Below are 576,716 nucleotides of genomic sequence, written 5' to 3'. Positions count from 1 at the left end.
CAGGTCCCCCCCCTCCCCAGTCTGCAGCTGTGCTAAATCAATTCTTACAAACTAGCCGTGATGTCACAAAATTAAAAGTGAGACTACTGACGAGGTGTTTCAGGAGCAGTGTTTTCTGTGGGAGAGAGGAGCTTCTGTTGGTGAAGCTTCGACCGACTTTGACCTTTTTAAATTTAAAAGAAGTTTTACATACACAAGAACCTATATAAAACCAAAAAACCAAAACAGAATAGGTCTCCTTTAACACAAGTATTTGTTTTGGGTTACACGTGTTCTGAAATGTCATGTTTAAATATGCAAATAAGGCATTATGCACTAATTTAATAAATGTCCACAACTAAAATGTTAACTAAAATGAACCCTGCAACGTGCGTGTTGGATGTCTTCTTTCAACTTGTCTGGAAGAAAACATGTTAGGTGAGCAAAATAGCCCCAAATCTCAAAAGTGACCAGTGCATGAAAATAAACAATATTTTCCATTTCTCATTTCCGTTGTCTTTTTTAAGGGCTTTTAAGGATGTTGTATTAATGACCTTTATTCTAGGAATTGTGCAATATATCAGCATTAATGGACTTTCTGTATTGATTTTAGAAACTGTGCGCACATGAAGCAACAAGTCATTTGTTGTGCAGTAACAGTCCAGCCTTACAACATTGCTGTACCATCCATCAGGTCCTGGCTGCTCTATTCTTCCATATTTGCCATCAGTGCACCAACAAGCCAACTGTTGAGCCTTAATATGTGACGTACAGTCTGTTCTAACGAGATCTAATGATGGAACAAAATGCAGCGGTAGCATACATGATGACGTACTGCTGAACAGCAACTGACTCATTCACATCTGCTCCCACCTTGACTCACTCTGTGAGTTTCACTCCAGTGCTGATTTATGGAAAATAAGACAGTCATCCAGATACTTTCTGTTAAAAATGGATCCAACTTGACCCAGAGAACATGCTGTAACCAAGAGGTGTAAAATTCTGTTGTAGAAGGGTGACTTATCTCCTTGAGTTTTGATGAATGACTTGACTGAAGTCTAATTTATGGTAAGAACTAGTGTGACTGTCGCTGTAAGAAAGACCAAAACTAATAAAGCATTGGGCTGCCATTACTTCTATCTTAATATTGTATTAAAAATACCAAGAGTAAGTCAAAACTAACAATAAATGTATAATAGTTACACATATTATCTGTGCATATATGTAGCTAAAGCCATGAATTCCTGTGACATCCAAAAATGTTTAAAAACAAATGATTCATACTGCTGCATTTGGTGAGATATTCTCTTATTTTACCAAAATGGTTCACGGAAATCAGTTGAGAAACAAGCCATGTTTTTACTGAATCCACCTCTATTTTAAATCGACAAGGGTTAGTTTTTATGGTTATTCCTTAGTTTACCAGCATGCATTGCACAGTTGCATGCATAATGAATAGCAAGTGAAGAAATGATGGATCCTGTGGACACGTACCGTGAGTGAAAGGAAAATAACTCGATAGTGGTAGTCCACTCTCGCTAATATAGGCACTTCTAATACAAAATTCGTCTGGTAAAAAGTTTCATTGGCGAAGAGGTCATGCATTTGTAGAATCTGTTTTCATTTTAACTTAATGTATAGTTGTTGTTTTTTTAAATGGTTTTCCAGAGGTGTCGCTATCAGCTGTAGTCGTTGAGATGTGTTCAAGTGCAGTGTTTTGGCCCAGTTGAAGTGAGGCGATGCAGCAGTTGGCCTTCATCTCGCAAGCTCTTCAATTTTTATTTGGTTTATTTGGGCCCTAAGGCAGAAGTGTGCTCAGGGACTCGATCAGGTCCAGGTTTACACTGCTTTGTCAGTTTCAAAATCTGAGAGGAGTTGTGTCTCTTTAATGGGTTATTATTAGTATATGTATATATATATGTATATGTTGGTTTATTTTATTATTCATGTGACTTGTGGGCAATAAAAGCAAAAACACATTGCAAGCCTCACTATGCAACTTTATTGCCATTTTAGAGCTTTAACTAACCAAGCATTCATATAATTATAATTTTCATGTGAATAGCTGACCAGCAAAGAATTAAAGGTCAAAGCATAAATGGCTTATTCCCAAATGTTAAATGAAGCAGCTGTCTGAAACAGCACGGGTCACCCAGATGGGATTGTATACTGCCATGTTCATCTTCCCAGTCGTGTCTGAAACATCACACTTTTCAGTTGTGGTTGAGGAAAGCACAAAAGTACAGTTTGAGAATAGATTTGCTCAGCTCACCAAATGCACAGTTAGACAGTTACTTCTCTCATCTGCCTTTTAACCAGCAGTGAACCACAGCCTGTGGCATTATGATGCCATTATGACTCATTCTCTTAATGAATGTTGAGAGATCAAGTGAATTTGTACTTGCCAAAAATCAACGTCTGATGCATCTGTGATAGGTTAATTACTCATGATGGATCTGACTGTGTCAAATGAATCACAGAGGACCTGACAAAAAAGATGTGCAATAAAGAAAAAGTGGCCAAAGTTGTCTTGATGCCATGGTTCAGGCGGTGCACATCAGCAGCTTGGAATTGTTTTATTGCTGCATGTTTTGTTATTCCTTAACTGCAGGCCATCTGTTCTACAAGTTTTGCTGACTTTCTCTGCGTCATTTGATGTGTCCAAATGCTATACTACATACCAGTGGTGTAATCTAACTAAATACATTTACTCGAGTACTGTTCTTAATTTTGAGGTACTTGTACTTCACCTGAGCATTTTCATTTTATGTCACTTCGACTTCTACTTCACTACATCTCAGAGGGAAATATATTTTCCTATTTTTACTCCACTAAATGTATCTGCCAGCTACAGTTACTAATTGCTTTTCAGATTGCTTTTTCTCCATACCCATTTGTGTGCAGTTCTAACCGTGTATCTCTAAATTTGCTGATTTTTTAAATTTGGGGTTGAGAAAAAAATCTCCTGTTACTTATAACCCCATTGGACTTGGCTGGAAGATGAAAACATGCTGTTTTTCTGAGCTCATGGAAACTTTTCACGTGGTTTTACATGGATACATTGTTCTTACAGGACAAAAGAACTACAAACATATGAAGTTTCTTGTAGAATATGATGCATTGCTGTAGAATAATCTGCCCAACAGTACAACTACAAAGTATTTACAATGAGCTGATTCTTAAAATCTAGAGCTGTAAATTGCAACATACACATTAATGCAGCAGTAATAATAATCCAAAAACATCCGATATAACAGCAAAACACTTCTGCAGACAATTCTTCTGCAGAATGTGCAGAATGACTACTTTTACTTTTAATACTTGAAGTATATTTTGATGATAATACTTATATATGTTTCCTAAAATAAGGTTTGAATGCTGGACTTTTAAAGTTGAGTAGTTTTACAGTGTGCTATTAGTACTTTTACTTAAGTAAAGGATCTGAATACATTTTCCACCACTGCTACATAGATACCTATACAAGTGTATACCTCACGTACTATCATAGTGCAGGTGGTGGGAGAGAGCAGGATGATGGATAAGCGTCATCGCTGCTGGTGAAGGAGTCCCAGCCCCCTGCAGGACACTATCACAGCACTGAGCAGCTCCTTCAGCGATAGACTGATACACTCCAAGTGTGTGAAGGAGAGGTATCGCATGTCCTTCCTTCCTGCTGCTGTCAGACTCTACAATCAGCACTGCTCCCAGTAGACCTCACTTGTGCACTGTGCAATAAAAACTTTATACATAACTTATTTCTCATTTTGGTTTGCACTAACTGGGCAATTTTCATACTCATATTTATTATTTATTAATAACAATACACTGCCCACGATGTTTATAATTACACTGTTTAAATCTGTACATATTATGTATATACGATTCTATTTCTGCTCTAGCTCTTCTTCCTGCCTTTTTATTATATTGTTTATATTGTTTTATGTTTTAATATTTAGTCTTATTATTGTTTATTGTTATAATGAGCAGTTGGGGGTTATTCTGGGGATTTGTTGTTTGTCTTAAGTTGCACCTTTAAACTTCACAAGAAAGGATCTTTTTTGAGCTTTCAAACCACCATCCAAAATGTATTTGAAATGCACTGCATGAAGCTGTGACCAATTCCTCCATTTCCTTAGTTCATTTCATGGTGGGACAATAGCGTACACCAACAGCATGCTTGAATGAAGCCATTTTAGCAAGCACAATGATCTTTTTTTGTATACATACTGAAACTGGTATTTTTTCGGTGTATACGCCAAACCTGCTTAGAACTGGAACCTAGTGTGAAATTGGGACAAAGCTTATGTTTGTACAGACACGTGCATGTTCACGTTTTTTTTCTTTTAGCGCCAACTGTAAAAAACAGCAAGTTAAAACTCATAGATAAAATCCATCAAGATAAATGAGAACTATAGAAAATCATGCTAAGGCTGCCACAAAGAAATAAAGAGACAGAGACAGCCATGTGCATCGTTCATGTTTTTCACTCATGGACATCCTACTCGCTGCAGGTCAGCTGGTCATTTATATAACATACCTCAGCCTGCTGTTCCCCTCCAAACTTCATGTAAGAGTCGATGAATTATCTGGTACGCAAACTTAAAATAGTCACTTAGGAATCCCTCCCCACACACAGACACATGCGAGTCATTCTGTTTTCAAAAGCAGAATGTGTGTAGGAGACTCATTCGTACAAAGCGATATCCGGCTCATACAATTCTTATCAATTCCTGGGTGGTGCATCTATTTTTTCCACCCTGTCACACTCCTCCATTCATACATTTATCATGAGGTGTCTTTAGATTTGTTGTGAGATTCGTCATAGATGTGTGCTAACTATATCTGAGCTTATGTGTGGGTTTCCTTCATGTGATACCCACAATGCAGAGTGAGGGCAGGGAAAGGCTTAACGGGTTGAATCGAGCGGTGACGGAGGAGAGGAGGAAAGAGGGCAGGTGACGGGGTCAGCTGGCACTCAGGATGAGTGAGCTATTTTGCATGCAGATCACAAACTTTGAACATTTTACTCAGAATAAGGTTTCTAAATTGAATATTAATATGTGTAGGGTGGACTATCAATGTGAGGGAAAGGAAAACGGATAAACTGAGAGTGGATGATTTGGTTGTTGTCATGACGGGGACCCCCATAGACGTACGCTGACTGTGTTTCATGTAACAATCTGCGTGGAGGAACAGATGCAACATGGAGCACCACTTGAAACACGGAAAGAGAGACTGAGAGGCTGTGGTGGCTGCAGTTTGTCATGGAATCTCCTGGTGATGTCATCTTCCTTAATGACATCACCTTGCGCTCTGGAACAACGAGCAACAGCACAACGGGGGCTTCCTGGTGATTCATTCATAATAACCCTTCATCGCTGCACTCTGATATCCCTAATCAATTTTCTGCTATTCATAGAACAATGACATATTCGGACGCAAATGCAATGTAATAGTTAATCTTTTTTCTTCATCTTCACAGGTTCTGTCCGTGCAAATTTCGAAGGAACTGGCAAGTTTACAGTAGGAATTAATAAATCCTGTTTTCTCCTGGCAGCTTGTGGTGAGAAAGACACAGAAGGCATCCCAGAATAAGCCTTCACAGCCCATATTTATCAGGGGGGATCACGGGTGAATTGTGACTTTCTTTAAAAACCCTTAAAAAACAACAGTACATGATGTGCCAACAGCTCTCTTTAGAAGTGTTAGGCTGTTTTGTCCCATAAAAGCTGTTGTATTTTGATCAGTAATGTCTTGCCTATACAGATTTCACTCACATCCCTGCTTTAACTTTTCTCTGTATTTGAATGCTGTAACGTGTTGTTTATAATCTCCAAAATTAAAACTCTTATCTAAAATATCACATACATTACCGTATTAATAAGCACAAGCAAACTGAATTTCATTTGAAGTTGTGTTTCTGCCCACCTGACAAATATAACTGGAATACTCCACCAGCTAGTTGCTAACTTTGACTAAATTGTGGTGCTGAGGAGGGAATGAACTGCATCTATAAAGCACTTCACTACGGGGTGTAATTTATATCATATGGCCAAATTTTGAAGGTAGCTTTGAAAGCATAAGGGGCAGCATATCAGCAGCTGATAAAAACGGCAGAGAGCCTAAATATTTTCACATCTAACTCGTAAATTGAATATTTATTTTAATCATATCAGAGGTGATTGTGGAGAGACAAACCAAGACTGTGAGAGTTTTATTTTTTTATGTGTACGTTTTATGATGAGCTTGTCCTAGTTTGGAGAGAAACTTGAATTCAGTTTTTTTCTGTGTAGTAAGGAATATACAAGTCAAAGTATTTAATTTTGTGACATTTTGATGGATTATTTTGTTAATTTAATGCACAAAGGAATATATTTTTCTTGTTGATAATTTTAGTTTGTTTTTTTAGTCTTCTAAACTCAAATTCTGACCATATCTTACATAATTGCTCCTCTAATGGTTAAAGCACTTTACAATTGCCTCTCATTCACACACAAACGCAACCGAGCTGCCATGCAAGGATCTGGCCGGCCCATCAGGAGCAACTCTGTGTTCAGTGACTTGTCCCAACCCTGCATGAGGTAGCTTATAGTGAGTTTATCACAGCTTTTTGTCGAAAACAGCTGCCTGCTCTGGCTGGAAATGGGATTAAGAGTCACAGACTGTAAAAGCAAGACAATGAGCTGCAACATGAAGGGAATCTGGAATTCCCTACAGCTTCATGCCTTTCACGTCATTCACAGTCATTTGACACATTGCTATTATAAGAATACTGATTTTCCAATGGGGAAATTTGCCAAATGCATTTCACCCATTTTAAAGGACCAGTGCATAGGAATTTATGGCCATTTAGTGGTGAGGTGGCAGATTTGCAACTAGCTGAACACCCCTTGTTTTACCATCCTCTACAGTGGCTGCCAAAAACCCGAAAATTGCAGAGAGCCAATTTAGAGCTAGCATCTGTTCTGGGTAACTGTAGAAACAAGATGGAGCAACATGGCAGACTCTATTGAAGAGGAACTGCTTTCTCTGTAGATAAAGAACACTCATGACACAAAGATTCTTAGTTTCAGGTGATTATTAACAAATGAATATGAATACTGTATTCCATTTCTGCCAATAGAGTCTCCCTAAATCCTTCACACTGGACATTTAATTTTTTACATAGTTTTATCCCAAGTAGTTTGAACCATCTTTCTGGAAGACAGCAGTACTGAGTTAATCTGCTCGATTTCAGTCGTCATAATTCAATTATATGGTTAAATCTGGAATTTGCGTTGTGTTTGGGTCAAAATGAGTCACATCAAAGTTCTTTCCGTGCACACAGCTGATTAGATGCACTGGTTCACACAAAAGAATTGGAAAAAAGATTGCAATCGCAATTGGAAACTTGACACTCTTGAGAGATCTCATCTGGTGAGCAAAATCATTCACCGGCCCTTTTATAAACCTCTTCCTAGGCAACATAATAATAGCACTGGGCTAAGTCCATTAAAAATAACTAGTGGGATGTTATTCATGATCCAGTTGCTAAGCCAACCGGGGCAAAAATAATGTAAAAATAAAACTTGATGACGAGAGGAACCAGCAGGAGAGCTTCCTGGAACATTAAAGTTGACTAAGGTTCACCTTGCCCTCACTCCCAAATGCTTGGAATAGATTCAGGTAAACACGGCGGCTGTCATGTCCGGTCGAAATAACGAAGGCCTCCTCTAGGTTCCGCTGAAGGGAGAAACAGGAAGAACACCAATCAGGTCAAACAAGATAAATTATTGCCTAGTCTACAGGAAAACAAAACAAAATTCTGTAATGACGAAATACAGGCCACGGTCAGTCTGCATTGTCAGAATTCAGCCTCTTAGTACTGACAGCTGATAATGCACATTCCTATCCTATCCAATGATGCAGTGATTGATGTGCAGGATGTTAAACTTTCAGTGAGATATTGTCACCAATATAATGTCACAATATCGATCAATCAATTGTCCTGTTATCTTAACACAAGCCTATCCATTTGGTATCTATACTGTAATCTAAACTAAGAATGTCTGTTAAAAATCTTTAATTTAACTTAACTTAAACCTCCATTAATTGATGTTAAAGCAAACACAACACTGAGCTGATTTGGTGAATATGTTAGCAAACAGTTGCCTATTTACAGGCTCACCAGTTAAGGAATAACATTGGGAACTAGAATGGCACTAGGCAGAAGGCCCAACAGTCCTCTGAAATTCTAAAAACAATTTTTTTTTCCAAAATAATCAATGCATTATTCGCTGAGAAGTTTGCAAAAATGTAGAACAAAACAAAGTGTTTGTGTAAATTCCACCCACCCAACCAACCAACCAACCAATTATTGTGATTCCCTCGTAGCTGACGAAGAATATTGTATCAAAATATTCCTCTGTGATAATAAATAGTTAATTAATAATTCATGCATGCTAGTGACCTCCTGTTAATGCCAACACAATGGAGGTGACATGGAACTATAAAACATTTCACAGAAAGGTTTGTCCATTTTTAAGTAACCAGGATATTGTTTCTGGACAGAGATGCTGCTGTTGAGTTCCATGCTGAGAACTGTCAAACTACATTTAATTCATCTGTATTGAATTTTGTTTGCAGATACCTTTACATTTTCAGCAAAGAAACCACCAGACAAACTTTTCGGTGGTTCAAAGAAACCGACCTTTTGAAGTTAACTCCCTTTTACAATTTCTTACAATGCATGCTGGTGAACTCACACCAGAGCAGGACAGTGTAACATGGTTTACTGAGGAAAAGAAAGAGAAATGAAGGTAAAGCACGAAGTCCTTTAAAGAAAACACAGGCGAGCCAGGCCTGGCCGCTGCCATATCATTAGTAGTTTCAGTGTTTGTTGCATAAATTGGCTGTGGCTGTGTGAGAGGTTGCAGACAAGTGTTTGGTAACACAGTCTGGTTTTCAGCATTTCTGATCTTCAGCACACAACCCTGCTGACACCTACGTCCTGACAGGACAATCAACACATCTTTTCATAAACTCCACACCAACACCGCCTTCCTGGCCTTATGCAATGTGACTAAATGTCACACAAGGCTTTTTTTTTCTCTCAGTTAAATGTTAATGGATGTTACAAAATGTGGGCAGAGCAAAGTCGCACAGTCATTCGAGAATGGTTATTGGTAAAATTTACATTTTGTGTTACCAAATGTGACATATGGCAGCAGATGGTTTTGAATTGTGTATTTCCTTTTCGAATATTCAGACTAACCGTTATTGCATACATGAACTATTGCTAAGAAAGAGGGCTCCGACCCTCATTCTGCTGCATACACTATCTCAATTCCTGTTCCTTTTTTTAGTCACGACAAGTCAAATATAATGATTCCAACAAATTGTTCTCAGAAGAGAAGTTCAGATCTTCCTGTGTCGTCATTTAATAATAATAAAATGTTCGGGGTTTGATATGTTTCATAATGATGAAACAATTTGAAACTGCTTTAGTCATTTGAGATGATTGGACTTGATTAATGCACTGCAGTAATTTCGCTCTGGGGAGGGGGGCATTATCAGATTGGGATGATGTACTTAGACCTATTACTTATGTCAAGGTATTATAAAAGATCTAAAAATACTACATTACAAGTAGAAGTAGAAGTGGAAGTCAAAAATGGTGTCAGCTATATTTGCTTAAATTTCTCAGAAAAATGGCCCACATCAGTGACATATTATAATATATTACATTATTGTATTGTTCATACCAATGCAACAATGACAGAGCCAACAAATGGAGATAATTAAGAGTGTAAGAAAAAGAAAAGTTGAACTACAAATTTTGTTTTGTTTTCACAAATGTTTGCAATTTTTTGTAGCAAGAAAAGTCTGAGTTAGGGGGCAGTTGGACCGATCAACAATGGACTTTCCCTCCAGAGATGGGGGTTCACAATTGAGTTGGTGTTCAAGAGTCAAGAGTGATTTGTTTTAAAGTCATATTACGTAAATAAGTTAACCTATGTAAATGACAAAACTAACATAATTGCCGCTACATGAATGATGTTACTTGTTGTGAGTTACATCACATAAGTAACTTACACAATGTAAGACTGAACACAGTTATTTTAATCCAAAATACGATCTTTTTTTCCTTTGACAGATGCAATCTAAAGATGTACTTTACATCATATAAGGAGCAGTGATGTATATGGTAAGTAAGAACCTCAAAAGTGCTTATGCTTTTATCTTCATGTGTCACTTATGTACAGTATCATCTGTTGCATAATTTTATTTTTCTTTGCAGTTATGACATAAAAGTGGTTACTACAAGTAGAGGTGGCAGAGTTTACAGTAGCGTGGCAAATGACTAAAATGTTTTTCATTAGGAATGAATGAAGCAAAACATTAATTACTCCATGAGTGACCATCAGTTTACCTAACAGAATGCAGTGGGAGTAAGTGATGCATTAAAACAAAAGGTGTTAGTTGTTAGGCAGCATCACATCCATGGAGACTAACTGGGATTTTCCTCGTGTTGAAGTGTGCTTTCTGCAAATGACCGTGGGAGGGGACTTTTTCAGGGATCACCTGTGGAGGTGCAGAGCTCATTGGATGATATGTGCTGTGCTCAGATTGCTGAACAGGAAATCCCTTTATTGCCATGACAGCGCCAGGCACCTGCGTCGGAATGGCGTCAACCAAGTCCCTGAGCCTCACAGCAATACCTTTGTTTTCTTCCTGTAATTCAAAGGAAAGCACACTCTCCAGCTTGAGTCACTTATGATCTAAGTGTCAGGAACAGGAAATGAAAGGAGCAGAGTCTTTGGTGCTCTGATTGGATTGTGCAATGATCATGTCTTGGCATTTATAAGCTATAGATCAAATCCTAATCAATAACAAATAACTCAGCTACACTCTGGCAAGCGGTTTTCCTGAGTTTTCATAATCCTTGATGGATAGATACTGGAAAGTCACTCATATTCTTGCTTAAACCCTTAATCTCTCTTAACTCCCTGAAAGTAATTTATTCCTGATTGGTCTATTAAAGCTAAAATATGTAGAAGTCATGTGCAATATGAGGGACAGTGGATTTACGGGAGGCATTGATTTTTGCACCGAACATTTCTTATTCTTCTAGTTTTCCTTCATTATGCATCCTGCTCTCCTCTCTCTCTTGTCAGCAGTACGCTGCACCTGAGTGCAAATGGAGCCTGAACCTCTCATCAAACATCTCCGTCTCTCTTCTCTTTCCTCCACTGACATGTCAGCACCGCTCGGTTCATTTAAATGTGTAATCAGAGACTGTTCACTCTCAGATGAGTTGTGGTCTCTGTCAATGGAGTCTCAGGGAGCCTGTAGGTGGACAAGGACCTCTTTGATACCTCTGGTTCGTAACCTGCGTCCTCGAGTGGGTCGCTCTTAATTCGATTCACTGAAGGCACAAAGAGACACCAACTCTCATCCTTGTTGTACTTTGAAATTCATGCTAATCCCAACCAACTGCTAAATCCCTACAGCAAGTTTTCAAAATTGCCACTGTCAGAGAGTGTTTTCAGGTAATAACTTTCTTGAAATTGTGTGCAAACAGTGATTTCTGCCATGACTGTAGCCCTTTCCAGACATTAAATATGTTGCTATATTAAGACATAGATGAGTTTTATGTGGAGATGCATGATACTGGAGTTTTGCTGGTGCCTATTTTAGCTGATTGCCAATGCACATATTATTTTCCACCTAATTACAGAGAACATCAAGCCTCCCCTGTAGTGGAATTAACATGCTATTGTTGCTGTTATTGCAATGGGCCACTGGCAGATGCAGACATGGTGTTTTTCAAAATGTACACATTCACTGGGCAAAATAAATCAATGATTTGCGTTGTGTGTGCATCATTAAAGCGTCATCTTATTGGCGTGTCATACTGGCAGTAATTTTCATTTCTGACCAATGCTGTTATTTCATTTTAAAGCCTATATCGTGACGTGCCGATATTATCATGCATCCCTAGTTTTGTGTAAATATTCCTTATGGTTTCAATCAGAAACTGAGAATATTGTTGAAAAATTGCCATTACTCAAAAAATATTTTAATTCATCAAGCAAGAACAGTGTTTTCAGCCGGCTCACAGCTGCATCACTGGTGAGTAAACATGATTTCTACTCATCTCACCTTGACAATGTGAAAAAAATCACAGCGTTTTGTAGTTTATTTAACTGATTTAATTTTCTTCTGCTGGAGAGATGATACTTCTGGGAGAAATGTACCAGTGATCTTTTTCAGGTGTTCTTCCAGAGTGGTGCACAGAGAACAATCTACTGCTCAATGTCAGCAAAACCAAGGAGCTGATTGTTGATTTTAGAAAAAAGGAGGTAAAGACCTACCCAAGCCACAGTCTGTTCACCCTGCTGCCATCTGGCAAAAGACTTACAAGTGTGTGCTGCTGTGCCACGAGACCAGGGAGCAGCTTCATTCCTCAGGCTGTGGGATTCCTCAACTCATCCTCCACACTCCACTGCATAGCATTTTTGTTTTTGTTTTTTTCTGTTATCTAGCATAAAAGGACTGAACTTTTACCTTTACCTGAGGATGTACAGTTAATGCTGTAAAAGTTCTGTGTTTGGTCGTGACTCCGTGAACCCCAACTTCAAACCTGCTTGGACTTTCTTGCACTTTATACCTCGTCACGTGACATTTTTTTATATGTTGTATTTGGACACATCTGTTTTCCACAAAAATTAAGAAGGAGGATTGATACATTACAAAGTTTGAGTGTCGTGTATACTGCAATTTGAAAGTCTGAAGTGGTGTAATTTGTATGCCGATTGAAGCAACCGAGCTGATATTTGCATGTATAACACTTTTATTGATGTTTTGTGGGAACAGTGTGTTCAGTCTTGTTTTCTTATCCAATAGAGTTTGGTGCACATGAACCCAAACAAAAACATTTTTAATCATCATCGTCCTCCTTTGAGAAATGCTTATCAGACCTTTGAATGTCATGCAAGACTCACTTTCTAGAAAATGTCAAGACACGTGGGATTGGCTCTGGTCTAACACAGGAACATCTGGACACTCCCACAAGACCTTCACACTCCGCCTGCTGACTAGAGCCTTACTGCATATTTAGTGTACTCACCCTTCACAGTCACTAGTAGAACCAACACCCATCCCACCCTCAGACTAACACTCAGCAGTCACAGCTCAGGTCCCCTTCGTTCTGAGCTGTGCATGATCGCAAATGTGATCATCCAATTAGTTAACTGTCATAACCAGCTCATTCCTCTGCCTTGGTTGACCTAGTTCTCTGCATTTCAAACATGCATGCATGTATGTGCATAGTCATAGTTTTTCCAGCCCATGATCAAAAGAACTGTTTACTTTTCAACCTCTGTTAATCACTGAAACTTATTGCTAAGCCTGCTCAGACTGTCAAGGTTTGGCAGAGAGGAACATAAAGCAGATGGCTCAAGTAGGAGAAGAGAATCTCACAGACAGCATGAGTTAGGAGCACAGTACTGAAATGTTAGATAAGGACTGGGAGGTGTAGTATGTGCTGATTGGCAGGGAAAACTTTTCAACTTTGTCTGAAGGAAAACTCTCTGAAAAATGCACTCAGGTAAAAAATATGGAAAAAACCCATTACATAAAAAGAAGCAGCATTCAAACTATGTTCTTTTCAGCTTGAAAACAGTCAAAGGCATTTTTGCAGGTTTCTACTGCTCAGGAAAAGAACCCAAAGGAAGTTTGTTACTGAGTGTAGGTGGTGCATACTGTACATCTCAGCTTCTGTACTTTATTAAAAGAGCTATTTAGAGGATGAAATTCAAGCAACAGGAATAAAAGACCCTAATGGAGAAACTTCAGTGCTTTTAAAGCTCGAATACCTCTCTACATTAGCAAGCGGGCAGGATATCAGCAGCAGGAAATCCACAGCAGCTGAGCAATGTAGAGTAAGAACAGTCTGGCTGAACACTGGCCTCTTTGTATATCGGGGCTGATTATGAATGAAGCACAGCTGGTTATTCAGGTTACTTAATCAAGTGATTTACCAAAGGAGGGAAACTGAGGAAGTGGCTCATTGTTTCACCATTATTCTCGAATTAAAAAAAAAAAAAAAAACATAATCACACTTTAAAATTGTATTTTGTCATGGCAACAGCAATGCATGCAGATTCAGGGGCTTTGTTGCCGAATCACATATGGCCTATGGCAGAAATAAACGCATCATCATTGGAGAAGAAATCACAGCTTTTGGATAAAGAGCAGTGGACTTTGAGACGACCACTGCCTGAGGCATCTTTCAACCATCCAACCTGACCAGCTGGAGCACCCCGGGGAGGAGAGGAAGAGAGTCAGGATAAGGGAAAATCTAAATCAGCTTGATTTAAGGCTGCTCCTGCATGATATCTGGTTGCAGGGACGTGAAATGGACAAATTGGAGTGGCTGAACAACGTGAAATCAGAGACAGTTGTGCCTACATCTTTACAGAGACTGTCTCCACCACATCGTCCCAGATCAAACTGTTTCACTTGACTGGCGGAACTTGTTCTTAGTTGACTGTGCAGAGGACGAGGAGAGGTGGACTCTGTGTTTATGTCATTGATGCTTGATGTTGACCAACAATGTTTATCTGATGTTGAACGTCACTTTTTAATGCGAAATCCGAACATTCGTTTGAACGTGGGGTGAAAAGTTCATATTCGAGCTTTGATACAGTTGAAATGTACAGTCTACAAGCGCGTGAGGCTGTTTATTGTAGTTTGCCTTGTGATCGGGCAAGGATCACATTAATGCTAAGTAATTGCTTATCATTTGAAATTCGTTCAAACTTGTTTTTCCGAAAATAATGAAAACCCTGCAGTTTACATTTAACCAGACACAAATTTGCAGAATTATTTCCTGGGTGTACAAATGTTTCTGCATAAATGTTCATAAATTACTGTGTATATGTTGTGTATGTTTGTGTAGCATGTTTGAGCTTGAATTACAAACTTTCATTTCTTTATGCAATCCTGTTGTATAATCACCTTAAACCTTGTAAGAATTACTGACCCAAAAAAGTTTACTATGGCTAAAACACGGCCACAGCTTTATTAAATATTGTATAAAGTCATTTTCTGTTGTCTACTGGTGATATCATGCCCTAAATTTTAGAAAATGAAAAAACAAACAACAAACAACATTAAAACAGCTCTTCCTTTTAAAATCACTGAGATAACAGACCAACTAGCTGGAGATGCAGAAGCGTAAACACAGTGTGGTTAAAACATACCAGGCATTGATGACTAAGTGTAAAATAGTGCCAAATGTGTTCTTGTGCAGCTTTTTATTTGATGTGTCACACAGATGAGAACATTAGATGGCTTTATAATGTAAAACTTCGACACTTAGATAACACAAGGATCAAAAAGACCGAAGTCTTCAATGTCCAACTCCTACGCCCTACACATGGCCTGATGAAACAAAACACTAGACCACTGCCATTGTCTTCTTGTCACTATTGTGTGTGTGTGTCAGGTCAGCAAATGCAGTGTGTGGGATAGATGGACTGCCTTAATGTATTCCACTGTAATTTACATTCATTATGCCATCTTTCCTGCCTAATTATGATTGTAGCAGAGGGGGCACAGAGTGACAAACACTTTGTCTCGCTGTTCATCTCTTTCTCTCCTGGCCTCTCAATTCTAATGTGTCATCTTCCTCTCTGCTTCTTTTTGTTAGTCTACCTCATTATCACTTGCTGTCCTGCTTGCTGTACTCAAGCCTCGGGCAGTGGTTATGCGGCTGCCGTAGGTCAACGACCAAACCTAATAACACGGAGTGGGTAGCCATGTGGACTTTGTTGATTCTTCTCTTGGCAGACAACTCATATGCATAGCCTACTCCCTGCTCGTACACACTCACACACCAGGCCATGTGGTGAGTCAGAAGCGGGGGAAACACAATGGGGGTGGGAGGGGAGGAACAAGGCAGCCTGCAACATCAACCGCAGGGAGGAGAGGAAGGGTCAAAGATATCGAGATCAAAGCAGGTGAATCTGAATGGTTGTTCAAAAAGGTTGGTTACCATTTCCTCACCATTAGTAATAGGGCATGTGTGGAACACAGAGGAGACAAAAACACTCAGGGTTCATCATAGTCATGTGCACAGTATGTCTTGGACTGCTTCTTTGAGAGGTATCTCAGAGTCTGCTTTCTGTGTTTCATTTAAGATTCATAGAAAAATCTATATGTCTTCTTCTTCCTATACTATACTTTGATAACAGAAAAGTTGGAATAGTTGGGGAATGTGCTTATTTTCTTTCTTGCAGAGAAGTAAATGACAAGATTCATACACTCACGTCTGTATGCTCACTAGCTTAGCTTAGCATGGCATAAAAAGTGGAAACAGGGGGAAACAACTAGTCTGGCTCTGCCAAAAGTTCACGTTGCAAGGATAAAATGTTGCCAGTTAACATTTCTGCAAATCACTGATGCGTTCACATTTGTACCTGTCATATACGTCTGACCTGTCTTACATATCGAGAGGTGGAGGGAATGGTTTTAACATTTGTGAGTGTAAAACCACTGGATAACCACTGGTAGGAGACCTCCGGGAAAATTTTTAGCCGTGTCTGTGGAGACAAAACGGGGTGTTTTTTAACATAGACATGATCTTTTCCTAAAGCTAAGCAAGGGTTTTTTGTGCTTAAACCTAACCAGATCAGAAGCACAGGGTTGTCAAATTGATAACTGAACCTACAAAAATATTAGATTACAACATGTCCATGGTTTGTAGAAACGTACAATGCCAACATTTATTTTGAATTTTCATTAAATCCGCCTGTCAGCACCTCTAATGCTCACCGATTACCCTGTCTCTCTGTCTTACTCTGCGTGAAGTCACACTCACAGCTGTGCAGGACACTGCTATTAAGAGGAAGGGTAACAATAAACAATAAACAGGTGTGATGCACTCGCCATTATCCAGCACCAGCGGGAATCACCCCTCACTATGGATACTAATTGGTGCCCAGCTGTTATTTTGTTTTGTTTAAAAGCATATAATTATTTGTTCAAATAATGGTACTTGTCGGTGCCTTACATTTATCTATAATAATCTCACGTCATCTCCATTTCTGAAGGCACCAGTACCGTAGGTGACACAGTTAGAAGGCAATATGGGTAATCAATACAAAACAATTATCATATATTTGGCTCTAAACCATGGCTGTGCCTGAACAGTTATGTAGTTTATTCTGTCACCAGCAGTTGGTTTCAGTCTAAATGACGTTCAGCCTTTTGTCAGATCTGTCAGACTAAGAAAATATTGACAGATATCTACTCCCTAAATGTGCCTGTTGGTGAATGGACTGCACTTATGTAGCACTTCTCTACCTCGATGGACAAAGTGTGTTACAATTGGCCTCTAATTCCACAATTCAGACACACACAGATGGTGGTGGAGTTGCCATGCAAGGCGCTGGCCTGATTGTTGGAGCATTATCTGCAGAAATGACAGCTAACCAGTGAAGTACAGGAGCTCTCTGAGGCTAATCTGTAAAACATGTTAAGTGACTGTTAATTGCATCTTCCTGGCCTGATGGACAATGTAGCTAATTTGACAATTCTTACCAGTCTATACTTTTGTGATCAAATTTCCTTGCCATTCTCATGATGTTATACTCCCTGTGTTCTCTTTCTTCTGTTATCCAATTGAGTTTTCACAGTGGTCAAAGGTGAAATCCTGTCTGCAACCATTATTGGAAATGTTTTCTGCCAGCCTGTTCTCACTCCCAGCGCTGCTCAGAAGTTAAACAATTGTAAGTGATGTACTTATTTGAACCCAAAAAATGACCTGTTCCATAACCTAACCAAGTTGTCTTTGTGCCTAAACCTAACAACCGTTTGCCAATGTTAATAGCAGCTCTAAAGCCATGATATGTCATAATGTCTGGACTGTTTGTTTTGAAAAGTGCAACCAGAGATTGTATATTACATATATACGAGTTAGGAGTGAGAACGTGTGGGCATGGTAAGGGGAGAAGATACTTATAATGAAGTTATTGAAGTTTCATGTGGATGGATCTTTCAATGCTATGGATTTATTTCTGAACATGATACACGAATGGGAGGAGATTTGAGTAAAAGATGAAGATGATCAAAACAGCTGACACTCGTTCCCTCCCTCAAGCTCATGCGCTGCAATGAATAGAAACTGATAGCTGCCTGGTGAGGTATTCTTCTAAAAATCTGCTTTTTCCAATTTCTGGTTTAAAAACCTACTGTGTAAAATAACATTTTGTTCAGCTGTTATTGGAAAGCCTCTGAGCCCTACAGCGTGCAAACTAACAGGAAATTATGGGTCAACACTTCCAGTTAAAACATTTGTAAAACGGATAAACGTCTGACAGCATGCTCTCCGTGCATCATCTGCCTTCATCATGAACCATCCTATTTACTATCTAGTGTCTCTTTGAAACGCCAGCCAAGAGGATTTTGGCTTCATCCAATAACATAATTTTGTAGCCCACATTTTTACATCATCTCCCTTTAAATCCTCACAGATACGCACGTTGTCTGGGTTGAAACTGGAAATAGCTTGTGTCAAATTTAAAACATTCTACCATTTACCGCCAGAGAAGCATCAGCCTGCCAACCCCCTCCCGCTCCCCGGAGGTTACATGCGTCAGAGCGAGTGCTGGCATGGTTGTCAGCGGTAAGCGTAGTCCAATAGGAATGGAGAAGACAAGTGGGACTATAGGGACTCATTCTTGAGGTAAGACATGTCTGGAATAAATTAATGCTTCTGTTGATTTCCAATTATTGCAATAAAAGCCACTTTATAATGGGATCATATATAAACTCTTTATTAGCTACCACTGACGCCTTTCATTTTGTTAATAAGACCACATTTATCACCTCAGCAGCATTGGCTGTGTGTTGAAAAACTCTAAAATTGCCTATAATCATGTTTTCTTGACAAATAACCTCTTGCAACCCAGTTACTAGTCACTGCCCTCTACAGAAAAACAGGGTAATTTGCCACCTTGTTCGGCTGAGTCGGCTGTTGTTATTAGGGCCACATTATCAATTTTCTTCTTTATCTAAGGCTGGTTGGTAGCGCCTGGGCTTATCAATTAACTCAGACAGCCAGGTGTTTTATGGCCTCATGTATGGCAGCATTGGGTTGACTTTGTTGAGCTACCGTCGGATTTAGAGACAGCCTGTTATTCCAGATTTATTTCCTTTTGGATCAGCCACAAACAACAAAGTTTGAACAAGAAAGTCTTACACAAACAGAGTATTTTGTGGTGCATCAGCTTGAGATATCAGTTGATGTCAATTTTGATGTAAGCCCCAAAAGCCTACTTTCCTTTTGTCAGTACTACTTTATTTCACACGAACACACTCGCAGAGTAATCACACACAAATAACGAGACGGGTACCAGTCATCCTTTAACAACTTTCTCAAACAGCTTAAAACACATTTAGACATTTAGAGTCAGATTTGTGTTGAGGTGGTGAGTATGAGGCAGCCAGGGAGGGACCCGCATACAAACAATGCACAACAGCAACAGTCCAGGGGTTTACTGCAGTGGTGAACATGCAAAAGCTTGCATGCAGACAGACATTGCAAGATGAAAGTCAATAGTTTCGAGTCCGTATACCAGACTTCCAATCTAAATGCGCCCTGGTGCATCTGCCCGAGAAAACATGGATGTAGTATGCAGTATGCAGTTTTTGGTATAAACTGTATACTGTAAAACCTGCTGACTGATGTTTGTTTTGTTCATCTTAATGCCCATACTGGTTTGGTATTGGTTTGGCTGCATAATTTCTATAAAATATGTTGAAAATGTAAGGACAGAAAAGCAGCATTCTGAAAATCTAAAATATCTCCTATACTGCATGCTACATGCTACATTTTGGCCAAATGGGTACATACTGATAGCTTGGTAGGCAGTTTCAAAGACAGCCAAAGTCAGAGGCATCAGGTCTGGGGAGATCAAGGAAAGTGGTCTCGGAGCATTTAATTGTGCACAGGAAACAATGCTAGGGAGTTTTCAACTTCTGTTTGTATGCACTGACATAAAGGGGCATCAGAAAATAAAAATAAAGATAATTTGAAGATAAAGCTTTTAAATGTGGTTGATAAAATGCTCCCTGTGGCGACTGACACATGCTTACAGTCATCACTCTGGAGTTGTAATTGAGTTGATAACTAATTCATTATCCAACAGCGCCATGCTGTTTGTTTTGTAATATACCACCATTGACATAATCAAGTCAGCCAAGTGTCATCTTTCAGCCAGACACCTTCGGCTGTGTTTGCTCTCATTACTAATAAAGGTTGCATAGTTTGGAGAAACGCAGCTTTTTTGTTGTGACATATTTAAAATAGGAGCAGAGCAATACTGCACGTTTAATTGGATTACTCCCTCATAAATATGCAGAAATATGCATGAATCACTTAGTGAGTGGGATCTGGTCGATTTTCCCATTGTCACGGCTTCTAAAATAACTTAGGAAGGAGCTGGATGTAGCTGTCACTAAAATGTTAGCAACGCAGTCTCTAAAATGTCACCTTCCTCAAACAGTCATGGCATCAGAATGTACATCTCACCTCGTTAAATGAGTCGGTGAGTCATGCGGAAGTAATGCTTTGATAAAATCATGTTCTGTGCTCTCTGTAAATTTCATTTCCCTGAATGTGCAAAACAGCAAGAAAACAGAAACAAGTTGGTTGCATAAAGGGGCTGCAGACGTTTGGGCTTCTGTGCAGGATTGAGTGTTCTGGTGAGGTTAAGGCCACAGAGAATTGGCAGCGTATCCAGACATCCTCTGTCAGTGTTGTCCTTTTGCCATGTTTGTCTGTATACTTGGGGAGTTGGTGGGGAGATTATGCCTTCAAAAGCCATCTGGGTCTGCAAGGCTGCAGTGTTGAAGAAGACAGTTAGAGATTGCATGTAGTCCGATAGAGCACAATCTGTCCTAAGGGTAAAGCAAACTTTTGAAGGCATACTTCCCGCCAAATAGTAAACTTGCCACAATAATCATTGGTTTGATCCAGATCCTCCTACTGATGCAAGTAGGTGCTAAGCACTACAGGAATCATACTGTATGGAACATCTCACTCATTACTCACACATAGCTACCGAAACCCACATTTGATGATCAGACTCGACCGATCAGCTTTACATTATTCCAGCGGTATGTTTGTGCATTTCTTAACTGTAGTGGCCGTGGCCTTGTGTGAATGTGCGTGGTCGTCTTGGTCATAAATTGTACTTGCCCTCACACACACACTATGATAGTCTCACACATACACCGCTATACTCTCCCACACATGCTACCATGCACTCTCACAGTACATCTTAGGCTCTGCCACTCAGTTACATGCGTAATTAAACACACACACACACAATTCTATTTAAAAACACAATTTCTCCCTGGACGGCAGTCCGTGAGAACACAGCGGTGTGATTATATTTTGTATTAGAGAGATTATGTTTAATTCATTAATATGAGTTTTCAGTCCCTTGTTGGCTTAAATTCTTAAAAGATCAGAAAATAAGGGCAACATTGTTGAAACTTTTTTCTGATCCTTAGAAGCTGCTGAAGCTTAATTTAAATGTTCCCCAGAGCCAAAGTGGTGCCTGCAGGCTATAAATCACTTTTGCTTTTAAGATGTCTGCAAGGAATTGAGAATTTGACCTCTGGAGTTCAACCAAACAAGCCTCCTTTGTAGTCAGTGGTGTCCTGTGGAGCTATCTTCGAAGTTTTTATGTCTAACAAACATATTGCCTATAAACTGTTTTGTTTTTTCTTGCACTGTGTTTGTTTTGTTTTGTCTTGGCACTGAATTACGTATTCTTGCACCTCTGGGCATTGGTTCTCAACCAAGAGCTAATTTCAAGGGGTCAACGGATCATTCTGGAGAAAAATAAAATAACATTTTAGACTGGGCAATAATTACTAAAGGTGTTGTTGATATCATTCAGCCACTAAATGTGCCATTTCATCTTACCCCCTTTGGGGTTGTAGGTTGGAAATGAGACTCAAAAATCAACTTTCCAATTTTTGACCTTTTCAGGGACAGTTTATGCCAAAATCAAAAATACATACTTTTCTTCTTACCTGTAGTGATATTTATCCATCTAGATTGTTTTGGTGTGAGTCACTGAGTTTTGGAGGTATTGGCTGGAGACATATCTGCCTTTTCTTGAATATAATGCAACTAGATCGCACTTTTAAGTGCCAAAAATACGTTTGAACGACTCTTTTTCAAGATATCAAGACCTGGTTACTAAAGATAATCCACACACCTTTTCGTTAGCCATATAGTTCTTACATGAAATTACTCACAATCTGTGGATTTTGTCGAACACACACTAGTATATGGGGTATAATGCACCAATGCAATGTACAGATGTCTGTGCAGGAAGGCATCATTTATAGCCTGAACACTGACAATGTTGATGTGTTGTACATGTATAGTATTGCATTTGTGTGAGTGTGTGTGTAGTGGTGTATGTGTAATATTATGATGAGAAAGTAGGATTTATGGCCAACAAAGCCTACACACACACACCCACACTCACATACACTACCCTATAAACCCAATCTGCTCCCAGTGAGTAACTCTTTGCAGCTCTCAGGCTGCACTCTACCCTCCCAATCTGCAAAAGTTATGTGAAAAATCTTGACTGATTATTATGCCTTCTGTTCTACAGTAAATAGCATAGCTGTGGTTCTATTTGCCAAATAAATCATAAGATGAACCCCAAGATCAAACCCTCTAGAAAGTACAGAAAACAGCACACAAAAACCCCTCCAGTGTGCCGGTATTGTCTGATACACAGTACACAAGAGCCTTCCGTTGACAGTGCATCGCTAAGTTCAAAACATCAGCTGATTAGTCATCCTCTGCTACAGCCTCATCTTGTCAGAGGTGGATTTAGTCACCAGCCAACTCCTCATGTGGGTGTCGTACAGACACAAAAAGATCTTTGGCATTTTGAATGAGCAAACCTTTAGTTTCAGCCGAGTTGCTGTCCCCCGGTATCATTTCAACAACACATTGTTGTGACATTGTTTACACAATCCACTTAACCTTTGCTACAGATGGACTTGCTTGTCACATATTTCATGGTGGCAAAACAATAAATGTATGCGACTTGTTCTAAATTGCCCAATTTATTAAAGCACGTTGGAAAGCGGGACTTGATATGACACCATGAATGGAATACTTTTATTTGCAATTGAAAGGTATTCACTTTGTGCAGTGTAATTGGTAGTTACTACCACTGCCACACAAATATGGAGGACGGAATCAAAAATAAATAAATGGCTCAATAAATGGTTTCACATGCCATTAAATGCACTAAAATAATATTGTAAAGTTTAGAAGTTAAGTCATATTTAATTCATCCTTGAGTTGATGTTTACACAGGTAACTGTTTGTTTGTTTTTGCAGTTGCTGTTTGCATATTTTCATGTCTGAATCTCTTCACTAGCGCAGTGTTTAATGTACCTCTTGTGTTACCGTACATGTACCGCAGTTAGGTCCTTCTAGCTTCTGATTGGTGGGTTCAGTCACATGGGAGGAGAACAAGGAAGTGTTGTGGTTGTTGTGTTGCAAAGCGAGTGTGCGGAACAGAAAGTAAAGTGCTGCATAAAGAAATTATCCGTCTCCATCCTGCTCTTTCCTATTGTTAAGAGTCAATCAAACCACCACACACCGAACCCTCACGTTACATTTGGTGGCAGCGGTGGGATTTATTTCGGTCATTTTGGTGCGTTTGGTGAGTTTTTATTTCCCCTGAACTGTGGATATCGTCACGTTTTGCTACACGGACTTTTTTTTTTCTCTCCACTCTTCGGAAGCAGCGGATGACCTAACAGCTGATGGTCTTTGGTGATATTAAGGATTTTTTTGCACTTTTCTCCCCACTTGGATGGTTGTTGTAACTTTTGTACTGGACATTTTCCCGCCATGGCTGATGAAGAAAGTAACTCTGAGCATGAGCTGCAGCTCTCTCCCGGACAACAACCCAGGTCAGAGGATGTTGCATCGACTGCTGCTGCCCCTTTACCCCCACATCTTGTCTCCAATGCCCTGAAAATTGATCTTCCACCTGTTTTTAAAGGAGATGGGACAGAATCTTTCACAAGTTGGTCTCGACGCTTTGAAGTAGCAGTACAGGCTATGACGTCACCTAATGCTGACCTGGCTCCCATGAGGGCCTCCATCCTCCCTACTCGCTTAGCTGATGCTGCATTCCTGTATTGGGACAGCCTGCCTTCTTCGACCCAAAGAGACTATGATTTGGTAAAGGAGAAGCTAAGAGATGTTTTTGGACCAAAATACTCCCTGCCATTCTTCCAAACACATGTGAATGCTCGCCCTCGTCAATCAGGTGAAAGTTTGGATGTGTACAGCGCAGACATCACTCGTCTTGTGCTAGAAGCTTTTCCCAGTTATGACCACAATGCGCTGGAAGGTGAGAAATTTCGCCGTTTTGTTGCTGGCTTGGACCCAACCTTACAGTCAAAAATTCATGAGATGGGGGCAGAGGACCTTGAGGATGCTGTGCGCATCGCCAGCCGCTGTGAGAGAGCACGTGCAGCGCTGCAACTAACCACAGCAGCATCCCCATACACTCAACCTTCAGAACAAGTAGCCATGATTCGTCCTAAACCTCCTGATGACAAACTTCTCCAAGCAGTTGAGCAGCTGACTCTTACTGTCACCAGCCTGAAACATGAAGTACAGCAGTTACAGGAGAAACACAGTTACCTTGCTCAGCGTGTGGACTCCAGAGCTGACAGATCCTCCACCGGTGATGCTCGATACAGTGTACGCAGTCCCTCTCCCTCACCTTATCACACCAGACAACACCCCAGAGACTATTACTCACCTGAACAGTATTATGGTCGTGATCCAGAATCCTGCTATGAACATTGTCCTCCTCCCCCTGTTCATCAGAGATACCATGAGTGGAACAACAATGACAAACGTGACCGGCACCACTCCCCATCACGCTCCTCCTACCAGTACTCCAGGTATGGTCACCATGACAACGATGCTAGCAGACACAGACGCAGCCCTAGTCCAGCTCCACTGAGAAATAGAGATGCAGTTCCACACATGAAGAGTAGTGTCCGCTTTCAGTCTCCTGAAAGGCATGCACATTCCAGCTCCAACCGTCAGGGAAACTTTCAGTAGCTGCTGTTGAGGGGCAAACATCAGCTACTGCATCACAGCCCCAGAAGGATACCCCACAGTTAATGCCTGATGACAGTGACTCACAACCTGATGGCTCTGTTTCTTCTAACATCTTTGCTATTGTTGAAGGCATTGAAGTGTGTGCTTTAATTGACTCTGGCTCTTTTGTCTCCATTGTGAGTGAAGATTTTCGAAACTCTCATCCAGCTTTAAAGAAACGCCCTATGTCAGCCTCCTCTGTGCCAGCTCGTTCAGTCAATGGACAGCACCTGGACATCATAGGCAAGTTAACCATTGGAATCAGGCTTGGAAAACAGGTATGGCAGCAGGAATTTGAAGTTCTTAGAGGTGCATACCAGCCAGTCATACTAGGTTGGGATTTTCTGGGAAAACACCATGCCCTCCTCGATCTCAGAAACAAAGTACTGCAACTTTGGGATATGAAAATTCCTCTATTACCCAAAGGACATGAAGTGGCCGCTTGCTGTAATGTGTCTGTGCTAGCACATACAAAGATTCCAGCTATGAGTGAAACCCTCATCACGGCCTGTGTATCAGCAGCTACACCTGCTTCCCCTATGCCAACTGACTATTCTGGTGTTCTCATGCCCAACCCAGCCTGTGACATCATCGTGGCACACTCACTCAGTGAAGTTCAAAATGGCACAACTGTGGTTCGAGTCTTAAATCCCTCCAGAGACGACATTGAGCTGCATGCTGGTCAACACCTTGGTGAGTTTCATTCTGCTTCATCTGTTGACATTATACCAGCTGAAGAAGCATGTTGCGCAACCTCTCCTGTGTATGATTCAGGTCCAGCTGTACAGATCAATGACACAAATCTGACATCTTCTCAAGTTCAGTCTCTGAAATCACTGCTCCAGAAATACTCAGAAGTATTCAGTAAAAACTCAGAGGACTATGGTCGCACGGGCATAATCAAGCATCATATTCGCACTGGGAATGCCACACCAATAAAACAGAGAGCTTACAGAGTAACACCAGAACAGAGAGCTGAAATACAGACCCAAGTGGAAAACCTGCTGAAAGCGGATGTCATTGAAGAAAGCTATAGTCCCTGGGCTGCACCAGTTGTTTTGGTGCGCAAGAAAAATGGCACGTGGCGTTTCTGCCTGGACTACAGAAAACTTAATGTGGTGACAATCAAGGATTCCCACCCTCTTCCCAGAGTCGACGACGCACTTGATGCTTTGTCGGGCTCTGCTTGGTTTTCCACAATGGACCTTCAACATGGCTACTGGCAAGTTGAGCTGGAGGAGAAAGACCGTGAAAAGACAGCATTCACGACAGGCAGTGGACTTTATCATTTCAAAGTTATGCCGATGGGACTCACTAATGCTCCAGCCACATGCCAACGCTTAATGGAAATGGTACTGCGTGGCCTTCCATGGAAAACCTGCCTAGTGTATTTAGATGATGTCCTCATTTACAGCCGCTCTTTCAGTGAACATCTCCAGCACCTGGAAGAAATCCTCTCCAGATTCAAGTCAAGTGGCTTGAAACTAAATCCATCAAAATGCTGTTTTGCTAGAGATCAGGTGCAATTTTTGGGCCATGTTGTATCCAAAAATGGAATTCAGCCAGACCCCAAAAATGTGAAAAGTGTTCAAGACTGGCCTACTCCACGCTCAGCAACAGAAGTAAGAGCATTTGTAGGACTTTGTTCTTATTACCGCAAGTTTATCAGGAACTTTGCACATCACAGTGTCTCACTGCATGCACTCACTGAGAAGAATGCACCTTTCTGCTGGACTTCTCACTGTCAGGATGCATTCACGTACCTGAAACATGCACTCTCAAACCCTCCAGTGGTTTCATTCCCCGATTTCACATTACCATTCTCCCTTTACACCGACGCTTCAGGCTCTGCTATTGGTGCTGTGCTGGCTCAAAAACAGGGACATCAGGAAAAAGTGATTGCCTATGCTAGCCATGTTCTCACAAAAGCAGAAAGAAAATGGTCAACCTACGATAGAGAACTCTGGTCTATTGTCTGGGCAGTACGACATTTTCGTCACTACCTGTACAAGCAGCCCTTTGTTATTGTAACAGATCACAAACCTCTTTTGGGTCTCAGAAAAATACCCATTGATAATGACAGAACCGGTCGTCGTGCACGCTGGGCTCTTGAACTTGATCCTTTTGAATGGACTGTGATTCACAAAGATGGCTGCCGCCACCTTAATGCAGATGCAATGTCACGTCGCCCTGCTGACACCAGACCAACAGAGCAGAACACCTCCTGCACTGCGCCTGCCAGTCCACACCCTGACAAAAGACACTCAAGTCCTGTAAGTTCTGTACATCACCACAGCTCCTGCAGTACTGATCCAGAACCAGTTTCCTGTAACCAGACTAAACCACAGCCTTCTAGTCCAGATTTGCAGTATGCTACGCAGTCTGTCTCTTCCACATTCATGCTTCAGCTCCCTGAAGAAGATCTTAAACGGGAACAACAAGAAGATTCTGTACTGTCTGAGGTTATTAGCTGGAAAACTAAAGGTCAGAAACCACCCTACTGGTGCCTGAAAAAACGCACACCTGCTGAGAAAACACTTTGGCAAGAGTACCACAGACTTACCTTTCATAATGGTTTACTCTGTCGTGAAGTTTTCAACCCACCCACTAAGTCAGTGCTGCATCAAGTTGTTGTCCCCCAAGCCTTAAAAGACACTGTCTTACAACTGCTGCATGGAAATCCAGTAACTGGTCATTTGTCTGCAGATAAAGTCCTGAAACGTGCGCAGCAACTGTGTTACTGGCCATTCATGTCACGTGACATCAAGCTGTGGTGCAAACAATGTATTCCATGTGATGCAAGACGGAGTCCCATACCTCATCAGAGGGCTCCGATGAACACAATTGTTGCTACTGAACCATTCCAAAAGGTCGCAGCTGACATACTTGAGCTCCCCGTTACAAGTCGTGGCAACAGGTATGTGCTTGTTGTTCAGGATTACTTCTCCAAGTATGTTAACCTGTATGCTATTCCAGACCAGCGCTCCACAACAGTTGCAAAATGTCTGTTTGAAAGTTTCATCTGTGAGCATGGCATCCCTGAAATGCTGCATACAGATCAAGGACGTCAGTTTGAGTCAGATTTAGTAAAACACCTATGTCAACTGCTGGGCATCAAAAAAACACGGACCAGCCCATATCATCCTCAGTGTGACGGCATGATTGAGAGATTCAACAGAACACTTATTGATCAGTTAGCCAAGACACTTCTCCAGCAGCCTGGTGAATGGGATGATTGCCTCAACCAAGTTGCTTTGGCTTACAATACCAGCCCTCACTCTACAACAGGGTTCACTCCATTCTTCCTCACACATGGTCATGAAGCCAGAATGCCTGCCAACATGCTGTTACCAAATAACATGCCATCTTCATCTACTTCAGGCTCTCCTGCTGACTATGTCGCACAGTTGACTCAGAAACTTCAATCAGCTTTTGGTTCTGCTGCATGGAACAGAGACTGCGCCCACAACCAGCAGAAGCAACAGTATGACAAAAGTGTCAGACACACACCCTATGCTTCTGGAGATCTTGTGTGGTTAAATGACCCCACTACATCAAAACAAAAACTCTCTCCTCACTGGAAAGGCCCCTTTGAAATATTGGAGTGCCTCGGCTCTGATGTGGATTCTCCTGGAGTGACATACAGGATTCATTATCTCCTGGATCAGTCTGACAAGTCCCAGATTGTCCATTACAACCGACTCAGACCATACAATGCTCCTGTACCGGATCATGGACATAAGACACCTGATTGTGACTCATCTGTGCAGTCCCAACATCCCCGCTTGACTGCATTGTCAGGTGCTTTGCCCTTTAAACCGTCAACCTCTGCAGCAACGACAGGCTACCACAAATCCAGCCGCAGCAGTGCTCCACCACTGGCCCCTCAGATTTGCCAGCCCCAGACTCAACCTCAACCTGAGCCTCATTCCCACTCTCCCCTGTCACCTTCTCCTTGGACTCAGTGTTTGACTGCTCCCTCTTCTGGTCGGGGTAGGGCACGCCAGTCTGGCATTGCTCTCTCTGCTACTCCTGGTCAAGGTTCCAGTTCTTCGCTGCGTCCCAGCAGACGCCAAGTTAAACCTCCCAGATACCTTGTGGACTATGTTCTTAAGTGAGACAGTTGCATTGTTTTTTTTTTGTGTGTTTTTTTTTGGGGGGGGGGTAGTTACTTATTTCCCCTTAATGTCTGAAACGAGGACGTTTCTTTTGTGGGAGAGGGAGGAAATGTAAAGTTTAGAAGTTAAGTCATATTTAATTCATCCTTGAGTTGATGTTTACACAGGTAACTGTTTGTTTGTTTTTGCAGTTGCTGTTTGCATATTTTCATGTCTGAATCTCTTCACTAGCGCAGTGTTTAATGTACCTCTTGTGTTACCGTACATGTACCGCAGTTAGGTCCTTCTAGCTTCTGATTGGTGGGTTCAGTCACATGGGAGGAGAACAAGGAAGTGTTGTGGTTGTTGTTGTGTTGCAAAGCGAGTGTGCGGAACAGAAAGTAAAGTGCTGCATAAAGAAATTATCCGTCTCCATCCTGCTCTTTCCTATTGTTAAGAGTCAATCAAACCACCACACACCGAACCCTCACGTTACAATATTATAAAAATAAATATAGGCATTAAAGGTCACATTGATAACATTTTTATGGAGACAAATCATTTTTAAAAAATAATCTACAGATCTTGTATTGTAGAAAAGTGCAGAATAAAAGTAAATAAATAATAAAATCTCTTTTCCTTAAAAAAGGAATCAATAATTTTACAATGTTTGGTTCAAAATAATTGTTGTCGATGTACAGTAGTATAGCACCGTTGGAATCACATGTTATCTGTGTTTCATCAGTTATCAACAGCCTTATGAATGGATGAAATGGCAACACTGTGGGAATCAATGTGACAGGAGGGGAGATCCTCTTCACCTGAGGTGTGGGGAGTTGTCAGGGCTAACAGGTCAGGATTTCATATGAGGGGCAATTCTCTTTGCCTAAGATATTAATAGAAAGTTAGATAGGCTGACATTTATTGTCCAATGAATTATCAAAGCTTCATTGTCCTGCGGAAGGCATGATTAACAACTGTCATGAGGTATGTACCCACTGTTTTGTTGTTACCTATCAGGACAATTTGTGAGACTGCAGAGAACACCGTGGATCTTCTCTCAATGCTGCATGTATTGAAGAGATCTGAGTCATCACACCAGAGTCTGAATTTCTTCAGAGAATTAGCGACTCTCAAACCTTACAAACACGTAGCTGAAAGTGAAGAGCCGTTTTTTTTTTTATCAATTTATAATTAGTTTGACAAGTTATTGTAAAATTACAGCCGATGTTCGCACCACAAGTAATAATAGCCAATGGTGTAACATTTCAGACGAGGGAAATAGTCGTGGGAGTTGAATTGTGTCCCAGCCTTTTGTAATTGCTTCACATTACACTTATAACTCTTCCAGTTTTCTCTCTCAGGGTGTAACAGACGACAGAGACATGCTCTCTGTGGATGTCAGCTTGTTGAGGTGTGACCCAGATTGTGGATGTGGAAAAGCCTGCAGGAAAAGTAAATACCAGGGGTGTAAATGCCCTTGAAATGGTCTGTAAGCACAGTAGTGGTACAGTTTAGCTCATCAGGCGGTCATTGTTAATAAATGTCCACATTTCAATCTATAGAACTAAAAGGCTACTTTCTTACCGACTGCCTGTCTTTGCCCTTTCATCTGAGAATAGGTGATACAATGCACTCAGTCCCGATCAGATTTTCATTTCCACTAAACATTTCTTTTTAATATCCTTTAACAAAGAAGAAATCACATGCATGGTAAATCAACTGTTTGGTTAACATGTAGGGACAAGTGTTGGTAACTGTTTTATGTTACATTACTTTATTCTCTGTTTATACACCAGCATCGACTTATGGATGCCCGAGGAGGTATAGTTGGTGACAGGTACAATAATAAATGGTGGATTAATGCTTATATCTGCTCACAGCTACATTATAGTGCGTTATAAACCATATGTTAGATGTTTAAAAAAAATGTGTATGTGTCCTCTCTGAACTAGTGAGGTCAGAAGATAACAGCATAACCAGGACATCAGTTTTTCTACTCCTTTGTTAAATAACGACAGTGTGACTTACTGTGTTGGTATTATTGATGAGATAGGTATTGATCTCCCGTATTACTGTAGGCTGAGATTAGCAGTAGGTGAGTTGTATCTGCATATTTATGGTGTGCCAGCCATCAGTAGCTTGGGTAGAGTCCTCTGCCCTGCTATTCAGCCGTCATCGTCTCCCCTCATCTCCGGCAGGAACAAATCAACACCGGAACCACACATACCCGCTTCTGTGAGCGGATAACAGCAGGGGAGCTGTCTCAGTGTCACAACCCTTTATGAGAATATCAATAACACGAGCAGGTCAGCTCATGTTTACCACAAATTGCACACCTGTACTGTTTATTTCCACCTACTGGCACTGGACTGTATTTTGGCCAGCTGGACAGAAATAGAGGTGTAAATCTTACTGACGTCAGCTCTGCACAGTTTTCCACTCGTGAACACTCGCAGAGACAGAAGGTTTTGTTCTTGAAGAGAAAGTGGGGAGCAGCAGAAGAAAACATGTACAGTGCACCACAATCAGAAGGACCTGACTCATCTTCAGTATTTCATAACCCCCACCCCAACCCCACTTTTAGTCAGAGAGAATGTAAAGCATAAAACTATAAATAGATAAAGAAATATGTCGTCATTCATTCATTCTCCTCTCCCACGTTTCATCCTGTTCATACTGTACTGTAGCTATATTTATGACTGAAACAAGCCAACAAGTAGCTCCATTATATCTATTCTGCTCATGTGAACCCTTCTCATCTTCCTTCTTCCATTTGGCAGCCCGTAAAAGTGGTTTGGGCGGTGCAGATGCGTAAATACACACCTTGTTGAGATCCATTAGGATATCAAAATACACACCTTCTGAAAACAGTGCAGAGCAGAGGGGGGTGGCGAAGCACATTCACTCATTTATTCTTGAGTACTACTATGAGATACTTTTACTTTACCGAATCTACTCTACTACGTTTCACAGATAATCCACAATACAAATTGTACAACTTCAGTTACTAGTCACTTGTCAGATCCAGATTCACAATACAAAATATAATCAACAAGTCAATTATTTCCTCTTCCAAGGTTTTTTTTTGTTTTATCCGTGTGCATTTGTTTGTTGGCAGGATTATACAAACTGAACAGATTTCCACAAAACTTGGATGGAGGGTGGGTCTCAGCCCAGAATAGACCCCATTCATTTTGGTGTGGATTGGGATTTTTTTCTTACTTTCTTAACATTTTTGGATAGGGCGTTAATTTCTCATTTGCATAATTTATGCCTATCGGCCGGTTTGGCACTTGAATTGATTTAGCACAGCTGGTGTGTTGTTTTTGTTAGCGGTGCTGGGTCAGGCATGTGTGAGCCGACCAATCAGAGGAGACTGGGTATTCAGGAGGAGGACAGTATGAGAAAACTGATGTCTTTTTTTTAGTATATGACCATGCAAACCTTTTCTAGCAGTAACCTTAAATAAAATTATGACCCTCTAAGTTACTTAAGATCTGAGTAGTATTTGTACTGTTTCAAGCAGATGTATTGGACTGACAATCACCTAAGAGTGCTGGAGATGGAATACAAAAGGGAAAAATGTTTATAGAAGCCACTACAAAGCCTGAAAGAAACTGAAACATTTGCACTCTGTCATTCTAAAATGCTCTTTTCAGCATTATTTGATTGATATGCTGATAAAGCATGGGGGTGAAGTTCATCCATCGGGTGTTTGAAACATTGGAGCACCTAATCTGACACACTGTTGTTGGTTAGTGTGTCAGTCTACTGCTCAGTCAAAATGACATTTCAAACACCGCCACAATCAATACAATATCACAACACCTGCGCAATCTAATGCAATCCATTTCAGTGTCCTGACAGCTAGAGTGATTCCTTTTAAAGCTACTAATGTTCAATTGTTATTGTTGCAGTTATTAAATGTTGTTGATTGAACTCTGCTTTATGATATTTTTCACTATACTTCACTCTATTGAAAGCTGCACCGAATAGCCCCCAGCCATATATTTGTGCCTGCAATTAGCAGGGAATTAAATGGGGATGGGAGGACAGAAGGTACACTTTGCAGGATTATGCAACACAAAATTAAACTGCAACACTCAACAAACAATACATTATAACTTTAAAAAAAGCAGAATATGCTGCAGGCCTATTGTGTTTATCATACTTTGTTTAACCCCTGTCTTATTCCTTAGCAGAATCCAACTTAGCTTAAAAGTCTCCATCTACTTCAGTTGTCTGGGAGAATGCTGCAAATGTTTTGTGTATTATGAAACTCTTCCTGACCTTCTGTTGGCATGGGGATGAGTAGATAATGACTGAATTTTCTTTTTCGGGTGAACTTATCCTTATCCTAGGATAGTTACGTCAGAAGAAACCTTTGCAAACACAGGATACACTCAGAAAGGGCTAAAGAAAAGTCTCAGTCAGTCAGCATATGTATGCACTTACAGTATGAGTATAGAGGACTTCTTTCTCGTTTGTCTGCTTATACTTACTGTAGAATAGACGAAGCAGCAGCCACCTTCGGCCAGGTCTGAATGGCAAGTTGCTAAAAAAGTACAAAAAACAGAACACCAACTACACCAGATTGCATCAAAATAACTTTCTCTAAAAAGAAATTCAGCATTTTTTTTTGCACAAATCTTCGTCCTAATGCTCAATATGAGTTTATTTTGTGAATAATAATATTTATTAATATGAAGGCTTTGCTTAATCAACACATCCGAGCCAAACAAAATCTTGTTGTCATTTTTGTCGCTTCTTGCATGCCCCATGTCACTTCCAGCCAGGCTTCATCCTGTTTGGCCAAATTTGGATTTGGATTGCCTGCAGTATCTGCAAAGATGATGCAAACTGAGACTCAAAAAAACAGCTTGAATATTGCCATAATAATAATATTGAACATTGCTTTTGAATATAATATAATATGATATAATATAATATCATATCATATTATTGCATTTGACTGAATAGGTCCAGTGATTACTTCTCACATAAAAGATGATCTATTAAGATCAAATTAAAGTTCAGTTAAATTCACCAAAATAATTCATTGCACATTTTCAGTGTCTAATAAAACATGATGATGTGTTGCTTGTTTGCTTGCATCTGTCTGACTGAAAGTTGATGATCTGAACAGATTGATATTCAATCCTGGAGCTTGAAGGCAGAAGATTTCTCAGACAAAACATTTTCAGAGGTCAAAATAGAGACTGTCAAAGAGACAGTGAAGAAGAAAGAGAGCCACAGACAGGCAGAAGTGAGAGACAGTCCAATATAAAAGAGAAATGGTACAGCAGAGAGAAAGAGCTTTCAGCTGTAGGCAGGAGCATAACAGCTTCACATTATGCTGACGTGAACCTGGCTGTGAGACAAGAGCCACGGCAAAAAGAGAGAGATGCAGGGAGGGAGAGTCGCCGGGAGCGAGCGGAAGTGGTGGGCGAGGCAGACAATATGTTGAGTTTGTGCAAGACTGATAGAAAAGTGGTGATGAGAGAAACGGAGAGCTGCTGTAGAGGAGGAGGAGGGGGGAGGGAAACTATGTTGTTGAGCTGATGCGAATGTGGTGTCGGGGGATCAAAACAAAGAGCTCATCAAGGACGCGAGAGCAGCACACTGGGAGAGAGGTCATCCTCTGTTACAGATGCATTATGCACGGACTTCAATTGAATAAAGAAGAGATGGGAGGGAGGGAAATGTGTTGCAGGCATGAAACTCTCTAAACTCTCTCAAGGGTGATGAAACAACTACAACATAAGATTTTGATGATACCAAATTACATAATGTTGCTTGACATAGGACTGTATAATGTTTGTGTTTACCTGTTGTAAACAATCACATTAAAGTGTGTTTGAAGACCTCCACATCTGTGACATGCATTCAAACTTAAAGCTGCACGACCAAATATTTTGATATGAACAATTAATGAAACAATTATGTTTAATGTGAAACCGTACAGTCACCGTAGTGAAGAAACCACAAAGAATTATCACTCCACTCTGATGTTCCCCCTCAGCTCCTTGGGGCGTTTTGGTGTCTTTCACCTTGTTGTTTTGATTTCATGACCCACTGTTTCGGTCTACTCTGTAACTTAATTTCTAGGTGCAGCCAGAAGCTGTTTTCTGATAAACCGACTTTTCACTTCCTGCTGGAGAGCACCTAAGCTGCAGGAGGACAGAGTTAGCGACTAGCTTGTGAAAATAGTGGAAGATTTAGCGGCTTAAGGGCCAAATATTTCCCCTAGGGCGCACTCACACTAGGCAATCCATACCCTGCCCAATTATATTTGACCCCCAAAGTCCAGTTTGTTTGACTAGTGTGAGTGCTCCGTAACATGCTTACTTGGCCCTGGCACGGTTGGAAGAGGTGTGCTTCACGGGACGGTTGTTCATGCACGTGCACAAGCATGGGTGCGCAACGTGGACATGAAGTATAATCATGCATCCAACAAACATCAAAATGATGCATTATTGTATAATATATTGTACAAAGCATGATGCCATCTTGTCCTGACTTTACATTTACGTTGTGAAACATCGATTTAATCTTTTTCTCTTAACACAAACTTTAACTTTTCACTGATGCATTACTTCCTCCTGATTAAAAAAGACACTAAACTAGACATTCATCTTTTCTTTTCTCTCAATATATACATGCTGAATGAATGGTAAAGGAATCAAAAAGGCGAGGCCCATGACTGTGCTCTTCTCACTCCCCCAATACACTGTCAGCATTCTGACTCTCTCTCATTCTCTCTGTCTCACACGCTGTCGCTCTACCTCTCAGCTGATTAGGTCTCCATGGTGACAGAGAATCATAGGCAGGTGGTGAATTCTCAAGGACTTGTATTAGCAGTGGATTTTCCACTTCCGACAGACAAATCGGGCCGCACAGGAAATATAAGAGACAAAAGAGGCGGAGAGAAAATTGGAGGAAAGTTCTTGCTGAAAAAACAGCTGTGTCACTTAACTACTTGAATATATGCAGCGGCTGTTTGTCATTGCTTATTGATTTAAATGGTAATAATTCAAGTACATGTGCACTGCTGTGTCTGCTTTGTCAGTCTGTGAGGTACTTCAACAGCTGGCAGAACACACCCGTTGTGAGCCAGATTCCATACGCTGAACTGAATCGTCTGTGTGCACTGGACTGAGGAAGAGCCCCAATTTAAAACCTTTTTTCCCTTAAGTTTACATTGTTAAAGAAATGGTGAATACATTTTGAGTTTGATCCATTAAGTGCGATGCATGATTTAATCATTTAATCCTAATTCAAGTTCGCTGGGCTAAACGAGAAATACCTGGGTTGGCTCCAGGAAGTCTCTGGTCTACATACTTTTTGGGCCCCATAATGCAGAAGATCCGGGTAATTTTAAACCGGGGCAGTCAAACGTTTTTGGCTTCATGCAGCACTGAAAAGGGCTCCTCCTCTGATGCTGTATCCAGTTCTCATTATATTTTCATTGTTTAACACGTTTTGTTGACACTGACTCTACTTCCTAATTGTTTGGAGCCCCACAGACCCACTGTATCCTGCATATATGTATAAATAATAACAACAATAATCATAATTGTAATATTATGATTATAGTTTCTTTACACATATTTATTCTCGTTTTCTGAACTTATTAAAACCCAACAGAAGGAGACCATCCGAGTGGTAACAATTTTCTTTGCCGTAAAACAGACGTGCACCTGTTAATAATTTTGATACAGAAATGAGTTTAGAGCTTTGTTATTACACCAAATGAGGAAAATATCTTATGTTTTGTATCTTATATGTGCCATGCATGAATCAATATATCCCACTTTTGTTTGCCAAAAAGTAATTCCATTCCCTTTCACACATGATTTAATTGGAAGCACCACTGAATTGAAAAAAACATATTGAATCAAATACATACAAAGTAAAGTTGAGTTTAAAAAAAAATTGGAAGAGAACCAATTGTAAATTGAACCAAAGCTGGAGCTCTGTCCTCTGGACATTCTCTCTGCAAGCATTTTTTGAAGTCTGCACAGAAGAATGTGGTTGTTCAACACTTAACAGCAAATCCAATACCTACTATTGTGAGGAAGTATTGACCCTTACTGACAAGCTGTCCGGCTTTGTGTATCTCTCTGCTTGAATAGGCAATGTGTAGCTGACAATATGTATTCATGTGACAGGGTAATAAGTGCAGTTAAAGGGTTCCAGTGGTGCTGTAAATGTCAGGCTCCTATAATATCCAGATTCTCTCACTCCATGAGAACTGAACCAAAGAGAGTGCACCTTGTGGTTGAAGTAGCGCCATGTGATCGGCCTGTTTGAGATTTCTGTGTGTAATTGCAACATCAAATTGCTCTCAAGGTTGAAAGTGCCCCTGTATTATGATAATGGCGATGTGACATTTTTTCAGACGTCTTTAAAGATGGAAGAGAAGCTTTGTGGAACTATAATCTCTAGGAGATAGGTGACATATTTTAACTGAAGCCTCTGCTGGTTGTAAAGCGTTTGCAGCCCCGTTGATCAAGAACACTGCTCTTAAGTAAATGACTGCAGAGATTCAAGAAACATTTATGCAAATTCAAATAAAAGGAGGCAGCGAAGAGCATGTTCTATGACAGCTCTGCAGAATGCCATGCCAGTCCTCGTGGCTCCTTCTGCCTCTCATGCTCTCTCTATCTAACAGCAGAGGATAAAGTTTTGGAATTATTTCCAGTGGTGTTTGACACAGCTGAACGATTCATATTGGCTTGTCCCATTTTGGTTGAATCAATGATCCAAAAGCTAACTGAAGTCTCTGTGACTCATTGCAGCAAATTCTCCTTTTACCACCATGTATCCACCAGCAAATTACACTTTGATCCTGACATTAGACCCAAAGGCTTCGCAGAAAATTTGCCCTACTAAATTTGTGCAATTTGTGCCGGATTTAGTCCAACTCTAACGGCTTTAATCAGAAAAACCATTGTTTTCAGCCATTTGCAGCCTTTAATGGGATCCAAAGCGTGCTTGCACAGTAAATGTTTATTTGTTTTTTTAATCCAAGAATAAGCCGCCTACCATTAAAACTCTATTCTTGGACGAGATAGATCAATCTCGTTTGATGAGTACAGTCATCAACTTTCAGTTCAGGTACAGCAACATAGCAGAAAATAGAGTTCAATTACCCGAACAGGTTGTATGGGAGAGGGCTTTCAATTTCATGACATCCAATTACATCTCATCAAAGAGAGCTCTTATTCGAAGAAACTAGTCTGTATGTATCAGCACAATTTGACTTTGCAAAACAGATTGATTGAGCCACTTATAGAGGCCCTAGCCTGACTGGCATCTGTATTTGTTTTCATTAAACATCAAACAATCTCAGCCAAGATAGATGTAACAGAAGTGATTGTGCTCTGAAAATTGAATAACAAAGTGGTGCCCCATAATTTCGGAGCTATTTTTTGCTTCACTGGCCATTTCAGCATAAAGCTCGAAAAACAAGGAGACAGGGGGTTTTTGCCACAGTTTAAAGATGCAGTAAATAGATATTAAACAGCATGTTGAGCACTCAAATGACTGTGATTTCTTTGACTGTTTTTTTATGTAACATTAAAGAGTTGATGTATTTGTACTCGGGTGTTGTGTTTTTATTTTGCTCATGTGATGCTTGTTATTCAACCCATCCATCCATCCATCCATTTTCTAGCTTCGCCTGAGGGATCCCGAGGCATACTCAGGCCAGAAGAGATATGTAATCCTTTTGTGCCCAGAAAATCTCAAAAGGCAGGAGCCCAGGAAGCATCTTTATCAGATGCCCGAACCACCTCAGCTGGCTCCTTTGGACGTCAAGGTCGCTACTCTGAACTCCCTCCGGATGCCTCAGCTCACCAACTCCCAAGGGAAGTACTTGGCTCTTTAGCAGTTAAATGCTCCACTATGTTCAGCAGCTTGTCACTAGCGTTGTCTGTTTGCTGTCCGGTGCTTTGGCAGGTAGTGTACAATGGGTTTGTTTGAGATGTTTCACGGAAAACAGCTGGCCCTTGCAGCTGGCCCTTGCAGCTGGATACAAAGTTAATGACGGCAGGGAAACTGAAAGTAAAAACTAGAACGTAAAGCTGTGGGCTGTAAAACAAAAGCAATGAACTGAAAGATACTAAAACACAATAACGCTGAGGAAAACTGCAGAGTAGAGCAATAATTCACTGTGGACCTTCAATTTATACATTCATTGATTCATTGTTACGATAAAAATGTTCCTTAATGCAGCTTTAAGTAGTCCACAGCACCGAAACAAACATCGAACAAATCGGTTCCATTTGCAAGAAACATGAAAATAACCCTGAGTATTAATGGACACAGCTATAGCTGTCAGCACTGAGCATGTGAACTGGCACACATTTGTTTATTCAAGCGAAAACAAGCACTTCATGATTTTCTGACCCCCATATGTTATGAAAACATATGGTTTGAGAGTACATCAAGACATCTCTGACATATTCAGGAGATTTATAGAGGTGATTCGGACTATTAAGCCTGAATGCACCAGCAGACAAACATTATAGTTTATCCGTAATGTCCAACACATTTTTAATAGAAAAAGCATCAAACATTGTCCAGAGGCGAAGTAAATGGTGACTGCCCTCCAGAATGGGAGAGATGAATGTGATGGGTTGTCCATTGCACATTTTGCTTAGCATCTGGCAAGGATGGCATAACTCACAGTAAACAGATGTCTTGGAGGAGTTGTAAGCCATCTGTCACCATACTGAGCGTGCCTCCTGGCACACTCTGACTCCCTCTGATATACCCCATGTCCTCACACAGTATATTAAAGGATGTACACACAAACTGGGGAAGACTGCAGGGATCAGGCTGCATTGTCCTAAATCCCCAAAGTTGGCAGAGTGATCCCAGAGAAAACACAATAACTGTGCAGCTTCTCAGAAGATGCACAGACAAGAAGCAAATTTTCCATTATGTTGTGACGGAGAATAAGTATGGGGCTTACACACACATTACTTTATTTTGGATGCATGAAAAATCAGTCAGTTTTCAACATGTATCTTTTCCAGAGTTGTCAAGATACATTTCCCCACTTTAAACTGCTTTACTGCAAACAAACTGCAACTTGCATTTTTTAACAAGCCTATATGTGTTCACACCATACTGTAATATGCAATATGACAGTGGCAGTCAATTAAGGTATGGTATTTATGCTGTGCAAATTGAAATATCCTTTAAAAGCTAAACTGTGGGGGATTAGTTGGTTTACGTTCATATAATTACTCTAATGCTTTTTAAATTGCATGCAAACTCATTTCAAAGCATACCCTATACATCATTTTTGATTGACAACCTCATTCTTCACACACAGGACTGTATTAGACTAAACAATGCACGGTCTGTTTAGTAGCTGTTGTGGAGTTTTTGATTGTATGCTTTTATGTTATAATTGGAAGCTCCAAACAGCAAATAATGTACTGCACCCTGCAGTGAGATTGTTTTGTCGACAACTTTGAAAAAAGTAGAAGTTATAATCTCAACTTTTAAGGCAACATGTACAGGGACATCTACTTGTACCTTGAGCTGTGATTGTTTTTTATCAAATGTACATTATTATTTTTCCCCCTCTGCCAAGAAGGTTATATTTTTATCCTTGTCTGTTTGTTTTTTCTCACATTGCGAGATAAAGCGTTTCTCAACATTTTCGTTCATTTCTCAGGGAACAATGCAGGGATAGAGGCGTATTTGGTGGCTGGTATCTTTGTGAGTACAATCTGAAGCAGCTCCTAGATCTGCCAATTTTAAATCAAAGCTCACCAGTTAAAGGTGAAATATGTATGAATTTGAGTTTAAAACATTCAAAAATGAACTAAACTTATCAACAGAATGTGAAGAGACCACAGTGTTGACATTATGTCAAAGGCTATCTATCTATCTATCTATCTATCTATCTATCTATCTATCTATCTATCTATCTATCTATCTATCTATCTATCTATCTATCGTGTTGCAGAGATGTTTACTGAAGTTACTAGTTCTTACATATTACACCTTTAAAATTTAGATTCATCAAGGCCTATCCAGTTTGATATTGGATTTGGCTTGATTGAATTAAATGGGTCCGTGGGCCTTGATGGAGGTATGTCCTCTGCTGAGTGTCATTCTAGGTTTAATTGAGTTTTCACTTCTACCAGAAGGCCTGTTTACTGATGAGTCAGTACCATTAGTACAGGTAGACTAATGCAGTACGACAATTAGTAAAAAGTCAAATGAGAATTCTCAAAAAAGTAAACGCTCTGTTGGTTGTCTTGTCTGACACATCTGCAGTAACAGCACCGATGTGCTCAATGATTTGGAAAATGCACAGCTTGACGCTTGGCCTCCTCCAGTGACTGTGTCATTCTTTGTTTCCTGTGTAACTTTTTAATAAGGAGTTAAAACAAACTCTTTCTTTCAGCCTGCTAAACAGTCTGCTGAAATTCTCCCTTCTCTCTCTTTTTATGAGACTGTAATGCCACTTCCTCTGCAGCAGAAGAGATCAATACCTCAACTTCTATGACGCTTTTCTGTCTACTCAGTTTCTCCTCTAACCACTTCCCAAAGCCCCAGACAGTTTAATTCCTACACCTCCACTATTAATACAAACATCACTGCCGCCACCGGCCCACTGTGACGACACCGCTTGTAGTAGGATACGAAACACGGGGGGAGGGCAGACCACAGTTTACAGAATAAGACGAAAGACAATCAGAAGTCATGCTTCTGTTTGATTTGGGCTCCAACACTACAAGTCGTAGTATGAGTAACTGCTGACACACCGTCCACTCCCACCCCAGCTCCTGGTGTGGGCTTTGGAATGGGCCGGCCTGAAGCACGAGGCTTCTGAGCTAAAAACGATTCCCACCTGCTGCCCACCGAACCAAAACTGTCACACACCCCCACATGAAGAGGGAGCAGCCTCACACTCACCACCATCACACACTCACTCCTCCTCACTGTTTCCTCCCTCTTGAAGTTAAAAGCAGCTTTGTTTATATGCAAGGGAAGACCAAGAGAATGCAACAATTACATTCTACTGGTATTAACAAGCAAACAGGAACTATCAGTGCTCTCTGCAATAATCCAATACACATTAAATACCAATAAAGCTCAATAAAAGTTGTCCCAACAGTTTTATTAAAGTGATTATAACAGATAAGTTGGATCAACTATACAGTATTAAACTTATAACACCACAGGCACAGGCCATTGAAAGTAATGTACAGTAGTGCGCTGATAGCTTAAATCTAGTTTTTACTTGGGCCTTTTTTGATTATTGAGAAGACCTTGATGTGATGAATCATTGTCAGTCCAGTGTGTGACTTGTTCAAAGTGTTGATGACATCCTCAATATGGAGAAAGGTGTGCGTCACATGACAAAGGTTATACTCAAAAACATTTAGGGTGCAGTCTTTATGTACTTGTTGATGCAGTACAGGTGCGAGGTAAGGTCAAAATACCAAAACACTGCATGAAAAAGTTTAACTGCATTATATTAAGACGATTTAGCTTTATATGTCTGCTTGATCACATGCTGATATTCCCCTCTCTTACCTTTTTTATATGAGTTTTTAAAGAAACCTGGAGAAACTAGTGGAATCAATGCCTTAAGAAGAGGAGTTGTATGACTAAACAGCTGTCATGTCCCTTAGTAACCTCACAGTCTGTACTTTCCTCGGGCAGTGTGCATCCCTAGCTCTCTTCTGCCCCTCTCAGGCTGAGCTGAGAGACGCAGCACTTCCGGTCGTCCTCATCTTTTGTATTCCTCTCGTGGTGCAGTCCTCCTCCCTCTCTCAATTTTCCTGCTTTTTATTGAAGAGACAGCTGCACACAGTGAACACACGGCCACATAGATACTTGGTTAAATTGTGTTTGGTGAGGTTGTTGAGGACGGATATCATATTTGAGTGAGGATGTACATTTTAAGGACTCCAGAGTTAACAACGAGTAAAACAAATATTCTTAAGATTACCAAAATCAAAAACTTGTGGATGCATTTGTGAGTCTTTGCACCCCTGTCTTTCTGTTATGACAAGAATATTGCAAAGGAATTACGTCCACCATCTCATGGCTCTTCTTCCGGAAGCTGTGCTGCAGGAAGATCAGATAGGTAGGATAGGTTAAGAAAAAAAGAAAAGATACAATGACGTTGGCTCAGCTTCACCTTCAGTGAATACAAGTGTTGTGATGATCTGCAGCAGCAGCTGGATCAATATGAGAGGATTAACTAAGGCAGACAAAAGACAACAGTAATATGCATTATGAAAACAAAATAGTTTTATTATTCTATATCCAATATGAAGGTAGATAAAGTGCACTGGATTTTACAGGTAATTAAGAACATGCATGTGGATGTGCAAAGTGCAGATGTTTAACACTTTATTCATTATGTGTAGAAAACTGTTTAGAAAATGATGCTTTCTTAATCAGAAAATATAAAATACAAAATGCATTGGTTGCTTCATAGTATTACTCATCTCTGCTGGTTTTTACCTCCACTGCAGATGTTCTGCAGCTTTTCACTCTGCACAGGAAGTGTTGCACAATCAGGCGGCACAAAAGAATACTTAAAGCACTCCGTGTTGCACCTTGAGGGGAATAAAGGTGAGTCTGCTGATGATCTATGGCTGCATTAGGGTAGACATAGTGGGCGAGAGGTTTGTACTTACTTTACATTAGTCCCCATCCTCCCCTCTGTGCTGTGGATGTTTCCAGACTCAGCACGGTGTCAGAGCAGCCTCCCTGTCTGCCTCACTCACATGCTGCATCCTAACAGCACCTCTACCAACACATCAAATATTATGTTATTTTAACAACAGCTCAGTATTCTGTTGAATAAACAAGAGGAAACTTTCTTGTACAATGACTCTGCTCTACTTTGCTGCAACATGTGCATCCCCAGGTACAATTCTGCTAACTATTCTCCTCCTCCATCTCCTTCACCCTGGATGATGACAGTCGGTGTCAGTGGCGTCTGGCTGTTTCGGGAATCCACAAGCAGGTCCCTGGTCTTTCTGAAGCTGAGCTGCACGTGGTTTCTACAGCACATGTTGTAGTCATCCCTGGGATCATGGCATCCCTCCTCCTCCCTCTTGCTGACACAGTCTTCAATAAAGAAATCTCAAGTCTGATTTGTGGATAGTTTGCAGAAAAGGGTGACACAAGTGGGAGGATGGCATTCAGATTTGCTGGATGAAAAATGTAACTGAAATAAAAAATACAGATATAGAGAAGGAGAGACAGACAGCAAAAGTTATGAAGAGATTTGAGAAGTAATACGGATATAATGAAATATCAGACACATACAATCATGTTACTTGTCTTTTGGTGCCTTTAGACTAAATAATAAAACCAAATAAAGTCAAAATTATTGATGTCTATACTCAAAATATCTATCAGTTCAAGTAATTTAGTCTAAAATGCAAATTCACTCACACTTAAGAGTTATCACGTTGCATCTAGTCACGTTGTAAGAGTATGAATATGCTGAACTCTCTGGAGAGGTCTGAAAGATACACTTTGTAAATTGCTGGTGGCTTTGATATAAGACAACTCATCTTTGTGCTCAGAGGATTGTGGAAAATGTGAGTATAGCTGTCTGGTGTCTGTCTGGGCATGTGGGGAACACTTCAGCAAAGAGACCAATTTGCAACTGAGGAAACCTAATGAATAATAGACCTCTGAGCTTTGAGATTTCAGCTGATATTGAAGTCGTGCCAGTACACTTATTGCTGTAAGGTTTAGCTAGTGTGGCTAAACCTTTACAGATGGTGGATGCAATTCCTTCGCACATTACCTCGGCTCATCAGATGGTCGTGGCAGGACTGATGCCACTCATGTTGTGCATTAAGTATGGAACAAGAGTTAGGGGGCGGTTAGCTTAGCTTAATATCATGTCTGAATGCAAACAGCTAACAGCAAACATGCCTTTGTTTAAAGTTCAATCCACCTAGTGGCGGTAAAATATTAAAGTTGTATCTTGTTTGTATGATCCTGACATAGGATTTTTCTTAGTTTTCAGATGAAAAATTGTACTTTAAGTACTTTAACTTATTGTTTTTTGCCTTTAGCCTGCTAGCGGCATCGCTCATAAGGTATGGCAATGTTAGTCAACCACTTTATTCTATCTCAACAAACTTTGGTTGGATTGCCATTAAATCATAGCCACTAGAGTATGAATCCTTTTAATTTTGGTGACATTCAGACTTTTCCTCCAGCGCCACCAGCAGGCATTTTTGGTTTTCGTGAAACATCTCAACAAGTGGTCGATGGCTTATTACACCTGCTAAACTTCAGCATGTTGGCATTGTCATTGCAAGCATAGTAGTATGTTGATTTTAGTATTTAGCTCAAAGCACAGCTGCCCCTTAGCACAGCCTCTGTCATGGTTTGGGTTTTTTGGTTAGCTGATTTCCTGTCTTTGTCTGTTTTTCTGCCCTTTTCCTGCTCACCTGTGTTCCCAGTGCTCTGTTTTTATCCTGTGTTCTTGTGTTTCTGTGGTCCTCCCAAGCTGGTTTTTACCAGCACACCTGTCTCGCATCAGCCTCATTAGCCCAGCCCTGTTCCCAGTGCTTTCCCCAGCTTGTAAGCTCCTTCCCTGCTATCCTTGATTTCCTCTACTCAGTCCCCTCGCCTGTGTTTCTCCTCTCTCCACCTGCACCTCATCCCCTTAATTGTATCTTGTGTCAACCTGGTTTGTACCTTGTTTACTTTTGCCCTCGCTTTTTGTTCCCGGCCCTTTTGTTTCCTGCTTTTGTCATTTGGAATACAGCTTTGGCTCATTAAAGCTTGCCTTTTGTTAGATCTTCTTGTCTGACAGTGTCTGCATTTACATCCTTCTTTGATAAAGTGTGACAGACTCACAGAGACACAGACATGGCTGTAAGCTCATACTCTTGTTTAAAACATGGCTTTAAATCAAATGTTTCAATATTTCTTTATTTGTCTTTATTTCTTTGTCATGTGACAATGTTTTTATTCATCCACCTTAAGTGCAAATACAACAAGAATTATATACATGCTTTACGCAAAAAAAGGCTCACCCCGTGCTGATTTGAAAGGTTGTTGCTGCATGTGGAAACCGTTTCCTCTAATGCAGGAAAGCAACTGGTTAGCTAGAATTCAGCTTTCACAGCTGAACAGAAGCAGCAAAAAGCCCATTTAAACAGCGGTTTAAGATGCTTTTGTATTTGTATGCCACAATGGCAAGGTGCTTATTTGATTTTCTATTTGGTGAAAATTGATGAGATTGAAGTAAACCCTCTGGTTACTTAAAAGATTAAAATTGCAGTTCTTACTGCTGCCTCCTTTCGCTACCAAACAAATCTTTGACATATGAGAATGAATAACACCGTGCAATATGTTTCTTTCATGTGTTCAAATGTTCAACTCATCAGTTACTTTTTTACTTCTGATCCAAATTCTCTTTCACAAAGAAGAGATGTTAGTCAAGGATCAAAGCTTGGTCCACTTGAAGCAAGGACAAAGGATACTTACTCTGAAAGGCCTATTGACTCTCAGACTGTGCCTGGTCATTTGCAAAAAGGCTTCAGAGAAGAATTTGTGGGAGGATAAGAGACCTTTTTCCAACTGGCAAGCGTTAGAACTTCCTCTGTACTGTATGCCCTCAAAGGTCTTTTGTACGTTGTTACTTTCACTTTATTCAAAGTTTATAAGCACCGACGGTGCATAGACCAAAAACACTAAAAAGTGTTATTGTGGCTATCATCATTGTGCCAACTTGTCCAACATGTTTCTTCTTCAATGACAGCTGTGCTATAAACATAAACAGAACACAGCAGCTATAACCTTTGTTTTTCCTCAGGGTGTATTGCTGTCGACCTTGTTGTACACGTACGTAAGGTATTAGGTAGTTTCCAATGTAACCAGCGTCACAGCACAGTCAGTAAGTGACTGATGCTTGAAATAGCAAAGACATGCTGCCAGAAAGCTACTGAACGGTGGATTTAAATGCAAACACAGCAAAGCTGTTCTTAATAATCAGATTTATTTACAGAACCTGAATTTTTGGGAGGTCCAAGGTGTCATTGGAAACCTAAAAAATATTTGATCATAAAAGGAAACACCTCAATATTTTTTATATGCTTGCTCATGTTCTAATTCATCTCACTCTCAGGCAGGTCACCTAATGATGATGATGCCTTGGTAATATGCCACCTGCCAAATTCATACTCCAAAAAAAGCTGGCATCATATCATCAGAATAATCTTTAGCTGCTGCTAACTTTAGCTGCTGTCAGCTAGTTAGCTCAGTTAGAGTGTTGGTGTTGTTTGGCCACCAAAATAGCTTTGGATTGCCACGAGAAGGAAGTTTCCAGGCATCAGATGATGGTGACCCAGTGGGGAATGCTGGCAGGGAGAAATGGGCCACAGAACCAGAGCCAGGCGAGCGAGCAACAGAACCGGCTCAGCAGCATCACAGTGGGACCAGACTGTTGACAAAGACTACGGAACAGACTTGATTTACAGCGACGACCAAGTCATATCAGTTTCTGACGTGGAGACGTGAGGAGGATCAGGAGCCTTGGGCCAGTTTTGAATGTTTTAAATGGAACATCTTATATATTGCAACTATAAAGCAACTGACCCAAGAGGATCTTTGTAAATAAATGGAAAGTCAGTGTCATTATCTTGTAAGTGCCACTTATGATCACAATGGCCACTGTTCAGCATAAGTTACATAACCCGATTTTAAAGAAATTACAAAAATGTAATGAAATGGATGTCATTTCTTTAACATACAGCCTATTCATGAAAAACATAATTTGTTTAAGTGACCTTCATGTTAAAAACAAACATGTTTAAGAGCTACAGGAGATATGATGAAATTAACCACAAGGTCCATTCTGCTGTACATCTGCAGGCCTAATCCATGCCACTGTCCACCATAAAGAGAAATTATGCATTCAAGGTCAGAGGCGCACACTGATACAATACACAGTGGCGGGAAGGTGGAAAAGGCTGAGTTATTAAATGTTACATGGTAGAGCTGTGCTGCAGTGTAAAAGGTATAATGCATGATTTAAAACAGAGCTGGTTGTGTGTGAAGGACAGCATGATGACAGTAACACCTAAAGCTTAGTGCTGGACAAACACACCAGCAGGAGGAGTCATTCAAGGCTTCATGGACAATATAGATGTAAAGGTCTTTTGTGTGTATGTTGTGCATTTGACATAAGTATTACCATCATGTGTAGAAGCCTGTCAGCTGCCATGAGTTAATAAAGCTTTCACTCTGTAATTGAGAGGGTACTTTGCTGTTCCTGTGCTGGAAAAGCTGTAATTAGAGTCAAGAGGTACAGCAGATCAGAGGGAACTCTTTACCCAACTAACAAGGGCTGCCCTGCTAATATTTTGCCTATTTCCAAAAAAGGCACCTTAATGCTAAGATTACATATTTGTCTTGAAAGCGTGTCATTATAATAATACTAGTCCTCTTACAATGACCACATGGATTCCAAAGTTGGAAGCGACTGCTGATCTTGCACGTTTCTAGTTTCAATTTAATGCAAAGCACAATCAAATCAGGTTGTTACATAATGAGATTCAGTCATTAATGTTGTTTTTTCTTGTTTCTTGTTTCTCTGGTTTTTTTTTCGGCTTTAGTTATAGTGATTGTTTAAAGTTATCTGAATGCAAGTTGCTGGATTTACTTTTTAAACCCTATTTAAAGCATTTTACTATCAATACACTATAAAGTATATATACATGTTAAAAAAGTCAGCAAACAAGCTGAGTAAAGGTTTAGCAATGACAAAATAGGTGAGTTAGTCAACCTCAATGAATGCTTTTGTAATGCTATTATAAATAATTATGAGACTTAAAGGGTAACTCCACCAATTATACACATTTAAGTGTGTTTACAGGTCTTGGGGAGTACTACTGCATACACAGGAAAGTAAAGTTTTTTGTGGCTTCAGAGGAAGCTGCATGTAAACAGATAAACTACCTCAAGTGTTGTCAAACAGTGGCAAAGATGCATTGTGGGTAACGTAGGCACCAGGTTTTGAAAAGGAAGAAGAAAGCATGGAATCAAAACGGGGATATTTCTGGTTCTGCTGTATCAATTTTGATCATTTGTTGTTAGACTGTCCATACTTAGTCTAACAGTGTTATAGGAGTGCAATGATAGACCAGTGCACTGCTTTTCAAAACCTGCCACCTATATTACCCACAATGCAACTTAGCCACTGAATGACATCACTGGAGGCAATTTATCAGATTACGTGCAGAGACGTTATACTACTTTTTACACATATGCAGTAGTACTGGCCAAGACCTGTAAGCACACTTTTATGTGGAAAATTGGTGGAGTTACCCTTTAAAAAGCTTTGATTATTGCTCTAAGGCAGTATTTAAACTGTTCACAAGTTTCTCATACTTTAAGGGCTTACAAATGTTCTAATCAGACTATCTTCTAATAAGTATCTTATGAGGACTTACAGGGCCTTAATCCTTGATATAAAGCGTTATTTTTTTTATCTAATCTTTTTTAATCATCTTTCTCAAGGACAATTTGACAGGATTTACACTGCACACTTAAACACTGCACATGTGATCTCTCAGTTACAGATCATACTGTATTTCTAATTTATGATGTTTTCCTGCATCACAGTATGAACATTTACTACACAAACCTTCAGTGTCTTTATTATAGTCACGGAACTTTTGCTATTCTGTTATGATGCATCATGCATTAATACAGTAGGTGGTTAGATGAGTCTCATATGTACTGAGCAACAAAGTTATTGTTTATGAGTTTGTCACTGATTCTGCACATTTAATTACAACAAACAGAGGCCTGAGTATGACTGTCTGTGACGTCTATCCTGAACATTAGGGGGAGCGTCATCCTGTCCCTCTTGGGAAAATGAGCTGAGGAGACGGCCACAAAAGTTAATGAAGCTCGGAGGGGCATTCAGCTTTTCACAATCAAGTCTGCCTCCTCTGAGAAAACAATTACACAAAAGTTCTGCTGAAGTGCAGTTTTCTTTTTGTAATTGCAGCACAGATAGAGAAAAATCAAGAAATAATGAAAGAAATTAATCTGACCAAAGATGTTTGGCATCGTTATTTTAGACGTTGCTCTCTGTTTTTTTTTTTTTTTTTTTTTTTTTATTTCCAGCCAATACAATTTCCTTTTTGTTTACTTTCATGATAAGGTATATATCATAAGGAAAAAATGTCCAATACGTTTCTAGGATGTGATGTTTTTATTATATTTCATTGGTACAGTAGAATCGATTGCAGGTCAGTGGCCACAGGTGTATTTCATTGATTCAATGAAACCATGGCAACAGCACTCTGCTCAGATCAGCCAGATGGCAAAGATGGCAGAAGATCAAAACGCTGCAATACAGATTTTACTCAATGTCGACACCCTATACACTTCTTCTAGGAACACACTGTAGTGACTTAGATATAACAAGAATTTGAGTATCAGCAATGAGATAAAAAATAAATAAATTTTTTAGGTCAAACTTTCAAGAGATTTAAGTTTATTGAAGTTCTACATGGAAACAGTTTGGGCACACTTACAGTTGTTGTTGTTTTCAGTTTATTTTTGACACATCGAGGATGAGCAACTGGGAGCAAAATGAAGATATGAAATTCATCATGAATATTCCATCATCGCCTACGCTCCAACATTTTTCATCATCGTGTTTTCTGCTGTCACTCTGTCAGTCACAGAATCAGAGACACAATCCTTCATTGAGTGGATCACGATTCACAGAGCAGCTATTTAAAGACTGTGGAGGATGCTCTTCTTGTTGCTTTTCTGTAGGCAGGGGAAGATCTTTCTATTAGATATGCCATTTAAATATAGCATTGGTTAATAAGGGACACTGTGACTGGAAGCAATCTTTGAGTTCTGAGACTTCAAACCTTCTGCGTGGCGTTTGTGTGTTCTTGGTTTCTCCACACTTTCCATTTCCATAAATGCACAGCAGGAAAACTGAGAAAATTGCTCCTGATACTGCATTTGTGAACTTTTTACATAACATACACAGCAGTATTATACTATGTGCTGAAGCTCACTAACATATTTCACCGTTATTCATGCATCTATATGTGGCATGATGTGTGAAAAACCATAGCTTGTAATAGACCCACTTACGTCAGCAGGTAAAATGGTTTCAACACTCAGAGAGTGGTGAAGAGAAGAATCCAAGTGGCAGAACAAGTGGTTTAACATACAGATAATTTCATATACTAATAGTCTTCCTGGCTGAAATATGGATGAATCTCAGCATATCCAATTGCCAATATCCATGTTATATCTACATGAATAATATTACGTATCTATACCATAATATTACTCTCTCCTGACCACATTTTTGATGATTGATTTTTCCATCTGAGGCTTATGTCCCCACCACATTTCAACACACATTGAAGCCCTTGGTTGTTACCTCTGTATTTACTCGGCAATAGGACTGAAGACCCAAATGCAGACACTTTGGCAGAACGGGTAAAAGAAAAAGGACTTTACTAGACCATTCAAGTTAGCAATGAGAAAACAGTCCAAACAAGCAAACAAATCTAGAGGGGCAATGCAGGAAGGCTTGGAAGGGTTAAAATGTTCAAACTCCTGAGAAATCCACAAGTTTACTCAAGGTAACGGTATGTTTCATTTGGTCGCCTGTCACTACTTCCAACATGAATAAAACTTCAATACATCACCATGTCTGTGAACATGTGTGCCTGAGTCATGTCAGATAGATTCTGATATTGTGAAGTGAGATTGACCTCTCCTTCTGTCTGTAAATGGCTCCAGATCAGAGGAGAATCTTAAGTGACTCTGGTTGTTTATTCCTCCAGAAGGTCTGGCTCTGCTCACGACTGCTCACGCCAGTTCTGCAGTGGCTATGCCTCCACCTGGCCCTCTCAAAACAACATTCAGCAAACAGTCAGCCATCATAGGGAGGGGCAAGAAGTGAATGTTGTTTAAATATGGAGATAATGGTGCACATTTTCAGTTAGTCTCCCCTGGAAGGCATTCATAGTGTTGTATTTGTATATGTCATCAGAGTGATTAGTAGATTTTTAAGTCTGGAAAGTTACATAAATTGTTGGACATTGCTTCCTCAATGTCATTATCAGAAACGTGGGGGAAGGGTGGTTTCAAAGCTGTTCGATAAATTCACCTTTGTTGAAGCATACCTGCTACTTTGGGTTCCCAATTGTAGGTTCATGTTTTCAACTGTTCACCGCATTAATTATATAGCAAACTCACCCACATATATATATTTTTTCATGCATTTATCTTTGTCTCAAATAGCTTCTATAGCTGCTTATTAGTGTCATTAATTCTAAAAAATTTGTATAGACCGAACCAAGAGCAGTAACAGCCCCCCTTTTTTAAATACTGTGCTGCTGTTATAATTGCCTTCTGAGAATAAGCAAAGAACTGGCTGTCTTTAGCAGCAGACCTGTTTGTGCTGTTAGATCACAGCTTTAGACATCACACTGCAATCACATTGCCACCATTAACATAATTTGTGTCAGATAAATTACTTTTCCATTGTACACTTCAGACCCATCCTTTGTGTTGATCTTGACAGGTACTCTTATTTGATGCATATGAATTGATTTTAAAGTCAGACATTAAGCATCCTAAAAGGTAAATGGTCTCTATCTGAACATGGTGCAGCAATCATGAGCTGGATCAATTTCCTGTGCTTTCAAACAGCATTGAGAGCAATGCTTTTCCCCAGGTACTGCTGGTGGCTGTGGTGTGTAATTGTTTTCTGGAGACTTACTTGTCACCTAGAAGGTGTATGTGAAAAACGGTCGATTACACAATTATTTCTTCTTCTTTTTTCTCTGGGCACTTCTTGTTATTATGTCGGTGTATTTGAGTACTTAATTAACATTTTCAAGACTATCAAACTCCGGAACAATTATGTGTGAATCATGCAATATTATTGCAACATTACCAAAGACGTTTGTTTATAATCGAAACTGCGTCAAACTCGCTGCTTCGTTAATTCTCATCTCCCAATGTATCGCCTCTTTATCACCCTTTCACTCTGAATTCATCTACTAGAGGAAGTGACACATCAAATGACCTTAACACTCCCCCACAGATTCCTTCATGACCTCAGTTCCTTTGTGGATGAACCAGCAGTCATTTTGCCTCATCCAAATGTGTTCTCTGGCCTTTACGTCTGTGAGACTCTATTAGTGTGAAAGGGATGTTTCTGCTCGGTACAACATTTCCTCTTAGACAATTATCCCTGTAAGGGTTTGTTTCATCTATTTTTATTGCGTTTATAGTAGATGCTTTGTGTAGTATGCAATGATGTTGTCTGTAGTCTCTTTGTTACATTGCAACAAACTAAAGTTCAGATTTTTTAAGGGGGAAGATAAAAAACACAACAGCAATTAAAATAAAATTGTGTTGCCAGCACTTCTGTTCCATTGAGATGGATGTGGTTGTCCTTTCGCAAGAAAACTTTGGTTCTCTGCTCATTTCACTGAGTATTAAACACAATAAATCTTATTTTAGGCAATAAGGTTCTGTTTACAACTTTTGTATATATATAATGTTGTATAGCACCTTTTAATAAGCCAGTGCTGTATGCGTTGCTTCACATAAGACATAGCAAGCATTAATTATGTTCAACCAAAAATGACAATTCAGACATTATCTACCTAAGCAACTGAAGGAGATAATGACTTGTTTTGAAACAGTTTTTTCAAATCAATTTGGGATCTCAAGGCTTTGGGAGATGTCAGACAAGCTATATGGAGCTATAATGGTCCCCATCTACTTAAGCTGTTTAGAATAATTCTTTAACACTGTTAAGCTCCAGAAATGTTTCGTGGACTTTGAAAATTCACCCACGTTTCCATCCGCATGGGGGAGAGTATATAATGAATTCATTTTTTATATTTGGGTGAAGAAAATAAAACACGTGGCAGAGTACATTTTTTAATCCTTCCAATCAAATTTCACTCAATAGCAGAAATATTAACCTTGTGGTGAAAAACTCCAGGGATCACCACATTCAGTAGGATTTATCGTCTGGGCAACATTAATAACTGTGTCACGTTTTGTAGCTGGCAACCCCAGGAGTCAGTTAAACAGGTTTATTTCACAAAAAGGGATTTTGTCACATAAAAGTTCCTTTTCTAAAAACCCAAGTTTAAAAAAAAAAAGAATGTTGTTTAATGATTAAACAAACAAGATGTAACATGTTAATTAGCGTGCTAGAGGTGCTGGTGGGCGGATTTTGCACTTTGGACAAAGGCGACGAGCTGTTTCCACCTGCATTTAGTTGTATGCTAATTGGCTCCTGGCTTTTGCTCCATACTTAACGCACAGAAATAAGTGCCACCAATCTTTTCATCCAACTCTCGGCAAGAGAGCAATGACCCCCGAATCAGACTAGAAACCTCATTAGCTGTTGTTGGTGGAGGACGTTAACCCAAGACATTTAGGCTGATGTATCACATTTGCTTTTGTTTCAGAATGTGGAATACAACATCTAAAGATGGGAAAGCCTATTTTCGGATGGCAGAGGCAGGAAAAAAAGGGAAAAATCTTAGCGATGAAAATCTTGTTAACCACTTCAAAAGAATAAGCATTGACAGCAGAAATGTGCTGCAAGGACTGGCAGCAAAATATCTATAAATGTGGCAGTATTTAGACTATGTGGGAGGAGTCATTCACTACAGAAACATTTGACTTGGCAATGTGTTGGCTCTTACGTACACAGTGATGCAAATTCATACAGTACAGTTAAAACTAGACATCATATAGAAACTGTAAATGAGTCATGTGCCACATGGAGCACCCGCCCACAAATGTACACAGAGGACAAATAGGCTTCGAGGCACAAAGAGTAAGTACCCCGTGCATTAGCACCTGCTCACAAAGACAGATGGGCATGCAGAGAGATATCTACGTACACACATAAACACATTTTCCAACCTACGCCAGCATGAACTAACAGTTGTGCTGCAGGGTTGAGTTTGTCAGTATGTGACGTATTCACTCACAGTTTCACTGGAGGCCACCAACAGAGGAGCTCTTCCCTGTTGAAGGAGGGGGTCAGGGGTGACTGTGAATCACCACTTTCCTCGTGGTTTGCCATTATCGGCTCGGGTTTCCAAAGCCAGAGGGGAAGTTGATGATTGCTTTTTATCTCTCAGCAACAACAAGGGGCGTGGGGAAAAAAAACGAGCAGTTACATCCAGTATATTAGTTTATTCACAGCGATTCCCTTAATATGAGAAATACACTGTAGAGTAGTCTTTATTGCAGTTCTACTGTTTGCTGTTTGTTTGTTTGTTCCTTTTTTGTCTTGCATGCATGGATCAGTTTTGCCAAACCAACTCTTTGAAACTGACGTCATACTGTTTCACACAGAGGGGACTAGTAGGGGAAAATATGTGTCTAGCAATACTAGAAATACACCCCCTAATTAAGAAATGTGGGTGCTGATGTTGAGTTTCTCTGTATAGTACATAATCACACTCTCCGTGCGTGTGTTTAATCAGTATTATCAGTGCAACACTTAGGTTCTTTTCATCCTTACTATAAAAAAAAAAGTTTAGGCTTGTGTGGTAAATGTAGAATTGCTCCAGTTGTTCATACATACACACTTGCCTCCACTGATTGCAGGTTTCCAAAGGCTTAAATGGGTATATTTAGATACAGTAATGCTGTTTTCCTTGTGGTTTTAAACAGGGCTACTCTTTGACTAGATACATCATATGCCTTGTTAACAACAGATCAACTGGACACAAATGTCACGCTTGAACTGATAAGGTGGACCAAAATGCAGGCGGCAGGCAGGAAGTGCGATTGATGTTTTTATTGAGGATCAATGCAACACAAGGATCAAAGAAACACAACAAATGACTCGACAAAATATGAACTAAAGACTGGATTTAAAAGCAAACCAAACCAACAATTGGATGAGGTGCAGGTGGAGAGAGACAGAGAAATACAGGTGAGGGTAATGAGTGGGAAAACAGAAGGAGCAGGGCCGGGCTAATGAAGGAGATGCAGCGCAGGTGTGGAGGGAACATCAGGCTGGTGAAGAGCAGAAGAAAAGAGGAGGCAAACAAAAAGAAAAAGACTCCACAAAAAACAAGAAAACACATACAACACATAAAATAAAGCTGAAATGACAGGACCATGAAAACAAAGTTATTTCTCTCTCCCATGTTGCTTTAATTTATTGTGTGCAGTTTTGTTGAATTTTGACATTTCCATGGCACTGGATAGACATATCACTAATTTGAGGACTGCAGGAGCTTTGGATCAACGGGAGAGCCATGGCTGGTTAGCATTCTAACTTCAGTAGATATCGCTGCAACACAGTACACAGACCTCTTCGACATAATGTCAATACTGCTCTTTTTTCACAGTCTGTTGATAATGATAGATTACCTTTTTAAACTAAAATTCTTACATATTGCACCTGTAATACCAGGTGTAAATATTGAAAAACATACCAATGCAGCTGCGTCTGTTTGTCCTTGCACTGTATATGTGATGTATTAAACCATGAAGTGTGGAGATCAGGTTGTGTTGTCATCAGGCGCCTGATCTACATGTTGCAGAACATCTCACTGGGGTTGAATACCATGAATTAAGATCCTGGTGCTTATTAATTATCATCAAAGTCGCTTCCCGTTCCTGGGATTATTAGCATGCCTGCGTCCGGGTGCACAGTCTGCTCATATTCTTAGGAATAAATTGCTGCTATTATGGTAAAATGTCTCAATCAACTTTTCAGCTGCTTCTTCCACTCACTTCTCATGCAATACGCTAGTTTGTGGCTCAGCTGTGTGGCAAAAAACGTCAATTAGATAAAATAAAGAAGAAACAAGGTGAAGGGCATGTAAAATATTTAGTTGGTTTATCAAATGACTTAATCAAATATGAAGACCTTGTTCCTAAATTAGTATTAGTGTCCGAGAACATATACACGTGATGGATATAGTCGCCCAAAATGAACTTGCTTGGATGAAAACTCCACAAGAGGCCTTAAAGTTTCTGTCGCAGGGAGTTTTAAGGTCGGATCACAGACGATGAATAATAAGACAGTCTGTAGTCACACTAACAGAATGTTCCACGTGAGTCAGCTGAGTGAATTATTATTAATAATAAAAATAATCTTTGGCTACAATAACATTCTCCAGCAGAAAGAAAGAAATAACCAAACTCAAATATGTCCTGTCTCTTTCTCAATTTCACGTGCACACACATAGAAACAAACAGTATCATAATCATTGCCCTACTTATGATCTTGTTGAGATCCAATTTGAGTTCTTTAAAGTTTAATAATGCTGCATTTTTTATGCTTGAAATATCCAAAGTATTGTATTTATATTCCAACTTTTTGTTATCGAAACACTTGCTTTGAGAATATAACTCATTTCTGTATTAATAAGACAAAGGTCTTTATTAAAAATGTGTTTGTTAGAAATGCAAATGTCATGGGCCACCAGGGTGCACTACTTACATTTTAAAATATTTTGATGGATCACATGATTCCTGAGAAGCGCTGTGTGAAGGCAATTATGGTTGGACTCCTCCAGCCATTGTAAGTGCCTCACTGTTAGTTCTTCACCACAGGCACGCTTCAAAGGTTTATAGCCGTGAACACATGTGTAGGAACATGTGCCTGTGTTCCTTTCTCTTTGATGCTGAGGCCCTGTTTTCCTTATCAACTCTGTTTTTAAGTTTGAAGCAACTCTACAGGAAGAGGGGCGCCATCTTATCGCCTGGCAGAGAGGACAGTGTTTTTCTTGGTTGTAAATACTTCGTATGAAGACACTTTTAATTAATTTACAACCCAAAGCCTTTGGATGAACTTTCTCTCCCTTGCAAGCAGATAAATCCTCTTTCACAGGTCATGTTGAGTCCTCTGCCAGTTCACCAGGAGGGACGAACGAACTGGTCATCAGAAGGTGTCAATACAGAGTCTTTACATATGTAAATTAACTCACACATCAAATGGCTCTCTTTCCCTTTGTTTTACTGTATTTCTTTATACCTGTGTCTCTCTTTCCTCACTAACTTCTAAAGCACACATTTAGCTTGAGAAGACACTGGAAACCTTCTGATTTGTTCTATGTCCTCACTCCCAGGTCTGTGATTTATGACACGTCTGGATGCTATCTGTGGTCACATTCCACCCAAATGGTCTCTGTGTTCCTCCAGATTTCAGACCATTTCTAATTAACCATTAAGTCAGGATCTCATTCTCTTAATTCCAACAGATTAAGGGTCAGTAAGAGAAGCTCATAAAACTGATCTTTCTCCCGTTTCTCTGTGATGAAATTTGATTGAAATCAAATTTAATGTTTAAATGTGTCTTGTGTTTGGTGGAACCACAGTGCCCTCCAGTGGTGAGTCCGGGTACAAAGGAATTAGACTGTCGGGATATCTTTGGCTTAATACGTTTTTCCTGATTAAAAGTCTGTAATATGTTTCTTCATTTACAGGTATTAGAACTATAAGAAATGCTTATATGTGGTCAGATTCTATCAGTTCTACTGTATCTTTAAGTGTTTTCATGTTTGATCCAGTGTTAATTTCTTTTAGTCGTTCAGCGAATTTAATCAGGTCATATTATTTCATTAAGTCCATTTATTTTGCCATGGTAAGGTCCTGAGAAAGGTGAAGCACGATCGCGAAACATTAAATCGGTTTAATTTAATTCAAGTTTCGTAAGTGTAGGCGATTGATATGATACACAGTGAAAATCGTCAGCCCTCCCCTTAGGGACCGCCTGCCGATTTGGACTACAAATACCAAGAGACAACTCTCACTCGCTCTCTTGCTGTAATCTCTTGTTGTAACTCTTTTTGTAACTCTCTTCTAAAATTTTTCTTCACTTCACTTTTAAATCTTTACCTTTTGTATTTTTGCGACACGCTCTTAGGCAGAAATCTCCGCACAATTGACCACATGCGATTTTTACCTCAATACCCTAATTTGAGGACGCACTGATTCTAAGTGCTTTCGTTTTGTTAAGTATCGTTATTTTACTCAGTAGAAGTTAATTTGACTTAATTCGTCTTGTTTTGAGTAATAACTGAGGACTCGCCCGGCCAGCGTTATTCTCTAGTTATTTTCGTCAAGAAAGTTGAATTAGTTCGATCAAAAGTTCAGAGTCATCACTCCATGCAAGAAGAAGACTTTATTCCGACCACCAGCGTTGTGCAGTAATTGCCTGCATCAACAAACCGTGTGAACGGTTTGCAACGAACAGACATTTTGCCAAGCCGACCGGCCTGCCTTCAACGCTCACAAGCGGTGCCATCCCGCTGGGCAGCGGACCGGGACCTTCCTGCCGAGTACTGGACAGACGGCGCTCTCCCTCCGACACCGGGACGAGAGAAACCCACTGGGAGACCGGACGAGCTGCGACATCCCTCCGGCTCTTGGACCGGCATCTGCAAGCCGCAGACGATCTGCGACATCTCTCCGGCTCTTGGACCGGCACCTCAAGCCGAGGTCAAGCTATCAGCTCCAGAGAGGTCCAAAGTGGTGAACATCTCCCAGTCTTCAGGCAAAGTAGGCTAAACACCCATGCACACTGCTGGAGTCACACGCATGTTCTTGAGTTGGTGGTGTCTCTTTTCTTTTGATTCATAGTAATCTTTAATTAATAAGAAATCCGGTTAGGGTCTCGTTAGTGTCAAAATTACTCGGTAATCTTTGAATGCTTCCCAGACTCGCGACTTTACCATCCGCTCATCTCCATCCATTCATTACCATGATCATTTAGTCTCTACATTTTATGTTATCATTATTGTTTGTTTGAATCATCCTTTCATTTATTCACCTTGATTTATTTAGTAAATAAACATATTTAACCGTACGTCGTTGTCTGTGCAGGTTTGTTTTAATGTGGAGAAGCGATGGATATGTGTAGAATTCACTACTTCATTTGTGAGATTGAATAAATTGATGTGAAATTGATTAGAATTGATACAAGTTAAACTTGTCCAGTCGAATTTGATTAATTACCTCCGGATTATTCAAATAGACAAAACATCGGAGGTGGTGCCCCATTAACGAGTGTTTTATTAATCGCCAGTGATTGATAAATTACATTTATTATTAGTGTATCTCCTACACATGTAGCAGTCTAATTGTTTGACTAGCTATTTTTTGACTGGCTGATTTTCCCTCATAACTAATCACAGGGGGTTCAGAGCACCTGTGCACAGGTGGGGAGACTAGCCCCATTCACACTGCCGTTTGCATGCGGGGATCCTGCGCCAGTTCTCCACCTCCTCCTCTGTGTGAAAGTCTCAGATGCCGCGAGGGGTGAAATTTCGCTGCGCCTCTGATGCGCCTCCGGAGGTAGTATCAGAAGCCCCTTTTAGTTAGAAAATGCGCCACATTTGCAGCCAGGTAAAGACTGCAATCTGCTGTCTCGTCTATGTGAAACGGAGGCGTAATATTCCTCCTTTTCAAAAAAGCTGCCACTGGGGTAGGCGTAAACATGTGACATGACGTGAAGCACGAAGTTGGGCATGAACAGTGACGAGTGATCTGGTTATTGACGATTCTCTCGGCTGTGATGGTTAGCATCTCCTGGATCTCAGCGGCTTTCCAGTTGCACATCTTGACGTCCATGGATGAAGTGATGAACTGACTGCTGCGATCAGCTGTTTCCTGCTTTTAAAACTCCCGGCTGTGGGTCGCACAACAGTGCACATCATCGACACCTCCGCCCATGTCACGCAATTGCTGGCACATCGACGCCTTGGATTTACATAGCAATGGAGGTGGCAAAAAGTGTAGGCTACCCTCCGAGGCGTCATATTGGCGGACCAAAACAGACCCCCAATATACCGCGGTCTGTCGAAATTCGCGGACCTAGCTGCAAAAAGGACAGCCAAATTGGCGGGTTGCTGTCCAGTATAAAAACGGCTAGATGCGCAGTATTGGCGAACCGAACCAGTGTGAACGGATAAGCCAGCGGCCCGGAGCGGGGGTGTGTTGATCTGATGGTCTGATAACTAAACATGTCCTTCACTCAACAAAATAAAGAGAAATGTCCCACAAAGCAACGTTACAGGACCAAACAGCAGTAACGTAGTAACTGGTAGTGTCTTTGGCAACTTTTGTGAGGAAAAAAATACTGCATATACGTGGAGAAGTGTCTGTCCTCCTGTCTGTCATACTGACTCTTCGTCGCATTTCTGCCCGAAAAACAGCGTCTGTCCCCGGCAAAAAACTTTAACTCACCAAGTGTTTGTCGCGACGGTCAGCCCGCCCGCCCGAGACTTCAGTGAACAGCAGGTAGGCTACATGTTTAGATTGACAGGAGGACACCGGGGAATACGTTGAAAAAAACAAACACGTCATCTTCATGATGTGTACCATCACGCCTCCTTTGGAGCCGCAGCGCCGGCTTTCTGTGTGAATTACACACTGGTTCGTCTTGACGCAGGAGCTGCTTGGTTCTGTGTGAACAACGAACGGTGGATAATTGGCGAACCGCTGCTGCGGTGATAATGTGGCGACTACTGACTCCTGATTTGAGGAGTGGAAGCAGTTTGGGGTATTTCCCTCCCAGCCAATCAGGGTGTGATGACACCCTGTTTGAAAGGCTTAAAAGAGGTGGGAAATGACACACCGGTGGCTCTCACCCTCATACTGAATCTGCCACTGGCCCATGCTGAATCACTCCTTGAATTACCAAGAACCTCATTCCCCTTAGATTGTCAGCCTGAACTCTGGTCTATTTGGGCCCTATTTTGTTTCTGGGCTGCCCACATCTTTAGTGAGGAAACTTTGTTTTTTTGGGAACCTTTTAAAACCCAGGCCCCTTTACACCTTCAGTTTACTATTTTATTTCCCTGGGGCCTGTAGAAGAGGCATTTATTTATTGTACCCAAAAGAGGCATTTATTTATCATACCCATACCCATAGGTGGCATTTATTTATTGTACCCATAGGAGGCATTTGTTCATTTATGGGTTTATTGTCCTAGTAGTGGACATTGGGCATTCCCCTAGATATGTTTTTTGTTTATATTTTTATGTAGGTTGGGCTGGCCTGTAGGCAATTTACAGCCAGTACCGCCACACACATTTAAACCAGGCTAGCATCAAAACAAAAATGAAAACAGTGAATTAAAACCTGCTGTGCTCATGAGTCAGTGACAAGCTTAAGCCTCAAATAAAATGCAATGTTTACTTGTGGAGTAATGGGAAAAAATAAAGAACTCTCTTTCTTTAATGACTGACTGGAATTAGTTAGAGAGAACTGTATTTTTGTAATAAGAGAAAAACAGTAGTGAGAATGAATTACCTTTGACAACAAGAAAACGCATAATTTTTGAGTTTACATTAACAGACAAAACAGCTCATTATGACAAACTGTAGCCACATAAGGAAACAGAAACATACTTGCTAAAATACAAAAACAAATCTAATTATACATCAGAGGAAATGAGGAAATATTACTCTCGACCTTTTTCCTGTTTTCCTATTTAAGAGTCTATATTAATTGCACCTTAAAAATAGGTGTAGTGCTTTCAGGGATTTAGCAGTTAAATGCTAATAAGGGTGAGATTGCCTCAACAAAAGGCAAACATACGGCTGCACTGACCGTGAACTGCAGCTAAAGTGGACAAAAAAGAAGTTACCATTCCTACATCCATAGCATGGTGACATGCTGAGTTCAACATCTCAATATCAAGAAGTATACTCTATATTATCTGCCGATTGGAGGAGTGAATATGAAATGGGCAAATTAAAGCGAGGGTGTTGATGCTACCTGATGCTGGAAAACAAGACAGTGGCGTAATCCTAATTTCAAGCCTTGATGATGTGTGTCAAAACACTGCAAGTCTGTACTCCCCTTTTATGATTGAGCTTTAGCACCTAAGCATATTCTTGTTTGGTACAATGAGGCTGGATTCTGGTATCAGATGATGGTGCTGAACGAGTGGAAACCTGTTGATGGCATTAGATAGGGGGTAACCGATCCTAAGTCCTAAGTTATCAGGATTCAATATGGGGATAATAGGTGTGTGTGTGTATGTGTGTGTGTGTGTGTGTGTGATGGATAAAGTCACCCAAAATGAACTTGCTTTGATGAAAACTCAACAGAATACCTAAAAAAGTTTTATGTAGCAGGGAGTTTTAAGGTCAGAGCCCAGGCGATGAATAATAAGACATATTCTGTAGTCACACTAATAAAATGTTCCACGTGAGCTGGCTGCGTGAATTATTATTAATAATAAAGAGAATCTTTGGCTACAATAACATTATCCAGGAGAAATAAAAATGTAAAAAGAAAGCTAAGAAATATGAATATTCTCTCTCTCTCTCTCTTTCTCTCTCTCTCTCTCTCTCTCTCTCTCTCTCTCTCTCTCTCTCTCTCTCTATCTATCTATCTATCTATCTATCTATCTATCCTATCATAATCATTGCTATTGCTTGATTTTGTTGCGATCCACTTTATGTCCTTATGAATTTAATAATGCTGCATTTGTTATGCTTGAAAAGTCCAAAAACTCATTATGCAAAAGTATTGAATAGATATTCCATTTTTGAAGTAAAACTTTTACTTTAGGACATAACTTATGTATGTATATGTGTATTTTTATGGTTCACGGTTCCACATAACTATTATATAGGATTTAATAGTAATTATTGTCTGAATTATCATCGACTAATACGTTAATAAAAAAAACATGAACATAGTTACTGAGGCAATGAAATAGGGTGCCTTCGGCATTGTTTGTGAAATGTTTGATTAATATTTCTGAATAGCATGGTGTGGAAATTATCATGGTCAGAGAGGGCCTCCAGTCATGGCAAGTGTCCCATTGTTAGTCCTTCACCACAGGCACACATAATTTCTACAAACACAGGGCGTGCAGTTCGAGACTTTGTTTCAACATTTGAAAGGGTCAAACCAGTGGACATTTTTGAGGTGAGACCATGACGTTTCAAGATTTGTAAGCGTGACATCACCGAATATTTTAAAGGAGACCTCGGGACAATTTCCGGATGTGTTTGTGGCAACAACAACAAAAAACAGGATGAGGTGTACGGACAATTTACAGTTGTGTTAGCTGTGTTGACTGACAGCCTCTATTTCCATCACTGACTGACTTACACTGCCATCCCTCCAGCCAGCATGGCTAAAAAAAACAGACAATTCCGAGTCATAACCATATGATGATAAATAATTGTTCATGACATCCAGTATTCTTTTAAATAATACATTATAAAGGAAGCAGGAGAACTTGGTATCATTGACCATAATAGAGAAAAGTGGTTATTTTCTCTCTTGTCATTATCTATTATGAAGCTTTACTGAACTATTACAGCCTTCTGTTACGGTGCTGCACACATTTTGTGAGTCAGACCTGGAACAGACTTGGAGTGTAGCGAGCAAACTCAATGTGAATATGTAATGTATCTGTCCACTCTGAATACAAATAATGATCATAACTTTTACTTGATATTACTTCAAACTTTGGACTCTGTGTTAAATCCATTATCTGAGCCTGATGTTGGATACCAGTAATTATTCAGCAAATTAGTGCGTTTAATTAAATTGCACCTGTGAGGGACCATCCAATTTAATGTGTAATTAGTAGAAAAAGATTCTCCTGTAAACCCTAGACACGTTAAAAGCACTTCCACAACTACTAAAGTCATTAATGGCAGGATTTCATGCCTAGAAGCTCTCTATCGTGCTTTTAATGTGTTCATAAAGCCTCTTTTCATTTGACAGTATTTAATGTTCTTCAAACACATTTTTATCATGCAGAGGTTGAACTTGTGCACAATGCTGTCAGGGACTGGGAATCCTATTAATCTGTTTAACCTGATGGCTAATATGTAGAACAGACACTGTTCCTCGATTCAAGTGAACCTTAATTAACAACCAGCAGCAACTTCATTAAAATAATTCCACTGACATTTCTTGTGTTTGAGGATGTGTTGAGTGTTAGCCTCTGTGTTAATCAACTATGGTACATCATTATGTAAGTAAAAATGACCCTGTTCCTGAAGTCAGCAGCAGAGTTACTGGGAAGACCCCAGAATCATATCCAATTACACTATCAAGCACCCAGAGGGTTTGTACAGATGGTCTGACAAACTGCAATGTTTAAAAACACTCCGTCCCCAGTATATTGATGAAAGAGCAAAGTAAACATTTTTTTAAATGGTTACCAGACCCATATCTGATGATTGTGACAATCTAAACAAACTTCCTAGCTTCCATCACTCTTCTCCCCCAAAAAACACAGATATAGAAACCAAATCGCTAAAATAAATGCTGGCATTGTCCATACAAATGGCACAACACAGGAGGGCCAACTACTCAGGTCTAGACTCTGCCGTCCACTTACATCTGCAGGAGAAAAATCATTCCTTTGAGGACAACAATGTAAACATTTTGGCCAGGGAAGACAGATGGCTTGAAAGATGAGTAAAGGAATCCATCTATGTCAAACTGGAACGGCCGTCTTTGAACAGAGGTGACCTAAGACAGTACTTATCACCCACCAACAATGCAGTACTGAGTTCCCTCCCCAGACAGCTTAACAACCATTCACACCTGGGCTAACCTAGCCCTAACAACCCACATGAAGGCTGGTTGGGTCAATAACCCACAAGTGCCCCTAATGACTCTGAAACTCAGAGCTCACACATGTCCTTAACTACTCTGTAAGGGCACTCCCACACACAGTTTAAAAGCCTGCAAACTCCCATCCAATTAGTTAGAACTGAAGAAGCCACTTGGATGAGAGGTGAAATGTCTTCAAGAAACTGAAACATGTCCAGTTGCCTACGATACAGCACTTAGAATAACCATGACCTGGATGACTGAGAACCTTCATCAACATGTTGGCAATGTACGTTTACGCAAATCAAAGATATTTTTCAAACCTTACATTTTTTTAATGTTGCAACTTTACTTTTCCTTAGGTATAGTTGTAAGTTTTATCTTGTGACAACAGTTTGCTTGATGATCTGCTTAGGTTTAGGCACAAAAAAACAGTTGGTTAGGAAAAGATCATGTTTTGGCTTAAAACACCAGGTTTTTGTCACCACAAACACGGCTGGAAATTGTCCTGAGGTCTCCTGCAAAATATCCAGTGGTGAAGCACTTAAAAATGTTGAAACACAGTCTCGACTGCTGGCTTAGCAGCCTTCGACTGTGTAAATGTGAATGTATCTGTGGTTTGCGGAACCGTTAACTGCCAACATTTAATCCTGGCGTCTGGGCTGGATAAATACGGTATATCGTTGACAACAAGTCAATGCATAAGCATGCCATCAACTTTAACTTCCCACTAACCATCCCACTAGAGAGAGCATCCCAAGCTACTGACACCTGCAGGATTAGGACCTTGCAGAGCGCCATGACATACCGTCTTAACGGTTGCATCCATATCCCAAGGTTTTCCAGGCCAGATGGAGTAAGTAATCCCTCCATCATGTTCTGAGTTTGCCCAGGTTGCCTCTGGTTCTTTGTGCCCAGACTATCTCTCAAAATGGAGGTTCCCAGGAAGCATCCATACCAGAAACCTGAACTACTTTGACTGACCCTCATCCTGTCTCCAAGGGGGTTTCATTAAAAGCAGCAGATTTTAGCCAGTTATATCTGTAATTTCATCCTCTCAGTCAAGACCCAGAACAGGTGAGTAAGGACTAGAGTGCTGATTGAGAGCACTCTGTTCAGGCTCGCTGCCTTTTTCTCTGCAGTCTGTTACAGTGCACAAAAAACTTATGACAAAGAACCCATCAATCTTACAATTACCCACGAACAAGATGAACTCCCTCACCTGAAGCAGCATGTTTTTGCTTTTGTGACCACAGAAGCTGCAGAACTTTCTGCCTGTTGAGAGTCCTGATCTGAGCCCTCTCTCTCCCCTCTTCAACGGGAGGAGTTTCTCCACTACAGGCTGTCCAAAAGTGTTTTCTTGAGATGTGACCGAGCAAACTAACCAAGCAAATAAAGCATCAAGCGGTTGCCTCAAGAGTAATGAATTCCTTAAACATGACACACTCAGATTAAATTAAAGCTCTAGGGATACAGATAGTGTACCTTTGTGGAATAAACATGTTGTCATTTCCATTTCCCATTCAGTTATATAAGTATATTGAGTGTATCACTCTTCTGCTGGGCTCCAAAGGCTTATTTTATTATGAAACTCGATCATTTGAACCAACTGAGCGTAGATTTTGATCCACAGACAGTGTGTCACTACCATACACTATGACAATAGATACACTCATTTGCGTAATTTGATCTTACAACAGCTATCAGTGATATAATTGCCGTTTTTATGAGAACATTTATGCTTTTTCTGCTGTAAACATGAGTCAGTGTTACCTAATGTGTATGTGTACGTACGTGTGTGTGTGTGTGTGTGTGTGTGTGTGTGTTGGCAGCTATTGTAGAGCAATCAGGTGGGAGCTTGTGGCAGTGATCCAAACTGTACACAACAAGTGGCTGCAACCTCACAAGTCCTCAATCTAACCCAAACAGTGTGAGGCCGACAATGACGCACAGGCCTTCCCTGACACCGTCTCCTCCATATTCATTACGAGATCTGGCGCCGCATAATTAAAAAATTTAATTGGCTCTTGCAAAGAGATGGGGAGATCCATATTAACATACCAATAAAAGGAAATCAGGAAAAATATTAAAATGTATTTCCGGTTCCCCGGAGAAATTCTAAAGCCAGAACTGTTTAGTGACTTCAGTTTATTTTATTTGGTTTATTTATTTGTCAAGTCCATAGTTGCAACACTAGTGTACATGCACATTTGACAGAACATCAAGGATAATGCAAGAAGGTCAGAAGACTTATTTCCATTGTGTGTTTAGATGATGTGGAGGTGTGCGGTATGTGCATGTGGAGAGAGTGGATGAGGCATTGGCAGCATATAAAAGCACAAAAAGCATAATAAAATATTCACATCTGGCATTAACAGGCATTATTTGTTACACTAGAACTGGTCCATTAGCTGCCTACACAACTATCTGTACAGGGGTATGTTATAAAAGCCAGTGTTTCAGTTTTGCCTTAAACGTGGCCAGGTTTGTTGTTCAATATGAACCTTTTTTTGAATCCTGGGCATCTTAGTATGTGAAAGAACTTTTACCCATCTAATGATTCCTACCAGCGTCGTATTTGCTAAACTGGACCTGGTGTTATGCCTGTGAGCATCTTACCTGTGGGAAGACGTTTAATGAGCAGTTTGGAGCTACACCATTTACACACTGTTCCTTTCTTTCAACAAGTGGAGTGGATGAATCTTGAAAAATACTGAGTAGGTGAAACTAATCGCAATTGTTCTGGCGTTTTCTTTTTATTTCTCCGTTGCAGGGGCAGCAAAAGCGAGGGAAGGAAGATACTGGAGATACTGCTAAAGGTCCGGCTGTCTAAATTGTCCGTTCTGCTTTGGGAAGTGACTGGTGTCCAATCTTTCATTAAAGGCTGGTTTTGCTTGGTTTGCTGTCAGTGGGCCAACAATCACAGTCTGCTGTGGAGCAGCACTCCGAGCAGCCTTGTGCCTTTGCATGGTATATGACTGTTACAGACTAGTCAGATCCAGGGATGTATTTACTTAATACTAGCCCTTACCTGGAGTGCATGAAAGGAAAAGGAATGGAGGAAAGAAACCTAAACATGGAACTGGTTTCCAAGAGAGTATGATTAGTTGGGTGGTTAGCTCACCAGCCAGTACGTTCGCCGGGCAGCAGCCAGGAGCCTCCGTGGTGCTCGACTTTGTTCTGTGAGTGGCGTGCCTTGTGGAATAATAACCCCTGTACGTAAATGCCACGACTACGGATGAGGTGTGAGTGTCTCGAAGGATTGTCCTATTTCATTGTGGAACATTTAAACCACCACCCCTTGTAACTCTGTTCTGAGGGGAATTGTGATTGAGCCAGTCTCTCTCTCACTCTTGTTTCCAACTGAATGTGACTGAGGGCGTTCACACCTTCAGTTCACTTCACAACCTCTCTGAGCCAATCATGAAGGTGCTGTCAAATTTCAGGACTGTTCCTGCTTTTCTTTTCTTAGCTGCTGTCAGACGTCATTCAAGTCCATGCAACCTTCCTTCACCCCATCACCATCAATACCAGACTCCATAGGGGGATATTCCAGCATAGCTCATGACATCACTAACCCCTTAAAATAGTGAAGTCCCAATGGGATCCAGTCGCCTTAGATTCCCCTCAAATTTCTTTAACTTTCTTATTGTTCACAATGTCAAATAAATTCAGCTGATTTCACTTTAAGTCTCTTGATTAAATGACGGTCATAATTCAAGCCAGGTGTTGCCATTAAAATTGTGTTCACCTGCAATATCAAAATCTCTGTGGGATCTGCTCTTCCTCCTGTGATTCTCTTTTTCGTGGCTCCTTTGTACTTGTCTCTATTTCACAGGAAGTGAGGGCAGACACAGGAGATGGCAGCTGGCAGTGACAGATATCAGTCGACTTAAACCCAAATAGGAATCTAATAAGGCTGCTGACGTCAATGTCTAAGTTCAGAAGGCACAGGTTGATTGAATTACTCAGGTTATTGTAAAAAAGAACCAACAAAGTACCTCTGTTCATCTGCACTGTTTTCTGTGATAATGACAAGCTCTGAGCTCTGACTCTGACACTGAGTTATTGGGATGTGAATATAAATGAGCCGAGCTGAGTGGGGTGTACAAGTCTAAATTAGCCAGGAGATGTCTTCACAACAAGCTGTCAATTTGAATTCTTGGGATAACAGCATTTAGGAAAAGTGCTGACATTTATTATCAGTGAGTTCATATTCGAAACTGTGTTTAAGCTCAGCTAAATGAATAATTGAGCTTTATTGCAGTGTGAGTCACTTGTCTTTCCTAAATGCCATAATATAGTGAAATTTGTGGTGGCCTTACGGGGTCCTGGTATATTCTCTATTCGTTTTTTTGGTCTTAAATTTCTTTCAGTAGAGTTATGAGACTTTACACCACACAGTCAAAAGCCCAATAGCAACATTTACTGGGAGTTGATGCACAGTTGATTTAAGTTTGAGTTGTTTGGGAGAATAATTTTGGATACATGTGTGCAGGATTTTGCCTTCTGCAACTTTTGTTAGCAATAAAAGTGTGTAAGATGCAGACTATTAACTATTTTCTAGTCTGCTTCTGGATCGACCTATTTTGAAGCTGTCTTGTGATATTAACTTGTGGTTTTAGTATGTTGATGACTTGAGTTCGACATCCTTGACCTGGAAACCAAAACATTCACAACTCAAGGCCCAGTCACTCGCTTGTTCCCGAAGGTTCACAGTATCACACATCATCATCCAGTGAAATTTTAATATTGTTTGGGAGCTCGGGGACCGAAGGAGCTTTGAGTAGCATTGGACCGGGCCAGGCCAGAGCTAGCTGGTTAGCATGCATCATAACTGCTATTTATTCACATTCTGTTGATCATTTTGGTTAACTTTGTCAACTAAAATTAATACATATTGCCTCTTTAAATCAAAAGCATTTGATTTGATTTGATATTGCCCCTTTTAATGTGTATAATTCTCACCATTGTGTTTAGTTGTCAAAAAAGATAAAGGCAGCTCTGAAATGTAACTTAATGTTGTTTTCCTGGCAAAATAAACATGTTTACTATATTTGATTTTCTTTTGAAATGAGCAGCAGATGTCTTGGAAAGTGTAAATAACTTCTGAGATGATGCTGTTTACTCCGGAGCAAAAGATGAAAACAACATTGTCTCTGTGAGGCATATAAAGCCTTCAGAGAACCTGACATCCCCTACAAGAGGATACAAATGAAAGCATTCAATTTCAGATGGGTTAAATATTAAATCTTCACAGTGGGAGAAATTGCTCAGGGCCATACTGTCTACACAAAACGGCAGATTAATGCCTGCAGCTTGCAGCTTTGCGAAGGATTCAGTGGCCCATTACGGTTGCTTACAATTCTCTCTGAACGGACTGCCTTGATCTCCTTTCACCTTTATGTAACAGACAGGAAGCGGCTGATGCTGTTTTGTTAAGTAGAGTGAGACCTCAAGACTATTACACACAGGCAATGTAACACAGGTTTTACTGGTGTGCAGAGACATACAGAAGAAATCAATGAGCTTCTGCATGGCTTTTATTCCCCGAAGAGCCCAAGGTCTGTGCTTTTCAACTGCATCACATGAACAGTTTCAAACCGGAAATGTTGAAGGATGACTCATATTACTGATGATAAATTCAACTCAAGAGTTTATATGTACTTACAGGAAGTACATTTACCTCCACATATGGTCTATTTGTGGTACAGTGATGTGTTTTCCAAGTAAAGCGCCATGACCCATTTGTGAAAAATGTAAGAATTAATGTTTCACCCTTAAAGGGAAATTCTGGTATTTTTAAACCTTAAAAGTTGCAGACACTTAGAATAACAACCTCTTCCCAACAGTGGCAAAAACAAGCTGAGGTGATCAACTGGACCAATTACAAAACCTTTGGTAAGTATGAATCATTTACACGTCAAATTTCCCTTAAGTGTCATTTTCCCTGAGATTTCTGCCTTCATCCCTGTGCATTACATCCTAGCCCAATCCCCATATTTTTATTTTTCGATCTTGTCATCACTTTCCTTTTTTCTCACGTGAATTCATTTAAAAAACAAGGGGAGCCCTACCAGACTGTCATGAACCGACTTGTGGGCAGGTGAGCTCACTAATAAAATGCACATTCAGTGATTTCCTTTCTATATATTAGTTTCCATACTTAGTGGCGGACTCTGCCATTGTCGCTTTTGATTCACCATTCATAGGCATGTAATCCAGCGTTACTGTTTATAATTTAATCACATCTACATCAGCCTCACAATTTCCTGTTCACTCTCCTGCAGAGTTCAGCTGTATAAGGTTAATACTGTTGTTGCTTTACATTAAAAACATTCAATTCAGTATTTGATGACCTTTGAATGAGAACAGGTTGGACAGGCTGCATGTTTCCAACTCTGCTACTCACACCGTGTGCAGCATTAAATTAGATTTCATTTATTGAAACCATGTGTGGTTGTTTGGCTGCACTGTCTGAATCCAGCCACCAGAATAAATGTTGGCAATGAAGGTTTCTGGAAACCACGGATTTGTTGAAACTTTACATTCTTCATGCTGCATCTTTATGTGTCTTTTAGGTAAAATTTTCAGGAAAAGACTGGAAACACCTGCTTGGTTGCCATAAACGGCTGAAATTGCCTGAAGGCCTCATTAAAAACAAGACAAGACTGGCTTACAAGCAACCCATTGCTTGTTATTAGATGTATCTGACAGAAACAAGCTTGTATAAACATATGAAGAAATAAGTAAGTTGCTTGAACTGTGCGTGTACGTGGGATAAATGCTCTCTGTGTCTGACAGAACTAAATAAATGTCAGCAGAGTGGTACTGCACTTTTGCAGAGGAAATCCTTTAACAGAGGGGAAGTCACTCTGTGTGTTGTCCGGAAAAGCCTTCTGACAGTTACAGTGAATGATGGAATTTAATTTTTAAGGTCTGGTCTAGTCAATCAAAAATTCATTCTGATTGCCTCGGTGAGCTGGTACATTCAAGTAAGTGATTGCTGTAGGTGTTAATTTTCTGTCGGTGCTGCCTACCTTAAAATGTCATTGACGTCAATGGAGTGAAAAAAAAAAAGAAAAAACAGATGGCTGGCCTCAACAATTTCTCATGAAGCCTTTTTCTTCCTAGTCAGACAGATTAACCATGCGCACATGCACAGTCTGACACATGTACAGCAGGAAAGAGAGAGAAAGCAAAGCAAGTGGGTTAATTGCAGCTATTAAACACAATGACATTATGAAAGACATCACTTGAACGGCTTGAGCTGAAACGGGCGTTATAGAACACCAATGTTGAAAAGAGAGAGAATCAGAGCGTGAAAGACAAAGACGGTTAAATGCAGGGGCAACCTTACGCACAACAATATGAAATGCGCAGCGAGAGGTAATCAATGAAACTCACGTAACGATGTCAATAAAACTGCCCCAGTTAATCTGCAGGAAGTGGACCAAGAGTATTTTCTACACCCTCTCTGGTCACCTCCTATAATTTGGTTGGGTTTTATCTACAGTGTACCACCTCTCTGCACACCAACGTCACTAATCCAGAAAATAAAAAAAATAATTTAACTGAACTTAAACAAGAACACTGAAAGTGTCAACTATAGAAATTTGAACAAAGTGTCTTCAATGTGTGCAGAAGAATTCAATGTCATTCTCACAATAAACACATCTTGTATTGTCTTGGTGAATGTTTCTCTGCACAATAAATGCCGGAAACACTGGCTGAAGGTTTATTCAAAGGGTACAATAAATTGAATTTGAATACTTCAGTTCTTGTAAAGCAATTTTCTCTCTGATAAAGACTAAGAGCTGCTGTTCACCTGAAAATGGCTCTAACATGCACCTGCAACAAATCATTGCACTAAACTTTCAAGGAGTTGCAATGACTTTAAAGATCTCAGAAAACAGGAAGAGTAAATGGTGTTTACACAGCCAGTGTGTCTGTCCAAATGGTGGGGAAAGTCTCCTGAGGGCAAAGGATGTGTATGTGTGCTTGGTTCTCAGCCAGGTTGTGTAATGATCACACATTTGAGGCAACAAATGGATTTTCACTTCTCACCTAATGGCAGGGTACTTTTGCACTGGGAAACAACTATGTGAAAATCAGGGAGGTTTAACCTTTCTGTCAATTAATTGTCATCAATACTAAAGACATCAGGCTCAGAGCAGGTATTTCATTGTACGTAGTGTGATCACATGCACACAGGACAAACAGGAACATACACTTTGTGTTTAAACAGTTAATGTTGGCCAAAAGCTGGAAAGTTCATTCTGATAATAACTTAAATGGGTCTTAACTGATTTTTCTGAAGACAACATTTACCTACATAAATAAGTATGCTTTAAATGCACAATATGTAATTTCTGCCACCAGGGGTCTTCTACATTAAAACAACACAAGACATTTGTTAAGTGTTGGGTCAGCGACATACAGGAAAAAAAAAAAATAGTCACGCAATTAACTCAAATAAACAAATGATCCAGCAGTCAAAGTGGCTTCACTGCAAACAGCTTTAATACTTTTTTTTTGTGCCTTACAAAGTTGATGCAATTTATGTGCTATTAATCAGTTGCCTATATACACATCCAACAGATATGAAGCAGCATCATTCATTTGGTGACCTGACGAACGTGAGTCCAATATTCTGATTCAAACTCCTGAGGCTCTTTAGATGCTAAATCATCCACTAGAAGCTAGTCGCTAACTTTGTCTGTCTCCTGTTTGTTTCTGGATGGGTAGCGTACACTGGTTTAATCAGAGCTTTTTTTTTTTTGCCAAAAACAGCTGTCTGCCGTGGCTGTAAACAGGGTTAATGAGAGCTTTGAGAGTCAACCAAAACAGTAAATGTTGCAGCTTATCAAATCAAAACAGTGTCAGACAGTAAAAATCGGAGCGAGATAGTAGGGTGATAATTGTCTGTGGGTTCATCACTACAAGCACATCTCACAATACACACTGTCGTTTGATCCATTGTTAATATAAAAAATATTGATTAGTGCAGCTTTAAAATAATTGTTTCAGTGTACATGGCATCTTGCCAATCTAATTTGAGTCATAAGTAAATAGAAAGAAAACGATACTCCAGGAGGAAGATAAGCTTCATTTACCTTCCATAAGTCTTTTGTCAGGTTAAATTACCATAACATATTTAATAACTTCGATGCTGAGTTACAAGCTGTGCTTTGCAAATCAAGCGATGTTTATGCTCTAAGAGACCTCTTCTATGATAGAAATACTTGAGCAGTCGGATGTAAGTGATTTCTGAATGCCAGTCACCCTAAGAGCCACTCAAATGCTCCTCACAATATGAAAGATCTTGTGTCCTGTTTTGCATACAATGATGATCGTCTTTATTTATTGCAGCTGCCTCCAGCTGTAGATAATTGTTCTTGTTTTTCATTACAGAAATAAATAAGAATGTTCTCCACCAACGAATGTTCTTCACCTATAAATGTTTAATGTCAGTCCGTGTCTTTCATTCACATTGACATAGCAAGCCTATGGTTTAGTCATACGACCCTGGTGACTCCTCCTGACAGAGGCAAAGATGTTACTGCAGAAAGATTAGACTCACACAGGTCCAATGACGCACAACTAGCTGAAAAAAACATATGCTTGGTGAGGCAGAAAGGTGAACGTGAAATCCGTGCTGGACCAGTTCAGCGAAACTTTGTTTATCTTCCATCCATGCAGCAGGACAGGAACATGGTCTGCATGCAAAGTAGGAAGTCATCTTCACGTTTCTACTACAGCAGATTTCTGTGCACAAGGTTGTGATATTAAACTGCAAGTAAGTAAGAAAAACAGCAACTCAGAATGACACAAATCCTCCATCTGCCTTTGGCCAGGTCAGGGATAAACACAGGCATCAACGATCTTTTGCGTCACTGAGTGAGCACCACCAAGTCTGATATTTTGAATGACCCACCACATCTCTGCATGCAACACCCTCTCAACAATTTATACATACAAACATACACACACTCTGCATGAGCACAAGCATGCTCTAATTGACATGACAGACCACTGCCGGAAGTTAACACCAAATGGACTGTTTTTTGCACAAAAGGTAATTCCTCTTTTATGACTTGGACTCTGTCATTCCCTATGAAGATGCAGGGAGCTCCTGTGTGCTGGAACTTAACCACGAAACATGTTGTCAGGGTAACTGAGCCTGACATATGGAGGAACCCTGAGCTTGTGATAGCCGTGTTGCTGTGGTGATCTCTCTCCTCTGAATAAATTAAAGAACATTTTGAGCTGTGAAGGCAGCAGGGTGTGAAAATTTAATATCATAGTGAATTCAATATAGCAATGAACAAACAGCATGTCACTGCAAACATGTTTATAAAGGGTATACGATGAATAGATGTACATGCAAGTCATTATTATAATTTTACTGATTATTTGATGCATCTTATTTCATACTGCAGACGGTACAGCTGTGGTCAGCCTGTCAATTTCCTTGGTTGCAAACTAAAATTTTGTCTTGCAAGAGCAACAAGAGGTCCTGCAACAAAAGGCACAACTCCAGTATATAAAGCGGGAAAAAGGATATATGACCCACGTAGCGGTTCAACTTAAAGGTCAGAATAAGAAATGTAAAAAAGCAAAACAGTCACAGCAGCAGCTGCATTGGCAGAGAAACTCAGACAAAGGCAGCAGACGCTCTCTGTGGTGTTGTAATTACAACGGCTTGCACTGGCCATCGGTGTCTGCTGAAACCTCAGTTTCCGGTGGCAGCTCAATACAGAATACTAATGCGACAATTAGTGTAACCCAGCAACAGGAAGTTGGCTGCCCTTACGGGGAGAGGAAAGGATGGAGCTGAATACATCGCTCTGATACTGACAAGCTCTAGTGGCTGCTGTCAGGTGGCTCCATGCTCTCTGCCTGGATCTGAGAGGACGGCTGGAACAGCAGGGCACCACTGAGTGCCATGTCACTGGCTGACATGGTGGCAAGGAGAGGGAGGTTGGAGGGGCATGACAAGGTCAAGCGCTGAAGGGTCATTACAGGTTATGGAGAGAAAAGCCACTTTTCAATGTTGCCACCTCTGTTGAAATGCTGTCCGAGCAGGTTCTGACCCTGCCTCTGCATTCAGAATATGTAATCTAATAACAAAAACGGTTGCATAAACGGCCTGAGTTCTTGTGCAGAATGAGACAAGTAGCATGCAACTAGCACAAATCAATTAATATGCTGTCTTTTAGTATCATTTGGGCTCTGTGCAGACATCTCACTTCACCGATATCACTGATGCTCAGTAAATGGGTACCAATGATGTTTTGGGTGGTTTTAATCACCCGCTGTAGAGCCTTCCTGTCCTGAGCTGTGCAATAACCATGCCAGTTTTTGATGTTTCCAGTCAGAATGCTTTCTGTTGCTCCTCTGTCAAAGCTGATGAGAATTTGTTATGGAAATTTTGCCTTCCTAAGTGTTCTCTAGATCTTGGATTAGCTGGAAAATACATTGTCACAAAGCTGAAAACAGGGCTGTTTATCTGCACGATTGCTCATTGGTTGTTGTAGTCTCTAGGGCGGGCATAGAAGCTCCTATCTGCTCAAATGAGCTGTCAATCAAATGGCTGATTTCAGGGTCTTTTCAGTCTGGCATCTGCCATCGCAGGTTGTTTTTTTTGTTGCCATTTAATAAAGGAAAACGGTTTTGTTTGTTGATTGCTCCCGGCAGATTGGTTTTATCTTGAGTAGGTTTGCATGAATATAGTCCTGAGAATCTAAGCTTTCTAACAGTGTATGACATGACACTTAATCTGTGATGTAGCCAATTTGCTGTGTTAGAGCCAAAGTATAGGATCTGATTACCTCCACCAGAGGCTACAGTTCTGTCAGTTATAGCATGTTAACTTAGTAGTTAACTTTCAGATAGACACAAGTCACACAACAGTTGTATAAGAGAGCTTCAGGAACAACTTTCCAGACAACAGCCTGAAGTTACTGGATGGATGCCTGCTAATTGAACTTAATGGCACCATTTGTGATTCTGCAGAGTGCATCAATTCAACCTGCTTGTCCCCTCGCTCACATCTCAAGTGGAGTTAGACTGGGCTATACGTGTCCTGCATTCTGATGAACCCGTAGCTATGGAAACTCGCCCTTGTTCAATACAACACACTTTGGGCATTGCACAGCACTTTCACTTAAGTGCAGCTTTCCGCTTTACTCGCTTATTGCAAAGGCCTCGTGTCCATTATCCCTATGTTGATAGACAGGGAAATGATAGACAGAGAGTCTGTTTGCAACAGTTCGTGTACGCTGGTTTTGTTTCTGAATGATTGGTCGAGCCCATTGACAGCGCTGACATGCCTGAGTCTGTCCCTCCATTCATGTTTTGTTTCTTGGCTTGTAGAATGGAGGAGGACTCAGAAGAGGGAGGTCTACTTGATGCTTGCCATGCCTCGCACTACCAACGCACTTATTGCTTCGTTTAAGAGCTATTTTTGCCTTTTTAATGGGATAACAGTAAACATGTTTATCAGTGTAGTATGATTCATTTAATCAAACTGTAGGAGGTTGATGACATGAATGGGACTTGATTTGACAAGTTACACAAGAACTGCAGCTCATGACAACCGTTAGACCATCACAACACCCTTTTTTTTAAAACTTACACTTATACAATGGGTACCTACTGCTTCACTTAAAAGGTGTAAATACATTTAGATTTTTATTTGTATTGAAAAAGTGAAAATTAAAAGAGAGATGTGATTGAATCTCCAGAATTCAATAAAATGTCTATGATTCACATTCCTTTCCTCCAGTATGATATTTTCTAGGATGATGATATTGTGGCTCAGTGTCCCCCCTTAGCTATCCAAGCTGCCAGGTTCATCACGGTCCTGTGGAAGTGTTGACATGTGCTTCCTGCTGGAGATTAATGAGGCCTGGAGAGGAAAAGCTATTTTAAATCGACTGTTCAAGAGGCCATGATTACAGTCAGAGTCCTTGATTTGCCAAAAAATTAACCAAAAGATAAACTAGCTCAGATAAATTTTCCCTTGACTGAGAAAAAATAGTCTTGCTCAGATATGCAAATCAAGTGATCAGGTAAAGTCAGCCCTAAAATAACCTGCAACGCTAAATTCTCTCCGCAAAATATAGTGACACTTGTCATCTGCTGAATGATGTGCTGTATAGACATATTAAAATTGGCTCAAATAAGTTACTTCGTAACTTCAGCTCTCAAAATTGATCTTGAAAAAATTCAATGCCATCATTAAGTTCGTCAGAGTAAGTAGGTTGTGCTGTTGATTTTGTTCTAATGTGGGTGGTAAAACAAAAGTTGGCACTCATCAGGGAGAACATCTATTGTATGTTAGTGGGCTGAGCTGTCAAATGTTTTTCCATCCAGTCCTTGAAAGTATGTCAAACTATCTACTAATATCTTTATATGAAAATACATGTAGAAAGCTAATTGTAAGTCAGTCAAACTTTATAAAACACGTTTAACCTTGGCTTTAAAAAGTGCAACATGAATAGTTTCAAAAAATACTGTATGTCAAAAAGAAGGATTAAAAGCATTTTAACAAATATTTCCACCAGGGACAAGCAAAATGATGTATAAAGTGTCTGCATCAGAGTCTGCATTTTGGCATTTGTAAGTGTGAAACTACTGGATATTTTTAAGGAGAACTCAGGATAATTTCCAGCATTGTTTGTTGCAACAAAAAAATTATATTTTTCATGGAAAGTTGGGCTACCTCCTACCTAAACAAACGTACAGCTTGAACTTATCTGCGGTTTTGCAGAAATGTACTTAGCTAACATTTATTCTGGTGCTTGGGTTGAACCTGACACCCAGAGGGAGGCACAAACAGATAAACCTTGTTCTGAAGACCTGAGAGGTCTATTGGACAGCTGCAACTAACTCATTTACTAATGAGTTAGTTGTCAACAGCTTGAACAAATAATTTTGTTTCATTTGGATCATTTTGTAAGCATGACCTCTCTTTGCTGGAGGGTCTATAAAGAGGATAGACATCTGATTCCTCTCTCCTTGCTAAATTTAAAGACACATACTGTATGTTTTACTTCTTCAAACACAACGTCTTGTGACGCGGGCAGTTCTTTTTTTAAATTGCTGATTTCTAAAAGTACTATTTTAAACTCCTGTGGGCTCCGTTTTAGAAGGCAGTTTGATGGGCTGCCTAAAAATACATGTCCTGAAAATGAGCCACTGGTTGCACATCACTAGTAATTAACTTTAATGCTTGGGAGTGGATTCAAGGAACTATCTTTAGCTGGTGCAGCTAATAATTTACCCGCGTAGGGAACCATCGTTGATCACAATGGCCCTGCCAAGACGTTCCTTCCTGAGCAGTGCACGCCCAGTGTCTGCTGAGTATGCTATTCATGGTTTGTATGGGACCATTAGAAGCTCGCCAGAAATAAAACTAACGTTACACAGGCCCACAGGTGGCACTGGCATCAATGATAGGCCCTTTTTGTGGAGACATGGCGCAGCGTTTTTCTCTTCACATCCCACACAAGTTGATAAGGGACACAAATACCATTTCTTTGAATGAAACTTCAGTCTACACTGAAGTTTCCTCACATCCATTTTCAGCACTAGAGGGAAGGATTTTTTTAGCCAAATATAATGCAATTGACCTTTCGTAATCTGCGCCTTTTTCCTTCCTGTGCAGAGAGCACTTACAGAGAGGGAGTTTTGAGTCATTCTTATTGTCTGATGGCTGCTTCCATCCATCCTCTCTTAGTTCATGCTGGTACCCTATGAAAACTTAAGGCTAATGGTGTGAGCACTGCCAGAAAATACCTCATTTGCGTGAAATTAGCAGGTGAGTCATAGGCACTAGAGCCACATGAAGCAAGAAAAAAAATGGCATGCAGAGCTCTGAGTATATGTGCAGATACTTGCTGCATATAGTTGCAGACCTTCAGTTTTGAGTATTGTCCTCTCTCGTTCTCTTTTTTCTCCCTCCCTCCTCTCTCTCTCTCTCCCTCCTCTCTCTCTCTCTCTCTCTCTCTCTCTCTCTCTGTCAGGAAATCTGTTTATGGAGCTCCTGTGGATAGGAAACCTGTTTCCATGGGGACCGCTGTCTTTCAGACTGGCTAGACATGTGTGCGTAAGACAGTCATGTGGCTCAAAAAGAAAACTTTTCTTTCAGCTGTTGACGCAAGATGACTTGCTGAAGATGATCTTCAAATTTCACTCCACTTAATCAATGGTCTATTACAGCAAGATAGCATCAACTGAGGGTTTAAACTGTGGGGCTGATTGCAAAGGTGCTGCAGAGTGCGTCAAAGTGCACAATGTTGAGTCAGACGTTCCCTCACAGATGGAGTAAATGGTCAGCGCTGCAGGAAGATTAAGCATTTATATCTTTTCTTTAAAAAAAAGTGGATGAAACCATTCTCTAGCTTCATTGATGCAGAGTTAGGGTTTGTGCATGCATGTGTTTAACGAAGCAAAACTGCATTTGCATGGGCAGTGACCCAGCTTGCCACTGTTGTTGCATCTTGTAAAGTGCAGAAGACTTGTTTTGCTGCAAAAAAACAGCACAAAAAGTTACATTTCATGGTCCTCTGTGCACAAGAATGTCATGCACTGGATGCATTTGCATGTTTTAAATGATCCAAAAAAACTTTTTTTAAAATGTTATGTGCCAAATTGGAGGTTCAGGTGCAGTACATATATAAATGCTGTTCATCACAGGTTAACTTGCCTGTTGCCTTTAGTGTAAAAAATGAATACATACTGCCACCCAGTGTAAGCGACAGGTTTGTGGAAAGCTTTAAGTTTGTCACTTGGAAGTAGTTGCGTTTTTACAGCAAAATTATACTTTCTCATCATTTTTGATGTGTGCTGTTAATTATCATGAATGTTTACGCTTTTCTTAATATAGAAAATGACGTGAAGACAACATTAAATGAAAAAGTGAGTCACCGTTAATGGCCCCCAAAACAATGACGGAGCTCTTCTTATCATTAGAGCATCATTAAGGGGCTAAATTATCTTCCCATGGTCTTTAACACAGTCAAAACCGGAGTTAAAGCCTCCTCCTTCCTCAGCCTGCGACTTTTTCCACACCAGTGAGTCACTAATTGTAGGTACCCAATCATGAATTACACTGAGGGGGCACAACAGCTTTTGAATCCATTCAGCACAGAACAAATGCAAACAAAAACTGAGAGCAATGACCAATACATGACGGGTTCCTTTTATTTGTTGTGATTAATGATATTTCAAAGATCAAATGTCGTTTAAACAGCAGAGCCACAGCATAAACAATCCACATATCCCCAAAGGATTTGTCAGTGTTTTATTAATTTGTTTTGGATTTTAAAGTGGCTCTGTGTAACAATTTGTCACAGTTTACATGTATGGATCACTTTTTTATTGGACATAAGTGAGCGGATTGTTATGTGATGTGAAAAATGACCTTCCTCGTATCTTTCGGCTGCCCATACAAGCCTGTAAATGACCTTGACTATGGATTTTCTTTGTGAAGGATTCAGGTCAGATTTACTGCGGCAGTCTAAAGGCAGCAGTAGCTAACGTTAGTTTAGAAATGGAGTCCGCTAACTTAAACTAATGACGGTCTCCAGCACAACACAGAACTTCCTTTAAAGATCCAGTCTATCTGATTTCGTGGCTTCTAGCGGTAAGGTTGCAGATTAAATCCAACTGAATACCCCTCACCCCACCCTCCTCCATGGTGGCCATAAAACGCAAAAGGCCCTCTCTAGAGCCTGTGTTTGATTTGTCATTTCTGGGCTACTGTGAACATGGTGTTGCAACATGGCAGACTCCGCCACTTTACTATACTTATACTATACTAAAAAAATATTTTATTTAATTTCCCCCTAAACCTGCACACTGAACCTTAAGTCGTAGATAGGGGCGATAGAAAGATAGACAGGAGGAAATTCGGTTTTACACCATGGTCCACTGTAGTAAAACATAAATCTCAATAATTTGAATAAACCATGCACACAGTAAGCATGGTTCTATCAAATACAACTTTCTAGCACAGGTAAGTCTCTGTCCACTTCTCTTTTATAACATACGCCAGAGGTGAGCTGTATACGCAAAGCCCTGAACAGACAGACTTAGACATCAGCTGAACTCAGCAGACCATTAAAGAAACTGTCAATATAGATGGAAGGTGAAGGAGGACTGATATATTCAGCCTTTAGACAGCCACTGCAGGTAGAACAAGTGACTGAAGCTTCTACGCAAGTAAACCTTGGTTGTTTAATATTTTACAACATGAGCAGTCAGCACTGACATCACGGAGTCAGGCCATACCTGAAGAATGAAAAGCAGAAACAAGTGAAACAGGAAGAGGACTGAGCATACTGTATTTCAAATGTTACTAAGTTTTTAGTTTATTGGTAAGATAAAAATGATAATTCAGTGTATTATACTGTGTGTTTATCAGTTCAATCTAGCTTCCTTTGGCTTCCACAGGGTCGTAGGATTTTAGAAATACTAAGGACATGACAACAAGTACCCAAAACCAAACGCCAAAAGTAACGTCTCAAATGCTTTCAATTATTAGGATTTGTTTGCATTTTATGTCTTCAGTTAGATATTAATTTATAGTCTACATGCTGTTTTAAAGGATAAGTTCACCCGAAAATGAAAATTCAGACAATATATACTCAGCCCCATGACAATGGAAAGTTTCCACAAAACATTTCTGGTGCTTCAAAACAAAATGGTGATGCAGCATTCTCACTAACAGCTGAAGTAGATGGGGACTTGTTTTACAACTTAAAAAAAGAAACATGTCATGAAATGGTTCCATACAGCTCGTCCAGTATAATGAGTGAGTGTCCAGAAGCCCAGAGATCCCAGATTTATTTGAAAAGATGTTATTTACACCCTTTTTTAAAGCTGAAATCTTAGCTGCTAAGCTAAAGGTACAACGTCTGAAGTGGGTGCACAACCCTGACTGTGCGTCGAGGGTGTAAATAACATCTTGTCAAATCAATTTGGGATCTTGGAGCTTCCGGAGACTTGCATTATGCCGGAGAAGCTGTATGGAACCATTTTTTGTTATTCGTTCTTCAGTTGTTTAGGAGAATGCTGCAACAGTTTTGCTGTGAGACTACTCAACAGAGGGTGAGTGGATAGTGGCTGAACTTAACCTTTTAAAAAGCTGCACTGCAAAGAAAAATCTTTATTTATTTATTGCACTTAAAGTAATCTAAAGGCTCTGCATAACCACACAGATGTTTTCAATTGTTCTCGCTAATTACCTAAAACTTCAGGGTCAGGCTGAAGGAGGGCAGTGCTACAGAACGCAGGGAGTTAAGTGAGGTGCTCTTGGAGAGTCACAAGAGGAAGTGTAATCAGCCAAAATAATTCAAATCACCTGTGTGGGTCCTTTAAATATATAATATTGAAATCAGCCTGTTGATTATCCACAAATTCAAATTTGCTGTGCATGCAATACACAAATCATAGTAATACTTGAAAGGGAAGGGGGAGATAGACAGACTGACTGTACCCTGACCTCTAAAGCAGTGACCTTTTCACACTGTTGAATCACTAGCGTAGGCACTCATTATGAACAGAGGGGGCTGAGTCAGTTCAGTTCAATAGAAAAGGACAACTCACAGCAGTGTTGATAAAATGACAGCTTTTCATTTGCTTTGACTGTTGGTTTTTTTCAAAGTCACAAACACGATAAAGACGTGACATTGAATCAGACCTTCAGAATTGAAATGCTGCAACAACAGCAACTTTTATGAGAATGTTCCTGTTTTGCAGGAAGATGAAATGTTGTTATTTCAGTAGATATTGCCTTGCATCTTAATGGCCACGAAGGGGCAAATAAAATCAGACGCCTTCTGGTGACTTAACCCCAGCAAAACTTTTGTTAAATTCTACCGACTTTAACATCTTTCTATCAAATATTGCAGTATTTGTCAAATAAATAGATATACAACCATTTTTAAGCGTTTATTGACATATTTGTCAACAGTTAACTGAAGTATAGCACACCATAATAAGGTCCAATCTGACTGTGGAAATAATAGTTTGAGGAAAAAAAAAAATCTCTAGATTTTTCTGCAGCTTTTAGCAGCAGCTCACAGCCTTAATCAGTACATGCATTTGCTCAATTGACATGGAGAGTGAAGAGGATGTATTTATGAATAAGTAAATTCTCCATTATTGAATACAAATCTTTTGGTGCTTGTTGTGGTGTTTTGGGTGTTTGATAAACATCAAAAATAAATATTGCATATATAAAATATATAACATATTACATAATCACATAAAATACAGATGTCTACACCTGTGTTCTATTATATGCAAACTTGTTTTACTAGCTTGTCAATAATCCATTGCCTGTTTATACACCAGTTAGGGATGCTTCACAGTTATTAAGAAATACATTCCATAATAAAAAATGAACTCAAAGATATACTTGGGTCAATTTATACAAGGTGCAACCACTAAATAAAATCTGTAACAATCACTTCTAATCACTTATCTGCACTGTTTTTTTACATCCCTTTCTAATGCGAGCACTCATGTATGTAAATCCATCTCTGTTCTATGCAGGTTTTATTAAAATCCAACAGGGGCAGAGTGGCTGTGGTAAGAGCCCATTGAATGGACCATGTCCAAGTGTAAACACAATGACACAACAAATAATGGAAGTAGAAACATCTTCTCAAACAGCTGAACAACCTCCTGATAGCACACCGCTGAATCATTTTCTGTAGGGATGGAAAATTACTCCAGAAAAGTTTACACTGACCTAATTTCGACCTCTTCCACTTTTAAAATCTCACTAACAGTGGCAGCAGGTTGTGAGTGCCCTAGATTACAATATCACCGGCTGCTGAATTGAAGCAGGGTGTGAAAAAGTCTCATTTGTGCGGGTAACAGACGGAGAAACACACCGGAAGAGGGAAATGAAAGAAATTGGACATCTCTAATGCAGTGCTCAACATGTCGCCTCCTCTAAGCGATTCATCAAAGGTGTTAGCATGGTGAAACAAACATGATGGATGTCACAAGGAGAGCGCTTCACCCTCCTGATGAGAGGTGATTTTATTGCGGGAAGCCCTTATTTGGTTTTGTTAGGTAACCATAAATAAAAATAAAAAACATTTGAAAAAAAGCCTATTTGATCATAAGGTATGGCCTTAATACAGCTGTGGAAATGTATTGGTGCTGTTTGCTGTAGTATTTGTTATTGATTTCCAAGCATTTACACCCTGTTGTCCCATGAAAACATAGATAGGCTGCAATGTCATACTCACACACACACAAACACACACACACACACACACACACACCTCTTGAGTTTTATGAATCAGGCAGAAGTGGGCTAACCTAGTTTCAGAGCAGATTGAACACATTTATTCTCAGTTCTTCATCGAAGGTCATATTAGGCATCTATTAGAGTTTTATATGCAGCGCTTCACGTTCTTCCTATGCTCCATCAGTCTGGTTTATTTATCTCTAGCTCGGACGGTCAGAGGATCAATGTGACGTATCAAATGTGTTTTCATGTGATGGTCTTGACCGAATTATGAATAACACCTCATAATTAAATCAGAATTCAAAATATTTTTTGTGGCAACTTGTGGCAGTAGCGCAAAGAGAAGCCTGAAAACCAGTTTCAAAAATATTTACTTGGAATCCCAAATCTCACCAAAGCCTCTTCAATGATAATGAAACTGAAATATGTTTCTTCTGTTTACTTCTCTCTCAAGTTTCCTAGATGAAATGAAAGGGGAAAAAAATAAATGTCTATAAAGGGCCTTGGGTATAAAGAGGTTCAGCAAAGAAAAACAACAAAAGAAACCTGCAGGTTTAGCAGGCTATTGTTAGGCATTGTAAAGCTCTTGCACAATTAGCATCCTGATGCTGATGACCAAGTTGAATGGTGACTTTTTTTAATAGTCCCTCAACTTCAACCCTCAAGGCTCCGGACTGCTTCAAGTTTCACTCAATCAGAATGGACACAAGACAACAAAGAAATCTCAACACCTCAAATCACCTCCTCAAACCCCAATGTAATGACTTGCTTGATGTGAAGTTTAGTCTTTAGTCTTTCTGTCCTCTTTAGTCTTTTCACTGTTCTTAGTCTTTTTTATCTGTTTCTAACTTCTCTTATCTGATTAGTCTTTTTATCTTCCTTGTATCGCAGTTATTCTTTTCAATCCTTTTATTTGCATTATTCGTGTTAACATTTTGGGAGTTGATTTTTGTGTTTTGCCTTCTTGTTTGAACTTCTCCTTTCTGCTTGGCCTTACTGTTTATTCTGTTATGTCGTATTCCCGAGTGTCCATGTTTTGCTTTGTCTGTCAATGCACTTTGTAAACTCAGTTTTTAAAGGTAAGCTAAACTTTATTTGTTACCGAAGGGCAATCGGTTTGCAACATAAAAAGATACAGCAAATATCAAAGAAAATAAACTCAGCAGCACTACATCAATGAGCAAGCATAATCATCAACACAGCAAGAAAAACATGACAATGCTATGTAAGTAGTTGTTATATTTTCTGTATTTTACAAGTCAATGTATAATGTTTACTGACTTCCATTTGTCGGACTTGCATTTGATTTATTGTAGCAAATAAATGAATAAAACATACTGTTTTTTTACAATAATGAGTACTAGTTATGAATTGTACAAAACCCAACAAAAAAACAAAGTGCACCAACAGGTTTTTCTTTTTGATAGAATCAGACAGGAAACTGTAGTCAGGCAGTGTTGTTACACTGTAAGACCACCAGATGGCAGTCAAACTGAATAACTTCAGCCTCAATGGACCTCCTCATGTCACAGTGCACACCCAGTACGACTAATCAGTCGATCACTTATTCAATCAATGATTTTATATTTTTGTAGTTGATTAACAGGCTTTTGTTTGTATTGTTCTTGATGTTGTTTGTCTGAAACCATATGAATTGATTGAGCAAAACTGCCTATAAATTACACTTATAGCTGTCAGTTTATTTGGTACAGATACAGACAATAAAATTAATCCAGTCCAATACAACATCTCAGCAAAAAATCTAATTTTCAAGAAGGTTATAATGTTAACTTTTAAAAAAAAAAAATTATCAGAGATGGTGATTCAACTTTATTGTTGTTTTTAACACTGTAGTTTGTGGTTGTGTTGAGCTGTAAAGCATTTTATAGATTTTTTTTTCAATCTAAAAAATTGATATAAATAAGGGTACTTTTATTTGTACAATTGAATACTTTATTTAAACATATTCAGTCATGTCCATCAACTGCATAAGCTATCCTAATGGTTGTCACTCTCTGATGGCTGTAACTAACACTTCCACCAGTAGGTGGCGGTACTGCGCGATAAACGTTGAATGTCGACAACATCCTGAGATCCAACGAAGAAGAAGAACACCAGGTTCAGGCAGGGATTGGAGTTACAAGTAGGCTGTGTGTTTCGGTCACTGGGGGTCGACCAGGTGGGTAAACAAGATATGTAACCCCTCTGTCTGAGACGAACATCTTTGTATAACTAGATCGTTTTAATTTGTCAAGCTAAGTATGCTAGCCCCACAACTTTTTCCGCTTGGTTTGACTGACACTAGTAGCAGAAATCCTACTGAGGCTAACGTTAGCTTAGCCAGTTGTCAAATACTCTTAATCGGGACTAGCTAGTTGTTTCTGAAATGTTATCCTGTCCCAGACATGTCGTTACGTCTCTATCCATCCACCCAACAGTGTTACGCTAGTTGTCATTAAACGTGTGACTGGTTAAATGTGTGTTAGATACCGCATTCAAGCTAGTAACGGTTAATTATTTGTCAGATATTACGGTGACGTTAGATTGCAATCCCAAATTGTCACTTCCTAACCTATTGTGGAGGGCAAGCTAACCTCATGTTTTCCTTTCTCTCCTCAGGCTCTGTTCAGAAGTACAGGAAACATCTTGAAGCTGCACCATTAGCAACATCAAGCTGTACATAGCATTAAATGTTGCTCCAATGGTACCAGGAATCCACTAGAAAACTATTAGCAGGTCTATATCCACTACTCTGACAGGGTAGTCCAGATTTTTTTGTTTTCCACTGGAGGCAAATGGTTTTGAGTCATGGATCAAGGTGTTGTGGACAATCCTGTTACACTTGTCATCAAGGCCCCCAACCAGAAGTACGATGACCAGACCATCAACTGTTACCAGAACTGGACCGTGGAGAAGCTCAAAGCTCACCTGTCAGATGTCTACCCAAGCAAACCAGTGAGTATTCTTGCTGCCAGTACCTATTTCTATGCCTCTCTGGCCCATCCTATTTTCCTCTGTCATCCATGCCAGCTCATCACCTTTGTTCAATCACAAGGAGGAGTTACATCTTCTATACTGTATTTGGAAATTTCTTGTTTTTTCTTTTATTCAAGAACATTAAGATCAACTATTGAGGTCAGAAAAGCTTCCCTTTGCCCTAACAGAAACATAGCTTCCTATCAGATGACCAGGTTCACATCAGACTTTTTTTTGGGATGTCCAACTTGTTGGGAAACACAGCGTATTTAGACTTACTGAAAATGCAACATCTACAAGATATGGACAGTAATCATTTTTAAATGGATATGAAGGTGACAGCATAGTTTTGTTACATCAAATGGAACCTTGTAATATAAAATTTGGTAAAAAATAAATAAATAAATGAATGAATCTGTGCATCTGTGGCTCCCGCACGTTCTCCATTTTCATCTCTGCTTTAGGTGCCTTTTTTGCAGGAGCCTTTTTATCTCCACTGGTGGAGGTTTAGGTATATTTTCCTTTGCTCAGTGGGGATAGTTTTTATTTATTTTTCTTTTTTTGAGAACTGACCAGTTGCAGAGTAAAAAGCAGAATGTTTCTGTACTGGGCAGTTTGATCATAGCGTGACAGGAAGCATGTGATGAGAGGGGAACTGATGACATTAATTAACATGTAACATCAGTTACTTGGTATAAATAGTAGGCATTGTATGACATGAAAATTGTTCTGATTATCTTCACCTAAATAATTGCTTCATGATGATATCTCAGTAATCATCAAAATATACTTAACATGAATAAAATTGCTCAAAAATCCTGTCTAGCTCGCCAAGGTACAGTCCTATATTGACTACTAAGGACGTTCACTCATAAAAAGATATGTGCTAAACCTATCATGAGTGGGTTTTTCCAGTCTGCTATAAAATCTTAAATCGTCCCATCCCTTCCATCCCTTCATAGTAAGCTGGACCACCAGCTTATGTGTGCTTTGGCACATGAACCTTGGTAGAGTTTAGATTTAAGAAGTGAGTTGTGTAAGAATGAATCAAACACTATTGACTGACGGGTGTTGTTAAATGTCAAATTTACCATTCGAGTCAGACTTGTGTCGAATAACACGGATTTGATATTTGACACCGGAGCTGAGTTTGGGTCCTCACACAGCCACAGCCAACATTTTCCATTTGAACTTTTCTTACTGTTGTAATTCTGCCAAGCTTCCTCTGTTATTCATATTACTGTTGAGTTACCATAGACATGACACAAAACATTAACCTTGATCTATCTTCTAAAGTAAAAGACGCTGGGTCTCGGGAGTTGAAGCAGCTGAAAGAGCCTTGATTTCTGTAGATTTGACGTCACAGTGAAAGGAAGTTTGGATTCCTGCTGCATTGTTGTGCTAATCTGACTTTGCTCCTTTTCCTCTCTGCTCCGGACTTGGTCTGATGCAATCATTGTAAACACAGGCATGGACAAACTGCTCCCTTGTTAAGCTGCATTATAGTAACCTCTTTAAGGGCTGCACTTTTGTTAGTGTAATTTAGTGGACACTAACTGTGGAATGTTCGACAAAGAGGCACCTTGAACCAAGAATGAAAGATTCTCGGTTGCAAGTTGGCCAAGATTTAAAATAGGCAATTTAAATTCCTGAATGGCTGCGTAGTGAATGAGGACACACTCTGACCTTGTTGTTGCACTGCCAGTTTAATCCACTGTTAAGACCCACTTATCCCAATTGAGGTTATTATGATCTCATCCTCATTACTGTGTCTTTTGGTGTCATGATCTACATTAAAAGTTTGTTGTTTTCTTGCTTATTGTTGCATTGCTGTTTTCAGTATTAGTTAGAAATGCTTATAAAGGGCAAACTGTATTTTGCTGATGTACACTTCTCTCCTGTGGCCCCAATTATCTTTATAATTTTGGATTTTTAGAGCTCCAAAGACCAAAGGCTGGTGTATTCTGGGAAGCTGCTTTTGGATCACTTCACCTTGAAAGATGTGCTCAGAAAGGTAGGTTCCCTCTGCCTAAGACTTCATATTCATTAGAATGATTCTGGTTTATTAATTTTAAATATAAGAAGCACATGAGTTGCTTGATTCAGATTTTTTTGTAGCGGTGGCCCAGTGCAGTATACGGAGGATTGATTTCCCAGTTTGCTCTGGAGTAACTTTACTGGCCTGACCTCGACCCCATCTAACACCTTTGGAGTCACAGCGTGGACTGTAAACCAGGCATTATCGCCCAACATCCCCGCCTGACCTCACTAATGCTTTCTGAATAGGAGCAAATTCCTGCAGCCACGAATCAAAACCTTGTGGAAAGCCCTCTCAGAGGAGTGGAGGCTGTCCGCAGTCATTGTTTGGGTGTAACACACTGTTTTGGGGGCATTTTTGCATCACAATTCTCTCTTAAAATGATGATGAAGATGATGTTTTTATGCAGAAAAGTCAGTATCCTGAAATTTAAAACCCAATTCTCGATATTATGATCACTTGTAACTATTAAGGCTGGCTATACATCCGTTATGGATGAACCAATTGGACAATCAAATGCAACGAACATACAAAATATGCGCCGTGTTTACGTTCTAAGCAAGGCTGTTTCTTGAGTTTTTAGTGAGGATAGCTGAGCATGAACAAAGATATTGGAAGTAGGGTTGCAACAATATGAGATTTTCACATGCAAAAACCATCTCAGAAAATGTCATGGTTTTACGGTATCATTAATAGGCGATTAGATGATACAGGAAACTCACTATCCCCCTTGTTTAAAGTTACCAAATCACCTACAGTACATCACTATATATGGAAGTACACAAATATTATTATTAGTGTCAGTTACAATTAACCAATGAATGAATGAAAACAGGAGGTATTTTTTTGGGTTGAACAAACAATTATTTTATAAAGTATTTTGTACTGACAGACAAGAAACTTGATATAGAAAGATATAAACTTGGATTATATTTAATAACACTCATACAGTACTGTATTAGTATTCAATACCGTAGATAAACAATCAGTATAGCAATATAAGGCAGATATTACAACTCTCGTGCAGTACACCCATACGGTTCAGAAGTTCTCCTTCTCTTTGAACATGCAATACTTGGACTCTGTTTCATAATGAGCTGCATTTGCTTCTACAGCAGGATGAGTACCATATGCTCCATCTGGTGTGCTCCTCTCGAACTCCTCCCAGCTCCCCAAAGCCCCCCCACAGCCACAGTAACAAGCCTCAGGAGAACTCGGCCGGTCCCACGGTGGGTCAGCTACACACTCGTCACACCTTTCCATTCATTTCATCAGCAGCACTTCTCCTTTCATCATTCAGCTCACTACTTCAATCTATACCTGACAATATGAAAGAAAACTTGTCTTTCTTGTCTTTTTCTTAAATGATTACTAATACTCAGAACTTTTTTTTTTTTGGTTACAGCCCCTTCAAAACTCTAATAGTCCTTCCACTAGTCAACATAGCCAGTCATCTACAGCAGAGAGCAGTGATGGACTCAGACAGCGAACTGGACCCTTCCCTGACCACCACATGTATCTACAGTTTATGCACAGGTAAGCTTTTTGGACTGGTGAAAGAACTAGAACTCACTCACCAAATACACTTGCTTTAAACCCCTTTGAGTCATGTCCCTCATTAAGTAGCTCTTTTATACACAGTGAGCAAAAGGGAATTCAATAACAGCTCTAAATAAACGTCTTATTATGCTTGTGCACTGTGGGACATTAAAAAATAAGCAGCAGAAATCTCGTTAATGAGCAAATTGATGAGATGTGGGCGAGCATCCTGCGCACTCACAGTGGACATTAATTAAAGTTTTAATGTAAAAATATGTTTAAAAATCCATCAGTGATGCAGCCTTTGAGAGAGTAGAAAGCTCTTTCTTTTCTCCCTCATATCATTAGTTTTTTCATCTCACTGCTGCCTCTAGTGCACAAGGTGCTTGTTATGGCCACAAACAGTTTGCTCAAGCTTGTGAACAAGCAACATAGGTTAGTTTTAAAGGATTCAAATGTTTTATTGACAGATAATATCATGTGTATATATAAACAAACTGATCTTAAAGGACAACACAACTACATAGTACCCCTTCAACCAAAACCAATGACAGTCTGGAGGCCTGTTCAAAAAGAACAAGTCACATGGGTTTGCTGGGCCAGACAAGATAAGGGCTGTAGGACCCAGTACTTCCCTCACTAAACACAAAATACTGCATAAACTAAGCTAACAAACAAAACTGTGAAAACTGGACTACCAGACTGCAAAAGAAATAAACACAAACTAAGGAACAGAAGTAACAAGAGCTTTAAGATGGCCAGAAGCTGCTCTGCCTGAAAGAGAAAGCTCCTTCTACCCCAGCTGACCTTAAATATGGGCATGGCCACCCACTTATCACCTGGTCACGAGCACCTGGCGCCTAACTTAGAATTAGAAAATCACCTCGGCTGTTTCTTGACACCATAGCTATTAATAACCCATTGTAAACACATTTGATGTCTGTTTTTCTAATGCAGTATCTCTATTTGCAGCTGGAATCAGTACTCTCCACAGCCAACGCCTCCCACAAACATGATGCCTGCTTATTACAACCCCATGACTCTAATGTGGTGGCAGCAGCTGTACGCTCGACAGTACTACCTGCATTAGTAAGTCCCGACATGTTTCTCGCTCGTCATTTCTGGAGAATGTTTATAAGAGAATTGTTCATTCAACACACACTGTTCCCATCATCTGTGTGTCTGCCTCCCTCCAGTCAGTTACTGGCTGCCTCCTCGCAGCACCTCAGGCCGGGCCAGCCCTCGGCTCAGTCTAACCAGCCCGATCCTCTGAGCCAGCGGCCTCAGGTGGATCGCCGTGGCAACCCAGAAGTCCAGATGAACGCCCAGGGAGGGGAGATCCTGAACGAGGAGGAGCTGAACCGGGACTGGCTGGACTGGGTGTACACATTTTCACGTGCTGCGATCTTACTCAGCGTAGTTTACTTCTACTCCTCCTTCAGCCGCTTCGTCATGGTGATGATGGCCATGCTGGTGCTTTACCTGTGAGTACAGTTATGCTTTTTCTCAGCTCACACATTAGTCAAACATGTAACGAATAATGAATAGATGAGGTTTTGTTGTTTTTCTGTCTGCAGGCATCAGGCCGGCTGGTTTCCCTTCAATCTGGAGAATGAGCTCCAGCTTCCTGGAGACAGAGCCAATCAGGACGACATGGAGGGAGAGCCACAAAACCACGACTTACAAGAAATGGTAGCTGCCTGTCATCCATCTCCGCTTTTTACCAAGAACATTAACCAGAGCTGATGGGCTGATTTTATCTTTAGCGATGTTTGTTTCTGCAGTGCACAAGCCATTCGCTGAGGTACCAGTTTACAGATATGTACAGGAAAACAACAATAAGCCTCCACATCTTGATTACAAATACAGCTTAGATGCATTGAATGTTGAGTAAAAGTGACAAGAAGGGCTGGAACGAGAAAATACATCATTTTATTAATCATTTAATCGTTGAAACCATTTCTCAAGCAAAAATGGCAAACATTTGCTGATTCCAGGCTGTTAAGATCATTGTAAATGGAGTATCTTTGTAAGCGGAGACTTACAGAAAAAGATTGGCAAATTCAGAGATGTCTCATTCTCTGATTTTATAACCTGAATATTTAATTGAGAAAAGATTAGTGATTTTTTTTTTAATCAGTGATGACAATAACTGCTACTGGTAGCTCTAGTGACATGGCAAGACAGCTTTCAGCTCACAGGGTGACTTCATCAGGGAACAAAATGACTTGAAAATAGTTCATGTCAGAATTTGAATTGAGACTTAATTTGCATTTGGCAGCTACTGCTCAAGTTTACATAATGAATAACTCATTACAAAGTCAAATATGTCCCACATACAGTAGTAAAGCATGTTGATTGTCCTCTGATAAATCCACTTTGTTCTGTACAGGAAGGAGGGCTGGATGATGGCTCAGACGATGAGGGAGAAAGTGGAGAGGAAGGAGCAGAAGATCCAAACAGCGCCCCCCACACGGGCTTCCTGTCCTCCACGTGGTCGTTCATCATTACCTTCTTCATGTCACTCATCCCAGAGGGACCGCCAAACGCTGCTAACTGAACCATAGCTCTCCACAGGAGCACCACCTGTCTTTAAGAGTAGGCTGAATGTCCTACCTGCTTCGGGAAACCATTTCTGTTGCAATACAGTGTTAAAGTTTCCCTCTAGTCGACTTTACTACATATCTAAGACTTTGAGCCAAAACACAAATGACTGATTTATGCTGAAAAGAGAAAGATGATCATTTTTTTTGTTTGTTTGTCTGCACAAAGACAAACATTTTACTGTCAAATGACAGGAACTTTAGGTTAACTGCTATATACAAGAATTGCTAGTGATGCCTTCTAAACATAGTCTGAATAATAAAAGTGTCTGCTAATGCATTGTTTATGTAATTTATAAAATAGGGACATCAGGCACATTTATTAAAAGAAATAATTACAGCACTACTTTTGTTAAACAATCTCTTTTGTTTTCTTTGTAAGTGGCTGCAATATTTGTTGAAATAGTTTTCTTTAAATTGAAATGTTTTTGTAATTGTGGTTGTATCCAGATAACACATTTCAAAAGGGCCACTTTATTCCAAAAGCTGAACAGCAGCGAATAATCCTGAATCATGTAGAGTCTGTGATAACGTACGTGAGCGAGTTTGGTCTGAGAGTTGTTAAAATGTGTCTGAACACATTGTGTACTGTGTTGAAGTGTTCCCCCGAGTGATGTTTGCAGACAGAAGTGTGATTTTTACTCAAGTGAAACAATGCACGCCTGATTCTCTAACAGCCTGAAGGAACTGAGTGAAGTAGAAGAGTTGGTGTTTTTGTGGATTAAAGTCATGTGGCAAAAAGACACTTTAAAATTTCCTACTGTTAAATAAACCACTGCCACTGTTCAGAGGTCACATAAGACAGAACTTAAACCTTTTGAGTTTGTGAAAATGGCTGCTGCTGTTACATTTTAACATGTTGTGTACCGATAATAATATTCATGTTTATTAAAACCTTCAATCATGATAATGTAGTCATGTGGTTTTTGATGTGAGAAAAATAACGAGCAATCAACAGCGGCAACAAATCAGGCAGACGTGATTAAAAGTGTAATGAAATTACATGAACATGAAACCTTAACCCCTGCTGATGCAGTTTCCAAGATAAAAGGTTTATGCTGAATCACACTCATGAAGGAATAAATCAAGTTTTTTTCCCCAAATAAAGTGACGAAAATGTGACCTCACACATCCATGAAGAGGTCCAATGAGTCAAGTATATGAAAACATCTTACAAAAAGGCTTCTCAAAATCATGATTTAAATGAAAAAAACAACATCCTACATCTACAACATCTAAATTGGGACAACCATGGAGAAGGGATGATGCAGTTAGAGTTGTATACAGTTAGTAAGGTGCTCAGCTGGTGTGTGAGACAGATCTCTGCTGCCACCTTTTGTCTTCAACATGAAAAACAGCCCCAGGCTTGTTATAAATAGGACAAAACCTCCTCAAGATGTCTATACATTTATCTGATAATGTTTCCTAACATTTCAGTATTTCGTCACTCAATGACTGGACACTGAAACCAATATATCTGTGATAAACTAAACTGTAGTAGGGCCTGGCTAATGATGGTGGAAGTATTTGCATCCTTTACTTGAAAAATTTTGTTCCTGCACTGAAAATGTTATTAAAGTAAAGTATCATCAGGAAAACTCACTTTTAAGTATTAAAACCAAAAGTACTTGATGCACAAAAATGGCCCATGTAACGTTTGTCATGCTACATCATTAGATTATTAATTATGCATTTATGTAAAAGCCAGATTTTACTGCTGTAGTTGGTTCAAGTGGAGCTAAATTATTTTGTGAAGGACTGCCTTTCATGATTATTTCATTATATCAGTTGACCATTTTCTTGATTATCAATTATCAAGTAAAATATTAAAAAATAAAGTGAGAAATGCTGTCATAATTTCTGAGAGCCCAAAGTGACACCTTCAAATTAGCTAAATAAACAAAGAGTTTGTTTATTTAGCCAAGTAATAATAAAGGTATTAACTTCTTCTGAGGAGTTTGAAAATAAGAAGCTGTTCTCTCAATGTAACAGGAGTACTGCTCACTTCTTCACCGCCCGAGAAGATGACCACACCAAGACAAGGAACTCACCATGTATTCACTTTTATTGCTTTTGCACCAATCGGCAATGACAGAAAAGTCATCATTCAAGCTAACAACAGGATGCTCTGTGCTTCACTGATGTTGTGTGTCTGTACATCAGAACAAATGCATTCTTGTTCAGTGACGCTGGAGTGATGATGAAGGGTAACACATCCACCTTGATGACAGTTTATCCGCCACTATAAGCTAATATATATATATATATATACTATACATATATATTGAAACTGATTTCATGTGAAAATAGGGTCTTTTTCATCAAAATAAACATTGTTATGACATTATTAGTACTTAAGTTGTTTAATGTTCAGTCCACTAATGATTCAGCTGATCAGACAACTCATTTTATATCAAATATAAGGGAAGGGAAGAGAAATATTTGTGACTGAATTCAAACTTTTTAGAAAATATAAGTTTGGCAAAACCTTGCTTAATTAACCTTTTATGTTGATGATACGACAATTTGACATTCACTGATCTTTTAAAAAAACAAAAAAAAACAAACAAACAGTACCTTAATATAGATTACAGCTTTTTATGTTGTGAGCAAATACTAGAGCTGTGACAGTAGAACACACACATAGAAACAGTATTCAGAGTACATCTGCAAAAGGAGAATGAATTGAGTTACATCGTTTTGAGTCGGTAGCTCAGGCTACGACTGTCACACAGACGTGGAGTAACACTACGACATACATAAGCCTCTGCAAATGAGCCGCGTACTGGTTCATTCTCGTAAATGAACGATCTGTCTTTGGCATTTGTGTGCCACTGTACATGTGTGTATCCTTACATCTGATCTGAACACTTCAATTATCAGTACATGACTTGCACACAAAGCGCTCTGACAAGGCACGTAAGCTATTGTCCGTATATTCACTGTAGCTACACACAGACAGCTGATGAAACCGACACATTATTCTTTGCCTGGATTCATGAAACCATACATGACACAGTATGGGATACTTATTGCTAAAACACGACTGCACTTAGCAAAATAAGAACAACTTCATAGAATAGAATAGTTTTTACATTTACTGTAGAAATATTTGCATAAAATGATTTGCAACAAATTATCTTTACACCACACACACGCACACACACACTATTACCAACAATAATACAGACAGTATAAAAACAGGTGCAACTAACTGGGGTCACGAAGAGTCTCTTTTTTTGTTTTGCACCTTATTATATTTTATGATTTACAGCATTTATTAAAATAGTCGTGATACCAGCGATGAAAGGAATACAGTGGACAGTTAATTATCACCACCTTGTGACAAAAGTGACCACAGCCAGAAATCAGTCAAGATTCCTGAGTTGTTTAACTGACATTTGAACAACAGCTCTATAGGTACGGTGGGAGGAGTTTTATTAACACACTGTCATCCATTTTAGATAAGAAACTATACTGACAAAGTGCTTACTGTACAGTACAGACTTCATATGGCCTCTGAAGTAGGTTTTCTATGTTACAAATGAAAAGAATACAGTATACATACATACATACATAATATTTCTATAACATCACATACAATATGAACAGTGAGGTTTATAATGAAAACAACTGACAGACTAATGAGCAGCAATAATAATACTGAGTGTTCCCCTGCAGACGGCAGAGATGATTCATGAGCGAATTCTACAAACACGTATGCAGTAGTACTGTTGTCTAGTAGTGTCTGTATGTACCTCTGTTTTGGTTTGTGCCAGACTCATTATTAAATATAATCAGCTGACACTGACAGTACCTGAATGGCTTTAATCAAATGGGGTTTTTGAAGCTGGTATTGGTGAATCTTAAAATACATGGAAACAAACAGTGCAGGACAGCTCATGACGTATGAGCTTCAAAGAACCAAAAATGTACAGTACTGGAAACAGCTTAAATAAGAAGGAGTAAAATTGAAATTAAAAATATACAGTGGGTTAAAAGCAAAATTCAATTCACACAGTCCAAGATCCCCACCAGAGGCCCGTTCCTTTGGCATCTGTGGTTTTAATGGTTGACAAATTGCTATTTTGAGAGAGTTCCTAAACAGTGAGTGTCGGTGGGCAGTTACAGCAGAATTTCTTCATTCCTCCCTCGGAGAATGCGTGCTCTACAGTACGTAGTGATGGCAGCGGTTTGTACATGTGCTGCACACTTCCAGACTCGAGTGGAGTAGGACTCACAGCCCTGGGGGAGCTCGCCTGCTGCCCTGAGGAAGGGAACTCTGCAGGCAGGTTGTGCTGCTCCAGTTCTATGCCCCCTTTGCCACGAAGATGGTGCCCGTTGGCGGGCCGAAGTGTTGCGCGGGAGGAGGTATCAGGAGGGTAAGGAGCGCCTCCCTTTATCACAGGAAGGTCTCGACAGTGGAACCTCCTCCTGGTGAATCTGGGCTGACGTCGACTCTAACGCAGGCCACCTTCTCCTGGCTGTTTTACAGAAATAAAGAAGATAAGAGTGAAAGTGAGCAAGTGCAACTTTATGATGGTGCTAAGGGTGGAGAGCAATGGCAAATATGAGATTTTGTCAGGAAGAGGAGAAGATTTTACCACCTACAGTGCGCCTAGTTAATGATGGGGCTTCTATAAGGACTGTGCTAAAATATCCTGCTCTCAATTGCGACAATTCAAATTTGACAGATCCAATTTGTCAGCATATATCAAGCTTTTAATTAATTTGCTTCTTAGAGGAGACATATTCTGCTTTTTCGTTTTTTTTCCTTTCCTTCTGTGTTTTGTATAGGTTCTTGTACATGTAAAAGATTTTGAGGCCAAAGTCAACACAGAAAACACTGCTCCTGAAACGCCTTGTCAGTAGGCCCGCCTTTAATTCCGCAACCTCTTGACATCACACTATGTCACCATGTCACACATTCGCATAATTAATGCCGAGCTGCTAGATTGGCACAGAATAATAGATTTAGCACAGCTGCTCTGTTGCTGCTGAACCTGAAAATGAGCATAATATGTCTTCTTTAAGTCAGAGCCTTAGGTGTTAAAGGATACAGTTCAGTTTATAACACTCACGATTGTATTTTCTATTGACTTATAGTTAACAGTGCTTACTTAACTAGCATTTTAAAATCCTGCTTTTATATATTAAACGTATCTCCTACCTTCCAGGCAGCAATACGCTTCAGTTTATTTCACAATAGTTTAAAAATAATCTTGCCTAAAACTTGCTTGAGATACATTACTCAGAGCATTTTCAAGTCATCTTTTATTGTTAACATTATATTATCATGTTCAAGTGATGCAGTTGGGAGTAGGGGCTCTGGGAAACTCCAGGAGATGGCATAGCTACCTTCCACTACGCTTCACAGGTTGGGCAAATGACTCTGCACTCGAGTTCACGGCTTTCCACGCTGCGGTTTTTGCCATTTCATCAGAGATATTTACAACCAACGGGTCAGAATCAGAACTACATGCCAAAATGCGCGCACACACACACACACACACACACACACACACACACACACACACACACACACACAAAAACGAAACACAAAGAGAAGACAGGCATGTGGACATTAAATCAGTGGAGAGGTTCAGTGCAGGACAGTTCAAACAAGCAGACACAAACATGCATATAAATGAGAGATTAAAACAAATCAACAGCACACAATGGCTGACCAGACGGCCACATATACTTTGTTCCATGTTAACACTTATTAAGAGATGTGGGCCTTTTGCATGAGAGGCAAAAGTTGTCATGAGTTGATTGTGTAGACACAATTAGTTGGACAACGATAGGATTATTTCAACTAGACAGTTTTTTTTATATATCACAGACCATTTACACAACACACAAAGCAGTGTGCTTTAAAGCCAGTGTTTCTGTTTTTTTAAAATAGCTGACAGTTTTGGCCATGCATTGACTGTCTGAGTATCAGTGAGCAGGGTTAGAAGAACACAGCCATGTGGGTCAGATGGTTTGCATCAGACACACTGCCCTGCTACCTCGTTTTCCATTGGGAGGCTTTCAGTCACTAGTCCTATTCTGTATGATCTGTTCAAGATGGACATAATAACACAAAACTGACCACCACTGGCAGAATATCACCATCCCAAGTTGTACATGACAACGTAATGCATCATCATTGGATCATATCAGCCAGAAAGGCATTGACTGGGGCAAAGTCTTTTGGTAGCTATATACATTAAGTGTAGTCCATAAAGAATATTACGTTTTCATTAAATGTACTCTGCTTCTTAATAAGAGCCAGACCATAAAGTTATAAAATACAATCATAAAAGATTTGTATTATGATACACTACTGTACAATTTTTCATTCAAGAACTGGGCATCAAAGTGTGCTTCATGTGGTGCACCACTCACCTCCCTGAGAGCGTTTTCACTGGGATAGTGAGCAGGTTTGAGCTTTCCAAGCTGACCTTGAGCCCCATCTCTTCTTGCTCGTGCAGTCTGGACTCTGCTTCCTGAATAAAAAACAGTGTTGAAAGCCTACATTACAAAACAGTCATGACTGCAGTGAGACAACACACTGGAAAAAAACTGTTATGTTTCGTTAGTTAACATCCACAAGACCTGCCACTTGTATTCTAGCATTATTACAATGACCTGAAATTTGAGTCACGGAACTGAGAATGATATGATTTGTGAAGCTCTAGTATCTTTGTTGACTGTAACTCAGACAGAGAGAAATGGGAGATTTTGATGCTTCTGTAATATCCCTGTTTATGAGTGTGTGTTTTTTCAGTTTAGTATGGGACTGAAAGTACAAAAAAATGTTTTTTTAACATTTAATGATCAAGCACACATATACATTAAATAAAAATTAAACAAAAATTGGAAAAGGTTCATCACAGTCATACTGTCATTTTACTACCAAAAAAAAGGAATAAGAAAAAAATGTAATGAGTTTTACCAGCTTTTCGCGTGCTTTCTTTTTCTTGTCATCCTCTTTCTTCTTCTTGCTTTCTGGCATCAAGTCATCCAGCCAACTCAGTTCTCTCTTGGTGAAGAAAAAGTCGAGAAGCTTACGGATAAACACCAGCGCCAGGACCTGGGGACACACATATGAGAAATCAATTATCACTGATTTATGTGGGCCTTTTATAGTAGTATAGTATAGTATAGAAGATATAGTAAATAGAATAAAAACACAAAGTATTTTCATCTGCCACCAAGATTAACACAATTATGTAACATGGTGATATTAAGGACTTCATTTAATCCTATTACAGCTGAAACACACTCTTCTGTGTTGTGACAGTTATCTTGAATGGGTGAGGAATGAATCTGCATCTTTAGCATACAGTGTAAATGCAAAGAGACTAAATGTGTGACAGTCTTTGGGGTTTGAGGTCATTACCATCATGGGAAACACAACAGCTGCTGCGGAGGCCTTGATGACCCAGAGCAGCACCAGACAGGTGAGTTGCACCAGAGTGAAGCTGTGGACCTTCCACAGCGGCACATAGCGCAAATAGATCAGATCGGGCTGGTGCTTGGCAGGCATGCCGAACAGCTTGATTCTGTCAAAGAACTACAGAGAAAATGAGAGGAAAGTGGCTTAGTTTGTGAGAGAGATAAGTAATGCAAATAAAAATGGACTGGACTGATGAGGAGGAAGGGTAAAAGGGTAAAATTCAATACATTATTCAGAGGAGGGAACACATTTAACAAAAGCTTTTAAGGGTTTTGAATTACGATCAAAGGTTTGGAACTAGAAGGGGGAAACTTATCTTAAATTCACTTAACAGCTCATGACTGTGGTTCTGTTCAGAATAAAAGGGCATATTATCTTCAAAGGCTAGCAGAGTAGAGTCTTACTTGAATGCCTTTAAGGGAAGATACACCCATGTAGAGAAAGACTCCATACAGGACTGGCATAGGAATGAACTGTAAAGAGCAGAAGTGAAGTGGCACAGTATAAACGGTCAGGTCTTCATTTACAGTTCATTTACAACCCCACTTACAGTTCTGGAAAGAAAAGGACAAATTAAGAAGGTAGAATAATAGAAAATACATTTGCAACATATTCAACAGATAACTCCCTCGGCACATGTTGATAACTTAAATAAACATCTCATTTAGGGTGATTTAAAATTGAATGTATTTTTTTTTTTCGTCGAATATTATTTAGGCAGTTCCAGTATCTCACCTTTAGCACTGAGGTCATGAAAACAGAACAACCCATGAGGACAAAGATCATGAATCCAGTGACCCGCTGCTCCCGTATGCCCAGGAACTTGGGCTGTTCTCCTGGAGCAGAGCAGCCAGACTCCAGCTTCAGGCTGTTAACGTGGGAGATGGAGAGGACGGTTGCAGCCACAAACCATGGCAGGCCCATAATGGAGCACACACCCAACATAATTGCCACTACCAGCAAGTCCAGGTGATAGCCACAGCCTTTCTGTAGGATACATGGGAACACAAGACACAGCAAGTAAATTAGAGAGACAGCTAAGCAGTAATGAGAAATAAAGATTCAGGAGCAAAAATCTTCAGATAACTTAATCTGTCCATCCACGCTTTGGAATTGCAAATCTTTGCCTTGTGAATTTTTAAGGTAGACTGAATTTATTTTTAAAACAGCAGCACTGTAGAACCCAGAGGCATAAAAATAACTTGGTAGAAACTTGAAGGAGACTATAGTTCAGGCATTTCTGTGATGAACACAGCAGCAGAGGAACAGACAAGATTATAATAAAGGATGACAGAAAAGGAAAGAGAAGGCTGTTGAGAGATGAATGAGCTACAGAGGAACAGAGAGTATTAGAGATAGAGAGAGAGTAAGCTGGAGGCAGCACACATGAGCAACAAGTTTAGAGAAAATTTAAAACAGACAGACAGAAATAGAGCCCATGATGTTTTACAAAATAAAGTCTTTGCAGGTCACATGTCAGGGCTGCAGTCAAGATGAAAAGCAGATTGCATTCATTTTATTAACATTGCAACCACAGATTGAGTTTTAACTATAATACAGTTTAATTCCTGTTAAACTTACATAACTTTATATACTGAAATATACTGAAAATTCAAATAATGACAATATCTTCCCTGATAAGTCTTACATGCTGCAAAGCTACAGGTTGCACTGCAGGATATTAAATAAGGGATAGACACCGCAGACAAAACTAGAAAAATCATTAAGGATACTATAACACTACCAAACGGCACGCAGGCACGTCTGACCTTGAGCTTGTGCTCCTTGCGGTTGATGATGACTGCAGTGATTTGCTGGTCCATAAAGATGAGGATGGTGCAGAGCAGGGCGGGAAGTGCGGCCACCAGCAGCGTCCACCAGGGGTTTCCACCTAACGGGTCCATCAGCCAACCTCGGTTCTTTGAAGTTGGCTGCAGTAAAAAAGGCAGGGATGTTCTACATTTAGTATATTAGGCATAAAATCAGTTGAAAGTATTTGATAATGTGAAAATGACATTTTTTAAAGAGCGGGTCCGTTATTTATTTATTTATTTGAAGTTTCTACATCATTCTGGCATTCTGCTTCTCTGTAGTGTTCCTTATGTATTCAAATCTGAACATTCAAATTAAGTCAAAATATGTATTTTGTAGCAACAAAATGTTATTTTTCTAAGCTACTCTAAAAATCCTGGGGATGGGGGGGCTAACATCTGAGTGAGAGTTTCCTTTTGAAAAACCAGGAAAGAATATACTTTTGCTTCCAAAAGAAGATGTATTTATGTATATAGAAAAGACGTGATGGAATAGATGCCTACCTCAAAGCGGTCAGGGACATTCAGTTTAGGAGAGGGGATTCCCATTAGATAGTCCACCAGCACCATGATCATGATGGTTATAAACACAGCAAAGTCACTGATAGTGGATCGCACCTACAAAACATAGACACAAGCGAGCAACACATGCAGCTGGGCATTAACATAACTTTCTACTGTCACTGATACACACACAGTCACAAAATAGAAGAGCTGCTAAAATATAAATACAGTCTTTTATTTCAGGTCACTGTCAGAGATCTACCACAGTGATAATTACATTTGTGTCAACAGTAAAAGCATAACAATTCAGACAATACCAGAAGCTTCCCACACAGGACAAAATGTGATAATGGACAGCGGGTACTGTGTGGGAGGATGCAAGAAGATTTTTTTTTTCAGTACATTGAGTCTGAGTCAATGTAAACATTTACACAGTCTGAGATGTTTTCAGCTAGATCTACACACTATGCATGCACTGAGATGTTGAAAAAACACCCTATTTAGAGGTGGATTTAGAGGTGGATTTTTGATATTTATTTTGTACCAGTGATATAAGGCGTTACAGGACTTTATGTTGGTCAAGGGTTAGATGTTTAAACTGTAGTATAACAAGACAACACATGACAAACAAAAGACAAAACATCTCACCTTAGTGGGAAAATATCTCTCTGTCTTAAACTGCTTAAGGAAGGAGGACAGGAAGAAGGTGGTGAAGAAGAGGATGATGGACCAAAAGAGAACATCTGGGATGTAAGGCCCATGATGACCACAGGCAGGACCCACAAACTCCCCATGGAGTTTCTTGCACATCTACAGAAAAATTAGTATTAGGTGATTACTGTGACATGAATTGATAAGCTGCTCCTTTACTGACAGTGGGTTTGGCAGCAGGTTGTTTGGCACCATGGTTATGGTGGTGATACAAGTAGTAGCACGATTGGGCATTAGTGTTCATCTGTATGATTTAGTGAGTTTCAGTAAGTGCAAGAAAGTATGTACAAAGCTGACTGACGTCGGTTTGCTCATTACATCCTACACATTTTAAGTGTGGGAGTGAATCCCACATACCACACTGGAAATCACTGTGTGCTTGTCTCACCGAAACACTGAGGCTGCTCCAGGGGATGGAGTCTGGGCTGTATCCTGTCCCGTTCCACTGCTGGATGAGCTTTTCAGTGGTGTTGGCTGGTGGAGAGCACTCACACCTGTGGACAAGAGAACAAACGCTAAGCAAAGTACATATGCTTAACTTAAGGTGCGAAAAACTTGGGTTGATTAAAACCACAGGCTGCAGCAAATCTACTGGCATAAGTTGTTTTTAAATGTGTTATTTCGCAAGGGGGTAATTTTCATTTCAGCTCAGGGGAAGACTTGTACTGTGAGCAGCTCAAGCCACTACAATTACAGTTTTCAGCAACAAGAACAGTGTGCTCTTAACGGAATAATATTTATGTGGGCCTAATAAACCTATAGCACTTAACATGACATCCTGATAGGGTGCCACAGTGATGGAATTTTCCCACTGACTAATAAACTTGGGACAACACACCAGTAATCCCTGGTACACCAGCTCACCAGAACTCACTATCTGTGTTAAAGATACTGCTAATGCAAACCAAACAGGTCATTCGACAGCTTCACATTTGAAGGCATGTAACTGGCAAAACACAAGCTTTCTTTTATTAGACACAGGAAATGCAATGTGTTTGGAAAGATTGTCATTGTTTAATGCTATGGTTCATCAAAAAATGTGTCTACAGAGCAAAACAACGTTCATTTTCGACATTTGTTGACAGCACATATATAAATATGTATATATAGTTTTATTTAGTCTGTGGGAGTAATGGAACAAGAAAGAGTTGTTAGATGAAGAGCTACAGGTGACAGGTGCCGGCCCCGCTGCGGCTTGGAGCAGACACCTGCAGCAGTTTATGGTGGCAGTAGGCAAGTAATGTAATCGTTGTTTGTAACGCCGGCAACATTGATTACCGTGGCAGGCCTACAGCCTGACGAGAATAGTGTATTAAAAAAGACATGTTTGCACCAGTATCGATGATTACCTTTTAATAGATGTTATGCATTACTAAGCAAATATTCAAAATGAAACTGTATATAAATATGGTGAACATAGTCAAACAAATAAATCTTCTGAAGTCACATGAAAACATAGAAGTTTCTTGTTTTTAGATTTGGTTGGGGTCTAACTAAAAAAAAGAAAAATCCCCCCCCCCAGTACTCACGAATACAGGGTAAGGTTATCCAAGTCGTTGTGCATGTTGACAGGGTAGTGTTCTCCCAGGTGAAAGAGCTTCTCCAGAGCTTCGTAGATGAAGATTATGCAGATGAGTGCAGCGAATGCCTCCTCTGTGAATCGGGTGATGTAGCAGACCAGGGAGCTAGCATCTGTGGCCACCAGGACCAAACACAGGAAGGCTGTCCACAGACCGATGCTTGTCCGCAGCGACAGGTAGGACAGGCCGTAGTCACTGGGAAATACAGAAAAAAAGGTTACATTGAGGAGGATGGACACAGGTATACAAATTAGGGGTATTCGACAACTGGAATTCATTAGAAAATAAACTTTTAAAATGCTGTATAATATGCAGTCATAAGTATTTTGATTATTTCAATATGTCACAGGAATAGCACACTTGCTTGAACTTACTTGCAGAACTTGAAGAGAATCTTCTCAAACACTAAAACAGGTCCTGTGCTGCCAAGAATAGTGAGGGGCTGGCCTGCGAAGAGGGAGTATGCTACTCCTGTCATTGAGGCCCCGAACAGAGACTCTATGGCACTCTGTAGACACAGAGGAGAAGGAAGGAATGAGGAGGGATGAAGGAGGTAAAACAACACAAAGGAGGATAGAGAGGGAAAGGCTGAAGGAGAAAAGAGAGAAGTGTAGAAGAAACCCCGACAAGAACAGAGAGAGTTCTGATTAAACAGACATTATGGGCCGCGTCTGAGAGGCGAAATAAACATAAAAATGTTTCCGCCTTGCTGACTTGTCCAAAGTCATATCTCTGTTTAAAAGCCTTGGCCTGTTGAGTTTACTCAGACACATCACACGCACCAGCTAGCAAACTGTGCCTATGCCAACAGTCCCCTGACCTAGTAAGGACGTCAGGGTAAAAAGAAGAGAGAGGCAAACCGAGAGAGAGGTGAAGCAATAAAAAGAGAGAGACAATGTATAGAAGACCTTGAAAATTAATGAGAGGCTGGATAATCATCATATCTTATCCTGGACAGTGAATGAAGACCTGACAGTGAAAGACATCCACAAAAATGAGTATGTAATAGCATGGTGAAGTAGGTGAAAGATTATGATGACTTTTCTTGACATACTGAATGACCTGCTTTAAAAAAAGTGGATGAAATAGGGCAGTCAGAAAATGTGTTTCCTCCTTGAGAAACAGCACTGATGGCTATGACTGGGATAGACTGTATTTAGGCACCTGACCAATCACATGGTGGTAATAAATGTTCTTGAGAGCATTATTGAGCGTGGAGACATTTTTTACTTGTATTTCTGTACACAACCTTGTATTTATCATGTTTGGATGTGTGTTCTTTAGTACACTTTTTGAATGCAGATCATCACATCTGCATTTAATGGTCTTAATGTTAATGGTATAAGAAAGCACTCTTATTGCACACAGTGGTTCAGGGACACATCTTTGACTTTTTGCTTTAACTTGCAGATTCTGGGGAACTTCACTGTCAGTCAGTCACAATACCATGACGACATCCATTTAAATTGTCAGCACAAGACTCTTTTCTTACCTACTCTTGTATGGCAGTCAAATTGTACAAGATTCTGTATTCCTGACCAGGGTTTCAGGGTTTGATCCCCAGTGCTGACTTTAACCTGCCAAGCTTTGGTACTCACTATGTTGCCCTTTGTTGCCTCCCCAAGCAGACCTCCAAATGTGATGACAGGGGACATGCAGGCGCAGTAGAGGAACAGGATGGAGGCTAGACACTGCAGACTGAAGGAGTCTCTGATGTCACTCCAATAGAACGGTAACTTCCGCTTGACGTCCAGAACCAGACCACCAAATATCCTGCAAGAGGAGGGAGGTTGTTTATAATCTTTATATTTTTAAATAGTAGTAGGGGAATAGGAAGAGTCACACATTCATTTAATGGCCACAAAAAACGCTGTTAATATGATGCATTAATCCATCTTTTAATTCCACTGAGATTATTTCAGGAATTGAATTAAAAAATAGTGCAAAGGCATCAGTGGTCTAGGTACCAAGTAGCATTTACTATATTTAATATGCACTTCATTATCATTAAAGTCTCTTGACACTATGACCACGTAAATTGCCATTCTTATTATGTTTTACATTCAATAGAGTCTTCCTGTTGTTCTTTTGATAGTTGGAATCATTTTGCAGAGTGATAATAAAGCTATTCAAACTGTAATTTTGCAATAACGATGTTGATTTTTGTTCTTGTTTGCCAGCACACTGGCAGTGTTAAAGCTGAGTGTGTATCTTTATATATTCAACCCCAAAACCTAGATGGCACTGAGATCTTGCTGCTGAGTCCAAATTATTCTCCACAGTGTGTGTATGAAGACAAATGCTACACCTGCTAAAGTGAATACCTTTCCAACCAGCCTTCTCTGTTTCTGCCTCTCTTTACTTTGCCTTTGAGAGATTCCATTTCTCACTGACTATATCCTCTCTTTTTTCCTCTGACACCTGTCCAAATGCTCTGCTCTGAGGTCTTCTTTCATTTTCTTTCCACCACACCTCTGGAATAACCTCTATTGCCTGCCACCACAATCCGTGCTGTCTCTTCTATATACAGCCCCCTGTTTCTAATAGCTTTCTCTTTACATTAGCTTCTTGCACTTTCATCCATTCTTCTGTCCCCCAGTTGCTCCCTCCCTGCCTCCCTTTTATAGTAGCGGTGAAAAGGAGAGTGAATCTGTAAATAATACAGTGCCTCCCAACTGATGTGTATGTGTGCAGAGTGTGTGTGTTTGTGTGCGTGTCTGAGGTTTCAAATAAACACATTCTCCTCGCTGTGTGGCCCGGGCTCGAGAGACCCAGCATGAGTTATCCATAAATGTCAGCATCTGAGGTTCTCAGAGTATAGCAGAGATGACTCCGCTCTAACACATTTCAAGCAGTATTGCTGTCAGGAAAAAACAAACACTGTAAGAACCCTTTTGATGATGTCTTGTAATTCATGTCATCTTTATTTGTTCATTTTTATTTGGTTAAATTTTGTGTTTTGTTATATATGTGAAACCGTGTACGTCTTGAGACAAATTATAAAAAAAATTCTAACAATAAAGTGAAATCAAATCAAAATTTTGGCGCCTTTGCAGCAAGGAAATTCTTATTATTGTAACCACAAATGGCTCCTTACCTTATCATATGAGATTTCTCTGGAACGCTCTTGTGAACAAGAGGCACTCTCAACATAATCAATGCGATGCATTAAACATGCCTACTTGTGCTATGAATTTGTTAATTCAATTAGGAAACACTTTAATCATCAAATATTTATTTGCTCGCTAACACAAGTGACATCAGTGGAGATTACTGGAGTAAGTAGGGTCTTGCTCAGTCAATGGTGGTCATGTAAAAGTGTAAAACTCACCTCCCAGTCCTTTGCAGCTCAGGCCCTGCGTGATGGTCCTCTTCATTTTCTAGCTCTCCAGCTGGAGACGCAGTGCCGTTGGGCTTGGACGGTCTCTTCCTCTTCAGCTGCATGTCAAAGGATATTTAAATATTATAAAGTTGTATGCAATTCAATTGCTTTGCTGTCATTTTTCTTTAAATCCATGAGGGGGCACTCTCACTGTGATTATAGTGGTGCACAGAAATAGAGTACATACAAGTGACTGAAGTCAGTCAGTTTCTGACTTATAGACAGTATTTGAGGTCTGTTAAGTGTATACTGTGTTAGTACACTGGTTATTCGTTAGTATGCAGCGAGGTAATGATCTCTACACTAAAACTCCTGACTCCCTGACAGATTTCTGTATGTTTTACGTATATGGCAATTTCTTCAATTATATTATAACAAGTTTAAAACATAAAAACCCACCTTTGTAATTATTATTCAGACATTAAACAGTATTTGCCAGAGACAATCACTTACCTGAGATGGGACATTTTTGGGGGGCTCAATCCGGATTGTGGGGTCCCATTCTCCAGGAGGCAAGACAGTCACTTGATCTAGGAACTCATCTATCCCCGAGAGGAGATCTGTTCGGTCTTTGGCCTTGTATGCCACATCGTGGAAAATCTACATATTGAAAATTATTAGGAATTACTAAACGTCTCTGAAATATTCTATGGTTCACAGCAAGGCCAAAAATCATTTGCGTTTGGTCAAGAAGTGGGCAGAATACCAATTAAAAATTTACCAACCCAGCATGCATCTTATATCCCATTAAAAACCAAACTGAATGCATAGTTTTCAATGCAGTTTTAAGACATGTCAAAGCCTTTTCTTTCACTCACCTCATCTGTCATTAGTGTAGCCATGGATCTGCCAATCTCATGGTACTGCGGCCCTTTGCCATGAGGACCCAAAAGCAGGAAAAGAAACCTTTAAACAAGACAAATAATCATGAAATTCACAATGAATAACACTGACCTTAATGTTGAACTGTATTTGGTTAAAGTTACCCTCCGGCGGTTAAATTAATATTAATTTCTCTCTATAGGTTACCTCTATTGCAGAGCTTATTTTTTAATATTTTGGCACCTATATTTCATATTTTGTGGTGTGTTACTGCCATTGTTGACAAGTGGAATTGACTGAAACTGTCAGCAGGAATGTGTATGGCATGCTAAGGCCAAATCAAAACAATTTCCCTCCCTCCCTAAAAGTTGTATTTTTAAGTGTGAAACAAAACTTAAGTTGTCTGTCCATTTCTTGAAGCCACTATTTTGAATCCTGATGTGTAATGAGCATTAGAGCTACACAGGACGACTTGCGTGGCTTTGGACTCTTAATCTTAATAGATTACATACATGGAAAACAGGGTCGTTGGCACATGACCACAGTAAGATCCACAGTAAATCCCCTACTCATTTCAGTCCCATGTGAATAGGGATTTGAATTAAATTGCTGCGTGCCGAGTATAATAACCTGATACTGCTGAGTATAATAACCTGTTAAAGTTGGTGACTTTTATTGAGCAGGTTTGAAATAAAAGTCTTTATCATGACAACATTAATTTCCTAATAAGTGTACCTCGTGGGCACAGGAACCTCTGTGAGCCCTGTGATAAGGACTGCAGGGGAGAGTCGTACAAAAGCAATTATGGGCTTCTCCAGGAAGTCCACTTCTCCCACCAGTACGTTGGAAGCTTCGGCGCCTGGAGGAATCTTTTTCATGAAATTCATGTCCACCTGAAACCAATGGAACCAATGAAATTTAAGAATCAGATATAGACATATGCTAATATTACACAGGCAGAAAATAGAGAGAAAGAAGAGACAGTTACAAGAAAAAGAATGAGGGACTATTTTACAAAAACACACATGCAAACAGATGAGGAAGCAGAGTGTGTGTAAGATGCCAGCAGGTCGTTTGGGTTCTATGATAATGAATGAATGAAAGGCGAGTTAATAGCTACATTAACAACTACAAAGTACTGAGCAAAGATGTCGGTTACTGTGAAGCATATCTTCTTGTTCCTGAATAAATATTTCTTATGCGCTATGCTAAACACAGCTCTGAGCATGGCTACGGTTTCTTTATCTCTGTGTAGAAAAAGACTGTGCCTTCATCCCTCTTTTGTATACTATGAGTCATATAAACACTGCACCTTAGTTTTTGGCAGTCGTAATGGATGGTTTTGTAACGATAGTTACTTATGGCGGCCTGCCATTTTATTTAATGGATGAGGAACTACAAAATAGTGGGATGAACGGAGGCCATGCGAGGGAGGAATTCTTAAAACTACACAGTTACATAACTACAAGAGACTTTTACTTTGGTTATCAATTCTTAGTCCTTTACAGGTGGAGCAACAACTGAAGATGCTTACTATTGAGCCCAGACGGAAAGGGCAGATGGGTAATGTGATGGTGGCTCATACAGGCAGTTTTCAACACAGACCACTGAAATGTCTGTGGAAGTCCAGACACTGATGAACCGACAGGCCCTTCCACCATGATGGACTGTTTCTATGCTCAGTACTGTGGTTAGGTTACCTTGCTGAAGTCGACACTGCTGCTTTCTCTACTGACCCCTACTTTGGACGGCCTCCTCTCCACTGCCTTGTTGCCATCCAGGTTGTTTGGGACAGAGTTTGGAGACACCAGTGGTCCTGGTAGGGAGAAGGGGAGAGGAAGAGCAGGAGAGAGGAAACAGTGATGGACACCGTGTAAGTACAGGAGAAGCAAAGACCGGTCGCGAATAGCAGTGTGGTTTCCCCCGTGAAAAACATTAGCAATGACATTTTTAAAAGCAGTTTGTCTTCATTCTTCTCTCAGATTTGAAGAACTAGGAAAAAATGATCAAGGTATTTTCTACTTCATGGTATGGGCTCATTAAACGCGAGGAAAGTTCACAGGTGTTTTACTTTTTGATTTGTCAATTAAACCTGACACAAAACCCTGTAGTCACGCTTTTGTCAACATAGTTAAAATAGAACTGACAGAAGTATCAACAAAGTAGCTGAAATGTTCAAAGGTTGTATTTGCTGTTAATATTTTTCACATTTTTGGCTGCAAGTAAAAATAATTCTTCCACCACAGCTATTACTTTCTGGATGTGTTGACTACTTTCTAGAGCTGCAACACTGTGATGTCTTCACGTCGGGATATATTTCAAAAAAGCACTGTTGCTGGTTGATCCCTGTCTGTTGAGCTCATTACTCTGGTGCTTAAGTCAGTCCTGCTTAGCTCAAATTCATGTCAGCTCTGCCTGAGCTAAAGGTGAGTGCGTGTGTTTGATATGCCTGACAGGTCACCTTCCTCAGACTTCAGCACCTTCAAGTGTGGAAGCTCTAGTATTTCTCAGCATAATTGGCTTCACACTTCAACATTGCTTATGTGATTTGAGCCATACCAGATACAGGAAACGCTAGCACTTAAGGTGACATGAGAGCGGAGGATGAAATGACAGAGTAATGTTTTGGGATCAAAGGATAGCATTATGTATACTATCCCCTGAAATTATGATGTAACATTTCTTTTACCAGGTTTTCCTTCTTCTCTCATCTACATTAACACATTTCTCATTTTGACATCAGGAAGTAATCCAACCAATGTCAAACAAAATACATTCATAAAGACCCAAGCAGCATTCTCATCAATCAATCCACACTCAAAATTAAAATGTCCATTTCTATCAGCATGTGGTTGGGCCAGTGATCCGTACCCTTGAACTGTACCCTGGAGTAACCCCAGTGGATGCTGGGTAACTGTGACATGCTGAACAGGAGCATGATTGCTCACATACCCGACAAAGCCTCTTGGAATAAGGGAGGGATTAGTTTAGGTTGCGTCCGCCAACACACTTCATTCAGGAAGGCTAAGCCCTGGAATGCTCCCCCACACCAGCCTTTTAAACTGTGGCGTCACAGAACTACCTCTTTCATATGCTAAATAGTAACATAAATAACTGAAATTACACAGATTTTCTGACTTTTATGCAGATTGGGACTTCTCTGATAAAAGATGACATCAATTTATATTTTTCTTTACAGACGTATGTGTGTATTGAGCTTGGTCTGGTGCTGCTAACCTATAGTTCTGTCCACAAATAACATTATACTTTACAAAGACTCAGACTACAAGCATCAGATTGCAAGCATTATGTCACTGGGTTATCGTCTTAAAATGGCCTGGTAGCCCAGTTGATGCTAATGACAAGGATAATCACTTGAGATTTGTAAAGCTCTTAAAGGTGAATTAGGTGATTCTGGAGTAAGATGGTTGATTGTTAACCCAAAGGATCGGTATTTGACGAGCTAGGAATGAGACTCAACTATTGGTATATCGAATATAATATGACTCAATGGTCAGCTGTCTTTCGCCAGGAACACCTACTTCACCTTTAAGTAGGGCCATATGGAGCGAGTATACCAGTGATTCCCTCGATGCCCTCTGCGCAGGTATTCTACCCATGACTTCATACTCAACGGGTCCATGACATGTAGATATATAAATAGCCTGCGGTCAACTCAGTATCACTACAGTACATGTCTAAAACGCACTGACACATTTCCGTATAAACCTGTAAGCCTGGCTTTTACTGGCATCTAGAAAAATTACTCTAAAAGACACATTCGGGCATTTTACTGTCTGACACTATCCCTCTGTTCAATACATGGTTTTTAAGTCACTGCTGTACCACAGTGCAGTTTTTACAGCTTGCAATTTTATTAATGTCAAATTATACATGCTTGAAACCCCATACTCATGTCAAGACGCTTAGTTCTTCTTGGGAAAAACTGTATTTTCCTTGAAGGGGGTACAATTACAGAAGCTTGTAAGCTATAATAAGACCACCCCAACCTTTCAGATTCAGCTTCCACCACGTGACCGCTGGTTCTAATAACCCATACTTTGGAATGGAGCCATTCCCAGAGTGAGACAAACACAGACGCACACACTCATACGCACACACAGTCTAATAATAAACTGACAAGACTTGGTTTTGGAAGAACAAAAAGTCACTGTAGGGGCCAATATGATAGTACATACAGTACCAACGCACTCACTCTGGTCTCAGGCTTATATTTAGTCGTGCCGCTGGCACAAGTGGACCTCACTCTATCAGGTAAAAGAATGTTTATACTTAGGAATTGATGAGGAGGAACAGCATGGGAGCCAAATGATGCGTTGGGAAAAGCACACGCTGAATGATATTTATATCTGCATATAAAACAGTATGTACTATGTCAGTTTCTACGTCATACACCATAACAAAAACATAAGGACTTAACAGCTAGGGATGTCCCGAGCTTATCCACAATATCTGTACTAGAGACCAGGGCATTTTTTTAATACAGTGATTGAAATATATGAAAGCCAAATCCAAAATGTAATTGACCTAAATGAGTCAAAGTGTGATCAGTGGTGAGAGCTAAATAACCATGACCGGTCATACTGAGAAGAGTGAGATGAGGTAGATTGTGCCAAATAAATTCAGGACCCATGGTGCAGAATGGGAAAAAGACGGACCAAAAACATTTTGGAAGGCAGCCATGCAAACAAAATGAAGGAGGTGTGAAGAGAGGAAGGGCCAAGCAAGGCATCGATGCTGAGGAATATCTTGAAAATGTGTAAGGAGAGAGCAAAGAAGTAGAGAAACAAAAAGTATAGAAAGTCAAAAGCGCAGCAAGAAACAGATACTGTATAAGCAGAAAAGAATGGGTTAGTGGAATAGACAGAAACTGAGAAGAGAGAGAAGAAAGAATCATGAGGCGGAAGACAGACTAGTGTCAAAAACTTTGTGAATAAATACAGTGGAAAAAGCATCTTAGCAAATCAGCCTTGCTGTGGGTTATTGATGAGATGGCTGCAGGGTTGGAAGTTAACAGGGAGCAGAGCTTTCATGCTAGTGCTAGTGTTCTCTGTTCAAGCCGTGACTCACACTGGCAGGCTAGGCTACACAGATATTTGCCTTCTAAGGGCAGCAGCTCGAGGCCCTGGGATGCCAAGGATGCTCGCCGGCTGAGCTGTGGTGATGCTGCCTCTTCTTCAGTGGAGTTTGGTGGATCGTCATCCTCTGGAGGCGATACCACCACCTCAGGGATACCTTGAGGGCCAAGACCTGCGCCATGGGCGCGTGGTGGGCTTGGGGAGGAGCGCCGGAAGGTAGAAGGGGTACTTTGAGGGGTGGAGAGGGGTGAGGGGCCTGGGGAGGGCCCACTGTTGGAGGAAGAAGAGGGCAGGAGATGGTTGAGCAGGACGGAGACTCTTGACTCTCGTCTCTGGGAGAGGTTGGAGACAGAGGAGGCTGCCCCTGGCTTGTGGAGAGAGAGGCGTGAAGAGGACAGGCCCTCTCCTAACAGAGGAGACAAAGGTAAAAAGGGGATAGGAGAAGGGAGAGAGAAAAGGAGGGAAAGGAGACGGAGGAGAAAAAGGAATAAGGGATGGAGCAGAGAGGAAAAACATATGAAGTAGGAGTACATCACGGTGATGGTATCTGGAGGAGATGCAGCCAGAGAGGGTGGGCAGCAAGAGCGTGGCAGAGGTGTCGTTAGAGAGATTTGTGCTTGCATAAACGTGAGCGAAAAGCATGATTGTGTGCAGAAGACACTAAGAATGATTCAGTGAGGCATGTAGGAGGGTCTGCAAGGGCCAAACAACTTTTCTTACTCAACACCAAACAAACCAATCATACAGCATGACTTCAGAGAGGCTTGCATGCAGGAGAGTATGAGTTAGCACGATGTGCACTCTAAGCAAACATGTGCTCTACCACAACAGACCAGTCATACATTCTACACAGCACATACATCTTTCACAGTTCAATTATTACCATCAGCAACCATCAACCTGAAATATATACTTTCAACCTTTCATATTTGCATTTGAGGTTTAATGATATGAAAATGCAAGCCCAACAAGAACCACAAGCACAGAAGTGGAGAAAGTGATATTTTTCTTTCATTCTTAAACCTCAGGCTGGGACCCAAGATCTTATGCACACCATACATTAACACCACTGTGGGCATGCCTAGTCAAAAAAAACAAAAAACACGATGCTGACTCCAGTTGCAGGTAAAGCAATATTTCCTGAGTGTCACCCTATGGAGTGAAAACAATCATTAATTCAAACCCCAAGCCAGGCCAGCCATACAGGTTAGCACAGTCACTAGCACCCAGATTTCTCTTTCACTAAGGGGACCGACTGCTTCAATATAGATCATTCTCTAGATTTTACTCACTTTTACCATCCACCTTCTACGCTGGCATTGAGGGATTTGAACAGTGGATTTTTAGGAGCAGGTCCTCAGTGATGGAAAATATGGAGGAAAAAGAAATGCGAGTGCACAGGATCTCACCGTTTTTTTCAAGCAAGAGTGGGTCAGAATGTTTCTTGCCTATGTCAGCAATGGAGCGCACCAGAGGGATGCGATTGCTGAGCTTTCTCTCATTCTGGTGGTGGTGTTTCTTCAGCATGGCTTCCCGCACCTTGGCGCGCAAATCCTCCCTCAGCTGGCCCGTTGCCACCATGCTGTCTATCACCATGTCTGAGTTGTACAAAGGCATGAGCAGGGACATAAACACAGTAAGAAAAAAACATATCTTAAAATGTGATTTTGATGAGTAGTTTCAGATTTACCTGCAATTTCCTCAATACTGTTGGCTCTCATATCCAGCATGACTGTGCCATTGAGTATGCAGCTTCGCAGTTCAAATAAACTGTGTAGTGACAAGGTAGCCACATAAGGCTTACTCCACCTCTCCCCGCCATCTTCCACATCCTCTTCAAACTTCAGCCATCTGTAGATAAACACCAAGAGCACACACATTCTCACACACAGACCCAAATAGTTTACTCGAATACACAAATTATATTTAACAAAAAAATAAACATGAGCTGCATTGTAGTTCAGTGGCATGCTGTTCCTGCTCATATCCCCCAGCCACATTTTTCCTCAGAAAAATTCAAATCTAACTTTTCAGAGTGCACACTAAAGCACTGGATGACTCATGCTCCAAATCTGTCTCTTTACTTGACACAAGTTCTATTAGTAATAGAACAATCTCTGAACACCTAGCCAAGTCAAGTCACCATTATGATTATAAAAACTTCCAGTCCTTGGTAACAAAAAAAATAAATAAATAAAAAACCAACCCTGCTTAAGTTTTTTGACCTTGTGAGCCTAGTCTCCATCTCTAATGGAGACTGGCTTGTAAAAAAGGAATGCTTAATATTCTAATGGCTACATTAAACACAGCTTCAAAATCACACTTTACATCGATATAGACAATTCTCTTTCATTACAGTAACTTAATAAAATACATTAATTGAAGGAGAGGAAATAAATTATAATTAAAAACTTCATTATCATGAAAATGTCAGGCTCTAAACGGCTCTTGCCCTATTTATAGTATTAGATATTTTCACAGTCACATATACATTTCCAGTTAACTCCTAATGATTTAATTCTATGATTATGCTACAAAGCTATTACGTAGAAGCATTAAAGATCCCAAAAAGTTGTACAAAAAGTCAACAGAGCTATCGAATTCTGTATTTCTTTCACTTTATGTAGTTGTCATCATGCTCATGCATCATGTCCTGACCTGGCAGTCTCCTTCCATTCAGTGGCAGTGCCATCTCTGAAGGAGAGCTCATCCAGCTCAGTGAAGAGGTCATGGGGGACGTGCTCGAGGTCATCGTCCTCTGTACCCAGGATGAACTGGACCCGCTGGGATGGTGTGTCTGCACAAAGGGGAGGCAAAGGCCAAAGTTACAATGTTTACAATGACAACAGTAAATAGTATTGCATGTTATTAAAAAGGTACCCTGTAGAGTTCTTAATTTCTAGTAGCCCTTTGATTGTTTCTTCATTTGATCTACAGCCGACTGTAATGTGCCAAGAAATGCAGCAATGCGCCAGCAAAGGCAGAGAAGAAGAGGACTGCAAGCTAGTAAACATGGGTATAAAAATGCAGGTTCCAAAATGCTAAAAAAAAAAAACACTTTGAAAATGTTTTCTGGGAAAGGATATGGTAGGTGGAATATAAACATAACATTTGTTCATTTACAAGAAAACTCCACAGGGCACCTTTAAGTGGATGTCTTCTCCCCAAAATTTCCCCTGTAGTACCATATTTCGCTGTTGGTTCAGCAATCGAGGATGATAGGAGGAAATGTCACATAGAAGCACACATTATATCTCGGCATAACAACAGGAGATGGTAGTAGGATAAAAACAGCAATCTTTGGGATCCATTTGAGAAAATGTGTGGAGCTGGTTGATACAAATGCACTGATGCTTTCATAAGCTGGGGAGAATAGTTTTTTGGGTAAGGTACAGTAAGGCAAATACATCACTGTGACTGCTTTTCATTCTGCTACATAAGAAGGAATACATCTGCATGCTTCATGCAGAGAAATCTTGAGGAGACGCGTTCAGAGAGAGAATAATGAAAACTTAAATGCTTTCCAGGAATTTTCTTTTCAAGTCTGATTGAATTACAGGGCAGATATCGGGACATCTGGCAGCAGCGAGAAAACGGAAATAGATATGGCAGATTACAAGAGTGAACGCCACAGGGAGGCAGAAATGGAATGACTGGGAGCAAAAGAAGGGAGAGTTATTTTCTGTTAACACATGGGTACACTGTGTGGTGGTTTGGTGTGTATTAAGCACATGAGAGTACACTTCATATTGATGCTGTATCAGGGCATAAAGATGATCTAAACATCTTTTTCTTGGTCAATAACTCATTTAACTGAGCCCTAAAGACCCAGTATGATTTTTGCTAGTCAACTGAGGAGTAGATAGCTAGAATTATGATTATAGATAGTACATTTAACAAAGCTTTGACACAGTATTTAAAATAACATTAGAAAATGCTAAATATATAAAGTTCGGTATTTATGAATCAAAACATGAAAATTAGTCCGTAATCATATAAGTGAGGTTTTGGAATATGTTCTTAAGGTTTAACCATTCATTTTTATATCCGTACAAACAGTGGAAATCCCGCTAAGCCCTTACATTGTTGGATAACATTGACTGCACATTAACTGCTTTTCATCATTCCATGGTAAACAACAAAAAAGGGAGGGCTTTTTTTCATTAATCTTCTATCATCATCTGCTGTCTTCATAAAGAAAATAATTTGTAGAAATAGATTATAAAGCAGCACATTAGAGGATGAGTCTCAATGGTCGTAATTCCCAACCCAGCAGCTAGAAGGGTGTGTCTTATGCTCAACATGATAACAGGACTGATATTGTTATGTTCTTGTTTGTTGTTGGCATGAAGCACTAGTTAGGTTAAACCCTCATAGAGTTAAAAGCATTGTTGGGGTGCCAACGGTTCTTGCAGTTGTGGTGATACAGCAATTTCACGCACAAACAAACTCACACTTCACTTAAAATGTCACAGCTGTCAATCAGCTGGTTCGCAGTGGCCTTTAATGCCTTTAAGAGCTGAATGTTTTATTCAGAACTGTTGGAAAGGTGGAGGTAGGCAGGAGGGTTTAAGCAGAGTTGTGCTCTAACCTGAAAATCTGTATGTTCCTAAAGGGAGGTCTGATTATAAAACACACCATAATGTGACACTTGTCTCCGTAAAATTTCCTTTAAGTGCTCTGCCAACCAAGGCAGAACGTAAAAAAGCATTTACCCATTACTGAGCAGATTCAGCCTTTTTATGTCTTGTATCTGAAGATTTCTTTTGGCCTTTGAATTGCATTCAAAATCCATGACCATTGCACCAGAAACTGGCAAAGCATAAAACTAGTTTTATAACTATTTGCAAAAAGTATCAGTTTAAAGAACTACACACTGCAGAAAAATCCTGCTATTGAAAGAAACTGAAAGGTGCACAAAGTCTAAGCTAGCTCCATCTATTGTTTATAACAAGGGCTTCTGCTTATTGTCTGAGACAAGTCCTGTCAGTCAAAGAATAAACACAGTTAAAGGCTTTCAAAAGTAGACATATTTACAAAGAAAAAAAAGGGGGGTTTGGTAATAAATGGGTGCATTGAGACATATAGGATGAGTGTTTCCAACCATAAGTTGGGGATTCTCTGCCATCCTCCTTCCCCTCCTCGGAGTCTTTCTCTTTCTTCTTTCGGTGGTGTTTGTGTCCTCGGTGGCGATGCCTCCGTTTGCTCTCCCTTCCAAGAGGAACATGGACACCTACATACACCGCTCTGTGGCCTAGGAAAAAGGAAAGTGTAATTACAATTCAGACACCTCTCCTGTGGATCATAATATTTATATATAATGTCCATGCAAATTGTTTTCACATTGTATATTTACTTTAGAAAAGAAAAGATGCTGTATAAGGTATACTCCCTCTCTCTCTAATATATACATATATATAAATATATACATATATACATATATATAAATATATACATATACACACACACACACACACACACATACATATATATGTATACATACATATATATATATATATATATGTATATGTATGCATATATATATATATATGTATACATATATATATATATATATATACATATACATATATATATATATATACATATATATATATATACACATATATACATACATATATATATATATATACACATATATATATACACATATACATATATATATACATATATATATACATATATATATACATATATATATATATACATATATATACACATATACATATATATACACACACATATATACACACACATATATACACACATATATATATACACATATATATATATTTACAACAGGTTCCAGCTAGAAACACTGAGAAATGGGCAACTTTTCACCATGTTCTAAAGGAAAACATGGGGACTTGAAGTCCTTTGTTTAGTTTTTGCCAACAACAGATAGATATCTGCCTCTGTCAGCAGTTAAAGCTAATAAACCAACAAAGCAAGTACTAAGTCAGATTCTTCCCAGAAGGACAAAAATAATATAAATCTAATTCCAAATGCAATAGATCAAATCAAACTTCAAAGTCAAAGAAATTAAATTAAAACATAGGCTACATTGGAAAACTGATAACTGATACAGCATACAAAAACAGTATCACAGTTCCAGTAATTTACAACTGAAGAAAAAGACAGACACAAAAACATCTGTGACAGAAGACAAAGAACTTATTTCCATCGTGGCTGACTGCTCTAGATAACCTACTTGAAAGAAACCAGACTACAACATTTAACTTTTTCACCTCTCCACTGTTTTATTCACTTCCCCTCGTTATTGTTACTGGCACACAGGAACTGTGTTCTGAGATGTAAACGCCCTATTTTTGCCCTACATTCTCTGCCAATACTCATTTTTCACAGATGAGTCATCGTTCTTTGATTCTAGAGGGAACCCAGGAGGAATGAAACCAAGATGCAGTGCTCAGAGGAAGGCAAAAGTGACACACGAGCAGATGGAGAGAAACGGAGAGAGAGAAAGAGGGAAAGAGGAAGAGAGACGAAAGACACAGGAGATGACTGAGGATGCAGAGGGGGGGAAAGCCTGACAGCTTAGCTGGACAAAAAACAGTGTGTTCCGGGACAAATCAGAGATTATTTAATGAAGGATGGAAAATCTGAATTTTATGTGGTGGACCCACAGTGGAGGGGGAGGACAGAGTGAAAAGTAGTATCACCTGAGGGAGATAACAACGTTTAAGTTAGCGCTATTTTTTTCAACATGTGAACAGCACTGACACTTCATTAGATGTTACACTCAATCCACTATCTAACTGTATCAATCAATTGATTATATATATTAAAAGATGACGATATTATGAATAGTATTTCATAATATAGCACAAAAAATATAGCAAAAAATACATTTTGTTTCGCTTGGAATTATCAATTGGGATAGATTACTATTAACATGATTTACTGAATGTCAGTAAGCAATCAATTATTCCCAAGTCCTAAAACAAAATATCAAAAGTAACAAAATCCCATTTTAAGATCCTTCACTGTCTGATGTCTCAGACTTTGCCTGATCAGCAGCAAGTTAATGAATGAATAAAATAAAGCCAAAGGACAAAGCATTAGTATAAATAGAAATAGAAATGTAATTTGTTCTGCAAATGGAAAAGCAAAAGCTCTTGCAGACCAACAAGTTTTTCCACTTCATGAAAGATTGTTTGGTCTGGGTGGCTTTAAACTTACTTTCCAAATCTTCCTTTTCATAGTTTGTGTGAGTGGTGAAGCTGGTCTTCCCGTGGTCAACTAGTGCCTCCTCATCTAGACCCTGAGAAAAACAAGAGGAGAGAGAGGAAAAGAAAAATATAAAAGACACATGAGTATCCTGTCCAGAGCGATTTTTTTCATTCCATTCATTCATTGCTGGTTTAAAGACCTTTATACACAGTGTCCCTTTTTTGCCAGTTTTTTTAAAATAGTAATAGCAATGCCTATTAATATCCTGTTTGACTTGCATTTGACAATAAGAAGAGACACATAAGGCATTGGATATGATGCATCATCACTGTACAGAGCACAATTTGAATGAAACAATGACAATGAAAATGTATTTAAATTCAGCTGAAGTCCAGCTCTCAAGAACTCCAACAAACTGATAATACAAAGGAATAGATATTAAAGTTAGCTGTGTAGATGACACTTCGTTCACATTGTTACTTGTCTTAAGGAACGGCAGATGCAGGATCAGTCAGTGAGGCAGTAAAAGATGTAGCGAGTCTGTGTATCAGAAGAATGTCGGGAGCTGACAGACAGAAAAAAGGAACCTGATGATCTGCCTGCAGCTTTTCCAATAGTGCTGGCAGTCAGCAAAGTATCTTGGTGAAGATTGGCAAAGCTTTGATTAGACTGATGGAAGCACAGCATGGAGATCCCTTCATTTCCTTTTCCACTCCAAATATGTTAATCACCTGTGGTTTTGGCAAACAGGTATGCAGGGAGGGAGTCCTGTTTGCTTTTTTTTTGTATTTTTAGCCCGTACCAAATCACTCCAGAGCTCTGGGTTTAAGCAAACAAAGTACTTTGGTTTTGCACATGACCACCAACACAGCCCATTTTCACACCGCTTAAACATGGCAGTCAAGAGAAACAGCTCAGACCATAATCTGGATGAAAATATAATTAAGTCTACTTAATGATTAGCAGACTGTGATAATTCATCTGGTTTGAAATGTGATCCAGAATGAAATTACATACTCTGGCAAACAGGTTAAATTTGGCAGAGGAGCTGATAACAGCTTAGCTTATCAAGCAGATTAACTGCTGATTTACAACCGGAGGTACTGGACTATGCAGCAAGGTATCATTACAACATTATTAGGGTTTCTATGGGCTATTTTCCATGAGCTAATTATGCTGTCTCGGGAAATACCGTATATTTATTGTTATGGTCCATGTGCTAAAGGTCGTGTCTATAGCAACCTCGAGAGTCAGGCTACACTGACTCATTAAACAGAGGTTATGACCTTAGAGAAAATAATGAGCCTGATATCAGTGTCATGGAAACATCAAAAGATAGAAAGATGCAATTAGAGACTACAGCTGTCAGCATACATAGTGGCGACAGTAAATATTATTATTAATATCTATCAAATTACACTGCCTTGAAATAATTATAACAGCACTCAAACACACATTTAATTGCTATACTTGTGAGGACACTCATCCCCCAGGCCAAAACCATAGCCTTACAGTTTGGCTACATGGAACATGTAATGTATACAGACTGCTTGCAGAGCGAATGTGCAGCTGAAGATATCATTTAGCTGGCTACACCTTGTTTGTGGACCCCAGCAGCGCTATGAAACTTTTCACGGAGTTTGTGTAATATGGGTAAGTTATCATCAAACTATATAGTAAGCTAGATAAAGTCACTAAGAGACCACCAGTGCTGGTATTTCAACTTAACAAAATATTGAGACTATACTACCAATTTCCGTATATACCTTGTATAAAAATATACATAGAAGCCTGGCCTATCTTTAGGCTTAAAGAACAGATCTCCATGGCACGAACTGTACAGGCACCACTTATGCACTGCTCTCACGCCTGGTGTAGCCAGTTTCATTCATTATACTGAAGGCATAATGATGTAGCAGCCACTCCAAGAACGGCCCTCATTCGGTCTGTGTTCAATGTAGCAATGTTGTTAACCCCACATTTAACCAGAAGTTTGCCAAATACTAAATCTAACTTTTAAACTTAAACAGCTGTTAAAAAAGTGAAAAAAAAAAAAAAAAAAACTTTGTTCAGTTTGAAACTAAAAACTGTTTATCACAAAGACAGAAATGTACTACAACACATACACACAGACAAAAACAATAAATCTCCTTAACCTCAACCCGGTTTGGTCCAATTACCGACCTTGTTATTAGTGGTCTCCTGAATCCATGCCCTTAAAGTGCCAAAACATTTAAGGCAGCCACAGACGCAGTGTCTCCAATTACTGCTGCATGTGTGGCCAAACCAGATCTAAATGTGCTGGGAGAAGTCACTGGGGCTACCACCAAAATAAAAGTAACTGATACCAATGTTACTCCTGGCCACAGCCACAAAAATAATGAGAGAACTAGAACTGCTTGGCTTCTTCCATTATCATTATAAAACACCACTTAACCTAACACATTAAAAAAAGCCAGCATGTCAAATTACTCAACCAATACACCTGTGACACACCGCAGGTGCACATGTGTGAAAATTTAGAATTTCGCACCTCCAATAACCATAATACTTCCAGCTGTTCTCTAAGACTACAAAGAGAGAACACACAGAAGACATCAATAAAAGTCAGGCGAGCTTGGTCTCAAGATCAGTGTGTTTCAACTAGGCATGATGTACTGTGACCAGGAAGGAAAAGCTTATGTTAGACACACATTCATATAGTGTGTATAAATACCACAGGGTAGCAGTGGGGTAATGCTGACTCTCACTGCCAGGCTGATAAGAATGAATTGAACAAGAGGTATACAGAAGAATGGCTGATAGTGGGATCCTATCTTACAGTTTCTTATGGTCTTGTTTATTTTTTTTTTGTGGCAGGTGTCTGAATAGTTTATCATCAACATTAACTCTTTTACATAGGCCATATAATATGATCAGACACCACCTTTCAATAACTACAAATGTGTTATTCTCCTGTCTCATGTACAAACACTCTGAGGCAACGCAATCCCCAACTGGAGGATCCTTTCAATCCCTTCAACCAATCACAGAGAGGCACTGCTGCCAAGCAGGAGAGAATGGAAACAAAAGGTGGCGATGTTAGCCACATGCTGAAAGGATACGTGATATGTAGATGATATTAGGGCTTCATGTGTCTGAGCCAAAACATGTCAGTCACCTCCACAGACCACACTGGAGATTTATTCTGACGGACAGCGCTGTGTGTCCATCCACTCCTCTCCCTGTTTCATTACTGGCTTACTACTATGAATAAGTCTTCAATGACATTCAGATCCACACATATATTACCATAATAATTCCCCTGTTAGAACTCCACCTACGATGAATGATGCCATCTGCAATTGTGTTTGTGTGTGCACTTCTAAGCCTGTATGTGTGTGTGTTTCTCAGTTGTTGGTGGATTTGCATGATAATGAGCCGTGTTGCTTTCTGACAGTGCCTTGATGAGGAGCGGTAATGATTCAGCTGAAGAGAGGGAGAAGAGAAGCAAGAAATTAATCCATCCCTAGTAACTGGAGGTCTTCCACCTACAGTTCACAGACTGGACTCAACTGTTTCCTCATGGTCACTTGTGATGGAAGGTCACTGGATACTATCCAAGGTTTCAGATTCAACACATGATCAGTTGCTATAAACCGGAGTGTACTCGATTCTTTGATTTCAGTGCAGTGCAATTGATTTCTAATTCAAACCATGTAAAACAAAAGGTCTTATTCAGGTTCCAAACAAGATTTAATGTCTTGTGATGTGTAAATACCACCTTCTTTTAATGGAACAATGGAACCTCTGAAACAAATCAATTAATACAGCACGTTTTGAACATGGTTTGTCTACTGGCCACAGTTCTAATTTTCCATTCTACAGGAATCACATGAACCCATGTTTACCAGCAGGGCACACAAAGCTAGTGTTAAACTATTTCTGCTTCATGAGCGTCGTCTTATTCTTAAGCTTCTTAAAATACCACTCCCACAAATCTGTTAATTTTACTGTATAACACTTGTTTATGTACAAACATCCGTTACCATGTATTATATGCATGTTGATGTCATGCCTGTTCAGTGAAGTATAGCACGTGTTAAAGTCTGTTGTGCCCTCGACCCCACATTGCTTGGTACAATTTAAGAACACATGATGCAACCTGTCACATAGCTTTGTCCAAAATAAACCCCCAGTCTATCAGCCACAGTCCCCCGGCCAGAAAGGGCCATTATGCCCACAAAGCACAGCTGTGGTTGGGCTACAGGAGTAGTGCCAGTGGGAAGGGCTTGGAGCACAGCAGAATTGCCAGCTGAGAAAGAAAAGCTACCATATAGTGACATCAATAGAAAGCTGATGACAGAAGGCAGATGCGTGTCTGGTTGCAGCTATACAGTAAAGAAAGCCAGACTAGGTGTGCCTAGCAGTGTTTTCTTCCTGTGTGGTGGATCCAGGGTGATCATTTGTGGCTAGTGGTAACTATTGGGGCTTTTCCATATACATGTGCAGGCTTGGCTTGACTCCGTATGACTCTGGATGTCAGCCCAGTGTGGCAGGGATTTTGCATTTCCATTTCAACAGGGCTACCTGCCTGACTTGAGTGGGGGTCAAAGGAGTGGCTATAAATGCTCTTCCTCCCTGCAGTATTATTAAACAATAGTGGCTATCAAAGCTCTGTTAATTCTGTGATAAACACGTTTAATTTCCTTGTAATTTTTCACAGTAAAGGTTCCCTGCAATTTAGTTTATTTCGAAGTAGAAAAATACAGAAATGTTAGATTTTCACCAGCAGTAACTTAACAGGAATCCTAAAACAGCTGAATGCGTAAAGTAGCAGATGTCTGAAAGTAGAAACAGAGATGCAAAAGAGAAACCAAATTTCAAACCACAGAGATTTGGTTAGGAGCTACTAAAGTACAGAGAGTTGAACACACAATGATCTCTCTGATCTCCTGCACAGACATGAGTTGAGACTCACAACACACGCTTGTTTGAGGGGCAGACAGAGGGTCGTCACAAGTTGTCTGTGGTTGTGAGACACCAGAGCCCACAGGGAGATGGGTTAGGAACGCTTTAGTCCTACTCCGGAGATGTCCCATCTGGACGTGGCTCAGCACAACTCAGCAGGCTACACTTTTAATGGAAACACAAATTAGCACTGCATGGTTTGACTTGGTGTGGCCAAAAGTGCCATCAAGGTGTGGAAAAGTCCAACATTATGCCAAAATGCCACCAAACCAAGCAAAAGAGTAGATCTGGATCGATAGAACAGCAACTAGACTATGGGAGAAAATCCCAAATAGTGATAGAGATACATAGATGGAAGCATTGAATTCAAACATAACAATTGTATGAGTATAAACCAGAAAACTCTGTGAACTCAAATCTAAGTACAATGTTTCCTGGCCAACATTGTCCACTGAGACAAGTGTGCAGTTACACAAAAGAAACATTACTCATGGGATCTGTCACACTCTGCTCCCCCTAATGGATGTCTAGTGTGGTGGGGAATTCTGATCAGCAGCCCCTCGATGTCACCAGGGAACATAACAACACCTGTAGTCTGAGCTCAGAAAAACTGAGAGCATGCATGGCGAACAAAAAGCCTGCCTGGCTTTTGCTCAGTACACTTAGAAGGGACAAATGTGGACAAGGATAGAATGGTTTCCAAGTGATAATCAAAGGGAGGTAGGCAACACCAGCAAGCAACCTGCCAAGTGATAACACAATCAAACCATAAAAAGTGCCACTCCTCTTATTATCTTTCTGTTCTCATGTCCTGCCCCCTCAACCTCCATTCTTTCTCACATTGACAACTTGTGGGAATGCTGTTCTCAAACAACACTAATACAATGTGTGAAACATGTGGGATAAAATTCACAAATATCAAACACTGTCCTTTCAATTTATTTGTAATTTTCTCTGTATGGGACTTTTTTAAATCACCCTTACACATCTACTCCAATTCAGATCAGAGCAAACAATGTCAAGTCCAGTATTGTTTTGAAAAGAATAACAATACCAAGTGGGCCAAAATGACCCCAGCTGCAATGACTAGGTGATACCAATGCTGGTTTTAATTGTTCAAGTGTGCTGTTTGGAAGCAGACACTGAAAAAATACTTGGGTAGAAGCAAATAAAGTGGTAGCAGCCTAAAAAACTAAAAAAATAACATCACGTTGAACTGTGGCAACTCTAAAACAGTCAGCCAGCTGAGTGAAATGTTGAATTCAGATTGCTAATACTGGTGAGAAAGCTTTTCAATGAGAGCTCATCAGAGAGAAACACTTGTTTAATAATTAATAAAGCTGCTACAAAAGACTGACAGACTATTGTGTGCTTTCAAGATAGTTTAAAAGGGAACCCATCATGGACAAATACATTAAAAAATATTGATGTGAAATGCTCCATTATCTAGTATAATTTACATGTTATATCCATGAAGCATAAGGGGTGGTACAAACATTACTGCATTACATGTGTCTGCATTTGAGGGTTTTCCTTTGGCTTTTACAGCAGCGTAAGTAGCTGTAACCCTCACCAATGTATTGGGTTTAATGTAGGGATGAGGATTTATGGTTCACATGAACCTTTCAATGGAAAACACAAGGTTTAGCGTGTGTTCATCCAGTACCAAGGAAAACACTGTGACTGAACTTAGCATTGAACTTTCTCAAGTATGACATAAATTCAAGAAAGTCTTGGTGGGGAATTCTGGTAATGCATGCATACAGAGGTGTTTGCTATCAAGAACATAACGTCTAATTCTATGGCATCTCTGAGGGAGACTAGAGTGCATTGCATTCAGATGCAAAATAGTAATACAAAAAGATGGCTGGAGCTACATTTCAAGTGTGTACGGAAACCTTGCAAGTAAATGAGTTTTCCACAACGTGTTACTGCAAATGTTTCACAATGAAAGTCTTGTTAAGAAATCAATGGCTTCTGTCCACTGAACGCTGGAAGGCTCTTAATTTGAAACGGATACAAGAAATGTTGAGTTTGAATTAGCACAGTAATGGAGCAGATCAAAACAAGGCCTTCTACTGAATTATCTTAGCATAAATACAGACCTGTCAACCTTTAAGAAAGTTTTGGAGTATCACCTTATGTCGAAAAAGAATTTCACCTCATGTATACATGCATGCCAGCAAAAATCACGTATATCATCTGTTCTTTTTCATTAATAAATAATTGCTCTTTAACATGATTTTAAGAATGGATTCAGAACAGGATTAGAGTTTATTTATATTTGAAATATCACTTAATGTTGTTTCTAGAGTAGCAACAATAATGTCACAGCAAATGAACACTCAGTAATATCTTACTGGAAAGAAATCTACTGTTGGTAAAATAAATATTTTTTCCTGACATCACAATACAGAGTGAATGAGGAATACAGACATCGATCAGTATCAGTCATTCCTGTTGCTATCTGTCCTCTCTCTGCTGAGGTGATTCACTGCCTGCAGGTATTCTACTGCTGATAGAGGGATGAGTGGCTGGTTAAGGTTAGGGTTGTGAACACGTGTGGCATCTTTGCCTGACAAATAATAAAACGTTTAATAAAAAGTATCTGGTGATTACTTTTCTCTCTATCATCTAATCAATTCATCAATTCATCATTTCAGCTTTACATCATTCCCTTTGCCAACATGCATGTTAACCTTACTCATGTTAGATGCATGTTTGTGTGGGAGTGATTTAACCACACAGCAGCCAAACATCTCTTCAGCCAACCAGACAGTGAATGAAACAACCAGCCACTCAACAAGCCAACAGGCCTGGTTCCCTCTAATCTCCGTTCCTTGCCAGCCTTGCTTTACTGGGACCTGGTCCAATCAATGGGGACTGACGTAAGAGATGTGTTACATAGTGAGAGACCTGTCCCTTGAGATTAGTGAATATCTGTCTAACACTGCCAAATGCACAATTGCATATACGGACGAGAATATTGACATATATTTACTGCCAATTGTTGTTGAATTATGTAACTAATTAAGTGATGTCTGAAAACAGAAAGAAAATAGAGAAAGACAATTACGAGATTATAAATAGATGCTAATAGGGGTGGCCTACTTGGCCCTAAAATAATATCTTGATATTTTAGAGTATTTCTACGATAATGATCTTCTTGAGATTGTGAAAAAATACTGAAAAACATTTTTCATTTAGAAATCACGATCACTGTTGAGCTCCACTCGCAGGGTTTTTGGCTTGCCTCGCCTGAAACTGGTGTTTCTGCTTGAAGTGGTAAATAAGTTTGTTGTATTGACCCCTTTTGTTGTAACAGTCTTATTGCCCACTTACATATTACATGGTTTGTTGTACATCTGATCTTTTGTAGCCAAACCAATTCTCCACTACTGAACTCCCACTCTTTTTTCTCTTTTCTGCTGTTCTGTCAGAGGACACAGAAATACAATCTACCATGAATAGAATTAATCACATTGCAATCTTTTACATACTAACTAGGTAGATTGAACGTGCCCTGCAATATGGCCACAAACATGACTCGTCAACTGGGCATGCAATGGGATCTAGCGGATAGTTAATTTTTAGAGCTTTCTATGCTGCATCACAAGGCAAACTACTTCAAACAGTATGTTGCACTTATAGGTTACGGTTATTAATTATTGTTTCATTTCAGTCAAGCTAAAAGTACGTAGCGCAAAAATTAATTTGCCTGTTCGAAAATTTACATTTGAATGAATGTTCAAATTTCAAATAAAGAGTGAAAGCACTTAAATGTATTATGCATCAAAATAAATAAAGTCTTTCCCGGATGGCACAAACATCCATGGCACTTAGCAGGTGCAGGTATCTAAACACAGCTTAAGCAGCTTTATTTTGTAGGTTTTTGGTGATTAGCAATTCACCTGTTTACCTCCCTGGAGCCTCACCACATTTAACCAGGGCACAACCAAGAAGGCAGTCAGCAGCTTGTGTGCTGTACCCAATGTCACCTGAGTGAAGATGTAGTTTAATCTTACAGTTTTAAAAGCTTGGAAGATATTCTACACATTTTAGAAATGTTGAAAATACTAATCATAGTTTCCATTAGATGTAATCATTCCTAAACATGCAAACACTCTGCAGACATATACACATAAATAAAGATGGAAACCATCCCCTCTGACTGCCTCACAAATATTTTCCTCTTCATATGTGCACCTGATTCGTCCCACTCTGGGCATACTTGTACTTTTGGCTAGACTGAAATGAAACAAGCATTTAATTTAATGTCACTTCACTCAATAAACATCATCTCTATTGACAGCATGGACCTTGTTTGTATTCAGCTACCTTAGCAGACCAATTTCTCATCCTCTCTCCCTGACACTCCTCGTCTCTCTCCTCTCTTCCTTTCTGTTCTCCTTGTCCCGCTCCTTCAAGCAGCCATAACTGTCTGTGTCGATTTCCTCTTGGTCCTGCTCCTTGAGGCGACTAAAGACTAGAAAGGAAACATTTCCATTTCAAGAGCCTTGTCCGATAAGGCAACAGCTTCTCATCACCTCTTCCCCTTATCCCCCTCATCCTCACAACTCTGCTTTTTTTCCCGCCTGGCTTAAATGTAAAGACCACCTGCCCCATTCATTAGCACAAACCACTATTCTACCGTAAAAGAAGACAAAACGATAACCCAATATAAACAAACACACCGATAAAGCTACACACATCCATTCACTGGATCCTGTTCAAGCGCACCATGACAGTCAGACACACATAAAACCACACACACACACACAGGACCAGACGTACCGTAAGCACATGCTCCTCTTCGCTCTGTTCGTCCATTTAGACTAAAACATCAAAGCAAAGGCAGCAGGGACCTAAGCCAGTTCCTTTTTTCTGACAGCTATCTCTGTTGTAGAAGGTGTGTGTGAGCTAACCGCTAACAGAGACACTGTCGCACTTGTCTGTTCCCTCTTCCTCCGCTCATCTCTTTATACACAGAGAGGAAGAGAGAGAGAGAGAGAGGGTGAGCTGCTTCAGAACACACCGTGCTCTGCTCTACCCTGTCAGCCCGCTCTTTGCTCAGCAGCCAATCCCACCATGCCACCATGAATATTTCATTCGCCCGGCCAAGAGCCTAAAAACACACGCATACCCGCCACCACACGGAGGACATACACACACATTTGGAGGACATTCAAATGCTCACCCGCTGAGGTATTCAGGTCACAAATGAAGAACCACCCCCAACACAGATAAATAGAAGCAGGCACACATGTTGGCTCGGCATTCTTCCGAGGGTGCTTCGTATTGAAAAAAAGGCAGATAGCTGTGCATTCATTAAGATTCCAACTGCCTTGGTGCCTTTGAATTTGACATTCACAATCCTCATCATAGCCTGAAGGTTGGACATGTCATTCAACAACATGTAATTTTACAAAGAACTATGGGGCGTTTGTTTCTCATCCAACAAGAACAGTTACGTGAGTGGTGCAAATAGAACACTCATTCCTGAAACCTAAGCAGTCATTTTTAATTTCAGGAGACACTGTGGATCCCAGTCTAGCCCAGAAATATCCTGTGGTCATAGCATTCACAGCAGCACCAGTCAGTTTCAAGTAGACTAACCACAAAATCAAAAAGGCAAAGGTTAATCCAACCCTAATATTAAGATACCCCTGGAAATGATGAGGGCTATAATGTGTGCATGAAATTCAATAGAAAGAGTGACATCTAACGGCTGGGCCGAGGCATCGGGCAGCTCTGAAAGAACAACCTGAGAGCTTGTGCAGACTAACAAAAAGCAAGACCATATGTACTAGTGTCATGCAGCAAAACCACAGTATTTTAAAGTAAAATGTTTAAGTAAATTAGGATTTACATAAGACTTTACAGCTTCAACCTTATACAACACCATTTTGTATTACTGTTCAAGAGTGTATGGGATCACACCAGCTGCGCCACCTGTCAACATGTTCACATCCCGACCGATGTTTACTCAATAGTTTTTACCACATTATGACGGGAACTCAGTACACATGGGTAGGACCACACCCATCTTTGAACTCAGCCTTGATTTTAATCTCAACAACACACCAGTAAATTTTTGAGACTGTATCCTGTGCGGGTTGTGACGCTATCATGATGACAAAATTTGTCAACAGACAGACAGACACCTGGCAAAGTACCCAATACTGCTTCTGTGGTAGTTTCCCACTACAAAAGGTGCCTCTATGAGCGCACCCCATGTTTGAACTCAGCCCTCATTTTGATCTATCTGTGAAGTTTCGTGACTGCATCTTACACATCTGGAGTGGACAAGAATGGCTTGAACTGGGAAAAAGTGATCCACAACTTAAAACAAATGTCAGCCAGGGGCATAAAGTGGGGTGCACAGAGAGAGGGAGAGTAGAGAGAGAGAGGTCTAAAGTCTTTAAATCAAGTTTTACGATATAAGACAAAATTTGTCTATTTTGTAATATGTAGGTAATCTTTAAAGAATGTTTATGCAGAAATAAATATGCCTTAGTAGTTATATATCTCATATTGATTAGCCCTCTTAAGGACATAATGCACAAAAACACATATGCAATTTTTTTAAAAGGAATAGTCAAATGTCTTATGACATTTTATAGACCAAACCATTTATCAATTCATCAAGGTACTAATCGTCAGATTAACTGACAATGAAAATTATGAGCTGCAGCCCTATTTGTGGTGTCGCAAATAATGTGACCTCTGACCCCTGAATTCGAATCATTTCATCCATCGGTTGAAGTGGATATTTGTGCCAAATTTGAAGAAATTATTTCCAGGTGTTCCTGAGATATTGCATCACAAGAATGGGATGGTTATAAGCACTTACAGACAGACAACACACAAAAACATAATTTTGAGAGGAGGGCTCCTTTAAAGACATTCAGTGCCAGAGCTGACTAGAGCTGCCATTACATGTGTCCAGAGGAGAAGAGAATGCAAAGCCTTGTTTGTGGTATTGTTGTTAAAAACCCAACATAGTCTCTAGTTGTAATTAAATTCAGGTTTTTCCCAGGGCAAACATTTTATCTTTCTGTTCATGGTTCCTTGTGGTCTGCTACAAAGATATTTATTGTTGAGTAGTTCTGCATTGTGAAACCGTGTTCCCTGTGTTGAAGTGAGAAGCTGTGGACAAGATTGCAACAGCCTCTCTTCATGTCCAGCCTGAACAAAATACTTAACCTAAAATGCAGTTTGCAAGAATGTCCCAACCCCAGGCGTAAGCATGTTAAACATATGAGGGGTCCACTTAATTAAAGAAAAAAGAAAAATATGTTGCCTCCAAAGCAAATGCATTCCCAGCCTGAATTAAACCAATCAATGACATAACTCCTAATGCAAACCACATGACAGTGTTCAAGAGAGTAAGGGCCAGGTTATACTAGAAAACAACTGTTCGTACAACGTGCTGCCCAGTCATGTCAGAAATGTTGTTTATAGCTGTTCCAAACACTCAAAGGCGAGGTGAAAAGCTGGTTTCTATGGACAGGAGAATATTTAAATATGGGGATAACAGCACACAGTGTCCCCTTGGAAGACATTCATAGTGTTGCACTCCGTTGCTGACTATATAAAGACTAAAAAGACAACTGAAAGCTGAAAAAGAGAGCTGAAGAGAGAAATTCCAATCCTGTCTACTTTCCAACCTCCACACAACTAGCAGATCACTTGTGAATTGAGTGTGAATGTCCGATTGTCAGTTTCAGAAAGTCACTGAAATAGTTGGACACATTACGATTTGGCAGATTATGTCAAAGCATTTAATTTTAATTATTAGACAAAATGCTCTATAAAAGCCAAATATTATTGGACAGTTTTTGATGTACTATACTAGAGAAATAAATAAAAATTTGTAGAGTCAAAAGCGTTCTTTGTTTTTGTTGAAATTGCAATGTTGGATTCAGTGAAGTCAGAGCTATGGGATATTGAATAATCAATTTTACAGGCTGGACACACCGGATGCATGTGCAGGTAAAAATCTACCTGAAAACGGCTTGTAGACAGTCATGTCCACATCATATCAGCATTTCACTACAGTTTTATTGTCTGTATCTGTAGAATATGTCACAGACATGAAGAGAATACACACAACAGGTGAGGGGCAGTTTCTTTCTCGTGCACCCTTTCTTTCACTTGTACTTTCTCTCCCTCACTCCCTCTCATTCCCCCTCTTTCTCGCTCTTTCAGCAAGGTAAAGCAAAATCACATCATAATATATATCTCGAGAATCATCAAAGTCAAACTCCATGTAAACAGACAAGGCAGGCAGGAGCCGTAATTTCTCTGGCAGCGCCTTGCATGCGCATCTTTCACTGTTTACACACGAGAAAGAGGCTTGGGGACAAAGATTAACTTCACCATGTCTTAGATCCATTATCCATCTTAGTTTATATCACCACCCGACAGAAGCATCTATTGTAGGCAATTATCAAGACTCAGACCACACTAAGCAGCATGATGAGTTTTCTAAGTTTTCTTGTAATTGGATGAGCTTTCAAATCCTCTCTGTAAACAAGGTAGACAGATGCATAATGCTATTTAGATTAATGTAATCTTGAGCTCTCTGACCTGCTTTTCTGTCTTTTACATTCCTTCCTTCCAGGTATTGTTCTGTATACACAGACACAAGCAAATGTCAGTATTTTAGCTACAGTAAATAGGGCTCAAATGAAAGATCTCCCAGCAGCAATATAGAGACGAGAAAGAGCAGGCTTGTGATCAGATGTTCCTGCTTTGAATCCTCTGACTAGTTGGGAAAATGTGGGTGGCTAAAGTAAATGGATGACAAACACCCCTACCTACATAGATACTGTGGGTGGGCAACTAAATAAAAGGCAAGTCGTTTACTTCTAGTGGAAGACTGTGGCTCTATATAGTAGCTCCAAAGCGTAAATCCATTAAAATGTGTGAATCTGAGGCAGAAGATAGAAAGAATTCTAAAGATGTTTCCTTCCCGTGGACAAGCAAAATGTTTCTCAACTTGAATACAGCCTCTTTTTTGAGTCAAAAACAAAGTGCAAAGCAAACAGAACCATGTCAATACCTATTGACTCTTATGTAGCGTACGTAATCATTGCCCCAGAAAAGTATTTAAAAGCTTGTGGCCTAATGTACAGTGTAATCACATCCTACTCTGAAAGTACATTTCATTCTCACAGAAAGTAGATTGGGCACAAATATAAACAAACAGGCTCTTTGTTGTGTATGCCAATTAGCCTATAGCTGGGTGCTGTAGGAATTGATTATTTTTATCGCATTATCGTAATAGTACAGCTGAACAAAACATAGCACCACCAGACTAGCAAAGAGATCCATTCTGTGTAATTACCCATTCAAAGCAATGCCAAACAGTGAGTGAGCTTCATAAAACACTCACTAACCCTGGCTGCAAGTGCTGAGCCAATAATAGTCTGCGACACAGAGCCTATACTGGCTGAACTAAAACCCCTTTTCAGTAGTGGAACAGCAGGACGCGCAAATCCCCTTTCTCCTTGCAAGCCGGCAAACACCTGAGGTAAAATTCAATGAAGCTCACACTGTAGAGCCAAGTCAAGATGTCGATGACAGAAAATATAACACATGGACCAATAATTTAAAAAACTCACCCCTCTAAGTTGCTCTTTAGAAAAATGCCACAAACACAGTCAGAGAGGATCATTGATGGCATGTTAAATAGAGTTGATTGCAAAAAATGTGTGTAAATTGGCCAACATATCGAAATCAGAATCTTTTACAAGTGATGCATTATAAATATCAGCCCGATAATGGGAGAGTTGTATTATTGGCTATATAACAGTATATGTGAAATACTGGCTATAAATGGAGCCAATAATATGAAGTAATGTGCTTTAATTGATTTAACAAGCACTGCAATTACAAACTCTGACATAGTAGCTGTCAGCATGCTCCTCTGAAGTTGGTTTGCAATTTTTAGAGAAGAACAGAGAAGAAGAAGAAGAAGTAGAAGAAGAGCAGCAAGTTGTTGTCGCACTCATGAGTAAAGTCACTCATAAAGTCGATAAGTTTTAACCCAAAGAATATTATTAAAGCTACAAAAAATTAAAATCATCCACATTTGCTCACTACATCTAAGCCTGTCACCCTCAATGGCAAACACAACAGGTTAGGTACTTTTTTATCTCCCCCTTTACTTACTAATATCTTTATCTGCCCCAAATATCAAGTATCAGATGGACTGAAACTTACAGGTATGTTTAGTCTTGTTGTAACTCTTTCTAGATGATTATTCTCACTGTTCAAGCCCATTACGTCAACGACAGCGATGTTTCACTCTGAATGTGACATTGTGAGACCCATAACAATAGTAACCAGCAAACAGAAAGCCTGAAGATAACAAGGGCTTCTTGTCGAAACGGGACTATTTGGACTACTACTAATGTTTATTAAACACTAGCTAAATGTCAGACTCAGAGCTTTAACAGTGGTATGTTGTCTGGGATGTGGATTTGTAAGGGTAAACAGTTAATTTACACATCATTAGGCATAAAATAGCTGAATTTCATTGACTTCCTGAGGCTGAGGAAGAAGTGCACAGCTATCCAACGACTCTTTTTCACTGGGGAGCCAGGGGTCAAGTTTCCTCTGATGATGCGTACGTGTTCACAAATGCACACACAACCATAGTAGTGACCAACCCTACACCAGCATTGATGTCAGACAGTCAGGGTGCATTTCAAACTCAGCAATGCAACCAGTTTCTTTTTTGGGTGTTTGATGCTCACGTTTCATCTGTAACTGTAAAGTTACACCCGACACACAGGATGTGGGTCTCTTAACTTACTATCGTTACTCTCACCCACAACTCTGCTGCAACATCATAGTTAATAGAGTATGGACAGCGTTCAAAGAATAATGACTCTTCCAGTTTATTTTTCCTCTCGCTTGCACACGCGTTCACAGTAAAATTAGCTGCATTTCCTGACTTGGAAATGTCACACAAGAAAGCTGATCTATTTTGGGTGCGTTTGATTTGCAAGTGAGCCTTTTTTCTTTCTGCCAAACGAACCAGGAGATGGTATCTACAGATTAGCTGGGACACATTATTAGTAGACCTGTTGAACGTGAGGGGAAAGTTCTGTAAAGCTGTATAACGTATATTAATTATAGGCATTGTACAATAACATTAGTGTCAGAAAAAACAAAGGCTGGTCATATATAACGCTAGTTATGTGTATGTTTCAGTCTGGACACACACTAATTAAAAGGTGTCCCGTTAGCTTTCAAGCCTGGACATTAGTGTATGGCTAATAACGTTAATAACGTCACTGAACAGGCTTGACTCTGCTCGTGCCCGGCTAGCAAGTATGTTAACGTTAGCTTACTATCCGAAAACAAATGAATGTGAACCGAACAAGTACACAAATGAGCACGGAAACATTTTTCCCCCTATTATTAATATTTGAACGCGCGCTTTCGGTGACTTTACCGAGACATGTGAACACAACTTGTGCCTATGCCACGTGTCAGAAGTAGAAGCCGGCTAACAATAGCAGAGGCTGGATGGTGCCTCACTGAATCTGACTCCCAAGCATCCCCCGTACTCCCGCGGCTGCTTGGCGAACAGGGGGCAAACACGGACAAAGAGCCAGGCAGATATGACGCTGGGCCAACGGTTAACTGCGTCGGGCGGGTACTCACTGCTCTCAAGAGGGGCCTCATTTGTTCCGAAGGTTCGTCCATTTCACCTGGCGCCGGTCTACTTGCACACCGTTAGCTCTTTTGGTGCCGGTTGATGTGCGGATGAGACCGGGCTGGGTGACACTTGTGTGAACTGTGGGGGACTGGCTGTGCTCTCCCGAACGACGCGATAAGGACACGCCTCCAAAATGACTGACAGTGATTGATTGCCAATTCGATTTCAACGCCTGGCGTTCTCAGCCAATCATATTCAAGAACGAAACGATAAGGGCGGGCGCTATTTACTTGTCGCCTCAAAGTCTCAAGCGGGCTTTTTTTTTTTGTTATGATTCTTCTAAAAGCTCTTTAAAGGTGCACTACGTAGTTTTGGGGAAGACATCTTAATCAGAAGACAAAGATCTTCATTGACTGATTTTATTTATGCCTAAAGAAACTAAATAAACAAACTCTTCATTTTCATGACTGAATAAACTGAATAAACAAACTGACCTCAAAGGACAAAGTTTTACTTTGTTTATGTTTGGCGGACCCTGCCACCTTTCTAGCTACAAACAGTGCTCTGCGGACCTTATTATCCTCTGAGAACAGCTTGTTTATTCAGTTACGGGAAATATAAATGTTTCTGAGTTTGTATTATTACTTCAATGATATTCAAATTCTTGAATAGAATTACTATGTAGTGCCCCTTTAATCTTACTGCGATGACTTTGCGTCCTTCATGTCAAAAGTAAATCGGACAAACGAGAACATTTAAAACACATACAACTTTATTTTAAATCCTAGTATAGATCCACAAGTTTTATATCATATTAAACTGTACAGGGTACAAAATTGATGCATGTGCCCAATAAGGTTGGATTTTTACTGCCTGAATTATGTGAAACACCAGACACAGGATTGTTATTTGCTATTATATCACCCATTTTCCTTTTAATTTTTAAGTACCGTACAGGCAAAGTCTGTGATGGAAATGTAAAATAAAGTAGCCACCACCATAATAGCTTATAAATACAATGAATATGAATCTGCTCTGAATCTGACAACAACCAAATGAGAGCTATTGTAATGCTTTAAGAGATTTATTTACTCTAACCTTATCAACACAGCAATAAACTGTTGTCTGTATTCTCACAAACATAAAGTATTAAATGTGGGCCGATAACAATGTATATGGGAAATTTATGTGGTCAAAAAAGGTAAATCTATCTTCAAGAAGTTGAAAGAAAAGGCTAAAGGCAATCAATTGTATGTTGTTTGAAGATATTTAGTCACCTGAAGTTAACCACTTACAAATATAATGAATGAAGTCATGCAAAGTAATTACACATAATTGAAATTAAATCCTACATATCTTCCTGCACCATCTCTGCTGTCATATATTAAAACCTGATACAACAACAATGTAATAACTCAGATTCACCAGCAGATGGCAATGCTGTATCAACCATTTCTCTCTAGTCATGTAAGACAGCAGTTGGCTGCAAAATATGTACATATTTAGAGGTAGTACTTTCAGTTCTCTTTTATTTATGATCATTCAGGCTGTATAACTGTTAAAGTGAAATCGCCTGAAATAGCTGCGACACTAGGGTTGCAGCAGTATATCAGTTTCAAGGTATACCGTGGTTTGACAACTGACAGTTACAATGCCATGTACATTTGCTTATCTTCAATATTGTATTCTACTGTATTAGCTTTATTAAATATATATATATATATATTTCAAGGTCTGTCAGGACATAATGTTTTGTGAAATTATAAAGTGTTTCTACAGCCAAAAGAAAAATAACTTTGTTTGCACTCCTTTAAGGGTCATTTTAAATGATAATACTAATAATAATAATTGTGTAATACTGTATACTGTGAAACCATGACATTTTCTGAAATCTTGCAGTGAAAATCACATACCGTTGTAATGAGATACTTTTAACTGAGGGAAGCTGGACAGAAGAATGCATTTTGAGCCTTTAAAAAAAGACTGATGGTGTAGCTACACAACGACCTTTCAAATTATATTTAATGATTTAGCCCAGGAAGTAATTCTACGACAACATTTCCTCCAGATCAGACTCTGGAAGACTGAAAAACAGAAGGGTAACTTCTGCCAAATGTATATTACAGTGAGCACCATCAGTCATTTTGCCTTATTTTAAAAATCACTTTGCAATCATGTCATAAATGTAACTGCAGTGGAATACAGCTAGAATAGACATCAGTCAGATGCAAAGAGCAAAAGAAGTCTGTTCTTTCAGAAGAGTTCATCTGTGTCTTCCTCTAAATAGAGCCCTTCCTCACCCGCCCATCAACCGCCGGCATAATCACACGGCAGCTCAGAAATAGAACTGCGAGGTGGGAGATCAAACTATCACCTCTTAATTGTACCCCGAGTCTTAAAGATGCTGAGAGCCCATTAGCGCACAATGAAGAGTGCTGTGTACTGCTCCTGAAACATGCATCTGCATAATGCAGCTGGGAGATGAGTCAGAAGTTAGACAAGTGGAAGAAGCACCACACTGGCATCCACCTGTGCTGGGACTCACATAAAGAGATGCAGACTGAAAGGTGTGGTGACGATGAGAAAGAAAGTTTTCTCTGTCAAAGCTTCAGAGAGAAGAGATGCCAAACTTACTGTAGTCGAACAATTACAACCCTGGTCCCTTAATGTTGAATATGCAAATGTTAGTTCACCTGAAAATTTAAATTCGGTCATTATCTACTCAACCTGATGCTAGTGGAAAGTCAGGTGAAGTTCGGCAGCCCACGAGACATTTTCAAGAGCTTCACAGCAAAACGGTGTTGCAGCATTCTCCTAAACAACTGCAGTAGGTGGGGATTTGTTTTAAATTAAAATGGCTCCATACAGCTCATCCGCGTAAATCAAGTCTACAGAAACCCTGAGATTTGAAAAGACGTTATTTATACCCTTTTATAATGCAAAATCTTCACTGTAGCTGCTAACCTAACAGCACTCACTGTTTATATTGGGTGCACAAGCTTGACCATGCATTAAGGGGTTAAATAATGTCAGTTCATATGAATGTGGGATCTTAGAGCTTCCGAAGACATGGATTACGCTGGATGAGTATTTCTATGTTATTTTTTGTTTTGTTTTTTGGGTGGTATTTACGTTTTAAAACAAGTCCCCATCTACTTCCATTGTTGATGAAAATGCTGCAAAGCTATTTTGCTGTGAAGCTCCAGATATGTTTTGTGGACTCTTCACCCAAATTTCCATGCAATGTGAATAGATCATGACTGAATTTTCACTTTTAGTTGAACTTATCCTTTAAGCAGATATTTTTGTCATTTAGCTTGAGCAGCAAGAAGTGACACATTGGAGAGTGTAACATGTTGGACGTAATCCACTAAATGAATGATTATTGACTGTGTCATGTTTTGTCCCAGAAGCTGTAGAAATTAAGAGTCCCTGTTTCCCAGAAGGTTTAGTGGCTGTTGTTTTTTCCTCCAGTGGTGAGGCCTTCTGATGGTGCCAGGAGAGAAAGAAGAGAATGTGAAATTCCCAAATCTGTTGGAGCGCTCCATCAAAGTGCCAATGCATTGATTTTGACCACAGATCTGTTCCACACGGCTGCCTATGCATGCCCTACCCAAAACATTGCTCTCAAGAGCAGGGTCTTGTGGGAGCCTTAGTGCCCTTGAATCCTGTTCAACTCCATTGGGACACTCAGGGGAGGGCGAGGGGGGAGTAGAGGCCAGTGACCAGCATGGTGTACCCGAATCGACTCAGGGATGGGTGGATCGTGGGAGGGGTGGGTTGTGGAGATGGTAAATGATGGTGGTGGTCAGAAGGAGAAGGTGGGAAGGGGGAAAGAAGCGGCGGAGGGGGGGTCCGGCCTGTTGAGGTGCGTCCCACTGCCCTCCAGAGGGAACATAGGGGTTTGAAATCAATGTGCTGTTAAGTGCAGCTTAGCCGCGGGATACTCTCTCCAACATTATCCATGCACCAGTGAGTCAGGGCCCTGCCTGCGCAGTGCGCTGCACATGCCGTCTGAGGGCACCGACACAAGGCCCTCCAGTTCCTCTCACCTCCATGCTCTCTGCCAACACTCAACGCCCTTCTCCAAACAGTTGTGGCCCCGCTAACTTGAGACTCATCTCACACCAGGGTCTCACTCCAACAGACCTGTGAGCATTACACCCGTACTGTAGTCAGCCCACCCCTCCTTTAACTGCTGATTAACCATGTCCAAAGGAGGAAGTGAGACTAAATAAAGCACTTTGTTGTGTACATAGACACCTGGGGTGAGCTTAAAGGAGAGGCTTTGTCAGCATCATTAGTACTGTCAATGTCCATGACCTCCACTTAATAATACAAGGAACATATGCTCATCATGCCATTATTATCATGTATTATTGTGTATCATAGTTATCCCCAAGGGTGGTACAATATAATATAGACCTGGTTCCTGGCTTCCGTGTGGGTGTGCATGCAATCCCCTGAGAAAAACTGTGTCCATCATCTATAAAGACGTGCAATTATAAAGACTGGATCTGACTCTCATGACATTAAGCTGAAGATATAAACATCAAACATCCTCTCCTCCAAAATAAAAGTGATTGACTAGATCACGAGTGAATACATCACAAAACAATAGAGTGACCGCATGAGACTCAAAGCGTCCCTGAGGAGAGCTCTGCAGTAATTCTAACTGGCTTGATGACCATTTAACAGAGGTGACATTTATCAACACATCAAAAGGGGAAATGGAGTGTGAAGAGGAAACATAATCGCCACCGTCTCTGTCTTGCTCATCGTGTGTAGGTTACTTTTTAAAAAGGGGGCGTCTAAAAAATCTTGACCCAGACACACATGTCTGCCTGTGGCTGCATTTAGTCAGTGAGAGCAGTAATAGTGTGTGACTGAAGGTGAGGAAACAGCCTGGGGCCTTCATCTGTGTTTAGATGTCAGCCCTCCTTGGGTACAATGTCTCCATAGCCTCCTTGGCCTTTCTTACATGAAATCTCAACGTGGTCACCAATGGAACGGCCTGAGGGAAGGGCACGGACACGCAACATGAAACAAGAACTTAAGTTTTACTAATACGCTATAAATTCAACAAACCACTGGCAGATTTTTGTCTTACTGACAACAAAACTCAGTCAGCTGAGGAGATTGTAGAGCACAGTAGTGAGTTCTTCAGGTCTTATCCCAATGCGCATATCTCCTCTAAGCCAACATTGTCTGAATTTGTGGAAGCATGCTGTCGAGGTGTCTATTGATTACTGTACTTCTTGCATGAATGGTTGAGAAAGACACAATCTATCGATTTGTTTGCGAGGATTTCGGAGTTGTCTGGAGCTTGCAGGAATCAACTGTTATCAAGTTGTTGAATGCGCATCGAATAAATGATGCAGGGATGTTTTACAGAGCTGCAGAGGAGGATATTTGTAGTTTAAATGCAAGATAGGAGGCCCGTTGCAGAGTTTGTAAGTCTTGCTGTCGCTGTGTTTGCTACTTCATCGACAGGAGATTTCATTCCAGTGGGAGGATGGCAAAAGATTTCAACTGCAGTGCCCGGTATGGATGCCAACATGCCTTTGACAACAAGGTATTTAAACAGGATGATTCCAGTAGTTCCTCACTTGAAGCACGTGTATGTGCTTGTGTTTGGTTGTGTGTCTGCTGGAGTTCCAGAAATTATGTGATTGTTGGAAGTTAAACTCCCTTATTTCTCACAGAAATGTGAAATAAGCACTGCAACTGTCCCTGCAAATTAACACCAAAGAGGACCCAAAAAGTTATTTTGGGTCTTCTGACTGAGAGACAAAAAAGGTTGGAGAATAGCAAGTTAGTTATTCAGCGTGTAAAATTCTCATTGTTTTTCTCTGTGATTGTCAGTGTATCAGCAGCTATCACTTCTCTGCAACTCTCTCCTCCACTTCCTGTACTTGCTGTGGTTGTCCAGTCATAATCTTGACAGCTATTCTCCACCTCAAAACCGCCGATGTGAGCAGAGGTCAAGACAACATGAAAAGGAGAAGAAAAAACATCCTCAGATGTTCGGAAATACAATTTGCTGACACGCACAAGTGCAAACATTTTTATTCTCCAGACTCGAACCCCCCATGAGCCTTTTTCTTACAGCTTTCCTGAGAGGCCAGGGCAATCATGCACTCTACCTTGTTAGGAGGTGTTAATTGGAGTTAGTCAGACTCCTCACTTTGTCAAGGAGTCTGACAACAGAATTAATTAGAATTCGAGTATGTAAATCAATTCAAATTGGGGTCCTTATGGGGGAGGATTTGAAGTATTTTCACTGAGGAAAAACAGGTGCTGAGAACACGAGCCAAGTATGTGTGCGAATATTATGACTTCTCTTTTCATGGATTTTATCTCCACTAATCCGCTTTTGGAGAGGCCAAAGACATACAGTATAAATAGAGGTGTTGAGCTGTACATTGCCCTTCGTTGGATGGTTGATGGGCCATTTTTCATTTAGCCTGTTTTCATATTTTCTAAGTGCACATGCCTCGCATGCAGTTGCATTACTTAGGTAAATGATAAAACGTGTGAAAACACCATGGCAACAACAGAAGGAATAGTAGGACTATGTTCTTTTGTGTGCTTTTCGCCTAATTGGGTCTATGTTTTGAATCAAATCGTGTATGACATATAAAGCTTATATCTAAATCGCACTTTGCTCACTTGAATTGTTAGCCGTGCTGTTACCTTGTGACACTCATTGTTAGCCTGAAAGGGAATGCTCAGTTTTTTCATGAATAAAGGCCATGGCTTCTGAGAATATCGGCTGTCTATTTCAAGATGCATGGACACAGGACCAAAATGAAAATGAATTGAAAATGTTTTTAATCTGATAATTTGATATGAGAGCAAAACAAAACGTATGAGGACAATACATATTTAACCCACTTGTAAAATAAACAAGCTCAAGCTCAGTATCCTCATACGATCAACTTAAATGAAGTTCATAAATTACAATTAACATAGACATACATCATATATAAGTCTTTGATACAGTTCATCTCTATTAAGTACACTCATCTTCTATCCTGCATCAACTGAAACTTCAGCAACATGATAAAAATACTGTCAGCGGCCTTGAAAAAGAAATGGGTTTTCACACGTCCATGCCCTTATCATTTTATCATTTTCTGTTTCACTTAGTATGCTTATGATTATTTGTATTTGTGATACCTGATTATGGGTGTTTGCATATGACAAAAATCTGTTAAAAACAGACAATTTTATTTTATTGGTGGAGAAGGACAACAGATTCAAAGAAACAGGAGCTTATCGGACTGTAAAGTCATGTTGTTGGGAGTGATTTCCACACTTGTTTATAGTCTTACATTGCTTTCTGCATAAATGTTCAAAGTCCACAAATACATAATTTTGTGAAGTACTGCTCAAATTAATAATACATAAAATAATGCTGGTTGTATTTTATTGCCTCCCACCCTGTCGCAATGTGTTGTATTACTCCGATGAAGGGTAGACTTATACGTTTTATACCATTTGTTGCAACTTTGTCAACTTGTTGGCAGCAACCACATGGGGGGCCTCTACAATAAGCCATCACATATGCATGCATGACAAATAATGCACCCTTCCTATTCATTTATAACAAAAATGTTTCAGATTAAATTATTTCAGCTTCTGCTGCAGTTATTGTATGTTTTAAATTCGTGTTTACATTTTTATTAATTACAGCTCAAAGTAAATCATCTTGGCCTGTCTCATTGTTCCATGGCCATCATATATGAACAAAACATACCGAGAAAGACATTTGGACAATGCTTTGTGAAAAGCTGTTTTTATTATCCATTTAATAACACCTCCATGAAGACAATTTGTACAAGATACATCACATTCTAAAGTGCACGAATACTGTACAACGAAAATGACTTAAATACGCAGGGAGAAAAAAAAATATCACATTTGTTTAAAAAAAAAGTTGTAAAAATAAATGAATTAAAAAGGGACATGCTTTTATTTTTTTTTCTCAAAAACAACAATCACTATGCATGTTTCTGCTCAGGTATGTGAGAGGGGCTGGCCTGGGAAAATAACCTTGTGCAGCTTGCTTGGGGGGGAACACTAAGCTTTGGCACCTTTAGAGAAAAGAGAAAAAAGACATTAACAAGGAATGGAGAGCACTCAATAATTAACAAAAGAATTATATTTAGTTTCAATAAATACAGTCTTAGGGGCTTGTGTAGAATGCATAATAACCCATGCCTTTTGGGTTGTCCTTGTTGTACTCCTCCGTGGTCAAGTCCTCACACTTGATGGTTGGGGAGTTCTCTGTGCTTGAGCCCCCAGGAGACATTCTGCGTCTCTTGCACACCACGGAGTACACACCAGAATCGATAGAGTCCACCGATTTCAGTGAGTGGGATGTCTCGATCCAGGTCGAGGCTGGGGGTGCGCTTTCCTCGGGCAGCTTGTCTTTAGTAACCCCCAGCTGGTCCTCTGGGAAGGCTGGGGGGCTTGGACGAGGGGACCAGGGCAGGCCCGTGGTCATCTTGCGCTGATAAGAGCTTCTGGTGCCCCATCCTGCAGCCATGGAGGCGAAGGCCGAGTCTGGGTAGTAGCTGAGGGCGTGGGACGTCTGCAGGGACAGGGGCTTGATGCCGTAGGACAGCAGGCTGCTGGTGGAATAGTCATTTTCATACGACAGATCCAGCTTGTTGGAGCCCGGCTGCTGGACTGGGGGGACAAACCAGCGCTGGGCGGAGGCAGCGGCGCTGGCATCCTCGCTCTGTGGAGAGAGGAGGCTGTTGGTTTGAGGAACAGCCCGCTCGCTGGTGTAGAAGCGGTTCTGAGGCAGGTTGTTGACGAACTGGTCCTGGAAGAAAGGCTGCATGGCATAGCGGGCCCCGGGCACGATTTGGGTGGAGCGAGGGGAGTCTGTCGGGGACGGAGTCAACCTGTCACTCTCTGGAGCTGTGTACATCCTGAGAACACACATACAAAAAATTAGCTGCATGAAAAAAAAAATCTTTAATTAGTGTTCCACAACAAGAACAGGTCAACCACACTGCTTGATGTGCAAGAAACGTACGAGTCATAATTATCCCGGAAGCCTTTTGCAAAAGGGTTGTGGTCTATCTTCAGCTGTGTGATCTGAAACAGAAAAAGGAAATCCTGCGTAAACAAAGTGCATCTGAAGGCAAACAAAGGACAACATTTTTATAATTCCAGAGAGATTAAAATTTTTGCATCTAAATAAATTCTAAATCAAATCAAAACCATCTCTAAATGCTTACATCTGTGTTCTGGTAGGCAGTGACGGCTATAAACTGGTTCTCTGGGAAGGTGAAGGTTTGAGTTCTGGCCTCGTTGCTCATATCCTCCACGCCGTCTTCTGTCACCTCCACGATGTGAAGTCGCGGTTGGTATTTATGAAGCGACTGCAAGACGATCATCTGCAAAAAAGGAGAAATGTGTGATGAGTGCAACGCTGCAGAGTTCAAAACAGGAGGCCTTGCATTCTCTATCAAAAACAACATTGGTGCTTGTTTTCAAATATATTTAAAAGGTGGCAATCATGCGTGAGAGATCTAAATAATTATTTCCAGGGAACAATATTGACAAAACTGTTAAACAGGGAATTCAAGCGTGTCAGAAATCTATATCGAACCTGTGTGTTGTTGTTGTTGGCCCCTTTATTGTTGGTCAGCTTCAGCTTGCCAAAAGAGATTTCTTGCCTCATCCAGTGAGCACCAGTGTTCGGAGATTCAGGATGAACGTACATTTTGTTACCTAAAAATATAAATAATGTGGTAAGTCAAATGACAAACAGAAAAAAAAAACAGCTTTCCTTCAAATTGTTGTCCAAACATGCATATAATAAAATCATATCCTGTGTTTTGGCATTATATTCAATGGCTGATAATATATCTGAGCAGTTTATTTTAATGTTACGTCTTTTGAAGGGAAAAAGACAAAAACATTCATTCCTTTTTAGATTGTTTTGATAAAAACATTATTTGAGAGGATTGAGGAATTAAAGAGGAGCAAATGAAATTCCAGTTAAAATTCTTACGTTTTGTTTAAAATAAGCTAAAAAATGATTCTTTAATTCACATAATATTCTTTAATGAACAATCATTGCATAAACGTATTTAATCCAAAACCTTTTTAGAGTGCAGTCAATTTAAAAGGCATATTTAACCAGCAGTTTCACACTTTAGCTGGTCACCGAGATGATTTGACACTTCAAATTAAATTGTACATTAGAGCCTAAATTATTGCATTAAACGCTCAAATTCGCAACCTGTCAAACCAACATTTGCAAAAAACATGAAGTAAAAACATTTTTTTCATTTTCCAAAACAATCTTCCTCTCATCTCCCAGGTTTGATTCTCATATCCTCAAGCTGTCACAACATTGTTGCTTCATTTCTAAACGCGTCCTGTCAATTTATTTTTCGATGTCTTCTCCAAGCATTTAAAAACACAAAAATACAAATTTACCAGAGCTGAACAAGTGGGAATAATTCTTTAACTCACCTTGCATATTATTGTCTGCTTTCCCACATGTGACCCACTTTCCTCCCTGAAAGCGCCAGTGATTCGGGTCAGCCAAAACAACTTCCACAAAGACGTTGTAATGGGCCGTGAGGTTGAGTCCAGTGATGTTGAAACTGAGGAATGGGAACATCCGTCTGGGAAAAAGAAAAAAAAAAGCGAAAACAGGAATAATTAAACAGCTGCGCTCATAAAACAGGCAAAGCTCTGAAAGAAAACTTGAGCACTGGATGTCTTCACGTGTTGCATTTTTGCAGGACGCGTTACCAACAATCAAATTAGAAAATACATGTTATTCCATCAGTGTTGTGTTTAGCTTGTTGTGATAATGTCCATGTACAATTTACTAGAAACGAAAATTGCAATTTCAAAGCGCCAAAACGAATAAAATGCGCACAGGTAAGATTTAGACAGTGTGCGTAAAATTGTGCTCATGCGTAAAAGTGGTAAAAATGACCGGCATCTTAAAAACAAAGGCTAAACAGGCCGAATTGAAAAATAAAAACGAATTTCAATTTTCTTCACATGACTATCGTGTTTAATCAGGCCTCTAGAGCCTTCGGCTGCGCATCTGCTTACCTGCCCTGTTTGGTGATGATCATCTCGGTCTGGTGCCGGTGGAATTTCAGCCACAGAGGCCGGTTGCACAGATAGACCTGCGCTCTGGCTCCGGCGGCAGACCCCGGCAGAGACATGGAGCCAATACTCGTCCCCGTACCGGGATAAGAGGGGTACAAACAGCCCGGGCCCTGGCTGAACTGGTACCCTCCGCTGCTAAACTGGCTCCGGCCGGTGCACACGGACGAAGAGGAGAAGCCTGTTGGAGGCAGGACGGATCCGTAATGAAGTGAAGCCGGGTACCTGGAGCCGCTGGACCCGGTGTACACCGACCCGGTCTGTCCTGCGTAGGGAAAGAGGGAACAGGCACTTGCCATGTCGGAACTCGCCTGGGACGACGAGATGAAGTATCTGTCAGAGCCAAGTTCGTCTATGTTGTAACGCCGACCGCTCGTCAGATCGTCCTCACCGAGCACCGGGGAGCCTTTCCTCCCATCGGGCCCGGTTTTAGTGAAAGTGTCCCCCTCTCCCTCACCCAGCATCCCGTTCCCCACCCCGCTCAGATATTTCTTCGGAGCGCTGCTCGTCTCTGATTCCGTCCGGTCGACTTCTTGATACTCAAGCTGCGATGACGGCCTCGGGCTGTTGTTGGCACTGTCCGACGAGGAAAGGTTGAAAAAGGTCTTGGGTAAATTGATGCTGGCGCTGGGAAGGATGTTCTCTAGCTGCATTGTTTAGATCTTGCAATAAATAAGAAGAGTTTTCAAGAGAGTCCAGGATAGTGTCAGGATCGCAGCCGAGGAGGCGACACGAGCACCGGCGCCCTGCTTGTTTTCTGTCTCTGCACGCCTCCCTCCCTTACGACTGATGGAAGGAGGTTCAACCTGCTCCTCACCTACGGATTTTCAGATCAGATTATGGGCTGGACATGAGATGTTGAGCGGCTCTTATAAGATGTACTTCTCCACACACCCAAGTGATTGTAAGCGATAGGGGAGGAGCTTTTAGAGAAGCATGCGGGGGCAGCAGCCCTCTCCACAGCCAATGGTCGCACTACTCTAATTCAATTAGAAAGCGTCTGGTAGAGATGATATCAAGAGGGAATGTATCACGAATGTCTGTAAGTTTATGTTTACAGGCTTCAGCTCTCTCATGCACCACAAAAAACTACATTTTTCCCAGTAAATTACACGTGGAAATAATCTTCAGTTTCGTGTAAGGTATGAGAGAATAATATTTTCTGTATTTCCTTCTAAAAACAAAGCTTATTTTCTAAAAACTAAACACGAAATGACCCCAAAACAGTCGCACCTCACAGGTCCCCCGCGTCCCCCATCGCGCACGCACAATCTCCTCGAAACTTTCAGCTCAGGATAAACAGGAAAAAAAGGAAAGAAAAAGTACCTCCACACACTCCAACAAGAGGGTTTATCCTCGATGAAGAACAGCAAACACCGAGAACTTCTTCTTCCTCCTCCTGCAAACACTCCCAACACGTTGAGAAAAAAAAAAAAATCCCATGTGCACCTTGTTTCCTATAATTGGCCTCCGTCGCCTCTTCCTCTTCCAGGTTTTCAGTCTTGGCTCTGGAAAGAAGAAGAAAAAAAACATCGGGCCGAAAAGGAAGGCCTTTAACTGAATTTGTAAAAAGTCAGGATTTTATTTTTTTAATTCTCATTTTATTTTAACAAAAAAAATAGTTAACTTTTATTCCAGACGAGCATTTCTTCCCTTTTTTCTCTGCCACAAATCAATTTCTGTTTGGGTTTAGACCAGACACGTTCCAGACACGTAAAAAATACAAATAAAAAACGTATTCCCCTCCATTTTCTTAGTTTATTAGTATGTTTTTTAAAAATAAAACCTAATTATTATTAATAGTTCACTAACTGAACACACAAATGTTAAAACATGCTTTATTAATTACTTTAAGGTTTTAAAAGCAGCTTATTAGATATTCAGAAAAAATGAGGAATTAACAAATCAGTTTATATTACAATGAAAATATGAAACCGTTCATCTTAGATGTGGAATATTTAAATGCAGTTTTATACTAAGGCTGCTTGATGGGGACGAGGCTTCACAGAGCAAGACGACAAGGGTGCTTTTACTGTCTTTGTTTTTGCATTTGAAATTTAAAAAAAAAGAAAAAAGAGGTGAGCTGCCGTGTTTCAGTGGTGCTAAACTCATGTCACAGTGAGATTCAAATGGACGGTACATGTTCTGGCAACAGTTATCCAAACGGAGAGAAGGGATGCACCAGTCTGGCTGCACACCGGAGAAGAGAGGATGGAAATAAAAAATACAAATTAAAGGAATCACTCATGTTAAAAAACTAAATGAAAATAGAGATGTTTGCAGTATATAAAATGCTTTAGTCCATGCCTGTCTGAATCTGTGTACACACACACACACACACACACACACACACACACACACACACACACACACACACACAAACAGTGGCCTACACACACACTCTCAGAGCGAGTGAGAGAGCTCGAGAAGCTCCCGAAACCAGAAATAATCAAACTTGTCGCACAATGAGCGTCGTTCATATGAAGCCATGCAGGCCTGGTCATAAAGGGATTTCTCTGCAGCGACACCGGGACAGCGCTCTCTAGCGACCGATCACCATAAATGGGGAACTTTCCCATCGTTGCTTATATTAAAGTAAGTTAACACTGTAAGAGAGCCGCGAGCAGACCGCTCACTCTCACTTTTTTCCACTTGGATCTCACTTTACATCATCTTCAACTGCAGTGAACTCAGCTTGTGTTTGCATCTGTGTGTGTGTGTGTGTGTGTGTGTGTGTGTGTGTGTGTGTGTGTGTGTGTGAGTGTGTGTGGGTGGGCGGTTTTGGTGCATGTGTGAATCTTAAAGTAAGCTGGAGGGGGGAGTAGGGGGTGAGATGAATTTGGGGAAAATGGGGATACAAATCTGTGAAAAGCTGAGGGAGAGTCTCGGCTGGAGGCAGATTGGCTTGTGTCATAAATGGGACAGCGAGGCTGGGCTACTGGGCCATCAGGGGACCGGAGATACATGCATACAGCACACAATCTGTCAATCAAGACCCTTCCCAGACTGCTGCACAGAGACGCAAACACCAAACATCTGACAATTCACATCAAGCTTCTTTTTTTTTTTTTCCTGAAATGGCTCACAACCAGGTCTATTATTTATTCTGACCTGTCTCTCAACAGAGAATCTCGCTCATCTGCAGCAAATCCTGATTCTCTCTGCTGTTCGTAAGAGATGCAGATTCCTCGGGGAAACTTGTAAAATGATGCCACAGGAGCAGCTGAAACAGGGTTGCTCGAAGTCATTAATTCCATTTTTGCAACAAAAAAAACAACAAAAAAATCAGGAGGAAGTAGCCTACTGTTGTGAAATCCCATTTTCTTATGAATCCCAAAGGGTTTGTGTGAATATGCTCGGATGCAAAGGGGCAACATTAACAAACGTTGAAAATATGCATCACGATTGTCATCATGGGCCTGTGAACTTGATCCAGGATTAAACAGAACATACTTGTTGTCAGCGTGTGTCTGTTTATGTCCCCCCACACACAGCAGAGGTGCTGCTCTCTTGAGCTGCTACAGGCCCTTTCTGCAGTTTAAGGGTGAATCTATAGATCAAAGGAAGCAGCATTTGCATTAGAACCAAAGTCGAGCGTTTCACACCTGAGCTGTCAACACCTCATTAGTGCTACCTTGCCTGTATGGCTTTTCCTATTTAACAGGCCCTTGCACAATCAGCAAATTACTGATACATGATGTTAAAGGAGGTATTTTTGAAAAAAGAAATGTGTCTTTTCAAGCCAACAGTGATCCTTTACAGCCTGATTAAGATGTAAGTCAAGTGAAATCTTCCTTGCATGAATGATTTCACAACTGATCATTGCACTTTACGGCGATGTTTCACAGATGATTACAAGCCCATTGAGAGAAAATCTCGGTGAAACAAACGCAATGCCGTTGCTTTAATGGCTGCGGTTGGTTTTCCAAAATGACCCCAAAGACTCAGTCGCCATTTGAACGCTAGAAAACAAAATAAACGTGATTTACAGGCCACCTATAAATAAACTAATTCCAAATGAGGTGGATGTTTAGGTCCTACTCATAAAGGAGCTCCCACTTGTGACCTGTCAGCATGTTTCTTGACCACCTATAAAAGTCCAAGTGTGTCTGAGATGACCCTGTTTGGCCCCGGGCCAAGGCCCGCGCGACAGGGGAAGGGAAGTCTTACCATATTGTTGTCAGAGTAGATCATCAACAGAGCACATGAAAGGAATACATTCCAGGTTTTATGGGCCAAGGTGGCTGCTGAAGCCTTTGCTCTGGAGTGAATTCATGTACCCCATTGCAAGGATTAATAACGCGAGTCTCATTAGAGATCCTCGCCACCGAGACCCCTGGAGGGAGGGGTGCTGGGAACAGAACCGAGTGCAATGTGCAGCATGTCAGCGCTGCGCTCCTCCGCAAATCATCATCCTCAAGAACATTTTTATTGGAAAGAATTTATTTCACAAGTTTATCAAAGATGTCCCTCAGTATATTTTCCAGTGTGTGGGGATTGCTAACATTTAATCAAAGCAGGAGTCTTTACAAGAGGACAGCTTATGTTACAGACATGCTGCTGTCTTCAAAGATACAAAGGTGACAGCTTTCATGAATTTCCATTTGGGTACATATTGCTTTCATCAATTACTTTCTCTTGTTCTTATTTCCTTGTCTCCACCATTTTCTTCATGATTTAAACAGCACAAGGTCCCCCCCCCCCCCCCCAGACTGGACAGAATGTATTTGTGCAAAACAAGAGCCTCATATGTTTTGTTTTAACTCGAACAACATTAGAATATGTAAAGTGTATTCATGTTTGATGTCATGTATTTCAGATGTCATTCCAGCAGAGCAAATTATCATGAAATGGGAATCTTCCCCATCTGCAACCAGTCAGTGACTGAGGCCTGTGGGAATTCTCTCTATATATGCAGCACGTTTGAATTCCTCGAAATACATTAAAATACGCCGGATTGCATAAAACCATCAGATGCTACTTTGCGTCATATCGACAGATAAGTCTCAATGTCAGCATGTTGCTGCATGCATGCATGAGCGTATGTATGTGTTTGGTTGCCTGTTCTGTGTGTCTGGCCCGTGGAAGGAAGGAACGGTGGATTATTGCGGAAATGTATCTGGGGATATGTGAGCCCAATGCTTCTGTGATGCGCAGGTTTTCAGGGGGCAATGATAATCCACTGTGTTAAGACAAATCTTAAGAAAAATAAGGTGTACTGGCTGCATTCAGGGAAATAGGATTGAAGCTGCACTCACTGTATTTCATTCCCCAAGGCATGATAACATGATTTTTGGATTACTGCATTATAGGAAGTGTCACCGAGGGCCTGTGGGGAAAGCAGCAGGTACACAGTATAGCAGCAGGGTGAGTTTGAGGTATCTGACATTTTATCCTTTCTTACAAAAACATTATCTTAAGGTAGTGTCATGCTCATAGCAGATTTTGCGTAAAGACTAGTAATGTTTTCCAGATGTTGAGATGTTGGATAAATGCACATAATCTCTGTTAAATGTCTAAAAATTACTACACCTAAGGATTTTGTTATTTCCATAGGAATCTTTTCCGTAATGTTGTTGGATACTCAGAGTAACAACCTCAGCCTGTCTGTGGCAAAAACATGCACTCGCAGTTGCCCCAAAGGATTACATTGCAGCCTTTGAAGCTGTGTTGTAGCTGCTAGCTGAGGCGATCTGCTGGGCCAGTTCTAAATCTGTGGTCAGTACGATTCATTTACAAACAAAAATATGTAAATATAGGGCCCCGGTAAAAAAAAAAAAATAGCAGAATTAATGTGAAAAAACAGGAAAAGGGGTGAGGAAAGTTTTTAGAAAAAGGTTGTTCAGTGGTGTATCTGCATTGATACATGACTTCAATGTTGAAAGGGTTAGAAAAATGTCATTGATAAAATATGTAATGAAGGATTGGGTTAATAAATGATAAAACAAAACAAATGTGCCACTCAACACTGGGCCCATACGTTCTAAAGGCCACATTTGCACCATTGCCAAGGCTACATTTTGGTTCTGGAGCATTTAGGTCCGTTATTGTCCCCTAGGGGTACATATTTGCCCCCATAAGTCACAAACTGTAAAGGGCACTACAATGTACCCTTGTTAAGGGGTACAATGACTAAACCTTTGATGGTATGACCTCAGTGTCAAGCTGTTGGACCCCTAAAGGTACAAATTTGGCACATTATTTCTGACAGTGTATGCGATATATATTTACATTATCTCAAATGTTTCCAACAATGTTCAAACCCAGAGAAATATGCAATTTGATTAAAGAAACAGTGCTTTTAATTTGGTCTCCTGTCACTTTTACTTCCAGGTAAACATCAGATGATGAACTGAATTAAACTTGAAACAATAACTTGTCCGTTAAGAAGTCATGTCAGTTAGATTTTCATCAATAATAGTGGTTGTTTAACAATGAAGACGACAACTCCCATGATTCCACACATCAAACTTTATCTATTGTTTTCATTGTTTTGATTGAGGAAGAAATTACATATTGTGCATTTAAATGTTTCGTATTTGTAGTTCTTTTTAAGATCTCTCACAAGTAATTACCTGCAGCAGGGTGTCAACTACAGATTTTTTTTCTTTAGATCACTGAACTGATATTGACACATCTGCCTTTCTACTTTCACTCACTGCATCGTTGTGGGCAGAACCCGAAGCCGGTGGCGCCAATCGTAGATGGCAGTCCAATGGCCTGAGTCTCACCCTCATCTCCCCATTTTAGCATCAACCTTTGGTGACCCACTTCTCCCCCAGCCCATCCTCCTGAAACACCGGAGGAATCGACATCAGGGACCAGAGCAAAAAAAGCAGGTGCTAAAAGTTTGACAGCGCAGTCTGGATATACGTGTTCCCTGGAACGTGAGGTGTAAGGGAGGGTGGCGGAGTTGTATCGACTCGGCATTAAGCCTCCAAGATAACATGTCCTCTCTAACAGGCATACTCTCTCGGCCAGGGAGAGTTGGGGTGAGCCGGGTCGGGGAGGGGGGGGGAGAGGACGGTCCCATACTTGAGCTCGTCAACCAACCAGCCGTGGCCACCAAGACACAGCAACCCAACCCGGCTCACCCCTGCTTCTCTGTCCTTTCCCATAGCACTATTACTGCCAAACAAGCTGGGCTTTTATCACATCGCTAACCCTGACTCAAAAACTGCATTTCAGGAGGACCCTTTATTTTTTTTCTCCTCCTGCTTTTTTTTTTTTTTTTTTTTTTGGACAGGGAACACTAACAGATTTACACCACAGGAGTATTCTGCTGCTGCTCCTGCCTCAATGTGGTTAAATCAGTGAGTCAGAAGTGAGAATGTTTTAACACTTCTCTCTCCCGGTATGAAAGCTTCTAGAGCGACACAGAGGAAAGCCCTAACTGACTTACTGTCTACCAGCCAGAGGCATATGCTAGTGGGAGGGAGGTTATGTAGACATGATTAATGGTTTAAGGTTGACCCCCCGGTGAAGCGGGGATGTTGCCTCGGCATCTTCAGTCTCCTCTGGGGAGTAGGGACTACATTCACAGTGCTAGGAGGCCCTCAGATGCCCCTCTCTGTGGAACAAAAAAACATTACCATGGCCCGTTTTAAGGCCTCATTTATATCAATACTGGACACATTTAAGTCAATATTATTATGTCTTTTCATTTCTCTGTTCAATTAGATATTAAACTAGTTGATAAATTGCCAAATTATTGGCTGAAAAGGCTCATATTTCTGCTCTGGAGAAATGCATCCAGCAGCCATTAGATATAATTAGAGACCACAGAATGCTTTTGTATTAAAACATTTGCAGCAATTTGGCAGCTGTATAATTTAGATGTACTGGATCATGCCATGCACATACATGAAAACACACAGACGTGCACGCGCATGCTCACACACAATCATATACACTTGCCGGCGGTGTATGCACACACGCTCATATATGCACACACAGAGGGACCTCAGTGCAGCGGACACCTTCAATATTGAACCCAGACCCAGGCCTGGTCTCTGTATTTACATGTAAATGGTCTACAACAATCTGCGGCCCCTCTCGTCTGCTCTGTCCCTCCAGCCGTCTGGGCCTGGGGAAGAGAGCTGCTAGTCAGATGGGGGGACCACATCAGATGGGCTCCCGTGGTTATGGAGCCAAACGCTCCGAAGAGAGAGGGAAGAGGCTGCCTGCCTGGCAGCCACTGAAACAGCAGGGACTCCCACATATCATGGAAGTGGTCCATGGTTTGGTCTCCTTCTCTGACTGGTGAGGAGGGGAGAGGACTGAGCAAAAGGCCTTCCTGTCTGAGGAATGAGACCACAGCAGACGTCATTTACGTTCAAGAGAAGGCCCACTCATTTGTGGCTTGCAAATAAACTAGGTGGGGCGTCCTAGAAGAGGGCTGAGAACCTGGTCTCTTCCTTGTGGGTAGAGGTGTCATATTTGACAAGTGTATATGTGGATGTGGAGGGGTGGGTGTCAATGATAAGAAATTACGAACAGCAGTGAGCATGCATATCCAAGTCACATGGTGGAGGGAAGGAGCCTGCCTGTATTTGTTCCTCATGATCGTCTGTCGAGTGTTTGTGTGTCCTTCTGTGCTGGCGGGTCAGATATGGTGGAGGTCTAGACACATGGACCAAACATTCTGTCTGACGGGGGAGCGCTTGTTTCGAGGTTCATCTGATGGTTGTAGACCTTGATAGAACAGACCAGCCGAGACAGGCTGGACTCGTACCCAGTGTTAATGGTCCAGACTTCGTTTAAAAAAATCTGGTGTATGTGGAGCTATTGAGGCCACTAGAAAATTCAGAGTTTTAGCTGTTTATTCTTTTGTGTGTGCGCAAGCACACAGTTTGAAATGAATAATGTTTCAGTGTCTGAAGGAGTTAAATGATCTGCAATCAACTTGAAAAGTTGCAAAGCAAGGTGTTATTTACTTGGTTTGCAAACATTTGATGATTCAGCTCATGAGTCAGTCAGAGAGAGGGGGCATGCCTTGATTTTCAGGCAACAGAAAACAGATGCTCGTGATGATTTATGGTCATTAAACAATGTCAATGTCAAGTCACATGTCTCACAGAAGTATGTGACAAACGAGTAGCCTATGGAGCTAAATATTTAAGGAATAGTTTGACATTTTGGAGAAATACAAATATTTATTTTCTTACAGAAAGTCGGATGAGAAGATTAGTACCACTCTTATGTCTGTACTAGTAAGTATGTAGCTGGAGCCAGCGGCCTGTTAGCTTAGCTTAGCGTAAAGACTGGAAACAGGGCAAAAGAGCTAGCTGGCTCTTTATAAAGTAACAAAATCTGCTACAATACTTCTTTTTTTAAATACCGCGCGAAATAGTGTAAAAAAAATTGGAGGGTTATTTGTAAGACTTTAAACTTAAACTTAAACTCCAAGAAGTCACTGCTGTCTGCCAAGAAATAGTCCTGCATATTAACCCCCCATAAAATAGTGAATTCTTATTTTTAAAATGTAGGTTTTGTGCGCTTCACACGTACAAGATATAACATGTTAACTGGTGACTTTTAGAGGTGCTGATAGATTTTGTTGCCTTTGAACAGAGCCAGACTAGCTGTTTCCCCCAGCTTCCTCTTGTGCAATGCTAAGCTAAGCTAATTGGCTGCTTGCTCCAACAAACATAAAAGTGGTATCGATCTTCTCATCTAACTCAAGAAAGAGAATAAACGTATTTTTCTGAAATGTCAAACTATTCATTTAACAGAATGAAGGCAGAAATACTTTGACATTTTTGTTTAGTTTTTATTTTTATAGGGATGGGAGGATGATGTAACCAAAGTAATAAACTAGTAATAAACCCATGACGGTGGAGGGCACCACATGTTTGCGTGGTGAAAAACAGTAACTGTCCTTCACAGCTCTGATGGATGCATCGAGGGGATCCCCAACGATGGCCAACTTTCAGCTCAAAATATGATTTGGCAGGGGAGGACACACCAGCCTAATACCTTCCACCTCGGGAAAGAACGTCCCCCACCTCCTCACCAGCCCAACGAGCGATCACACTTTCAGTGCAGAGGCAGCGAAAAGGGGAGCCCCAGGCTGATGTGGTCTACGTATAGCTTTGTGAGTATGTGTGTGTGTGTGTGTGTGTGTATGTGTGTGTGTGCGTGTGTGTGTGTGTGCGTGGGTCTCTATGTGTTTCTGCTGTGTGCCTGTGTGTGTGTACGTGAATAGCTGTGTGGGGGACAATGCAACACGTTAAACCAATGTGGGAGGGTGTGAAGACAGGGGATCTGCTGCAGTCAAAATGAACAAAGAAGAAAACTGCTTTAGCTTTGTTTTCACGTCTTGTGCAATTGCAATTAATCATGTTTACTGTTGGGCTTTTTGGTTTTGCTAACTGCCTATAGAGTTGTTAATCGTCAGATGTCACACATATTAAAGAGCTTGCCATGGAAGGAAAATTACAGTTGCCTTCACATGCAGTGAGGCCTAAAATTTTGTCTCTATACATTGATAAGCATAAATGCAACAATCTTAATGTAAAAAGAAATCTTTTTGCAACATAGGGGGGGGGGGGATCAGTGTAAAACCCATGAAAATTTTCACTTTGCTGCTGAAGCGATCTATGTAGGTGTTGGGTGTGTTTATTTTACCTGTGTGGTTAGCTTTGGCTGACAGTGAGTCACCCCGAGCTGCAGAGGATGTGAGTGGGTGGTCTCACACCACCGTAAAGCTATTTTCTATTTCACTTTCTCTCTTTCAACTAGATTTCACCAAATTGAATTCAAAATCACTCAGAGGGAGTTGTGCTTCTAAGTTGAGATTGCAGTAACAGTTGACTATTCACAGAGATTACTTTCAGACACGTGTCGAAAATAAAAAGTGAAAATATTGCACCGCTCTCTCTGCCCTGCAACTACCTGGAGTCAAGTGCTGGTGCTGACAACTTCCTGAAAGCAGAAGGGGTAAAAAAAACTTGAGTGATATGGAGTCTCAATCTCTTGTTTTGTATGAAAAACTATATTAATATTCTGTCAGAACCAGACCAACTGATGTGATCTTGATAACAAAGGTTTGTGCACATTATTTCATTTGTAAGACAGAAAAGGCTATGATGCTTTCCTTAACATGATAATCTAACATTTCATCATGGCCTCTTTCAATTTGACCTCTCATAGCAGAAAAAGAGCTGGTGTGTTACTGATAAGTGTTCATCAGCGATGACAGTTTGACAGTATGCCAGAATACACAATAACAGGACACTATATCCAAAGAAGCTAAATGGAATTTAGCCATCATTTAATTTAGAAGGTACACCTGTGCTTTACCGTTTACTGTGCGTTACTGTTTGCGATGCCCCTTTTTGCCAGAATCACACAATCAGAAGAGGCGAACCAGATAAATACTTTGGGCCCCATCCAGAAAAAATTGGGAAAAGGGCCCCTGATGGCCACCGACATTGGCCCCTTAAAGGCACAGTACTGTGCACTGCTGCTGCCTCAAAATGCTTTATGTGTTGATAATCAGGGGCCTTGTAATATAGGTTTACAATGTGACAACATTGTTTAGTTATTAAATTAGGTTTTGATTATACTGGTTTTTGATGTTATTTACACACAAAAAATTCAACTTTAACTTGTGAACACTGGAAATGTTGAAAACGTTTAGATTTCATCACTGCCAGATCATATATAACATCAACAAATGGTGGTGAATGCCGGTTGGAGGCGCCCCCTGGGAATTATTTCCTTGGGCCACAACAGACTCTAAAACACCACTGCTTCTCGTCTTTGAGGCAAAATTAAATTTTGGTGTAACTGAACTTTTATGTCGTGCAATGTTCTGCTGGAAAATAAAACTTCATGGTGCTCTCAGTATACCATAATGTCATCTGTCAGTGATAGTGGTGTGAGATTTGTGTTGGCTGGTGTTCGGGTAGTTGCCATAATGTGACATTAATTGCAAGACACTCATATACTCATAGACACTCATATAAGCATCCATCCTGCTGAAAGCTTCAGGTGCATTTTTCTGCGCTCTGACTCCCTGTGAGAGAGGCTATGGAAGTACAGGACACCACATTCTTATTACCTTAACCACTAGTGGGAGATGTCTGATCTTTCACTTGAGAATAGCAATAATACAGTTTGAAAACTCTGTTACAAGTAAAAAAAAACCTTTACCATTGCTTCATAAATGGTTTATTAATCATTTCACTGTTAACAATGAGTCGTCTATTAACTCAAGTTCAATTAACCATATATTTACCATTTATTAATGATAGTTATTGTTAAGTGTTACCAAATTCTTGCTTAAAGTACCAAAAGTAAAGTATTCATTATGCAGAATGGCCCATTTCAGAATTCTGTATAAAATATCACTGGATTATAATAATGCATTTATTTGTACATAACTTTAATGTTGCAGCATAGGGTAATTCTAGTAACTTTACATATTGCTTGGCAGCTTAACCTACAATAATACAATAAAATAGATTAGGATGAACAGGACAGGCCAGGTTATACTTATAGCTATAGGAAGGGTGAAATCAATGCTGTCTGTTGCTTTTCTCTATCTTTTACTGCCTTAGTCATAATTGTACGGCTGCATAATGACTAAAATGTTAAGCTATGAATTTATCAAGGAAAAGGGGGCATATTTTTATTGCATTTATATCATTATCTGTTTAATTTAATTACCTGTCTCTCAATGCCCAACAGTATGTTATTTCATGGACAGAGGTTACTTGCTGATGTACACCTGCACACCTTGTGGAAAAGAAAAGAAATAAAAAAGGAAGGTCACTAGAAAATATAAATAATAATAATTAAAAAAAGCTATTATATAAATGTAGGGGAGTAAAAGGTATTTGCCACCAATGTACAAATACCTAAATATTGTACGGACAGTACTAAATCACTGACCTGAACTCATAACAGCAACTTTTAATACATTTTATTTATTAATAAAAGTCATTATTATATAATTATGTTAAATGTCAAGTAGAATATGAAGTATATCAAATTGACCAATATTTTCCAATATGAAAGCTTCCTTAAACAACATCTACAATATCTGTCAGCTTGAATGTCATTTGATATTTCATATCTTTATTATCAAGCTGACAGTAAAGAGATGACAGTAAATTAGTGATGAGAGAGATTCAACAAAGGTCCCTGACCACAGCGTCGACCTTGAAATGCAATGACCCCAGTCATTGCATTTCAAGGTCGACGCTGTTGAAGGTTTCCTTTTTTTTTTTTTACAGTCCTGTGACTTTCAGTCCTGTTTTCAGCTAAAAAGAGGTATGTAAATGGTGTCAGATGCACAGTTGTAATCATATTGTAGTTTAGAAAACCTGAGCTGAACCCCATCCCAGTTTGAGTTGCTCACTCGTGACATTCTGCCAGTCTTGGCAGGGCCGACGCAACTCGGGGTTCAACACAAGGGTAGGCAGGCATCAACTGACTCTTGCCAATAAACAGTGTTCTGCTCTCTGCTCTTTGTGACTTTCTGATTCCTGACATAAACAGGGTCACCAGTTGCAGCCTCCCCTCTCCAACCCTGCGTGCACGTGAGCCAGCTTAGCCGTGACTCCAACCGCACGACGAAGTGTGTGCGTGTACTCTATATATGTGTGTTACACTGCAGTCTGCTGGCCTTCCTCCCTGCCGAGGCCAGAAGGCGTGCTCCCCGAGTCCTGCCAGCTTCTCCACAGTCTGGGGCCACTGATGTCAGAGTGGCAGGAGCTTGTAGGCGGCTGCTATTAGTGAGTCCTCTTCACGCCGGATTCTGGAGTTCCATCAGCTGGTTGTGTAACTTGTTTCTTGTGGGACAGGGAGGGGGATGCATGTGTGTGTTCAGGAGGAGGGGAGGCGTGAGGAGTTGGGGGCTAACTTTTGGCTCCAGGCAGAGCAGTGTGAGTGGACCTTAATCCAGATTAATGGCGTGATATCAAAAATATGAATCAGTAATTTGAGCTAGAGTTGTGCATTTTGAAACAAAACACACTGCTGATTTCGATAAGAACACATCTTAACAGCTGTCCTCCCCACGTCTGTGTTTATGGTTCGGTCCTGCCTCCCGTATAGAGCAGCAGCAGGGGCGAACCATCACATTTGGTGCCCAGCGTGGGGGCGGTTGGTGAGCTGTCGAGCTCCAACTATCCCATGGAGCTTTTCTTCTGTCTTTTCAGTACAATTTTGACTAACCTCATTTGCATCTGCTAATTAGATCCTGTTAGCATAATTCATACACATGACACCCTTTTGAAGCTAATGAATAGATACATCTCCAGACAACTCGCAAAGAGCATTTAATGAGACTCAACTTACTCAAGAACACCCGTTACTACAGAGAAGAAAGTTGAGGAAGAAAATCAGGCATTACATCTTAAACGTCAGGTGGGAGATAACATATAAAATCTTGATAATACAGTTAAATTTGCGACATAATAAATTCAATGCCCTGCTGTGAAGGGTTAATATACATAATTAATTGCCTTTGCACCTTAAATATGCATGTTTTTCGTTTAATAAAGTTTTTAGAAATCATCCCTGCCTCCAAAAGGACACTGCAGATGGTAGGGCATGGCTTATAACTGTCATTCTCATACCCGCAGCCATCCATTTCTCTTCAGATAAGCTATATGCAAAATATTCAATTATGAATATTCATGGAGTAAAATGGTAAATATGATTCATCTTATACAGCTGGGTATAATTCACAGAGACAATGTGTAGAATAGAGCAGAGCCTTCCTGCCAGGTTGTCAGACCAGGGAAAAAAAAAAAAACATGTACTTTCATATCTGAGATGCTGATCTCTCCATTAGCAGGATGTATTCTTGATGAGAGTTCACAGCTTTCACAGTGATCCTTCAGAGCTGGGTCACCGCAGGTGGTAAGCAGCTCCCACGAGTTAACACGCAGCCCTTCAGGCTTTTATTTTCAACATCTCCAGGATCAAAGTTGGCTGACTTGTTCAGTACGACACTTGTGTGACACCTTTTTTTCATAAAATGTTGCACGCGACTATATTCTCATTGGATAGTTACACTAAACACAAAAGAATACGCAAAGTCTGCCTTAAGACCCCACAAATGTCACATCTTGAGAGTGATCACACTCAGAGTGATGTTTTGTGGTTAATTCTTATCCTGCATTCAGGTCTGTGCAGACTTTATTTCACAAATTAATATAAATTTGCCTTAATTTTTCTAATATTATCATGTTTTTGAATGTGACATCAAAATGTATTCAGGTTGTGAGAGTAAGGAAATGTGTTTGGGCCTTTTAAGTAAAATAGTTTTATTATTAAAGCATCAATAGAGAAATCTCTCCTTCCCACCCATCTGAGCTACCTTTAGACACTTCCAGAGGAAACATGCTGCTTTGCGATGCATTTGCAGTTATTGGGTGCTTTCTGAAAGTATACTGTTGCATCCATTTTCTTTCATCAAAACCTGAATACAAAATATGTACAGAAAGCTTTGTTCATCATATGATCTGTCAACATATAAAAGCATTGAGATGTGTGTTTTAAATCGTACAGAATAAAGACTTGCTGAAATGCGGATATTCAAGATCGTCCACTTTTATAACTTTTATGCTGGTAATCGTTTTGATTTATTTCTATTTAGTGACTTGAAAGTCCTCCATTGGGTGACTTTACATAGAGAGTTCTTTAGTAGTAACAAACAAGTAAGTTTTATATGCACATTTCTGTTAGTATTTAGAGCAAATAGCCAAAATAAAGTAACTTGTGGAAGACCAGCTTCCTCCAACATTCTCTTTCATGAAACATAATTTGTTTATCAACATTTGTCGTGTAATTGTAACTTTAAAATCTGCATTCTTCTTCGCACAAGCACTTCCTTTGATTAGCACAAATTCATTTCCACATTTAGAGGCTGTAGCGTGGAGTGTTGGAGTTCTGCTGTCATTCTGGTGTGCAGCTCCACCTGGCTGATTGAGTGACGACCCAGCGGGGAGTCTTGAATCATCTCAGCTGAGGCCTCATGGCTTGGCCTGGCTGGAGCCCTCATGATGTGATACCATAGTGAGCCAGGCCTGAGTGTGTCTGTGCCGGAGTGTGGGTGTGCTTGTCTGTGTGGCGGTGCTTCTGTGAGTCTGTGCGTGCATGGATTGTGTCTTTGTGAGTCCGTGTACGTCCATACATGTGTACGCATAGTGATGTGTGTACTTATCTACACATGCACAATTGTGTGCATGTGTGTGTGTGTGAGCACTCAAGTGTGTGTTTGCTCCCGTCTGCTCCCTCCAACCGGTTGATCTTTCACATTTCGCACGGGCAGGAGGGACAGGAGGCTGCCAGGCTGCGCCCGGAGCCTGGGTACAGTACGGTTAGCAATGCCCGGCATTCATTAGCACCTCCCAAGCTGTCTGCACTTTTACCAAACGCTCTAGCTAGCTAACATGCACTGGCTCCCTGCTCCCTGCTCTCGTCACCCCAGTAAAGGCCTTCACCATGCGTTGGCTCCACTCGGCCACAGCTGAGGCCTCCAGTCTTGGCTTGGGCCATTTCAACTTTGTAACAGTTCAGCACAGTGACACAATGAGAAGCCAGGCAGCTTTGACAAGAGTTTAAAGAACTTTATAGAGGAGGACAAATATTCCTCTTGTTTTCTTTTACACTATTTGATTCATCCAAGTTTAATTTGGACACATTAATAGATAAAAATCTACCAGGTACATCTGATATTACTTGTTATATTTCCTGTTTCCTCCATGAAAAATATTTGTAGGAACAGCCCATTAGTTCTGTACTTTACCCTCGCTGCTCAAACTGTGTGGTCAATAGCTAAAATCACTAGTCGGCTCTGGCCTCTTTCACACATGCTTTAATGTAATTGGTTAATATCTAGCGTTTCTGTTATCTTATAACATGGATATGCCATATGGATGTAAATATTAATGTAGATGTGCTTTAAATAGGGGGCAAGGGCGGCAAAAATTCTCACCTACCAATGCAAAGGCTCGGGGTTCAATTTCCACTATAGGAATGCCAAACAACACATTTGGCAGGGTTTGCTGGTGGGACGCTGGACAGGGATCGTGTCCTCCTACACGACAAACAACTCAGTTTCCTTTCGTGTTGGAAAGTGTAAATAAAATAACTTGTAAACTGAAGGAATATACAAACATCAAAACACCTTAAAAATATATTTATGCAGTATAATTATGCATGTGTGACTAGAATAGTGCTCCTACCAACACTGTTGATTCATGAAATCTTTGGAGACTTTACTTTGACTTACCCTCACACTAACCACTACATGCTTAACCCTACCACTTAACCTAACCTTAATCGAACCCTAACTTTAACCACTGAGACACAAATCAGATTTTCCCCAATTGAGTTCAGTTTTTGTCACCAGTTGGACAAGCTGTCCAGTTCACTGGTCTTTTAGGCGCTGACACACCAGACCAAAGGTCAGCTGTTGGCCAATGACATAAGGGGGGTTGGTCAGCGTCTGTGGCCCTAGTTGTTGTGGTGTGTCCTACACCGTGAGCACTAGTCGGCCCTTGTCGGCCCTCATCAGTTGCTTTTTGGCCGATTGAGCATGTTAAATCTGAGAGAAATCACTCTGATTGGCTGTTCAGCAAAGCAAATCAGTGCATGAGAAGAGGAACAGAAAAAGAAAGGGAAAGCCTTGTGAGCCTGTGGCTGTAGTATCCATGATTTCACCCATTATTCCTAATTTTTCTCTTCACCAGTGTGCCATTTGCAATTTTTTAAACAATTTTCTTAGACACGCGAGAGTGGTGAGAATGCAAACACTGCTTTATTATAACATCGCCTTGTATTTCGAGTTTTCCTGAGTTTTCGGGTTTTCCTTTCTGAATGACTTGTACAGGCTACCACCACCAAGAGGTATGAAGAGTTATTTCCTCCTACAGAGGCGCAGAATGTACTAGCTAGTTGGCTGTCGGCTGTAGTCTTGGTGGTGTGTTCAAGTGTAGCTTTTTTTATAGACAGCTTTTTTTTATAGTCGTCAGTTCTTCGATTTTGGTTTGGTGTGTCTGGGCCCTTAGTCTTAAATTTCCCCCGAAAATAGTCTACATCAGAAACACATACACAAACACACAGACATGCAGACACATACACACACACAGTTGGCACTCTGCTGAGTGAGTCACTTGGTTTTTTTTACACTTTACACGATCATATGACTTAATGACAGTTCTCAAGGAAGGAGCGAAAGAGCTAAAAAATCAGACCTCAGGACTGAAGCTGTGATTCTACGGCAGGCAACATTACACAAGGCGTGTCTCACCTCATCACTCATCTCTTTGTTTTACACTTCCCTAACTCCTCTCTCTCTCTTACCCACTCGTTCTCCCCTCTCATATGTTCTCTCTCTCCTCCCTCTCCTCTCATTTGATCCTCTCTCGCTCCCTCACAGGATCAACAGGCTGGGAATACCTCTGAGAGCTGCGACCGGGGTGCAAAGAACACAGCAGGAGTGGTATTTGCCAGTATTGGCACTTCCCCAGCCAACTCCATTAAAGCCTGAATATACTCCTTCTCGAGTGCTTCCTAAACCCCCCCCCAACCAAACTTCTGAAACTGTTATGGTTTCTGAAAAGTGGAGACATGCAAAAAAAAAAAAAATGTTATAGACAGGAATGAAAAACTCCCCTGACTGTCGTAGCCATGCATCGTTTTAAGCTAATGAATATATAGAAATATATTGAAAGAAGAAGTACTCAAACACACTAACTCTCACTTCTCACCAGAACTGTGTGACCCCTGTGTTTAAAGACATAATCTAAGAGTTCTGCATTAAAATGTCTAAAAATGACAACCCCTTACACACTAGACCAGGGGTGTGTATTTAAATTCAGGTCAACTCTCAGTGAATTCAGCACTCACCAGAGATTCCGCTTCTCTCTCTTCTTTTCCCCCTCTCCTTTCTGTAAAGTTACGTTCATAAAGTAAAGTCGATCCCACTCCAGCTTCAGTCAGCAGGATGTAAACACCCGACAATGGAGGTCATCTCCGTGGATTGCTGCTGCTGCTGTCAGGTTTACAAATGGGAGTGAAATTAAGAAGTTTAAAAGTAACCTCTGGGCTCTGGATCAGAGCAGAATTCGATGTGACTCTGGGTGTTTATTCCTCCAGCAGGTCTGGCTTTGCACCAGACTCTCTCCCACAGAGCTAACTGGCTCTGATCAGCTACTAGAAGTGAAAGGTAGCTCCAAAACTATAAACGGCAGCTTTACTGCTTGCTGCTGACTTTACTGGACAAAGCTACTTTTTGCTGTCACAATCTTTAGCTGTCACAACCAAGGACATTATAATTATACCTGGAGACGAAGTGCGATTCAGTGCCATTCATTTCTATGAAAGCTGCTCTGTGGCGCATGAAGCCAAAATGATTGTGGGGCATTGTGGGGCCCATAGAGCGTGCGCACTAGAGACTTCTGCCAGCCGAGCCGGCTAACTTCCGTTTTAGTGCCCCAGTGCATCACGTGATGTTTGGCCACTATGAAAACTGGCTTCAAAGCCTGGTGCTTGTCCTGGGGGCCTGGTCACTGCTAGCTGGTGTTAGCAAGTAGTGCAGTCAGCTGTGAGCTAAGTCAATCAGCTAGGCTCAGTCAACAGACAAGGACTGAACGCAGCCTCTGAGACGGACTTAGGTCAGTTTGAAGACAGGGGATACGGTATGGAGGTGATTTACATAGGCTGTGACCAGGGTTATAACTCCAGGGACGAGAGGGGACTGCAGAGGCATGAAACAGTAGAGGCCTGAGAGAGAGTTGGGCATCAGCAGCAGGCGAAAACACGGATGGATGTGAGTTCAATTTGTTTACTTATTAACTCCTCACTTTTACATCGCCTAGCTGAAACTACAGGTGCTAATGGACTATCCCCTCTTGCGGTACAAAGTGGTATGAGGAGACAGGATGGGCCAGCTGGTTATCATGCCCACTTGAGTAAGCATCTCTGCAACACAGTTCATAGATGTCTTTGATGCTGCAATACCAGAACAACAGCGTGTTTTTTTTGTTTTGTTTTTTGAAAAAGGAAATAGCCCTGTAATACCAATTAATGGGTCTTGTAATATTACAACAGATACTTTCATCACAATATAACGCCTCCTCTCCATGGCAACAGTCTCACCCCAGACTGCTGCTATTTTAAGTTCACAACCTGGGAAGTATAAGAGCTTCAAATTCAGGTAAATAATGCCTCTGGTCACAGAAATGATCATGCGCAACAGCGTTATAAGAGAGTTTTATATTGTATCAGGTTGGTTCAAATATTTTTCATTTTTCAAGCATTTTTATCCTAACAGTTTCTACTGCCTAACAAGTATCATCATGTCACTCGGTTCAGTCATTGTACGCACAAATCCATCATTGTCTAAGGCTGCAGTTTATGTTAATGCAGGTCTCATCAACACTATTGTTTCTGCAAGCAGGCCGATGTCAGGATGTGACAGTCAATCATTCAGTCACTTAGTTTCATCTGCGTAGAGGGAGCTGCAAGGTGGTTTGCGAAAGGATTTTTGAAAGAGGAATTAAGATAATGATTTGATTTTTAAATGGTGATAGTTCAACGGAGTACCTTTTCTGCCGATAAGTGCAAATGACTATAAGGTATTGTATAATTCTTTAAGATTTTTTAGCGTGTACACTTATTGAACTGTTTAGATTGAAATTATTCTTAAACTTTTAAAGCATTCATTGTCCTCGATGCGAACACACTTCATCTGTGTGACCCACCAGCATACAAGCAGCTATCAAACAAGACATTTAAACTGACTTGGAGTTATCTGATCAATGTTTGCTCAACCATAACCCTTGTAATTCACTCTCACTGCTAGTTGTCAGTCTCATTTTCTCTCGCAGCAGACAGTGCCTGCAGGCTATGCTCGTGGTTTCAAAGGGTACGGTAATATGGACTGAAGGTTTCATAGTGCTCATTTAAGGCACACCATGTTCACCCTGTTATTCCACGGGCAAACCCATCTGTTACCCGGACTCACTGTAGCATGCTACGCGCCCTGACAAACACTTTTGAAATGTAGTTTCAGGCTAATCATCTCATACGAAGACAACCCGAGAAAAAGCTGTTCTGCCGCATCCTGCAGCAGGAGGGGGCAAATGACATGCGATAAGGAATGTATTTAACTAGTGAGCCACGTCATTCTCAATACACTCATGATAGAAAGATAGATGGGGAGGGAGCAGAGAATCTCAAACTAATTAACACTTAAGTGCATAGCAAGGCTGTCATGTCTGTTATGTTGAGGAGTTTAACAATTCAGTTCTGTAGACACCACTAATTTGTATTTCCTTTGACGTATATATTGAATATGCTGATTGACTTGTGATGTTTGAGTTATTTGTAAAAATGTATATAAATTGTAAAAGTTGCCATAGTGATTAAATCCTGTATTTGTTTTTGGAATTTGCCCTTGTTTCAATTAATGTTTTTCCACTAAGAAAAAAAGAAAAAGGCAGAGAAAACAAGGCTCGTCGCAAACATGAAAAGCGAGTGAGACAAAGCTGCTTTTTTGGATCTGCAAACATCCGCAGTGGCAAAGCTGCAAAAAGGCCACCGCTGACTTGAACTAATTTTAGGTGATGCCATGCGCACAGGACAACCTGCTGGGCCCAAAATGGGCCTTCGCCATGCCACGACAAACAAGTAGTGGGCGAAAAGAGAAAGGGAAAATTGATAAATGCAGCAGCCCACGCCAGTTTTCTTTTCCAAGTGAACAATACCATCATTGTTCAGCAGGGGCTCTGGCACGGCTTCCTCGGTGGCGGTTGATTGTTTTGTAAAATCAACAACTTAGAAAATAGATTTCTGAGATTTCTGGCTCCTTTCTCCAATGTGGGTTGACTACATACATCTTTTAAAAACAATGTCACCTTACAACGCAAGCTGAACGCAGCGAGCAAAAATAAAAGTGACAATTATTTGCTTATAGGTTATATGTTTTCTTTTGTTAATGTATATTTCTCTGAACCTCTATATTGTTAATCGCCCAGGCTGTGTATCTCTACATCTGCGGGCTGCGTCAAGTCAGTTCCCTTTCTCCTCCAGCTCACCATGAGCTGTTTGGGCAGATGCTAAATGCGAACAGCGTACCCTGTCCCGGCTCCCTGGATCCACCCCTTACTCCACATTCAGCACTCTGGCCTTTGTGTGCTTTAATTGAGCCCCCTCCCTTCCACTCTCCATTTAATGGCCTGTTTAATACTTATTGAAACAGAGCTAGCGCTGGAGGTTAAATACATCTTAATGCACCGCGCTAATCCTTTCATTAAAAGAAATGTAAAGCGGGTTGAAAGCTGCAAGATTGCCTCCATTAATTAGGGGGTCTCTCTGCCCCATCGCTCGGCCAAGCCGTGTGTCACCGCATTCAGTGGTGGGAGAGGGCGGCAGAAAGAGAGGCCAGCGGCTGCACAAACTGCTAATACAACTGGCAGAAATGGATAAAAGAGGAGCCAGAGTTTTATTTAGCGAGGCATCAAAAGAAACCGTGGTTGTAGAAGCTTGAGTGCACTGTGCTCTTTGGTAAAATCTCACAGTTGTTGGTAGGAATAGAGATGAGGACAAGGTGTTTTTTCCTTTAAAAAAAAATAGGAAAGCATTAAGTAGGTGCTGAAAAATCTTTTTTTAATATCACACTTATTTTGTTCCTTTTTATATTCATATTTCACGTAATGTTATGATTTAAAATAATTTCAAGATCTGTAACATGATTTGATGTTTCCCACACTTTTTTCCCACAGTTTGCCATAATTAATATTTTTCACCCTAAAATTCACCTACTTTGCACTTGTTTTACATTCTCTACCTTGAGACTCATTAATGCAAATGCTAGTCATTGTAATTTACCAGCTAGGATAATTTGTTTGTTTTTCACAGGGTGGAGAGTTGGCACTGCAGCATTTTGATCCCCGCGCTGCTGTTCCTGACTCCTGTACAGAATGACCCTCTCTCCATAGCGAGGTGGGCAGGCCCAGCGTACACTTGTCTGGGCTCCAAGCCACGCTCTACGGGTGAGGGCGTGTGGTCACAACACTCCTACGTCCCGCATCTCACCCCCTTCCCCCCCACTCCCTTGCTTTCACCCAAATCCAGATCCCTCAACCGCCCCATCCTCTTCCCTTCCGCTGAATTTTTGGACTGGCTGAGTGGCCGCTCCTCCTCTTTACTGTCTTTGAGCTCGCAGGGTCACGCCATGCAACAGAAAAAGGGAAGCCTTGCTTTGGCCTCGAAGCATTACTCTAAAAAAGGATGCAGAAAGCGTCAGATACCCCTCATGTACTCTGCTCAGAAGCATTTATTCACCTGCAAATTACCGTCTGCCCGATACGATGTCACAAACACAGCAGAGGTCTGAGGCCGCTGAGGACAACTCCTCTCTGGAGTCACACAAGCAGATTGCAGTCATCTTGAACGCTGCTCCACCACCACCCTCCGACAACCAACCCCCCACCCGCGTCCCCCGCCCTGCTGCTGCACTGCGCTTTAATTTCCCGACACTTTGAAAGCTTTTCTCACTGTATATTTTATCACTTTTTCTTAAGACTTGCGCTCAGCTACGCCTCAGCTCCTTTTAAATTACAGAGCCAAAAAACAAGACAACTCGCTTCTTGGATTCTCTCTCTCATCTCTCTCTCTCTCTCTCTGTTTCTCTCTCTCTCTGTCTTCCACTCTCTCATCCCATTGTGAACAGGCTTATTGGAAAGAGCGCACTTAACAGAAGAATTTCACACTGTATTAGAAGAATGCATCTTTTCACACCTGTAAATATCTTGTCTAATCTGCTTGGTAACCAGCCCCTCTGAAGGAGGGCCACATGCTGTACAGCAGAGGGGCGATGGTGGAATTTGCTTCCGCTGCCAGGATGAGAAACAGAACAGACAGTAATGTCACATATTAGTCCTGTAAATTACAGAAAAGGAATTCAGATGAAAATGTACAAAAACTGCATTGCTGTTTCTTTGTCTTCCACTCGTGTGCGCGAGCGCGATTCATTCATCATTTGCTAAAAAGGAAAAAGTTGAATAAATAGCAGCAAACACCGTCTATTAATTCCTAACATGCGGTCGCTTAATGTTATGTGATTGAAGTGTGACAAAAAGTTGTGAGGTTTATTTATTTTTTTTTCGTTGCTGTTGTGATGGAGCTGGTAGATCTGTGGGCGTGTAATCGCACCGAGGTAGAGACACTCGGAGAGAGACACACATTACATCTCGACGTGCCAACAAGTTCAGGAGTGAAATCCTGCGGATGCGAGCACATGTAAAGTCATCATAACATTGGAACAAGGTTATCTGAGAAATGGCAGTTTATGTGGCAGTTTATGTTTTACCTTCATGAATAGAAAATATGCTGACTGATTGGGATGATTTTGCACATGCGCGACGGCACACACAGGAACACACGTGTGCAGGCGAACAACACGTGCAAATGCAAACGCACCCAGACACACCTCGATGCAAAACACACTCCAGAACAGCTTAAAATTAACAAAAATATCATATTATCACAATCTTTTTTTTTCAACACCAGATTCACTTTTTCCAGGCTTGTCCGTGTTTGCAGAGCTTCTCTTTTGTCCGACACGTCCCGACGTGTAGCTACTGATCATCGCTCTAATCGATCCATCAATTGACGCGACTGCTGTTGATGACCAGATGACGTTTCAAGTGGACAAGTGTCAGCATGCCCTGCTTGGAGCATTCAACGGACACTGCTATCTCTTCGTTACCCCCTGCTATAGCCCTCAGATATCTCTAATTGCCTACACCCCCACCTCCACCCACCCTCCACAACCTTTCATCGTGCCCCCGGCCAGAGCAGGGGCAGGATGGCGGTCGGTGGACCTTGGGAGAGTGGTCTCGGCTGGGGCCCCCTCACTAACACTCAGCCCAATGTGTTAATAGATCCAATGCCATCTTATTTTCGCACTTCTGCGAGACGGCAAGGGGCGGCCAGGCGGGATCGGCAGACTGCCGTACTGAAAGAGCTGGAACAAGGGGAGGAGGAGGAGGCGGGGGAGTGGATGGAGGGAAGGAGGGGGCAGTGGTGGGTTCACAGCACTCTACCGAGGAGGTCAACAAGAAGGCAGGGGGCACAAGTTCAACTGTGCAAAACAGAATGATGGGATCAGGACGGGAGGGGTGCATGTATGAATGAATGTGATAAAGTGTGGATGGATGGACAGGAGAGGGCTGTGCTGCATCTGTGTGATTTTTTGGCCTCTGCTAGATCTTAGATAATATTCAAAGCTACTTTCCTCACCAGAAAAACAACATTAGTTATTTGTTTGAATGCTAAAAGCTGTTTATGTTCAAATGACAAAGACCTCTAGCTGCTATAGGAATCATGACTCTTGTCAGGGGGAAGTAGACAAGGAAGTCATTTGACGTCGTAGAGCCACAAGGTCCACAGAGGGAACGAGGTTGGGAGACGACTGTTTGACACTGACTCTAAAAGATAGTTGTACACTAACACTGTGATGTTACCCATAGGTTTCTGAAGAGCCAGAATGAAGCTTGGCAGTACCTGGCTCAAAGAAATGGAGCGTGGATGGAGCTGGAACGAGCCTTATTTGTTAAACAGGCCCATCTAGCTTGAAGCTACCAAGCTAGCTAAAAAAAAGGAAGCAAATTCTGTCCCCCCCTCTACTCTGGATGTTTATTCTTCCAGAAGCTCCCGGCTCTACAAACAACTGTCTCCTCCAGAGTGAAAGTCCAAATGCCGGACTGAACTTACATAACGCACTTATTTTAACCCAAACCAATAACCATGATCTGTTGCTACACCTAAACCTGACTAAACTGCGACAGTTTCAAAACATTAACCATGTGTAATGTTTTGGAAGAAACTGACAAATGATGTCAGCGCTCATATGCTTGCTTATATTTCACATTGTGGAGGGCACAGACAAGCCACATGTCTTTTGTGGTGATTCTATGATTAGGATTAGTTTCCTGTCTTTTCTAACAGACAACTTTGGTTTCTTTTTACTATGATTCATTTTAACCTTCCCCTGTGCTTATAGGTGTTTTTACGTTTTTACTAATTACGTAACTTAACTAGGATCTAACCATAGAGGCAAAGAAGTTCATGCCCATATGAGTCATTCGGTACTCACAAAAGGACCTATCCAGTCACTTCATGGACTGGTTGGGGAGAGATCACAAATCACTGTTAGTTCAGTGTCATGAAATCTGTTCATGAATCTGAATGTGTTAAACAATAATAACCTTTTAACATACTGTGCAGTTAAGTTGGGTAAACAAGCACACCAGGAACAGCACACCACATTCAGCAACGCCCCCCCTCTTGCTTAAATGATGTCTTTGCTTCAGTGTGTTAACAGGTAACAATGTCCTTTTGCTGTATCATTTCTACATTTTCATTTCAATTTTCTAGACGTTTATCTGTTGGGGAAATAATATCCATTTCAACCTTGGCAGAAATCAGATAATGTTGTTTGATAGTGTTCTCAATCCTGATCTAGGCTCTAAACGCAACGTCAGTGTCACACTTTTATGCTTTTTCATACCAATTACTTTGCAGAATCATAGATGTCGAATTAATTAATGAATTAAAAAGAAAAGCTCCTTACTAGACTCACAAGGTTAAATCGCAAGTATCATCACAAGTATATGTGGGAAAATCCATAACAGAAATGGAAAATGACACTCATTTCTGCCTCAATTGACCAAAAATGTAATGCCAACCGTGTTTGCTTTGTGAAGGGCAAAAACAGATTTTTCGGGCGGCTGGAACAAGTTATGTTTTCTTGTTCTTACTATGTTCCCACTACAACCGTTGGCCCCTCCGCCTTCACTCATAAAACCACAACTGAAATGAACAAGTTGTGAGCTGGTTTTCTGGAATTAATCCACATTTGTGATATGAAAGGAAAAATTGCAGAAGATGTAAGAACTGTACATTAAAATGACCTCATCTCACTTTGTTCACCTGGAATTCACTGAATGCCACCATCTGATATACAGTAACAGTGTATCAGTGTGTTGTTTTTTATTTTAAGTTTTCAAGTCTCCAGAGGCCTCAGAGTGTGAGGACCTCAGAGGCAACTGCAACAGTCACACTTTCCCCTCATACCATTAGTTTATTCGCAGATGAGCGAGTCACATAAAGAGGACAAGTCACTTTTCACAGGAAAAAATGGTTTTTAAATAAATCCAAAAATAGAATATGAAAACTGTTGAGAAATTGTTTGGAAAAATAGTCTTTGTTATAAATGTTTGTTTGTTTTTGTTTCTGTTTCTAATTCAATATATTTTTCTAATGTTATTTTCTTCTGTTTTTATGTGAGTTACAACATAAAGTGCAGTTGCTTCAAGTGATTTGTTTCATTTTCCATTTCAGTGCATACTATAGCTGAACAATCCCCAAAACGTGATGACTTCTGAGCTTGTCAGAAAAGAAAAATCAAATCTAGAACAAAAAGACCACAGAAACTATAGAATGATGCACCTTCAGTTTGTTTTTGCAAGAGATGTGGAACCCCTGGTTCGCTTTGCGACACCCACACAGTAAGCATGAGTCACTGAGGTGTCATCTGCCAGTCCTGAGGGGTCGCTGCAAAGTCACAAGTATTTTTTACGTGTCTCTGTTTCTAACTGAAGTGTGACATATGTGGGTTTGTGTTTTTTGTTTCATATGATTTCTGATAAGTCAGGTGTTGCCGATCAATTACTTTTGGATGCAAACAATATAGTTCTGTTTTGGGTTTGACACTAGAACAGTACACAGTCCTGATTATGGGAAATCGTAACACATATTAACTATCGTAGTTACATGAATGAATAATAAATACTGTGTAGCTCATCTTTAAACATTATTTAAATGGCCATTATTAAGCTGCATCTGATGTTTCTAAACCTTTAAAATAGCTTAATAACTGGTTTATAAAGCATTTCATTGTTAACAGTGAAATATATATTAATTTTATTTTAAAGTGTTACCTAGGAGGTAATAGAGATGTTGCTATTTACATATAAACATTATAATTTATAATTGTATTATTTTTTTATACAAGATTCATAACGCTGCAGAAAGAAAAGCTGCATTTAAACTGTGTTTTGTAGTGTAGTTAACTGTGTGCACTGTGTAAGTGAGTTTATCTAAATCAAAGTTTGTGTAGAGCAGAAATTTTTATGATGTTTAGCTCTATTTGTCTTCCACAGCTGGCACGTTCAAAATGTAGTGAACCTTTAGTGTCAAAAAGCCAGATCAGCTCTCAGGAGAGAAACTAATAGGTCTTTCATATCCTTTCAGATTTTATCCTAAAATGTAAAGGTTAGAAAGATCATAAAGTATAAAAGTTCACATCGACACTCTGAAGTGTCAGGAATGGGGGGGCGGGAGCGAAGGAGGAGCCGAGTTTGGCTCTGAGCCAAGTGTGTCTCAAGCATTTTGGGTCCTCACCTTCCGCTGCCCCTGTCAGGCTGGTCATGGTCTCCCTCTCTAGGCGTCAGAGATGCAAAGTGACAGCCAGGGTGGCTTCCATGTCAGTGAGGTGAGACTAGGCTCTCCGGCTAGATGCCCTGACCAGGACCACCCCTTTGGGTCTGCCGCGTGTGAAAACAGAAAAAAAAAATCCTCACGCTGCAGTGTCTCACCAAGATTATATTGTCAGTACCCCCTCCTAACCTGTAAGATATCTCCTCCTCCTCCTCCTCCTCCTCCTCCTCCTCCTCCTCCTCCCCCTCCTCCTTCCTTCAGCTTCTCAGAGATCCAACAGTGGCAGATTAGCATGCTGTCATCAAAGTGGCAGAGTACTAAAACATCCATTTAGCTTTTAATCGAAGCGACGGTAGGATGGGGGAACGGTGCATGTGAGGTTGTGTGCGTTGGTATTACAGAGCTCGTCTTGCGGAGGTGAGAAGTGACAGAGACTTGTCAAAGGTCACAGCCGGCCAGAGGCCAGCCCCACTATGCTGTCAATCCACGCTGCTCTTTTGTGGCGGGCAGCGCTCATTGATGCAAACTGGATGAACACACGGATTAAATGTGCTCGTGCTTTTTTTACACCCACCTATTTACACCACACACCACGTCGTGCGTGCATTGATGTAAGTTCTTATGTACTTTTGACCTTGCTGTAATAAGGCCCTTACAAGATTAATAAGCATCTTATAAGGACTTATTACCTATTAACTAACACGTATTGCAAGGAAGTTAATATTAAGTATAACCACACATTACAAGTGCTTCTTACCTGTAAATCTAGGTTTGTCATAGGCAGTTAGGCCTCTCTGTGTCTCAGGCTCAAGCCTTCAATGTGCTTTGTAATGGCACACAGTCGGACATACAAGGTCACTCAGCTGTTGAGAAAACAGTGAACTGCAGATGGACTAAAAGCATGTGCAGTAGTTAGTGAGTGGGCAGGAGTGATTAGTTTGGTTTGGCATACACCCAAAAATTGATCTTTAAAGATATCAAGGTCCCCTTCAATGACTGTTACCTGCATAGATTAATGTAAAGTGTGGTTTGTATTCATTTTTAGCCAAGCAATGCATCTCTAGGGATCGCAGTATCGGTCTGTTGGTCCTTCAGCTCAACAGTTTGATTTAGACTGAAATGTCTCAACAGCTGTTTCATGGATTGGCATGAAACCACTGAATATTTGTTATGAGGTACCATGACATTTCAATATTTGTAAGCTTCACATCACTGGATATTTTTAAGGAGACCATGGGACAATTTCCGGCTTACTGGCAACAAAAAACAAAAACAAATTATATTTTGGATGAGAAATCACAACATCTCCAGCCATGTCAATGGCGACCAAAGCCAATACGTGATCTTTTCCTAACCTTAACCAAGTGGTTTGTGTGCCGTAACCTAACCAGGCCATAAGCACTGCACTGTCACAACATAAAATTGGAAGTTGAACCCAAAGAAGAAACATAAAGCTGCAAAATAAAGAAATCTTTCAACATATCCATGGTTTACAGAAATGTAGGTTGGGATTGAGTGCCATGAAATTCGGTAAGCATTCATCTCCCATTCATGATGGATTGTAACAACTTTGGTTATTATCAGGTCAGAGTTTCAGACCAAAGCTTTTGATTTATGACCAAATACCTGCAAACCTGCACCTTAAGTTGAGGGCTATAGCAGTCAGCTTATATGCTAACACACTAAACTAAGATGGTGAAGCATTTTAGCAAGCTGACATTAGCATGCATTGTTTCCATGCATACTCCCTTATGCATGGGTATACGTAGATTTAACTACAGACAGCATAAATTGTATGAAAAGTTGATATAACTTCTCTAAACAGTCAAAGTATAAGAGGTAGCAGGTCTGACAGTGGATATATTGACAGCCTGATTAGTCCTTTACTGTCTGAAGTGACATACATTCACATGCATGACTCATAGACCCACACACTGCCCTTCAGAGTTTTTGTCTCCCTGCTGAGAGGCAGTAATGTCAGTGTTTGTGTTGGTCAGCAGGGTCTCTGTCCACACAGTCAGCGGGGTCAGCGGCCCCACAGCAGGACCTGGACACTGGGAGAAACACAAGGAGGGGGCGGAGGGGGCACTACATTAACTCAGGTTCTGAGGGGTCCACTCATCTTCAAATCCAAGCCAAGGCCTCCGATGCCAAGCCAGTCTGTCAGGCCCCCCTCTCGCTGCGGTTCTGGCCTCGACACCCTGCAGTTACGGAGGCATAAACTGGCATAGGCCAGCATAAGCTTCCTCGTGGCGCTGCATATGATTAACTGGACCATTGGGCAGCTTGGCCTGGGAGAGGCCCAGGTCCTGGGCATGAGTCCACAGGGCACGGGCAAGGACAAGGGAAGCTCTGCCAGGGTGGATGCAGATCTCTCCTCTTGTTTACGTTTCCTTTTTCATAAAATTTTGTGCTGACTTTGAGCGAAGAGCAGTTATATTCTCAATTGCATCGGACGGATCTCTCTGCCAACATTAGTGTCTCACACTTTCTGAGGCTTATGTATGTATGTGTAAAATTCTTCAGATGCTAGCTAGTCAGGTTTTTACAAGTAGAGAAGGTGGCAGTGAGTCAGAAAAATGTGTCTCGAATGATGGTTGAGGCGCCTCGTGTTTAGTGTATACACATTATTCACGTTTGCTAAAATAACATAAAATTTGGGTCAAGAACATTAAATGTTTCATGTTCTTAGAGTTAATAATAACGGCGAGTGTGAATAATAATTCTTATACTAGTTCAAAACAATCACCAAAAGCCTTTTACTTGATGTACTCACTGCTCTGTGCTGCATTTTCAATATTTGCACCAGAGTTTGCTGGGGAAGTGTAAAAAACAGATCTTCTGCTCCAGATAAGAAAGAGTTAAGCAGCACATTGATGGGTTTTAAAACAGCAGTCCAAAAAGCTGCCTTTAAACACGAACAAGTCTTTTTTCCTTCACACCTCCAACTTAACAAGTGTGACTTCCGTCTGTTGCGTCTCTCTCTCTCTCTCTCTCCATCTTTTTTTCCTCCCTCCCTCCTTCTTCTCCTCCTCTCTTTCCTTTAATGTTTTTCACTTGCAAATCCCAGCGCTGCACTCGCTATGCAGGAAGATTGTGTCCTCCTCTTCTCCACCGAGATGCCCGTCCACGACTTCTTCAGCATGCGGGTCTTGGTCGCGTTAATGCAGGTAAACTGAAAAGAATTGCTGGCCTCACATACAGACCTGGCTGCTTTTTACAATCCAGAAAAGATACATTTAGAAAAGGTGATCTCAATTTGTAATCAGAGGGGGGGGAAACTTATGTTTTTTGAGGATGCTGATGTAAGATTGTCCACCATCAGACTTGGTTGAGGACATAACAACCTTAAGATGCTGTGTGTTATCAGAGTCTGGCCCTTCACCTGTTACTTGACAATCGTGCTGTCAGGACCCCAAAGCAGCAGTCCAGGAACCCCCTGTGATCAAATCAGTACTTTATGTTTGTGCAAATGTCAGAAAACAACAAAGAAATATGTCACTGTCAACAACTCAGTCGCATTTTCAGGTATGTTGAAACAGAATAAGTGAAAGATGACAGAAAAGAGCCTGCTGGGACCGAGCAAAGTTCTTGCTATGTTTCTATCAACTCAACTTCATCATCCTTAAGAGATAATACTGTAGCAGTCATGCACAATTTTCCAACAAAAATGAAGGATGTTTATCATTTTGTCCTGTGTCTTTGGCAGGTGCACACCTGCAAACACACTGACAGAACCTTTTCAGATTTATCTGAATTTTATCGATGTTGACCCAGACCAAATAACCCCCACTTGTACCCCTACTACTCCCTTCCCCCTTCCAAACCCCTCTAGCCCCTCACCCTTCTCTCTCCTCCACCTCCCTCTCTTCCCTTCCCTGAGGGCGATGTGGTATTTCTTCCCTCGGCCGGCCCCCTCCCCGGCCCTGTGCTGTCACTCTGGATGGCTCCTAGCATGCTGTGCCCCGCTGTGATTGAGCATTACGAGGTGTTTCACGCCTCCGTGCATTAGGCGAGACGACAGGGAGGGCGTTGGGTAAATGATACGTATGGATCGCAAAGGCAACAGAGTTCAAGGCTGGGTCAGGTCAGAGGGATGAAGGCCACGGTCCTAGATTCTGTGTCAATCCATGCATACGCACATGCGTGTGCACACCTGCATGCAACCACCTGCGCTCAATAGATACACACACATCGTACCTGTATGTACATGTGCAGGTACACACAGCGACATTTGTGCATACACATGTGCACATGGATTGACAGAAAAACTCATTGACATTTTATTCCACTCACAGCAGCCACAACACTGGTATTTATAGAGTTAAGAAAAATGGCAGATGCAACCAGATTGTACTCTCTTTCCAGCCCACTTAGCAAGAACCATCACAAGGTCCACTGAAGTTGATGCAACTCGTTTTCACATTTTAAAATAGTGACTGCTCACATGCCTTTGTTACAATTATCGCTGCATGTCCTTAAAAAAAACAATATTTCAGCTCGAACGTGAGGAGCAAATTCTGGATTTTACACAACACGCACTTCACTCTGTTCTTAATCCATCCCCATGCATGGACAGGCGAGGCTTGTTCGAGCTGGTGAGAGTGTGTAATTAATGTGCTGTGATGAGGGGCTTCTGCCCGGTGACAGTGAAAGACCACCTACTGGCTTTTAATACTGCCTGTCAATGTGGCCACAGGACACCCAATACAGGCCTGTTTCAGCTCGGGGGGCTGAATGGGTGAGAGCTATGCAGAGAGACAGGCACAGGGAGGGAAAATAAAATGTTCATTTTAGTGTTAGATATAAATCATGTAATTATCTAGAAAATTGAATGAATTTTGAAAAAATAAACACAGCAATCTAAATGAAGTGCTGCTTTTCTAAGCTTTGAAGAATTTCAGAAATTCAGTCATATTTACAATATTGATAAGTTAAGTTATTATTTCCATAACTGAGTAAATAAGCCTTCCTCAGAGGAAATAAGGTATTTTTTACCAGTGGACCATTAGGTAATCACAACAAAATTAAAGACTTTGGAGTTTGTAAGTGTCGATTTTGTTTTGTTTATTGTTGCCAAAAGCATTTCATATACAGCAGCAGTTTAAAAACAGAATGCGTCATCTCTGAGTTTTAATTCCTGTTTCTGAGCAATGGAAACGTTCCGGCCTCGCCCACTCAACTCCGTTGTCACCATCACGTATGTGAAAGCATAAATGCATGCACACACAGAAATATGACCTCAGACACTTACGCACATAAACGCACAGAGTCACACACGTCCAATCCTTGAGACATGCCCGCAAAATGACATTTCATCCGCGCTACTGTAGATCATGGAGAGGTCACGCCTGTATATGTGATGTGCTAACAGCCACTTGACCTGATTTACAGTAAGTGTAAAGCAGCTCCTCTTATAGATTGCGATATGCACACACATGGAAAGAACCGAAAGGAAACATTCCCATGTAAACAAATTTCACAACATCTAAAAATGTGTGTTTTTTACTGATGCTTCCACTTTCAAACGATTAAAGATGATGAAGATAAATAAATATAGCACGAAAGTACTCAGATTCTCTGTGTGGTGTTTCTGTGCCCGTTGTGATCTCTCACCGACATGCTCTTCATTGTCTCTGCCTTTTGTTTCGATGTCTCTACATACTTCTACAACATGACTATTTCAGCCTGAGTAAGCAAACATGTGAGCGCACACACATGCACACAGCTCCAGGTTACATTCTACCACTCCACCTGTGCTATAAAGGACCCCGAGTAGCAGCCCAGACACTCGAGATAAGTATAGGCTCTTGTATCCAGGCGCCTTGTACAACTGTAGGGAGAGATGATTCCCCGCTTCATGCCTCCTTGTCTCCTCCTCTGCTCTGGGAGTGAGTGTATGTGCCACAACAGAGCTCTCCAGATCAATACGGCCGTCCAGGAGCTCTGCCTGTCAGTCTGCCTGACGGCTCGTCACAGTCTCTGGAGTGTCTGGAGTCTCTTCTCTTAATTTCCCTGTCTTGTCACATACCTGGTCTTTCTTTACACTCACTCTCTTTGCCATATTCTTTCTATCTCTGCTCCGTCTGTTCTGTTTTTTCCCCTCTTTCACTCTGTCCCTCTCTCCCTGGCTGCCTGCAACCCCGGGGCTTGACAAGCTGGCCAGGCCACCGCATCTGCCAGCACATCTTTAGCGGCTTGGCAGTGAGGAACGTCCGTCACAGGTTGTAATCAAACCTGCCTGGAAACTGAGCAGGAGGAGAGAGGAGAGAGGGGGAGGAGGTGGAGGGAGTGCAAGTGAGGGGGAGGGCCCCTCCTTCTGCCTGATTAATCATAATGTAATTTTAATTAAAAAGCACAGTGTCAAAGGGTTTAGCTGCCTGAGAAGTGAGCCCAGATTGCCACGCAGCAGCAGCCCCCTCAGTCTGCGGGCAGGAAATGCGTCCTGACAAATCCAGGCGCCCGGGCCAAGAAAAACAAAGGCCACGATTACCAGGATATTGTCATTGAGGGAAGAGCAGGGGTGTGGGTGAGAGATAGGGAGGGGGGTGACATGGATGATGAGGGGACAAGGAAAGGAAGGAGAGCAGGGATGGGATGTGGGGACAAGCAGAAAAAAGGTTGGGGGTCACACTGTCATGCCAATTGGTGCTCGGTGCAAACGCTCATGTCACGCAAAGAAAGAGTAGAGGCAAAAGTGAGACGCGAGAGATTCTGGCATCGTCTTTTGTCAGGGGTGGATATTGTAAGCTTTTGTGAGCGATGCTGTAGCTCGGAGGCCTCATCTTTTTTTCTTTTGGGATGCTTAAGTTTGTTTACATCTCAGGTGCATGCAGCGTCTCCTCAGTGTCAGGCCGGGCTATATTTACGCCACCTGAATCAGGGTTGCTGCGTACCACGGTGTCGGCTCCAGGCCAAGCTGTGGCTGAGACGATGGTAGCTGCTTGAGACAGGGCAGAAGGAGCCGCGGTGTCACGGTGGGGGAGGCCAGAGGGCTGCAGTTGGGGCCAGGGAGAGATTCTGAGGAGACGTGGGGTGTCAACATGGCTGAGTTGAAAGTGAAGCCAAACACTTGTGGTGACATGGCATTACCCTGGGTCATGGTGACAGATTAGGAGGATTACAGACGAGGGTGAAATGTGTCCGTGCAGGGGGTGCCCATAAGGTGTATAAAGGTGTACTTACATGAATGTGTTGGTGTGTGTGTGACCTTAAAGATAAAGATAAAATATATAAGGATTCTGCATTGCATCGTCTTAAAACATCTGAACCTTTATTATATATATTGTCGAGTTGAGAAATCCACAAGTTTACTCAAGGTAACAGTATGTTTCATGTGGTCGCTCATCTGAATTACTGCCCATCAGGATAGGGAAATCAGCTAACGAGACTAAACTTAACGAGAATAAAACTTTAAAACACAACCTTGTCTGTGGACATTTGTGCCTGAGTCAGTTAATGGTGCGTTCCCCACCAGCAAAGCAAGTTTGACAACAGGATCATTTGTGTTTATTTACTCAAAACAGCCAAATTAGCTACTTTACCGCAACTGCACACACCGAGGGTCTGTGTGTTTGAATTCAGATTAACTCTCACTGAATTCAGCACTCACCAGAGACTCCGGTTCCCTCTCTCCTTTTTCCCCTCTCCTCTCTGTAATGCCATTCTGTTAGTGTAGTAAATAAATGAATGAAGTAAAGTACATTTTCCATTGAGCTCCAGTCAGCATTACCAGCCCTGCTGCAGTCAGGTTGATAAACAGGAGTGAAGATAAGTCCAAAAGTTATCTCTGAGCTCTCCTCCCGTCGGTGAATGGCTGCAGATGAATCTGATTTGACTCTGGGTGTTTATTCCTCCAGGATCTGGCTCTGCACCAAACTCTCTGAGCAGGTGCAGTGGCTATGTTTGGCTTTGTTTCACCATCGTCATTACAGTACATCATCTCTTATTAATAACATTTACTCCACTACATTTATTTAACGGCTGCTCATATTTTTAATAATTTCATTTCAAATTTTGAATTGATTAGTTTAACTCATAATGGTGTATTTTTATACCATATTATTGTTACTTTTACTTAAATAAACTCCTTCCACCAGTGATTGGGCCTTTACTTACCTCATTTAAAATCAACTAGTAGCAAAGAGGATTTTACAGTGGCTACAGCTCCTACTTTCACTTTATCCTGCATCTTTCTTTCTGTCATGTTACAATTATCTCACACATGGCCAGTAAAAAAATGATTAATACATGTGAATTGCTACAAATTGTGACATAGAGCCTTTTTAATCGACAGAAATCCTCATATTTATGAATTTATATGTGATTTGTATGTAAACTTTGAACCTGCAAAGTAATTAGTAAAGAGAGCTGTTATACATGTTAAACATAAAATGTACATGTACAACAAAGTTCTACTCGAGAACAGTACCTGAGTAGTTACTCGTGGTTACTTTTCACCACCGTATTTGTGCCATTTGATATTTTCTCGGAGAAGCAAAGGCACATTGTGAAGAGAACACGTGCTCTGAAAGCAATGTAAAAAAACAGATTGGCGCTGATGTTTTTCGAGTGACACACAGCAGATAAATTAATTAATTTTGTTATTCTATCTTACTCTTTATATAAAAAGTGATTTTATAATGTACAAGCACACAGTCTCCATAAATGATAGATGGAGGGTGAAGGTGTAGGATACATTCCTCGAGTGAGACAACAAAGGGGATAGATACACCCCCGGAGAGGAAAAGGGGCTAAAAGCTCAGTGTTCATACCCTTCATTCTGTTTCTCTACATGGTTTAGGGGGTGAAGTGGGGCGGTGGCCAGGATTGGATGACCTTTGAAGAGGAGGAGAGGGGAGGAGGATACAAAGGAGGGGGGTCACCAGCATCCGGCTGGGGTTAGGGAGGAGGGGGTCCTGGGCTGAGGTTTCGGAGGTGAGAGACCGTGAAGGGCCCTCCACCGGGCCCTAACAAGCATTTGATTTCTCCCTCCAGGTGTCGTGTGCCTTACACTGCTCAGATGAGTGGTCTTGAAGTAGCATAATGTCCTCTGAGGCAATTGCTCTGTGTGACGCCCGAGCGGGGAGGAGCACTTGCAAAATCCTGTTGACTGTTGATGGTGTGATGATGGTTTTATTTTCAATAAAATGGACATCCATTGAAATACTGTAAATAGTGTGCAATAACCAAACAAAGTGTTTCAAGACAAATAAAAAACATTAAAATGACAAATGATTGGGACAATGCAATGAAGAAGCTGAAAAAAAAAAATTAAGTATCAAGGTAGCAAGATGAATTTTAAAAGGAAGGACCCTGACTGCCTATCTCCTGTATTTTTCAGTCTTAGCTGGAGGACTGCTGAAATTGAGTGAAGATATTATACCGGCACAAAAACAGCCAAATTTATGTTGGAGTAAGACCTTCGAGTGCTTGAGAAGTAAAGCCTTAAAACGAGCCTGCATAACTTTGCTGAATAGTGACCACTGTGGCCAAAAGTGGCAATTACAGTATAATTGTAAATGCTAAAAACTTCACTACAGTGATGCACGTTATGACAGGTCACTCATCCGAAAGAAACTTAGCTAATTACTAATTGGACTTGCCTGTATAGGTGAAGGTTTAATGAAAGGGGTTGCATGGGCTACCTCTGGTTTCCTTCAACAGAGCCAAGACGTGCAGGTTATCTGGTCAGTGAGCTGCCCAGGTGTATCCGCCTCCTGCCTGATGTCAGCTGCAGGCGAGACGTATAGATTTATACCACTGTCACACTTTAACATTAACATTTCAGGCGCACATCAGGTTTTCATACTTTGGTAACGTGTGGGTTTGATATGCGGTGCCTGGGTCTCTCTCTAATGAGACGAAACAGCAGGATGGAGACTGATTACTTTCTTAAGCAGCTCTTTACTGTTCTCTCCTCAGCTTCGTAACAACTCTCTTGTTCCTAACTCACGTGTGACTGAATTACTCGATCAAAGACTGAGGATTTAAACTGAGATAAATGTGAGGATAAAGAGAGATTCAGCAGATTATTGTTAACAATTTTAAACTATGTATATAATCAATTTTGCAATCATAAATATGTAAAATGTTATCATGTAAACAATGTAAATACATTTTTAGTAAATTAACTCAAGTATAGGAATACATATTTATACTAAGTTCTTAGTTGTACAAATTTAAACTGCTGTTGCACGGCTGCGTTACAGTTCAGAGTTGACCTCTGTCACACATTTGTAGTTCTGGTTTTTATACTTCTATACTAATCATTTCTGTGTTCTTTCTAATTCTGTCTTACTTCAAGCGTATTCACTTGTTCTTATTCTTTTTATACCCTTTCATGTCTCTTTTTTCTATGCAAGGCAATCAGAGAGGACCGATTTGTTGATTGTCTTTTGATCTTGAATTAAAAATGACAACTTTTGACACCCTTTCATTAATAATTACCTACAATCCATGGAAAGAAATCTTCTTATCTTCTTTTATCAAGTAATTAGAGACTAATTAACTGATTTCCTTTCCATTTATCAGCAATTAATGTCCCATTCTTTGCCTTTATATGCCAAATCAACTCTACTGAGCTAACAGGTTTTGGAGAGACCTAGAAGTGCAAAGAGAGTAATAGGGCCTCTGTATGATCTGATGTGGTCCATATTGTCCTGTGATCTAGAGTGGCATGCTCCAGCAGAGCTCACACACAAATGCAGACACACACACACAGACACACACACACACACACACTCTAGGACACTAACGAGGCTTTGAAGAACCTCCTTCGACACCTGGGGCTGGAGGCACAAAGCAAGCCACCCGCCCCACTGAATGGAGAGGCAAAAAAGAGACAGATGACATCTTAAACAAGCATTAACACGCAGGTAGCTAACAAAGCCAGCTCCATCTCATTTACATGTCAAAAGCCGTGCACATGCTTCAGGCGGATGCATATGTACTGAAATGTACAAATGCAAAACGTGGGTGCATTACATAAGCAAGACTGCACATATGTGTGGGTGTGACACAGAAACACGCGCACGCACACGAGGATGCTCTAGTCCTCGAGGCCAAGATCATTACGAGGAAGAGATTCTGCCTATTGGATCAACAACTGAAGAGAGAGGCAGAGTCACTTTGCTTCCTGTCACTCTCCTTTTCACCCAGAGCTCCTGGCGCTCCGGCTCTCGGTTCCCCCTGAACGAACCACCCGCTGGCTGCCTTAACCGCCCTCTAATAAACCCATCTGTTGGGTCATTATTGCGTCCACAGCCATCTGAAGAGGGGAGCAACCCTGCAAAGCAGACAGAGAGGAGGCCGAGTGCATAGAGAGAAGGATAGAATAGAGTCTGATTTTTCTTTCACTGTCCTTTTACAGAGTCATCCAACAAAGGAAGGATTTATCCGCATGAATCCTACAAATTTAAATTTCTTTGTCATTATTATGTGAAATGCAGTTTTAATTTAGGATATACAATTGACATTGCCTTTAGATCAAAATATCTCAAATTTACCCCCTTTTTCTGCAGTAAGCTTTGCAAATAATGGATAAATATAAGATGATAATGTAGAGCAACACAAACATGTGCTATTTCTGTTTTTGTGTGATCATGATGTTAATGTGTTAGCAGCAGTGCCGTTCTTTTTATTGTCCTTTCTTATAAAAAGTAACATCTAAAACCTAAAGGATCATTAATTAAAAAAACGGGAATGTAGTTTAAGGGTTCAAAGTTAATTTTCTACATTGGAAACAGCATTTGAGAAAACAGTCTCACCACAAAGATGATTTTCAGCCTAGTCGTCAGAATAAAATGTCGGCATCGTACATTTCTGCAAATCAACGATACTTTAAATTTGTGTTTCATACGCATCAATTGAATATTTCTACAGTAAGCGTGACGTCGCATTCAGATTACATGTATATAAACTGACTTTCATGTAAGAAGGAGGAGGAGGGTAGCATGGTGGTAGTGTGACAGGTAGGCAGCTGCCAAGCAAGACACGACTGGAGATGACGTCTCCAGTCGTGTCTCGCTGGCAGCTGCCTACCTGTCACACTACCATCACGCTACCAACATTACATTGTAAGTATGAAACCGCTGGATATTTTTAACAACAGACCACTGTTCAACACACCACTTCAACACTTGTAAGCATGAAACCACTGGATATATTTTATGAGACATCGGGACATTTCCAGCCATGTCAGTGGCAATAAAACTGTGTATCGTCCCGACCAACTGTCAACCAGTTGTGCCCAGTTGTTATCGAGCTGTAGATGTTCAACTTTCCATTTTCTTTATGAGCACTAAAAGGACTTCTCATCAAACTGCTCAAATTGAAAGTGAAATAGTTAAAGTTCATAACCTGAAGTAAAAAAAAAAACAACAGTTTGGTGAAGTACAGTGCCAAAACCCCACAATTCTTTCCACAGGAAATAGGAGGGCTGTCAGAGAGCTGTGTGTGAGTGTGCGCGGGCTTGTACGCCCATATGCACTGTACATGTGTGTTGTTCCATTGGCATGGGCAGCCGGGAAGGGCTGGTGAGGCTTTAACTTTGCTAAGCTTTTTCCTGCCAGGTCCCTGGGAGATCCCACTGTTCGTTTATATTGAACTTTGTAGGCCAGTGCCTCTGCCAGGCTCCCCTGCCTACTGCTGTAATATAGGAGCTGCTGGGGACCTGCACAGCCAGCAAGACCTAGGGAGAGAGACACAGATCACACCGGCCCTGTGGTTATTACATTTACCCGTGTGTGTGTGTGTGTGTGTGTGTGTGTGTGTGTTCGTGTCTGTGTGCGTGTGTGTGTTTGTGTGGGGCTGTGTGTAAAGGGAAGTGTTTTTTCCATAGTTTTATAGTGTAGGTGTGATGTCTGGCCATTTAGAAGTGTTTGCTTGTGTGAATTCTGTATTTGTACAATATGAATTATTGCAATAAAAATCACAGCATTTTTGTGTGTGTGTGTGTGTGTGTGTGTGTGTGTGTGTGTGTGTGTGTGTGTGTGTGTGTGTGTGTGTGTGTGCATGAAGCTGGCGATGCTCCACCGTGTCCTCTCCAGCTCACACAGCCTCTGTCATAAACAGCCACAGCCTCTGGCAGGTGTTGCGCTGTGGTGCACAGATATGTGTTTCCCAAAGTGACACACACACACGTATATGCACACACACACACACACACACACACACACACATGAACACAGGTCCGAGCGCACACCATTGGGAATCCCCACAGGTGAGCCTCAGAGGGCAGAGTCAACACCTTATTATTAAAATGCACAGACACCCACATGTGCACACACACATGCATAACTCACGCACATGCACAGTGACAGCTGTTTAGGGCGTCTCACACACTCCCAAGCTCTCACAAGTTACTACTCTTGGCCCACATATGAGTTTCATTTCGATAATTTTGGTCAAATAAAAACTTCACTTCTGCAGGGATTGAAACTCTTTTGATCAAAATTCAAATCGTAATTGTTCCATCTCTACTATTTTATATACAATATATTTAGTTCATATTTAGATATTACATTTTCAGACATATCAGATTTTAATTATTCGATTATTGTGGCCAAACGAATTCACAATAACAATATTATTGCAGTTTCTATGGAAATTTGGGGAAAAATCTTTAACTTTGTTCACTATATGTTCTGTCTCTTCTTTTGGCGAATAAAATACCCTAAAAACACAAGTGTAGGGAGGTGGAGTGAGAGTACGTAACCATAACTTTAAAAAAAAGTGTACAGAAAGAACAGTTACTCTCAATACTAGTGAAAAGGCAACCAAATTAACTATGAAACAAAAGATGGACAAGGTCTAACATCTTCACTGGATTATTCACAAAATATTATCATAAATGTTTTATTTGTATACACAATATCAATATTTAAATGTTTAATATCAGGATTATCCTGAAAACCACAATATTCTAGACATATTACTGTATATATTTAATCTAATTAATTACACATGATTAAACACAAGCAGTCATAATCTTTCATTAAAAGTTTATTATTTAAAAACAATTAAAACATTGAATAAAAGACAAAATATGAAATGAAAACATATTTTTATGTACTTTTTTTTTCAGCTTAAAACTTCATCGATTGTAAGCATGTAAGGCATTATTGCATGAAATGACAACATTAATCTTCATGTAAACATAGCTTCAAAATTAGGGGAACCAAATTAAAACCAAAGTAAAATCTATTTTTTTATTAGTAATTACAAACTAACTGATACTCAGATTGTGTGGTAAAACAGAATTACTGGTGCATTTGTTTGGATGAAGAAACTTTAGAGTCTAAAACAGATCTGTTCTGGGTCACACTGTCATTAGATTAAATAATATATTTGTATTAAAGTTACCTGGTTGGTTGATTAAATTCACTTCACAGGTTGACAACATGTTGAAAATAACATATTCAGAACGACATCAGATAGATGTGAAAAGAGGTTTTATTGATAGTGTCAGTTTTCTTATTAACACTTCACTTCAGTGGCAGTAAATGACTGTAATTGATTCACTTACTTGGTTGACAGATTGGTCATGCCTTTACACACTGGATCCTACATACAGAGTACAATGTCACATATTCGAACACATAGGCATGACTTGGACTCTCCAAACAGAAGATAAAAATCTCAGTTCTGCCTCCGCAGATTGGAAATATAATCCGTACAAAGCAGTGTGTTTATCCCTTGTCCAGAAATAGCAATTCATCAGTGACCCTATAGTGCTATTCTCTGTCCAGGCCCAGCAAGACAGCACTAAATGTTCAAGTGGAGGTAAGTGCTGGCAAGTCCTTTGACAATACAAGCATGGTTTCAAGCTCCCGCTCAATACAGCTCCTCTCCTCAGAGGGCACGAGGAGGAGAAGGTGGGGGGAGCAGGGAGTACAAGGAGCAAGACTTGGGGTGGAGGGGTCAGAGAATGTGTGGCAAGGGACTCGGTGTGTGTGTGTGTGTGTGTGTGTGTGTGCTGTGTCTCCTCTACGAGGTTCTGGAGAGAGACACGGTGCTCTCTGTGGAAAGGAAAGATGTCATCTCCTTGCTTCAGTGAACCCTGCAGCCCTGCAGAGCGAAGGGCTAACAGGGAGGAGGGTCTTCTCCAAGCATAAGACAAACCAAATCCCTTGACACCTGCTGAGACAATAAGTCCCAGCTTTAGGATGTGGGGTGGTAAGAAGAAAATAAGGGAGAAAAGATACGTACTAATGCAATTTAAGCTGAGGCACATAGGACAAATAAACAAAAAAGAGAAGATACTGAGGCTTTTGCGCCGATAGGATTGATGTGAGATTGGATGCACACTGAGACTCGGCTTTACAAATGAACTAAATATAAATGAATCGAAACAAATAAAATCAAAGAATCACATCAAACTTTATTTGGACTCGAGTCAGACTTTTGGGGTGTTCAGACTACAAGTGACAAATAAAGAGGCCCCAAGTCATTCTCAAATGAAGTTGATGTGTTTGTGATGAGCTACAAATTAAAGTTAAGCTGGCCCAGGTCGTCAAATACGCAACGACCCGGGAATGAGACTCACCAAACAACATCTTTCTCCTGAATCGCCTACTGCACCTCTGTAGAGTAACTGCACCAAGTCTAATAATCCTGCCTCAGCTGTCAGCTAGTGGTGACAACATGCTTCTTTCCACAACCTACGTAGCACAGGTGAAGCATTACAGTGCCACGCTACATGACATCTTGTCCCTCTCTCCAAACATGTCAAATACTGCAGCATGGTCAGTAGTCCTACTCTTCAATGCTTGATGCTGTAGGTCCCCCTCTAGCGTCACTTCTTGAAGCACCCCTCAGAAGTAAGAGGACCCTCACCAGTATGCTTTCAGAAACAACAGATTCACGGAGGATGCCATATCCACTGCCCTCCACTCAGTCTTCATACACCTTGAAAGCAAGAACAGTTACATCAGAATGCTGTTTGCTGACTTCAGCTGAGCATTCAGTACTATCGCACCCATGAAGCTGTTTGGTAAAACTTCACACTCTGGGCTTGAGTATGACACCCTGCAATTGGACTGGACTTCTTCTCAAGCAGACCCCCAACAGTTCGGATTGTCACACCTCCTCTACGTTACTGCTCGACACAGGAGCCCCCCAGGGCTGTGTGCTCAGCCCCCTTCTGTTCACACTGTACACACATGAATGCACTCCCGGACATCAAGAGAACTCTCTTGCTAAGTATGCGGATGACACCATCATCATCGGCCGCACTATTAATAACGGCAGGAGTTCATATCAGGAGGAAATCAATAATCTTGCAGAGTGCTGCACAGAGAATAATCTGCTGCTCAACATCAGCAACACCAAGGAGCTGGTGATGCCTTGGGTTGAGTCTGTTGACCAATCAGAGGCTTTGTTCATTACTTGTCGACCAATCAGAGACAGAGTAGGGCGGGTCTTTTCTTCCATTTACAGCTGGGTTCCTTAAAAAAGCGCATGAGTTGTGGGTTGTGGGAGTTCATTACTTGCAAACAGAAACATTCCATTAACCATTAACCAAAAATATGAGCATGTTCGATGATTGCACTCTTTTGTGCATATTTATTATATTTATTACAACACTGACTTGAGACTTGATCTGGCAGGTCTTGAGGCTTGATTAAGACTTGTCTTGACTGACTTGGAGCATAGTCCTCTTCTTCCAAAAATCTTACTCTTATTATCTGATAGTTTGAACAGCTCTCCTGCAGGCTATGCTAATTGAAATGCAAAATAACTAAATGGTTAAGTATATGAGTTACTGTAAACAAACTAGCCATTGTAAACAATAAGCTAAACTGTGTGTGCACACACATGTAACTGTGTATGTCAGTGGGTGATGTTATAATTGCAGAAGTCAAAATGGAGCTTCAGATCATCTTAGAGTGAGACAGTTGTTGTTGTGAAAGAGAAAGGTCACACTCATCTCTTCAACAAGTTGACCTCATAGTTGAAGCCATGAGACAACAGTGTCAGAGGCTCAGGATGCAGAGCCAAGCTGTGTGCGTGTGCTGTGAGTGTGTATGTGTGAGTTTGTCAGAAAGAGGGGGTTGGGGGTGCGTGTGTGCCTTAGTGTGTCATAACATGCAGCGAATCACGATGGAGAAATTTGTGTTATGCCGAAATGTGAACGTGACAAAATGCGCGTGTGGCGTGTGTTTGTGTGCGTGTGGTCAGAAACAGCTCAGTTTGATGAAGCATGACTGTGCTGTCCTCTTCGTAACGAAATCTTTACTTTACGTTTTCAGTTTAAGCCGCATAGTTTAAGTAAATTGTTCATCTCCAAATTAAAAAAAGGGTTTGTGGTACAAGACTGTGGCAAACAAAATGTAAATACTAATAAAACTGAATTTTATATAGTTAACTTTTGATTTTAGTATATTTAGTGATATAGTGATTCAGTGATTCAGTGATTTACACTGCTTGTTTCAGATATATAATCAAACAGGGAAAATAGAAATTGAATATAGAATAAAAAATGAGGGGTATATTAAGAAAAAAAATAAAATTTAATTGAAGTGGCATGTAAAATTAAATGATTTGAAAAGGATGGATCAGTACTAAAATGGTCAGCAGTAGGAGCTTTATGAGGAGAAATTATAAATAAAATCAAAATATATAATAAGTAAGAGGAATATTAATGTGTATTTGTTATTGCTTGTTCAAAATATTAACCCCAATGTTCTCTCAACGCGAAGACAATTTTTTTTTAAAATTACAAATACAGTATACGCTTAATTTTAATTTATGTGAAGTAATTTCCAAAACAGCTGGTCACTGAAGGTTTTATCAAACATTACCCAAACAGGAGTAAATGGTGCAATTTTGCGGGGACTATATTCTGCTGCGGAGTATTACACATTTGGCTCTCTGGAGAGTATTTACAGCAGAAAGATGATGTTTCTTTCACATGTTTCTTTTTCATATATTTTACACAAACAAACTAACAAAAATGGAGCTTTAGGGAACAGAGGAATAAGCTTTCAGGCTATTACTACACAGATAATGCTCATTTGGTTTTGTCTGGGTTTTTTTTCTCGACTATCACCCAACGTATCTTTCTAATAAGATTTGTCTAACCTTAATCAAATCACAATCTGCCCAACCTCATATGTCATACGCAGGCATGGTATTAAAAAAGAGTTGTGCTGTACTTCAACCACAACTTTTCTAAGCGCGTATATACCTAGAACTTTCAACTGTGATTGTGTTGAAATACAGATGGAACAAAAACAGGTAGTTGAGCAGCCTCCTCTCTGACAGAAACAGATTCTTCCACACCTCTCCCTGTTCTGCCTGAAGGCTTCTCACAGGTACGATTTCTTGCCCTCGGTTGGGAAACTGAAAATGAGAATCTCCAAATTAGGAGTCAGGGAGTCGTGTCGGAGCCTGACCCTGGATTCTCACCTCAGCTGGACCTGTGAATGCTGGATCTGATCTAGATGGCTCGGCCATGCTTCTCCACTCTCTTTTTGTTCTTTTCAACTGTTATTTGTCTCCTCTCTATGTCGTGTTTTTTTTTTTCATTTATTCTGTGTCTCTCTTTCTCTGTCTCTCTCCCATAACTCACTGTTTAAACTGAAAGGCACTACATGTTCACCTTAAATTCAATGTTCATATTTCACATTAGTTGTACCATGATTACAATTGTATTAGCTCCCACACTTTTATATACAGTTTGAAAATGTATCATAATGAAAAGATATAGATTTTTAACACAGATGGGGTTCGGGCATATGTGAGTGCACCCTGCAGGGATCCACAGTGAAAGGTCTGGGACATAACAGCCCATTACCACACATGTCCGGTCACAGGGGCTCCAGTAGCAATCGGTGAGGTTTCAGCCTCAGGACCCTCCTTCGTGAGCAGAGAGCTGCCACTCGAGGACCCAGTAAAACGCAATTTTCTTAGTGCTGGGGGATGAGCTCCATGCAGGGTGACGCTGGTTTTGCCTGTCCTGACAAGTAGAGGAGGTGGGAGGGGGGGACAGAGGAGCGGAGGTGATGAGGGTTAGTAAAGCATTAGTAGGCACTGCTGGTGTGCTGGCCCCTGTGAACCAGGCAGTGATTGAGTGGTTGTGCCTGGGGCTAAACGTGGCACCTTTGACAGTGTCAGGGTGGCACTATAGTGGCGGCCACCGAGATGCTTCTGCTACATTACACACCAAATGGTTGTTGGTGTCTATATTCATGCTGACTTGAATTGAGGGATTATGATGGAGGACAGCCGCAGCATATGGATTAGAAGAAAAAGAGAGACAAAACAAGAACTGGGCAATATATTTATTCTTCTTCAACTTTACTGAATTTACAATTCAGTTGAAACTTCTGTCAGAAACACTAAATGAGGTAAGGAAGTTAAGGAAGTTTAGTCTGTCAGAGAAAAAAACGTGTCATGGACACCTTCATAGGAGTGTGACTGTTCTCTGTAATAAGACTTTGATAAGAAAAAAAGTCTGAATAAGTCAAATGAGGTTGAAAAAACAAAGGAAGAAAAAAGAAAAGCCAAAGCAATTACATGAAAAAAATCAATAAATAACTAAATCAATTACTTATTAAGTACAGTGAATTAATCCCACATCCTTTGTATCTTCTTTTACGTTTAGTATCAATTAAACCTCACTTTGCTAAAATGCTGCACTTTACAAATTCTTTATTGGTTTTGCTTGTTTGACACAATATCACAATACATTTTCACCTTAAACTACTGTAATTCTGCTTTTGTAGTGCATTGGGGGTAATTGTTTAGAATAATACAGTAAGCTGCTGTGAATTTTAATTTAAGCTGCATTCTGAAGCAACCATAAAAAAGTAAAAATGGTACATTACAAGGAAATACTGTAATTAGGGTGCAGCACCACACAGCAAATTAGCAATACAATATTGTAATTTTACAACAAGGTTCACATGCTAACAGGCTGACAAGCTGACAGGCTAACATATGGTTGGATTAACATGAAAACAACAGTTCGTTGCTGTAATATTACTATACATTTACCGTAAACTTATGTATTTGTAATAACTTCAGATGCTTAGTAAATTACCATAATGTAATTTTACATCAACATATTGTATTTCCACAGTAAAAGTGTGTCTGGTTTACTGTAGAAACACAATATATTACACTGATTTTTATCTCTATTATTGTAAAAATAGTATACTGCTGTGAATTAACTGCAATTATTAGCTACTAATTTGCTGTAAAATTACAGTGCACATTTGTGGATGATCTATGAGAATAGAAGACTGAAAGTTGTTGATGTCTGACATCACAGCTATCACACTTAAGGTTTAGGGACTGATACTGCCATGATAATGACGTGTTAGTGCTATTTTTGAGCCTGTCAGTTCTGTCAAACATACACCACGTCCCACACTAACCTGCACCAAACAGTTAAATCCACTAATGATTGTAGCAGGTCGTCGAACAAAAGAACTGCAAATATCAGGGGATTTACTTTCATAGTGCTGTAACACGTTCATGAATTTATCTACGATGAGAAACAAGTGTTACGTGTGTTAGTGCAGCAACGTTATTTCACTCTTTTATTTACCTGTAAGTCTGTGTAACATGCTGACACTTGGCTAGCATCATCACCACTACAGGTTACACTCATTAAATATCTATCAGTCTATCATTATATGTTGGTGGGCCGCAGCCTCAGCTTCACTGCACCGAATGAACATGTGCCGGCTTCAATACACTCTAAAAGCTGTCCATTATATTCAAAGCAAACTGGCACTCTCTCACACAAACACACACAATAACCATTGACAGACTTCTCTCATCACATTTGAAAAACATGCTGCTAATGGGGGAACGAGGGACATGAAATCACTTTCAGTGGGACATAAAGGCGGCATTGTGGGGTGGCCTGGTGGTAATTACACCACACAGGCCCGTACTGAAGGAAGCTATTTAGCAATATGGCCCTGGCCTGGGCCTCTACCACTGATCTCATTTGGCTGCATTAATTAGCTTGCTCTGAGCCGCGGAGCTGGGTGTTAACGCAGCAGCCCACTGCTTGGCTGGTAGGTTGGTTAGTTAGGATGACTAACGCGACAGTCTGTTCAGTTTTGTTGTAAATCTACAGGCCTCCTGAACTTCCTTACACCTCATCGTTCCCCCTCCTCCAGCCTATCAGTCAAAGACAGCTGGGGCTACACAGAGGGCACGACTGCTCCCTATTCACCGCATTCAGCATGGTGGCAGCCACCACAGCACAATAGACTGTGCCGCCTGCCCCATTTGTAGAGGCAAGAGAACAGCCTCATTCTGTTTGTGCTTTAAATAAGTGCCACTGAAGAAGGTTGGGAAAATTCACTTCATGTGCTTTAGAAATATCAGCAGATGTTTATTTTATCATCTGTAGTAGATGACAACAGCTGACGAGGGCAGAGTAAAAAATATTTAAGGTTGAGCTTAAGAGTAATGGTCAGCATGAAACATAGGGGAAATTCAACTTTTAAAATTAAAATTATAATAATTTTAACAGTTTTCATTCAAGTGCATGTGGATGTATTATTTTGTTGGGGTTATACATAAAAAATTGATCAGCGTTTATTTAACGGTTTAGAAAATTAAAGTAATTAATTAGCTTGAAAAAAGTAAACAAAGACGTGTTGGGAAATACATTGTACAGAAAATAAAACTGGAAGGTTAAAGGAATAAATAAAATGTTTTTTAGAAAATCCAAATAATTAAAGAATAAAGGCTTAACTAATGGTTTCTGGTTAAATTTGTATGAACGATGGTGGACTTGGACTCAGCACCTCAGTATTTCTATAATCCTGGCTACAGTTCTGCATTCAAGTATTATAAAAAAAGGGTAAAGTTGCAGGAAAAACATATGATTTCCTGACATGAAAGTTCAGAGGAGCTGCTCAGCATGACAGCAAATTGATTCAACAGATAACACAAACAGGAGAGACAGGCAGGAGAAACATCTACAGGATCTGAAACATGATGCCTCATTGATAAAATATTGAATGAAACACAAAAACAGTAACCAGCTGTACATCGAAGCCTTTATGTTTCAGGTCATTTTTTCTTTTTTGTATCCTGGGCAGGTTTAACTACTGAAAAAGTTTGATAGTTACATTTTTGCTTCAGAGACATGTACACAGGAATAGGAGGAGGAGATCAAGTAGTGTCAAGGTTCAATATAGCACATGATTCATAACTATGTAATGATAGCCAGTAAAGATAAAACATTACCAGCATTTCTTTATTTGTAGTGTGGATAAAGTGCCTCGAAACGACACCGAGGTTCTCCTTTTCTGGCCAGCTTTGCTTTAACAAGAACACAACCCAAAAAGAGGAAATACACATAAATGTTAGCGTGATAAATATACGCACTTGGCTCCAAATGCGAGTGGTTTTAACAGCTACTCCAACATTTCTTCCTCTTATTTATCTCATTAAAGATGAGAAACATAATTATTAGCGCGGAACAATAATGTTATATCTTCTTAAAATTCATTTCTCCCTGATATTTAACAGCCAGTATTTAAAAAAGAAAAAAGGCTCCTCAAAAAACATGCTGCTGATGTCTTGCAACTCAGAACTTTTTTAGTCGCACCGGGCTCTTTTTCACACCAGTGCTTTTTTGAAGAAAGTGTTAGCTTTTCAAATGCAGGACATCTTATTTTTAGATTTCAGCTACACATTTTCTCTTGCTGGTGAGATTGGTGTTTTGTGTGCTGTAAATTTCAGTGGGTTCACAGCGAGATAGCACAGCAGTCACAAGCGGAGCCCTGCCTGCTCTGTGTGGCACTGTGATGGCTAGCACTTGAACCTGCATCTACAAACAACGCTTTTAAAGAAGAGCAATTAAGGACAGGCGAGGAAACCCCCTCAACTCTGACACTCAGCCACATCAGAAACACACTTCGCTAGATACAGCACATGCATGTGCCATAAACCAGCTTGCTGCTATCTGTACTGATGAACTACAAAAGAATAAAACACTGCTAATGTGAGAAGAAATGTCTCTTTGCTCGGTGAGGAAGGCAATTAGCTATGTTTATATTATATTGAAGGCTGATGTGAACTGGATGTATTTTGCTCCCACCTCATTTCACCATTTTAATTATTGTTTTCTTGCAATAGCAAATAGTTGAACTACATGTTAGAAGAGAAACAGAGAAACAGAAGAATTAAACTCGCCTCAACCATTCATTAACCCGAGCGAAGAAGACACAGAAGCCATGGTGGCATATGCTGAAGGTGAGCCATGCGTGTCAGCTAGGTCAGGCAGCAGTAGGTCATTTCCATAAGGTGCCGATGGAGCAGGTGATAGCAGGGTGCTGGCATGAGTGGGACAGAGGTAGTGGGGCAGATGGACCTGTCTTGCACTGACCATGTATCCCTGCACCCTGCTGGGGCCCCAGGAGGGGGCTGAGCAGGCTCCCAGAAAGGAGAGTGTCCCACTGAGACCCTGGCATTGAGCCCTGCCCAGCCTTGGCCTGCACCCATCAGTGTAGCCCCCCTCCCCCTCTCACCCATCCCTCCCCCTCCACCCCACCCCGCAAAACACCCTAAACGCTGACCAAGCCCTCAGGGCTCAGGCCAGCCTCCTGGGCTAACAATGGCCCAGACAACAAGCTGGTCCATGGGAAGGCCATGCCAATTGAGCGTGCCAGGGATGGATTCTTGCAGGAAGTGTAACAGTACTGCACTAATGCAGTTGTGTATTCAAGATTACGCTGCAAGCTTACCCTGTTTTCACCTCAGGAAAGGTTACGGCACCTAAAATGTCTAACTTCACCTGCTTCAAATGTCTGGAAATGTATTTGTTTTAATGTGAAAGGGTAATCTGTTTATGCAGATGTAACTTCTCATCTTTTTATCTGCTGCTTTGGAGGTCCAGTCATTTTCCGTTATGTGGCAAACACACACAGCTTGAGCTGTGAATTTTCTTTGCAAGGTGACATTTCCTGGCTATGTGCAAATAAAGCACACACAGAAACGCTGTCACAGACAAAGACTGAGGTACTCTCTGTGCAAGAGATGACATAATTTCACATTAAAAACACAGTTGTATGGATACAAATGGCAGGAATGTAGTACAGTGGATGAAAGTGTCTGAGGGACAGGACTGCTGGTTTATGTAAGCAGGTTTGATAGTGTGCAGTAGCTGGGACAGTGCAGGCAGGGGGCCTGAAATCTCAAATAAGCTCTTCAAAACTATTATTCTCCCATAGAAACTCAATTTGCACCACACTGGATTACAAGTTGTCTTTATCGACCCATAGCGGTCTCTCTGCAGCTGCATGAAGCTTGGTTAAATCATGAGGGAGGACGTTGGTAGGGGGTTGCCAAGCTGTAGATTGGCGATAATTGGTTGAAGGACAGTATACAGTAATAAAGGGTCTAAATAGCAGGGTTTGAGAGGTTCCTGTCATGTTTTACCGCTTCTATTTCCATACCAATTAAACCTTGTTGAAGCTATCATGATGAGAAAATGGAGGTGCAAAGGGTTTGGAATAGCTAAACGCCTCAAGGCTGCGCTCTGCTTTTATTTATGTGACTTCTTTTTAAGGATGTTTATCAGAAGTATCACATTTTTCCAGCATGTCTTGACTGTTTTGAGCACTGGATGCAGCAAGGATAAGTCTATTACTGTGCCACCAGGGAAACCATTATTTCCCTTTTTTTTTTTTTTTAACAAAATGTGTGCACAGGCTTTGAGGTTTGAAGTGATATGTCTGATTAAAATATGGATTATCTTACTCCATTCTACCCCACTACATCTCATCTAAATAGACAGCAAGAGAGTAAGTAATGGATACAAGGACAGAGAGATTGAGTGGTTGACTGGTAGATAGATGGAGATCAGAAGGATCGGATGGAGATGGATCTCTAGAGATATCTGATAGCGTGATGAGCCACCTATAATCCACGAGGACGACTTGGTCTCATTTCAAAGTAAGATGGAGGGTCGCATCGATTCCACTCGGCTGAGAGGAGATCTGATTTAAATTTTGAATGTGAGAGCGTGAGCTAGCCCTCCCCAATTTCAGTTCAGATGAAATTGGGTTTGGTGCATGAGATATTCTGCCGCTGCCCAGCGGACCATGCCGGGTGCAGTGTTTTGTCACATTGTGAGAGCTAAGGCTATATAGGGTTGGTGTTACATGCACCTGCACAGCTGGAGGGCATGCCCATACATGACGCCCCAGCAAACCCTAACCCTTGGTCGTCACAGATAACATCATCTATCTGCAGAGGATCAGCCAGGAGACACACTTTCAAAAAACTGAGAGATAATTCAATATTGATGTTTTTACTTGTGCCTTACATATAGACACATAATGAAAACTATCCACTGTGTGATTTATCCTGCTATATGCCTGTATGCACATCTGGGTGATTGATCCCTCACTAAAGAGACATTTCTTGTGTGATAGTTTTGCATTCTGGGAAATACATGCATTGACATTCTTGCCGATATTCAGATGAGAAGGTCGATATCACTCTCATATTTGTCTGTTAAATATGAATGTGTGTCCATATTTTCCCAGATGACAAACTGTTGATTTAAAGGGTAACTCCACAAATCTAAGTGTGTGTTTACAGGTCTTGGGGGGTACTACTGCATATGTGAAGAAAGTATTATAAAGCCTTTTGTGGCTCCCGAGGAAGCTGTATGTAATCTGATAAACTGCCTCCAGTGATGTCAGTCAGAGTGGCTTAATTGCATTGTGGGTAGTGGAGGGCACCAACTCATTCTTGAGAGTCTTAAAACAACCAGAGATATAACCTTTTTATTCATTCATTCTTCTTCCTTTTTAAAACCTGGTGCCTACATTACCCACAATGCAACTTCATCACCGGAGGGCAATTTATCAGATTACATGCAGCTTCCTCTGGAGCATGAAAAGTCTTTAAACTACCTTTTTCACATATGCAGTAGTACTCCCCAAGTAAATGCACTTAAATATCTAAAAATTATTGGAATTACCCTTTAAGCAAGGTATGTGTGAATATTAAGATTTAAAGGAATAGTGACAGGTTTTTGAAAACAGGGCAATGATGTACTTCCACTGTATAACCGCTACTGTTATTAAACACCATAGTAACGAGCAGATATGTGTAGTAACACTGTGACTCAGATACAGGCACAACTGCTAATGACATAGGCGGTGAAAGAGCTTCATTTATATACTGTAGACATGTATCTAAACTCAAGAATCACATGTCACAGCTGTATATGTGTATGCGGCACACATGGGATACAAAGATGAAAAACATATAAATGCAGGTGATGGAACTGATATACGGGGCCCAGACTGATGAGAAGGAGCCAAGGGGCCACAGCTGAGGAGTGTGGGCCCCCCCTTGTTGACGAAGCAGGAGCCCCTACTCCAGGCCTGTGTTTACGTTTCCCCTTCGAGTGTTTCCCCCCACGGCGCTCCATCCAATTCTCCTCAACAAGGGAGCATGAAGGAGCGGGGTAAAAATGAGAGTGGGCTCATGAATGGAAGGGGACAAATTGACATGTGGCGTTTTGTGAGGTGAGTGCCCAACCTCTCGACCACTGATTACCATTCGCTAATGAGCACCCCGGTTTGTGTGTCTATGCGTTTCTCTCTCTCTGCCTCTCTGCAGAATGTTCTTTCTCCTCTCCAGCTTTGTGCAGGCCCGGAGTGGCCAGTGGACCATAGGTGCGCTGTTAATTGGGAGACGCACACATCAGTAATTAAAGCAGTAGGGGGTCTTGTACTATACCAACTCCCTCCAATTCCCAATTCTTTAAAGCCCGCCCTCCCCCTATAATTCAATCCTGTCTGCCGAATTGATCATTGTGCGGGGCCAGTTTTGCCCCTGGCAGTTTTGTCACTTTCTAATGATGCCTTTTCAGAGAGGCAAGTCCTGTGTCCCACCAGCACCAGGACCGGTTGGGGCTAATCGTTGTCTTCACGCCAACCTCACTCCATCTGATAGAAAGCTTTGAATTCAACCACAAGCAAACTCCCCCACATGAAGATAAACACATAATATAAACACACACACAAAATGCATCCACTATCTCATCTATTTCACCTGTCTCTCCTCCAGTAGTATATCATACTGTGTTGAATTTACACAACTTGTCATCGAAGTGATCACATGCTTTGTCTCACCTGTTAAATAATGTCACTGAAGACAAAATGAGAGGGAAGCAATGTCCAAACAATAAAGTCTGATGATTAAAAATACAATACAATACAATGCAATACAAATAAAAATAAAAACATTAAGTGCGCCTTAAAAGACACTTGGAGTTGGGCCAGAAACACGGCATCCAGGGTATTCATCCTTAAAGGGGCAATTTGTAAGATATGGTCAGAATTTTTGCGTTGTAGAGATGTCTACTGAAGCAAGCATGCTAACCAGCTAGCCCCAGCCCCTCCTGTCTCATAATACCACCTTCCACATCAAGAGGCGACAGTGTGATAGCCCCCATAGTTTGCTACTTTTCATTATTATGTCTATTAAGTTTACAAAATAAACTCACAAAATGTCACATTTCTGGAGCTTCACGGCAAAACAACTTGGCAGCACTCTTCAACAAATGAAGTAGATGGGGTCACACCATTTCAGATGGGGTGCATGCTAATGTTTTTAGCTTAGCTTTCAGCTACAGTGAAGATCTTGGCTTTAAATGGGGCATAAATAATTACTTTAAAAAAAAATTGGTCGGAGTTTCCAAAACCGGACGAGCTGTATGGAGCCACCAAATTTTTATTTTTTTTCGGCCCCCGTTGACTTTAGTCAGGAGAATGCTGCAAAGCTGTTTTGTTGTGAAGCTCCAGAAATGTTTTGTGGACTACGAAACTTCTCCTGACTTTACATCTGCATGGGGGTGATTAGATAACGCATCAGTTTTGATTTTCGGGTGAACTTGTCCTTCAAGACTATCATATAAATCAGAAATGAAAGAAAGAAAAGTCAGACATGTTTGTTCCTGCCTCTATTTTTCAGGTCAAGGGATGATCCTAGACATCCTAACAACAGCTCTGACACAATATGTAGCTGTGATCCGTGACATGTCGTAGGGTCCTTGTCCAGCTGATTGATTCAGGCCTCCCCCACACTCCCCTATGGGCACCCCTGGCTGTGTGTAAGACAGTCCACTGGGAATGTCTCTCACTTCTGCAGACCATAGTTATTCAAAGTGAGCTCAAAACAGCAGGGAATCACTACAGCAAAAGTTTCATTTTGCAGGTATCGGAGACATGCTAAGTCAGTTGACAGTTGTGTTGTTGTGTTTGATATTATCGTACAATACAAAGGGATGATCCATTAATATGTTAAACATCTTCTTAGGATCCTTACATTCTAACGGCTCTGCCCAGGCCATCAGCTATAAGAATTCCCAGTAGTATCAAGCAGCAGTGCTCGCTCTCCATACGCCAACACCACTCATGGCAATAGCTATTTGTGTTGCATACCCTATGTAATTAAAATAACCCAGCCGAGGTGTTGTAACATGGCCTTTTCTGCTTCGCTGGGCCATGTTTGTTCTGTTTCCTGCCCTGTTCAGTTCCCCCCTTATCTCTTAGACCCCCTTGAGTATGGCGTTTTACATTTCTGTTTGTAAAACTGTCAACACATCCACTGGCTGTACTAACGTGTGATTTAGCGCCAACAGAGAGGAGGGATAGAGAGTGAGAGAGAGGCAACTGCATGAGATCTTGCACATTCTCAAAGTGGAATATTTTTTCACTGTTATCCCCCTAACCCCCGACTCCGCACCCCTGAAGATGCCTTGGTGTTTGCGAAGTGCATTTTTTATTTGTTTTGTTTTTTTCACCCTTAAACGACCACATTGTCTTTTCTCCTTTCTGTATATTTGCTATTCATATTTGTTTAATGTAATCAGCGCATTTTGATCAAAATGTATTGGGAACAGGCAGAAATTTTGGAAGGTGTACCTGTGTTGTGGCACAAATTTAATTCAAAAATGAAAATATCAGGCTGAAAAGAAAACAATTTGCTTTACGAAAACACTAACCAGCAGCGTCTCAGAGCTTCCTCGATTCTACTCTGCTGGCAGAGAGCGAGAGAGGAGAACATGTTCAAAATTAATTGGATTAATGTGTGGAGTTGAAGTGTGTGTGTGTGTGTGAGAAATTTACACCTGTCACACTCCTGTAAAATCAGACATCCCCTGTCATTGCTAATAAGTACCTGGGGAAAGTGGTGGCACCTTAGGAGGGGAAAAAATAAACAACAGCAACAAATCGTACACCGACTCTCCTTTTGAGACTCCTCAGACAGCCCAGTCAATGCAATGCAATATATCACACACATACACACCATGCCTTCCATAATAAAAGAAACCTTTCAGAATAAAATTGTCAACAGGAGACTGTAAGAAAATATAGACTCACAAAAAGAAATATCAAAACAAACAAATTAAAAATCTCCCTCAGTGACTTTTTGAAGTGGAAAGCTTGTGCTTTACAAAATGACTCCACATGTCCACAATACAAACACACGGCTCGCAACAAAAGCCAAACAAGCATTAATCTGTCATACATGACACAATAAGAACAGCCGTACACCCACATCAGCCCTTCACCAGAAGCAGAGGAAATCCCACATTTTAATCATAGAAATACTGTAGCCTGGCCTTGGATTTGAGATAATTTTTTTTCCTACTTTGTTTGGCTTTAATTTACACCTCTGTTTTGCAGCTGTGAGAGGGGAATTCAGCTTCTGTCCCTTTGGAGAGGAGCACTGGCAGCAGAACATTAGCTCATTTTAACGGCCAGTGTAATAATCTGTGCTCCGGAGGGCCTCCGTTGGAAGCTCTACTTTCTTACACTGAAGCATTGGAGGCTCCCCTGTCGATTGCAAGACAGTCACTTCATTATAGCTTCACAAGTCATCGTTTATTATCTATTGGCCCCATCAGAGAAGGATAGAGCAGTGAGTCAGATGTTACAATATTTTAATCAAAGATGCACCGTTGTGTCAAAATGTAATTTCCTGCTGCAGAGCAGGAGATATAATTGTTTGATTTGATAACAGAAGTAGATAATTTGCCCATGGGCAGAACCACATTCTTGCACATACACAAATAGTTAAAGCTTCAGCCTGAACTAATGTTTAAATTTAAGACAGCAGCATGTTCTTTATATAAAAAAAAAAAAAAAAGGAGAAGTAAGAGTACAATTGGGGGGTTGTTGATAAGGGGAACCTCACTGGTGACAAACCAGTTCTACAATTATTACCAAATGTACATGAAATAAAAAGTAGAAGTTTTTCTCATTTATTCTAACAATACACAGGAATCAGTGAATAATGAAAGTTACATTGCGCTTAATTTTTTGCCGTGTGGTTGACAATTAAATGCTTCATCTATTTTCACAACTGAGGATTTACAATTCTTTTGAAACATTTAACGAGTTGCTTCTGAAATGTTCTGAATCCTATTTAGCAAAACTAAAGTGTACCACAAAGTGTATTCCCCTTTAAGACACCGCTGAATTATTTCTCTAAATTTTGAGGAAGTCGAAAAAATAAGGGAAGCCATCTTGCCGCTCTTGTAATTAAACATTCTCTGATCAGTCATTCAAATGCTGTGACCATGCCTCCGCTCAGAATTCCTTTAATCAACTTAAAACATTTCTTTAGTAGCTACTTGGACTGGAAAAAAAAAAAAAAAAGAGAAAAAAAAATTAAAAAGAGATGGCACAACACTTCTGAAGGCCTGAAAGTGTGAAACCACAGACACGTCTGCATGAGCGTAGTGGCTTAGTGCCGATTATAGTTGCACCAAATGTTGAATAGGACTTTCAAAAAACACATTCACGAGAAGCTGTGAGAAATTCACTCACACCAGCGAATGCAAGAGCTGACCACAGCCAACAAAAGGAGCAGAGCAAAGTAGCCACATTCGCGAGCGGGCAACTGCAACTGAAGAAGAGGAAGGGAGATGCAGAACACCCAAACACACAGGGACAGACAAAAATAAAGATATATGACTCTCATCACAGTTTACAAAATTTTGTACAGATTTTTCAAGGAGACGTTTTGCAGAGGAGGCAAGTGTTAATATGAATGCCGAAAATGACATAACGCTAATGAAGTGGAATACTATGACATATTTCTCTTTTTTCTTTTGTTGACCAAATAAAAAAAACGTCAGCAAAGCAAACAACAAACAAAGTGAAAAGTTAAACCTGTAAAGGCAAAGTTCCCTGTCACACTCACAACAAGCAGACAGAGAAAGACAGCACAAGACCCCGGCAAACCCCTTTCACATGTAATGATTATTCCCCTTCATTAAAACTGCTAGTAACCCTGTTAGGCTGGAATACACTCACTACGGGTAATCGTGAAAACACTTTTAATCAACGCACAGAAACAGTAGAGACCTTGCTAGAATGCATTCACTCCAAATAAAGCAGGCTCTTTATAAACAGGCGCAGCAAAACAGCTAAGACCCTGATAAGACTCCTCACACTCTCCATGGCGAAACCTGCCTGTGAATGTCTCCTGACAGCTCCTTAGCCCTTGTTAGAGAGAATCACTTCCTAATGATTCAACCCAGCTTGGAAACATCAACACACACAAAGTAACACTTGGGCATGCAGTTTTACATGAAGTAACATAGCCTACACAATCATGCAGTCGCCGGGGTTGACTGGATGTGCAGTCGCTAGGAACATGCTCGATTGAGCTACGAAACCAGATCAAGAGTAAAGTCAAAAGAAAAAATGAGGGTTAACTGTGGAGGTTTAATGCTGGTGTGATATGTTCGACCAGCACAAAGCAAAACTATGTGACAAAAAAACTGAAATTCAAGAAAAAAAAAGACATTTTTCCAAAGATGTTTTTGCCTGATACTAACTTTATTTTATTCACTACATAATTTGCTCTTTACGTTTCAATTATCAAGTTAAATTTTAAAATAGGGCTGCAACAAAAACAAATGTTCATAGTCTGTAAATCTATCGAATATTTTCTTGATTAATCAGTTAGTTGTTAAGTCAATAAATTGTCAGAAATTGGTGAAAAATGTTGATCAGTTGTCCTCAATGGCCAAACTGACGTCCTCAAATGTCTTGTTTTGTACACAAACCAAAGCTATTCAGTTAACTGTCATAGAGGAGTGAAGAAACCATATTTAAGGGGCACTATTTAGTTTTGGAGAAGAAATTCAAACTCAGGATTTTTAATGTTTATAATGTTAATGAGGTAATAATATAAGCTCAGAAATATTTATTTTTTCCATAACTGAATAAAAAAGCTGTTCTCAGGGGTAAATAAGGTCCCCAGAACAGTTTGAAGCTATGAAAGGTGGCAGGGTCCGCCAGATATAAACAAAGTAAAACAGTATCAAATGGTGTTGTCCTTTAAGGTCAGTTTGTTATTTAGTTTGTTTAGGCATAAAAAATATCAGTCAATGAAGATTTTTCTCTTCTGATCAAAATTTCTTCCCCAAAACTACATAGCGCTCCTTTAAGAAGCTTCAATTAGAGAATTTTGACTTTTATTCTCTCTTATAAAATTCCTCAAACCAATTATTAGATTATCAAAACAGTTGGTGATTAATTTAATATTTGGCAACTAACCGAATAATCAAAAACCTGGGATTTTTGTTCTAAATTTTTCTATTCGGATCTTGGAGACCTTTAAAAAAAAAATCATAAAACTAATTGGCCTGTAATTCTTTTACAGCTCACACCCGTGAAAAGAGAGAAAAAAAAATGCCACCTCTATGCACACTGTGGCTGACACAAATGTATGCATGTGCTTGCTCATCGGCACCCACACACACTGGTGCACACACACACACACACGCTCACTCACACACGCATGCGTTGCACGCGCACTCACACACAAACAGGGCAGTTGACACATGGTATATCAGCAGGCGCAGTTCTTTTGTCCTCTTGCTAGTTTTAGCAACACCACTACTCTTGGAACACGTTGAGCTTTTGTCCTGAAAATGTATGATGCAAATGTGAAAACAGAGTAGAAATTGAGTTTCATTTAAAATAAGCAAAATTTGACTACTTTGATATAATACAAAGATTTCCTTTGTATTTCTTTTTTCATTATTATTCTTCATTTTAGTCACCTTCAGAGATTTTTTAAATTTTTAATATACTTGAAGGAAACAGGGATTCAGGCTTTAAGAGATCTATATTAATCTCTTTAAGTTTTCCATTGACCAGTTAACAATGATGGCAAAAATGAATGTGTGACTAATATTTTTCAAGGTCCTGCGCTGTGACTCAGAGGTGTTTATTCTCTCATGCGGCAGCAGCTGTATTTTGGTGATGATCTGGAGCGTGGTGTTTGAACTTTGCCTGAGCCGTCAATCATGCAGACAGGGGGTGGAGTTTGAGTCATGGCTGATATGATTTTGACAGGTATGATTCAGTGGCGAGGAGCTGGCATGCGTGTGCGCAAATGATGTAAATGTAGACCCAATCACATTTGTAGGTCAGCGAAGAAAACTAGTAAGAAAATGCCACTTACATAACGTTAAAATTTAAATTTCCAAAGTACAAATCACAAAAGCCTGACCTAACTTTCCCTCACTGCATGCTTCTTTCCTTTCTGCTCAGGTATGCTACCCACTCTCTCCTGTGTAAATCCATCGCATCCAAAACAGTCTTATCCCACAGATGCTGTCACTCCTTCATCCTGGGTGTGAGAAATATGGGGGCCAAAGGTGCTACTCTGTAATCAGGCTGGACTGTTGCGCCTCGTCCTGCCAGCGTACAGCAAGGCGTGCTGGTAACCGCCACAACTTCACAAGGCTGCTGTGTGACCCGGTAGCCACAGGGCCTCAGACGCCTCTTCATTTGTCAGACGAGCAGCGAGAATCGAGAAGAGGCTCAGCAAAACACCAAACAAACAGAAACGCACAGATGCAAACACTCAGAGCAACAAGGTCTAAACACTCTGTCTGACATGGAGAGGATGTTCACTGCGGGATTAGACAAATGGATGCTACACGGCGTCAAAAATAGTGAAATGGCAGATGTGACATTGGTTCTATTTTCACTTGCATCTATTGGCAGTGAAGGCAGATTATGAAATACAGTCTTCATCCAATGCTCTGCGTGTGAAGAGCAGATTCGATGGCTGAAGCTTTTTCTGTCTGCCTTCCCCACATGCTCTTAACAGCGCTCTTAACACCTACAATTATATATTTATATATAAAAAAATGAAAACACGATTGGACCAAATTACTTACATCTTGCGTCAGTCTGTAAAAAGCTTAACATCATGACACTGGCTTTTAGTGCAGGCTGAAGCTTTCCCAGGAGTGTGGCATGCCATGCACGGCAACAGAGGAGAGCAGCTTCACCGTATCTCCAGATCCCTTCTCTTGAGTTGGTGCTCCGACTAAGGAAAGGATGTTGAGCGGCTTTTTAGTTCGGCACTGAAAATCTTTGAGTTTGAATTGAGCCATGCAGAGGCTGAAAAGTCTGTCTCATAAAGCCCTAGAATAAACCCTCTGAAAGCAATTAATACTTCCCTGACTACAATGCACGACAGAGGACTGGAAGAAGGAATGGCAGCATGCAAATCCATGCAAAAATGTATGACTTTTTATCTGAAGTGCTTAGAATTTACAGTGCTTAAACTCCAAAGTGTAGTATAACAGTTTACTTTAGAGAAGAGAAGCTCTGTTACTTGTGCTTTTGATCCAAAGTCTCAAAGTGCCCCCTAGTGGGTCTTTGCTGTGCCTGCTCTGAACATGGCCTGGAGAGCATTTGACCCCATAATAAGGCCTCAGCAGTTCGCGGTGCTAATTAAGAGGGCATCTTCAACATGGGATCACAAGATAACACTCTAACACAGTTGGAATGCATTAGCTGTTTTCTGTACCATCACAAACTGCTAAGTGTCTGCGAGGGGAAACTGACTTTCGGATAGTGCAAAATCGTCAAACACTGGCAGCTTTAACAACAAAACGAGACAAAGAAACCCATCTGTCCATATTAAACTTTAAGATACAGATTTAGATAACAATTATGGGCATTTATAACCACCCTACTGCAGTCCCAGCTGAACAATGAATACCTTTAAATCTTTGAAATGACAGTCGACCATCACATTGTCCTTATTGTGATATACCAGCTTGTATTGCTGTAATTCAAGCCACATGGAGCACAAAAAACAAGATGGGCCGTCTGTGTAGAACAGCCTCCAAAGCCATTGATTGATAATACACTCTGTCTCTCCATCTCTCCATAACTCCTTCCCACAACACAACCTGGCACCTCGTCCCACTGGCTGGCCCTGAAGGAAAACAATTACCGGAGAAGCGGAACAACAATACCCAGAAAACATCTGCTTGAGCCGGCTGGGGCCACTGACATGCCTGACTGTGTGTCTTCTGCTGGCTTACACAGAGGACACATGCCTGCCTGGATACGCTGAGAGGCCCGAGTGTTTGGGGGCCCAGTCTTCCTGTTCCTCCTTGCAGAGCCTAACCCTCCGCCTGTTCGCCTGCAGACCCACCTGCCTCTCTGTCTGCCTGTCAGCCTTGTCGGGCAATGGCAGCTCCGTCATAACAGATGAGGGGCCGCCTGTCGGAGCAGTTGTCCGTTTGGGTGAATTCCCTTCTGCTTGGATGAAACGGTGCACCAGTATGGCTTTGAAGTTTGGGCAGACAAGAAGGCGATGAAGATGATACAATGAGCCAGCGCCCATATGATGCCTAGCTCATGTTATAGATCAGCAGACTGGAAGGCCCCATCTTTAGGGTAAACACTATACGCAGGGCTAAATCATGATTAAAGAGCGCTAAAATAGTATAAATAACTGCACAGTATAGAATAAACATAACATTTACATACTGCATGGCACCTACTAGAGGCTTATCATTCCCTACTCTGAATACACAAACCCAACACTCATACCTGCTGACATATATAGGACAATAACACAAACAACATTTTATCAATTTAATACAAAAAGAGTGTGTTTTGGAGTATATCATTATACCTGTATAAATCCAAACTGACTTAGTTCAAATATGCCTCTTCCTACTCAGTGTTTACTGGGTTTATGTTGCCACCTTGTGGCCATTGATGAGACTCAAAATGTATCAATGGCAATTCCCTGCCAATTGGTTCCTAACCTTAGGGGTTGTAATCCCCTAAAGGATCCTAAAATAAATCAGAGGGGTCACAGGATAATTTAAAGCATACTGGGACTAAACAGCATTTCACATACTGGATACTTTCCCCTTGTTTAGCCTCTAGAAATTCTTCTAATGAAACAATCTGACAAGGATTGCTCACTTTTTTGTTAAACTGCTCCACATTAAGGTGTGACAACACTGTGCCTTAAGCCAAACAAGATGTATTATGTACTTTTACTTGTACTTTTGATACTAAGGTACATTTAATGACCAAACATTGCTTTGATACTTCAGTAGCTATATTTAACAGCATATATTTTAAGACCTTTACTCAAGTACAATTTGTTTAATTAAGCTGAACTTTTTTATGAATGACAGCCAAGTTGTACAGCACTTTGGTGTTAATTGTTATTTAAATGCAGCCATTTACCATTTGATGAGGGCTATTTTGCATTTGCATGACACACTTATTTTCTGTGGGGTTTTTTTCTTTTCTGCTGTTTGTTGAACACAAATCAGATCTTCCATATTCAATGTTTATTATTCTTCATGCTGGAGATGAAGAGAAGATATATGAATGTTTCCTAAAACTTCCACACATTTGAATAGATTCTGGCCTTCTCAGCAAAATATTTTAGACCACCGCTAGTGGGAGCGCATGATGTAGTTTAACATGATATCTGTACTTTAACACAAGTCAAGCATGACCTTTGGGTACCTTATATAACACCTCCAAACAATTAGGCTGATTAATAAATAGATTTATAGTATGGTAGGTTAAATGTAGTAGACCTAATTGTAACAAAGTGACAAACATTTCCCTTTTCTTATGGTGACAAATTTGAGATTTTGAAGGTTTTAAAATGTGTTTTCTGGCACATAAGGGCATGAAAGTGATTGCTTCAGAAAAATTTTGCTGCAAGCCATGCTTTTTGCAAAGATATGTTGATGGATAGCGCGCCATGTTTTTTTTTTTTCCATCTTTCTCATTTATAATAGAATTGTGTCAGTAAAATTGAGAAAAATTTGAAAACGTAGATGTCACGTTAGGGTTTTTGACCTTATGCTAATTAACACAAATCCAACATGGCGGATCTATATGCTCCAATGGGATTTTTTGTAGAGCACCTTCACCTGCACTTGTGTATCAAAAGTTCTAGTCACTTGGACTTACTGTGTTTCTTTTTAATACTACTACTACTACTAATAATAATAATAATGATAATAATAATAATAATAATAATAATAATAATAATAATAATAATAATAATAAAGATAATGATAATAATAATAATAAACCGACACAATTTCAATTTTGAACCCTAAAAAGTACAAGTCATTCTCACCTTCTTGTCTGTGGGATACAGGAGGTTTCGAGCAGCACCTGAAGGCACCATGTTTGACACGCGAGGTGGGCGGGAGGGAGGAGGGTTTGTTTGGTGACAGCTCGCGGGGACACGCCCGCCGTGACAGCGGCAGCAGCACCAGCGGCGGGTTGTGCAGCTTTGACACCGCACACACTGCCTCCTCAGCGGCGTCTCAAGTGTCTCGCAGCCGCTCCTCTCTGTTTATTTTTTAATTTAATTTTTTTTTTGAACGGAATAACTTCTCAGACAACTAAATGAGCCGGTTGCCTGTTGTTCTGCCCCAGACTGCCGTGGCTTTCCGCGTCAGAGCAGCAGCAGAGATGTAAAGCAAGTTGCACTACCGCATCTTCCTCTTGATATGCTTCTGACTTAACGAGGAGCCGAGAAGTGACAGAGGTATTTCGGCATTGTTTTGCGACTTGTTTATGCTAATGTGCGGCCGCCATAAGCTGCCGTAATAACACGGACACGGCGTCGACAACCCTCCTGTTAGGACGTTGGTAATGTTTGTATCTGTATTGAGTGAAACAGCCTGTCGTTTGGCGACTGCAGGTTATTTTAGCGTGAAGCTGGTGCACATGAGCAACTCAGGAAGGAGCCAACTTTGAACGCTTTTTTCAAGAGTCGTCATAAAATTCAGTGCTGACCTGGAGCCTCACCTGCGAGGTAACTTATCCCAGTACAGATGCATAACAGGTTCATGTATTGCAGCTGTAATGACATGTCATACCTTTTTCAGAGTTTTGGGACCTTTTCCTAATTAAGTGTCAACGTCACAGTATACGTCAGAGGGGTTAATTAACATAGGCCAACAGGTGAGTTCACCTGCCATGCCAAGTCCTGCAGCCTTTTTCCCTCTGCTGTCAGTGTGCTCCAGCATTTAAAATGTTGAAGTAAAAGCTCCTTCAGGACATGTATTTATGAGGCAGCTCATCACAACCAAGTGACCTCATAACTTATTGATGGCCCCCAGAATGCAGAATGAAGCATCAGAGTGCCAAACATCACCCGACTGCTGATTTCAGACACATAGTCTCTGATCTGCCCTTCAGAGGAGGTGACTTCTCTATGCTTTGTTTATTGCTGCGTTATTGTTCGGGGACTAGAAAACACAGTGCAACAAATATAATGCAGTGAAACTAACTTACACAAACCACACTGTTTTACAGTATTCTCGTCACTCAGCTTCCTTTTTTTGTATGTGCAGTTAAAGGATAAGTTCACCCAAAAATGAAAAGACGATAGAAGGTTACGTGAACTTTCGTATTTCCACACAACATTTCTGGAGCTTCACAGGAAAACAGACTTGTAACATTCTCCAAAGCAACTGAAGTAGATGGGGACTTGTTTTAAAACATTAAAAATAAAAAAAAAAACAGCTGAAAAATAACAAACCACACAAAATGCCACCATCTCGTTTGTCTAAGCCCCAAAATCCCAAATTGATTTGAAAATACGTTAATTACACTACAACCAAACTTATACCCCGGGATCGCTGTTATTTTCGAGCCCTTATTGGCCTATATGTTGCCCGATATGCACCGATATGAAAAAAGAAGATGCTCAGGTTAATTTATAATTATTAAATTCCCAGTTCCTCCTTTCAGTACATTTTTTATCCACAACTTGGTCACTGTTGTTCTTTTCCCTCTGCTTATGACTCTTAAGATGTTGTAACGTGAATTTCCCCACTGAGGGATTATTAAAGTCTTATTTTACACAAAAAAGTTTATTGATAAAGTGTGAAATATCCTTCCTCTGTTACATGACTTTATCGTAAGGGTTTGATAACCACATTTGAGGGATCAGTGCAAAAAATGTGTGTATATCGGGCGTTATAAAGATGCTGTAATTTTTAATCTCTAATATCAGCCCCAGAGTATTGGTCCAGCAATAATTTACACCCACCCTCGACGTGTGATCAAGCTTGTGCACCCACTTCAGACAAGGTGGCTCGCTAATGAAGTCTTTTTTCAAGCTTCCAGAGATTTGGATCACGTCAGACGAGCTGTATGGACCCATTTTCTGTTTTTTTCCCAGTCCCCAGCTACTTCAGTTGTTGAGGGGGATTCTCCAATGCTCTTTTGCTGTGAAGCTCCAGAAATGTTTTGTGGACTACAAAACTTAACCAACTTCCCATGAGCATCCAGTTGAGCAGATAATGGATGTTCAGTTTTGGTTGAATGTATCCTTTATAACATTTTTATGGATTTTTTGCAGGCAGCTCTCAGGTTGCTCAATAGAAACAGGCTCAGAAAATGATATAGTCATCATCATTCAGTCAGAGGCAGATATGAGGTCAGAGGTCAGGATCAGCTACACTACAGCACCTTGGTAGGGATTACAGTTATTAATGGCACCTGTTCCTTTGACAAGTACATATGGTTGTTATTGGGTAGAAACTCACAGTGCTTACTTTGCTATATCAGGATAGGGATGATATTTTATTAAAGCAAAGGATTATTGCTGTCCTGCAGTGCCTTGTTCCAATGATAGATTACTCATGGTGCAGGAGTCCTTGAACAGCTGATTTTTATCCGTCTAGTTAATTTTATTATAAAGATATGAGTTTGATAATAATGATGTTGGCCCAACACATTTTTCTTCACTAGGCCTTTGTGTTGTCATGCAGAGGATTTTTTTTTGTGAAAATGCAAATTGCACTTGATAATACAGTGTATGTTTGATTAAAGAAAATCTAAGGGATATTAGTAAACAAATATTTTACCAGTCTTTTTCATTCAAATGTCAGAGCAAATATGAAGTCTATGTACTTCTATGTAATCCAACACTAAATAGATACATATTATACTCCTGTTCATCGCTATGATTGCATCTAGTCTTACTTTCTTCTAGCGTATACCTTCAGTTATGGATATACTTTTGTAAATCTTTATTTAAATTTTGCATCTTTATATCACCTGGTGAAGGTTCCGACATTTAGTTATATCCTCATGTGCTGTGAAGGAACATCAGTGTGTATTTGGGATTGAGGAAAAATGATGAGAATCAAAATATATGAATCACCACCTGTCTAATTCATTCCTTTTCCCTCCTAATTCTCCACCATCTTCATTTTCAAGGCACTGCAGAGGAAGATGGAGGTCCAGAGTGGTGTTCAGCAGCCTGAGCCCCACCCTCTGGGCTCTCCTCGGTCAGGGGCCAATCAGCAGAATGAATTGGACGACAGACAGACGGATGCCAGCGGCAGGCCTTCTGCTGACAACCACAGTAAGGATGCGCAGCCGGCTAGCCAGAAAGACGACAAAAAAGTAAGTCCCAGACTCCCACTGCTGCACATCTGCAGCTGCTGTGCTGAATGTGTGTGTGTCTGGGTGTGCCTGTACATGTGTGATGATTGATGAGATCCTGACTATCTGTTGAGCTATTCTGGGTAATATGTCTTTTAATTTCGCATAGAGAGACTTCCTCATTCAATGTGTTACCTCTTGGAGAGCTGAAAACCCAGGATGCAATGCATTTGCGTTTTTTATGTTGTATAGTTGTGTGGTAACCATTGAAAACTGCAGAGAAGTGTGGGTTATCCAGTGCTTAAAGGACCTGTCTGCTCACCAGTGTTGCAAGAAAAAGTGAAACTGTAGGTGCTTTTGGTCTTCGGCTTCAGTGGTTTCAAAGGAAGTAGGTAATGCGTTGTTATGTTGCCATGAAAACCATTTTACGCATGCTACAAACCACAGCTATGATACATACGTGCATTAAGTAGATTGTGCATGCTCCGCATGTGCGTGCTGATTTTCAAACATATCAACCCTTTGCCATCTTGGAGCCCTCTGCACGTCCAAGAATGACAGTAAAAATCCTCCCTGGCTCTCTTCCATCTCAAGGACGTCAATCATGCTTCTCTGGCAGGAGCCAGAACCTCTTTCCGTCAATCAGCCTGAGAGGCACTATAGGCCTCGGAGCAGGGAAGAGATAGTGGCAGAATAAACAGAACAGATATACGAAAACATTCACTAGATGACTGGACTGACTGCTACTGGCAGCTCTGAATGGGATGCTTGTCATGGCTTGCTGTATCAATTTTGAGTCTTTTGGGCAGATTTGAGCAAACAGTAATCGACATAACCCTTTAGGGTCTTCATCCTGGTGAGGTAAAAGGGCTTCTGAAGCATCTGGATATCAAAAGCTATTAATATGTAAAAGAGAAATAATTGCTTTCAGTGTGGTGACAGCTTGTTCAGGCAGGAAGCCTTTATTGGCAAGGGATGTACTTTTTTACCTATAGCTTTATTTTTTAACCAATTTATCATTCAATCTGGTGCAGCGTTTCAACATACAGAATATATAAGAGGCCCCCGAATAGATAAACCCCAACCCAAAATGTGTCTTTGTATTTGGTTTTAATGTTTTTCCTCCAAACATCTGCATGTGCAGAGTAATTAAAAGTCGGCTTCATTCATGAAACGCTGCATTTATGTGCAGTCATACTGAAACAAAGACTTCCATAATTAGTATACGTATAGTTTGTAGGTGCAATTCTCTTTTGCAGTCTGATTGGCTGCTGAACACTAGTTGTAATAATTAGATGTAGACAAACATTCATTAGTCAGTTATAATCACCAGTGCTTTATGGTAAAACGTACTGTAACCATGCAAATTAAAGGACAAGAAACATATTTTTTTAACTTTGTCAGACAGTTTATTGAAATCCTGTACCGCTGACATTTTGTTGGGAAATTCAATTCGCCCTCTCCACAAGGCTGGATAAAAGATCGCCTTCTCTCTCTCTCCTTTAGATGTAATTGGCTCAATGAAACAAGCAAGAGTTACACACACACACACACACACACACTTAAGCAGGGCTTCCTGGTTGCCTTCACACACTTCGTTCCAACAATTGGCTACATGTCTGCTTGTATTGTATACTGATGCGCCCTTATGGTAGGCAACTGACAATAAAAGCTGTCATGATGATTGTTGCCACTGCAGAAAGCTTGAGTACACAGTGTTTATGTTGAACACAGGCATTTGTTGTCTGTCTTTGGTGGTTGGTGACGCTTTGTGAAGCAATGAGGCATGAAGGCGTTAGTTTATTGAGTTTAAGAGCACAAGAGAGGCTTTTTAACTAGATGTCGGCAGCAACATCAGACACTGTTTTTTTTATTTTGCGGTAGGTCTCCCCAAGTGGCAGACGTGGGCAACAAGGCCGCAGCCAATGTCATTGCACCCATGTAGGTGTAAGTGTGTGTGTGCAATAAAGTGTGTGTACTTCTTTTTTTCATTTTTGTGCTCTTTCTTGTTTAATTAGCAGTTGAGTCAACACCTACTTCAGTGTACTGAGGGTGGCCCTGGGAGTGTGTGTGCCTCTGACACTGCCTGACCAACCGGTTGGCAGGCGGCTCCTGCTGCCGTGGTGTCATTGATTAATCTGGCGAGTTTATTCATCAAGTTGTCATCGTTGGAAGTGGACCAGTGTTCTTGTCCTTGTTAAAGGGTGCATCTGGCCTGCCCTGTTGTTTATTAGTGATACATCATAGAGAATGAGGTGGCACAGTGTGACCCGTGGGCTTCGGCTCAGAGCTGCTGTGGCATATGAGGTCGTCCACAGTGCAGTCAGCTGTGGCTTAAAGGTTAAGTAAGTCAGATGCTGAAAGTAAATTTGCCAGTTTGAATCCCCAGACTTTCTCCAGAATCTGAATACCCAGGGGCAGAATAAGGTTCAAAGGTTTAAAATTCATTTTACTCTCAGCAAAGCACTGATGAAGTATGCTTCAGTGCCACTTAATCCCAAAATGCTCCTGGATGTGATTTTATCTGCTCACTGTGGTTGTACTGGGCGGGATTCATGTCTTGTGAAGCAAGCCTGTGGTGAATGCTATGATCTATTTTTTCCACATTTTCAGTGACAGAATCAGTGCATACCTTTGTTTCCTGGAGCGTGGTTGATTTCTGTGGACACCTTGGTGTTATTTGTTGAATAGCAAACTTTTTATTGAGGTTGAAGGGTGCATAGGTGGTCACAATTGAGCATCCTCGACTCAACACTTATGTGTAGCAGCACTGCACTGCACTGTAGCAGCAACATTCAGATTACAAAAAGTTTTTTTTTTTAAAATTCTAACTGAATTTTCAAGTCTTCTTACTTTTTTCATTTTTTGTGTCAGATGTGCATATTTTGGGCCACAGGGAGCAAATCGTGGTTCAGTATCTTTCCCATGGACACTTTGACATGTAGACTGCGGGGGCTGGGAATCAAACCACAGACCCTCCGATTGTTAGGACGACTGCTCTACCTCCTAAGCCACAGCCGCCTCAAGCTAGCGGCAGGTCTCTCTCTTCAGTGGGTCCATTTGTGGTGATGGCAAATGACTGGACTGCCAAAACTGTCAGCAACTGATACACCTGTCACAACACATATGGAGTCACTGAGTATTACAGGGAGTGCTCAGATCACAGATGGGGCTAAGCAAAGACTATTGCGTAACCACCCAGGTGGTTAACTGCCTTTGGAGTCATTTAAATTAAACTATTTTTTTTTTGTGCCCAGCCACAGATATTGCACCAATCAAATGATAGTACTAGTACACTGTCGCACCATGGAAAACCCCAATGTATGGGGTGCTGTCTCTGCAGAAAAAAAAAACAAAACTTAAAATTAGACCAAGTACTTTAAAATGTTGGATAAGCAAGTATAAATGTAGAAGGAAAACATCTTAACAACCATGTGACTCATGCAAAAATCCTAAAGGAAGATCACAAAATGTTTTAATTTAAAGGGTCGAGCAGAAGGTCTTACAGCTGACCCTGCACTTTAACCACAACATAACCCCTGCCACCACACTGTACCCTGACCCCTGTGTTGATCAGTGACTCTAACTGTAGTGCAGTACATGACCCCTAAACCATCCCAAGGGATTATTTCTGGTAGCATCTCTCACCGTGATGGCATCGGTTTGTGCTCATTATACTGCAATTAGCTTTGTTGAAAACTCAAAGCATCAGCTGACCACCACTGATGAGGAGCTACAATGCTGATTTGAAGTATTGCACTAATTGGTGTCATAACAGCCTACTGACCTTTAACTCATTAACTGCACTGGAAGCAAAAATAAGTCGGCATGCACAAAACACACGGCCGCACACACGAGTTAGCTTGCTGATCCTGCACTTCTTATAATTGTTCTTTATTTTAAGAGTCTGTGTGTGTGTGTGTGTGTGTGTGTGTGTTTATGTCTGTGCTTGTGTGCACTATTTTTACATTTTTTCTTCTCTCATATGTATGTAAAACAGACCGATCTCTGGTAATGTGTGTTTTCCTTCCATTAGAAAAGAGTCACGAGGGATTGAGCTTTTAAGCGTGGAGTGGAATAGTCGTACCAGTGATCATTGCTGCTGTATTTGATTACACAAATGAGAAACATTCAGAGGAAGCAAATTATATTAAATTGCTCTGACTGAAGATTTTGTGTACACTTCCAAATGAGCGATCAGAAAATTAAAATCTGTGCAGATGTCACCAAGTCAGAATGAATTTCGTGTTTGTTAACCAATAAGATCAACTTGTGTAAACTGCAGGCAGATAAGTGGAACTTTCTTGACTTTGCGATGACTTGTTGTCCAGATGTTCTTGGAACATTTGCCTCATGGCTTCTTCTCATTCATCATGACTTTTAAGATAACTGGAAAAGCAGATGGCTTCTCACCTTGCTAGGCAATTTGGCTTCAGCAGCAGTGTGGCAGGTTGGGATGTGATTCATTGTCATTACCACTTTTTGTCTTTTAATTAACAGCATTAGCTGTGTTGCATGTAAACTCTGAAGCTGGTCAACAGTTTAACCATGGAATTTGTCGGGTAAATATAGTAGATGATAGTGTAAAATGTACAAAAATGTTTGCCATGACAAGTTTTTGTCTCCTCCGTCAGCATTGCTGGAGTGAGCAGAGTGCAGTGAGTTGAGGTAAACATGGACAGACATCTAGAACACCACCTCCACAGCCCCCCTCGTCCTCCACTCTACAGATTACCTTGGTTGTAGCTAGCGGGGCCCAGATAATTACCTTGTGTTATTTCTCCTCCCACACTTTGCTTTTGAAGTCGTGGCTGCCTGGCTGCCTCAGCTCTAATAGCATCCCGGCATGCCATCGATCCCACACCCCTCCTCCGGATATGAATAGGTAGTGTCGGTGGGCTGTTGGGTTGTGGATGGAGCAGTCCAGGAGTCTGCCCCAAGCCGCTGCAGGTTTCCTAAAGTATAGGTTAATCAATATCCAGTATGCCTGATCATAGGAAACAGCACAATGTGCAAATTACTGTAATATGCACATTAAACTGCAAATTACCATGTGCTCTTTGCAAGCAGACTATTTGCAGGATAACTGGCGTGCGTGTGTGTGTGTGTGTGTGTTTGGAGAGTCCAGCATGGCAGTTCAAAACCTTCACCGTAGTAGGGACCTTTAAAAACTCCTTACTACTGTTGAGAAAATTAATGGCTTCTCTGCTCAGCTGTGTCAGGAAAGGAATATAAATTGTAGCTCTAATAGTTTTAGATATGCTGTGATGTCTTAATCCTTTGACAGCACAAATATTTACTGCCATGCACCAGGCTATTTCAAGGAAAATGCCTTTTGAGGTGGCTGCTTTGCAGAGAGGTGAGATGTGACTAAAGTGTGACGGCAAAGAACTGCAGGCAGATAAAGTACAACTGCTGATGTGTAGCTTATGTGATAATCTCATTACTGTAATGCTACCCTGAGTATTTAAAAGCTAATATGAGTACAATTTAAAAACAATTCTGTCTAGATTATACTTTGGGGAATTATTTTGTCAAGTAAAAACGAGGAACGAATGTTTTCAGCCTGATTCTATACAAACTGCTGATACAAAGCCCTGATGAAATATTTAGTTGTTTACATGTATATAACTTTAATACATCCAACCAAATAAGTACATATCCTTAGTAGCAGTTATCCTTAATAAGTTTAACCAGGGTCCTGATGTTATTCATGTTGGCTAACTGGCATAGCGTACTGGCAGCGTACATAAGTCGAAATGTTTGCTGTGAGAAAGGTCCTTTTCTTGCATCAGTATATCAAATATAAATTATGCAGATTTCAATTAAACTTTATTGATTTGCTAACAGATATATTTGGACTGCATAATTGGACTGCAGCAATAATTGATACTAATGTACTTTGTGTTAAACAAATAGCGATTACTGAAAACAAGATATAATAAGTAGGCCTAGTATTTCACAGGAGACATTTTAAAATTCCACAGGTTACAGGGTCCTGGTATTGTAAATGCTGGCTCACAGTCACACTCGTTTGACTAAAGGACTTTGCACACCAAGTCAGTTTTTTTCATACAAAATTACACAGTTAAAAGGAAGTGTGTCCTCATGTTTATACACTGACTCTAGAACTTTAGCCCATCATTCATTTTTTTGGAACAGATTCGATTTTCTGCATTTTTTGCATCCATCAAAGCCTTTAGAGGGTTGTTTGCACATATATACCGTCCACAGCTGTTCAAGATTAAGAGGTTCAAGGAAATTGGGGGTCTTCTTTTTAATGTGTGGTTCAAGTATAGCTCGCAGTGTATCAAACTGGACCACTGACATCCTGAAAAACACCTGGAAGCGATTGGGATAATTCCACAACCTCTTTATCAACAGATGAAACTCTCCTTGCTCTTGTCTTGTTTTCAGGATTGGATGGAGTCAGTATTATCTTTTTTCTTTGTTCAAGAAGTGAGAGGACTTCAAAATCATCTTTACTTCTTGACGATGCAACAAATAGAATAATTGGACGCATTGCACTCAGTAGGCAAGGTTTCTGTGTGTAACATTCTTGAATAGAAAGGAGCCATGGTTAATGTTATTGGCAACACCTGTATTTTTCAAAATGTCTGCCGTATAAAGGGATTATATTTAGCTTAATCACTGGGTCGCTCACTAGTATCAGAAACATAATGATGGCGCATTTCATAGACCAACAAAGGGAACAAAAAGAAGATTTTCAAAGCTCTTCTGAATATTAATCCAAAGTATGACCACATTTCATCAGACAGCTTGTTGAAACCTCTGCAGGGTGCTAACTTTGCGAAACTGTTATGAAGCACTCCAGGAACACCACTAAAATATCCATCCACGAGTTGAGGTGATGCAGCATTTACATCAGCACCCAATGTGGAAACAGCTAACTGTTATTAGCCAGCCATGCCTGAGCTCAGACAGTCACCAGCCATAACACATGACTTATCAGTTCTAAATAAGGCAAAAAGATGCGTCATTTGAAAGCAAGCACTTTGTAGACTCTAATTCAAAACATATTCTGTCATTTTGTTAGACAGTAGATGCTGCTTTCACACTGAAAAGAATGCGCTGTAATACTGTCAGGGGAGGTGAGATAAATATATCGTCTCTGGAGCGTCAAGAGCAGGAAGTAATTGGGTTGGCTCCTGGTTTGGTGGCCAAGGTCAAGCCTTCGTCCATGATCTCATGTATTAGGGACGGATGATCATTAGTGAGAAGGTGAAAGAGCATTACAAATTGATTTTTTAATCCTTAGCTCTATTTGTGATCGCTGCATGGATGCCTACTGTAAACTTAAGCTTGCCAGGCACATGTGGACCTATAGAGATAGTGATATGTATTGAAATGCAAATGAAACCTCCTGTAGAAATGGTAAAAGTGGCACATTTGGTTTAGATAGCTCTTTTCAGTAAACTGTACAAGATTCTGTACAAGAACAGCAACAGTATAGATGGCAAGAAATGCTAATAAGTTTGACCGGTATGCTATTTAATTTGTTTTAAGACTGGCTATTTGCAGAGACTTTGTGTTCTTGCATGCTATTTTAGTCCATTGGCTCTTTAATCTGTCATACAAAGGAAGAAAGAATGATCAAAGATGTCAAATATGTATCAAGTAGTCACGTATCAAGACACAACCTCCTTTAGTGGCTCTATTTATCTCTCATCAGTGTGTTTTACTCCTCTGTTCAAAGCATACTTTTAGTATAAACATAGATGACAAATGGGCACTCACTCGTGCACACTGACACACAGACTCACGCACGTTGACACACCGACCAGCAGATCACAGGGACCTTATTAACTGCTGTCACAACACATTTATCCCTCATCTGTTTCTCGGAGCTGTCGTGAGCAAAAGGTTGCTCCCTGCTGCAAAGTGGCAAAGTGGGATCCTCACTGTGTTTTTCATTCTCTCTAATGGAGAGCGATGGCATGGGCCCCGGCCATCTCTATCTGTGGCCCTGTCCAAACAGGGGTGATTTCTGCACGAAAATAGCCCTGCTGTCAGCTCGCCTTAGTTGCCGGGCCTGCTGAGAGTCAGTTAAGGGGATCAGTGCTCGCTGGAGTGTGTGGCTCCACGGTAAGACACGGTGCTGGTGACACATTGCTTTGATGGGATCACCGACCGCTCCTAATCCACCCTCGACACAGATGACCTAACGGGCTCACTGGACTCAGCAGAGTCACCAGTCATGACTCCAGTCCTGCCTGACTCAAACATCCTATCCAGCTGACCTTCAACCCTTACACTCACAAATGGCCTCCAAACAGCATTCCGCATTTTTGGTTGACAGGTGCCTCCTTTGAGATTTGTGGTGATGGTTGCTCTACATGTGCTTGTGTGTAAATATGTACTGTATGCGTTGACAGAAATCACATTGTTGTTCTTCTCTAAATATAATGCTGCAAGCTGTTTTAGTATTCATCAAAGCAGACTTTTTTTCCTGAGCATTTTTAAAGCCGTAGACTACATATGAAAAAACTACTGCTGTTGTTTTGCATTTAGATGGTCCATAATGAAATATTTGTTGGAAGTGTAACTTGATTTGTAGGCCAGCAATTTGGCATGGGAACATAAGCATGAGTACACCCTATTTAGGAGGCCATCTGGAAAATCCTTCGCTGTGATCAAAAAAAAAAAAAAAAAAAAAAAAATTCAGCCCCTTGCATTTTCACTTTTTAATGAATTGAGCACCCCGTGGATGTTTGCTGTGTGTCTGCTACAGTAGAGCTGTGTGGAGGCGTGTGTGTTGTCGGGGGGGTTTGCTTCTGACTCAGTGTCAAGGCTGGGAACTGTTCACTCTGTTTGTGATGACTTGGCAGCAAAGGAAAGGTCAAGGAAGACTTGTGCAGAATTGCCAAATGTGCTGGATTAGCAGTAGTCCGTCCTGGTTTTCACAGGGTGGAATTTTTATATTAGAGTTTTATATATTGCCAGAAAATATGTTCTCATTTCTGGCCATAGACTGTACATCGTGTGCCTCTTAAAGTCATAAAACTGTTATGTACAGCATGTTCAATTAGCAGTTTGACTTATACTTATATGCAGTTTAACAGTCAATGGTGGATTACATGTTTTACTCAATTACTTAGTGGATTTTTGTTTTAGTAAACATTCTGCAACAAAAAAGGGATCATATTAGGTAGTGGGTACACACAAAGGGGCCCACAGTCACAATGTGTGATTATTGTTTTAGATGAGCCATTTTCAGAGTCCAAAATAAGTTCGAAAAGCTGGACAAACTGAGTGGTTTATATCAGAGATTACTGTTCCTTGTTATTCTCATGTTTCAGCAGGGCTGTTTTTTATTGTTTTCATATGCAGATTGCACATTTTCAAGACAAAGCAAGATGAAAACATATGTATCATTATGTTATTTCTAGGCGTTATTAATGAAATCATTACAGCCAATGCCAGTTTTGTGATTAATAATTCAAAAATACATGGAACTCATGAAAAAGCCTGTTTTTCTAAAGAACACAAAAGATATCAGTTGAAAGAACTTAATGCACAAAAAGCTTTTGCAGCCATTTGCACACAGTAGGAAGAAAGAGAATTAGAGAGTGCTTGGCTTATTTCCTTATTAGTCATGCTGTCAAACTGCTTGTACTTTTGATTTGCTTATAAAAACATATTGTTTTGTTTCAACACCCCAGTAACATTGGTAATTAGGTGTAGATCAGATTAAGAATTGGGGACAGCTGCTTAGGCAATTTTTTTTTTTCTAGCATATGTGAATAGTTTGTATATCCTTATCATACTCAGGACATGGTGCCACTACATCACTTACGTATCACCCTTGTAAGCATTTCCATTAAATTAGTGTCTGTACGAGCATAATTTTGGGTAGAACAGAACACTAACTCTGCTCTCAAGAAAATCCAGCCTCATACATAAATACATTATCTTGTCCTGTCTGGTTTAGTCATCATGGAATGATAATGACTTAAGCCTGATTTATAGTTGCATGTAGACACTACACAGAGCCTATGCTGTATGCTGTTGTGAACATTTAGCGTGTCGGTTGCTGGTGGTGGTGAGCTGATCGGCAGCTGTACTTTACCCAGTGCATCCATATACACCAAGCTATAACGTTACTTGGCATTTGGAGGAGGGACTGCAACAGCCAAACAGGTCGGTGTGTTTACTAGGGGTCACTACAGTTCATAATCCCCTGTATTAACACCACTACTATGCAGCAGAGGGGAAGCCGAAAAATGCGACGTTGCAAGCGGACCAATCACTTTTGTTGTGGTCTGGGTCACTGCGACTTGCGTTTGCATTTCTGGGTGCATCTCAGGCTATGGTGTAGGCCATGGTGTAGGCTATGCCGTAGGATTCAACGCAGAAGCATAGATCAAGTGTTTTAACTCTAGGTATGCTGTGACACAGAATGACTGTTTTTTAGGACATCTTTGAGATAAGGGCGTTCTAATGGGAGGATAACCTCAGCTCTGTTCTGTCTGCTCTGGCAGATGCTGCACTGTTTATTCGTGACACATGCAATGAAATATTTCCATTTGGACAATCTGTTTCCACTCGGAAATGTCTCCTGATTAATTATAATCAAGCCCTTAGCATCAATTTCTTTCCAGTGTTTAGACGAGGCTTGGCTGCAGTCCTTTTAACATCTTGAGAAATCAAAAGAGCAACATGATTTTCTTTTTACGTTTTTGTGTTTTATTGCAAATAAATACTGCTTTTTATAATTCCAAGCATATAAAGATCTCAAATAGAAACTACAAGATTTAAACCTCCATATAAAACTATAAAGAATTGTATTAAATCCTTCCTATAATATCTATTTTGTGCTGGAAAAATCCATGTGTACCCAATTATACACAACATTTACAACGCTTAAGAGGGTGTAATGACAGGAAACAAATGCTGCAACTTTGCTGAGAAGTGTTGGTGGTGAGATCTTTGTGAGAGAATTGGTTTCACTTAGTCTGACACGGAGCAGATCCCAGATGTAGGTGCATACTGTTAATAAATTTCACTAGAAAACACATAAAAATAACAGGACTGGTAATGTTTCCGATTATGTCTTTGTTGGTTTCTTTCGTGATATAGCCTATTCAAAACACTGATCTTAGATCAAGGGCCATGTGAAAATATTCATGTAACAATAGTTTACAAATGATCTATTTTATTGAAGCCACAATTGTGTTTGTGCAGAAATGCACATGTCAAAGAAAAGCTGCACTTCAGATGGCGATTTTATATTCTGGTTTGAATCCACCTAAACGATGTAAGAAATAAGTCATTCTTGAATCCATAAATGGTACATGTTACGACCTTCATCTGTAATGATTAAATTAAGACTCAAACAAGGGGTTGGAGGAGGCAGCATATACGGACACCAGACACAAGGTTCAGGTTTCATTCAAAAAGGCTTTATTAAATCAATCAATAAAGAAACAAACAAAAGAGGGCTGAAGGTCCCGGCCAAAAGGAACAAAAAGGTGGTTTGACGCTGGACCAGCCACGCAGTGGGCCGTCGTTCTCCGTCTCCCCCTAACCTACCTATGTGGAAACTCTAACCCTAAACAAAGAAAACCGAAAACAGGACTACCGGTAACCTCCAGCCCAAACTAGCAACATAAACCACAATCAAAAAGCCTCAGCACCCAAGCATGCGTGGAGGCTGAGAAACCAACCTTTTCAAAGAAGGAGAAGAAAGAGGACCAAACAACTCCTCATATAAAATTGAATTAGCCCTTATATTTTACACAGCAGACATTGTGAGAAAGTCAGTAAAGTCATACCCCGAAGTTAATAGCTCTGCTCTTTTAGTTGGTATTGGTTGTTTGTTTTGGTTTCCCCTTCGATAATATTGTCATGCCCTGGAGTTGGATTGCAAACCCCACTCCTTCTGTGTTGGAACTACTAAATTAATTGAATAACATTTAATTTTTGGTAAAACTCATTGCAGAACCTATGAGGTCGGTATGCAAGCGTAGCATGAATGCTACCAGTTTGCTCTACCTCTTAGTTCCTTACGGCCCCATCTGATGTCAAACTATATCATCTGTCACAGTTTGGTGTCCTGGGAAGGAAGTGAACAGCCATGTCTTTTCACGTACATTGAGTCATGGCAGTCAGTTCTTTTCATATTGGAGGACATATTGCAAAAGTAGCTTTTCGCTTTCCCCAGAATCCAACTGCCTCTGCATTACAACTTGGGGATACTAAGAATGTGATCCCTCACTGGCTTCCCACCCATAAACACTAGCCCTTTTTTCACAGCCTGTTCAAGGTGGCAATGTTGCGACTACTGTCTACTTAAGCTGAGCCGGGTCTCTACAATGATGGGCGAGTGCTTTTTTTTCCCTTGAGTCTCCTGGGCGTCCAACACAGTGAGAAGTGGCAGTCATATTGGATGTTATAAACACTCCATCCCCATGACTTATGCATGAAAATGGTGTTGAAAATCAGCAAAATGTTTAAAGATGTCCAATGATAAATTTGGCCACGTGAAAATTGTTTAATGAGGTATCCAGTTAGGAGAATTGGCAACAGCAAGTACATGCCAATTTTATCTAGATGAAAATGAGAAGGCAAACAGTCCACCCCCACCTTGGCAAAACTCTTGAGGATATATTTAAATTACCTAATTTCAACCTCAGGCCTACGGTTTTTCCCAATGCACCAGATGTAGAACCTTTGTTAATGTAAAATTAAAGGTTTCCATATCTCGTAAACCCTGCGAACCCAGCAGGGAGTCTAGTTTCGGATCTCACACAAGCTCAAACGCACAACTGGAGTCCAGGCCAAGTGAGTGACATTTGCACATCTGTTGAGGTTTAAAACAAAGAGCTGAACACTACGATGGCTGACTGGACGGGTGATTGGCTGGTTGGCTGCTAAGCTCACAGAGGCATCATTAGGGCACCCCACTACCTCAGTGATAATAAGAGCAACCACCTCTATTATGTTCCCCATGGCCTGTAATATATGTACATTCGCACCTAGTTAGACTGTGTGACCAACCCTATTAGTTGCTGCAGTTAGACCGCTCCTGCCCACTCATTAACACCACCGATGGAGATATAAGACAGTCATTACTGCAGTAGATAATGGTAAAATACTGCACTGGCTTTTAACTGATTGTGGAAATAAAAAAGCAAAGCAGCTAATATATCCCGCTGTGCTGTGCCACAGTTCAGTCATAAAGATATTACTATTTTAAAAGCTGTTAGCAAAGCCTGGCTGTATGCAAGCACAGAGGTCAGCCGACTGTGCCCTGTGATGGTGTGTAAATGAAATGGTAATAGAGGGTTTCATCACCACTACTAATTACTGAATGACAGTTTTCTCACCAGTGTCTGTGTGTGCGTGTGTGTGTGTGTGTGTGATAGGCCTAATTAGGTAAACTCCCATTACACTTAAAAGTGCATTACTGCTGCTCTTTTGTAAAGGCTATAATTAGAGCGCGGCGGAGAGTGAGCGGTAATTAAGTTATTTCTCAAGTATTATTAGTCTGCTTGTTATATGAGCCAATTGTATTGAAACGGATAGAATACATATTTGACTTTGTGCCAGCACTTTGTTAACTTTATAGATATTAGAGCAAAGAGCTATTACACAGTGCGTGATTAGAGCGTGTGGCAAGATATATCTCGTCCTCTTCTCAAGGGATTTCTGCCTGATAAAATTAAAATATCACAATGGACTATTGTGTAAAATTGCAGAAGGCTCGTGTGAATTGGAGAAAAGCAAATGACAACATGAACGTGCATGGGTATGCACGCACATTTCTTGTCTGAGGCTCTCAGCCTGACTTGGCATTTTTGTGCATGTGTCATCCGATGCCTGCAGGAGCAGCAGCGTGAGCCTCAGATCCTCTGACTAATCCAGATTGCCTTCTAATCCCAATGACACTATCCTCTTCCTGCCATTGATTCCCCCATTATTCCTCTGCAGTTTTCAAGCAGCCAAGCAACCTTTCTTTATTAAATTGCCTCTTGTCCTGCTTTGTGTTGAGTAGGTGCAAATACAAACTAGTCAAACTAGCAAGTAAAGACTCCTCCTTAATGGCCCACAGGTGTTTTCACTAACAGTATTTTAACTGATTAAGCACTCACTCAGGTGTGCTTGATTAACTTTTCCTTAAACTCAGTCTTATTAGTACATGACTACTATGAAACAAATCTTTAGAATTAGCTGTAAAAAAAAAATGGCAAAGATGGCGCCATGGTTCTGTGCACTAATTCCATTTTCTCCTCTGCATCTTTTCATACTTTAATTACATATCTCCTCTCCCCTATGTCCTTCCACCAGCAGATTTAAGTAACACTTGTAATAATGTTAATCACTGTCTTAGGAGTCCTTAAAAGGCCTTGACGGAGAAAGCTAGCAGACTGGGTCACTGGCACATTTGCACAGGGTTAGCAAATCCCATCGGAAGGTTGGTGGGGTGGATTGAGAGCAAGGACTGTTGTGCCAAGAGAGCTGGAGTAGATCCTCTTTCTACACTGTTCTCAATGGGCCTATTTTTAGCACACGGTGTGGTTTTATTGGATGGATAGATATCTCTTTGTTGCACACTTGTGCTCGCTGGCTACATGCTTTCATTCTGTATGGATCTTTGAGCCTGTGTACTGTGTGCACATGGATCATATTGAACTGTTGGAGCATGCAGCTATTGTTTTATTGAGATTGGTTGTAGGTCACGGGTTTAAATCAGACCTGTTATGCTCTATCCATTTTTTTTCATTCCTTCAGTGTTTTATATTGGATCTTTTGCATTTAAAAGATCTTGAAAGTTGAAAAGGTCAAAGTCAAATAAAGATGTGCCTCTCTGCTCCTGAAACGCCTCGTCAGTAGTCTCCCCTTTAATACTGTGACTGTCATACATTTTGCATAAATAATGACTCTAGCACGTAAGAATTGATTTAGCATGGCTGCCCTGTTGTTGTTAGTGGTGCTGGGTCAGGCATGTGTGAGCTGACCAATCAGAGGAGACTGGGCGTTTAGGAGGGGGGACTTAAAGAGACAGGAGTTAAAATAGAGCGTTTCAGACGGAGGGGGAATACAGTGCTGCAGCACTGGACAGTATGAACAAACTGATGTGTTTTTTTAGCACTAAAGTAAATTCTAAATTCTTAAATAGAAAAATAGACACATGCATTTTATTAAAGTTCTCATGTGCTTCTCAGCATACTTATCAAGCCTTATTAACTACCTAATAGCAGCAAATGGCAAATACACAGGTCTGCTTCATAAGACTATAAGTAAGACAAGCTGTCTAGATTAGCAAATAATTGCAATCATTACAGCCAACTTTCTGTCAGCTATTGAATTAATCACATAATTGTCTCACTATTCTTTGATGAAATAAATCAGCCCACATTTTTAAATTGCAATTTTAAATTGTTAGAAAAAATATCACATTCAGCGTTGACAACCGCCTCACACTGTTTTCTCACCCTCTTATTTAATCTTCTTCCTGTGCACACTTCGTTATATTGACTGTCACAATTTCACAAAAATTACAAATCTTTTAAAATGTAAGAACGAGCATCACAATACAACTCTTACTTACAATAAGAATACTCTTTTTCACTGTTTTTTACTAGACAGGCAGAGTTTGCTGCATGGAATGCCTTTTAGCTTTATCACAGGAAACAGGTAATCCGGTTATATCCTAACTGATATTTGATTTTTATCAATGTAGTACATTTCATCCTTACCTCAATAGACCACAAAAAGAACCAGGAAGTATTTGGAGCCCATCTTCAACAGTTTGTATTGGGTACATGCCCCACAGGTCTCTATGAGTGACAGAGTAGAGTGCATAGATTTCAGAGATAGAGGAAAATGAGAGACAGAAATGACTATTTTCCCCAGACGTGGGATCCAGAATGAATGTCGAGCCCAGGGTAAGTAAATCTCATTTACAAATTTCAGGTGGGAAACATCCCTCCCTCCTTATGTCTCCTCAGTCCTCCCCTCCCATCACAATGAAAAAGAAGTTTCTCATTTAGCAGAACTGGAGGCCTGGAGGCTGCATCACAGAAACCTTTGTGACACACACACACACACACACACACTGCATACAAAGCAAATGAATCTCAGCTCCTCTGTGCAGGGCTTTATCTTGATTTGTCAGAAAATGATTTTAACCTCTTATGTTCTATCCGAGTTCATCTGTTCATTCTTGGTGCAACGCTAAAAACTATTCGACTGACAGCTTATTTTACGATGCAACATATTCAAAAAACACATGTTTCAGGCGCATTACTGGCAAAACTTTTGGGAACTGTGAATTCAATAATGTGAGAATGACTGCTTGATGTAATAATGGAGCTTTAAAACCTTGCCTCAAACATCATACAGTTTGCTAGGGCTCAACCGATATGTTTTTTACAGGGCAGATACCGAAACTGACTATTAGTAATCAGGCCGAGACAGATGAGCTATTCGATATTTGCAACCGATTAGCAGTAAAAATGAAAATCTTAGTCTCAAAATTTAGCAAAACACAACTCATGGAATGTTACAATTACCTCAAGTACTGCACTTTAGTATTACATTTAATGTACTTTACTTAGATTTTTAAAAAATGTTTCCACTTTAAGCTCCCACCCCTCCATATTTATTTAATAACTTCAGTTATTAGTTACTTTGCACATTTAGATTATTCATGTTGCTATTACTTGTGACATGCAACCAATCAGATAATGTTGTGGGTGGTACGTTGAGTGACTACAGACAGAGAAAGAATGCTGCATTAGAGCCAAAGTAATGCATTTTTTAATTATTTTATTTTATTGCCAATCACACACAAAAAAATACCCCACCGATAACAGTACTGAATATCGGCCGATAATCGAAAAAATAATGTTTCAATTGAAAATGTAATTGAATCGTGACCCCAAAATAGAAAGCCAAATTGAATCGTGGACTTGGAGAATGGTCACAACCCTAGAGATTAATATGTTGAGGCTCTTGTTAGGCTCTAATAGGTTATACAGTATGTGCATACAGTTAAAGTTGCCTCTCTGTTTATATGCACAGTTTCTGTGTCAATGTGTTTATGATGTGTTTCTCTGTCCTTGTGTGCATATCCTGTTCACACACATCCACTACTCACTTGGCCAGATCCCAACATTCCTAGCTCTTACTTATTTTGGAAAATGTTTGTTGCAGAATGAAAGGAGCGTTTTGAGAGATGATCACAGACGTTCTCCCCAGAGAAATCTTAAGGAGGAAAGTGAGCCTATTTTCGGTGCCGTAGCTGTGGAGAGTGGGACTCATTATGACTCACTCAGAGCTGAAATGCTCTGGATGATGTCTGAGTCAGACATAAGGGCCAGTGTCCGCTGCCATGGTGATGCACAGCCAAATGTAACTGAACTCAGAGAGCAATAGAGATGGAAATGAAATGAGGGAAGCTTAAAAGGGCCCCGAGGCGGCTTCGCTATTGTCATGATAAAATTCCCAGAGCAAAAGCTGGCAAGCTATAGGCTCCTGTATGTAGACTGATAACTCAGAGACCCTCTAATACTTCAGAGTGCACAGTTTTTGTGTGGAGTTTTTGATATTGAGGATGCATCTAAGCCAAGCAAAGCAAATTCAGGGACAATTCAAAAATAATACATTTTGTTCGCTTTTCTCCTTTTCTCCTCAGGATGTCTTTGGGGAAATCTTTTGTATCTTCTCTGAAAATATTCCTTTCATTCAGCCAGCATGTTATAAAATATGAAAGGCTTGTGACACAAACAATGGCATGATATGATTGATGAAATGATTGATGAGTGATTAGAGTTTTTCTGTGAATGCAGTATGCAAACACAGAAACAGAAACATGACACACATATACAGTACCAATGCATTCATCCTTTCCTCCTGTTTTTTAATCAAACTGTATTTTTTGTGTTTTTATCTTCATTGATTCATCCTGAACTCTTTATCATCTTTGTGACTGGTACAACAGGAAACTTGCTATAAAACCATAGTCGAGCTAATAACAAGCAATATTTTCTGATATTATTTTTGAGTTATTCCAGTTAAATAAGCTAAAGTTGAAATAATGCAATTACTCATCTTGAATTCAGCCCAACTTTTCTAAATCCTTCAAGAGAGAAGTCAAAAAGTCAAGTCTTTACTGCAGGCTTCCACAATCAGTAGCCTCTCTCACGGCATGATTCTCACTTTGGCACCCTACTGCTAATGGCTGAAATCCAGTATGGCGAGCTGATTAGAAAAAACTTGCACATGCAGTACTTGTTATGCAGGTGCATTGGAAAGGAGCTCTTCAAAATGGGAGCAATTCATGTAGAATTCATGTGCTGAGCGAAGTCTGTATGAACCAGAACATCAGACTGATGTATCGAGTTAATAAATGTTGTAATTCCATGAGCAGTGCACAGGAATTTTCAGTTTGACACCACTGGTACTCACTTGCTGCCTCGATGTGAATAATGGAGTGTTTGTGCGTATTTTGACATGCGTCTTGTCCGTTGCCTCTGTTTCACTGTACAGTCAGCAGCAGAGGACAGTGATGTAAGGACAGAGCCATGTAACAGGCCAGCAGATATTAATCCGATGTGCCTGGCTCGGCTCAGGCAGGTTGGCGTGAAGCCAGTGAAAGAGAGGAGAGGGTCAGATGACAGTGCCTGTCGCTGCCAAGTCCAGCAGGTACAGCATGGAGTCAGGCACATATACACCTTACACCTCTCTCTCTCTCTCTCTCTCTCTCTCTATCTCTGTCCTTGTGTGTTTTTCTATTTTTGACTTTCCTGCTCAGACACACAGACTGTATGCAAATACTGATATTAATATTTGAGGAGATTAGATTTGGCTGTATAAGCAAATATTAGTTTCTTTAAATAAGCAAATAACAGACAAAGCCTCTGTAAAGGTGCACGACATAGTTGTGGGGAAGAAATTTTAATCAGAAGAGAAAGATGTTCATTGACTGATTTTTTTTTTTTATGCCTAAACAAACTAAATAAACAAACTCTGTTTTCATGACTGAATAAACAAACTGACGTTAAAGGACAACACAATTTCAGACTGTTTTACCTTGTTTATATTTGGCGGACCTTGCCACATTTCTAGCTTCTGTTCTGGGGACCTTATTTTCCTCTGAGAGCAGCTTGTTTATTCAGTTATGGAAAAAATATTTTTTTCTGAGCTTGTATTATCACCTAATTAATATTGTGAATATTAAAATTCTGAGATTGAGTTTGTCCCCCAAAGCTACATAGTGCCCCTTCAAGAGCTGTGAGAATATAAAAAAAGTAAGTAATAAGTAGGGCTGCAGCCAAGAATTATTTAATCACCGATTCATCTGTCATTATTTTCTGTCTTAAAAGCTTTAGTCGATAAAAACTGCCTGTAGTGGAAAAATTCAAGCACGAGATGAGGTCATGTCTTCATAGCCTACCAGTGATATTCAATTTACCAGTTTTTTCCTTTGATAAAAAACTTAAATGATTAAATTATGTTGTTTTGTTTTTTCAATGTATTCAGTGCCCGGGATCCACAGGTCCACTCAGGGGCATAGGTGCATGTTGGACTGCTCCTGCTAAAAGCTAATGCTAGTGACTCGGTCAGTGTACTGGTGGAATAAAACAGAGTCAGTGCATGATTGGGGGTAGGCTGCGCAGCCATGGACCACTATTAAAGCCAAGTTCTGCCGATAGTGATCGTTGTGACATCCTATTGGTGCAGATTAACCAGTTGACCCCTACTAGAGATGCGGTACACGTAACTAGCAACATCACTGTGATTAAACGGCTCTTTCTTACAATCAATTCTATGTAATTAACAGACTAAAAACAACAGCAATAAATAGTTGAAAATACATAAAAAAAATATATGTTGTAAAAAGATATGGCTCAGCAACAAAATGCATTACATGGTGGTCTACTGAAATTTTCTTTTTAATGTATACACTGATTCTAATGGATTTATCATAAGCCAATATTAATTGAAGTCATCATGCTGACCAATGTATTGGCCACAAACACAAACACAAACGCATGCACGCACGCATGCACGCATGCACGCATGCACGCACGCACACACACATACTTCCCTATCAGTCAGGCTGTAAGAGGCCAGCTCTGTGACCTGAGGGCCAGTGACAGACAGCAGGCATGCAGAGCTGACAGTGCTGAGGTGGATGTGGAGCTCTACATCCCATCACTACCTAACTCCATACACCAGATTTATGCTGCTTGCTTGAAAACATGCGCAAAACCTGAAATACGGTAGTAATCCGTCACATTTAGCCACCTTTTTCTATTTTTGTGTTAGTTATGTAATCTTTATGCAAATGTAGCTGACAGCATTGAAACATCTTACTTATTGGTGTGTGTTGAAGTGGTTGACAAGTCGTCCCTATCTAATGTGATGTATTATCATTTAAAATGGCATATGAAGAAGCACTGCTGAACTTTAAACTGCACTGAGCATTAAAAAGTTTCCAAGGCACGCTCACGAAACTGAGATCACAGCATCCAACTGAGGGCCAACACTGCCATATGCTTGTTGTTGCCATGGTAGCAACTGTAAACATAATTTCCTGCACCGCAGGGAGCTGATGGTACTGTCTAAGAATATCATACCATTAAAATATAATTTGTTGATATGGAAGCTGTTGTTTGTTGTTTTATTGGCCAGTCAGTGCCATCACTATAGTGCCCTGTCTCCTTTATGTTAAGTTCTCTGAACATCACTCACAATTGCAGTGCTTTTTGAAATGGTGGTGATATTATTTGCCAATTCCTGCACATTGTTTACAACTTGAGGTTGTGCTTAAACAGCAGTCCCTGTGATTAGACCTCATTTGTAGGCTGTTTTTCAGGCCTTGGTTACTGCTGTGTCTTAAACAGCTGTATCCCAGCAGCACTTGTATGGGTTGAAGAAAAAATAAGGAACACCCTCTGGCCAGCAGTCACAGAATGCACAAACAGTAGTAAACAGCAGCCACAACAATACCACAGAGACTTGGCCGATTATTGTGGCAGATATTCAGCATTTTATTTGGGATTATCTATCAGTGTTTTTTGCATCTGATTGCTTATAAAAAACATTAATTTAAAAATGTAATACTTTGGCTCTGATTCAGCATCCTTTCTGTCGTTAGTCACCGCTCTTTGGTCTCGCTCAATGTCCCGCCCACAGCACTATCTGATTGGTTACATGTCACAGGTAACAGCCTATCAACACTGAATAAACTGACTCTGCAAAGAAACTGATAACTAAAGTCACCGAATGAATGTTGTTGAGGGGAAGTATAAAGTTGCAGAAACAGGAAATACTCAAAGTGCCTCAAAATTGTTCTGAAGTACATTGAGATTTAAAATTTTACTGCAAATGTCCATCGGTTTCAAATAATGGTTATTGATCTCCTTGATTACGATATCAGCCCTGAGAAAAAAACAAAAAACAGTCGATAATAATAATAAACTTTATTTATATAACACTTTTTAAAAACAGAGTTTTACAAAGTGCTTTGACAAAGACAAAGCAAAATTGTAGAGGACAAACAGATTCAGATTCGATGCCTAGTTCAAATGGAGAGGAGTAAATAAGTAAATGCGTGTCTGGTGTGTGCGAAGGTTTAATCACAGTTTTTCATTTAGTCTTTCACATCCTCTTTAATTTGTTGAGGATAATACGAGTTTAATTCACAGTGTAATCTGTATAAACCAGCTTTTTTATGCTTTCTGTTGTATTACTCTGCACTACAAGCCAAAAGCTGATCATTCTAGCAAAAACAGGGAATTAGGAAAAAGTATTGTCCCTCTCTCTCTCTCTCTCTCTCTCTCTCTCTCTCATACACACATATACACATACACACACCTTCCTGTGGTGGGGTTTTCATCTCCACCAATGACATTGATATCATTATCTTGTTGGGCGAAGCGTCTCGCTTCTAAACTGAGTCTTGACTCGGTGAGTTGGGCTTTTCACTCTGCATTTCATCCTACAGGTTTCACACTTCCCAGAGGATGTTCACATTTCAAAATTTGTAGATCCCTTTCTTCTGATTAATTTTATTCAGAGTAAATTATGTGTGAGTTTACAGTCGTGTGCTTGTGTGAGTGTGAGTGTGTGTCAACAGGCTTTGGTGGCCTGTTGAACCACTTAAAGGATTCTATTTAACGGGTCAGCCGAGCAATTAATCAAGAGTTTAATTGGAATCCAGAGTGGAGTGACATGATTTATGCAAATAGGGTCATTAATATGCAGGCCTGCATTCGATGCTTAAATTAAAATGGCTCATCTGCCAGCGCAGGCTAGCACTTTCATTACGGTAAATTAGAGAGCGATAATAACTCCAAATACACATATTTATTTTCTGCAGACATTCAGAACAGGACATGCCCACAGGAAAGAAAAATATGAAAAGGCAGAAAGAAGGAAGTTCTTATATGTAGACAGTCAGGAGGAGGCAATGCTAATGCTGTTAATTTTACCTCATTAGGAGCAGACTACTATCTGCAGGGCTTCGCTTTTAATTGGATCACCAGGCAATTTAAACCACATTTGGTTCTTAATTGCTTTTTTTGCACTTTATTATAAAAAGTACAGCAGCAGTAGTGTGCTACTCACCAAATTGTTTGCCTGGTCAATGCAGCGCAGTACCAACCAATGTCTGACCTACGCTGTTGCCCTTGGTATCCATCCCCACAGGGACAGTTTGTGATCCTTGCTCCAATGTGTCCAGTGCACTCACCCTCACTATGTGCTGATGCCAGGGATTAGAGACAAGAAGGCAAAGAGTTTAGCAACAGCTGAGTCACACGCTCCTGCTCCTTGTTTCATCAGGGTCGCTGCACAGGAATGTTGACTTTAAGAGCCATTCATGTTGAGAGAATTTTCACATAATCAGTATTAGAGCTGCAGCGCTTAGCCTATCCCTTGCAAGAAAATTAGTTGGCAATTGTTTTTATAACTGATGTCTCGTTTCAGTAATTTTCAAGCAAAAAAGTCAAACATTTGCTGGTTTCAGCTTCTTAAATGTAATTGACAAAAAAAAGAAGCTTTTTAAAGATGTCACTTTGGGCTCTGTGAAAGTGTGGTAAGCATTTTTCAGGTTTTGTTTTTAAACATTTTATAGCCTCAATAATTCATCCATTAATCTTAAAAATAATCAGTATTTGCTGCTCCAATCATCATCTGGAATGAGCAAAAAAATCCATTAGTTTCTTGTCACTGTGGAGTTGTCAGCATCAGTATTGCGATGTGTGATAAAAAAATAAGCTTTTTGTTTTTGGCTCAGTCTGTTTTAGTCAGTTCGGGTTGTAGAGGAAGTAGATCTGCGTTCTTATGCTGCAAGGTCGTAGATGGATTTATCCTCCTACATTTTTTAAAAAAAATTTTCTGGTCAGACTTCATCCTAACTGTTGATATAACAAACTAAGTATATTTTGTAACCCATCTTAATCCCTCTGAAAATTACCAATATCTTCAGTATGGAGAGAGGTATGCAAACCAATAAAGTGCCTCATTCTATGCTACATGTGCCAAAAGGCTTAATAGATCATATTGTAGACAAGGTTTGGTGCCAAGTCCAGTAAGCTCACTGGATGAAAAACAGATGAAGCGTAAAACACGAAAACTAAACAAAACTATCACTGTAATTCAAACCCATCATTATTTCATCAAAAGAGATTTGGTTGTGACAAAAACAAATGACAACAAGATTATTATATGCTATTCTGTTTATTCTATGCTTGGAGAAATAAAGTAAACACATTCTCCTCTGAGTTTATTGTCCACTGTTATTATGCACAATTTTGAAAGCTTTTACTTTAGCAGGAGTGAAAAGATAATGTCCAGTCCCTCTGCATCGGTCTTAACTGTAAGAACAGGTAGAATGAAGGGCTGGGTCTATTATGGGACTTAAATCGAAGCTATGACAATATAAACAGTTTTATACATGTGATGTTTTATTTCCAAACGAATTGAAAATTATATGTTTCAAACAAATGAAACACCTCCGTACATGTGAATGTTGTAATGATACACTCAAGCTTGTACAATGGTGGGATATTTGCACTGCAAGCCATGATATTCCTGTCAAATTCCATGTGCAAGTCCTTTACAGACATTTTCTTATATGCAAATTTATGCCTGGAGGTTGTGAAATTTTATTCTTGCAGAGAAAAAAAAACAAAAAACACTGATAATTAAATAAGACGAAAGGAAAACTGAAAAAAAACTAAAATTCGTCTTGAGTTCTGAAGAAAGTTTCAAGGTAAAATTTTGATTTTGAGAGAATTTCTCAACCACTATCATTTGAGTTTTAAGAGTGAAGGAGATGTCCTTTAATGTGCCTTAAAGTACTGGTGCATTAAAATAGTTTTGTGATATAGAGTTGTGTAACAAATGAAAAGCCCTGTGCAGCTCTTGTACAATATTTTGTAGACCAATACTCCATTTTGGGTGCCAATGCTGATACAGATATTGGGAAGTAAAAAATATCAATATATCAGCTGACCACAAATGTGGTAATCCAACACTTGTGACAAAGATACGTAACCGAGGCAGGATTTTTTTTTTTTTTTTACAGATTAACAACAAACTCTACCATCTAAAATGACATCAGTGCACTGAAACAGTAAACTTAACTGGAAATGAAATAACTGTTAATGATTCCAAGCATCTTTTTCTGCATTTTAATCTATAACAAGAAAGTTTTCATATTGGTGCGTATCGGGCCACATATATGCTGATACTGATATATCAGTATGTGATAGGCCGATATTGGCCAATAATACAACCAACTGATTCACAACCAGTTTTCAGCCAACTGCAGCACTATAGTGGTGTGGTGCAAATGCAAAATGTCACTGAGCAAAGTGAAGCAAATTGACCATTTAAGCAACCTCTCTCAGTAACGCTCGCTGTCACATGGATACCGTTAATTGAAACTTCTGGCTGCTGTTTATTTGTTTGTGCACTTCATGGTTGACTTACTCACGACGCTGTATGATAGGAAACGGTTCCAGTGTTTTAATGGAGCACAATGGGGTGTTTGTGACAGCTGGTGTGTGTGGAGCACAATGGGTTACAACAAACAAAGTAATGGCAGTAGAACAGGCTTTTTTGTACTGTAGCTGGAACGGATGGATCTATGAACAAACATGCCTTGATCTGCCATGATCGGATTGGGACATCCTGTTGTTGGATGTACGTAAGTGACACCACATTGTTTAAACTAATACGTTGGCTAATAACTCTGTTTATTCCGTTTTAGCATTTTTCCACTGACTGTCACGCACAAATACACAAACACACACGCACAGATGACTATCAGTTACTTGTCTCTTTTTTTCTGTCACTCACACACACCTCTCGTCCTCATGTGTGCCAGGGCTCACTGGCTGCTTGGGGTTTTCTGTAATTACAGCAGTGAGCGGGGAGCTGTCTTGTGCATGGCAGATGGTCCAGCACCATGCTGCATCAGGTAACCGTGACAACCACCTCCCTCCTCGCAGTTAACAGCACCATCATGGCTCTTTACAGTGACCAAATGTCATTATAGAGTCTGTGGAGACGGAGAGAGCAGGGGACAGACGTGGGAGGGGCTGGATTAGGGAGAGTGATACAGAAAGGATTCAGGATGCTCAGGATCTTCTTATCAAACGCACACAGACAGAAGGCAGAGAATAGTGTCACTTCCACCATTGTTTTCTTGAGAAACAGCTTTGTTTAAATCTTCACTGCATTCAGATCATTATGCCAACCTGTTCGCTTCATGTGATCACTCTATCTGACAGATCAGTTCCACTGAATGACATCATACCTATGGCGTCAACACCACACTGACGCTTGCAGCAAATGTGATTAGTTTTTATTTGGGTATCCTATTAATGTAAACACTTTTGCCTCCCTGGTGCATCTGATATCTGATTGACGTCATCGTGCCTTGCTGCGGTAATGTGCGTTTTGGAAAAATGGGACCTTTCACCGCATTATCACTAATCAGACGGATCAGAGAAGGCATGCAGCGCTGATATACAATCAGTTTCTCCTCTCAGCTTACTATGCAGCAGATGACTCGAGTTGCCTGATTAGGAGGTTCTGCCACAGCTCTAGATGAGAGTCTGTTGCAGGAGAGTTGATAGTTTGTCGAAGCATCAGACAGCTTTAATTCTGTGTCCGTCATGAAGACACTGAGCTTACCTGCTGCCCTTTTTGATATTCAGAAAGGGAACTTTTTTATCATGCTTCATTGCAGTTGAAGTGACAATAGAGACCAGTGCAGCTCTGATATAAAGAAGCCAAAGATGGTGTTGGAGGCACTCTTCTCGGTGAGGTGTGTGCTTCCTTGCAGTTCCAGAGGGAGGCAGTGACACACCTTGGTGTGGCAGGAAGTGTTTGAGGCGTGCTTTCTACAACACCGAGTCATTTGTTCATTCAATTAATCACCTGCTCACCTGTTCAGTGTGTTAATGAACCAAGCAAGTCAATCTTGTTTTATGCAAAATATCACTTTGTGTTTATCATGTTGGAGCTTCAGTTGCTCATGGGAAGAAAAAAAAAATCAGTTGACTTGTAGTCATTGTAGAAGTCCTGCATCATTATTTGCATGCCTCAAAGGCTACTCCATCCGGTGCTTCATCAAATATTGAAGTCACAGTGAAATGGCATTTTGGGAGCATCCGGCATCTGTAATGGCATCTGTTATTTTACATGTTTCCTGTTGAAACAGGATGTTGGGGGACAAGGAACAACACAGGGAGACAACTTAAAGTTCTGATGAAAATATAAAGACATTTTATGGTCAGAAAATATTAAAAAATATATTATTATTAATAATAATAAAAATCAATAAAAAATCATTAAAAAATCAAGCAATAGTGATCTTAATTGTTAAGATTGGTAGTTCCTGAAGATCCATATTTTTCCATGAAGTTAAAGTTATGTTATATGTACATAAAAGAAAAGCGGTTTAAATATTTAGCATTATTAATTTTACAGGTATAATGGATATTATAACTAGATGCAATGAATTGAACAATTTCATCTTTCTGCATGACAATATACAGTATTTTTTAGAAAAGCCTGACCTTCAAATTGATTTGGAATGAGAAAACCCTCTCTGGGTGCTAATCCGATCAGCTATTACGTTTAAGTTACAAAAAGATAAATGACTTGTTGTGAGACAATACCATAGGTAATGAATATTGAATTATCAGCCGTTATGTCTTATAGTAGAAAATGAGGAAAGTAGAGTAAAAAGAAAGTAGAAAAATGTATTTGAGAAGACAAAGACTGGAAGGTATTATAAACTAATACATTGCAATGTGTAGGATTTTCTCTGTTATTATCCTTGTTTGGAATTTTACCTCTTTGTTTCGCTCATCTCCCCCTGTGTGTCCTTCTGCCTGTCCCTGCACCCTCTGTATTGTCCTAGTTGGCATGTTTACAGCTCCATGCAGATGCAGTGCTGCAGTCTTCCAGCAGAACCTTCCCATGGGTACCCACAGGGGGTTAACATGCACAGATTCCCTCAGTGGCACTTACATTTAAGTTACATTCAGTGTATTAAACGTGTCCTACACATAGCATCATACTTGAAATCATCATACTTCTCTTCTCTTCTCTTCTCTTCTCTTCTCTTCTCTTCTCTTCTCTTCTCTTCTCTTCTCTTCTTTTCTCCCACCACCAACATTGCAGGATTGTGTACACAGTGGTTACGTTTTTAGTAGTTCACACTGCTCTGTCCAATCAATAGCAGGTTTGTGCTGTTGTATAATTTCTTGCCCCCTGTCTGATCATAAATGTACCTCTTGATCTGCCTCTGCTGTGGGAAATCGATAGCCGTCCAGTGGGCCAGCTGTTTTTTAAGCTGTTTTTATTATTTCTTAAATCAGTCAAGTCTGCAGTGCAAAGTTACCGGAGTGGAGGCAGAAGCAACAGCAGAGCTTTTAGTTCATAAAACTAGCATGCCTCTGAAGCCTGTATATGAAGATATTGATCCTGTGCTCTGAAAGCGAAAGGGTTTCCACCTTGTATTACAGTACCAACAGCAGTGGTGCAATTGTGTAATGTGGTTAGCACAGCGTGACTACCTGGTTATATTCGGTGGGAATACAGCATGAGATATCTGCATTCAATTGTTGCTTCTTGCAGTATTTATTTTAGACGGGGTTTTTTTTCTATTTTTATTTCATTTCTTATCTTTCCTGGCTCCCTTTTGTCATTGAACATTAAAGTTTTGTAGTATTTTTGCATTTGTTAATTGATTTTCTGGTTTTTGTCTTTTGAAAATGATAGACAAGAGGTGATAGCAACAAAGGTCAAATGTCACAGCTACATATTACAAATTAGGGGTGTAATAACCTAGTCAGGGCACACTTCACAGATATATCATGTTGCCGTATATTTTGTCAAATATGCGGCAATATGAATAATTATTTTTAAAGATTATGATGCAGAAAAATATGCTTAGGGTAATATATTATGATTTAATTATCCCTATCAACTAACTGTTTTAGTGCACTGATGCCATTTTAGACAACAACATTAAACTGTATATTATCCTGACTCATCTTTGCCACAAGTGTTTGATAACCACATTTGAGGGATCACTGCAAAAAATGTGTGTATATCGGCCATTATATCAGTATTAAAATCGTCATGATTTCAAACATGTTTTCTTACGTGTAGAAATCTTTATAATGCTGTCTGTCACACATTTTATTTTTCTTGAAAAGTTGCAGCTTCTGGGATTGAGATTTTTGCATTTCCATGATATATGATTCATTGTGAAGCCCTGGTTTTATTGCAGAGTTGAATATTCAACATAGATGATAATGACAAAACAGTTCTGACAACATGTCAACTGAAAAGAGATCTTTATTTCACTTCAAAAAGCTACTCCTCGACAAAAGCTGCATCCGATGAGCCATTATTTTGTAACAAGATCAGCTCAACTGGGCGGCTTTGGTTTCCCGGGGCAACAGGGAAACAGTTACTATAATGTTTCTTGATGAAGACAAATAGAACAATTTAAAGAAACACATAACAGACAGTCAACAGTCATGGAAAGAATCAGAGGAATTTGGCTCTTAAACAGCAAAAAGGTTGGTTACATTTCATCTGCAGTCTGTCTGCAGAAGGCTTAAGATTTCACAGTGATGAGTGGGGACATACTGTAAAAGCTCTGTAATCTGAACAGGAAATTGGCCGTTCAGTGCTTTATAAGTAATCAGCAGGGTTTTTGAAAACAACTCTAAAACCCACAGCGAGCCAGTGCAAATTGTGTTGGGATATATGATCTCTCTTCCTTTGTTCTTGCCAAATCTACCCTCAGCATTATGCCTGTGCTCCATATTCAACAGGAAGTTAATAATAGGATAATAATACTACAGTAAATGAGAAAAGTAATCACAGATTTTAGTGTTATTTTACAACCCATAGTAGCTTAATTTTGATTTATTTCAGATGTTAATTCTTTCAAGAGTCTAAAACTCAGTGTGAATCAGTGAGTTGCTAGCAGTAGCTTTTTTCCTGATCATAGACATAAACACAGGCTTCTTTCCAGCACATTTGTTTTTTGTTTTTTTTTACAGAACAATTGTCTGAGAGTCTGACTGCATTTTTGTGTGTTGTTCTCTGGTAGGTGATTGTACAAAGATGGATGTTGCTCCTTTCGTTAAAATGTATTCTGGGATGCATTAGGGATGTTAATGATTAATTGATTAATCGGCGTTAAGAATTTAACCAATTAAAAACGTATTAACCGATAATCCAAGATAAGTATCTTGTTACAACTTACAAATACTTACCCTAACACTAACCCGAAAGCGCTTGACAGATATTTCATAATGAAATACAAAACACTGTTATGGGAAAATGTATTTAATTAAAATACAAGTGATTTATTTGTAATTTAGAAATACAAAATGACATTCTGTACAAAGTGATATCATTTCATTTTTGCCATTTAGTTGCCTCAGTGTCGGGTCAGTTGTTGAACAAATAGCAACAGACGGGAGCTCTGCCGTTAAAATGAAGTCAGGTTTTTGCGTTATTTAGTTTATCATTCAAGTAACTTGTTTTTACTTTATCCGTCCTGTTAAACCCTAAATTAATTTTCTCAGATTTTGAATCAAACATTGGACATGACAGTGGTTAAAATAGTTTTGTAATGATAAAACAGCCAACATTTCATATATCAATAAAGATTAATCAATGATCTATTGTTAAGGCAGCTGACAATCACTTAAAGAATCACTTACTACAAATTGAAAACAGGCTGAATTCACCTTTTATTTCCTTTCATTTCATTTCACGTTGACCTTTCATTTCTCTACAAGAAGCCAACAAAGGTCGTACATAAACAACTTTAACAATTGTTCTCCCACAATGTAATGAAACGTAATGAAATGTAATGAATCAGTGATTATTGGTTAACTCTGTGTTGATAGGATTCCACCTGAGGGCAATTTAATGTTCGATGCATGTTTATGTTAAGTGGCTCTCCCGAATGTGTTTTAAAGAGCAAAGCTAACTCACCAGATAAAAAATGATGGATTTGCTTGTGAATTGTATTTAAGCACTTATTTTTTTACAAGATTTGTCTATTTTCTGTGTATGTTGTATATTTAGTCCATGAGAAAAAAAACTGAGCATACTATTTTATTTGTATTTTTTCAGTTTATGTAATGTCATCTGATGTTCCTGCACATAACACCATCTGCAACATCATCAAACTGCAACAGTCTGCTTGGTTGTGTCTGAGAAGCATTCAAAACACATTTATCACTGATACAGTTCGGTGTTTCGCAGATATTCTCACCTTGACAAGCTTATATAGTGAGTGATATTTAGGATTTTGCTCTGTGACACTGACAGAACACATGACTGAAATTGAAGTTGAACCTAAAACCTTAGGTTAGAGATGATACAATTTGTCCAACAAGTTGTCTTTCACCACAAGCTGTTCTGTGTTGACTAACTAACCCTGACCCAGTACCTGGCCTAGCATCTCTCTACTTTGAGGCCGTGTCTCCTGAGTCTTCCTTTCAGACATCAGTCTCTTGGTCTCCTGTGAGCTGCCATCTAATCCTCCAGTCATCTGAATCCAGACCCTCATCTCACCGAGGTCGGGATGAAAGAGCATCTCACCGGAGCCAAGGTCCGTCCGTGCGTGGCAGAAGGAAAGGGAGAAGGCCTTAGTGCGAAATGTCAGTGCTTTTGCTGTGAAGCGAGACTCATCAAAGGAGGATTAGTGTTGGACTGATGGCCTCGCTGGACAAGCAGGCTCTGATGGGGTAATCTGATGCATCTGAACTGATATGAGACTTGGATGAGACACATGGACAATATGTACAAAACACATGCCCATGAGCTTATATGTATGCAGCCACACATGTGAGAGCACACACGTATTTATACAAATACAGAGTCTCTTGCACACACAGTAACGAGTTTCACTTCTTCGGTCTAAATGTGAACCCATGATGTCACCCACTGGTTTGTTTTGAAGCCTCGAGTTTGGCATTATGGCCATCAGCGTCTTGATTTTTTGGAGCCAGAAATGACCATATTTGGACTAGATGGTGGAACTGGGGAGGCATTGCTTTGAATCTATCCTGATTGAACTAGTATGTAGACTGTTGGTGTAAAGCCTGTCATTGGGCGCCTATTCACAAGCTTCCTTACACTATCTCCATCACTACTTGAAAGAACAACAACCCCGAGCTAGCAACCTACTAAATGAAACTGTCAAGTTATTATTAACTTATAACACTAACCTGTTTGCTAATGGCACGGACATAAACAAATGAGCTGCTGTTATCTGCCTTTTGAGGGGATTTAGCCATTTCAGTGCCAGGGCTCACCTCCCCACATGCAAACCAAGTTTCCCCTTACACTGTTTTGCAGGAGAACTGTTGCTGCATCCTGGGTTATGTGCCGGCCAAGACAATTGTGATTGATTTAAAGACATGCAAACAAGCCAGAGTATTGTTTTCTCCTATACAAGAATGACAATTTTTGCAGCCAGACCTTTCTCCAGCTGTGGAGACAGAGACTAGATTGGACCTGACTAAGAAAACGAGTCTTGTCAATCAGAAAGGTGCCACAGCCTCAAACATACCCTGCTTTATTGTCTATTTTACTCTAAATGAAACCATAAATTACAAAATGAACATCATGCTGTATTGAAGAAGACTTGAAACCTGTGATTGAGACGGTAAACTCATTCAGAACCTGTTTAATGAGGTAATAAAGTGAGAGGTAGGGTGATTCTTATAAGTTTACATACATCTTTTTGAAAGCAGTGGAGTTGCCCTGATGGCCATTAGAAAGAATGCAGGTTTAAGGCACGTCCACATTGGCTTAACTTTTCAGACCTGGAAACTCAGTGCATAATTTAAATGGTCTATACTTTGTCACCTTGGATGAAAAAATGTAATTGAATACAAGCGCATGTCTCATTTTGGCAACTTTATGCTGCTTGCTATTGCAGTAGCTATAAATCCATTATATATTATTCAATTTGTTAAAACTGTGCACTGTGGCATTAATCAGAAATGAATGACTTATTTGATAATAAAGCATCTGAAATGTGCACAAAGGTACCCAGGATAGCCACATTTGAGTTACTTCTTTTTATTTATTTATTTATTTATTTTTTATACTTTTTTTCACTGGCAGTGAAGACAGCGATTAAAAGTCAACATTATGACATACTATACCGTAAATAAATGTAAAGAAAACCTATGTTAAGACTTGGTTCAGTGACGGACTATATGTTTTGTGCTTTGCATTGGATTAAACTGGTGGGAGGCTGATGATTGCAGACGCTACAAGGAAGTGGTTCTTATCTTCCCACTTCTCCATCTGTTCCAACATTACAAACTAATACTGCTAAGAATCAAAGGCAAAATGTGCTTGGTGTGTTGCTGGTGATGCCTCGAGGTCACCGTCAATCTGTAATGGATATTTTACAGTTATATCATCAAGTATGTTTTCTGGATTGCAATTTCAAAGCCTTTGAGGACCGTCCAATACACAGTGTGTCAATGAGGGCACGTCGTTGATTACTCAAAGATACCGCAGTTGATTCATAAGTTGGGGAGATTTCAGCAGCACCTGTGTAGGATACTGTTCCACTTAATATATTTAAAGTGCAAGGAAAGTAACATCTGTTTGGATATTTGTTATCCTTTTTAAAGTACTAGAAATTGTTTTTGAGCTTTCAGTCGTTCTCAAAACTTGACAAAAGTAACATTTTTGATCAAAAGCCAAGATGAAAAATTACACTATTCGAATGTTTTCATTTCTCTCCCCCCACATCCCATTTCTCGCTTTCAAAAACAGCTCTCACTACAGTAAGTACTGCCTTCGGACTAACGGGAGGAGCTGTGCACCATGTGTTAGTTTGAGCTAAATCAACCATTTTGTAACAAATAAACTGCAAGACAAATAGGAACATCATTCTTAATTTGCAAAGCTGACAGGGCAAGAAATGAGAACAATAGGAAGGCCCAATACCGTGCTCTTCATTAAAGTCTTTGTCCTCCACACATGACAAAGCATATTGTGATTGTGGCACTGACAGGCTGTGGACAATTACAAGTGATGTATTTATAGATTTTCGGTGTGATCCAATCTGAAATATAGCTGCTGTCAGTGCTGAAAATACGCCGTATAGAACTGCATTACCAGAACTCAACTTAGTCCATATTCTGATATGAAAACCACAGTCGATACTCAGTAATGGAACAGAGTCAAAGAGAATTTGTTTATAGAGGGGTGATTTATTTTTATTAGCTCTTTCTGGTTGTGTGTATTGTTATTGTTCCTCCTGCAGATTTATTGACTTAATCTGAATATTTGAAAACGTGGTATGTGGTTTCTTTGTGGACTAATGCATCCTGTTTTGAAAGCAGAAAAAGAAGATTGGAAAAAGAAGCATTGTCAATCTGGATAACATATTTCTGTCTTAAAAAACAGACTGTTTGCTAAACCCCTACCTCGATCAGTCATAGCTCAGTAGCTGTCTAGACTACGATAGGTCTGTCAAGCTTCAGATTTCTCCACATGTCGAAAGAGCTCAAGAACGACACACTATAACGAAAGAAAGAGCAAAAGTGTAAGGAATGGACAAAACAGTGTGTTTATCTGAGCTGCAGTCATTTGTATGTCCTACTAGTCAGTTTACAATATACAGTCACAAGCTAAGAAGCCAAATGGGATTATATTCGAACCAAATAAGTATGATTTTGCATTTTTCCTTTATCATATTCACAATATAAGGGCTTAATAACTCTACAATGCAATACAAGCACAATGCTGTTTTTTGTTTCCAAGTTTTTAAAGTGATCATCAACTGGTGAGGATGGTTATTTTTCACTTGGGACATGGAGTTTTAGCCTCAGGTTTAGCCACAGCATATCTCAGATTTCTCATGCATTAAGGGACCACCACTTGGACTCAAAAACAGATTCTTGGCCATTACTCAACAAATCAAACGATAATTATGACAACATTTAACGCAATAGTCTAATAGGATGAAATTATGAATTCATGACATTTTATATTCAGAAGGTTAAAGGTCAACTTCACTGTGACATCATAAAAATGTTCCGGACATTATTCAACGCCATAGCTCAGGAACAGCAACTTAGCTGTTTATAAAGTTATCTTTATATCATGTACTGTATATAGTCATTAAGTGCATATCTTTGACCTTTATATATAATATATAAGACTTTTGTTTTGTGTTTGTTATGGTGGTTGAAATTTTTAAACCAACAGATTAAGCTAGCGCTAGTAACAGTTGTCTTTTCAGTCAGGAAAATCTATGGCCTTCAGCAAGAAATGAGACACCAGCTTTTGTTTACCTCTCTCTGAAATCAAGAATCTATTGTTTCCACCACCTGCCACCATTGTCATGATAAATGGTATTTTTGCTGTAGTGAGATGGAAAGCTTGACAGGAGAAGCACAGTAACTAAGGGAGGCAAGAAATAGTTGATTGTATCTAAAGTCTGGGAAAATTGACAGGAATAAGGCACGAGAGATTAAACAACCAAAGTCTTTGTTTGTATCTGGAAAACTAACTTTTGGTCTAGCAGAGCATGTAATAGGTCTGTATCTTCAACTTGAAAAATACATTTTCACAGCCATAATAATAAATGTCCAAATCAGTATTCAAAGAAAGCAGACATTGTGTCGACTGCACCTAAATAGAGGCCCATGAAGAGAAGGAGAAGTGGATCTCCTCTGTGGCGTTTAAGTAGTCTCACACTTATACACGCACATAAAATAAACCGGAAATGTGGTCCCACAAGCACAGGGCAGTGATGAGTCTGAGCGTGACCATCCACGCTTGCAACTGCTCAACACTCACTCGCTGTTCAAGTTTATTTGTAGGTGGGGGCAGTGGCTGTTGTCTCCCCACCTGTCCTTATCTCTCATAAGACTCATGATGAAATAATAGCAACGCATATAGGTAAATAATAACAGTAAGTTTGATAGCTGTTGTGCCCCCCTCCTGCACTGTATAACTATCCCCAGTCCCTTTAAAATAACACTTTATTTTGGGTTACAAAGTCTTGATGTACTTCTTCCCTGTCATTTCTCTTTCCCAGAGCTTGATCTCAAAATCTGAAAAAAAAAGTATTTTGGTTTATCAAACAGTCTCAGTTTCTCCCAGAGGAGATGTTCTGCTCTTGACTGAAAGCTGCGTGTGTGTGCACAATTTATAGTGGAAATGGATTGAGGTATTCGGCTAGGTAAGCATAGTATCTTTTGGAATGAGGCACCCAGTGTGAGTGCTCTCTCAGAGAGTCGTGGATCGTATTGCAGAATGGGCAGGCATGCGCAGAATCAGAAATGTTTACAGAGATCACAGAGGAAATGAGGTAATTCTGTGGCGCTACTAATGGCCCAGTCTTGACAGAGGATATGTTTCATTTATCCTATCTGCATCAAGGTCGACGTGGCAATTACCACGCGGGGAGAAGCTAAAAAAGAAAATCCACCGGCCCAGTGGTGAATATACAACAAATCACCTGTGCGGTTCAGGGCAGGGATATTTTAAAAAGGGGTGATATAAAGTGTAGCTCAAAGGCAGACTGTTTAAGCATGGAGGAAGAGAGTGAATGGTTTATTACCCAGCCTAGCAGAGTAGCACTAAAAGCCCACTGCAAGCTCACACCTTTTATTTAGCTTATACTCATGTGGCTGGTTTAGGGGACATGAAATACTGCTCATTCTGTTTCCTGAGGGAGATACCCACCATTAGCATTTTTTAGTTTCAGATTACGAGGCTTCTTAACAGCCCCCATGTTGCATCCACATTTCTCTCATAATAAGTGCTGGGTTAGCATAAATAAAAAGGCAATTAGCACAAATCCTACCTGCTTTATTAGTATGACGAGCATGACAGGGGTTGTCTCAGTTTGCCACCGGGCTCTTGTCACCCTGTCCCTCCATCCTCCTCCTCTCCTCTCACCTGAATAGCAGCTCAATACCTCAGCGTTGTCCCTCTTGATCCCTTTACCACCGCTTTCCCACTTGCCTTCATCCCTCCCCCGTCTTCCTTCCCTTCCTCCACGCTTGTTACAGACTGTCAGACTAGCAGCGCGGCACACTTGCTGTGTTCACGCCGGTTGGTCAGCCCAGATTGGCATGCACAGTGTGTCTCATGGACTGACCTGCCTGCCTGCGTTGCTCTCCTATTAAAATTCCTGTGCCAGATCCCCAATGAGGAGAGTGTAGCAGGGTCAGCCCGTCTCGCTGGCCTCTCTCCCCCTGCCTGCCTAATGAAGAGGACGCCTGTTGGGTTCATTATTAAAGAACTGCTAATAACAGACGGAGAAAGAGGAGTGATGGAGAGGCGGGGTCGAGTGAGATGGCAAAATGGAGAGAATGGATTGGGGGGGTGTGAGAAATTGCTAAAGCAGTGCGATTTCAGGCAGGATGCAAGGAGGCACCGTTCCTGTACTCCTACAAGGCAGCTATGTGGAAAGCTTTGTGTCAGGGTTCGAAGCAGAGTGTGGGCCTCGAGTATTGTGATTCTGTTGTTGTCAATGCTGGAATGACTCATGTATCTTAAATCTACTACAAGGGAACTTTCACTTTTTGGTGATTTAAGTGGACTCGACAGACATAGCAAAGTAAACTTTGTTTTAGTGCTGTACCACCAGACTACAGAGCAGCTTCTTTTCTCATGCTGTGATGCCCCTCAATTCATCCTCAGCACTCCACATTTAAAAAACCTTTAATTTTATGACTAATGGGTCAGAGTCCAAACCAGTGTGAGGGGAATTAAAAATGACTATAATATCTATTCAGAAATAGCTAATTTTTGCTGATGGTCTTGTTTGTTTATGGACGCATCAGTAGTCCGGAGTTGCACCACCATGTATTTACGGAAACCTTGAACAGACGAACCAAGCAATGGCTCTGGAGAGGGCCAATCACATTTTGAGCTGCCATTGTAGAGGAGGGTGAGATGAGGGGTGTTCACTTGGTTGCAATCTGCAAGCTCTGTGCTAGATGCCACAAAATGGAGCTTTAAATCGGGCTCATTAAAATTCTACATCATATTAATAGTTTCGAAAAAGTTATGCAAAAAGAAAATCTGGGTATATGTATGTATCATTTTTTTTCTCAGCATGCACAGCTAACCACAATCATTCTTGATCAGTTTATCAAATAGAGCAAACAAAGGGTCTGCTTCGGTTGTTTGATTTAATGCACTCCACTACAAAATCACAGCAATCATTTTTAAAATTATGAATTCTTTTCAAATAGAGCTATTCAGGTTTTCAGGAGGAAATTATTGTATTTGTTTCATCTGGCAAAATATCAGCATTTTTCCGAATACTATACTATACTATATTATCATGCAGCTCCTCATGGAACATTGGAGAACAACTCAGTGGCCATTTTGGACAGGATTTAAACTTGTCTATGTCTTTTACAATCAAAATTAACAAAAAATACCACAAATTAAATTACTAAACTACAAAAATGTTCAATCGATTCATCTTACAGTATATGAGTAATTTTTTTGTAAAATTATCCCTCACACTCCCTGCAGTTATCTATCTGTTGTGCTTTGGAGGCTTCCAACCAGCACAAAGTGCAAAAATGAAATTCTGTGTGTCTGGTCTCTTTAATGCCCGTGGGAGAACAGGCATGTTTACCTACATGTCTCCTGAATTTTCCAATAGTTACCATAAAAAATCCATATGTGTTCAATGCCTGCTTCTGCATTAATTAGCTGCCCTTTGCTGGAGGAAGCATTAATTACACTGGGATTATCATATAACAATCCGGTAGACTCATATACTAGGTGGAAAAAAGAATTTCCATATAGATACTTGGTTTTTTTTGAGAGCAATAATAGAATTCCTCACAGCTGCCTGCAGCACATCCATTCTAAATTAGTCCGCCTGCTGCAAATGCTTTCGGTAACTGATGTGGGGTATTATACAGGGTATTACCATAGTCCTCAGAGGCCTAAGGTCCCAGGAATTGTGTGCACATGTATGTGTGGTATTCCTTTTCAGGTTTAGGATATTCATGCTTATCACTGCAGAGCTCTCCGCCATATGTCTCCCAGGTGTCCTGTCTTTCAACACAAACCAGGCAAAGGTTTAATGCAAATTACCAACCATAAACAGCCAAGCGTAACAGCATAAATATGTATCATGATCTCAACTGCAGTATCACGTCTTTGAAGAGAGAGTACCCATCTGATGACTCGAGAAAGTCGAGGAGAAAAAAAAACAAAGTGATGGACTGCAAGTGTATACTTACGTGAAACAGGCCAGGGATGTTTATATGGTTTTCATGCAGCATGACCGGGGCTATTAGTTTCTGGTCGCTGGTAAGAACCAGACCACAAGGCCTATTAAAAGGAAGTTGGCCAATTAATTTAAGCCGGATATAGGATCCAGTTGCACACAAAGCGCTATAGAAAAAAAACAAGCATTGAAAGAATAAAATGAAAAAGAAATGCATGGAAGGCATGTCTCCATTTTAGTGTGATTGAAGCATGTTTTATTCAGCTTGTTTCAGCAATACTGTGAAAAAGAGACTGCTTAGATTAGCATAATGAAGCTTCCTATCTGATCCTATGAGCCTCTGATGTTTACAGTCAATCATCAATGGAATGACAACAAGCAGCAGGACTTCATCAGGAATGCTGCTGTAAGGGTTTTCAAGACAAAGAAATTACTGAAATTCCAAGTTGTATCCCCTTATCTGGGAGCATTTGATATCAGCCATAACCATTATCCTCACAGTGCAGAGGAAAGGTGTTGAAATAGTCATATGATTCAATACAGAAATAATAGGAAGTTTGTTCGGATAAAACTACTGTAATCATTAAATGGAGAGAGCCTGTGTTCGCCCTCTCTGTGTGTCTAATCTAGGTCACAATTGGATGGCTCATCCCTGTGCAGAAAGTAAATCCACCCAACGATCGCAGAAGGCCTTATCCTAGTGTTTACAACAGGGCTGGGTCGATATCCACAGGAGGCGCTCAAATAAACAAACCATAAATGCCGGGGCTTCTGCTGGCCTCAGAGATTATGGCTGTAACAATGATTAATTTTAACAACCTGAGCTAATTGTCTCCGAAACTTTAGTTAACAGCAAATATGATCTAGCCCTGGGTGCTTTTCTCTTCTGTAATGAAGAATAATGAGCAGCGGAATTACTGCTGGCACTTTTTTTTTTTTTTGTTCGGAGATTTGTAGAGAGCACAGAGGCCAGCAGGATGTGAGTCCGGGAATGAAGAGATAGACTGTATCTGTCTGTGCGTCTGTCTGTCTGGAAGGAAACGAGCGAGGAAGGAAGGAATAGAGACTTGTGTTTGGCTCGAAATCAAATCTGAAGCCCTTGATGAATGTGAGGGAGTTAGCCTTTTGCTTGTGTGTTTTGTATCAGCCTTGTTCCTTTTTGACGCCCTGCTTTCTGCTGCTTGCAGACGGCGTGTCGCATCTCACCCTCTAAGGAGGCACACTATGAAGTATCAGCATTTCTGTCTTTGTTATTATGGATAAAGATATTGTTCTCCTCTCCCTCCTCCTCCTCCTTAAGCTCCTACTCCCCTTCTTCTCTCTGTTTACTGTCTCTCCTTTCTATCTCTCTCCCAGTGTGCCGGCACGCATAGAAGTGTATAACACTAGTACTGCTGTAGAAAGCAGCTTGGCCTTGAGCAGTGTCTGTGATTCGCCTTCAATCTTAGCTGTGCGCTGGAACACCACCTGAGGCTGGAGATGAGACCTCTCCACAAGTGGCAGAGCTTAAACGCCCTCTTTTATCTACACTATCTCTCCCCTAGTGAAGTGAGGAAGAGCAGGGAGGGAGGGAGGGCCGACCTGATCCCTTCTAGCTGTACTCAGACAGAGAGATGTTCACATAGCGTGTGGTGTTTATGTGGAGGAGGAGAACTTCAACACCGCCTGACAGCACAGAGCATACTCTGCTGTCATTATAAGATCATACACCTTGTGAAAAGAGATCTAATCGATTTGATCTGGTCTCTTTTTCCGCGACTTATTCAGCTCGACCATGAGTGCAGAATAGAATCTTTGTTCTTCCTCCACACTTTCTCGACTTTCTGCTCTTTTTATCGTTGTTTGTAGGAGGAATTCATAGCATCGGTATGGCCAATGTGGACTCGCATTGGATTAGTATTGTTATCACATTCCTCCTTCACTGGACTGCAAAAACACCCTGACCTTTAATGTAATCACTCTAACCTACACAGTATCTGACACAGCACAAGCGTATCCATTTCCGTCTCTGCCTGCAGTCCACAGGCACCTTGGGAGAGTCAATAGATGTAATAAAACTTATTAGCACAGTTGGATTGAATATGTACGCTAGACTTGAAACACAGTGAAGTTAGGGTCACCTGCGAAGACCTTAAATCCAACCCACGTATTTTTATTCAGCTTGCAGAAGGCAACTCCATTACCGAAAAGGTTGCCGCTTCTCGTGCAGTTTCTCGGGAGAGGAAATTGGCAGCTTTCTCTCAGTCCATTCCAGGGTTTACAGGGGGACCAGTTCAGATGCCTCTTAGAACACTGAACTCTAATTTAACCACAAGCCTTGATGGGGACAGGCTCTGGCTAGAAGTCCACATTCCTGGGCAAAAGGGAACTTATACTGTATGTGTGTGATTGGAAACAGAGGAACTCAGACACAATTTTCTCATTACCAACATTATTGCAAAACTTACACCTTGACCCTGTATGTGCATGTGTTAGGTTACCATCACATGATAGTAAGTGTTATTGTTTAGAAAGACAAAAATGTTCTATTGGAGAGGCTTTCACAGATCGAAATTATTCCAACGATTTATTCTTTCCACATGTGGTATTTCCCTTTGATCACCCTGCTTTCCGCAGAGCTTGTTCATGCGGTCATTGTTGAGGCATTGTTGTGGGCAATTATACACAGTTTTGGTAAAAGGCGCTATAGTCAGGCAGTTTTCTGGATGTATTTTTCTAAATCCAAAGTGGTGTGTACCAGTATTGTAGTACTTGAGATTGGGCCCAAGACCAGTTTTCGAAGGTCTTGGTCTCGTCTTGGAATTGACCACATTTTTACTCAGTTGGAAAAAGTGGACTCTGGATTTAATATCAAGACCAGTCAAGGCCACATTTACAGGGATATCACTGTATTGAATAACTGTTTGATACAGTCTATACTTTATGATGGTTCTACATGAAGACAGGAGTCACCCAGGAAACCTGAAGCTTTCACAGAAATTGTATTGCGTCAGGTAGATGATGAAACATGGTTTAGATGTCCCGCATGTTATCATTAGTGTGTCAGGTGAGTGTGGGACTCGAACTGGTCTTGGTCTTGGTCTTGGTCTTGACTGGATCTCAAACCTATAAAGTCTCTGTCTTGTCATGGTCATGATACACTCTGGTCTTGATCTTTACTTGGGCTTAAACCCTCAAACTCTCTGTCTAGTCACAGTCTCGATACGCTCTGGTCATGGTCATGACTTGGTCTCAAACCCCAAAAAGTCTCGGTCTTGTCTTGGTCTCGGTTTATGCGGTTTTCACTACAACACTAGTGTGATGTGTACTCCCTATAACTTGCCAAGAGATCTAAAATTAGACACTAGATTTATATCGATTGATGAATTTAAGAGCATCTTGAGGAAATTGGTGAAGAAGGCATGTGGTTGCTTTTCTTGAGAGGCCACTATGTTTGAATACCTATTTTTCTGTTTTATTGTGATTTTGTACAGCTGCTACTTTGGCCATGTCTCTCTTGTAAAAGACATCTTGATCTCAACAGGACCTCCTAGAAATAAAAAGATGAAACTAAAAGCAAATAAGATAAAATCTTCTTCTCAACAATAGCTGTACTCAAATGACTCACACAGTCCACTCCTCTGCTCACCCCTGTTTGCAAAGAAGAAGAGGCTTGTTGAACTTGAAGGCAAACCTTGAGAAAGTATGTGTGCGGAAGTGGAATTCACTTCATTGTACTCGAGAAAAAATTACAGAAGTTGAACCACTTGATGGGGGTCAATGGTACTTAAGGTTACATAGCTTTAAATGGATGATGAAGGTCTTTTCATATTGAGTGGATCCTCAGGATGCTTGAGCGCTGCAGTGCTACAGTGCTAGTGCTGAAGGTGTGATGAAAAGCAGAAAAATAATTTGATGTCAAATCTGATTTCTTCACAATTTTGATCAGTATTGCACAATACAATTCATCAAACATGTCTTAATTTATCATGAGTATATCATGCTTTATTGGAAGCATTATTGGATCGCGTTCTTTTAAAGATGTGTTTATAACTTGTGTTTTACAGTATTTAAAATTACAACATCTATGCCGGATATAAGAATGTCCTTCAAGAAGTGTGAAACCTCTTCTCATCAATTCAAGCACTCAAGCAGAGTGAAGCCTTGGAGCAGCACAATTCATTAACTGAAAAGCAAAGAATTACAAGCAGGCCAGATATGAATCCTCCCTGCTGCGTATCACTCTCTGTCTCGTCGAATGAAGCATTAAACTTCTTCATCTTCAAAATAAAAACACTGAGAGTTCTTAGGTTATCACCTCATTAATTTGACGCCATTCTAAAAAAAGAGCGGACAGTGTGAGTGCATGTCTCCATTCAACATTTAATTAATTTCGATCACCTCAGGGCATTACCAGTCCACTTCTCTTTCAAGCATTTGCTAAATGACCATTTTTGGACTATTTCACTCACTGTGTTTATTTCTCTTTCTTGCCCCCTGCTCTCTCTCAGCCTTTGGTTATTAACATCCTTATCTTTGTGAAAACACAAAGAGCCTCTCTGTAATCAGAACTTGTTGCTTTCTTTTTTAACCTCTTGAGAATTGCAATGCAAGTGGGACTTGGATCCACATCTCTATTATGAGACTACTATACTACTTTTTGGTTTCAGTAATATTCCATTAAGATCCTTTATGGCCTGAACTGCCAGCAGACCTTCATCAATTTATTGCAGATATTATTGACAATACTCCAAAATAATCCTGTTTACATGGTTATCTAGTGAGAGTTGTAGACATTTTGTCAAATAATCTGTTCACATATGCATAGAAGCACTGAAAACTGGAGGTGTTTTTGCAGCATGGTGTTTAATACACACAATTTAACCAACTTAAACAAGGTAAATGATTGTGGTAGTAGCACTGCATTTTGCAAGTTATACAGATCAGATAGAAGGCTTTCTTGCAATCCTGAAAGCAGTTGTGGACAGATACTGCACTCCATTTTTAGCTCAGTACAGACATTCTTACTTAACCGACTACAATAGTTGCATTAAAATTTTATCAGAGTGCAGTCACAACTAACTTTTATGGATCAGTTAAAATAACTTATGTTGTGTTTTTCAGTTTGTGATACAAATTGGATTCCCGGTACGAACTGAACAATGGGAGCGAGGCTGCCTGAAAAACTCTGTATTTTGATAGGCAGTTCTCCTTTCAATTTTTCAATCGGTATTGTAAGATAGTTGAGTTTTGAATCTCATACCCAACTCATCAATACTGTCGCTTTGGGTTTCCCAATTTCCCCATTCCCCATTTTCCCAATTTTTTTGATTGTAGGTCGAGTCGGCTGCCATCCGAAAGCATTGGTATTTGACAAATTGGTAATGAGACCCAAAAATCAACTATCTTACCATCTTAATGCAAGATGTAGTAAAAAAATAAATCACCATGTTATTGAGATTATTTTGACTGATTTTTTGATTGTTGTATGATTCATGATTTGGGGGAATAATTTGCCCCACAATTTTAATTTTCACTGAGAAAAATCATGATGATGTCACAGTGGGTGGAGTCTGTATGAAACAAACTTATTTTCTTACATCTGGAGAACAAAATTTGTGGGCCAGCACTACAGTGCTTCTTTATAATACCCCTTTGTCACACATTTTACCTTTATCAAAAAATTTCAGCATCTTGCGACTTAGATATTGCCCTTAGGCATATTAGGATTTTCATTATATTTTGATTAATTTTGCATCACTACACCTCACAGTAGCTACCCTCTGTTCGAATGTGATTTTCAGAAAATGAGGTTGAGTTGCAGTCTCAGCTAAGAATGCTCATAATCAGTCACGTCTCTTTTTGTTTTTATGTGACACCAGAAGATATAAATCAGGTGCAGTAAAAGGCTGTATGATTTGCTGTCAGTCACAAGATATTTGATTTACCTCGGTGGTCATTGTAGTGCTGTTAAAGTCATTATTTAGCTGGTTGCATATGGTGCACGTATCCAGCAAGCATAAGTACATATTATTAGTTCTTATTGAGTGATACTGCTCAAAAAAGAGCACGTCCTTGAATGTCAATTCTTATGCAACATTAACAAGGCGATGTTCATCAAAAGTGCTGCCTCATACCATTTGCACTGAACTCCCATCTTAGACTTTCCTCCCAGTTTTGTTTCATGTGCTTTGTGCTGGGTGCAAAAACTCCAAAGGATTGTGCATAGTTAGGTTCAATGTTAGGTAAAGAGAAAGATGCCAAAATATATGTTAAGGTTTATGCTTATTTATCAAAAAAGGTATAAATTACCTTGTATTTGTTTACTAGAACTAGGCCTAATGATTGTTGGAGAAAAAATGTGATCACAATATTTAGCACCACAATACATAAAGATAATCATTACTGACATACTTGTTCAGCCCTTGTCTGCATTGTCATCACCATGGGCTTGTTGTCAAATTGTGTAGTCCTGAAGAAATGAATGACAGCCTCAATACCCCAGTCTGCCTCTGAGGGCTCGAAACATGCCATGTATTGGATGGGCCATTGAATTTAGCCAGGAGTCTTGTAGAGGCCGATGGGAGGAAACAGGAGCACATTAAAAGTGCTGATGAATCCAATCAGCCTGTTCGCAGGCATCCAACACAGATATGCCGGTGCACTAAGCAGCGCTACTCAAGGGCTTAATTAGAAGGATGCTTGTGTATTGTTTGTTTTCAGGCATTAGTAAAGTCTGTGTGTCCTGATAATGGAATTGGCTGGGAAATGGAATCGTTTGGCCCTGCCTTCATGCTGCTAGGTCTGATACTGCTTGTCAACACCATTGTTTCCTCACCCTCCTGTGGAGCCCCTATCGATGTCAGCGAAGGAAGACAGCTCTGCAGCAGCCAGCCAACCCCTCAGCCGGAGCACTCAGGTTCGCCTGTCAGCTAACAAGGCCCTCCATGCTGGAGAAAAGTCTTTTGTATCAGAATCTATCTCTAATTAGCAGCTACAGTGCTTCACCTGCAATCCGACACCTCAAATCATCCCGTCATTGCATCTATGCAGACAGTTTTTTTTCTGCTCTTCCAGTGCATCACATTACATCTACATACCTCTACTTCCTGACCTTTTGCTCCACTGAAATATATTAACAGCCACAGAACACAGCAGGTAGTGTGACCAGTATTTAAAGCTGTATCAAACATTTTGGATGAACAATTGTGATATGTATTTAGCTAGGCCCTTTGGTTGAAATTTCAATATAGCAAATATGAGATCCATCCGTCTGTCCCTCTATTCATCCATTCGTCCATTCATCTATTCATCTATCCATTGATCCATTCAATGAAGATAAACTACATACAATAATCACTTGGTATTCGATTCAATAAAATACTATGTTCCACCATTAACATCTATTTCTAGTAGCAATTCTATTTATAAATGTAAATACATGTAGAGTTGTCACATATAGTTTAATGTATTTTTACTGTTTTTTCTCTATTATTATATATTATATTTTACTGCTTCTATATATTATTTTTATTTACTCTTATTTCTGTTGTCTTCTGTATTTATATTTTATTCAGTCTCTCTATAGTGTGTTATTTCTATTCTAGAAGGAGCTACAGTGAGGTACTAGTTTCCCCTAATTTAAAGCACATTATTCGAGTGTTATGGAGTGAGCGTTATAGAGTCTGATGGCACCAGGAAGGAACGATTTCCTGTGCCGTTCCTTTAGGCAGCGGGGTCGAATGAGTCTGTTGCTGAAACTGCTCTTAAGCTTGTCCAGAGTTTTGTGGAGGGGGTGAGAGGCATTGTCCATGATTGCCAGCAGTTTTGCCAGCATCCTGTCCTCCGCCACCTCCTTCAGGGTGACAAGCTTGGAGCCAACAACAGACTCTGCCTTCTTGATGAGTTTATTCAGTCTGTTGGCGTCCTTCGCTTTGATGCCCGCACCCCAGGCCACCACAGCGAAGAAGATGGTGCTCGCAACAACAGACTGATAGAACATCTGGACCATCCGGTTGTAGACATTAAAGGACCTGAGCCTCCTCAGGAAGTAAAGCTGGCTCAGTCCCTTCTTGTAGACTGCCTCTGTGTTTGTCAAAACAAAACAAAACAATAATTAATAACTCCTGTTGAATTTTTGTTAATTTCAACAACAAAAATTTGTAAAATAGTCATAATAGTCACATCATCACAATATAGTTCCAGGTTGTCAATAAAGCCATCCACTGTATACGCAAGTCCACACAGAAAGGCCCTGCCTAAAATGATCTTAAATCAATAAGAATATATGTCCTATGCTACACTATCAACTCAACATGGCATGGATAATAAATCAATGTATAACCGATGAATGTTTGCATTGATATGAATGTTCATGAGTGTGGTGTGGTGTCTGTTAGACACAGCTAGTTAAACTATCACATTTGCAACACTTGCACACTTGCAATTTCAATGTAAAAGCATCATTTTTTTTTTTTTAGTAACTGCATTCTGTGCTTTTTTTTACATTGACATTTACCTACATGACTGTGACAGTTCATGGCATAGTAGTTAGAAAGTCAACCAGCCAGACCCCCGCCAACTTGATTCAGGAATAAGTGAAGCTATAAGGAATTCTTTGACTTTGGCGAGGCAGGAATTCAATCAGTCGGACTATGGGGCTAGGAAACTGGGCATCCGACACAGTTATGCCTCAGCACTTTTCAATTTGGGCTTGGCCTGCTTCAGCCTGCGGCCTGTAGCGTATCATTAATGAAAGTCACATTAGGCATCCCTGTCATCCTTAGTCATCCTGCTCAACCAGTAGGAGGTTTCATAGCTGTATGGGGCGATAATATTCACTGCTGTATCCAATACAGCTCTCCTATTCCTCAAATCTACTTCTGTTTGCTTGATCTATTAAGGCATAATGGACCCTGGCTGCTGTCCTTTAAGAAAAACCTGAAGAAATACAAAGGAAGCTGGAAATAATCATCAGTCATTCAATTGTGCTTTTCAGATGTTCTCTTGATTGATTTCTTTCCGATTTCTGTTATAAAATGCCCCTTTTCTGGTCCTCTCCCTTGACCCAGCCCTTCCACTACTATCGTCGTAAAAGATTCATGATGTTTATGCTGCTCTCTTCGTTGCTCATAGCCTTCTTGTCTGGTGTAGTAGAGGTCATGGATTCCTACATTTATGCAAGGAAGATTAGATGGAAGTCTTGGGTTTCCTCACACTCTGACCTTAGCTTTTACCTGAGTGCTCGACATAGACGAAGCTTGGGCTGGCTTCTCAGACCTTTGCCCTTCAGGGAGTGCTCCATACTGTGGGGGCCAGCTCATGTTGCCAACTTGTGAGGCTATGTGGCTCTGACAAATGGCCCTTCAGTGGACATCTTCGGTAAAAAGTATAGTCGTGCCTCCATGGTGTGAGTTAATGCACTCTCTGGCCTTGCTGTGTTTAGGTGATTGGGCTACACAAGGTCAAATTCCAGAGCAGAAAGCACACACTGCATTTTTGCAATGCTATGTCTGACATGTGTCTGAACTCCCTTGTCAAATAGCTGCTGCTGACATGTCAAGCAGCAATTCCCAAAAACAGAATTTAAGCTGTTCACACATAGCATCACTGTGGAAGTTCAGCAAAGTGTCAAACTGTCTGATGGCAAATGGTAGACAAATGTCTAAATACCGTGGTCCCTCATCAAAAATATCCAGTAGTTTCACACTTACAAATGCCGAATTACAGACGTTGACTGCGGTCACTTGTTTGGCAGCCTTGTCGCCTGTAACTTCACCACCGTCCCCTTCATCTACCAATATAAAAGTCAAGTGATAAACATGTAATGTGAATGTGACATGACACTTTTGTATGAATGTCAATATGGTACGTAGCCTATGACATGTATGTACGGACGTATCTGTGTTTTGCAGCAACCTTAACTGCTAACATTTTGTCCTGGTGACTGGGCTGCTATGTATACATGCCTATGTAACGTGTGTAATACGTCTTCATCTGCTTTGTCTTGGTGTTTTTCTTTAATACCTCTCGTGTCACGTCACTTTCTTTTGACACTTTGACAGATAAACACATCGATAACAAGAGTCCTGTTTTTGGATCTCACTTTAGGGGCAACTTGCTTCTCTCCGACTCTTCAATTGACTTTGTTGTCTATATCATGTCACCACTCTTACCCTGTGGCTCCATTTCCACACCCGAGCTGTCAAAAAAAATCAGAGTCATTTATCTGCCTGAGAGATAAGATGTGCAAAAAGATGTCTGAGTGTGCATTGTGGTCTGATCTGGATGATAAGGTGGGATGGTAAAACAAGGAAACTCAGAAGGGTTTAAAGTCACACCCTTATTGTGATATTTATTGTTACTTGCTGCACATGGGGGGCCTGCACACGTGCACACGTTCGCACATGGACGTCATCTCTGCTACGTATGTGTACTATGAGTAATTAGATTGAGTCGGGCAGTACACTACTCCGCTCTCTCACAGCTTGAGAGCCTATATAAAACAGGGTGTGGAACATGTGGAAACTGTGATCCTCCATCTGCAGTTGCCTGCATGGCCTCTCTCAGCCCCAGAGGAGCCATGCTGCAGTAGGAGGTTTTGTGCTGTGCAGTGCAGTGAAATGCATCCTACTGCTGCAAACTTTGACCACCAAACATAAACCTCAAATGATAGTTTCATTAGACCCTATGATCTTAAGGAAGACTTGCGGTGTGGATTCGGAAGCTATTGTTGTTTTTCCAACGGAATTGCAGAGATTGATGTCTGAGACGAGCATAAATCATGAAGTTTCTCGAGCTGACTCAGTGTTCCTGGGTGTACCCTCCCTGCTGTTTTCTGATTTATTGTTAGTTTGGCCATTTGCTGAATGTTAGTGAACACTCCAGTGTGCAGCAAATCATTTGGACCCCTGAGAAATGGAGCAGATTATGACAGGAGCAGAGAGTGATGTTCATTAGTTGACACATCATTCCACACTGTGCATGACATGATGTTCACTTTACATGATCTGCCAACTGGCTTTACTATAGAGCACGGTACCGAGCAGAAATTAGCTTATGACCAAAATATGTCTGTCCAAGTAGTGTTTGTCCTGTCATGAGTAGCAATAAGCAACAAAATGTGCAAACAGCAATCTGTACATTATCTTTTGCTGCTGTAATTTGTGTCTCTTGACGTCACGCCTCCCATTTATCCTCTCATACCCTGTGATTTATGTTTTGCGACTGTTGTGATGTGCTCAGCATCCTGTCATGGCTGAGGAGCATGTTCTCATGTGAGTGGTGCAGGAGGCAGGAAGCTGTGCTCTCAACACCGAGGACTATCACTAACACCAGAGTTGCAAACATCCACTTTGCACTCCATCACTGCAGGGCAGGCACATGAGTGCTTGCACTTCATTAACTTAATTAATTACTGAATGCACACAAGTTCAAGTGCCACAGTTACTTTCTCACATTTGTGCTTTAAGGGCTATTTCTTCCATTACTGCGTTGTTGGATAGTGAGGGTAAAGTTGTGTAAAAGCGACTGGGGACCCAGCTGGTTTGAGATACTGTTTTAACTGAGTTTCAACTCTCCACAAGTCCCAGTTTTCATGCTGAAGTGTCTCTGAGCAAATTATCAAATCTCTACCAGCACTTCTAAATGGCTGATTTCGTTTTTTGCTGCAGAGGTTGACAGGAAGAAAAGTGAGTTTCCCCTCTTGCAGACCAATGGAGCATTCAAAAAAAGAAGAGAAAAAAAAAGAAAACCACATTATCTGACAGGCGGTGTTGCATTGGTATCACAGTGCAGTCCTTTCAAAACAGTGACAGTATAGCTGTCGGCTTTTCTCAGGGGGCCAAGAGCCACTGTTCCGACATGTCCCTGTGTCACCGGTCTAGAGGGGAGCTGGAATGTGTTCATGACTCTACATGCGTCCCTGTTATGCTCCGCTGGGGTGCAGAGTGGAGGCATCACTCTTTTTTTTTCACTGCAGTGCAGTCCCCTACAACCTGTCTTTCATGAACGAGTGAGATAGAGAGATAGTTGAGCAGGAGATAGAGCATGCGATATGACGCATTGTGAAGTCTTTCTCCACTCTGAATGTGTTCATTGCCATGAAGTCCCAATGTGCTGTCTTTTCATTCAAAATGAGGTCCGCTAAAAGGAGCGTAAACGCTTCAGTAAAGTGTCTCGCTCTTTTCAGGAAAATACAAATTCACACAATAACCATTCATTGCAAGGTACTGTTTTTTGTGGAAAATAGTGCAAAGCATTGCATTCAATGGTACAAACTTGGCCTTTTGATGTCCTTCCAAAGCATTTGAGGGCAAAGTGTCTTGAGTGTTTTTTCTGCCTGGGCCTCATGGTCACTAACGGTTCTCACCCGAGGCTGAAAACAGAGGAAAAAATAAGGGTTTTGCATGTGTGTAGGACAAACCTACCCTCTTCCTACGCAGATAGGAGGAGGGTGATTATAAAAGTTTGATCCAGCACTTAACCATTGGAAAAATTCAGTCTCCTTTACTGAGCGGATAATTGTCTGTTCGTCTTTAGTGGAAATCAAAACAAAGCCCAAGGTTTAATAATGATTTGTGTTCATAATGGCTCCTCATAGTAGTACATCCTGAGCGTTTCCACAAGTCATATTGCAGAAGGCGGCCTCATATGGGAAACTTGCACAAAACTGTGTGCTCATCTCAAAACTATACAGTTTTCATCTGAGCAGAGAGGGAAGACTTTATTGAATTTAAAGAAAAATGATAACATCATGTGGAGACCGTGTGCAGAGAAAATGGACTTTTATCAAGAAGTGTTGTTATTGGAGGACTGCAGTGTTCGCTGACTTGGTTGCAACTTGGTTTGTTTTCTCGTGCTCTTGTCTTAATTCTTCATTTCCAGTCTCCGCAGGGATCTGACAGAGACAACAAAACAAAAAAGAGATTTCAAGCCTGAGAGGAGAAAAGAGTCACTGTGTAGAGCAGAATGGCGTCTTCTGTCTGCCCTTTGGCCCTGACCATTGAGGAGTATGGTTTCTTTTAAGCCTAGCGAGTATGACAGATGCCCATTAAAATATATAAGCAAACAGCGTTACACTTAACAGCTGTGTTTGCCTGTCTTCTTTTATCTTTCATATCAATCGACAGTTTTTTCCTCCGTACCTGCGCTACTGATGCACAGCACCTTCCGTGATGCCTGACAGATGTGCACGTTTGAAGGTGGTATCAGGTTTCTTCGAGGTGGAAAGGGGGTACAGGCCTAGAAATAGCAACAGTAGGCAGCTGGGGTCCACGTCATTCTGAGAGATGCTGCAGCAACCAGGGCCCATCTGGAGGGAACAAGAGCCAAGGACACTGCAGAAGAAGAGGGGAGGAGAGGGGAAGATACAAGGCAAGGCGCTGCTGATTGGCCTTGTCATTGGACGTTTGGAAAAGCAAAGTTAATTCTTTTACATTATTTTGTTCCATTCTTTCTTTCTTTCTTTCTTTCTTTCTTTCTTTCTTTCTTTCTTGCTTGCTTGCTTGCTTGCTTGCTTTCTTTCAGCATTCACACACACAGAGGGAGTCAGACTTAAACAACCTCTTACGGACAGACAAGAGCCTGCCATGGAAGACTCTACGTCACCTCAAAGCCATGTTCATCTCCTCTCATCTTACCCACCCTCCCTCCTCTTCCCATCTTCTCACTTTTGGCCATTGGGACACATGCATCAATGACAGAAACACAGCCAAACTTAAGTGCTGCATGTCCTGCCTCAAGCTGCACTATGTAGCTATCTATTCTATTTCTGTCTATTCATTTCATTGCCATTTTTCATGGCTTATATGTTGGAATATTTGCAGCAAGGTCTGGGTTGTAGGACAGTGTTTCCTACAGGGTGAGAATTTACTTGTGGTGGTGGTGTGTGAGTGGCGTACTCCGTCCGGTGTGTGACAGTGTTGCAATAACAATCTTGTCTTGTGAATTTAGGTAAGAGTTTCATAGTTATATAGAGTCCGTACTTACGTGCAGCTTTAAGTATTATAGTTTGCACTTTTGGCTCATGGGGCCTTTAAAATAGGGAAATAAGTTGACGAAGAGAAGTCAGCAAATCATTTGTAACATTCCAGTTTTAATTAAAAGCACTGTACATATGTTCTGCACTCTTCTATCACAGCTTACCAGACTGACCACCTCTCCTAGTGATCATGTGTGGCTATTCCTGTATTGTGTAGGTGTTGGTTTAATGGCACAGAGCTCCAAACAGCACTCGGGATTTAACGTGCTGGACTCAGAGGCCTCAGGCAATCAGAGGCATCCATCATCCCCTTAGTTCATAGAGTGATGGAAGGAGAGAAAGAGTTTGAAAGAGCGAGAGAGAGCGAGAGAGGTGGAAAGACATACAGAGACAAAGAGAGAGAGAGACAACGAGAGACAGTGATAGAGCGAGGCAAGCAGACAAAGTGACAGAGCCAGAGAAGTGGGTGTATAAAAAGCATACATAAGAAGAGAACTAAAATGTCAGTGTGAAAGCATTTGTCTGGAGGTGTGATCCACTCAGACACAGCTCTGCTGGCCCAGTGGGTAAACAGCTGTAATCATAGTTCAGCTGCAGGCATTAACAGCCTGTCTGTATACTGCTGCTAACAGGTTGAAGTACTGTGCATTACATCCTGGATCTGTGTGATTCAAAATATTTATTTGGACTTCTTTGTGTTTCAGAGGTTCAGAGAAACAGTTTCCTCTTTTTTTGAATTCAGTGATAAATAACTGAAACTTAAGTGCTGCAGCACTGTAAGGTGACACTCCTTTTTTCAAATCGTATTTAGATGGTCTAATTTATGGCTAATAAATATAATGATTTAAATTGTGAATTTTGAATTTCCCCAGGACCACAGGTGATATCTTCAAAAATAATCAAAATAGACCCAAGGACAGTTAGATGGGCACTGTTGGGAAATATGTTGTCTACAATATACAGGCTTTTTCCGGAAATTTAATATTTTATAAGTAACCCCTTTGTAATCACCAACATTTAATGATAATGACTGATATTTTATATATATATATATATATATATATATATATATATATATATATATATATATACATATATATACATATATATATCTTATCTTATTTCAGACTCAGGGTCTATAGCAAGACAAACACAAACACGGCAACAGACAACACAAACAATAAAAGAGAATAAAGCTAAAAACATAGAAATCGGGTTTTACATAGTCAATATCAAAAATAGAATTTACTATAAAGTTAAAAAGAGACAACTGCACCAGTGTCTCCAGAACAGAGATTGATACCTGGTGGAACTACAGTTGATGTGGATCAAACTATTAATTATATGATTTTCTGAGGCATCAAGCCAACACATAAATCTATACATCAGGTTTCTGAGTACGGCGTTAAAGGTGTTGACACGTGCATTGATTAGCAACTGTAATTTACTTATTTAGTTATTATCTGAGTGACTGTGACAGATTACAAATACATTTATTTTTTAATTTGATGACGTAAAGATGTTACATGTAACAAGTTACTCCCCAACACTGATGATGAGAATGCAGCAACATGGTGTGCTACCAGTTTGGAGCAAAGGCAGTCAAAAACAGGAATACAAGTCATTTTTCCTGCACAGTTGTTACTCTTTTTCCTTTCTCAGAAAACTACATTTTTGGGCCCAATAGGGACAATGTCTGGATCCAATCAGGTTTTAGACATATTGATATAAAGACCTGCGGCAATAATACAGAATAATGAAAGAATTTTGAATCCGGCCCAAAGTCAGTCCCAGGTTGGTTCTCTGTTACTAGAACTTGAGAGGCTCTGTGAAGACTCAGTTTTCTTGTTTTTTACAAAGTAAAACAGTCCAAAACCAGCCTCAACCAGCAACTGATTTCTTTCTTTTTTGCCTGACGAATGACTTAAAAAAATAAATCAATTATTAAAATGAATAATTCATCTTTCAGCGGACAATGGATAATTAATAACATTTGATGGCGAGTTTCATCTCCTTTTCCAATGGCCACCGCTTTGCAGCACCTTCATCTCCCCCTAAAGTGCCCCCGTGTAAATGTTTATGGCCCCTCTGCACTGAGGGGGTGGATGCTGCTGCGTCTTGTTAGTTCAAGCATAGTGGGAGATCGAGGGAAGGTGGTGGGAAAGGGAACATGAGTACATTGGGTATCTGTTTTTTCCTGTTGTAGGTGTTATCGAAGTCACTTCAATAAAGCGACTGTCTGTTAGTTTGATCACCCCCCATGTCTTTCCATTTTTCTTCCCAAAGGATGTCAAGATGCAAATTTGAGGCTCTGCATCCGCTTCACAGCAGCAGCCCCCAGGCTCACGGTCCATCAGAGCATAAACATGTGTCAGGCCAAGGAAAATATTTGGAGAGAAGGATAACAGACACCGAAAGTTGTGAAGTTTACGTGGAGAAGGGTCATATTATTGTTCGTCAAAGATTCTCAGAGGTCAAAGACTCACTTGGGAAGATATCCTTCATTCTGTCCCCTCTGCACCTCCACTTCACATCCCATTTCCTTCTTTACACACCTTGAAAGACTCAGGGTAAACAGATTTCACACAGTCTCTTTGAGCTGTGTTCATAAACAGTGTATTGTGCCACCTAATACCTTGAAATAACTGTGCTTGAGGATGGGTACATTGTGTATCCTGTTCGTCTCTCGAGACTAGAGCAGAGGCTCTAAACAAGTAGGGTCACAGCAGTTTGTATGGGGACTCCAGTCAATAGAGATTTCACAGTCACACCAGGGTCAGTGCAGAAAACTTGACAGTATACACCACACTCTAAACTTAGCACAGCTGACCCCAAGTACAATGCTGTACTGCGTGTGTGAGTGGCCGTCACCAATCCCGCATATAATATCACCCTCTGACCCAGTTGCCTTGGTTTCCACCTAATCCGTGTCCCTCCAGACTCTCATCTTAGAATGCAGGAGTGTTTTCTCAGAGTGTTATTGGTAGAAGTGGAGAGGAAAGGAGGGAGAAAGAAAGAGAGGCAGTGACAGAGTGTGCACTGTTGGCCTTGCCAGCCCTCTATGCCCCGGTTCTAGTGAGCGTGGAGGCACCGGGAGTAACTTCTCGCTTGCTCATTCCTTCCCCTTTTCAACTGAGAGCAGCCTGAAACCTGTCAGACTTCCCACGCGCCAGAATCCACTCATGCCCTGCCACTGTGTTGCCTTGGTTACGCTTGAACTCGGTCCTCCGGTATTGGATAAAGGATGAGGGTGGGTGGACAGAGGTGCCATTTGGGATTGTAGGTGGCACTGCCGTTGACCCGCAGCGGCCGCCGTACCCTCGTCTGCTGCGTTTTGCCAGGAGTGACAGTCACAGCCTGCGTGCTTGGCGGCGGGAAGCTGACTTGTGTGAGGGGATGAGGATTGGCAAATAAGAGCGACTGGTACAGAGGAGGCCATTTCACGCAACACAGCTTCCAGGAAGTCAGTCATCAGGATGCCAAAGGGAAGCTGCATCTCTTTCATAGCCGGCCAAACGGAGCAACCAGGCGTGGAGGGCCCTCTAGAAGACAATATCCCCTAACTAATGCCATCTGGGATGACTTTCCTGGTCCTCGTACTGAAGCCTCTCACCCTTAAACCAGTCATTTCAACCTTCATTTAAAAAATGCTTTGGCAGTTGGATATTTAGTTGCTTGCTCTCATGTTTCAGGGACCTCTTTTTATTTCCATTTGATGGATTTTGAATAAGACTCTTCAGGTTTTACGCCAGCGCACTGGAGGTTATTCTCCATGTGTTTTGTGTGAAATGGGAATATGGAGATGACACAAAGAGGAAAAGGGCCCTTTTGGCAGCACTCCAGTCTCTTTGAAAAAAAGGACTGAGCCAAGATAAGACAGTTAAGGCCAACAGGAAACCAGGACATTTTGATTTGGATCTGTGTTGTGGGAAATCGCCATTTCTGCCCTACCCATGTACCCATGTAACAGCTGTGGGGCACGGTGCCTTCAGGATGATCAGATATTCACTGTTCACTGTTATTAAATGCATAGAGGAAGGAGAAAACGCACAGACTGTTTGTCAAGATGTTTAGTATTACACCTTGAGATTAAGGTTACACCAGGAGATAAAATTAGATAACAAAAGAGTATCTGTTACCTTAGAGCGCTTGAATCATCCTGCAAGAAAAGTCAATATACCAAGTTGAAACCATAAAATGGATAGTATTTCACAGAGAGCCATGAAACAATATTCCTGTTAAACTTTCTGTAATACAGAAGCAATCTGATGTCATGGCAATAGGCCACAGTTTGCCTCCTCAACGCTGTACCGGAGTGTGTTTTTGTTCTATTGTGTAAGAGATTCCATGGCGGAAATACTTCCTGTAAAGCGAGGGATTGCTCAGTATGACCATCTTATTCCTCAAAAGGGAACCTCATGCGGAGGTTTCATCATAGTTATGGGGTCACACAGTGTTCACAGAGAAATGACTGCAGTGAATGAGGGAGTTTTGCGCTTCAGGAATCATAAAATAGGCCAGTTTAAAATTGTTTACTTCCATTTCCAAGGACTTTACACTAGCATTACTGCCAAACTCAGGCTGGTTTAATTTACTGTATTCTGAAAGAGCAATAAATTTGCAGTTCATCTGGCAAGTTATTCATTTATTTATTTATGATAAAAAGTGAAATATGCATTAGTTTTCAGAATTAAAAATGTCCAGAAAGAGACAAGAAAACATCCTTAAGCTGGCTGAATTGAATTGAGGTGGATAACTTTGAGTGCTGCACGTTATATTAATGCACCAAGGTGCAGGACTTATAAGAGTTGTGTAATTCACAAAGGTCTCTCCTCCTGACACCCTTAACCACGCAGTGTCATCGGAGAGAAAGAGGAGAGGGAAGAGGGAAATCACTTAACTAGTGAAAAATGGACTCAGGAGAGGTGCTATGCTCTGGTTCATCTCAGCATATTAATGGAGCCACGACCTTCTCTCAGTTTTTCATAGCGGAAGGTGAAGCATTATCCTGCCTCCACTTGCATGTTTAGTAATAAATGTTGCAGATAACGTCCTGTCTTGCTGAAGTAGTTACATTTTTCTTCGCGCATCAAGAAAATAATGCTCATCCTTCTGTTTGTGGCATGTATTATGATCTAAGGTTCACGTGCTAGAAGAGATATCGTTATATGAGATGGCTGTGGAGCAGGGAAATGCAGCTGTTTCTCAAGGTTTCAGGATACATTTATACAGTCGGACTGGTTGCTCTTTCAGCCTGAATAATTTTCTGAAATGTATAAATACAAGTGCAGATCATACCTTGTTACCCATGCCAGAACCCTTTTTTAAAACAATATAAACATGTTTTTTCTACAAAACTTCTTTTTTTGATTTAATAAAAGAAGCTATATATCTGAAACATTAAAAATAGTGAAAACAAGCAAATTTCCCACATAAAATATATCTAAAGTTGACACTGTCACATCAAAGAATAGGAATAGTGTGAATCTGAGCGAGCATCTAATGCTGAGAAATGCTTAAGCTCAAAGCTTAGATTGTAAAGATGAAAATGGCAATGAAAATAAGACAAGGAAAGCATCAAACTCAAAATGAGGAGTTAAAATGTTGAGATAGAAAAAAATCAATTCATTTTATGTTACATTTGCATTTCAAGTCTGTTGGAGGTAAATCTCTGCAATCTTTGTAATTTTAAGTGACTTAAGTGAGAGATTTTTCGTATCGGCTGTAGCTGACATATAAAATGAGAAAAAGAGGCTTCAGCTCTTGATATCCATCCCTACATTATTGTACGATGCAATCAATGCACTTGGCTGGCATTTATTTGTTCATGAAAAAAATCTGTGAATGCAGTTTTTATAACTCAGGAACTTCCCTGAGAATCTTCATGTGCAGTATTCAAAGAAATCCAATGATAGTTGTCTGTACATGATTACAAACAATAACTGCTAATAGCCAATTCACCCAGTCTGCCAAAATGAAAACAGCTATTTCAGCAAAGAATACAGGGCTCAGGTCGCACCCCACCATTAACTGCCCCTAATTTGTGGGAACTGTTTTCAAAACTAGCTTTTAACTCATGATTATATGAGCATGATTATCCCCAAATCAAAGTAAGACAAAGGAAAAATGTGGGAGTGACAATATCCATTATTATTAAACTTTTTCATGTTGCACCATCAATATTGTTTGGACAGTATTAAGGTTCAGAATGTCCCATCACAAGGGGGCCACAGGACACTGTTGAAACAGTGGCACAGTTTGAACAGCCCTCCTTTACATGAATTTACAAACCCTAGCCTTTATCCTAACCTAAATTCTAACCTTTTGAAGTCTAAAACCAAGTCTTGACCCTCAAACAGCCAAAATGTCTCCACTCTACAAAGATGGTCCTGTCTGCTAAAGTCTAGACTTTACATTGGTCCTCATAAAGGCAGACATACAAGAACACACACACACATAAAGGATATGATTTGCCGTTGTTAAAAAAAAGTGAATACAGTATTTTCCTTCCTCATCACCCTCTTAGATTTTGAGCAAATCAACCGCAGCACAAACAGATACATAAACACATGCACACACTCACAAACACACGTAGACACCAGCCAGTATACGCACATCTGTTTGCCTGCATGTTAAACATTCCCCCCTAGGAGGAGGAAAAGCCTTGTGTAACCAGATCCGATTGGCCCTTATATAAAATGGAGAAATATGGGCAGAGGGTAGCTCTCTGACGAGCCGCTGAAAGTCTGTGACATGAATCTGAGTCTGGGGACCAATCATGCATTCCAGTCGAGGAATGTCAAGACCCTCGGATCTCAGCCTCATGTTGAAACAAAGCCCTGCCCCTGTGATATAAAGGGGCGAGTATCTTGTCACTCATGCAGCACAGCAACCCATCAATGACTCTGTTATCGCGTCTAACTTATATGCATGTAACGTATCTAAGAGTAATCTCTCCCCTGAGATCAGGTCTTTAACAAAACACCTCTGAGGAGATGCATTTGTTCTTAAAGTCTCCTTTTTGGCTGCATAATGCTCTTTATAAGGCCGATGGAGTTTGTTGCATGGCTTGGGGCAGCAGTTAAACTCTATGAACTGGTGAATACTTGCGTTAAAGTAGCAGCTTTGGCCATGCAGCTTAATGTACCATACTTGGGGCTGTTCCTTCCCTTCTGGGTTTTACAGTGGCTGTATAATAGAGCGAGAACGTCTCTATAGCACTCAATAACTTGCATCAGTGGGGCATAGCTCTAAATGGTGATGTGTTGTCAGTACAATATATCCTGCCCACACGCAGTTCTCAAATTTTGACCCTATGACTAAATCCGTCATTTAAAGCCGGAGAGAAAATAGCAACTCTGTATGTTTGATGTGTCTGACAAAAGCAGGAAAAAACCCCCCCACAAACTTGCTTGATTTATTTTTCTTGCAACTTTACATTTTTGCATCCATCTCTTCAAAACCTGGTGATTCAAAATCAGTACTTAATATATTTGTCTTTTTTTTTCTCTCAGGATGCACGGTTTCAGAACCTCATTGGGCCTCTTTCATGCTCCTCTATGGACTCCATGGTTTAGTGTATAAATGAGTTTATCCTGCTTTGGGGGAAACGACTGCCTCCTGTTTTACATTAACATGAACCCTAAACCTGTCGTTATATATCCCATGCATTGGGCTGAACTTCGGCTTACGTTTTCCCCCTCCGGTTCTTTCGTGATGAAGAATATGAGACTGGCGAGCTTTCTAAGCACAGCTGTGAGTCTATATTGCTGCCAGCACTCTCCCTCAGTATCCCCTGTGTGGGATGACCTCTGACCTCAGTGAAAATCCAACAGGGGCTAAAGGGGTCTGTTAATGCACACTAGTGATGTACAGATGTGCTTCATTCAAGGTGGTTTGTCTTTGCTCTGCACACCATTCGCAAATGTTATTTAAATCGTAGCCAAATGGTCTTTAGATTGCATCATATTTCATATGATTTCATCAAGGGAGGAAATCTAAATCAGAGAGATCAGAGCAGAATTAATGATCTAATAAAACCTCTTAATTAGTTGAAATAATTCTTTTTATATTTCTTTAAGATCTCTGTTGAATACACTGAGAGTAGTGATTATATTAAAATCATCACAAATGATGATTTTCATTACTCAATAATTGTTTAGTGAGTATAATGTGTCAAAGAGAAGTCACCAAATGACCATGGCAAGTGGCTCCTATTTAATGTAGGCCTACTTATGCCGTTATTTTGTGCATCTGGTTGTTGCAATGTCATCCAGTGCAGGCTGGATTTGATTGGCTATATAATTAACAGGCTTCCTCCACAAGTGGCTCACCTGCTGTTTTGACAACCGAATTGCAGGTACAAAAAAATTCTAAGTACGGGTTGTGTTTTCTAGGCGACTTTATAAATCTTGACAAAGAAAGCTGATAACGTTGTTGGTAAAGACAAAACAGAAAGGAGAGAGAAACAGAGAGGAGAGGCAAGTCAGTGTGCGTGCATTAAGATGGACAAATATAAAGCAACCCTATGTCACATTAAGATTGGCAGCTCTTAAAGCGATTCTGAAAAAGAATACAGGTAGTTGATGTTTGATAATCACACGTGAGAGATCATTGCAAAAACATGCTGGCCGATATATGGATATCGGATTTTTTTATTGCCTAATATCGGTATTGGCATTGGTTCCAATAATCCAGTATCAGGCAGACTTGAATATGCATTTTTGTCTGAAAAAATGACCTGAAGAATAAATTGATCACCAACTGTCATGTCAATTATTTTTCTTTAAATCAAACTTTTAATTGTCTCGGTAAATAGTAGATTTGTAAAGACTTGTGGTTTCAGTTTTACATAGCACTTTATCATAGTGACAGAACGGAACTGTACGCAAAATTTCATGAGATTACATTTCTTCACTGATTTCCTGTTCGCGCCAGTTTTCAGTTTTGTGACAGTTAATTTCTCAGCTGATAGAACAGATTTTTATACTTTTTACGTAGCTCATGATGAACCAGAATCAACCCATAAAACACCACTTAATTCTTTAATTTGTAATGAAAAATTCCCAAATCTTAAAGTTTGGAGCTAAATGGTTTTCATTGGACAGCAAGTGTACTTCTATGTGATTGGCCACCAAGTAAACACTTTCTGAATCTACCTAATGCATGGATACCTGGTGCTTGGAGACATTACAAACAAGCAGGTAACGAGGTTAAAACAATCTAAGTGGCATTGCTGACCAAAGTTTGCAAATACTATAGTATTTGCTCTAGGTCTTGTTAAAATGCCACGGAAATGCTCTTATTTTTCCTTCTGTGCTCCAGTGGCCATGACAGCCCAGGTAACCCATCTCAGAGTGGCATAAGCCAGCCTGTCAGCAGATTCAGTCCTGTGTTTCCTGGACCCTGTTGTATACCCAATACATAATGCCACACTGGGAATCCCACTGCCAGGCTGTAATCCGAGCATCTTATCAAACCAATCAGCGCTTTTCCAGCAAGACCACATCTCGACCGTGACAGAGGGGGGTTTCACAACATCTGGTGCTGCTCGGAGAGAGAGGAGGGGAGGGAGAAAATGAGTTGGGGCTGAAAAGAAAAGTGTGAGAACAATCTCGATGCTCTGGTATGGAGATTTTTAGATCAACATCACGTTCCACTTTCTCTTTCGATACAGGTCAGTGAGCGGGCAGTCAGTTGTCAGTACTTGCCCGCTGCAGACTGGAGGCTGCTCGCAGTTATGCTATTGATGTTCTTGACGGTTACATTTGTCACTGCGCTCCCACACAGTTTCTCTCTTCTTCTCTGTCTCTCACCCATACTAACCTCTTTGCTTTCCCTTTTCCCCAATCTCCTGTTTCCTCTATCTATTTCCCTTCCCTTCCCTTTTGTTCCCATCCTTATTTCCCACCAGCCTAGTGCAGCGGTGAGAGGTTACCACAGCAGTAAGGCAGCAGCCATGAGTCCAAGCCTTGGCTCCAATTGGACCTCTGGTAGCAGTGGCGGTCAGGGGTCCAGGAGCTACCCCTCCGTCCCCCGTGCAAGTCTACAGCATTACCTGTCCCAACAACATCACCCTCAATCCACGCATACGAGCTATGCCTACTGCCCAGCACATACAGCTGTGAGTACAGCAGATTTCTTATTATTCCACATCACTCTGTCTCCTCTGACTTGTTTGTCGCTCTCATGTCTTCGAATACTTCTCTGCTCTCTTTGTCTTGCTTCTTGTTTCCGATCTCTCTCTCTCTCCGGTGTCCATTAGTGGCTGCACCTATCAGAGAGGCTCTTATGCACACAGGACATTCTCTTTCTCCCTCTCCCTCTCCTCCCGCCCCTCCTTTCTCCATCTCTTCCCTTTAATCTTTCCCCTCTTTCCCACACTCATTCCTCCCAAGCCCTCATTGTGTGTATCACTTCCTCCCACCATTCCTTCCACCCACCTTCCACCGCTTTATCTCTTCCTTTCACCCTCACTCTCCCTCTCTGCAACTTAATTTGTTTTTCTTTCATCCATCTTCTGCATCGACAGTGCAATGAGAGACTAATTGAGGTAGAGACACTTTTGGACGGCTTCCCTTGTCATTATCCTTGGAATTAATTGCTGTTCTGCAGTCCGTTTGATTTGACTTTATTGGTGCGATCTGGTTTTCTAATGTAACGTTCGGGGTGTGACTGGAACTCAGGCGTGAGCCAAATTGAGGAATTTTATTATCGTCATGTTGCTGTCACAGTCAAAGAGCTGGAAACAAAGATTTGGCAGGTTTTTATTTCTCTGCATTCCTTCCTCTAATAAATGTATTTACAAGGCTTCACACCAAACCTTTCTCTCATTTTCCATTACAACACTCTGATATTCTCTCATCTTACATGCGCACCACTTAAATTCCCAGCTGCTTATTTGCCAGCATGTTGAGACTCCCCTGAAGTGCTTGCATGCAACGAGTGAAGAAATTGGATTGGATTTAGATACGATAATCATCTCTGTAGGTCGGCTCATGGTTGCACAGCGCGTTGCTTTTATGTTATTCCTGAGATATCAAAGTACACATTAATTCAGGACTAGCCTCTTTTTTGCAAGAAGGAAGGAAATTATGTTTTAGTGCTCAAGCTGATGTGTGTTGTCACCATCACCAGCAAACACCACCATTACAACTATCATCGCTTCTGCTGCCACCACCTAAGGCAAGAGGAGCAAACAGGAAGCGCAAACAGAGAACGTTCCACCAGACATATATAAACGCTGTGGCTGAAGTTGTGGTAGGGCTCTAACACATGTTTTTGGGAACATCATGGTCCTTTCCGCCTCCGGGGATCACATTCACATATACAGCACTCAGGAGTCTCCGAATTCTTTTCAGGCTGTTGACCTAACTGGGCTGGTTTGTCCAAAAGCTGAACAAGGATGAACCCACTTTTGTTCCTCTCTGACTAAGCATGATGTTTGGTTTTCTGAGTGCCAAAAAAATCCATCCCGAGGCTCAAAAAGACTCCACAGTCATCTCACCAGACATACAGTAGTTGTCACTGCTGCTCCTGTCGTTCTTGTCACATTTCAGAAAGTCGCACCTCCACCTGAGAACCCACCTGTAGGCTCAAAGTCTACATTTCTCTTGCGGGGGAGTCATTATCGTCACTCCTCACTTCCTGCTGTGCTGAGCCTGTCACTTCCTTGTGGGGACTGACAAGCCTCGACTATAAAGATCAACCTGGCACAGATTCCACATTCAAATACACTAGTATAAAGTTTATATTCATCAAGTTATTGGAAAACTGTTTTGTATTGGTCCTGAAACTAAGGTATCATATTGACCAGCTAAATGGTTAGATGGAGGACGATTAATACCCCAGTTCTAATTGTGGTGGTGACAACGTTCGTCAAGTGTAGCGTCATCTTAACGCTACACTTGAAAAAATACCACTTTAAAAATAATTAAAGAAGGAAGGAATACAAGTTGTTTTTTCTTATATAAGTACTATTTCCGACTATTTGTGAATCCTGTCACAATCACAGTATTAGCCCCAATCTCACTAAAATATTACTGTCAAGTGTCTGTTTTATATTAAGTGTAATGAGATGGTTTGATTATAAATTAGACAAATATACCAGTACGATTCTGACATTATGCAGTGTATGCTTAATTATGATGGACACTAATATGAAGTTGGACAGATTTATAAAGTAATTGAAATAAAAACTCACAATTAATGGCTTCTCCTCTGGGAAGCCTGTGATCTAACCATGTAGTAGAAAAAAAGTGTTTAAATCTACTCACAGTGGGATGATCTGTCTTTGTATTGCATCACTGTTTATAACATCTTTTCTAGTCTGAGACATTCCAGGAAATACACTTAGGGTGTATCACAAAGCCATCAGACAAGAGATTTATAGTCTGAAATTTCCCTGAATAGATTTGAAACAGACAACACACTCCGGAAACAATGTGCAAATTCACAACAGACACACTTTGTCTTTTTTCATTCTATTTTATTCTTGATCTCCACTTTGTTGTCCTGTGTGTGTGCTTGTGTGTTTATTTTTGTGGGATGTTCATAGGCAACACTTCCCACACATTGCCAGCTTAACAAGTCTTGGTTAGAGATCGCTACGGGATCATCAAATGCTTGCCCTCGTGTTGACCCTCTATCGTCAAACCATACTGACTCTGCTGGCTTTAACTGGCCTGTTTTCATGGGACAGCGGGGACAGTTGTTTTCTTTTCAGCAGTTTTCATTTCATCCCCGCAGAAAGCAATTTCTCCCCCACTATCATGCCTTCGTCCTGGGCTGTTACGAGTCAACACTTTGGCCTCCAGACTGATTCAGAGTGCCTAGAGATGGCTAATCCCGACACTTACAGTAAACAAAGGCATGGTTCCAGCCTTTGAGTCAGCCGTGTGCATTTTTACAGTTTCTCATACACAAGGCATACTGTATATGGAACAATTCACAAACAAACTAACGCAGCCTCCCTTCTGCTCTTTTTGCAGTCTCTTTTCCCCATTTATGCCATTGTTTTTATTGCCTCCCTAAACGCTATTATAATTCCAAGCATATTAGATGCAATGAATGCCCAACAGAATGGGAAGAAAAACAGAACCGATAGCTCAGCATGTGTCTGTCCTCTCGGCTGAGAGAGGTGAGTAAATAAAGGGAGAAAGAAAAGCAAGCGAGGATCCAGCAGAGATCAAGAAGCTTTGCCTCCAGTGGGTTTGTAATTACAATGGAAGCGGATACATTTCCACTCTTAATATGGTGGGATGAAGATCCCTTGGGGGGGGGGGTGAAGATGGTATGACAAAACAGCAGCGTAGAAAGTCATGTAGAAGTCAGGAGATGTGACTAGAAAGACGGTCAATGACAAAGATCATGTTATTTCCTCTGAATATGCAATCCTAACTCCTACAAATTAGTTTTTGCAAAATACATTTTTGTGGAAAAAAAAAATGTAGAGACAAGGGTACTGAAGCAGCTGCCTCACTAGGTTACGAGTGAGATAAGCTTTCTCAGATTTTAGTGAAATGTCTTAACAACTATATGATTACTCGCCATTGAGTTAGGTACAGTTATCTTAATGACTTTGAGTTGTGATGATATTCCCATCAGACTCACATGTACTTTGTTTCTAGTGCTAATCAGGAAATGTTAGCAAGCTAAGACAGTTAATTACGATAGTGAGTATGGTATAATTTACCTTTCAAACCTGTTAACATAGCCATGCCTCACAGAATGTATTCATTTTCATCTGATTGTTATCAGGACTTTTTAACCAAAATGTATGTGGTCACTGTATTCAACAATCTGTCATTGGGCTTTAGCAGTGATGTAACCCTTGTGTCTTATCTCACATCAAATGTCGCTTCTCTCTGTTCCATAATCAAACCACTAAACAGGTTAGATACGAACCGTGGTGAGTGCACCGGCCTTCAGCTACTTTAGTGTAATAAAAGCTGACAAGCTAATGATTACACATGGTGTTATTGGATTCCTTACTTAAAGCCACATGGGCTGCAAAGACTCTTATAGCCTCAGCCTCACTTTATAGATTTTTCTCGTCTATGGAGAATTGATCACAAGTACAATGGAAAAGAAAAGGAAACATTCTATGTAAGTACTCTGCTCTAATTGGTGTGACAAAGCCCGTTTATGGGTGATGGCAATAATGGTGGACATACAATGTCAGGTAAAGTGTAGACACTGTAAATTGAGTTTCCACTCGCTTGTGGAGTGTTGCTCTTGGGAAATTTGATATGCGGCTTCTAGCAAATGTTTTTTTTCTCTCTCTCTTTCTTTTTCTCTCTCTTAGCTATTTTTTTATTCTCTCTAAGCAAATTGTTGGTGTGCTAGTCAATATACTTCTAACTTCTAACCACGCAAACACATATACACATATTCTCCCCATAAACTTCTTTCAATTAAAATATGACGGTTTGCTTTCCCTCCCTTGATCTACCTGTGTTCAGAACCTGCAGAACACCTGGTCCCAACATTGACTACTATTGCTACAGAGCTGTCAGACATGTTATTGTGTGAGTAACCTGCAGCAGACAAATGAGAAAAATGAAACTTGACTTGACATGATGGGGGTGATGGTTTGGATGGAGGTTTGGCTTCTGTCTTCGAAAGAAGAAAACGGATGGAGGTAACAGTTTCTGCCGACCTCAAAACCTACAGTTTCGATGTTCTTTAGCATCTTAGTTTTGTGACTCTAGTGTGTGTGACTGCATGAAGCAATGAGACATTGTGGTAAAAAAGCATGTGTTCTTATTCAACTGTCTTTTTTTATATAAACTCAACTTTTTTTATGTGACCCCTGAGCTGTTTCATTTCTGATGGTATGCGTCTTTCAACAAGCTATCTCCAAAGCGCTTAATATCCAGATGTTTCCCACATTGCGCCGATCATCTTGGTCTCCTCAGTCCAGATATTACTCATGTTTGTGATAGTGTTTCATTATTTTGCATGTCAGGCGTGCTTGGGAATCATGGTCTTGCATTTGCCGTGGCTTAATAGCCATGTTGGACTATTTAACTGTTTACAACTGGGAGGAATTGCATGACCAGCGTGGTCTAGTTCAGGTAATTGCATCCATGTAGTGTGCTTATAACCAAGTTAATCAGAGCTCATGCAGATGTGGGTGTGTAATTGCTTGAGAAAGCAAGAGCTTAAGTCCTTTGGTCCATTGGTCTTGTTGTGACAAGATATATGCGGAAAGTCTGGGGAGGAATTCTGAACTCAAGGGCCAGCCCGCATTGCGTCTATGTATTGCTGCAGAGTTCATCTCTCTTCATAACATACAGATAGAGACACACACACCTACACACGTGCTGCAGAGGACAAAACTAGCTTTTCCCTTCTGGAGGATAACAAATACTCCACTGCTGGGGAAGTGGTGCAAGAGCTGTTGGCTGGCTGACCGTTTCTATATGCTCTCCTTCCGTATGGGGATTTCTCATCTTATCAGGCATAGATAACCAGACACATTTTTCCAGTAATGAAAACATTTGAGTGGGTTATCACTCCTTTATCTGAGGACATGGACATCCCCATGAACCCTTCAGTTTAATCCGGAGGTGTTGTCCGAGCAAACTCCAGTCGTTACCTTATTAGACTTGCAGAGCACACTCTGGCCAATCATTCAGTCAATACAAACCTCCTAGTAGGGATTCCCGGCACATCTCCAGACCCACAAGGTCTCTGAAGCCTCAAAGTAGAGACACAAAGGGACACTCTGAGATGGTGAGAAAATAGGTGATAATCAGAGAGAGAGGAATAGACAAACGGACAATGTATTATAATCAAATCCCTGATTGTGAAGTGCCGCTCTGCTGTGTTTTACAAGAAACTAAAACTAGGATTTAACTACAATAACTTGTTTGTTTATATCTGACAAGAATAAGTAAATTATAGATATCATGAAAAAATCATCCTCGCATAATCATCAGATGTAGGTGTGACATAACTCCATCCCACCAACTCACCTTTTCATCTGTCTCTTTTTGTGAGGCCCAGGCCTTGGCACAACCCTTGGTGTTGTGATTAGCTTAATTAGCCATAACTCACAAACACCCATTTATACAGGCTGACAGATGACACAGTCATTTAGCTGAATGAATGGCCTGCCTGCTGGCAGCGGGTGAGGCCGCATCCGCTGGCTGATGGCCTGCACAGGGCAGTTGAGTTGAGGCTGGTTATCTGTAGATCGCACAGCGAAGTAAAATAGTCGCACCACCGAGAGTGAATACGCAAGTAAGGTGTTGGTAATAATATTCGATGGATGAGAAGATAAGATGAAATATAAATTCCTGATTGCAGAGGCAGCAGATGCAGATGTGTACCTTACATGTGTGGCGCTGAAGGGGGGAGCCGCGTGGCGACTTTATGGTGAAGTACATTAGCTTATATTTTAAAATCCGAGTCTCTTTCATCAACCCTTGAATGAAGAGCATTGCTCATTCCCCAAATACTGCAATGATTCATCTTTGCCATGAGCTAGAATGGGCTTTGTCTCAGTAATTAATTTAGCTCTCGGGACGGCAGTTGGAATGAGTCGTGTCTTCAAGGCCTAATTAAAAGAAGATTGTCAAACATATTCTAGGTCACACAGCTCAGAATCTCCAACCATTTAAAAAGGGATTTTTAGGCACTGCCACCTCGTCCTTCGTGGGCCATTTTGCTGGCTGATAGATACAGCGTGGGTTACAGATTGAAAAACAAATGGTTTTATTTGTTTTGTTGATTTCTTCATGCACCACTTGAAAATTGAGACACTAGACATTTTGTTTATTATTGGCTGCCGAGTCAATAACTCAATCCACTTATGGCCTTGCATGTCCTTGTGTCTGTCTGAGGATTGTTTATTTGAAATCGCTAAGACATTTTATGATACCGTTTTGTGGAAAATAGTCGCACAATTAACCTCCTACACTCACCAGAATGAGAATGTAACAGGGCATGAAAACCTTGGGTGTAGGATCGCTTTCTCTAAAATAACAGACAAATTGTGGTTGGAAACATAGATATTGGCACCACATTCATCGTAACACATCAGCCACAGTACTCATTTTATTGAACCAGTCAGACCGACAGACTGACAGGCAGGAAGTGTCTATCTTATCTGTCCTCATAATGAGAATCAATGACTTTAGTTACAGGCACAGAATGCCTCTAACAGTACACACACTCACACACACACAGGTTCTGAACAATTAAGCGTGAGCTGTCGGGCTTAGTGCCTGGGTCCATTGTAAGCGCTCTAAACCTGTTAGACTGTGACAGACCATTAAAAGGCTGCCAAGGCTTCCTTAATTTGCTTCAACAGTGCACACTGAGGCAGAGTGACTGAGTGCCGTGAGTGTGTCTCTGTGTACGAATGTGCATTTACTTCTTATGACACTCCTTAGCTCAACAACCCCCCCCCCCCTTCCTGCGACCATCGCCTCCACAGCAACACTTACACACACACACAGTTTTACAGTATTAACACCATCAAAATCGCTGCAATATATCTGCCTGCACATTTAGTCTGGAATTATCTTTTAATGGCTAGGGTCTGTGTATTTAGCAAAATGCATCAAACCATTAAAACTCCTGACAACACTAATGTGTTTTTCTGAGTCAGTGTATTCTGTAAATTGTTAGAAACACAATGTAAATAACAGTAATTATCTTTGCATTGAAAAACACTGCTGCTCTAAATTGAATTTACCAGTTTATATATTGTTGATATATACATTTCTGTAATGCAGTGTTATTAAACACAGAACCCCTCACATTTGTCATCATAGATGATCTCCATACTTTATTAAGAAATGTTGATATTGTTTATTTCGGCTACACCTGTCCTCGTTGTCAGTGTAAAAACTGTCAGTGAAGGTGGAAATTACATGTTTCACACTGTTTGTATTTTCACGTGTTTTAAATCAACAGCATAAGCCCAGTAGATCACAGTTTTCTAATTAGTCTATTTTTCCAGCTATTGCAGATTCTTATAAATGAGTAATTTCCACAGAATGTTCACAATCTATCTACAAAAGTTACATATTTTAACTGAAGCAGTTCAATATGAGCATCTACAAATTTATGACTCGAGTCCAGGTTGGGAAAAAACGGAATTCCCCTGGAAATACTAATTCATCTGACTGGATTCTAACATAAACATAAAACTAACATGGTCATGATGACAAAGCACTTTGGTTACAACTGCACCAATCCAGCTCTTAGGGAAACCTTGTGTATTTTCACACTTCTGAATGAATGCTTTTTGGGCGGATGTTTCACCTAGCAGGCATTTCCTTTCGTGACCAGAGCTTGGCATTCTCCACCATTAGAAATCAGAGGCCCTGGGCCACAAGATCCTGAGCGCCAGACCACAGGAATATCCAGAATCTGACAGAGCTTCCAGGCCTCCGCATGTTTCATTTCCTATTTCACAAGAGCGGGCGGTCCATGCAAATTCCTGGCTGCGGCATGCCACCATTCTTCATTTAGCCGTGGTTCGTGGTTGATATTAGATGTTGGACACAATGGGAGATGTTAGAGGGTGGATTAGGAAGGGTGCTGGCAGATCTTACAGGGATTTAAATGGATGTCTTCTCTTGTTCAGATCATGTGGACTGTCATATTTACATGTCATTGCAGGCTTAGTGCTGTTTCTTGGCCGTGTTAAATAGCAAATTCGGAACGTCTCATCTGTGAAATCGCTGCTCAGCAAATCAGTTTGCACCTGTTACTTTCTGTTCAGGTGATTAGTCAATGACAGGGCAAGACAGGTGAACATAAATCACACATCCTGAGCTGTAAATGTGACCTTAATTCATAGTGTTTCACTCTGATCATGCCCTGGTTTTCAGCTACACATGCAGACCCACACACACATACTCAAACACATTGACATCCATGCACAGATGGGTTCTCATATATGGCTGCCTGGGGCTGCAGTATTGGCTTTAAAAACACCCATAACATCTGTAAAGCATTATGGCTGATTATACTGGTCCTTCAGTGCAATCATGCAATATGGGCATGAGCGAAGGTTGAACATGAACCATACAGGAAAGAAAGTGATGATGAGGCCACCGCTATTCTGATGAAGGCGTGAGGCCCATTGCTACGCAGAAACACACCTTACTCATTAATATTTCAAAATCAGAGTTTATTATTTATATACCGGTGAGGACCTTAGATAAATTCTTTAACCCTTAACTGTAGCCCTTAAAAATCCTTCCTAAAAAAGTTGAACACAACTACTTTGTGTGACTCTGTGTGGCTCTTTTATACATATTTATACACTATATATATTCTGTGATAGTTGCACAGAATCAAATGCTTATTCCCAGGCTTACTAAGATGCAGTAAGTACAACTCTTAGAACTGATGTTCCCCATATTAGTAATTTATTTTAGACCAGTGTGCAATGCACTCGAGTGTAAGTAGTTGTAGCATTATTTTCTTAGTATGACAATACTGTCTACCTACCTAGGGATTGTAATAAAAAGAGTGCCATAAAGTTGAAATTCATCTTTGTGACTAATCAGAAATCAACTTACAGTCCTGAGCCTTATTTACTTTATGATATTACTTATAGAAAATTACATTTAAACATGCAACAGGTTCCAAGCAGATGTACATGGGCCTTTATCCCAAGTGAACAAGATCCTATGACAAGGTAAGATAATTCAGAAATATCAGTAATTTGTACAGGTTTTATATAAGTAGTGAAGGACTTCTGCTTAAAAGGCAGATAAATACTAAATGATATAAAGACAAGTTAAGGTAAAATGAGCAGTGCAGGCAGTAGGATGAACTGTACAATTCAATACAACCTAGTGCAATACAACAGCCTTGAAGTAACTCACATCTTTATCGAGTGTGTCAGAGATGTGTTGCCTCAACACTTTTATCCTTTTAGAGGATGTAGTGTGTGCTGTTGTTGGATTATATCATACTGAAAGCTGTTTCTAATATTTTGTCCAACTTTCCTTTTATCTGTCGCAAGTGCATGTTGAGAATGGTTACAAGCTGTTCTGGCTCTTTTTGTTATACAAGAGGTTCAGCCTCTAAGCGGTGTTCAGGTACAATCTGAAAAGAGAGGAAGTAATGCAACAGGGAAACTAGTTGATCCATAACAGTGATATACTGCAGCTTACCTCAGTCATTGGTCCCATCTTCTTGCACCAGTTGTCCTGTATTCTGTCCACTGTAATGACATCAATTACGTCATACTGTGCCACATCTCCTGATCCCAATTTTTACCAGGTTAGTGTGACTATAAAACTGTTAGTCTTGTCTCTAAAACAATAGACTACTTTTTGTCTGTGTGTATAAGTTAAAATAACAGGCAGAAATTGGAATTGAAAAAGGAAGTCTGGCTGAATCCATGATTCTGTTACCGTGTCAGGTTTTGCCATTGAGCTAAGCTGCGGGGGTATTTTTGATTTATTTAACAGCATTGTCGCTTTTGAAAGTTCCACTGTGTTGTTTTGGCAGCAGAAACGCAGCGCTTGAACAAGTCTTGTTGGGGGAAAGAGCTTGATGGCTCACTTTTTCTTCTGTCAAGCCTCATACAGAGACACATAAAGTAAAGGCACATATGTTATTGCCAACTTTGTTACTGCTATAAAACAGTGCAGTTTAATAGGACCAGGACCACAAAGTCTTTGGCCCACCCCACAATACTGACAAGTCTGAAAATGTGTCAGCTGTTTCTTCACCTGCTCTCATAGTGTTATTCACTTCTATCACTCCTCTCTTTAATTGTATCACACTCTGTGTCCTCCCTCTAACAGTGAAAAATTGTCTGTTGTGCGAAAGATAAAACTTGTGTATTACACTCTCCCTCCATTCGTTCTCTCCCAGCAGTCAGCTTTGGTTGTGTGAAACGTGGAACCTTTGTTGGAACCGGCTTTGCTCCATTTAGTTGGTGCACTTTGATGACTTCAGTACTACTAATTATAGAGGCGCCGCCAAGGAGGCAATCTCAAAGTGCATCACCCTGAAAGTCTTACACACCGATATCTAAATGTTACCCAGTGGAGTTGCACCATAATGTGAATGTTCTAAATCATCAACTATATGCTTTCTAGTACCTCAGTGCCATCTGGCAGTATTAGACTATACAAACCCCATGATAGCGTTCCAAAGAATGTAATGCATGTAGGAGATATGCTTCCCATTTTCAGTCACACTTGCAGCATGCCAAGTATGCTTGAAGGTAGTTAGCTTACACACGCTTCCCATTAATTGTGCAAGAGTCCTTAATATTGCATTTGTTCCACCATTTAAAGTTAAATATACAAATGACCTAATTTCCCTTCTGGCAGTCTGGACAGTCATTGTTTCATCAATGATATATTAAGGCATGAGGAGAGAGAGAAGAGGTGTTTTAGTATGACTTGCTTGTTAAGTGGAGTCAGCTGTGACAGCTGCTACTTGACTGTTGCTCATTGAAGTTAACCAGGCATCCTGCCCTTTGTCCAAGTTTGGCTTTTCCAAAACACCACTTCAAAAAACAATGGTTTTGGTCATTAAAGAGCATTACTCAAACATATAATAACAAATGTACAGTATGTAGCTGTCCACAAAGGGCCTGCGGAAACACAACACAATACACAATTTTCTTTACCTTCACAACATATTATTGCCTTATAAGATGAAGATGAGGTAGACATGCCTTCTTTATGCATCCAGTCTGGCCATTTTACCAATGTAAGTCCATGACGAACTCTTCTTTGAGCTCTGTTTGTATTCTTCTTCAACTCCTTCTCTCGTTCATTGAACAGCACATTTTTCATCAGTGAACTGAATATGACTGTTTGCAACTAATGGGCGTGACAAGAGCTTTGTTAATGCCTGCAAGAGTTAACGCTGCTCATAGAGTAGAAGAGGGTAATGTTTCATATTGAGTAATCAAAGCACAAAATATTTAACTACCTGCCATGTTTTTGGCACCAAAAAGCTGATATTTTTGATGGGGCCTTCTCAAGCAGTGTTTGTGGCAACCAAAATAGGTATTGTAAGCCAAAACATGATGTTTTCCTAACCCTAACTAAGTGTTTTTTGTGCATAACTAGAGTGTAAGATCACCACTGTGACAAGAGAAAAAGTGAAAATTGATCCTGAAGAAATATAAAGTTGCAACATGAACGTAAAGGCTTAACTTATCTGTGGTTTTGCAGAAACGTATGTTGTCGACATTTATTCTAGTTATTGGGTTGTAAATGTAATAACTTTAACTGAAATGCTTTTAGTTAGCCAAACGGATACATTGCTCTAATGCATTACAGTTATAATAAGTTACCCGGATCAGTATTGAGGGTTGAGGATGGATAAGAGGTTCTATTGAAAAAGAAAAGCAACTCATTTAAAAATTAAAAAAAAGTGAACTAATGTATTTTTTGGGACTGTGAGCAATGAACGTGAGCGAGTTCACTTACATCTGTGTGAACTTAACTTTGAACTATGGTGAACATGCACAACACTGCCGGTGGGTGACAATTCATGTGTGTGCACCGGGCCTTGACCTTCACCTTTTCACCTCTTAAACAAAAAACCTCAAGAACGATCCGAATGGAATTAATGAATAAAGCAAATTCTCACCACTTGTCTTCCTATGCCTCTGTGTGTTTTCCGTTATGTTCAAACAAATGCATGAGCAAAATGTCTTGTCTATTATTTCCGTGTTATTTTGTCCTGAAGCTTGTCTCTTCAGCTCTGTTTTCTTTGTCTCCTGGGCTTCATGCTTTGCATGCAGAGGATGAGACACCGGGGGAGGTTAAGAGAGGAGCTGGAATGGAGTTCTGCTCCATTTACCACCCTGAAATATTCCTCTTAGAACGACACACTCTGTTTTCTCTCTCTCCTTACTCTCTGCACTGTTCCTCACTCTGCCCGTGCTCTCCCTCTCACTTCTCATCTCTGTGTGACATGTGGTCATTTCACTTCATTCCAGGATGGCTTAGCAGTGCTTTAAAACATTGCTGCTGTCCTCCCATCCCATCTTGCTCAATTGCAGGCAGCACTGGGCTTCATAGGCCCGTTCCTGCTAGCTATAACTCACCATTTCCCAATCTCCAATCTCGATCTGCTGTGGGCAGAACCTTCAGCACCTTTCTCTATTGCTTCACTATTTTACTCTTCTACCTCTGACACCCTTGCCCATTAGCAAGAGATACCACACACATACAGAACATACACACACACACACAGCGACTGTCAAGTATACAAGATTTTTCTCATTTATGCTTAGGATTGTTTTTTTTTTATAAAACTGTCAAACATTTACAGATCTTCTTGCATAAGCATTCTCAAAAAGGCAGAAAAAAGTAGCACACACTAACACTGACAAGATGAATGGTTTTGCACTTAGATCTATTTAGGGCATTAACACAATGAATAAAACAAAATGCACATGATACACTCTGAGTGCTGAGATGAAGCTTTGATAGGCCTCTTTCCATTTCCCTGCAGTGGCAGTTCTGAGTATTTTTTTTTTGCCTTTTCTGTGTGGTTTGCTGCCTTCTTCATATTCTAAACAATGTGGATTTTGAATATTTCGGCTTAGCACATCCACACGGGAAAAATCTATTGTTTAAACTCACATTCTCTCTGCTTGTGCAGCACTTAATTCCTTATTATGCAGAGATTTTCTTGGCATCATCTCTTTCTCCTCTTCATGAATGTAGCTGTGCTGCCCTTGGCAGCGTGAGTCTAGCTGGTTCAATGAAGGACACGGCTGGCTCTCAGTTGCAGTTTATGTGTTATATTAGGGTTAGCATGAGGCCACACAGGAAGTCTGATCTTGGAGCTCCACTGAAGTGTTTTCACCTTTTGTGTCAGAATAACCTTGAACCTTCTGTGATCTCTGAGTTTCCTTAGAGACATTTTGCTTAACTTACTACTCTATGAAAACACTCATAGTACACTTTCCAGTGCTCAAGCCAGGATACACGTAGAGCCATCACAGCTGTAGACAAACGTTAAATGTAGTTTCACAAACACTAAAGCACAGGCAAACACAGCTACATCAGTATTTCCCACACATAGACTTCAATCGGCTGGGCCGCCCAAGTATATTTGGCGACCCATTTTAGCATTTATTACTTAGGTTTTTTATACCTGCGAGAGAATGTTGTGATTGGTCAACTTGTGGACAATCTGCCCTCGCTCTAGCCATCTAGAGAGTGAGAAAGATGTTCTCTGGTATTATATTCCTCCTGTAAACGCACTTTATGCCGTTGTTTTGTACAAGCGTTTAAGTGCACCTGGTTGTTGCGATGTCGTTTGTTACAAACGAGGTGCTGGTAGTTCTGATAGGTTAGATAACTGAAAACCAGCTACCTCTACATGTGGCTTTCACTTGTGAAAACAAAAACTTGGGTAAAAAATCCAAAACAGTTGTGTTTTTTGGGTGACTGTATAAAACATACTGCTGCTTACAAAGAAAGTCAACAGAGCAGAAACATACTGGGAGAGGGAAACAGCAACGCGAGGCAAGCCTGTGTGTACATGAAAGGAAACATATTATGTTAATTTTCAGCTTCATAATTTTATTTTCGGTTACAATTAGAACAAGTTTACATCACATTTTACTCATCAGTTTCCTCATACTGTCCAGTGCTGCAGCACCGCATTCCCTCTCTGTATGAAATGCTCTGTTTTAGCTCCTGTCCCTTTAAGGCCCCACACCCAGTCTCTTCTGATTGGTCAGTTCACACATGCCTGACCCAGCACGGCTAACAACGACAGAGCAGCTTTGCTTAATCAATTCTTACGTGCCAAACTAGCTGCTAGGCATAAATTATGCCAATGTCTGATGTTGTGTGATGTTACAAAGTCATAGAATTAAAGGCAAGAGTACTAATGAGGCGTTTCAGGAGCAGTGTTTTCTGTGGGAGAGAGGAGCTTCTGTTGGTGCGTACTCTGACCTTTTTAACTTTCAAGATCTTTTACATGCAGAAAGACGTATATAAAACACTCAAGGAAAGGAAAAAAATACATTTGCACACTTGCATACACACACATTTAAAATCCACTCTGGCTGTGGGCCTCGTTTCCCAGCACAAAATCATTTGTAACCTTCTCAAGATCACCTTAATGAGGAAATGAGTCAGTCAGTATTTATTGTATATATGTTTCACATTATAGAGATCAAAAAGTGAACGCAATTTTCTCTTTTAGGTCCCTTTCCTGTCCTGCTTGGTTGTACTAAGGGGAGCTGTGAGTCATTTTTACTCATCCATGTCTGGTCTCATATTTCTTCCCCATTAGGCCTGCATTGCTATCCTCTGTGTTGTGATAGAGTCTAATGACTCACTGGAAATCTGCCTGGTGTTTATCAAATGTCTCAGTACAGAGCCGGTGGTCCAGAGTCAGTCCGCCCTTTTTACATTTTAACGATGTATTGGATAAACAGCTGAAAGCAGGTGATGAGCTCGTCATATATAAAGGAATATAAAGAGAGGCACTCTGCAATCATGTCTCAACGATATCACTCTGCTCTTTGCACTGTGGAAAATTATACTCTCAGAGGGGGAATGTGTTGAATTACCTCCGGCTGTCATCCGTTAGTGCACTGATAAGAATGTATTAAGAAATTGCATGTGTCAGAGATGTGGTGAACTTACACACGTAATGTTAAAATATCTCTTCATGGAGTTGAGAAACGAGGGAGGTGGGGGAAGCGTGTACATCGTTCAGTGTGTGCACTTCCCGTATTTTCCATAAGTCTGGACAGCTTCTCGGATTACAATGTTTCAGGAAGAAAGCCTGTTTAAATTTGGCTACGCTTGACTATTTACCAACATAAATAAGTGACACTATGATTTCAATTTAAGAGAGTAAATTTTCTGCAAATGTGATTTGACTCTGAGAGTATTTGAAGATCAATTGTAATCTAACTGGCTTGTTGAAGTCAGATGTTGTTAATCACATAATCAAGTAAGTTATCACACCATAGGAACGAACAAGAAACAGTATGAAGACAAATTTAAACTCATTCAGCACTCTAGAACCACATCAGAGGCTATACACCCTCGTTTTCTTTCTGTGGTTTGCATTGGTTTTCTTTTCAATTTTTGTAAAACTGCTGAAATCTGTGGTTTTCTTGTTGACCTCTATGATGCTTGAAGTTATGAAATGTTCTCCTCTTTCTTAACTTGAATTTGGCGTTGATGTGTATTTTCATGCCTTCAATTTAACTAAATTAGATTTGCTTTTTAATGAAACAAAAAATCTGTCTTATTATGGCCATACTAAAGTTTCATACAAACTTCATCATGTGCACTCCGTCATCTCCTGCGGTATGATGAATCAAGAAACATCTGTTATCAGTCTGTTCCTAATTGGAGTGGTCATAAACATTCAGTTATGTTTTCTCAGATTGTTGCAAATTATAATCATGTGAGCTCTGCTGTCATCCGTAATACAAGCACAAATGAAAATGCTTGATAGATGTTAGTGTCCTAGTTGGACTGGTTAGCTCATCTTTCACCGATCATGACCAAAAACCCCGGGGAGGCTGGTTAGTCATGCTACATCAGTAGGTTTGCATTAAACATGCAAGATGATCTTCTGGTGCTCGGGTATCTCCCAGTAGAACCACTGCCAAAAGCGAGAGGGTTTTTCCAGGAATACCAGGCCCTGCTCAACTTCCCTCCTCATCCCCCTTGCCTCCATTCTTCTAGCCCTCCTCCTCCCCCACCACCCCTCCCCTGGCACTGCGCCAGCCTTCCCTTGAATTCCATGCATTTGGTCATTTCTGGGAAACACCCATGACAGAACTGTCCAACAAACCTCAGGAAACAAAGCCTCATGGTTTGTGCTTGGGAAAGGCTAGAAGGCGCCTCTGCAGAGGGGTCGGGCAGTAGGGCAAACTGGACTTTCTAGGAATTGTTTTTGGATGGGAACATTTTATAGTTCTTTACTGTTTTTGTGTTTAAAAGACTTACCACTCTAACTTGTTCTTGCATTTTTAAGTGTGTTTCCTCTTTCTCCTTTTATAAATAGAGATTCAGGACATTAGCAGAATAACTTGTGTTGTCAGCGCAGTCAATGAACAAAAGGGCAGCTCTTTCATTGCCTCTTCAGGACACCAAATATCTCCATGGATGTTAATGTCATTGAAACATCTTACACAAAAGCTTGCTTTTACTGGTTCTGACCAGAGGCTATGCTGGCTACTTTTACTAGACTTTTCTGATTCTTTATAGGGCAATCAAAACTACTTAACACCTTCAGGGGCATGATACACCCTCAGCTGCCTTGCTCTTTCTCTATTTTAACAGTGTTGTGAATGACTCACAAATGCTCTCAATTTAGAAAGTGAATCAACGAGCATCAGACGAAGACCTTGGAACAGAGGAGCAGCAGATGGCTTTGGCTTTGTTTTATGAAAATCTTCAGCAGACCTGGCTGTATCAGCAAATATTTCTTAGCGTTGGTGTTTAAATATTTGAAATAGCAGAGAGGCACCGTTTTAGTGTTCATCTTGACAAATCAACTTGTAAATCAGATCAGTTCTCACTCACTGTGAAGAACACTGAGTGCACTTTGAAATAGTTTGGCACTCACTGCGCTGTTCTCTGTGGCAAGCTCTGTGCAAAGGAGGTTGAAACAAATACAAATCCGGGTGTAAATCACTTTAAACCTGTCTGCTTCTCTGATCTACATGTGGAAAATCTAATCCAGATGTTAAAAAAAAAGCCAGTCATGGATTCAAACGTGAAATTTTTCAATTACTTCATTACTTATGTTGAAACTGTCATTCATACGTGAAAAAAGCCAAAAACTTGTGAAAATGTGCAGCTCACACATGTTTTATTTTCACGTTAAAATATTAGTTCACACTTAAAAATAGCCAATCACTTGTGAATTGTCACATGTGAAGAAGCAAATTTCACATGATTTCGTGTGTCATATTTTGTTTCCACATGTGGAAGTATTTATTTATATGTGAAAAAAGCCAATTACTTGTGAACATTTTGAGTCCACATGTGAGATAATGATTTTCATATGTGACTTTCGTAAGGGTTGTCATCTAGATATTTTGAAGTGAAAATTTGTAGAAGCTGAAAATAATCAGAGGTGGCAAAAGCTCACACATTCTTTACTCAAGTAGAAGTACAGATACTTGTGTAGAGAAGACTGTGGTAAAAGTAGAAGTACTGATTCAACTTCTTTACTCAAGTAAAAGTAAGAAAATACAGGCTCTGAAATGTACTCAAGTATAAAAGTGAAAAGTATCCCTCTGACGGACATTTGTACCGGCTATTTCTGTGCAAAGCTAACTGAACCTCACGCCATATTAATACAATTAAAAGACTATTGACCTTAAAGGTAGAATCAGTAGGATTTGTCTGAGCTGTTCATAAACACACCAGAACGATAATTGATTGTTGAGTCTAATTCCCAGGACGTCAGATACCGACATTTTGGGTTAGTGAAGCGTCTTAAGCACAGCAACAAACTGAGAAAACAAGAAAATACAGGCAGAGGGCTGCAGGGTGTCTACAGATTCCAGACACTAACACACCTTTCTTCCCATTAGAGTCTCCCTCTCTGTCTTTTTCCGTCTTGTTGTGTCTTTTACGTTGTTTTGTCTTGCTTCGTCTACGCAAAATAAAAATATTTCATCATTCCATTAGAAAGTACAGATTTTTGCGTTAAAATGTAGGAAGTAAAAGTAAAAAGGTTTTTATAAAAATAAGTACAGCTACCTAAAAAATCTACTTAAGTGATGTAACAATGTATTTGTACTTTGTTACTTCCCATCTCTGAAAATGATGACTCTTGTTCTGTATGTCTTCCAATATCTCCTGACCACCACACCATGGAGATGACTCCACAGTCAATGACTACAACTATGTTGTATCATGTTAATAATACAAGACCAGAGAGATATTCCCCCACTCATTGTCTCTCTCCATGAAATAGTTGGCCGCATATCACCTCTCTGACGTCAGTCCCACTGATTCAGACCAGGCGTATTTACACACAGCGAGCATTACTCCTCTCCAGTTACATTTCTTTAAAATTGGCTTTATAAACTAACCTTTGCCAACTCACGGGTAGAGGCTGAAAGTTCACATCAGCCAGTTCTCAAAGTAGTTTCTTGTGTAGTCTGTAGGGCCACAGGTCAAGTTCTTTAGTTTCAAGAGTCAAGTCTCAATACTCGGCTCTTAATTCTTAATGGTTGAACCCATGAATATTAATGGTTTAGCTGACCAATGTCTGTGAAATAGTACTCTCCTGTGTTTCCATTCTGTGTCGACTAATTTGAATAAACTTGAGAAAAGGTTAGTCAGATTGCAGTCATAATTAGTAGGAAAATATTCCATAATTTCAAAAAATATTTCATCATAAATATAGTTTGGGTCAGGGCTTCAGCCTTATGGTTGCTAAAAAATGTTAGAGAATTGTGAAAAATGTCTGTTGATGTCTTCAAATTGCTTGTTTTTTTATTGACCAACAGTCCAAAACATAAATACATTTAGTGAACTTTCATATTTGACAAAGGAATAGCACCAAATCCTTGCATTTGAGAAGTGGAACCACCTGTGTTTTTGCTTGAGGAAAGACCTAAATGATAAATAGCTGACTGACTAATCGATTAACCCTAACCCTGCTTTGAATAAAGTTGGAACTTAAAGAAAATCAATAATTAAAAAATCTGAGCACAGCACAGTGCAACCGCACTGTTTAACGTTCTATTTATACCTTTGATGGATTTTATACCTTTGATGGATTCTTGTGCATAATAAGCAGCTCATTTGCAATTTTTCCTCCATATTTGTCCTCACCTTCTTTTGGTAGAGGCATCATTTGCAGCAGGAGACATGTTTTTTGATCACGTGTGGACAAAATCTGGGTGAAATCACTTTGAGCTCACCTACCACTCTGCTCTACTGAAAACCAAAAATGATGAGCCTTATCAATGAAATACAGAGATGACTTCACGTGGTTGCTCAGTGGACACACTGTCATGAAGACATATGAATCTTTTCTGCCTCTGCCTCCTTCAGGCTCTGTCTCCCAATGTGTCTTACCTTGTTTTCGCTCTGTATCTCTATTTCTATTACTCTCTCCACTGGCCTTTGTCTGTCTTGTTGCCTTTGTTTTCTACTTTCTCCAGATGCTAAGAGTGTGTGTGTCTAGTTGATCCAGACGCTGTTAATCTGGTAATCCACAATCAATATTAGCCTCATCTCTTTCCTAGAGATAAAAATGGTCTATCTGATATGTATTTTCTTTCCTTTGTATGGCTGTAAAAGGCTGCCCTTTCCCAACAAGCTTTGTTTTGGTCCCTGTCCCTTTTGCTGGTATTGATTTGGTCTATCCACATGCACTTACCTGTTTTAGACACATAACTCTCATAATATGTGGCATTTGGACAACAATCTGTATCACAAATTTTGAAAAAGTTAGCACTGATTAATTTCCTCCCATGATCAACAAATCAATCAAATGATCAGTGTATTTCTACAGTAATGGCAATGTAATACATATTTATTTAACAAAAGTGATTATCTATATACTAAGAGGTAAAGAAAGTGTGTTTCTACAGCTGAACTCACTTATCATGAATGGTACATGAGAAATGTGTAATTAGGTTATTATTGTTTGAGAAGGAGACATCAGCCTCATGGGTTTTTGTGTAATGATGGAATACAAAACTAAACTCGTCAAAGTCACGGGTCTATTTTCAGACGTGGAACCTGCCAAAACATAATTGTTTTCAGTCCAGTCATTTTCACGGTGTAGTCTTCGGTTGCGGTTTTCCTGCAGGAGTCATGTCAGTTAATTTGAATGAAAACTTAAGTTGATTTGCTAATTGAGTGAAAACCGAGGCACCTGAACTTGTGGCCTCAGAGTCACTGAGATCCTCATGAGGAATTGAGGTTAGTTCCTATCCGTGCATCTTGGTGTGTGTGTGAGAGAGAGAGAGTGTGTGTGTGTGTGTCTGAGACTGTGCTTGTGTGTTTAATGAAAAGGGAGTGGGAAGTTTTTTACATGTGCATGTTTGATCTTGTTTGCTGAAAGTTTGGCTGCGGTTACTTGTGACTTTTGATCAGAAAAACAGTCACACACAGGGCATTTTTGTCATGTTTTTGGTCACAGCCATGGTCAGTCAAAAGAGATTATTTGATTCATTGTCATCGTTTGATGTTACACAGGAAACAGTTTTTTTTTCCTTCTCTTCCTCAGTCAATGAGATTGTTTTTTATTGCCTTTAAAATAGAATAGAATGCCTTTATTGTCACGGCACAGTGTACAACAAAATTTCAGTGCAACTCCTCAGTGGTCATACAAAAAAAAAAAACAGTACACAGCAAATTGACAGACAAAACAAAATATAAAATCAAGTAAGTAGTAATACGTATCAAGTATATGATACTAAAAATTAAGGAAATTTACAGGTTTTACACCAGAATATGTTATCTAATCCATGTTTTTACTGTAATTTAAACTAAAAGATAGTGAGAGAAAAGTATTATCATTGGTAAAAACATTGTCTACAGGCAACAGTTTAAGGAAACACAATAGAAATTGCCTCAAAATATACTGAGGTTGTAAACAGTTGTATCTTGAAAGTGGTTCATTCAACTTGACTGGTTTTGGGATGAAATCAGTCAAGTTTGTTGAGTGTTGGTTTGAGGACACAGTGTGTACCAGGCGGTAGCTCCGTGTGCAGCCAGTAGGGGGAATCGACTGCTCGCGCTGACGCCATCCCCCCTCTCGCCTCCACTCCTCTCCTCCTCTCCCCTGCGTTCTCCCAGGTTGTGGAAACGCTGCAGCCCGCTGGTCTGTGTCTGGGTCCCTCTCTCGCACAGAGACGCTCAAGACCCTCCTACCGGCTGGGCTGGGGAAGGAGGAGGCAGTCTGTTCTTCTCGCAGCTTCGGACGAGCCCCCTTTACCGCCCTGTCAGTGTGGAGGAGAAGGAGAGAGAGAGAGAAAGAGAGAGAGAGAGAGAGAGAGAGTGAGTGAGGCTGAGAGACTGAGTGATAGCGAAAGCACACGCGAGAGAGAAAGAGAGAGAGCAACTGTGTGACAGGGAAAGAGAACAAGGCAGGCTGCTTAGAGGAGTGAGAGAGCCAAGGACGAAATAAGGAACACATTCTACAAGAGCAGGAAGAGGGAGGAACGCAGACGAGGGACTTCTTCTCTACTGGGCACCTAGGACACAGTCACTGTGGGGTTTTATTTCACTCATCTTCTAGCTGGAGCCCAGAGGATTGACTAACCAACCGGTGGATTTTTTAATATACGCGTGTGCCACATCATTTAGAAACTGGGATCCTTTCCCCTGTGTTATCTGCTCACTCGCTGGCTACAGACTGAGATTGCTCTCTGGTTCCGTGCTCGACTCTCGTGTTGTGATTCTGCTCCGTGCACAAAGTGCATCTGTCTGCAACCGGTGCTGAAGATATCCCCCCTCTGTCAAACAGGACGGCACGCAGCCACCATCGGATCAGACTACAGAGAGAGCGAGAGAGAGTGAGAGAGAGAGAGGGAGAGACAGTGTGTGTATGTAAGAGAGGGAAAGAGAGAGAGAGAGAGAGAGAGAGGGGCTGTGAGAGAGAGTCAGATTCACAGTGTGTTTGAGAGGGAGGCAGATTAAAGCCCAGGCGAAAGACTGGAGTGAAACAGCTTAAATAGAGAAGTGAACCTATACGTCCTCTCCCGTTTTCCTTGCCATCCCTTTCCTCCTCCTCTCCTCCTCCTCTTCCTCTCCCGTTTTCCAATATTCACAGGACTGCCAGAGCTACTGCCACCTGCACCTCTTCACGTCTTCTCTCCCCTCTTCCTCCTCTACCTCACCCTTATCACGCGTTACTATCCGATAACCAGCCACTGACGGACACGCCGCTCTCGGTTTGAGCACTTGTGGAGATATTTCCATTGATCAAGCAGTGAGAGACTGAGTGAGCATCCGCCCGGCACTGAGGCTCCGGACCAGTAAGGTTTGTCAGGAGCTTCACCCGTCAGAGGCAGACCTTCTCCGAGCTGCTGCCCGGCACGCAGAACCTGCCTTTTCCCTGGAGGATCCGGCTAGCGACACAGTGGTGCCGACAGCAAAGACAGGAATCACACAGCTCCTCCGCTGCCTCTATCCCATTGCTAGCTACTTGGCAGCTCCCGCTCCCGTGTCACCATTCCCTGCCTCAGTGCTAAGGATTCCAGCTACATGGGCAAGCGATTGGAGCAGCAGCCAATGTACCCTCAGTACACCTACTACTACCCCCACTATCTCCAGACCAAGGTATGCCGCTCTTCTGCTCTTCTTGCATTCCTCAAGCCTACTCATCTACTCCTACTCCTCTCGTCCTGCCTCCCTCCCCTCCCTCACCCTCAACGCCTCTCCCTCTCTCCCCCACCTCCTCACTTCCACCACCCTCCTTTCATCCCCCTCTCATCTCTGAGTGGAGATGGGATTTGATGGATAGCTGGCCTTGGCTGTGATGGTTTCGGATGGCAGGTACCTCGTTGGAGTTTGGATGTCTGTGTCAGTGTGTGTGTGTGTCAGTGTGTGTGTGTGTGTGTGTGTGTGTAAGGGATCAAGGATCAAGGCTGGAAGCTACTGTGAGTCCAGCCTACTAGAGCGTTACTGGGAGCTGTCCAGTAACGTCCATCCATCCCTCACCTGCAAACTGATGAGCTCTTGATGTGGTACACTGCGATGGCAAGAAGTGTAACATGTTAAATGTAACGTGTTTAGATTCAGAGGCTTTTTTAATCAAAATAACTGTCAGACAGCTCTTTTTGTGCCGTCATACATTAAACAAATGAGAGATTTAGGATCCAAATTTAATTTACTAATGAGGTATCTGCAAGGTGAATGCAGGCCGTTGTTTAAATGCTTCAATGCCACTTTTCTAAAGAGGAAAATTCAGCATTTAATTAGGAAGTTGCTAATTGACCCAATAGTACAATTGTCTTTATAATGAGTGGACAAACAGGTTATGACCTCTTCTTCTTCTATGGTGATGTTTGGGTCGGTTCAGACGGAGAGCAGGCGTGCGGAAGGCTGCTCATGTTTGCTCTAGCTGTAGTATGCATCAGTGCCTCTGGGATGGAAGCCCAGGCCTGGGCCCTGATGGCTGCCAGGACCCTGGCTGGGCGCACTACCCAGACATCATCAAGGGATTAAAATGGGAGCCTTTCGGGGATTACTCTATTTGTTTTTCTCCTACATTCGTTGCACTAATTTCGGCCCATTATTGTGTCGGTGTGATGCACGGCAATGGCTGATCGTCATACTGAAGATGCAGTTTAACTTTGTGCAATTGTTTCCTCTCATTTGGTTATAGGGCTGTTGTGTTTTATTTATTTATTGTTTAATTTTCTTTAATATTTTTTTTTATGTGGTGCTTTATTTTGACTGTTAAACATCTCCTATTATATGCCCAGACTGACAGCTACTGCTGGCTTGGGTACCAAACCTTAATACTTTTCAAGAACCGACCCAAATGTGTTCTTAGCATTCTATATAAAAATTGTGACTGGACTGGATTTTTAGGCTTGTTTTATTCTTCAATAAAATATTTCTTTATCCATTAGGAAACTTAACTTACTTCAGTTTGTATTTCAATCGGGCAAAGCTTTTTATTTAACACTAAAACATTGAGCAAAAAAACAATATTTAATTTCCCAATATGAAGGTATCTCGAAAAGGGTTGTTTTGATATTGCTGTATGCTGTTTTATTGGCTGCAGGGCTGCACATTTTCAAATGGTATTCTGCCTGAGGAATTAAAGTTAAAACATGGCAAATTTCCCCTGTTGATAACGAAGAATTAAGACAGAAAGAAATGTTTAACCAAAAAAAAAAAAAGCTAAATACTGGTGATGTTTTCATCCTTTTCCATGCGGAGCTGGTTGTGAACCGTTGCGCTTCCAGCAGGGAGGACCTGCCTGCAGCCCCACCTGGCAGTCCACTAGCTCTCCCCCTGATTTATAGTTTAATACATTTGTGCTGCTGCCATATGGCTTCCCTCTCCCTAACCACCCTCCTCCCCTACTCCTTCCATCATCCCCCTCGCCCTCCCTCCCCCTTCTCATATCTCAGAGTTGCTCATCTCGGGGGCCTCTCAATCAGGGTATGCCCCTCCATTCTCCCCTCCCTCCTGTCCACTTTTCCTTTCCCCCTCTTCCTCCCTCCTCCACTCTGTTGCAACAGGGCCCCCTGCCTCCTTCGCCTATGCTGCAGTTCACTCCCAAGGTCAGCGCAGATCCGATCTTGCCACCGTCAGCGATTGATGTATCCTTGAGCGAGCCACCAGGGTCCTGTGTCATGCAAACGAGACCCATGGTGTGGGCGTTTGGGGTGAGAAGAGCGTAAACTTCCGTTTATAAATCAGCAGCCAACGCTCTTAGTCTTTTGCATGGTTAGTTAGCGTAGCCAGTGGCCTCATAGGTGGATATGATAGAGCCACAGACGGGGTCAGTAGGAGAAAGAGAGGCGGCAGAGAGAAAGCCTGAGTGTTGGGCGATGGGGCCGAGAGGGCTGTGGCGAGCGATCTCACGCTCTCATTAATGATCATTGATAGCTCGATTACGGAGAGGGGAGAAGGGCCTTGGCTGGCAGGTTCGGTCCACGCAGTCTGCAAAATCACATGGAAGCGTGCACACACACATACTCACAAATTCTCACTGCAAGTGCCATTATTTTTTGCGCACGTACTCTCCGCTCAGATTTAGGCATCAGTGCCAAATCACACAGGTTTTTCTATCCATCTTCATTGCTGCATTCTCAAGGTATGGCCTCATTCTCCCAAGAGATGTGGGTGGGGGGCATAAATATCTTGCAAGGATAGGGAGGGGGAGTGGGGCGTAACTCATACCAAAGTGTTGCCATTCTCCTTCTCTCGCCTCCATTTTATGACGCATATTTGAGATTCTATGCATGGAAAATTTATAGAGCATCTGTTCTCATTTACAACTAAGGACTTTATGGTAAAAAAAAAAAGGAGCTTACATTGTCATAATGGCATGGCAGAATAAACTGAGGCGCCTTCTGAATTTGGGGTCCCTTTATCCCCTGTGTGTGTTTGTATTATATTCTAATTTAATGGAGTTCTCTGGTGCTGTCCAGTATGTGCTAGGCAGCCCAGATTAGAATGTGAAAGTCAGAGAATGAGATGAAACAATAACATTTGGCTTTCTATTGATTAGTGCAGTGGGGCGTAGCATGTGCTTCTCTTTAGCTGAATTATTGATTCCTGAAAGAGGATTTGTGTGTCTGTGTGTGCACGTCAGCGTGTCTGTGTGTGGCTTTTATATGAGGTTATGGCTGTGGGGAGCTGGCAGGATGCTGCTTTGATGAGAGGATCCTTTAAAGGCCCTATTTCTGTCTATTCCCCAGCTGATCAGTCCATCGAGTCATTAGCTGAAATTTGGCCTTTATTCAGCCTGTGTCTTTCCCTGTGAGTTTGATGTTTAGTGCTGTTCACAGCTTGCTGTGCATTCAACTTTAATGATAGGTAATAGATGTGCATCATAAATGAGAAAATTACAGTAAAACGCCTCGCTCTGGCCCAGTCCCTCCCCTCGCCCACGAGAACAATTACACCACACAGATCAATTATTGTTATTTCATGATAGTGTTTAGGAAAGAATATGAATTTCGACTAAATGCGTGCGCTAAGTGCCTGTTAGTCTTGGCGTGCGCTGTATCTCATTTTCTCTCAACGGCAGGCATTTTCAGTCCTCTGTTTCATTATTACGCACACAACTCTCGAAATGAACTCGCAAATTACTGATAATTTGCCTTGAATACCTGCACTAAATTCTGCCTCTGTTGTCAAATTTAGTTGGCTTTACTGTTGCTGTGACTGTATGCACACAGGTTACCTGACACTGCTGTACCCTTGTGCTGTTACGCCACTGATAGGCTAGGTCATTACATGCCTAATGTCAGCGATCGCACACACAGGCAACAAACGGCGCACGCACACACGCAAGGATGCACGACAAAAGTATATGCACATGCACACACACACACTTTGCACTGTGGCTGTGATCTAGGAGCGGGCAGGCGTCTGTGTTACAGTCAGACTAGTACATACAGAACCTGAGAAGCCGAGAGGGGCAGATTGAGGTAGATTTAGCGGCGGCTAATGTCACCGGCCTTAAGTAAACACCAGTCAATGGAGCCCTTTGAGAGGATCTGTGCCTGTGTCTGCCCCTGCCATGGGCACCATTTATACTCTGTCTAATTCTTTAGAAAAAAAATGGAGGAAGCAATGGAGCGAAGGGATGTATGCGTGTGAGGGAGAAAGAAAGAGAGCTAGGATGGATGCAATAGGGAGGGGCAAATTAAAAGCAAGGAAAAGGGTTTGGCTACATTACACGGGTTGATCCATTGTGCTGCAGAAATAATAACTGAGCCATCTAAATCCTCCTTTAATGCCTTGATAGAGGAGAAAAAGAAGCATGGAGACAACAAGGGGGAAATAGATATACATAGACAGGACAAGGAGAGCAAGTAAAATCAAAGGAAAAAAGGACTTTTCATTGAAGCAGTTATCAGTGGCGTAAAACTCAGCTAGCAGCTTAGTCCCCTCTGTCTCCGCTGATGTGGATCTGCTTTGAAGAGTTTATCACGGGCTTTTATGGCTGGAAAAATACACTTCTTAGATTACATTTACTAAAGCCCAGCCCTTTTTCCAGTCCAGGACGATATGTTCTTATTAGCACTAAGACAGGGGTAGTATAACTCATTTCCCCACTTGTAATTCCTGATATGTGCTTCACGTCTGGCTGCCCGAAACAAAATACTGTCCCTGCCTCGCTGTAAATCTTAACCCATCTCGCGTTTAGCAAGCTCAGATTGGCAGGCTTTTTAGCGAGATCGCTCAATCTCTCTTTTTTCCCCACAATCCTTCACCTCCTCTACCTTCACCACGATCAGAAGGCTTTTTGATCATTAATCAACTAATACCTCTGTTGTTTTAAGTCCTTCTACAGTACGTGTAACTGTCAGTCAATGGGGTAGACAACTCCATTTATTTGCTGTGGCTTGTGTGTACATTCACAAACATGCACGCACAGACACACACTACATAAGGGTGTATTCTTAACCCTTCTCATCTATCAACTGACAGCTCAGCCCTGTCTGCGCACCCATACATTAAGGTTGTGTGTGCATTACTGCTTCCCGCAGCCTCTCATAAGCCACAGAGCGGGATGCTTAGACCTCGCCTTCTCCATGCTGCCGTCCACATCTCATTATAGCAGCTCTTCTAGAGTGCTCTCTCGACATTGATATCCATTTTGTCAGACGAGCGAAGGAAAGACGTAGAAAGGAGAATGAAAGTTACATGGCAAGCTTTTTATTTTCCATTGGCTATATTTCTAAAGATGGGAGGAAGAACCTGTTCTGTATTAACTCCAGAGTACACAGGGGGTTATAAATGTTGCAGTAATGTTACATGTGTGTTTACATTGCACGGTTTACGAGACAGATGGTTTATGACTATGTGCAATTGTGTGCAAAAGAAGTCTATGAATATGTTTGTACTTAATGAAGTCATGGACAAACACAGTGTGTGTGTGTAACTGTGTGCTTCATAATCGGTCTAATGCTTAGGCTGAAGGTCTCAAAACCAGGCCACATTTTTCTTCTCCATTGAAGCGTCCTTGAGCAAGACACCGAACAGAGTACCTGCTCACTCACTGGAGGTCGCTGTGGAAAAGAGCACGGAGATAAATGCATCAAATATAAAATGATGTGCTCGGTGGTTGGAGTTCTCGCCCCAGGGGGATCTTGTCTCTGAACTCTCCTTCCCAGACCATCTGGAGATAACAGGCGACTGTAGCCTGTGCTGCGAGAGAGAGGAGCTCCTACCTGTTTGGTGAAATACGGCATATGGGGAGGGAAGTGGTGGAGTGAGCAGGGCAAGTTTCCTTCAACCGGAAAAACCTGGGTTAAGACACTAAATCCCCACCAGCTCCCGGAGGTACTGTTGTGAAGAGAGGCACAGACACGTACGCACATAAAAAAAAAAACCTTACTTGCATCATTTGTTAGTCAAATAAATTGTGAATGTGAAGTTTCTACCACAGGTGGTCTTTAGTATATGTAAGTATTAGAATAGAACTTTAATATACAAACATTTCAGACCCGCTAAAAAATAGTCACTAGACTAATTTTCAATTGCTTAAAGACGCACAAGTGCTCCAGAAAACAGGGAACAATAGAAAGCAGTATGCTGGCCACTGACAATGTTTACTTTTTTATATTATTTACTTAATTTTGGTTTTTCAAAATCAATGCCAACTGTTCGAGTGCTGCTTGAATGGAGACGGATAGGAAACTATGTGCAGGCCAACATCCGGAACTTTAACTCGTGTCATAGCTTTGCCTATCTGTCCGGGCGTCATGCATACATGAGTATGCGGCATGAGCTAAAGCCAATAAATACTCGTGGCTATTGCAAAGGCGTTTGACCTGGGAATGAATATCGATTGTACCACAACACATCATTCGCACCGAAGACAAAACCCAAACGTTAGTTGGTGTTATTTTTTTGTCCAGCTTTAAAAAGGTGTGTTAGATTTTTTTGTCCCATGGATGTGATGCTCTGCTCCTCCTTAGGAACACATTTTTCATGTCTTTTCTGTATTTCGGAGTATTCCTTCAGAGAGAAAGAGGCATGTGGAGTCAACATAAAGTGAGACAGAGAGAGACAGGAAAGATGTTGCTTCACACTTAGAGCCAGATGAAACGAGACACATGACGTGCCCTTCAAACCCACCAGCGCGGCAGGACTCTACAAATACACCTGCTTTTTTCCTCTTTCTTGTTTTTACTAGCATTTCTTTCTGTAACATAGTATCTGCCTGGAGCTGTCTACCCCGGCCCACTGTTTCACTCCTCTGTCGCTCTGGCAAGGGCCTCGCCTGGCGTTTTCACGCTCTATTTTCTGTCTCCCCTTTTGCCTCTGAGGAAGGTGGGGTACATTCTCAAAATGTTGTAGTGGCTGTTTATGTATGTCCCTCGCTTTTGCTGGGATCACACTTTCTTGTTCCTATTTGCACAGAGCCTCGCTTCATATTTGAATTCCCTTTCATGTTGACCCTTCTTTGTAATTACTCATTCCCATCCTCCATCGCTTTTGCGTGCTTCTTCCTTTATTTCCGGGAGCCCCTGCTGTCTGCTGGGCATGGTGTCCTGCCATCTGTGCAGGATGACATGAGTGGCCAGAGAGATATCTCCTGTGTACGACCCTTTAATACATACAGGCTGTATTAACATACAGAAGACCATATGGGATTAGATACAAGTCAAACACACATTAAACCTTTTACCATTTCAAATGAGGTATATAATTGTTCTGTGAGAATAGTGAATGTTCAAAACAAGTATAATTGTCAGGTCTGTATCCTCCTTTCTTTGCCTGGCAACATAATAGTTAATATTTTCCAACCGAAGGGAATGTATTTGAGTGATTATGTTTAGAGAAGGATTATCAACTTTGTTGAAAAAGAGATGAAGGTATTACAAACTTTGGTGAAACTTCTGTTGGCTCTTGCTGCTGCTCAATAGATACCAAATAACAAGAATGAATCCTTTCAGTGTGTGGACGTTCAATACTTGTTTCTGGATGTTTCTTCTATCCAAAGAATCAACACTAGTCTACACAGGGCAAACGCTACCTGTATTATCTGAACAGCTGAATATATTTCTGAAAGTTAACTCGGTTTGTTTCCATTTATAACTTAATTTATTGCTTGGTTGTGTTGTTTCACAGCATGTTTGACTTAACTTTCACAGCTGACTATCTCCAAAAAAGGGATGCAAAATATCTTCATATTGCAACCCCAAGAGTGATGGATAAAGTCAAGAACCAGGCTTTTTTTATGTGAACGACCTGGCTGAAAATCAAATGAGGCAGATAGTATCCTATTTGCCCCCATTTGAGAGGAAGATAGTGGAGAGCAAAAAGGGCAGAAGTGGAATCGGGTCAGGACAGGACACTGACCTGATGGTCAAGGATGTCAGGCTGCAAGTCACGTGCTGGAGAAGGGTGAGGGAGGGGGGAAGTAATTGCACCTCGTGAGAGACAGACAGACAGACAGCCAGCCAGGCAGAGAAGGGCTGTTGTTGTTCTACTGTAACTGAAGCCCTCGGTGTCTGCTGCGTCTGCCGCCCTACCTTTGGCATGCCGCTTCACACGGAGAATGCTCAGGTTGCGGGTGTAGCAAAGGAGGAGGGCGGCAGCTCGGCTTGGAAGCGTTCAGCGACTTCGACTCAGGCGGAGTAATTGCTCCTGCATTTTTAACGAGTGGCTGCCGCGTGCACTTTGAGGAGCGGCGCGTCAGAGGATCTCCACATGGCGCCCTACTGCAGCAGAATTGCCTTTTCACCTTCCTGACTGAGGGCATCTGAGGCAGGCAGAGGCTTTATTATCACGTCTAAATTTGTCCTCATCGTCGCAAATTTCATGTGTTGATCAAATGAAGCCCTTGTACTTGTAAAGTGCTGTAAAGACAAATTTCCCATGCTGATCCTGATGGCAGAGAAAAGAGAGGCAACACAGACAGTTTTGTCATACTCTTCTGGTTTAAGTTTATTATTTGGTTGTAGTCCTAGTCTGTGGTCTGCCCTGTAACCAGACATATTATGGCAAACCTAATAGCAATGAGTTCATAATCAAAACAGTCTACTATGTAGGCGATTGTCTGTGTTTCATGAAAATGTTTTCCTGGGAAGTGCTGCAAAAGGGAGTATCGTTTTTCTAAATGCAGTGTGATATATTATATATGTTGAAGTTTGATCTTTTTTGGGGGGCACCAGAGAATCAAGAGCCGGAATAAGGGACCAGGAAAGCCCAATGAAGAGAAAAGGAGAGGCAGGGAAAGATCAACAGTCTCATTTTTCACAGTGGTCTTTCATTTAGCCAATGACGTCATAGTCTGACAAAGAAAATCCTTCGCCAGCTTACATCTCACTTTGAGGAATTAGCATTTCATTTCCATTGTGGCAGCACAAACCGATGACCTGGTATTTTCACCTAGATATTCAGACGTGGAAACCAGAGGAGACACCAGCCACAGACATGCAAATGGTAGTGTAGCCTTACCACTGTGATTACTGTAGGAGGCCCCTCTCCTTAACACATATACTGGCTGCCTGCAATATTTACTCTACACAGCTGCATTAGTAGTGGCAGGCTCAATGAAAATACCATGTCACGCATAGCTTGAAAAATGGCTCCGGAAAAAGCCAATTCTGCCATGAATGAGGATAAGCAAATAGGCATGAGGGCTTGAATAGCTGCCAGTCCTGTCAGATTCCCCCCTCGCACCCAGTCACAATGAGCTCCTATACAAATAAGGATACGTGCACCAATTTAGCGCAGCAGATGAACCTTGCGAAGCCTTGTCGAGCAAGTGGGGGATTACCAAGAGCAAACAGGCCTTTCTCCCGGCTTTATTTGAGTTAAATGACTCAAGCCACCCTCTCAGATTTTGCCTGAATAGCTTCTCTGGCAGACCCTTCCACTGCTCCAGCAGCTTCTGAGGCCACAATGTGTGTGCATTAGTCATCTTATGGAAAAACACCGAGCGGGACAGGTAGGCGGCATGAATTAGATCGCAAGGACACTGATGCAGGGAGTGAGTCGAGCCAGCGGAGTCACAAACCAGGATAAATGGAAAGAAGAGAAGAGGAGAAAGCCCTCGGCATGATAGAGTCCAATTGAAGGAGAGATTATTATTCTTACCAGTAATTAGTAGCACATAAACAGCCATTGGCAACGGAATTAAAAAAGTGTCATTATGATGTGTAGGCTCCATACAAGATGCTGGGTCTCTCGCTTTTCAGTAGTTAATCACGTTGCCTCGCAGACGCCCCCTGTGCACACACAGAGAGGGTAAGGGTTCAGTATGTAGCAGATGAATGCCTGAAAATGACAAACCTTTTGGAGGGTTTGATGCAGAACACCGGTTTCCTCCTGTACAATCTGCACTGAGGCAGATGCCATCTCCTGACTCTCCCTTTTCCCCTGAATTATTAAGGTCACCCACATTTGAGAGAGAAAGAGTAGGACAGAGTGCATTAAGAAAAAGGAAATGCAAGCAGGATTCAACTCTTTCACAGGCATTTAGTAAAAAAGGTCTTGGTTTGTGCTTATTTTAAAATATGCACAATACTACTGGTACAAGTTTTGAATAAATGCAAATGTTAGTGTGTGAGTACTTTTACAGTTAATGAATACTGATGTTTTTATCTTCCAGTATTTTTTTGTCCTTGGGCTCTTATAAAAATGTTAGAAAACAGTGGCTTTGAAAAACAGTTAGTTGCTAATTCCCTCTCTGCTTTCTCTCTCTCATTAGCTGTCTTGAGTACCCTGTGGAGGACTTGTATCCATTATTTATCTCCAGCCCCAAAAAACAACAGCTGCATGCTTGTGTAATCGCCATATGTTATGCTTCTCCCAACATATTGGGAGGAATCATGCTGTATAGGGAACTTTATATCAACCCAGAGAGATCGGTATCAAGCCCCTTGAAATATTTTCCATGTTTCAGGCTGTCAAGGGAGAATACAATAGAAATTTTCCTCAACATTAAGAACTTAAATTTCACCGGTCAATTAAGCACCTAGACACCTTGATGAATATTTGGGATGCTCCAGCACCACTGGAACAGTCAGAGGGAGGGAAGGGAAGCGGGTCACATTAGGATTCAGCCGATAAAGCAATAAACCCTTGTAGGAGCTGCAGTCGGCGCCATTCAGAGCAGATTCTGTGTCCTCAGCACTTTGGGCCTGCAATTAATCACTAAGTTGACATTACCCCGCCTTCGTGAAACGTTGTATAAACACTCCGGCAATAGTGAGCCAACGTTCCCGGCCACAGACCCGGTGTAATCGTTAAGACGACTGTTGACGCTCTCTCTGAAATGTTTAGGAACTCTGTGGCCCAGTTATGTAGACTTCCTGGAGAGCGCAGGATGATCTGCTGATCTGTTTAGTTATAGATAGCAGTTTTAACAGCCAGCCGGAGCTACAGCAGGCAGCCCCCGCTCCATCATTCCCCACTCAAGGGTTATGGAGGACGCTTGGCTCTCATGGCTGATGTGCCGCAGCCTTAACTAGCATGTCGCATCTGTTTAACCCATGTGTGGGATTGTGTGTGTCTGGCATCGTACATTTCTCTGCTGGTGTGGCTGCATGGCAGTTGCCACAGTGATTTGTGAAATGGGAAGCCTCTGAGCCTGTTGAGGCTTTATTGAGAGGATAGCTGGCAGTGTGTACTCTATTGTTACCATAGTTGCCAATAGTGTGTGCTTACTTAGCCCATTGTTTGACAGCGGGTCATACGGGTTACTGTAGGCTAACGGCTGCAACCTTAAGGTGGGGTTCCGGAAGATGTTTTTTGGAATAGACTCCAAGTTGGTACAATATCAAAATTCACAAAGCTTTCTCTTCTCTTACCAAATCATGAACTTCTTCTCTGTTCTTAATGGAAGACAATTAAAGACATTCCGGTTGCTTTTCACATAAGTAGCAAGTAAATAATCTTGTCTTCTGAGTTTTAGTTCGAGCAAACATTGTCAAGTTGAGGTCCACTTTTCCAGAGCTGTCAGCCGTATCATGTGGTCTTAATCGGCAGATGGAGTTTGCATTGTTGAGCACTTTAAAGCCTGTTAATTGCTGAAATGGGTTGCCATTTGCCCAATACACTTGCGCAGCTCTTCATATACCTGGACGGCCTGCCCAAGTAAACTGTATATGTGGGAAACACCAGAAGTAGAATGCATTTGTAGACTACAGTATTTGTATGAGGCTAGTAAATTAAATATTTAGATACGTTTCCTGGTATAAAATATATATACTTTTCAACGAATCATAAGTTTGTCACCGTCAGAGGCAGAAGTTGGAAAATTGAACTGGGATATTCTGGCTCCGACTTTGACTGAAACTCAGCATTATCAATAATAGTATCAACCACTGTTTTATGTCAAAAATGAACTTTCGTGCTGGTTAATAATAACTTTATTCAAACTAACCCAATAAACCTAACATTTAGGCTTGACTAACTGATATTACCACAATTGAATGAGTCAGAGTTTCTTCCTCTTTACGTATTCATGAAGGAGGAAACTCCGTGTATACACACAGGGCATGTGAGCGAAGTTTCACACACTTTTAGAACCCCAACATACACAATGACCCACATTATCATGTGCATACATAACAGCCTGAGAGGAAACATGAGAGAGCAGGACGTTAATCGTTGAGGAAGGAGGCAGGAGGCAGAGGGGGGGCGGGCTGTATGTGAGGAAGGGTGGGAGCCCTTTAAGTTCACCGAGTTCACTAGGGGACTGACACACAGCTCACCCTCCTGCAGTCTCTCTCTCTTTCTCTTTTTCTCTCTCAACCATGGTCGATCTGAATAATTTATCTCATATAATTTATCTCTCTACCTCTCTATCTCATTCACTCTCACACACAAACAAGTTCACACACACACGCACAGACATGCAATTATCTCCCCATCCGCATAAACACACACATACACACATGCCTCGGGGGGTTGGGTCCTGGGGCTGGTGTGGAGTGAGCAAGCTGGAATCTGCACAGAGGGAAACCTGATAGGCATTCCCTGTGCCAAACACATGAGGTCACCCTGACTGACTGATCCTGCCTGCCAGCCAGCCTCCCTCCATCCCTCCACGAACGTCACATTAAAACCTTGTATCTCTGAGAAATCAACTGCAGGACTTAGGAGATTTTCTTATTGAGGCTCATGCATGTCCAGAGCTACAAAAAGAATTTTATGTGCCCTTTAGGATCATAAAGATTTTATAAATGACCACACAGACTTTAAAGTTACTCTGGTTTATTACAACTCAGGTCTTATTCCCATAATTTGAGTCATTAGTAATTACACTTGAAAGTAAATGTTGAGATTTAGGAACATGACAGCATCCCTAAAAAGACATCAGACGTGGCAAGAAATGAGCTGTCAGACAATCATGCAGGTCTAAACCAGAACCTCAGGTTGGAAAAAAATGTGTTGGGAAGAGAAAATTAATTATTACTCCCAAGGAGGTTATGTTTTCACCCGTGTGCGTTTGTTGGTTGGTTTGTCAGCAGGATTAAATGGAAAACTACATAACAGATTTCCACGAAACTTGATGAAGGATGGGTCTCAGCCCAGAATAGACCGCATCAACTTTTCATGCGGATCCGGAGAAAGTGGCAGATCTTTCTCATGTTCTTTAACATTGCGAGTTTTTTGACATTTTCTTCTAATGCATGGATCTTGATGAAAAAAGCTGTATTTAAGTGGCCATTTTGTGCCATTTTGGTTCAAACTTTGGATCTACTCTGATTGCTGTTATTGTGATTGTGATGTACAATCCACACATTTGTAGTCCTCAGTTTTACCCTTAAAGGTGAAATATGTAAGAGTTTTGGTAAAATACATTCAAGACTTCACATAAATTATGAACAGAATGTCGAGGAATAAGAGTTTTGACGTTGTGACGTCTATGAATTTTAATGTTTAGCATGCTAACCAGGTAGCCCTGACCCGTCTGGGTTCAAAGCTCCTCTGCTAGCGATGTAAACACCAACACATCACTGATGCTCCAAGCTCCCCGTCCAGACCACTAGCTGTATGGCTAACTGAGCCAACTAGCTAAATGCAACTACAGTTGGCAGCAGTTAGCGGTTACTCTGGTGATATACTGTGAGCAAGAATTGAAAGTGGACAATTCTAACATATTGCACCTTTAAATAAACTTTTTAAATTATCTGGTTTAGCTGTTGCTTTCAGACTTCACCACTGAAATGATAACCATTATTATGGCCATAATTTAAAAAAGGACCAATTCTTTCATTTCCAGTGAAAAAGATACATGTACATCATAATGTTGAAAGGTTTCGTTCAACAGCAGCACTTTTCTGTGACATTCTTTTTTTCACAAATCCCACAAAAATACTTCGACAAATAAATCAAGAGAGAACCTGAAACTCATTTTGACCTTTATCACCACAATATGAATCACATGTCCTTGAGAGTCTGCAAATGGCGCTAAATATCCGCAATATAGTAAGTGTGTTGTCAGGTGTGGAAAACAGTACAGTCTGCAGTCTTTCATAGTTGATGACTATGAAAGGTTGAGATCTTAAAATGGAAAATGTGTAGCACCCGTAAGCTGGAGAGGCTTTTATCCAGAGCAGCCCTTTGAAATACCCACCCAAACCCAAACAAAACCGTCAACTCAAAGCACTGCTCTCAAAAGGACCCCAAACATGTGTTCTTTAGATCCCGGCTCCTGTTCTCTTGTCACACAAGCATGCAACATGGACACCCGCGTTCAATCAGTCTCACGCACACACACACACACTAGCGCACAATCTTTCTCTAGCACAAGCATATACACACATACCAAACCTCCCACCCCCACACGACACAAAAGTCACCTCCCGCTCCCACGCATCTCATGTTCTTCCCATATTATGCTAAAGTGGACACGCATAATTGCGCTGGCGTGGTTTGTTGTTTTTGTTGGCGGTTATCAACAGCCCCCATGATGTCTCGGACAGAGGTGATCATTGTTGCAGTAACCGCAAATCTACATCACAGCGCTCACAAATATGCTGTTTCTGTGAGGTCCAATTGTCAAGATGGAGTATTCTGGTTTTTAAACTGTAATTTGAGTAATTATATAATTACAGAGGGTCATGTGTTTTTGAGATACCATTAAAAATGAATAGCTTTAAGGTTAAGGTTAATGCTATGATGACATTTATTGTAGAGAGTGCAGTTGTTAGGACCTACTGTAACTGTGATAGTGTAACCATTTCCCCTTTATACAGGCCTAGTGGTAAAATGGGGTGAAATGAAGCGTAGAGAGAAGTCTGGGCATGTGAGACAGCTACACCTGTACTAACGCCAGAATACAAGCACTGTCATTCTAAGACCTAACTAAAACACTGTAATGACATTGCAGCTGCCAATATCAGTGCGTTGAGACATTCACAGTAACACCAGTGTTTAACATTCACTTTGCTGTTTCCCACCAGTCACAAAGCAGAGCAAGTCAATAGCAGGTTCGCTTGCATGTGTCGGCCTTTATTTTCCTGCTTGTAAGCATGAAATTTCTGTAGGCTGTAATGCTGTTTCAGATGTTTTGAGCACTCAACTACCCTGAATAACCTTCCTTCAGGAACTGACTTCCACAAGTCATTTGAGGTTGGGTGAAGTTTTAAATAAAGCTGTGGCTTTTGGCAGCTCGCTGACTCTATATGCTTTGTATATGCACAGCCGGGCACCGCCTGTGCCCAACAAGCTCTTTCGCTATCATGTTTCCAAACAGTGTGCAGTCTGAGACTTAACATCAGGCCCAGTGCCTACACATAGATGTTTAAGTTGGTTGACTATGATGCTGAAACCACATAATGTGAGGGAAAACAGCAGCTGTCAGTGTGTGTGAAGACTTTTACTCAATAGCACGTCATTTTACCAAAAGCCTGTTTTAACAGTAGATGATCCGAACCTCAAATATGTTGTATTTTGCAGACAATTGTCTCAAACCTCTAATTTTGATGCTATTCCACAGCTTTGGTTTCATTGTTGACAGTCATTCAATAAGACTACATGCAGTACTTTTATTTGTGTTTATTCTTTATTCAAACTGGGGGTATTTCATTTTGGAAAAATGCTCTTTAAAGATCTATTTGCAACCCTATACTTTACTGTAATCTTTCTCTCTTTCTCAAGATATTGTGTGTGATTGTGTGTAGTTCCCCGTTTTTGTTCTTTCTTATTCTGTGTCTTTCTCCCTCTCCCCGTTTAGCAGCACAGGTTTGTGTTGTGGGTTAGAGAGGGTGAGTTAATGGAGAACGTCAAACTGGCTTGTAGCGCTGCCTTGGCTCTGACCCGTGCAGATTGTGGAGTGACCCCGGCGGTGCTGCCCTGAGCCTGTAGTTGGAATCCAATCTCCTTGCTGGGATTCGGTGCATGTTTTAGCGGTCCGCTTTGAAAACTTTGCCCCCCTGCCTTCTCCAAGCTGTCTATCATTCCTCTAATAAAACTTGGTCTGTTTCCACCTGCGATGACCCGGGTTAGGAGGGGTTTTGGGATCACAGGCGGCAGTGACACATTTGTTTAATCACATTAGACCCTTCCTGCTCCCTGCACCTACACCGGATAGAGACAGGGAAATTGGAAACAAGCTTTGTATTCTTTGGATAAAAAAGTTTTAAATATACAAAGGTAACTGCTGCTGATATTAAATACGAATAACACTCTCTGGCAGGTTTTGTGTTATACGATCGTTGTTAGGGGTTAATGAGGTGATTGAAGTGACTTACATAAAGCCACATCTAATCAATATGAAAATTTGCTTCACTGAATGACAGTTAAATCAATATGACTACATTATTCTTAAATGATCATTTTAGATCCTGGAAGAAAATGCCCTCATCTCCTGGTTTCAGATCACACTTACTCTTCTTCCAATTACAAGCTAGGGAGGGAGGAATCGATGGCTACAGACAAGTGACATCGTTAGGGCATTTCGAGGGAAACTGAAATCACACGGGCCATGATAGCCTTGTTGTTTAATGAGTCATCCAAAGAAGTGCTTCTCCACACCTATTTGTTTCCTCTCTGTTTGGGTCTTTTGCTGTTCTCGTTGGTGGTAATTGTCTGAAACGCACCGGCAATGACACAGCTACCCTACCTCACGCTGAGATGCATAAGTGGCGTTTAAAACGTGGCGCGGGGTGAGGCTGCGCCCCCGTAATTCGATAAAAGGTGAATGCAGGAAGGCAAAGGAAGAGGTAAGGATGGAGGGCAGCAGGCTCGCCAAGCAGCTTTAGAGTGGATCGTCAGCAGCCTCTCAAGGTGAACAGCATCAGCTGAAGGTCTCTGTTTTACTTTTGCTGTATTTTTCACTATCAGGTGTACACATATTACCTTTTCTCTCACACTATTCAGCAAGTGCCTAAAAGTGCATCATTGCTTGGGCCTGAGTAACCAGAAAATAAGGATTTTATCGTGCACTTCAGCTTCTCACAAGTTTTCAGAGGAAAATATTCCAATATTAGCATACCGTATTAACCAAAAGAGTGGTTGGAAAGAGGGAAATGTTTGATTAAAATGTTCAATAATAGGATGCAAAGCAGTTCAGAGGGAACATTTTTAGCCCCAATACAGTAAAACTAAAAGCAAGTTGGAGAAATTGTGTTCGGTTCTCAGGGAAAAGAGACTTTGAAGATTACAATCAGACATCAGCAACCTGCTGAGATTCTTCAGTCTAACTCGAATGAGAGCAGATAGTTAACTGTGCTGCTTATTCCACGGTGGCTGGCAACTTGAGAATTCAAAATCATTAGAGTCAAACAGGGAAGCGATTAGAAAAGAATGGTGGATGGAAAAATAGGAGATGTTTTGATGAACAACAACAAGGAGATACAAGCAGATGCAGTACAGACAAAGTTTTGTATGTATGTGGGGTGGCTAATATGGATAAAGTGTATTTTCATGTTAATTTTATGCCACGATGTAGGGAACTCCTCAGCCATCCAGTTGAACAACTGACTGTGGATAACATAATCAGATGAGAACGTCTGTTTTTGGCTAATCTATCAAATAATCAGGGATTTACCTTGAAAAACTACGATTCTTGACATATTGATGCAAAAATCCTCTAAATTCAGTATAAGCGAAATTAAGTCTTGTTCATTGATTTTGCAATATTTCCCACAATGCCCTAATAGAACCAGATACCAGAAAAAACAGTAGCGACCTTGTAATAGCAAATTGTAAGCTAGTGGTTAAAATCCTTTAACGTCTTATCTGTTCAGTATTCTAGACTTTACTCCGTAAAAGGGGCACTTTGTAGTTTTGGAAAAGAAATTCAAACTCAGAATTTAAATATTTACAATATTAATGAGGTAATAATACAAACTCAGAAATATTTACTTTTTCTATAACTGAATAAATAATCTGTTCTCAGAGGTAAATAAGGTCGTCAGAACACAGTTTGAAGCTGGACAGGGTCTGCCAAATATAAAACAGTATGAAATTGTGTTGTCCTTTAAGACCAGTTTGTTTATTCAGTCATGAAAACCAATAGAGTTTGTTTATTTAGGCATAAGAAAATCAGTCAATTACTTTAACGATAGGCCTACACAATACAGGAATTTCCTGAAAAACAATGTAGACTCATACAAAAATGATCCTTCTCAGTGATCACTTATGACCCACTACAAGTGTGTGGCATTTTCCGTATCTCCAGAGACCTGTTTTTGACTTAATTTTGTTGTTATTTTACTGTGTTTTGGACGTTTTTCGGAATATGGCATTCTGCAAAAAGATAGAAGATTGTTGAGTATAATTTCCAGGTCATCAAATACCATCGCATTCATCATAGTATGCCTTTGACGGCTTTAATGAGCTCTCTGATGTCTCGTCAGCAAGTGCCAGTCCTCAAGTTCTCCTGTCAGTGGTATGCTGGGTACCTATCTTACTTTTTTTTTTTCTTTTTTGTACAATCTAATGCAAACTGCACCATCTTGTACTAATAAATATATGTATAATACATTTACATAATACATACAATGCAAAACGTATTCCCTAAAGCTTCCCCCAGTGATTGCTGACTGCCGAGCAGACGTCAATGTATTATGCAGTGGCATCATCGACACCTGTGAACACACTTTTGAGGTGTCCTTTTTTTCCCCAGCACTCAGCGACACTTCATCCCGCTCTGAGAAGGAGCAGAAGGAGAGTGGGTCTGGTTTGAAGGTTGAATACATCCTGCCACACTTCACTCTCAAAGCATGTAAAAGGTAGCCTGATTCGACTGCTTGCACCGTTTTTCTGCAGCATACACGAGCTGGTGTGCTTCAAGGTGCTTCTTGGATTTCAGGAGGTGCCTTTTAACTTGAAACCAAAGAGAGGCAAGTCAATTTTTTCTCAGTGTGCCTGGGAAAAAAAGCTGCAAGCTGCTTTTGTTTTTGGTCCCTGCTGAGAGTATTAAGCCTGCCCACCAATTAGGGCATGCCGATTCTTACAGCCCATGAATTATTAAGAGCAGCCCATCGACTAGGAGCAGTGACGGAGGGCAGGAGAGAGAGCCAAGCCACCTGAGCACCACAGCTGCATTTGTTAAAGCGTAAACTGTCTGTGCACTGCACCGATGCTGTTACATTTAAAGCGCAAATAACCTCCATGACTCTGAGCTCCAGCGTTTGGTTTTTGAGGTGATTCTAATTATTTCCAATCTACAAATTGGATAAATGCAGCATTTATTCAACATTGAGCATGAATGAGAAAAAAAGGAAAAGAACAGGAGAGAATGATAGGATAATGTACAGTATTAGATTGCAACTTGCAACACCGGCTACCCTCAAGGTCAACCAATTCATTCCTGCTCTAGAATTTATTGCCTGGTAGTAGCTAAGGCAATGAGGTGCTGTGAACCTTGAGCTCATGTCTATATAGGAGGTCTTCGCAGCCATATACTGGGGACAGGGAATCCTGCTTGTTAACTCTCCATTCAGGGCTCCAGTCAGCTCCCGTGCCTGAAACATGACCCCATGATAGCGCCGGCCAAGGCCTGCTAATGCGCCCTGCTTTTTTGGGGGGGGGACACCGAGTTAATGTTCCTCAGGACCATCACCTCATCATAAATACTGTAAGTCTTTGCGACGGCGCCAATGGGCCGTAACTCGTGAGGAATGACAGGAACGCTGCGAAATTAGGTGCCCGTCAAATGTGACTCCTGGCGATTGTCAGTACTTAAGATGTATTAGACGGGGAAAGGGGTGCTGCTTTGTGTGGGAGCCCCCGCCTTACTGGATAACAGAGCTATCATTATGCATGAATAATTGGATGCATTCCTTTTATTTTTTTTTCTCTCTCTCCTCTCACCAGTGGGCTGTTTAATGTAGCAGAGTTGTCAAATAAGTCTGTTGCAGGGAGAAAGAGGGAGCCAAGACTGATTGCTTTATGTGAATGACTTTTTTTTCTCTTGCAGAATTGAAATAATTTAGAGCAGTTAAGAGAGGAGTGGGACTGTGGAGAGGAGGATATATGTGGATATTGTGGCACGGCGGGGCTTTTAAGTGTGTTGTGATTTAGTTATTTATTGTTTTGCTGCAGGGAATGAGGCGAGAAGAGAATGCTGGTCTCTCAGATGTCTTTAAATAGAGATCCTGACTGCCTACTTGCCCGCTTGCTTGTACTCGGAAATGGCTGGTTCAATCTCCGTTTGGTAATATACATTAGCCATGGTCCTGTTTGTCACCGGAATAGCCGAAGTGCCCTTTAGCTGGCATTAGATTCAGTGTTTTCTTCTCTGTTGCTCCCTTGTTTCTGAAAAACCACCGGGCCGAAATAGTTTAATGCATGTACAATAGCGCCGCTTTGCTCGTTTATCAGGGCACCTCCTTGTCTGAAAAACACATACACAATGACACATAATACCCAGCTCAGGCTAGAATCCAGAAATGATGTCCTTCAATTTGTCTTCTTTCACTTTTCATTTTGTCTCCTTTCTTTTTTTTCCTTGAACATTGTATTTCTCCCCCTGGGTTTGACAAACCAGCAATTTCCAGTCGGCAACAAGCTGCGTGCATGTAAGATGCTTTTTTTGGACACTGTTGTAGGCTTTCTCATGGCAGCAGAATGACAATAAGGCAACTGTCAAAACATCATAGAAACAACAGACTTTCAGTGGTAATGTTTTTGTATCATATTGACAAGTGATGATTAAACAAGTCTATTAATCCACTTGAAAATAGAAATAAACCTCAATAAATCACTGCCATTAGATGTCGCACGTACATCTCAGACCAGAACAGAATAAACCTTTGAAGGTGCAGCTTGTCAGAATCCGCCACTCCAAACAAATAGGGGGCAGCATATCAGCAGAGCATCCGATAGCTGCCGTTAGCTAGCCAGCTCAGTTAGCCCTGCAGCTAGCGACCCAGACAGGGAGGTCGGAGTGGTGGTACAGACAGGATGGGCTGGAGTTAGCTGGTTAGCATGCTAACTGCAGTAGATATCTGTGCAGCACAATACATAGATGTCTTTGAAGTTTTAGTAAATGTTCTCCCTATATATATGTCAATAGACCATTTAAAGCTTAAAAAAAATCCTGACTTGCTTTGGGAAGGCCTGTAGGTTGCACCATATGAGATTTAATGGATGTGATGCAGTGGGGATGTGGATAGGACATTAGACTGTGGTCTGTCAAAGTTACCAAGCCAACTGCAGTTTCCAAAAAAGATAAAAGGTAAAATGCGACAGTTTTTGTCTGCCGGAGAGCAATGTTGTCAGTAATCAAAGTTTTGGCTAAATCTATTCTCTAAATTTAGTCATGAGAAGCAAAAATAGACTCGCTTAGAAGTCTAAAGATTTAGACCCCTCAGTGTCAGAGACAGCTGCCGCAGAGTTTTCATCAGCTCCTTCTTTTCTCTTTGAGTGGGTTTCATGTTGTCTCTTTGTTATTCTGTGCTGCCCCCAAACTGCGATCAGAGGTCTCGAGGATAGCTGTTAACATTTTCTCAAAAACAATGCACAAGTCTGAAGAAAGTTTACCAGAACTGGGCCCAGACTTGTACTGAAGGAGTCTGATGGAGCCGCCGCAGTGTGCTGTTTCCTTGTCAGCCAGTCGGGAGTTGTTTACTTTGCCAAATCGTGACTCAGCCTCATTATCTTTAGTCCCTTGTACACCTGCTGTCCAGCTGTAGCCTTCACTACACACTAAACATCAAACTATCTGTTGAGGGTCTTTGGTTTTGTCTGCTTTTCTTAATTTTTTGCTTTAATTGCCTCAACCTGTGCCTTCAGAAAACAGATTTGTAACTGTGTATACTTTAGAAAGATCACTGAGATAACTGTATGACGCAGAACAGTTTACCACAGGCTATTGTAGTTCTACTTTAAGGACTGAAACAGATCGATGAGCCTCGAGACGAGTCTTAAAATACGCTGGAGCGTGGGATTGTAGCAGGATACGCTTGACCAGTAACGCCTTATATTAGGATACACATATTACCCATTCAATAGTTTCTTATGCATGCATATTAGTTGCATATATGGCTAAAGCACCTCTTAATCCCTTATTCTGCATGACCATAGTCTACATTTACTAGGCCTTTAATAAGCGTTTTCCTTCAATAACAACCTTACCCGTAAATAGTTTGACACTTATTAACCCATACTGGGTCTTCTATTGAGTCTACTAGATTTTACTAGGATAACATGTGGAACGTACTCTGAGTTATAAAGCTGAATTAAGAGCTATTTGGACACTATTAAATAAGAAAAGACTACATTTATTCAGCAATATTAAGGGAGAACAGCTATTTTTGTGGTACTACCACCTTTTATGGCTCATACTGAGCAAAGCATAGTAAGATTCATGGACAGCAATTACCTCAATTATTTTTGATAAGCAGTAATTAGGAGGTTATAGACTGAATCACCCTGACGTCGCAGTAACAACAGCAGTCACTTCCAGGTAGAAGACTTGCCCATTGATTTGCATTATGGAGATCAGTGAAATCGACAAACATTTGTGTTGCCAATTTAAGCTGTAAATGTAACATTTAAAGATATATAGTAAAACACGGTGGTCCAACCTCTCAGACATTTCTACTGTGCTTATTTTATGTGCTGTGTTGCTTTGCTAGCGTCTTTGATATCTACTAAAACAGCACTTCTTGTTCTAACTGCTAGTTTGTGTTAATTAATGCTGTTATTTTAGTTGTTAAATGTTGGAACAGCTGATTTTACAGCAAGGTTGTAGTGTGGCATTCAAGTCATATCTAGTCTCGCATAGCCAGACCTCTCTTAAGCTCTCGTAAGCTTATGGGTGATGCAATGGTTCCTACCCAGAAGTTATTGTAAACAAACATTGTGATTCGGCCTATTGAGGGAAAAATCTTAAGTTTATGGCCTGGTAGAATATGGTTATGCAAAAAAATGCATTAATAAGTGTAAATAATACTAATATGCATGCAAGTAATCGACTTGTAACTAATTAATTATTCACTTCCAGCACATTCTTTCTTTACCAAAAGCGAAGGAATGCCACCCTGGCCTGACAACTGCTTTCTCTGTGTGGCAAGCCTCACCTTCTTGTCACCCGTTGGGTCTCTGAAATTGTTAAAAAAAAAAAAAACAGTGTGAGGATCATTGTGATGGTAATGTCCATCCATAGCTGTGGGCAGCCCACTTCATATTCAGCCCCACAATGACTCTGCTGTCTTGGGTATTTAAGAGGTGGTCTGCTGCTGGCGGACGACTGAGCTGAGGAGCTTCCTGTTCATGTGGTAATCTGTGCCGGCGGTACAATGGAGCGAGCGCTGTTCTCTCAGAGCCCAGCCCCACACATTCAGCCAGAGAATGGAGGGCCACACACCACAACAATAACAGTCCACTGCTATCATCTCATGAAAAGTCTCCATTGGAGGGTAAATAAATAGTTTAGAAACCTTTTACCAAGTACAATAGGCCAGACCACCGCTGATTTTCATCTTTTGATGTCTCCTCACAATTTGCCCTGGCTTATGAAAATATTATGTTGAGCTGGGAAAACAGAATGCTGAAAAAACTGTAGAAACTCGATTGTTATTCTACCTTGAAGGAGAGCTCTAAGGGCATTTTGAGTAGTGAATAAAAAAGTGAGCCGGGATCATTTCCGTCATGCAAGATTTAAATTTGAAATGAAATAAGAGCCAATTGTCGGATTCATTAGCTGAGAGAGGATTCCAGAGTGGAGGCTCTGTGTTCCAGTAACTATTCTTCAATTGCTTGCAAAAGTGTGGGCATGAGACTCGAGGGTGACATCATGAAAAGAGAAGAAATAAAAATAGAAAAGCCAAATAGCCTCTTGAATTTGCAAAAGCAGAAAAGAGACTATTGCAATTGCTACTCTGTGTTTTCAGAAAGTTGTTTTGATTGAGAGCACCTCAGTAAGGGATCCTTATAAAAACACTTGAGCAATTGTCAGAGGGAAGAACCATAATCCCAGGCTTTGATTCATAAAGTGGCTTACAATGGGATTGCTGATATGGGACAATTGCACATCTTTTCCTGAAATTTATGGTCATTTAGTCTGCACTGTGATGCTAAATTAGACTCCTGAGAAGCTTTATGAATAGATACAGAACATAAGGAAAGAGCGAGCCGTGAACATCACGCTGTTTGCGGGAAACTTTCCTCCATTCCCATTAAAGCCAGACAGAAACATTTATGAATGAACTGTAAACCTTGACTTTCTTCCCTGTCAAGCTACCATTAAGTGGAAAGAATGAATCACTTCAGCTACCTTTGAAGATACAGAAGTCTGGTGGCGTCACTGTTGAGTTTGTTCTAACCTGTTTGAACCCAGATGGCCTGTGTTTATCTATACTGGCTGTGATCCCTTACCGTGTCCAAGTGTTGCTTGCATTAAACTCTTCAAACAGCCCGACAAGAGCACAGCAGGCCGGAGTCACTGAGGCAAGCAGTCAGGCAAGGAGGGGGGAAACATTACACCATTACACTCACCTGTTCCACAGCCATGGTGACTTATCTCATGAATAAATCACACTACCAAGGTCCGGACAACTCCGACACTGAACCTCTTCTCCTTTGGCAGACGTCTGCATCCCTATCCATCTTCCTCTCTCTCTGTTACTTGTTTTTTTCTACTTCTCTCAGCATTCTCCCCCTCTACCATCTTAGTTCTTACATCTCTCGCTCTAGCCGGCTGGCCGACAGTGCTCACTTTATTTATCACGCGATTGTGACACTTTTGGATAAAGCTCCACACCCGCACTGATTGAACTCTGCTTGTGAGAGCTGGGAAGCACAGATCATTCCCCTTTGGTTTCCAGTAAGTCATGGGATTGACAGCTCGGGATGGTCTGCCCAGAAGAGGCTGACTCTCTCCCTTTAAATCACTCGGAGAGGCGCTTCTGAAGGGTCCCTAACTCAGCGGTCATGCCAATATGCCAAACCAACAGAAATACTGAAGGCATCTATGTTGAAAATAAAAACTGAAAACAACTGATAGATAGGAAAGTCCAAAAAGTCAAAGTCTGTGTGGGTGCTTACATTTGAGCTTATTCTTTGATGTGAAAACCTCACTATTCTTGACATATGTGGTATGACATATCCAGATGCACGGAGGCAGAATAGCAAGCTGTGATTCTTAAGATGTTACAATGCAGCTTTGTTCTCATTTCAACCCTGAGTAAAACAATCCCCTGCACAGCCTCACCGTTTGCTGCTGATGGCAGCCTTGCAATATGTGAGCTTAGGCCCGAGGAGGCGGGAGGATACAGGGGTTTTTGTGTTGAGTAATGCTGATATTCTTTCTAGGGGGATAGTTGCTTAACACACTGTGCAGAGTCTGGCACGGCGCCTTCTTTGGCCTACTAAACTCTGCTCAACACTATGTAAAAACTCCCCGATGGCTGTTAGACAGGGGGTGGAGAGAAGGAGGAGAGAGACTCGTAAGAGAGAGCGGAGAGAGAGGGGGAGCAGGAAGGAGAAATGGAGGACGAGCAGCCAGATGAGGATTGGGATGGATTTAGGGATAGATGGGAGCTGACTGAAGGGATTGGAGAAGGTGAAGAGAGGATGGATGGAGGGCTGGCAAGGGATGGATTCAGTTATGGAGGGTTAGGGAGAGGGAAACCAGGGGGCAAGATGGTCCCCAGTACATCAGTTTAGCAGTGAAGGCAGTTCAATATATGGACAAAACAAGCTGCTTAGGCTGTGACAAACCTTTTATCCCCTGTCAAAATACAGTGCTCGGACTGTGATGGTGAACTGAATTGAAATATGTTATTTAGATTGTGATTTACTGCTCTGACAATTTGCACTTGTTCAGGAAAGATGATGAGTCAGTGCCTGAAGTACACAATCAGCCCACTTCAAAGTACATACTCGCAGCAAATAATGTTATGACAAATTAGATCTCATCCAGGGCCACAACAAAGTGACTAAACGACAAAATGCCTCCAGGTAGGAATGCATTTATCAGGAGTAAGCCGAGTGCCAAATCAGAGGACTCTGAGAGACACGGCACTAAAGGTGGGTGCTTTAGACACTCTAGCCCCACAGACACCATTAAACCTTGGCGCAGTCAGTCAGTCTAAAAACGTTTATCAGCAGGCAAGTTGCCCTCAAACAAAGCGATATAGCAGTGGAAAAGTAGGGAAGGTTTTGACATACCTGAGTTAACAGTATGAGTTATAATGGTGTATCTGATATCGCCGTGTGAGTGTTGTTCCTAGAACAACATATGTTGTTCGAGGTCAATCTTTGCAGCTGACCAATCATGCTGACGTCATTTGAGAGGATAACTTTGTCTTGTGTGTGTATGTTTCCTGTCTTTTTCTGAGAGTTGCAGAGCCACGACATTACAAAACAGTGATTGTTAGTTTCAGTGATGGTCCTAAAGCATCTTTAATTAGGACAAGTCGCAGAGCTGTGACATCACAATGGTGTGATTGCTCAGTTGCAATGATGGTCGACGATGTTCCAGTAACTATACCAACACGGTGACATCAGAACGTGTGAGTTATGATGTTGGACGACAAATAGTGTAGCTAAGAATGCTTCAAATTCCTAGTGTGATAAATGTCATGAAAAAACTGCATTAATTGACACTCATGTGTGTATGTATGGTAAACACTATGTGTGTATGTTGTCTTAATTGTTTCATAATTGTGTTTGATGTAATGAGATTTTCTCCATTTAGCTAATGTGACGCTTTTTATTGTGTCTTTTGTAGAACCCAACCTATTCTCGATTCTTGGGCATGATGCTGTTCCCGATATTAGGGAGTAATAAACCAATCCAATATCAATATATCCGCCAAAACAAAAATGTCATGGAGGCAGGATATTTTCAAGACAGTTCAAAATAAGCTTTATTGTCCAAAATTACATCAGTGCGCTAAGACAGTAAACATTATTGTTCTATGTTCCATGTAGTTGTAACACTTCTTGATTAACATCACATTTTGGCTGCCAAAAGAACCAAGTGGAGTCTGTGCCTGGCTTCCATTATCTACAACATGTGTGGCATTTTTATTGGTTTGTTATGGTGTATTTACTGTTTTTTTTTATCTGAGACTGATGGCGACTTGAATGTTATAACCTCACAAATGCAACACGGTCTTGGTCTTATGATTTCCAAACTTTACAAGTTGATGTGAATCACTTGAGTGGACGCTAAAATGGATAATTTTAAACCCCACTATCAAGCCTGATCTAGATCGTGTTTTCAAGTGTTGATGTAGCTTTGAATTTTCACTGTAAAGGCTAACATCTGCATTGCAAATAATTGGATACAATATTCATTTTTCCAAACATGCTGAAGATGCGAGATTTTTTTTTTTTTTCATCTTCATCTCGTTTTGTCTCTCTCTCATTTTTAAGAAACATTCTTGTCGGTTTGATTGCCTGCTGCTGCACGACCTTTTCTACAACTCATCCAGAAGTTCACATCCATCAAAATCTCATTTACAGCTCGCATCGCAATTAGAGAGTGGCTGGATAATGTACTATTTCAAAGCCATTTTGTTTTTCTCACAATAATGTTTTTTTGCAGTCCTTATATTGACAAATAACTGGATACCTGAGCTGCTTTGTGCCTCATTTAGGTAAAATTTGTCCTGTTGAAACATTTGAATAATAATCAAAAAGAATATCAGACATTTGATCAGCCTGTATTACAAACTGGTGTGTCCATTTTTAAGCATTCACACATCAGAATCACCGCATTCCTCCTGCGTCTGCCTCTGCTTGTACACCTGACTTTTCTGGCTTAAAGTACAGAGTGAACACAGCCTGGCTGGTTAAGATCCCTGTGCGAAATCCCTGGATATGTTTTTCAGATGTACGTCATAAAATAACCCTATAAACTACCACAAACCGACCCTTCTCCATTCCCTGGCTGATTTGTTATGGCTGTCTCAAGCCTTCCTGCCACAACAGCGGCTGGTGTTTAGTGCCAGTATTTAGTCTGGCAATTGTCAGAGACGCTTCAGTGAGTACGTTCCTTGGGGGCCAAAAGTGACATTCCAGACCCAGTGCAACTACTTTGCATGTGAAAGAAAATGAATATTCAAAGAGGAGAGGATGTACGTTGTCTCCTGTGCATATTTATATACATATCTGCATTTGTGTAGATCTTATCTTTTCATCTTTGTACGGTTGCGTTCACATATACAATCATCCGGTATAATGCTTCGCCATTTTGTGTGTCGGCGCCAGTTTGCTTTAGATAATCTGTTTGTTTTTGTGCTGTTTGTGCATGTTAATCCACCTGTGTGTGTGTGTGTGTGTGTGTGTGTGTGTGTATGTGTGCGTTGTATCACACATCTATGAAAAGTGTATATACTGAATATAGGCAGACATTAAGATACAATATGTACCCACAACGGGGTGCAAATCATGTGAAAGAATAACTTCAATTCCTGCACACTATTAGCACTAATTTCATAAGAGATACAGTATGTTTCATGGACCTTTTTTGTTGGCTGAGCCAATCAGTCAGAAGACGAGCATAACAATTGAGACAATTACAACATCAATATTTGAAAAAAATAAATAAATAAAAAATCCTTAAAGCTAAGTGAAATGATACATGTCAACATCAATAGAATACAAAAGAAAACAGTAAAAGAGACATTGAGTAGCATATAGTAAAGTTTAAAGCAAATAGTCTATTTTCTCTATATGTTGCAGTCATACATTTTTTGTACATTTTTTTTTTCTTCAAAGCTATGAAGTAATTTCTAGTTTGCATATTAGCCTTGGGCTGATTATTGTTGGTAACAATGATTATTTTGTATGGCACACATGTTTTCATTTTTTTTTTTTTAAACCTGTCTTCATTTGAAATTTTTTATCAGTTTTCGACATGGTCATTTTCTCAGGTGTTTACAATTTGACGTCCCTTTTTAGGTGTTGTTGCAGCCTGTGGCTTAAGTATAAAGCAATGATGTGAACTCAAGTCATGATATCTTGGACTTGGGTCAATTCAAGTCACTGTTTTGATGACTCGAAAATGAACGACTTGAGACTCGACTAAGACTTGGAAGTGAAAAACTTGTGACTTGCCTTGACTTGAGACTGGGTCTGTCACAATATCAGATTTTCCCTGCATGATGTTAATGGCCAAATGAAGTCATGCTAAAATTACTGTCGCAATATCTGTAGAAATTGGAACAAAATGCTAGCAATTAAATCTATCTTTAACTTTGTTTACTGTATGCTTTGTCTCTTATTTCAACAAATAAATGAGAAAATAGAGTGCAGGGAGGTGAAAGCGAGTCTGTAACCGTAAATTAAGTGTAAAAATAAAAACCACTTAAATACTGGTGAAAAAGCAACCAGATGAACTCATAAACAAAAGATGCACATGGCTGAACATCTTCGCTGGATTATTCAGACAATATCATCAAATGTGTTCTACTAACACAATAGCAAAATTTCATTTTTTTTTATATCAAAGTTATTATGAATATTGACATATTGGGACACCCCCACTTGAGACACAAATTACTTATCCGTGTTCATTTTATGTTTTCATTTTAGCTTTTTGTGGTCTGGCTGTCAGCATTTTACCTTTTAAAGGTGATGGTTGGATGAATTGGGCAAATACCTAGTCTTTTCTCTTTATAAACACAGCATACTGCAGGTAAGACTGAAGTATTAAGAGAAAAATTGTCTTGACTTGGGACTTCACTTGCCTTAACTACGGGCTCGACTAGACTTGCCTTGACACAACCTTTGATTTAACATGACTTTACTTGCCCATGAAAACATTACTTGGGACCTTCTTGAGCCAAAAACTAATTGACTTGAGTCACATGTCTGGTGTAAAATTGTTGTTACTTATCGTGACAGACGAGGGTCAATGATGGAAACATTGCATCTCTAATACAGTCTGGCAGTACTCAATCTTTTCTTTCAGTACACAAAGCATAGCATGTACAGACATAAATACTGTGTGAGATCTGTTGTTAGTGTCATAGCATTTACTGCAGTGATCTTTAACGTGTGAGTCTCCTATTTGTGAAAGCAAATGTTAACATCGCTCAGTTATGCAAACATTACGTAGCACCTTCAACATATGGCTGTGGGCACACAGTCAAACACACACTGAGGTCAGTGTCAGGCAGTAACTCATGCACCAGGCTGTCGGGGATCTTAGAGCCTCTTTGCTGCTCCTTCACCAATTACAGCCTTATTTATGAATTTGAGCACAGTTGACCTTCTGCAAGAGGAGACGTAAATTTGTTTGTGGGGAAAAGCGGCGTAACAAATGGCATTCTGGGACAGCTCAAGCTTCCTCTCTATCAATCTGTCCCCTGTCTCCGTCTCTCTCTCTCTCCTCTGGCATCCTCCACACCTCCGCAATGACTCTCATCAAATGGTCAGCCGGTCAGCTATCCGGTAAGTCATTTAGAAACAGCAGTCGGTCAACAAGTTCATCCTCCTGGGCTGATAAATATGTAGAAGTAACATGCAAAATATCCAGTATATTTGAGAGCAGACTTTTAGATGTAATTTGAGGGAGAGCCAGAGGCGACTCACAGTTATGTTTGTGATTCAGTCTCTCTCACTTTTTTATCCTTTTATGCAGCCTATGAGAACATTTCAGGGCAGAGTGCCAGCCCATGTGCGTGACTGGATCGGTAGACATTTGTCTCAGTGAGAGACAGGTCACGCTGGAAAAAGAGCTAACTCCGCTCTCTCCTCCCACACCACATCTTCCACAGTCCTCTGTTTGTGCTTACGCTTCCTGTGAAAAACATAACTGACTCCTGAAGAATGTGCCCAATTAAAGACGGAGAGTAAGAGAGAGAGAAGCGGGGGGGCTCTCTTTCTGATATCTGGTGAAGCTTTACCCAGACATGGAGCTTCACACTGAAGGTCCTCTGGCTCCAGAGCTCTGGTGGGAGGAGGGCTTTCCGTGCAGCATAATGTTCAGAAACATAAAATGCATTGAAATGCTTTGGCAAGGCTCAGTCAAATGATAAAACTGAACAAACATATATCCTGTTGGTTGTCACATTTTGTCGAAGATAACTATAAGATCAACACTGATTGGCTGCTTTAGCAACCTTGTGGTCTTCAACAGTTTTGGTCCTCTAAGATTTGCCTGTTAGACCTTCTCGAATGTGACTATTTGCTTCTGTTTTACACTATTGTAAATAAATGTCTATGAGTTTTTGAGTGTTGTTTGGACAAAGCAAGTCTAAAGATGGGCGACAGACGATTTTATAGTCTCAGTGATGAATTAAGCCATCAAAAAAATCCATTTGCCACATCTGCCTGCTCAGAATCGGGGGTTTGCTTCAATTAGCGGCCTTTGGACCAATCTGTAACCATTATTTGTCTGTGGATCACAGCCACGGCATATTATTGGATCTGTTTTCAAACCAGCTCAGGGTCAGTTGGAAAGCAAAGTTTAGGACATTCTCTTTCACTTTTTTTTCCCACACTCTTTAACATCCTCTGTCCCTCTCTTGGTTGCTCTGTCTCTAAACGAGTGTCGCTGTCCTCCCACATCGTCGCTCCATCCATCCGGCAGTCTCCACTCCCACACCGGCTAGCTTACAAACAGACCCAGCTGGCCATAATGATGACAAATCAGCCCAAATATTTATGTCCATCGAGTTTCACTTTGGCTCTGCCCACGGCTCGCTCCCTCTGCGTCGGTCACTGCGCTCGCAGCCAAAACATCGTAATCGCTCTCCACAAACAGCCGTCAGCCCCGGTTATGTCACCTAAACACCAGTGACTGTTAATGTCCGCAGTGAACCAAGTTTATAGTTGTCAGAGGAGTGGTATAAACATAGAAGCTTACGGTGTGCTCATTCAGGTTTTAGTGTGGGCCCGGTGGCCAACATGCTTTGTAAATGCACTGTGTGTTATATCTTCTAACAGGAAATGTTTGTTTGTCCCAGGTCCTACTCTCTTTTGCAGAAACTAAACAAGAATTTGAGGTGATGGAGGACCTTTCTGACTTCCTCGAAGTTACATGTTGGAAATGGATTCTCAAATTGTTTGAACAGAAGAGGCAGTGTGTTACTGCCCCAATTCATTGTTGTGAGAATCTTTGTTAAATGTGTAATTCTTGGCTGGTGATTTTTTACGATTTTATCGTGTTTAATGCATGACACATTAAATCAGCTTGGCATTTATGGTATATATTATGGTGTATTCATCAAATGTCATCCAGTATGCCTGATATAATATGTAGTGCATCTACACAGAATTCCGCCTACAATGTGGGTCAGAGGATTTAAATTACAGACGATGATTGATATGATGAAAGGTAGTCTCAAGCTATTAATTAACAATAGGGGAGAACCTGGACGTCAAGTGTTGTAGGAGTCGGTTTCTCATTGTGCATTTGGTGTCTGAATAATCAGAAAAAGGAGTTCTCGACTAGGATAATTCATGTGAATACCGCCTCAAGTTGAAACAACAACTCAGAAACTTGCAGACTTGTCGACTTTAACTTCATGTACTCAGAAACTTGGCAGACAAAAGTAAATGTTTGGTTGATGGTTAGAAATTTCACGTATCATGTTTAGATTTTTTGCTCATATGTAATTTGTAATATGCCATTAGGCTGTAACCGTAGTTGCTGCCCACATAGAAAGAATGAACTTCAAACCTCAAACAGCTATCAACATGTTGTTTAACCACCCTGACCAATAAAATACAGCACATCTTCTTTGTAACAGCCACGTTGTCTCAGAATAACGACTTAAGCGCTCATAAACACACCAGAGTCGGAAGAACGATTTCCCAACTCAAGAAATGGGACTATCCGAGGAGCACTTGAATGCAGCGGCAAATCTTAACTTTTAGAAAAAAATTCAACACTATTATCATACCACAAACTTCCTGACATCCTTTTGGCAGGAACCACATGGTCATGAGAAGTAAATTAATATTCAACACTTCACCACTCCTGTGGATCATGTGAACTTTGCAACCAAGAGGCCTCATTGTTGATTTTGTAATAATATCATGAAGTATAGAGGCGTTATCATAAGTATCATATGATCACTTCACTCTTTGTGAAGTGTGCCCTCTTTGTGCCCATACGTCCACCTGATAGTGCTTCTTTACTCATAAAAGCCATATTGGGGGGAAAAAAAGCTCTTTTCTAGGTCATACGCTTGCATCATTTCCTTGCACATGTTTATTTTAGTCTCCTAAACTGTGGTGATTCGTGACTAATTATTGATCCCAAAGTACTTCTCTGGGTAAGAGCACAAATTAAATTCATCCAAAGAGGTGTAAATAAATGAAAAAGCTAAAACACTGTGATTCCAAGTCCATCCTTGTGCTATCTTTGGAGGCCAGTTTTACGGTTGGTAATAGCACAGCAGCTTTCATATAAAGTTATATTATTTACTGACATAAATGCACCCTTTATGATTTATTTCTCATAGTAAAATGATGCATTTAAGTCCTAACACAGTTGTCCCATTATGTCACCTCCCTTGCAGCTAAGACAGATGACTCAGTGTTTTTAAACAGTGATGCTACATAAAGCACGCCTTGTTTACCTCCATAGCTCTTGTCCTCTCTGTCAGATAATATGTATGCATCCTATCTCTACCCCCCTGGTAAAGATATGGCCCTTATTTTAACTCTGGGGCTCTGTATCCAGACACATGGGTCCTGACACTGAAGACAACATCCTGCTCTTATCTGCCCCAAAGAGAAAGTGAGAGGGAAAGCGATCCAGTGGTGGGAGGGAGAAGAAATAAGCGAGGGAGTTATAGAGAATCGGGCAGTGTACATTAAGAGAGAGAAACAGGAAGAGAGAAAGAGCTCCATCTCCTGCTTTGAGAGATACTGGAGATGGACAAATCAGCATATTTAAAATTAGCCCCCTGCGTCATTGTCCACAGCAGTGTTGGCTTACCACCGTCCCAGATCCCAGGGCTTTGTATTTTTACTGAGGAAGAAGGCCCGCAGGCTGCTGGAAGCCCAGAGACACAAAATGACTACTGTACTTTATTGTCTTTTTCTCATTCGCTCCTTTCTCCTATATTTACTTCTTTTTTCCCTTTTTCCTCCTGGCTTTCTGGTCTGGCTGTTCTCTCAGGCCTTAGCTTGAACCTCGTCATACCTGTAACTGTATCTCTCTCTTTCGTTTTTCTTTCTCTCATCCCCCTTCTCTCCTCCGTGGCCCCCCAAAACAGAGAGCTCTCGTTCTTCCCTATTAGGATACATTTGGCTGTAGCATCAGCAGCGCTGCATTCCCAGGTGAGTTGGGGATGATTTGCTATTCACTCCTCTGGCTGTGGGTTTACCTCGACAGACATAGACAAAGAGAGAAAGAGCGAGGCGTGAAACCGAGAGGCAAAAGGAGAACAGGCAATAGCTTGCTTCCTTCTGTCTTTCAGTGTCCCTCCCTCTTCTCTCGACATTGAGATGCGGCGGTGGTTCTCAAAAACACGTGTTTAAGGGCTAAAGGTTTGGAAGCAGCTATCCAGGATGGATGGGGGATTTGTGTGCCTTTCGTGCTTAGAGGCTGCTGTGAATGCACCCGACCGCCGAGCTAGCTGTTAGTTCTGGCAGTTTGGAAGGGATGCCTCTGGGACTATGCTTGTCTTTAAGAGTCTTTGCAGAGACTTTGCCAGCATGAATTAATGGAGGATGAGCTGAGAGGCTTTTTTCTTCAATTTAAGGAGACGGCTTGTCATTTTTCATGGCAGGTTTTCTTGTGTGTGCCTGACTCGAGTGACTCACAGAACGCAAACACACAAATACAGGAACACACAGGACGGGAAATGCGCACACATGAACCTAGCACTCACACACATGTGCACCCTCCTGCATTGTGACAGCTGATCTGGAGTAGTGGCGTCCTGGCCATGGGGGTTCGGGCGGGTTGGGTTGGTTTACTGATATTGACAGCGTGGCCTTGTCTGGCCTCTTGCCAGTGTCGAGCTAGCTCTCGCTGACTGCTCTGGCCTCCTATAAATCAGGGCCAATTACCACGGTGGTGCACAGCCGCCTCTCCTCCAGTCGCAGCCCTGCCCTGCAGAGTGCAGGGAGGAAGGGAGGAAGGCAGGGAAGCCACATCCCTGCTTTCATTCCAATTACTGCTGTGGCTGCCCTCCTCTCTGTTTGGCAAACACTGTGCCCTCACATAGTATGTTTTCACATTTTTTATACGAGTAAGGGAAACTCCTTATCTAAAGATAAAACTTGGATATCAACATGGAAAAAAGGGAAAACTGACTCTCCAGGTTTCTTCATATTATATTGCAAACTTAAAACTAGAATGGCACCTGCTAGAGTGCATACCTCTGCCAAGGCCTAACAGTCCCCTTTAATTCATTCAAGTCTAACCCAAAATCAAATAAAAAATATTTAAATCTTCTAGATTCAGATTTTAATTTGGGATCCACATCAAATTCTACTCATTCATAGATACTAGCCACCTAAATGCATCTCATCTTTTTCATTAGGATTCATGCAGTATTACCTGAGAATTTAACCAAAGTGAGAAAAAAATCCTGGATCAGTCCCTTTATACAGATCTGCACCAAAAGTAAATGGGGTCTATTCTGGGCTGATACCCAACCGCCATCCAAATTTCTTGAAAATCAGTTCTGTACTTTCTGTGTAATCCTTCTGACAAATCAACCAACCAACAAACAAACACACAAAGAAATGGACATGAGCAAAAAACATCTTGGCAGAGGTATTTCATGTTAAATTCTCTCCAAAACACAACATAATACATTCAATTCCAACGAGTATAGTGAAGGACTATACCTGATGTTCCCTTATTTATGTTTTTATTATTATGATAACCTTCTTGTTGTCCAGATCGCTCATATTTTATCCTCATGTGAGGGAGCTACGTAACATCTGGTTTTAAATTCAGTCATGGAGGACGGAAAAAGTTAATCTATTGTCATTCTGTCCTGCTCTCATCTGCCTCTCATCACAATCCCGGGAAAACAAGGAACCTCAAAATTTGGTGATTTAGATTTTTTTTTATTATTATTTCTACTAAACTAATAGATCAAGTGTTCAAGCTGTAGGTTGAGAAAATTCTCCTGCTCCCAACAAAATCTGATTATCTGAAAAAAAATGCATTGTCACAAAGCTGGCAAGAATGGGCCTGCCAGCTTCGAAAAGGTTGATGTTTTAGAAATACATGGTTCTGGGGACCACAATCATATGCAGTATAGTAAGGTTGCAATAGCACATGTACGATGCATTAGGATTTCATACTGTGCAAGGATGCTGTGTTGGCCTGTACAGTACGTGACCGTGTAAATAACAATGCGCACAGTAGGTTCAGGTCTACATATTACTCCTGCTGACAGAGAGGGCTAGCTGTGGTCTGTAAAATAAAAATATGTGTTGTCCTTGTGTGGGTGTGTGAATATACGTGCAGCGCTGTGTGCCCTCAGCCTATGTAACGTACGCTAGATTTATCATCCTCACTTAATACACTCATAAACATTCCCTGGCATGTCACAGAGGCTGTGAACCCCCCTGCACGGCTGGCTCGGTAAATTGGGCCTGTGTAAACCATCCTGCCCGTCTAAAATACAGTGCGGCAAATTGAAATCCCCAGTAAGCCTCTGTAGCGGCTTGTCACAGCTGGATAGGGAGGAGGGAGAATGGAGGTTTTTCTCATTTACCACCTGGAGGTTTTTGAAGTGTCATAACCAGCTATTCCCCCACACACTTCTCCTCCATTCCTCTTTTTAACTCTTTCTATCTTTTTGCTCCTTTGTCTGTCAATCCTGTTCCCTTAATCTTACATCCTCTTTCCTCTTTTGCTTTGTTAAGTGCTGTATTCAATCCTCATTGTCCTGACACAAGAGGCCTGTATTTATTATGTATTTGAGAAGCCGGATCCTACAGACTGACAGGCTGAGGGTAAACAGCAGTCACAGAGGCGTCCGGAAAAGAGAAACAAGCTCGGTTATTAACCTGCAGTGGGCCGACCAGAGGAAGCCAAGAAAAAAATTTGATTTAAAATAAAAAGGGGGAAGCATTTTTGGTGGGAATGTGTAAATATGTGCGTGCTTGTGTGTTGAAGCAACAGCCTATGTGTGCTTGCTAATATCACTCCCACGCTTGTACAAGGTCACATATTGCTCCCAATGCATATACGGTACATAGAGTATACATTTGAAGATCGTCCTCTTTTGGCACTTCTTGTCCATTTTGCTTATCCTAAACTGCACTCCTCAAGAGTACAAGAGTAGAGGCTCCTTCCCTATACATTTTTCTATAGAAAAAAAAACAAAAAAAAAACACCATTAGGTCTCCAAGAATCCAACATTAAACCCACTCACCCCGTCCCATCCACCCAACAGTCGCCATTCCTCTGAGACCTTCGGCACCCATTCCATTCTTCATCCCTTGGGACTCTTCCGGCTTTTTTTCTCTCCCCTCGGATAACTTCGCTCTCTGCCTTCTCGTCCAACGCTGTAAGTAATGGGCTGGTTTTGACCCTCTATGCCTCATTGTGTAAGATTTCAGCTTCTGACCTTAAAAAATGAAAGCAAATCGATAGGGCGGGACACACGAATTCCAAAGCCCAGGATGCAAGCCAAGCCTGGAGCCCAGGGAGGAGAAGAAGGAGGAGGAGGAGGAGGAGGAGGAGGAGGGCTGCGTGTATTACTGAAGGGCTAAAACAAAGAAAGAAAGCCCGAGAAAGAGAGAGAGCCTTTCAATTAACCTTCAGCGCTGACAGCAACTCTGTGCAGTGTCTCCTGTTTGTGCTGGTGAATTTGTACGTGTCACACAGTATGTTAAGTACTGTGAGTGTAATTTAAGCCCGAGTGGACTTGGTAAAAATAAAAAGAAGAGGCATGAAGAGGGGGATGTAAGGTGAAAGCCTCAAAGTTGAGGCTTGAACTGCAGCTGTGCACATTCCAGTGACTTTGAGTGGGAGAAAATAACTCCCATGGAGTTCTCGAGAGATTAAGATTCTTCTATACGCCGGCCGCTGCATGAAAACGTGAGTGACTGGAGACTAGTTCTGCAATTTTTTTTTCATTCTAGCCTGTGTAACCAAGACAACCAAAGTAGTGTGAGACACAATGTGCTGGAAGAGGGGGTTAAAGGAATAGTTTGGGTGTTCTGAGGAGGGCTTGTACCTACCTACAGTAGACAACAGTCGGAACACCCCCCAGTTTGAAGAAGCAACATGAGTACCTGTGCAGGAAGTGAAGCCATGTAGTGCTGTGACAGAAACGTATTTGATCAACCTAAAATAATCCATGAGAGTATGCTATATTTAGGATTTTTTCAATGCTTTACCTTGCCATATGACAACTCTTTATGACAGGGAACCGAAGAAGTAACATTGCTCTCTCCAAAGCAATCAGATTCTGATTGATTAGTTTGTCTGTGTTGTTGTGTGTCTTTGATGATTCTCTTGAACTTACCCTTTAAAACACCAAAGTCAAACAATAGCACAAAAAAACAACCAACCAGTCAAGGCAGAGGTAGACCAGCAACTTCTGTGTTCCTGCGGAGTAAAAAATTTATGTTTTTGTCAAAGGAGTCTGGTTGATTTTGAGAGAGCGTAGATGGATGTTACAGCTTCACTTTACCGATGAAAAGGGCTGTCTGACAGCATGCTGAAGTAGTGAAAATATTCTTAACATAGGATAGACTTGATATTGATTTTTTTTTAGGTGACTAATATAGGTTTTGCTGCCACCCCTGTCCACAGCAGTAGAGCATAGCTTCCTGCATTGCTCCAGCTGACACTATGACTTGAGTCAGACCTAAGTCACAAAAAATGACAACCTTAGGCTTAAGACTTGACGATTAAAACATTTAACTCTTGTTCGTTTTTTTGGGAAAATGCGATGCTTTTCTCAGAAAGCAAGAGTGAAGAGAGGGCAGGAAGGGGAGCTGCAACACATGCTGGCTGGGTTCAAACCAGGGAAGTTATGGTTCATAGTTGACATCTTAGCCACAGCGGTGCCCCTAATTCCCCAGCTCGGATCTTTTAAAAATCCAAAGCAATAGAAATGAATATTATAACAGCAACAGGCCTTGCGTAGCCACACATAATGCATACTTAATTATTGGGCCTATGCTTCGAAAGGAAAACAAAGACAGCATTGATAAAAATGTTCGAATGCTGTTTCAATGGTCATCATTGAAAGACGTTAGATACTTTCAGTATGGCTTTGGATTTTCATGTGGAGACTTGTGACCTGACAGGGACAAGCCCTACAGGACGTGCTACTTGACCTGAGACCTGAACAGTTGGTGTTGCCCCTAAGAACTTAAAACAGTTAAGCACGCATGGCTGTTTTGGCTTCTGTGTGAAAAAGGTGTTTCTGTGTTGTCACGTGGCGTGTGTGTGTGTGTGTGTGCGCAAACATAGACCTATGTACAGTGTCTGTGTGTGTGTGTGTGTGTCCAGCACAGCGAGTGGCTGCCCATCAGTTCCACTTAGCTCAGCGTGGTAATTGGCCGTCCATTGATGGACGTGGCTCCCTCTTCACGCTCCAGGGACCCCGGCTCTTTGTCTGAGGAGTGGGAGGCAACACGCTGGCATGGCACACACGCTTAAAATAGCGCATCAAATCAGCCATGCTTCGGCAGCCGCCGCTAACGTGTGGGGAGGATTGGAGGGCTAATGTTGTGTGTGTGCGTGTTAAACTGTGTGTGTATGTGCTTTTCCAGCATGGTATGGGGTCTTGTGGTTCTCTCTGGGGAGGATAAGGGGTTAATGTGGTTAACTGGAGCTGGTGGTGGTATTTAGTCATGTCCCTCTCCTTCTCTGACCACTTTTTCTTTTCTCTTTCATCCATCACTCACTTACTTTATTGCAGTGTGCATCATTTTCTCTCTCTCTTCCCTCCTTGCTCACTCTCTTCTTCTGTTTCTCTCTTTGCGCTCATGCCCACAGGGCCGCGGTTCTCTCTTTCTGTCACTATGTGCAGTGTCCCTGCAATAGAGATATAAATGGGCTGTGAGCAGGGGGCCCTGACTCCTATACCATAAATCTACACTAACAGCACAACAGACACATGAGGAGAGCAGGGGAGGGGGAAGAGAGGGAGAAGAAGAAAGGGAGAGAATCAGATATCTAATAAATTTTGAATACATCTTGGAAGACAGAGATTATACTGAAAAAAGACCTTCATATTGAGATGTTTATTAAATAGGCTGGATTTCTGCATCAAGATATCACACCCTCAGAGGTGTAAATTGTTTTACAGTGTACCGAGATTGGTTTTGAGGTTATGAATAGTAAGCAAGAAGTTGCCATCATTTAAAACCGTTATATGCTACTGGAAGCCTTATGAACTCTAATTTCACAGTCCCTTGCTGAAATGTTGACTTTAAATAAAAAAATGTAGAAAAGTTGGCAGTCCTGATTTCAGTAAAATGTGAAGGATAAAGCCCTGCACACTGAGTAAGAACTTCAGATATAATTTACTGCAGAATAAAGGTGATGAGAAAGTGGAAAAAAGTGAAGTAAGTGTATGTAGAGATATACAGTAGCTGTGTGTCAACTCAACTGGAAAGCTTTTTTTTCTGGCATTGTGCAGAGCTTTTTTCTCTATGTGAAAATGTTTTCCCCGCAATGTGTTCTTATTATTTGAGACTGAGGTTAGATGTGTGACTTCTTGAGTTTTTATTCATTAATTTCTGCTGCTGGATTGAATTTTTTCATCTTTATGTGACCCTGATCTCATCCTCTCAGTATCACAGCCGCTCTAAAATGTCTACTCACGTAATTGCTGTGACATTGAACTGATAGTGCCTGCTGTTCTCTTCAAAAGATATATTTTTCCCTCTCCCTCTCACACTTTCTTCTGCTGTCTCAAAATACGCAAGCTTTTCTTTTTTCACCCATCGCCTCTCAGTGTTTTTTTTTTACTCTTTCACTTATCATCCTACACCTATTTTTTTTTTTGCTGTTGTTGTATTAAATTTCTTCCTCTCTTCTCCTTTCTTTTCCCAGCAGCCCTATGCTCCACCCCCTCATCCCATGGCTCCTCCCAGCCCGAGCACCAACAGCTGCAGCCAGGGAGGGGCAGAGCAGCTGAGTAAGACTAACCTGTATATCCGAGGCCTGCCACCTGGGACCACCGACCAGGACCTCATCAAACTCTGCCAACCGTGAGTACTTGGTACAATTACCGTTAAATACAGAGGTTTCTCTGTCACACTTGCCAATGCCGCTGTGGGGTGTACTTGGCCATGATGTGCTTCTCATGGCTGTATGTAGTGTTTAGTTTGCCTCTATATATATTACTCCAACTCACAGCTCATTATTTAACTATAGCATACATAACTGTCATCCACTCTAATTTATTTAATGTGGAAACTTGATGTTTCCATATTAACCTTTCTGTATATTCCACGTCAACTTTTCAAGAAACAATTGCCTCTCTTGGAAAGTCGATATCATAAATAACCATTATGGGTGAAAGGTCAAATCCATTTTGAATATATAGAGGCACAAATTTAATCCGTCATCTTTAAAAGCATTTACTGGAAGAAAAAAAACAAAACGTTTTTCTTTAGATGGAGAATTGTTCTTTGCTTGTCCCCCAGTCACAATAACTGTGACAAGATCATATTTAAGTAACTTTCTGAATAAATAGCTAATGGACTGGAGACACAAGAGATATGTTACATAGAGGATGTTCCACTTAGACAAGATAGAAAACCAGTTTGTGTTTTTGAGAACATTAAAGGATGTACAGCAGCTGTAGCTGATGGGCATCAAACCATGAAGCAAACAGCCAGGTCAAATGTCAATCAAGTCCTTCTGGCCACCAGTTGTAGTCAGCTCATCAGCCCAAAACTGGCTAATTTTACTCTCCGTAGTTGGATAATCAGTCACTAGCTTAAATGTTCTACAAGGAACTTTTAACTGGTAATGAAACATTATCAATTTAATACTGATGCCTCTATTTGTCCTTCATAAGCAAACAAGACATCAGCGACAAGATTGGCTATTTACATAAGACATAACATTACCAGGAAATTTCTATAACTTCAACTTCAGCTCGATAAAATTGCTATTACCGAGCAACAGAATCTATAAGCTACAAGATTCCATGTAACTTAGGTGTTACTGTGCTTCACCATCACAGGGGGTGATGTTGCTCATACCGTTCTTGTCCACAGGGGCCGCCAATTAGTAAATCATGAAAGTTTCTTGTAGCTGCTTTAACTGTATCAAAATACTGCTCTACCTCTTCTAGAAGAAATGTTTTATCAGTATCGGTGTATAAGTTGTCCAATATGCATCGATATGAAACCTTTTCCTTTTAGAGACTAGAATGCAGAAAGAGATGCTTGGGATAATTTCTAATTATTAAATTCCCAGTGAAGTTTACGTTTGAGTGTGTTGATGCCATGAAATCAACCAGAAAAATTTGGTTGAGTATTGGTCGGACTGTGTATTTAAGAGAGCTCATTGTGACCATGCATCAGTTTTTATGAAATGTTCCCTAAATATTACCACCTAGATATTACACAAATATCGAGCAAAGTAGGCTGCTGCATACTTAGACCCCACAGTTGTCATCTTGGTAAACAGGCATTGGACATCTACATGTACACAAATGAAATATAAAAGCTCTTAAATGTCAAACTGATCAAAGGAATGAGTTCACGTCTGAGAAGAAAATTACAGGCATGAATGAAGGTCCATGTACAATACCTTGCACACCCCATTAAACTGCTACCAACCGTGTGTATTTTAGGGACACACACAAAGGTACTCATAAAGCTCTGCCAAATGTTCTTGATAGAGAAAACACACACACACCTGCCTGTGCACAGCTCAATAAGGCCTAATAAAGCTTAGATTGGACCACCTCCCCCAGGAATCACAGACCAAGACCTCATCAAGCTGTAACAAACAGTCACAGGGGCTTTCTTTCTCTCTGTGTCTCTGTCTCTCACACACACTCACACACACAAGCAGCTTTGTTCAGCTCCATTAGGCCCTTTCACTTCTAAAATGGTGAAAAGGGGGTCAAGATCATTAATGGAGACAAGGCCAGCAGATTGTGAAATACAGGCCATGAGCAAGTCTGTCTGGTTGCATAACCTTTTCTTGGCCATATTTCCAGAAATGTCCTGGTCAAACGCGGCCAATTATTCAGTGATCCTTTGGAGACGGGAACATGCTGTCCAGTATATTTGGTAATGCTCCCGGTAGCGTGTCATAAGTCATGCATTTATTCTTGATACTGACCCATCAAAATTCCATTAGCCAGAGAGGCGGCCTGATAAGATTTGGAAAAGCACTCAGCATTTTTGACATTGCATATCTCTCGCTTAGCTCTTGCATTCACCCAGTTGTACAGAGTTGGACAGTTTCAATTTCATTTCTAATTCCATATGATCTTGAATATTTTGAGCACAACTATTTGGAAGGGCAAACCATGTCGGAGCTTATGTAAAATACCCCGGTAGTGTGCATGTTTGTGATTGTAGATTTGCATTCTAATATATAGCCTTTCTCCTGTGTGTTATGGAAAAGCCACTGACTTCGTCTGTTATTGCTTAGATCTGCCGTGCTGTCCTCTAGTGGCTGTCCTCTTGTTCAGCTGTTTCCACAGCTCCTCTCTCTCTCTCTTCTTATATCTCCCATCCTTCCCTCTGTGTGTATCGCCTGCCTAAGAGCCCCCAAGGTTGCCCGAGGTGTGCTGTGCCAGTGAAAATCCAATGCCCCTGAAACTTTAATTAGCCAGACCGTGTTTCAGTGGCAGGCGGGTGGCAGCATTCTAGAAAAGGTCATGCGACTGTTCTGCAGTCTGCAGCACCCTGGGTTCCCCTCAGGTTTTTCCCACATGCCCAGTCCCCCTCCAGCCACTCAGCCCCTTCAGCTCTCCCTGATGGGACTGAGGGCCTTGTTAAACATAAAACCTGACTAAATGTGGCACTGTGGTTTTAGAAAAAAAAAAAAAAAAGTTTCAGTCACAAAAGCTTGCTGAGCGATTTTTCATCATCAGTATATCATGGGCTTGATTGCTTTCTCAAGGCTTACTGTGTGTGAATGTAAACATGCTTGCGTGCACGTACTCTTGCACAAAGCCATGTGAGTGCTGGCCATGAGACAAATCAAAGCTGGTTCTTTGTTGTGTCACACACATTGAAAAGCAACTCTTGCCGCCCTGGTTCACCACTATCTCAAAAGCAAACAAGCTGCCGCCAAACTGATGCATTCTTGACAACAGGCCATATCGTAGCTGCTGATTGGAGGCTGTTGCACGCCGCAAAGAGATGCCAAAAAAATAAATGCCGTCTACTGCGGTTGTAACCCGTCCTTGTGAACTCTCATGCCTTATTGCCAAGATCCTGTCAAATTTAAGTAACCCCCATCGAGGCCTCACGGCCTTCCCAAAGTTCACAGTTTTCTCTTAAAATACAGAAATGCAGAAGTTCAAATTTCTAGATTTAAAGAAAAACAGCAGATATCAAATACATCATATATATCATCTGTTCGCTCATTTTGGTCAGTGTTAAGTCTATGTTATATCCTCAATATGTGATTTACTGATTCAATACATACATCTCTGCTCTAAAATGAGGGTAAAGCAAGTTTACGCTTCATTAGTGTGCCATAGGAGGGTTAACACTACATTCACATGGTCCCATGTCTTTTTCTTGGAAGTCGTTCTTTGGACTTTGTTGTTTTAATTAACTTTTAAGTCATAATGTGGGAACAAAATGGACGCTACAAAGATGGTGCGTTGTGTTTTATTGCTCAGGGCATTGAAACAACACGCTGATATCTGTTTAAAGTTTGAAGCTTTATATTAGAAAGTGATATTTGAATTGTTGCTGCACCAGTACATTCCCTAAAATATTGCTTATTGCTAATCAATAACTTTTCTAACTAGTTCAGTTCACTTTACATGGACAGCATCTACTGAATACAACCTACTACCTTATTCCAAATGGCATGTAATCAAACATTTTATATGCAATACGTGAAATAATAAAATAGTTTCTAACATTTAGTTTTGTCTGCCATGTTTCTGCATTCGTGACTTCAAGTATAATTGTTCACATGAATTTTCCCAGTTCAGAACTGATTCTTCCGACACCACATGAATGCACAAAGATATTGTTTAAGCCTTGTATTAACGTGAAGTTATTCTTCTCTGTACAGTGGCTATGTTGCACTGGTGTTAGCACCAATTTTTATTGTTCTGTTTGGTGAATTCTGACTCTCAGACGCTGACTTGATTAGGGAATCACAGAGTAACTCAAGATAAGATATGATTTGTTGCCCACGATAACAATAGTATCACGATACAGCGGCTCTGCAATAATCTATACATTGCAAGGCAATCATCTGACAATACATCACTATATTTGTCTAGCTGAAGAATATGAAATACCTCTAAAAACGCAACGTGCATGTATTTATTCACTGCATTGTGGTGTCACTTTCACAGAATTTGACGCTAACTCAACATGTCCATGTTCATGTGTACCATCATTCCAATGTGCCACATTTTAATCAAAATATCAATATTTGGTGCCAGCAAATCGATAATCGCATCTCAAGAGGAAGTATCAAGATATATTTCCATAGCGATATTTTGTCCCATCCCTATACTTGATATAGAAGCTCTGTGTAGATACAGATGTCTACAGTTGTGATGTCATTGTCAAGTGGTTCATCTGACTCTCCCCCCCCCCCCCCCCCCACCTTTACACACCCTAGTAACCAAGCCTTAAATTTTGAACGCACAAACATGCAGTCACAACAACTGAATATGAGATTGTTTGAGTTACCAAGGTGAAGATTTCTCTTGTGACCAGCCACTTCCGTCAACCTCCCTGTGGTCACGGGGAGCAAAAGTAAAGACTAAAGAACACCAAAGTTCTCACAGCGGTTGGAGTTACATGCCAAGAGCTGTTGAACGAGTAATTAAATGGATTCGGGTGGGTGCTTAATCTCTTTTTTATTCAGCTGGCTGGATGTCGGGTTCTCCGCAGCCGTCAGCCTGATATATGGGCGTAAAGGAGAGGCCAAAGGAGTGGAGTGGGGATTTGTTGGCTCAACACCCAGATAGTGAGAGGCCTTCCTACTTGCCTGGCTGGCTCTCTGAGTGGAAGGATGGATGGATGAAGGGATGGAGGGATGGATAGAACAGCCGTTACTGTGAGAAAAATTCCTTGGCCTAACCAGCCAGGTTGAGGCACTGGGCCAACCCTAAGCCCTACACCCACCCCATCCAACCCAAAGATTGGTGCAGCCAGCACATCCAATCCAGCCAGCACAGCCCCCAAACAAGCAGACTTTATTACCCGATTCACCAGCCAGCGATTAGGCTGCACCCACATTTTTCTTGTTTGTAGTCCACCACCCAGGAGGGGCACAGAGGGGATGGAAGCAGGTTGTTGGACGAAAGGTTGAAAGGAAGAATGAGAAGGATTTCTTTCTTTTTTTCTTTACGAGGGCCCACACCTGGAATAACAGGAATAAAGCAGTTCACATTTTCTTTGCCGGCAGCCCGACTCCATAACTCAAACTGCCAAGAAAGCAAAGGACCCTAGAGGTCCCTACACCCCCTACTCCTCGCTCCTCCTCTTCTCCCTCTTCAACCCTACCTCCTTCTCATCTGCGTCCTCCCTTCCTCTCCTTCTCCCTCTGGTTCTCCTCACCCAATTCCAGTCATGGCCGAGCCGCAGCTGCGCCCTGACACGCACTGGCTTTCGCCTTGGTCTGATCAAACATACAGAATGAGCCAAATCAAGAGCTAATCACCACCAATTGTCCAAATAACCTTTCCCGTGTGTGCTGAGGTAATGGTGGAGGGCGTGCTGGAGAACGAGGCAAGGGGAGGGACAGAGCCATAAGGTATGCTAAGTGGAGGAGGTGAGGGGTAGAGGAGGGCGGGGTGACCCTGGGACCACCTGTTTTTATGGAGCAGAGTCCCGGGCACTCAGCAGCACCACATTATGCCTAATGACTCTCCGTGGTCCAATGTTGACATTAGCTGCCTAGCTATCAGACCCGGTCCCATGGCTCTGCTTCAGAAAAATGACAGAAAGGAGTGAGCAAAGGCGCTCCAGTCCTGCCTCAAAGTACCAAACATCCCATTATGCTCCCACCTGTACAACTGCACCAGAGCCAGAAAGATCAGGGGGAAAGTATTATTTGGCCATTTTAGGTTATTACAAGCATGATGGGAATTCTGTAAATGTGTCGCCCCACTAGGGGTGAGCGACGTAGCCCTAAAATAACATCATAATGTGTCACGGTATTTCTGTGATAATTATATTCTTGACAATAAGACGAAATACAAAACGTTTTTGGTTTACAACTCAGAATAGCTTTTGAACTCTTCTCACAGGATCTTTTGCTCTCCTCGTAACTCAACCAGTAGCTTGTAGTGGGGAAATAAGTTTGTTATGTTGTCCCCCTTTTGTTGTCACAGTCTTCCTGCACTTCTTACCTACTACTGTGGTTTGTTGTGCATCTGATGTTTTTTAACCAAACCACTTCCACACTTTCACACTACTGACGTCACTCTCCTTTTTGAAAACAACTTCTCTGCGGTGTTGGAGTCGGTGTTTCTTTCGCTCAAGATCAAGACAAAGAAAACTTTTAATGTCATGTCATACTACATACTACCATTAAAGTTTACTGATATTTGATTGCTTAAAGTTGCCTCTTTTTACTTTAAAATGCCCCGCTCAGTACATATTTGGTCACAGCTCTTCAAAGAGCACCTAAACACCCAGTGAAAATCTTTTTTGCACTGGTTTAACTTTTCACCTTGCTGCAGTGACATAGAAGTGTACTCTAGGGCGTGTTCTTACACAGTGACATCACTGTGGGGTGTGGTTACAGGTGCTCTGGCTACACCTTGATGACACAGAGATGAAACAGGAACTGTTAGCCAAAAGATACTCAATCACTGCTTTTCAGCATGGTGTTAAGATGCATTTTGATAACCCCATTTTTAGGGTTTAAAAAGAATATCCGCTGATGTATTGATTTTTTAATAATATATATCGGTGTCCGTCTAAAAAATCCAGTATTGGTCAAGTTCTAATCTAAACTCTGTTTGCTTTTTTTCACTTTCAATCCTTTGCATCTCTTTTGCTTAATATGTCTCTCTTTGGTTCTTTCTCCTCCTCTTCCGACACTCTCAACCATGCGTGATGAAGTTATGCGTCACTCAGGGCACAAAGAGATAGTGGTGCTTAACCTCTGAGAAGTAGTGAGACAGCCACAGGAATGCCCAAACTAAACTACTCCTACAGCTACAGCTTCACGCTGAGTAGAAGCATCTGCTATTCCTGGAACCAGAACCCTCATCAGCCACTTTCTCTATGTGTGAACGCCTCTCTCACTCTCTCACAATCCCTCCTTCTGTGTCCCTCACCTCTTTCTTTCTTTCTTTCTTTCTTTCTTTGTTCCTCTCTCTCTTTTCTCTCATCGTGCTCTCTCACTCTCTTCTCTCTCATCTCTTCATCATGTTAATCCCTCCACTTCTCTGCTCCAGCAGAAGTGACATAGTCATTTCATTGGCCGGGCCAAACTGACTAAAGTGCAACGCCTCTTTCCTCCCAGAACATCGATTTTAGAGCGAGTGTGAGCAGCGAAGCTGATTTGGCCTTAGGCTGGTTTTTTGAATTATTTATCCCCCCATTACTGTATACATGACACATAGACGATTTGCCTATTTAGAGGCTGGAAAGAGCTTCTTTTCCACTTTTGCACTGAATTTGACTGTTAACAGTTAATGCTCTGACAGTCATTTTTTGAATAACATTTCTCGTTTTTTCAAATGCTTAATTAGATTAATACAAATACACCCTTAACAGTTTTGGTGTTTGGCTGCATTTTACCTTAGTTTGCCTTCAGGAACTAATAGCATACCAAAAACCATAGCAACCAGTGTGCTACGGTGTTCTGTGCCTCCCCCCAGCTGTGCTTTGAATTTTATCTGACTCTGGCCGTACAGCAGAGGACGATTTTTAAGCCCCGACAGAAGCGACAGCAGAGTTTCTGGTACAACAAGACTGATTGACGTTAGGGACAAAACCTGAGATCTCTGGAGTTTCTGGCTTTAACTCTCTATCCTTCCCTCCTTCCCTCTCCTCTCTTTCCCTCACATTTGAGGCAGTATATGGAAAGCAGAAGCGGCACCAGCACAGATGAGATGTGTTCATTTGTGCGTGTCAGACAGCAGTGCATGGCATGTGGGTTTGACAGGTTGGACACTTCCAAACAAACAGGGGCTATTCTGCAAGGCTGGCTCTGTAGACCAGTGTGTATGCGTGAGTTAGAGAGAGATTGTAACTAGCTACAAGAGCACAACAAAATGCTTGCTGCCATCACTTACTGTTGCTCTTATCTTTTCTTGGTGCACACTTTCGGTTAACACACACACTAGTCTGTAGTCCACTTTCTCAGGCTCAGTCTGAGGCACATTTTGGGCATTGTGTCTCTGTGGTGAACATCTTTCCTGTTTATTGCATTTTGCAAAGGCTTTTTTCAGTGGAAAATACCGTCACCCCTTGTGATAGAGGTTTCAAGCTGTCCCAAGGTAACAATCATCCACCTACCTGCTTCTCTGAAGCTTACTGATTAACACTGTATATCTGTTTAATAAGTGAAAAGTTGCAGTTTTACGGGGGGGACTTTTTCTTGGCTGGGAGCAGTGACTTCCTGGACTCTCGTCATCACTGTGAGGTTGTCAGGCGACTAGCAAAAGCCCCTTAAACAGACAAGATAAAACACTTTAATCATTCAGCCTTTTTCCTGTTTCCAGTCACTGTGCTAAGCTAAGCTAATCAGCTGCAGGCTGCAGCTACAGATTTAACTTAACCCCCCATAAAAATTCCACCTGTCATTTATAATCTTCCATTTTTGTACTAGTATGCAACCAAAACGAAGCTCTAGTTACTGCAGTGTGCTCAGGCTTCACCTCCCTCCCACAATGGTCAAAAATGTGTGATTGGTTGCACTTTACAGTGTATATATACTAACAAAACAATTTCAGTCTTCATTCTTCTTCAGCTTATCCACATCCATGTCTAATTAAAATCAGTCAAAAGTTGTTGTCCTCCATGCCTGCAGTTTGGTAAAATTGCCTTTATTTAGAAAACAAACATATCTTTAGTTGCAGTACTGTACATCTGACATTTGAAAACAGTTCGAAAGCCTTTGCAAACACACATAGTTCCTTTTTGTTTGGAGCAATGCCGACTTTATTCCAGAGTTTTAGAACTGGCATGCACCCCTGCTGTTTTGACCTCTGTTCAAACTTGGTTTGATGACTCACGGCGGTGAAGTCAGTGCTGGTTGCATACATGGTTGGCTTCGTTTGTTTTTAAAATTCAAAATGCCTATACTTTTTCTTGCCCTTCTTGTAGTTTGTTCTGTCCTTTTCTCTTTCCATTTCTCTTTTTTCTTTATTTGTTATCTCTCTTATTTTCCGTTCTTCTCCCCTGAACAAAACCGGAATTTCCAAAATTGCCCAAACTCTTGTGCTCAATTTCTAGCCTGCAGAACGTGATGTATTTTAAATTACTTTTACACAGAAGAACAGGTGAGGAGAAAGTGTGGTAAATTAATTCAATTTATCTTGAATTGTATAATTTGGATCAAAATTCAGAGTTTTGTATTGATTTAATAATAAAAAAAGAGCAGGTAATTGATTATTCATGATAGCAAGACATTAATGGAATACATTCAGAGAAGTTACAAATGGACCAGACTAAGCAGATTGATCCAGTCTCATCCAAAGTGGCACAGACTAAATTGCGGGAACAATTTACCTGATGGAGGCTCTCTGGCTATCTGGATTTTAAAACTTTTTTTTATTGAAAATCCCATAATGCAATGATGAATTGTTTTAAATTTAACTCACTAACAATGAATCCTGAACACTTGCTAAAACTTTTAAATTACCTTCTTTTCCTTTGTAAATTACCTGACTGGAGCCAGTTGGCCATATTTCCTGCTTCCAGCTATAATCTATTTCTATTATGTAGAGAGGTGGTAAAGTTTGAATGGTTCTAATCAACTTGTCATCCTCTCACATTTGCCAGGTAAAATAAATGTTCATGAAAAGAAATCACATCAGCAGGGAAATAAGGAAAAATTGAAATCAGAATAGTTGATGACAGTTTATGGCCACAGAGAGTTTGTCCCCAGCCAACTTCAACAGACGGAGCAGTGACACACTGGCCGAGGTATTGCAACCACTCAAATCTGTAGAAAGCTGCACGTTGCTTGTGTTATTTGTTGTCTACCAGATTAAATCTGCTGTATTACGATACCCTAATGTACTAGATGTGTTCTGCAGTGTGACATTTGTTGTCGCAGAATAAATCAGAGAAGAAAGAACAACCAATTAAGGCTGTTCCAAGATGCTTCCCACATTTAGAGACGTTAAAGGTTTGAAAGAAAGCATTTGCCAGTTTACCGCAAATCCGCCAACAAAACACTGGGGGAATCCCAGCAGCACCTAAAAAAACATGATGACATTCTGCCAAGAGAAAGATAGAGTGCTAAAGCCAAAAAAGGAATTATCCAATTTGTCGAAGCTTTTTGATTTATTGCTGCTCATCCTTGCCAGCACAGTGTTTTGATATTTATACTATAATGCTTTTATAATTTCAACATCATTTTCCTTTAACAAAAGTGTGGAATACTCTTCCAAATTCATGTGATGATTGATTGTATAGATACTCGCTGTAAAATTAGATACAGTACATCTGGTAATTTGATCCACCAAGTCAGGAAGGCCTTAGCTGTTATCAAACAAAATAAGTTTTGTGGTTAAGATGAAAATGGAGACATTGAAGGTCGACTTTGAACTCACTTTGCTAAAACATGTCATAGTCTCCATGCAGTTCCATGCTGGGATATAGATAAAGGCCATTACCACCAAACTGTCAGCTCAGAGGCCCAGAGGTCATGAAAAGAAGTCACTAATATCAACTCAGAGGTGTTGAAACAGCTGCTCTGCTCCCTGCCAGGTGTCCATCAGGATAGGTTGGCCCTCCTCTGTTTATTTCTCTCACTGCGACTCGATATCATTGTATTCATCATTTGTCTGCTGTCTTTTTTCATTTCTTTCTCAATTTCTTACTTCTTTCTTTTCACGAGCCTTCTTATTTTAGCCACCAGGCTTCTTTTTATTTTACCTGTCTCTAAAAATGTTTCCTTCTGTCACGATGTTCCTTCTTCTTGGAAAATCTCTGGTGTAGATGCCATATTTTCTTTTTACATCTTTAAGTTCACACAATGCACCAATCTACTGCCATTAAAACTGATCATAAAATAGTTTCTTCAGTTTTAACTCGTAAAACAGGCCACAAAGAGACCCAAGCTCAGGATTTGAAATTCAAAATAAACAATACAAAATAAAGTAATTTCAGTTTGAGATCGGAAAGTCTTACAACAGTTGTGCTGCTTTATGTCTCCGTCAGTTCAGTGTGTCTTTAGCTCTCACAGCGGAAAGCATTAAAAAAAATTAAAGGAAGAAACATATCCATATATATTAGAAACTTAAGGTTAGCAACATCAAAACAGATTTTCAGTAGTCGCATAGAAACTGGAGCAGCGACAACATTTCAAAAAATCATCTTTTTAATATTTATTTCCAAAAAGATGCATGTGGTGGACATGAGGCTTGACCTCTGTCTGAGCCGCAGCGATGTGCGAGCTGTGGGACACGTTAGCCGCTGTAAGACAGGAGACGACATTCAAGGACAGCTGCCACTCACTGCTTTTACACAGCGCGATGATTCCTACTGATTCTCTCTGACAAGGCTACACATGCACTTGCTCACACACACACACACATATATATATATATATATAGGTTTAGTATAGTTTACACACAAATTCCCGCAACATTCTGTATCTTTGTTTTTCTTACTCAGTTGTGTGAATGTTGTGTTGTCGCTGAGTTTGGGTACGTGCTGTTTGCCATCCATCTGTCACCCTCTTTATATTTTGCTCTTTCTTGCATCCTGTTTCTTCTTTTTATCTTTGATATGAAAGTATAAAGAAGTCATGTTTCTTACCCATCTCTTTTTCTCCACTTTGTCCTCTCTGTGTGTCTGCCACAGTGACACCTGTCTCTTGCAATAGCATCAAAGACTTAACAACATAAATCACATCGTAAAAAAAATTGTAGGTTACCTTGAAGAAAAGGTGGAATTTTCACCACATGTAAACATATTTAAAAGTTAAAAAAAAAATTTAAAAAAACGTCTTTAACCTACTACTGGTTGGAAATCATTGGCGACTTGGCCATGCCCAATCCAAATCTGACAACAAGGAAACAAGACTTAATCTCTGATGTCATAAAGACGTTTAGCCTGCAGCTTTTTCTTTCACTGAAAGTGGCTGACAGACTCCGTGCTCAACCTTGTTTTCTTTACTGGAGATTGGCTCATCCTACCTAACTAATTATTACTGTTTTGTCAGCTAATACAGTTGTTCACTTGTAGAAAAAAGGTGTAATGTCACTACCTGAACTAATTGTGAGAAATAATAAGTTTGAATGCTCCTCCATATGACTGAAAAGCGCAGTGGTGTATAACTATCACACTTTTTTTTTTCATAAAAAAATAGACTTGTTTAGTCTATGAAAGCCCTCTGGGTAATATTTGCTGTACAGAGCAAATAGTAAATCTGGATGGTGGGTGTCTCTGCACCTGCTCCTACATGAGCAGAACTCTTAGTGCGGCACCTTTTCTTTTTCAGCCACAGTATCTACATTCTGCTAATTATTTAACATAAAAGCATACAAGAAGGTGATACATCGAAGTTATTGTTCTCCATGGTGTGCCTTTCGCACCTGCCTCATCCCCCCTGCACAGGTGCTCCAAAGGTGCTGAAAGCGCCTGAAGCAGTTTGCTGCTTATAGGCAATTCAGTTAAACACAGTAAAGCCAAACCCTATCTCTGCATGTGTTCCATTCCATTTTGCTTCTTTTATGATATTCAATTAGTCCCGAAACCTGTGCAGCTAAAAAGCAGATGCGTACACAGAACCATATACACTTGCAACTGCTCAACACTTTTGAGACTTTGGAGGCAGGTATGTCATAGACAGCGCAATGACTTTTGAGTGGCTGTTTGGTTTGATGACTGACATAGTTCATGACAGACAGTTGCCTGTGAAAACAACCATTTTGACAACATCGTGTCAACCTGACAAAATCATGTCAGAGAACATAGCCTTAGTCTTACACAGAAGCCCAATCCCAATACACCCCTTGCCCCTACAATTTAGCCCTGCCCCTCAGTTTTACTCATTCACATTTAAAGGGAGGGATGGGATTTTAACCACTCTCCCTTGTAAGTCTGTTCTGGATAGCAAGGAAGCACTTGAAAACAAAGGGTTGGGGTAATTGGAAATGGGATTGGGCCTGAGTTAACATCTTTCAGACGTCCCATATTTATCTCGGTAAGGTGCTAATTTTGTTGATTGAATTGCAGTGGGAACCAGTTTGCTCAAATGGTACATGCTGTATGTTCAAGTCTTCATCTGCAGGAACAGATGGACAGTCTTTTGCAGTTACAGTATACTTACACACCAAACTAATATACAAAGACTTTCAGAGAGTCTTAGATCCTAGTTTAGGTTTCAACTACCTACTGTTCAACATTTAACACACACACACACAGTCACAGACCTTTGGACAGTGTGTCCAAAGCCTGAGGCCAAGGCCTCAGCACAACACTTGGGTGGTCCGTCCGTCCTTTACAGCGCTGTGCTTTCCTGTGTAGCAGCAACACCACAGTGACGTGTTGTGGTTCTGGCCAACTCTCTCTCCCTTCCCACGTACAGCAAAGAGCCACTTCACTCTCCCAGCTCTGATGACGGAAATGGAATCCGCCTGGATCGTTTCATCCAGCAAGAGAGCGAGAAACGAGAGGAACGCAGCACAGGGATGTCACTCGTGTGCTTGCAGCTGCCCTCTTAAAAACATAGCTGAGCTTTCGGCTCAGCTTCAGTTTTATCACATCTCAGTGCCCAGACATCTGTCAAACGGATGACATGTTTTACATCCACCACAATTTGTGCATTTTCATCAGCCTGAAATAGCTCATAAAGCCTTTTTTTTTTTTTTTCTCGGCAGTTTCATTTCTGGCATCTTCTTTTCTCCGGGTTGATCCGATATTGCATCAGAATGATTGCCATGGGATTCCTATTAGGAGGGAGGAGGAAGGGAGGAAACAAAAGGAGATGAGTGAAGGATACAGTGCAGGAAAGATAAATGGAGAGGATGGTAAAGAGACATTAAGAGAGAAAGATAGATAGATAGAGAGAGAGAGAGCAAGAGAGAGGAGAAGATTTGTGAGGAGGAGGGAGGGCCGAGGGCCAGCGGAGTCAGAGATAAGAGGCTGCGAGAGTGATTGAAATAGGATTAGTGGAGACAGGCTCTGCATCCCGGCCACAGCATCACAGTGTTAAACCTGCGCTTCACAGGGACTGCCTCTGTCACATCAAAGCCTCCCCAGGCCTGGCTGGCAGAGAGGGGAAGGAGCCGCCAGCAGGGTCGTCCACAGCCACAGCCACACACACACACTCACACACGCCACATACATGAACATGCTGATCACATTCTCCATCCGTCTCCAATATGTCTCCATTATGGGCACAAAGCTGGCTCCTTCCACCTTGCCTTTTCATCTCGCTGCAGTGTCTTTGTGGTGTGTATTTGGACCGCGGAAAGGATGCATTGATGAGCCATCTTTAACATTTAATGAGGCAAGCAGTGATGAGTTGGCATTGGAAAGCTACTGTCGCCTGCTTCCCCCACGTCCAAACAAAGTTTTAATGAGAACTTTCCCCCAATTTGTGCCAAAAGCACTGAGCTTTTTAACTGCTTCCCAGACTGAAAGCATACAAATTTTTTCACTTATGTACTGAAGCAGGGCAGACACCTGTGTGCAAATAAACAGAAACAAACATTCTAGCTAGCTCGGTGGCTTACGTAAAGAGCTGGGTAATAAATCAATATAATATCAACATAATATCTTAAACTGTGTCTGTAGTAGTAATAGTAATAATCTCAGTATATGTTTTTATCGTATATCCATATTAAACCTACCGTGATTGAGGATTATAAACCCTCTTGTCCAATTCTTATTTGTAAGTCCCAGTTTTTATTTCTCTGCAAAAATCTGAAATACTGCAGATGCTAACCGAGCTCTGCATGCTCTCTAATCAAATGAACACTCACTGTTCCATGTTCATCTTGTGTACTTATGCTTGAGAGTGTCTCAGTATGATCAAACATTCCACGTTAGGCCTGTTCTGCTGCACTAGATTATGGATCCCTATAGCTAAAATGGCCTGTTTATCTGCGGAAGAGAGACAATCCGCTGATTGGTGAGTGCTGTTCCTGTGTGCGCATATTTGTACACTGTGTGTGTGTGTGTGTGTGTGTGTGTGTGTGTGTGTACTCATGCGGTATCTGTATTTGTGTGTGCGAGCTGGTAGTTTTCCTCTCGGAGCTCATCAGTTCATATCCACCACCCACCCCACCGCAGCATGCAGTAAATAGAGTCTCCGCCACTCGTTGAGAAATGGCACAATTATCCCCTGCTGGTGAAATATGGGCCGGGATGCACCACTGCTTCTTCCCTACAGAATGCGTGTGTGTGTGTGTGTGTGTGTGTGTGTGTGTGTGTGTCTGTGTGTTTATGAGTGTGTGGTGGTGTGTGTGTGCAAACGTTCAGAGCAAAACTGTCTGTCCTCGGCTCACTCATTGTGATGTGCGCTCAACACACAGGGAATTGTTCTCATTTATGTATTTATACACAGACATGTATACATTGCAACAGAAGTGTAATTGTACAATCAAGGGAGCAACCGTGCACATTCTCACACATACAAATACATACAGTGTATGCATGCATGCAGATTGGCACACACACATACTGTACTAACAGTGCTACAGTGCTTCTTGCCCTGCACACAACTCAGCGTGTTGCAGTTTTAGCTGAGACAAGCAGATAGAATAAGTCACTGTCAGTCAGTCAGTCAGTGAGGTCAGTCTTTCAATTCCCAAAAAATCATAGCAACCGACTGTGCATGCAGAACTGAGGAGCAAAGAAATGTGTTACTTTCAGTTTTGCAGGGAGCCACAACGATGACATAATGAGCAGATATTTGAGTGTAATAATGTAAATGAAAGACACAAAAACCTAACACAATGATACTCACTTTATTTACAACACCTCTCAGCATCCATACAAATTAAAGTCCATGAGCTCTCCTAATTGTAAAGTGTCGATACTTGAGAGAATGACCTGAGAAACAACCTCAAAAATCTTTTTTCAGAATCACTTTAAAAGATTGACTACGTAGTGTTGAGCATTGAGTCCTCATTGAGACCTTGTCATTCAAATGTTTGAATGTTATTAATCCAGAACTCTTCACGTCTGGTCAGAAGCAGATGTTGATTAGAAATATTACTAAATAGGGTATAACATAAATTCCATGATTGCTTTTTTTTTTTTTTTTTTTTAATTTCCAAAAATGAGACGTAGACCTCAACAATGTGTTGCATCATTTTGCCAAAAGATGATGGGTTTTAAAAGTATTGCCATACAGTTTCAAAAGTTTTGAACCAGTTTATTATTCAATAGAATAAATAAGTATTGTTATTGGGCTATGTCATTGGTGAAAAGAAGTTCATGGTGGGGTTTGATGTGAAAGGAATTAATCAGTTTAATTTGTTGAAATGTATATTACAACTTAACTTCTGAGATCGTTCAATGCGCTCGTATGCTTTTAGACCTTTTGAAAATGTTCAGTGACTTGCTCAAATGTCAGAGGGCTGCACATTCATTTGAAGTCAGCCATAAACATAATGTTATTAACCTCAAGTGATTTCTCTTTCCAGTGGCTTTTGACATTTGTGCGACTTTGAAAATTGCTAGTTGCAACTAAATGGCAGAGCGTATGGAAAATAAGACATTTACCTTCACCACAGGACGGCAATTTTAGTGAACTACCCCACAAACCAAAGGTCCTGTAGGTCATTCTGAGTCTAAAAACACTGAATGTAATTTCCCTGTCTTCACAGGTATGGAAAAATAGTGTCAACCAAGGCCATTCTGGATAAGAACACCAACCAGTGCAAAGGTAAGTCTTCACTTTGTCTGTTTTGTACAACCACTTTGTTTTAGTGCACCAGCACCATCACTCTTTAGACTGTGTCCTGTCAACAGCAATCCAAGCCCTCTCGTAAATTTAGACATCAGCTAAGGAAACCTTGCGCTGTAAATCAGCAATTTAGCGAGTAGCTGGCTTAACGCTGCATGAAGGCTTCGAGTAAACAACCTGCTCTTGGATGCCACTGCACTTGTCTGGAGGATAAGCAAGCAGCCACTGTCTCAGCCCCTCCCTATCTCCTCTTCGATTTCCTGTTTTGTCATATGGAAGACAATCTTTTGGAAAGAGTGTTTCTGTTAAATGTCCATTAGTGTCTGCACAGTAAATGGTGCGCACACGCAGCGACGACATTAGTGACTCATTTGAAATTGTTTCTGGAGCGCACACGCTACACGCATTTACATGCTTGAACATACACGCGTGCTGGACCAATTAGAGGGCTAACAAGCTAGTTGGGATTAGATAAACTTTAATTACTATCATTGTCACACTCACCATCTCAGGGTCTTGGCTTTGTTTTCACTTTAGCCACCTGCCTTGCACGGCTGTAAACACATTTCACACCTTCTCTTTAAATCTCTTTGTATTGCAGTCAGTTGGTAATGATCAAGACCAGCTTCAGTGAGGAAAGACTGAGAGAGGGAGAGAGAGAGAGAGAGGGGAGGGAACGGCGCAATAGAGAGATGAGGGGAAAAAAAAAAAAAAAGATTAGTGTGCTACTTGCCCCGAGGTGTCTGGCAGCACTGTTTAAGAGCTATTGAAGTTCCATCAATACTTTTAATTGCTTTTTGTGGTTTCCCGGGCTCAGAAGTGTGGCCTTTCAAGGTGAAGCCGCCTTCTTAACCCTGCTCCACACCTGAGTTTATCCTGCCAGGCATGCTCTGGGTCAAAATGTTGAGGAAAAGAACCTCTGCCTTTTAGAGGATAGGAAAAAAGGGCTGATTATCTTGACAGGTCCTTTTTGTGAGTCCTACAGGCTATTAAAGACAAGACTGGATGCATGTTAGTGGGAAGGGTGTATCCACAGGTCACAGGACAAAGCACAGGATGGATTAAAGAGGAGAAAGACAGAGAGGAGGGAGGTTAGGATGATTCAGACTACAAAAAGAGACAGAGAAAAAAAGAGGAGGTAAACCTTTCGATTTCTGCGATGAAAGAAACAGACTGTCCTCAACTACAGGTTATCCCTCTCTGTGTCCAGCTGACCCGAGTAAGGCACTGCACAAAAACATCGGCTCAGCTTAGCAATGTGTTATGTGGAAGACAATGTTTCCCATAAGTCACCCTCCTGGAATGCAGCACTGCTGAGATGCCAAGAAGCAAATATAAGCAGACGTATTTTATGAGTGGAAAGGATGGTCCTGCTCTGCACCCAGTGAGAGAGAGGGAGGTGAACAGAGGGGAGACAGAGAAGAAAGAGTGTGACGAGAAGAGCTGAGTGACCTTGAGGAGAAAATAATAGTTCTTTAGTGTTTGAAAGACACGTTGAGGATGAGAGAAACTGCACAAAGAGCTCATTTCTGCTGCCACAACATCAAACCTCTCTCATACATATCTCACTATCTCCTGAAAGGTGAGCAGGTATCAAAGCGTAAACCAGCCAAGCCAGTGTAGTGAAGCCTGATGGGCTGGCGTGCATCTGTGCTCTCGGTAACAAAGCCAAATAGGCACATCGCCCCGATCTAGTCACGCATTGTTTCCACTCATCTGACCCCCTGACCCTGACACTTGTTTAAATGTCAGAGCGGCAGCTTATCACCACGTGCCACCGTCACGCAGCGAGCATCCCTCTCCTCTGTCTCCTCTCCTGCTCCACCACCTCTCCTCCCCCTCGTGTTATTTGTGTTTAGCTCAGCTCAGTGAGCACACTGCCAAAACAACGTGAGAAAAATGGGATAGAGGAGAGGTCAGGACCAGTCAGAGATCGACAGTCAGCCCGAGGAAAACAAGAGGGTATCTCAAACTCGCTGACTAACTTCTCTGCTCTGCTTTTGTGTTTACCCTCGCCTTAATTTAATGAATTCAGAAACTTTTGGTTTAGTTTGACTTTGTACGTCATAAAATCCTTTCTCAAACATTTTAATTGTAGGGTTTGATTATACTCTGTTGGGACAATATATCCTTTATTATGAACACCATATCTTCAATATTGTTTATTTTGGCAGTAGGGTAGATTAAAATTCACAAAAATGTCTTACAAGTGCAGACAAGGTATTTCAATCTGTCCTGCGTGGGCACTGATGCAAATGTCTCTGGCAGAAAAAAGAGAGAAAATGCAAGGTAGCCATGCAAAAAAGTTGAAACTGGCTAAACTTTTATTCTACAGTATGATGAAATCTGGCAAGATGCTTGATTGGATAATTAAATCTGTACAGGCACACATTCCTGGTAGACTACTTTGTAACACAAATTGTGTATTATCTGATAAAGTTTTCAAATTTGGTAGCTTGTGATTATAAATCACCAAAATAATAAAAAAAACAATAAAAACAAGACGAAATACATCATTTATAAAACAAAAAAATGAAACATATGAAGCTGCGGCAAGAACCTATGCAGAGAAAATAGAATTAGTCATAATGAAATTACTTCATGGAGCACAGGCTTGTAGATTTTTCGTTGTCTCTCTGTAATGTTGAAGAAGCTGACTATTTAAACAGGGCTAAAATCTTGTTGAACAGTTTTTAGACATCTAGAACCCACTTACAGCTATTGTTGAATGACTATATTTAAATTCCCATCAGATTCAGAATATAAGGGTACAGGGTCTCCTGCAAAAGCTTTACAAAAGCAGTTAAATCCTTTACATGAACTAAAGCATCATTGCACAGGTTTACAAGCTAAATGCTACTACAGCTTGTTTCCTTGAGCTTACAACTATAAGGATGCATATCTGTTATTGGCTCTATTTTATTAACAAGAAATGAGCTACGCGTTTTGCATGTTGCTTCATCAGAAACGTGTGCGGTAGCTCGCTCTTTGTTGTTTTTAATGTAATTGTTGTACCAGCTGCACTCAGAAAAGAAGCACTCTTGTGCACATGGTATCTTTTGTTTTTTGCATATCTATAGGTTAACAAGGTAGGTAGGTAAACAATTAATCAAAATATAATTGAAATGAAAATATGGCCAAATGCAATATACAATTCACAGGGGCTGCATTTTTTTTGTTTTGACCTAAAATTAGTCACAACATGTGATTATAATTAAAGCATGGTGGAGCTACAGATCTATATGAGTCTACAAATCATATTCTCCAGATGTAAGGGAACATGCTTGACCCCAGTGAAACTCATCTATTTTGGTCGGTGAAAAAAAAAGCAAAAATTACCATTCCCACTAGATTGACTAAAGTGACTCATATCGCAAGTGCCCTATCTGTAAAAATAGTCGCAGTACAATATCCTTTACATATCATTCCGCCATGCATCTACACTATGAACCTCTATGCCAGGTAAAGAATTTTACCATGCATTAATATATAAATGTTTCATGCTGATGAAGGTCTTCCTGTAGCCGAAGTGTTTTATTTGTTACGTCGATAAAACACCTGTGCAAAGAATGAAATTGAGTACGAGAGAGATGATAGGAAGCTAGATAACTGATGAAATGTGAGATGGAGTTGTGAGCGTGGGAGTGGAGGCTCGCTGCTGTGGAAAAGCAGAAAAACAGTGATGACGCTTTCTGTACTTACAGGTCAGGTGTTAGGGAAATGTGGATTTTTGTTTGCATGCATACATACACCAACAGAGGTATGACACCCACGCACGAACACAGACACACATTGTCTCCTCGCTACCATACATCTATCTATACATTTCCCCTCAGTACACAAGTGTTTGCAAGTGCTGTAGAGCCCAGTTTGAAGTACCACATCACAAAAACTACACTCTAAGACCATGTAATACACCTCTCCCACGCACTCAAACACAAAGGGCACACACAAAGACTAATCGTACCCCCGCACGCACTCCCCATCCATCTGCCTGAGGTGTGCTAGGCTCTTGCAGCAGCAGTGGCCGTGCAGCAGATCTATCAATCCTCTTTCTAACATCACAGCATGTGTGCCTGCCTGCCTGCCTGTCTGCCTGTTCTGGCTGCTCTCCTCCACCACCGCACCACGCAGGCCTTTCACTGAGCCTCTCTTTCTTCCCAGCGCTGACTCACTCCCTCGCTCCCTACCTTACTCTATGACACACACGTACAGGCTTCCAGGCACTCACACAAGGGTACGCAACAGAAGCATGCAAGCCGATAAATACGCACACACACATGTTTTGGATGTAGCCCAGTTCAGAGAGAAATGGGAACAGGAAGTTGTGGAAGGGCTTTAGGGCTGTCGAGCGCTGTGGGTAAGAGGAGGCATTCAGCTCTTCATCTCTCTCACTCTCATGCTCCTCCGCACTCTCACACTGCTTCTCCTTCCCTCTTTGTCTCTGTTTTTTCTCTCTCCCTCGCTCTCATACTCTGTCTACCTATATATCTGTCTCTGCACTTTCACATTTACTGTAGAAATACTGAAGAGATTTGGGGTTTGCATCACAGATGGAGTGGGGGATTGAGGATGGCAGAGGGAGAGAGAAAAGGAATTGACTGCGAGAACCCAAAACCACTCATTTGCCATCCGTGCCCACAAGGGCCTCTTAAAAGGCAGCGGCGGCATTTGAAATAAAGCAGGGCTGACCGAATGGAGACATTTTATTTTTCCTGCCAGAGCCCGGAGGCAGAGGAAATGACCTCAGCCCTTTAAAGGACCTCCGTTTCCTCCTCAACCATGGGGAGATAAGGCTGCGCCGAGATTCACCGGCCTGACTGGCGCGCTGCCGCGACGGACCACCGCACTGAATTGTGGGAGATAGATGAGATGAGAAGATAGTCTCTTGTGGCTGTGTGTTTGGCAGTTTGTTGTTGTTCGTTTCTTTGCCCTGTAACTTGCCATCCATTTTGTATGAGGATGCTAAAAACTCACAAGGGCATTACATAAACTCACATCTTGAAAGAATTACTGTCGCCTTTACTCCATTGTGTGGCTGACTTGATGTAAAGCACGATAATTTCCTTTTTTGTCCCAACAAATTTAAAGCCTGTTTGGAGTATCCAAACATTTGATCTTAAAGATTAAAGCAGCATGTATGTTTGATTGAATACCCATTGGGAAAATAACTGTAGTTACAACAAATTTACAGCAGAATGTCCTTGCATACTATCCCTAAGATGTGGACACGCTGAACCTTCTGAATACTGAATCAATTCTGCATAGCTTGCCTGCATATGCAGCCTCGGTATGGTGCAATTTAAAAGCCTGTCAGAGGCTTGACCATTACAATCTGAAGCATCCCTCGCCCTTACCACAGGATCAGCCTAATGGAGAAATATAGGCAATGTTACATTCTATAAAAACAGATTTATTGCTGCATCAGTGGCTGAGTGGAGTATTGCATGACTCCGAGCATAAGGGCTATTGATGAATGAGGTGACGCTCTCCAAAAAGGCCTGTTTTTCATTGTCATGTGCATGTGTATCTGTGTATTTGGGGTAGGGCGTGGGGGGGGGGCGAGAGAGAAAAGGCAGAGAGTGCTTTTTGCATCCGTTATTGGTTTCTCATTAGAGGGCTGAGATATAAACATTTGTCTATGTTGTACACGGTGCTGGCGCAATTAAGGATTCTCTTTGCCGCCCCCTCTGCCCTTTGAAAGTGAATTATGTGCAGATGAGAATCTCGACTGAAGTGTGGCCAACAACGGACCTTTTCCAAATGCCTCTGTTCCCTCAAAGCCATTCCAGAGAGGAGAGATCGGCTGAAGGAGAGAGGAGAGAAAGCGCTCGCCGTTTCCTGCTTGCACTGCGTATTAATGACTCTAATTAGCAATAGCTGAGGGATAATCACATTGATTTCGACAGATTCAGCATGCAGACCCTCATTGGATAACACCCACAGCCTTTGTTGGCACCCAACAATCACATACACACACAAACACAAACACGCACACAAAAATCCCTTTTCTTTCCTTCATTCCTCCCCCCTCCCCTCAATCTCCATTCCAGTGAGCTGGCTGTTCACTGCGTAAGCATCTGATTGGCCAAGTTTGTCGTAAATAGAAGCAGCCGGGGCCATCAGCGCTGCATTCCTTAAGCTCTGACCTTTTGTACGCCCACCACTTCCTGTGCTGTTTTTGCATGCAGTGTGGTCAACGTCTGTATATGTGTGTGTATTTTTAATGAATGCATGTGTGCGTCGGAGGTCGTGATGAGGTGGAATCCAGGAGACACAGAATCGTGGGTCAAAATCGACCAAGGTTTCCCAAGAGCATTTTTGCACAGAGGTCCACTGCCAATTTGGGGAATTTGTTCACTTCTGAAGTATTATTGTTGACTGTGTGTCTTCTGGATCCAAACAAAGACAGAAAAATATGTAGTGAATTTCACCAAAGCACAAACAGACTCTTGGGAACGTCTGTTGCTGATTCTTGTCACCACCGTGGCTTTCTTCTCTGGTCATTGACTCAGTCTATTTTTACAAAACACATCCCCAGAGCTCCCACTTTGTCTTGTGTGTTGACAAATGCCTCAGAGGGCACTGGTGGAAGGTGAGGGGGCGTACCCCCAGTCATCTCTTATCCTGGACCCAACCCGCGGATGGCAGGGGAACCACAGTGCAAGAAATGGCCTTCCACTGACCTGCCAAGGCCCTGGCCCCTCGCACATCCCCTGACTGATGATCATTCCCTTGATTAGTTAAGGAAGGCATAAATCATAACTGCAGTGAAGAGGAAGGCTAGCTTGGGGGCGGCCGGGCCGTTCCTCATGAATGACTAACAGATGCGAGAAGGAAATGGGCTGCGTAGTTGTTCAGAGGAATGGGACACACTGTCTTTGTCCGGATTTTAATGTTTGTCCCTACCTGGAGATTTTGGCGTGCTTGATTTTCATCGATCCAGCCTCAGTTAAAATATTAAGCCCATCATCTCGTCTCGCTGGTGGTGCTTTCAGGCCCGAGTACCTGACATGATTACATCGCATATTACAGCGGCCGCTCAAATGGGGATAACATGGCTGTATGAAAGATCGCATCCAGCATGAATACTAAAGTTAGTGATCTCCAGGTGTAATTGGAATGATGGGGGAGCAGATATTTTAAGATACTCTATAGGTGAAGTGAAAGAGAAGTGTGAAAGGAGAGCTGCACCTGCTCTTTCTGTAAGGATGTGCTTATACTGCTGTTGGCATTTTTTACATCAGTGGGTACCATACAGAAATGAGCAGCTTTTCAAGGTTGTTTGACATTCTAACCTTAGTGTGTGTGTGTGTGTGTGTGTGTGTGTGTGTGTTTTGCTATGAATATACAGTATGTTAACATGTGCGGTTGTGTGTGTACTGCCATGTGTGTGTATGCTGGCATTTACAAGGTTTGTTTGCCTGTAAGTGTTAATGCTACACTGTGTGTGGGGATGCATGCTGGTTTGCGTGTGTGAGTCTGTGTGGGTTCTGTACAGCCACTCAGTTTTGAGGGGGTTTTTTGGCCACAGGTCTCATTTTAACAACCTCTTGACAAGTAATTAACACCCTTCAGGTCTCAAACCTTTCTTGAGTGCTCTTCACATGTTGCACCAAACACGCTGGTGTTTCGCTTTTAAGCTAGCAAGCTGATGAAGCTATCAGAGACCTGAGCGGTGAAGTAAATTACATGTCTGAATGGAGACCTTGTCTGCACAGTTTTGGTTTTTCTCTTATTTCTTTCGCAAGGTTTTCTGACACTTTAAACTAGTGAATGGCAGCAATGAGTAGATATTCTTTAAAAGTCTGAATACTTTATTTTTGAATGCCAAATCTGTGAAGATAATCTGCATCTCCAGAGAGCTCAGAGGTAATGCAAGAAGCGAGGTCCTCTGCAACCAGACTCAATTTGTCTTGATGCGATTTTTTGCAGCATAAATAAGCCTCCTTCCTAACAAACACTCATATTTTAAATAGTGTTGCAACTTCCCTGCTGAATTTAGAGCTGAAAGTGTACTAGAAGCCATATGGTGCTGTGCTATAGCTAATGAGTGTGAATAGATATGAATTAATTAAGAAACAAGAAAAGGGAAGAAAAATGATGAAGAGTAAAATGAAGAAGAAAAGAAATGCTGAGATAGAGAGAAAATCATTACTGTGAACCCATATGTTAAAATACTTTAATATTTGAGCTGTTAAAATGTTAATCTGACACAGTGTTCCACATTTCATCCCTTCTTCAGTGTTGCCAAAATAGCTTCATGATGATCGCTTCGACTGGGTGTATTGGCAGTCCCAGTAGAACTAGTTTCTGAAGAATTACAGAAAAGGAGAAAATGTGTTCCTACAGTGCCGTGCATCCAATCTTTCTGCAACTATATGCGTCAAATCCTGTTGATGCATTGCCGTTGTAGAACTCATCTATAATATTTGCACAGATATTGGATGAGGAATTAGTTTTTTCAACCTCCTGTTCAGTTTGTCTTCAGCACAATGAGCTGCCAGTAGCCCCGTTGGCCCTGAGCCCTGGCACTTTGCCCTCTGCAGATCCCGACTGCAGCTCTCTGACAAGGACACTCCTACACCTGCGAGAGCAGATGACAAGAAATACAATACAGCCAATAGGATGCCTGCTTCAGCCCGAGACGAATGCCTTAGCTATAAATCCATGTTGCAGGGTTGATAAGTTAATTGCCTGTACCGCTATCTCCTCGCTAGTGTCTAATATAGAAGAGCCCTCTCTGAGAGTTATTTTACAACAAATGGGTATTGTCTCTGAGCGCAAGGCAGGGAGGATGGCGACACTAGACGAGTAAATGAGGGATCTTTATTTTGAGTAGTTCCAAGAGCTGCAATCTGTGGGTGCATGAAAGTGATTTCAAATGTTTTGCATGGGTTTGTGCTTGCTTAATTTTACCTCATCTCCCTGATGTCTCTTTAGCTTCACGCAGAAAAACTATTTTTATTTGAAGCTGTGTTTGCAGATGGAATCACGCTTGTTGATTTTACAGGATGTCAGATGTAGATGAGGCTGTAGTATTATTTGGGAAGTGTGGCCTGAAGACTTGTCACTTCTCCGTGGTGTTAATGCTCTGACAGCAGTGATGTGGTCAGAAGTCTCTCACCCAAAGCTAACATTTTAATACGCAACCTTTAAAAAAATTAATGCATCACAGATGTTTCTCCGCGGGATCCTTCCACTGAAAGATTAATGATCCTCCCCTGTTTACTCACGTACCCACACATGCACACACACAAACAGGAAAGTTGGAGGTCACACACAAGCATGTGTACAGACCCATTCAACACATCCACGCACACACGCCACCACATGGTTTACTGGAGGGTAGCCGCAAAATGTATCATCAGTCAGCTGCTGGTGGTGCAGGATAAATGTAGGAGGACAGAGGAATGCAGTCCCAGTGAGGATGCTCTCTTCTGGGTTTGGAGTGTGACCAAGGCGGTCTTGACTTGGCCGCAGTTAGTCACGGATGCCATCTCGCTATTTAAAACCCCATGTTGCTCTCCCTCAGTGTTTGCACAGCTCACTGCAGCCTCCCAAAACCACCATCCACCCTCCCTGCAGGGCAAAAGGTTTTGAGAAACCCCATAATTGACCAAAGACATTTTTAAATGTACAAGCAATAACATCTTTATGAGCACCTTTTCATTTATGTATGTGGGTTCAATTCATCTATTATTTTTATAAGATTAACCACTTAATCAGTGAGTCTAATACATTTCATGAAATAGAGATGATTACACATTGCAGTATCTCAGGTTCTGAAATCAGCACTTCAAAACCCAAAGATATTCAATTTACAATGATAAAAAGGAGTAAAACAGCCCTAGAAACCTCACTACTGCTGAAACAGTTGATTGATTAATGGACAGAGAAATAGTTATCAACACTTTAGTTACTCAATTAATTGTTTTAGTTGTTTATCAAAGAAAAAACTCGAATTTGCTGCTTTTCTCTGTTCTATTTCACTGTAAACTGCATATTTGTGGCTTTTGGACTGAAATGACAAACTTTTTATATTTTTCTGATATTTCATAAACTAAACAATTTGTATAAAGATAATCAACAGATGATTCATAGCTGCGGCCCCAAATTTCACATTTGAGAAGCAGGATCCAGTGAATATTTAGCTTGTGTCTTGATAAATGACACACAGTTACTCAGTTCTCAAAAACTTGAGTGATTGATTCACCATTGATCAACAAATGCGTGATTTGGCTAATCAATCCAGCACTACATTCTACTGTATATTCAGCTCACATGAAGGCACAAACCGTATATCTGCATCTCGGTGGCAGAGTGAGGTCAAAACGGTGCACATACTGTCGGATGGAACGTGATTCAGTACTACGGCTGCACCATGAATCATAACAATCATATTACAGGCATTGTTATGCATATTTGTCCATGGAGTGGCCCATCTATCTCCTCCATTAACTATAATCACTTTTACACATGCAAAGTACGAATTATTAACATACGTGTAACCACAATGATTAATCATCCATGTGCAACAGCAGCTTCAGAACACTTCTTGATGACTCACAAGGACGTAAACAATTACGCTGTTTGCCCCGTACACCATTGTAATGCTCCGTGACTTGTCGTTGATTCATTATTCATACTTAGAGCATTATTATTCCATTGTATGCGGTGCAAAATGGGATCATTAGCACTGAATATGAGAATGTGAAAAATGGAAATATTGGGGAAAATGGTGGTGGATATAGTGGGTAGGAAACCCCAAACAATCCTGACTATTAGCAGATAAAGAATGGTAATTTCCCCAGAAGTAATTAGGATTAGCATAATTTGACGGCGCATGAATGATGCGTGGATGATTGATATGTCGATACAGGCATTGTAATGAGTCCCTTATCTCTACTCTCCACTGAAGACGTTCGTATGGAGCGAAGCCTGAGGTGCCATCTACTGTAGTTCTAGACATCTGCAGGGGGACCATGTTCAGGAGAACCCTGCCTCATACACACACATTCATACATGCAGAATCACTGGGGCTGCAGTAGAGTAGAAGCAGTGGTAGCATTGCACCATCCTGTAGTAACTGATTGAAGATGGTCCTTTTATCTTGACAGGCTCCCTGTTAGAGCCAGACCAGGAAATATGATACGGCAGCTCATGTTCTCTTTATTCCTCTCAGAAAGACAGTCTGTGTGTCTGTACATACAGTACGTATGTGTGTCTATATCATCCTGACAGGGTTTTTGTGTGCATATACTGTGTGTGTGCTTGAGCCATCTTGGTGCATGTGCACATTAGTGTGCAGCTGCACAGCATTATCAGCCACCACGCATGTAGTCAGTCACTTTGAGCTGCTTTTAAGTGACAGTTATCGATTGGATGTTTGTGTTGCTGCAGAGGCTTCAAAGCAACGCCTTGCCCTCTGCATCCCACTTGAGAAAGTAACTTTAGAGTACCCGCAGTGAATACAGCAGCAGTACAGTGTGTACTTAACTCTAGAAACACATTCTTCTAGCAATACCTGCGTGTATCTGTGTGTAGGTGTGTGTTGTTTCAAGTGTGTGAGACGTGATGTTTTAAATTGTTTCTTGACCCTGCTGCTTCTTCACAATATAACAACTTTTTCTCCTGCTTGGTGACTAACCAAGTGTTATTGTAATATACACTGAATACACTTGCAAACATACACACCCATAGATAGAGGACTTAGTAAAATAATATATTTGTCTATACAGTTCTATACCAATCCCAATGCAATGGAGGTGAACAGAATTTTACTTACGGTTCAGTGTATACATATGTAGTGTATATTTCGTCCGTTTTGAGTCCCAAGGTGTTAAATACAACAGCCTGGTCAGTGGTCCTATGCCTCTAAGTTTAAAGGATTTCTTGAACCACCCATTTAGTGCAGGGTTATGAACAGCAAGAAAAGTCCATGTCAGGGGGGTAGTAAGGGTGGTTGGGTTGGGTTATATACTGGACTTTACCTCAGGAGACTCAGGTTCACACCCAACAGTCCAAAAGCCATTATATGTCATAATAAGTGAGCTGTATGTCAGCAAGCTTTATTTTTAAAGTCTATCCAGATGTTGCATATAACACATGATATCTAACTTGACCCGCAGAGCCCTTCACGTGAAAAGCTGACGCTATAGGGTTAGGTACAGCGTCATAGTTTTGAGCTTTAAGCCACTGACCAAGCTGCTGTATTTGACTAGTTGAAAGTGAGAAAGTGTTCTATATTTATATACACGCTTGGTGTTTGTTTTGACCCTTGACTTATTTGATCAAAACTATACTTACCAAAAAAGAGTAAATTTAAGTTTTACTTATTTTTCTACTGTGACAGTGGAATCAGTGCTAAGGTACGGCACAATCCCAAATATTGAGTTTTGTAGGGACATACGTCTATAATTGCTAATAGTACATAACCAACAGTATGAAGGTCTATTTAAGGAGGGAGATGATATACATGCTTGAGTCAGTAGTGCGCCGAGAAATTAACAGTGTGTCTTCTGACAGAGCAGATCCTAAATCTAAATTTATCTTCATAATGTCAATATATTAAAATGTACTGTATAAACCTAGACTTAAACCTCCTTACACAGTGAGGATGAGCCAGAGTAGCTCACTGGTCTGATACTGAAGCTGACTGTCATGAAGTATTGAAGCAGAAGAGCTCACACATTCACACATATACGAAGACTCCCCCTTCCTATAACCTCCACAAACATTCTGCCTGATAAAAGCACAACTGGAGACTTGAGATGTCTTCATGTCTCTCAATTATTATTCCCTTTCCCAGCAAAACAAGCCTTTAACAGTTTTACCCTGTGGCTATGGATCAGACATTCCACATTACAGAATCATTATGCATATATCATCTACAATAACTGCATGTGGAAGAGCAAACTGGATCTATTACTGGAAGCAGCTAGTGAAGTGTCAATCCAGTCTTCTTCAGAGCATTCTGCTGACCCTGAGTAACCCCCTCTTCCTCACTCTGCCTTTGTACACACCCTTTCTCTGGCTCTCGTTCCCTCCGCCTCCCCTTCACTTCATCCTCCATTCAGAGCCGTCTGAATATAGGTCAGCATTCTCTAAAATCCTCCTCCATCTGAAAGTTTGATAAGTGCACTCCAGGTGGTAGTGGGCTGAATATTATATTTGTAATTGGGGGTCGCAGGTATCCACCATTGGAATATTCTGATTATTAAAGAGAATGAGCCATCTCCCGGATGGCCTCGGTACCATTCTGTGTGGTTCTTTTAATGTGCTGTTAATGTGTTCTTAGATCTTAAGAGGAAGCAATATTTGTGTTTTAATGTGTTTAAAGGGTTAGTTCACCCGAAATTACAAAAATATCATACTTCTTCTTGTTTCGCGGTAGTTTGGGGTAATCTAGATATCCAGAGTTTTTAGCCTCCAGCCAGGGAAACTGAGGGGAAGGGTATGGTGTTTGTGGAGCTCACAGTATTGAAAAATTGCATTTAAAAAAATCAACAGCAACATGTCCATCTCAAACTACCCAGTTACTATGAACAGAGAAACACAAACGGGAAAAATTAAAGGGAAAACCCTTAATATAAAATGGATGAAGGATTACAGACAGTTGCGTAAGTATAAAACAGATGTGAATCACATGTTTTAGCCTTTGCAGTCTTACCTTGCAAGGCAGTGTAATGGTAGTGCTCTTCTGTTGATCTGATAAGTTGAAGTTAGCCCGTAATAGACAGATGTTCTGTCCAATCACCTGCCAAGTATTTTTTGAAAGTGCCTGCCTTATTCCAACAACTCCAGTGGTGCCTTTTCAGATGGATTGCTCCTAATCACCAGAACCAACAGAGAGCCTATGGGAAAATTTGCAGTCAGATATTGAAAGAGAGGTTCTCATCCCTCCAGCAGACATACAGAGATTGCACAGTCTCTCCCAAGGCACATGGGAGCTGTTGTGGAAGTATGTGGTGGCCAAGCACCTTACAAAGATGCCTAATGTTGGTAGTTTGTCACCCCCTGTAGTCCCATGAAAACTTCTCACAGCATGGTCTGTGGGTAATCTGAAGTACCTCCATCCCCATTCCTTCTGGGAGGAGCCAGAAATATCAGATATCACAAAACTTGCCCAAAGAATATTCAAACCATCTGCATCACAAGATAACACTAAAGGAAAGAGAGAAAATGTGTTTTTTTATCTAACAAGGTTGTGTTTTCACCCATGTCTGTTTGTTGGTTGGTTGGTATGTCGGTTGGTTTGTCAGCTGGATTACACAAAAACTACTGGAGGACTTTTTATGAAACTTGACCTGGGGGATGGGTCTCGGCCCAGAATAGACCCCAAATTAAATATTTTATCCATAATTACGTAAATTATCAGTGTTTAATCACCTGAAACTAAGAATCATTTTGTATTATTTACCTTAACTGTAAGCCCTTTATATGTACAGAGGGAGCTGGTCTTCTTCCACGTGGTACGCCATGTCGCACCACCATGTTACTAAGTAGACCAGAACGGACCAAACAAACACTGGCTCTAAAGCGGCCCTCTTACTGGAGGATGAGATGAGGGTTAAGTTGGTTGCAATCAGCAACCACAACACTAGATGCCACTAAATCCTACAAACATGACCTTTAAAATATATTTTTATAAGCTGCTCTTATGTGAGTCAAGTTCTTTGAATACTGATTTAATTAGCAATTGTAGGTTAGCTGAGATAACAAATTGCTTGGATGCGCTTTCTCATTGCTGTCTCTTTTGGTCAGACTCTTTTTTAAAGAAATGGTTCAGTTTCTCCGATTGTTAACTGTACGTGAAAACCTTTCACTCTGGCACTTCATATTTCCACAATTAAAGACCCACCCCTCTCAGCCCCACTCTAACAGCTGGCCATTAATCAGTCCTTGCACTCGATTTCTCTTCCGCCACAGGTTATGATTTTCACATTACTCCACACTCCTTCAGCGCCATCCAATGGGAAAATGACCCCAACCCCCTCACCACCAGCACCACCAGCACCACCACCACCACACATAGACACGCACCTTGATTGCCTTAGAAAGTGAGACATTTGTTTTAACTAAACCGCACACAAGCCTCGCATCATGAGAAAGTAAGGTGTTACGTTTTTATGTGTTAGGATATGATCATTTGTAACATGATGGGGTATCCACAGCGGCACGTCTCCCCCCACCTCACACCCATTATCCTTTTCTAATTACACTTTCCTTCTGAAACACTGGATCAGAGGGCACCATTGACTGCTTTTAATCTGCCACCAAATTTTAATTAACACAGACGTGACCCCCGTCTCCGATACATCCCGCAGAACGTCGGGATCACAATAACTCATAAATCACAGCCACAGATTTCATTCCCTCCGCTTTCCTGCGTTGATGAATTTCCAGATGGGGGCTGGTGGCTGTTAATGTCAGGAAAAATACGAGAGCGAGACAGAGAGAGGGAGGTTGTGTTAGAGACGGCGAGGGACAGAGGAATGGACAGGAAGGCTACGTTTCAGAGAGATGTAATTGAGCGTTTATGTGTATGTAAGAGAGATGGGGCTGACAAAAAAGAGAGAAATGGCAGCATCTCTGATACGCTGTCAACCTTTGAGAGATTTGTTACCGGGGAGAGCTGTGAAATGGGGTTGTGTTAATATGCCGAGTGTTGAAGAACACAACGTGGGCCAGCTAACTTCACAGTCTGTGAAAATCAAAAGGCTGAACAAGTGAAAACTGGAAATGACTCAGTGATGTTCCGAGGAATTAATTGACACGTTTCTCTCTGTGTATATGAGCGTGTACACAAGTGTATTATTTCTTTAATCATGGACTTTCAATCACAGGCTTTTCATAAATTACCATCACATGAATTATTCTACTTGGTGAAATGAATGCATATGAGTCATCATTAAACTACAAACTACAAATAAGAATTTCCCTTTAGCAGAATTGCAACAGTGGTGGTCGTAATTCTTGATTTGCATGCTACTCAGTGCTTGTGTGTTTTTGTTTCTGAGTGTTTGTGCAAAAATGTGTGTGTCTATTTGTGTTTATGCATCTGTGTGTGTGTGTGGAGGTGGAGGTGGGCAGGGTGCCGGGGTTTGTTATTACTAAATCGCTCATCCATGCTACTAATTAAGATGCATAGCATCCCCCTATGAACGTCAGTGTCGCTAATTATCAAACAATGTAGTGCTCACCAGATATGAGAACTGGCAGCCTCTGTAGTCATGTTACCAACCTATTACTGCTACAATTACCAAGTGCCTGTCAGTCTTCTTGTTAGTCATCTGCCTTCATTTTCTCTTTACTAATGCCTGTCCTTTCTCCTTTTTACTCTCTCCCTCTCCTATTTTCTCTCCAGGCTATGGCTTTGTGGATTTTGACAGCCCAGCTGCAGCACAAAAGGCCGTGTCGTCTCTCAAAGCCACCGGGGTGCAGGCCCAAATGGCCAAGGTAAGGAGTGTTTAAAAATGAGTTAGCATTGCCAACTCTTCTTGCATTATCATTAGCACACTGTTGCACATTCAGCCCCCTCCAGGGGTTTAATATCACACACTTAACATGGTTAACAGATGTTGATCTGAAGGCTTGAACATACAAACTGGTTTTGTCTATAAACACAGTTTTATAGAAAGTAATTTTAAGCAGTGCTTTGCTGTTTAATGACAAACTTCTTCCCTCTAATATGAGAGGAGTCTTAAATGTGGGCTTGTTACTACATTTGTGTATCGTTATGTGACAAGTTTGGAGGCGACTGTGGTTCATGTGTCTGTTTTATCTCACTGACACTCAGTAACAGGACAAAGCTGCACTCACATACAATCCAGTATCAAGACTTGTTTCAAGTGGTTATGTGGAGAGTTGTGTGTGAGACTGTGTGTGCGTGGTGTTGCATTATTCGATGGCAAACTAACTTGGTTGCCAGCATGTAAGCTGGCCCTGCTGTAATTGAAGTTTGACCAGCCGCCTGTCCTGCGTTGTGCAGTATTATTAGCCTGCTAAAGTGAAAGCAGATGAGACAAGCTGTTTCAGCAGTACAAAGAGGGCCCCAGTGAGTTGCACGATGGAGCCAGGTTGACAGACATAGACACACATGGAGAGGTATGGCTGAGATGAAAAAACACTCACACAGGGTATGTATTTAGTCGCCATTTAACATTAGAAGCTTGTATTGTTACATATTTGGCTGTCTGTCATCTTTAACAGAACTGCAGTGCCAGAACAAGAACATCAGTGATACTGTTTAGTGTGTGTCAAACCCACAGTCCAGGCAAGCATCATGCTGTCCTTTACTCATTTTTTTCTTTCCAAATGTTTCATTTCCTTTCCGCTGACTATACAGAGGATCATCATAGACTAAAGCACAGCAGGCCCCTCTCTCCGGACATCTGTAATAGACGAACCCGCACGGCTAAACCGGGCTATTTTTGTCCCAGCCGAAAGATTTGCTGGTGTCAGAATCTCTCAATAGGTGAATAAAATGTCAGTAGCATTAAAGCAATGAATATGGTGATTACTATGGGGCTTCACTGTGAGTGATTTTCTCAGACAGTGATGGTCCGCATTTGATCTGATCCAGAAATCCCCCCCTCGGAGCCAAAGAAGCCCTGATGAGATGGAGAATGGCGATGGCGCCAGTGAAGATGACAGAATTGATGATAACGATGAAGGTGGCAATTATTTTGATCAAATGGGATGAGATCTGACAGGAGGAGATGATATTCCGTGCGGTGCTCAGGTGTGCCATTTCTCAAATGCGCCATTTGGCCGTTTCCTCTCCCCACCAGTGTCCTTCTTCCAATATTTATAAGAGGGCAGGCTCTCAGAATACAGATAGGAACCCGTGCTCTTTGCCCATCTCATTTTAAGACCACACTTTGCATTGCTCCCCTTTTCTCAGTCGATATTTTTTCATGAGAGAGGTCCTGTGTCCCAAAACAAAAGAGCTGACCTTTTTAAGAATGTTTGTTTGCATATGTGTGTGTGGGCACATTCACAAAATCATTTTCTATTAGCATTTGTGTATAATAGTTTGTTTTTTAAATGTCCCCCTGTTCTGTTCACACAAATGGAAAGGCCAGCATTCTGTGCTTCAGCTCCGTGCTTTTATCACACTTGTGAGAGACATTAAGGAGTAGTTTGCTTTTATAGACTCCCTCTGCATCTCTCTAATGTCTCTTTACCAGGTATCTCTACAATCACTCTATCGGCTCCTCCTCTTCCACCTCACCTTCTCTTAGTTCTCTCTAACCCCCCTGTTTTACTCAGTGCTGTTGTCTATTGCCATCTTTTTTTCCTTTTTATATACACACTCACACACACACACACACACACACACACTCACACATTCATAAACACATTTGTATTCACATCCACCATGTGTTCCCCTGCCAAACATCCAATGAGTGCAATTTATTCCCATCAATAATTAACAGCGGGCTGTCTTTGTGTCTGCCTACCTGCCAAGGTGTCTCCGACACCCTCCGCTCCGTCATGGCGGAGCAATGTTCCCCTGGCGTGGCCAGATGAAAAAACCCAGGTGTGCCGTGAGGAAGGTGTAAATCACAAAGACGATTGGTAACGTCACAGACGCCTGCCACAATAAGAGCATTCAGCCTCATTCTCTCACTCCCTATGCCCCATTTTGTCACATATATCTCTCCACAACAAAGTAATAAACGGATAGCAAGACAGAGCCAGAGGCTTTGGGCTCATTAAATAAAACCGTCACAGTAATCAAGTTGTGCCTTTTTTCCTGCCTTGACGCCATTAAAACGCTTTTATTAAGGTGCCTTATTTTAAACACAGCTGCAAAGGAGGATAGAAGAGAGAAACGGGGAAGAGGGAAGCATCATTTGATTTCCTCTGCCTCCTCCAATGTAACAGCCTGCTGTCTCTCTCCTCTTACTCCCCTTGGAATTTGAAATACCAAGGCAGCAGAGATGAAACATTGCCTTCCTTTTGTCTTGCCCTCCCCTGGGGATGGTGACAGCAAGAGGGAGGAGAGGAGCCATAATTAAGACACCTAAAGGACACTTCCCCCCCTGCGCCTCCCTTCCTGTCACTCACCTCTACACAAGTAACAGATAAGAGCACTTAGCATAGGTGTGCAGTATGTACGTGTGCACTTGAAAGTGTGTATGCAGTCTGTGTGTGTGTGTACAAATACAAAACATTTTTTTTATTTGTGTGTACATTTACACAACTAAAACACATTTGTTTCTGTGCATTTTCACAAACCTGCTTGTCTTACAGCTTACAGATATATTCTGTGGAATCTCATTGTGACAATATGATGATCACATTGAGTTATCATTTTTTTAAAGAATTGTTTAAATTTAAAACAATTAAAGCAATCATGTTTCCTAAACCTATAGTAGAATCATTTTTGAAATTTTTTGAAATTTCGGTTAATCACTTTCTTGCAAAGATTTGGATGTAGATTGATACCACTCTGGTGTGTGCGTTAAATATGAGGCCAGAAACAGACGATGATTAGCCTAGCTTAGCAATGAGGCTGGAAGCACAGATAGCCAGCTAGCATAATTCTGTCTAACGGTCAAAAATACTAGATACTTGATTTTTTGGGCCAATACTGATACTGATATTAGGGAGGAAAAAATACCGGTATGGATATATCGGCTGATATAAGCACGTTTCCCAATAATCCCCCAGACAATGGTTATAAAACACTTAAGATATGGTGATACGGAGGCAGGATATTTTACATTTTAACAATAAAATTTATTGTTTTAAGATGACATCATGGCACTGAAACAGTAAACTAAACTGGGAAATTACTATTATAAATTACCCCAAGCATCTTTTTCTTCATTATAATCTCTAAAAAAAGAAGTTTTCATATCAGTATATATTGGATGTTATGTACCCAGATACCGATATATCTGTGATAGGCCAATATTGACCAATTATATCAACTGGTAAATCGATCGGGCTCTAAAAATGGCTCTTCAAATTAAAGTAACAATACTGATAAGTATATAAATATTATATCATTGCCCTCATTAGAGACTATATATCGTCTTAAATTTTGGATATTGCTATGTTGTGATATGGCATGAGTGTTGTCTTATCCTGGATTTGATGGCTGCAATTACTTTTCAATTAATTGGCAATGGATGGTGACTTAATAGACATTTATTTGAATAAAATGTTTTTATTAGGCGCTGTATACTTAAACTTTTGAGAGGGCCAGGCTAGGTGTTTCTCCCTCTTAATGCTAAGCTAAGCTAATCGCTTTTCAGCTTTACCTCCATACCAAGAGCAACGACATGAGAGTGTTGTCTAAATCTTGGCAACAAAGCAAAGGATAATTACCAAAAGGTTTAACACTGGTGGTTCAAAATAAGTGACATTATATTTGACAACATTGTGAACAACATGTACATGTGTGCCATCAGTGTAATACTGAATAACATAAATAGCCTTAAATTGGCAAACAGTTGGATCCAGATAGCAAAACTGTTACAGTGTGACAGTGTCGTTAGAAATGACTAAACTGATATAAAAGTCATAATACATGCACCTAATAAAATATGTTCAATCAAAAGAGAGTATATCAGTAATTAGGAACCCATCACAATGTATTTGTTCACCTCTTGTGCGTGTATGCGCGTGTGTCTGTGTGTTTCTTTATGTGTGTGAGTGTGAGCGATATTAAGTACAGGCACGTATTTGCCTCTTCACACCGTGGACTCTATTCTCTATGTCACTTTGTTCAGGTAGCTTTCCGAGCTGAGAAAACTGACACGTCGAGCAGACAGAATGATAACAGGTAAACGGCGCGTCTAGCTCCGCCGATGCAAACCTGTCAAGCAGCCGCTGGCCTCACTCTCCACAGGCTGCCATTTTCCCCTTGAGCCAATCAGACTGAATTATGGGAAGGGCACCCTCGATTGTGGTGTCTGTGTCGGAGAGGTAATTCCGCCTGACAGCTGCTTGCTTTCAGACAACAGCCAGTCTTTATGGAAATCATCCCTCCCTATTCTCGCTGCAGTCGGCTTCTGCTGATAACAGCCCGAATGAAAACAAAGCTGTCCTTTTTCTGCTTTCTTTTTTTTTTTTTTTTATTCTCTTGTTTTTGCTCTCAGTGTGGACAGCCTAGAATTAGCACAACGACTCTAACATCCTATGGAGTCTGACAACATACACCGTTCCTTGAAGTTATACATTCTTAGGATCAGTATAAACTTAGAGCTGACATTTGCTTTCTTTGGATATGACCAGAAATTCTATGATGCTCCTGAACATGCTTGTGTTATTTCCATTTGTTTTGTGTCTGAAAGGTAAAATTCCTTCCCGGTAGCCTGCAATCAAGCCTCTCCTGCACTGAGCCTCCATCACTACCCTCGTTCCAATAGCCAATATTTAAAAGGTTCACCCAAGCTACAGGCAGACAGAAAGGCGCTGCTTGCCCTTCACTTCACATTACAGTGGGGAAATTATGCTAAAAGCATCATTAAAGTGCCTCCATGAAGTGAATCCCAAATGTTTATGATAACACAGTGCTCGCACCGGCCCATCAAGCAGTAGTCACTGGCGGATGCTTCAGATGGTTTAACGGTGTGAAACGAACCGGAGTGTTCGGTCCTCTTGCTCTCTCTCTCTTTCTCTCATCTCACTCCCTTTCCCTTACTCCATGTCTTCTGCTGTCTTTTCCCTTAGCTCTCCTGGGGAAGATTTCCTGTCAATATCACATTTATATTCATGTGAAAAGCACGGATCCCCCTCTGGGTGGTCTGCAGTCAGTCAGCAGTCTTCTTATTATCCTTTAAAGGTGACTCCTCTGACGTCTCAGCTCCTCTGACACCCAGGACCCCACAGTAAGGCTCAACACGGGGTGACCTCTGGGCGATAATCAAAGGGATGGCTGACAGTGCTGTTACAGTTGGTTGCTGACTACAGCTAGGCCTGGTGAAGCCTGCCTTCCCACAACCATGGGTTAAATCTGGGGAGAATGTAGGGAGAAACATTGTATAGTGAATACAGTGGGATAATTGGACAGAGTTTGGGGATACAGGTGCTCACTCAGCAGCATCACTCACCTCGCCGTTCGACGTGCGCCACCTTGAATGTGATGCCATTTCCCCTCTGACATCCACCGCAGTGTTTGTTCGCAAAGCATATGGTGTCACAACACAGTGTGGTGATCAGCACTTTCTCCCCTGAAGCTGCCATTGACAAGGACATCCTCCTGATTATAGTGACTCACCAGCACCTCATTTCCCTCCGTATTTCTTGTCTAGGATGCTCCTAACTTTTTATATGTAGCCTGAAAGTATCGGAATGATGCTAGTCAGCACATAAGCATATCTAACATATACTCAGTTGTTTGTCTCTGTGTGTAGTTTTATCCTTTGGCAAGAACCTGTAGCTTTAATGTGCTCTGTCGTGGGGACAGTGTAGCATTCAGAGACTGTGTAGCACGAAGCTTATCGTGCTTTCGGATCATTCCTGTTCCCTGGGTGCTGAAGACTGCAATACGTAAAGAAGTGTTGTTTTCTTTTGATCAGTGAATTCTGAGTGCCTTGAAGACAGGGTGTAGCTGGAGATCATTTACAGAAACACTGTACACTGATGAATGTGATTTTAATGTGGCTTATTGTCGCCACAACGGACGGACCGGGACTTCATATTGCATTCAGGTGTATGTCACAAACTCTGAAATCTGCATGTGTGCCAACAGGGTTGTCATGGTGCGTTCAAGTAAATCTCTACTCAAATGCCCACAAAGGTTAATTAAAGAGAGTTTCGATTTTTTTCTGTTTTTCATCATTTCTACGCAGGCAAATTAATTTTTAATTTTCTTAAAAAAAACTTATCAAATTGCTAATTGCAAACTCAACCATAATTTAATGATTTTATTTTTTTAATTCAAGCTTTTTTAACTGCAGAATTTTTGTAGAGTTAAATATTAAAGACGTGACATTTGAGAGATGTGACGTTTATTAATTGATTAAATGTTAGCCTCTTTTTTTTCGCACCGGTCCCCTGAAAATCAGATGCGGACTTATGAGTACAAACTTTGACAACCTCTGATATTGCACGAAATCAAAAAGCCAAAAAAGATGTTCAGGTTAGGATTAGATTAGGTTTTGTTGTGTATATATATCTATTTTTAAGCTTTTTCTCCATACAAAAACAAAATTTATGAAATATTTTTCCTTGAAAAGGGTCAAGGGCTACCCAGCAAAAGAGGAGAATTAATTTGTGTTAACAAAACATTGAAAGAGGAAACATACGTAGATGCACTCCCCATGTTTTGTTTTTTTTCCATCTCAAAGCTGTGCGCCTCTTTCCTCTCTGTCCTTCCTGAATGTATAATGATGCAACTAGGCACCATGCTGATTGCCAATAACCTTGGTTTGAGGGTTTATCTTGAGTTTAAAAAAATGGAGTCATGCTTTGTGTTTTAGTTTTGAGTCAACAGTCCTAAGAAGCTGCCTTTTTGTCTTGTCTACCGTAATTAAAGTTACATTAAGATGAATTCCAACTAAAAAGTTGATACCTGTGGAAATATCTGCAGTGCAGTGAGATGATCTGAGTCATACAAACTTAGAATCAGTGTCATTTTTTGCAGTGTGGTTAGCTGCAGCAGGGCCCAGCACACCTTCCCCTCCCAGCTCCTCTTGCAGAAGTGATAGTTTTGAAGGGCAAAGCCAGTGAGAGTGAGACGGACCATCTGACGAGCACTGGCTCCCAAGCACCTCCGTTGGCTTCCACTGTCTCTGCCGTCTAATTACGCTTCAATCATCCACGGGAGCGCTGCGTGCGGTAAATTATTTCGGCGAGCAGCGCGGAGACGTGCCGAGCTGCGAGCGCCAGAGAGAGCGAGAGAGGAAGAGAGAGACAGAGAACCAGAGACACGGAGACTAAGTAGAAATCAGTGAGTGCTGGAGTGGAGTGAAAAAGAGATGAAGCAAAAAAAGAAAGGTAGGGAAAAGTGTGAGAAAAATTGAGTTGAGATGCAGGCAAAAAGTGAGAGAGAGAGAGAAGGCTGGAAGGCGTGAGTGAGAGGCCCGCCAGCCATAATGTCGCCTCAGACAGTCTGTACAGCAGGAGACAGGCCAGCACTAATGAACAAAGTTACAAACTTATCACTTATCAGACAGAGAGAGGGGAGTGAGGAAGAGAAAGATGGGGAGTCGAGGGGGAGGTAGACAGCATCAGCATAACTAATCCTGCTGTAGATGCAGAGTAGTATGACTGTGTGAAACTTAGCACAGATACAGAGCAATCATTAGGGTGTTATTGCATGTGTTCTTTTTGTGGTTTCCACTCTAGCAGAAACAAAAGCAACTAATTAAATTACAAGTTCGAATGGTTTTATTTCTACACGCCTAAATATTCTGTTCCAAAATTGCTCCAAAGCGGCCTTGTGTCTAAATATTAGGCTCGGCAAAGAATAATGCAGGCCTGCATTCTCAGTATGTTCAACGCTGCCATGCTTGCTTTGAAGCAAACATAAATATGGCTTTTTCAGGCTTGGTAATGGCCACAGTGTGCAGTTATTAGAATCTCTTTGATGTGGCAACTGTGCCAACCTGCTCGCTGTCTCTGTGAATTGATCTGGCTCAATTAGCAGGCCCGCAGAGACGACGTTCAAAGGACCAGGCTCCCACACTCAACGCTGACACACATAGACCAGGTGAAACGCTTTGCATTCAATTACTCAGCTGGCCCTCGAGAAGACAACCTGTGAATAGATGTGAGTATTGGAAAATCAATGGTGCAGCTTCCGCATTACGGAAAGCTTTCACCAAGAATGTTGGGGGTATTTTTGTTTTTTACCAGTTCGAGTTCATTTCCTGCTCCCACAGGCTTATTGTGCTTTAACTGAATTGCTATCTTCCGAACATCTTACCTGATTCTAATAATATTTACTCTTTCTACCTACTATATGTGTTTACATGCTCATGTTTCTGTATCCATTTTATGTTAAACTCTGTACACAATCTGCCTTTTCTTCCATCCTTCCTCTCTTCCCCTGATTCAGCTGACCCATTTCAATTTGTCTTCATCAGTCATACCAATTAACTCGAGGATTAGATTCCAAAGTGCCAGCCACCCCCAGTCCTCCCTGTATCCCACCATCTTTCCATCCACCCATGCCTACTAACCTCTGCTATACAGTGCTGTTTTCTGCACAGGTAAATGAGGTTGAACCTCAACAACCGCTCTTCGTTTTCTCAGCATTCAGCTGTTGTATTGTAGTGATGTACATAAAGAGAGAACACTTTTTTTTCCATTGCATTTTATCTGTCAGGAATATTACTCCTGCTGCCCTTAATGTCATCCTCTGAAGCACTATCATTTCTGCAGTTTATACCTGGTGTCAAAGGTTTAAAAAAAACTGCCTTTCCCACCAAAAGCACATTCCTGGTGCATCTATGAGTAACTGGAAAGCACCAGGTTTATACTGTTGCGCACATACGCAGAAAAAACAGTAAATCATTAGATTATGAGCAAAGATACAGCACATGCGGTATCACAAACTATGCGCTACGCTGTATTTGCATTGATTGAGTTAGAGTGAATGCATGCATGAATGCCACAGTGATGAATATTTTGATACCTCTCTCTGCAAGCATTCACTCAGAAATGACAATCAATATGCTTCTGAATAGTTTTGTTTGATTTTCATGATCCACAATGCAACAGTGATCTTATTTGCAGATTTCTAGGCGGTATACTGACTTGAGAAGTGGAGTCTTTGTGAAAGGGTGCACACAGTGCAGAATCAAGTAGTACAGTGGCTGCATTCGTATGATCTAAAAGTGTCCAATGGTAGCAAACGACACAAAACTGAAAAAAAAAATGTTTTTTAATCTACGATACTCATGGGTCCTGTCCATGATCTCTGATACTTGGGATATTAAAGATCAAGACTTCCAAATGCTTTGAAAAAAGCCTTTAAGAGGACAAAGCAAACTTAAAACTGACAGTGACAAAGTGAACAAAGATGGCAGAAATCCTAAAAAACGCTTCATTTTTAGAATGATTAAATGAAACTGAAATATCCAGCACATTGTTATTTGCTTATGAATCAAGTGTCAAGGCTGAATACCATTGTGAAAACCATACAGCACTCCCTGATCATGTGAGGTTGCCATTAAGTGACTTCATTAAAACATAGACCCTTAAATTCATCTTTAATTCACCAGAAAATTGTATTTTATTAATGCAGCCCACTTCTACTGCGGCAGTGTGAGGCTGTATGCCAACTTGAAGCTACTGCTTACATCCAGTTGCATGCTTGTGTGAGTTCACAATCCCATCGAGAGTCACTCTACATAGATCATATTTAATGGTAGTTCTGGGTGATGCAGCTCAGCCAGATTAGAGCCTGTATCAGCGCTAACACTTAGAGAGTTTTGCCAGATTGAGCTGCACTTCACGCAAACCAATCAAAGGAACTTCTAGCTAGAAAAGCTGAGATATCAAAGACGCTAGCAAAACAACACAGTTCATAAAATAAGCACAGCAGAATGTCGGATAGAAGAAAAGACAAGTTTGCCGATATCTTATATGTCCGCACTGCAAAACAACTTCCAGTTGTCTATCCGTAAGTGACCAATGTTGGCACGACAGCAAAGTGATTTTTCTTCAAAAGATATCCTCAATATTACTGAACATACAAACACAGGACTCTCCTGTAACAATCACATAGTTTTGTGTTATGGTCACCAGTTTTAGTCGGGGGTTTGTTTCTGAGGGATTATGTGTTTTCTGTCATTTTGGCACAGTGGATGCTTCATTAGTAAAGTTAAAAACAAACATTGTGTCAGAGTGGACTGAATTCACCCACAATTAACCCAGAATGTAAAAGTGAGTTGATTTAAGCTGCACATTGTGTTTTCAGTTTTCTTAACTCTGTTATCTTGAGCTTTCACACAGTTTTCAGCAGTGCATGTAACAGAATAGTAAGTTTGGTGATTGGATGTTTCTTGCCAAAATGCTCCTTGGCAGTCATTGTTAAAGGGGCACTATGTAACATTTTCTACCTTTATCTAGAACTGGAGGACCTCTAGACGGGCAATTCAAACTCAAAATACACGCCTGTTTTTCTCGAATGTTTACACATAAAATTGGGACTTTCACATACATGTTGAAACTCAACTCACACATCACCATATAATGGTGATACCAACCGAGGTCCAAGACCAGATTTATCCTCCAATCGAGAGAATTAGGGTTAAATTTGCCCTTGAACTCCTGTAGTCTGAGCACGGCTTTAGCTCTTGCAAACAAGATCTCTGTCTCTGTTTGTTTATAGGCCCGTAAAAAGGTTGCATAGGTAACATCTACAGTACCTCGAAGTTTTTATTCACACAGGCTTTTACGTTTGACTTTTATTGAAAGAAACAGATATTCCTACCAGAGCTCCTAATCTTTTGTACTGATGATTTAACCGAGAGAGTTTCATGCTGATACAAGCCGTAGAAGTGCAACTATGAGTCATTTAACATTGTCTATGGGAGAAAAACGAAAGGGACTTTTGGTTCCTGAACCAGGAGCACCCGAAATAGCTCTTAACTCTATTGAAGATACAAAGATAGCACAGTGTACTTGTTTTGTATTAAATATATTTGGACAGGACATTGCAATTTCTTTTATTTCTCAGCAGCTTACAGGTATATGTCTATGATAAATATGTTACAGAGCAATAAAAACAAGTTGATAAAGGCAGTTTCCAGACAGGGCTATAGATAGTTGCCCTTTTATTCACTTAATAGCCTCTTTTGAGATCAATTGCACACCATAGGACATGCCTGTTCCTTTAGTTTTAGCCAGCTGTCCTCATATCATTAGCAAGAACTACTTTTCTCTATTGCACCCTACCCGACTCTTTAACGAATTCTACAGGCATGCCATGTTAAATTACCCTGACTGTTTCCATTTCCAGTGGCTTCAATCATATGTGAGAGGTCTGCGGGAAGAGGGAGTGAGAGGCAGTGAGTCCAGGCAGAGCAGAGCAGGGTAGATCAGGGCCGGGGCTCTGTCCTGCTGAGGGTTGATGAACCAGCTCTCTGACACCAACACAGTCCCTCATTCTGCCTAATGAGGAAGAGAGGGGCCAGAGTAACGGGTCCCTTTTCATCCTTTTCATCTCACTGACACTGCTCCTATGAGTCTTTGTGTGTGAGTGTGTGGACAAGTCCACACTACAGATGGATAAAGACAGGAAGAGATTGAAATGGAGGCTATTAAGATCCACACCAAAATATCAAACAGTCTTGATTGTGTGAAATGTTCTTTCCCGGTATAATGTGCATTTTTGTGGAATTTCGACCGGAACACATTTTTTACTGCATGTGTAAGAGATAATGAGGAGGAAAAAAATGCTTCTCTGACGTTTCTCTCTCTGTTGAGAAACATAGGAGTGATCTCTGCCTTGTCCAGAGGTCTCAAAAGCCAAGGTCAGCGTAGTTTATCTCAGCTCAGAAGGGGGCAAGCCCTTAAGACCTCAGGCCCTATGGGCATGCACATAGTGTACATCCATACACACTATGACTGTTGCTTTGCAGGGTAGGAGAGGAAATGGATACAGGAAAGACAAAGAGTAGAGCTTAAAGAAAGGTAGGAGGATATTTTACCTGCAGAGTCTTTTTTTCTCCAGTTAGAGATGGTCAGCAGTTCAGAGGGAGAAATTGAGAGGAGACAGGTAGATGTATGGCACACAGGTTCTGAGGTGATGTCAGATCATTGCCTCTCCTGTTTTACATGAAAAATGAAACATCAGCACATTCCTAAAACTCTGTCAATGGTTTCGAGTCTGATTTTTTAACATCTGATGATTCCAATGTCTCTAGCCTGTTTTTGAATTTTATATTAAAAATTTCAAATTGTATATGGCTTATTTAGTTTGGATATTTCGATTATGGTATGTAGGATATTTTGATATTATTCAGATTTGCGAGCATTCTTTGGTTGTGTCAGAATCAGAATCGGCTTAATTTGCAGTGGACGTACATAGAAATAACATACAAGTAGAATCAAGGAACAACAAAAAAACCCAGAAAAAATAAAAATGATAAAATGATGATCAAATCAAATCAAATAACTACTTTTATACATTTTGAAAGACTTGGAGGCTGTGCAGGTTAGTGGGAATACGTCTGACATGCATTTAAACTGGAATATTAGTGGAATATTTATCTTTCATTGGCCACGCAAACACCTTAATAGGAATATTGTCTTTTTCTGAGTAAGGGCAAAAACGATATTATATTTGCATGTATTTGCGCGCATGTAAACGTAGTCATTGTTGCATTGCACAGCACAGTCTCAACTTGTGTGTTTTAATAGTCAAGCAGTTTATTTGAGAATGTCGCCTTTAGAAAGAGAAAGTCAAGCCAATTTTTCCCGCACATTTATTTATATCAACTCTTATCTAGAAATCACTAAATACTCTGCTGCCCCTTTTGTCTCTACACACTGTCAATATTTTGTCTGCATGCATTGTGATGTCTGTTGTGTGACTGCATGCTGGCGTGTTGTGTTGTCTCTCTCCCTCTCTTTCTTTTTGTGGATGGCCCTGTTATCTCCATTTGTCTTTGTTATGTCTGTCGCTGTATCTCATTCTTCCACTCCACCCTTAAAAGCTGTTATTCTGTCTCCTTCACTTACTGTATGTTTGATGTTTGGCCCCCCTAGTGCTGGTTTTGTTGTGCTGTGCTTGTGATATCGCGGCATTGTTTTCGGTGTTATCTCAGTATTCCTCATGCCATTTTAGTGTTGCTGCTGTGTCGTGTGAGGGTTATCTTGCAGCCATCTCTGCTTTTATCTTTGCATTATCTTTGGGGTTATCTCAGCGCTGTTGTCCCCGTGTTATCGTATGCCACCATCAAGGTGGTGACCTTTCTCTCTGACAGCGTCTTGAAACGCACCCAGGGATGTCTTGGCGGTTCCTTTTAGCTTTTTCTGACTGACAAAGATAATTGTATTATATTTGGATGTGGGATGTCAGTCTATTTGATTTTCCCAGTTTGTTTAACTTGCATGCTTCATAGCTTCATCTTGGATATGTACATTTTCATATGCGTCAAACTGGTTTAGCTCTGCGAGATGTCTTTGTTTCTGCCAGCGATTTGTCTGCTTCATTTGCGCATGCCCGTGTTTACACGGCTGCATGTCTGTTCTGTAACATTTGATTCAGAGCATGGTATGATTCATAGCAGATGGCTGCCTTCTACCAGAGGACTATGACAGCTGAAGAAAGTTAAAACTGAGAGTGGTAGACAAGATATGAAAAAAGGGAGGAAAAACCAGGGATGTGATTACCATCAAAACTTCCGCTCAGTAGAGGGAGCATCCATCCGCATCCTTCTCTCTGCTTGGTGTATGACATAGATACAAAATGTCTCCCAGGCTAATTTGCGCAGCAGTACACACTCTTCACAGATTCATTTTGAAGTTAGCAGTCAAACAGAATCAGCTCCTTTGCCTCCATATAGTGAAATAAGACAGGAGACCCCCTTAAATATGTACTCCAGGCTGTTTGCACATCAGTCGATCTGCTAATGTCTCTTTTCCTTCCCCTCTGCTTCTCATGTGCAGTATCTTTTTGACAGTGAAGTTTACATCTTCCTCTGGTGCTATATACAGTTCCAACACCGGATATCCAAACAGAAGATCCTTTTGCCCCCCTACTCTTTTAGTCCTCATGAGAACAAACCAGAGATTTGTAAGCCATATGTTTTCATAGCCGTGTTATGGTCCACACTATAGCAACCGCTGAACTGCGGCACACAGTCAGTACTCCCTTATTAACAGGGTACGCACACCTCATAACTGTCAGACGAAGGAAGGGGCAGCTTTGACAAGCTAGCTGGTGGGGAGGCACTGCCATCTTGAATAATGATCAGTCCCTCTGAGGCCCCGCAGAGAGATTAAGTTAACATATAGGGATGCTTTTGTTCACTACATCACATTACTCCCTATCTGGACTGACTGCGCCTTGATTTGAACCAACTGTGTTTGGAAACAGCCCAAGCACAAGAGGAAGTTTGGTTTTAGTTTTTCATTGAAGTTGACCTTTTGTAAATTGTTTTGCCAGGAAAACATGAATATTTGTAATTAGGGGAGAGTAATGTGATATTGTTGGGACATTTTTCTGGAAAAGTAATTTCATCAGAAGAAGGGTTTGACAACGTTTTTGTGTTATTTTACCATCTATTTAAAGACAGGTACATGCATTTTTGGAAACAAATGTCATATGATACGTACTCATGCAGCCCGTTAACATTTCTGCAAACCACAGATACGTCCAAGGATGATGTGTAGCAAACATGGCAATTTTTCACAGGAAGTTGGACCATCTCCATCTGTGATTGTGGTGACCAAAACAGGTATTTTAAGCCCAAACCATGATGATCTGCCAACCCTAACCAAGTGGATTTTGTGCTCAAACCTAAGCAGAGCATAAGCACAGTGTTGTGAAAAGAAAGAAACAGAAAATTCCACCTAAACAGATGTAAAATCTTGGGTGTCTGGTCAGAGCCACAAGCATCTGTATTTGCCCACCTGGGGTTGAGACTCAAAAACCAACTGTCTTTCTCCAGACTTGCTTGCTGCAGCTTTAATTATATTATGTTGTTGCGCCCTCTTCTTCTGCAATTGTATAATGGTTTCCGACAATAGAATTACAGCCACCTACTGCTTATCGTGATCAACCAATGTTTAATAATCCTCATTCCACAGTAATGGGTGGAAACAAGCATTGATTTGCACTTTTGCACTTTAAAACTTGCAATACATCACTGCCCTCAACTATGATACTCTTGCAAGAAAAGCTGTAGATGATGTAACTGATGTAACTGTTTCTGAGATCAGCTGATACTGGAGCATATAAACCCCGAGTCTTTACTGAAGCTTCATATCAGCTATTCATCAAGCAGCTCTTTCCACGCGCTCTATGCATTTGTTATAATTCATTAAATGTAAAACCACTTTCATCCTTTCTTGCTCATCTGGTAGAAGCTGCATGAGCACATTTACACCTCTGGGCTTCTACGTATGTTGATACGAGTGTTTCACCCACTGTTAGTTGTTACAGGAGTTCGCATCTTCATATGATTGTCAACTCTGAATGAAAATGTAAATTACCTGCTATCATCTGTAATGTGTTAATCCCCCTGCGGTCTGACTATATTCTTTACAGTCACACGTAATTATTGGATCTTTGAGCTGAAGATTGCCTTTTTTCATTATTATCAGATTGCTATTGTATTGTCTTCCATGGAGGCCAATAAAAACCCAGAATCCATACAATAGTTATTAGCAAGTATGTCTTTCTCCTGTTTACTGTCCTGCATGTACAGTGAAACTGCATTCCAGTGTAACTCCAGCAGTACCCAATAGCCTTGTTGGGGCTGTCCATAAATATCTATCTCTATTAATTTTACACCAGATCATTTGAGTATTCATAGTGCCATTAGAGATTAACACAAAGGTTATTCAGTGCTATGCAGTCACAAGAGAATTATCTGTTTTTGTTTCACGGTTAACAACGTCGCATCTGACTTACAGTAAGACCGCTGCTCTTCCCTCGATAAGTCAGTTTTGTGATCCCCATGGAAACTGTTACACGCTGCCTCTAAAGCTGACAGACAGACTGGTTGTTGTTGCCTCGAGTGAGAGGGAGACGGGGAGAAGAAGAGGAAGAAGAAGAAGGGGAAGAAGGGGAAAAGAAGGAGGGCCGGGGGAAGAAGATGGGATCTGAAGAAAGAGGGGAAGTAGAGATGTGACTCCAATCAAATTATTGGCCAATCAAGTCATAACGTGAGTAATTCAAGGCTTACATCGACGGCCCTAATCTGATTGCCCGTGCATTAGGGGCTCAAAGGAGGGCTCTTAGCGAGCATGCTTAGTGGGGGGTCTTGGAGGAAAAGGTGCTTTGATGGGAGACACGAGGGACTGGTGGAAGAGTATGTGTGTTTACGTGAGTAAAACAGAAAGAGACAGAGAATCTGTAGGGATTGTTGAAATGATGCCTCTCTACCTTTTGGAGCAATACTGTGACAGAGAGAGTGCCAGGCTAGAGGTAGTGGGAGGTTTACATCGCCTCTCTGTTGCCATCTGTTTCAGTGCCATTGTCCAATGGCAACATCTCTCATTTGCCCAATTACAGAGGAGGATTATGATGTGTTTGTTTCCTGCCCATGGGCTCCCTGGCCACATCTGACTCATGTTTTAGGTAGAGAGGTATCATCTATCCCCTAATGAGTCCTGCCAAGATAGTCTAGTTAAAGTCATATTGTTTTTGCCTCTAATAGTGCTTTTCAACACATATGGCATGTATATAAAATATAATAAGATGCATTAATTTGATGCCACATCTGCTTGGACTGTGAAGAAAAATCTGGAGGATTTTCCGATAACCCTTCGCTGTGACATCTATGAGGCCAACAAAAGCTGGTGAAAGCAGCTCGCCAGGAGAGCTTACACCTGGAAAAACACGACTATGGGGCCAGCCAGTGAACGGAAGGGGCTCCAACAAAAGGCCAAACCCTCAGAAAGCGTGGGGTTTCCGGCATCTGATACCGGTGTTGAGTGCTAATCGCGCTCAGTTTCAGCATCCCGGGGCCTCATCGGGGAAAAAAACGCCTGCCGTGTTTCCTTGCTGATTTGCATGTGGAGGGTTCCTGACTTAGTGAACCCCCACCCGATCGCATGGACGCATACACATACATATACACCCTAACCTCCCCCTGTGCTCGGGGATCTGCATTGTCGAAACAGCTGCCAAGGGAACAGCTTGTCTCAGAGAGGGAGAGAGAAAGTGAGAGGGAGCACTGGGGGGAGGGAAGGTAATCAGCTTTTGGAAAAATACTGCCTCTCCATCCCCTGCCAAGAGTTAGTTTGTGTTGTGGCTTTTTTCTGGGCCAGCGTAGCCCTGGCACCGTGGCTTCAGCCACCCACCCCTCTCTCCGTGGTTAATTCAACAATGGGGGGTTTAGGTCGTAAACTGACAAAAACAACAGCCAAACAGAGTGGGGTTTTGAAGTGTGTCTGTTTCTGTGTGTGTGTCTATGTGCGGCTGTGCCCTGCGATTGCTGAGATTTTTTCTCGTTTCAGCCATATGCTTATTTGTGGGTGACAGTCAGACGTCCGTAAAAAAGGCTTCTTGTTGTGATACTACAGCAAGTATCCATAAGTGAGCAATCACCCTTTTTTTAGAGTGCTGGCAATCTGCCTCCTCACAATATTGTGGCATGTGTCCCTGTTCTCCCACACACATAGTCTCGGGAAACAAATCTGATTCCATCACAACTGAGTGACTAAAGCCATTGTACCAATACAGCACCAGTTGAACAAATGTAACAAGCTTATGCATGGCGGATCTTCTTTTGACACACGCCACGTGCCGTAAAGCGGGGATGAATAAACAGGAGCGTCCTCCCCTTCCCCTAATAAAGCTTGTCAGCTCAAGAGGAAGTGACAGGTTCAACAGTGTTCCTGGTTAACACAACAACCTATGAATAACCTCATCTCATAAAACATATGGCCCTTCCATCAAGCAGGCTGCAAACAAGGCGGCACGTGTGAATGAGGGTGTCAATCAAAGAGGAGGTAATGGCAGCGATGCTTTTGTGTAGCCTTCTATATCAACATCTATATCGTCTGAGCAATGAAATATTTAACAGTCGCATTTGTGACTTTTATCAAAAGATTTCCTTACATTATTATATATTATTTTATATATTTTTATTTAAATATTATTTTTTCCTTTTTAATTACTGGCCTTCATCAGGATTAACAGGATCTTAATGAAATGCAAAACAAACGACAAGCGCTAATTAAACAACAACAAGAAGGCGACAACATTATTTATTTAATTATTTACATTACCAACTCTATTGCACAGATTTCCACTGTGGGTTTTATTAGCTATTCTTAGTCCCAGGCATCGTAATGTGTGCACTGCATATGGAGACTAATGTATATGAAGCGGCTAAACCCTTATGCTCTTATAACGGCGGACTATATGCATATCGTTTGCTGCATATTGACGATATATTACAGCCAAGATGTTTTTCCAGCCTGTAGCCTGGGAACCAGTTAAACATGTTTGACTGAATAATCCAAGAGCCAGTGCTCACCGATGCAACATCAATTAGGCTCAAGTGAAGGGTCGATTAGTCTTCAAAAGGATGGAGAGGAGCTGCACTGCGAGACACATGAACCCACTGCCTTTTTTCCAGCTATAGGCACGGGAAAAGACAGGAAGAGAGGGAGCCAACGCAGTGGCCAGCACCAGGGAATGTTAGCTGTTTACATGCTGCGGGGATGTATACAAGTGTCCTCTGTCAGACTTTTAATCACTTTTGGAACCTTTCGAGATGCTGTACAGCAGCGAGGGGAATAGCTTTCACTGTTTTGCTGTTTAGGGAGGCAGGAGAGGAGGGAGAGAGGAAGGAAGAGAGGAAGAGATATATTCAGATGCTCCGCTGGCTACTATTCACCCCTCTCCTTTTCTCCATTTCCCTCTCTTCCCCTTCTCTCTCCTCTCGTCGCTCTCTACAAAGGTATGTTTAATACATAAGGGGCTAATTGCTATCACAGCTGCAGCTCCATCGTCTGTCTGTCTGGGCTTTGAGCTGGGCACTCCATCCCTCTTCTCATACTCTCCAGAAAGGAGAAAGGCCACAGCAATGGGCCTCTTCCCTCAGGCCTTACCATCCTTTGTTTAATTCTTCTCTGTACGGTTCGTTGCCTTTTTTTTCTAATCATTTCATCTCTCCTTTTTTGTCTCCCACCACAATGATGCACAAATAGTTGTCACCTCACCCATACTCACTAGTCCATTACTAGAATTTAAAGTTTGGGTTTTAGAGCGTTACCGTATTTGGGGCTGATGCTGATTATAGTTATATCCAATCCAATTGCCAGAATAAATGCTGACGTTTCTCAAAAGTTAAAACTTTGGGTTTCTTTATTTTTCAACTTATCAACTTTCAACAAAAAACCTGTTTTGGTTGCCACAAACACGTCTGGAGATATCCCGTCTTCCTGTCAAAAATATAATTTTCTGTTGCCACAAACACACCTGGAAGTTGCCCTGAGCTCTCCTTAAAATTACACAGTGGTTTTGAACGTACAAATGCTGAAACGCAGACTTGAACTGCAATCACAGGCTTGGCATCCTTGTCGCATCTAACTTCACCATCGTCCCAAGTCAGGTAGTAAGGAGGTTCTTCAAACTGTGATACCGTATGACTTTTTTTGTCGGCATGTCAATAGGATATGTAGCCATGACACCTACGAAATTGAGCATATCAGTAGTTCACAGTAACATTAAAATTACAAATTGTGGTGTCTCATTCGAATAACATAGGCCCTGATGAGCAACAGCCTCCATTTTTCTGTGAAGGTCTTTCACCAAATTTTGGAACTTTGACTTCACAGATTTGTTTCCATTCAGCCACCAAGACGATTAATGTGTCGGGGCGCTGATGTTGGTCAATGAGGGGAAGCTGTGATTTGCAACATTAGATTAATTCTCCCATCAAAACAAATGCCATACTCGTGATCCAGGTGTGACACATGCAAAACCATTTAGTTCTCACAAATGTATCTGCAATTTGTGACAAACATTAGTAAACTGTAACGCTTCCGTCATTTATGACCTGCGTGTAAGCAGCACTCGTAAATTGCTTTTGTGAGGCCTGGCTGGCATTCGGAATTGCAATTTTAAAAGTATTGGATGACGTTGAGGTCAGCGCTCTGTGGAGACCAGTCACATCCAGCTATATCAAACTGTGAAAACTGTTACTATATGGACGTTGCTTTGTGTCAGGGGGTGTTAAGAGACTTCTGACCATACAATGTACCTCCAATTTACCTGACTGACATGTCATCGTTGGTTGTGCTGCTTAACTGCCTTTTTCCTACCTTGTTTTTCACCATCCTGCCTGCTCTCACCTCCTCCATATGAAACACAAGGCAGCCTCTCTCTCTCTCTCACTTTCACTCGCTCTCATGCTCTTTCTTTCTCCCGCTGCATTAATGGATGCAAATGGAGGCGTGTGCGGGGGAAAGGAGCTGACATTTATGCCTCTGATTAGAACATGCAGCCCCAACGCTTTGTAATTGATTGCAGTCGTGGACAGCACACACTCACCCATACCCTCTCTTAAAGGCCCGTACCACTTTCTGCATCCTATTGGTGTGTGTATGTATCTCTCTTTAACGCATCCATTTCCAGTCACTCAGTCGGGCATATGCATGTACACACACACACACACGGTCGCTCATACAGTCACAGTATACACACACGTACATGTATATAAGCCCACATAGTCTGCCTCACTGCCTCCATTTGAATAAGAAGCTTTTAATGGTTGCTTGCTTCCACTTCAAGGCAAAGTCATTGTGGCGAGGCCAGGCTAACATGACTGAAGATGTTGATCTGCTTCCTCTGGATCAATGTGCGGGCGCGACCTGCGCACTTGGATAATCCTGGAAACCGTGTCAGGGGTCAGGGTGATGAGGTGATGTTTACGTGGTGGGTCAAAAAGTCAGCTCCGGGAGGCAAACAGTGGGAAAGACGTAGGAGTCGTGGAAGACAGGGTGGGGAAGATGAGAGGATGGGCAAATATGTGTCTGGGAGGAGCAAAGAAGAATTTAGGTGGAGAGATGAGGAAAAGTGGAGGTTATGTTTGTGAAGTGGGATGGGAGAGCAGTGAAAAAGTGGGCTGATGGCAGAAATGTGCTGAGTATTGTGTCCTTGTTTTTGTTTTTTTGAGTGTGTGCTTTGTGTGTCTATGAATACATGTGCGTGCCTGGTTGAGTGTGTGCTTATTTTCCTGTGGTTGCATTTGCATTCAGCCTGCTTGCTCACGTGGATCTTTGCAGGCTTCCTCACCGTTTGTGCACATCACTTTGTATGTCGACGTACGCGTATATCCACATCTGTGTGCAGGTGTGTGTGTGTGTGTGAGGAGCAGCAGGAGAGTGTGGCGAGGTGCTGTACAGTAATTAGCATCATTCTCACCAGGGAGGCGCTGTGTGTGGAGGGCCCATTAAACACATCGCAGGGCAAACAGTGAGCCACAGCCCTGTTCTGCTGACTAGCATGCCTCTCCTCCTGTAAAAAACACAAACACTCCTAAAGCAGAGTACCACACACAGTAGCCTTGGACACCAACACAAAATGAGTCACGCTCAATCATGTCACTTTGCATAAATTCTAAGAGAAAAACACAGTAAAATAGTTATCGTGAGGCAAAAGGGCACCAATGTAAACAAAAATAAAAGAGACAAAAAGTCTCCTGCAGCATGTCAGTATCACATTATGTGCTGTACAGTTTGAATATATATATATATATATATATATATATATATATATATATATAGAGAGAGAGAGAGAGAGAGAGAGAGAGAGACATGTATGTATATATATTCTTATACTCTTCTTTTCCACATATGTAAAGGTAGGCGAGATTAGATCCAGCCACTTCATCCTTACCCACACACATTCACAGACACACTTGAAGATGCACCGTGACACACACACACTCACAGGAGCACACACACAGGGGTTGAGCGGGGGTGTAAAATTATGCCGCGTTAGCTGGCATGCAGTGTTTGTGCTAATGAAGCTCTCTGTCCACATAGGCTGATAACTTGCTGATGACTCGATACTTCTGCCAGAGAGGTCTGGAGCACAGTTTGAATACTGAAGCAGGTGTAGCCTGTGGTGGCTGTGTATTATTAGCTGAGGGTGGGTTTTTTTTCTGTCGTTCTTTTTTTGTTTGATTTGTGCCTTGAATATAGGGATGGATGAACACAAGCCTGTATTAGTCATTCCATATCCTTCCCCTCAAAGCTGAAGTGGTTTAGTTGTTATTTTACAATAGATAGTCAGTGAGTATCGTTATCGGTCAGACATTTATACCTTTTTGCACAGTTTACTGGTGTTTATCTCATACTTTAGGTCAGTGTAACTGTTGATCATGGTAACATTTAATCCACCACCTTAGGTCAATAGGCAGAGTAACATAGAAATTAACCTGCTATGCTACATCATTTGCTAAATCAGCAACATTTTTTGTGTATACTTAAAGGGCACTTTTTGAGGAAGAAATTCAAACTCAGAATTGTAATATTTCCTATATTAATGAGGTAATAATACAAACTCAGAAATATTTATTTTTTCCATATCTGAATAAACAAGCTGTTCTCAGAGGAACATAAGGTCCCCAGAACACTGATGCTACAAAGGTGGCAGGGTCTGCCAAATTTGTAATTCAGTAAGAAATTGTGTTGTCCTTTAAGGTCAGTATGTTTATTCAGTTTATTCAGTCATGAAAACGAAGAGAGTTTGTTTATTTAGTTTGTTTACACACCACAAATCAGTCAATGAAGATCTTTCTCTTCTGATTAAACTTTCTTCCCCCAAACTAAATAGTGCTATTTTAGACATAAGTGTTTGAAATGATTTCTGTTAACCTTTTCAATTCCATTATCCAAAAGCCTTAGCCGTGTAACCGCACTAAATCCAAAACCAAAAGAAGTTTATCTTAAACTCTGTGGAAAACCCAAAGTTTTCAACAATTGCTGGAAAGATGCAACCATGAAAAAAAAAAAACGCGTTGAGTTTAGACATTTCACTCAGTTTAAGGATTTTTGTTGAACTTTAAGCTACTTTTTTGGAAAACTAAAGGAAACTTTCTCGACTTTCTCCATAAACAGTGCCAGAGTCAGCATTTCCAATAATCTTAACGACATAGGTGGTGAGTAAAATGTCATGACCAATAGTCATAATCAACTAAATATAAGAATAAGACCTGGGTGGATAGCTCAGTCATTTCACAGCAACCATGATGATGATTTATCCCTCACGTAAACACATCAAGACATCAACACATACAGTACTATTGTCCTTTTATTTTATTTATTTTTAACTCATATTTACTTATTTTACTTTTTATATAGTGTAGCCTCTCAGGCAAAGAATTTCTAGATTCTTCTTAGATACTAGAATTTCCCTTTAAGCCATTTATTTAATGGAGTGATGATGATGATGATGATGATGATGATGATGATGATGAGGGATATCACTTCCTTTCAGTAAAGTTTAAGTCTCTTAAAACCCAGGTTGGCAATTAAGCTTCTGTTTTTGTGTACTGTAGGTGTGGGTTCACGTCTGTCTCTTCCTGTAAAAATAGGCCCCATATCAACTTGTTTACTTCCACTTCCTCTACCTGTCATAGCAAACGAGGGCTAGTTGCTGCACTTGTTTGTTGCACATCTGCTTGTCATCACACCAAGGAGTTGATGCACAAGTTGAGCCTGACCTTACAGAAGCAGTGATTTGTCATTTAGAAGCTCACACACACACACACACGCACACACACACACACACACGCACACACACACTCGCGCTTATACAAGACATCCAAGAGAAAATCACACACCCACATGGGCATACACACCCCCTCCACATCGCCTATCCAGCACAGGCAACAGTAATTAGTCAGTGCCCCCAGGACTCTGACAGGCTCTTTGTGACAAGAGGAAAGGGCAGGGTGACATTTTTGGTCAGCAACGCACTGCAGTCATCGCGCTGCATACTTCACAAAATTACCGGAGGGGTTCAGAGTTCAATTCCTCTGGGCCCAGACTGTGCTGATAGAGCCTTCAACCTTTTTAGACAACACTTTGCGCCTGGATGACATGCTGGTGCCGGCGCTGTGTGTCCTTTGGGACGCCGGCACCTCATCTTCTTTGTTTAGACTTTAACGGCCTTGGAAGACTTGAACGGCTCCTAAGCACCGTCTATAAATGATACATTCTCCACTTGAATGCTCAGAAGCTGATGAACTCTCACAAGGGGCCTCACACTGTGGAGTTTTATAGTGATTATTACGGAGTATTTCTGTCATGATTTTGCGGACAGGTCTGCCGTATTAGCTTAGCGATAGCAGCCCTCGGGCTCATCCATAGGACAAAAAGTTGCAAGAGAAAGGGAGATTGGGAGGAAAAGAAGAATCACGCAGACACTGATTTAGAAGGAGACAGATGGTAAAGACCTATAAAAAGACGGAGCTGCAGCCTCTCAATCTTATCTTAATTTTTCTCAGTAAATAAACAGAATCGTAATGTTGCTGTTAGCTGGAATTACTGCTCCATGTAAAATACTCCCATCCCCAACCAGACTCTCTCTCTCTCTGTCTCTCTAAGCTCAGAAAGCATAAACACATTAAACCTCGCACACCTTATTGCCCGGACTTTACTGGCCAGCCCCACGCTGCTCAAGCTCGGCTATGACTGCTGTCAGTGTAGATTTATGCTCCAAACAACTTTGATGGATGAGCCAAGATCATGACAAACTGGCTGCGCACTAGCTCCCCACTCCCATGACCTCATCATTGGTAGGCTGGCAGGGTCTCGACTTTCCGTCATGCTCAAACAATTATTAGGCGTCTGTGGGCGATGCCATCTTACCGGGCCCTCTGGTAACACTCTGGTGGCTCAAAGTCTTCTTTTTCTGTCTGTCTACTCTTTGTGTCAATCATTCTCTCTGATTGACGATAAGTGTCAAGGCCACTTACTGCTCGCTCTCCAAAAAGTTGGAAACTATATGAATAAAGGAAGCTATGCCATGATTAATGACTATAGATACATTTGGACCACGTGGCAGGGAGACACAGGCCATTCTCTCATTGCTGTTAGATAATCTTGTATGTGTAGTAAACTAGGAATCAGATACAAGAGATAACTGACCTGCTGTGTGCTTTCAAGGCTTCTCACAAGATGCACTTCAACCAGCACACATAACACAGCATTTGAACACAGTGTAAGTGAGCAGATCATTCAGGTACCACTTAATAGAGGCACATTATACTTGAAAAATGTAGATCTGTATTGACAGTTAAGAAGTCTTAACATTTCTTGACAGTGTTGTGCTCACTTTAAGTGTTACAGACATTTTTACAGTTGGTTCATGAATTCTTATGCGTTCGTTCATCAGATTTTGTCCGCACTATTATCACATCAAGGTCCTGAGTATCACTGACCTTGGCATTGGACCATCTTTGTTAACGCCATGTAACTGCACCTGCACCTCTCTGTAGCAGTGATGTTGTGACCTTGGCCTCCATCTCAGGATTTATGGATGTTTTTGATGATCCATTTATATGTTTCAGAATTCTCTAGTGCACCACTCTTCAAGCTGACTTCTCAAGAGCCCGCCCTCTACCCCTCCTCTACTTATTTATGCTTATCATTTTCTTTCTTCCATTCATGAACTGTTTTTTTGTCATCATCTCTGTTTCTACCCTCCTTCGCTGGCTAACCCTTTCATTCCCTCCCTTTCTGCCCCACCTCCACTGCCCCCCTGCTTGCCGCACCCTAACAGCTGGGTGCGTGTATCATCCGCTGTCTCAGACAGAGGCATCACATCACATGGCAGGTTGGCAGACTGACCTTGTCCTGAACTTCCTGGGATCCACACTGCAGCCCAGCTAATCCAGCTAGCGTGGCTGTCTGTGGAAACATCTGGTATTTTAATTACCAAAATGATGTATTTTAATCCCACTAACTCAATCCAATGGGTGAAAGCGGTGATGATTTATGTGCGTGTGTGTGTTTGTGCATATGCGTGTGCAGAAATGTGTGCATTTTTCTCTGGCATTTATTTTAAAAATCTCACATCTGAACGGGAAATTCTGCTCCAAAAGGATGTGGGACTGAGCCATGCAGAGCAGAACCAGCAAGGAGGATGTCCTTAAAACTAAATTTGCTAGATCTTGTGATCTAAATACATACAGATGGACACTAACACAGACGCAAACACGCATACAAACACACTCGCTCACACATGTGTCCATGACAGGCTCGGATGTGGAGATTTAAAGCCTGCCTGTCTGTGGTGTCTCCCAGTGAAATCTGGCTGTACTACTTAAACTGAACCCAGAGAGAAGTAAACACAGGGAAACCAGATGGTCACTGCTCTCAGCTCTGCCAGTGGCAGCCAGAAAATGATCTGTACAAGCAGGCAGGAATGATTTACACACTGTGTCTGTCTGTCTGTCTGAGATGTGAAGTGCTATATGTCAGGGATGAGGAATATATGGCTGAAGAGCTGTGTTTGCCAGGAGTTTGTGGAGATTCAATTTACAAAAGTGCAAAAATCCAAAAATAAATCAAAGGTTTTCCGACCACAAGGAACTGCATTGCTAAGGCAGTGTTGCTAATTTCTTGTTGTAAAACCATTTTCAGTGAGATTTTTGTAGTGACTCTGTATACTCGAAAAAATAATTTACCTGAAGCAATGACTTGAATAATTTTAATTCTTTCAATTTTAATTGTCTATCATGATGAGTCAGTGTGAATACATTAGATAACTTAATGAAATTAAATGAATGCAGATTTAAACATAAACCTTATGTGTATTCAATTATTATATATAAAGTTCAGGGGATCTTCTACATAAACACAATGTGTTTTTCAGGTGTTACTATTAGTATAGTGTTTCGAGTATTACACATAGGAGTAATGCATTTCAAATCGGTTATGTGTCCTGCAATCAATCGCACGTCTATCTATTTCATTTATATACATTGACTCAACATGATATACAAACTTTGTATTAAATGTGACCCTTTAATTTAACTTGTGTGGTAGAATTAGATGAAAAATGTACATGTTACTAGAATACTTCAAGTCACCGACAATTATTTTTTGAGTGTAAGTAATACTTTTCCGTGTAATCGATGTAGCTTGTAGTTCCATTCATAGCTTTCATCCAAACCTGCGATGTGAAGATGGTTTTCCATATGATGTGAAAGGCATTGCCCCTAAAGCTATGGCTGATTTATCCCAGATTCAGCCCTCCTTATACTCCGAGAGAAATCTTGCCTGGGACCTTGGTTGGTATCGATGTTTGGACCAGATTATCTGCTGTGAGGGGCTTACAGATCCAGTCATTAACCTCCCGAAGAGCTCTCTGACTCCTCAGGTCTGATTATAATTTCAAACATGTTCGATATGTGGGAGTTAAAATCTGGATGATCATGTCAATACTTTCTGAGCAGGACCACATGAACCAATGAGAGACACATCCCGGAGGAGCTGACAGTGTTGCCAAGCAATATTCAAGCATTCTAGCCCTTGAGGCTAATGTTTGCCAGCATACATACTACTGTTAACAGATATGACAACTGACAGTTAAAATGTCACCTCCAGTTCTTGCCGAAAATTAGACAACCCGTGTTGGCCACATCTCCCGAACCAATTTTCTCATTCAGACTCGTTTAGCCTTCTGCATTAGTAGTATTAGCATTACTACAACAAGTTGGTGCATGAAGTCAGTCACCATTTTGTTTACATCTGTTTCCTCATGAGATCACATGGGATCACATGAAGTGGTGATGTTACAGCACATTTTACTGAGCAATAGCTTATGTTCAGTAAACAATACAAAACTATAATTTCTCATTTACTGCATAACCTGCATAATAAGTTGATGTACCTTTTCCTGTTTCTGATTTCCTCTTGGCCTCATTTTGCTTCACTGTCTCAGTCTTATACTTGTTGACTTGAGTTGGCACAAAGCTCTAAATCTGAGCCTCATTCCCACAACATTTCACATGCAAAAAAGTGTAAGCTTTCCCTGATCTCGTGTAAGCTTCATCTAAGCCTCATAAAAAAAAAAAAATGTAAAGATAAGGTTAGGTGAAAAGGCTCCAACCCTCCAGCTGTAGGCCAAAAAGAGATGTAGAGTATTTTTGTATTTCTGAATTTTTATTTGAGTTTGTGTCATCTTTGATCAACCCAGGTTCGTGGGTTTATCCATCACTATGCTTTGCATTACGCTCCAAGTCACAGTGTGGGGCCTGTTCTTTCAGCCCAGACGCCATTTTGGCTCCTGCAGTGGTCTGTGTTTTTCATCCAAGCGCTCTGTGACAGAGTGTAATCAAATCTTGGTCTCCTCCTACACAGGACGCCAGACATCTCCCTCTGTCAGCCGCAGGAGATTTGTAGGCTCATCATGTTTTGGTCGAGGCAAGTTTTCTATATACCCACTGCCAGAGGGGAGGCGAATTGGATGTGGATGGAAGGAGATGGTGTAGATGGTGGGGAAAACGCATTAAATGCAACCCCCAGCAGTTTTCACAGCCCCCTTGTTTAGTTTGAACAAATCCCATAGTGGTTGGTACCTGCCAGGGTGATATATTTGCTGAATTTCTCCATCAGGAGAATCATCCAATAGCTTTATTTGTTATGTTTCTGATTGCTTTCTTAGATTTTTAACTCCAACTTTTTAATATTCGCCACCAAGCACTTTAATATGAAACATGTCACTGCTCTAGCACTCCACCATCCATTCTTAAATGGAAATAGCGCAGCGTGGACCAGTGGCACCATGGAAAAACACTCAGTTAGGATGTCAGTGGGCTGCCAAGCCGGTGGTGGCAGAACAGTTGACATTTTGAACGGTGTTGATTGATGGGTCTAAAGAGGAAGCGGCAACCATACAGTGATTATGCAGGGCGGAGTTGTGTATATGTTTATGTGAACTCACACCAGTTGCGCAAGTACGACTACATGGCATGCATCTGTTCATGTTACATACGGTCTTTGTGTGTTTCCCTGTGTGGGTGAGTGAGTTTGTGTACAGCTGACTGGCTAAGCGTCGTAACGGTTGAGAATACAAACTTGGCCGGCACATCAAAAGCTGTGTGTCATGTTGGAGCGGCTTTACTCGGGGCACCGCTCACTCACTGTACTTCCCAGCATTTCAGCTTGTTTACAGTGGCACATGCCAAGCCTCCCCTCCATTTGAAAAGCCTTCAGCATGTCGTTAACTCTCTCCCAAAGGGAAACCTCCACTTTTTCCCTCCTGGGTATAGAGCCTGTCAGAAACACAAAAGGAGAAAATTGCCATTGTGTCGCTTCAGGAGGTACTGTGTCTGATTCTGATACTCTATTTGTTGTTTGTGGTTTTTAGCAGAAAATTGACAGACTTCTAGTGGTTTTCACTTCCCATCTGCCGACTGCGTATGTGTGCACTGGGAGAAGTACAGTTGGTAAGATGGAGAAAAACAGGAGCTGAAATAGTCTGAGCTTGAAATCAGAAGTCCTTAAGCATGATAGAGAAAGCATCTGCATGGCTCGAATAACAGAAAGGTGAGTGTGAAAAACGAAAACAGGCAGAAAGAAAGAACATTATGAGAAAGTAGTTAAGTAAAAGCAAGAGTGTTTAATCCTTTTGTAGTACCGTGGAGAGTTTCAGAGATTTTCCTCCAAATATCTGCAGATAACATCTCAACAGCCCTGGTAGTGAGACAAGTCCTTCATGGTGGGCCATGCCCCCGCTGACGTCGGCGCCCTTTCAGACCTGCCCTGTTATCCAGGGCTTTCCAGGAAGCATCCAGGAAGCCAGGGACCATGCTGGGGTCAAACCACCTCTGCTGGCACAGGAACTGTTAGAACAGAGAGCAGAAAGAAAAAGAGAGGCAGGAGAAGTCATTATCTGTGTGGAGGTCCTATCTAGAACTCTCCGGGGGTGGAGAGAATTGGATGGTTAGAAGAGCGCTGTGTGTTGCTGGGCTAAATATGTTGGTTTAGAGAACTAAGCCAAACTGCTGACACAGGACGTTTCTTTTCTGTTCATTATTTTTCAACTTTTTAATAAACTCTTATTGTATTTAGAGGTTATTGTCCCATTATTTTCATCTAGCTCCCATGCAAATGAAACAGTAACCTGAAAAGAAGTTGATGCGAGGCCGGGTGGAGCTGTTCATCTTTCCTTAACAGTTTTATATGTAGAAATGTACTTGGATAGAAGATACTTGTGCATAAATGTTACTTCTCTTTCTCTCTCTCATACACAAATCCTATAACACGTATAGTCCCCTATAGTGGTGAGCTTCCTCGGGTTGGGAGGGGGCACACCTCGTCAGTGTCACAACCTGCAGGGTGATGTTTACAGCGTGGGAGTGAGTGATGATGAGAAGAATGGAGGGAGGCAGCGAGGCAACAGAGAGGTCACACAGCAGCAAACACAAATACAACAAATGTCTTTACACTTTAGTAAATAAGAAAAAGGAGAATCGATTCTATTTTTAAAACATTATATTTACAAAATAGTTTAGTTTCTGTTCTTAATATTACACAGCAGCTGCAGTCATATTATAATAACAGTGGACCACATACTTGTATGTAAAAGAGGTCGCTCATAGTAAGAAGCCCACAGAGAATTATCATTATTATCTGCTCCACAATGGTTTGATTTTGATTCAGTCTCACCACACTCATCGGTGTTGTGTAAGGCAGGCCTAGGCAGCTGTTTTCAGTGAAACATCTGTAAAAATCCTTTGTTAACTGCTCGGCACCACATGGCAGCAGGTTAACGAGTAGCTGGTAAAACATAGTTGAACTTTCAACAGCTAAAGATCCAGATACAGGAGGGTGAGAATGAATCGATGGATGGAAACAATCAACTATCTTGCTTCAGGAAGTTACATAGTGTTGCTTTAAGTATGTTAAGTAAGTAGCAATATTAGTGTTAGAGCCACGATAGATTTCTTGTTATTGCGGTTGTATAAATGTATTTTATGGTGCTCTTAGATGCTGCTAGACCGTCTTTTTAATACACGTGCATACCTCCCTTTATTTGCGGCAAATATTGTATTTGAAAAAGTAAACACCAACAAATATGTATTGAATATTTTATCAGATAATACATGTTGTGAATTTTGGAAATGATCATATCTATGTCTTTTTACAATACATTTAGACTTTTGCACTTAACAACGCTCCGGGTTACTGGAAGTATTTGGATCACTACTTTTCTCATTCATCATATGGCCAGAAATGTGACTTAAAATGATTGATAATGTTGCTTTCTATCTGCTGGATGTGTAAATATGCAACTGTTTGCTTAAAACTTCACCATATCAACACAAATTGGATGGTGCTGGATGTCAGTGTTGTGTTTGCAACTTGTTCCCACCTCCCACTAGACAATCTGTTATTGCAGGCTCAATATTGAGATTCTGTTTCTCCATATTGTAATCCTACTTCTGCTACTGCTGTACCTACAGTATTACATGACAGTCTGTGTTGAAAGAGCTACCATTCCTCTCCCTGAGGTTTCGTCCATGTTTTTAGTTTTTTTTTTTTCCTTATCCAACCCAGAACTGTAAGAATATTGTATGCTGTACAGATTGTGAAGCCCTTTGAGCTTTTGGCCTATCAGTAGGAAACTGATTTGACTTAAACCTGCCTAATAAGAGACCAAAAGCGTAGGCTGGATTGAAACAAAACAAGATCAGAACGGTCAGGACCGATCAAAGTGGATTAGAACAAAAACAAAACACGGCCACATGGTTGCCTAGTTGCTTTTGTCCTACAGCGGTTGCCTGTTCTGCATCTGTCTCAGATGGTACACAGACAAACAATTCAACAACATCCTGACAAAAAAAGTCACATTTGTAATAAGATACAAAGCAAAAATCTCTTTCATCAATGTAGGCGGCAAAAAGTGACTCTTTTTCTTTCCCCCCAAATCCAAAGCTTCTCAAAATTAATAAGTCCTCACTGGAATATTGCCAGTGTTTGTCCTTCTTTACCGTCTGCAATTACTTTGTTTTCTGGTGGGGGTTTTGTGCCTTGTTTTATATTCTTTCTGCATCCACTTTAATACCTGAACACGTGAACATTAAAATGAAGTTTTGCAGACCACACACTTTCGCACAAATGCATACATGTGTACTCAGATCGGCATGCATGTTGCACTGTCTCAAGTAATCAGTCACAGCCTCAGTTTATCTCAAACAGCTTCCAGGTGCACTCAGCTGGCAGACATTCCTGCAGCAAGACACAGAACATATACCAGCTCACTCATGTTCAAACACTTGCAACGCACCGCACACACGCATGCACGCCCACGTAAGAGCATACGCACGTCATCCGAGGGACAAAAAAGAGACCTTTCTTCTCCCATAACAAGTCATTTCATCCATTCCACGCTGCTGTGTGTAATCCTCAATATATCTGACAGAAGGATCCTATTGTCACCAAAAACTCTGAGCCTCTTTCATGGATGCCTAATGATGTTTTATCACGCTCTTGGCATCATGTTCACATTTCCCTGCATGTTTAAAAAAAGATTAAAAAATAAATAAAAAATACCTCACTTCAGAATATTTGTGTCAGTTAAAGGGGTGATTGATATGCTGTCTTCCCGACTCCCACCCCTCCCCCTCCGTCTCTCTTCCTCTCTTCTCCTCATCTCTCCCTCTTTTCAAGATCTTACATTTTCACTAAAGTCCCCTTCTCTCTGTTATCATTCCACCAGAGGCTCTCAAAAGGAGCTTTGATATTGAAAGCAGGCTTGGCATGAAAGGCAAGGGTTTAGGGGAATGTAAATGCTGGGGGTCTTTTTAAAGGAAGAGATCTTCCAGTTAACGAACACCTCACACTCAGGCACTCTCTGCACTGCTGACTTCTTTTTTTTTTCCTTTGCATGTGACAAAATGTGGATGAAACATGGATTCATGAATGTCTTTTTAGTCATTTGTATGGATTTGGGTCAATTGCAGCTGATGAAATATTGTGACACAGGCTCAGGCAAAAACAATATCAAAATTTTATAGAAAGATGTTTGACCTTTGCTGCACTATGATCCAATTTAGGCAGTTAGTAGAGCTGATTAAAGTCATTATTATATTAAACTGTTATCTGGAAGTAGTGTTTTTGTGTGGGCTATGGCCACTTTAACTATTATTTTCATTATCAATTAATCTGCCTAATATTTTCACTATTAATTGATTAATCATTTAAACTATAAACATAATTATCAAACCATGGTAACCAAGTACCAGTGGTGGTACACAAGCTTCCTCTAGTGGTACCCAGAGGAATCCAGCAAAAAAAAAATTGAAAATGAGATAAGATCATTTTAAAGCATACATTACTATCAAAACACAGCAGAGAAGACAAGTGCAGAGCAGGAGAATATTTAAAGCAGCCCTGTTGAAAGTGATGTTGGCAACAGTGAACCAAGCAGGAGTCCTAGGGGCTACTTACGCAGCGCCGCGTCAGTGTCCACAACACCTGCTGAAGTTAGCAGCAAACGGCACAAACAGTAAGCTGAATAGAGTAGGCTTATGCCACTGTATTTTAACGTTCATATTTGTTGAGTTCATACAGGATTTAAAAAACTGGGAAACACTGGTCGGAAAAATTTCTCAGAGCACAAAGTGACGACCTCAAATGCTTATTTTGTCCAACTATCATTCCAAAACCCAAAGACTCTTCGTTTCCTATCATAAATGACAAAGAAAAGACTCAAATCCTTTTATTTAAGACGCTAGAACCAGCACATTATTGCTTGGAAAGATAACTGAAACAATTAACAGATTATTTAGACAGGTGGCAATTAATTTCCTTTTGATAAATCAATCAACTCATTGTTGCAGCTCTCATGTGGGACATTTGTCACACACAGAAAACGTGCCCATGAACAATGTTTTTAGAGCTCTCATGGCTTTCGTTTCACATTTCATTGCTATCCAAAAAGATATTTCAAGATGTCCTCGTCTTATCCAGGCAGGCAGCAGCCTCCTGTCATGGTTACAGATTGACGTAACAGGAGTCAAAGTCTAATGTACTTGTCAGCATGTGCAGTCCCAGCGCATCTGTGATGGCACCCTGCTCTGAATCCTGCTGTGTGCTTCTGTTGGAGCTAAAAGACGGCATCCCACGGCTATCCTCCTGTCCCACTCCCACTCACTCTCTCTCTCTCTCTCTCTCTCTCTCTCTCCGTGTCTCTTTTGCACCCTGCCAACGCATCACATTCTTTCTATCCAGGCTTCCCTCCTGGGTCTTCTGGTGCTACTTCAGCTCTCTGGCATCCCTGCCAACTACTGCTGCCCACAACAAGCACAGTCAACCAGTTTTGTCCCAGTCTGCCCTCGTACAGCTCCACACCCCTGTGTATTTTCTTTGGACAGGAAAACAGTAGTAAGGGAAAAAAAAAAAACATGTCCGGGAAAAAAAACCCACACTCTTTCTCCCCGCACTCTACCATACGCAGCTTTCTTCAAATAGCTCCGCTCCTCGCTAATGAGTCCCTGGAGGGTTGTACCCCGCAATCGCTCTCTTCAGACGCCATTACGGCCAGCGTGGCTTCAAAGAGTTGGGCGAAACTATTACCATAACTGGGTACTGCTACCTGCCTGGATAGCTTTAGACATTAGCAAAACCTGCAGTTTGCTAATGGGACTGAATGGACTTGACTTGGGAACGGGAACCATGGGAGCTGTTGAAGTTCATATGGAGTCTGGCCTTTTTTTTCTTGGATATTTGCTTTGATGTCTCAGTTGATGTAGATTTAGATGATTATAGGATGTGCTCTGAGAACATTGTTAAGCAGTGTTTACTTTCTGCTCCTCTATTCTGTTCTACTTAATTCTACTTCATTTTTCAACTCTGTTATCAGCCTCTGCCCTTTCAAGGTCACTGCTCATGATGCAGATAACTCTACGGCTAATTAAAAACTCATCACCTCTGTGATGAAAAGATAATACGATAAAAAAATGTTTTTAAAAAATCACATATAGACTATAAAAACTCTCTGTGACACTATGATGGTGCTCCTAATTTGCTGGTATCCTCTTCCAACTGACATGATGTGCACAAGCAAATGTCAAGTTAATGCAGCCAGTCACCCATCAAGCAGGTTAAATTAATGCTAGGCAGAGATGTGGAAGTCCCAGTGGTAGCTGTCTCTCTGCCAGCCTGGGTGAGGTTTTACTTTTCTGGGATGGCTGAGGAGGGTTCGAGGGTTCTGATACCCCGCTGTCACCTGCTCACATCCCGCTGCATCTGGCAGGTGTTGGACCCACGGGAGCGCTGGCTGCACTCGTCTGGCCCGTGAGCTCTGCAGGAGCTGTCAGTCTGCTGGGCTTCATCACTGCTCTTTTCTACCTCAGCAGCACTGATGTAGACCTGAAAGTCGTACCACACACAACGCTGAACTACTACACTGCTCCCAGGATCCAGTATGTAGATTAACTGAAATCACAAAATAATTTTCAGGTGACCCTAGAAAGTCAAACGTGCCTTTATTTACTGTACTTATTACTGAAAAAAAATTCTTTGCACACCTGCATGTGTGTTAATAATGAAAGGGCAGTTACATACAGTAATACAAGTCTAAAAATGTACCATATAATGATGAATGAAATACAGTCACATAGTTTTTCAAAGACTATATTATTACTTAAAACAACATATGTGACATATACTGTATATATATAAATATATGTGCAAATTCCTGAAATTTTTATGTCACCCACCTTTGCATCCATACCTCCATATTAACAAAACTAAAGGGACGTTCACACAAAGAACAATCACTATCACGATAACTATAATCCTCCTCATGATAACGATATGATGCCCATGTCGTTATCGATATGATTCTCATATCGATAACGACCTGATAAGCATGTGATGCTAATATCGTTATTATGACAGCGATATGAGCATCCTCATTAATTAACTTTAAAGTTCTGTAGGCAGTGGCGCCAAGCATGTGCTCCCCGCTCCAGCTGTGTCGGCAGCTTTAGAAAATGGTTATTGATTACATGTAACTGCAGAGAAACAAACAAACAAAAACCCAGAAGGAAATAGCTGTATGAAACTCTTCAAAGAGGTCGTTAGCTGTATGATAGCTGTATGAAACTCTTCAAAGAGGACGTTAGGAGACTCCAACAATCTGTTACCAGAGGTTGGATGAGTCAACCTCAATTATCCCGATGATCGACAAAGAGGACATCAGTATAGACAAAACTTACTTCAGAGACCCCATCAGCACCGAAGACTGTTTGGCAGTATGTCTCGGGTAATTTGCAGTCTAATATATGTTATAGAAGAGTTATTGGAGTAGACTATCTAAAATGTGTATCCTAAAGAGCTACAGTTAGAAACCAATATTATGAGCACTCCTGCAACATTATTTTGTAGAAAAATATCCCCTTAATCAGGCTAATTGAAGGCCCTGTAAATTCAGATGGATTTAGATTGGCTTTGAGTGTTTCCATCGTTCATCAAATGCTCTGAAAGTGATCCCAGTGATATTGTGCCATTATAGTTGTGGTGTGAACCATCCACTTGAGTTAAAAAACAATAAAACGGTATGTTTATAGTTATCGTTCCTGGATTGGATGGCCCTTAAGAGTCTACAGCAACACAAGCTGCTTCTGTGAGGCTGTAGTTCGACACATACTAAACCATTCCCACAATGACCATATTTACCATCTTCACCATTTTATTGTAGTTTAGCAAATTAGCATGATAACATTAGCTTATTAGCAGTAAACACAAAGTACAGCAGAGGATAATGGGAATGTCATGAGTATGTGGGTATTTGGTTGTAATTTGAAATAAAGGACAAATTGAATTTTTGACCTAATGATGGTGCTCAATGATGGAATCACCAAACTCAGGATAATTTGTCAACTGTGCAACAAAAATGTCAATGCACTGAATTTCATAGCGATCCAGCCAATAGTTATTGAGTTATTTCATTCTTGACCAAAGTGTTCATCTGACCGATCAGAAATACATCAAATTAACAATAAATGAAAATATACTACTTGGATCTGCCAAATAGCAAGCACCGTCGGAGGCTCAGTGGAGACCGGCAACGAGATATCTGATGCAAACAGAAAACTGGTGGTATACCCTGCTTTTAAACTGATCTTTATTGCTGTCTTATAGAGGAAAACTGAAGTATAATAGTGCCAAAAAGGCACTTTATTAGAAGTAATGGAGGGGAGTTTACTGCCCTTTGCACCATTGGCCAGATAGGTCATCAAGGATGACCGTCTCCAATTTGCTCAATCTGTCTTCAGCCATCTTAGGCCAGGTTGCTGGACGACTACAACCATTTTTCAACGCTGGTTTGTGTATTTTCCATCATACTGAAGAGGCAATTTCCTTTGCAGCTCAAGTGGCAGTTGTCTTTTGCCTCCTTGTTCAATTAGAGGGGAGGGGGAAAGGGGGCTGGAGGGTTGCAGTAATACTTCTGGTCAAAATAAAAGCTTTTTGCGGAGACATCATGTCATCCATCTCCCAGTAAATGATACATCTTCCTCTTACAGCAGTCTGAATGACCTTGTTTGTGTGGCCCTGTTAGTAGTGAGGGAGACTGCGGGAGGGAGTCTGGAAATGAGTCTGGTCATTGTCTGGAGATGCGGGCAGGCACGCAGAGAGATGGAGACAAAGACGGGAAAGAGGGACGGAGAGAAAGTGCACTGCTCTCATCTTCGCACTGTGGCACCTTGCATCTGATTAGCCAGACACTCATCAGACCTGACCTTGGATCACATTACAAAGCAGCATTGAATTTAAGAGAAAAAAAGGGAAAAAAACACAATAAAGAGACACGCTGTTATTGCATGTGAGGGCGGAAGCAGTTATTCCCCCCATAAACATTTTCTCAGAGAATTAAAGTTTGGGTTGGAAGGAAGATTAATATGGGGCGAGGAGAGTGTGCCAGCGAAAAGCAGGCTAGTGGAATTTAATGAGTTTTGTGTGTCGGCTGGGGAGTCCGCTCGCGCCACGCTAATTACGCTCTGTAACGAACTGAGATCTGGGGAGCATCGCAGGAAGACAAAGGCTCTGAGCAGTCCGGCAGCAAGTGGCAGGCAAAACAAAAGAGCTGCATACACACATTTCTAGCCCACATGGACAAGTGTGAGAGACAGAGATGGAGGTATGCTTACATTTTTCTCCCCTGGTTACCACCCCCATGTTAAGGGTAATGAGATGTAGCCATAGATGGAGAGCTTGAACCTGACAAACGAGCCTCTCTATTAGGCTCGCCAGACACATGGCACAAAGTCCGGTGTTAGCGAGCGAGTTGTGGGATTGTCAGGCTAATTTAATCAACCTCTGTTGACTTAATGCAGTTGCAGCTCTTTAACTAGATAAACAAAGAACACATGCACACACTCTCGCTTTAATAAACACACAGGTTGGCACGTGTAGGCAACACTGCCCCCCTTTGATAAGGAGGCCAACTGCAGAATTTGATGAGGAAGTCCCAGCTCCTGAGGCAGGTGTGTATCTCTTTCCTTCATTAAGCTGCCAGTGCCTGTGGGGAATCTTACACTCTTTCCACGAATCAGTGGCCACGGCGCAAAAACAGCAAACAATCAGGCTGACTTTCATCTGTGACTTTCAGCAGAATGAAACCAGCCTAGCCTCCTCCTCTCCCTCTCTGCCTCTCATTCTCTTTCAGCCTCTCTCTCTTCCAGTCTCTTTCAACTCGTAAGGAGAATTTGCTTCTGGCACAGTTTAAATGAAACTTGCCCTCTTACCGATGGATTCTAACCTTTAATATTCTGGCCCTTTGTTGGCAAGTGTGTATCCAACTTTCATCATGCAATATGTATCATTATCATCCCGTGGGCGCCCTGACCCTCACTATGAAATGTTTGTGCGTTGCTCTACCCAAAGTCCAAGCTACTGTTGGATGAGGAGATTGAATTTCAACTTTCACTCATTGCTGTTTATAAATCCTGCTCCTGTAATTTGAATGTTTTCCCTTACCTGACATCATTTTTCTAGTATCGCCAACATATGACAGCATTCAGACTCCATCAGGCCTTGTAATTTGTTGGTGTGTTTACGACAAAATCTTGCCAATTGCATTAAAGCCAGAGGAGCCGAATGCGTGACTGCAAACCCATCCTCCGCCATTCCTCCCTACTGTCTCGTGTACTCTCCTCCAGCCGATTTTCCCGTGCGGAAAAGCCCCGTTGCCCCGTCTGCATTCCTTTCCAATTAAGCCAGCATCATCTGATTCCAATTACTCTAATTATAGCAGCCAGAGATGTGTGTGAGCGAGGGGAGAGAGTAGAACATGGAGAGCCTTCACACTTAAGAGAGCAGGAATGCAAGCGAGGCCGGGCAGCCTTAAGGTCACTCCAATGGCAACAACAACAACAGTAACCAACAACAAAAAGTGCTCACAACGTTACAGCAACAGCTGTGAAGATTTTAGCAAACACTCGCTGTGGTTGGTAATGGTGGAAACACACGATAGTGACAGACCGTGTAATCATGCAACACACACTTAACAAGGTCATGCTAATGGAAGGACATGGGTGTTGTTAATCACTCTATGACGTGACGAACACTAATCCCCTTGGTTTGTCTTGTAAAAGGACATCGTATAACAAATCCCTCCTCCATGTCTGAAGTCATGTTTGACACCTGCAGGCCCCCGTAGCAATCTCTGATGTCATTACAAAGAATGACACAGTTCACAATCTAGTGAGCTGCCAGTGCTGCAGGTCATGGTGATTGTTTTCACAGCCGACTGCCCAGGGGGAGATGCCAGGCCGCCGGACTGGCCTGATTTTAAAGACCTGTTCGGGATGGTTAACATATTTCTCTTTTTTGTAAGTCTTCCTGATTCTCTTTGTGCCTTTCTGTCACTACATCTCCCAATACGGCATGGAATCAATCGTGATATCAATTCATCATATTTACTTCTTTTTAAATCTAATCTGATCTCATGCATATATAATCACACATCATGTTTGTTACACACATATTTGATGTGAAAAAATCCTTCCCTCTGTCGTCATGTTAGGATGAAAGTCTTATTTGACAGCTGTGGCATCAAACGGCGGGCCCTGTTAATGATGCAGACGCTCTCAAATTAAGAGCTCATTAGATCCCGTCCAGATAACACACTGATGAGCCAAGACGCTTTGTTGAAGGATTTACTAAGTAGGCTAGTCTTCTACTTTGTGTTGTTTATTGTGCAGTCTTGTGCAATGGGCCTTAGCATCACTTTTTAGAGCGTTGTTGTTGTGTTTTATTACCTTTTAGCTAATTTCCTGAAGTCACAGAAAAAACCTCTTTGCATGCTGATAGAAACAAGAAGATCTTGTCTACTGTAATGACAATGACACTGACCATGATAATGTCCTCTTGAATGGCAATGATAAATGATGGAGTGATTATGGAAATGCCAAAACCTACAGGGAAAGATCTGACAGTTAATTATCTGGAGACATAAAGCAGGTGTTGACATCAGATGACTGATGTTTATTCAAAGTCACCCTGCATGTGATTTTCCTCTCTGCGCTCACTCTCGACTCATGATGACCTCTGGATAAGGTGACCCTCTTCCATCTTGTGGGCCCTTCCATTTCCCTCCCAACGTTCCTCCAGAGTCTTGAGTTCACTCACGTTCTCATGCTGTCATGTGGACACTGATGTCTCTGTCTCTGCTGCCAAGACCCATGACATCCGTCTGGAGGCTTACAAACCAGGGATTCCCCCTCCTGATTACCCAGCAGGCATCTTCGTCTATACCTTCAAATGACTTCTTCTTTAGTTTGGTTGCTTGGTGGTATAATCATTATTGTGATTCTATCGATCACCTCTGTTCTTAGACTCCATGTTTGTTGGTTTTGGTCATAATTTTTTTTTTGGGGTTACTTCTAGAATAGGTTTAATGCTCAAAAAACTCATCAGGTTTTTCATACTGTCCAGTGCAGCAGCACTGTATTCCCCATCTGTTTAAAACGCTATGTTTTAGCTCCTGTCTCTTCAAGACCCCCTCCTCCCGAATACCCAGTCTCTTCTGATTGGTCAGCTCACACACACCTGAGCCAGCACTGCTAACATCAACAGAGCAGTTGTGCTGAATCAATTCTTACGTGCCAAACTAGCCACTAGACAATACTTACACAGTGACTTACTGTCATGTCACAAAGTCATGGAATTAAAGGCTGGACTACTGATGAGGCTTTTCAGGAGCAGTGCTTTCTATGGGAGAGAGGAGCTTCTGTTTGTGCAGACTTTGACCTTTTTAATGTTCAAGCTCTTTTACATGCACAAGAACCTACATAAAACATTGAAGGAAAGGAAATAAAAGCATAATAGGCCTCCCTCCTGGGATTTTGCTTGTTTACACGACTAAACATGGCAACGCTTGAGGAGGTTGTTGTATTGTCAGTGAAAAACAAGGTAGATTTCTTTAAACCTTTACTCTTCTGCTGTTGCTGTTTGTTCAGACTGTGCTGCTACCTGTACTTTACATCCTGCCCCCTCTGTTTGTGGGCTTAATTACATCTCGTGGACGTGAATCATTAATTTCAGAGGACCAGAGCTCTGGAGGAACACAGGATATGCAGGGTAGCCGTCGTGCACACATTAAAGCATAGTTAAAAGCAAGTATATCAGAGGATTGAGGAGCCCTGCTGGGTGATTAAAATATAGTCCCATATCATAAGAAAAAGTGCCTGCAAACTTTCAACAAAAACTGTTCGAAACGCTCCTTTTTCTGCCACAAATTATGCACATTTTGTCACCTTTTGTGTGTGTGACACTGTGAATTATTTATTTTCTTCTATTCAGGAGTGCAACCCTTCCACATTTGCTGATTCAGTTTGTGCTCGATCCAGATGGTATGGTTTTGTACATTCACAGAGGCGGATCAGTGCTTCGACTCACATTTGTTCATTTGTTAGTTACAACAGCATTGTGACACCACTGCTCTGTGGTGTTAACAGGCTTATTTACCAGGTCCCAACTCCACCTGAGCATCAATAAAAGCACTAAGGCAGTTGTTATTTTTTTTTATTATCTTTTCATTACTGCCCTCCCAGATTTTTCCTCCCATCTCACTCTTTCTGCATTTCCTCTCTAATGCCACCCCCCTGCATTGTTTTACAAAAGAGTTGGCAACTCTTTCATCCTCTTTTTTTCTGTGTCCCTCCTCCCTCCCCGGAAAAAGGAAGCCCGTGAGAGTTTTCCAAGTTTTCACAGAATCGGGGTGATGAAGCTGCTGAACTCGACGGGACACCCTGGGTGGGTCGTTAGTTTGCTTCCACTGTATCATTAGTGTCCATAACAAACACATTATCTCCCGCTGAACCACCCTTCTTCCGAGCCATTTAGGGTGAGAATTAGACTGTAACAAGCAGCAGTCCCCTCTATATAGGTCATCTGCTGCTAATGACACTCGCACTGAAATACACACTGAGGAGATTGGGTTTGGGTTCGGAAACTTACAGTACTGTTTTTGATGGGTCAACAGAATTACTAAGCACAGAGATTTTTAATTTGTTGAGGTGTAATGGTTGCAGTTTGGGCGCGATTAAGCGTTTATCACCTACATGGGGTTTTGGTTGTTGCAGCTGGATGGCTAGCAGGCATTTCGCTTCACTGACTCTTAAGAGTGAGACAACACATGTCCCACAAGGAATTGTTAATAATATGGCTTTATAGTTAGAATTTCTTTCTTTTTTTTAACTGAATTGTAATCATCAACAAAAGATAAGCAACAATAGCAGAAAAAAACATGCACTTAATTAGAGTTGGGACTGATCCGATCTAATATTAGTATCAGGTACTGTTACTGACACGATAGCATACGCATAATGGATATTGTCACCAATCAGAGTCCACCTTTCCTCGTCCTGCACTCTGTTGGCTCGATGGCAACAGCTTGATCCAGGATGTCGTGATTTCTGTCATAGATATTAATTGTTTCAGCAATAAAGCCGAAAAGATAGCTAATCAAGAAACAAATATGTAGCGAAATTTGAAGGAGCTATCCGTTGCTGCATCTGCATGCACCACCGTTGTCACACATTATCCACTATAATATAATAACGGAATAAGCAGCAGCAGCTAAATAAAATTTTTATTCAAAAAAAGTCAAAGCTGGAACTCATACACACAACTTGAACAGTAATAACCATGAGTAGTCCCACGATTTCTACCTGTTCTTAATACATGAAGCTCAAACAGATTGTGACATTTTTTTGCTAATTTATGTAATATTACAGTCATATATTACAACCATATTATGTCAAAACCAATGTATCACAATAGAAATATTTGTGTTGAAGTCCAGGGGTATGCATATTAACTAGAGCCCAGAGGTAGCTGTCAACAGAGGGGAAATAAAAGGCCTCACACATGGATCATATGTAATTATGTGGTTTGTCAACACTGTCTGCTCTTAATCATTACAAATTTAAATACTTATTGTTAAACCTCATTTAATGGATTTTTTCTGGATATGCTATGAGCTGACATGCTATATATAAATAGTCTTTGCTTGTAAATGTGTAAAGATTGTCATGTTAACACCTCATTAGGACCAGTTTTAATGATCCGTCTGCCACCTTTGTCAATCAGACTTTAAGACAGCATATTGCATTCAACATTCAAAGTGTAATAAAAGTTGAGTTTGGAAAAAGTATTAAAATCAGGAATGAATCAGCTTTCACACAGTATGTATTTATTGTTTTTCTCGCTCTGTATTTATTTAGAAATCACGACCTGTTTTATAGCAGCTCTCAAGAACCTGTGTTTAGTGAGGGAACGGGAACTAATACTCCACATCACTGTTTTGTAATTGAAAATCATTGCATCAGTTCCACCACTGAACCTGACTGATGTCACATAAATGTTGATTTGTTCTGAGTGGCTTTCCCCGCACAACACTTCCATTATTGCTTTTTTATTACTTTTGTTGTTGCTGTTTTCCATTGAGAAATAATTCTTTAATATATATTTCAATATTTCTGGCTGGCTCTCGCCTCCGCCGCGTTGTCATTTCTCTGCGCAGATGTGACAGAGCTAAGGCGAGGTATTTCTGTTAGACATATGACGCTCACATCGCGGGGTAGTTTCACGTGGCAGCCTTAGTGTTCCCTGGTGAGTAGTGGCACATTAAGGAATAAAAAATGAGTCCATGACCCACGATAGTTATTCAGGGTGTGTTTGTGGAGCAGGCAAACAGCGTATGCTATTTGCTTTGCACTATATTCATAAGTGAAAATTGCATTGTGCCTCCATTTGGAGAGCAGGTGATGGAGTGGGGAGGGAAACAAAGAGTTTGTCACTCTCCTGGTTTCTGATGATGTTGTACCACTATGCTAAGAGGCTCACACATCCTGCCTGTCATCTTAACACTGAATCAGACTTGTCAACATACTGAATGTGTCCGCTTCTTAAACCAGAATGAAAAAGAGCTGTGTGCTATTCAAGTTACTGTGTATTTGTGAGATGGTTGTGAAGGCATGTGACTTTACCTTCCTCCCTATCTGTAAACTTCAATCCTCTGACCCAGCTGGTCTGGTGAACACATTCTTCACACACACATGTGCTGGGGAGACGGACGGGGAGGGGTATATGGATGCAGCCTTTTGAAGTCACTTAACTTCCACTGCCACGGCTCATTTGGCTCATGCACCATGGAGTTAACATGCATGGCGATTTTATGACGCGGTGAACCCCGCCGAGGGCAGTCCTGAGGACCGTATGTGTCGAATCTCTGAGAACAGCATGCACTGAATGAGGCAGCAGAAGAGAGCATGTTGAAGACACATGGGCTTTTTAGGAGATTTAAAGTGAACAGGTCACTGTGCAGCATAACTGTGATCCTGGGAGCCCAGAGGAATAGTTCCCAGTCTTTTTTGTGCAGTGTTCCCCCACAGCTATATCAGGAGGGCTCGAGTACCCAGATAGGCCCCTTTCATAGATCAAATAGCATCAAGGAATTGTTTGAGAGTTTTTACCCCAGAGTGAAAGCAGTGGATGTGGTGGATTCTGGAAACATCTAAATCCGTACAATATATAGTGATCCAGAATCCAAGAAAAATTGACTTTTGCGATAGCTTGTCTTTATTGTTAAGATTTTCAAAAATGGGGACCCTAATGCAGAACACCAAAGGCAGATTAAAAAACTAAAAGCAAGCTTAAATGATAAACCCAAAATTCAAACAACAAAACACAAGAAAAGGAAAGTCGAAGGGAAAAACTAAAGTGAAAGATGAAACTGAAGACAAAGCAGAAGCCATGGAGAGCAAAGCGGGAACACAGAGGACATGTGGGGACCGGGGGAAAAGGCACAAGAGGCAACGGCGAACTAACAACGAGTGAGGGGAAAAAACACAGGCTTCAATACACAGGAATGATCTACTAATGGAACACGTGCATATTGAAAAAAGACAGACACACAAGGATGTAATCTACTAAATAAATCAGGAAACAACTAACTTAAATTTACACCTAATTACAAATATGTGGACATATACAGGGTCTTTTTTTCCGATTCATCATTTATGTTTTGTCAAATTATCTGTGCTACTCACCACTAACCACTCACCCCTGTGGTACACAAACCCTTGGATGAGAACCACTGACATCAAGTACATATAGGTTGTAAGGAGAGCCTTTTAAAGTTTATGGGTGTCCAGCTCCATTGACTATAATAACACAGACACAATAGTCAGTGGTGAGCCACTTTGAATGTAACAATTACCAGTGGAGAACAGAACAAAAACTTTTTTCTTTTTTTTTTTTAAAATTGCATCTCTTTGTTCAGTGTTTGTTTGTGGAACTGTTTTGAGTAGTTCAATTAGGCACTCATACGTTTCGCTTTATAGTTCAGGAATCAAAATGTTCACTCCTCCGCAAACAGTGGTTAACTTGAAAGGCCTAACCTAATGTGAATGGCATCGCTACATATGAAGTGCACAATCATCACAGAAAATCAACAAGTGTGTTCACCAGGCAAGCATTGTTGTTTTCAAAGCCTTTTTTCCAAAAAAGCCACCACGGAGCAAAACATTGTTAGAGTCCCACTTTCTCTCCACGGACTTAAATCATGTTTCTTGGGTGACTGGCGGAAGTCTACTCAACCAAATATCAAAGCCTCTTTTTGGCATATTGCCTTTCACAACAGTTACAGGATATTAGGTTGGTTAAGTATTCCTTCTCATCTCTGCCCAAAGTAAATGATCAAGTGTTCTCAACTATGTGGACTGAATAGAAAGAAGGTGAATTATTTTAATAGTAATTTGAAAAAAAGTGGGTGAAAAGCAAAAATGTGTACAATTTTCAAATGTTAACAGAATAAATGAGAGAAGATAAAAGAGGCAAGAATATATCACCCATAATTAATAGATCCAGTAGGCTTCCTGCATGAAAGTAAATGATCAAGTGTTCTCAACTATGTGGACTGAATAGAAAGAAGGTGAATTATTTTAATAGTAATTTGAAAAAAAGTGGGTGAAAAGCAAAAATGTGTACAATTTTCAAATGTTAACAGAATAAATGAGAGAAGATAAAAGAGGCAAGAATATATCACCCATAATTAATAGATCCAGTAGGCTTCCTGCATGAGTTGGCATAGGTCCTCATGTTGGTCAATACAGGAAATCAAAGAGCTCACCGCCATTTCCCCCTCCCCTCATCTCCAAAACCAAAAACCATCACCAGCACTCCCCACCTCCACATGATGTCAGCCAGGAGAAATTCAATCTCAGAAATTATATCATGAATGATGCATCAGATGGAAAAATGCATTTACCCTGGCAACAACACAATGAGCTGTTGTTGCAAACACCGTAATGGAAAAATGCGAAGGTTACAGAGATGAAAATGTATTATGAAACCGGGAAGACATTTGTGAATGTTGTCTACTCCTGAGCTGAGGGAGCACGACCGAGGACATAACCATAGCTTATAAGGAAATTCCTCAATATTTCTACAAAGGCAGGAAGAATTTGTCTTGAAGTCCTCAGGGAGTGTAGCAAAGAGTGTCTTTGCATGCATGTGTGCCTGCCCACTTACACTGCATGCATAAGTTTTGTCTCCTTTAGCTGGAGCAAGGGGGTAAGGCGGGTGTGCCCGTCTTCCATGTTAATAATGAATTTTTGATATGAGCTCCACATGAAATTTTAATCTCTGGAATATTAGCTCACCGAGGGAGATACAAAATCAAATCAGGGGGTCGTGATTAAGCGGGTGAAGCGCATATCGACCCATTTAAATTCACATTAACCCGGCATCAAAATGTATGAGCCATGACATTGATGGCAGACATAATTTAGTGGTGTTATGTCTGTTTTGCAAAGTAAAGGTGTGATCCCTCGATCACACATCTGTAAAAGAGGGGAAATTACACTTGATACGGGAGAGGATACTTCCTGGATGTTAAAGGATGAAGCTGAAGCCTATATTTTTTTTCTCATCGACAAAAGCTGTGAAAATACCAAAACCACCAGTGATGTTTCTAGACGACAGTGTTGGCCGTGTAGCATAAGCCAAGTGTGGCTTATTACTATTACTAAACACCTCCATTATTGTCGAAAAAATATTAAAAACACATTTATGAGCCACAATTTTAAACTTGGTGACATTCTTCCCTCATTCTGATGAAAATGGGGGCCGCAGTTAATTTTGAGTCAATCCCACATCCACATTTCTGGTGCTCTAAAAACTCACTGGAGCACCAATTGTGTTTTAATAAGCAGCTGAAAATAGTCCACAAAAATGCACTATTTTCTCTTGTTAGAGTCAATTTTTTTTCTAAAAATCAAAGCCCCTGCTGTTTTAGAAAATAACTTTTTTATAACATTTTTTATTATTGTACCTCCGTGGCAGCAATAGCTGTGGCTGGAGACGTTATGTTTTTGTATGTCCGTCAGTCCATTTGTCAGTCTGTGTCACTCTTGTGAATGCATTATCTCAGGCAAAATTCCTTAACATAATTCAGGAACAGAAGGGGAATTTATGACCACGTTCCACATTTGGTCAGATACTGAATCGGTGACACTAATCTTGGGTGCCCACCTTGAAACTTTTTGATTGTAGAGATTTTCCGTGCTGCTGGGTTATAATAGCAGTTCACCACAAGCTCTGTGGTGTTGCTAATATTGAGCTTGAGGTGATTAACGTTGCAGCACTGAAAATTATTCACTGAAATCATACATGTCAATATAGATGACTTACATTTTGCCAAAGAATAGACTTTATACCCTTTTTACATTTCTTCAAAGTCTTCACTACATATAATATATGAGTCTGCACGACATGAATGTAGACTGCAGCTTGAGTGGTGAGTGGAGGCAAACAAACAGCGAGGTAGTAATTCCAGTTGGACAGATTAATGCCTTCGATAGGCATCAATAGGCTTGAGGCTGATTGCTACAGACAGTGTAGGGAAGTGCTGAGAGACAAACTTGTTGGTTTTGGTCTTTTCATAGGATTTTTAGAAGCTGTTTACACTCAGTCTGTATTTTATGCTAGTGACCACCAGAAAATGTATTTCAGATGTTGCACCATATCAAAATTCTCATCAGGAGTTTGACCTTCAATGCTCTCTATCTATTACAGGATTCTCCCTGTTACTTTTCTTGAATTTACATGCAACAGCATAGTAAAATGGTACAGTGAAGGACATACCAAAATCCTCTTTGTGCCAACGCGCTCACTGTGCCTTATGCTGGATGAATATTTCACCAGCAGCACCAGCAGAGAGCAGGCCGAGCTCAGAGAGTTAGTAAAACAAAGCCCCACCGCTGTGTTAGCATACTCAAAGGCTCAATAATGTATCACCCACTTTTGTTCCTTACACAGCATCTATCATCTCAGCATAATTCAGAGTAGCTAGAAAGTCATTTTCCATACGCAGTAATAGGACAAAGATTGACAATGTGTGCATGTTTCTGCGTACAATCACGTGTGTGTGTGAGTTTGTGCACGTATGAGATGCATGACTGTGCATAGGCCGTGTGTGTAATTACGTGTGTGAATGAGTGTAGATCTTAAAACCAAACTAAACACCTCAGTGCCTCTGGGCTGCTAGGACACACTTAGTTGTCATTGGCTTGGATTGCACTCATGGGAAGAATTCTGTAGCTGAATAATGTGATGTATTAAGCTGTGCTCTGCAGCAACGTATGGTAATTTGTAAGATTTTTATTTAATCAGGTAACATTGTATCCCAGCCAAATGGAACGCTGCGTGAGCAAGGTGAGCCTCTAATCTTTTGCACCGGAGCTTCATATTCGGCTCTTTATCTTTTGAATCTTATGAAAAGGCATATTTTAAAAAACTTTTGCACTGTGACGAACTTCAAATTTTTCTTCTCGGTTTGAAAAAGAGAGGTTAATTAATGGGCAAAAGAACCATCTGCTGGTGAGTGGATGATCTTGATGCAACTACGCTGCAAAAACTTCAAATCTCAAGTGGTAGATTTGTAATTTCTAGTCAATATGATTAATTACACTTCAGTGAGATGGTGAGGTTTGCTCTGAGACAATTTTTGCTTGTTTCATTGGCAGATTTTTTACTCATTAGAAGCAAGAAACAACTTTTTGTTTTAAATGATCAATTGTATGATGGATTGTGTACAAAATGACTGTGTACAGAACATTTATGTGCAGTACAACAGATTATTGTCTGTATATGTTTTGTTGGATCAGTTATTTTATGCCCTAACCCTAACCCACTAAAATATGTTTACGTGCTTTAATGCTCACTCAAATAAATAAAGAGAAATGCACTGATCTGTACACACTAATTATATAGTTTCCATGTTTAGCGCTACAGCGTACCTGGCAGCATGTTACCTTACACAAATGATTCCAATGAGTTTCATGCAGTGAGGCACAGATTTTACATTTCGCAAAAAGAAGTACAAGGAAGAGGCAGACACCTTGAGTCAAGGTCAGTTCCAAAAAAGAAAAAGTTGGATCAGTAAATCCCTAGTTTCAATCCAACTGTTATGAAAAACTGAATGGAAATGCCAGAAATCTGAAAAAAGGCCAAAATACTGCCAAGGGCTTGGCTGAGCTAGAATACCTGGCATTTCAAATGAGGGATGCAACAAAGACCCGGGCAAACACATTCTTAAAATAATGCTGCAGATAAAGAACACGAGAGATATCAAAAAATAACCCCCCATAACACAACTTTAACTTCCTCTCTAATCACTCTCAAACCTACACGTTTACATGCCAATGTTATTACAGCAATGCCGCCCACGAAAAGGAATTCAGATCATGAATTAGTGGAAAGGATGTCAGAGAAATTATGTTTAATTCAGATCCCTAAGCACTGACAACTCTATGCCTACATGGTATGTTTGCATGCTTTATCTTAAACTGCCGCCAATACCCGTTTATTGCAGCAGTATCAGGTTTAAGTGACAGGTGTTTTCGGCTGTTTGTTCAGACATAATATGGTAATTGGATTGAAAATGGCTGCCCTGGGTGATGGCACAGATCCTCCGCCTCACAGCCCTTTGTTTCAGACAGAAGGTTTGAATCAGAGATGTGGATTTCATCAACTCCCCCGTTGAGCAGCAGAAGTACCTCACCATACAAGCTTGCACTTTCATAGTCTATCTTGTGCTCTGTAGCACGCTGTTCTGTAACTGAGCGCATCTAGGTTGAAGACATTTGTGCATACTTTTGATTATAAAGTGCATTTGTATATCTCAGCCTGTTTTTAAGGATGTGTATCAGATTGCGAGGAAGACTTCAAGCCTTCAAAGTTTCACCATCTGTCTGTTGGATCTGACTTTGATAAAAATGTGAAGAAAACATACTTTGAACCTGACTTTTTTCCTCTACTTAAAAAGCTTCTGGGCTAATGCAGGATACGGAAACAAGCTGCTATTTGTTTAATGCGCAGCAACTTACCAAATCTAATTCTCCCGCCAAAGCTTCCTGGCTCTGCTAACAGCTACGTGGTGTGACTTGTCTTGTAAGCGACTGCAGTGGACAGACACAGGCTGTGATGGGGACACACTGTAATGTACAGTCTTGGATGTGGCTGGGGTTTGAAGTCGAGTGTCACAGAGGGGCTTGATAGCAGACAGAATGGCCAAGTGTTGAGAAGCGCTTGACAACAGCCTCTACAAAGGGAAAAGTGGAGTGATCCTGCCATCCGCTCATCAGTGGCAACAGAAAATGTTGGGAAGTGCTCATCAAAGGGCAGTAAGCTGCCCGCCTGACTTCTCCTGCTGTTGTCTGACCAGCTGACTCGCCTGCTGACAGAATGATAGCTCCTTTGTAGTGCTACCTTTTTGTCTCCGAATTCTCTGGCTCCTCACAAATTAAACTCCAGCTTTTGAAGTGAGTTGATGCGCTCATATGCTCCTCCGACTCCCCCGATCCCACTTCCCCCTCATACCCCTTCCTTCCACTTGGTTGGCCTGCTTGTCTTTCTGAATGCATTCTGCAGACTCAGGCTCCCACAGCAAGATATGAGTGCCGATCCTCAACGTATATTAAAGAGTGCAGCAACGCTCCCTCCGGCATCTGCAAACTTATCAGCAACACATCCTCACAGCAGAAGCAACACAGCAACTACTGTTTCCTTGCACTTTTCTCCGTTCCAGACAACATGGAACCCCATTGTCTTGTGCTTTAATTGTGCTCCTGCAGGCTGCTGGTTAGTCACACAACAGGCCGGCGTGGCATACCTGAGGGAAGTGAATAGCAAGGATTGGCTTACACATGCTCATACACATGCACACACGCCCTCGTAGAGTGTGTACCGGTGCTTAGAGAAGCAGCCGAGAAGCCCTGTAGAGCCAATTACACATACAGCTCTAATCTCTTGAGTAAGCTGAATGGATAGAGAGGAGGAAGAGAGGAGAAAGAAGCAAGGATAAAGGGTGGAGGAGATGGGAGATGACAATAGTGGAGAGAGAGGAAGAACAAGCAGGAAAGGATTGATGGAAAGGGAAGGGAAAACAGTGGGAGGGTGCTGAAGAAATGAACAGAGCTGGAGGAAGAGAGGGTAAGGAGAGGTCAGTGGTATGAAAAGTAGAAAAGAAAGACAGAATCTGGGAGATGTAGTTTGAGAAGTGTTGACAAGAGAGGGGGGGCAGCTCCGAGCCTCAACATGGCGTTAGATGCAGTGCCCCCAGTCAAGACACATATCTATCTGTCTAACTTGTATCAGTTAAATGGATACAGCCCTGAGAGCCCCATAGGCAGAACGTGAGACTTCTAACAACTGACGTCTCTTTTCCCTCAAGCGTTGTCAAAAGGCAACAAGGTTTCGCTTTAATGTGTTATATCTGCCTGTCATGTCAACTGCCTCCGTCTCTTTCTTACCTTTTCACTCTTTCACCTTTTGCACCGGGATCTATAACTCTCATTCTCTCTCTATTTTTTGCCTTATCCGCGCCTTCTTTTTTTTTCTTTCTGCTAATACCTCCCCCCCCCCTCCCCTGTAGCATGGTAATGTTCTCAGAAATTACAGCGGGGTAAACAGAGCAGGGTGTCGAAATGAAATAACAGCTACGGGGCTGTCAGCTCGAGCAAGGGGGCCATCCGTCAGCGGGAAATGACACGTCGGCCGCCTCCCCCCCCTCCTGCGCACACACAGTTGGATTCCTCCTGTCCTCCTCGTGGCAAGGTGAAGGAATTATGCTCATCAAAGGCCCCGCGCAGCCTGGAGCCTTTCCATTAGCCTTCTACAAGACTGGTCAATGGCGAGGGGACGGACACAACTGCCATCGCACACACAGGAGGCCAGCACTTTTGGGAAAAAGGATACATGCACGGGAACAAACACACACGCATAATGACTCCGAGATAGGATATATGCACAGGTACACACATGCACACACACACACACACACCTCAATTACCGTTTCATTCATAGCCTGACAGCAGAGCGTGTGCGGAGGCTGACATTAAAGGAAATTAAATCTCCTTGTGGAATGGGCCAGCCCATCTCACCTCCCATCAAAACGCTCCCATTTCCACTCGTCCCTGTAACCTTCTCATCTGGGTATTTAGGGCTTTGTGGTGCGGAACGTCATCAAAGAGGAAACTTAGCGAGGCGGCCGTGCGTAGACGAGGCCTCCCCGTGATAATCCCTGAGCAAACGTAGCCCTCTGCTATTAGCCCACGCACACAAATTACTGCTTCACGTTCTATCGCGCTCTTTCACTGTCACATGCTCGTAGGAGAGAGTGCTTTCATTCTAAGGCACGCACACACACACACACTTAAACTCTGGTATCATTGGCTTAGCCCAGTGAGTGAGTCAGTCAGTTAACTCTTTGATCCAGACCTCCTGTCTGCATTGGAATACGAAGCCTCTTTGACATAATCCTGAAAAACATCGCCTCACATAACCAGTGAAACTCAAAGGGAAGCACAGCTGCATGGCTACACACACCAAAGGGACTTAGCAGGAGAGTGACACGTGTACAGTCGATTTTTACGGGCAGATTTAATTAAGCCTCATTCACTGCCAAATCCTGTGTTATACAAACGCTTGTGAGCCCTTTTCCCGCTCGCTTTGAAGCACATAAATGTGACACACGTACAAAAGAAGGAGGAGTTAAGTTGGCCCCCGAAGTTAGGTAATTGAGTTCCTGGTTAAAGGAGAAAGAGCTGTGTTTTTTTTCCTGCTTTCACATCGGGCATCGGCTTTCTCCCAGAGGCTTTAATCAGATCAAACATGTCCTGTCAGATAAGACGGCTAATTAATCAGGGGAGGGACCACCTTCTCCTCTGACAGATGGAGAGATGTAGGCAGGACGCTGGTGGAGGCACTTCCTCTCCTCCTCCTTAACCTCTTCCTCCGCCATCAACAGTAAGCAAAACAAGACAGGGTGAGACTGTGTTGCCTGTGGCGAAGCACAGAGAGTCTGTAAAGATTCTCAACGACAGTGTTTTCATGCAGGCAACTCAAGTATCTCCACGACCCCCCAACTGAGAAGAAGACAGACTTCTCTACTGAAGTAGTTGTTTACAGTGCTCCACATATGTATATGTGAAAGAGATCACTGAAACTTCACATTTCCTATCTTTGTGAGGCATTTATTTGAAGCCTAATCAACAGAATTCAAAGTAAAGTAGTGCTATAAATAGATTCAAATGCTCCTTGTGGTTTAGGAAAGAAAACTGGATTATATTGAATTTTAGTCATGTGCAAAATGTCTTAATTTGCTTTGGACGACAGCCAGTTAGCTGGTCTACTTGTCCTTACTTTTCTTCTGTTCTTGTCTTGTTGCCAGTTCTTAGGGTTTATGAGACAAGACTTGGCCAACTTAACCACTCCTGAACTAATGGGACTAACATTTTCTGTAGCATTTATAGAAATCTATAAACTTTTATAGATATATGTCTCACTAAATTGCTACTGTCATTCAGGATAGTGACAGTTGCCTTCCTTATTATTACATAATTAATCCCAACCTTCAAATAGTCTTTCTACATGGCGATGCTCCTTTCAAAGGTCTTCTGCTGCTCACCTCATGCATCTCTTTCTGATAAAGGAGCCTGTTTTAAGGAATTTAATACATACATTGTTCCCAAAGGCAGCATGGAAGGATCTGCTCAAAATTATCCAAAATATCCACATCTATTAAAGGTAGAGGCTATGTCAAGGTCCACTCTGTACCTCCAGAGGTGACAGTCTGATAGTAAACAAACCAACACCTCCGGGCAGAGTCAGCTAATGTGATCGCCAGCTGTGTGGTTATCTAGCTAACTAGCTAACAGCAGCTATGTTAGCAGCAGTCAGCAGTTACTCTGGTAATATGCTGCCCCCTATTCGTTAGGAGTATGAATTCAACAGGTGGCCAATTTTTGTATACTTTAATTTTAAAACAACTTCCACTGAAAGTTCCAGGGGACACCTAATGAGATTTCTGCTGTCGGTTTATGTCAGTAAATCTTGACAAAATGTTGCAGTATTCATTAATTCTTCACATTATGCTGTCCTCCAGTCACAGCAGAGATGCCTTTTGTAATACTGCTTTTGCACTGTAACCCAAATCAGTCCTGGTTGCTGTTGGATGAAAGGTTTGGAGATGTTGGATTAAGAGGAGATGTGATGAATGAGAGATGCTTGGCTGCCTGATTGGGGAGTATACTCAGTACCTAGGTGGGAGGATGGATTGAATGTAATTTAATACGTTAGAAAAGAGAATATGCTAATGTGCATACAGCATCATAAAGATACATAATTAGAGATAAGGATGACATAATGGAGTTTCATGCCTAATTTAGAGACGGACTGACTTGTAGCATAGATGGATGGATGGCTGGTTGACTTACATGGTGGCTGCCTGGCTGTGTGACTGATTGACTGGTGGGGCTGGGCTGCTGTTTCCAGCTGTTCTACTGTGGAGCTCACGGGGGCCTCCTGCTACCTCAGGCTCAACCCACCACCAGCTGTGCAGCTTCACCTAGCAAGTAGCAGCCTCTAGGCACTACAGAGAAAAACGCTGTTGGTACAATACAACTACACAGCTTCCTACTCTCTGTTTCCATCTCATGTTCTCTTCATCTTTAAACTTAACGCTTAAAATCAGATAAAATGAAATACACCCTGAAGACTGCATGCAAACTATTGTAAATATGTACAACATGCAAGACTTGAATAATACTTTCCACTCACGCAAATCCATAATGTATCCTGTACACTCACTGTCTCACACATACAGCCAGAGGCACAGTGAACTACTAGCATTGCATGAGAATGTGAATGTGAATGTGAGCGTGTCAATAAAAGCCAAACGTCATGCGAGTTCAGCCAGAGTTGGGTTCCACTGTTGGCAGCGTTGTGTCGTGTTACGTGACGGCTCACGACACAGAGCTGATGCATATTTCACAATTCCTACAGTAGTTGATGATACACTGTGTCTCACCTTTTCCTTTCCTTTACTCCCCTCTTCTCTCTACCCACTGGCCCTGCAGCAACAGGAGCAGGACCCCACCAACCTGTACATCTCCAACCTGCCGGTGTCTATGGACGAGCAGGAGCTGGAGAACATGCTGAAGCCCCTGGGTCATGTCATCTCCACGAGGATACTGAGGGATGCCAACGGGGTCAGCAGAGGAGTCGGCTTTGCCAGGTACACAGTAATAATGATACTAATGTGACATGGAGGCATCACTCCTGCTTCCACTGTGAAAGCAATCATTGATTTTTAACTAATAGATTATTAGTACATGTGGCCTCACACTATGCACTTGAGTCAAATCTTAATTCCATCATTATTGTACATATTTGTCAAGGTTACGTTCGCGTGCTTCCCCTTCTGGACAGTCAAGGGTGCAGCAGTAACAAGGAATAGATTGCATATTAATTCGACCTGCGTTAGTGTGCAAACACTCTCACAGCGACATTAATATATCGGCCAGTATTCATACATTTTATGCAATGATCCTTCAAATGTGGATCAAACACTTGTGACAAAGATAAGATCTATAATGACATTAGTGCAAAGAAACAAAAAAACTGAATTTTTTTCTGCATTATAATCTCTAAAAAAGGTTTTCATATAGGCGCATATCAGGCAAGAAATACCAGAAATAGAAAGAAATATATCTGTGATAGGCCAATATTGGCCTATCACAGATATATTGGTATCTGTCAGCCTCTAATTCACTCAAAAAAAGACATTTGTCAGATGAATCCAGCCTGTGGGCAGAGGAAACAGTGATTTGCCAAGCCTGTTTGGCAGTGCGTCTGCCAGTGGATGAGTTTGTCTTTGTTCATGCCTGTGCATCTGAGTGTGTGTGCACACATGCCGTATACAGTCATGGATAGCAGCAAATACCCCCTTACTCTTACTGTATAGCCTTACTGCTATATTTCCACCACCGATCCTACCACTGAACAGTTTATTTCTTTTTCTACTTATAAAAGTTTCCACTTCAGCTTGTTAATCCCCAAAGTCATAAACCGCTCTGTCCTTGTCCTCGACAGCAGCCACCAGGCTCTCATTCCTCTCCACACATTCCTCCCTTGTTTACCCAGAGGAGGCCACTGACGGCCACAGAACCGCCATCTTGCAGGGATTTTTCTTAATCACCTGCTCTGGCTGAACTCCTCTCCTATTCCCTGCTCTATTACCGGGGGTTACAGCAGGACAGACAAGCAAAAACACACACAAACAGGCACTTATGCACAAAAATGAACATATGCACAGACAGGCCTCTACACATTCCTACACACCTGTGTTTAAACGCACACGCATGCGAGCGTGCACGACACTCACATTCATAAGCAGACTCTCACACGTACGCACACAGACAGGTAGGCAGCCTCCTGCAGGCCAACAAGCAGAGCACAGCAACAACCTGCCACAAGCCACCTGTTCAAGCAGCCCTCAGTGGGAGGAGGAAGAGACATGATGGAAAGGGAGAGGGACAGGAGTGTGAAACAATGGCTTGGTAAAAAAAAAAAATAATCATAGAGGTTATTATAAAGAGAAAGAGAAGGTGGTAGAAAGGAGAAGGCAGCGTAACACAGAAAAAGATTGAGGAATAGAAATTGAAACGAGTGAGTGTGGATGTCTGGGAGAAGAGTGAGAAGTGAACGAGTGGTGTTTTGGTAAGATAAGAAAGAAAGAGAAAATGAGAGACAATTTTATCATCTATGATCATTAAAGAGAAAAATGCTTATTGTTAAGCACAGGTCAGAAAGAGAAGCCAAGCAGAGATTCAGACAAAGAAGAAAAATAAAACTATGTATGCTGTAAATCATAGAGCTCCTGATAGCTGTGCACACAGACAGACAGACAGACAGCTGCTGAGGGTTGGGCCATGAGGGGCATTAGAGAGAGTAAACTGAGCTAAGTGTTTGTGGGCCGATCCATTACTGTTATCAGAGCCCATTACTCCAGCCCCAGCACTAATCATTGCAGACAGCAGCACCTGATGCCATTAACCAGCAGCACACAGAGAAAAGCCAGCCTGCCTCACTATACCTACCTGCCTGCATCTCTGACTGACTGGCTACCCCAAAAGCATGACTGACTAACAGACAGTCCGGCTGACCGGTTTGTTTTCCCTATGACTGCCTAATAGCCTGTCTGCCTTATTTACTCCTCGTCTACCCACCTGTTTTCTGTCTACCTACCTGCTGGAAAGAGCCGAGGAGAGCCAGCGTCGAGGAGGAGGCAAACAATGAATAGCCAGAGGGGTGTGAGGAGGATGGATAAAGAGCGCAAGAGAACAGCGAGGGGAAGCTAAGCATCAACACTTCCAGTCAGAGGATCACTTGAAACTCTGGAGAAGTGTGATGCATTCAACCGGATTTTCAGCCTCCCTTTAAAATAGACAGCAAAAACATCTCGAAAAATAGTCTCAAAACTGATTTTGTTTTGATTATGTACTTCACAACAACATAAATCATTATGTCACAAGCACTAAGGGGCATGTGAGGTTAGCTGTGTTTTGAGCAGATCCTTTCTTTGTCATGGGGCTGCCTCCTAAAGGGAAAGTATTATGGAAGGGTGAGTAGCATGTTAGTGCAGTTGTGTGTGTGTGTGTGTGTGTGTGTGTGTGTGTGTGTGTGTGTGTGTGTGTGTGTGTGTGTGTGTGTGTGTGTGTGTGTGTGTGTGAACAAGGATTAGACGCGTATTAAGAACGAGTGCATACATGCGTACAGATAACATGTAAACATAAACACACTGTATATTCATTTTTAATTCAATGAGGCATTATTTGCATGATGCTTCCATCAGAAAAAATATCCCAAAGCATATACACAGGGTAAAATAAATGATACATACAAATAAGTCACGATGTGCGAAACATGGAATAAAACAGCTTTCCACTTGAATAGAATGAAAAATAAAGAAGAAAAATGTTCTACATGATATATGCCCTTCGACTGAGTATTAAATACTGTCAGTACTGAAAGCTTTCAGAAAATACTTTCTGGCTTACTTACTTACTTCTTTTCTAATTGTTTGATTAAACACTAAATATAAATAATTACTTCATATAATTTTAATCAGCTGACAGTGTTATTACTTACCTAATTTCTAGTTGCTGAGTGCATGTGATGTGTTAAAGGCCAGCAATTAGCGATCAGCTGACTCCCACTGGCTGGTTAATTCCCCAAAGCAGGGAAGGTATAGGGGAAAGGGTACATACAGGGTCAGTGAGAGATGGATGATGCCAGGAAGTGTGAAAGATTACATATTCTAAGAAGAGAAGTAGGGAGAGGAAAAGGGAGAAAGATGTTGATGTGGATAGGGCGTAACAGGGAAACAAAAGGATGGACAGAGAGGGAAGGAAAGGAGGGCACGTAAAGTGAGAGAGATGGGGCGGGAGAGAGTGAGGGTAACACTGAAAGATGGAGGAAATAACCAAGGTTGAAAGACGGGGAGGAATGAGAGAGACGTCAAAAAGAAGAGGTGCAGACGGGCGGGGAGTAAGATGGATGGGACGGAGAGAGCGATAAAGAAGCTATGGTAAAAAAAAGAAGGATGAAGGTAGAGATAGGAGAAGGATGAGAGACAGAGAACAGAGAAGTGAGAGGCTGACAGGATGATATGAGTATTCTTGGAGGTGAGAGCGAATAAAGCATGAAAATCTGGAAAGCAATGGATTCTGCACATTGCGGGAGGATATTACCATAGGCATAGAGATCACTCAAGCCTGCATTTAAAAACTGTCTCTTTTTAATATAAGAGTCCTTTGTGAGGATATATTAAAGAATCTGCATGGTAACCTATGTGCACTAGGTGCAGATTCATGCATGAGGCTATATATATTTTTATTATAAGTTAAGGTTCTAGTGGTTGATAGATAGAAAGTTCTATTAGCATAGAAAAAAAAAAGTCCTTTATAGGTCGCACTGTGATTGATGTTTTTAAACACGGCTCTAGGGACGGCAATGTTAGTGAGTTCGCAGCTGCACCACTTTAGTCCAGACAGAACATTCATGGTCCCCACACTATATATAAACCCTCTCAGCTTATGAGGTGATCCCTTGACTCTTTTCTTTGGTCCTACCAGCAGGTAGGTTGAGATTTGGGCATTCTTTGTGAATGTCTTGATAACTATTGTATACATGTGTGTCATGAATTCAGAACAGATATCCATGGTGACTTTACCCTGAAGTTTGAACTTATACAATGAAATGTATTGGTACAAAAGTTTATGCAGACATTCATGTTCCCCTCAGGATGAACTACTGTATAATAAGTCCCCCCTGACTTTTCACGTAGCACCAACGTCAGGTCAAAGTTGTCCAAGTCTTTTTGAAAAACTGTGCTTTTTAAACATCATAGCGTGTTAACATCTGCATAATAGCCTTAACATTGTGAGCAAGATAACATGCTCATGTTAGCATTTAGGTCAGATCACTACTGTGCAAAAGTACAGCCTCACAGAGCTGATAGTGAAGAAGCTAAGCCTTGCGGTTCAGGCCGGGTGGCACCTGTTCTTGGTGGCTCACAGTTGAGATTTAAATTCAGGGATAGGAAATTATTCGTATAGCAATGGAGCAGATATGTGTTTGTATGACTGACATGTAGTATTAAAGATTCTGAGTTTTTCAAAGATTTAAGCTTGCAGATAGTTTGCATTTTTAATCCCAGCACGGCACAAGGATAAAAGATACATTTGGGCGCACACACTTTCATGCATTTTTATATGTGTTTGATATACTTATGTAAAGATGTGTTTGATTTACTTATGTAAAAAAGTGTTTGATATACTTCCGTAGGTGTTTTGAAGTGAAGTGTGTATGGGCATTAGTGTCCGTGTGCTTATGATGTGAGAGATCAGAGCCCTCCTGCTGGTCAGCTGCTCAGCTCATAGATGTTTGATCCAGTGGCTGGAAAAGAGGAGTCAGTCAGTTTCCTGTATTCTCTCTCTCTCTTTCTCTCTCCCACTGTGGAAATCAAATGGAGTCATTACTCTCCATAAACTTGTCAGTTTCACCTTCTCATACCTTCTTATCTCTCTTCCTCTACATCCCTGGATCCCTTTCGCCTGTTCTTTCTGTCTTTCTCTACTTTGCCTTTTCTATCAGGCCGGGGAGAAAGGCTGCATAACAAGTCTTTCCCTGCAAACCCTGAATTTCATTATGAACCTCTGACTCATGCAGACAATGACATTCTGCAGCAGATAGACAGACAGACTCCGGATAGTTTCATTGGACTTTTTCGAATGAATTGAGTGATACTTCCCAGCCAGCAGACACAGTCTAGCGGTTGACTCCTCATTGGTGTAAATCTGTCATAAGTGGCTTTTTTTTTTTTTTAACCCCGTGCTCCATGTGTGAAGGGCAAAATGGAAATAAGCTGTGTTAAGTTTTTTTAAAAAAAGATCATGAAAACTGGTAACAAAAACAGATGGTACCTTGGCCTGGATGAGTGGTAAAAAGAGGTGTTTTTACCTATTTGTGATGGTTTAAAAAGTGTTCTGTACCAAAAAGAAACATCCATTTGTACCATCGCTCAATTCAGTATACTTAACACTCTCTGCTTGTGTAATAATTTAGTGTAGAGGTTAAGTACTTTTATTTCTAATGACTGAAGCCTTTGCTACAAATGGATAGTGAATATTTTTCAATTAAATCCTGTGTGTTTCTCTTGTTGTTGCAGGATGGAGTCCACAGAGAAGTGTGAAGTAGTGATACAGCATTTTAATGGAAAATACCTGAAAACCCCGCCAGGCATTCCAGGTGAGTCTTCTCCTCCTCTGCTTTACATTACTCTCGCGTCACCCACTTTTCCTTTCTTTCCTGGAAAATCATCAACTTTGAAATAAGAAACTTCCATTCTAATTCAATTATGGAGATTTCTCATCTAAGATCTGCCGGACAGCTTGATAGATTGTGTACACCGTTGTGTCTGACACCTGAAGCTAGCTGTCGTGGCTACAGCTGAATACCTGACGGTTCTATAGGTCTCTTCCTCTCCCCATCTCCCTCTCCCTTTTCTGTCACCGTCTCTCTCCCTCCCTGGTGGTGCTGCTGTTGCAGGCTGGAACTTCTCGGGCCGGAGAAAACCCTCTTAATATTCACACTCATGCCTCTGTGCTGTTCTTTGCAATCTACTTAAGAGCTTGCACTCTCCCCTCTTTCCTCTCCTGCTCCTGCTCTCTGTTGCCGTGTCCTCTCTCCTTGCTATCTTCTTTTTTTTCTGCAGTCACCCTAGACAGCGGAACAAGGTGGCCAAGGAGAAAACAGGCAGGAGAAAAGAGGTTGAAAGAAAGAATGTCACAAAACCGAGACAGATGTAGAGACAAGATTGTACCACACTGTGTGCCTGCACAGGAGTTTGTCTTTTATTCGGTGACCGGAGTGACATCAGTGTCCCAAAAGTTTAAAACAAAAGGAGACAAAGCATTGGAAATTTTGGAAACAGAACAACCCTCCAAGGGAGTATGGGTGACAAGAGGTGGTTGCAAAAAGGAAAGCGAGAGTAAAGATATGAAAGAAAGAGTCAGAGGGAAAGGCCAGGATGGAGCAAAAACATGCTGCCTAAGCACTTTTGGAGCCAGGTGCTGCGGCGCTCGAAGCCTCCCGTGCGTCCCAGCGGGACATGGGGGCCAGACAGGGTGATGCCGAGGAGGTCTCCTTCACCCCTGTGGCAATTTTATTAACAATACTCACACCTCCAACCAACTGGCGGCACAGAAACGGACCCATAAATCGCTCTCCACTATCCAGTAATATCTCAGAGAGACTGGATTTAGAATCTCCATATATGCTCAGCCACTGCATAGCCAGCGGCCATTAAAGGCAAGGTGAGTGGTTATATTGAAGTTGAGCCGTAATAGGAAACCTTTAAAGCTGTAATATCAGGCTGACCTTCCCCTTTAAGGGTCTATCTCCCGGCCGCTCTGGCTTTATTATTGTTAATGGATTGTTCAGGCTTGTGCCAAGCATGGAGATTTACTGCCCTGATCGAGGAAATCCTTCTGTGGAATTAAGAATGGTTAAGTTTACAAGGTCTGCTCTGGTCTGGTGCTGCCGTGGTCCCTCCTGAGGCGTCCATGAATGCTCCCCTTTCTGTTGATGTATGCCTGTGTGCACACACAACTGGCTGCTGCAAAAACTATTATTGTTCCTTGTGCTGTTGCCATTTGTAAAGTGAGGGAAACACGCGATAATCAATTCCTCGGTTTATTACAACATGGGTTTTATTTTTGTAATTTCTGCTGCCATTTCTATCAAAAATGGAGACATCGTACTCACCATAGGAATGACTGTTTTGGACACCTACTGACATTTTTTCAAAAAGCCAAATTCCTGACTATTTATCAAAAATCTCATTGTGTTATTTTGTAAAAGTAGCAATAATCATCACTTAAAAATTACTGTAGTATCGGTATCGAGGTATTTGGTCAACATTTTGTGATATTTGTTATCCTGTCCTAGCATTTTTGAAGTGCTTTTAAGGAGATTTTAAAATATTGAGATATGTATCATGTATCTAGTGATGCTATCTAACAAAGTAAATTTACTCAAGTACTGTACCTAAGTACAATTTTGAGGTACATGTACTTTACTTAAGTATTTCCATTTTCTGCTACTTTATACTTCTACTCCTCTTGATTTGGAGGGACATATTGTACTTTTTACTCTTACACTTTAGTTACTAAATACTTTAGATTGCATACTGCAAAAACATTGATTCAGAAAATTTGAAAATGCTTAATACATACATGTAATTATATGTATAATTTACTTGTAGTTGTAGTTTTGATCCTTTATTTATTGCCATAAAATTACTTTTGACACTAAAGTACATACTTTTTACAGCACTGCATGTATTACGATATAATTTTGAGGTAATATTGCTCAGCCCTACTGACGTAATACCTTGTTTTTAGACTACAATGTCACTGATGGAAACAATGCCCAAAACTTAAAAAAGTAACACCTAAATTGAGAAGAGATAAAAGAGTTATTATTTTTTAAGTCTTCATGTGTTGCTGCTTTACCTTAGTTGTTCTATCCATGAACACTGATGGATAAAAGACTCACTGTGTCATTCCTTTGATACATTTCCCATCGTTCAGATTTTATAAAATGGTCAGGGTTGAGGAAGTGTCATTTTTTTTCCACTTTCTGATACTGTCCATGTTGACTCTGCTGTGTGCTAAATGGAGATCTCTGGACATTCCTCTGTTATCAAACTCAGATGTTCCTCTGCGGAGGACCCTAAGGCTGTTTCTGTTTCTTACAAAATGTTGTGTATGTGTTTGTGTGTACTGGTTGCTGCGTGTGTGTGTGTGTGTGTGCGTGCGTGTGTGTGTGTGTATACTAGTGTGGAAGTTATGTGTTTTCACCAAATTTTATTTGTTTTTGCATTCTGATTTATGCGTGCATATTCAAATTTATGCATTTAAAAGTGGGAACACATACTGTATGTGTGTGCAGACAGAGTCTGTGTCGGTGTGTGTGTGTGTGTGTGTGTGTGTGTGTGTGTGTGTGTGTGTGTGTGTGTGTGTGTGTGTGTGTGTGTGTGTGTCATGTTGGTGGTATTTCCCCAGAGCCCCTTGCTATGCAGGGCAGCTTCTTCATCCATCCTGCTTTGACAGCTCAGCGGCACCCCCCGGGGGGCCCTTGCCACACACAGGAGCGTGTGTGTTTGTGCGTGATTGTGTGCACGTGCACGGGTATGCTTGTGTGACAACTATAAATACTGCACACACACACACACACACACACACACAGAAACCACATAAGCACAAATATAGTCATGCACCACTAACTTTGACCTGAGTGGAATGTCAACATCCATATAATGCTAATGAAATCCTTTTTTGCCACCATTTAGCATTTGAAACACCTTTCTCAGACACACACCGAGAGGCTGTGGTAGCACACACACGCCTACACTTGCACCACAACACTCTTAACATGCATGCATGCGCATACACATGTACACAGTCTTCTCAACGTGCCAAGCTTGCTCACCAATCCTCTCAAGCCCATATCTGACAAGCCCCTGCATTTCCAGCTTAGCCACTCAATCACACTGTGTCAAGACATGTGTGTGCATTAGTGTGTGTGTGTGTGTGTGTGTGTGTGTGTGTGTGTGTATGATGTTATAGTTGCCCTCCTTTACTCAGGTGTGTCCAGTGGCAATACAAAAGGATATTGAGTTGTAACCTCACTGTCCCATACCAGGAAGTAAATATGTGGATGTCAGGTGCCAGGTCATCTGTTAAATTCAACTGACCACAGGAAAATAAACAGAAAGGAAGTCACCATGATGGCAGGAAGTTAAAGTTGAGTTGCAGATAACGCCATAATGACACAGAGGGGGGGAACATACATAACACAAGATTGTGGAGATGCTAACAGATGGCGGTTAATGGCGCCGTAGACAGCCACCATACACTTCCTGTTTGAATTTTAATGTAATAACATCTAACTTCCTTGTGATTACATGAGATGTTGGGTTGATTTAGATGATAGCAGATGGCAGCTAATGATACTTGAACAGCTTCCCTATTTTAACTATTAAGGAAGCAGACTAATTATCTCGCAGCTCTTTCTGTTATTTAGATACGATGCATGGTTTAATGCATTTTTGAGTCATGTTACTGCTACTTAGAGGCAGCGTATACAATATGTGAGTTGTTATATCAATGGCCAGACACTCTTAATAAATGTATCTAAGTAACAAGTGTATCAAACATGTTTTTTCATCAGAAACCAAAGGCAGTGCTTACCAGGAACTTGAATTTCAAAGTTCTACAGAAACAAGCGCTACGACGCCCGCATATAAAAATGCATCTAATCGGCCAACCAGGTCAGGTTTGTATGGTGTGGCCTGGTTGATATGAGACGTGCGTAGCTTTCGTCCAACAAGCGAGTCACAGAGGCCTGCTCCAGCCGCTCTGCTCTGCCCACGTCTGATTGTGATTCAGAGAGAGGGACATGATCGATAGCCCTGATGGAGCACTACAGCTGTTTAGCTATTCTGTGCAATGCGGCAGCCGCTCTCCCCGTCGCTGATGTCGGCTGTGAGCGTGCATATAGCCGCACACAGGTCCAAAGTCATTTGCATGCTCTAAATAAAATGCATCTATGCCATAATATGCACGGGTGTATGTGCTTTCACAGATGGATATATTTGCATGCAACAGTGCCCATACACATGCGTACTATACGTGTGTGTAAAGGTACGTAGGCCACACACAGACACAGAGATAGATGCAGACTCAATAAACTCGTCCTGAAAAATGATAAACTTTGGAGTTGGAGGTAAGAATAAAGAGTTATCCTTGTTTTTCAGTTGATGTGGATTTACTCAATACACAAAATAAATGGAATTTATGAAATGTTACTACAGCAATAAACCATACTGAAGTGAGCCCAACAGGGACGCATTATGATTTACACTGCAACCCTGAGCTCTGGGAAAGTCAAAGGAAGCGCAGATAAAAAGTGATTTAATCCGCTGGCTCCACTGAGCCCTGCTGATTAAAGCCCTTCGTCCCACAATGCATTAAACAGCTTAGAGATGACACCCTATGGTAAATGTAATTTGAACCGGAGATACATTAGCTATTGTTTGGTTTTGGCAGGTGAGTAATCTCATGTACACGCCATATTGTGTGTCTTCCATGGCAGAGAGGAAATTGATAACATTTGATACATAGAATGTGCCGCGCTGCTCTGGCGAATTGCTGCTCTTTGTGTGATTTAACTTAATTTCATTGTCAACAATGCAACAGCAGCTAAACAAACAAGAAGGTGTGTTCACAGACGGGCTACATACAGGTATTGTCGACCGCTGCCAAATCACAGCACCAGACTTTGATGAATCCAGCGTCCTCATGTCTAACTGTGCAAACAGAGATTCAGTCCAGACTGAATGTGCAGCAACACTACAGCTTCTTCCTTTTTCACTTCCGTTGTTGTTGCTCGCTCCATTGTATGGCTGCCAATATGGCAGCAGTGCTGAGAGTCGGCTCCAATATTGTCCAATAGATGCTGGATAAATAATGGAAACCACATCAGGAAGCAGTCACAGTGGCCCTGGGAGATGGAACCAAACGGAAACATGCAATATGTACAAGCTTTCCTGCCTCTGTTTTTTTACTACACTCTGGCATTTCTCTCTCCAGCCTTATCTGTTTTCCCAATTTCTTCTCAAACCACAGTGATTGTCTTTCAGTTCAAAAGTACTCTATTCTAGTGTATACACATAAAAAAGTTTATTTAGGCTCACAATAAAATCTTGAATGTGAATATGGGTGTGATTGCGGTCCCAATCGAATTCCCTGTTTTCTGACTTACTGTCAATGAGCCAGATGACACCCAGGCTTTGTAACCACCAGAGCTGTCAGGCTTCTGCCAGACTGAGTTTGCAGGCGCCACCGTTTGGCAAGACCCCTTTAAACAAAACACGGCATAGACCAAAAGGCAGACCTGAACCCCGTGTGCTGGCCCGCCGACACATGCAGTCATTATTTGCAAGAACACAAGGCCTGTGCCACTGAGGCTAGGGGAGCTGTTGCTGGGGGTGCTGTTGCAGAAAAAGATTCCCTCCCTGTTGGCATCCTCACCAAGGCAACGGTGCCAAGATAGCAGAGACAGCCCACGGTATTAAAGCGTCCCTCGCTGAATTAAGGCGAGTCCCAAATCACTTGGTAAGTCACAAAAAGCCCTTCTGAAACTGTCAGTCATACTTGAGTAATCCATGTTAATTTCTGCAATCCCTCCCACATTCCCCTGGCTAATAACCGGCCTGTCAGCGGGCCCATTTCTCTCCCCTATGGCGAGTAGATTTAACGTGCAGCCAAGTAGGTTGGTGGCTTGGCTGTCAGCGTGTCTCAGACATGGCTGCCTTTTCGAGCATGCCGAGGCACGTTTTTTTCCCATGATGCATCAGCGTGTTGTGCGTGGGTGCCGATCTGTGAATTGTTTATATGTCATGTTTTCCTTCCTCTTTTTTTTTTGACAGAAACAAAAGGTCAGATCCATTATGTATTGATAATTCATTTACTGCTGCTGTCACCCCATGTAAACTCGCCATATTTCTGTCTCTGTTTGTGGAACACGATGACAATCAGACAGCTTTTCAATAAACACAGCCACGGATAATAATTAGCCACCAAAACTCTCTTTCAAATGCACTTCTCAGGATATTGCATCGTAATGAAATCTGTCCTCTCTGCATGAACCTTCCACCCCCCCACCACTGCCTTCACCCTCCTCCCATTAGAGACGGGACACACAGGAAGTTATTATTGGCATCCCCAGTAAATCAGACAGCTTCCTGAAAAAGGATCAATTTCCCCCGATGCACTTTCTCATTATAACCTTATCTCGCCCACAGACAATAATCTGGATTTGTCACGCTTTGTTTGTTTTGCCACTGAACTGTATCAATCATGAGCGAAGCCAGCGGTTAGCACAGAGAGGAGGAGGAGGAGAGAGGAAAGAGAAGCAGCTCTGAGTGGATCTGTCACTGTAATATAAAGTATTCACCTGCTGCAGTCGCCTTCCACAAAAAAATAATATAAGCCCTTTGATTGGCTTCAAAGTTTGTTTAGGCAGAGGAGAGGAGCTCGGGCTCCTGGAGGGGTTTAGGCAGGAACGATTGACTTTGCTCTCCACTCATCCGAATCTAATGTAGAGAGAGACTAAAATGAAGGAGAGTTACTAGGAGGAAAAAGATACACGAGGAGCGAGAGTAATAGAGAGAAATATAGCAGGAGGAGTGCGATGGAAAGAAATAGATTAGGAGCTGAGGAAATGTGGCAGGAATAAGAGAGGGGGATAAAAGAGAACAGATGGAGGAGGGCATAGAGGGGAAGAAAGTGATGGGTGGCGTAGGGAAGCAGAAGAGAGAGGAGTGAAAGTTGGATCAACCCGTGCTTTTGGAAGGTTAAATTTGGGTAAAGTTTAGGTCGCTGCATCTGCACCAGACGAGATGAAAGGATGACATTGGCTGTGCGACTGCTGCCTGAGCTTGACCCCTGTGACCTCAGCCCAGCTGTCCACCATGTTGATCCCCTTCTATCTTTTTCTGCCCGTCACATCTCCACTTGCACATTTTGTTGTCCTTGCTTTTATACTCTCTCTCGCTCGTCCCTCCCTCTCTTATCATCCCTGCCTCTGCTGTCTTTCATCCCTCGCTTTTCTCTGCTCGTCCTCCCCACCTCTCTGCTCGCTATTCTATGCATCACACACATTCTTGCTCATCCCTCCCTAATGCTCTTCTATGTTCCTGGATATAGCTGAGTGCACACAATATTAGCACGAGCAAAACAAGCACCTGAGGCTGCTTTTTATTTATGAAGAACATTTTTCCCTTCCTTTGTTTGACATGTGTTCAGCCCGTGCATTGATGTGTTCGCCTTGCTTTTGTGCTGCGGACAGCTGACAGTTATGACAGTTATGTTTTTCAGGTTTTTTCAGTTATAAATTATTGATCCATGCAACAAGCAACAAGGTTGTGTTAGAAATTTAATTGTTATCGCTGCAAAGAAAAAACTCTTGAATGTCAAACATCCCTGAATTTTCTACTACACGCAGTTATTAAAAATACATCTTCTACATTTTGCATCATTGCAAAACGAGCTGGTTTAAGCCACACTAGCTTCATAGCTACATTGGATATTTTGTACAGACATTCATGGTCCCCAGATGATTAATCCTAATGATTTTATTGATCCCTTCACTTTTTCTCTAGTGTCTCCATGAGGCTGACATGTGTGGATGTCATTGTAAAGTCTTGACAACTATTTGTCACGTAATTTCTTACAGACATTTAGCATTATTAATTTGTAACTTTTTCTCCGGCACCAACTGAGATTAACAAGAGCGTTGGTTTCCAAACTTAATACTCAAAGTAATTAGTAAAGTAATTAGCCTATTAGAAAGTGCTGCAGTAAAACAACTTTCAAATTATAAGCTGTTTGGGGACCTGTTGCATAACAATATGGTTGAGTTAGCTGATAACAATTTGATCCGATTTTTAAATAGAATTTTGTTTATGTAGAAATGAATAAGATATTGTCAATATTTCAGCAATTCATTATTAAAAGTGCTGTAGTGAAAGATTAAATGAGTTATAACAGATGCAGGCCTATGAATTTCAACAAAGGAAAATAAGAATACATTTGAAACTTTCCCATTTTAAACAACCTTCGTGGCCATCTGAGTATAGATTTCTGAGTTTAAGACGGGCACCTGAATGCATCATGAAGTCCCCCTGAATGTGTCAAACTCCAGATCAGACAGCAGAGGAGAGAAGCAAAGATATATCTACAGAGATAATCAACACCAAAACAAGGCAGAGACGCTCAGCATTGTTTTTTATTAAATGACTTCCGGTAATGGTAAACACAGTACCTGCTAAACATCAGCATATTAGCATTGTCATTGTGTCATGTTAGCATCCTGATGCTTGCATTTAGCTCAAAGCACCACTATGCCGAGGTAGACGTTCAGATCAAGAAAAGCCCCGCTTTAAAACAATCTATAAAGATTTGTCAGTCGGGGTGTGTTGTTTCAGGTGCCGGTGAGACAATGACACACAAGGTCAGTTTGAGTAATTGATCAATGAGTCTTAAAACAGTGCTGAATTTAACAACCCTTGAAAGTTAGAACTTCTCCGCTTTGGCACCCCCACTGACCCAACAAAGGGGTCCCATGTAAAGGGATGATGCCGCTGTGTGCTGTTGTTTCAGTACAGTACAGCCTGGCAGACCCACCAGTGTGACTGTGGACTCTTAATCTTGTTAAGTCTGTTGGGGTAGATTTAAATTATCATACTCTGTGAGGCCTGGTAGGATAACTGTTTCAAATACAGCAAACACAATGAAAATGTCCAATAGTATTTTGTCGGTCAATAAAATTCAGAGAACCTCCAAGAAATGCATCACAAACAGTAGGTAATGCAGTAAATTTTTATATATTACTGAGCAAAGTCATATCATTCTTTGTTTTTGAAACACGATTGGTGACCAATTGTCTGTTAAATGTCTTGCACAGTAGTTGTTAAAGTATTTTGGAGCGGTTCTTATTCATTTTTCCCATGAATCGTATTTTGGCAAGCTCAGGAATGACACTGCTGACTTTGCAGTCATAAGCAAAAACCTCTAGGTTTGACTTTTTATACTTCTCCCGAGATCTAACTGGGCTCTCCACCACTGTTAGGAATAAAGTCTTGAGATGCATGAGTTATCTTCACGGATCCCTAGTTTCCAGGTCTTAGCTATCAGTCAACTTAATCTAATGCAGGACCTGAGGCAATAGATTTTTTTTTTTAAAGAATAATATTCAGCCTCTCAGCAGATACAGTAGGTCACTGAGCTCATAGCCTTTTGGCCGGGCCTGCCCGTCCTCCAGAATGAAGATTAAGTTTGCTGAGGAGGATAATCATGCTCTGAGGTCTCTGTGGTATGCGAGCGATGCAGCAGGGTTGATTTCTGTGGTTCACTGGTCGTCTCCTTTATATCTTCCGCACATTTCATTAGGTTAGAGTATCACAACGCATGACTTTGATAAATTACAGCCTTCTATTTTTTTCACTCTAGCATCTTTTAAGCATGTTTTAGGAAAGTGAACCGAAACAGTGAGGTATCACCGGGTCATCCGTCTGACCAGGACTGACCTCAAGACTGATTGTATCCTCTGTGTGCTTGCGTCAGGGAGGCAAGTTAGAAAAAAAAAAGCAGGCATCAGTTACACCGGGCCACGTCACTGTCACTGTCCCAGGACACAGAGGGCAGTGAGATAAATCTAGCCGCTGCCCCCAAAATAGAGCACGGGCCTCCATTAGAACAGGACGCAGGCTGTGTGGGAACAAGCAGAGGTCACTGTGGTCAGCAGAGTTATTTCTGTAGCGCCACCGGACCTCCAGGAGTTGACGCCCATTCATTCATCCGACTGCCTGCCTTGCCAGCAGGGAAGGGGACACACACAGAGACACAAAAAAAAATGTGTGCACACCTACAAGCTCTGCCAATGGACGATCAGTGGGAGTGGGACATGTTCCATTAGGTGAAACTTACTGTGGCGTCTGAGTTGCCAATGTTTTTTGTCACCTGGGGCTATTTGTGTTTTTTTCTTTGTATATGAGTGTATTTATATGAGAGCTGGCTGCCGGTGTTTGAGCTGAAGGACGATGGAAACACACCTGGCGGTTCTGAGTGACCTCATGTCTCAGACACACCGTCTCTCTGTCTCTGTCTCTGTTTCCTTGGCGGGCAGTACAGCACATCATCGCTGTGGGATCACGCTTGTGGTTGATGTCTGCTGCTTTTGCTCAGTTTATATTGATGATTTACGGCAGCCTACAGACATGGATGCACACTTTTACCATTGCAAAAGCATAGACAACGCGGAAAAGGAAAAGACACCGACACGCCAACAGAATGATTTCTTACAGCCTCCTTTTCCTTCCTTTGTTCTTTGAGAGTCTCTCTCTGTTTCTCTGTCTTCCTCTCATGCATCCTCACACACACACGCGCTCGCAAAAACACACACACATCAATAGTCCATTAGGAGTGTGTTGCTTTCATTACCTCCAGCTTGGCCCTGAGACAGCCTTCAGAGTGGAGTACAGCAGAGCAGAGCTGGCCAGGATTGCAGTATATACAGAGAGAAGTCTGGTAATTGCCAGCTCTCTGTTCTCTCTATCCTGTGCGTCAGGTGGAAAGTATGAATCTGTGGTATCTGGGGACCACCCCTGCTGCGCTGCACCGCATCTCGCTACAACTGTCTGTCCCCCCACCGGGCACAAGTAATAGGGGGAAAACAGAGAGCCTAAAGGCCTCAGAGAGTCCAACAACTGCCACTCTAACAATACACACCGCTGTGGGATTTAAAACAAAAAAACCAGGCAGCCCACACTTACAGCAGAGAGGCACCTAAAGATATACCCTACCTAGAAATCTCACTTTTCATGTCTTTCTTGCTACACAATAGTGAGTGCTGATACTATAGTGCAGCTTCCCTGTTGAAGTGGAATTTTTAGTTTATTGTGTTTCACCTGCCAGAAAGGTCAAGCAGCAAATCATTTGAGAGGTCCTAAAACATTTTTAAACACTGCAAAAGTTCAAGTTAAAGCTTACTCCCACATGAATGTGTGATATAATAACGCTGAATAATAATGAAGAAGTAGTTGGCGAAAAATCACTTAGACAATAAGTGCCGGTCCCTATAAGGCAATTATGAGGATCAAACATTCAATTGCAAGGTTTTGCTTGTGCTTTACTCTTGTGGACAGTAACATATTTGAAATGAATTCATCAGTCATCATACTCACAAATGTAATATATGTAGATATGTGTACAAACATGAAGAAATTAGAAATGGGAACAGTTTCATATCTTGACATATATGTCAATACGAATATGTGTATGTATTTAAATTACATATTTTGGCACGCATGTTGCTGTGATTATCTTTACATATAACATATTTGTATTTGTATATCTGTGTAATAAACAAACAATAAAAATCTATCATATACTGTATATTTCTTTAATATATGGGATGTATGGGTATTTATAAACCCATTTCTCCATATATCCAAGGATGTATGTATGTAATAATCATATATTGCTTTATAGGTAACATAAATGGCGGCATCACTCTTGATATACGGGCGTACTCTGGTTGACCTTGAATATCTGTTTGAGGTAATGTTTGATACAAATACAGATCGTCTGTGATTGAAACCCCAACTGCCGGGCAGTATATCGATATTATATCAATGTCGTGATTATAGACACAGATTATAAATCGTCTTCGACTTTCGATATCATTATGTTGTGATATGGAACAACCGTTGACGTAGCTTCTGGTTTTAAAAGTGGTGGGATTTTCTAAACGTACCAAACTGTCTGATTTGTTCTAATACTTGCCTTTAGCCGCTCGCTCATTATATCATTGCTGATGATTATTCATCAAAAATGTCACTGCGTTAATATGTTATAAGGTTATCAATAGCCATCCCTATATGTCACAAAATCAATATCGAGGTATTTAGTCACAAATATCGTGATATTTGATTTAGTCTCAAGGTCCTAGCATTAATGAAGTGCTTTTGAGGAGATATCAATATGTATATCATAAATCATGATATAGCCTAAAATAATGCAATATTATTTTAATGCCGTATCACCCAGTCCGATTTATTTGTTTAACAGCTCATGGAAAGCATTGCATTCACAATTGCTGGCATCAACTGATCCTGTAGCTGCAGTTGGGTTGACCTCAGTGAAGTGTAGATGCCATTCTTGTATTGTTGTGTTCACATTTTATTTAATGTTGATTTGGTGCCATTTTTTTTTACACCATCACAATTTTATCTTTGTTTTTTATTTGCAGTTTTATAGGTTTGAGTGTTAAATAAATGTTTAATTATTACCCTCACTTATATTGTACACTGGGCACAAATGAAAGAGAGTGAACTGCTCCCATTCAATTCATTGTGTACATAAAGGCTGAATGAAGGACTGAATGAATGGGAAATTAATTCAACACAAACAATGGAGCCTTTAATGGAATGGGTTGAAGAAATTTGGGTAGTTAAGGTTAGGGTTAGGGTTGTCTATTAAAACCCAACTCTAAAATGTTGTATACTGAATGAGAATTATTAATTATTGAAGGTAGAAAACAGTTTGCAATCATGTAAAATAAGCAGGATTTATAGTAAACAAGCAAAAACATGCCAAAGACTGAAGTCCAAATATGGTTGAGAAATCCAGTTCTACTCTGTCATTTTCCATATTGTTCTACTCAGGCCATTAATCAAAGAAATCGTATTATAAAACAAAGGGCGTCGTTGCTCACAGGCGAAATAAACAAAGATGAGTTATTTTCTTTACCTCCTTGTTAATCAAACCAGCAGCATGTGCTGTAAAGAAGTATATAATAGTGTTTTTTCAGTGTGTGGCCTGTACCAGCCCTTAGCATTTATAGAGGTGTTGACTTGATGTCCTCTTTTCCTGCAGCAGTCTTCCACATAGCATTGATGCAGTTATGATAATACTACCACTAGGTTATCCCATTCACCAGGCCCTGTCTTGATCCTCTTACACATAGACACACATATTTATGAATTACCTTGAGCTAGTCATATCTCTCTCCTTAGACCCGAGACATAATCTTGCCACAGATGCATCCAGATCAATTTTTCAGGATGTCTTATTTGTGGAGTGAGCAGCGGGCTCTCGCCGCAGCAGGGGGGAGTGTGTGGGGGGTGGATGCAGTCAGGGTGTATCCAATTTCAGGCTGCAAAGCAAATGGCCTTGGAGATCAAGGATTATACAGCAGATTTCTGAGTCGAGCTGATATTGATTCGCCGTGCCCCTGGTGAACTCCGCGTTGTATCTTCTCCCTGTAAGCTTTTAAATGTTGCTGCCTTAATGCCCCCCCTCCCCTCGTCAGTATCGGCCCCTGATCTAAAAGGCCACAACAACTGACCCGTATAAATATGGCCTTTTGTTTGGATGTCAAATCAAAGAGTGCAGGGTTTATTAGTCCAGGATATGGTATTAATCTTAGTTGCTGAGTTGTAGATGGAGCTGTTGGATATGATGAAATATCAGCATTAACTTCCCTTCATAAAAAAAATACTGTAAGCACTTTTAATGACCGTGTTTGAGAGAGTTTGACAGCTTATTGTTTTTCATTTTAATGCACATTCTGGCAGACAAAGAGCTGAGAAAGAAAGATCTCACATACTCTGCAGACAGAAGGCTAACTGCATACATTAAACAGCACGTCTATACTTAATATAGTCAGAATTTGAGGCCTTTTTTTACAGAACCGTGGCTGCTCATGAGGATAATCGTCAGATATTTACTCTTTTGTTGGCGTTCTGGCAGCCTTGTTGGAGCCTCTCCACACTGATGAATGTCTGACCACCCAGATGCTGAATTTTTCCATAGAAACTTTACGTTTGAAACTCAGATCCTTTTTCAGTTTTGTGCGGCAGAGGCATTAATCATCACTGCTAATGGGTTTTGATGTGCTGTCCCATACTGAGCAGCACTCTTGGCACCCCTCTGTGACTTCACTTTCTTCATCTCCTTCGCCAGTATGAGGCACAGAATAAAAGTTTGTTGTCCTGCCATTTAGCCATGAGCTCTGCGACTCTCGCTCCTCTCCACTCTTTTCTCTCTCTCCATCACACTCTCCTTCACACCCTTTCTCTCTCTCTTTTTCACCCACACACATTGTAAACCAGTGAATACTGTACAGCCACATATTTGAAGATCGGTAATTGCTTTTGGAAAAGCTGAGAAAAGGGAAAGAACATCGCCTCAAAGTCTAATTATTCAACAATACCCTCCCCTCGAAAATAATAGAAAGAACAGCAAAAGGGGGTTGAGATGGGTGTTGGGATCTGGTTAACTCGTCAAATAGGCCCATTATGGGGTAAAATCAACAGTGGGGAGTGTTAGATGTGTGCCAGCGAGGGGAGAGCAAGTCCAAATCCCCTCAGTTCGCACAGCCATTACAAACAAGAGTGGATTAGCCAGCCGCCCCCCTGCTGGGACAGTGAATGGATGAGAATGGGAAAGATGACGGAGGCCGCTCGTCTCCCGCATTATCTAAATAACAGGCCGGGGAATTCAATAAGTACCAGCCTCATCAGACCTCATCAGCTCCCCCAATTAAGCTGCACATCATGGCGGCTGGCGGGCTGGTTGCTGTTGGTGACAGACGAGAGCCGGCGTGGCAGCGCTGTGCCCCTTTACATTCCTGACATTGTTTAAGTGAAAGCATTGTGTGTTTGTGTGAGAGAGTCTGGGACAGGTGGGTTTGTTTGGAGGAGTATCATAAGCGCTGATGAATATCATTAGTGCAACAATGGTGTGTATTTCTGTTTCTCTCCTCACCGACACTCAGGCCCACCTACGCTGTAGTTCTTCTGTCCTTGATGCTGCATTCGTGAGTCCCTCATAGCCGGCCTGGAACTTACCTTCACCGTGTCGTTGCTTGTGAACCATAGTGATATCGATGCAGTGTGTCAACATCTCTCCCCTCCCACATTACCTCCCTGTGTTTCCCCAAGGGTCAGGACACATGGAGGAAAAACACTGCTCTCCCACATCGATTGGGGCCCATTAACGCCGACTGAGAAAAACAAAGTCTTTTCATCACTTCTGAGATGTTCATGCAAGGACTTACTCAAAGCTGTTCTGCACAGGTCAACCGTTCTCTCTGATTATCGCTCTGATATCGCTCTCTAAGGGGATGAAGGGGCATACATGCTGAAGCTAGTATAAATAATGCTGAAGAGTTTGCTAAGTGCGTATTTTTTTCCCAAGAGAGGAATGTGCTATGAAACTGCCCTCTTACTTTGTTTTTCGTACTTTCTTTGAAACAGTGGGAAGACTGAGAGGGAAACAGTAGTGTGGTGCTGACATAGGAAGGAAGTGGGGTCATATTTTGGTCAGAGATTGTTTTGTTTCAAGGATTTCAACCTCTAATTATCTTTCAAATTATTATTTTAGGGCTTTCCTGCTTCGACAGTTGACACCCTACCCAGTGTAAACTTCATATTAAGGCGTCAGAAGGATCCCTCTCAAATTGATCGTACACGCCAGAAGCTGCATCGTGCTGCGAAAGTATATTTCAAACTATTTCCCTGACCTGAGCTTTAACATCTAAAACAATTTATACATTTCAGGAAATAAGCCAGGAAATATTGCAGTTTCCTCAGAAAACAGTTGATAGTGTGCACAAAAAAAGATGGCACTTTGTTGTCAGCAACTTTTCTGGAAAGACAGAGGAAAATTAGTGTCAACGCTGCTGGAGAACAAAGAGAATACCTAAGAAATGAATGAATTATGAGCCTTGGGAATGTCTTGTCTGATACACTGTTTGAAGTTGGAAGTACAGGGGTCTGTCAGACAAATCACAGATGACTGGGTTAGCCATCTTACATCATCAGCTCAGGACCTGACTTTGACTTTTCAGTCTCATGAAGCTGGCTACACAGCTAATCTTAAATTAACCTGCCAGTCCATCACTATATATAAGGACAATGTATAATATTGCACAGAATATTAAAGGAGAGAAGGTAGCCTGATATATATCATTCATAACAACTCTCTAATGAAGGTCTCACCACCTCTAAATATAAGTACTGTTCCACCTGCTGGAGTTGACACCTGTTAATCTCACACAGGTGTGAGATTCATGTTTAAACGAGCTCATAAAATGATCTTCTACTACTTCCTTCTTAATTTGAAGGCAGAATAAGACAAAGAAGATTAGAAGGATAAGTGTAATGCAAGTGACAACACAGCATCTGTTAGATCAGTAACAGTAATTAGTAAGAATACTAGAAAGATTACCAAAATTAAGCAAGTTGAACAAATCTGTGGACAATAACACTTTTAGCACACAATGTCCAACACTGCCACTTTGATCTGTTGGGTTCAGAAACCAAAAGCAGTGATATTGTTTTAAAATAAGTAAAGACTGTGAGAAAGAAGGGTAACAGAGACGTAGGAAGTTGATGAGAGTAACAGATAAGATTTTTATGAGGGAGAATTGCAGAAAAATAGTGCAGACCTTCCTGCACTGCCTTTGGTAACATCTGAGAGTGTGTTTTTGTGTGTGTGCAAGGCTGCTCTTTTGAAAGTGAAAGAGCAAAGAGAGCTGCACCTGCAGCTCCTATCAACCAGTGGAAAGCTCCTTTCAGCACAGCTTTAATTACAGTGTCTGCAGCTTTGCTTGGCTCAGACAGGCCGGTCTCCACGCAGCCAACCAAATCCTCTCACACACAGCCGCCTTCCTCTGCCACAGAGTCGCCTGATCCCCAATCAGCCGACGTGCCACTCTTCATCGATCCCCAATCAGTTACAGTAAAGGGGGACGCTATGGAAGCCCCCCTCTGCCCCTTCCCCCCTTATTAGTCAGGTGCCCCGCTTTCATTGATCATAAATCAACGTCACTGGTGGAATTGATCGTCAATCACCCCCAGTGACATTATTGATCCTGCCGGTCCCTCAGCTACAGGCCTGCCCTCAGCCCTCGGCCCACATCGCAGCCCGACTGTGGCGTATTGATCCCCCTCAGATACAGTATTGAGGGCTCTTTATTGATAATTCATTTATTGTGCTGTAATTTCATTTTCTTTCCTGTCCATACTGTTGTTACTGGAAGCCCCTACGGTGGAAACCTAGTTAACAAACGCACAGCCTTTTGTATGCCCCGCCATGCTGCTCTAACTGATGTGGCTCTTTCGTATTCGTGGCTTGTAGCATATTTTCCGCCTCTGTTCAAATGTCATTATCAATTTGCAGTCAGTGGTAGCCTACAGGTTAGATAACCCTGTTTAGAACAAGAAAATCATATGTTTGAATCCCTGGACCATATGGGAAATTCTATGAGAGGCGCGGTACCATTTAGCAAGACACCTGACATCCTATTTTTCTTTTTGCTGGCCAACAATAGAGGACTGCTTGTAATGCGCTCTGAGTGTGAATTTGTGTAATGAATGTCAAGCAGTGCAGTGCTGAAAAACACCATGCATGCTCAGCAAAATCTCTCCTTGATAAATAAATCTAAATGATTTTTGCTGTAACATTATGCGGAAGCTGTGTAAGGCTGGTTAAGAGGCTGAAATATGTATTCAAGTCTGAATGCTTGATGTTAATAATGAAGCCTTCAGAATATGCCAAAACCATGGTTAAAACAGTCTCTATATATCATGTTCTAAGGTGTACTTGCAGAGCTCCAACCTGATTAATTCTGATTCTGATACAGTGCAATATACCCTGAGCAATATTTGCTGGAGGTCTGGTGGATGGGCAGTTCTGTTGAATTACAAAGCGCCCATCTGTATGATTCATCTCTATAGATGGGAGGTTTCATGGGTCACTGGAGGCGTTGGCAGTGTTATAATACTCTGCTAACAGGGACAGAGCTAGCTTCACCGTCTGCCCACACAGGCAGTGACACAGACAGTGGCAGCAGAGGTCAACCCCCACAGGCAAAGCACAGCAACAGCTGCTCTTAAGTCCCTCTGCCACAGCCAAAACTGATTGCCATGAAAAGAGAGCGCCACAGGCCAGGGCCGGTTTTATGCTGCAAGGCCAAAGAGAACCAGTGAAGGCTTGGTTGTTTTTGATGCCATGAAAACAGTTATTGTCTGATGGTGGTGTCAATTTTTAAAGTTTGTTCACTTCATGTGAGAATTGGTTATTGCAACATTACTCAGCAATCCACCAGTTTTTTATACATTTTTGTCAGTTTTGCATTAACTGATAAACAGACAAGCATGTCAGATCAGCAGCCATGTTTTATTTGTTGCTTTTGTGTGTTTACTATAAGCTGCGATGAGAAGAAGCGATGAAGACCTTTGGATACCAAATACCACTTGTGCAGCAGATTTGTCTGCGCAGTCTTCACTCACATCGCCTGTTTCACATTGTAGAAAGAGATGTTTTGTTAGCTGGGATCTTATTTTGAAGCCACTCTACAAATAGTGTTTTCAATCTTATACTCCACTCTTACAATTTCGAAGCGACCACAATGCGGCAGCTTGTAATTGCCACCCTGGCCAGCTGTGTAAAGCGGCCACTGATACTGAGACCTACTGCAGCGACAGAGATGTTGGCAGTATGGAGCAGCGTGTGTGGGTTTAGCATTAGAAACATCTGCCACCGCCACTTTAAAAAGGCAGTCGAATAGAGCAACCAGCGACACTCGCACTGTGCCATTTGGAATGATTGCGGTGAGGACTGTCTGCTTGCATAAACGTTATTTTAATGTATGGATGGAGGATTGTTAGCCGTTCATTAGAGTTGGCACAAGCACTGACTTCTTCTCTCTCACACAACTCTGTCTACACCGTTGTTTGTACTCACCATGGCAACCTTAGTGTCGGGAATGGCAAGTGGAATTAGCTGATTGAGCTAAAAATGAAGTTCTCGTTAACTGGTACATCAGAGCTCGTCTCACAGGAGTTGGCCAGCAGCTGGAAGCCCACCGCCTGTTTGGCGCTGCACTTGCTGCTCTCACATTAACTGTAAAAACAGATTAATTCAGAGTCAGTACTCGAAGGCGCCAACTTATTCACCCATATTTTCATCTGCTAAAATAATTATTACAGCTCTGTATTTGTGCAAAATCTTCTTCACCTTTTCCATCCAGTTCTGCATATTCCTAGTCACAAAAACATGCACGCGTAACTTTTAAAGAAGTCATAGATAGGTAGGTAGGTAGGTAGGTAGGTAGGTAGATAGATAGATAGATAGATAGATAGATAGATAGATAGATAGATAGATAGATAGATAGATAGATAGATAGATAGATAGATAGATAGATAGATGAGGAGAGAGAGAGAGGCAGACAGCAGATAACCACGACAGAGAAAGATGCGATCGAGGGGAGACGGGCGGCGAGAGTGAGAGATGGATTAGCATGTCAGAGACTCCCTACATAACATTACTCTTGTTAAGTGTGCAATAGCTCATCGATCAGGCTTCTACCGCCCGCATCCAGGGCTCTTCCCTCTGCTTCCCTTCCCGTAATCCATAACATCATCTCAGGCCTGCACCGGCTGGCGTGCTGCAGGAGCCCTCTATGGGAAAGTCTGAGCAAGCACTGATCAATACCTATAGAGCATGTGTAGCAGATGCAGGGTGAGGAGCAAGGCGTTGTTGACATCCTTCTCCCTACACTAATCTCACTTACTCATCTGTATAGTATGGATCCGAACTGGACTGTCACTTCTACCATCACAGAGTCTCTCCCTCCTCTCCTTCTGTCACTGTCTCCTTGTGTCTTTTGGTCTCTCCATGACACCGTATCTGTCTTTCCATCTATCTCCCTCTCCCTTTCCTCTTTGTCTCGCTCACCGCCGCGCTGTCCTCTCAGCGCCCGCTCCATTTATCAGGCCGTGTCATTGAGCCATGTGTGCCGTCCCTGTCAGCAAAACGGCTGGCAGACTGTCTTCATTTCCACGCTGAAGGATGCGAGGCCAGCGTGGCAGTTGTGAGAGCTATCGACTGGGATCTGTCAAAGCCCTCCCTGTAGGGGAAGCTTCTGCTGCCGCCTGTCTTCCTGGTTGGCGGCCATTCTGAGCTTGTCCGTGTTGCTCTGAAAATGGCGACATATATGCTACTCCGCTATACTTTTGGTCCTCGCCTGTCCTGTCCACTTGTCATATGTTTTTCTATCACAACTACCACTTGTTTTTTCTTAATCTGTATCTATTTCTAGAACTCACCCTTGAACTCCCTTTCTATTCATCTATCCATCTGTGTCTCTCACTCTCTCTCCCCCTCCCATTCTCTTTCCCCTCTCTTTCCCATAAGACACAGCTTCCTCAGTCTGGCCAGCCAGGTCAAGCTCGCTGATGGGAATCAGACAGTTGTTGATCCAATTAGACATCCCCTCTAGCAGCATCAGAGTACAGCAGAATTCCAATAAAATACTATCCCCTGCTTTCTTTCTGCTTATTCTCTCTACAAACATGTCCTTGCAGTAAGACACAGCGAGCCATCCAGATGAAATACTTAGCTTATTGAACTTCAAGCCAAGAACCTGTAAAGAACCTTCAACCAAAGTTGTTGTGTTGAGAAGTGGAAAGCTTCCTTCCACTAAAGCTTTTCAGAGTGACATTTTTTGGTTCAAGTGGCTGAAAAGTTCCCTCTGTTTGCCCTCTTTAGGGCTTTGCACACACTGAGAGAGCAAAGCATGGCCAACCCAGTTTGACTCCAAGCCCTTGTGAGAGGCCTCTTTTGTATCTGTCTTCACTGTGAAAAAAACGGCTGTTTCCCTGAAACCTTTCTTACCCAGCCCTTCTGCAGCATGTAGGCATTCCTGCATTGATTTCCCTATTCAGGCCAAACAGATGTACGGTCCAATTCTGAGCAGCGAATGAATGTATGGCGTGCTGACATTGATGTATTATAATACATGTGCTGATTTGCATTCATGGATCGAGATGTTATTCAGCTGGCCGTGCGAGACCATCCGGAAGCACGCAAGCTCTCTTTGTCTACAGATATCGGGGAGAAAAGGAATGGTGAGATCTGGTGTTCTCGCTGCGCCGGCTGTTATTCTGCAGACAAAGGGCTGATTTTCCCCAGATGCCGGCCCATAGGAAACATCAGTAACAGCAATAATTACTTATGCACGCAGCGCTAATAAGTGAAACTTGCAACAAGCTTCAATTTAAATGGCTATTGTAATTGCACTGTCTCATACAGAAGTACATCTGCATGCACTTATTGGTTCATTTACAGGGCGGTAATGCGTCTATTGATGAGCAGAAAGCCATGACTATCTCTTCAGAGCCAAATTCAGAGTCTGGAGTGTGATTGAGCCGCGGCTGTGATCAAATGAGGCGAGCAGCACAGACATCTTACTCTCACTAAACTGTCTTAACACAGCTCCTCTTGCTTTTGTGTTCACGAGTGTGGTTGGTCTTGGTGTGCACACTCCAAGGTATGTCTGCGGTCACCCCTCGTTAACATGTTTACCAGTTCCTACAGCAACCCACATAAAAAACAATTAGGAGTTCCCATGGAGCACCTTGTTAGCAGTTGTTGACCTCTGACCAAAAGCACTTTATGTCTTTTTCCCGTGATTTTGGATCATTAAAGGGCAGCAAATTGCTTCATAACTGAAGGTTTTTTTCATGCGCCCCCCCACAAAACACACTCTTGAGGTGAAGCCAGTGTGAAATGTGTTGTACTTGGAGCCTGTGACCTAAAGACGCAGCATCAGCAAGCAAATATGTACCGCCAGTGGTCTAGTTTATTCTGGGCTGTGCCAGTGATGACGGTGTGTGGTGAGAGGTCTAAGAAAGGTTTTTAGGCTGGCAGCAGTTTGCATTGTGTGTGCGTATACGGGTATTTCTGTGTGTTTTCGAGGGTTACAGCAGAGAGACTTTAACGGCAAAACGAGGGTGTGTGTGTGTGTGTGTGTCAGGGCTACAGAGGGTTGAGTGTGATCACAGGGTGGGTGGGGTGGTGTGAGGCTGTTGATCTTGGGCTGGAGTCTTAAACAAATTGGCCAGTTCGCTGTGGGAACTGGGGATGTAGTCGCAGGGGTAACGTCAGCGTGCTCTGTGTCAGATTCTCCAAATCTCTCCGATAGCTAATTATCTCCCAGAGTGCCAGAGGAGAGGTTTGGAAGAGCTTTTGTTGTTTTTCTTCTGCAGCGTCTCTCTCACTCGCTCTTTCCTGCAAAATTCTCCTGGGCTGAATCTGTAAAGTTTGGTCCCATAGTAGACCCTAAAGCCACATAAACACACTTACACGCTTCGTTTTTTTTTTTTCCACCGAAGCTTGGTTGCATATGTTTGGCCTTACAGTAGCCCTGAAGCGGCATGAACGCACACACAGCCCTCTGCTCATTTACATAATCGGACACCTACTGTAATTCTCTCAAAATCTGATGTAATTTACAGTCCTGTCATGTCAGAAATTTAATAAACGAATCAACATGTTAGCTCATTAACAGCCCAAGCATTTCATTCTACTTGAAAACTCCCTTGTCATAGGTCCACTTCCCTTCCGGTTGTCTCGTTGCTGTCACTCCCTTGTCAATCCTGACAGCATTTCTTTCTCTCCTGTCTTGCGATGCTGCATTATTATCAAGAGCCGAGTGCCTCTAACATCTGGGAGCGGAGATTAAAGCATCAACAATTCTCTTGGTGGGTGTCATCTCTGGCACGACGTGATGAAAGGTCCCGTTGCTCACCTCCTGCAGACAGCCCCGTCATTGGCCTGTGTCGTCACGGAGCGGCTGTGTCACGAGCTGCCAGGCCGGTAATGCGAATGCGATGACAGGAGAGCCGTCAGGTCCCTTCTAAGCCACCAGGTGCAGGGCAGCAGTGGTTAAGTGTTTGGACAAGCTCGCTGGCTCAGCATGGACTGTACTGTTGCTGAACTGTACAACGTTCCCAGGGAACCAGCGTTTGATCCTGGTGCAGATTCTCACTCTACAGCTGTTTTCTCCTTGTTTCTCCCTTGGTCCTTCACCTGTTTCTCTTATCTGTTTCTTTTTCTTTCCACCTTTTGTGTATTGTTCCTCCTACCGTCTCTTGTACTCCTTTGTTTCTTTTAGTTTATCCAACTGTCTCCAAAGACTTTCCCTTCTTGCTGACAAAGACTAAAAAAAGGGGACGGAAACTGTTAAGACCCCAGCCGAGAGAGCCACCCATTTCTCATGAGAAACTTTTTTTCCTCCTCTGCTTTTTTTTCTTTCATTCTCTTCTGTCATTGAGTCTTCAGATTTTTTTTCTATATCTCATCAGGGAGTCCTCTAACTGAATCCATTCCTGTCTCTATCAGTGCTCACCTGCAGCTCAAGTGTGAGAAAGTGCCCTTTGAGAAGTTATCTTTATAGCGACGTAGGTCATCGCAACACTTTCATCAACCTTTTATTGGCAATTATGCATACAAAAGGCTGTTGATACAGAGACAGCTTAGATGAGGTCGCAGTACAGAGGGCTTTTTTTTCCTTCTTCTTTTTTTTAATTGGATTAATAACAGCTATTTCATGTCATGTTTTCCTGGGGGTTGATGATAGAAATGGATAGAGCGCCCCCGGTGTTCACTCACAGAACAGCAGCATTTTTATCAATGACAGCCTGTACTCAAACAACAGCACAGCGAGGCACTTGCACTGTCGGTTGTGGATTGGAAAAAGGCATAAAATTTCAAATAAAAGAGAAAATGGCTGTGAAAGTAAAACACGGAGGGATAACTCGTCAGGAACAGGAACGCCTTCTAGAAATAAGCTTTGGCTGACAGAGCGGTCCTGCATTACCATCTCAGAGGTATTTACAAGAGCGATTACTGTGATTATTATTTCAACAATACCCTGCAATGCTCTTTCATGGGCTGCCAGCCTGGGCCGGGGAAGGGAGGGCCTGCCAACATCGTCGGTCTGGGAATTTGTCTAGGAGCTCCATAGGAGGGCAGAGAGAAGGGAGGGAGAGATGCCGTGGTAGAAGAAGAGAAATGCAACACGGTTTTCGAAAGGGCTTCTGTCCTTGCAAGGGGTCACACGATTCAGTCCTCCTAACGTTATTTTGTCCTCTCTCTCTCTCTCTGCAGCTCCCACGGAGCCTTTGCTGTGCAAATTTGCAGACGGAGGGCAGAAGAAACGCCAGAGCCAGAGCAAGTACCCTCAGAACGGGAGGCCGTGGCACAGAGAAGGCGAGGTAAGGTGTCACACCAGTGCAAAAGCAGTCCTCCCTCAACATGTCCTAGAAGTATATAGAGTCTATTTACTCTTGCACAACTGAAAAGCTATCTCGATGTTAGGGTGCAGAAAAAAATCTGTGTTTTTTAGTGCACATCTCACAGCAAACTACATCCCTAGGAATTAGATTTTATACCTCCATGAGAGAATAGTGTTATTTCTTTTACAACGAACAATGAATTCTGCATTCAGCTTTCAGGTTTATTCATCAAGCTGCCAACACATCAGAAGTGTTGCATGTACTGTAGAGCAACAGTGATGTTTAAGTGAATTTTAGTAAAAGTAAAGATATCATGTTGAAGTATTACTTTGGTAAATGAAGTGAAGTCACCCATAAAAATAGTACTAGAGTAAAAGTCTTTACTGATAATAAATACCTGATAAGTACCTAATAATAAATGTGAGTGTCAAAAGTACAAGAAAATTATACATATATCACATGTATGTAACATGCCTGAACTTCAAGGATATGAGTAAATTAGCAACTATAGAAACTCCAAAATATTCATGTTCAACAAGGGCAACTCATTACGCTAAATATTTATCATGGTTGCTATTAACTTGGTTTATCGTGAGCTTTTAGCCATATCTTAACTCCCATCTCTGTTCAGGATGCTCTCTAGCATTTGATGTGACTGGCAAACTTAATATTTCTTCAACCAGCCGTTGTGGCAAGAGACAGGTTTCACAATCAATCATGAGGATTAGATGCTTCTGTGATAGCAATTTGTTTTAGTTCCTTAATGTTGACACCTACAAATCCAATGAATTTGGAAATATTCACATTTTTATATAATTTCCTCGAGTGCAAGAATTTATAACTGCAACACCCACATATCGGATTAAAATGTCAGTTGACTCAGTTAAACTCTTTCCATTCCAACCAGTTGACGCTCTAAACAAGGCGTTTACCTCTGAGGTAATGGTATTTTTCTAATAGCAGGCCCCACCCCGCTCACAGGGTCCCATGAGAGGTTGAATACAACATCTGGCTTCATGTAAACCATTTCTGACTGTCATTTGTATTTACTCTAAAGTATGGAGCTGTTAGGAAAAGAAAAAAGGAAAATACCCAAGATATTGATCACACTGTCCCTGGATGTATAGGCGCTGTCATGTAAATTGCATCTCAAGCCAAACGCCTCACTGAACACGTATATTCCCGCCATACATCAGAATGCTGGGAACTAGAAATTGGATACAACGCCATGGAAACATATTCATCAGCAACATGTGGAGACAAGGTTAAAGTCTCTTCATCCCCTACCAACCAGCTATACTGGGAAGGACATGCAGAGGAGACAGGTAGAGAAGTGCTTCAGACCGGACTATATAGAGTAGAGAGAATACACACACACATTCAGTGAGGCTGACAGTTGTGCTGAAACGGCAAGGTAGGGGAGACCAGAAGAGATGAAATGTTTGTCCTTCAGGAAAAACATGCTCTGTGTGTGTGTGTGTTTGGAAGGTGTAGGTGGAGTACACTCGCCATGCGTTTGTGTGTTTGCGTCTGTCCATCACATGTTCAGCAGCCCTGACACCTATAAGCCAGTGAAGCGTGTTTAACCTAAATCACATTGCTACATCCCCTCACAGGCCCACACATTGAAAGGGTCAGCTCAGTTGACTTGAGGTAAAGTGAGATGAGCGATACTGAGTCTGTGTGTGTGTGTGTGTGTGTGTGTGTGTGTGTGTGTGTGTGCGTGTGTGTGCGCGTGTGTGTGTGTGTGGAGGAAACACCCCTTTTGTCCTTTTGCTATTTTTATTCCATAACCTGAACCTCCTCTACATTATACACACAAACTTTGACCAGAGCGTTTTACAGCTGCTTGCGGTGTCACACCGATCCTACCACCTGTGAAATATGTTTATATATTACAAATTTGCCTTTTTAAATATGTTCTGTAGCCTGAATATGATCATGGACACATTTTTCCCTTGAGGAAGTGTGACTCTTTCATTCACTCTCAAATTAAAGTCCTTCCTGTTGTCACCAATAATGGAGAAAGCTTCCCTTTCTATCATCCCCCATCTCCTCCCGCTCCATCTCCCTCTCTTTGGCCCCCTGCGTCCATCCATGTTTCACATTACTCTGCGTTAGGGCGTGACTGAGAGGTCGAGGTTTAACAGCCCGAGTTCAAGGCGGTGTGTGTGAATGTGTAAATCTGTAGCTTAACGGCGAATGTGCTCGAGTGTGGGGGGAGTTTTTTGTTTATATGTGTGTGTGTTTGTCTTTATGTGCTGTTGTTTTGCTATCCTTGAGGGAGCCAGTAAAAGATTTAGACCTTCAGACTGAGGACATATTTTGTTTTCAAATTGAAGCTATCTTAGCTCATGAACTTCACAGAAATGTTTAAATCAAGGATTTGGATTTAAATTAAAGATACGATTAAAACATATTTTATATATAGAACATATAAAACATGATATACAAGAGTTTATACAATCAAACAGGAAATCCACAATAACAGAGGACGAGGTTGAGGAGCTTAGGTTTAAGATCAGAATAAGGTTTGGATCCAATTGTTAATGTTTTGATATTTGATACTAATTTATTTAACATGTTCATTCCGACTCCCAACCCTGCTGCCTGTCCTTATTTGAACACATGATCAAAAAAAATGTTGGCAGGATAAAATACCTGGTTGCAAGGAGGATGAAGAATCATATACAGGCAGAGAAGAAGACTCTCTGAACACTTCAATTACTTTTATTATTTTGAACTGCATTTCCTATGTGTACTTGCATTAAAAACTACAGGTGTGCTGTATCTGATGTTATTAAGAGCTCTGGGATTTGTACTGATTATTATCTTAAATGCCTCTCAAGATATGAGAAAAATACATGGAGTAAATAAATTGCATCACATACAGGAAGAGAGAAGAAAGGAGAGGAAGTATGTTACCCCATATGCCTCTTTCTTATTTATAGTATTAATGACTTGTTGGAGAAAATAAATAAACAATTGCAAACTGAAGCCCTATTCTCAAGGGATTAGTATTACCTGTGGACATCTGACAAAGTAAGAATCTGGATTGCAGCTCATCATGTTTAAAAGGACTCAATGTCTGTGATGTGAGAGCGGCTATATTGATGTGTAGAAGTGATGACAGAGAAGGTTAGGAGCAACAACAGGTTGTCATTCAAGTATAATAGCGGAGCATCTTTTACTTGTTGTAAATGAGCTGCAAATGTGTATTTATGCCTGTAACACATGCAGAAAGTGAGCAAGTCAACCCTAAACTATGTTAATAATGTTGCTGATGAAGAACAGATGCTTCGCCTCTAAAGGGTGACGTTACAAGGAGCCTTTTCATCATATCCAGGAGATCATTTCAGTCAGTGAGTGTAAAATACAGACTTTGCTCATCCCGTGCAAATGTGCCACGCGAAACACAAATTTGTGGGGTAATTTCTATCTCCCATTAGGTCCCCTGGTAATACAAGCCCCATGTGAATTACCCACATATGCAAACCCATAACCCATATGCAAATTTGGTAGACAGACCAAGTTGACTACTGTCCTTTGCAGAGATAGGGGTCATCTGTTGCTTTTTGTCTGACTTGCATGAGAAAGCAAGAAGAAGCAGAGTTACGTGACTTTTCAAAGATTTTTATTCATTTAATTTTTTTCACACCTTACTTTGACATCTGAGATGTGATCACAATGCAAATCAGACCACCTCCAGATACGGTCCAGCTGGTCCGATACCATCAGTATTCTGCATTCTGCATGCATTTACACCTATAGGGCCACTAGAAAGGCTCTTATACAGGTTGTCCTTGTGGTCATTGGTCAGCTGTGCTGGCGAAGGCAGATGGGAGATAGCCATCACATGTTAGCCTGTTTATCAGAGCTGAGGCCATGCCTCACTTCACTCCCCGTGGCAGGCAGGTGAGGGGGGAGAAACAGCCCTCACCACCCATGACTCTCTCTCCTTTCTCCCTCTCTCTATCTCTACAGTTTATATCACTCTGCTCTTATCCCCCCCTCCCCCGTCTTTTTTTCTTTCTTTAAGCGCTCTCTCCTTCTCGCCATCTCTTTCTCTCCCACTTTGTCTCTCTTCCCCGTGTTTGAAGTCTTCCCAGATCCCACAGCAACATATGGAGAGAGAGAGAGAGAGAGAGAGTGGTGACTCACTGAGAGAGGAAGAGAAAGGAAGAGAGAGGGAACACATTGCATGATCAGTCAGGAGTTACAAGGGGTTGAGTGCTGCAGGGTGGCTGGTGGTGAGGATTGAGAAATATATGACAGATTTTCTTGTAAACTACCCAAAGTGGGAGTCTAGAAAGTGCTGTCTCTTGCTGTCTCATGCTGACAAACATATTAGTCACTGAATTTTTTTCTGTACACACACACACACAGTCACATCCACACACAGACACAAGCGCCATGGGTGCTCATTCTTTTCTCCCTCTCTCCATCACTCTCTCTCTCTTCTCACTTCCTCGCTCTCTTTCACCAACACACACTCCTACACACAAAAAACTTTCAAAGTCACACTTCTCAAGCACCTACTCTAGGGGAATGAGTGTAGATGAAAAAAACATCCGGCTTTCCACTCTGTGTGAAAGCCTGACAGATGTCCGTGTGTGTGTGTGTGTGTGTGTGTGTGTGTGTGTGCGTGTGTGGCCACAAGGCGGGGAGAAAAAATAGATCTTTGTATGGAAGGCAAAAATACAAGGAGGGAGTGGGTCAATGTGTGTGTTTGTGTGTGAGAGAGAGGACATAGAGACGATGGCTTGGCTTGGCTTTCCTCTATAAGCACAGTACAGCACAGGTGTCCTTACAGCTGCCTAATAAAGGCTGTCCTCACTCAACCCTTTGCAGGATCTGTGTATTAAACAGAGGGATGCTTTTAAAAGGAGACCTATTGTGCTTTTTTCATTTTTTTCCTTTTCTTCTGGGTTTTATTCTTGTGCATATAAAAGATCTCGAAAGTTAAAAAGGTCAAAGTCTGCACCGACAGAAGCTCCTCTCTCCTGCAGAAAGCTCTCTTAAACGCCTCGTCAACCATGTCACGCATTTGCATAATTTGTGTCTAGCAGCTAGTTTGTCATATAAGAATTATTTTAGCGCAGTTGCTCTGTTGTTGTTAGCGGTACTGGATCAGGCGTGTGTGAGCTGACCAATCAGAGCAGACTGGGTATTCGAGAGAGGGGGCCGTTAAAGAGACAGGAGCTAAAACAGAGCGTTTCAGGGGGAATACAGTGCTGCAGTATGAGAAAACTGATGTGTCTTTTGAGCACTAAAGCATGTAAATCTATTCCAGTAGTAACCCAAAATAAAATGATGAACCTGAAAATGAGCATAATATCTCTCCTTTAAAGCAGCTTTATTGGTATGGTAAAATGCACTAGTGCGACAAAATGCATTTTGCACCCCAGAGCACACATTCAAAAAATGTAATTAATGACAACAACTGAGGCAATCTGCACCACTTTTTTGTGAGTTTTGATCTAGCTATATATCTACAAGGGGTATCTTCTCAGGAGATTTTTAGATGTATAATCATCAGAAAGAAATGTTCTCTTAAATCACTATATCTACTGCATTAGATGAGAAAGTGCAACACGATTTGGACCTAATTTAGCATTTGAAAAGCGTTCGAAAGCCAGGTCCGTCCGTGGCAGCCTCTCTCAGGAGCAAGCTTTGTTTACAGGGTGTGCACAATATGAAGCCGAGTTTTTTTTTTTCGGTCTTGCATCCAAGTTCAGACGAAAAACATACACAAACTGCCTCCTTCTTTTCCTTTCACCTTGTTGCGGCAAAGCCAAAAGCCGACTGCATCAGTAATCAGTCATTGACCATGCATGGTTCCCGGTCAGGAACTTCTCTGCTGTGGAATTCATCAGCGCACGGAACCAAGGGCAGCACTTAGGGGAGTTATCAGCCTCACCAGACAGCTGGCCATGTCTGCCACTGCTATTAGCGTGCATGTGAACACACACTCGCACACACAAACATGCAGAAAGGCATGTAGCGAGACTCTTTTGATCTCACATTTGGTGTAAAGACAGTGTATAAATAGAGACCTTGGCACACTCACAGAACAGGATATTCATAATTACTGACGGTGAAAACAAATAAAAGGGAATATGCTTAAGTAAGACAGGAGCTGATGCAAGTCCCTTCATCAACACAAAGGCCTACCACCAATAAAACACACGTCCTAACATCCCTCAGCCAGCGATGGCTTATTCATTCAGTGGAGATTCTCTGTTTTTGCTCACTCTTGTGGGTTTGGCCTCAGCTCACTGATCCCCCCCCCCCCTGCACCTCTGAGCCACTATTCCCTTAACAGTGTAGCTCAGTGTAGGTAACCCTCTGGAGGGACAAGGGCAAAAAACTGGTACAGACAGACAGGAGGAGGGTAGATTAAGAGATGACGCGGGTTGAGGGATGAAGAGAGAAAGGTAAGGAGGGAGAGGAAGAGAACACAAGATGATGGCGAAAGAAAGGAGGGGTAGGGAGAGCAAAGTGAGAGAGAGGACGGGCGAGAAAAGGTGAGTGTGTGCGTATGTGCGTGTGTATGCTGATGAAATCTGCCGTCCTCAGCAGCCTCCCGTTAAAAGAAATCGGATTAGCTCTCCTCCGGGAGAGAACCTTGAGGAATGCAGATGACGGATTGTAGCGCACAGGTTTCTCTCCTGGACTCTTAGAGGGCCGCACACACACACACACACACACACACACACACACACCACACACACACACACACACACACACACACACTCTCACCATCAGCAGACAAAGAACTCAGTTTTCCGCTCACTCTTTTTTCTCTCCAAAGGGCATTTCTTCATTTCCTCTCATTCATAAAAACATGATTGTACGTGATTGAAATAGAAAAAGGGACGTCCTCAATACCAATTCACTTTGTCCTATTGACTAAGCTTTTCCCCACATTGGGTTTGTCACTTGTCAGTTTTTCCAATTTGAATCAAGTAGATTTTTATTTGATTAGATTTATTTTGACAAAAAGAATCAGGGTATAAATTACATTATTCCCCCAAGTACAAGTAAGATACAGCGAATTGTCTTGGTGACATTGCTGCAGGAACGTATTGACAGATCTCCCACAGACATATAGGACAAACGACCACAATGTTAAACACAGTGGACGGTGACAGTGACAGAATGCGGTCTCATGTACGATGTAAATATACTATGCAGTTTAGAAAATATCAATCTTACTTGATGAAAGTCTACTGACAGTTAGCTCATTCCCGCAGGCCTTTATGTAGCCTTGATTGATCTAGCCAAGATTGATGTAATTAAATGTTAAAAGCATTCCTTAAAAGGTTTCAAATCCCCCACCATAGTTTCCCGAGATGGGCCAGCAAACATTTGACACAGGGCCCCTCAAAAAGCTAGAAACGGTGCGAGTATTTGACGACCTGTGAATATGACTTTGTGTGTTTATAAGTTCAACATTTTTGGAAATAGGCTTAATTATTTATTGCAGAGACTTGGGTAACAGATTGATAGCACACATGTAGTCAGATCATAAAGACTGGAGAGAGAAAATCAGCAAGCTTGGTCCTGTTTTTTGAATAACATGTTAAATCACAAAAAAGTAAAACTCCTTTTTCCTTTAAAGGAGACATATTATGCTCATTTTCAGGTTTATTTTGGGTTAGTACTAGAAAAGGTTTACATGCTCTAACGCTCAAAAAACACATCAGTTTTCTCATACTGTCCAGTGCTGCACCAATGTATACATAATTATACAAATGTGTTACATTGTGATGTAGTGTGATGTCACAAAGTCACGGAATTAAAGGCTGGACTACTGACGAGGCTTTTCAGGAGCCGTGTTTTCTGTGGGATAGAGGAGCTTCTCTTGGTGCAGACTATGACTTTTAACTTTCAAGATCTATTACATACACAAGAGCTGATAAAACACTGAAGGAAAGGAAAAAAATTTAAAAGCATGAAAGGTTAATAGTGTGCAAATACAGAGAGAAAAAGTATAAGGAAAGAGAAAGAAGTTATGTTTCTCAGCCATCTTTGCTATATTTATTGTCTTTTAATCATCACATTTACCCTTGTTACCGTTTAATGTCATTTAATAATTTTCCAACCCTCTTAATCTGTGATTAATCCTGCATGTTTATTGCTTTCTCTCTTTCAGACTGGCATGGCGTTAACATATGATCCCGCAGCAATGCAGAATGGGTAAGAGCTTGACGGTCAATCCATCCTTGGCACCACCTAATACACTCACTTCTTGGCTCATAGGACCCCAGTCAATAGCACTGCCATACATAAAGATTAATGTAGTGTCTGCACTTTGTTAGTGTTTGATTAAGGAAATCTATATGGACTTCAAATATCGGTTTTCATTGGTTGGGTCGGGTGAGAAATGGCGAAGGGTGGCTGAGTGAGCGTGTCTCTGTTACGTGTGTTTGGGCCTTCCTGTGTGTGTGTGTTCCTGTGTCTTTATGTCATGACTTAATGGTTCTGTGGAAATAAATGACCCGGCAACGTGTTTTATTTTTCCCCGCAGTACCGAGACAGGAAGGAGAGTGAGGCTCCCCTCTATCTCCCTCTGGCCTCAGTCATTCACAGGAAGCTCCTCATTCCCCGCTTCCTAAACCACTTATCCCCCAGCGACTCGGAGTCAATCTCAAACCAAAAAACTGGATGAATAGCATCGCTCATTACACACAGCCCGCGATGTAAAAGCCTGCTTCGCTGCAAATCCGCCAAATTATAATCCCACAGATATTTGTGTTAAGCAACAGACCTGCTGAGAAAGAAATGATTCACTCTTAATACATTCGAGCAAAAGTTCAGCCTAATGAACATATTCCAGAAATGGGAAATAGGGTGAATTAAGTAGGAAATGATGAAAAGTAGTCAAAAATAAAAAGGAAAAATAGAGTGAAACAGCTAGCAGAGATTTGAGGAGTATTTAGTCAATTTAATTCATATGCAAAGTAGAAAATGAAAATGTAAAACTGAAACTTCACATCTGTCAGACTGTGCTCACTGGTGCATCAAAATTTAAGTGCAAATTGAATAATCCATCTATCCACCCATCCATTTTCTGCCGCAGTGGTAACTGGTAAGTTTGGCAAAAGAGAACCCAAATGCAAAAACACCAAGGCAGGCATGTGAGGAAACAAAAAGCAAGCTTTAAAGGTGCAATATGAAAGAATTTTAGTTGAAAACATTCAAGAATTAGATCAATTATTAATAGAATGGGGAAAAATAACAGTTTTGACTTTATATCATTTACTTACTTTGTTGCAGAGATATCTACTGAAGTTGGTATGCTAACCAGCTAGCCCCGCCCCGCCATGGTCCAAAGCCTCCATGCTAGCAATGTAAACACCAACAATCCCCCAGTGCCCCGAGCTCCCAGTGCTGACTACTAGCTGCACAGCTAACTTAGCTAACTAGCTAACAGCAGCTATAGTTAGCGGCAACTCTTGTGATATGCTGCCTTCCTATTTGTTTTGAGTCCAAATTTGACAGGTGGCCTGTTCTTACATATTGCACCTTTAAAAAAAAATGAGCTGCAATTCAACGAACAAAACTGGCCGACAGCAAAAATGGAAGAAGCAGGCAGGGGCAAATCTGAGAAACTAACGAAGTACAAAAATACATAAACTCAAATAAAGAACAAACTAATGAAGCGCTGGAAACACAGGCGGGAAAACTGACAAAGAGTGAGGGGAAAATACAGCAAAATAACAAATTAAACACGGGTGTACACCGAAAAAGGGCGGGAAAAAGACAAATACAGGACGTGGAAAGTCACAACAAAACGCACAATGATATAACTGCAAAATAAAACAGGAAATAACTAAACCAAAAACCCAAACCATGACAGCAACAGACTGAGCAAGGTAGTCCAGATGTCCCTCTCCTCAGCAACGTTTTTCCAGCTTCTCCTGGGGCATCCTGAGGCCTTCCCGAGCCAAATGGGATATGTATCTTTACAGCGTGATCTTGGTGCACCCTGGGATCTCCTACCAGTTAGACATGTCAGATTAGTCTAATGATCAGTTAGACATTCAACTGTAAACTGTCATGAGGAGAGGAGAGCAAAAAGACACAAATATTAGGATGAAATCTAACCCAAATAGACAAAACACTCTAAGCTATTCCAGCATCTCATGAGTAACACGTGAAAGGTATTTTAGGGTTGTTTTTTATCCCTTGTGTTTTGTTGACATTGGCTTTACTTCTTCATTGTTTGGGGTTGTATGTGTAAACATGATAATGATAACCGTAAAATCACTCTGTTTTTCTTCAAATATATATTTTCTTTTTCTCTGACCTTATTTAAACCCAACATTTGGAATTGAAGTGGTAAGGCTTTTCTTTGCCACAGACTGAGCTTGCACATTTCATGAAGGTGACAAAATATGGAAATTACCATAAAACACTGTTATATATAGGTTATGATTATATATTTCTTTTGTTTGCCGAAAAGAAACTACATTAAGTTGGCCAACATAGTGACTTTACTCATGTTTAAGGTCCCCAAACAGAGCGAAATGGATTTTCTGTAGCGAGTTTAGTTCGGAGTCCTATTGATATGCAGTTATCAAAAAAGTGGTCCTGAAGTATAAAGCTGCAAAAACAAAGTATGTTTTCTTTTAACTGTTATACCTTTAATGTGAACCTTTAATTTAAAAAGATTAAAGGTGCACTACGTAGTTTTGGGGAAGAAATTTTAATCAGAAGAGAAAGATCTGTTTTTGTTTTTTTTTATGCGTAAACAAACTAAATAAACAAACTCTCTTTGTTTTCATGACTGAATAAACTGAATAAGCAAACTGACCTTAAAGGACAACACAATTTCATAGTTTGTTTATATTTGGTGGACCCTGCCACCTCTCCTAGCTTCAAACAGTTTTCTGGAGACCTTATGTTTCTCTGAGAACAGCTTTTCTATTCAGTTATAGAAGAAAAAAAATATTTCCGAGTTTGTATTATTAACTCGTTAATGTTGTGAAAATTGTGAGTTTGAATTCCTTCTCCAAAACTACATAGTGCCCTCTTAAAATACTACTCTCGAACACAACATGAAGAGGTGATGCAGTATCTTAAAATAGAGTGTGGCGCTGTCAAACCTTGTACATAACTTGTCTAATAACCTCGGCCAGTAATATGATCCTCAGCTCAGGTGACAGAGACTATTGGACATTCCACTTAGTCGCCCAGGGGATCACGTTAACATTCGTTTGCTATAAACCCTTCAGCAATGAGATAAAGTAGCCTAGTCGCCGACCACCTCGCTTCTCCGTGGCTCATGTCAAACCTTAGCTTCTTGAAATGCATTGAGTTTTCTCTCGCCTCAGCATGCGAGCATGCTACTTAAGCCAGCCAGCACGGTACAGTGTAGCCTTAATACTAGAGTCCACATTTTTTTTAAAGTACAGACAACCTCCTACTTTATACGATGACAAAACTCAATTTGATGTGATAAAACCCGACTTTTCAATTGAGAACGCTATAAGCCACTTCATGAAACTTTTATGTGGTGTTTGAAATACAATATATGTGTTTGCCCTGAACAAGCTAAGAGATAAATCCTCAGTGTGTGTGTGTGTGTGTGTGTGTGTGTCTGTTCCAGTGTGGTTTTTCTCTCTCATATAGACAGAGAAACCGTTGTGTATAGACAACGATTAGTTTTATATTAGAGTAAAAGAATTTCATATTAACATAATGTTCAATAAACCAAATATGAATATGACAAATTAATTCTGCTATGTCCTCTCTTCTTCTGTTCCCTCCTCTCTCCACCATCCTTCCCCTCTTTCTCCCGTCTCAGGTTCTACTCCTCGCCTTACAGCATCGCCACCAACCGCATGATTGCACAGACCTCCATCACGCCCTTCATCGCTGCTTCCCCCGTTTCCACATATCAGGTGGGCCATAATGCACTGCATTATGGGCAGATTGCTGTCTGTGTATGTGTAATACGAGGGTTTGCTTTGTGTAGCGGGATTGAAGAGAGGGGGCGGGCTGCGAAACAGCGTGAGGTTCTCTCTCCTTCTCTCATCGTTTCTTCGCCGCTCCAGCTGTGCGAGATGACATCTGTTTCGTAGGCGGCAAACACAACAGGCATCAGAAAACAAGCAACGGAAAAAAAAGAGATTAAAAAAAGGCTGACAGAGTAGAAAAAATAAAATTACCCATCAAGAAAGAAAGTGTCTAGGAAAAACAAACACTTTCCTCCTGCCTAGTTTCCTGACCTCTTTTGTGCTCCCTCAGCTGCTGAAGCAACGACGGCGTGTTTTTATTTATTTGTTTTATTTATTTTTACTAACTTCGATACGATCACTTCCTCTTCCAAAGTGAATTTCCACATTCCTCACGGCTGTGATCTGTGGAGTAATGAAACAGAACAGAACAGTAACGTGAAAATTGGCTGTGTGAGATGTCAAGAGCGTTAACGCTTCCCGTCACCGCGCATTTCACGCAGCACCCTTTTGCCGAATCCAAACATCAAGAGGCGCTGCCACCGTGCCCTCTCGCTCAGACACTATCGTTTAACATCGACTGTGTTTGGTATGCAGAGACAGACAGACGAGGATAGCGAGCAAGAGAAAGGAGATGAAGGATAGATGGGAAAATAGAGGGGACAGATGGAGAGAAAGACAACCAGGGAGAGGAGGAAGGATCGTAGGGGTGGTGGTGATGGCGACGGCTCAGGTGGGGGGATCAGGATAGAGGAGGGGTGTTGCTGAAGGTTGCTGTGCCCGTCTTTGAGGCACGCTTGATTAAAACTCTGGTCCAGTACCTGCGGTGGAGGGGTAGCGGAAAGAGGAGGGGAGAGAAAAGTGGGACAGGGCGCGTCTCTAATCCGCTCTCGGAAGGCTTCCCAAATTGATTTATCAAAAACAATGGCCAGGCTTTTGAGGAATATTAATCCTCACAGTTTCAATATCGGGCAGCTCTGCCACCGCTTCCTGTAATATTGCCCTTCAGCCAGTCACGGCAGGAAGGTGAGTCCTTCATCTTCTGTTCAAGTACAAAGAGACAGAGGAAAAAGAAAAGAGAAGACAAGCCAGGCAGCCACATATGCCAGACGAAAGTAAATCACTTCCTTTTATATTGGAAACTATCGCCTTTGTAATAAAAATCTTAGGGTGAACAGAAATTACTGTATATGCCATTCCTTCTTTTATGTTTATGTTAAGTGGATATTTTTGGAGCTACTAGTTCGATTGCATTGATTTATCAAATCTGCAAATGACCCATGCCAACAGCAGTGTTCTGGTATTCTTTTGGGCCTGGCTCCGGTGAGCTTGAACGATGATTGGCTTTGTTTCCTGGAAAAGAACAGCTTTGATGATTCACATGACAGGAGCCAGTCCAGGCCAGATCACTACCAAGATCTCAGCTGGTGCCGTCAGCCAGCTGCAGCCTGGTTTACATCACTGGCTGTACAGGCTGGCTCACTGGCTGACTAAATATGTGGCTGACTGGTTGATTGTGTGGCTGGCTGGCTCACTAATCAGCTAACTGGCTGGCTGTTTGGCTTTACATGTGATCGGTTGAATATTGGGCCAACTGGCTGACCGAGCAGCTGAATGACCGTCTTTTTGGCTTATTGGCTGGCAGGCTGTTTTAAATGGTAACACAAGCTCTTAGGTTCAGCCAGAGGTAGAGATCTTCTTCCGTCATAAACATTAATAACTGTTGTAATGTAGAATGAGCAAAACCACCTGATGAGAGAACTTAAGTCAGTCGAGACGAGTCCAACTGAAGTCCTCAGGGAAAGTCTTTGGGGTCTCTGAATGCTGAATGCTGCTCAAAACTTTTCCTAATTCCTAGAATTTACTCTCACTTTCTTAAACATTGCCATTTTTGTTAATTTCTCAGGGAATAATGCATGGATCTTGATGAAAAAAGCAGGTGTAATAGGTGGCTGGTTCCTATGAGTGAGTACAAAAGGGGTCTATTGGGCCTTGGTGTAGGTATGCACTCCGCTGAGTGCCATTCTAATGTTTTTTTGCTCTGGAATTTGAGAGGTCAATACTTGAGACTAAATTTAACCTTGAACCCAAATACACACCATATATTTTCCACACCACATGTCCAGTTGAATTCTGGCATTGGGTAAGGCAGAGGTAATGACGAAGAAAGCTGAAAATTTGATTAATTCCCAGAGCTCTGTTACTCTACTCTCTAACTCTACTGGGACTCAGGCCTGGCAGAATATATTAGAGAAGACAGGAATACACAGTGCCAGGGAGCTGGCATCCTAGCTGGCCGTTTTGTGCTGCCCTCCATTTTATGCAAACAGTCAAATTGATCTGAAGCTGACACATTATCAACTCATATATCTGCGCTGCTCTTATTGTTCGAAAAATAAGCAAAACAATAAACAAGCTTTCGCCATGGACCACCAATGAACAGTGAAAAACAATATATAAAATAGTGATTTGCATTAGCATTGCACAAGCTCTCTCCAATATAGAGGCTAAGTCCCGCCCCTTACGGTGTGCCCCATGGGACTTTACTTCCAAAAAATATTGTACCTTAGTCAATAAATGTAATTTATTTTACTTTCAGTCTTTTACTGCAAAAGTTTTATGACAAAATGTGCCTTTATGTGATTCATGGCACAATTCAAACAAGATAAAAACTAATATTTCTCTCTCTCCATAACAACTGTATATGTCCACCAACACGGGAAGGACGTTGCCTCTCTATGTAGTCTGTGCCACTTCATGTAGTATTTTTATTGGCTGGTTTGCAAACATGGGTTGCAGCAGTGGTCACATTTGTGCGATTTTGGTTGTAAATTTCTGATACTGACTCGTCTTTGGTCACCAAAGCTCTAAATCAGCAGTGAGCGGATTTATAATCCAAAGGATCATTTGGGGGAATTTCTAAACATTTTTTTCATAATCGTGAATTTTCGTCTGGAACAGCCCAGTGACACACATTGTAAAGGGGCCTACTACGACTACAGTCTAAGTCTGAAGACTACAGCTCTGCTCTCTATTAAATAACTCACACGATGGTCATGCTGTATCTTAGTTAGGAAATGCCGAAGAGAAGTGATTAAAGATAAGCTTTCTCTGTGTCTATCTGCTGTCCCGTTCAGCTGGGCAGAACAAATACGGCCATGTATAAACAAACAGACTTGGCTTCATGTTATAGAATATCAAGCTTGTTTAGGTGTGCATCCAAATCACGCATTTGGGTTGGCTCAGAGGATTGATTGCTCTTATAGCAGATTATTCCATGTTTGTCTTTGTTTAATCTAATCATTTTACCAGGATCAGTGGCCAGCCTGTGTGTTTGTCTGCTACAAGCTGTCTAATTCCTCTCTCCAGCACATCCAAAAGCTGTGTTTGTTCCTCCATTTTCCCAGTCTCTTGATTATTGTCTCTGTCACTGTTTCACCATCTTTTTAACTTTCTCATCCACGTTTGTAAATATGCATGTCTGTATATGTTTTCCCCTGGTAACAGGTTGGCATACCTCTGAAATCTGGTCCACAATAAAGAAGAGTTCTGTCTGGCCCTTTTTACATTCCTTCTCTTTCTGTTTAATTTTATTTTTACTTTTAAATAATAAGCTGCCTGTCCCTTAATTTCCCCTGATTATAGAGAAGGAACCTAATGTAAGGTCTCCGTGCACAAGTCATACTGTTGGCAATAATGAGAAGGCAGAGGGAGATTTGCTGCCTCCAGACTTTCAGATTCTTCTTGTAATTCTTTGGCACAGCTTAATCTTTGTAAAGTTCAGCCATTTTGGTGCATTAAAACCAGCGCAATCATTTTAAAACCTCCAGACTTGAGAGTTTTTGAACATATTGTGAATATTTGATCAGCGTTTAATGCTTCATGCGGGATACTACTTGGATCTGACTAGCTCATTTTAAATTTCATGTGTTTCTCCTCAGGTCCAGAGTACGTCATGGATGCCTCATCAACAATATGTTATGCAACCTACAGTAAGTACTCTACCATTCACCTGCAGTAGCTGCCCAGGAGTCCCCACTGGGGCCCACTGTTAGTTAAAAATCTATGGGTTGTCTCCAGTTTCTCCTGTCTGCACAGTGTTTAACCGGAGTTGTTGAAAGGTTTTAGGAGGAACTCGTTACAAGAAGTTTATTTGAGCTGAAAATAGTTCATAACACGGAGGATTTTTGTTACATTTAGAGCAATACAAATGATCAGGAAAAATAGACTCTGTTTGGAAAAACGTTTTCCTCCTCTGTCGGAGGTTAAATGTTAAACCAACTTAACTTCATTCGTACCATTACAGTCCCACATAAAATCTTCTGATAGCTAAATGATTGCACCGCTTTTGTCTGCAGTTACTATATGCAGCTCTGTAAAGGCATATTACCCCAATTCTGATAGCCACATGTCTCCATCTTTCCTAAGTATATGAACACATTTAGTTATTTTTTTGGTCGGGAGTTTATAGGTGTTGAATGTGCCAGGAAGCAATTCAACATAATTTACCAGACCACAGCACAATACAGACAGGCTGTAGTCTGTTGCTCTGGGTTACCAGCCCAGACAGCAGACAGGGAAATATTAATATTAATTACATTTTTTCACAAATAACACAGGCTGCCACAGTGCCACTGACATAGTCACATGGCATCAAATGTTTTTCAGTCATCCTAGTTGGAGAGTACAGAACATTTGTCTTCTACAACTCCAACATTTTTATTTTATGTCACTCGGTCCGCAAAGAATATCCACACAATATGTTCTTCACTGGTGAAATCACAGTTTCCTTCTAGGGAAGTTTTCACAAGTCAGACAACAAATGTTAATGTTTCTAGGATGTTTTCAGAGACTCAAATAACCCAGTGTTCCTAATCACCCTTTAGATTTAAGTTTTTCTGTAACGTACCAACGGTGTTGTTTTGGAAAACATCCCAGATTTGCCTCCTGAATGTTTTGCCAACATTAGCAGTTCAGTAAATTGTTATAAGGTTGAGCTTTAATTGATCCTAGCACCATGAGCGTTCTCGTTTTGTTGCATAGAGGTTTTAAAACATTCTGCCAGAGGCTTTTATGTTTGCTTGAGGCTTTTTGTGGCCCCTGAAGCACATTCAGTGTACGTTGTACTTCATTGTTCTAAACGAGTCTGGGGCACATGTGATAGATTCTTTACAATCATTAAAAGGTTGCTCTGTGCCATAGACACAAATTAGTCGATGTTTTTACTTAAAATCTGCTATAATACTGTGCCCTGTAGTACAATAGTGCACTTGAGTATTTCACACAGCAGAGTGAAGCATATTATTGTAAAATTGTGCAATATTACTGTGAAATGTTCTTCAGTATGATACATAATAATTGTATAAACATTATATAACTTCATTGATGCTGTAAATGATTCTATCTTTGGAAATTAATGTTCCACCCGGAGGATAACATCAATTATTATTTTGCTGAAGTTACTTGAATGAATCATAGAGCCACATAATTTAACTCATGCTTTAGTTTCAGAGTTCACTGTTGTATTGTAATGAGTTAATGAATTTGCAAGCAGGGAGAGAAGGTAACACATAACTATCAGGATTTCTGACCTGAAATATGTGGGAAATATCTTGCAACTGTTAAGATGATCTTAACATAACTTAAGCTGAGCATGCCGCACATACAGAAAGCTCAGATTCTTGACATGGCAAACCATTTCAAGGTAAAACCACATCAGCAAGGTACAATCAACAAACAAACAAACAGTAAGCCAACAAACTAGCATGTACGAAGTTTTGCCATATGAGCTTCTATGCCCATCCTAGAGCATACAACCGCCAATGAGTGATTGTCTAGACAAGTGACCCACCCTCTCTTCTTTCACTTACACTTACAGAGCTTCTGACGCCTTCAGGAACACGGTTCAGTTTACAACCTTTAAAAAGAGCACAAAACCATGCCTGTACTGGGATTGGCGTTTTAGGATTATTTTACATACATTTCCATGCATAAGAACAGGTCGTATAATGAAATACACACTATAGTTAGCAAATATCAATCTGAAATCCTCCATAATGATACGAAAAAATCTGAATCTTTCTTATGTATTTGTGTTGTTATTCATGAAAACAATAACTGCATCACCAGTTTCAAATTGTTTAAATGTTTTATGAATTATAATCTCCGGAAAACATTATCATCGTAGTGTGTTTCTTTAGCACTTGGTCAGTTTTGTTGTTGTTTTTAACAGTCAAATTGGAAAATTATGTTTGCCACGAGCATTCCTTGAAAGTGTCAATAGCATTGTTAGCCTGAGTCAAAAAAGACAACTGCTTGCGAGTCCCTGTGTCTGAACAAATTGGGAAACACTGGACTCTCCAGCTGGTGGTCAAGCACTCACTCACTGGAGGGAGTGCTCAACCAGCCGCGTGGCTCCCCGCCGTGGCCATTTACCACTCAGTCCTTCCCATCTCACTTCCACTCCCGCTGTGGGACAGTGAACATGTAATCTGGTCGCAGCAGGCCACCAGCCAGGCAGAGTCACACAAACACACACTACGCCCAGCTGCAGCTGCCCTCCAAGCCACTCAGTTTGCCTTTCAGCCACAGCCACCTCCTGTCATCCCTACGAGTATCTTCACTCACCCAGCCTTCTCTTCCCTGCTGTAGCTTGCTACCTTTCGCAGTCAGGGCTGCACTTTTTGGTGACACCTTCACACAAGATTAAAGCTAGCTCACTAACAAGCTAACTATTTTTGCTGCTGAGTCTGCCTGTTGTGAGAGTGAAGATGTCGTGTGGGTTGCAGACAGTTTTACAAGGTGAATGACAAGAATGAGATATCTGAAGGTGTAACTGCTCAGCATGTGCCGTGCGGTCTATTTGTGTGTGGGCTTGTATGTGTCTGCTCCTGCATACACAGTACATGTGTCCGTTCGTCTAAAGTATATCAACCCATGTGTTTATTTGAATGTGCATGCCATTACTTCTTCATCCTTTGCCAGTTTAGTCACATGTTGTTATGGTTTGTCTGTCAGTACGCAGACAGAACATACACAGCTTCATCTGCAATGTTTGTGTAACTGCTCATGTTTGTATGCACCGTATGTGTTATGTAGTGCCATATGTGTGGTCCATACTGGTGTTTCCTATCAAGCCTGTGCGGCTGCCTGACGGACCTCCATCTTCCAGCCTTATGTCACGAGGCTTCTTGGAGCCATTGGCAGTAGCCAGTGGCTGCATTGTGCTGTTGGTGTACATCTCATCATGCCTTCATGCCAGCAGTAACCATGTGGCCATATCCGTCCCCGTGGCCCCATCCCCATTGTGTTCCAGTGGCTCTCTGTCACCAAACGGCTGCTAGGTGCTAACCCCAGCTGTCACTCCCGTCAGTGGATAGCTACCAGTCTGTCTCCCTTTATGACCCACGCTCCTATCCGCCAACCAGCTACATACACAGCAGACCGCCCCTTACACACACACAGCCTGCCACCAGCTCAGTAAATCACATCAAATTAGCCAAGCATGCTAGCTTCAAGAGCTCAGGGGCCCACTCAAAGCATTAAAAACCAATTGATTGTGCTGCAATTCGGTGGCTCCCTCCTCGTGTCATGTGTTAAACCAATGGAGCGTTGTGCAACGGCGCTCCTGGTGTCCATGCAATATGGAGGCGGCCAGGCATGGAAGGGGAAGGGGTCACAGCTAGCCAGTCAGACTGTGTAGAATATAGCAGTATAGAATAGAAACGGCCTACGTGTGTATTATAAAAATGTATTGGCACATGGAAAGGAAATGATTCACAAAAGAAATGACAAGCTATCAAATTATTCTCCAGTTTCCAGTCTCCTGGTGTCACCAGAGACAGGTTTGTATTAAGTCTCCGTAGTACAATAATAGTTGTACAACACAGTTAATTAAACTAGAAAACCTATTCCACAAGAGTAATCGTAAAAAAAGTTAAACACATAACAATTAGCCCAGCAGTAAATTAACATTTAGGCTAACTGGAGTGTCTCATTAGCAACACAGAGGCAATGTCGGTTCAACTGCATTTGAGCACAATTTTGACATACTTTTACTTTAATTAAGTACACTGAAAAAATATGCATATCAATGACCAGTCCAAAGCACACCTGTGCACTAACCATGTTATTTAATCAGCATCTTGACATGCCGCACCAGTCAGGGATCAGGATGAATTATCTCAGCTAAGGAGAAGTGCCCATTTTTATTTTTTTTCTAGTGTGTTTCCATTTTCTGCTACTCCACTGCGTTTAATTGGGAAATATTGTACTCTTATGTTGCTATTCATATTAATAATACAAAATGTAATCAATTAATAAATAGATCATGATGTAATATTATAGATTAAGATAAAACTTTATTGATCCTGAGGGATGAATTCACAATATAATTAGTTAAAATTAGCTCCACTTCTACAAGCTGACACATCATTCATTATTACAGTTGCAACACAGCAGCCTCAGTAATATTATCTCATTAATATCTTGCTTGGTTACCAGCAAACATCAGAACAAAACATTTTTCAGGTCCACTTGAAGTAGGACTTTACATTTTGTAAATGACTGTAAATATATAGAATAGGTAAGACATATCTAAAAGTTAAATACTGTACTGTTAAATACTTTATATACTGTAAATCTTCTTGTACAGATATAAGATATAACTAACATATATGCCTAAACCGTTCCAAATGCAAAATTATATAAAGACCAGGTTACTTCATGATTCTCTGGTGAGATAAATGACTGATTTGTTTTGTTATATATTCCTGTGAAAGCTACGGCATTACTCTCCCACTTGAGCCTTAAAAATATCACTCATCCTGTATTTATGCCTGGCATGAGAGCAATCATGATAGATAATCTGGGTGAGGAGCTTCTACTGAGAAAAAGGAACTTGCTAAGAAATTATTTTCTGACCTTAACAGTGTTACGTACAGCAGCTCTCAGGATAAATTCAGCTTGTTTGAAAAATGGTGTCGGTAGAGCTATAGTTAAAAACCTTGTTAATTAGCTGCATTGATTTGTTTACTTATTTTGATGTTTTTTCTTGCCTTTGTAAACAGTGTTAAACAATACCGGTAATTTGTTGGGAATAACAGATGATGTATTGAATGGCAGTAAATTATACTTAGTTGAAGTTGAGAACAACTTGACCGTGAGTTTGCTCGTTGCACAGTAAACAGAGAGAGTTGCAGCATGTACCGCTTCGGCAAAGGTGTTTGTTTTTATCAGACTAGATTAAGTTTGACAGGTCCATCCATACGAAACTGGACTTCATCCCGCAGAGGAGCCGGCACTTTGTTAGCAGTAAGAGAGAGAGGGTGAGGAGAGAACGGTTTTCAAAATTTGTTTATCCCCAATTAATGGGCGAGATTCACTCGCTGTGGAACTTGATAGAAAGTGACAGTGTTTTTTAAAGTGGACAGCTAAATGAGTTTGCAGCTTGTTCTTCCAGACGCCGTTTTTCTTTCTGTTTATCATCCGTCTTCCCTTTTTTTTCTCTCTTCGTCTCTCATACTGTCTCTCAGATCCTCTAATGCCGTGCTCTGTTTGTCAGTTAGGCGTGGCATGTCAGAACAGCGTGACTGCTCGCCTTTGGTGCTCTGCTCTTTTGGTCAGTGCTGTACAAGTCAGCAGACCTTGTAGAGAAGGGAGAGAAGAACTAAAGGCCTCAAAAGACAAACAAAGCAAAGTAGCTCACACACAGATGCACAAACACACATATTGTTTCAGTTCAGAAACACTTTCTTAATGGTAAATCTCACTTGCGTACAGATCATCAATCACACACACAGAGACTCTCAAATTCATTTCGCACTCAGTGTCGGAGTAGCTGCAGTGCCAGCCAAGCGCAGCATTGCTGTCTTTCCCCATGACTTATCCATCCCCTCTTTTTTTCCTTTCTCCTCACTGTGAACTGTATGTGCTTCGAGTGTGTATTTGCCGGAGTGCATTGGCCCTTACATCCTGGAGGTGAATTATTGAATTCCTCTCCATTGCACCCCAGCCAGTTCTCCCTGGCTTCGGCTTTGAATAGACGCTTGCGGGGCCTTTTAGAATTGAACCATAACTATCTGCCCTCATCGGATGGAGGTGAATCTGTGCACTGTGTGATACCCATCTCCCTCGCTTGACATGAAAAACGCTCGGCGGATTCAGAAGGGGAACATTATGTCGGCCTCATGGATTTGACTGGCGAGGCAGAATTTGAGACGGGGCTACGGTCGTCCTTGAGTTGCTCTCGCTGCTCTTTCTCCCCCCTTTCTATCTCTTCATCCCTCTCTTTCTATACATCTCCCTCTCATTCCTCCCTGTTTTTGCCTCTAGAGTCTCTCTGTTCTCTGCTGCCCTTTCAGAGTACAACTGCAGCTACTGTGCCGGTGCCAGCAAAAAATCGTCTGTTCAGGGTTAAAGTTTCATTCATATAAGAGAGATATTGTTGCGGTGCCACAGGGTGACTGATAGAGAGATTGAGCTGCTGCATTTTCGCTATAAGCTTTTGGATATTACCTCGGAAAAATCTTGCGATGGAAGCAAAAATACATTTTGAGACTAAAGCTGATATGCTTTGGTGGACAGGCTGTATTAGCTGGCTCTGTTTTTTTTAATTGGATTTCTGATCTTTTTTTTCTTTTGGAAATAGAGTAAATATTCTGGAGAGATCCTCGTGTGTGAAATGATCCATTTGTCTACGAAAGGCAGTCAGAGAACGGTTGATCTGAGCGTGGAGAGGAATGGACCTCCCATGAAGACATGACAAATACTGTTACATGCTTCATCTAGCACCCTTATCCTCTCTCAAAGACGCACAATGCACACACACACACACACACACACACACACACACACACACTTCAAAAGTCATCCAGATATCTTGTCCTCTTTAATGAGGACAAGTTAATTGTTTCTTTTTGGTAATAACCTCATTAGTATGAGCATTTTTAATCATGAGCAGCATTAATAGGGATCAAAATAATAGTTTGGATCTCTCTTGTACTCACAGACGCACATACAGTTATTCATGCACAACAAAGCAACACGACCAGTAAGTAGGGATGAACAATGGTGAATTTTTTTCAGACAGTACTTGGGGCTGGGTGTCATTTAAAAATGTTCAATACTGGTACCAGAACCAAGAGACCCTTTTTCACGGCAGCCATATTAACATGAAATAGAAGGTAGACACAGGTTTAATTAATGACTTCCGTTCCATTTGGTGTAGTGGAGACTTTCTAGTGAGCCAACATGCACAATAGCAGCACCTTGACTCTGTTTGACCTGAATGGGACATAATCTTAATTAGTATCACTAGTAACACCTCCTGTTTAATGTCAAAGTGACTGCTGTGAAAAAAGTCCATGCTTTGACTTCGATACCAGTCCCTGAGAGGCTCAAAGCAGTTTCATAACACAAAAAAATATACCTGTTTACCACAGTGTGGTGAGCCCCGTCTCTGACCGTGGCCGAGTGTTTTTCCTGCATGCCTCGAGACAGCCAATCAACAGCCCTATTAGGTCTCAGCCTGACAAGCATGCTGCTTGCTTATTGGCTCAGTGACGCGGTGAGAATAACTCCCGAGGTATCAAAATTTGGTATTGAATGACAAGATGTTTATTGATACTCGATGGAATCGAGGCTTTTCAGTTGGTGCCATAAAAGTATCGAAGTTCGGTTCCCAGCCTGACCAATATTAATAACCGATAATTACCTGCTTCTCATGGCAGATACAGATAAGGTAACTGATGTTTTCACATTTTTGTATCTTAAAAAGAAGGTATTTTTTTATTTCTCAGGTAATAATGCATTGATCTAGGTAAAAGAAAAAAATCAGGCGTAATTAGGTGACTGGTATCTGGGACTTTTGGGTCATTCTAGTTTGATCTATAATTGTAGCCTACAGCACCTCACATTTCAACTGCTTTATTATTAAAGATACAGGTTTCAGTGCTAAAACATTTTTTGACTGTTAACATAATCTGCATCCTCTGAGATATTGCACCTGATTGACAGACAAATGAATCAATAAGTGGAAGGAGACTGATCAATCATCACTCTTGTTTTCATTTCATTGTGGAGGATAAACAGCTACACCGTAGATAAACATCTGGGCAGGAGGTGAACAATCCGTCACCGATGTCTGTCTCCACATGTTAATCTGTTAACATACATCCTTGTGGCCCCTCAGCTGTTTCATTTCCACAGTAACTATCCCCTCCCTGTAGGTTCTTGTCAAGTTTGCAGTGAAGCTTTTCAAAACCTTTTAAAAAATGAGATTTCTAAATTTAAACATGACTGCCAAGGCCACGATAAGCCGCTATCTGCATCAATGTCAACTTATGAAGCTTCATTCATTGCTATTATCAGTGTGCATTTCCCTGCTTCTTAAAGTTGTGTAAAATGAGCAGTTCTCTTCCCTGGCTTAGTCTATGATACGCTTTGTGTTGTCGACAGTCTGTGTCGGTAAGAGTAGGGCAGCCCTGGTAGTCTCTTAGCCCCGAGGAGGGATTCGTGCTTTGGATTAGCGTGAAAGACCCTGGATGCTGCCTCCCTTTTTTGGGCTTACACGAACAAAAAGGTGCCTGAGGGTATTGGGAAACTGTGGTCACAGCCGAGGTAGGTGAAGGCAAAGTTATGGGCAGCTTTTGTAACAAACACAGAATAATAATTAAAAGCACACGCATTCAGATCATGCTGGAACATTTAAATATAGATGAAAGAAAAAGGCATATACACACACTATACTGATATTAAAAATTCCATAATTCCTTGTGTAATTTTGTGGTTTCTACGGCCGCAGTTTCATAGCCCACAGTTTATAAGCTTCAGGTGTGCAGGCCTGGAGTATTAGGGGTCCCTGGCATTCTGTACTGTATACGGTTACCAGTCAATCACCAGCAGATGTGCTATAACACCAGGCTTTCCAAACCAATAACGACTGAGTGAATAAGCTCAGTCTGTGTGTGTCTCGCTGGAGATGAAGAAATGTATATGTATTACTCTGCAGTGTGTGTGTCATATTTACCTCGACAAAAAACACACTAACACATGCACACACACACCCCCAGCATCAGTATCCAAACCACTAAACCTCACATGGAGAAACCAACTGTCAAACACAGCGAGGAATGTGTTGAGTCGAGCGCGGGTCCTCTTTCATGTGGACGACACAAGTGATGCTTTGTTTGAGTGGAAGACGGAGGAACACAGCCTCTGTCATTGTTTCACGTTCTTGAGGCTTTTAATGTGCCTCTTCGGTCTTTTTTTCCCTCCAAGTTTTCATGCTTCACCTGTCGGGAAAGCTGCACTCACTTTGAAAAATGTTGTTCACGCCCCATTCTTATTTCTTACCAGGCTTTTACTGATTCGGTGGACAATGTCTGAACAGTACTCTTCGCTAGTTTCAATAGTCACATGCCTTCTTGCCAGCAGTGAGACATCAGGGCCTACAAGGTCAGGATCGGTGTGTGAGCTTCTCTTTGTGGCCTCAGGCTGCTTTCAGTTAGAGCGAGGGCATCGCCACCGCCTGAAGGTAGTGATATCTCAGCACCAGTTTCAAGCAACAATGTAGATAGGCAATAATGTTGGATATTATAACCTGCAGCAGCAATAGAGATGAGCGAAATGGCTCGCTGTAGGGATGCTTTCATCAGGGTTTTTTAGGGCTGATGCTGATCAGTTTTGAAGTCAATATGTTTTACAGGAATTTAATAGGAAGCTTCTTGCTAAGACATCCTGTAAAAATGTTTTCCTCATTTGTAAGGTTCCATTAATTATTTTTTCACTCTACATATGATCCAGATTACTGTCTTTTCACTTTGAGCAGAGATTTAAGTGCATATCCTAATACTCTATGGTCACACATTCCATCTTTAGCAGTTTTGTTTCTTGCCGTGTCTTTCCCCCCTCTAGTGAAAACTGTGTATTTCTTCTCGTTCTTACAGTTGAATGTTTGAGCTTAAGCAGAAGGCTGTTTTCACATTCATTGTTGAAAGTTTACATTTTCTTAATGCTCATTGGAAAGCTGATTTTAAGAGGCAGGCTTTTAATTTTGATTTGTGACATCACAAATAGTTTGGATCATCATTAATAAATGTTTAATTTAAGTTTATTAAACCTAGGTTAATAGTTAACAATGAAATGCTTTATAAACCATTTATGAAGCAATTGTAAATGTTAGTAAATCAGTTGCAACTTTAATATAAACAGTTGCTTAATAAATGGTTTATAAAGCATTTCAGTGTTTGTTAAAATTGAAACAACTATTAACTAAAGTTTCTTTAACTATAAATTTACCATTTATTAATGAAGGGAATTATAAAGTGTAGCTAAAATTCTTGCCATGATACATCAGAATCAGAATCTGGTTTATTGCCACGTAGGTTTTTTATTTTTTGTTTTTTCCTTGGCATTTTTGGTGTATAATTATAAACATTGCAGACAGACAAAATATGAAGAAAGATAAAATACAAGTACTGCAAGTCAAGCTTCAAAAGAAAATAAAAAAAATTACTTGAAAATATGAAAAAACATTATAGAAATATATTACAATATGTTAATTAAATGGAAGAGCTGTACAGTTTTGTGCAGGAATGTTTAAAAGTTCACAGTATGCAGTTTAAGAATATTTGAAATTTGTTTATATAATGCATTGTGTCAGACGTAGGCGTAGATGTTACGTTAATGTAACGTGTTGTGTCTGTCTTTCCTGCTCGCCTCATAGTCAGATGGTTGTAAACAGAAAGGCCACATTTTAAATTTGCATTCTGAAAACTGGATAAAATTCTGTGCAGCAAGAAACCAAATACTGAATTCCATAAGCGTGACGCTATCAACCGAACATACTGCCTTCCCGACTGCATCTTGAGTCTGTGTAGGGCTCGACAGGAATGTAAAACGCTTCACGTGGTGGAGCTCTTTTAGTCGTAATGGATCAGGCAGTAAAAACACTCACTATCTGTGTGACTTTTATGTATTCTCCTTACACATTTTACAATAGTTATTTCTGATCAGCAACTCGAAAGACAAAGTGATGATTATGAGCTGATACCGATCAGCACTCCATCAGTTAGAGTGTTTCTATTTACTTGTAATGAGCGGCCATTAAAAAACACGGCTGGTTGTAAGATTTTTTACAAGTTTTCTTATTTACTGTACGTTGTCTGCAGTCGTTGAGTGTATATCAGCCTATTTAACAACCAGGGGGATGATGTCGTCTGTCTCCTGTCTGGACCAGGATCAATACCATCTTAAGCAAGATGGGTTTTTCACAGACACACACACACACACACACACACACACACACACCAAAACATATGCATGCATTGAGGAGATCTGTAAACATCATCTCATACATTTGTATCAGATTTGTCTGTAGCATCCATTATCTTGCTCTTTCTCTGTCTCTCTCAGGGGACAAATCAAAAACACATATTGTCTATTTGTGTCAGTCCCTTTCTCATTTTCTGTCCTCTCTAGTCGGACAGACACACGACGCGACAGACACCCACATACACACACACACACTAAAACCCCCTCTCTCACAGACACTCAGTCTCACAAACACAGAAAATCGAAATCACAAATCGGCTTAACTCTCCCTGACACGTCTGTGAATTAAGCCTTTCCGTTGCTCTCCCTTTCCCATTATAAAGGCATTGTCAGAGGCTGAATCGGTAACAGGTAGCCCACAGCTCCTGCTACCTCCCTCTCGCTCCTCTCTTTCTCTTTCCTTCTCTCCTCCTTGCCTTCTCTTCTTCTTCTTTGTCATCTCTGCCTTTCTCCCCATGTGTTCCTCAGCCTCCTCTCTCTAATTCTCTCTCCTCCCTCTCCCTGTCCGTCTCCTCTCGCTCCTGTCTTCCTCATGACCTCCATCAGCTCTCTCCTTAATCATCCCTCTCCTGTCCTCACGCAGTCTTTCTGTCTGTCTCCTCTTTTCCCCTCTCCTTTTTTTTCTCGTCCGTCACAGCCAGCGGTGAAACGGAACTAAGCACTAGGCATTTTCATTTTTCGCTACTTTAAACTTCAGCTCCACTACATTTCAGAGAAAAATGTTGTCCTTATTACTCCACTGCATTTACGTGACAGCTATAGATACACATTACTTTGCAGGTTCAGATTTTCCACACAAATTGGATAAGAGATGAGTTTTACATTGGGGTATCGTTAAAGTAATGGATCTGCATTGCTTGAGTAAAGTATGCCACGTCCTTCCTATGTTCTTAGTAATTAGTAGATTTCATTTCATTTTCATTTATCCATTTTATTTCTTAGGGACAGTACATATTAATATAACATATAATATTAGTATTACTGTAAATATGTCAGAATTAGCCAAGAGGCTAGTTTTCATCCGTAGTCCCTGGTCAGATGTATAGTTGGCAACCTAAAATCGAGAAAGAAGTTTTAAAACAACAATCATGATGTAAGGTATGTCAATGACAGCAATAAAAACAGAGCAAATGAGAGTGTAACAAAGCAACGACTGTGTGTAGGTCTCTACGGAGCATGTGCAAATGTTCGAAAACACGAGGGGCTAGGGTGAGGGCAGATAGACCACTAGTTAGCTGATCGTGGATGGTGGGTCGCCAAATATACTTAGGCTGCTGTTAATAAACCTGGGTGGCCTGCCCAAGTAAAGTCTATGTGTGGGAAACACTACATTCAGTTGACCAGAAGCCCATTTGTCAGGTTACCCATTCTTCAGAAAACAAAAGCCCACTGCTCTTAATATCTTTATCTTTAGTTTATTTGGACATGCAGGAAAGTCAGGTAACCTTTGTGGCCATGGTAACAATAATACAGCCATCCATGTTTCGTTATTTTTTTTATTTTTTTTAAACAATGACAATAAAAATCTATTCTATTCTATAAACTCTTGATTACCTTTGTGAAACAGAAGGAGTTTGACTGGGTTTAGGCACCAAAACTACTTGGACAAGTTAAGGAAAAGATGACGGTTTGGGTTCACGTAAGCACAGTAGTTAAATCATTGAAGTGAGTAACATAAGTTGTTGATACCAGAGTGTGGGCCGTTAATAATATTCATCAATTAATCTGATTATGCAATTCTAACAACATTATATTGTTGTTCAGGCTGATGTTATAAGCATAATTTGTTGTCAAGTCAAGACTAATTTGAGGCACATTATGTTAAATCTTCCCAGTTTACATTATTTATCGTACAACATTTTGATCGAGTGTCGTGTCAGCCTGAGAGGCAAAAATGTCTGTAAATGAAAGCCTCAAGTTTGTGTGGTGCAACCTGTTTTAATTTAATGATGCATAAATAATTTAGTCAACTCTAACTATGTTATAACGAGGTTAAGTTTCAACTGCCAAAGATTTGGGTTCACTTGGAGTTCTTCTTCAGACGCCGATCTCAGCTTTCCACTCGGTGTCTTTCTTTTTGTGCTGAGCTGAAACTCAGGGAAGGATCACATGAAGCTTGCACATTGAGTGAGTGAGGGAGGAGAGAGGGAGGTAGCTGTGTTGAGAATGCAGGGAGTAGACAAGCAGAGCGATTCTGACAGGCTGTGTCTGCACAGTTTGTTCTCCAATAGGCCCACACAGAGTCACCAGTGGGGTGCGCACATGCACGCGCGCACTCGCAAACACACTTTATTGGAGTCGCACGCTCATATACACACACACAGATACTGTCAGTCTCTTTCACACTTGTGCACGGATGCTGTTAGACACAGTGTGTTGCAGGCTTACCTACAAACCCACATAAACACTCTTACAACACAAAGTGAAAAGGGAGGCGAGCAGAGGAAAAGGGCTTGGTTTTGAAAGCGTTCCTCCCGAGGCTTCAGTGCTGGGGAAATGGAGCTATCATGACAAGGGATGAAAGAGCAACAATGGTTTCATCACTTTCCCTCATGTTCCACTGCACCGTGAAAAAAGAAGCTTCTAGCGTTCTCATCCGCCTGTTAGGGAAAACATGCCGCGCATTATACCAGGAGGGGAGTGAGTGAGGGAGAGAGGGAGAGACAGGGAGGGAGAAAGCATCCTCTCCCATCAATCAATGAACCGCACAAACCCATATTGTTGATACATCAGCAGCCGATATTGATGATTTTGATGGAGCAAAGACAATAGTGTGTATCGATCTTGAAAAAGTCCCTGTGTTTTGTTCCTGTTTATCGACACTGTGCCTCTTCCTTTCTTCTTCTCTGGCTGCATTGTCCCTGTGTCACCCTTGCCTGGGCCCCATGCTTCTTTCTTCCTCTGTTATTATTGCTTTTATGTTTTTGGCGATATGATCTCCTCCCCCAACTCTTCTCCTTCCTGTCCTCCTGCTTACTTTTGTCACATTTCTTCTCCTCTCTAACCCTGACTTCCTGCCTGTCCACCTTTAGCCACCACAACTCCAAGTCTCCATCCTCCCTCACACTTTATCCCCTTCTTTATCCACCTTTATACCTCCTTTCCCTTGCAAAATCAGTCAGCCTTCTCTCTCATATTTATGTTTGCTTTGCTGTTTTCTTTGATATGTTTTTAAAATATTTCACATTGACTCATGGAGCACCATCAACCACTTTGTGCAAGCTAATAGGAATCAGAATAAAGACTAAAAGTCATCAGTCATCTCACCTTCTCCTTGTCTTTTCCTCTCGTTCCACCAGGGTGCAGTGATCACGCCAGCCATGGACCACACTATGTCCATGCAGCCTGCCAGCATGATGGGCCCTATCACCCAGCAGATGAACCATCTGTCCCTGGGCACTACAGGAAGTGTGAGTACTCCCTCGCTGCGCTCCAATGAACCACCCACATTACACAAACACCCAAACACAAGCTTGTCTAGCTGCCATAAACCAGATGAGAGAAGCTCCCAAGTTGATTAAAAAATGATACACTCATCTAGATGGTCTTGCGACCACAGCAGTAAGCTTTATGAGCAGCAAAGGCGGTGGTGCCTTCAAGTCAGTAGTCAGGGGTGAAAACAACAAAACAAAAAAAATCTTCACCTTACTATGCATGTTTTTTATGGGTAACTTAAACAATTTCATAAACCAAACATGTAAACGATTCAACCTGACAACCTTCTGGCTGCGGCCTCTCTTTGCATTTTCATCCTTGCATCGTAAATGCACAGTGACGCATGTTTCTCCTCTCCAACACGCCTACCTGGACCTTTGCGGATAGACTGTAGCACTGAAGGCGAATGCATGATGTTTTCATCCCTTTTAAGTGGAAATAACAGAATGTATTAGTGAACAGCTGACCCAAAACAGATGCAAAATGATTTAATCAGAAAAGAAAACAGTGTGCATTTAACTACAGCTGCACAGTATTTTCCTAAAACAGATTAATTCTGCCAGCAGCAGTTAGTTTCAGCTGATCGTTCTGTTGACAGTCGTAGTAGCAGTTAAACTTGTATTTGTTACAACAACCATTTTGTCATAACTGTGACCAAGCAAATATTAACAGGCGTTTTTTTATTTGATACCCTGTCTCATCTATAGCTACTCTCTGATTTGTGATTTGTTAATGCAGTTTTTATGTGATCAGTTAACTGCTAATAACGGGAGCCATTATACTAGCTGTCCGAGACAGAAGACATTTATGGTACCCGTTAATTTACTGTTGAGCTAACTGTTGTGTATTTTACCCTTTTTACTTTCACTCTGTGTGTTAACTAAATGGATTACGGTGTTGTACTTCCTGTGAGGACATCATGTGGTGAAACCTTGTTTCTTCCTGAAATGAGGGACAGTTACACAGCATATCTGAATCTTTCAGTAAATACCATTAATAAGTAAAGCATTTGTTCGATTAATGAAGGAATATAAATGCAGGATGTAGCATTTACACTGTTTTTTTGTGGTGGTCAATAAATCCAAAGCTTTATTGTGCTTCCAATGAATGCCCAGGTGCACTTTAAATGTATTTGTGGCTGTTTTGCTGTTACTCCTTTTCATCATACCAGTCCAGCTATGCAAAACATCTAAAAAGTCAACATCTGCTCTTAAGAGTTGAGACAGAATATTAAACAAAGAAAACAGTATGTGTCCATTAAGCAGTTGGTAGAAGGACTAAGTAGAGGCCTTTTATCTTTCCGGAACATTGTTCATGTAGCTCAAAAACAAAGTGCACATTGTGTAAGAGATGAATTTTACATTTCCTGTCAAGAAAGCCAAACCTTCTTAGGCTGTCACCACATGTGCTCTGCCATGGAGCTGCCGTATCATTTGTTTGACACTGCATGCATTCGTGGCCAGATATTGAGAGAGCATATTTCCTCCCTGATCTTCCACATTAAACAGATTTCCTGTGAAGCTTAACAGTGTGACAGAGCTCTCTATTCTCCACCTTCCTCACTTTCACCCTCTAATTTCTGTCTCTCTCTTACACTTTCTGTCTCACTCACTCTCTAAATCAAACATCAAGTCTATCACTCCATCAGTTTACTTTATTCCACGCACACACTCGCTTGCAGACACCGGCCCCTACACCAGGAACTCCCCCCTGTTTCAGGATCAAGTCGACTTAGAGGTGTCACACAGCTCTGAAGCCTGACTTCCTGCCCTAACCCTGCTGCCCCGGGGGCAGGCAAGCAGGCAGCTTTGCTGTGGGACTACGTTTGATCTCTCTGTGTGTGTTTGTGTGTGTGTGTATGATTGAAACAGTGCTGTATTGTACAGTTATCCATGTGTTTCCAGGTGAGCTGTCAGCGACTGTGACGCCATGTTGGCTCTGTCAGGAATGCCCCCACCCTAATCTGCCCCAGCTGTGTTAACAGCCAGGATTAGAGACAGGCTAATCTATGATGATGGCTTCTGATGTTTGATGGGTTGAATTATAGTAGAAAGTGGGTTAAGGCACTCTCTCTCCTTTTTTCATTTCTGGTTTACTCTGTCTGCCTCTCCCCTTTCTGCCTGCTTAGCCTTCCTGAGGCGATGTGCTGTGTAGCATAACTTCTCCATGGCTGAGCTGCACACAAGGCATGCCACACTTTATCATCTATCGGAATTGAGACATGTTTCCTATAACTCTCATTCTTAAGCCAGATGTGGAAGCCCTTTTATACTGGCCAATTGAGAAAGACTGTTAAAAGAGGGGTTAGGAACTGAAATCTGTACCTATCCGTGTAGTAAACTGGACTTGACACCACATACTCTTAGAGCACATTCCTCATGTGTGCACACATGTGGCGAGGTTGTTTTGATTACCCCCACTGGCCACGTGACTCCGCTTTCACCGCAGAAGAGCACCTGCCATAAGTAACATCTCCAAAGTCAACAACTTATCACGACAGCCTCTGGCCGCTGAAGGAGGAGCCACACCTCAGAATACTCTTGGCTGTTCCAGGGCTCTCTGCGGCTGTTTGTGTATGGCTGTGGCTTTCTTCTTCTCTCCAAGAAAAGAACCAAATGTTCCCGGTCCGCCCAGGCTGTGACACTGGTGTGGTGACCATAGCTTTCCGAGAAGGCAGTGTTATTTTGCAGCGAGGATCGGCACGGAGGGTTAAGGAAAACCTCGCCTAGTAATGAGGAAGCATGGAGCGCTGCCTGTGTGTGATGGTCACTGCTTTGGAATTCAGCTGCTTCACAAGAAAAACAACTTCTGTAGTCACCCAGCTGAGTTTGGTGACCGTCTATCTTGAACAACTTGATTACAGAATGCTAAAGAACCTCAGGCCTGCTGTTTATGGATGGCACACATAAACATGCCATCCGTGCCCCCTCACTGATTAAATTTACCGTGTTTGGTGCCTATCGCCTTGTTACTGATTTATTTACCATCTTCGAGCTCTCACCACTCAACATGAGTCTATCTGTGACACTTTGCGTTAGTTGCTGTGTGCATGTGCGGATGTGCACACGCTGTCATTTTAGTATCTGCGTGTGTGTCAGTGTCTGCGTTTGTGCGCGAGCGACACAGTGTTTGACATGACAAGAGGTGACCTTCCCTCTGTGTTCTCCATCCTACTCCTGTCATTGCATGTAGAACCCAGGTCTCTGTTGTCATGGTGATTGACAGCCTCTCTGTCCCTGGAAGACAGATTTGTGTGAAGCGCTTTCCTCTATTATCTGGGCTGTTTCCCTTGCTTTTCTATGACAAAGTCTAAGTACAGTGAGTTATTCTGCATTTCCATAAACAATGCATGGCTATATTTAACCTTTACTCACCCGGGGTAAGTTAACTGAGCGTGCACTCTCTTCTTGTGTAGCGTAGTAACACATGTTGACATGGTGGGTCCCTCCAACACTGAGCAGTTAGGTCCTTTTATGGCATTGTTGTTTTTTTTTTTTAATTTCACAGTGCATTTTGAATGTGTTTCAGGGCTCTTAGCCAAGAAATGTGAATGTGGTGCATGAGTTGTGCCACTTTTAAATGAATTTTAATGTTCTGTATTTGAAGTTTGTTCTCTAACTTTTCATGTTCTTTATAAATGTATTCTGAATCTAAATTGTGCTCTGAATATGACCTTTACTCTGAATTTAAATTATATGTTGTCAATTTGTATGCACATTAAATGCATAAACTTACAGTAAGCAACAGACGCCGCAGTGCAGTCAGATTTTTGCCTGATACTCTGAATTCTTGATTACAGATAATAGCAGTCATTTTGTGGGACAGAGTTAACTGTTTACTGCATATTTTGGAGTCCGTCTAGTATTTTAACTTAAAGATGTGCCGATCAATATTTTACTATTAACAATGACAAAATTACTTTTGAAAGGGGTCACTCATCACACAGATAATTATGCAGTTTTCTCGTGAGGGTTTTAGCATCTTTGCTCATTGTTTTTACAGCCTTCAGCTGTAGTGTAGTAGAGGGAGAATACAGTGCTGTAGCCCTGGACAGCACTAAAGCATGTAAACCTATTCTAGTACTAACCCAAAATAAAATGATGAACCTGAAAATGAGCATAATATGTCTCCTTTAACAGAAGTGCTCCAGAGCGCTACGAGGGTTCAAAAACTCCACAGGGTACCTTTAATGCTAAAATAGTAATATGATATACTGTAAAAGCCTGCTGATAAGAATGTGCTTAAGGAGGTGATTAAAAAGATGACAGTGATTTTGCCAATATACATTACTGCAGGCGGGTGGTTAACAAAGCCTGAGGGCCAAGATATGGAGGGCTTTTCATGGTGAAGTGGTACAGCACTGTGATTCACAGCCGCTGGTGTGCAACTCCAATAGCTTCCATCGTGTTGGAGCCCCACAGCTAAGATCAATAGTCATCAGAGCCCATCCCCTCGCTGCTCTGCCATTAATAACCCACACTGAGTGGCTGGATGCTCTTGCCTTGACCAACTGTTATCCTCTAGCTTGCACACGATGCAACAGAACAGCATGTCAACACGGAGGGGATGGATGGATGTGGAGTGACAGACATAGAGGCGGATGATTTATTTAAACATGCTAACGTGCCGTGCTTCATTCCACCAGTGCCAGAACAACACATTTCTGGAGAAATAGAAAACTTAAAGCAGAAAGTAAACTTTCCTATCATCCTTGTACCCATCAAACAGAAATGCAGTGCCTTAAAAGATGCAGAGGCCCAAACCACTGTGGTACCAGAGTGGTTCTGTCTATGGTATGGATTTTTGTCCTTGTGTTGCTGCATTGCGGTCTGACTTTATACTGTAGTTCTAGCTGTATGTCATGGAGAGTGATGGTAGAGAAGAGACTTAAGGAGTCCATTCACACCAGCCTCGTTAAGGAACTATTCAGGCCTCCTGTTCATCAAACATACGCGCACGCCATCTGTTCCAGGCGCAGGTGTGTGTGTGCATGTGCATAGACACGGTGGCTACGTGTGTGACTGCAAGAGCGAAACACCATTTATTGCCAATTAGGGATGCTTTATATCGCCCAAACCTGTCCCCTGACTATGGACAGGGAAGTATTAAAAGAGTTGAAATTGGACAAAAATCATCTTTATCACCATAGCAACCCAATTCACTGTAGCCAGGCTTGACATCCCCCTGACTTTCCACAGCAGCGACTGCAGAAATATGCCCTGCTCAACCTGCCACATTAAATAGGTTAACTAATGGTTATGGTAGAAGAAGAAATCTTATCTTATTAAATTTTCTTGTTAAATCTAATTTAAATTCCTCTCAGAGTCCTGCAGAGAAATATAACATTTCAAATGGACATTCTCCCTTTGACAGGGAGATTTTGATATTGCTAATTATCTCCCGCTTCCCTTCATTTGCTTTCATGCAGCCCTCACAGGTGAGTAGGCTGAATAAGTTAATGGGAAGGAGAAGGCGAAGGCAAAAAAAAGTCCAGAGGAAAATTGGTATGCATGGTTTGGATTCACCAGGGAGAAGGTCACTTCAACAATCTGATAGGCCCTTTTAGACGATAGCAGGTTGAGAGAGAGCGGGAGGGAGAGAGAGAGCGAGTGACAGGAAGGTGAGAGGGAAGGAGCGATGACACAGAGAGGTAATGTGGTAATGTGTCAGGAAGTCTGGATATGCCACCTCACCCCGTCCTGAGTATGACAGCCCTGGAGGTGTGATAACCTTAAATTCACATGCACGGACCCACACAGTCATACGAACGCACACTAACATCCATCCCAGGGCATCCTCCTGGCCATGTGTAGCGACGGTGGGGGAGTTAATCACCCATGTCCATGGCCTTTAGCTGCTCTCATTAGCGGTGAGCGGTGGAGCCGTACCCGATCCATTAGCAACGCTGCCGGTAATGACACTTCACCAGCACCGCCGGGCCCACGGCCAAGAAAGGCTCCGCAGCCCAGCACAGCCCCTCCATTACTGCCTCCTACTGCATACTGCCGCCACGCTTTTTAGCACTGGTGAGGGGGACTGAGAGGCAAAGGGAAAAAATAAGACAGGCAGAAAGGGGATTGTACTTCCCTTTTTTCCTTGGTCCGGAAAAGCAGCAGGAAGGCGAGGAGAGGCAGAGAGGCAGCCTGGTGGCTTTTATCTGGGATCACATCCGCTGGCGCTGTACTGCAGCATTATCGTTCCAAGCCTCTTTGTCTTTGTCTGTCTCTCACAGGCTCACACAGAGACACACACACAGACATGCATGTATGTTCCCGGACACACAGGAGAGCACATGCATGCAGTACATCCACATGCACAGCCGGACAGGCAAATACTGATAACTCATCTTTTTATGCACAGGCATGTGTTAATTAAAAAGAAGCACGCACACACACGCACACTGGTAAATCAGGCTTACACTGGCACGCAATTTCACTACACACACACACACATATTCACACACAACATTCATTCACAGCAAGTCCCAGAGAAAGCCTCACACAAAGTGCTGTGTCCTCATTCATATTGCATGTGAAAGCCCCTCGGCTGTCATGTTACCGAACTTGTGTCACGTCTGTAAAATGGCCATCACGGAGAGGGCGAGCACCCAGTTAAAAGCCAGGGCAGGCATGACTAAAGGAATATAGGCCACAGGCAACATACCTCCTGCTTTCTCCTTCCTCTCTCTCTCTCCTTCACTTCATTTCTTTCAGCTTTTTATGATTTTTTTTTTTTTTTTTCATCTTCTCAGCTGTGGTCTGGTGCATTCGCTTGCCTGTGAAGTTTTGGTGGAACAGCAGGACATCTCCTCTTCCTCCTACTCCTCTGTCTACCTCTCATACATCTCTTCTACTCTCCTCTGCTCGGTTGAGAGCGCACACACATTCTCTTAGCGCCCTCCAAAGGACGCTGAGGGCACTGCAAGCTCTCATTCCGGGGATAATTGCAGTGAACGAAGCTTTCCAGGGAATTGTGAATTTGTCTCCCTTGCCCCATCTTGTATAGGGATCACAAATTTTACGAATGTGTGTGTTGCATGTCGTATCTCTGTCACAGGATTTTGATATATGTGTGTGTTTTGTTTGTGTTTCAGTACATGACTGCTGCAGCTGCCGCAGCGCCTATGCAAGGGACCTACATTCCCCAGTACACTCCTGTGCCTCCAACAGCCGTCCCTGTCGAAGTAAGACCCACAAACATGCACGCGTTACCTACCAATAAATAATAATTGGTCTGTGTTTACCCAAAGGAGGACATCATTACTCCTGACAGCCCACTCACTTAAGCCCACAAGCGCTCACTTCGTCCATTCCCGAACCTGCTCACCACATCAACACATCTAAACAATCATTAAATAGACAGATTACATTTGAAACACGCTGTGAATTGCCTTTATTCTCTCTAAACTAATGGCCTTGCACCGCTAAGCAAACAGCCCTGGATGAAAACTGCAAGCAAAGCAGGATGAGTCAGAAGTTTTATAGTATTTGGGAAAGACATTTGAAGTCAGACTTTGTCACTTCTTCGGCGGCTGTCTGAGCTCCTGGCAGGTTCGTGCAGTCCAGTCTGAGAAATGATGAGCGTGGAAAGCGGGCGGGCCGGCGAGGGGAACGGGCCGGCTGTCTGGCGGCTGACAGTGCAGTCGTATTCAGATGGACTATCAGTCGTGTATCAAATGACAGCAGCTGAAGTGAGACACAGTGCCGGCGGTGCTATCTCTCTCTCTCTCTCTTTCCCTCTCCCCTCTCACAGCCGGTCCGGGCTGGTAGGTAGCTGCAACACACACACATCCGTCAGCCACGGAGGTATGGTTAGCCCACCAGCCACGGACAATGACAGCTCCCCCTGACAGAACCATTAGTCGCTCCTCCCCACCTCTTACGTCCCCCTCCTCAGAAAGTTCCTCATGAAGGGAGGAGAGAGATGTAGTTGTAGTGTAGCCCCTGGCGCCTCTTACCTATTTCATCCTCGGCGTCGTCCTCTCAATGCCAGCGTCAGCAGCGGGGTGTACATCACTGTATCAGCCAGTGTCTGGAGGGCTGATGTATGGACAGGACGCAGTATCCTTGAGAGCTTGTTAAAGGTGATTGAGACGACTCAGTGATGGGGACAATCGGTAATGCCAGACACATAAAAAGGCTCAGAGGTTGTTGTGATGAATTCGGTGCACAAGGCCGTCTTTAAAGACTTTTTCGAACACATCTGCAGGCAGTTTGGCACATTTTGTACTTTTTGTTTTATTATGCGTATATGTTTGACTCACATACACTGATCACTATGCAATGTCAAATCACAGTAAGGCGATTTCACTTCTGTATTCTTCGTTGTGTATTTTATTTAACCACCTAAGTTTTATTTTTCTTACAGTGCTTTGCTGATGCTGTATCTGTACTGTTACTGTAACTTAATTGAAGTTCAAATGCAAAACATTTATTGTTATATGGCTGCACCCAGCGTTGTTTAAAGTATCCAAATGTCATGCTTGAGTAAAAAGTAAAGATATCGTGTTAACCCTACCCTAGTCTTAAAGTGTTTGCTCTCAAACGTGCTTAAATATTAAAATAATTTTCTGGCAATAAAAGTTACTTAAGTATCAAAAGTACAAGTAAAATTGAATTATACATATATCTACATGTACAGGTATGTATATACTTTTATGCGTCGACCTATTACTGGACTGGCATTTTTGAATTGAGTGTTATTTTGAAATCTGATCACCAATGAAGTAAATTGGCTTTAAAATGTGTTACTTTGGCTCTGATGTAACATGCAATCTGCAAAGTAATAAGTAACTAGAGTTTTCAATAAATGTAGTGGAGTAAAAAATTATATTTGCCTCCAAAATGTAGTGGACTGGAAGTATAAAGTAGCAGAAAATGGAATACTTTTATGTCATGTCCAAACAGATCTGTTGTAGCCTTATTTTTGATATGATATGAATAAAAAAGCTCCTTCAAACGGGATAAATATAACAGCATTAGAGGACAACTGTCTCCTCCAGGACAGGAAGGACATGCACCAGTACAGGTGTATCCACAGAATAGACAGAAGTTGAAGAAAAAGAGTTTTATTCGCTTTCAGTCACATACTTTTGGACAGAAGGTACTAACCGTTGCAGAGAGACGCTTGTTAGAGTTCAGAGCTGACACGTCTCCTCTCCTGTGTGTCCTCAGGGAGTGGTGACGGACGCCTCCCCCCAGACAGTGGCTCCCTCGTCACAGGAGGTGGCTGGCCAGCAGCAACAGATCCAGGTGGACAGCGCTGCCGACCATGTTCCTGCTTACTCATACCAGTCCAAGTAAGTTGGAGCTGCTGTCAGCCATTTTAACATTGTATTCTTTCTTTACAGGGCAGTTTTTATTATTTTAAATCAATATTTTTTTGATTCATCATTATTTCACAAATTCACAGACAGGTTTATTACTCACTCAGTGAATCTAACTTGTACAGACAAGCTTCCAAACTTAGATATTTATACGAGCTTGTTTATCAAACTGGTAGTGATGTTGTGTTTATTTAATACTGTGAATCAGCAGAAAAGAGATTTGTTTTGAACATTTTGAGAGAATAGCAGTAAAAAAAAAATAAAAAATACTTTGAGTTGATACAAATCACAGAAAGAGAAAGCAGAATATAAGAAAATAAATGTATTTTTGTTATTCCTTTTACATGGTTGTCCTTTTCAAAAGGTTTGCTGACATTTTGATTTACTTAACATTGTTTCTTTACATTCTAGCCTGTGATGATAACATCTAATGGCAAAGGGAGGTTTAGACAGCTCAGCATCCACCGCTAAGTACTCAGGAACCTGTTCAGTAAAATTTAAATAGCAGCCCGGTCTAATATCAAACACATCAGCGGCAAAAACAAAATCAGTCAAATTGCGAGGTATCTCTCTTTGACGAATACGTTCACTTCAGCAGCACAGTACAAAACACTGATCTGGAAATAAAATGAAATGAGAGGACGTAGTGGTGCCATTATAAAATGACTCAAATTATTCCTGACTGCTGTTGTCGTTCTGGCAGCTCTTCTGACCTGATCAGAACTGCGCAACGTGCTTCATTTCGCTTCAGTCTTCTGACTTTGCTGTCAGCTGTCAGCTCTGTTGCTTTTTCTGTGTTTGTAATATTGTGCTTTGATTACAACCACACCAACCCCCCTCTCCTCTCTCCTTCTCTCTGTCTTTCTCTCTCTGTTTTCTCCTCTTTCATCAGATAGCAACGGCCTGAGCGAATGTTCCTGTGACAGCGTTGCCTTGAGACAGAAGGTGGCTGCACTGTGAATGTGAGGAAAAGAGAAAAGAAAGAGATTGCTTCCAGATTGCCCAGGCACCAAAAAAGAGACACTTTTTTCATTTCCTACCTGGCCTACGAGAAAAAAAAAAAAAAAAAACTCAAGACGGAGGTAAAGAGTGCTGAGGAAGGGGATGGGGAAATTGCTGGGCACAGTGCAAAGAAGTGAAATTGTTTAGTCTGGGAACCTGCCTGAAGGGCTGGGCTGAAGCTTGAAAAGTTTCTCTAAGAAATATCTCAACCAGTAAAGAAAAAAAAAGAAAAAAAAAACAAAGAGAAAAAATGACAAAAAAAAAAAGGTTGAATGCGCAGGTAGGTGATGAAGTTTATTTTGTAATTAGAAAAGAGGAGTCAAGTTTGAGATACACACAGAGATTGTCTTCCTCAGATATTAAGCTACAATTTCTTTTCACTCTTTTTTATGTTCTAGTGTTAAATTTTAGTTTTCTAGATATATTCGAAAACAAAGTGTTTTTTTCTTTCTTGAATCTTCATGGCCTTAATTTGAAGGGCGCCAGAAACTTTTTACAGAGTTCAAGTCTGACGTCTGGTTAGGAGAAAAAAAAAAAACAAGCAAAACGAAATCAGTCTCTTGGACCACTCGGAGGGTACAAGACACTGGATGAGTTGTTCTAAAGAGGAAAAAAGAATCTATCACATAAGCTGTACAGATTTAATAGAGAAGAGCTTTTTTTCGTTTCTTCATTAGAAGAAAACTTTGATAATTATTATGTCAGAGGTAACTAAGTGTCAGAAGAAAACAAAATGTCTGTTGGGGAAAAAGACTCGGGGGAGGGCGGTGTCGGGGGGGGAGAAGATGCTTTGAAGAGATTTTTCACAGTGAGGAAAAAATGAAAACATAAGAAAACATGCTGCATTGTAGATGCAGTCTGTTGCAAATGCTGAACTTGTTTTTTATTATCATAATTATTATTTTACATGGCAAAAGTTGCTGTCAATGACATTAGTGCTTTTTATCTGCCACATTTTACCTTTTTTATGAGCTTTAAGATGTTTTTAGCCCGCTTTGCTTGTCACACTGCAAAAAGAAAAAAAAAAAAAAAAAAAAAAAAAGACGAAGAAAAAAATTATAAAATGAACCAAAAAAAAAAAAATTATGGAAAAAAAATTCTGGCAGTGAAATAAAAATTCTGTAGATTCAGTAGGAGCTTACGGTTTAAACCAATCAGTGCAAAAGCAATAGAAGAAATTGTTGACAATTTCTGTAGTCTTTCCTAGTTGTGGATCAAATGCAGCCCATGGATGGCCATTTTTATACCAAAGATGAAGAGACACTCTGAACCAGAGTTTTTTTGTTTTGGGTTTTGTTTTGTTTTCCTTTTCAGTTTTCGGTTTGATTTTGTTGTTGTTGATGTTGTTGTTGTTGATGATGTTAATGTTGATATCGTTGTTGTTGTTGTTGCCGTTGTCGTTGTTTTTTATTTGACCTTGATGGCCGGACCAGTCCTTACTATCCTTCTTGACATCTTCTTTTCACCGGGTTTAAGCTACTTTTCCACGGTTGTCCAAGCTGTTACACATACACACACACACACACACACACACACACACACACACACACACACACACATCTAAACATACACACACTTACTGTACAACCTCACACACACATCAAACAGTATTTAATGTGTGATGCAACCAGTGGCAGTCCTACCAAAAGTCCTTCTTCTTCTTCTTCTCTTCTTGTCTTTTCATTTCTTTTTACGTCTCGTCACTTTTGCGATGCTTTCACACACCGTGGGTGCATTCCACCTCTCAGATCCTGCAGGGAAAACTTTAGGAAACAGATTCAGTGGTCGTCGACACATTGCCTCCAGCTTTGTCCTCTTAGTGATTTCTGTCCTTTGTCTCTTTATCTCTTCAATTCAACCATAACTAACTCAAACATTTCTCAGCATACTGAGCTTCAGAGTTGAACTGGGAATCTCCCTGCTGCTGTTTGAACTCATATTAATCTCTGTCATGTAGAATCACCAAACCCAGGTCACTTCTTTTGAGTATTTATCTACCCAGAATACCAGATGAGTGGTGTTTTGCTGCGTATTGTACATCAGGTAAGTGAAGAAAAAGCTCTTTAAATCTGACTTTGAAGTCTTTAGCAATGATTGCATAAACTTGAATAGTACTGGCTCCATCTATTTGGCAGCCAACGCATTCTCAAACAACCGGGGGCTTCCTTCGATTTCGCCCTCTTGTTTTTAGGGTAGATATAAAGCTACTGCCAGCATCTGGTTAGCTTAGCTTAGCACAAAGACTGGAAACAGGGGGAAACAGCTAGCCTGGCTCTGTCCGGTAACAAAATCCATCCACCAGCACCTCTTAACCTGACTAATTAGCTCGTTATATCTCGTTTGTTTAATCCGTACAAAAACATGAAAGGGTGAATGGGAAAAAAAAAAAAAAACGTACTCGTCTTCAGTCAAGTAAGGCTACCAGCAGAGATTCCAGGAAGTTACTGTGAAGAAATGTCACACAGGTCCTTTAAAACACCTGAACAGAAGCTTAATTGACTCTTTTTAAACCAGGGAACTTTGCTTTTGTAAGACCTGTTTACATTGTAAGACTACCATCACTCTGTGACACTAACGAGGCATGGCAGCAGTGTGTTTAAAGGCTAGGAAAGGACCGTCTGTCTTGAACATCCCCCTGATCATTTGCCCAACCCAAGCAGGGGAGGTCAGCACACCTGTGGGAACTAACTACACCCCTCACCAGCCATAACAAGACGTTGATGGCAGCTCCTTCCTCGACCCCGCCGCTGAGTGTCAGTTACACCCCTGTTTGTCCCAATTTGTTGCACAAACAACCCCGTCTCATCCTATCCTGTCTTTCCATCCCAGAGCTGTGTGAGGTTTCCAATGATTTCATCTCCGAGGATTGTCCCCTGAAGAAATTGCCTGTGGGACAGCAGCCATTACAGCAGCCTTTTGTGTGTCAGGAGCGCTGTGTGTCTTCTCTGTTCGCCCATGTCCGCCTGCACTGCCCCACTGTGGTTCTACAGCACTAAAAAAAAAAGATTTTTTTCCCTGCTTCACTGGCACCATTAATGTGCCATGGCCAAGCCAGGCTCCTTTTGCTCTCATTTTCCCTCATTCTCTCCCTCTTCCCCCTCTCTCTCTGAGGTTTCTTCTCTTTATTGGATGGTGCAGAAGCAGAACCACAAACCAATTTCAGTCACTCTCGCAATGAGGCTTGACGGGCCCAATTTGTCTCCCTCCGGGGCAATAGGATCCACTCCAGTGTCCCTCAAAAGACCCCTTTCTTCCAGACAGAGAGGGAGCTTTTTGTTTGGTGACAATTGCAATTGAGCTCTTGCAGTTCATGTGACTCACTCCAAGTCCAGCGCTGCATTTCGGGACGCGATGGCATGTTGTGTGCACATTACAGGCGAGCTATGTCATCACGCGTGGCGATGTTTGTAACGAACAATCAAATTGTACATCGAGTGCCTTTAAAATTAAGCTTCCAGATGATTCCAAATGTGAAAGCAAAAGCACACGGAAGAGCTTGTTTGATTCAGCTGTGCTAAATAAATGCTACACAATACTGAAGCCACTCTTCGGTGCTAAAGAGGAAGCAGTCTCCGGGCTGGTGCCTTCGTTGTGTTCAGACGGCCACTGTTGTTCATTTTGGCCATGAACTCACACTTAACAGGCCACCTGTCCGCTTGACGACACACAAAAGAAACAGGCACACAGGTTCCTGAAGTGAACTATCGTCAAAGTCATACGTACGTTATCTTTTTCCTCAGTCTCAATGTAAATACCTGCTGTGTATTCTTTTCCTCTCCACCAGCGGAGGTCAAAAGCCAAATGCGTCATTCAGACTGTCTCTAAATGACCGTTCAGCTGTTTATTGTCCAATCAAATCAACACCTGCCCTTTTCCTTTCATCCGGTCTGACACTCTACATCTGCTTCCACTTGCCTTGAGGCTGTGATTTGCTCTTATCACCCAACGAACAAGTCTCTGCCACATAACAGTCTTTAACAGCTAATAACTGACAGACGAGCTCCCCGGACTCACCCTCATCACTCATCTGTTTCGCGTGAACTCATTGTATTCCACTTTTAAGTGTCCTGATTAAACAACGGAGCTGCTAAACTAAAACGCCACCAGTTTTAAGCTAATATGTGTGTGTCTTTGAGCGCGTGTGAGGAGCTGCTTTACCCGACAGCTCAACTTTTAGCGAGGTGAAGAATACAGCATAGCTATAACCAAGTTCTCTAGACATATACAGCTGCTGTTTTATAGAGTACAGAAGACATTTTTGAAGCTTAATAGGACTCATAATGCAGGAGTTGCACATCAGAGAGCAGAGCGTCCTACAAAATGGCCTGAGATTCAATAGTAATGGCATTACGGGAGATAGGATTACAAATAGCCAAGAGATTATGGAAAAACTGCACAACAAAGAATATCAGCTCTATTTTGCTAATGGAGATTCAAGAAAGAAAAAGACGTTAAGGCATGTGTTTGCTTTTGGTGTACGCTACCAATATATAACAGATCTGAAAGATTACCCGGCTGAAAAAAAACAGAAATGGCTTTTTCTTAATAGCACAAGGGCATAATGTACCTTTTCAGAATACCAATACCTTTGTGGAAGTGTACAGAAGGCATGCCTGCAATTTTAAGGAGGCTGTAGCAGAAACGCTCTGCTCAGCCCATGTGTCAGCACAAACCAGGAGCCGGCTATACCAAGAGACAAAGTGTATGTGTGTGAGAAAGAAAGAAAGAAGGAAAGAAAGAAAGAAAGAAAGAAAGAAAGAGGGATCATTAGCTACTGTTGCCGGGCAGAAGTGGTCATAGCCTGGAGTTTCTTTCAACGTCCCCTGTACAGGACTCCAAGAGAGCTGACAGGGTTGACCTAACTTAATAACAAACCCTCCATCCGTCCGTTAAAGTCAATTCCGTTCCCTTTCTTCAAGTCCACATCAGCATCTTTTTCAGCTTTAGAAAAAATTTAAAAAGACTCTTTTCCGCTGCTCTCTAGTCGTCTAATGATCTCACTTACTCTTAGAGAGGATTGTCCAAAAATCCAGGGGCCTGTTTCGCAAAATTTGCAAAGTCCGAGCTGCATTTTGCAGCGTGACATCATGACCTCTTGTGTGAGCTTCGACACTTTTCACTAATCCAAACAAACACCACACTTTTCTGCTGCTGCAGTTTCAATCGTTTTTGTGAAACGGGCTCATGGATTGCGGGAAAAGTTGCAGCTATCACGTTCATTATTTTCAGCTAGCAAGACAGCATGTTGGAGGTGTAACGTCCTTGTTAGCATGTCATTCATATTTCTGAGTAAAGGTCGCATTGATATTGTTTGCTGCCATAGTGCTAAAAAAGTTTATGCAATCATATATAAACATTTAAAATGAAGTACATTGGTAACACTTGATAATAACTACCATTAAGGGTGCAGTGTGTGAGAATTTTAGTTGAAAAAGTGTTGACGTATGTCGAAGACGTCTGTGTATTGTGTCGCAGAGATATCTATCGAGTGAGCATGCTAACAAGCTAGCCCCAGGTCTGTCCTGTCTTGTAATATCCATAGAGCTCCTAGTCCAGACCGCTAGCTGCAAAGCTAACTGAGCTAACTAGCTAACGGCAGCTTCAGTTACTCTGGTGATCTGCTGCCACCTATTTGTTTGGATGATGAATTTGAGAGGCGGCTACTTCTTACATACCGCATCTTTAACGAATGATACATTCAAAGCATTTCATGTTTGCTAACAGTGAAATAACTATTAACAAACATTAAATTAACTATAAATGTACTATTTATTAATAATGGTTATTATAAAGTGTTACCAGTGTATGTTTCCTGAGCTTAACTGTGTATCAATGACAATATTTAAATGACTACAATGCAGTAACTCTCACTCATCTGGTGCCCCAAGGAAAAAAAATCTGATGCTCTAAACTGTTTTCCACCCACTGTTTGATGCAGGAAGACGTTATAATACTGTACATCTGGAGCAAATGATTTTCACAGTCCTGTTTGGATAACACACACACTCTCTCAACAAGGAAAATCTTCTCTTCTGTGAGCTTACACTTCTCCGAGATACCTGATAAATACAGATCTTGAGACGTTATCTACATAGTAGTTTTCTCCGAGGCGAGGTACTTCACTGCCTTTTAAATAAACAGTCCTCTCAATCCGTCCCTAACTCACCGACCCTCACAATCACTGCCGCCATCACTAAATGTGGCATGCTCCAGAGAGTCATTAATTCCCCACTGTCGCAGGAGTAAACTCATAAAATGTACCACATGTCATACTCGCGGATTCATCCTTCCGAAACGGAGTCGTAGCCATTCCACATTGATCCTCCTGTGTTAGGAAAACAGTAGTTCAGAGTTACTCTCACAGCCCATCTCCCACAGAGTGTAAAGGAGAACCGTGGCTCAATAACTCATCACAGACCACCACATACACACTCACACTCACACACGCACACACACTCTCTCCACACACATAATGCAGTGGGAAAATTGCTCAAACTACCCCCCACAAGAGCGAGGCCCTGTGCTTTTTAATTGATGCTTCGGTCCACCTTTGATGAGAGCTATCGATTGGCCACACAACCCCAGGAGCTCAGCCAGTCAGCCAGCCAGCAACCTCCCTATCCCCCCCACCCCTCGTGGAGTTCAAACAGCTCCCGGAGAAATACAAAATCCAACAATGACTAGGAAATGGCCGACCAAATTGTTTAGAGATAGCCAGCGCAGAAAGTGCGTCAGGCGTGGGATTCGTTTAAAAAAAAAAAAGAGGAACTATTTATTAGGACAGCAGAGCGGTTTTTAATTTTGGCGTTTGATTTTTTTTTTGTTGGTTTTTTTTTTGGTTAGTTTTCTCTTTTTGTTTGTTTTTCACTTTTCTTTGTTTCAGCGCCGAGGAGGACATGGTCACGCCTCGCACACGCTGCTCAGTGTGTGTGATCTTTGAGAAAACTATCTGTACATCTGTGGATGTTAGGATTTGACTTGGGTTTTATGAGTTGTTTTTTTCTCTCTGATGAAGCTTTCAATAAAAAAATGTGGAAAAAAGCACCAAGGAGCGCTGTATTTCTTTTCATCTGCATCGCAAATGATTGTGTTTCATCACAGCTGGCTGTTTTTCCTGTCCTCAAGCCATTATTATGGAAACTTCTATTATGCACCGAGCATCCTCCGAGGAAAAAGCACACACACACCGAACACACCATCTTCCACATAGCCTATTATCTATATGACTAAATTGCAGTGGGAAGCAAGAGGAAGCCCTATTATTATTATCATCCAGCCTGATGGCACATGCTGCACATTGACCTTGGTCCCTCACTTCCTCTCATAATTACAGCCTTCGCAAATGGAGCTAATACCTCTCGATGGGATTTCCCCCATCACAGCTCACACGCACTTGATTGGGCGTAAAGTGGTCATAATCAAAGATGGAGGAGCCTGCTGGAGGAAGAAGTGGATCGATGGCAATCAATCTTCCTCTTCACTCTCATTTAGGCCCAATCAATTGCTGTCCTTGTCACCTCCTAGGGACGCCTGTTCTGTCAATACCGAGGCTGCACAGTAGCCAAGTTTCCACTGCCTGAGACGTCTCGGCGAAGATCAAGGCAACAAGGCCGGCGCTCCAAGACAAAAGACATCTTAATAGAGAACAATTGACCGCTCGGATCAGACCGAGTGTGTGTGCATGTGCGCTCGAATGTGCATGATTGGGTCACAGCTTCCTTTTTTTTTTTATTATGCATCTGAGAATACACAGAAGCCCCTCAGTGCTTGACAGAGATAACTGCCGGTGTAGTACATTTACAGCAATTTAAAACATTTTACTGCTCTGAGAGACTCCTCCAGGGTGCCATGGTTTTCTCCACTGCACACTCACATGGCTGTTAAATCTGGGAAAATGCAGTGGGATCCTTTATCGAGTGAAATGCCACAGATTCAATCTCACTCCCTCGGAGCCAGGCAGCCTCCTTATCTGGACTTATAGAGATGTAGCAGCTGAGCACCACAAGGGTGCAGCATACCAACACAGATGTTATCTGCTGTGTTTATTTCACAGAGGAGTGAGAACCCCTCCACGCACACACACACACATATATACACAGCGCCATCACCACCACTGGATACAGATCAAGGACATCTCCACTGGGTAAAACACGACAGCACCACCAGCCATCCCATCAAGCGTTTGCCATCTGCTGAATACATACGACGATTAAGAAGGAAAAGCCCGGACGAGCATTAAAATATATCTGTCCTACTTGCAATACAAATTGTGTGATTGATGTGTATTTATATAGGATAAGCACGCTCTTTGAGGGGTCCCTGGAAGCAGCATTTGGTGTTGATAAGGGAGCTGATGGCAAATCCTGGCGGCAGCTTCACTGTGAAAACTGAATTATATGGAAACAGATAAATCCCATGTGCGTTTAAAGGTGCGGACTGAAAAGATATAGCAAATTATGACTTTCTTTAAACTGTTTGTACAGGACAATAAATGTTAAAACGACAGTAGAGATTATTTTGACGTTTTTAGCAACAATCCTAATGCAACGGAAATATATTTCCATATTTGTGGATATAATATTTTAATATTCTGGGTCAGTGTTATGACGATCTGCGCACTTTGAAACTACATAGTATACTGATATGAAGAGTTGGCTTATGTTTGAAATACGATAACCAGCAAATAATCAGAAGTTTACTGTATATATATAATAATGGACTTGCAAAATACTTGAATATATTAAATTATATATATTTTCTGCATACTGAGGAATACTAATATTATTACTGTTTTTCATGCAGTGTAAAAAAAATCCCATATCTTAAAACATGCACAATATATTTTTAGTAATGTATTTTTTAATACATATCATATATCAAAATATTACAACAACACTTCATTTGGAGGGCTGTGAGGTACTGTGGCAACACCTCAAGTCTTGCTAAGCATCAGAGATTTAATCCCGATCCAGAATATGATGAGGTAATGCAGCGGTGGTCTAAAGAAGAGGAGAAGAAAGGTGCTGCTAAGGCTTGACAGACATCAATCACTGGGTTCTTTGGCACTGGCGTGAGAGAGAGAGAGCAGCTACATGCAACTTTTATTGCTATCACTGACCACGGTAAAGTGAAATCACATCCATCCAGGCTTCAGTTTGTGTGTGTTGATGTTCAAACAACAGGAGTTCAGAGCTTTCTAGAAACTACAGACTTTTGTTTAGGCTTTTGTGCAGATTAGTATCTTATTGGTATCCAGTGATACCAGCCTGGGCTTTACTTGGTATCAGATTGGAAAAGAAATCAGTAGTATCACACACCACTACCTTCTATGTATTAAAAAGTGTTTCTTATATATATATATTACGTTATCATTTTCAGAATATGTCCATATGCCCTTTCTGCTTGAGGAAAATGATGAAAAACTGCTGCATGCTTTGATTCATGAGCTTTTTGTTTCTGTTGTCATCAGGGTGTCATCCCTGCAACCCCAGCACTCTCTTACTTGTCCTGATCTAATAAGCGTGACCCATGTGGTACGAAACAAGCTCCAGGATGTCTATTTGCCTCCGACAAATGATCTGTACAGACCTCGGGGGCGACAAGGCTTCAGGTTCCAGCCAGTTGAACACAATTGATTTTATTCCAGACCAATCTAAACAGAGGATTTAGTGAAATTGGGTTTATTGGGCCGGGGACCTCTAACGACCCAGAGCTTCCAGGTGCAGTCCGAGCGTTTTTTTGTATCCAATCAAGAATCTGTGATCGTCAGCAACCACAAACACACCTGGTGCTCCCTTATTAGCTTACACTCCACTAAGAGAGACGTAATTAACCAAAGGAGGGATCTGCACTGCTGAGCTAAAATATAAATAATGCCCAAGAGGGGTTTGGTGTGTTTTGAGGGGGAATTCATTATTCGCTTAATCTAGTAATATGTGAATGCAACATTAGGCCAGTAAACCTCATTACAGGAAGCTCAATGTGGATATCTCATTAGTGGGGAAATGCACGATTCATATTTATACATCATCGAGGTCTATTAGATTGAAGAAGAATTCATGTAGTGACACGTCTGTAATCTCGCCACAAATCTGCATTTGTTTAAGTGTGATTCGAGTTAATTCCAAGTGAGATCTCATTTTTCTAATTTATGCCATTATTCCTGTCAGTAGAAATAAGATGTATTATCCTAATGAAATGCTGAGACTGTGGGATTGTAGTGATCACTAATAAATAGTCAAATGGGCCAAGAGGCGCAAGCAGTCAGATCATGATTTAGGTTGAAACCAGCCAAACTTATGTGGAAGAGACAGTTGAAGTTCTGCCCCCACCTGGTCAACTACACTAAATAATTCAGCTTTAAATCTCTCCAGTTATTGGTCCACCTGCACAAAGAGCTTGATCAGCTGTATCCCCTTCAGCACGTACCGATAAACAAAGTGCGAACATCTTCACCAGCTGTGCTCCTCAAGCCGACAGGAGAACAAATGAAAAACACGGATGTCTTGCCCCACATCTACAATAGGATCCCTGTGGCAACACACTCAGTCAGACAGCAGCTCCATTTCAATATTCCCATGATGAATTACTATCATTGTGTTGCCGGAATCGGGAGCACAGCCAAAGCCTATTGAAGTTTACAATGACATTAGTGGAACAATTGTATCCCAGGAGATCCTGGGGGCTGCACAGAAGACATTGTTCCCCAGGTGGCACAGCAGTGGGTCTGTGCCAAGGGCCCTGCTCTGTTCACAATATGCCCATGACAATAGGTGTTAATTGAGGATGTGAAGAAAGCCTGTACCACATGATTTTTACATTAATGCACCACTTCCTGTCAGTAACCCTTATGTAACCAATCAGTTTGACTCACAACAGGTTGTTTCTAATGTGAACAGCCTGATCGCACATCTGCCTGCCTGTTAACCAGATTTAGGTATTGGCTTGGTATTGGCTTGTTTACCGCCTGTCTGATCATATGACCGATTGTGTGTATAACTGGTGCTTCGGTGAAGTACAATGACTGATTGTAATAATGACCAAATGTGTTCCCAGAATTATTCTTAAGGGCAGCTTAAAGGAAAACAGCTGTTTCCTCAGACAGCAATAACCAGTAAAACCAACCATCCAGTGGAAAGGAAGGACTTTTCATTCATTTCTAATGAGCTAATGATTTTTTAAAATCATTTTTCATATGCTACAACCTCTTAAGTGTGGAATCTGATCAAGTAATTTGCCCCAAAATCTACAATTTTTTACAGCTGCACTTATCAGAGCTCCTCAATGTGAAGATTTGATTTTACTAACTGAGCACACTTTGCTGTTCAAAAAGCTATGAGCGGTTCTGCTGCTCTCATTTGTATGATTTGGATCTGGCTTGTTCCAGTAGGAGGATTTGGTGCCAGTATAATCTGGCACTGATACCATTATCAGGCTGGGAGAGCTCAGACCAGAACGTCCAGCCAACACACAGACGCAAGAGCCGCAGCACTTAGAGGAACAAAACAACAACAAGAAACTAGTTTCAACCGTGGAAATAATACGAGTTTGAAAACTCAGTCGTGTGTGTGTGTGTGCGTGTGCGTGTGCGTGTGAACATGTTTGGACAGGAGCTTCCCAGCAGGCCGGACACAGAGCTGACCTTTACTCTCTTTCCCACTGATGCTGAACTGGTAACAAAAAACAATAAGAATGGTTTTAACTTTGCGTTTGTGTGTCAGTGTGTGAGACACAGAGAGAGACGAGACTGAAGTGTGCAGAAGCCACAAATAAGTTATATGCGCAGCAAACACAGTGAATTATTAATTCATTGTTAATGTAAAGAGACTAAGAATAACACCACTTCTCCCTGATGTTCTTATGAAACAAGCACACGCTCACTGACTCACACCTGTGAGAGGCCAATATAAATAGATCTGTACGTACTGTATGACTCTGTGTCGTATATGATCCAAAACATGGGGGGGAATCAGACAGCTGAGATATTTTTGGAGGGAATATTGTAAATAGATCAAACTAGAGACCATCTTGTGATGGGATCACACCAGCGATGTTGATGATCTCAACTACACACCTCAAAAACTTCTGGACTGCATCTTAAAAAGTTATCACATGTTGGCATTGACAGTGTGTTGGTTCCTGGGTGTCTCCAGGACCACATTTTGTCAAGATGTCACACACACTCACAAACAGCTGACAGCTTATCTGATACATTAGCTATACTGTATGTTAAGAATATGGATCCAGGAGGACGAGTGAGCAAGTGGTGCCGAGTACACGAGTACTAAGTCGGCCATCTTGGAACTCAGCCTACATTTTGATTTCCGCTTCACACCTGTAAAGTTTAGTGACTGCGTCTTCTATCTCGGCTGACAGACACTTGAGAACAATACCAGCTCGCGAGAGTGGACGGGAATCATTACCTAAGCGATTGCCATGTGTATGTTTGTCGCCGTGGCAAAATGTGGTCCTGGAAACACCTATTGTAGAGGGGACAAGCACAGATGCAATTTTAGTATTTTGCCAGGTGTTTATATGTCTGTCTGTCTGTCTTTCTGTCCACAAGCTTGCAACCTGACAGGTATTTTAGTTGATATCACAATAAAGGCCGAGTTGAGCGGCCTCCTCACACTTTGGTTTTGATGCAGTCATGAAACTTCAGTTGTGTGTAGTTGAAATCAAAGATGGATTTGCGTTCAAAGATGTGGTGTGATCCGACCCATGAGTATTAAGTACTCATGTAGTAATGACTAAGTGCTCATGGGTCAGAACATGACCATGTTGACAGGCGCGCCTATCTTAGCACTCAGCCTTTCTTTGGTCTCCCACACCTGACAAGTTTCACGACTGCATCTTGCACGGTTGTGTTGCTATCGTGCCGACAAAAATCTGTCCACAGACAGACGACTGGCAAAGTACTCAAAATTGCTTTTACACACACACACACACAAAGACTCTGTGAAAACATTACCAGCTGGCAGGTAATTAACCATCCAAACAGCCATTTTCAGTCATGAATTTTACCTTGGAGAGAGTATTGCTAATCATCATCATTGTGTGAATGTGCAGTTTTGAGTGTGGTGTGCATTCAATAAATCTGTGTTCATGTGAGTGAAGACGACAAAGGGTTGAGATGAAGATGAAAAGGGTAAAAACAATGAGAAAGAGACAGAGTAGAGACAGGTTTGTGTAAAAACTAATGGGAGAAAAGAAAAGGTGAAGAGTCACAATATAAAAACAAGGATGGAGGATAGAAATGAGCATAAAGAGGCAGTGAAACGCCATATGAGAAATGGGAAGAGGCAAAGATGATGGGGAGTGACAGTAAAGAGTGAAATGGACAGAACAAGAGATGGAAGATTCATTGCTCACCACCTCTCCTCCCCAGGCTGCCCATCGGACCTCGAGGGCTGCAGGATGAGTTTCCCTAATAGCTCAGTATCACCTCCAGGCCAAGTGATGTGATCTACAGCAACAGTGTGCAGGTGGATAAACAGCCCTCCTGGTAACAAGACGAGGACCACACATGCTCCAGGGGCCGACCCGGGGCCCCGGGGCCGCAGAATTTGTTAGACTGTAATGGGAACACGTGTAAGCTACTGACATGTGGGGCCATAAAAAAAAACCCAGCTCCAGCTCCAAAACGCCTCGGTCCCTCCAGATGTGACCCTGACGTGTTCGCAAATATATGATGGGGAGGGACGTGAGGTGTTTTTTTGTTTTTTTCAGCAACACACTGCAAAACATCCCTGTCAGCAAACAAGCTACATGTTAACTGATTAAGTTCATTTTTGACCTTGGAAATAGTAATTTTACCAAAAATAATAAAATCTTGAATCTTTTATATGAACTGAAGTCTAAAACTCAGTTACAGTGTTGTTTTTCTCCAGCCCAGTTCTAGTCTTTTTTTCTCTTCATAGATGTTTTCGCATATTTACCCTTTTCACGGCAGACATTTTGACCTGTTAGAGCAGCAAAAGCACAGGTGTGACCAATAACATTAACAAAGGCTCCATTCTATTAAGTGTCCCAGTAAGCCATGTCAGTGAGTGAGCATGCATAAATACCAGAGCCCTGGAACTAGCTCACCAAAATGGAATGCAGCCATCATTTATGCTTGAAATTTCACCTGCTTTGACCCGTCAAAATGTCTGCCGTGAAAAGGGTCTATTGCTGTGACGACCATGCGATCCACATTTAACACTCAGACTGTTTCACACAGTTTCTTGTCCTCTGTGACCAAACGGCAACCTCGTAAAAAAAAAATTCGAGACCACTGTCGGACAAGTTTAATTGTAAAATTAAAATTGTGAGTAATTCTTTCAAAGGGGCAGTTAGTAAGTTGTGGCCAGGATTTTAATTAAAAACATTCAACAGCTGATAGCTTAAACATTTTGTCTCTATGCGCTCCTGTCCCTGCCTGCTGAGTCTGCTCATCCCAGGTGTCATAGATCTGGTCAGAGCTGCTGTAAATCGCCTCCATACTGTATCTCCTGTCTTCAAACTGACCTCTGTCGATCTTGGAGGTTGTTTTCAGTCCCAGTTCACTCTCAGGCTGTTGAGCTGGGCCCTTTACATGACTAACTGAGCCAGTTACTGAGCTAACAAGCTAATGGTAGCTAGCTAAAGCCAAGGATAGCAAAGAATGGCAGTTATTGGTTAATCTGCTGATATGCTCAAATTCTCATTATCTTAGCTTCAAATTCTGGTCATATTTTACAAATTACACCTTTAAACTGTTTTTGTGTTGCATTATGGGAATTGTAGGATCATTAAAACTGATCCCTGCTGCTTTAATTTTGATCCATCTCTTGTGCTTCCACTTTATGGAAGTGCAATCAATGAAAACTGCTGTTAAGAGGAGTTAAGATTTAATATTTTTCTCATACTAAACTAAGATATTATAACTTTCTTAATGCTCAATTTGTGTCAAAAACACAAGCATCAAAATGTCCAAAATGAATAATTATGGTTTTCTTTTAATCTTGTTCTCTACTTTATGTTTCCTAATACACTTTAAGGCTTCTGGTGACATTGTTCCTCCTCCTGTTTTCAAACCGCTGGGTGTTCGGTTCGTCTGTCAACTGGATAACCCTTTGCCCTCATCAGGCTGCGTGTTGTGAGAGCGTAGTGAAAGAATGGTGCATATACCACAAATGTCATGCCCTCTCCCGAAGGAATAACAATGGAAGGTGGACTTGGTTAAGGGCAACAAGCAGGGGAAATACCACTCTATAAATACGTTGGAAGTGCTGCGTCTGAGCCTGTGAAAGGTCGGTGTTGAGTGACCGCCGTTCTGGATTTAAGACGCTGCAGAGGGGCGTCGACTGTAAGCAGAGGGGAGAAATGAGCGCTGCTTATTCTGGGTCAGTGGCCCAAACACCATGCATCCGTACACCTCACTCAGCTTAAGATGATATACTCGCAAAGGCTTACATTTTTTTCTCTCTCGCTTTCACACACGTACTCACTGTTCACCAAGTTCAGTCCTGTGTTTCCTGAGTCCAGCAGAATGTTTTCTAATCTCTGCAGAGTTACGGTACATTACACATGTTATGGCTGTGGCAGACTAACCCTCTGCTGAACTACAAAGAAACTCAACATACGTAGGTGAGAAGTCAGGAGGGGGCCCCGAACTTTTAACTACTTCCATATGTAGTGTGTTTTACTCTGTGTGTGTGTCTGTGTGTCTGTGTGTGTGCCAACTATTGTTCATGAATGTGTGTCTACATTTTACGGTGCAATCAATTCTCAGGAATTTAGTCATCGCACCCACGTGGCTGCATGTATAGAATCATTCCTGCATTAGTAGCTGTCTGCTTTGCGTGTCTGTCTGAGTTAATGTGTGAGTCACGGATCAGGCCAGAGGACAAACTACAGCAAAAACAGCCACCAGGAGATTTGATGTCTCAAAATCTTGGCCTCAGAACTGTCTGGTCTGGTTTTCCTTCTTAATAAAAAAATCCAACTGTTCCAAGGCAAACCTGTGAGGCACAGCTCCTAACTCGCTCCCTCTCCTTTTGAGTAGTCTAGTTCAAGTCAGTCTGTTTTTTGCTGGGAATCAAAAAAAGACCATTTTAAAAGTAAGTTTGAAAAGAACAATGAGTTTGAGGTGTAAGTAAAAAATCTGCCAATGGACTAAAAGTCAAGTATATCTCAATGAAATGTGTTTCTAGGTGACTGTGTCTTACATTAGAGCAACATTATGTAACTTAAAAGGCCAGCTTTAAAAGTCTCAGCCACTCACTTGTTTCTGCACTATGTAACCTCAGTGAGGGGGTTGGATCACAGTTGTTACACATGTTACATACACAAAATGACTTTTAACGGTTAGGTAGCTTTAATATCAAAAACTAAAAGAGTTGTACTTTTATCAAAGTAATATTTTAGCATGAAAGTTTTACTTTTACTCAAGTATGACTTTTGGGTACTTTTTACAACACTACCAAAAACAGAAAGAAACAACTGTTTGCTAACTCAAGCACCAAAGAAAGCCAACTTTAAATACAAGAATCTACCACTTTAAGCTGGATTTAAGAATCTAGCACAGTTATTTAAATGTAAAACAGTTTGTTTGAGTTGAACACACCTGAAATGACTTTTTTGTTGCTGTAAGATTTACTGGAAGTCTGGGTCATAACTTTAATGTCCAGCATTTTCACTTTCTAACAGTTTAGATAATGTTGTTGAACTGGTGACCTTTTGATGGCTTGTATCATCGTCCCTGGCCCGTTGAAAAGAAAAGTCATTTCCCGAAAGTGCTGCAACAAAGCTGAAGTGACGATGTCCAAAACCGTGGAAATGAGACCCAGATTTTTTCTTTTTCTCGGCATTGACATCACACTTCTTCCATTTTGTCTGTGATTCAGTAGGACTTGTGAAACACGTATTTTTTTCATTCCATGTGTCCTTGCATTACAAAATAGTACAGTACAGTGCATGGCTTCACTTTCCATAGGGACAACTTTAAAGGACAAACTCCTGCCTCCACTTTAACAAGAACTGGAGCTTTGCCAAGGGCTTGGCTCCATTCATTTAAAGGAGGAAGAAGCTACATGTTCTTGAGGTCCTGACGTGTGTGCAGAGGCCAGATAAATAATGAATGAGCTGCATGGGTGTGAAGGTTAAACCTCATCTCACTCTGTCACTGACCACACAATCATCATAGGAACGAGCTTAAAAAAACCTGATGGCCTCTAGAAATCGAGCTCATCATGAGCAAAAACATGTTGTGTGGTCAGTTTATTCCATGTGTTTGGACATCTGCCTGTCCGTGTTGCTGTGGTTGCACTATATTGCACATATTTCATTATGTAAGCGGGTCCAGGCCCATTTTCTGACATGTGGTACATCCCCTTGTTAAGTTAGTAAATGGCTAATAATGAGAGATGAAGGGCGGCCATCAGAGAAGAAGAACGCTGGCCAACACTAACAGAGCAGAAGTGCCTCACCTTCCCTCCTCCACTATTTCACTGCTCTGCTGGCATTTTAATACTCACTCTTTATTGCTTTTCCTCCTGTTGGTCTGTCTTTCTGGCCAACTGTGTGTGCGCGCGTGTGTGTGTGCATGTGTGTCTTTTTAACTCCAGATATCATAGCAGAGGTCCAGCAGAACTGTTGCCATAGCTCCAGCTGGACAACAAGTGTACACAGTGGTGAAGATTAAGACGTGCAGGCCGGAGCTGGAGCTGGCAGCGAGCAGGCGACGGGCTCGGCTGCGGCTAATCATGCTGCATTAGAGAGCCAGGGCATTCCTTACTGCTTTTCCACGAATGTACAGAAGGATTTCCGGAGGAATTAAAAGACAGAAAAGAATGAGTGATGGGAAGACTGTGTAAATAATATCCCTGATGGTTGAGCTGTTTCAGTCGGAACATCTGGAGTTAGATGAAAGATGAGTGCTGGATGAGTTTCAGTGTCTATAAATGTTAAAATATATCGTCTTTCTGGATTTGTGTGCCGCTGCTGGAGGAAAAAGACACGGAAAAAACAAGGAGAGATTATAAACATCTGTAACATAATCTAATCTCTGACGGTAACAGTTTATGTATTCCTGAAAAGAACGTGTGGAAAAAGACAGTCATGTATGAACACATGTAATTCACATTACTGATGGGATTTTTCCTTCATATGTGAAAAAGCCAATCACTTGTGAGAATGTCCCACTCAAATGTAGCATTGTTATATTTTCACATGATCAAACTTTAGTTCACGTGTATAAAAAAAGCCAATTGCGGTGGGAAAATGAGAAGATCGATACCACTCTAATGTCTGCTCAGAAAATATAAAGCTACACTCAACAGTTAGCTTAGCTTACCTTCGCATAAAGACTGGAAACAGCATCTAAAGCTCGCTAATTAAAACTCTATGAGTGTTTGTTTAATCTGTATAAAAACTGCGGTGTAAAAAAAACAACAAATTGTGGTTTCAAGAGAGTTATGAGGCGGATTATTATTCATCAGGGTGCTGTAGTTTCCTATTTACTGATCAGACATGAGAGCTTTAAACAGTTTCTTCTCAAAGGCATTCATAGTGCTGCACTCGATTAAGAAATGACAAGTAAATGAGCAAAGATTAAAGAAAATAGTTCCTCGGAGAAAAGGTTCAAATCCCGTCAAGTCTCTTACCTCCACCTGCCTGGCTGATCTTTTTTCATGAAGTGGGCGTGAATGTCAAATTCTGTTTTCCCAAAGTTACAACCATTGTGAGATTGTCAGTTTCCTTATTTTTTTAACAACCTGAACAAGAATTTCTTCTTCTTCTTCTGCACTATTGCACCTCTTTGGCCTCTGCTGGAGCTCGCCATCAATACCAGCTCCAGGTAAGCCCCACACAACTCACCGCCAGTCAGCCTTTACGTGCTTTCACTCAGTCATTAGTATTTTCTTTAACATGCACACAAGCACACTTTGTGTTAGAGAGTGACCGTCTATGCACAAAATAAAGAGCAGATTCCCAGTCTATCTGATCTTGAGCGGAGGGCGTTTAAGATGACGTCCAACCAAAATGCACCACTACAAATGTTATTTTCTGTCTAAATGTCATCTGAAAGAAGATTCCCTGTTTGAAGTGAATCCCAGCGAGTGGTTTAAAAGGTGAGGCCTTGGTATTGTTAAAGCGAGTTTATCATTTATTGATATTTATCTGGAGACCTTGTATGTGGAAGTGTTGGACTTACCCCAGCCATGTCTGTTTATATGTAGCTGTCTGGCTCTAAATTAGGAGATTATGATTTACACTCATGCAAACTATTCTTTCGAAATATTTTACATACTTTGTCGCTAAACTTTCCTTTTCCAGCACACCACAAATTGTCTCAGACACAATAGGCCCATTGAAAAGTCCGGTCATTGAAACTGAGCTGTAATTTTGTGGCTGATTTCAGGTGACCACACTCTTTCCTCTGTACGGCAACGGCCTACAGTAGCAGCAGCGGTTTTCCTGTGAGCACAATGCAGCAATCCTGCAACACACAGCCACCACTATCATTGTTCTTGTAGTCTGGCCAGTGGTCAGATAAAGCAGACGTGTTCACACACACACTCTCCCTTTCTCTCTCGCCCTTATCAGATTAGAAACGTTTGACCTTTTCACCTCATGTGCCTGTAAATGTGCTGAGGTTACCACCATCCCGCAGCGAGGGGGAAAATTCCCCTCACCTGGCAGCTGCACTTAAAACAAAGAGCTTAGGCAGCAACTTGAGGTATAAGTTGAGCCATAACGGCAATGCATTTTAATGAGGCTGTGCCGCGGAGGCTGTCCTGGAAATAGACGCAGTGTGGTCCATTTCCGCTGCAGATTTTTAGGACAGGGCCGCCGTGCATGAAAATGGGCTGCTGTGGAGAAAATGGGCTGTTATGTAGAGCACATTATGCCAGAATATATAGTCCTGAATGCATCGCTGTGGACGGCTCTGCCTACTCCCACTCAGAATTTAATCTTAGCACACTGAAAGCACATTTACGGCAACCTTCCTTTGCTAATCTATTATGGCTGAGAGCTGGTCTGCTCTGAGGTCTGACAGAGACATGTAAATGTTGCAACTGCAATGTAATACATGGACAGTTTGAATTCCTCCAATCCAACCATGGATTTCTTGATCTTGCGTCTAAAAAAAAAAAAAAAAAAGGTCATGAATACTCTTTCTTGATATCTCAGCACCCATCTGAAACATTTAAAACACCCCAAGTTCTTATCTTTAAAGGCGATGTGACAGAAAACAGCTTGAGAGAGAGAAGAGACCAGCTCTGTTATCCGCACCAACAAAGGCCAACACATCACTGACAGTGTTGGTACTGTGCGTTCAGCAGCTGATTATGCTGTAAGACGCGTTTTTTTACAATGTGGTAAACACTCTTGTCTTTTTCTCTCCTGTTTTCCTCGTTCACAGATGTGACCAGATGCAAAAGTAAACAGAGAAAGATGGCGTTTTGAAGCTAGAATCTGGTAAGTTTCGTTGATTTCTACTTTGGCTTTGAACCGCATCTGGCCTCTCAAGAAACTGTTGCTCAACATTGTTTTTGGATGAGTGAGATTTTTATTGGAACAACATAATCACTTGGCCAAATTGCCGGGGAGGAGAAACATATTTCAGTTTGGAAATTCAAATCAATCAGTAAATAAAAACCCTAGCTCTAAAGTCTGATTTCCTGAGACATCTAAATCTTCTCCGTGTCAGGGGAGGTGGTGGGAGCGCTCTGTAAGGAAATTCCTCGCAGCGAGAAAGCTGGCAGTCGCTCTGTTTGGATAAGCACACTGGGATCTGGCAAAGAGTAAGAGGTGTTCGGGCTCCAGCAGCCAGAATGAACTTCATTAGATCTGATGAGTACATGTGAAATCGACGCCTTAGTCTAAACGTTACAATCATTTTATCTGGGTGCATTCAACAGACATCAGTATTCAGGCTTGACATCTGTATATCTGCGCGGCTTGTGTTCACTGGAGAATATTTTATGATATTCCATCAGCAGCCTGTTCTGAGCCTCATTAGCTGCACTGTATGCTGCTGCAATACAGTGGATGTTCTGAAGAAAGCCCGCGATGGCTTCAGTAGAAGAGGGCTGTAATTTTCTTGTCATTTGCATGCTGTGTTGATGCACAGGCTACGAGGCAACATACAGAGATTCAAACTCACTCTATGTTGTGCACACTTTGCTCAATGGGAGGAAATTGCGAGCAGGTTTTCCATGATCAAAGTCATCCACAAGAGCTGAGCAGAGCCTCGATTTCCATGGAGGGGCTGAAAATAAAAGCATGTTCACAGTCACGGTAAATGTACAAACCGGCGAGGGAGAAATGAGCGTTTTTGGCCGAGGAAAAGCTCATGGAATGAGGCGTTAAATTAAATCCATTTGTGTTGACGTCACTGTTATGCATTTCAACTGCATCTGAAAAATGTTTGACATACTTCTCGCCGGGCCAAGAGCATGACTTAGTTAATGTTGGTGATGTTAAACACATGTGGACAAGGGTCTGACTGTATTGTACGTTAATACTGGGACATGAAGGGTTTCAGTGACACTTTATCGTTACGCCCACTATATTCAAACAGCACGTGTTTAATGCTTGATTAACAAATGCTTTAAAACACACAATAATGTTCTTGTAAGCAGATATAAGTGTATATTAATATATTTGTCAATAATCAATGATCTGATATAAAACAGTCGTAATGAATATGACATTTATTTTTGTAATAAATGCTGCTTCACCCTCTTTGACAAACTATCAGCAGATGAAAGCCACAAGATGGCGCTGAAAGTTCTGAAAAACATCTAATCGATGAAAATGTTTTGTTTAACTGTGAAAGTCAGTAAAGAACCTTAAAGATTAAAGGATAACTCCACCAATTTTACGCAGTAAAGTCTTGGAGAGTACTACTGCATATGTGAAAAAAGTAGTATAGAGCCTTTTGTGGCTCCAGAGGAAGCTGCAAGTAATCTGATTGATTGCCTCCAGTGATGTCACTCAGTGGCTAAGTTGCATTGTGGGTAACGTAGGCGCTAGTTTTTGAACAAAATACTGTTGGAAAACCAGTTTTCAAAATCAGTACAGCAGAACCAGACATATCGCCTTTTTATTCCACACATTCCTCTTTCTTTCTTTCCAAAATGTGCCGCCTACATCACCCACAATGCAACTTAGCCACTGAATGACATCAATGGAAGCAATTTAGGCTTCATACTACTTTTTCACATATGCAGTAGACCTGTAAACACAATTTAACGTGTAAAATAGGTGGAGTTACCCTTTAACATGTCCTTTATGAGTTTTTAAAACACATTTATAAACTATTTTAAACCTGATTTTGGTTTATTTTGTATACGCTGCGTTAAACATATTGCATATAGTGCAATTAAAAAAATTGCATGTTGTAATATTACAATAAAACGGCAAAATATTTAAGGCTAGCTGTTTCCACTTGTTTCCAGCCTTTGTGCTAAGCTAAGCTAACTGCCTGCTCTCTGTACCTTACGTTAAAAATCCAGCATGTAGGATTTAGGGACAGATATAGAATATACTGTTCATAACCATGTTTTCATTAGTGTATAACCATCTGAAACTATGACTTGTTGTGTTTTCATTACCTTAGAATGAGCACTTTATATCTACAGAGGGAGCGGGGTCTTCTTCCCAGCAGGCAGCCATGTTGCACCACCATGTTTTTTACAGTAGCCCTAAACAAACCAAACACCAGAGAGACAAGGGCTGTGCAGTTGGTTGCAATCTGCAGCCTCACCAGTAGATGCCACTAAATCCTCCACACTGGGCCTTTGGAGTAAAGTGTTACTATATTATAAAAAATAAAAAAAAATCTCTTTTTCTTTATTTTCCTGTTACAACCAATCTCCCTTTCCCATCCTCTCTCCCACACATACATAAACACAGAGTATATGGTTCCTCTATTGTCTGGCATGGTTTACCGCGTGGCCGTGGTTCAGCTCCTTGTCCTTATCAGTGTCGGGTCATGGTGGTATTTCCTGCCTGGAACAAGAGCAGAAGGTGGCACAGGATGAGTGCTGCTTCCTGTGCTGGCACACCCAACATGTACCCACTGGCCTCAACCCACTCTGCACTGCAGTCAGAGGAAGTGTTGAGCTGGGGGCTCGTCGAGTTGCCCCCAATCTACAGCTCATGCTTTCAGTTTATAGCTCACACAGCTGCATGATGCTGACTGGTGGTTCGCTCAGAGCAGATCATTTGTAATTCATTTGATCTTTACTGGGTTAATGGGTTGTTTTACTGGACAATACGCAGTGGAGTGACCAAAAAGTTGGGGGAGGAGCCTGGAGGTGGACTCAATCCCACAGCAGTGTTGGGAACTGGTTCTCAGTGAGGCTGCAGGCTGCATCAGTCATTACTGGATTGGTTTTTGGAGGATTTCTGCTGATATTTATCAAGCAAACATCCTTAAATCCCTTGGAAGTTACGTTATCGCTGGTAGGGTTAAAAAAAAAGTTACTCAAACAGCATCTGAAACGTTAGATCACAGGATGTTAAAACTTTCCTTCAATCTATAATTATTCCGACACAGCTGTCATCATTGGATTAAGATTAAGAGAATGAGAAAAATAGTTAAAATATCAATGTTGAGTGCCTTCAGATGCATTCATTATCTGTGTGATAAACTCATAATAATGCTTTCAGAGGACAAACTCTGACTGGACAGTATCTGATTTAAATAAAAGGACATACGTCACATCAAGCTAATTCTTTACTCTAACTTTGCCTTTGATATCTTCTAAATGTTGTTTTAATACTCTCTAATTAAGTGCCTGTTCTTTTAAGAGAATCCCCTTGGCTCCATAGGGGCCCCTGTGGGTACAGGGGGCTCTTTGTGCGACATTAATATATTGTCTGCTACCATTTTTTTTTTTTTTTTTTACTGTGGAATGTTGTTTAATCCCCATCTCTGTGCAGGCTTTCCCATGGGAAGTACAAAGCAGGATCTCTGGTCTCATCAGGGGGAATCTGCAGATGTTTGTAAATACGCATGCGGCTGCTGAGACCAGGGAGGACTTACCCTTCAAACGCTCTGATGTTGAATGTTTATCAGAAGTGGGTTTCTTGGGAAACCATGATCACTGGGCTCGCTCGCTCAGCGTATTTGGAGTGCGGCCTCTTGCATGTCGTTGCGAGTCGAGTTTTCTTTGCATTACGCCCGTCTCCTCCGTCACCAGGCTGCACCCCCCACAATGAGCCAGCTGTAAATCAGTGGATGCTGTTTGCGTATTACAACCTTCAGTGAGCCACATTTTCACTTCTAAAGCTTGATATTGGCAGCCCCTCGCATTTACCAATTAGAGGGCGGCAGTAGGTAAAGAAGCGTGATATTATTAGAGAGATTTAAAAAATTCAACAGTTTTTATTTTGCACGTACAAACATGTTACTCTCTAAACGTGTAAACCGTTCTTGGCAGGTGACCTGGGAAAAGGTGAAGGCCCTTTTTCCCAGCAGATATTCTGACTTGTCACAGCAGGAACACACAGGTGTCGCCAACAACATTAACAATGTGTTTGTTCTGTTCAAGTGTCCCAGTAAATCATGACGGTGTTACAGTGAGCTAACGTGCACAACGCCAGGGCCCTGAAGCTGAGGAAGCTAAAAGAACATTGTATACTGTATGTAGTGAGGCAGAACTATAACGTTACATAATAAAGAAAATACCCAAATAAAGGTCAGGTAACTCAGATTTGTACTCAAGTAAAGTAGTTAAGTAAATGTACTTGTACTTACAGTCCACCATGCAGCAAGATATGATATAATAAACCTTTATGAATCCCCACAAGGGAAATTCAAACTGTAAACCGCAACACTGACACATTATCAACTGGCTGTTAGCAAACAGTTGCTTCTTTACTCGCTCAGCAGTTAGAGAGCAACATCAGCATTCTTTCAGATTGTGTTTGTGTCCTGATGAAGTCCAACATTCAGTCTATTTGTGGCTCCGCTTTGGTCTCCACAAAACCCTGAATGAAGTACGTATATGACAAAGCTTCCACAACAACCAGAAATTGCACAAATACAACAGCCTTGTAAAGTTAAAGGGTGAGTTCGCCCCAAAAATGAAAATTCAGCCATCATCTAATCACCACAGTGCTGACGGAGAACATTGCGAAACATTTCCCGGAGCTTCACAGCAAAACATTGTTGCACCATTCTTTTAAACAAGTGAAGCAGTTGGGACAGCCAAAAAAAAAAGAGGGGGTGTTAACTGTCTTTTGAAATCATTTAGGGTCTCTGGGTGTGGAGCTACAGAGATCAGCATTCAACAGAATTTAGTCCGATATCCACTGTTCTTACGTAAATATCTGGCTGTTTATATAAATATCTGGCTGTTTGGCTGCTGACAGCTCCACTATGTTCTCCAGCTAGTTCCTAACTTCCTGCTGTTTGGTGCTGCAAAGGCAACATCCACTCTCTTTATCTGAGGTAGAGGGGGGGCTGCGGCCGCAAACAATGCTGATGAGAGCCAAGAGAGTAAACCTAAATAGTTAAGGACTTCAATGTTACAGTTGGAACACCTTATAATTATGGCTGTCAACTAAAAGTATGAAAGCATAAAAGTAGATTCCCCCCTGAATATAGTTAGCTACAACAATAAGCATATAAAACTTCTGCTCTAAATCAAAACTATTCTGCTCAGATGCATCATGATGAAGTAACTGTTGATTACACAATGCAATGGCAATCAACATGCAGGCTATAATGACAGCATCGGTGTCTACACACCACGCTCTTACTGTGCAATTTTGTGTGAAATCTCTGTGGAAATTGAAGGCCGACCGGCATCCTAGAAGCGTTTCTATCTGCTTACACGTCTCTATTAACGACCAAATGAAAGAGCGAACTCGTGTTTTGCCCTGTGTTGTTGGTAGTTCCTACTCTGAGGAAAAAATTAAACAATCTAGTTGTCTTTGCAACAATAAGACTGCATGGAAACACCAGGGGGGCAGATGATTTCTGTTTCCACTTTAAGTACTTTCCACCACTAGTCATCACTTCATGACTGTCTGACTGTGAGCAGGTCTGAATGCAGTCTCGCAATTCACATGGCTTTCATTAATACACATGTTTCCTTTTTAGTATGCATGAAATTCTTTTGATATTCTCTCAAAAATCACAGCACACTTTGATTGGGTTTGTGTGTAACTGTATCCTCGGCCACATTAGGGACTCATATTGAATCATTTTATTGGAGGCAGGGCAACTAAATCTTCCCCCCTCTTTGCTTAAAGAGTCCGCTCCCTGTAATCTGGGTTTGGTGAATGGCATGACCATCATATCTTCAGCGCGATCCCCCTCGGAGCAATTAGATACTTTGGATGAATCTGTGGTTTGAAGCCACTGAAAATGGTTGTTGTGTGGCATTATGCTCCAAGGAAAGAGATGGTTAACATTAGCAGGAGAGGAAGGAAGATGTGGGTTTTTGTTTTATTCTTTCTTCCTGTTCCATCTGTTTTTGCCCGGTAGTTTTTGTTTTCTGTTAGTTTCCGCTCGTCTTTTTGATGCTTTGTGATCTTTTAAATTTAGCATGAGGGGGTCACTTGTAAGTTCATGATGTAATTCAATTAATAGCGCTGCCTTGAAATTGTTTCCCAAGTGATAAGATTTTATAATCAGGCCCACAGAATGATTGAATATTTGGTTTTATGCAAGAGTTTGGCATTTTGTGAGACAGCGTACTTAAACACAAGTGTTTCTCATCTGACCTCACTTCTGTCCCTCACATCTCCGCACATGAACCACACCAAGAAACAGGATGTTCCCCGTCACACAGAGATGGGAGTCACATGCTGCAGTGTTTGGCTCACATGTTAGCTTCTCTTTTCTAAAACAGACTCTGGCACCGTTTTAGACACCTATCGATGTTCTGCCAGAGAACAATGGCCCTAAAAGCGTGCTGATACCAAAGGTTGTAACCTTTGGCGCTTTTAAGATAAACTCTCCCTTCCTTCGCAGCGTCTGAGCAATGCTGCGGGACAAAGCCCGTTCACAGCGGTAGCAGAGGACAGAGAGAGGCTGTTGTTGTCAGAATGGGCCATTTTGACTTCCTTAGGTTTACCAATGGCACCAAGAAAACTGTGCCAATTCATTGTGTGGGAGTGTGGGAGGTTATTGTGTGTGACGCTGTATCTGCACCACTAAGCACCCACATACAAGCCATGTTGAGTCAGATTTCCTCAGTGCTTTGCTTTTTGGCAGAATTTGAGGTAACGTGCGTGCAATGAACTCGAAAACGAGAGGTTGTGTTTAATGGTATCATCCTTTCCCTACGTGGCCTGGACTCCTGCACGCGTCGGTGGGTTTAAAATTATACAGATGTCTTTGTATGCATGCTTCATGAAGTCTTACAAGTTGCGGCTGTGGGATGAATGCTCGTGATAACTTTCAACACATGGCGGTAACTTTTATACGGGCATTCACGGTTCCCAGAGGATGAATCCTAATGACTTTGGTGATCCCCTGACCCACCATGACATTGATGCTTGCGGCTCTAAGTGAAATTTATCAACAATTAGTGGATGGATTGCCATGACATTTGGTACAAACATTCATGTTCCCCAAAGGTTGAATTCCAATCACTTTGGTGTTCCCCTTAATTAGTGTCTCACACCATCATCTTCAAAATTACACCTCGCACCACCTGAATCTCTTTCATTTACAAACGTAGCATGTTAGCAAATATTATGCATGTTGGTATGCTTAATATTAGCATGTTAGCATGGGGGCAAGAGGACGAGCAAGTAAGCCAGGGGGCAAATGCCATTGACGAGGAAAGTCTTACACCGAATTGAGTGAAATTTGGAAGAATATTTCTTCTTCTTGGGACCCATTTTATCACTGTTGGAGCTCATTGTTCGAAAAAACGCTGCAAAAGTGCCCTCTTGGACAGCCCTTTGGTAGATAAAACAAGATAAAGCACCCTCTAGAGTGCCCTTCCAGTTGACAAAACATGAAGTGCCCTCACTTTACCATAAATATGTCATGACTTTCTGACAGTTAAAAGCTACACCATACTGTATCTTACTGTAATACTGTGAGGGATGAGGTGAACTCTGGGGTGGAAGTGGTTTCTGAACGATTGAAGAGGCACATCCTGAGGCACTTCCACATGACAGACTGACATCCAAAAGACGTACTGTGAGTGAGAAAAAAAATGCTTCCACAATCTGAAAAAGTGAAACATTTCGTATTCCAGTCGCGTAGGCGGACCTCTTAATCATGTGCGATGTAACTGAACGAGGCGGTGACTTTGAATTACCTGATTGTTTTGTGCCACTATTCTCACAACCAATTTGCGAGTTGTACTACATCTCTCTCCGCTGTGCACACACACACACACCTGAGCTGCGTGTAAAGATGTTTTTCCTTTGGCATGAGCTGTATTTGTACATCTTTAAATCCGCTAGATCCAGATTTTTTGGGGATCCGCATCAAATTGCGCTCACTCATAGATAACAGCCACCTAAATAAATCATGCAATAATGCATTATTCCCTGAGAAATTAACAAAAATCTCAAAAAACATTGTTCAAGGAAATTAGAAAAATGTATCCAGATCTGCACCAAATCTATCTGGGCTGATGTCCATCCTCCATCCAAGTTTGGGGGAAATCCGTTCAGTAGTTTTTGTGTAATCCTGCTGACAAACCAACCAACCAACAAATGGACATGGGTGAAAACATCACAACAACCTTGTTGGCAGAGGTAAAAATACAGTCTGCAATTCTATAAATAACATGAAGGAGCCTGTGATAAAATTAGTTTTTCTACCGTGAAAATATTAAGCTGAGTTTTTACAGTCTCCTGTAAAAAAGGCAGAAGAGGCATCCCTTGTGTAATGTGCTGCCAGGTATCATTTTAGGTATCAAGAATACGATGTGTAATGCATGAACTGAACAAAACTGAAGAATTGCTGAAGCACCATGCACCTTCAAACTAAAATAATCTTTCTAATCGAGCACCTTGACACAAAAGACTCTCAGAAAGCTGAAATCAAACCTGGTCAACCCATCGTCTGGAGAAAGTTCATTCAGAGCTGAACTGTCAAGTATCACTCTTACAGTAACAGCCAAAAATTTACTGTTTCTAACAGCAATTCAGCATCTTTCTAACTTCTCGATACTTCCTGCACCTCAGCTTAGTTTCTGACTGATGATTCAATATCCCTGAGCGCCCTCTTGTTTTGTGGCGCACCTCCAGTTGGCACTCAGTGCGGGGGAGAGATCTTATAAGAAATGTGCATATGATAGGCCTGTATGCATATAATCCAGTGTGTGGGAGAAACGCTTCGCTTGTGTTACCACTTCTTTTCCTGAAGAGCTGCAGAGAAAGGTGCCTTGACTGACACCTCGGAACGCCTCTGTAATGTGCTGCATCGCGCCGCTTGTTTGCCGTCGCCGGTGTTATCTCAAGGCATCCAGAGATTTGTCATCAGGTTGCACTGTTTACCTTTCCACTCGACCAGAGCCGTTTACAGGAACGGCAAGCACCTGCTACTGAGCATAATACCACTCAGGATGTTTGCCTGCCGCTTGTTTATCTGTGTTTGTGCAATGAAGTGAAAAAACTGTTCAAAGGAACACTGAGGAACTTGTGCAGGAGGAAAGCTAAAAGTAACAGTGAAAGAAGCTCATGAAGCAACACTAAAATAGATCATGTTTAAATAAGTCTTTCTGGGCTCATAGGAGTGTGTGTTTCCTGTTGAAATGAAGCAGATAAAGTCATAAAAGAGTTTGTTTGGGTGTTGTGGTCAGTGAGCAGGATGTTGTGACCCTCTGGGAGCCCACATGTGCTGAGGTCAGTAGGGGAACGGCCTTTTTGGGCTCACAGCGCTGTCGGATCTCCACCTTGTGGCTTGGACCCCATCTCGCAGTGCTGAACGGCTGCCTGGCGCAAAGGCTTGAACAAACACACGCCCAACCGCCTACGCCCCCACCCAGAGCCAAAAGTAAAACCAGGTCAGTGAAATGTCCGAAACCAAATCGCTCCCAAACATGTAGATTGGTGGTTTTAAAGTCTGAAACTGAGCTTCCTCTGCGACAGAATTGAGACAAGTGAGACCTGTTTTTAGCTCGTATTTTTGTTTACATTTTGGCTAATTAGCCCCATTAAAAGTATGCTGAATTAGATATTATCATTTCCTGTTTAAAGGGCCAGTTGACCACAAAATCAAAAGTAATTATTTTTCAGCGACGTGGTCACTTCCGGGTAAAAAACTGGCGGTTGATTTGTATTGCGGAGATATGTGACATCGGCAGACTTGTTTAATTGTGTTGTCATTCTCAGGCCTAACTGTAACATTTACAGATGTTTATTTAAACATGTTGGTCCGACCGCTTATTCTATGTACTGTGTAGTGTTGCCAGTGTCTTTGATATCTACACAACAGTGCATCTCGGGCTAACTGCTAGCCTGGGGTAAACTCAAGCTGTCATTCCTTTAGTGAAAGTTTTGTTATAAACAAGATATGACAGAATCAAAGATGCATTTTAGATTCATTAGATGCGTACACATTGAAATAGCATCTTTAAAAAAAGATAAGTAAGCTTATGCATGATGCAGTGGTAGAGTTTTACAAATCTAAAACCTTAATGAATCAAAAATTCATAACAGAAAGAGTCATAATTGATGTTGTTTGCGGTTCGAGGTGTCTGGTCGATGGTGCAATACCACAAGCGGCCACTGGGCAAAACTGGAAGCAAGGCTGAGCAGCACCATCATATCCGGGTCTATAATACAGTCATGGTACCTACTCATGGACGAGACGCTAGCTAACCAAGCTAGCTGACGTTACAACTCAGCCGAGGAGGACTTCATTAATGTTTTCATTCCTGTTAAGAGCATGAGCCTCTTTTCCATGAGTTAGCCTCCTTCCGTGCAGCGATGTGGTCGGTGGGTGTAGTTTGGTAGAAAGAAAATACTTCATTAAACTGCTCACAACAAGGTTTGTAGATTATCTTAGGACCTGTGTCCACATAGTGTTTTTTCAATTGTCAATGACTAAATGTGAGGGAAAAAAATAGATGTGTTTAGTTTTGGGGTGAACCATCCCTTTAAAGCAACATTATGTAGAAATTGGCATTTTGTGCAATTTGGCGCCCCCTACAGTCTCTCAGTGCAACACCGCTGTTGTAAATACAAATCCCAGGCCTGTAACAGTTTGTCAGACGTAATGTAGGCGTTAACTACAAACAAAACTCATCACATCATAACAATGTTGTGTTGAAAGCTTGTACGTTGAAGTAAACGTGTGTAACGCTGTGATCCTGCCCTCACTGAAGTTACAAGGTGCAGAAACAAGTGATAGAGACACCATTCACCCTTTTACCAGACACTGTACCATCAACATGAGTTTGAATCTGTTATTTTAAGGTACAAAAGTTACATAATGTACTTTAATACTGCACACAGCTTAAAAACATGATGATATTAAAGCAGGTTCTGAGGTTGTAAGGAGCAGTTCTGCACTGCACTCAGGCTCAGCGAAGGCAACACAAGAGCTGCTAATAAAGCTCAGTGAAGCGATGGTGTAAGAAGGAGTAGACATCCTGTGTGGGGAGTTTTTCAGCTCCGGGGTCACAGGGTCAGGACTGAAACCTGACATCACGCCTGGAGTATGCGGAGCGGAGAAAAAAAACACATGTCGGCGAAGCCCCCGCAATAGTCTGGTAATTTATGGCCGTTAGAGTGGACTTAACCTCGGTGTGTCTTCAATAAAAACCCAACACTGGGAGATATGGAGTAAATGTCATCCCCTTGATTAACTGAGAGCTCAGAAAAACATGAGGCGGACAGAAAATGTAATTTAGTGACTCGGTTTGGACACTTAAATGAGTTTCAGAATTAAAACAGGAGCGGCGTTGACAGCTCTGAATAAGATCTTTAAGAAGGTGTGACTGCTTTGAAGTAAATCAGACTGTTTGCACGTAGTACAAAAAAAAAAAAATAAGGTAAAGCTTCTGGTTGAGCTATTTTGGAGACATGTCATTTCAAGTCCTGCTCTGCTGGGTCTCAGCCTCTTTAATGACATGCTTCAAGACCAAGCCACATGAGCACGCCTGAGGAGTAGAAGAAGAAGAAGAAGAAGAAGAAGAAGAAGAAGAAGAAGAAAGAAAAAAAAAAGCTGTCCAACCCCTCTGAAGATTTCCTGTTTCATGAAAAGTGCATATAGGGCAAGTCCTGCCTGCTGTGTTTACTCTGCGTCTTCTACCCGGAGCTGTGAAGGCGTTTTTTGGAGAGAGAGAGAGCGACAGAGAGGGGGGGAGCAACAGGCGGACAGAGCGAAGTCCGCGCCGGTGTGTGTGGATACATTAACCCGTTGTCTTGTCTTCGGTAAATTAATGAGAAAGAGAGGAGTTTACAGGCCGTTTCTCAATGGAGCTACTTCGGTTTTCCGCTTTCTGGTGTGGAACGATACTCTTTGGTAGTATCGTGCTCGAGGAGGCGGGTGAGTCTTCAACTTCTAAACTTTATTTAAAAAAAAGTTTGCTACATAAGAGGAGGGTTTGGTGAAAAAAACAAAAAGCTGTACCGAGCGCTTAAAAGAGTCACATAAACTCCTTCTGGAGTACAGACTATACTTACATGACGTCGCTTTTAATTAAAACACCAGGAAATGCCCAAGTGCGCACGTTATTCAGCCTCACTCATCTCACGAGCCCTCTTCTCGCCAGCACCATTACTCATCCTGCCTTTTCCCTCGAAACGTCAATTAATCGCTGTTTACGCTCTCACAGGAGGGCATCACCTGTTGTAACCCCCCTTTTTAAATGGCTTATCTCTCATCTTTGATGTGAACCTTGAGGAAGACAGGGGTTTTACCTTCATCAAGTCCCAGCGGCACCAAGTGGCTTTGACTGCTCCTAATCCTCCCCCCCTCCTCTCTGCAATTATATGTAGCCCTGGGTGACAATTACTACCATTCATCCCTTTCCATGGCCCGCCTCCTGGGTTTAAATGACATGCTCTTTTAGAGGAGTTGCTCTAATGATATAATTACTCTGGCTCAACCACCTTCCTCCCACCACCACCAACACCAGCAGCAGCAGCAGCAGCAGCAGTCAGGCATGGAGTCACTATCCACCCCCCCATCAGTGCTGATTCACTTCAAAACACCTCGTCAGTCTGCCGGGAAGAGCTTCACATTGCTCTGTCAAGTTTAGTTTAGTCTGGAGGATGGTATTTTGTTTGTTTGCATTTGTGACTGTCTCGATTAAAGGATGCGTTCCACTCAAAAAATTACAATGTCTGCTCGCCCCAATGCCGATGGAAAGTCGTGTGAAGTTTTGTAGTCCTGCAAAACATTTTCTGGAGCTTCACACCAAAAAAACATGGTCGCAGCGTTCTCTGAAGAAGATGGGGACAACCAAAAAAATAGTATAAAATGGCTCGATACAGCTCGTCCGGAGTGATCCAAGTCCCCGGGAAGGCTCAAGATCCAAACCTGGCTCGGAAAAGTTGTTGTTTACACCCTTTTTTAAAGCTGATATCTTCACTGTAGCTGCTAAACTAAAAGCATTAAGCCTGCACAACGTCTGAAGTTGGATGCAGGAGCTCGAAAGTGTTCATAACTTCTTTTCAAATCAGTTTGGGATCACCTTTTGGCAGCTACAGTGAAGATTTCGGCTTTAAAAAGGGTGTAAATAACATCTTTTCGAGTCGGTTTGGGATCTAGGGTCTTCTTCCAGAGACCGGGCGAGCTGTATGGAGCCATTTAATGTTTTTTTTTACGTTTAAAAACAAGTCCCCATCTACTGCAGTTTCTTTTAGGAGAATCCTGCAACAGTGTTTTCCTGCAAAGCTCCAGAAATGTTTCGTGGATGATGAAACTTAACCCGACCTTCCGGTGACTGGACAACGACTGAATTTTCATTTCTGGGGGAACGTTTCCTTTAAGACGAGGCCAGGAAGCATTATCTGCCTGCAATATCCTGCCAGCTTCATGTTACAGTATCTCGCTCGGGCTCTCTGGGAGAAGTTGACGTATCGTCCTGTAGATTTGCTGCTCTTTCACGCTGCAGGATGTACAGTGTTTCTGTTGCTGCAAAACCGCAGGTCCAACCCCACCCTTCAGATTGGCTGAAATGACACAGTAGGCTTTTTGTGGCAGGCTAGGAGCACACAAACACACACACAGCACCTTCTTCTCAAGTCGGTGTGAAGTCAGAGGCAAACACGTTATTGAAGTAACCTCTTTCACCGAAGTCTGCTTTCACTTCCCCGACTCAAACGTAATTTTGAGGTCATGTGATCAGATCTACGGTCAGCCAGTTATTGTTTCAGACATGTCACACGTCTGTTTACGACACTTCCTCAGGGGGGTGATCTTTAATCTACAGTAAGTGTGAGAAAAGAAGCCAGTAGCTCACTCGGTTTGGTCTCGTGTTGTGAATGTGGCTGCTGAGAACAGGTGCTTCCTGTGCACATGGAGACAGCATATAGTTGAAGTGTGGTTATGTGGTTTTACTGTAGCAGCCCTGTCACATGTTTTTTTAATTTCCTCTGTATTCGTGATTACACTGAGATCAGTTTATCCGTCAGTTTGCATTATTTCAGAAAGTCTTAAGGAGTCTTTGTCACGAGGAAATGTCTCTCTCTCCCACCCTCTGTTTGCTCAATAGGCTCGGCCTCATGTTATCTTCATTGTATCGCTTGAGTCATCGGTGTGTACACTCGTATCGACTCATCAAGCAGTAGGAAAGTCATGTGGGATTGTCTGTATGACACATTCTTTCCTGAACCGCTGGTCCTGGGAAATTTGGAATCTCCTTTTTTAGGATCATTTCCAACTCTTAAAGACACAAGATCCACTTTCCACTTGTGCGTTTAAGTGGTGGGAAGTGCTGCCTTTTAGGGAGAGGAAAATCAGAGAGGAGATGAGAATAGGGTCGTAACTTAAGTTTATTTTCATTTTCGAGTAATCAATTCATCATTTAGTCCATAAAAAGTCACAGATTATTGAAAAACGCTCATCATGATTTCCCAGAGCCCAACATGATGTCTTCAAATTGCTTCATCAAAGAAAAGCAACAAATCCTTACATTTCAGAAGCTGGAACCAGCAAATGTTTGACGTTTTTGCTCAAAATATTTGCCAATACAGTTTTTTGATAGATTAATAAATACATTGTTGCATCTCTAGAGGAGAGATTATTCATCTTCCTTGTTGCTCCGTCTCTCCTTTCCATGCCAAACAGAGGCACGCTGCCTGTCTGATCTTTATCATTAACAGCCTCAATGCAAGGACAGCCTGCAGACAGCAGTCGGAGAATTTCTGCACAAATACTCCAACACGTACACACACGCACACACATTTCTGCCTCTCTCCAAACATTCATAGACACTGAAACATAACGTCGCCCTCTCTATTTTTTAAATTTTTTTTTTGATATTCATGAACCGAGTTGGCACAACACCTCTCTGTATGGGGAGCCGACTCATCGGCTTGACAAATTAGAGCCTTCCCAGCGAGGAGATGCATCCGTGTTCTCTTTGTTTGTTGTTCTTGCCTGTCTCGCAGTTGTCTCCTTAGATGATTATCAAACCCACAGGCACTCATCACACAATCCTGTCTGTCTCACTGATATGGGTCTGCCTGCCGGCAAAGTCAAGTCTGAACAAGACCAAAGGAGGTGGATGCCACTGTGTGCTGCTCTTATTGTTCAGACTTCACAGGGAAAAAAATCTGTCCACCCCTGTAGGACAGAATAGTTTGAATTTTCTTGTGGTTTTGTTGAATATCTGCTCCGACTTATTGGCACATTCCAAAAGACTCCCATCCTTTAATCTGTTTGAAGCTTTTATTGCTTTTCATGCTAATAAATAATCCTGTTAATGATCATCATGGAAGTGTTTTGCATTTCCGACTAGTTTGTTTGTCATTTTGATGTCAAATGCTGCTTATTGAATCCAGTTGTAAACAAGGAAATGGAGTCCGTTTTATGTTTTTATGGACTGCACTGAACTATTGTTGTCCCCAAATATCTGTCTTTACCTTTCTCACTTCTCCTCTCTTTTACCAGAGGCCTACATAATGAAGCCAAAGAGACTGTGCAAGTTCTGCGACGTGCGGGAGACCAGCTGCATGGGTAAAGGAAGCTGCAAGGTGGATTGTGAAATTACGTCCATCTGCCCCGATAAACGAGATGTGTGCGTCAGTATCTGGTAAGTGTCCCCTCATCCGAACACAGCGGCTAAATTTTCAGATCACATGTATGTATAAATGAAAGCAAGAGCTATGACGCAAAATGGTTTCAGACATAAATGAGTTATTTAGGTCATAATACTGGGACTTTTCCATTGGCCGCACCAAGCCAAGCCGTGCCATTCCCTGTTTTTGCCACTCCACAGTAAAAGCTTCTAAATGACTAAATAGCAGGACTTTTATTGTGAAGAATTTATAGGAAATGAAACGTGTTTAACACAGATTTAGCAGTGCTTTGTTAGCAGCTGTTCTACCATGATACTTCACGGAGGAAGAGTATTTATAGCAGCTGAGTCAAACCAAGTCGAGGCGAGGCAGCACATGTGTATGGAAAAGCCCCCATACATGTACAGACAAATAGAGCCGTACTAAATAGTTTGTATCTTTAAACCCTGAATTTCAGCCCAATTCCAGGTAAAGATCAGGCTATAGTATTATACGATTTCTAGAATTAGGGCCCACAAAGCTTTTTGTTTTTAAATTGTTTTCAATGAGAAAGGATAGTTTTGTTTTTTTCCCCGAGAGCTTCGAGTTGAAAACCTCTGAACTTTTCAGAAAGGCACTGGTGACGTCACAGTTGCCCTTTTTTCTTCTTCTTGGAGTGGGCGATGATATTCACTGTATCATTTTCTCCCACGAATCGCGTCATCCACCCACATCCTCCCTGCTCTGCGGCTGATAGCTGTGACGGTGGGGACATCACCATTATAAAGCTCATCGTCCAAAGTAAAAGGACAAGCGTCCTCCGTTTGGTGCTCGTGGTAGAAAAGAAAATGAAACGGTTGTCAGTGGTGGTGGCTGTGTGGGATTGTTTACCACCTGAGAATGAGACACAGAAATCGACTATCTTTCACAAGAATCACGTATTCCACCATCAACAGGTCAGTCCAGCAGTAATCGAACAGTGCAGTGACTTACACTATAACTACAATAACAATAAATCAATTTCAGCTCTATCAAGTTTACAGTGAAATACTTGAAACTTCCAAAGAAAAAGATGATATCATGTATCTGCATTCACTAGGGGCTTGGCGTTCCATTTATTTTGACAAGTCACTACATTCATTTTCAGGATTTTGTTCAAGGATTTTTTATCAGGGTGTCATCATAAAATAACAGACAGTGGAAAACCTCAATAGAGGCTTCGAATACAAAAAAAAAAGATATTCAGTACCACCGAAAGTGAGGATGCGAGGGCACAAGATTCTTCTTATTAATCAGATCAGGGATCGTTTCCTCCCAGAAGCCCTGATGTGACCTTTCCTTTGAACACTTTGTCAGTCAGCAGTTTGCTGAAGACAGTTGACCGGATTATGACAGCACACGGGCGCCTCACCCCCCATCGGCATCAAATCTGACTCTGAATGTGAGAAGCAGCAGGAAGCTGATTTGTGTTGGTGTTAGGAGCTCAAGGCTGTGCTGCTGTTCTCATTATATTAGCAATGTTGTGGGCCTGTTATGAGCTGAGGTCAGCAGAAATGGACAGCGGCGCCTCTTTAAAATGTTTCTCGTAACGCTGCTCGGCGGGGAGGAGAAATTTAAATATGTATATTTGTGCGGGTTCAGGGTTTTCCTTGTTTCCTGTTTGTAATGCTGTTTCAAAATCTCGCTGGTTGTAAGTGTGACTTCTGTATTGCAGTCATTTGCATAATGCTGAGACTGTGGGCTGCTGAAAGAGACACATTTACAGTTACTACTTTATCACTGCACGGCTGGAAATTGGCATTATTTGCAGAACTGTGTATCTGCCGTCATTGCCTTGTTACATGATAACACAGATCTCGGAAAAGGAGACTTCAATGGCAAAATATTTCTAAGCAAAGACCACAAATCAAACATAATCCAGTAAACAGCTGTTTTTTTTCTCTGTGCCTGTTTTCTCTTTCCAAGGAGGAAGAAGGATGACAACATCACCTTTGATACAGTCTGCCATAACCCAGCTCAGAAGCTGTATGGCCTGGTCCTGGACGATTACAACAACAGCAAGTGTGAAATGAAAGAGAGAAAGGGCATGGGCTCACAGTTCTTCATCTGCTCCTGCTCGGAGGACGAGTGCAACGAGCAAATCTTCTTCGACACCTGTTAGTCAACAAACAAAATATTTCACATACTAACCCTTTATTTTCACCCACTCTTTTCTACATTATGAATTTTTAGTGCTTTTAAAATGATACATAGTAGTAATCTGGTAAAATGCAATAATCATGTACTACAACAACCATAGGTTGTATGTTGCATAACATGCAATGTCAATAAATTCTCTTCCACCTGACATTAATGGAATGATTCAGTATTTTGAGAAATATGCTACAGCTAGCTGCTGTTTAGCATAGCACAGCAGTTCCTTAGTAGTCCATCGCTCTTGCACCCGTACTTTCTTTACAATGGAGCAATAGTGCAGTAGCTTTGTTGTATGTAGGGCTGCTACTAACGATTATTTTCATTATTGTTTATTTTCTTGATTAACTGATTTGCTGTCTCACCTATAAAATGGTGAAAAATGTCAATCAGGGTTCCCAAAGCATAAGACGACGTCCTCAAGTGTCTCATTTGGTCAACAACCCAAAGTTATTACTCTAATAGAAGAGGAGTAAAGAAACATTAATTATATATTTGACAACTCGTCAATTAATCATTGCAGCTCTGTTTTATGCACGTAAAAGTGGGACTCTTCGGTTCTTATATCTGTTAAACAGAACATGGTGACATCATACTCATGGCCAGCCTAATAATATCACACCAGTAGTTTTTATCAGCTTGTCATGTACGGCGTCATGCATGGATGCAAACACGTGTGCACTGTAATTCTCTCCAGATGCGTGATTACAAACAGGTTTGGCTCGTAGACTCCGGTTACAACACTGGCTCTGGAATCAGATGTATTTTGACTACAGCATCCAGGCAGTAATAACACTGAGGTACATTTCCGAGACCTGGCTCTGCACCGAGAGCCAAATCGAAAGCATCTGCACAGTGCAAACCACGTAATGGAAATACATTCTCTTACTCTTGAGAATGTCTGTAACTTCTCAGAGACTAACATGAGAAAGTGTTGTAATGACGGAGCTCCAGCAGAAATGAGAACCACAAGGCAACAATAACAGTGAATTTAGGGGAAACTACCTCTTGCGTTATTAGTTAGTGACGACGGTTCCTTTGTAGAAAGCACTTTCCTGATTGAGCTTTCACTTACCGTATATGTTTTCCCCATAACTGAAAGATCCATTTATGACACTTCAAAAACATCTCAGGGCCATTACTGAAGTTAGAGGAAATACTAAGTTGTTTGTCACATACCAGCTTGAATACCTCAGACTCACCATGGCAACAGCAAAACCCTCTTTCCGCACAGTTGTGGTGCTGATGGCTAATGGTGATTTTAATCATGCTTTCAGAAACACAGCTTCAGAACAAAAAGGGTGTGATACTAGACGAATAAGTCATAATAACGAGAAGAAGAAAAAAGTGAATTATTTTTATTTTAACTTTTCAGACCGAGGGACAAGTGAACTGCTTGACATGGTGTAAAACAGGAAATGAAAAGAAGTTCCGTTGCATTGCTGTATTAGATTCAGTGAGTCCTTCACGTCCATGTTTGTCCTTGATCCATGACTTTGACTCGTGTAAAACCATTCATAACCTCACGTCCAGTCTGTTTGCCTTGGCACAGAAGGGAAAAAAAACAGTTCTCTAAGCAAAATAAATATTCAGTAGGGAAATCACTTGAGATTCAAACAAGATTTCCATTTTTTTCCAGAATTTTTCAAACTTTTTACTGGTATGTATCAGAGAGAAGAGTTGTACCAAATCCGAAAGACATTTCCTGAACCATTTTTTTCATTAAGGGATTGTTAGAGACTATTTACTTTACCAGTTATCAACCAAAGTGGTTTAGGTGCTAGTTTGGAGCCAGTGCCTACTCTGGCTGTCCAAATGCAAATGACTGTTTCCAAAGAACTGGCTCCCAGTCAGGAAAACTCACTTTGCTGGTCTAGAACAAACAACCGCTTACGTCAGGAGCTGGGGGTGTACTTAAGGTATCAAAGAACCAACTAAAACTGATTATGATCCCCATTTCTAAAAGCCAAAACTAGTGTAGCGTGTTCTGACTTAGCCATGGGAGAATAAATAAAAGATTTTCATCACGAGCGCCAAATCGAAGCAACAGTGGGCCGAGGCCCAGTCATGTTTGGATGCCAATGTAGGCATGCAAAGCCAGGAGCAACACTTGTAGAGAGTCGATGTCGTCTGCCATAGTTGTTCGTAGCAATGCTGGGAAACTAGAGACGTACACTGTGACTGAATTACGTGACTCTACGGTGGCTCTCACGCCCGTGGAAAAGCAAACCGTTTCTTGAAGGGTTCACAGGTTGAACCAACCCACTCCGAGCTGGCGCTTGCACCAGCCCAGAACCAGCACATGATTTGCTTTGGTCATGGAGGTTTAGACATCTTCTAGTTATTGCTTAAAAATAGACAACTTTTCAACTTTTCCCCCCACAAGTGTTTCCGTGTGTGGCAGACAAGTGAACACAAGGCTTGTAGGGAACCATCTATACGCGGATTGCGTCATATTGTTTTTTACAGCCAGTCGGTGTTTACTTCAGATGATTAAGTTAAAGCAACAAAGCTGTTTACAAAAAAAAAACAATTCAATGCACTACAAATCACTGGTTTAAACACTGACCCAGTCTGGGGTTAAAATAGCATCAAAGCAATCCTGGGTTAATTTTACACAGTACCAATGGGCTGTTTTGAACCAATGTTGGTATTATTTTTACATTATAGTTGGGTTACTGGATCAAAACAAGCCATCTGCTGAGTGGTTTCCACCCACAAGTGTTGGGCACAACACCCAAATCCCCGAAATTTAACATTAAGACACACTATAATTCACAATTTTTGCCACTCACCAAACCATTTTCTCCTAAACCTTCAATATTTCATATTTTAAATGGGGGTTTTGGCTCAAAGCTGAGCGAGGCAGGGAGGCACAGTGACAGGTTTGTTGTGAGAAATAGCTTCTCAGTCTATGAAAATAAAAACAAACTGGTTGGGGCCATGTTGAGGATTTCAGACATGTGGTTTCCTGTTTAGAAAAAAAATTGGAGGGAACACAGAAGGCTTGACGGGGCAGTCAGTCGTCCTCCTCCCTTTTTTCAACCCAACTCTGCTCCTCACATCCACACTTGCCTCTAAATTGAGTTTCCTATCAGCAAGTTGTGGACATTTTGAGCATATTTCTGCCTTTTTGCAAAGAAATCGCCAACTAGATGTAAAAGTAGGAACCTGTCGTAGCTAGTAATTTTTATAATGGAAAAAGTTGAGGAAAGTTTTGTGGCACTCTAGACTGTATAAATGATTAAATTTAGAACTCATCAAACTGTGGACCAGTTGGGGTTTTCTTCTTTATTATATTGTGTCTGGTGATATAGTTTTTATAGGTCTTCTTTTATGACTGCAGCTTCAAAAACCGGTCCATAAACACAGCACAAGTATAAACTTTCACTGTTTGCCAAAACCGTAGCAGCTCCCAGACACACCACGTCCTAAATTATAAGAATCAGACATACACTATAAAGAGACACAATATGTGGTTGACTGGGTCAGGGTTTGGAGCAGATTGCCTTTGTGGCCCAGACGCTAACTTTAACTTTCTGATGCTTATAGACATTCCACAAGGACGGGTCAGGTTCCTCTGCTGTTCTGAGAATATTACTTTACTCTTGAGACAGATGCCGATCTGCTGAGACGGAATTTGAATTTATTTTTATTTTTATTGTTGTATGATTATACCATTAAAAGCACAAGTGGAAAAACACAGTGTTTAAAAAAGAAATTATGTGGTGGTCGCACAGAGAAGAGAATAATATCCAGGAGAGTGATAAAATCTCCCACTTTTTAAACCGACTCGTTGTAGATGTTTTTTGTTTTAAAAATGTTTGTTTATGTAATCTACAGTTCCTTAACATCTGGGCTAACTTCACTTTTACTTTGTATACTGCTGTTTCCAAGATCAAGAACTAACTTTTAAACCTGCATTACCAGTTTTTGGCTGCTTGGGATTGAAAAAACAAGTTGTAAACACAACACTGAAATATTAGTCACTTTACAAAGTTGAAATTGCAAACATGTGGCATTTTTACACAATCAGCAGACACGGAGTAGCCATTTATTGGCATACATCTGGAGTCATGTTTCTTATGATCTGATGAATCTTAAGTTCAATATTTACTCTACTTTTAGGTCTGTTTGGGCCACATCAGCTCCTGGCGCTTAAAAGATGAGTTCATCCAGAGCTTCACAGCAAAAAAGCATTGCAGCATTTTTCTAAACAACTGAAGTAGATGGGGACTTGATTTAAAACATAAAATTGCTTCATACAGCTTGTCAGGTGTTATTCAAGTCTCCGGAAGCCCTGAGATCCCAAATTGATTAAAAAGAAATTATTTACACCTTTTTTAAAGCCCAAATTTTCACTGTAGCTGCTCAGCTAAAAGCGTTGTGCACACCCCCATCTGAAGCAGGTGCACAAGCTTAAACACTTGTCAAGGGTGTAACGGTTGTCAATTTAGGATCTCCTCTCTTTTTGGGTTCACTTGTCCTTAAAGCAGCTAAAAGCTCCACTTGGTTCATTGGCACGTTGTTAACTTCCTCGGTCTGTTGTTTGGTTTTGCAATAGTGTACAGTTGGTTAATCAGAGCATTTTTGCTGAAAACAACTGCCTGTTGCATTTGGAAACAAGGTTGTTGAGAGCTGTGGATGTGACTCAAACCATAAAGTTGTTGTGAAATCAAAACGACAAGCTGTGAGATGCCAAAACTCTTCTTAGAGCTGAAGAGAGCTGCAGAGTTGGGGTATTCTGTCAGTTTGTCTATACAACTGACATCTCGCATTACATAAAAATATTCATTACAGTAACACAGCTTTACACTCAGTTATATAAATGTGGGCATCTTCATCCTCATCATCCTGATCCTCTGACCTTTGCTCCCTCAGACATGGACTCCCAGGTGGTGGCGGTCATCTTAGTGAGCCTGGTGCCTCTGCTGGTTATGGCCGTTGTCGTCATCACTTCCTTCTACTGTTATCGGGTCTACCGCCAGCGGCAGGCCAGCTCCAGACGCAAGAGGGGTCCTCAGCTGGACTTCAGCGACGCTCACGCCATCATGATAGATGACGAAGGTTCAGACAGCAGCTCCACGCACGCCAACAACCTCAACCACAACACAGAGCTGCTGCCCATTGAGCTGGATGTTCTGGTCGGAAAAGGACGCTTTGCAGAAGTCTACAAAGCCAAGCTGAAGCAGGGCTCCTCAGTCAGCGAGGAGCAGGGCTTTGAGACAGTGGCCATTAAGATCTTCACATACGAGGAGTACGCCTCCTGGAAGAACGAGAAGGAAATCTTCTCAGACGCAGACTTGAGACATGAAAATGTGCTCCACTTCCTGACAGCAGAGGAGAGGAAGGTGCAAAGACAGTACTGGTTGATCACAGCTTTCCATCCAAGAGGGAACCTCCAAGAGTACTTGATTCACCATATTGTGAGCTGGCATGACCTGTGGATGCTCGGGGGATCGCTATCGCGTGGAGTGGCGCATCTTCACAGCGACCACACCACCTGCGGTCGCTACAAGGTGCCCATCGCGCACAGGGACATTAAGAGCTCCAACATATTGGTGAAAAACGACCTGACCTGCGTCCTGTGTGACTTTGGCCTCGCCCTCCGCCTGGACAACAGTCTGTCTGTGGATGAGCTGGCCAACAGTGGGCAGGTAAAGCCTCATAATCCTAAATTTTATTTGGTTTTACTTGACTTCTGATCCCCTCAGAGATTAAAAAAAATATATATATATCTATATAAATAAAAATCCTCTCCTGCTATAAATTTTGCTGGCACTCCAGACACGGACCATTCCAGGTCCAGCCATATATTTCTTCTGAGATATTTATCAGACCCTGAAAAGATCACTGCTATCAATCAAACTTTTCATTTCTGATCCTCATCTCTCAGGGACACCATCTCTTAATATATGACACCCTCTTATTTATTGTCCCCAGATGGCTAATGCTGATAGAAATGGTGTTGTAAGTGTTCTTAGGTTGTCCTTTTATTACACTCACAAGACAAACAGGCCTGATTGATTCTTAATGGACTCATTACGCTGATGTAATAGGCCAGAGTCATATTAGACTCTGTTATGAAAATGACTAAGGCTTCACCCTTTGCTGCGCAGCACACCTAATGCATTGTAAATGCGCTCGACGCATTTCCAGGAAGCGCCGGTGATCACATTTTCCGAGGTGGTAATTATGTGAAGACAAGCGATGTGTTGAGCTCAGAGCTACCTTTGTTTTTCCAATTATATTATACATCAAACAAGTTTAAATTCAGATAAATGTGATATGAGTTCTGACTACAGCGCAAAATTACCACCTGTCACTTGATTAATGCAGGTAAACAACTCCTACTGCCAAGATTGTCTACTTAGCTGTGCTTTTTTTTAGCTAAACGACTCCCGTTTAGTCGTGAAAAGGTTTTTAAAAAAGTGGCTTAATTGTGCAGGTTGCCAGCTCCCCTTTAATGTAGCACCCAGTTTAAGCAATATAAAACAATATTATACATCATCTGTGGTGTCAAGGACTTTAATTACATCTTTTTTCTCAGGTGGGCACAGCCAGGTACATGGCCCCAGAGGTGCTGGAGTCCAGAATCAACCTAGAAAACATCGAGTCCTTCAAACAGGCTGATGTTTACTCCATGGCTCTCGTACTGTGGGAGATCATCTCCAGGTGTGACGCAATTGGAGGTAAGATCAACACACATGGCTGTAGGATGAGAAGCTGTTTTGATCAGAGGCCTGAGATCACAATCGCATGATGTGGTTTTGCAAAGGAGCTGCTTTGATGCCCCAGTGAGAGAAATGACTCAATGCTAGATCAATACTTGAATTTAGATGGAACTGCTGTCAGAGTTGTTCAAAAATGTTTGCTTGTTTAAGTTTCACGCCAAAAAATCTCATCATGTTCATCTAAAAGTCAGACCAAGAGCTATCAGAACTCAGGCAAAACATTTTGCCTTTTTAGGTTGAGCAATTTTTAGTAATGTGAAAAATTAGGCTTGAAATGAATAATTAATTGGAAAAAATTAATAAGTAAAATCTCCCCAAAAAACACAGATTTGACACACTGCTGTCGGCTTGTGTTGGTGCCGAAGTCAGTTCTTAGCAGCAGAGATGTAAGAAAGAGTTTGTGATATGGACGTAGTTTGTCCCTCACAGAATACTGGGACAACAAGAAAACAACAGGTCTGAAGTCGGTGTTTTGTCCACACCAGATTCTCTGCATATAACTTTCATGGATTGTAGATATGTGTATATGAGCCGAAGAGACAAAACGAAACAAAAACAAAAAACTGAACAGACACTTAACTTTTTGTTTTTGACACGGCGGATATCCACGGTGACCATATATCCAAAAAGCATCCATTTTCAGCTGTGGCATTTTCCATAATGATCACCTCATACACCTTTTAGCTGCCGCTGTTTTTTGGAGGTTGGAGATTTGGACTTCTTAAAGGAATAGTTTGACATTTTGGAAAACGCACTCTTGCAGGGAGATGATTGAGAAGCTTGATACAACTCTAATAGCTTATCATAGCTTAGCATAAAGACCACAGGGAAACCACTAGTCAGGATCTGACCAAGGGTAACAAAATCTGCCTATCATCAACTGGTAAAAACTGACGAAAAGAGATGCATCTTCCTTTCAAATTTCATGGAAATCTGTTCAGTAGTTTTTTGTGTAACACTGCGGACAAACTAACCAACCAACCACGATTTTAGATCTTGAAGGTGTCCACAATCAACTTCTCAGGCAAATGGTGTGTGGGGTGGGGAGGGTCTGGTATTTAATTTCATCTTACGTCTGTTCCCAAACTTCACATAACCTTATTGACTAGCAGATCTGCACTGATATCTGATATCGATGATTGGATTGAATGATTTATTATGGCTCTGCCTTGGGTAATGGTGGATGGGGAGCTTGTGCCAAAAAGAACTATCTTTAATGCAATATTATGATTTATCGGCCAAATTAAGTCTGGAAATAGTCTACAGTGCATTTCGAATTTGAGAAATAGAGCTCGTCATTTAGATCGTGGATTGTGATATTATTTTTGGTCTGATCACCCACCCCCAGTTTATCACGATCAGTTGTGTTTTGTGGATGCCTTGCTTTAAACATGATGCCCGGTGCTCCCACTGTAAACATCACTTGTGACCTTTACCGTCGTTTATAATAGAGGTAACCGCATTTTCCTTGTTAAATTAGAGATTAGCCTGGGCCTCTGAGTGTAAAGGAAATCAATAGAAGCACTGATTGATGAAATTCCCTCTGCGGTCTGTGTAAATATCCCCAGAAATACTGTAAAAAGAAAAATCGCCTCCACAGCTCGCTTGACCTCTGAGGAATACGCCGTCACATTGACGACTTCACCAATTAGGAGCGCAGTGACCACCTTGGGTCCACTTACTGGACGTGTCACGCCACACGACAGGACTTATGTGTGCGCCGTCCACGACCCATTAATCACTGTGGGAACAAAATCTGAACGTGTCAAACGCACAATTCATCTTGCAGAAGTCTCAAGGATCAGCCTTCACTTTCCTAATGTACCGTTACTTGTGTTTGTCATTCTGCGGCAAAAACAAGGCCAGGATATGTGCAAATAACAGAAATGAGTGATTATCTGAAGGCAAACCACAGAGCCGTATTTCACTTCGACGCTCGGTTGTTTGTTTTCACTTCCCTTTAGTGTCTCTGTGGTGCCGCTTGGTTCTCTGACTGCTCCTGTCTCCATTGTGTCAGACCAGTGATTGAAAGCCGGGTTTGGGCATGAACGCCTCTACTTTAGCGCTTTCCTGTTTTGCCCCCGGGATCCTCCCGGGAGGGCCTCCTTGAAGTGTATCGCGCAGTTACGCTGCCCAAGAGTCCTCTCAAGAAAAAACATGGCTGAGTGACCCACAATCCCCTTTGCTTTTCCTTCCCAACAGCAAGAATATGTGCGCCCCGCGGGTACACCTTTTGAAAAAGAAAATAGACTATTTCCTGTTTTGCAAAGAGCGCAGTCCCCGAGACGTGCTGTTCTCAGAGTGAAGCTGCAAGTATGGATGTCTCCTTTTTGTATGAGGATGTTTTGCGGCTGATGTCTCATGAGAGGAGCGCCGACAGGATACATGTTGGTAGAGACGGACTAAATGAACACAGGCTCCCTGGATGAAGGTTTCTGTGGCCTCGCTTGGTTTCCTCTTGAGGGATTAGAGGGACAACAGCTTGATTCATCCCACTCATCCTCCTCCATCATTCCGTTCATTTCTGCCTCATTCCTTTACTTTGCATTCATTTAACACTGAACAGGGCAGCAAACGTTATTTTAGACCCAGTTTAAACACATTTTTCTGACTATCCTTGCACAGAAACTCTGTCATCCTCTTCATCTAAACTTTCAGCTCAGTTCATCTACCCTCTTCTCTCTGTCTGTCTTTTTTCTTCCTACCCTCAGGCAGGTGAGGCAGCAGTTAATTACTCTCCCACTGCACTGTAACTCTGCAGACAGCCATCCAGCTTTACTCTTGCCGGCACAGACAGACAGGGAGGACAGACTAGCATAGATTTACTGGAGAGAGGGGAAGCAGAGGGCTTCCCAGGACCAGAATAGAGCCTATAGATGGAAGCAGCTGGAATAGTTTTCAAGTTTTTCTCTATATCTCCACATTCTCTAGACTTGGCAACTCTCCGAGACCAGCAGAGGGGTGCAATCTGTAGTTCATTAAGGCCAAGGAGACGTTCTCATGCTGAAAGGTGAAAACCTTGTACAAACTCAGCCAGCCTTCTACCTGCTTAAACCCTGAGGACGGCGGAAAGAATAAGCTGCGTAAATGAGTTGCAGTAATTTGGTTTTGCTTCACTTGTGGCCAAAAAGTCTCCCTCCAGATAGCGTGTTGGCAGAGATCTGCTATTGATTCGGGAATCAGAGCTCCATGAGAGTAAAGCTGATGTGTTTACAGAGTGCACTCAAAGAGTTTCATGCTTTCACGCTGCCAGTCTTCTTGTTTTTCCTGTAGTTGCCAAGCTGTCCCTGGAGGTCGGTGAGTCACTAATGACACCCTGAGTGCTCACCTCACTAGAGACAAAATATGAAACACATGTGCACGCACACAGAAATTCAAAGTGACACATCCCTGGGCATCATTATAATGACTGGGGTGAAGCTCTGGTTTCCTCTTGACTCTCTTGTCTCTCTTGCCACCTGCCAGTGTGTGTCTGTGGGAGACAGATGTCTGATCAGCGCTCTGCGTCTCAGTGGCAAACAGCCACATAGCTCCTCTGTCACAGTTTCCTGAGGCCTTGGTCTGATCTGAGATCTGCCAGGCGAGGAGAACACAACCGTCTGTCGACAGCGCCAGTCAGACAGCCATGAGCCATCACTTTGCTTTCTTTATCTTCCAAGACTATTAAGACAGAGGAAGAGTTAAAGTGAGAGGGTAACAGAGAGATCGACACACCTCTGAGAGACGGAAAAGCGGGATTCAAGGCTCAGACCTCTTTATCTCTGCCTCTATTCCCTGCGATGTCTCTCCTGTATAATTTAGCCGGTCCAGATTTAGGGCTTGGAAAGACTATGAGGGCGTTCCTCAGGCGGGTGGGGCTACGTCGGGGGATAATGGTGGAGTGGTGTTGAATGTGGAGCTGCAGACGGAGAAATGCCTTCGGTCCCTGGAGGGAGAGGTTGGGCTAGACTGGAAAGGAGAAGAGGTTAGGGCAGCTGCTATCCAGATGTCAGACCATCAACTCCTTCAGGCCTGGAGGGCCTGATGGTACAATGTGTGTGTGTGTGTGTGTGGGGTCCACATTTGGGGACACATTTCAGATTTCAAACCACTTGATTATGGATCAATTGGGGCTAAAATGTGCCCAATTTGGTTTCCCTGAAATAGTATTTGGTCTCCTTTTAATGGGGTTAGGTGAAGGTTAGGGCACATATCAGCTATAGTTAATGATAGGGTAAACCTCCAGGGTAAGTCAGTGCATGTGTCCAAAATTAAGCTCGGCTAACGTGTAATGCACATGCATACATCTGTACTAAATGACTTTAACAACCTGTGAGGAACACAAACAAATGTCGCAGCCACCGCAGTCTAACAAGAACCAGCAGAGGCGGCTGGGAGTGGATTAGTCAAAGTTTTTGTGCCTGACTCAGACAGATTTTGGGAAACAGACACTGTTATTGTCATCACATAACTAATTTATTTCCCAGTACATGTCGAAACTCTGTGCAGATCTGTTATTCTGAATGATTTATGTGTGTAGGTGACAGAACTTGTGTTCTTTTTCTCCAGTATTTATGCTTTGTTGAGCATAATTAGACAAAAATGTTAACTTGGAAGTGGAGCAGAATAATAGTAGCAAACAAAATATCAAATGCAGCTATGAATTATGCTTGCAATTTAGATTGTGGATAAAATAGCCACATCAGTGGCTTGAAAAAGCTGCCTAGCTCAATAACTCACAGTTGCTATATTGATTTCTTGATTTGCCACAAGGGGGAGCCAACAGCTCTCCAGTCATTGCAAAATCATTAACCTGTCACCATGGCGAAAGGCTCAACTTGGCTACTGTATCCTCCAAATCAAGTTAAAATGGTTGTGTGGAAATACTATGGATTCCACACTAAAGGACAGGAAAATGTCCATGGTTTGTTTACTTTATTTATGCAGCGTGGCTTTACCTTATTTAAGATTTGTTTTTGTGTGTTCACGAAACATTTTGGGTTTACATGCTTAAATGCTCTAAAAACACATCAGTTTTCTCATACTGTCCAGTGCAACAGTAATGTTTTCCCCCTCTGTCTGAAACATCTGTTTTACCCCCCCCCAATACCCAGTCTGCTCTGATTGGTCAGCTCACACACGCCTGAGCCAGCACTGCTAACAACAACAAAGCATCTGTGCTAAATCAATTTTTACTTGCCAAACTAGCTGTCAGGCTCCCATTATACAAATGCGTGACATGGTGATGTGTTGTGATGTCACAAAGTCACAGAACTAAAGGCGGGACTACTGACGAGGCGTTTCATGAGCAGTGTTTTCCATAGGAACTCCTATTGTTGCGGATGTTGACCTTTTTAACTTTCAAGATCTTTTACATGAACAAGAACAAGCCTATTGATAGTATAATTAAGCCAGTTCACCCACCCATACATATGTGTGCTGTGGTCCTAACCAAAACAAGTAAAAAGGTTAATGTATGACAGGGCTATATTTAGTTGGGATAGTTGAAGTGCAACACTTGGAGATTCCCTGAAAGAGGCCATCAGTGATTGTAACATGACTGTCATGAACGTACATCACAAAGCTCCTGAAGGGTAATAGAGATTGAGAAGTGTCCTCACTCTGTAGCTAAGTTTAACTCAGAATCCCAAACCTGCCTGACAACTGGCTGGAAAAATAGATATTAAGGATGAAATATGTGCTAGCATTGCAAAACCCACATCACTACTTGTCAGCTGTCGTAGGAGCAGTATAAGTTCCTCATTGTTACTCTGCTGAACTTGCTCGCAGGAATCTTGTCAATATGCAGTCAGTGTGTGACTTTTGCAAACCGCAGCATTCCTGCTTCCCCCTGTGTTGTGTTTTCAATAGCTTTTACTAGTTCGGGTTTAATTTAAGGTTTGCCTGGAAAAACCGTCTTTCCTTTTTAGGGCAGGATTGGCCAATCTTTCCATCCTGCAATACACGCTGTTGTTTACACTGCAAAGTGCTCACTAGTATGATTCATACATTTTGGACCCATTGTCTGAACACATAAACATGTTTTCCTAACAGTTTGTGTAGTGGATTTGCAGTTAGACAATCCCTCGGACCTGTCAAAACAAAAAGAGATCCGTCACCTTTTCTCTTAAATGCCGCTTGGGTGGGGCAGTGGTTAAACTTAAGTACCAAAGCAGAGGGACTTTGCTTGCCAAAAGAAAAAACAGAAAGTTTCTGCCTTTTGGAAAGAGTCATCGGTCGCTGTAGTCTTACTCCCAGAAGCCTTCAGTTCCTGTCTGTGGGCTTCAAAACTTCCTGTGAGCTTCTTTTTAACGAGTTTTGAAAGAGTGAAATGTGAAATGTCATCTGGTTCATCCTACAAACTGTATAATTCTCAAGTAGTTTACTCCAGTCAACACTTGACCAAACAGCTGTAGACTTTTTGTCATTTGGTATACAGTATAGTAATCGGTGTTGGAGGTAACGTGTTACAGTAATATTACTTTAAACAGCACCGGATTGATTTAACGCGTTTTCTAAAAGAATATGCAGTAATATTATTCCAGTTACTGTGTCCGGTTGCACATTACTCCTGAAAATAAGTGTTTATAGATGATTTTCAACCTGGTCAGACCTGTTTCAGTTAGCTCAAAGCTGCTGATAAATGTTTTAACTTTTGTCAAAGCCCAGGTGAAAATAATAAATGATAAATAATAAAAGATAAAAACAAGCAATAAAAACAACAATAAGGGTAAAAATAAAAAAATACATGTAAAAGCTTGTTCTAAAAAATGTTAAAGACAAAATAAAGACAAAAGAATAAAGGGTAATGATAAAACATGAATAAATAAGTACAAACATTAAAACTATACCTATAAGCCAGAGTGAATAAATAGGTTTTTAGTTTATTTTCCTTTTCCTTCTCTTCTGCAGTTATTTTTGTGAAAGTAACGTAAAAGTAGTGTAACTCATTACTCTGCATAAACAGTATTATTGTAAAGTAACATGTTACTTTCAAATGAAAGTTTTACTTCCGTTTGGAAGTAATCCTACACTGATAGTAATCACATACAAGATGTGGCTGTTCACCTGCAGAGACATGCCGGCCTCGTGACGGGCCGGGGTTACTGCACAGCTCACCGACTCCTGCTGGTTCTGCTTTGTTCCAGTCGCGTAAACACTGTGGGACAGATTTACGGACAGGAAAGAGCAGGACAAGTCGGCACTGTGCCTTTCATTCAATTTATTTTTGAAGTCTGTGTGTATTTGGAACCAAATATACAGTATAATAGCAACAGCTTGTTACGCAGGCAGTGAGGAGGTGGGTTCTTTGTGTAAGTCCAGCTTCAGGTTTGTATCAGAGCTGCACGCTTAAAATAATAACTGAAGAAACAACAGAAACAGATTTTACAACAAAAGAATGTAAATATAAAATCCAAATAAAGACAAATACCTCTACGCAACAGTAGACTTATCACACGCAGCCTCTTGTAGCGAAAGTGTTTTCGTCTGAAACATCACAGTATTTGTTTTTTTCATTAAGATCCTCATTTTTAGTCGTTAGTCATCGTTCCGACCGTAATTGGTACAATTCCGACTTCTTGGGTAAACACAGTCACTTGACATTATTGTGCAACAACACAGACTGTGAAATGAGTCGAACATACAGAGCAGTCAAGTTCTGGCTTGTAGTTAAAGCTGAAAATTGCAATAACAATGCAGCGTAAACACGTCTGTCTTTCTGGAGAAGGAACGTATAACAGGTAGATGAGAGGGATCGTTGTGTTCAATAACAGTCAGCAGTGACAGTTGATTTAAAGTTTTTAAAGCAGCCTCACAGAGGAAATTGTGTCTGTTTTCTGTGTCTGTCTGCTTTTTCTTCTCCTGGTCATCTTTTTAATCATTGAAAATCCTCTCGAGCTAATTATTAACTTCAACATTCCTCACGCAGTCATGTGCTTCTTAATCCCGATGGATTCGCTGAAACTCGACGCTTCAAAGCACACCGGAATGTGATTTGTTGTCTTCGTCTGAGGATACATGAATTCATGTAAGATAAAGTATCTGTGGAAACTCCTGACCCACAGTTTCCACACTATATCCTGCATGCCGACGCTTTGAAATCCTTCCCTAAGTAAACTCAACTGGTAAATTGCCTTTGACAAGCATCCTGGACTTGCTTGTGTAAGAGAGCTGACACAAAGCCAGAGCTGCGTTGGTGAGATGCTTTAAGCTCCTTGGCGCTGAGGGTTAAAATGTGATAATAATAAGTGTTTCTCCTCGGCAAATCTCCCCGCCGGCCCCTCTATCAGCAGCGCAGGGTTCTTTAGCTGCTTGTGCTGCTTCAGTGCTATTTAAAGTTTGCAACCTGCAGTTTTAATTTAGAGCGCACAGTGAATCCTTTGAGAGGTGTTGTTGATGTGAGCGCTGTGGGGCACTGCCATCTGATCTCTCCTATCTGTTCGACAGAGCTTTCAGTAGATGTGAATTCAAACTTTATTTCATGTACAAAACAACAAAACCTCAAAAAGTTTAAAGAGGTCACGGCCTAATTTTTCTGTACGGGTTTCTTCTTGTTGTTGTTGTTCAGAGGTGAAAGAGTACGAGCCACCTTTTGGGAACCTGAGGGAAAATCCGTGTGTGGAGAGCATGAAGGACAGCGTTCTCCGAGACCGAGGAAGACCTGAGATCCCCAACAGCTGGATCAACCACACAGTAAGAGGCAACACATATACATGCTGCCTGTGACAAGCTGCTGCTGCTGTGTGGAAACCTTGCAGCTGCTGATGTTCAAACCTCATGATCCTTTTTAGTTTGGTGTTTAAAACCATACCAGAAACACGGTTAAACTTTTACTCAGATATGCACTCATTTATGCTCTGTGGTTTTATAAATTAACTCTAGTTTGTTATAGTTTTTCAGATTTGCCATATCGTGTTTTTGATTTATGTCCTCCAGCGTCTTTTCTGTCCTGTCCTCGTTGCAACTTTACTATAAATTAATTAGGACTTTGACTTTGAAACGCACGTAAAGCAATCAATAAAGACGAAGGAGTGAGCAGCAAGGGAAGCATGTCATAAATAAAACACAGAAATTAAATAAAATACACAAATAAATACCCTTCATTAATAAAATACATTAAAGAAACACTATCAAATATTAAACGTATAAATAAAAACTCCATCATTCATGCTGTACTAATGCTTTTTGCTATTTTTCTAGTTTTTTCCACACTGATGTTGATTAATGTGCACTTCCCCTTGAAAGATAAACAAATAAAAAAGTAACAGCATTTGTTAGATAACCTACAAAATGCATCACATAAGTTTTCCACCAAACTCTTTCAGGAGTTATAGAACGAGACACTGGGAACCAAACGTCCTCATTGTGCAGTCTCGTTTGCTTTTTCTCCACATCTGGCAAATTAGACGGATGAGGAACAATTGAAATGACAACAGCAATGTTTGAGTTGCAGTTTTTACACGAGGACCGAGTCATCAGAGTCACAGACACAGAGTCATCCTGTTGTTCTTTGCTCAGCACTTTGTCTTGTTGCCCCTTCTCGCCACACTGAAACAATCAGAAATTAAAAGTCTGTCTGCCTCCTCCTCCTTCTCATTGTCTTGTTCAAACATTTTACCTCTCTGTTTTGTAACTACTGATGGAGACAAACGCTGAATTTGTTACGTACTGGTAACAAGAAGTGTTGATCCCATGGCCTAATATCAAAACTAACATCCTCCAGTAGGTCCTTGTCCTTAAATTGAAGCTGTAAACAAGCAGAAGCATCCCCGCTTCTGTGTTTTACCAGTCTACAAACTTTAAGCTGAACCATCAGAAAATACTACGCTCAGAGCAGGACCTGCATCATAAAGGAGATAAATGTAGTTCCTAGTTCTGCCGGTCCAAATGCAGATACACTCCCAGAGTTCCTCTCAAAGTCTTTTGTCCCCTGGGAAAGTTCTTGCAGTGGAAAATAGTTGTCTGCATTTATTAAGGTATACTGCTAAAGGTTTTTTTTTTTTTTTTACCTATTTATTTATTTATTTCATGATATAACGGCATCGATGAAAGTTGCAAAAATTAGATGGCAATACTCACGTGCACTTGTGCCTCAAGCTTCCATCTGCATTAACTGTTTAAAACTGTGAATGGTTTCTGTGGACTGCAGAAAGTATTCTAATGGGGATCCAATAAAATAAACAAATAAATGGCTATCATTGCATCTGTAAATTAATCTTGACGGATTTTAATCTTGACGGATTTGGTAGAGGAGTGCCTTGTGGAGGCTCTGACCTCTAGTAGCCTCTAGTTTGTTTGTTTTTTAAGATTGGAAATCCCTGTTTTGTTTGTCTTAAACGCAAGCATGACAACGCCGCACGCTGTCGACTTGATACACAGTCGTTGAAAGGTAACGCTCAGAGAAAAGAAAAATCAAACGCAGTCTGTAGCCTGCTGATAATCCCGACATCAGTAGTAGTATCACCATTCCCCTAAAGTTTCAACAATGATTAAACATTATACCCATGAACGCAGAGTTTATTGCAAGACTATTGTATTAGACTGCATTTATTTTAGCTAGCTATACCTAAAAAACTGTCAGCTCCTTTTTTTGTGTCCACTCACACCTGTACACAGGCACAGACTGACATATAACCACACATGAAACTTCATAGTTTCATCTTGAGATGATGATATGCTGTCACAGTCAGTCTTCCCCCCCAAGTCAGTATTATTGACTGATTATGTCTGTGCTCTCCCATTACCTCCTGCAGGGCATCCAGCTGGTGTGCGGCTCCATAGACGAGTGCTGGGACCACGACCCGGAGGCCCGTCTGACAGCCCAGTGTGTTGCTGAGCGCTTCGCCGACATGGAGTACCTGGACAAGCTGTCAGAGCGCTCTGACTCAGAGGAGAAGATCCCCGAAGAAATCATTGTGGTGGATGAGAAGTAGAGCTGATCTGAAACACTGCCCCAGCTAGGGCGGCTGAGGAATTACAGCCAAGCAGCTGAAGAAATTCCAAGTGGATGGATTGTTTGCTATTGGATCATCAGAAATGCGTGATGGAGGAGCAAACCGGGAAAGATGAAACAGGACTGATACCAGAAATGGACTCCAGATCAGAATCAACATAAATATAAACAGCAGCGACCGACTTGATTTGTTTTCTTCATGCTTCAAGGACCTAGGTCAAGTCGTGAACAAACAGGGAAAATGCATTGTAAAGCTTTTTAAACACTATTTGCACTTTACCAATAATCTATGCACACCAAATGATATATATTCAGTGCCTTTTTTATTTGTTCTGACAGTCGGGACGTAACGTATTTGGAAAAGGGTTTTTAAAAGGGAACAATGTAAAATGTTAAGACGGTTAATAACACTAATATCCCCCTTAAATGCATACTTAAATGTTTTCCTTGGTGTCAATGGGACCGGATGACAGTCCAACGCAAGATTAAAGGTGCAAGTATAATTTCTTGTGGCATGAAATGTAAATTGGCAAAAGCAAAGGAAAAAGGAAAAACCCATCCAAGGCTATAATCTGCAGGGAAAGCTGATTTATCTCAAGGACTATGAATTTCAAAATAAAGACGGCAAAATCAGCCTGAAAGGAAAAAGAGAACAGATATATACTGTGTGTGTGTGTGTGTGTGTGTGTACACGTGTGTAAGAATGTGTGTGTGTTTGTACGTGTGTGAGAATGTGTGTGTGTATTACTCAGAGGACTATGAAATCCAAAAAGGAAAGTCTGTGTAATCAGACGAAGAGAATAAAAGGAATATAAATATGTATAAAGGACTTTAAACTGGAAGTTCCTGCATGCTGCCTATATGCTATGAACGCTGAGCTTCTTTGTAAACTCTTTGTTACTGAAAAGGGAATTCTGATCCAGTGATCAGAAAAGATCTATATCAAAGTCATTTTTGTATAAAAGTGTAAAGCCATAATTAAAAGTATTACAGTACTCCTTGTCTCGGTTTGGCGTTTTTAATGCTATTATACTGCTTAATACTTTAACCTTTGGTGCCATATATGATTATTTCCCTCAGGGTGCTATGTGAGATGATTGGTAGTGCTGATTTGACATTGTGAACCTCTTTAATAGAAAATCTGAGCTGCTTTACAGCCCAGAACGTATTATTTTCAGCTCCACAGCAACAGTTAGAACATGATGTATGCTCAGCTCGCAGATTTATAAAAAGACCAACAGTGCTATTCATTGTCCTACATAACTGCCATCCTCACAGCTACATTATGCAGTATGCCGATATTTCTGACGGTAAACCAAACAACTCCCTGTTATTGTTGCTAATCCCACTGCGAATCAACAATTCTGTGCAGCTTTAAACTCAATGTTTAATCAAGTCCCTCCAGCTCTCTCCCATATGTAAGACTGTGGTTGGATGCTTAGTTTACAGTGGTGGAAGAACTAACCAGATCCTTTAAGTAAAAGTGCTGACACAACAATGTGCAAAGTAAAAAGTCCTGCACTCTAAATCTTAAAGGTGTAGTTTGTAAAACATTGCCAGCATTCAAAGGTAGATCTAAAAACAGCACTGCTGCTCTTCGCTAGCTATTCTTAGCTGTAGCTAGGTACCGTTAGCTAGACAGCTCAGACCTCAGATCACCACGGGCAACGGGGTATGGTTCTGTTTTTCTGTTTGGTAAGGAAAACAGATGTAAGTATTTCCTATTTATATCACCCCTTACAGTACAAAGTGGTATTACGGGACAGGAAGGGATGGGGCTAGCTTGTTAGCATGCTAACTTCAGTAGATATCAGTGCAACACAGTACATAGACGTCTCTGATGTAACATCAATACTGTTGTTTCTTGTCACTCTGTTGATATTAGGTCATTTTTTTTATGTTTTAAACTAAACAAAACTAAATTCTGTCCATACTAATCGAGTCTTTTGGTATGTAAAGATATCATCTAAATTATCGCAGAGCTCCAGCTCCTGCAGGATGACAAGCTCAGTAAAAAAAAAACACCATCGTCGACGCCCGTCAGTTATCCTCAGCTTGGAACAGGAAGTTGATGTTCCAGTCCTCGCACACTGTGACACAAACTTAAATCATACCAGTAACCTGCATATTTTATCATACATACTGTATGCACGACACGTTTGCATGCGCTGTTGGCACACACATTCACTCATTCATGGCATTAAAAAAACACCTCATTCATGATTACACCGAGGCCATCGTGATGCTTCAAATTGTGGGTGTTATCCAAAATATGACAAATCTGTCAGACTGAGTTGTCACACATTTTAATGGTGGCAGTTCTCTATTGACTGACAGACAGTGACTAATGCTTTTATATTGTGTGTGTGTGTGTGTGTTTGGATATGTTACGTTACATTACTCACGTTGTGGGGACCTATTTTGCTTATGGGGACAAAATTGCAAGTCCCCATAATGTACCATATTACATTTAAGGGTGAATACTTGCTTTAAGGTTAGGGTAAGAGTTAGTGTTAGGATGAGTCAAGCAGTGGTTAAGGTTAGGGTGAGTCTACGTCAAGTCCCCAAAAGCCAAGGTAAGAGTTTTATCAGGTCCACACAGTCAGGACTTTAAGCCCAACTACTTCAGTAGACTGTCTGGTTTCCCGTGCCCAGCAATGTGTCCAGAAAAAAACCTCTCAGAAGGTAGATGGAGAAGTAACCGCTGTAAGAGTTCAATGTTGCTTGGTGAGATTCGTTTTCCACTACTACAGCACCCCGCTGGAATGTTTGCTAGATGCTGTAGCTGTCCCTCTACCCTCGCTGTTTAAAGTCCCTGGTGTTCGGATGTCGAGTGTCTGCAATGTGTGACGCTAACAGACCTTCAGACCTTTCATCCTGTGCCAATAATTGACTCAGACTGAAACGTGTCTGCTTCTGTCTGTGGCTCTCTGTCTACTTGTCTATGCTACTATTTGCCTTGTCTCCGTCCATCTGTCCGTCTGTCTGTCTGTCTGTCTGTGTCCTGCAGGCAGCTGCTTTTATTATATCCACTTGTTCCCAGAATCTATTTTGCAATGCTGTAAAACCTGCTGTACTAAAAAGCTGAATACAATGACGAAACTATAAGTCAGTGCTTACAGTGGGATGAGAAGCTGCAAGAACAAGCACGTACGTACAGTAGCAGTCTGTGTAATGTGATTTATATCTCTTCTGTCAAGACATTTCCTATGTGAGAATTTCCGCCTCTAACGCTCATTCCTGTACATCAAAACTGCACGTCTGCAGTTGTGAAGCAGCACCAATGAAAATGCATGAAATGTTAAATAAACACACTCGGGAGCAGCTGGAAAGTGATTTATCAGCTAATGTGGGCTGAGTTGTCGTCTCATAGGAAGGTTTCTATTGCCCTTCCTACACTTTACATGCTCTATTTACATAAACTATGCCCCAGGCACACTTGGTGTGGGCTGCACTACAGATAAATTGGACACCGCCGTGGGATACACATGCTTATGATAAATGATTTATAATTACATTATGAATGGATTACCACAGGGGTGTCAGAAGTAACAAAAGTAACATTTCTCTTCATTTTTCACAATCAAATAATGCGATGCCAATTTCTCCTGCAGCAAAGAGTCAAGTTCTCCAAAGGGAGATACATCTTTTAGCAAAGTGAAAGCCTCTAAATGCCTCCTGAAGCACTTCTTTTTTTAACTGACACATTTGTTGGTGACAGTAAAAGAATAACATCTTATTTCAGTCGCAAATTCAAATTAGCTCTTTTCCATTTTTGCAGGAGCACAGATCCCCTTGAAGAGGTCTACACAGTTTTAGCCGCCCCCACTCTCATTTCACAGCAGACGCCATTATCCCTCGACACCGGAGATCCTGATATGGCAGCCGTTTGATTGACAGCTCGTTTGAGCAGATATGAGCTTATATGCCCTCCCTAGAGCCTACAACAGCCAACAAGTGATCGTGTAGGCAAGTGACCCACTCTGTCTTCTTTCTCCTCTCTCCCGAGCCACTTACACACCAGCCTCTGAATGATTGATGCACCATGTAGCCAATGTGATTTTAAATCCAGCAATATATAGTTTATCTCAGTTTTAAGGCCTTAAACCTGGAAATTATGCAAGTTTATACAGTTTTGTCCTTTGAATTTGCTGTTTTTCCACCTAAGCACTTGTGTTTCACTGTTTTATATGCACAAAGTTAGTGTAAATAAGGAAATGCTGCCTTGATATTTCCTCAGAAGCGTTACAGTAAGTGTCCATTTTTTAGTGAAATTTGAACTAGCACCATGTAAGACTTTGAGATATGGGCCCATTGTGTTTACCAGCTACTAGGGGCAGTTACAGGTCATCTGCAGGCTCATGTTTGCGCTCAACAAAAGCTTTAAATTTACTTTGGGTTAGACAAGGATAGGCATTTTAGGATAATTTTACATACATTTCCAGGAATGGTAACAGGTTTTAACGGTGTGGGACAAGTGTAAAGCAATTACACATGAGTCATGTGGCACATATCCTAATCCTGTTATGTCGAGGCTGTTTTTACTGCTGCCTCTTACCAATAAATTCATTCAATTTTCTAACAAACAAATTACAAAGATAAATAAATGAGACTGTATGTTGTGTATTTTGCTTTTTGGTTTGTTTTTTTAAACTCTGCTGCGTGTTCAACATTAAAAATATTCATATCCCCGGTCTGTTGGTTAAAAATCCTCTAGTCTGTGATGCCATTCCAGTTTGTGTTTTAATTAAGGCGACATGGGAGCTTGTGCACACTTATTTACCTCATGCCAGCAACACCACAGCAGAATAATGCCCTGAACACCTGCATTTTGTCTTTTAAACAGCAGAGGGCGTAGTGGCTCTACTGGATGCTGCATACAGAGACATCATCTGAGCCTTCTGGAGGCAGCTGGCTTTAAGTGCTAAAGTGCAGGATCCAGTGAGCTTGTGCTTTGAGGGGGAAGGGAAAAAAAAAATGGGAGCACTGCACTGTGAAAATGAAGGGGCTGAGCTCAAGATGTGACAGGTCTTTCCATTACTAAGAGTCTTACTGAGTCATACTAACCAGTCACTGAACACTGACTGGAGTCATTTTGTATCTTGGTGGGACCTAATTGCATTTAAACAGCTGCTGTTGGCAAGCATAACTTAACAAATTTCTCTCCATCGGATTCTCTCGCTCTCTCCCTCCGTTTCTCACAGCACTTTCCATCACTCGCCTGTCACCATGCATCACAACGTATAAGCTCAAGACATCAGCGCACAGCCCCTCTAAAAAAACTCCATACCTGCAGCAGTGCGTGTTTCCTCATCAGGTGCTCAATCATGGAACTTTTCTAACCCGATTAACCCTTTGAGTGGGAGGCAGCTGTCAGAGTGTTCAGCCCGAGCCCGAGAACAACTCGTCATTGCGTGCACGTATACGGCGAAAAGAGGCAAAAAAAAGCTCACACAACCCTTAGGTGGTCTTAATAATCCAGAAAAAAGAGATACTCTCCTGCCAAAGTCACTTATCGTTTCCCACATGCCGGTTGCCATGGCGACGCCTCATGCATCAATCAAAGTTGAGCTTAGGAGTGCGTTGGATGGCGAGAGCCATAAACAATATTTTAAGCTCCAGTAAGGAGATGACAAGGGGAGACAAATTACTCCTTGCTGCCATGTCACCTCCTCTCTTGGCTTCTCCGGGTCCAGTTAACGTCAGAGGCCATTTCCTCCAGCATCACACACTATTTTTTTTTTATCCCAAATACCCATATGATTTAGATGTTCCCTTGACATATAACAAAGCAGCACTCGGGCTTGTGCAGCTTTGTTATTGTGGCAGCAGCAGGAGTCACGTTCTGGAAAAAACCTTAAGACCCTGAGCTACAATTGCATGCAGCAATTGTCCAGTGGATGATGTGCCTGTTAAGATAAGAGCAGCAGGCAGCCGAGGCTCAGAGATGGAGAGATGAGACTGCTGGTGTATTAGGCGCCATTACCCCTGCTGTCCTCTCTGACATTTCTGTCTAATAGCAGTGGACTCAATAGGTCCGATATAACTTTAATTTCCTTATGCCTGAATGAACTATTGTGTCATTATGTTCTCAGCGAGGGAGCCCTCCATAGAAAAAAAAAAAGGCAGCAGCCTATCAAGGACAAACACAGCTGTGTCACAAATGGCATTGTGTTTGATCCGAGGGTGTTTGTCTTGGGAGGATAGACTGAGAGAGTTGTTTGCTTACATTTGACAAGTAAAAGTGCTTGGCAGTTATATTGTGATTTCCCTTCCAGCAAAATAAGCTGGAATGATTTGATCATTTGAGCCAACAAGGAGGATGTCATTCTTCTTAATGCTCTCCATCAATCATCCCCTCATTGCACCGAGGATATGATAATGACTTGGGACTAATTCAGCTCAGTATATGCTTTAACCTGTGTTACATATTCATTTGTCTGTTTAGAAATAATTTACATTCATAGACAGCTCATTCTTCAATAATGCATTTTGTTTTCCTCAAAGGTCGACCAAAGACGATTTTATACATGTCAGAATATGGAAAAATAATGATAATCAGAGGTGTGTAGTCAAGTCAGACATACAAATTTGATGAGGGTAAACAAATGGATGAAAAATGACTACTAACACTGGGATTTCAACACCAGTGACTCATGACTTCACTTGGACTTCAACCTCTTGGCTGGAAAATACTTCATACCTTCCCCGAAGCCCAAAGATTAAAAAGTAGGTCTTACTTTAAAAAAGGCAGCTACAGTTCAATTCATTTCTCGAATCCACCAATGTTAACACGACTTATTCCCAAAAAACAAATTGCAGTATGCAAAGCATGCAGAAATAATGCAACAACTTCCAACTTTGTTTAACAAGTCACACAAAGGACTGTCAGCCGAGGCTTATATTAATGTAGAAGGTTAGCTAATGGTAAGATAAGAGGGAGGTAGGGAGAGGGAAACAATCAGTGTGCAAACAATACACTATAAAAAGCAGCAGTGATAGGGAAGAGTTGACTAAGACACATATAAAATAGAATTAATTAAAAATATACTCAATTAAATAAATAAAGTACAATACAAAGGAAATGCTACACTAGATGGATTTGTGTGCATGTACCTGTTCAATGTTCATGTAAATGTGCTACCTGAGATGTACATCCAGTGTTTACACTCATACAGGCTGTCAGTATATACATGTGCAGTATTAGCCTAACCTAGCTAGCTATTTAGATCAATGACATTAACACTATTTATTGCCAAAAAACAACTCTGTTTTGGCCACTGTGCAGCAATGATCTGTTTAAACGGACGAGTGTGTTGCAGGTTCCCTCTCTGAGTCGCACTTAAACTTTCAGCCGACACCCATTGACTGATCGGCCTCTATATTAAATGGCCATGCGCCATAATATGCTAATGTTAAAGCAAAGAAACTGCAAGGTAACATGACTTTAATGCTACTCCATTCATTTTAACAGCATTAATGGTTTGAGTAAATCTAACATATTATAACTCTGTTGTTAAGATGGATTATGACTTGTTTAGGACTCGACAGGCACAGTTCAGGACTTGACTCTTGACTTGAGTGCAAAGACTTGAGACTTACTTCTGACTTGCAAAACGATAACTTGGTTTCACCTCTGATAATAAAAATCCATCATCTCCAATAAAATTCCACAACAGTGCTGCAAAATGAATTTAGTATCGTACAAGCTCTGCATCTTAGCATTAAAGCTGCAAAAGAGGCCGACCTCAGAGCCAAACTAATGGACTCCTTTTCCCAGGAGACATCTGACCGGTCACAACTGAAATATTAATGATGGATGCATTCCATTTAGGTGAGCCCATTCCCGGGCCCTGGTATTGAGCAATTTTCATTCGCTTGATATGGCTTACAGGTACACTTAACGGGATAAACCCATTAATGTTATTATTCACACGTGTGCTGTTGTCTGCTTTGATGTCAATGTGAATTGTGAATTCGCCTCAGAGGCTAGCTGTTTACCCTGCCACCATTTATTCAACTATCCTGGCTGTAGTTACATATTAAACGGACAGATATGAGAGTGATATCGATCTTCTCATTTAACTCTTGGCAAGAGAGCGAAAAAGATGATTTCCCAAAATGTCAAACCACTCTTTTAAAATGCTGCCTGCTATCTTGTCTGAAAATACATCTCTACAGTTCAGCAAATATCAGCGAAATGCCTGCTTCACCAGGCTAAATTGAATGTATTGACGGATTCTTTGCACGTTCTTTAAAAGAAGGAGGTTGGTGTGTTTAAGATGTAAAACTAAATGTGTATATTATGTCCTGATTTACAGTAGAGGCATTGTCTGCCATGACATCACCAGCAGCCTACAGAGGGCTGTCTCTCTCTCTCCTCCTCCCTGTGTCCATTTTGCCCCTCCCCTCTCTCTCCACCTCACCTCATCTCCCCCATATTCATCGGAGAGTCCAGCTAAATCTAACTTTATTTTGGAGCCGCGAATTGTGTTCTGTCAGATGACCGATCGAGGGCAACCAGGAGGAGAATCGATTGGACATGGGCTGAGCACAGAGATGCATAGTCCCGACCAAGGGGCCACTTGGTATTGAACCGCCTTCACAGAGTGCTCTTTGGTCAGAGAAAAGAGCAGAGTTGGCCTTTATTCTAATGTATTTGTACATTATACAAACGGATGTTAAAAGAGAAAAGTACAAGCACTAATTTAGTGTTCATGTGCAGCCCAGTCACCTGACTTCAGGTTTCTTTAGGTTCAATTTTCAATTTTATGTTGTAACACCACTGTGCCTGTGCTCCGGTTGAGTTAAGGCACAAAAAACACATGGTTAGGGTTAGGAAAAGATCATGTTCTGGCTGAAAAGTTAACTTTAGGTTAGTTTGGTCACCACAAACGCAGCTGGAGATGTTCCAACTTCCCGTAAAAAAAATATATTTTTGTCACCACAAGCGTGGGTGGAGTTCTGACTTCCTGTAATTTTTTATTTTTTATTTTTTTTGCCACAAATGCAGCTGGGGAAGTCCCAACTTCCCGTACAAACATCTGTTTTTTGTCACCTTAAAAGCAGCTGGAGATGTCACGGCGTCCCATACAAAAATATTTTTTTGTTCTCCACAAACGCAGCCGATGTCACGACTTGGAAAAAAACTGTTTATTGTAACCAGAAACGTGGACGTGGTTTAAGAATATAGAAACACCATGGTCCCTCGTCAAAAACATCTGGTAGTTTGACACTTACAAATGGTGAAACGCAGTCTCAAACGCTGTCACTTGCCGGGCAGCCTTCTCGCCTGAAACGCCACCACCATCCCTCCAACTTCTGATATGAAAGTCAGGTCATAAACATGATTTGTTGACATGTACAAATGCGAAAATAGGCTATCAGTGGATTACAGAAACGTTAACTGCCAACATTGTATCCTGGCGGCTGTCATGTAGCACAATCTCTCACAAAATCAAAATTTGTAGTCTTTATAATAAAGTTGAGCGGGAGGCATTGCATTTGTTGTTTGTGAGCAACACATATGACATGAGTCTTCATTCCTGCATGATCTCTGTATGAACTTTCAACAGAGCAGGACAGACGTGCTTTGTCACCACAGCACAATAATATCAGCCCTCTTGTTTTGAATGCTGCTGCCGTAATTTTGCCATCGAGATTTCAAGGCTGTCACTGAAGCGATGTCGCATAAATCTGTTGTCTTCTGAATTGAGACGAGCCCATGTTGGCCACTCAGGAAAGTGAAAGGAGGGTCATTTGTCAGGCTGAGGCAGCTGGGAAATTGGGAGACGTACTTCAATTTTCAACATGTGAGTCATATTTTTTCGTCTCCTGCGGGGGATAATGTCACACCAAGTTCAAATGTTTTCTACGCACCACATTACTCATATCTGAATGGCAAGCCCCTTCAAAAGACATGACGCAGGGGGCTGTTCGAACCATACCAAAGCAAGGGAAATGTTGATAAGGCAGCTGTTATTCTGAAGGCGTAGGTGCATGCCAACTTTTTCTCTGAGTCTGACATTCAGCCTGCAGACAGTTGATATCTCTGTTGAGCTCAGGTTTTGCACCTCGCTCTCCCTCTCTTTGCTCAGGCTCTATCAATTGCAACTTTCTCATAAAGTTTTTATGCGGCATGCCAATAGGATTTGAAGCATCACTGCAGGCGCTCTCAGCTGTGTTGACAGGTCACAATCAATCTTGATGAATGTGGCGAACTGTGAATGTTTGCGGGCAATTTTCTATGCTGATGTTCTTTTGAGAGTTGTTCTCAGTCAGAAAAAAAAAGAAGAAGATTAACTTTAAGTTTTCCTTCCCTATTTATGTGAAAGGCCTGCGTTATGCAATCAGACGCAGGGGATCTTTTTTCAGTTCCGTAATTACATAATTATCGTATCATTTCATGGGGTAATTATTGTGATTAAAAGCCTGATTAAAATTTAAAACGATAGATGCCGTGACTGTGTTATTATTTGAAATTATGATTTCGGGTGAAATAAAGACACAAGGATCTCACTTTTATCAAAAAAACGCCGAGATACATTCTCATTTATTTTTCATTGAAGTTGTCATAAAATTGAGGCTTTCATTGACAAGCCCCTGATTGCTTTGTTCCCTTCTTGGGGTTGATGTGGGAGATCAAAGTATTATTGTAATCACATAAAAAAATCAAAACACATTTTCAATTGAAACTGCCATCGCCTCTGCAGCTCACAGCCCTCTTAGAAAGAAATAACTTTTCATATGCTTTGGAAAATGACAGATGAATGTAATGAATGCAAAAGCTTCCCGGGGCGGATACGGCCTTATAAATTGAGCAAAAGCTCTCTGATCTCTGGGATGATAGATCACGCCTTGAACTTATCACACCATTTTGTATTTTATCACAACAAGCATTACTGAGCTTTACTGTGCATTGTGCATATGAATAGCGATATAATGCAGTGCCATAGATGATCAGTGGATCACCCAAGACATTACCAAGATTAACAGTCCTATCACGCAAGGTGAAACCCATGGCTGATCCCGCGCCAGCACATCCTCCATCAAAGTCGAGATTAAGATGTTGTGCAGTTGTACGCCATCATCCACAGGAATTTTCTGGGACCGACTGGGTCGTGTTCACATCTAGTAGACTTAACTGCCTCTCTGTGCCCCATTGACTGTTGGAGAAATGAGGCGTGCTCAGTGTGAAATGGCGTGTCACTGATGAGGCCACACAAGTAACCCTGTGCACTGGGCGAGAGGCCCTTGCATCCTCGAGCAGAAGTTAACGTAGGTAAATACTCGTGCTTTTGTTTCGTGTTCATCCTCTGATTCATCACCAACGCTTGTGCTCGAGATGCCAGCAAACTCTGTTGTCATAGAAACCTGTTCAAAGTAAATAAGGAACTCCTTTGGCGACACATGAAACTTGACCTTGAGCCAATTATTATGTTGCTTTACAGTTTCATAGAGAGCATTAAACAAGAGTGCGACAGGTAAATAAATAGTTCATAACAGTTGGAGGGTGTTCCTCATTGGGATGCTAAGTGGTTTTCTTTAAGTGCCCTCATTTCTGTTAATGATTGCAATGCAGATCGGCGTGTGCAGTGGCGATCCCCAGGCACTGGCTAATCATCCTGTTACACTGGATCACACAGACAGACTATGGAGTCTTTAAAGCTTGCTACGCTCACAATGAGCAGACATCCTGTTCTGACGTGCTTTTGATCGAATATACAGAATGGATTTCTCCTCTCGTTAGGCCGTACATGCAAATGATGCACGAGGCAATCAGCGGAGAGCAATTCCATCGGATTAAAGGGCAACTTAACAACAAATCAAACACAACAGATCATGGTCTCGGATGTATTTTCTGGGTGTTGTTTGTAAGACAGGAAGCCGGTGAGCAAAAGACTGCATATGTGACTGTGTGTGCGATTTCAATCAATCGAGTGGTTTCCTGCCTTTTACACACAACATGCTGGGAAAAGGCTCCAGCCCCTACTATTGACAACCCAATCACCAGAATCAATGTTAGCTTAGTACATTTCCACAAAACCACATATAAGTTAGAGCTTTCTTTATGTTTCCACTTTACAATTATTTAGGTTC

At 41.2% G+C, this 576,716-nt stretch overlaps 5 protein-coding genes and 1 long non-coding RNA gene across 15 annotated transcripts; 3 read left to right on the top strand and 3 right to left on the bottom strand.

The window, feature by feature from the left end:
* Positions 1-43,860: 43,860 nt before the first annotated feature.
* Positions 43,861-44,514, bottom strand: LOC141011232 (uncharacterized). Its single transcript, XR_012180219.1, has 3 exons — positions 44,263-44,514; positions 43,989-44,100; positions 43,861-43,907 (listed from the first exon to the last, which is right to left on the bottom strand). It is a non-coding gene; the product is annotated as an uncharacterized lncRNA (long non-coding RNA).
* A 43,784-nt stretch (positions 44,515-88,298) lies between these two features.
* LOC141010755 (homocysteine-responsive endoplasmic reticulum-resident ubiquitin-like domain member 2 protein) lies at positions 88,299-95,696 on the top strand. The gene is made up of 9 exons (XM_073483846.1): positions 88,299-88,376; positions 88,817-89,152; positions 91,110-91,187; positions 92,327-92,440; positions 92,617-92,747; positions 93,723-93,839; positions 93,947-94,234; positions 94,328-94,442; positions 95,143-95,696. The coding sequence occupies exons 2-9, from the start codon at positions 89,006-89,008 to the stop codon at positions 95,308-95,310; spliced, it is 1,158 nt and encodes a 385-aa protein (XP_073339947.1). The 5' UTR covers positions 88,299-88,376; positions 88,817-89,005; the 3' UTR covers positions 95,311-95,696.
* Positions 95,697-97,937: 2,241 nt separating this feature from the next.
* On the bottom strand, positions 97,938-140,653 carry LOC141010579 (sodium bicarbonate cotransporter 3-like). Of its 3 annotated transcripts, none has more exons than XM_073483612.1 (25): positions 140,551-140,653; positions 123,928-124,009; positions 121,814-121,963; positions 119,368-119,506; positions 118,400-118,560; positions 118,119-118,307; positions 113,311-113,426; positions 112,346-112,503; positions 111,607-111,694; positions 111,242-111,388; positions 110,738-110,844; positions 109,005-109,179; positions 107,781-107,914; positions 107,356-107,601; positions 106,215-106,320; positions 105,764-105,925; positions 105,116-105,229; positions 104,570-104,731; positions 103,536-103,787; positions 103,205-103,273; positions 102,744-102,917; positions 102,297-102,434; positions 101,747-101,847; positions 100,712-100,828; positions 97,938-99,837 (listed from the first exon to the last, which is right to left on the bottom strand). In XM_073483612.1, the coding sequence occupies exons 1-25, from the start codon at positions 140,590-140,592 to the stop codon at positions 99,756-99,758; spliced, it is 3,411 nt and encodes a 1,136-aa protein (XP_073339713.1). In that variant the 5' UTR covers positions 140,593-140,653; the 3' UTR covers positions 97,938-99,755. The 3 variants fall into 3 exon arrangements, with proteins under 3 accessions (XP_073339713.1, XP_073339714.1, XP_073339715.1); XM_073483613.1 differs by having other exon boundaries at positions 113,347-113,426; XM_073483614.1 differs by lacking the exon at positions 100,712-100,828.
* Positions 140,654-148,327: 7,674 nt separating this feature from the next.
* Positions 148,328-153,160, bottom strand: eomesa (eomesodermin homolog a). Of its 6 annotated transcripts, none has more exons than XM_073482815.1 (7): positions 151,646-153,160; positions 151,049-151,203; positions 150,177-150,298; positions 149,803-149,961; positions 149,598-149,659; positions 148,772-149,490; positions 148,328-148,644 (listed from the first exon to the last, which is right to left on the bottom strand). In XM_073482815.1, exons 1-7 carry the CDS (start codon positions 152,353-152,355, stop codon positions 148,631-148,633), a joined length of 1,941 nt encoding a protein of 646 aa, XP_073338916.1. In that variant the 5' UTR covers positions 152,356-153,160; the 3' UTR covers positions 148,328-148,630. The 6 variants fall into 6 exon arrangements, with proteins under 6 accessions (XP_073338916.1, XP_073338915.1, XP_073338917.1 ...); XM_073482814.1 differs by having other exon boundaries at positions 148,328-149,490; positions 151,646-152,519; positions 153,029-153,160; XM_073482816.1 differs by having other exon boundaries at positions 148,328-149,490; positions 151,646-152,278; positions 153,029-153,160.
* A 67,592-nt stretch (positions 153,161-220,752) lies between these two features.
* Positions 220,753-515,669, top strand: rbms3 (RNA binding motif, single stranded interacting protein). Of its 3 annotated transcripts, none has more exons than XM_073483024.1 (15): positions 220,753-220,926; positions 283,555-283,764; positions 347,630-347,787; positions 364,725-364,783; positions 381,174-381,265; positions 437,362-437,519; positions 443,016-443,095; positions 467,437-467,543; positions 475,723-475,766; positions 479,380-479,476; positions 483,472-483,522; positions 498,163-498,273; positions 505,392-505,481; positions 507,472-507,596; positions 508,520-515,669. In XM_073483024.1, the coding sequence occupies exons 1-15, from the start codon at positions 220,753-220,755 to the stop codon at positions 508,581-508,583; spliced, it is 1,620 nt and encodes a 539-aa protein (XP_073339125.1). In that variant the 3' UTR covers positions 508,584-515,669. The 3 variants fall into 3 exon arrangements, with proteins under 3 accessions (XP_073339125.1, XP_073339123.1, XP_073339124.1); XM_073483022.1 differs by having other exon boundaries at positions 508,516-508,600; XM_073483023.1 differs by lacking the exons at positions 220,753-220,926; positions 283,555-283,764; positions 508,520-515,669 and adding an exon at positions 306,787-306,898 and having other exon boundaries at positions 507,472-507,600.
* Positions 515,670-540,815: 25,146 nt separating this feature from the next.
* On the top strand, positions 540,816-565,612 carry LOC141010743 (TGF-beta receptor type-2-like). Its single transcript, XM_073483828.1, has 7 exons — positions 540,816-541,077; positions 544,651-544,792; positions 546,723-546,913; positions 551,832-552,607; positions 553,501-553,642; positions 562,233-562,357; positions 564,418-565,612. Exons 1-7 carry the CDS (start codon positions 541,005-541,007, stop codon positions 564,595-564,597), a joined length of 1,629 nt encoding a protein of 542 aa, XP_073339929.1. The 5' UTR covers positions 540,816-541,004; the 3' UTR covers positions 564,598-565,612.
* Positions 565,613-576,716: the final 11,104 nt, after the last annotated feature.

The sequence above is a fragment of the Pagrus major genome, chromosome 16 (genome assembly GCF_040436345.1).
Source record: "Pagrus major chromosome 16, Pma_NU_1.0".
Lineage (NCBI taxonomy): Eukaryota > Metazoa > Chordata > Actinopteri > Spariformes > Sparidae > Pagrus > Pagrus major.
This window is presented reverse-complemented; position numbering and strand designations above follow the sequence as displayed.

Excerpts from the sequence above, each read along its gene's own strand:
- LOC141010755 (XM_073483846.1), top strand. The coding sequence starts at position 89,006 with ATGGATCAAGGTGTTGTGGACAATCCTGTTACACTTGTCATCAAGGCC. Across the intron at positions 89,153-91,109 it reads ATGTCTACCCAAGCAAACCA|AGCTCCAAAGACCAAAGGCT; the intron begins GTGAGTATTCTT and ends TTGGATTTTTAG. Across the intron at positions 93,840-93,946 it reads CGACAGTACTACCTGCATTA|TCAGTTACTGGCTGCCTCCT; the intron begins GTAAGTCCCGAC and ends GCCTCCCTCCAG.
- LOC141010579 (XM_073483612.1), bottom strand. The coding sequence starts at position 140,592 with ATGGACGAACCTTCGGAACAAATGAGGCCCCTCTTGAGAGCA. Across the intron at positions 100,829-101,746 it reads GTGAAAACGCTCTCAGGGAG|TTCTGATTCTGACCCGTTGG; the intron begins GTGAGTGGTGCA and ends TTTGGCATGTAG. Across the intron at positions 99,838-100,711 it reads CCTGTGAAGCGTAGTGGAAG|CCAGGAGAAGGTGGCCTGCG; the intron begins GTAGCTATGCCA and ends TCTGTAAAACAG.
- eomesa (XM_073482813.1), bottom strand. The coding sequence starts at position 152,355 with ATGCAGCTAGAGAACATCCTTCCCAGCGCCAGCATCAATTTACCCAAG. Across the intron at positions 151,204-151,645 it reads ATCATCACCAAACAGGGCAG|ACGGATGTTCCCATTCCTCA; the intron begins GTAAGCAGATGC and ends TCTTTTTCCCAG. Across the intron at positions 149,491-149,597 it reads TTCCGGGATAATTATGACTC|GATGTACACAGCTCCAGAGA; the intron begins GTACGTTTCTTG and ends GTGTGTTCTCAG.
- rbms3 (XM_073483024.1), top strand. The coding sequence starts at position 220,753 with ATGGAGGTCCAGAGTGGTGTTCAGCAGCCTGAGCCCCACCCTCTGGGC. Across the intron at positions 347,788-364,724 it reads CTCATCAAACTCTGCCAACC|GTATGGAAAAATAGTGTCAA; the intron begins GTGAGTACTTGG and ends CTGTCTTCACAG. Across the intron at positions 437,520-443,015 it reads AGAGGAGTCGGCTTTGCCAG|GATGGAGTCCACAGAGAAGT; the intron begins GTACACAGTAAT and ends TTGTTGTTGCAG.
- LOC141010743 (XM_073483828.1), top strand. The coding sequence starts at position 541,005 with ATGGAGCTACTTCGGTTTTCCGCTTTCTGGTGTGGAACGATACTCTTT. Across the intron at positions 546,914-551,831 it reads GCAAATCTTCTTCGACACCT|ACATGGACTCCCAGGTGGTG; the intron begins GTTAGTCAACAA and ends TTGCTCCCTCAG. Across the intron at positions 552,608-553,500 it reads AGCTGGCCAACAGTGGGCAG|GTGGGCACAGCCAGGTACAT; the intron begins GTAAAGCCTCAT and ends CTTTTTTCTCAG.